This window comes from Marmota monax, unplaced genomic scaffold (genome assembly GCF_021218885.2).
Source record: "Marmota monax isolate L192 unplaced genomic scaffold, Marmota_monax_Labrador192_F-V1.1 WCK01_AAM20220418_F8-fsc00052, whole genome shotgun sequence".
Classification (NCBI taxonomy): domain Eukaryota; kingdom Metazoa; phylum Chordata; class Mammalia; order Rodentia; family Sciuridae; genus Marmota; species Marmota monax.
In genome coordinates, this window is record NW_026693473.1 from 3,624,386 (window position 1) to 4,166,724 (window position 542,339).

At 41.1% G+C, this 542,339-nt stretch overlaps 6 protein-coding genes and 1 long non-coding RNA gene across 22 annotated transcripts; 4 read left to right on the forward strand and 3 right to left on the reverse strand.

Annotated features, from left to right (window-relative positions):
* Positions 1–1,106: 1,106 nt before the first annotated feature.
* On the reverse strand, positions 1,107–39,207 carry Parp9 (poly(ADP-ribose) polymerase family member 9). 5 transcript variants are annotated; one of them, XM_046457913.2, is made up of 11 exons: positions 39,106–39,207; positions 35,083–35,177; positions 34,099–34,240; positions 31,451–32,307; positions 28,626–28,847; positions 27,324–27,542; positions 21,553–21,610; positions 17,242–17,622; positions 10,352–10,491; positions 9,133–9,307; positions 1,107–1,918 (listed from the first exon to the last, which is right to left on the reverse strand). In XM_046457913.2, exons 2-11 carry the CDS (start codon positions 35,095–35,097, stop codon positions 1,557–1,559), a joined length of 2,571 nt encoding a protein of 856 aa, XP_046313869.1. In that variant the 5' UTR covers positions 35,098–35,177; positions 39,106–39,207; the 3' UTR covers positions 1,107–1,556. The 5 variants fall into 5 exon arrangements, with proteins under 5 accessions (XP_046313869.1, XP_046313871.1, XP_046313870.1 ...); XM_046457915.2 differs by having other exon boundaries at positions 34,207–34,240; positions 39,106–39,205; XM_046457914.2 differs by having other exon boundaries at positions 35,083–35,174; positions 39,106–39,155.
* On the forward strand, positions 39,189–53,916 carry Dtx3l (deltex E3 ubiquitin ligase 3L). Of its 6 annotated transcripts, none has more exons than XM_046457920.2 (7): positions 39,189–39,473; positions 40,662–40,870; positions 43,070–44,605; positions 45,573–45,772; positions 46,605–46,670; positions 49,387–49,451; positions 53,257–53,485. In XM_046457920.2, the coding sequence occupies exons 1-7, from the start codon at positions 39,290–39,292 to the stop codon at positions 53,352–53,354; spliced, it is 2,358 nt and encodes a 785-aa protein (XP_046313876.1). In that variant the 5' UTR covers positions 39,189–39,289; the 3' UTR covers positions 53,355–53,485. The 6 variants fall into 6 exon arrangements, with proteins under 6 accessions (XP_046313876.1, XP_046313874.1, XP_046313873.1 ...); XM_046457919.2 differs by having other exon boundaries at positions 39,190–39,473; positions 45,573–45,790; XM_046457918.2 differs by lacking the exon at positions 49,387–49,451 and having other exon boundaries at positions 53,257–53,916.
* Positions 53,917–119,082: 65,166 nt separating this feature from the next.
* Positions 119,083–168,964, forward strand: Parp14 (poly(ADP-ribose) polymerase family member 14). Its single transcript, XM_046457924.2, has 17 exons — positions 119,083–119,355; positions 127,255–127,385; positions 128,833–128,866; positions 132,621–132,863; positions 136,598–136,834; positions 137,386–139,646; positions 144,711–144,947; positions 146,063–146,284; positions 148,803–148,878; positions 151,179–151,328; positions 151,643–151,705; positions 152,002–152,169; positions 156,496–156,702; positions 156,785–157,384; positions 159,237–159,370; positions 166,069–166,243; positions 166,808–168,964. The coding sequence occupies exons 1-17, from the start codon at positions 119,169–119,171 to the stop codon at positions 167,092–167,094; spliced, it is 5,412 nt and encodes a 1,803-aa protein (XP_046313880.1). The 5' UTR covers positions 119,083–119,168; the 3' UTR covers positions 167,095–168,964.
* Positions 168,965–171,476: 2,512 nt separating this feature from the next.
* Hspbap1 (HSPB1 associated protein 1) lies at positions 171,477–234,776 on the reverse strand. Of its 4 annotated transcripts, XM_058583495.1 has the most exons (10): positions 234,649–234,776; positions 233,469–234,146; positions 219,281–219,466; positions 208,289–208,351; positions 205,620–205,801; positions 191,073–191,209; positions 187,752–187,923; positions 180,791–180,874; positions 172,288–172,398; positions 171,477–172,164 (listed from the first exon to the last, which is right to left on the reverse strand). In XM_058583495.1, the coding sequence occupies exons 2-10, from the start codon at positions 233,530–233,532 to the stop codon at positions 171,631–171,633; spliced, it is 1,533 nt and encodes a 510-aa protein (XP_058439478.1). In that variant the 5' UTR covers positions 233,533–234,146; positions 234,649–234,776; the 3' UTR covers positions 171,477–171,630. The 4 variants fall into 4 exon arrangements, with proteins under 4 accessions (XP_058439478.1, XP_058439479.1, XP_046313881.1 ...); XM_058583496.1 differs by lacking the exons at positions 180,791–180,874; positions 234,649–234,776 and having other exon boundaries at positions 233,469–234,633; XM_046457925.2 differs by lacking the exons at positions 208,289–208,351; positions 234,649–234,776 and having other exon boundaries at positions 233,469–234,627.
* A 45-nt stretch (positions 234,777–234,821) lies between these two features.
* Slc49a4 (solute carrier family 49 member 4) lies at positions 234,822–372,135 on the forward strand. Of its 2 annotated transcripts, none has more exons than XM_058583498.1 (9): positions 234,822–235,326; positions 254,668–254,761; positions 305,957–306,222; positions 312,185–312,314; positions 326,865–326,973; positions 331,853–331,920; positions 335,235–335,362; positions 353,853–354,035; positions 361,512–372,135. In XM_058583498.1, exons 1-9 carry the CDS (start codon positions 234,975–234,977, stop codon positions 361,652–361,654), a joined length of 1,473 nt encoding a protein of 490 aa, XP_058439481.1. In that variant the 5' UTR covers positions 234,822–234,974; the 3' UTR covers positions 361,655–372,135. The 2 variants fall into 2 exon arrangements, with proteins under 2 accessions (XP_058439481.1, XP_046313882.1); XM_046457926.2 differs by lacking the exon at positions 361,512–372,135 and adding an exon at positions 360,843–361,493 and having other exon boundaries at positions 234,826–235,326.
* A 15,254-nt stretch (positions 372,136–387,389) lies between these two features.
* On the reverse strand, positions 387,390–503,774 carry Sema5b (semaphorin 5B). Of its 2 annotated transcripts, XM_046458062.2 has the most exons (22): positions 503,229–503,773; positions 427,792–427,995; positions 422,963–423,062; positions 418,342–418,387; positions 406,534–406,596; positions 406,125–406,223; positions 405,432–405,645; positions 404,492–404,777; positions 401,815–401,950; positions 400,432–400,639; positions 400,120–400,327; positions 394,775–394,892; positions 394,441–394,622; positions 393,278–393,421; positions 392,934–393,081; positions 392,598–392,823; positions 392,224–392,442; positions 391,632–391,802; positions 391,383–391,532; positions 391,000–391,044; positions 390,396–390,601; positions 387,390–390,168 (listed from the first exon to the last, which is right to left on the reverse strand). In XM_046458062.2, exons 2-22 carry the CDS (start codon positions 427,943–427,945, stop codon positions 390,010–390,012), a joined length of 3,282 nt encoding a protein of 1,093 aa, XP_046314018.1. In that variant the 5' UTR covers positions 427,946–427,995; positions 503,229–503,773; the 3' UTR covers positions 387,390–390,009. The 2 variants fall into 2 exon arrangements, with proteins under 2 accessions (XP_046314018.1, XP_046314019.1); XM_046458063.2 differs by lacking the exon at positions 391,000–391,044 and having other exon boundaries at positions 503,229–503,774.
* LOC124101851 (uncharacterized) lies at positions 436,236–449,547 on the forward strand. 2 transcript variants are annotated; one of them, XR_006854718.2, is made up of 3 exons: positions 436,236–436,564; positions 440,147–440,301; positions 449,283–449,547. It is a non-coding gene; the product is annotated as an uncharacterized LOC124101851 (long non-coding RNA). The 2 variants fall into 2 exon arrangements; XR_006854717.2 differs by having other exon boundaries at positions 440,147–440,296.
* Positions 503,775–542,339: the final 38,565 nt, after the last annotated feature.

The following is a 542,339-nucleotide window of genomic DNA, read 5'->3' on the forward strand; positions in this document are numbered from 1 at the left end:
TCCAGGTGGATCCATTCTCTTGGCTCCCACGGGGGACTTCACCTTGTGATGATGGCCCACTGGAGGAAGAGGCCAGAATGAAATTTTTTTTAATATTTATTTATTTATTTATTTTTAGTACTCGGCAGACACAACATCTTTGTTGGTATGTGGTGCTGAGGATCGAACCCGGGCCGCACGCATGCCAGGGGAGCGCGCTACCGCTTGAGCCACATCCCCAGCCCCATAGAGAGTAGTTTTTTTTGTTTTGTTTGATGTGCTGGGGATTGAACCTAGGACCTTGTGCATACCAGGCAAGCACTCTACCAATTGAGCTATATATCCCCAGCCCAGAATGAATTTTTTCAGGGGGCAGAAGAAAACAGACTTTGAAAATCAGGAGTCCAAGGCAGAAACCACTCTTACCCAGGTTCAAGGACAGTACCATATGAGAAAATAAGCTTACCTTTTTTAAGGAGAATGGAGGTTAGGGAGGAGGAAGTGTTCTATGCAAGAGGCCGAAGATGTAAGGTTCAGGAAAGTTTGAGAGTACAGCAAAATATGAATTTGAAAGTATGCAATAGATTCATGGTGAGGTTAACTGACCTCAAACTTGCAAATAGAACTCTGAAGTCAAATTTGGGCACAGTCAATAGTCACAGTGGATTCAGCCTTTGTAAGATCTATTCTATCTAAAATACTCTTCTGATTCTGCTCCCGATTTGATAGACTTCTTATGGTTTTAGCTTAAATTTTCATTTCTTTTGGAGGCCTCCTCCCAATATCTGATTAATGTGTTCTTTTTCCTCTTAGATTTTCCCAAAGATTCTATAACCATCCTTTTGTTATATCTAAATGCACTCATTAAGTTGTCCATTATCTGTTTTCCTGATTATTCAGCCCAAACAGTTTGTGAGAATATTTGTCTTGTCCAGTGTCATATCCCTAGCACCCATAAAGTAACAAGAACACTTCTAGTGATCAATAAATATTTGGTGAATTAATATTTTGGCTACATGGTGCTTGAGTGGCATTGCTTGAGATGGCTAAATCCAAATTGAATATCAGCCTTTTGATATCCTTCCACTTCAAGTTATTTCATTTTGCACATATTTTTCCAGAGTCAATTATTCAGACAAAGGTGATTTATTTTGATACCCAAAGCACTTTATAAGACTCTCTAAAAAAAGTCTAAAATTATTCTGCTGTCCTAATATTTTATACTGTCATCCTTTTAGAAAATAAAAGGCTTGGATTACATTGTAGAAAAATCTCTTCATTACATGTAAAACATTTTTGCTGTTACCTACAATGAAGGTGACAAAAGAACAATTGCAAGGAAGAGGAACAGTCCTAAGAATGTTTTCATTGGTATCTATCCACTTCAACCCCAAGAGATAAAGGCAAAGATTAAGGCTCTAAGATGCTAGTAGGTGGCTGGTACTTTCTTGATGCTCAGTCAGTCCAAACAGAAAACTCATTTGACATATTCAAACCACTCTTTGAATCACTGGTGGTCATTATTTGGTTAGATCATCCAGTGCAAGGTCATGCCTGCTGTTAAAATGAATTGGAGATTAATCAACAGGACTGCCATTTGAGAACTTCCTCCAAGGCTGCTTTGAAGAAAATAACATTGGTCTTGATGAGTAATCCTGAATACAAGTCCATAAATATTGGGGCATAGCCTGTATGCCACTAAAAATAACAAAAGTTTCAGGACTGGAGACATTGTCAACCACACTGTCATGAAAATCTATGGCTCCAGGACTCAATGGAGGTGGGACAATATTTAACAGGTGACCTTGACAGAAGGAGCCTGTGAGTACTTCAGCCTCAAATATATAGATCAGCTCGTTTTTATCAGGGATTTTCTTGGCTTGGTCTGCTAGTTTTTTGAGGTTCTTGATGAAGTATATGCCAGCTCCATACTCTGAGTCTGAGAAAAGGAAAAAAGTTAGAAGATTATTATGATCTGGCAAATGTTATTGCCTATTTGGGTACTATAATATATTCTCTCTCTAGTCCTTCAAATAATCACCTCCCCCTTGTTCCAAGTCCCTAAATCTGTAGCCACGTTGTTCCCAGAGACAAACGATCACTGATATCCACATAATAATAGAATATATTTGAATACACCATTACAGTTTATAGAGAAGTCTTTGGCTTTCCAAGAATTTTTGTGCTGATTAGATTCAATCAATCTAGGATTTGAATTATTACCTCTGTTTAAAAGATAAAAAAATCTGAGATTCAGAGAAATTATGATTCAAGTCAACATTAACCAACCATCTGACATCTAACATAATAAATGGAAAGTTTTATTTATCTTAGAACATTGCCTGACTTCTACAAGCTATAAACTGTAACAACTCTTGAGAATAAAGCTTCAATCCAGGTAAGGTGGTGCATGCCTGCAAACCAAGCAACATGGGAGGCAGAGACAGGAGGATTGCAAGTTCAAGGCCAGCCTCAGCAACTTAGTGAGACCCTGTCTCAAAATCAAAACAAAACCAAACCAAAAAAAGAGGCTGGGGGGCTGGGATTGTGGCTCAGTGGTAGAGCCTAGCATGTGTGAGACACGGAGTTTCATTCTCAGCACCACATATAAATAAATAAAGGTCCATCAACACGTAAAAAAATTTATTTAAAAAGGGGGAGGGGTGCTGGGGATGTAGATAAGTGGTAAAACACCCCTAGGTTCAATCCCCAGTACTGTCTGGAAAAACACGGCTTGAAAAATAGCATCTAATAAGAGTAGTCAAAGTCATGGACACATTACAAGAAAAATAAGTCAAAATAAGGGGAATGATGAGCATATAAAATGTTAATGCCTCATTATTTAGGAAAAGCAACCTTGGATTTGAGGGACACAGAGATTCTAATCAGTAGTAAGGTATTCTGTACTACAGGGCAGGTGTGGTCATCAGATCTCATCATGACCTGGCAAAATAACTGACCAAGAATCCTCCACATGCTTCTGATTTAGGTTCCTGCTCATCACTCATCAGGCATTCTGGAGACTGTGATACTAAGAAGGATAGGCCTGATTCCAACCACTGAAAATGAATATTCTCCATTCTAGTATATTGTTTTTGATCTGCATTACTTTTTTCTTAATATATATGTTTTAGTTATAAATGAACACAGTATCTTTTTTTATTTATTTATTTTTATGTGGTGCTGAGGATCAAACCCAGTGCCTCACATGTGCTAGGCAAGCACTCTACCACTGAGCCACAACTCTGGCCCCTTAATCTGCATTACCTTTACAGTAATATTTCAAGGACACCCAAGAGACTGAGGGCCAGATTCTGAATCTCAAGGTAATCCCTGTGCAATGCCCTTTCTAACATTGCTTAAAGGTCCTGGGAGGAGTAGATCACAAGCTTAACATGTGGAGGCCCTGGGTTCAATCTCCAGCACTGAAAAAAATAATAACTTTACTGAGAGGAAAAAACCAAACTTCTTTGAAAAGCTATATTCTGTATTATCATTCCTTCCTTCCTTTCTTCTTTCCTTCCCTTTTTTTTTTTTTAAAGAAAAAATTAGACACAACATCTTTGTTTGTATGTGGTGCTGAGGATCGAACCCAGGGACGCACACATGCCAGGCGAGCCACATCCCCAGCCCCCCCTTTTTTTTTCTACACTTAATATTGTTTTAGGCTCAAGACCAACACTGAAAAATAAAAATGTAATATGAGCCACATATATAATTTTAAATTTTTTAGTAGTTACATTTAAAAGGGTAAGAAGAAACAGACGAAATTCATATTTATTTAACCCATTAAATTTAAATGCTATTTCAACATTTAATCAATATCAAACTATATTTTACATTCTTTAGTAATAATTCTTTGAAAAATCCTGTATTTTATACTTAAAGTGCATCTCAATTCAGACACGCCATATTTAATATGCTTAGTTCCATACGTGGCTAGTGGCTACCATATTGAATAGTATAGCTCTAGAATTCAAAAGTGACTGAGATATGATTTCTGATTTTAAAATTTCACAAAGGCACCTGGACCTTCCTACATGTAAACAGATAGAGTGTAGTATAATTTTGTGTGGCAAGGTAATATTTTGAGATAAAAAAATCAAAGATTTTCTTTCTCAAGAGTTTCTTCTTGGGGCTGGAGTTTTGGCTTGATGGTAGAGCATTTGTCTAGCATGTGTAAGGCACTTGGTTTGATCCTCAGTACCACATTTAAAAAAAAAAAGTATTGTGTCCATCTACAACTAAAAAAAATTTTTTTTAATTAAAAAAGGTAAAAATCTGAAGGATTCGAAGCATGTAGTATTTACTAATAATAAGAAGACAGAATAATATAAGATAATCCAAGAGCAATTTTCTCACTTCAGGACAAATAAAATTCCTTCCTTCCAGCTATTGAAAGAGAGGAATCATAAAAGATATAACTGGAGCTCTTGGGAACTTTGAGAAGGGGCTCACTTCACTGTCCCATTCCCTCAAAAGAGCCCTGGGAGTCAAGATAGGGCTGAACATTAGAAATCTCAGAACAACTCGCAGGATTCCCAGGGCAGAAGAGGCCATTGCCTGAGTGCTGGGTGCACTCTCTTATCCAGCCTCATGCCTGAGTAAAGCATAGCAATGCTGGGGAAGACTCCAGAACAGGTGAGTTAGTTACCATACGTGGTGGCCAGACAAGACCCTGCTTTCAGCTTGGAGGATAAACACGCTCAAATAATTATAGCACTTCAGGAGAAGCACAGATATAGCATGAAAAGGAATTTCCTCAGGGGAGACACAGAGTGGCTGATGCAGAGACTATCTAAGTGCAAAGAGCACAAGTGGAGGCTAAAGACCATAGCCCACAGGGCTTATCTGACAGGGGGCATGGAGACAGATGGAACAAGAGACAGGCAACCCTCTCCACGATGCCTCTGACACCATCTAGATCAGTCTCAGAGAGAAAGGGAGAAAAAGGACAAAATAGCAGGAACTCAATTCAAGCCCTGAAGGGACTAAGAAATTTCTCAAAATAACCAAGTTCAACTTGAATTGACAAGTTCTAGTTTTTCATATCTTTGAACATGGAAGCTTGATAGCTAGGCGAAGTTCTGCTACAGAGCCATAAAGAAAATAATTCCCACACCTATAAATTATAGTAGCTATTAAACATACAGATATTGCAATAAAAAGGCAGGAAGTATGGGAATATAGAGGAAGGGGCCAACCAGGAGAGGCCATTTGAGCTAGGTCTTTTTTTTTTTTTTTTTTTTTTTTGGTGATGCGGGGGATTAAACCTAGGGCCTTGTAACAGATGAGGCAAACACTCTACCAACTGAGCTATATCCCCAGCCTTCAGCTACCTCTTAAAGAAAGAATAGGAGCTTGAGTAGCTCAAAAGGCTGAAGAGGGAAGGCCTTCCAAATTCAAAGGCATAGAGGCTTGGAAGTATCCCGTTACTTAAGAGAATATGGTCTTGGAATTCTGGTTTTCAGAGTTAAGTATTCTGAGAAGAAAAAAAGCTCATGGCTAGAGGGTTAAGAAACATAGGGGGTGATGAAATCTGGTGGAAAATGTGGGATTTTCCTATATGCTCTAGGAAGGAGTTTGGGCTTTTATAAATAACTAGGAATATAGATAGTAAGCAAGAACATAATTTTTTATCATAACTAGCCTAGTGCTACAAAGGGGTTTGTTTTGAGGCAAGGGAAGGACAATAGTCTAGGCCTAAGGGAAGAAATACTAAGGCATCTTAGTTAGAATAGAGAAGTAAAGTGGATTGAGACTATTATTTTATTTATTTTTATGTGGTGCTGAGGATAGAACCCAGTGTCTCACACATGCTAGGTAAGTGCTCTACCGCTGAGCCACAACCCCAGCCCTAGATTAAGACTATTATGAGACTTGAATCACATGGACCAGTATGAGGATGAGGCAAAGGAAAGAATGGAGGATGATAATAACTTTCATGCTTGGGAGACCTGGTAGGTGGATGGTGATGGCATTAGCCAAATCAGGAAGTAAGAAAACATAAGGCATATTTCTTAGGGAAAAGCAAGGGCAAGAAAAGAGTTCAGTTTAAGATGCCTATGGGGCAGCTAGATAAAAATGTCCCCAAATCAGTCAACTATCTAGACCTGCACATCAGGAGAAATGGGGGTTAGAGTGAGAAATTTATAAGTCATCCTCTTAGAAAGAGGAATTGAGGCCATGGGAATAGGTGCCATCACCCAGGGGACACTGTGGAGGAAAAAAAAAGTAGACTTCCTTCAGAATGTAGGAGAATACCACCATTTAAAGGGTGGACTCACTAGATGATAAATTATAAGGGCAAGAAGTCTTTGCTTTTCACTTACTGCTATATCTCTTACACCCCAGCCCAAGGCCTGATTCATGGAATGTGCTTAATGAATGTGCAATGAATGAATTACGATAATAAGGGAACTGCACATGTGTAGGCTACTTTTTGTTGCATTCAACCAAGTCCTGCAAGCAAGGGATGAACCCAGAATATGACTGGCTGGAATGCAAGTATAGAAAGAAAAAAAATAAAGTTTTACTAACAGAAGCCTCCCCTGTCTATGGCTGACCACTTAAATTGACTGAGAGAACACTGCAAGGCTGAAAAAGTTAGAAGCTTTTGTACTCCAAATGAGAACAGCTTCAGTAGTGATAAGAGGGGTGTCTCCTGGGCTTGTCTAGAACCTTCAGTTTATAGAGTTTTCACAACTCTACAGAGATGAGTCCATTGGTGCAGGTTACATTATGGGTTCTGTCTCCCCAGGCAGTTTTCTTTCTGAATGACCTCTAGGCAGTGATCATGAAGCTAATGGGCAGCGGGTGGGCAAGAGCACAAAGGCCAATAGAAAAAAACAATTCTTGAGGCTTAAAGACTATATGGAGGGCTGGGGATATAGCTCAGGGGTAGAATACTTGTCTGACTTGGACAGGCCTGATTTCTATCAGCACTGAAAAAAAAGGAAAAAAGAAAAGAAAGAAAGACTATATGGAGACAAGATCTTCCTTAGATTATGAAGACATACAGTTGAACAGAAGGGAATAAGTTCCATGCCTGCTAAGCTTTTAAAAAAGGAACCATATTGCTGAAGAAATCACAAGTCTGGATGCATCATCCTGAGAATGTTCTAAAGTTTGAGGCAATCCAGGCCCCCCTGGTAAGCAGTGGGCCTAAAAATGGTCAAGGGCCACAACATACAAGGAAGATTTTTTCCCAAGTGTGAAACAAGGGTCTTATGCCACTCCCAGAGGAAGCTCTCATACATTCCCGTCCAACAGCACATGATAAGAACTGTGGGCCAGTGACTATGACATGTTTTCCCTTTCCTCTTTCATATGAGTTTTCGATATAGTCTTCATGCTGCTTCTCACATCATTATCTAATGAGCACGTGCGAGCAATACCTCCCCATCACACCTTAAAATAAACAGCCTGAGCTAGAGACTGATGAAAAGGAGACCGGATAAGACTTTGGGTTGGCCTTGTTTTGGTGCGCATCTTAGATGTTTTGGGAAGAAAGATATAAATTGATGTTGGATTAGAAATTAGCAGTGCCAGCCACAAGATTGAAAAGAGGGTCCTCACCAGATTTGGAAAATGGGAAGATCTTGATGAGAATAGTTGTAGTTGAAATGGTGTGGGGAATGTAGAGAAACCAGTTAAGGAGAAAATGGAAGCTGTGGCTTTAAGACTGTGGCTATGAAGGAATCTTACTGCTTCCCCTTCCCTGACTGCACTCAAAAAAAAAAAATTCTTGGTGGAGATTCATTATCTATTTCTTTCTTCTTTTGTTTCTTTTGTTTCTTTCTTTTTTTTTTTTTTTGGTACAAAGGGATTGATTAGGGGTACCCAACCATTGAGCCACATCCTCAGTCCTATTTTATATTTTATTTACAGACAGGGTCTCACTGAGTTGCAAAGCACCTCATCATTACTGAGGCTGGCTTTGAACTTGAGATCCTCCTGCCTCAGCTTCCACAGCCGCTGGGATTACAGGCGTGCACCATCGTGCCAGGTCATTTATCTATTTCCAACCCCAGGAATTGTCTATATTCAATTTTCACTCCTGGTATTACCTATGTTCTCTTTTGGACAAAGGAAATGTGATTTTTAGATCTTCTGCTTTCTAGGAACAGAGACTATTAAAACTGGCTCCACAGCAAGAATCATACTACAGTTTTAAAGGTAAAGATCACATGGTTTTTGGTTTTCTTTTTTCTTTTCTTTTTTTTTTTTTTTTGGTGCTGGGGATTGAACCCAGGGCCTTGTGCATGTGAGGCAAGCACTCTACCAACTGAGCTATATCCCTAGCCCCAAAAGATCACATTTAATGGACCAGACAAAACCAAGTTACACTGCTAAAGACCCATCCATGATTATGACTTAAGTTCTTAGCCTCCTTTGGAGAGATCTAAAGCCAGAATTTTTCACTAGCAACTGAAGAGGAAAAGGTACAATATGGAGATTATCTAATTTTGTACAATTGAAAAGAGACACGGAAGCTACACAGAGGACTCTGAGAAGGATCCTAAAATGCTATTCACTTCACCTGCCAGGTTATACTTAATTCATTCACTAGCAGGCTATAGGAAATAAGAGGATAAAAACCAAAAGAAAACCAACTGTCATTTTTTCCTTTTCTTTTTTGAGATGGGGTCTTGCTCTGTTGCCCAAGTTGGTCTTAAACTTTTGGGCTCAAGCAATCTCTTGCCTCAGCCTACCTAGTAGCTGTGGCTACGGGTGCACACACCAGCAAGCCCAGCTGAAGACCAACTATCCTAAATTTAGGAAAATATCCTTTTAACTAAAGGATGAGGATCATACTTTGGTGTTGATTATAATTTTATTAAGATAAATAAGCCAAAAGGGGAGGGGGACCCCCAAAGTGTTTTCTGCATATAGGACACAGAAACAGAAATGAGAAAAAAACAGTAAATCAAAAATCCTACTGCTCACATTATCGTCAAAATGAGCCCATTGTCAACAAAAGACATATCAACAAAAGATATAAAGAAAATTAAAAATACAACCCTTTCTAAGACTACCTCTCAATTGCAGTCACAAATGATCCCCTCCCCAAAGCAACAAATGCTATTAGTGGTGAGCCACCTGCTGATGTCTGGTCTCACCAATTCCCACATGATCAGGGCTGACACCTACCACAAGGCACCGAGTACAAACTTTGAAAGCCGACTCTGCATACCACATTGCAGAACTGGTGTGGAACCTGCTGAAACAACCTGTGGCTCACAGGCTCTTTAGAAGTTCTCCCTTCCATCGTTTTCTTCTTTCTTTGGAAGGCAGCCCGAAGAACCGCATTGTCTATTGCCTCCACCTAAAACCAAAGGGGAAAAAAAAAACTGGGCACCTATTCAATTGCCTCTTGAACTTATAAAGGCATTTATATGCACATTACTTTCATGCAATTTGCTTTTTATATAAAGTTGCATAACAGTCTCTCCTGCCCCTAATCCTTTCTTAGTTTTGACTTCTACCTCTCAAAATCCTCTGTTACTTCTTCAATTGATTCATGCAATAAAATTTCACTGGGCAATCACGATATGTTAGGCACAGGTAACAAAAGCATTGACAACAGACATAGTGTCTTGTCATGAGCAAGTCATGGGCTGTGTGTGTGAGCTATGAGCATTTGAGCACGTGAGGGGACTGGACTGATGTTGCTGTTCTGACTGGACTGTGTTATGTATGTGTCCTTTTCCATCGCTCTGCCTTTGATCCTACACAGCACCAGGCTTTTCCAGGCGTCAGTCAATCTGCTGAGCACAAGACATCACCAAGCAACCCCCTGAAACCCAATCTTTTGCCTTATTTGGGTTGAACTTTCTCAAATGCCTTCCCCTCAAAAAATAGGATGGTCTCAGGTGTGCTGTCTCTCTTTCCGAGGGACCCTTAAGGTCAAAAGACATCCCTGATTCCTGCAAGCAAAAGGTATTTCTGTGTGTTGAGTGCTTCTTTCACCATTTTCTTGGCCAGCTCTGTGAACCCAGCTCAGGTAGCCAGCCCAGCTAGCTGGCGATAGAGTCTGCTCTTTTAAAGTTCATAGCTTAGTGAGAGATAGAAATAGTTAACAATTATAGCATGATAAACACTATTCTATTTTCTTTCTTTTGTTTTGATCAAAGATAGGGAGATCACTGCTTCCTGGATCTTGAATCTATGCTTCTGAACAGCCAAACATCATTTCTACATACTGATTCATCTATACCCCTTGTGCCTGCCCTTCTTCCAGTCTTACTCCTAGGATTCAGGGCCATTGAGCAGCTAGTTTAAACTCTTTGTTAAACGAGCTTCTCTTCTGGCTACAGAACCAAGTAATTAATAGCAAGAGAAGCCAAATATATGCCTTAATTAGGTATACCTTTATAACCTGCAAACCATGTTTTTCAAACTGTTTCTTTCGATCCAGAAGTTCTTTAGTCCAAGGTGCTGGATATCGTAGAAATGTGATTTTTTTTTTCATTTCATCCTGGTTTTTTGTTTGCTGATCAATCCATTGTCCTAAAAATGAGTAACACAAAACCTTGTCTTAGCGCTCTGTGAGAAGGGAAGAGTTTGTAAAGGGATTTAATGAAACAATTCCTAGAAATTTGAAGGAAGAGATAGGCTACTTTAAAGAATATGCCTCATATTGTCTATGTTATGCTCGAATTCGGGACCCCCAAAAGACCACCAGAGACCAAGATCGATGTAAGCAGCAAAGAGGTGTTTATTGCGAGCTAGCTGGGTCCTCAGCGCGCACACACCAACTGGTGACGCTGAGAGGCCCCGAGTCCAGGGTTTGCAGCAGTTTTATTATACACTCTTTGGGGAAGTCAGGGACTTCACATAGATCATAGCTTCTCTTAGCAAATCATCACACACCGTGGGAAAAACCATAAAACAACTCTAAAATATGATTAGCACATTCACTGACGGGAACAAGTTGGGTAGGGGTGATTGGTTAGTACAAGAGGGGGAATTCGTTTGAACTGATTGGTTTAAGCCACGAGGGGAGTAGTGCTGAACTACATGGTTTCCCAACATGTTATCAAGCACCATAAACTACTGGGAGGGTCATCTCGCATCCCAGGTATTTTCCCTGTCTCATGCTGATTGGTGGCTGCTAGGGGGTTGCTCTGGGTCCCCACCTAGCCTGACTGAGTCAGGGACACCCAGCACAGCAGACCTCTCCTGTTATTTGTAGATAAACAACTCAGCAGGGTGGGTATGTACTAGGAGTGCTCTGTGGGTCTTTCCAAGGACAAAGGTCACGCCCCCTTCCTTGGACAGGCTTTGCTCTGAGGTAGAGGCTGGTTTTTCAATAGCACCCTCACCACTGAAATAATTAGCACAATTTTGTAAATAAGGAAATCAAAATTCAGAGAAATAAATAACTTTTCTAATATCACAAAGCTAGTAAGTAAGGATCTAAGATAGTAAACCTGACTTTCATAAGTGCTTTCTTTAAGGAGACAAGGAGAATAGTGGGAATGTGTAGCACTCATAAACAATCCCAAGCAAGAAGAAGGAAATTTGAAGATTAAGAGTCTATGGTTCAAGGGAAACAGGGTGACCTTTCTTTCCCACCCTAGACAGAGTTATCTGTCCCTGAGTTCACACCCACCATAGAAATGAAGTAATCCAGACTTTGGGGATGGCTCCAGAAGATCTCAGAAATGGCTATCTCCCAAATTAACAAGCAAATTACAACTCCAACAGAGAACACATAGAATGTAGCTTTGGAGTACCCCTTTAAAAGCCCCCTGTTTCACTGAGCTTGGTGGCACATTCCTGTAATCCCAGCGGTTCCAGAGGCTGAGAGGAAGATTGTGAGTTCAAACTCAGCTCCAGCAATTTAGTGAGGCACTAAGCAACTCAGTGAGACCCTGTCTCTAAATAAAATATTAAAAAGGGCTGGAGATGTGCTCAGTGGTTAAGTGCCCCGGGCTCAATCCCTGGTACCAAAAACAAAACCCGTTTCGGTGAGAAGCTGATGTGACTCCGTTTTTGAAAAAAACAGCCTCTACCTCAGAGCAGGGCCGGTCCAAACTGCAGTGACCAGATAGCCTTGATCAGCAATGAAAGATCAAAGAATGCTTGAGACCTAATTTCGGACCATAGCAACAACCAATCGCAACAACCAATCATATCTGAAATGCCAGGTAACCCTCCCAGTAGTTTGATTGATAACATGTTAGGAAACCGTGTAGTTTAGTATATACACCCCTCGTGGCTTAAACCAATCAGTTCAAACGTATCCACCTCTTGAACTCACCAATCACCCTTACTCAACTTGTTCCCGCCAGTGAAGTGCTAATTAACGTTAAGAGTTGTTGTTTGATTTTCCCCCGAGGTGTGGAATGATTTGCTGTGTGATGTTGTGACACATAGATTACCCCCCCCCCCCCCGCAAAAAAAAAAAACTATAAATCCTCACTGAACTAAGGGGTCAGGACTCACTCCTTGGGACCGCTGCGTCGGAAACGGTTGTGAGTCCAGGCTGGAGCTTGCAATACTCTTGTGTGATTGCATCTGATTCGGCTCCTGGAGGTCTATTGGGGTCCCACGAATCTGGCATTACACCTGCTGATGGGAAAATCATAGCCTCTGGGACAGGAGTCCCTGTGTTTCTCCTTTGCTAGCAAAGCAATAAGCCTTTTTGTCAAAATCATGTTCTCGTTATTAGATTGGCACTGGGGACTAGGACCGAGCCTTAGGTAACACAATCTGTGATCCTCCTGTCTCAGTCTCTTGAGTTGTTGTGATTACAGTTCTGTGCCACTGCACCAGGCCCTCTTGTCTCTTGTTTAATAAAAATCGTCTTTATAAAGCTACATAAATATTATGTGGCAAATAAATGCTACAGAATTTAAAAAAAAGTCTACAGTGTCCTTCCCTTCCTTCCTTCCTCTGTAACAGTGATCCACTTTATACTTTGAATATAGCCCCTGCTGCTCTGCCACTGCAACTTATTTTTAAAATGGGCAAATTTCTTTCTCTTCCTCTCTCTGCTCCTCCCTAATCTCTCCCCCTCCCTAATCTCAGGGAAAACAGGATTACTTTTCTTACCCATTTGAGGCAGATTTATCTATCCTTGAGTACACACCCACCATAGAAATGAAGTATCCAGACTTTGGGGATGGTACCAGAAGATCTCAGAAAGGACCCTCTCCCAAACAAGCAAATTAAAACTCCAAGAGAACACATGGAATGTCACCTTTGAATCACCTCTTTAAAAGCCCCCTATTCCTGCTGATGGGTAGAATCATAGCCTTTGGGACAGGAGTCCCATGTGTCTCCTTTGCTAGCAAAGCAATAAACATTTTTCTTTTTTCTCAAAACCATATACTCGTTATGGCATCCAGGACAAAGACCGAGCTTTCAGCAACACTTCATCCTTGTCTCCCCTCCTTTTTCCTTCCTTCCATCCCTCCATTCCTTTCATCTTCCTTCTCCATTCTCCTTCCTTTCAAAAACTAAATGGACAACCTGGTTTTGTCCAAACAAGTTCTTTACTGAACTGTATATACAGGTGGACCACATAGAAAAAAACAAACATAAAAAGCTTGCCTTATTTCAATTGAATTTATAAGGTATAATATTAGAGTTTACTTCAACAAACATTTACCAAGATCCTACTATATGCCAGGCCATGTGTCGGGTACTGGGGATACAAAGATCTATAAAACTTCTGTCAGAAGCACCCACCACAAAGGATTTAAGAACAGCATAAAACAGAGGTGATGTTTAACCTCTATTTTTAAAAATATTTTTGGTTGTAATTGGACACATTACCTTTATTTTTATTTGTTTTTATTTCTATGTGGTGTCGAGCATCGAACCCAGCGCCCCACACATGCCGGGCGAGCCCTCTATCACTGAGAGCCACAACCTCAGCCCATTAGCCTCTCTCTCTTTTTTTTTTTATTAATTTTCTCTCTTTTTAAAAAAATTTTTTATTGTTCTGATGGATATTCGATGTTTCCTGTAATGATAGCATGTCAAATTATCCATTTTATTAAAAATGTAAATTTTAATCTAAGAGAGGGTGGGTTTGCATGAAATGCTACTGTGAAATAATATGCTTAATTGTCTAATACCAAAAACACCATCATTCAGTGGAACAAGCGACTTTCATGATTCTAAATTGTTAATAGTTGAGATAAAGAGTCAACCTCATGAATGTAGTTAATTTAAAGTAATGCCACAAGTTATACAGATAAATGTTTCTTTGTCTCCTGTTTTCCTGAGCTGATGATAGGGGTTAGTTTAATTATCCACATCCATTATGTTTCATAATCTAAGTGGAAATCATAATCTTTCTCATGATCATATATTATTTTTTTCCATGTATTATTTTTTGTCCAAGTTTTTTAACACTGGGTTTTCTATGGAATGTGGATACAATGTTTATTACAAATGTACCCACTTTGACCATTTCTTATGAGAAACTGATGTGACTCCATTTTTGAGAAACTAGCTTCTACCTCAAGGCCCGTCCAGAGGGAGGGGGCATGACCCTTGTCCTTGGAAAAACCCACAGACACTCCTAGGCACATACCCACCCTACAGAGTTGTTTAACAGGAGGGATCTGCGCCACCAGGTGTCCCTGACTCAGTTATGCTAAGTGAGGACCCATAGCAACCCCCTAGCAACCACCAATCAGAGTGAGACAAGGAACATATCTGAAATGCTAGGTGACCCTCCCAGAAGTTTCGGTGATTGATACCATGATTAGGCCACCTTGCAGTTTAGCGTATACACTCTTACAACCCAATCAGTTCAAATGTATCCACCACTTGAACTAACCAATCACCCTACCCAACTTGTTCCCACCAGTGAATGTGCTAATCAATGTTAAGAGTAATTGTTTGATTTTCCCACGGTGTGGAATGATTTGCTGTGTGATGCTGTGACGCATAGAGTATCCCCCAAAAAACTATAAATCCTCATTGAACTAAGGGTCAGGACTCATCCTCAGGATCACTGCATCCAAAACCATTTTGAGTCCAGATTCAAGCTTGCAATAAAGACTCTTGTGTGCTTGCATCGGATTCAGCTCCTGGAGGTCTACAAATCTGGCATTACACTTCCTAACTTGTTTTTACAGATGCATAGTGAAAATAAGGTATCCTTGGAAATCAAGCATTTGAGTTTTTGAACCTCTTACTAAGTCCAACCTCTACATTATAATCAGGAATCTTTCTAAAATACAAATCTTATCTGATTTTATCTTTGATTACAAACCTTCAAAGTGTGAGAGTAAAAGAAATTGAAGTTAAAGTGTAAAAGACCGGGCACTGTAAAGTTTCTAAGCTGCAAGGCCTGAGTTAAAAAGTAAAGGACCAGGTATTGTTAAGTTCCTATGCTACACCCAAAACCTGAAATTCCTGTAGCTGTTAGGACAATACCCAGAACTGCCCAGTAAATACTCCCCCTGACCATCTGGTTGTTTAATAACCTAGGACCCTGTGCGGCTTGGCACGTAGGCATCGCAGGGCCTAAACCAATAAGTTTGAATGTGTACCCCGATTTAGAACTGACCTATCACCCCCGCCCAACCTGTTCCCGCCAATGAATGTACTAATCAAGTTTGAGAATTGTTGTTTGATTTTCCCGCGCCTCATGATGATTTGCTCTGATGTATGCAAAGCCCCCGTCCTCCCCAAAAAGTGTACTTAAGCACTGCTCAACCCCTGCTCTGGGCTCTGAGCCGCTCTCCCTTGTTGAGTAGGCACGGAGCCCCAGTGCGCTGGATTGGATCCTCAATAAACCCCTTTTGCTGTTGCATGAGCCGGTCTCTTGGTGGTCTCTTCCTCCGACGTTCGCCGGACCCTTACAAAAGTACCCCGGTTTGCTTACAGAAAACATCTATACCTGTAATTCCAGCTACTTAGGAGATTGAGGCAGGAGGATTGCAAATTCAAGGCCAGCCTGGGCGACTTCACAATACAGTGTCCCAAAATAAAAAATAAATAAAAAGGGCTGGGGATATAGCTCAGTGGAAAAGGGCCTCTGGGTTCAATCTCTAGCGGCTCCAGGAAAAAAAAAAATCTGAATTTTCTCATGTGATTTATAAGGCCTTATATAATCTAGGCTCTACTGGAGTCTGAATTCTTGAAACTTACTTTCTTTGCCTAGCTAACTGCTACATATTATTTAGTTCTCCATCTATGACACCTCCTTTGAGAAGCTTTCCTCTGACACCTCAAGTCTGGAGGTAAGGTGCCTCTCCCCACTGCTCACAGAGCACTTTCACCCTCCTCTATCATTACTTACCTGTTCCCATATCAAGTAGACTTTGAGCAGGAAAAATATTCACCTTGTTTATCACGAGCACCTAGCACAATACATGGCACATACACACACCATGGAAGCAATATCCAGTCATTGAATAAATGAATGAAATAATCTGCTGTTTCTTCAGGTAGCATTTTAAAAGGCATAATTTCCTAAGTAGTTCCAGGGTTCTGTAAAAAAAATCTCTCCAGACCAAATTCCCACAATTATCCTAATGAGTTTAGCCCCACTGAATGGAGATATTTAAGTGTATCTCATAGCACCAGTGAATACTTTCATTGGTCACAGGGTTCCAAGTAAGCGATTTTATGGTTCCTAATCCTGACAGCAATGAATAAATACAATTAGGCTCAATAAAAGAAACAATCAAGTGGAATGTGTGTGCTTTAAATGCTCCATTTGCAGAAATAGGGATGTGCAGTTTTTACCCTGCGCTTGGCTTAGGTTTTACCCTAGGCTTTCAATTCATTCACCTCTCAGGCAATCCATGTGATTATATGTAAACCCAATGGGTGTGTTAGTGTGTGCATGTGTGTTATGTGTGTATGTTTTCATTCCTTACAAATAACCCTGATGGTAGAAAGAGAGCCCAAAACTGCCTCATAAAAGTTTACAAGCACTGGGGATACAGCTCAGTTGTTAGAGTGTTTGCCTAGCATGCACAAGGCCCTGGGTTCAATCCCCAGCACCACACAAAAAAATCATGACCTAGGATCTGGAGGTGTAGCTCAGTGCTAGAGCACTTGCCTGGCACATGCCAGGCCCTGGTTTCAATACCCATTGCCATTTAAAAAAAAAGAAAAAGAAAAAGTTTATGACGAAAAAGTTTACGACCTAACACAGAACCAGAATAGTTTGCTCTCTCCTTTTCCATTCTATTTCTTATCCACATTTATACAAACCCATTCATACCCAAAAGAAGAAACAGTTGGTAGAGCCAACTCTTAACTAAACAGGAAGTTACTCACCTGATAAGATCCAAAGGTTTTGCTCCTTTTCCCTTGTCACTTCCTCCTGAACTTCACAGAGCATATGTTCAATGTTCATAACCACCTCAATGAGGTCATCCCTGGCTCCTCTGATCTCTAAATTTGCCTTTCCGGGACTGATAACCTCTGTAATGGAGACACTTGAGGTTTTCTGAAGTTTAGATAAAATGTCATGTTCCTTTTTCCCAAGGTGGAGAATATGCTTGTTCTCAATGGTGTGGATCTTCTGGGATGTCAGTATCCTTTGGATCCATGCTTTGGCCTCACACATCTCTTCCTTATTCCATCCCATCAGATCGATGGCAGGAGACCCCACTTCAAGCCCATTTTCTCTTTGCTCCTCGCTGGTCCCCTGGGGGACTGAAAGAACTATCATAAGCAATCATGGAAGTTTGGTGGTTTTTAAAATAGTACAGAACAAAACACCATGGCTAGTGTTTACCCCAAGGATATCTTCACCATTATCAGCACTAGTAGCTCCTATTAAGAACCTATCTTTGAAAGCTGCACTGGATATAAAGACAATCTATATGCATTATTTAGAGCCTCCTTGGGAGCACAGAGTTTAGCTCTGGAGGAGCTAGTTTTATCATATCTGGCCTCTACTATATGGCATTTGTCAATTCACAGATGAATTCACCTTGTGATCTCAATCTGGATATCAACTAAGTATTATTTCCTGATGAATGAAATTTTCCTTAACCTCTTGCTTCTGCCAATTTTAAAATCAAAGATCTCTGAAAGCCATACAATTCAAGGAGTGAAATTTATTGTTTTTGGTTTTGATTTTGGTACCTAGAATTGAACCCAGGGGTGCTTAACCACTGAGTCACATCCCCAGTCCTTTTTATTTGGAGACAGGTCTCACTAAGACTAAGTTTCTGGCTGGCTTTGAATTTACAATCCACCTTCCTCAACCTCCCAAGTCACTGGGATTACAGTGTGAGCCTAGCATAAAACTTATTTTAAAAAACAAACCCACATCTCTGATAATAAAAATAACATATGCCTATAACTGGAAAACTAGAAAATTATCAGAGTATATTGAAAAGAAGAGATGCCTATAATTCTACTACCCAGAAATCCTTATTATATCTTATCTTTGTGTAATAGGACGTCTTGGCCCTTCTTCTGCTTAAAGGATAGAGTTGGGCATCACGCTTCTTCATCTCCACAGCAAGAATTTAAAGCTTAGCTACTGCTGCTGGAGATGATATATTCTAGCAGAAAAAGAAAGGGAACCTTATTCTAATCACCTATCTGTAGTCTTCATAAACGATAGAGATATTCAAGCAACTCTGAAACGCAAATTACAAAAAAAAAAAGTGTTGGGGGGGGAGAGAATGGACTAATTGAGAGGAAATTAAGGGCTGGGCCATAGTTTAATGGCAGGGCACTTGCCTAGCACATGTAAGGCACTGGATTCGATCCTTAACACCACATAAAAATAAACTTAATAAAATAAAGGCATTCTGTCCATCTACAACTACAAATTCTTTTTTTTAAAAAAAGAGAGGAAATTAATAGATCATGCACTATCTACAATATATGAAGAATTCCCTAAAATTATTAAGAAAAAGAAACAACCCAATAGTTACTTGGGCAAAATGTTTCACAGGAAAGGAAACATGAATGACCTGTATCTATGTGAAAAAAAGATGCTTTTCCTTACTGGCAATGAGGGAATTGAAAAATCATCTACCAAACTGGAAAAAATTTTGACTCTGGGGCTTGGGCTATAGTCAGTGGGTAGAGCTCTTGCCTAGCATGTGTGAGGCACTGGGTTCGAGCCTCAGCACCATATAAAAATAAACAAAATAAAGGCATGCTGTCCATCTACAACTACAAAAAAAATTTATTTTTTTTTTTAATTCTTGACTCTGACATTCAAGTTGTCAGCAAGGATCTGTAGAGCAATGTAACTCAGAGCTTTACAGGAATAAATTTTAGAACAATTTTTGAGGGACAAAAGTAAGTTGAACACTTACTATATTGCAGCATTGTTCCAAGGGCTTTACATGTATTATTTTATTCAGTCTTCAAGACCAAACTCCCATTGTACAAATAAGGAGAACTTTGTAAGACTCAGAGTGTCATTAAGTAACGTGGCCACGGTTATGGAACCAGTTAGTGGTGGCCATGAAGTCAACAGGTATGGACATTTGACTCCAGTGCTCGCACAATTACGCCTATTATTAGTGACCCTGGAACAATAAGATAAGCAGCATCTTTATCCTGATATTGTACTTGGTTCGCCTCAGAAACTATGAAAAAGAGCTAGGATAGAACTAGAAGTAAGAGGGAAAGGAAGGCCTCTCTCTGATAAAAATAAAAGCCCATGTTTTACTTTTTTGAATTTTTTTTCCATTTATAAGCTAAAATTTTAGACAATAGTAAGAAAATATTTTAATTGGAGGCATGCTTTTTGTTGTTTTAAACTCTTGTTTAGGAGCATATATTACATTTTAAGAGAAAATTTAAAACATCCAAGATGGGACTTCATTCATCTGCCATTATTAGGAAAGAAGAATTGTTCAGACCACTAAAGGATACTCCTCTAGCACCAAAACACATTTAACTATTTATTATCTAAATAATCCTAATGAAAACATGCTTCTCTGCCTTTCTAACTAGTTTAACCTTTCCTTGGTAACTGAGATGAAGATCAATCATTATGACTGTCAATTATTGTCCTGTGCTATCTAATTCCTTTACAGATACCCTCAATAATTACTGAAACAAATGGTGACCCTTGCCCTGAATCAGATTAATGACATAGACTTTTGTCTATGTCATTATGATCCTTTTCCACATGAGCCTCATCTAAAACACTCCCTCTTACCTAGCTACCCTGTATTCCTTGTGGTTTGCTCCTGTGGGTTTTCCTGGGTGCTGTCACCCTCACCACCACCACACACATACACTGGCTATTGAAAATCTTGCCATCCTCAAAGCTCAATATAGAACCATTCTTATCCATGAAGCCATTCTTCTTTTTCTTTTTGTGTACTGGGGATTGAACCCAGTGGTACTTAACCACTGAGCCATATCCCCAGTCCTTTTTTGTATTTTATTTAGAGACAGGGTCTCATTGAGTTGCTTAGGGATTCCCTAAAATGCTGAGGCTGGCTTTGAACTTGAGATCCTCTGGGCCTCAGTCTCCCAAGTTACCACTCCTGGCCATGAAGCCATTTTTGATCCCTCCCAGACAGAAAAAATCTCTTCCTCCTCTGGGCCACCAGGGAAGTATGTCCATCTTCCCATTCACCTTTTGTCCCCTGACATTTGTTTAATGTTTTGTAATTTACAGACGATCTTTACATACATAACCTCCGATTATTCTCACAATAGTCAATTATTATCATCATAATTTTACAGACAGATGGATAGGCTGATAAAAAGCACAGTCCCAGGCCAAAACCCTTGAAATTCCTCCTTCTTCACTTTTAGAACTGTTGGGTCATTGAACATTCCTGTTCAGTTCACTCAAATTCCACTGAAGGAATAAAGTTATGAGACAAAGCTAACCCTCGCCTGCCACTAACAACCAGAATTGGTTTAATCCAGGGATCCCAAACCTAAATCAGCTGTAAAACTTATTAGGGAGCATTAAAAAATATCTGCTTGGTCCACACTCAAAGTTTCTGAATCTGAATCTGTAGAGTTGGGACCTCTCCCTCCCCCCCCCAACCGTGTGTGTGTGTGTGTGTGTGTGTGCCTGTGTGTGTGTGTGTTAAAGTTTCCATCATGATAGTGTTGGGTTAACCCATTTATCTGGTATTACTCAGAGGCGTTTTCTCTAATTAGTAATAAGTAACCCATTTAGATATTTGGGGCATAAAGTCTTACTAGCTTAGCCAGTTTATGGAGGGCAGCTTTGTTATGAGAAAAAAATTATAAACACTTATTTATAAATGAACTGCTCACGCTGTGGATTATCTTTTTTTTTTTTTAAGTTTTCGGTGGACACAGCATCTTTATTTTATTTTTATGTGGTGCTGAGGGTAGAACCCAGCGTCCCGCACATGCCAGGCAAGCGCGCTACCACTTGAGCCACATCCCCAGCCCACTGTGGATTATCTACTGCAACTTAACTTCTCCATCAGTATCATGAAATTAGATTAAGCAAAAATAGAATCACGGTCAGGTATAAAGCAGGTCAGGTGTCTAGTAGGAGCACAATGAACTTTATTGGCTTATTCTCCTTTCCTGTATTAGTTCAGATGATCAAGAACAGAATGAACCTATGATGGGAAACTCTACTTCTAGATCTGTGAATTTCCTACTCACCATTGTAAATGTTACGATTCAGCATCTTGTAATTCTTTGTCATTTCATGACTGAAAGCCTACAATAAGCAAAACAGAGCAGAGAGTCATGAGCAGGGTATACAGTCATTGTCACCAAAATCTCTCTTTATCTGTACCAAACACACTTGACCTCATCTGCCTCTCAATACCCATCTCCAGTGCCACAAATCTAAAAGGAAAGTCCTAGGGAACAGCAAGTGCAGCACCATACTCTATTAGAACACCTAGGGACAACAAGGAAGGAAAAACAAATATAGTACAAAAAAAAAAGGAGAATGTATACTCCAAGGCAAAAAATAATCACCTATTAATTAATTCATTCATTCAATAGACCTTCATTTCCTGCTTATTATAAGTATTATAATATTAGGCATGAATTAAAGCTGTAAATATGTACTCTTCCTTGTTCAAAATTGATACAATGGGTAGTACTTTATTGAAAAGGTGCTATTTATTAATGAGGTAAAGTTTAGATTTTGCTTTGCATCTAAGTGTTAACAATAAGTTTCTTAATCTATAGGATTTCTTTTTTTCAGATATTCATTTTTATTTATTTATTTTTAATTTTTAATTCTAATTTGTTATATATGACAGCAAAATGCATTACAGTTCATATTATACATATAGAGCACAATTTTTCATATCTCTGGTTGTACACAGAGTATATTTACACCCTTTGGGTCTTCTTACATGTACTTAGGGTAATGATGTCCATCTCATTCCACCCTCTTTTCTAAACCCATGCCTCCTCTCTTTCCCTCCCTCCCCTTTGCCTTAACCAGAGTTCTTCTGATCCTCCCATGCTCCTCCTCCTAACCCTACTATGAATCAGCCTCCCTATATCAGAGAAAACATTTGGCATTTGATTTCCTGGGATTGGCTAACTTCACTTAGCATTATATTCTATAGGACATCTTTATAAATATTTTTTTTCAGTTGTAGATGGACACAATACCTTAATTAATTAATTTATTTTTATGTGGTGCTGAAGATCAAACCCAGTGCTTCACACATGCTAGGCAAGCACAGTACCTCTGAGCCACAATCCAGCCCAGACAATTTCTTCATAAATTATCATTTCAGCTGTTATTTTCAGAGCAAAAAGTCCTTGATATTACCATGTTTAGTTACCTGGAGAAGTTATAACACCCTCCTCATCCAAGAACTCAGAAATAAAACAAATAAGGTACATTACCTGTTGATAAATAAACAAATAAGAACTGCCAGTCAGGTGTGGTGGCACACCCCTATAATCCCAGCGTCTTAGGAGGCTGAGGCAGGAGAGTCTTGAGTTCAAAGCCAGCCTCAATAACTTAACGAGGCCCTAAGCAACTCAGCAAGATCCTGTCTCTAAATAATATATTAAAAAGCTCTGGGGATGTGACTTGGTAGTTAATTGCCTCTGGGTTCAATCCCCAATACCAAAAATAAATAAATAAATCACCTCTCTCTAGAAGGTCATTTTAAAAGTCAGAATGTATTTATAGGGTTAGAAATAATCAGGCAGCTGATGAAATGATTCTATATTTAGAAGACCTAAAAAACTCCACCAGAAAGCTTCTAGAACTCATAAATGAATTCAGCAAAGTAGCAGGATATAAAACCAACACCCATAAATCAGTTGCATTCCTATACGCCAATGATGAATCAATTGAAAGAGAAATCAGGAAAACTATCCCATTCACAATAGCCTCAAAAAAATAAAATATTTGGGAATTAATCTAATAAAAGAGGTACAAGATCTCTACAATGAAAACTACAGAACACTAAAGAAAGAAATTGAAGAAGACTTTAGAAGACGGAAAGACCTCTCATGTTATTGGATAGGCAGAATTAATATTGTCAAAGGGGCCATACTCCCAAAGCTCTATACATATTTAATGCAATTCCTATTAAAATTCCAATAATGCTCTTCATAGAAATAGAAAAAGCAGTCATTAAATAAATTCATTTGGAAAATAAGAGGCCCAGAATAGCCAAAGCAATCCTCAGTAAGAAAAGTGACACAGGAGGCATCACAATATCAGACCTTAAATTATCCTACAGAGCTATGGTAACAAAACAGCATGGTATTGGCGCCAAAACAGACATGAAGATCAATGGAACAGAATATAAGACACAGAGTCATACCAACATAAATACAATTATCTCATGCTAGACAAAGGTGATATAAACATACATTGGAGAAAAGAGAGCCACTTCAACAAATGGTACTGAGAAAACTGGAAATACATGTAGTAGAATGAAATTGAACCTCTATCTCTCACCCTGTTCAAAAGTCAACTCAAAGTGGATCAAGACCTTGGCATTAGACCAGAGGCCCTGCATCTACTAGAAGAAAAAGTAGGTCCAACTCTCCACCATGTTGGCTTAGGAACTGACTTCCTCAATAAGATTCCCAAAGCACAAGAAGAAAAATCAAGAATCAATAAACGGGATGGTATCAAATCAAAGTTTCTGCACCACAAAGGAAACAATCAAGAATATGAACAGAGAGCCTATAGAATTGGGAAAAATCTTTACCACCAGCACCTCAGAGCATTAATCTCCAGAATATACAAAGAACTCAAAAAACTTAACACCAAAACAAACAAACAACCCAGTCAATAAATGGGTTAAGGAACTGACTAGGCATTTCATAAAAGAAGAAATATGAATCGTCAAAAAATACATTAAAAAATCTTCAACATCTCTAGCAATTAGAAAAATGTGAATCAAAACTATACTGAGATTCCACCTCATCCCAATCAGAATGGCACTTATCAAGAATAAAACTAACAATAAATATTGATGAGGATATGGGAAAAAAGGTTCATTTATATATTGCTGGTGGGACTGAAAATTTGTGCAACCACTCTGGAAAGCAGTATTGAGATTCCTTAGAAAACTTGGAATGGAACAACCATTTGACTCAGTTATTCCACTCCGTGGTTTATACCCAAAGGACTTGAAATCAGCATACTACAGTGACGCAGCCACTTCAATGTTTATAGCAGCTCAATTCACAATAGCCAAGTTATGAAATCAATATAGGTTCCCTACGACAGGTGAATGGATAAAGAATGTAGTATAGGGCTGGAGATGTGGCTCAAGCGGTATTGTGCTCGCCTGGCATGCACGGGGCGCTGGGTTCGATCCTCAGCACCACATAAAAATAAAGATGTTGTGTCCACTGAAAACTAAAAAATAAATATTAAAAAATTCTCTCTCTCTTAAAAAAAAAAAAGTTGACCTCTGAGGGAAATTCCAGATTCAAGCTATAGCAGATATGTGTTACATATATACACAGGTGAGTGTGGTTTATATATGCACAACGGAATATTACTCATTCTCATAAAAAGAAGAATAAAATTATGGCATTTGCCAGTAAATGGATGAAACTGGAGAATATCTTGCTAAGTGAAATAAGACAGTCTCAAAAAACCAAAGGTAGAATGTTCTCTCTAATATGTGGATACCAACACACAATAAGGAGGTGGAGAGGAATGAATAGAAGTTCATTGGACTAAACAAAGTGGAATGAAGGGAAGGGAGAGGGGATGGAAATAAGAAAAACGGTAGAATGAATCAGACATATCTTTCCTATCCTTGTATGTGAATATATGACCAATGTAACTCCACATCATGTACAACCACAATAATGGGATCCTAGTTGGAACAAGTTATACTTATTCTATGTGTGTATAATATGTCAAAATATATCCCACTGTCATGTATATCTAAAAAGAATAAATTTTAAAAAAGAATAATTAGGCAAGACTTTTGAATTGAATGTGAAGGAAAAACTATAACTTAATCATTAGTGATGACATTGAAGAAATAATGTGTGAATGACAAGCAGATGGTCTGCAAGGATCTTGGAAAAGTGGAGCCAAATGGCAAGAATTTGGCAGCATTTTTCCAGTTCTATCCACTAGTGACCAACACCTTATCTGGGAGATGTCAGTAATGTGTTCAAGAAAGAGTTCCTTATTCTGAAACACAAGGCCTGGCACAAGGTAAATATTCAATAAATATTTGTTAAATAACCATCCATTGCCTTTTATAGATACTCAGCTCCACCCAAGACTCTTACCATCATGAAACACTGGTGAATACAAGTACTCTAGTCAGCTGGGAACTACTTCTTCACTTCAGTTCTGAATTGAAAAATATGAGTATGTAAAAATGGGTATCACTTTATTGTGAGTTAGGTGTAGATTGATCTTTCCTGAGTTAAGTCAGGCCTAAGTGTCTGACAAATCCATTTTCTGGAATACAGGGACCCTATCAAGTAACATCCTCATGAGGACCTTTGTAAGTTGCCATTGATCTTTCTGTACACACATCTCTCACTGTAAAACTTATTTAGGAAGAAAAGAGGAGCTTATCAGAAGGCCACAGGTGGAAATAAATGCATGCACACACCTCATAATTCTATGTGGATATTATGTAGGTGTTAATGTTGAAAAAGCCTGGAAAAATGGTGAATGGTCACTATATAATGTAAACTACTGGATAAGAGAATCCTCTCCATTGAGTTATAAAACTGAAAGACATATTATATATTTCTCAAGTATTTGGTTTGTGGTTCAGAACACAGGCTTTGGGGGCAAACAAACAGACCCAAGTTGGAATCTTGGTTTAGCCCCTTTACTAGCTGTGAGCATATTAACCCCAGAGTTGTTTTCCCATCTGTGAAATGGAAATACCAATAGTGGCTTCATCACACTATCATGGGGTGAATGTAATGAGACAGCTTCTGCTTAGCACTGTGTCTGGCAGACCAATGTATGATGGCAATTGTTATGCTTAGCCTCAAGGAGAGCCCTCAGTCTGTGTTTGATCTTTTCACTTTCCTTGAACTACCAAGTACAATTATATTTGTATGTTGAAGAGAACGAATCTTCTTTTCTAAATGCGCTTAATTCCCCTTGCAAGGGTATAGTGCTTCATGCAGAACCGTGGAAAGTTCTCAGGGTACCTGTGTAGGTCCAGTAATAGTCCTCTGCATGGGGGAAACTGTCAGTCTTTATTCAAAGCACAGGACGATTCATTTTGTCAAAAAGGTGAGCTACTTCACTGGGTCATTTGCCACAATTCTGCCAGGGAGCTGTGGAGGAGGCACAGTAGTGAACAGGAGTGGGTTACACTGGCTCATAAGCATCCACTGGGAACATCAATTCCAACCTGGCCTGCAGTGGTATCACACTGATGGCTTAAGCCATGGAAATTAGCAAATGCTACAAATCTCCTTTTATGATTGGGCAGCAGAAGGAATAAGAACCTTTACAATTGTTCCAAGAAAGAGCAAGCTGGAACAAGTATGCCACTACACAAGGGGAACAGGCCAGGAAATGGAGAGAGAAACAGAAAACTAAGGTCTACAACCACTCTCTGCCAGGCACTGAGCAAGGCTCCTTCTGTCCAAAACTCAGACACATTCCTGGGAAGCCTCACTTGAATGTTGGTTACAGGCAGAATCCAACATCCATATCTAGAAAATCTATTTTAAGCAGCTGTTTCTTATTCCTATTTATTCTTCCTTCACATTATTAAAAATTTTTCAGTACTGGGGATTGAACCCAGGATCATTCTACCAGGGTTGGTACATTCCCAGCCATTTTTATTTTTTGAGACAGGGTCTCACTAAGTTATGCTGGATGGCCTGAATTTGTGATCCACCTGCCTCAGACTCTCAGTACCTAGCATTATAGATGTGCCTCACTATGCCTGATAAACTTGTAGGACATTTCTAAGATATTAACTCACCTTATATGTCTCCAGATCTTCTGGAAAGATCACAAACCTTACAGTTAGTTGTTTTTTCAAATGCTCTTTAGCAAATACTAAAACTTCATTAAACATAAGTTCTGCTACTATATCCTTCCCAATACCAATGTTTCCAGACCCAAGGGCAGGAAAGGAAATGGAAGTTATATTTGGCTTGAGGCATTCTTCCAAACATTGCTTCATTGCATTTTTCAATATCTGTAAGAGAAACATAAATTTAAAATCACTCTCTGAGTCAAAAGTAAGACTTCACTTATTCCTTGGTTCTGTTCATATTTTACAATGCCAACCTCTACCAAGGATCATGTCCATGCCTCCTCTGAGGGCAGGATAGGCCCCATCCATAGAGATTCCACTACAGCTATAAGGTTAGCTAATGAGAAATGAAAGGACTAAGAAACTGAATAATTGGGCCACTGTGGGCTATTCAAGACATTTGGGCACTGATTTCTGCTGGTTTATGTAGCTTTGCCCATCTTCCCAGGTCAGAGACTCAACTATCAGTTTGCTCTGCTCACCTGCCACTTCCAAGTCTGCATAAAGAGCTCTTAGAAGTTTAATAAAGGAGATAGAGATCAAAAGAAAAAAAGCAACATTTATTCAATATCGCTGGGATCTATTATATGATTTCTCCTGGAGAAGTACTAATACTTTTGGCAGACTTAAACGTCTATCAACTTTTCAACATTATATTGAATTACTGTTACAGAGGTTTGTTTCTGGAAAGGAGGACCAGAAAGACTGAGGACCAATTTGGGACGAGAGAGCTGTCTAGCCATAAGAGGATAAACAAAGGTAGAAGGGATTAAACTTCTCTCTTTCCATATCTGAGTGGGTTTCCCTATTTTTTAAAGCTTGTATGTTATGGGCCTTAGGAGACAAAGTAGCTAGAGAGCCAATGTCCACCACAAGCACAGGTAGGAAGAGACCACAGGTAACAAATTTGACTGGAGTGGTGCTAGAAGGGAAATCCCGGCTCCTCCTGGAATTTAATCCATAGAGGAAAATATGGAGAAGTGAATACCGTGCCTACTTAGGAAAAGTCTACAGGGTCACTGAGTACGGTAAGGTGAATGGGTGAACAGATGAGGAAGCTCTGTGTTTCAGTGTCCATTTGCAATATGCTTACTTAAAATTTAGCCAAGGGTTAGGTAACATTTCAGGCTTCAAATGTGGACCATAAACACTTGACAAGATTTCATGAATGTAATGAAACAATGGAAATTTAATAGGCTGGTTAGACCATGGAGCTGCATAAAGGTAAATCTATTCTGAACTTACCAAAGATGCAGGTTGTGCTGGATTCCACAGAACATGGAATACGTATTTACAGGGCAGTTTAAATCCTTCTGTGACCAGTACCAACTGGGAATCTGAAAACTTTTTAGTTACTTTTTTATAGAATTCCAATTCCATTTCATTTCCTGCCCGTTGCAGAATTGATGTTGACACAGGTCCCACTCTGAGATTTGGTGGGGTTACAGAATTAACAATTACATCTGTCTGAAAAGGGAAGAAAGCATAGGATTCATTGTTAAATCCCTAATTTAAATCTTCATTTCCCAGAAAAGCTTTTAAAAATGATTTTTTAAAAAATATTTTAAAATTGTCAATGGACCTTTATTTACTTATATGCAGGGTGGAGAATTGAACCCAGTGCTTCACACATGCAAGGCAAACGCTTTGCTACTGAGTTACAACTCTAGGCCCTTCAAAATGTTTTTTGAGGACCCCAAATCTACAAAAATTCATTTAATAATGGTTAGAAACTCTTATTTCCAAGGAGCAATCATTTAATTGCCATGAAACTCTCTGTCCTATTCAAAAATTAAGTACAGAAATAGATGAAATGATTCTTATTGTAAATATCTATTAGCTTCTTACTGCATTACACCTTTTATGTTTCTAGATTCTGAGCATTCCTTGTGTTTTTTTTTTAATATCTATTTTTTTAGGTGTAGATGGGCACAACACAATGCCTTTATTTTTATGTGGTGCTGAGGGTCGAATCCGGGTCCCGCCCATGCTAAGCGAGCACTCTACCGCTGAGCCACAATCCCAGCCCCCCTTGTGTTTTTTTTTAAGATGTATCAATAAATGGTTTCCTTCTCTGCTGTACCACTATCACTTTTTGCTATTTCTGTATAAGATTTTTTGTTGTTGTTGTTTGTTTTAAACAGAGAAGAAATTAATTTTCTTAGGAAAATTCTACCTAATGTTTTTGTTTTAAGATAAGTAATACATGGTTAAAGAACGTGCAAGTGAAGCAAAAAGATCTGCAATGAAGAGCAGGATTCCTTCTGGGTGAGATCTCCAGAACCACACACTCCCTCATCCTATAGCCAATCATTTTTACCAGTCTTTGATCTATCTTTTTGGAAAAAGACTATACATATATGTGGTATTTAAATAATTTCATCTCTTAGCTCTCAGATCTGTGCTAAAGGGTTGTGTTCTCTCCTCTACCAAAGCCTCTAATCATCTGACATCTTTGGTTCTCTTTGGGGGTAACTTAGATACTTCTCATAAATGTTAACAAGTGTTTTACTTTTGAGAGTGCAATCAAAATTTGCCATTTGGAGGCACTGGCATCCTTTTAATTTTTTTAAGGTTTCTAATGCCACTGGCAATAAATAAGTGCACTAAAATTTCAGTTAATGGGATAAGTTATTCAACTAGGATGCTTTCCTTTTAATTTTGAATTGGTGTTTTAATACCTTTTCAAATCATATAGTCCCCTCGGTCTTTATTCTAATTTTCTTGTAGATAATAGGTGGTATTTGTTTTACTAGTGGTTAAGTTGATTTGATTGTGACCCTAAGAGACATCACTGAAATTAAAGAATACAGCCTTGGCTGGGTGTGGTAGCACATGCCTATAATCCCAATGGCTTGGGAGACTGAGGCAGCAGGTTCACAAGTTCAAAGCCAGCCTCATCAACTTAGCGAGGCCCTAAGGAACTCAGTGAGACCCTGTCTCTGAATAAAATACAAAAAAAAGGGCTGGGGATGTAGCTCAGTGGTTAAGCACCCCTGCATCCAATCCCCAGTCCACAAAAAAGAATGCAGCCTGTATTTCTTCTCTTCTTCTGTTGAAGTCCCTGCTCCTGCTGCCTCTTCCACTTATCCATCATTAATTTACTGAACACCTAGATCCATGCACAGATCAGGCTCTGGGACTGCAAGAGAGGAGAAAGTCATGATGCTCTTCCTTAGGTGCTCTCTGCCTAGAAGTGGAGCTGCATTAGCCCAGAATCACTTAGATTTGCTCTTTCCCTGACTTCCTCAACTCCCTCAGCGGGCCCTGGCCTTTGTGCCCAATAAACTCCAGCTAAATGCTAAGTTACACCTTGTATTTTCCACAGTCTCTGTCACAGAGCTATACATATGGAATATGACTTTGAACTCCACCTGTGTCTACTCACTCTGGCCAACTTCATTATTTCCTCTGTCAATTAATTCCTCAGTGTGTCTTTGATCAAGTTTCAAGAAGGTCTCCTATCAAAGCTTTCCCTCTGCCAATTCATACCCATCACAACTTGAGGTCAGCTTCAAAACTCACAACTCCAAAAACAATCTTTCTCGGTCCACTGTTATTTTGCATCACTACTGACAGGTTGCCTCAGAAATGTTTAGATGGTTTGTCTCAACAATGAGATTTTTCCAAATAAGTAACTTTTTAGATAAAAAGAGCATAATAAATTTTAAGTTCCTTAGGATCATAAGTTGTTCTAATTCTTCATAGTGCCTAACAATAACAGCAACAGCAATAATAATTATAATTACTACTCTAACCATGTGCCAAGCACGAGGAAAAGCATTGTGTGAGTACTGATTCTAGCTCTATGATATAAGTACTACAGTTATCCTCATTTTATAGATAAGGAAGCTAAAAGATAAACTAATTTGTTTCAAGTCACCCCGTTAGTAAATGGCAAGGCAGGTATTTAAATCCAGGTGGCTTGGCTCTGAAGACCACACTCTTAACCCCAAGAAGATGCTTTCTAAACAGCAATGCATGGTACATATTCTAAAACCTCTTCATAGGTATCAAATAATTCAAGGATCCCCTACTGGAAGTGCAAGAAAATAGAATCAAAAACTTACCATCTGTAGTTCAATGTAGCCCAGGACAATCTGGAGAGTCAGGCCCTGAGGAGTTTGAATAGTCATATTAAAAGGTGGGGTGGTTTCTTGATGCTCCCAAGAGTCCAGCTCATTGCTTCCCAGGACAGTTTCTGAAGCAGATTTAAAGGCAGCAACAGTAGGGTCCTCATTGCTCACCAGATGAATTTCTTTCAAATTACCAACCACTTGTTTGCTTTGGAAATAAAACTTGATAGTGTTTAAAATGGTCATTGTACACAAATCCAGAGGAAACTTGAAAATTCCAGAGCTCAGGGCTGGAATTGCTACTGTCTTAATGCGCTTTTCTTTACAAACAAACTCCAGAACATTTGCAATAGCTCTTTTCAGTGTATCAATGCATCTCTCTTTCTCCATTGCTTTCCATCGAGGCCCAACAGCATGGATAATGTTTTTGCAAGGAAGTTTTCCTGCTCCAGTGACAGCTATCTCACCAGGTAGTACTCTGCCATAACTGGCAATGAATCTTTTGCTCTCCTCTTCAATTTCAGGGCCACCAGCTTTCACCAGGGCCAAGGCCAGGCCTCCCCCATGTAGAAGATCTTCATTGGCTGCATTCACCACAACATCAACAGCACGTCTGCTGAGGTCACCCTTCCAGACAGATAACTCTAGCCCTGGGGCCAGGGTCTTTCTGAAGACTTGCTGGCCCAAAGAATTGCTATTACCTTCCAGAGCTGGAGACATTAGGGTAGAGATACACCCAAACTTATTTTGGAGGACTTCAAACAGTCTACTCTCATTATTTTTTAAAATTTCAAAGTCATTGAGATTAACAGGAATTTGCCAACTATAGTGTCTTCCAAGAGAGTCAGTCTCTGGAAAAGGAGAAAAGATTAACAATAAAGAAATGATCAAGGTTCCCTTCGAAAAGTATGTAATTCCATTTCACACCAGGAGGCTGAGTTTCTTATTTACAAAAGAGATGAACTTCCTCTAGCTCCCTTACTGATTCTCCTTCTCACTCAGACATTTAATTACAATATCCAAGAGTTTTCAATAGTAGGACACACTCATAAGGTGCTTAGTCTTGTGCCTGCATATACTAAATACCCCATAATTAGTAACTACTGTGTATAGTGATGAGAAGATGGTGTGTATAGGAGAACTCATAAATATTTTAAATGCATGTAAGAATATTAGAAAGGATATGAGTCAGAAGTACAGGGAGTTACATTTCTAATTTTTTTGCTTTCGTCAGTGTCTTAGTTTGAGTCCTTTTGGAAGCAGACTCTGAGATGAGAATTTGAATGTAAATAATTTATTTGAAAGGTGAGTCTAGCAAACACCAGGAGTTCTGCTTAAGGAAGGGGGGGTGGGAAACTAAGACGAAGGAGAAAAGCAAATAGAGTGTCTTATTTAGTAAATGAAGCTTAACTTCACTGGTGGGCAATATAGATTATATGCCTCAGAGTTGTACCCCTAGAGGGGAAATTATAGGAGCTGACATATTTCTCCAGCTTCTAAGGGTCATTGGCCAAAGCTGTCCCTTGGCTAGGAGGTGCAGGGGGAGCACTGACAATGTCTGCTACAGAAAGTATTTCTTCATAGTACTTTAGTTGCATGGCACAGTTAAAATTAATGTGGAATTAAAACTGATTGACTAAAAAGTATTTATTATGACTGAAAAAAAGATGTGTGGGGGCTGGGGATATAGTTCTGTTGGTTCAGTGCCTGCCTTGCAAACCCAAGGCCCTGGGTTTAATCCCCAGTTCTGTCAAAAAAAAAAAAAAAAAAAGATGTTCTGTTCAGATTCTCCTTCAGTTTGATTATAAAGTAGGAAATCTGGTAAGCTCACAACCTGTAGCTATTAAATACTCCCCTCATGGGTTCATCTCAGCTCGCTAGCCAAGGTCATGCTATTCTCAGAGTGTTCTCCATCAAAGCCTGAACAAGGCCATTGATGCTCAGCAAGAGACAACTCTACTCTCTAACAGGGGATCTCAGGCTGCCAGAGACTGTCAGGTTTTCATTATAACTCGATGGCTCCACCCCACCCAACCTAGCGTCTTCTGTTTCTTCCATAATGAACCTTTTGTACTAACTCCATCTCCAACTCTAGATCCTGGAGAACCTAACCTGTGATAGCGTATTTCATGGAGCCCAAAACATTGTTATTGCATGCCTCTGAGGAAGGGAAAATAATGCCACTTAAAGTGTAGTAGCTTTGTTTCAGAGATGTTAAATGTGAAAAAAGTGCATCCTAAATTTATAAAATGTGGTAATCATATATACATAACTTCAACAGGCATTTCTAATTGGAGCCACCTAGAAAGACCTCTGGTGGCCTCAGTTACCCAAAAGAAGCAGCAAGTGAGTAGTTTGACCTAACTGGCCTGAGCTTTAATTAGAAATCTGAAATCTCAAATAGGCCACTCCTAGAATTAGGCAGGTACCATTTGGCTCTTTCAGCCAAGGGGACAATCAGTTGGTCACCCCTTCTGTCCAATGTCAGCTGCAGGGCTGTGGTCAGAAGAGTCTTACATCTGTGAACAAAGGAAAGGATCATTGGGGGCCCTAAGGGAACAAGTTGGTAGTACCACACTGCCTCTGAAATAGTCCTCCTGAAGCATGAGCTAGGGTCTCCACACAGGCCTGCAGTCACGCACCTGAGCACTTGTGGGGGAGACAGTCTCTGTCCGTATTCCCTTTTCTCCACTGAGAAAAGATCTGAGCAAAGCCTTTCTGAAATAAGAGTGGGAGTGAGGTGATCCTACCTGATTTTTCATTGGAAGTTGCTGCTCCAACATCCTGTGAAAGATGAGAATGACTTTAAAACAAAATTTAAGCTGAACAGCTACAGGATACTGATCCCAGATACAGTCTACCACATACAAAGCAACAGCAACTTGGCTCAAAGCACTGGGTTTGCAGAGAGGGACACATGTATTTGTCACTGTGGTTATTTTCTATCTTTGTGCCTAAAACACTGAAAATACTAAATGTTCCATCAAACATTGACCCAATCCCACTTGCCTAGGGATTGAATTTAAAATGACATGAAGGGTTATAGATTCATACTTGAAAAGGCCTAAGAGTCATAGACCTCTAAAAAGATCCAAAACTCTCAGACAGGCTCCAATTCCAATGTGTCTTGGAGTTTCCCTAGATAGAGCAGAAAACATGAGGACATGAGCCTCATCAGCTGCATCTTCCACCCACCAGTAAGGACCCACTTTCAATTGCCTATTTCATGTCATAGCCTTCATGTAGAATTTTGAAATTTAGCAAATGAATTTAGCAAATGTTTCTTTCTCTATTCCCTTGCTTTTATTCCTCCCTTATCATCTCCTTACTCCATCCTAAAAAAATGATCTGCTGAATGAATGAAGAGAATCCAAATGATATGCAAGTGACATTTTTTTAAAAAAATCATCCATCTTCAAGTTGACATTGTTGATAATTAGCATATTTTCGATTCCAATTTCCCAATGATTCAATAACACATTTATTAGGCTATTAAAACCAAATGAGATGCTAGGTGTTACTGAAGAGCCCAGACTTCTTGCTATTTATTGTAGGAAAAACTCTTCATGTACTGATCAAGGTTCATAATGCATAGACATTTATATATTTATACATATAGATTTTACCATGGAGAAGGCCATTATCCAGGTCTCTGGTGGGTCTTTAATCCCTCTTGGGTTTCAAAGTGTAGACTGCAGTTCCCAGATATGGCGGCCTACTTCTAGGAATAAATGGAAACAACACAGTAAGCATTGACCAGATGCTGAGGGAATTTGGTACAAATAGTCCATAGGAGCACTGAGCATGATTTCTGATCTTGAGAAGTTTTTATTTCATTGGTGAGATGCACATATTGGTTTGCTGTTGTTATTGTTTACCTTCTGTCCTCTTCAGGTCAGGTTCCAACAAAAACCATAATGGCAGTTCAGAGAAGGGAAAAAGTTACAGGGGCTTGAACAGGAAAAAATTCATGGAGAAGGTGAGACTGGAGCCAGGCCTTGAAGGATCGATCAGGTTTTCACATATGTAGAAGAGGAAGATGATAACAAAATGGTGAGACTGAGCACAGCATTCAGAACAGCCAGGAACAACAGCCTTATGAGCAAGTGAAGACCCCTGAGGAGTGTTTGAAAAAAGAGGATACTTGTGCCTGCACGGGGTGTGCCTTGCAGAGTTTATGATAAATATCCTTGACCTAATTCAATAGGGGATATCTGGATAATAATATTTTAAAAAATAACCCTCTGGGGAAGATTATTTTGAAATGTTTGCCATCAAGTAGGCAGCAATTAAAGGCTGTGAATTTTTTGAATGATGATGAAAAGATACAATGGTCAACACTTTCTGCTGTCTTTAGGTCCCTAAAGTGATCTCTCTGTGTTTGCAATAGAAAATTTTTGTACAATCATCCACAGCATCAGAGCACTATTATTCTTACACCTGGAGGAAAAGGAGTAACAATCCTAAAATGCAAGAACGAAAAGCATCTGTGCCTCTAGAGGGCACTGCTGTATTTACAAAAGAAGGAAGACTTCTGCACCTGCTGGGCTGCTGGGTTTTTCTTTAGATGTTGTTGTGCTTGTCTCTATCTTCAGACCTGCCCTTAAAGGGCTAGGCACTGACTTGGCTGTGGAGCTGGCATCCATTTAACCCCAGAGAAATTAGAAGCAAAGAGAATGTTGCCTAAAACAATTTCTTCCATTTAAATAACCACAAACACCTTCTCAACTTTCCATCACTGAAGTTGAGGGAATTTGGTAAGACTATTCCATAGGAGAACTGAACATGACTTGTGATCTTGAAGTTTTTCATTTCATTGGTGAGATGCACAGTGTTTTGCTATTGTTGTCACTATATTCCTTCTGTCCTTTCCTATGGTATTTCTGTCCCTCATTGGCAGTCAAACTTCTGCAAAGAGTAGTTGATTGTCCTGTCATCCCACCCGCTCAGCTCACCATAGTCTGACTCCCCATCTCAACCCCAGTACTCCTCTGAAACTGTTAGTGTTCTCCATGTGGTTAACCCATGGCGCACTATCTTCTATCCTAGTCTTTGCGTGACCCCTTCTATAGCATTTCTTTCTTTGATTCCTGAAACTCTGCTTTATTAGCTTTTCCTATGCCCTCTTGACTCTTTGTATTTTTTTGTCCCTATGCCTTTATAGACCTTTCCCTGAATTCACTTCCAGCATCCTCCCCTCACTCTTTAATCGAATCCAAATCACTTAACCACTGAGCCACATCCCCAGTCTTTTTTTGTATTTTATTTAGAGACAGGGTCTCACTGAGTTGTTAGTGCCTCCCTGTTGCTGAGGCTGGCTTTGAACTTGCAAACTTCCTGCCTCCACTTCTGGAGCTGCTGGGGTTACAGGTATACACCACCCCACCTGGCCTCAAGATTCTGTCTAAGAGACACTTCTTTATTCTACATATTCCCCAGGTGGTAATCTCATCTACTTCAGGGCTTCAACTCACCAACTGTAAATACAACTCCCATATCTGTATTTCTAGGCTACTACTCTCCTGCAACTCTATCTGGATGTCCCATATTCCCCTCAAATACAGTTTCTACAAGAATTGACCCTTATATCCTCCTCCCCACTCCCCCGCAAAAAATCCATGCTTTATCTCCTAGATTCCACAGCTCAGCAAATAATATGCCATTTGCCCACTCAAATCAGAAATCGAAGAATTATCCTTAAATCTCCTCTTTTGTCCTATATCCAATCTCTCTCTGGGTCCTGACCACCTAAGTTCCTCTCAAATATGTCCCTAACTTTCTTATTTCCTGATATTGCTGCACTTTAGGGTCTCAGAACCTCTTGCCTGAGTTATGGCAGTATACTCTTTCCAAAGATTCAAATGCACTATCTAACTTTACATTTGATTGTCTGAATACATATTACATTTATGTATTTACATGGTGCAAAAACTGTAGAAGGTCCTCTCTTACCTCCCTCAAGAAACACCCTCCAAGGTAATCAACCTCTCTTATATCCTTCTTGGGACATCTCTACACAAAAGGTAGCATCTAATACACACTCTTCTACATTTTACCTTCTCCACTTAATATGTGCCAGAGATCTGTTCACAGTAGCACATTGAGATGGACCTCATTTTTTTTCACTATTTATTGTATTCCATTGAATAGAAATACTGTAAGTTATTTAACTATAAGTTATTTAATGCTGTTCCCCATTCATGGACATTTAAGGAGTTCCCAGTCTTAAGCTACTGTAAAGAAGCCTATAAAGAACAATTTTGAGGGCTGGGAATGTGGTTCAAGTGGTAGTGCACTTGCCTAGCATGCATGAGACACTGGGTTCAATTCTCAGCACCACATAAAAACAAAATAAAGATATTGTGTCCATCTAAAACTAAAATTTTTTTTATAAAAAGAACAATTTTGTACCTAGGTTGCTTAACACATAAGGGCTAATATATCAATGGGACAAATTCTTGGATGTGGTACTGAAAAAAATACGGCATATGCAATTATAATTCTGATAGTAGTGCCAAATTGCTGTCCATGAAGACCGGCCATTTCTAGTCATTTCCACATGCAAAAATCTCATCTCTGGCCTCTCTACCTCCATTCATCCCTGGTTGGAAATGTGTTCTTTGCAATGTTGTCAGCTCCTTCTTTCTAAGATACCAATCTGACTCATCAGTTTTTGGCTTCCTTTGTTTCCAGCTCTTCCATTTCTATCATCAAGACCTTTCACCATCTAGATATGTGCTGTTCAAGGTAGACCATTAGGCACATGTAGTTATCAAACACTGGACATGTGGTTAGTCTGAAATGAAATGTGAAGTAAATAAAAGAAAAACACTGGATGGCAAAGACTTAGAATGACCAAAGAGATCATAAATTATCCCATTATATGCTGAAATAATTAGTTTGAATATATTAAATAGCAGCAGTAAAATCAATTTCACCTGTTTCTTTAAATGTTTAATAATATGATGAAGAATTTTACAATTAACATGTGACTCCCTTTATATTTCTATTGAACAGCACAGATCTGAGCAGGCCCCTCCTTTTGCATGTCCCTGTCCATCTCCTCCCCTTCCAGGTCCCAGGGCCCTCTCTGTGTTTCAGACCACAGCACTCCTGGTCCCAGATGCACTCCCTTTCTCTCCCCTCCCTAGCCCCCCACTCAACACTTTTAGAGAGTGTCCAATTCCGCTCAAAACTTTCACTTGGAGGTCTTCAGAGATTTGCTTCCTTGTTCACAGGTCTGCCTCCCTTTGCAGCCCTTCAGCTAAGGGGCCTCTTACCCCTCCTGCACAGGGCGACAACCATTCCGTACTGTTGGCCAACTCAAGGGAAGAGGGCAGAAAAGTGCCTGTCTACAGGACAGAGCTGCTGGCACGGAGCACGTCGCAGGTAACAATGCGGGTACACAAACTAAAAACTTCTTTTTTTAAAATTGGGTTAAGTATAACGTGAACTCGGAATGCGAATTACATCTTGTGGCAAACAGCAATAACAACAATGGTTTAAAAGAACAGAAACACAAGAGAAACTTATTTTCCCTGCCTGGCTTACATCCTAACCTGGGGAGGCCTGGCCCGGGGACCCCCGTCCTCGCCCACCCTCGCTCGAGCCTGCAGGAGAGCGGACCCCCAGGGACGGGACCCACTTACCCGACGCTGGCTGTGGGGCGGACTGCACAGACCAGAGGGGAGGCGGCTCTGCTGGGAACAGGGCGGGACTTCCAAAGAAGCGAAACTGAAACTTTGAGGCCCCAGTCGGCGGGGCGGGAGGCGCCTTTGCCCCGTCCGGCACAGAAGCGTCCCGGAGCCCCACTCGAGCCGCACGCCGAGCGCCATGGCCTCCAGCCCCTGCCCGCCGTCGCCGCTGCTCGTGCGGGTGTCCCAGTCCATGCCCCGGCTGCACAGGAAACTGGAAAGCTACTTCCAGAGCCGGCTCTCGGGCGGCGGGGAGTGCACGGTCCGGCCGGTCGGCCCGAGCGCTCCGGACACTTTCCGGGTGGAGTTCAGAGAAAGGGCAGGTGAGCTGCGGGCAGCGGAGGTGCCAAGGCCGTCCCGGGGGTGGGGGGCGCAGCGCCGCGGGTTTCCAGGGCGACCCAATTCAGTCTGACCTAGGGGAGCGCGCAGGAAAAAGTATGGAGCTGTCCTTGAGGGGGGCAAGAAGCCGGAGTTCCTGTTGCCAGCATCTCCTGCAACCCCACAGTGGAGGTTAGAGTCCCAGATGTGACTAGTCCCTGATCCGGGTTGAATACCTCAAGGATGGTACTTTCTAGTGCTTTTCTGAACTGACATATTTTTTCAATTGCCACAGAAATATAAGTACTGCCCCTTCCCTCCTCAGGTTCCTGGCAGTTGTTGTCCTTGTTGTTTAAGCATTGCAGTTTTATGTTGTAAATAATGATTCAATTGACTGACTTTTGAGGTTTACAAAAGTAATAGATGCTCCCTATAGAAAAGAGCAAAAAAAGAAAACTATGTGGAGATAAACAATGGGAACATTTTGATGTATCTCTCTCCAGCCGTTTCCTATGAATGTCAGCAAACATATGCATTTCTAACAATCTGAGGAGAAACTTTGGATTCCTGCTTTAAAAAAAAAAAAACTTAATTATTTAATGACTATTATTCCATATCATTGAAAGGCGGACTGGAAACATGATTTAAATGGGCCGATGATGTTCCATTATCATTAAGCATTCATTTTTATTGTAAAATGTAAGCTGTCCACTTCAGAGTTCTGAATAGCTCCCCCTATTTCCCCACCAAACTGCTATTCCAGCATGCAGGGAACAGTCTTACAGTGAGGTACTGGGCAGGGTATAAATGCAAGAATAATGGGATTACTGTCAGGCCTTCTGTGGCTGTTGGTTCTGTATCCGTGGATTCAACCAACCAGGGATGGAAACTGTCTTAATTACAGGAAAAAAAATAGCATCTGTACTGGACATGTACATTTTTTCTGTCATTATTCCCTGGACAATATAGTAAGACAACTATTTACATAGATTTACATTGCATTGGGTATTATAAGTAATCTGAGATGATTTAAAGTATTTAATACTTATGGAAGTATTACACCATTTTACATAAGGGACTTGAGCATCCATGGATTTGGGTATCTTTGGGGGTTCCCAAAACCAATTTTCAGGGAATTCCAAGGGCTATTTGAAATTTGTCCTGTGAATGTATGTTTAATGTCTCCACTGAAGCTAAGGAGGGAGTGTTGAAAAAAGGAGATCACCACATCTCGATTGATGAGAAACCTGTGCCCATTTTTCTGGATACCACTAAGAAGCCAGAAGAGAAAACAAAACCTGGAAGTTCTTCACTGACACAGTCACAAGCTGAAGCACAGTCTGGGGAGAAACATCCAAATAAAGGTCCTGTTCCTAATAATGTCGACTCCTATGTCCAAAAGGTGAGTGTTGGAAAAAGCAGCTGCCCCCATGGTTACCACACCTACTGCCTTTTTGTCCCAGCAGACAGTGCTGGGGACTAATAATGAGTCAGGCACTGGTTTAAGCACTAGGACACAGAGATGAACACAGCAGACAAGGTCCCTGCTCTCATGCAGCTGGTACTGGGGTGGAGAGGTGCACAGAAAAACAATAAGCAAGTAAAAACCTGAAAAAAAAAATTCAGAGGCTTGAGACCTGCTAAGAAAATAAAATAAGCTTTTGCCTCAGAGAGAACAGGGCCAAGGCAAGAAAGGGAATGGTGAAGATGGTTCTACTTATGACCAGAAGTCAGAGCCAACTCTTCTGTGGAGGAGGTATTTGGCATGAGACATAATGAGGAGTCAGCCATGCAAGAATTCATTCCACAAATAGATACTGACTGACTGCTATGTGCCAGGCACTGTAATAGGGGCTGGGGACACAGCCAGGCACACAGAGACTTTGCCCACACACCACTTACCTTTAAGTGAGAGGAACCAACAATGTAAACAAATAGAAATGTAATAAAATGCCTATAAGTTTTGGAAAGAAGAATAAAGCAGGATTAATGAAAGAAACCCTATTTGACACAGGATGTCAAGAAGAACCACTCAGATAGAGTCATCTGAACAGAAATGATTGAAGTAAGGGAGCTAGATGAGTGGGTTTCTGGAGGAAGAACATTCTAGGCCTTGGCCAAGGGATGCACATGTGCACAGGCCCCACAAAAGCTTATATCCTGAACTCTCAAGCTACAAAAAAGATAGAGTAGGGGAAGACAGTAAGCAAGGGAAGGAGTGCTGGCAACTCAAGAGAGGTCAGGTATTTAGGGGATGATGATAAGGACATCAGATTTCAAGTTAAATGTCAGGAGAGTCATCAGATGGTTTTGATCCAGGGGAGTGGGCATTTTCGTTTACATTTCTAAGGGATCGATCTGGCTGCTGTGTGTGGAAATACATGTGCAGGAAGGGCTAGAATAAAAAGTCAGAGCCCAGTTAGGAAAAGTTGCAATGGGCCAGGTGGAGGATGATAATGGCCTGGACTCTGGATGGTTCCCATAGACATATAAGAACAGGAGATTCAGGAAACATTTTGGAGATCTAGAGGAATAATGTTCCATGCAAAGAAAAGAACATGTGCAGAGACCTCAAGGGGGAACAAAACATTAGAAATTTTGCTTTTCTACTACATTTCATTCACCTCTGTCCTTTTTATTGTAAACTAGAATATCTTTTTTATAATTGAGCTTCTAAAAGGTCAAAGTTTAGGAAGGGCCTAGCAACTCTGTGGGAAGTCAAATGTTTAATTTTGTTGGTTTGTGTTTTATTTATTGTTGTTGTTATTTGGTACTGGGATTGACCTCAGGAGCGCTTTACCACTAAGCTACATCCCCAGCCCTATTTTTTTTTTTTTTTTTGAGTCAGGGTCCCACTAAGTCGATAAGGCTGGCCTTGAACTTGCGATCCTCCTGGAGCCTCAGCCACCAGAGTCGCTAAGGTTATAGGCATGTGCTACCATGCCCAACTCTTTGTTTTTTTTAAATTGTTTTTTATTAAATTATTTATTTATCCTAATTTGTTATACATGATGGCAGAATGCAATTCGCTTCATATTACACATATAGAGTGTTTATTTTTTAAAGAGGAAGGGTAAATAAGAGAAAAATATAGTAATAAGAAAAAAAATTATCCTCAGATTTGTGACTCCTTTCACAGACTATTTTGTGAGGACCACAGCAACTTATCCAGAGAACAGAAATGCCTCTCTCTACTGTCATTCCTCAAGGTCAGACAGGGGCAGCTTTAAAACCCAGTTCTTTTGTAACATAGAGCTTTTAAAAAATGTTCAATCCCAGGCTCCCCTGTAGACCATTTACATGAATCTCTGGAGATGAGCCTGAGCCCTGGCCCACTGGCCCTTTCTCCTTCCTTCCCACTCTTTCTTTCTCTCTTTCACTTTTTGAACTTCCCAGGTGATTCTAACATGCAGACAGGCCTGAGACCCTCTAGGCTGTAGTATACTGCATTCTCTTAAAGGATTTGAACAGGTGGCCCCCCATAAGGAAAGGCTTAGTGGTTGTTTCTGTAGTCTCAGGGCATTCTGAAGAATGCTGAGTTCTACTGGGGGCCTGGGAGTCTGAGATATTTTATTTGTTCCTGTTCCTTTGAATTTTTCAGATCTTTCTTACTGTGACAGCCGATCTGAACTGTGACCTGTTCTCCAAAGAGCAGAGGGCACATGTAACCACTCTCTGCCCCAGAGTCAAAAAGTTGGAGGGTGACAATGGAATTGAGAAGGTGTGTGGTGATTTCAGAGATATTGAGAAAATATATCACTTCTTAAGTGAGCAGCTCCTGGAGAATGAGAGGAATCAGGAATCTTCCCCTTCTACCACGGAGAGGAAACCACTTGACCAGCAGGACTGTGACAGCTGCTTTTTTCCTTCTGAACCAAAACCCAGGTCAGAAGAAAAAGGCAGCCATTTTGAAATTCCCTTGCATTTCTTTGAATACTTCAGATATACCTGTCCTGGTAAAATAGACTCAATAGAGAAAAGATTTGGTGTAAACACTAAAATTCAAGATATCCCTCCCAATACAGTCTATTTAGACTTTACCTCCAGCCATTCAGAGGACATAGAAGCAGCTCGTGAGTCTTTTGTCAGCGACTTTCAGAAGACCATTGAATCTCTGAAGCAAGAACGTGTCTTTTTAGAAGATAGGAATTGGGCAAATAACATCAAACAGGAGTTGAGTCACAGATTTCCAAAGCTCCTGATAAAGGAGCAAGGAGGAGTGCTCACTCTCCTTGGGACCCAAGATGACATTTCAGCTGCCAATCAAAAAATATCCGAATTTCTTGTCTTGAAACCTGTGAAAATATTTGCTCCCAGTTGCATGAAGAACACAATTGAGATTGACACTGCTCACTATAAGCTTCTAGAAGCTCAGTTACTCAAAAAGATAGTAGAGATAGAGCAAAAGTACAATAGTCATAGTAAAGTTAGGGAGAAAGGTCAGAAAACCTGCATTCTGTTTGATCCAAAGGATAAGGAGATAGATCTGTCTGTGCATGCTTATGCAAGTTTCATCGATGCCTTTCAACATGCCACCTGTCAGTTGACGAAAGAAGTCCTTTTACTGAAAACTTTGGGCAAGGAGAAACAGCACTTACGTGGGACTAAGTTTGCTGATGACTTTAGAAAGAGGCATCCAGATATACACTTTGTGCTGAGTCGAGAGACAATGACTTTGACTGGTTTGCCAAATCACGTTGCAGAGGCAAAACAATATGTCTTAAAGAGTGGGGACCTGTCTCTGTCAGCTGGAGAGAAATTGAACAAAGATCATGAAACACCCATGGACACTGATAGTAATAATTCAAAAGCAGCTTCGCCTTCATTCAAGGACTCTGCAAGTTCTGTGGCCTCCGAAGCAGATAAGAAGGAAGAGGACACCTGTGTCATCTGCATGGACACCATTAGTGACAAACACGTACTACCAAAGTGCAAGCACGAATTCTGTAGGTGTTGTATCATTGAAGCCATGTCTTATAAGCCTGTCTGCCCCGTGTGTCAGACTTCTTATGGTGTCCAGAAAGGGAATCAACCAGAAGGAACCATGATTCATAAAACTGTAAAAGAGTCACTTCCGGGTTATCCATCCTGTGGCACCATTGTCATTACATATGATATGTCAGGAGGCATACAAACGGTAAGTGTTTCTGGGGTCCCTGGGTTTCTTTCCACTACGTTGAGTGATTATCCTCTTGCCTATTTGACAATGGTTTTCCCAGGGAATTATTTCATGGTCATGTGCAAGGGACAGAAATAGTGAAGAAGGTCACTTCATCTGCATATAATGTAGAGCTTTCATGTCTTTTTATTTTTAATTTTTCTTTTTCTCCTTACACATTTTTATGGGTTTTTATTTTGTTTTGAATTGTTTTGCATGTCATTTGGCAGTGTTGGGGATCAAACCCAGGACTTCATGCATCCAAAGGAGGTGCTCTACCACTGAACCATACCTCTAGCCCTACGTGATTTTCTTTTTTTCTTTCTTTCTTTTTTGGTACTGGGGATTGAACTCAGGGGTGCTTAACCACTAAGCTACACCTCCAGTCCTTTTTATTTTTTATTTAGAGACAGGCTCTCGCTAAGTTGCTGAGGCTGGCTTTGAACTTGTGGTTCTTCTGCCTCAGCCTCCTGAGCTGCTAAGATTACATATACACTTTGTGCTGAGTCGAGAGGCAATGACTTTGACTGGTTTGCCAAATCACGTTGCAGAGGCAAAACAATATGTCTTAAAGAGTGGGGACCTGTTTCTGTCAGCTGGAGAGAAATTGAACAAAGATCATGAAACACCCATGGACACTGATAGTAATAATTCAAAAGCAGCTTCACCTTTATTCAAGGAGGCTAATGGTGGTAAAAGCTACGTTACACCTAGCCCTACATGTATATTTCTTAAGATCAACAAAGGATGAATGGAGAATATGTGTTAGGATAGTAGGAGTCAGGAAGTTGAAAGAGGAGAAATATAAATTATTAGGAATATAAGTAACACTTTAATGCTTTTCTTGATTTTTTATTTGCTCTCTCTACAAATGAACATATCTATGCATATAGTAAAATTTAGACAGGGGACTGTTTTTGCCTGACATTTTTTTGTCTTTATACAGAACAAGCATCCAAACCCAGGAAAGCCTTATTATGGAATACAGCGAATTGCATACTTGCCTGATAATAAGGAAGGAAAGAAGGTTTTGGAACTACTTTCAAAAGCCTTTGAACAAAAGCTGATTTTCACAGTGGGGCAATCTCGAACATCAGGAATCTCAAATGTCATTACATGGAATGATATACATCACAAAACATCCCGGTACGGAGGACCAGAAAAGTGAGAACCTTTTGAAATATAGTGGTTCCTAAACAAAGTATAGAGGTTGTAAAATACAGCAATTTGAGGATGTGGATATAAGGAGATTTTATAGCACTGGTATCCTAGTATTATGAGAAATGCTAATCTGGGATGATAATTTCAAAGAGAGAAAGACTGGTCCCTATAACCACCTACCCTGCCAACTACAAATATTAGTTATTAAATTTTGCATCCAAGGGAAGAGGGTTTCAGAACCAAGGTGAATGGTATCTAAGTTGATTAAATTTGAGCATCATGTCTATTTGAAAGGTAGGTTCTAGAAGTGTTCCTTTGCTTTCTTTTAAGATCATCTTTCTTTCTGTCCTTTTTTTCTCATCAGTCCACAGAGAAGCTAAACTCTCTTGGTTTTAGTTTTGAGAGGCTAATGGTGGTAAAAGCTACGTTACAGGAAATCTGATTGTTGTTTATGAAACTCAGATTACTTCAGACCCTTGATATTCAAAAAGAAAAATATCCTGAGACTTTTTCAAATTGCCCAAGTTGAAAATCCTACTAGAATTTTCAACTTACGACTCCCTGTAAAATATAGCATATGATTATAATTGTATGAGAATCGCTGCTTACAATAAACTGAGAATTTTAAAGCCTGGTTGGAAAACAGATACTGGTCAGACAGCTAGGCTCACTTACTAGCTAAATGAGAAATCATCTGCACATTGAAGAACAGTTATACATCACCCATAATTGTTCACAACCCTGAATAGGAAATCCTCAAATGCAGATGATATTAACCATTTGTGATGATGCATAAAAGGGTTTTTTCTTTCTGCAGTTATGGCTACCCTGATCCTCACTACCTGGAACGTGTCAAGGAGGAACTGAAAGCTAAAGGAATTGAGTAAGAAAACTGCTGGAAGAATGTCTTAACCCAGGCTTTCAAAGGATATATTTTAGAAGGCTACATTAATGCAATCCTTCTGTAGAAACACCTTTTAAAAATTTGCATCTCAAGAAGTGGTTTGTATAAGAGTAGAAACCTAGTCTATCACTTTGGAGTGTAGCCTTTTTATGGAAGGAAGAAGCCCCCAAGAGCTGCATAATTTTGCTGCAAAAGTATGTCTCATTCTTGTATTATGGTTGAGGGTGAAGGGTGGGTCTGAAAATAACCTTCTCATCCTTCCGTTGTACTATAGCAACCGATTGACCCTTTTCTTTCCTTTTTTATGGAGTTGGGGGTAGAACCCAGGGCCACTGAGATTCGCCCCCACTCCTTGGATCCTCTTTCATTCCCATCTCTAAGGTAGTACTTTAATTATTTCTTTTCTTTCTCTTTAACCTCCACTGGTAAAGGTGAGAGCCTTCTGTAAAAAGAAGAGGAAAAACAAGGCTTTACTTATGGAAAATTAGAGAGCCACATGCCCCCCTCTTCTTCCCCATGGCAAGAAAAGTGACCAGGAGCAGAGATTGGGCAACCTTTGGTAATAAGTGAAATAAGACTCGTATTTCTTAATGACATAGAACATAGAATACAGTTGGTGCTTAATACATTTTTATTTTCTGACTCAAGTTAGAGGAGGTCCACAAAGAGATATATACTTTTAAAATCTTTGACGGAAGCAGGAAGCCATTTCTGGAGTCCTCACCACTCATTTGGAAAACTGAGTTTCTTAACTCCACTATTCTTGGTGGCTGAACTCCTAACCAAGCTCCTAACTTGACTCTTGCTCCTCTCTGATCCTGAGAACCTGCCCCGTGGGTCGCATTTGCCTTGCCGTAGAATTACTACATGTTTTTGAACAGATCCCCCCCGCAACTGAATATGTTGTACTTTTGAATTATCCTGCTTCCATTTTTAACAATAAGTAAACTTACTTTAGTTTCCATTGTCTACCACTTAACAGTAACTATAGCTCCAATGAAGTCATTTGTTGTCTGTTCACTAAATCTCACCAATTCTTGTTTTCACTCTTAAAATCTTTCTAATCCTCTCTCTGGAGAAAAAAAAAAGCCTACAACAAGAAATATGTCTCATTTAAGATTTTACTTTTAAATATTTCTCCAAGTCAGAAAAAAAGCTACTATAGCAAATCATCCAGTTATTTATTGTACACTCTCCCAAACTGGTGAGCAAGATACCTTGTTCTTTTCCTAAAGAAACACATGAACACACATTGTTTTTTTTTCAATCAGGTAATAATATTTATTGAGTACTTCCCTTGTCACAACCCTTATAAGAGCTTTACATCTGTGTGATTAGTACAATTAGTATTTTTTTTTTGTACTGGGGATTGAACCCAAGGGGGCTTAGCCACTGAGCCATGTCCCAGACCTTTTTTTTTTGTATTTTATTTAGAGATTGGGTCTCGATGAGTTGCTTAGGGTCTCACTAAGTTGCTGAGACTGGCTTTGAACTCGCAATCCTTCTGCCTCAGCCTCCCAAGCCACTGGGATTACAGGTGTCCACTTCCGTGCACGGCTAGTGTTCCCCTTTTTTAACCAAGAAAACTAGACTGGGGATATAGCTCAGGAGGTAGAGTGCTTACCTAGCATGTGCAAGGCTCTGGGTTCAATCCCCAGGACCAAAAAGAAAAAAAAAAAAAAAAGAAGAAGAAGAAGAAAGAAAGAAAGAGAAAATAGCCAAGAAAACTGATAGAAAGCATAAGTAAATTACCAAAGATCACAGTTAACAAATGAAAGTGCTAGCATTTGAACCAGGTAAACTTGCTCCAGGATTTCTATATCCCACCACCGTACTGCCTTCCCACTGAGGTACTTCTCCATGGAGCTGGCCAAGGAGTTCCAATTATTTTAGGCTTCTTTCAGAAATGGACCCCTATACAGTGCTCAAAAGCAAATTTCCTCCAGGAAAGTCCTATTCAAAGGTCTTAAAAACCGGGGCTGGGGTTGTGACTCAGCGGTAGAGCACTCGCCTAGCAAGTGTGGGGCCCTGGGTTCAATTCTCAGTACCACATGAAAAATAAATAAATAAAGGTATTGTGTCCGATTAAAAAAAAAAAAATCTTAAAAACCCAGAATCCTCTCCTTGTGCAGAGAGTTAAGGAAAATTACACTAAAGGATTCTCTCTCTCTCTCTCTCTCTCTCTCTCTCTCTCTCTCTCTCTCTTTAATCAGATTATACATTTAGTTTTTCATGATTCATTAAATTCTTTATTGTTATCATTTATTGTTTTCTATCTTCTGATCTTTTGGTTAAATTTACTCCAAAGAAGTAGAAGTTTAGTTTCTATTAACTTCTGGATTGCATTCTGTGTGCAAATTCAATTTCCATGGTGTGAGTGGTTTTTGAGCATTTGGATTACTGCTTCTGTTCTTTGGAAGGTCTTTTCATCCACTTTAAATAAAATCAAATCCATGTTTGGAACAGATTGTCTGTGTTCTTTCCCTTGTTCCTTTTCTCTTAGGTTGAGATTCTGGGTATTTTCTTCAACACAAACAGTATAAAACCGTATAACATGTATGTGGACATCTTTGGTTGATTTTGTGTGTAGCCATTTGCTAAATATTATCACAGTAGAACTTCACTATTTACTTCACTGCTGCCAATTTGGCTATGAAAATCATATTTCTCAATACTTTTTCTTCCTGGCACATAGGTTTCTAAAGAAGATAAAAGTAGCCTACAGGTTTCATCCCTTCTCTTCTGCTAGAGAAAGCACAGGTAAAACCCTATCAAACTATTGCCCCCTCCTTGCTCACTGAGCACCAGCAAACTGGGTTGCACCCTCCCCTTCCAACGAAAAAGGAGAATTAAAAAATAATACTGAGGGTTGGGATTGTGGCTCAGCGGTAGAGCGCTCGCCTAGCACTGGCAGGACCCAGGTTCGATTCTCAGCACCACATAAAAAAATAAAGGCATTGTGTGTCCATCTACACCTAAAAAATAAACATTTTTTTAAAAAAAAATAATACTGAGATATTGGATGTTTCCCTAGGAATCGTATCAGGAGAAAAACAGTCATTAGAGAAAAATCAGACCATCACTGGATTTTCCTATACATATCTGAATAGTTTTTGCTTTGATTTCCATAGGAGAGTTCAGCACTATGGCCTTTTTATTGACTGGGTCCTGGGGCCTCTAAAACATTGAGAATGAGGCAGAAATTAAGATGCTATTTGTATGATAGGTTCAAGCTCAAGGCAGTGCATGTAGGGATGAACAAAAAGAGGCAAAGCAGGATGCAAAGCAGTGCTCTGAGTTATCACCCTGGCTACTCCTCCAAAAAGTCCGTTTCAAAGACTCAGCAGGTTGCTCAGCAGATAGCAGCTCTGTTCACTGGGCATGTGAACTGAAAAAGACTCCAGAAATCATCCTATTTAAATGCCTCATTTTATAGAGGGAACTCAGATTTATTTCTTGAGAAAACAAGAGAAGATATAAAGCACATTTATAATGTATTTAAATGTCGCCTTAGTGGCACTTTTGGCTTCTCCCTCTTCTGCATCAGTCCCATCCATTCTCACTGGTCCTGCTTCAGATCTCACTGTCCAGTTGGTGTCCTCATAGTTCTTTTACCAGAACTATTGAAATACCCTGTCAGAACTCTTTCTGTCCCCATTCCCCTTTCACCTCCCACCTCAAACTACCTTCTGAGAAAACAGCTCTTGTGAGAGACCAAGCTCGCTTGTGACTGAGTCAACTCCCCTGCTGGGTGATATGGCACCCATGCTGCTAGACTGCCCCACTCTTCTAAGGTTCAAGTGACTGTGTCTTGCTACAGCCCCATGGGTGAAGCTATGCTCACTTGTTCCTTTGTAATATAATCCCTTGCCCTGTTTAGGGTAGAATCTTCCATGGAAGTGCCTTGTGTGTGTCCCCTTCTCTTACTGTGCCCTTGGGTGTGGCCTACCCAGATGTCAGTCAACCTGCTGACAGTGTACATCATGAAGATAGACTCAGCCCCTTGAAACCTGCCTCATTTGAATAGCTTCTCCTCAATAAAAGGGGTCAGCGCGTTCTCTCTCTCTCTCTCTCTCTCTCTCTCTCTCTCTCTCTCTCTCTCTCTCTCATCCTGTGGACCTTTAAGGTCAGAGGAGCTGTCACAGCAACCCCGATGAAAAAGGTATTTGTGTCTCTTGTGTGGTTATTTTGCGCAGCCCAGTTAGCCCAGTTCAACTGGAGTAAACCCTGAGTCTTTTAGTCTCAAACAGAAACCCTGCAAGCTCTGATCTCTTCTGAGGATATGCCTTCAGTGGCTTCCTGATGCCCCAACAGTACTTCTTGAACTTCTTTTTGTGTCAGAAATCACCTGGATGCTAGTTGCTGAGAGGCCCTGGGTTTTATTACCAGTATCATGGGGGCAGGGGGTGGAAATTTTAATCCTCATGATAATACTGTGAAGGGGGAGTTAATCCTCAAGATAGTACTTTGAAAGATATGGCTGTGCCATTGTATGGATTTAATTAATTGAGGTTACACAGCTAATGAATCTGACCCATACTATGTGATTTTGACCCATCCATTTGTGTGTGTGTGTGTACGCTCACATGTGCACTCCTGCATTCTGGGAACTGAACCCAGGGCCTCTAACATGCTAGGCAAGCGTTCTACCACTAATCAACATCCCCAAACCTTCTACTTGCTTTAGTAGATTTTTAAAATCACATATTTTAGCCTGGTGAGGTGGCCCAATGCTGTAATTCCAGTAACCTGAGAGGCTGAGGCAGGAGCCTACAAGTTGGAGGCCAGCCTGGGTAACTTAGAAGCCCTGTTTCAAAATAAAAAGAGCTGGGGATGTAGCTCAGTACTTGCCTAGCACAGGTCAGGCTCTGGATTCAACAGCCCCTCTCCCCGATACACCTCATTAATCCTTAATTTTGGAGGTCACACAGCTAAGCAATATATTATTAGTCTACAGCTTTGCTATAGATGACACTGTTATGCTCGAATTCGGGACCCCCCAAAAGACCACCAGAGACCAAGATCGATGTAAACAGCAAAGAGGTGTTTATTGCGAGCTAGCTTGGTCCTCTACTGGTGACGCTGAGAGGCCCCGAGCCCAGGGTTTGCAGCAGTTTTATACATTCTTTGGAGAAGGCAGGGACCCCCACATACATCATAGTATCTCTTGGCAAATCATCACACACCTCGGGAGAATCAAACAACTCTAAAACATGATTAGCACATTCACTGGCCGGAACAAGTTGGGTAGGGGTGATTGGTTACTACAAGAAGGGGATTCATTTGAACTGATTGGTTTAAGCCAAGAGGGGTGTACGTGCTGAACTACATGGTTTCCCAACACGTTATCAACCACCTTAAACTACTGGGAGGGTCATCTGGCATCCCAGGTATTTCCCTGTCTCATGCTGATTGGTAGCCGCTAGGGGGTTGCTATGGATCCCCACCTAGCCTGACTGAGTCAGGGACACCTGGCGCAGCAGATCTTTTCCTATCATTTGTAGATAAACAACTTAGCAGGGTGGGAATGTGCCTAGGAGTGCTCTGTGGGTCCTTCCAAGGACAAAGGTCATGTCCCTTCCTTGGACAGGCTTTGCTCTGAGGTAGAGGCTGGTTTTTCAACACCTCTGACTGAAGCTACCTAATAGTTTGTTAAAATTCTTGTTTTTTAAAGAGAGAGAATTTTAATATTTATTTTTTAGTTTTCGGCGGACACAACATCTTTGTTTTGTATGTGGTGCTGAGGATGGAACCCCAGGCCGAACGCATGCCAGGCGAGCGCGCTACCGTTTGAGCCACATCCCCAGCCCTGTTAAAATTCTTCTGTGAAAAGTTGCATTTCAGTATTCAGACAAAAAAAAAAATACTAGACTACTCACAGATAGCCAGAAAAATGGGCCTGGAGAAGAAAAGAAGGAAGACAGAAATGGGAAATCAAATTTCTGACTCCAACTATTCCTAGCCACAAGGACATCTCCTTAACAGCCCATAGAAGAGACCAACCCTCAAAAGTACTTCCTCTTGCTCCAACAGACCTTCACTCCCACTCTTGTGCTGATTAAGGCTTAGAAATCACTTTTCTTCAGATTTGCTGAAGAAGGCAAAATAGAGTTGATTGGCCTCTTTTCTAAGTCCTATATCTATAGGGAAAGATCAAGCCCATAAAAACCCCTGGACGACAGACACTCCTTGGCATCCCTCTCTTGAGACTCCTCCTTCTTCAGGAGCTCTGCTTTCTTTCTGTTATGCTAACAAATCCTGTCACTTTGCTCTCACCCTTGTGTCCCTCTTCATTATTTGTGAGACAAAGAACCCACCCAATCCACCCTCCTGTTACACTCTAGTCCTTTATTTTCTATTATCGTCCTAGACCCACTCCCCCGCCCCCATCATCTTCCTCTGTACTCTCATGAAATATGTTTTTTGTTGTTGTTGTTGTTTTTTGGTGGGGTTTTTTTTTTTTTTTTCATCCTAAAGATTAACTTTGCAGGGTGAACTATTCTCGGGAAAAGGGAAGTATAAAGACATGAGTTATTAGACTTTCTAACCCGTAACTTTTCTTTAGTTTTACAGCACCCAGAACTTCTCTCGTCCTACAGCAGCCCCTGCTCAGAAAGGCAGGTCCAAGGAAATTTGTCGCCACCCTGGCCGCCGCCCATCTGATCTGCGCCCCCACCCATCCCTCTAAAAAGGTCTTGTGCCTGAGACCCCTAAGCAAGATGGCTTTTTTAGGACAAGCGTCCCCATCTTCAGATTCTGTCTTCTTGCCAATAAATATCACTCTGCCTCTCAAATGTTTAGTTTCATCGGGCAGATAGAACCAGAACTTTCCCCGTTACATTTCACGGAAAAGAAAGCGAAAGGAGCTCAAGGCAGGTTCCGGGTCTCGTGGGTGGGGTGGCCCCGGGTGGTCCCGGAGAAGCAGCCGAGCCCGGGATGGCTGCGCTCCTTCCCGCTCTGGTGGAGGGGTCCTGGGGTCCCAACCCTCCCAAGAACCTGAGCGCCAAGTTGCAGATGTACTTTCAGAGTCGGGAGAGATCGGGCTGCGGGGAGTTCGAGGTCCACCAGGAGCCCGGGAGCCCGCCCCGCTTCCTGGGTGGGGCGCTGGGGACTGCAGGAGACCCCGCAGCCTGGAGCCACGCAAAGCGGTTCTCCGTTAGGGGCCCTGACAGCGCTGGCTTGAGACTGCATATCCCGCGGAGTGGAGTGCAGAATTATCATTTTTCATAGTGCCTTTGGTCTTCCTCCCACTCCCATCGAATTTTGGAAGGCTTTTTTTTTTTTTTTTTAATAAATCAGGGTTATTAACCTTTTATCAGTTATGTGTTATGAATACTTCTTCCTAGTTTCTCATTTGTCTTTTGAATTTGTTTATGGGGGCTTTTTTGTTTGTTTGTTGGCATATGCTAGGCTATCACTGAGCCAAATGAAGAGTTTTATCTCATCTTTTTCTATTCTATGTTCCTTTTTAAAAAATCAAATATAATTGCATCAGTATCTTAAGAACAATGTTGAATTGTATTGTAGATAGTTACCATACTCACCATGGTCCCATCCCTAATAAGAATCCCTACAGAGTTTCCTTAAGTTAAGATGATGACTTCAGAATTGAAGCATACATATTTTATTATGCTAAGGAAATATCCATTCAATTCTTTTTTTTCCCCCCAAGACATTTTATTAGGAAAGGGTGTTAAATTTGCTCCAATGCTTTTCAGCATCTATGAAATTACTCAGATTGTTTTTTCCCTTAGACCTATTAACATAGTAAATTTTATATTACTAGATTTTCTAATATTGACCCATCTTCCATTTGCTTGACTTTTATGTAATTTATATTCCAATGAATTAAATATTGATATTTCTAAACCTCCTTCAGCATGCTGAATTTATCCTTCCAAGAATTATCTGATGGAAGACTTTCAGTTTATCAGATGGATATGATAACTTACCATCTCCTGTTCCATTTCCCAACTATGGACAATTTACAGCCCTGGCTGAGAAGAGGCCTATGTTCCATTGTGTTAATTTATCAACATGCATTTCTTGAGTGTTTGCTGTGTTGCAAATACCTTTTTGCATTTATTAATGCTTCAATAGTTTATGTTTATGCGTTTAAATTGATGCCTGTAGGTCATCTGTTTGCTTCATTAATTGAAAAATGTCCACCTTAGTACAACTAGTTAAATAAATATGCCACTCTTATTAACTCCTTAGAGTATTTAAAGTTAAAAACTGGCCAGGCACAGTGGTGTATGTCAGTAATACCAGCAGCTCGGGAGGCTGAGGCAAAAGGATCTCAAATACAAAGCCAGCCTCAGCAATTTAGTAAGAATATAAGCAACCTAGTGAGACTTTGTCTCAAAAGAATAAAAAGGGGTGGGGATGTAGCTCTGTGGTTAAGTGTCCCTGGGTTCAATCTCTAGTACCAAAAAAATAAACAAACAGATAAATATATAAGTAAACATTTAAAAAATTCTCATCTTGGGTTAATTTTACTGTGGGTATGTGTTGATCGTAAGCTATTAACTGATATTTAACTTTTTTCACAATGAAAACTAACTTTCCCAACAATATTTATTGTTATGATTCATCCCTCTACTCTCTTATTTCTTATTTATTTTTTTTTAATTTTTCTTTTTAGTTGTAGAATGTATTTTGACATTATCATATATACATGGAGTATAACTTCTTGTGGTTGTATATGATGTGAAGTTACACTGGTAGTGTATTCATACAGGAATATTTTATTCCTCTTAATATTTCATATATTAAACTTCTTGGTAAATTAAGGCTTATTTCTGAAATTGCTATTGTGCTTCTTATGAAGAACTATTTAATTTTATGATTTAAAAAATATACTAATTTTTAGGGAAGTTTTGGGGTCATAGCAAAATTGAGCAGAAAATATGGAGAGTTTTCCATATGTCTTGTATACCAACACACATCCTTCACAGAAAGGAATTTAAGGATGAGTCAAATTGAGGCACAGATTGATTTTATTGAGAGGAAGAAGTACACACTTTGAGAGACAGGGTAGATTGTGGACGTTGCAGAGTAATGTACCAGCTATGTCTTACCTTGGTATGTGTACACATGTAAAATCTGTAAAGACACCATGTAAGAGGTTATTTTTAGTTCTCCTTTGTATTGGTAACTGGACATGTTGACCATTACTGTGGTGGGGGGTTATTTTTTTTCTTTGTTTTTGATGCATTCTGCTTTGTGAATGTAAAGAGTACTACATGAGTGTAACCATGGATAAGGTCCAATAATTGATTGAACAGTGCTGTTTGTAACCTTTAAATCTGGACTTTTGATCCATGTGAAAGTAGACTTTATATCATGGCCACTCTTATTTTGTCCTGCACATCTGTTTTCTAACTATCCTATGTCATCTGTTCTATCTCAATGGTACTTTATTTTTATGGTAATGATATGTTTCAATAGAGATCAAAGTATGGTGGAGTTTATGGGGGGACAGGGAGAAATCAGATTTAAGAAACAATAGTATATTATAATCATTATTACTATTTTCAGATTATAAAGTGGCTGTACATACTTGATAATATTTGTAGAGGTAATTTGATTCTTGTTCCTCTAATAATCTCAAACAAGGTCATTGTTAAAAACAAACAATTATGGGGTGGGGGGCAGCTGGGGTTGTGGAAATATTGTGTTCAACTACAACTAAAAAATAAATATTTAAAAAAAAAAACTATGCTGGCTGGAGTTGTGGCTCAGCAGTAGAGCTCTCACCTAGCATGTATGAGGCACTGGGTTCATCCTCAGCATCACATAAAAATAAATAAAGGTTGGGGCTAGAGTTGTGGCTCAGTGGTAAGATGTTCACTTAGCACGTGTGAGGCCCTGGGTTCGATCCTCAGCACCACATAAAAATGAATATATAAGTAAAGGTATTGTATCCAACTGAAACTAAAAAATAAATATTTTTTAAAAATAAAATTAAATAAATAAATAAAGGTATTGTGTTCACCTAAAACTAAAAACAAACAAACAAAAGCTATGCATTCAGGGTAGGCATGTAGGGTAGATTGAAGCTGAAACTATTGAATCTAATTTTACATAGAAATTTAGCTTCTAAATCATATTACTTTTTAGAATATATTTTCTTTTAATACAAAATGAAGTTATAGTACAAATAAACTTATTTTTATTTGTAGATGTCAGCACATTTGTTAATGTTTGTGATAGACACCACAAAGTTCAGTGACTTCATATTTTCCCAAGCCTTCTGGAACTGACAAGAACCATTAAGATTAAAAATATGTCACCTTGGGGCTGGGGTTGTGGCTCAGGGGTAGAGCGCTTGCCTAGGACGTGTGAGGCCCTGGATTCGATCCTCAGCATCACGTTAAAATAAATAAATAAATAAAAGCAAAGGTATAGTGTGTAACTACAAGTAAAAAATAAATAAATATTTAAAAATGCCACCTTATGTTGAAAATAATTACATAATTTTTTTTTCTTGGAAAAATACTAAAAATGGAAAAGAACGAGTTGTCAATATACAGTTCTCAGAATTTCCCAGTTGAGAGTTCAGTCTTAGTTGAGTTTTCTGGCTACAAAGGTGCCATCGATTTCCCTTCCCTGTGGGGCGTGGCGGTTCATACCTATAATCTCAGCGGCTAAGGAGAGTTCAAAGCCAGCCTCAGCAAAAGCGAGGCACTAAGCAACTCCATCAGACCCTGTTTCTAAATAAAATACAAAATAGGACTAGGGATGTGGCTCAGTGGTCAAGTGCCCCTGAGTTCAATCTGTAGTACCAAAATAATTAAATAAATAAATAAATGAAAATTTCCCTTCCTCTTTAATGTTCAAGGTTATTATTAACCATTGGATGCATGAATGAGGTAGGACTGGGGGCCACATGGGTGATTAGGAAACTCATCAAAGCTACCACATTCTGACTGGGATATGTTATGAATTAACTCAAGCTTTGAACAAACCTTTGTGAAAATCTAACTAAAACAAATGTGTGTTTCTTTGTTTTTGTTTTGCAGTACAACAACAAATCAGCAACACCAGCAGCAGCAGCAGCAGCAGCACCATCACCACCACAAAAGCTTCTCTTGATCCCAATTTCCCTGTAGCTGCTGCTTCAGTTCTTTGCTATCCTTGCAGCAAAATTTTTTGACTGTGCTTTTCTATACTCATTTCCATTTCCTCTCTTCTAATTATCTCTCTATTTAAAAATATGATTTCATTGTCAATGAACCTTTATTCATTTATTTATATGCAGTGCTGATAATCAAACCCAGTTCCTCACACATGCTAGGCACTCTACCACTGAACTACAAAACCAGCCCACCTCTAATTCTTTTTTAAGTCCATTCCAAATCAGGCTTTTACCTCCAGCATTCCCCTGAAATTGCTCATCAAGGTCATGCATGGCCTCCCTGTTGCTAATCTCAGTAGCCTCTTTCTGGTACTCATTGAACTTGATCTCTTGGAAGCTTTTGACTCAGTTGATAACTCCCTCTTCCTACATACTTTCTTTACTTGCAGCTAGGATGCAGAACAAATTTTGGGTTTGTTCCCTACCTCAGTGTCTATTGATTTTCATTCTTTCCTTGTTCATTTTCTTTTCCTAAATTCTTTTCTTAATTAATTAATTATTTTTAATTAGGTATATATGACAGCAGAATGCATTTTGATTCATTGTACACAATTGCAGCACAACTTTTCATTTCTCTGGTTGAACATGATGTAGCTTCACACCATATGTACGTAGGGTAATGATGTCCGTCTCATTCCACCATCGTTCCTGCCCTCCCTCCCCTTTATCACCACATAAAAATAAATAGCAAAACGGTATTGTGTCCATATACAATTAAAAATTAAGAATTTAGGTGGACTTTTCCCACATTAAGAATTTAGGTTTATAAAGCTTCAGTGGTCCAGAGGGGCTCATACCTAAAATTCTCTGGACCTTGTGTCTGGAAATTCTTTTAGATTTGTACTCAGTGGGTGGTTACATAGCAGTTATTCTTTGTCCCATATTTTAGGTCAGACAGAGGTTTCATAAATTTTTACCAAGAAAAACACAAATAGAAACTTTTGTACAGCAACAAACTTGTTGCAAACCTAGCTTTTTACAAGAAAGAGAAACCTGGCCTTTACAACAAAGAGGACACCTCAAACCACAATGAGCTCTCTGCAGAATTCCTGCTGATTTTACAAAAATCTTGTGGCAGTGGAGAGAAGCTTCTGTGTTACAATTATGGTAGGGGTCTTTTTGGTGGGTGGCTGCATCAAAGCCAGAAAGCATCCTTGAAACTATAGATGAGGATAGAAGATTGTTGTGGAGGTGGAGGTACTTTGAGTGTAGTCAAGAGTAGAGGAGCAGGTATTACAACTTTTCTCACATGGATTTCATGGAAACTCATTAGGCAAGAGAACCAAAATTGAGAGGCATCTAAAATGAAAAGATTAACTTTCAACAAGCTTTTCATTATTGTAACAAAATTCTTAAGATAATCAAATTATAAAGAGAAGTTTTATTTTGGCTTAATCTTTCAGAGGTTTCTTCATGATCAGTTGGTCCTGGTTGCTTTTGGGCCTGTGGTAAGGCAGTACATCGCAGCTGGAGTGTATGGTAGAGCAAGGCTGCTCCCCTTACGGCAGTCAAGGAATGAAAGAGAAGAAGAGGCAGGGCCCAGGAACCCAATAACCCCTTCAAAGACACACACACCCATGGACTGGAAGAACTTGTTTTCGCCACCTTCCAATCACACCGCAGCTGGGATCTAAACATTACCTCATGGGCCTTGAGAGACTTTTATCCAAAGCATAGTGATACCATAACAAAGTACTTTATCCTGGGTGGTTTTTTAAAACAACAACAGGAATTTATTGCTCACAGATCTGGAGGCAAGGAGCTCCAAGGTCTGATACCAGCAGATCTGATGTCTGGTGAAGTCATGTTCTTTGTTCCATAGATGACACCTTCTTGCTTTATTCCCACATGGCAGAGGGATGGAAGCTTTCCTCCAGCCTCTTTTGAAAGGGCACTAATCCCATTCATGAGAATTTCACACTCGTGACCAAATGCTCTCTTAAAGGCCTCACTTCTTTAATAGCACCACAGTGCTGATGGGGTTTCAACATGAATTTTGAAGGGAAACAAATATTTCAAACCATAGCAAGTGGTTTAGAAAGCTAATAGCAAATAGAAAGCTAATAGACTTAGCACTAGGGCAATCTTCATCCTGGTTATTTGGAGCAGACATATCTTATTCTTATAAAGTAATGAATTAATGCCACTAGAAACTTATAATTGGTACTTTTTGAAAGGACAGACGTTTAGGACTGATATCCCTCACCTAGCAGAATTTTACATTTAAAACTGGGGGGGAGGGTGTCTCAGGGGCTGGGGTGGTGTCTCAGTGATAGAGCACTTACTTGCCTAGCATGTGTGAGGCACTGGGTTCGATTCTCAGCACTGCATGTAAATAAATGAAAAAAAGAAAGTCCATCAATATCTTAATATATATATATATATATATATATATATATATATATATAAACACTGGAATCTCAGGAGTAATATCAACCTTGCAAAACGTGTAGAATTTGAAGGCCTCCTCTTTCACATAGCTTCACTGGTTCTTAATGCTGCTATTAACATCTGAAGACCTTTTTATGAACATTTCACCATAGTTACACTCTGGTAACTGGTTGATGTTTAAGCATATTCAGGTTATTATAGACAATATAGAAAGTTGGGTTGTCTAGGAGCCTCAATTCTGCACTCCAGCTATCAGTCAAGTAAAAAAGTCTATAGAAGAGGCAGAGTGACATGGAGTGTAGTACAGTATTTTTAAAACTTAAAAAAAAAAAAAAACCACCAAAAAAAAAAAAAAAGGCCAAATGTTTTCTTTGATATGAGGATGCTGACTCATAATGGCAATGGAGGGGGCGGAGCTTGGGAGGAATGGAAGAACTTTAGATAGGACAAAGGGGAGGGAGGGAAAAGGAGGTGGCAAGGGAGTAGGAATGATGATGGGATGAGATGGACATCATTACCCTAAGTACATGTATGAAGACACAAATGGTGTGAAAATACTTTGTATACAGTGACTTGAAAAATTGTGCTCTGTGTGTGTAATATGAAATGAATTGCATTCTGCCATCATGTATAACAAATTAGAATAAATAACTTAATAAAAAACATGGTATAATTTATCCATTAATACTTTCATATGTCTTAAGAAAAGGACTTAAAAATAAACAAAGTTTTATAACTATAAAAAAAAAAAACCCATGTACCACAAAACCTATATTTTATATTCCAACCTACACCTTATATGGAAGCCAAAGTACCTGATGCAGCTTGGAAAAATAACTTTTGTTGCAGTATGTGTATTTCTTGCTAAGGAAACTATTTTATTCTCTCTTCTTTACCATATATGTATAAATATTTAATACATAAAAATATATAGTTTATACATATGTATCTCCTTAATATATAAATTATATTTTATATATTAAATATTTATATATTTATATAAAATATGCAATATATATAAATCTTAAAATTTATTATTATGATCCTTAAAATTCATATTATTGGTATAGCAGTTAGAGGTTGGCTTTTGGCTATGACTTTACTGCAAAGGGTTGGAATTTAAGGGTTTTAGCCTTTTCCCCATTATCTCCCCTAGTTTGTCCTGTAGCCAGCCTAAATAAGCATACAATCTGTATTACTTTTATACTGCTGTATAACAAATCACCCCCTGACCCGCAACTTAGATATTTTTAAAACAATCATTTATTATTGCACACTGTAGTCAGGAATTTGGGAGCAGCTTAGCTGGTGATTCTGGCTCTGGATCCTTCATTAAATTGTTATGGGGCTGAAGCCATCTGCAGACTCACCTGGGACTGGAGGGTCTGCTTCTAAGATCCACTCCCACAGTTGCTACCAGATACCTCAGTTCCTTGACATGAGGACCTCTCTATAGGGCTGCTTTATTGCCTTTTATAACCTAGCCTCAGGAGGGACAGAGTATCACTATATCACTATTATGCTATATTCTATTTAGTCAAACAAACCTCCTCCAGTATAATATGGGAAAAGACTACAGCGTGATTACCAGGGGATGGGGATTGTTGAGAGCCATCTTATGTATGCAATTCAGGAAAATATAGGTTCAAGACAAGTTCCCTTCATCACCCCCACTCCTAGTAAGACTATCACACCTAAGCCCTCTATATGGAAACTGTAGAACACCACCAAATTTGGAATCCCAGAAGTATAGATTTAAACCTTTCTAGAATTTACTGGCTGGATAAGAATGGCAAAGTTATTTTCTGACTTTCTGTTTCTTCATTTAAAAAGTGGAGATAAACTCCATCTCACTGACTGATGGTGAGGATTTAAATTAATTGGTTATTTGTAATATATCTGACACATAACAGGTATTTAATAAATATAACTATTATAATGATAACATTTGGAACAAATGAGAAGCACAGGTTACTAATTTGATAAGAAATCACAGGCATGAGTTGTGTTTTAGATAGCTATGTCTTGGCAGATAAAGACAGCAAGTGCCATTTTTATAAAATGTTTAAATATTTCAGTGTCTTTCACTTTTATATTGTTATTACCTCTGACATAAAGGCATTATAATAAATTATTTAACCAGTAAAAGTGTATATGAATATAAGCTAGTGAATTCAATTAAGAAAAATATGAAAAAAGAAAGGCAAAACAGTTAACTTAGATGTAAAAAAAAAATCACTATATAAAAGTCCCTCTTCTACTTTTCTGGGAGGGAACTCACTATTCATCACATTGACCCATTTCACCTTAGGGAAGTTCTAATTATTCAAAACTTTAGCTTAACATTAAGCCCAAATGTATTTTACTCTAGTTCTGCTTCTTAGCCCTTGTTCTTTCTTGTAAAGTTATAGAAATAAATCCTTTATAAGATGGCCCCTCAAATGTATAGGGACAACTACTACATCCTGCCCCTATATTCTACTCCACCCATTAACTTTACTTCTGCAAGTTAGGTATACTCAGTTCATTTTATATATCCTCATGTGACATGGTTTTGAGTCCCTTCAGCCTCAGTTTCCCTCTTCTGAAAATATCTGGTTTTCATGATCCCTTTGTAAGGTTTGGTATCTTGAACTAAGCATAATTCCCCAGGTGTGTTGCCTGATTTTGTTTTGTTTTTGGCACAAAGTATTGAATGCACGGGTACTTTTACCATTGACCCACATCCCCAGCCCTTTTTAATATTTTATTTAGACACAGGGTCTCGCTGAGTTTCCCAAGGCTTCATTAAGTTGCTGAAGCTAGCTTTAAACTCATTTTCTTCCTGTCTCAGCCACCCAAGCCACTGGGCTGTTTTTGTTTGCAGAGCAGTTTTATGTTTCATAGAAATATTGAGCAGGAAGAAAAGACTCCCAAATACTCTCTGCCCCTCACCAGTTTTTCCAATTATTAACATTTTACATTAGTGTGAAAATTTGTTATAACCAATGAACCAATATTGACATTTTATTAACTAAAATTCATAGTTTAGGGTGTGTGTGTGCATGCGTGTGTGTGTGTGTGTGTGTGTGTGTGTGTGTGTTGGCGTTGTATAGTTCAGTGGGCTTGACAAATGCATAATGCCATGTGTCCCCATTATAGTATCACACAAAATAGTTTCACTGCCCTTAAAATCCTCTGTGCTCCACTTATTCCTTCCTCCCTCCCCCAAAAGTATAAAGTGAAGAATAAAATTTCTGAGCAAGTGAAAAGAATTGCTCAGAAGCCTGTTCCCAGTCCTTCTGGAGTTTTCTGTTTGTTACCAAAATGAGAAAATGAAAAGTTCTCTAAGACAATTTTAAGCAAAGATAATTCATATGTGTTTCAAGTTAGATCAGTTGTGGAAAATAGGTTTTATGGGTTACCACTGACCAAACAATAATTGTTAACTGGACTTTATGTTGAGGAAGATTTTGAGACTGTATCTTGAGTTGATGGAAAAAGTGCTGATTTCAACTAGTAATGTCTGTCGTGGTTGCAAATGCCCCATTTTTACCCTTGGTAAGTGTGAGGTTACCATCAGGTAGATGGGCTCAGATTCCACAAAGTGCAGGACTGAAGGGGTATGAGGAGACCAGATTCACATGTTGTGTCCTCCATGGACCTCTAGTGTGACTTTGAGCAAACTACTTCCTCCCTTTGCACACTGGTGAAGAAATTTTGACACTGGATGGTCTGTGATAAATCCTTTAAATCCTATAATTGCAATACTCAGAATATAATGCATTGTTCTAAAGTACTCATGGGTGTACCTTAATTTGGGTTCCCCCAGAAGAGGGCCTTGATTCAGGATTAAAGTACAAGTGAATTAACTAGGGAAGTAGAGGACACTGGTAGGTTTGTTATCAGATCAGCTACCACTAAATCCCACTTTAGGAACTCATAGTGAATCTACCTGGGAAGCCAGATAGTTTTATAAAAACTCCTGTCAATCACTGGATGAAGGCTTGGGGGAGAGTGGAGAATGGCTTAATTTACCTATACTTCCTCTCGGCTACACCAGCAAGCCAATTGGGCTTTGGCACTAAAGAAAGTCCTCAGGTAAGAAATACAGCTGAGAAATAATGTCCAGTGTGTATTTAAATGTAAGGGCCAGAGGATGTGGACAGGGTCTGTTATGCTAGGATTCTTGGGGGAACAAGAAATAGAGCTCACTGGCATTTGGGGTATTCAATTCAATTCTTAAACATGGTGAGAATGAATTGTCTGTGTTTGAATCTCAGAGCTGAGTTATGAGTTGTGTTAGAGAAGTCTGTGAAATCTACTAGTTATTTTTCGTTTGGACCCTATAAGGAAATTCTTCAGTTAGGCATTTCAAGATTAGGTTTTACTGTTTTCTTCACAGCCAAGGGTTCAGTTCAGCAAGACAGATTATCTTTGAAACAAAAATGTTGTGTCTTCAGTCTGAATCAAAGAAAGTCTGAGCTTTATATTGGTAAGCAGAGATGTTTTGTATTTCTGGTAGGTAGTGCTATTTAGTGAATCCACCAAGGAACAATGGGATCCATAAATCTAAGATGTTAACCCTACCTAATGTTCATGCACAGATGTATTTATCATCCTCTATATTCTTCCACATGTATTCATGTGGAGGGATCCAAGTTTAACCACAAAACAGTGTATGCAAATCCACCTTTTTTATTTCTCTATAACTGACCTTGACCTATTCTCAGCACAGTTCTATTTTTCTCTCCTGCTCCAATGAGCAAATTAATTGGAAAGACATATGTACACCACATCATAAAATCACCTTTCACAACACATCCCACTCCTGACTAAGCACTTTAAAGAGATACAGGCAGAATGATGAGGAAGAAAGTTACCAGTACAGGTGCTAAATACTCAGGGTGGCTCCTGCCTACCCCTCCTTTCCTATTGCTTCTCTTTGCTCCAAGATCACAAATTTGTAGGAGGAGCAGGCCCTTATAATCCACCTATAGTTAAAAATCCATGATACACAATCCAGGCTCGGATGGAGTTTTAAAACACAGATTTAGGCACTACCCCTAGAGATCGTGATTTTAATTGGTTAGGTGGGTGGTAGAGGAGACAGTTTTTAAAAACATTCCAAGTGATTCTTTTAGGCAGCTAGGACTGAGAATCAGTTATTTGGATGCCTCTTTAGAATTCTATAGCTCCACCATTTTAAGCTTGAGATTTACCTTCAGACAACACACTTTCAAGACTAATGGAAAAAGAACCGTACTGGGAAATGTGGAGGCTCTTCTGGATTATGTGAACCACTGGAAATCCTTGTCTTTGCTGCAGCTAATGAGATGACAGAGGGGGAAGCAGGCAGGTGCTTTCTTCATGTTTGCTATAGTAGATAGGGTCCTGGGACTACTTTGTGACATGGGTTCAGGACCTTTTCCTCAGTTCATCAGGTTGAGAAGGTGAATCTTATCATTTCACCCAGAGTTGACTGAACTCACGCTAACCAAACTCAAGAGACTTATTTATAAAATTGGAATTGTAATTACTTTATTTTCAATGAGAAAGATAATTGCCATGGCTACAGGAAATACTGACTTCTGCAGCTGGCTATTGTGTGAATGCTTGGTGAATATAATCGACCAGAAAAAAAAAATTGGATGGCATAACATTACAGTACATTTCTTTTTCACTCCAGAAGTGGGCATAGTGTAGCAGTGAAGCAGTTGTGGCAGGGTTCAAATACCATTTCTCCTCTGACCAGACATTGATCTAGATCAGTACTCTTCTTATGTCTCAGAGTCCTTATCTATAAATATGGGTGGTGATAAGGCTTAATAAAATAATTTTTATACGGCACTCTGCTCCTACTTGACACATAATAAGGACCAAAATGTGATAGTAATCCTCATTACCCACTCATGATGGAATTTCACCTCACTTAATTTTACCTCAGTCAATTAATACTACAATCTAATTGCCATAATTATTATCCACCCCCATTCTATAGATAAGGAAACCAAAGTCTTTCCTCTGCATAGTCTGGGAGGTTTATTGCAAAACTCATGACGTCTCATGTCAGCGTGTCTATTCTCACCATTGGAAATTGCTGTATAAACTTTGGAATCTTCTCTCTTTCTCCTCTAAATTCCTTTCCCTATCCTATTAGTTCCCAAGCCCCAACAAGCCTCCTTTCAAAATGTCTCATAATTCCCTTTCCTCTTTCTTCCCACCCTCTCTCCTTATTTCACTGCCCGACAGTGCTGCCCTGGCCACCTTGCCTTTAGTCTCTGCCACTCACAATCTGTCCTCTACAGTGTTTTTTGATACACATTTCCAAAATTGCTTAAATTAGGTTCTTCCCTGCACAAAAACCTGTACTAACTCCCTATACCTTCAGAATCAAATGAAAAGAAATGTGTTTTCCAAATTCTCCATCATCTATCTGGCCCCATATCTCTTGCCAGCCTCATCTCTTACTATTGAGACTTTGCCTTAGCTAAAGTGGATTACTTTCTGTTTTTCCTCAATTCTTTCTGTTTTAAGTATTCCATGCACTCAGAATGACTTGCTGCTTTCTTTCTACCTGACCCATTTATATCCACTCTTCAAGGCCTAGCTCAAGTCCTTATTCCCTTTGTAAAGCCTTCAGTAACCAGTCCAATCTGAGTGAGTCCTACCTCTTTACAATTCTATAGTAGTTAATATTTGTATTGTGTCTTTGGATTACCTAGAACTGATTTAAACATTGAGAGTATTTTACTTTTTTCTATACAGTTCCCCCAATCTGTGTAGGAATCAGTAAAGAGAGAGTGAGGCTGCAAGTACAGGGACAATGGGCTGGCTTTAGTTTCAGCTTTTTGTTTGTTTGTTTTTATGCTGCTGGTGATCTCACCTAAGGCCTCGAACAAACAAGGCAAGTGCTCTACCACAGAGCTATATCCCAGCCCTCTAGTTTTATTTTTGTTTTGGAAGGCTCATTCACCCTTGCCTTTGCAGATTATGTCTGGATCCTGAATATTCCCTCAAGAGCTCAAGTGTTAGGCAATTCAGAAATGTTCAGAATTGAAAAGATTGCATTCTGAGGGCTCTGACCTCATGCGTGGTGGATTCACATTTGATGGATTACTAATTTGAATGGATTTACTGGGAGGTGGTGAAAACAATAGGCAGTTGAAGCTTGACTGGAGGAAATAAATCACTAAGTATGTGACCTTGGGGACTGTATCTGACCCTGCCTGTTCCTGTCTTTCCCTCAGTTTCCTGCATACCATAAGCTGAGCAGCTTTCTTCCACCATAACCTTCTACCACGATATTTTTACAGTGGAGTTGGCCAACCATGGCCCAAGACCTCTGAAACCATGAGCCAAAATAAATATTTCCTTTTCTAAGTTGCTTGTGCCATGTATTTTTGTCACAGAAATGAAAAGCTGACTAACATTCAGGGTGCTTGCAGATCCTGAGATTGGCTTATCCTAACTAACCTTATATTAAGACCTCATATGCTAACTGATATTGTATGTTGGACCCAAGAAAGCCAATTATTAGAGTGAAATAAGAAACTTTTATGTTGCCCAGAGACATAGACACTTTTTACTTTACAATGAGGAAGAGCCCCCTGAGGATTCAGAAGACTCAAAATCCACATAGTCAGAGCATTCTCCCCTCCTACTCACTCTTCAAATAATCAGAGAATCAAAATGTCATTGGTGAACACAACAATCAGAGTAAGAGGAGTTAGATGAATTAAATATATGGCATCAGGCTATGACCCCCATCTCACCAAAGTGGTGGCCTTAGCTGAACACTGGGGAACTTGATGCCTCTGGACAGGATAGAATGGACACTGTCTTTACCTCAGTGACTTTCCTTTGTCTAGACTTTCAGTACTGACAGACTCCCTTCAGAGGGACCCCTTCTTTCTCTAGTTATGCTTTAAAATTCAAAACATTTGCTCTCCGTTCTTGTCAGCCTAAAAGCAACTCTCTCTTCCTTTGTCTCTCTCAATCTTTCTGTATCTCTCTCTCTCTCTCTCTCTCTCTCTCTCTCTCTCTCTCTCTCTCTCCCCCCTTTCACTCTCACTTTCCTTCTATCTTTCTGTTTCTCTTTCTATTCTGTTCATGCATCTTTATAGCCTCGGACTGACTTACAGGTGTTGATTTGACAGTAGTGGTTATTTCCTTAATTTCTAAGTTTTGGGGTGTCTCCTTATTGTGGTGTCTAAATATTAATAATAGATTGTAAGTACCTTGAGGGTAAGACTGGCATGTCAGTACAATTGGAAAGACATAATTTGTGTTTTATCTGACAATGCTTAGCAAATTCATAGGTGTTCCATTATTATTTATCAGTTCAATCCCTAACAGATGTGCTCTTTTTATTAAGGCCAGTGTTGTCGTTTTAACACTATTTCCTTTGAATCTTCAGCTGGGAGGAAGATCACTATCCCAGGCTCTTTTGTAGAAAACTGGCCCAGTGCTCCAGAAAGAGTTCATTGCCACAATGCAGGGAAAAGAAGTGGGTATAATAAGACTGAAAAATTGTGTTTTGTGTTGCCACTCTAGGTTGGGATAAAGGAGCGGGAAAATGGCAGGTAGAGAAGCTCTTCACTTTATGTGATAGCTTTGGAGATTCTTTCTGGCATGGTATGGACTTGTGGTTTGCAACTAAAATAATTCTCACCAGTAACTTGCTGCTGGTATCTAGCGGGTAGAGGATATTGCTTACAGCCTACAATGCACACAGCATCCCCCACCCCCCCCACACACACACCCCAAAGCATTGTGCTGTGTAGTGCAGGCTGAGAAACTACACTCCACAGAGAGTCGATCATGACCACCCATTATTGCAGAATAGTTGACTCTCAAATATAGGAACAATGGCCGGGGTTCTGCAGGAACAGCGTTTGAAGAGTAATGTCATAACCTTTTAGTTTAAATAAAGAGATATGACCAGAGTAGTGTGAATAATAAAAAAGTGCCCTTAGTTTGATAACTTAATTCTTGCCTCCACTCCTAGTCTAACCCTCAACTTAATTTTCTTCAGAATATAAAAAGTAATTCATGTACACTGTAGAAAAGTACAAAAAAATCATAATCCAACTACCTAGTTGACGTTTTACTGTATTTTCTTCAAGTCAATTTTATGCGTATTTACTAGTTGAGATTCTCTAATAAACATTTCTTAATCCTACTTTTTTTTTTAACTTAAAACTCTTCATTAGGGCTGGGGGTGTGGCTCAAGTGGTAGCGCGCTCACCTGGCATGCAGGAGGCACTGGGTTCGATCCTCAGCACCACATAAAAAAAATAAAATAAAGATATTGTGTCTACCTAAAACTAAAAAAATAAATATTAAAAAAAAACCTCTTCATGAATATTACTTCAGTTGCATCATTGCATTGAGGAACCATTGTTTATGCAACCATTCCAGTATTGTCAGACTCTCCCCTCTTGGATGAGTTTGACTCTCTCTGGAAAGTCTTCTCTGCTCCTATTGTCCCTTTTTGACTCCCTAGTGCCTGACAAAGCCAACAGGTGCTAGCAACAGGTGCTATTCAAATTTGCTGAAACCATAGCTGTTTCTGTTCTCCACCAGCTTGAGGCCTTACTCATGTAAATGTACTTTGTGTATTTTTGATCACGGCAAATATAATCAAAAAATGTTTGATGACTATTGAATAGTTCTCTTTTTCAGTAGTCACATTTCCCATGTTGGAAAAGGAGATGTTTTCTTGCACACATCCTGCATGGGCCAGGAAAAGGGTTCCCCTTTGGAGAGATGGGCTGGCTGAGAAATAAATGCTAAGAAAATAGTACTACCAAATAACCACAGGACACCAGAAATTTTTCAGAGTGGGGTAGCGACAGGCCAATCCGACCAGAGGGGTGCAGTTTCTAACAAAGGAAGGAGACCATGCTTGCTTTATTTATATTGGAGCAGACCAAAAGGATTTTATAGAAGCCTCTTTGCAAAAACAGAATAGGGTGGGGGCAGGTAGGCTGCTCCGTTCTTAACAGCTCACACCCATCTCAGGTATTACATGGGACCTTTGACAGAGCTGGGTAGGAATTCTCATGCACTGAGGCATCTCAAAACCAGCAAGGGTGCTGCTGGGAGTTCCCAGATACCAGATGTTCCTAGTCAATGACTTCCACACCGATCTGGTCCACGCACGCACATTTCACTGGTGGCTTCCGCAATGTGTGGTTTCCCAAAGCTATTTTTGCTGAACTAACCCCCTTAGAAGGTATTTAAATTTAGTAGCAGCAAGTGGCTGAAAACCTTAGGAGAAGTTTACTTTCTGGTACCTCCAGGTGACAGTGAAGGCCAACAGGTGTCACATATCTCTTCTGGTCATTCTAGCAAGTCAACCCAAGGGCAATCAGATGGCTTTTTTGATCTATAAATAGTAATGTTTTCTATTTCCTTGCTCATAAGTGTTAGCTGCTGATGGGGTTGTCACATGGCTTTTAATTATGAGCTTGTACAGAGGACTCAAATGGTTCTTCCTAGACTGTTTTTCAAGAAACAAGATAACTATAATAAAGTAAATTCTTTCAAGAAGTAAAAGTTCTTTGCAAAAAAGAAATCGTCCAGACATTTTGAAAGTTAAGTCGAAGCTTTATGGGATTAAGAGAAGTCTCAAGAATTTAGTTATTTGTGTAGAATGTACTGGTCTACACAAGTCTCTGAGGGTAAACAGATAGAAATACCAGTACTATATGGTACTGGCTGAAGAGCAGAAGCAGCCAAAGCACATTTACAAACTACTAGTGACTAGTATTAGAAGAATGGTACACCTAATTTTTGAATCTCCATTTTGCCAGTTGGGTGATTGGCCAGGCATGATGGCTCATGCCATAGACCAAGCTACTTGGGAGGCTGAGGCAGAATGATTGCTTGAGTCCAAGAATTCAAAGCCATTCTGTGAAGCATGGGAGACTTTGTATAAAACTAATTAATTAATTAAAAAGTAATAGAAGTTGGGTGACGCAATCTCTCTGAATCTCAGTTTTATCGCATGTAAGATGAACATGATAATAGCACATTTCAGAGCTATCATGAGGATTAAAAGAGATGGTTTATTTGAAGTCTTTTGCATGGTTTCAAGCCTATAGCAAGCCTCAAAACTGGCTGCAGTAATAGTTACTATCTTCTTATTACCTGACTTTAAGAGCTAACAGGCAGTTGCTACAACTTACTAACTTTAGCATTTTGAAAAGAGATTAAAGATTATATTTTGCTTTCTAAGTTCTTAGTTCTTAGCATTTTGGGTTGGAAATGTGGTTTTTCCACATATGTTTCACAGAGAGCCCCAAACAAACCCAAAATATTGCCTGATGTGGTCTGGAAATGTGTTTGCCCATAGAAGCAGGAAAGGATAATAATAGTTAAACCTGATGTGGTGGTGCTGGCCTGTAATCCCCTGGATCAGGAAGCCCTGATTCTCAATAAAATAAAAAATAGGGCTGAGGATGTTGCTCAGTGGTGGAGTGCCCCTGAGATCAATCCCTGGTAATCCCCGCCCACCCACCCCCCAAAAAAAAGAATAACATGTACCATGGAACTTTTTTTTCTTCCTAGTAAATTTGAAATATGTAGAGACATAATACTTGCTCAAAGACAGATTGAGAAAAAATTTTTAGCAGAATTTTCATGATATCTAAGAGGACCGTCCAAGTGAAATCATGTAACTCTGCAATCCATCGCTCAATTTTATTGTCCTCATGCCAAGAAGAAATTTTTAAACAAAATTTCAATGCATAAGGCTTTCAAATATGGATATTAATGATTTCATCCAGGAAGTTTTGGCTAGATACAGAAACGAAAAGTATGTATTTGTTGTTAGTCAATCCCAGTAAGCACCCAGAATTATGGGGTTCAAAAGATGAAGGATATCCTACAATAGTCACAAAAAAGACACACAATCCTGAACAGCTTGCATAAGATGGGTTTTTTGTAACTCTAGAATGGAAAAATGAATCTTCTGATTGGCACAGGTCTTTCAAAAAAATTTTTTTAGTTGTTGATGGACCTTTATTTCATTCATTTATTTATATGCAGTATGAAGAATGAAGCACTTTACCACTGAGCCACAACCCCAGCCTTACACAGGTCTTTGCGGTCCCTAAACTAGTTGTTGATTAGAAGGACTTCATAGAGGAGCCTTACAAAACCAAACTCCCTCTACATCAGGCCTCAAGCTACTTGCCTGAGTCTGATGTTAGTTGCACTTGTATCAGTGCTGATACTTATTGAGAAAATTCCTAGATTGAACCAAAGTCCTTTAAATAAAAAGTCTCTGAGGTAAGAGAAATCTATTGAGAATTATTGTTATTGTTGGATGTCTGATGATCAGGGCTCCCAAGAATTGGATTCATTATTTCTACAAAACATTGTTGTGGTCAGTAACTATGTTTCTTCCTATTTCTAGGCATTTTTAGATGAATTTATTAGAAGATCGAGAGGAAATCCCTATAAAAACAAGACTCTCCAGTAGAGTTATTCTACTGCAGGAAGATTTCCCCTTTGCTTGGTGACTTGTCACTGGTAGATGGAGTTCAACAAGAAGAGAGAAAGCTCATTCACATGAAGAAAGAAGCAGGGATGGAGGGGGCATTAGAGCATGCCCCATTGTCTGGGCATACAAAGAACCAATTGTATGAATGTGAATCAAATCAGTGCCAGTGAAGCAGAGTTTCTAAAAAATGATGATAAAAAAATAATGATTTCCAACAAAATTGAGTGCTTTAAAACAAAAAAGAAGAAAAAAATTTAAATAATGAAAGTGTGTATGGCATACTAGAGTCTTTTGATTGCTTCCACATAGATTATTTAACTATGCAGTGTCCCCATGGTCAGGTGGTTCTGTTGCCACTGTGTAAATGTGCAAAGGGAGAGCTGAAGAGTTAAAGGGACGAGTCAAAGTGGCACTTCTAAGTTGTGAAGCCTCAGAGTCTAGTGTGGACAGTAATAAACCAATAAGTTGAAGGTAATTTCCTTTGAGCAGCCTTTATATTGCTACCTCAGTGGTAATAAAAGAATCTCCCAGAAATGTTATCAGCATGAACCAAGAATGTACTTTCCACTCTCTCTCTTCCTCATTCCTTTCCCATGATACCACAGCAACTTTTGCAGATCAACAGATTGGTCCAACCTGCCTCATCCTATTTAAGGAGACAATGTAGATACTCTTACAAAGAATTATTTTCTAATTTCCGTTCTTTCTTTTTTTTTTTTAAGCAGAGCTTTTTAACAGGCTAGGAATGAAAGAGGCCTGAGAAGAGAATAGGGCCTCATGATGTTTGTTCTTCCTCCAGAAGGGAGCCGATTCTTTCTCCATTCTCTTTCTTTTCAGATATTTTCAGGACTGTCTCTCATACTTGGTTCACAATTCATGAAAGGGAAATTGTGCAATTACTTTTCGGGTTGCTCCTGGAAATATCACCAAAGAAAAGGCAGATGTTATTGTAAACTCGACAACAAGGACATTTAATCTGAAATCAGGTAATTAATTTAAGCATTAGAATTGATCGTAGTTGTTAACACAACTGATGTCTGGGAGGGAGACTGGATAATACTGCCCTGAGTAGACACAGAGTTACAGAAAAGATGTGGGTCCTGAACTTGAAAAGGCTTGTAATTGAATCCCAGCTCTGCCACTTACATTGCATGGCCTTGGACAACTAAACCACCCTCTCTGAGCCCCAGTCTCTTTGCTTGTTTGCCACAGGAGGATAGGATAGGGTAGAACTGATGTAAAGGTGGGTATAACTAATGAGTCATACTTAGGCAGTGTCAACTCTAAATCCCTTTTTAGCTGTAAGAATCCCATGTACAATTTAATAAACCTTAAGTTCATCTTTTTTTTTAAATGTTTCTAAATAACTCAGCATTCACATGTCACCTCTGATAGCTCTTCTCTTCTGTGTATTCTACTGAGCCAGGAACGAAACTCAATCCCTTTTAATTGATTTTCCCTAATATGTCTGATCACCCCATTGACCAGCCACTTTTGAGCATGTCTTCCCTACATGTGTCTACTTGTTTATAACTTAAGTACATATTATCTTATAGTAATTTTTTATGCATCACAAAATATTGAATCTTAAGTGAAAGGGCTAAGATAAATAAAAATAAAAGTTTAGATATTTTCTAAATTGCAAAATATTTTGGAACTTAATACACAAAGTAGTGAATCCATAGAATATCCTTTCAATTTATTGGTCATTCAAAATGCAGACATAAAGAACATGCAGTTATCTGAAACATGGTGAATTGAATACATATATTTATGCCTGCCCCTTGAAATTCCATTAATGCAATAGGGAAGGAATAAAATGAATGGGAGGAAAAACAACAATGAATGAGAGGTAACATTTTATAAGATGGGAGGCAGCTAGCCACCAGGTGGTGGTAACTGACGCTGAGGAGAGAAATCTTAGTATTTGCAGAGAAAACAGCAGACCTAGAGACACAGGGATTGGAGGTGGCAGAGACTTGGAAGGCAGGGCGCAAGTGTGGAGATGAAAACAACTGGATGATATTCTGCATCAGCGGCAATTAGATCTCTTGATTCTCCGCCCCATCCTACTCATCAGTCACTTCCCTTACTCTTGCCTGGCCAGAGATGGGAGATTGGCTCTCTAGAGAAACAGAACAAGAGAGATTCTGTACTTAGGGCTCCAGGGACCGGTGAGATAAAGAGCTAGATTGCAAGTAGTGTTAAAGCAACAGTGTCGCCCAGGACCTGCTCAGACCAAACGAACCGAATTTAAAAGAGCTGTCTGCAGTAAAAAAAAGAGCTGGCGTAGTGTCTCAGCAGTAGAGCATTCACCTAGCATGTTTGAGGCCCTCAGCACCACATAAAACAATAAATAAATAAAATAAAGGTATTGTGTCCAACTACAACTAAAAAATAAAGATTTTTTAAAAAAGAGCTGGCTGCAACATTAAGCTATGAAAGCAGCAAAAAAGATCACAACACAGAGAGTAGTTTTTTTTTTTTATTTTTTTTTTATTTTTTTTTATTGTTGGTTGTTCAAAACATTACATAGTTCTTGATATATCATCTTTCACACTTTGCTTCAAGTGGGTTATGAACTCCCATTTTTAGCCCATATACAGATTGCAGAATCACATCAATTACACATCCATTGATTTACATATTGCCATACTAGTGACTGTCATGTTCTGCTACCTTTCCTATCCTCTACTATCCCCCCTCCCCTCCCCTCCCCACCCCTCTTCTCTCTCTACCCCCTCTATTGACCTTCATTTCTCCCCCTTGTATTATTTTTCCCTTTCCCCTCATTTCCTCTTGTATGTTCTTTTGTATAACCCTGAGGGTCTCCTTCCATTTCCATGCAATTTCCCTTTTCTCTCCCTTTCCCTCCCACCTCTCATCTCTGTTTAATGTTAATCTTCTTCTCATGCTCTTCGTCCCTACTCTGTTCTTAGTTACTCTCCTTATATCAAAGGAGACATTTGGCATTTGCTTTTTAGGGATTGGCTAGCTTCACTTAGCATAATCTGCTCTAGTGCCATCCATTTCCCTGCAAATTCTATGATTTTGTCATTTTTTAATGCAGAGTAATACTCCATTGTGTATAAATGCCACATTTTTTTAATCCATTCGTCTATTGAAGGGCATCTGGGTTGGTTCCAAAGTCTTGCTATTGTGAATTGAGCTGCTATGAACATCGATGTAGCAGTGTCCCTGTAGCATGCTCTTTTTAGGTCTTTAGGGAATAGACCAAGAAGGGGAATAGCTGGGTCAAATGGTGGCTCCATTCCCAGCTTTCCAAGAAATCTCCATACTGCTTTCCAAATTGGCTGCACCAATTTGCAGTCCCACCAGCAATGTACAAGTGTACCCTTTTCCCCACATCCTCGCCAGCACTTGTTGTTGTTTGACTTCATAATGGCTGCCAATCTTACTGGAGTGAGATGGTATCTTAGGGTGGTTTTGATTTGCATTTCTCTGACAGCTAGAGATGGTGAGCATTTTTTCATGTACTTGTTGATTGATTGTATGTCCTCCTCTGAGAAGTGCCTGTTCAGGTCCTTGGCCCATTTGTTGATTGGGTTGTTAGTTATCTTATTGTCTAATTTTTGGAGTTCTTTGTATACTCTGGATATTAGGGCTCTGTCTGAAGTGTGAGGAGTAAAGATTTGTTCCCAGGATGGAGGCTCCCTATTTACCTCTCTTATTGTTTCTTTTGCTGAGAAAAAACTTTTTAGTTTGAGTAAGTCCCATTTGTTGATTCTAGTTATTAACTTTTGTGCTATGGGTGTCCTATTGAGGAATTTGGAGCCCGACCCCACAGTATGTAGATCGTAGCCAACTTTTTCTTCTATCAGACGGCGTGTCTCTGATTTGATATCAAGCTCCTTGATCCATTTTGAATTAACTTTTGTGCATGGCGAGAGAAAGGGATTCAGTTTCATTTTGTTGCATATGGATTTCCAGTTTTCCCAGCACCATTTGTTGAAGATGCTATCCTTCCTCCATTGCATGCTTTTAGCCCCTTTATCAAATATAAGATAGTTGTAGTTTTGTGGATTGGTTTCTGTGTCCTCTATTCTGTACCATTGGTCCACCCGCCTGTTTTGGTACCAGTACCATGCTGTTTTTGTTACTATTGCTCTGTAGTATAGTTTGAAGTCTGGTATCGCTATACCGCCTGATTCACACTTCCTGCTTACCATTGTTTTTGCTATTCTAGGTCTTTTATTTTTCCAGCTCTGTGACCTTAAGGGTCAGCTTCCACGCTGGAAAGAGAGAGCATGCGCTGGGCATTCCTTTATTTATAGGGAAATTAACAAAGGAGTTTCGATAGAATGTTCTTCACCAAATAAGGCAGGGAGTGGGCTGACCTAACCCCACTGGGTAATGCCCAGGTCTAGAGCTATGAGAAAGCAGATTTCTTTGTGATGAAAGGTGGAGGCCACCTTCTCCGTGCAGCCCAGACAGTGTGCAATGCCAGACCAACAACCCCTTGGCTCAGGCCTGAGGATGCTTAATATAGCTCATGGGTGGCCCCACCACAAGGCAGTCTCTGTGCTGAGCAATGAGTGCCCGGACCCTCTCTCCATGTGGCCCCCCAGAAGAGTAGATAGTGGATACCTCCTCCTTCCTCTCCACTGAAGCCCAGTGGTCATCAAGCCTCCTTGGTGGAGATCCCTTGACATTTGAGGAAAGTCCCCACCTCAGTAAAGACTGAGAACAGTCAAACAACTGAAAAAAGGAATTTTAAAAAAGAGATGATTCCATAACACATAATCAAGGATATAGCGATATGGATGCAAGTCTTTTCAAATGACAAAATTACTAACACTCATTTAAACTTTCTGAGTGCCAGGTTCTATGCCAAGTATTTTCCACCTATCTTCTTTTTTGGGGGATGGGGTACTGGGGATTGAACTCAGGTGCACTCCACCACTGAGCCACATCCTCAGCCCTTTTTTTTTTTTAATATTTTCCTTTAGTTGTGGATGGACACAATGACTATTTTATTTATTTATTTTTATATGGTGCTGAGGATCCAATACAGTGCCTCACATATACTAGGTGAGCACTCTACCACTAAGCCAGAACCCCAGCATCTGAGCCCTGTTTTTAATATTTTATTTAGAGACAGGGTCTCAATGAGTTGCTTAGTGCCTCACTTTTTGCTGAGGCTGACTTTGAACTCGTGATCCTCCTGTCTCTTCCTCCTGAGCCACTGGAATTATAGGAGTGTACCACTGTGCCCGGCCACATCTTCTCTTTTAATGTTCAAATAACCCAGTGAGGGAAGTACTGTTAGGCTGCGTGTAACAGTTGAGGAATTGGTGAGCCACACATTAAGTAGTGAATGGTGGAGTCAATTCCAATCTAGTTTGTCAAAGTGCAAAGTCTATATTTCAACAACAAAACTCAGCTGTAATTAGACTTGACTAAAATGGTGAAATTATACTCTTTTTTAAAAAATATTTTTTATATATACATGAAAGTAGAGTGTATTTTGACATGTTATACATACATAGAACATAACTTATTTTAATTAGGATTCCATTCTTGTGGTTGTTCGTGATATGGAGTTTCACTGGTCATGTATTTGAAATTATACTCTTAGTTGGATTTTCACTGGACTGAAACTCACTGTCTGTCTAATTTTAAGCATCAGGGAGAAATCAAATAACTTAAGTAAAATTCTCAACTTTATGAGACTTGTAATTCTTATTAGTATCAGAATTACTTCTGTTTTTATATTTTCATTATTTTATATTTGGACAGGTTGCATAATTCCATTCTTTCATAAAAATTATCTTCTAACATATCATCCTTTATTAAATATTTGCTTAATCTATGCTAGAATGAATAATAAATGTGTTCTCATAGCATCCATCTTTTAAACATTATTTTAGTTGACCCACAATGTTTATACATTTTCATTTTTTTAATAAGATAATAAAGGTACAATGCAAAAAAATTCAAATAACTGCAAGAATATCCTTGTACAAACAGGGATGGTAAAGCTGCTGACACCGGATCCTTAGCCACTGGGCAGCACCATCACATGGTAGATCAAATGATTTATTCTCTAGGCATTGAATGAAGTTTGTAGAAAATGTGGTTTTCAGGAATAGAGGTGAATGAACTATGCACAAAAGAGTGAGTGGAAAAAAGTATAATGTGCAAAAGTTATACCCACTTACTGAATTTCAACAGATGCTTTTTACCATTAACATGTCTTATTTAGGCATGTCAAAAGCAATTTTCAGAGGTGCTAAACCAGCTGTGGAAAATAAATGTGTTGTAGTAGGTTCAGAAATATGTTACTTTTGACTGCACACTATTGAAAATTAGAGGGCAAAGAATACCATGAGAGGATTTACAAGAGGATTAGGGTGGAGTAAGTAGTGAGTGCTTTGGGAGTTGATTCACAGAAAGAGCAGGCATAGGTGGAGGGACTTGGTGACTGTGGGGAAGAGATCCTTCATTCCACCACTCCATCTTCCTCTTCCCTTGTGCATATTGAAAGGAACCCCAGGGGATAAGGGAATAGCTTAGTTGCAGAATGCTTGTCTAGCATGCACAAGGCCCCGGGTTTCATCCCCAGAACCACAAAAAGAAAATGAAAAAAGAAAAGAAACTCAAGTCCAGGCCCTCTCTATCCAGGCTCACCCTTTACAGAGTGATCCTAGGCACATTATCTAATCTCTATGTGCTTTGCTTCTCTCATCATAAGCTAGTTCTACTAACAAGGAGTGGTAATGGCTGTCCCAGGCAGATGTGAGGCTCCCGTGCTGTAGAAATATCTCAGTTTCTCCAACTTGTTTTACTTCTTATGGACCTTGTCTCAAAACACAGGTCCGTGGTGAGTAGCCCTGGGTTCAATCCCCATTACTGCAGAGCAATAGCTTTGAAACAGGACTCATGTCTCACAAAATAGCGTAGGCAGTTGACTCTTGCTTTGAGGAAGTCAGTGAACCACCCTTGACAATATAGTCCCTCAGCTGACCTGCTACAGTGCCTGAAACGTCACCTTCAGAGCTCTCCTATGATAAGACATTTTCTTTCAAGTGAATAAATTTCAGAGGGAGAACAGAAGAAGGTTAACCTGGTCACCAACCCAAGGACACTAGCAGGGATTTGTGACTGGAAGGGCTAGCTGAACCTTGGAAGCAGAAGCAGAGAATGAAACTGTCGCTGTGCATGCTGGACAGGCCTCAGGAAGCTTTCTGAAAGAGGAGAGAAGGTAGCCACTGAGGGCCACCAGTGAAGGGCGTGGACACTGGGTGCTCCCAGGGAGGGCAGGCAGAGATGTGCAGGGAGCCAACCAGTCTCCTCCTCTTCCTCTTTGCTGGACCAAGCTTTCCTTAGAGCAATCTGAACCAAAAGAGCAGCACCTTCAAGTGGTCTGGCAACCTTCAAGAGCTCGCAGGGTCCTGAGGGAAGGAGAAGGGTTGGTCTTTTCACACTTCTACACTTCAGAGCACAAGATTGTACCTTCTCAAAAGGTCCATCTGGCTGAATGAACATGGAGATTGCTCCCTGGGGCAGGAGAGTAGGGGTTAAGTGCTCTGGAGACTGGCTGCTTGGGTTTAAGTCCTTGTGCAATCTTGGGCCAGTGACCTTACCTTTCTGTGGATCCATTTAATGTGTGAAATGGAGGGAAAAAAATCTGTATCAAAGTCTTGTTTTGAGGACTGAGTGGATGAAGGCAGACAGAGTGCTTTTTAACAGCATCTCAAATACTCCACAATGTATTTGTTCAGTTAAAGAGTTCTGATTGTAAAGGAAATGAGCTTGTCACAGTCCCTGTGAGTGACACTAACAGAAGGGAGGGAGGGCGTTTCATGACTTTCTCTCGTGTCAGCTATTTTTGTTTCTCAGTAATGAAAGTGTTGCTTCCAGTAACAGATGTGCTGTGTGTCTGTTTTTCTTCTCTCTCTCTTTTTTTTTTTTTCAGGTGCACAATCTCACAGAGGTTTGTTTTTTTTTTAATCTTATTTTTTTTTTGGTGGGGTTCTTTTTTTTGTCTTTTTTTTTGGAACTGGGGGATGAATCCAGGACTTTGTGAATGCAAGGCAGATACTTTGCCACTGAGCTACATCCCAGCTCTCACAGAGGTTTTATAATTACATAAGGTTAATACTTAATATGCAAGATAATGACTCATGTTCTTGGGGGAAATGATGTCAGGAAAATAGTCTCCAGCGTTCTAGAAAAGTGTGAACAGAGGAGTACACGTCCGTTTCCCTGCCAGTCACAGGAACAGTGTTGCAGCCTCTCATGGCTCTAAAATTTTGAGTGATCTAGATTCCTTTGGACTTAGTCTCACTAGTAGTGAAGTAAATACTGAATCCATCTGAAGGCAGTGGTAGTGATATAAATTTGACATAGGCTGCTAGCAATGGGACCCAGCCTCTTTCATCTACCTTTCTTCATTTTATGTTCACTAAATATCTTTCTGTTTGATCCTTGGGCCAGTCACCTTTCCATTACTGTAACAAGTACCTGAGATAAATAAACTTATAAAGAGAAAAGGTTTGTATTGGTTTTCAGTTTTATTGATGGGCTCTGTTGCTTTGGGCCTGTGGTAAGTCAGCACATATTGGTAGAAATATGTGGTACAGTAAAAACCATCTCAAGGCCAGAAAGCAAGAGAAAGAGGAAGAGAGAAGGGTCCCATAATCCCTTTCAAGGGCATACCCTTCCCAGTGACCTAAAGACCTCCCACTAGGCCCCACCTCTTCAAGTTTCGGTCAACTCCCATGCTGCCCTGAGAGGGACTGAGCCTTTAACACATGGTCTTTTGAATTTAAGAGCCAGACTACAGCAGTCCTTAATGTTATGGTTTTCCCACTCTTCATTTTTTTCCTTTGAAGGATTCATTTTTTTTCCCCTCATATCCATGACCATTTCTGCACTGACTCCCAAATCAGCATTTTCCTCCCTCTGGGAGGATCCCCTGGGAGAATTCTCTGTCACCAGAACCTTCATTCCATCAGAATCCCAGTCCATCATCCTTCCTGGCAGACACCCCTCTTAAATTCTCGAACTTTCTAGCTTCCTTCTTTGGGTAGTGCCAGGATGCTCCCAGCCTGCCACCCTTGCCTCTTTGTGTCCCAGACCCCGTGGACAGCAAGTCCTGCTAAACTTATTCCAGAGTTGTTGAGTTTTAACCTCCCTTTCAGTTTCTGAACCCTCGATACCTGCCTCATCTTGTTTACTGCGGTGTCTCCAAGCTGGCTGTGGATGAGTAAATTCATTCAGTTGAAATGTTTTCCCAGGCCGTGTACAAGGTCTGGGGACAGAATCATGAGTAAGGTGCGGTCACTAACCTTCAGCAGTGACTGCAGGCTCATTCTGCTCAGTTTCTAGGCACACTTAGCTCATCACCTCCATCATGTCATTCAATGATTTGCTCTTCTTAGCTGAGGATGCTGCCACTGGCTCAACTCCATGATTCCTTCACACTGTGGGACGTGTCTCATGGAAGTGAGGGATTCTCATTCAGGAAGTCTGGGGCTGGGCAGTAGTCTGCAGTCACAGGTTACTATTAATCTAAGTTCTTTTAGCAATTGAATTCCTGACCTTAGAGTCACAGTGATCATCTTAGCTCCACTCCTTAGACTTCCTTCTGCTTCCCAGATTAAAACTGAATACTCCCGCCAGGGATCCCAGGCCTTCCTTGCTCCGGGCCTCAGGTTACGCATCCTTTGTTTGCTGCACAATATTCCTGGGCTCCCTACTGTCTTCTTTAGTGCCTATAACCCTTTTGTTACATTTTTTACTTCTTTTATTCATGTTTCTCTCTCCATCTGCATTGTCTCTTGCCACAATCTGACAAATTGCAACCCTCACAAATCCTAGTTGTTTTGTTCCCCTTGCCCAGAGCAAGAACTGTTATTTGGCACTGGGAAATGGTGGGATAAACCTTGGCAAGATATGATAGCCAAGTGTCATGATTTGGACCTGAAGTGTCCCTCAAAATTACCTATGCTAATGCAATAATATTTTGAGGTAAAATGGTTGGATTATGAGGGCTGTAACCTGATCAGTCCATCCTAGTTTGAATGGACTAATGAACCAACTGAGTGGTAACTAAAGGCAGGTGGTGCATGGCTGGAGGGGGTGGGTCACAGGTGCGTGTCTCTTGTTCTCTCTCTGCTTTCTGGCCATCATGAATGGAGCAGTGCTCCTCTATCCAGCCCTCTCTTCTTGCCTCACCTTGGGCCCTGAGCAATGAAGTCAGCCAACCAAAGGCTGAACCTCTGAAATTGTGAACCAAAATAAACTTTTTACCCTCTAAGTTGTTTTTGTCGGGTATTTTGGACACAGCAACAAAAAGCTGACTAACACACCAAGAATGACATGAAAGTGAAAGCCACAGATTTAAGTGTGATAATGAGTCATGGTGGAAAGAGTTGCAACTGGATAGGTGATAGGAGCTTGTCAGAGACTGCAGAAAGGTTTGGGAAGGAAGGAAGGGGAGGGGCCTGGATCAGAACAGTGAAATGCTTACACTTAGGTTGGGATGAAAAAAGGTAGCAAAATCACTATAAAAACCAAACAAATAATCATAGGCATTGGAGAAGGAGAGTGAGCATGGAATCCCAGAGGGGAAGTGAGAGGCCGTGAAATGCTTGTGCCTTACCTCCTCAGCTACACTCAGACTACACTGTGAGAATATCAGAAGAAAAGAACCAGTTCTCCTTCATCTCTCCTTTGCTCCCTGTTGAGTGCAGAACCACTGTCCATCAAATTTTGTTATATGAATAACAGGTACTGTTGATGATGCCCCCTGAGCTACTCAAATACATTCTCTTCGCCACTGATTTTGATGGACAACATTTGTGTGGTGATTCATATTTTTCAAAATGTTTTCCAGACAGCATCTACTTTGAATATCACCAAACTCCCATTAAATAGTTAGTTGAGGTTAGTTGTAGTAGTAATGTTAATAATTACTAAAAGTTATTGTGTGTTAAACATGTTTTGACAGCTCATTCATTCATCAAAGTAACTTTGTGTTGGGTGATCACTTCATTCAGGTATTACCAGGACTTTCCTGATTTTAGTACTGAAAGTCCCGCATCCTGGGCAATCTTTCCATCCCAGGAAAACTGGGAGGGTTGGTCACCAAACCTGGGAGGGTTGGTCACCAAACCTGTGATGTAGATGCTGTTAGCAAAGGCAAATTTATTGTGAATAAAATGAAGATATTCACTTTTATACAACATTTATTTGTAATTTGTATTCCTTTTCTGAAATATTTGCATTTCAAGGCCTACAAACCCGGGCCCATCTCTGACTCCTTGTTTTCCTATTTTGCAGATGGAGAACGTGAGGAATTAAAGCGGAAGGTCACACAACCAGTAAGCAACAGACCTAGCTTCACACCCAGGCATCTAGTCCCAGAGTCTGCACATTTTAAACTATTACCTGGTTTTCTACCATTATGCTTTTTATTATTGTATTCGTAACTACCACATCATTGTCTCTACTACCTATTATGTCTCCAGTTTATAGCTGAGTACACTGAAGTCTAGAGGTGTTACAGGCTGAGTTGTGTCCCACCCCTGAATTCATACGTTGAAGTCCTAACCCTAGTACCCCAGAATGTGACTATAATAGTAATGTGCCACTCAACAGTAGGGATGTATTCTGAGAAATGCATTATTAGACAGTTTTGCTATGTGAATATCATGGAGTGTACTTACACAAACTAAGATGGCTATAACGTCATCTTAAGAGATTTCTCTTGGGGCTGGGGATGTGGCTCAAGCGGTAGCGCGCTCGCCTGGCATGCGTGCTGCCCGGATTCGATCCTCAGCACCACATACAAACAAAGATGTTGTGTCCGCCGAGAACTAAAAAATAAATATTAAAAAATATTCTCTCTCTCTCTCTCCCCCACTCTCTCTTTAAAAAAAAAAAAAAGAGATCTCTCTTGGATATGTATTCTGTGTTTTGACCAAAACACTGTTATGCAGTGCATAACTGTCCTTGGTAATAGGATCTTTAAAGAGAAAATTAAGTTATCATGAGGACATTAGGGGAGACCATCATCCAACATGACTAATGTCCTAATAATAAGGGTAGATCAGGACACTGACAGATACAGAAGGAAGACCATGTGAAGACACAGGGAGAAGCTGGCCATCTACAAGCCAAGGAGAAAGACCTCAGAAGAAACCCACTCCATTGACACCACAGTCTCAGGCTTTCAGCTTCCAGAAAGGTAGGAAAATAAATTTCTGTTGCTCAAGCCACCAGTTCCCTGGCATTTCATGGCGATCTTACCAAATAAATACAAGAGGGATCAAAAGACTTACTAAAGATCACACAGTTAATAATTGACAGAGCCAGAAGAGAAACACAGATCTTCTGCATCCAAATCACATGTTTTCTTTTCTGCACTATCAGTGCCCTTCAGCTTAAAACCACCAGGATCACACACTGTGGGGAGCTTCCCAGCATCTCAGCAAGAGCTTGTCAGAGAGGACTCAGCAATGAATTTGGGCTGTGTTTGGTGGCTATCTCAAATAAGTGGGGGCTTTTCTCTGAGTCACATGCTTACAGGAAGCAGATTGAATTCTGTGCTCAGGCATTCTCTCTAGAAGGAGAGAACCAAGTGTGGCTAAACTTGTGAGAGGTAAGGAAGTAGCAGTTGCTTCATGTAGTCAGGATGGGAGGTGCCTGGCCGTTTTTGTGGTTTGCACAGTGGTTATGTTTTTGTCTGTGATCACAGATTACAGAGTGGTCCTCTCTTTGTCTAACTCATCATGGCTACAGGTGATTACACTGATGATGTTCTATGAAATTGTGTTCAGCCAGAGAACACCAAGACCCAGCTCTGAGGGCCAGGTCAGTTCCTGATAGTCAGGGCTTTCCTGTTCATCAGCACAAAGAACTGTGTGTGCCAGGTCTCATCACATTATCAATGCCAGCTGGGGAAAAAAAAAAAATATATATATATATATATATATATATATATATAGTTGTCGATCGACTTTTATTTATTTATTTGTTTGTTTATTTGTATGTGGTGCTGAGAATCAAACCCAGTGCCTCACGCATGCCAGGCAAGTGCACTGCTGCTGAACCATAGCTCCAGCCCCCCAAACCTCTTTTCATTACTTGAAAACAAACAAAAAATTTTCAGAATATGTTAGGGAAAAAAATCATCAATGCTAATAACATAAATGATGATAGTATAGACATCATTTGGATACACTTCTCTCCATCATGAAAACAGTTAAAGTTCTCCTCTTTCTATGAGCTGCTAGATAGATTTTATGATAGCATGGAAAAAAAAAAAAAGACTCATCTTCATGTCTCCTGACTCTCAGTCCACATTCTCCAAGATTACATGTAAAATGTTTGTTTAAAAATCATGTACCGGGGGGTGCTGGGGCCCCAGTGGTTACACACTTGCTTAGCATGAGTAAGGCACTGGGTTCCATTCTCAGCACAACGAACAAATAAAATAAATAAATATAGATTTATCAATAACTTAAAATATATATATATAAAATTATGTGCCTGTCTCTTGTATTACTTATAAACACTTGGGTGTGAATACTCACTATGTTGACAGTTTTCTATCACTTTTGGGACTTTACAGACAACTTCCTATGGCACATGAGAGAAGTATAAGAATTAGGAAATACAGCCTTCTGTCAGCTGATTATTTTTCTGAGAGACAAAATCACGGCTGGAAAACTGGAATGGCAAGTGGAAAGGAAAAGAAGAGAAGAAGTGGGAAAGCAGGAAGTAAGGAGTAGACATCAGAAATTCTAACTGGTTGTCTCATTGTTTACTTATTGATTGGTGTTGACCCTCAGAGCCCCTTGAAGCTCTGGACTAGCTGGTCAATACTGATTTACCATTCATCCACTACCAGGTGAGTTAGTCTGGAATAGAAGCAGATGCAAGGAGGGAGGGGCCAGGATCACCTGGTAGTAATGCATCACAAGCAGGCAGGTTCCCAGCTGCTGCTGTGGAAGGTGTGTTTACACACTAAGCCCACCCATGCTTCTGTACCTACGTGCTTCTCTGAGCTACAACCCCGTCTGTGGCTTCTGTACCTCTATTAGAGTAACGAGAGGTGCAGCTCCTCTCATCGCTGTTTTCATCTGCTTGGAGTCCTCACCCATAAAGCACCCTGAGCGTTGCTAGTAATGAGGAGTCCTTGTCATCAGCAGCCTCCCTAACCTCCCTAACCAGCCTCCCTAACCTCCCTAACAGAACTGCTGTCTGCTGCTGCCAGGGGCAATCTCAGTTCTCTATACAATTATTTCCCCAAAAATATTCTCCTCAAAGTACCATAACACACAGTACATTTAAGATTTCCACGCACAAGATAAATAAAAGTCAAAATAATAATTTTATCTGTGGAGGCTCTTGAAGTAATAGAAAGAAAACCAGTTTGAACTGGTTTAAGCAAAAACTGGAATTTATCGACATTTGACTATGAAATCTAGGCATTCCTGGCTTCAGTTTAATCTAGATATTCACAATATCATTGACACCCCAATTTTCTTCATCTCTCACTCTCTTCTTGTGGTGCTGTCTTTTCTTCTTGGGCTTCATATGGTGAATCAGGTGGCTGCTAGCAGCTTCAAGCCCATATCTGCCCATGGTCAGGTCTAATCAGAAAGAGTATCTGGTGGAGATATACACTAATCACCAAAATGTGATGTCTGCAAACATCTTGAGCTCTTGTATAAGCCCTGAGATTCCTTCTGAATTGGACCAGCCTAGGCCATCACTGTAGCCAGGGAACTGAACTCCCAGTACACGGATTGGCTAGCCAAAGTCACATGTTCCACACTTAGCTAGAGGGGATCATTATCTCTCTCTCTCTCTTTTTTTTTTCTTCTCAAAGAAAACTCCATATACTTTTACCAAAAGAAGGGTATGGACTTCTCAGGTCATTTGACCTTGTCCTATATTTGGCAGTCATCTCCAGGTGTGGCCTGTGTCCACCTTTTCCTGCATGTTGGAGGTGGCTCAGGTGCTGTCACTGACTGGAGTCCCCCATGTGGATACATAACCAGGCAACTCCAGAACCATACCCCATGTTCTCTTTACTTTGAATTCCCCAAGAAAGTAATCATACTGCAGGACTCAAGGGGATCCCATGACCCTAACAGAACTCAACCATATGGACAATATAGACTGCCCACCAAAACTTCCATCAGGCACAGCATATAAATCACAGAATTTTCCTCCCCTCTCCTTCCCCCCACCTCCCCTCATTCTCTCCTCCTGTCTCAACTTTGAGCCTTCTGTCCTTTCCAAGACTACATCCTTTCCTCAGCGATTAGCAAGGCTTATATTTCGTCTGGTATCTATGAAATCTTCATAACCTCTGTCATTATTTGAAAGTCAGAGTCATTTCTTATCTGGTCCTTCTATTCCACTGGTTGCTAGCTGAGCACCTAGGGGTGAAGAAGAGGAAGAGGACACTTTGCATGTCGGAAACAATGCTGTCTCTCCCTTCCTCCCTCCCTCCCTTCCTTTCTTCCATCATTCTGAAGTATTTTTTAATTTTGTTTTGTTTTGAGATGGGGTGTCCCTTTGTTGTTTGAACTTGTGGGCTCAAGTGATCCTCCCACCTCAGCCTCTGAATAGTTGGGACTACAAGTATGTGCTACCATGCCCAATGTGAAGTATTTTAAAAAGAGAAAAGAAAAAGAGCCAGGCATGGTGGTGCTTGTCAATCAACCCAGAGACTCAGAAGGCTAAGACAGGAGGGGCAACTCAGTAAGGCTGGGTCTCAAAATAATAAAGGGCTGAGGAGGTAACTCAGGGGCAGAATGCCCTTGGATTCCATCCCTAGTACCACACACATGCATGTTTAGATTCAAATGTTAAATCGTTCATGGTATATGTGTTTCATATCTATTAGAATATTTTCCCCTAATAATTTCATTTTATTTTATTATTATTTTTTAAAGCATATTTTGCTAACAGAGCTTCTGGATCATTTCTGCCTTTCAGTTACAAAAGTTAGAACTACCCGTTAACCCGTTAAATTTGACCTGGTAGGTAAATAACTGTTACTAAAGTTCTCTAGAGAAACAGATCCAAGAGAATGTGTACATATAAAGAGAATTATTTTAAGAAGTAGATTTATACCACTGTGGCTTTGCAAGTCCAAAATATGATTGATTAGGCCAGCAAGCTGGAGACTCAAGGAGGAGATGCAATTCAAGTTCAAAAGCAGTCTGCTGGGAGAATTTCTTCTTGCTTGGGGAAGTTATAGTTTGTTCTATTAAGGCCTACCACATTACTGTGGGCAATGGGCTTTACTTAAAGTACACTAATTTAAATGTTAATCTCATCCAAAAACACCCAGGGATTTTGGAACCAGGGATTGAACTCAGAGGCACTCAACCACTGACCCACATCCTTATTTTGTATTTTATTTAGAGACAGGGTTTTACCGAGTTGCATAGTGCCTCACTGTTGCTGAAGCTGGCTTTGAATTCTCAAACCCCTGCCTCAGCCTCTAGAGCCACTGGGATTACATGTGTGTGCCACTGCACCTGACTGAAAGTATATATATATATATGATGGACCTTTATTTCTTTATTTGTTTATATGTGGTGCTGAGAATCGAACCCAGTGCCTCACACACGCTAGGCAAGTGCTCTACCACTGAGCCACAACTCCAGCTTCTGAAAGTATATATATTTTTATTAGTGCACTTTAATTATATAGAATAATGGGTTTCACTATGTCATATTTTTACACGTAAAGAACACACTGATCATATCTACTCCTGCTTCCCTTCTTTAGCCTCCCCTATCCCATCTCCTTCCTCTTCTTTAATAGTCTTCCTGCTACTTTTGTGACTCCTTGCCACCCCCAGATTCCACATAATGAGGGAAAACGTGATACTTGTCTCTCTGTGTCTGGTTTATTTTGCTTCACATTATGATCTTCAGTTCCACCCATTTCCCAAATAAAAGTATATTTTCAAATCAAAAGCATTAAACTAGATCTTTAATGATCACTAAATATATAAAGGAAAGGAAATAATAAAAACAAACTTATAAAAAGAAACAAAAATGTAAGTCATTAAAATAAAAGAAAGTATCCAACAAGAAATTGAAAAAAAAATTTACTATATTCTTCAATGATCTGAACATCATTCATTCATTCATTCAGCCATTATTATTTATATATCCAACATTATGTCTAGTACTAAGGATATAATAATGAGCAAGATAGATAAATTTAATGCTCCCAAGGAGCATATAATCTAGCATGGGAGAGAGACATTAAACATATTAATTACATAATTAATCAAAATAGCAATAAATATTAAAGAAGTAAAGGGTGCTATAAGATTTATTTAACAGACTCTGAGAGGTCAGGCAATGTTTTACTGAGAAATGTGTCAAACAAAAATACATTTTTTTTGTTTTAAAATATAAGGTATAGTGAAAATAGTAAGATGGAATGAACCTCTATTTCCAAGTAGGATAGATTAGCTAGTGACAGACCAGTGTTCCCACCTAAAAACCACAAAAAAATTGGAACAAAATAGAGAAGACATCTATTTTAAGGCAGAGGAGAGCTGCTGAGTTAACAAGAACTGGAAGGGCTAAGGCTCCAGAGAGGGAGAATCTCAGGAAGACAAGCTGACTTCTGCAGCGACTTCATGCAGGGTTATTTGCTGATTCTGCACATGGTTCAGAGGCCAGTAACTGTCGTGACCCCTCGCCGGCAAGGGAAAACACGACACAGGATTCTTCTTTCAGCAGTTTATTCAGGCCTTGTTTCATGTATCATCTTCTAGCGACCCCCCGCCGAGCGCCCAAGCATAGCCTAATAAAGCTTACTCAAGTCCAATCCAAAGCTGCCACGCGGGGTTTTCTCATAGGGTGTTAAGGGACAGTGCACCAACTTTCCCTAATAAGGAGTTGTTTACCAAGATCCACAACGGAGACCGGCGCCATCTTTTAATGGCGGCAACGGTCTACAAACACGGCTCACCACAGTTCCCCCTTATCTCTTAAAAAACAATGCAGGTGAAAGTAGAGGTCCTATCCCACTGTGCAAACATGGCTGCAATGTATGGCTCAGTCCCAAGGAGGCGCCTTCCCTAGATCTGACACCATATCAGCCGACGCCTTTTTTCGTGGGACGGGGTGTGGACGCCAAACCCGTATGCAATAGGACATGCTTCCCTTGAGGTCCGGAGATCGGATCACTCAAGTGCAGTGCCTTGCCTCGCATCCTGCATCGTGCTGACGGTGAAAAAGAAAGGGGATTTTACAAGTAGCCGGTCAGTGACTATGAAGTTGGAAGTGGCAACACCATCCCTCAGCCCCTGAGAAAACGAAGGGTCCAAAGCATAAAGTGCAGCACCAGCATGGAAGCCCACCTGCGTGCAATGGCAACAAGGCCTGCAGAGTGCATGGGCCTTCCATAACTGGGAAAGCGGAAGAGGAGGGCATGCCAATCCCAGTGCAATGTCAAAGATAACTTGGGGTGCAATGGCCAAAACCCAGGAAATTATTGCTTAAGTTGCGCAAGCCAAACTTGTGGAGAGATACCATTCTCTAGGGCTGCAAAAGCCTGGACGATCATAGCCTTTTCTTGGTATGACGAGCTCTTAGGCGACAGAAAAGCCACAGACAAAGGACAACCCCAAAACAACACATCGCTCCAAAAATGCCTACTCCCACCCATTCCTTAAAGAAAGAAAAGGCAGAAGACAGCCAATTCGTAAATTGGCCCAATGTCACAGGGTCCACACGAGTGTTGTTCAACATGGCAATTTGTGTCAGTTGGGTCTGGATCAACTTCTCTGCTTCCATGGACCAGTTTCCGGCCAGGTACTGTCCGATGATTTGAGAGGTATTTCTGGAATCATTAAATCTGAGAGATGTTATACATAGATGTGCACGATGATCAACACAACCCAAATGTACTAGGTCTGACAATTCCTCAACTTGAGCTTGAAGCAGATCTATCCTTTGATTAGCAGCCAAAATCCCAGATAGAATGTGTTGATTAATTCTACTTTGAGATTCAAGTATGGTGGATGTTTGTTGAATAACCTGATTAATAGTGGCAGCAGTTTGAACCTGGCTGGCCATGGCTACTCCAGCTGTAACTGCTGCAGCAGCAGACACTGCCACAGCTGTCACTATAGCTGCCGTAATTCCAAAATCTCTACGGGCTCTAATCAGTTCAACAATAGGAAATGACTCTGGATCCGCAGTAACCGGGATCGGGACAAAAGTTGGAATTTTCATAACCACTGCCATAGGCCAGGATCCATTCCAACACTCAGACAAGTAACAGGTAGTATTAGAACAATTAAGCATCCCCTGTGATGTAACATTAGCCAAAAGGAACAGAAACGGAGATTGGAGACAGACTGCTGCAGAGGGTAACGTTGCATTACCTAATAGTGCATTGTGTGAAATAGATTTGAGTCTCCTACCCCACCCCGAGTCTTGGGTACTGCCAGAAACATTAAACAGCCAACTTTGGACTCCTCGTAATTGAGCCAAAGCGGAGATGTCGGCTGTGGCCCCCTTTTCATTGGAAATCAACCATTGAAACCAGGACCAACCCGCTCCTATAGAGGAATTATTGTTGGAAGAATTATACAAGTACCTTTTGAGAGAGGGGGAAAGGGAAAAACCTTTGGCAACCTGATGTTTCTCCCAAGAGTGATCTTGACAAGGTGTAAATATAGGAGGGAAGCCATACTCAAGGGTGCAATAAGGAGAAGCCTTAAAATGAGTGGCATTAGAGGTCTCATTAGAAGGAGACAATGGAATTAACACCTGGGAAGTAATGGCCAAAGTGGTTATATTTAACTCAGATGTATTTGTCGGGACTCTTCTTGTCAGGCGTTCTGGAACCCACACCGGCTCCGTCCGGTCCCGGCCCCCGGCGGCGCTCTGCTTTCTCCGCAGCGTGAGCCCGCTCCGCAGCAGTGCAGGCAGGTCCTTCAGCCGCGGCCGCAGTGACGCCGGCGGCTGCTCGCGCTCCGGCTCGCGGGCGCTGGGACTGCGGCGCAGAGCGCTGTCCGCCGCCGCCACCGCCGCGGCCAGGGCCGGGTTCTCGCACGGCGGCTGCATCTTGACTGAGCCCACCGCCATCCTCATGCCCAGACCGCGGCCGCGGCCCCGGCAGCTTCTCTCAAAAACATCTGCAAAGTGCTCTGCTTTACCTTAAGTCCTTTTGAACGTAGCAATCCATCTAGGGCCAACAAAATTGGGCTTGAAGAAGCAACGCCCATAATGTTTTTAGAGCTATAAAGAAAGTGAAAGTACAAAAATCCCCGCTCTCTTCCTTTTACAGGGGAGCGTTCTGTTCTATGAATTCCCCGCTCTCTTCCTTTTACAGGGGAGCGTCCTTTTTCCCGCTCTCTCTCTATTTACAGAGAGAGCGCCCCGCTATTTGCTTGCGGATTCCCACTTTACCTGGGAACTTACCGGTGCACCACCCTGACTGCTGAAAGTTCTGGATCCTGGGTTCGAGGAATATAATTCCCCGTCCGGGCCACCAATTGTCGCGACCCCTCGCCGGCAAGGGAAAACACGACACAGGATTCTTCTTTCAGCAGTTTATTCAGGCCTTGTTTCATGTATCATCTTCTAGTGACCCCCCGCCGAGCGCCCAAGCATAGCCTAATAAAGCTTACTCAAGTCCAATCCAAAGCTGCCACGCGGGGTTTTCTCATAGGGTGTTGAGGGACAGTGCACCAACTTTCCCTAATAAGGAGTTGTTTACCAAGATCCACAACGGAGACCGGCGCCATCTTTTAATGGCGGCAACGGTCTACAAACACGGCTCACCACAAGTAACCCCAGGCCTTGCACCCATAAAAGATATTTGCTGGGAGATGGACAAGTCTGGCTACTGAAGAAGATTTGGATGGTCCCTGCAGAACATCTGTTAAATTCTACGGATGAACAAGAATAGGATGTCAAAATAGAAGCAGAGGCTTCTGAGAGCAGAAAAAGAGCCTTCAGAAATTCTGTGAGACAAAGATCAGAATTCTGGACATGTGAGGGGGAAGGACATGGAGAATACACCAGAATGTCTACAAAATCTCAGAAGAGATAGTAGTGAGAGCAAGTTTGATTGACTCAGCACGATTGCAATTCAGCCTACGCTCAGCATAGTCCATTATGGATTCAGAAATAAGATGCTTCATACAGTTAATATAATTTTATATGGGAAAACAAGTGGTCAAGAACATCAAAGAGCATTCCAGATTATAAAGTGGTCATGCTGTTGAAAGGTCAGTCCTTGTCCCAGATGCCGATCTAATAATGAGGACACAGTTTTGAGAAAAAGGAAAAAGAAGGTTTATTGCTTTGCTAGCAAAAGAGAAACACAGGGGTTTCCTGTACCAGAGGCTGTGATTCTTCCCATCAGCAGGAACAGGGGGCTTTTAAAGAGGCATTCAAAGTCTACATTCCCTGTGTTCTCTGTTAGAGTTGTAATTCACTTGTTAATTTGGGAGACAATCATTTCTGAGATCTTCTGGTACCATCCCCTAAGTCTGGATTACTTTGTTCGTATGTAGGTGTGTACTCAAGGACAGACAATTTTGCCTAAAACAGGGAAGAAAGGTAATCCTGTTTTCCCTGAGATTAGGAAGCAGAGAGATTAGGGAGGAGCAGGAAGAATGGAAGAGAAAGAAACATGTCCATTTTAAAAATCAGTTGCAGTGGCAGAGCAACCACGGTTACATTCAAAGCATAAAGCAGACCGCTGTTACACTTCCCCACTGCTGATTTCTATATTTCATTTCTATGGAAAAATGGGCACCAACATCTCCAGTCTGCTTCTTGCTGAAAGGGGGTGAAGTTGGGGGAAGTAACCCAAAGTCCTTGTTCTCTATCAGGTGGGACGTAGACACTTAAAAGTAGTCAGCATCAGAGAAGTCCAGATGTCCAGAATGGCAGATGGATGGCAGGTGACTGGACAAGGAATACATAGGACAGGGATCATGCTAAGACAATGATAGATAAGACAGCAAAGAGTTACTTTTTTGGTAAATAATTAGCACAAAAAATAATTAGTATTTCAACTATTTCAACTATGAAAAACATGAAGACAGTAACTTATAATCATATAAATGAAAGACAGATCGAGTTTTATCAATATAGGAAATTAGGAAGATTTGTAAATCTGTGAGATCAAGCTCAAATTAACTCAGGACAAACTTGTGACCCTCAAATCCCTTGTGATCATTATTATTAGCCACTCCAACAATAATCCTTCCTTTATACCCTCCAGGTTTACTTACTTTTGGTAGGGCTGACACAAGTGTACCTCTTAAGTTTTATTTAAATAAACCATTGTTTTTCCTTTTAAATGTCCGTGTAGATCTGTGCTCAGGCTGTGTGTGAAGCCTCCTGGCTCCTTTACCTTTCTTCTACCAGTGGTGCCTCCTGCCAGGAGGGTCAGGGTCTGGCTGACCAGATGTGGCTTCTCTTGGAAGCATCAAGAACATTTGCATCTCCAATGACCCTCTCTTTGTAGAATGTGCACTAGTTGGCTTCTGTTCTCTAGAATCCTCTCTATCTCCCTGATCAGCAGATGAGGTGACTCACCAGAGTTGCAGAGCTCAGAGAAGAGGGGTCCTGTCATATTCTTCATCCTATCTGACCTTAGAGAGCAAGGACCAAAATGTTGGCTGCTTTTTTCTTGGCCCTTTTACTTCCTTGACTTTGATCTCCAAGTTTTTGGTTTTAAACACCCAGCAAGCTGGTTCCACCAGTCTTAAAGAGGGAGTAACAGTTTATAACTTTAATATCTATAATTTTACTGTTACCCCTTTAATTTAATTGGGGTTAGTATTAGAAATCAGCATTATATACTATTTGTCCTGTAGGTGAAGGATTATTGTCTCAAACAAACCTAGTTTTTGTTTGTTTGTTTGTTTGTTTTTTTGTTTTTGTTTTGTTTTGTTTAGAAGCAGTAGCTCTGCAGTACACTAACAGGCACCAGTTACAAAGTTTACAAGGAAAATATATAATGAATTAACAGGGAATATTCAGTTTGTGTAATAGCTATAATCCAAGTAAAATGATTTTTATAAACCTTAAAAATATATTTTTAGTTATAGATGGGCACCATACCTTTGTTTTATTTATTTTTATGTGGTGCAGAGGATTGAACCCAGTGCCTTATACATGTGAGGCAAGGGTTCCACTACTGAGCTGCAACGCCAGCCCGTGATTTTTATAATCTAAACCTTTACTTAGTTATACATGATATACCCTGTTTATTTTGAGATCACAGTAATCTTTACAACAAAATCTGACCTTTTGAACACAAATCTAAATGAGCTCAAGTCTAGCCTATTTTGGAGCCATTCTAACATGGAGTAAAGTGGGAGGCAGAGTCTTAGGTAAGGTGGGACTCTTCACTACTAACACAATAGAAAATTACATCTAAAATGAGCATCAAATAAAGGCCAAGATGGCTGGTTGTGGTGGCATATGCCTGTAACCCCAGCTGCTCGGGAAGTTGAAGCAGGAGGATCGTGAATTCAAAGCCAGCCTCAGCAACTGTGAGTCACTACGCAACTCAGTGAGGCCTTGTCTCTAAATAAAATACAAAATAGGGCTGGGGATGTGAGTGCCCCTGAGTTCAATCCTGGTAATATAAATAAATAAATAAAGGTCAAGAGAGATTTTAACTTTCTTTTTGTGGAAAAACTAGTAAAATGCTTCCGTGATTTACAATGTCACCTCTAAACAGATCAGGCTCTCCTTATTATCTTTCAAAAATGCATTTATATTCCAATTCCAGTGTGAAGAGTAACACAAAATTGTTTCCCAAAAGCCATCCATGAGCCATAGCTGAACTATGTATAAACTAAAATGACGTGGAAGCCATTAGGCAGGAAGATCTGGAACTCCCAGCTGGTTTGAGAATGCCCGATTCATGTGACTTCCTACCTAGCTCCAGCAGAAGTTTAGCACAGCATCAGAGATGGGAGACCCTCTGGAGGCACACACCCTCTCAGAGATGGGTGCGGTTTGCCACAATGCCAATCAACCTGTTTACTGCAAGACCCCTGCCACACCAAGAAGCAAGCATAGAAGCAAGACTCCTCCCACTGAACTCTTATCCCTTCCTTTGATGAACTCCCCCTTAAATAAAGAACCTAAGCCATTTTTCTGTTCTTCAGTTCTAGCTCCTAACAGGACTTGAAGACCTATCAAGTATTCCACTTTTTTATATCTAATTTCTGGCTCCATCTCTATTTTTTACTAATTATTTCAGATGTTTTACTTCCCAGCCAGCTCACACTTCCTGAGCAGGAACATACCCTGGTGGGGTGCTGGTCACCCCACAATTATATATATATAAAACTTATTGACTACAGGTTACTTTATCCAGCTATAAAACATCAAATGACATGAATAAATGCCAACCAAATTTGTTACTTTTATACAAATCTAAGACTTTTTCTACACATAATTTTAGTTTGGAGAATACCAACTTGATAAGGTGCTCTCCCCTAAGTTTATATTTAACTAAGTTTAATTTTAAAGTATAATTTAGAATCCATAGTGTATGGCAACAATAATTACAGATCTGCATGGGTTAGCAGTACTAGCAAAAATCAAAAGATAGCCTTAAATCTCTTATACATTTAGGAAACACTGTTAATGATCAGAAATGGACTTAGAGCAAACAGATATAAGACAAGTATTCAAATGACAATGTGGCCCTTCTATGTCAGATAAAATATATAAAAGATAACACGTATTAGTTATCTTGCCTATAAATTTACGTAAAATTTCATTCTATAAACTTTTACATAACCCTTAAATAAGTCTTAGACAGAGTTCTTAGATGCATACCCGTAGTTAGTCACATATATTTTGGGTGTAAAAATTATTGTTATAGCCTAAATAACAGTTGTTTATTCAGCCAGTTACAAAGTAATGATTTAAGACTTTAAAACAGGTACAAACAATAATTCCTTTAAGACTTAGTTTCCCCAAGTAATAAAACCTAACAAATATAAGAAAATTATCTCAATAGTTAAGAGCAGATCAATGTTTCAGACTTTGCTTCCTAACAATACACTAAAGTTCAAATAACTTTAACTGACTGTGCTTATTATAGACAATTTAATCACAAATGCAAACTTTTTGAGATTTACTTTTCACAAACCTTCTGCAACTTAAACACTCACAACTTCTTTACATCCTTAGTTTTGTCCTCTTTCATCTTGGAATTTAGTACAAGAATATTACTTTATCAGACAACATACTTTTTCATCTAGAAATATTTCTTTTGCCTTCCAATTTTAAGTACTAAAATATATTTCCATACCTATAACTTTCTTTTTGTCTTTTCTAGTTTTTGACCCTTTCTTAAAGTAATATTCTAAAATAGTCCTTCTGAGTGTTATCTGTACATTTAATTTACACAACAAATTTTATCCCAGGAGAGGGTTGGACAACCCAGCATATACAAAAACTGTGCCTTCATCTTTTTTCTCCCAAGTTGCTTTCAAGGATATTTTTGAGCTTGACCTTTCTGCCTTATCATTATCATGATGCCATTAATTTGAAGTGAGTTTCCCACTGTCAGTTGTACCCAGAGGCTCCTTGTGGGCCTTTTCCTTGTACTAGGCATATTGATATGCAATGGAGGAGGCCCTTTCCATCCTTTTCTTTAGGCTTCTTTGATAGTTCCTTTGCCAGGCTGCCTACAAAACACAGGTTGGCCTTAGTTTCTGTCTTTTTCTTTTCTGGGTGCAGGTATTTATTCTGCCAGTCCCCCAGGCATTCAGACTGATGAGGTACTATTATAGCAAGAATTGCTTTGCCCCAGTGGTGATTATCCCCTGACTTTTGGCACCTTCAACTTAGTGCCTGACCATTCAGACCCCTTATCATGCAACTGATTAAATGCCTGTACATACAGAACCTTTTTTTAAAAAATATTTTTTTAGTTATAGATGGACACAATACCTTTATTTTGTTTATTTATTTATTTATTTTTGTGTGTGTGTGTGTGCGCCGCAGTCTGGCTGGGCACAATTCAGGAGCCACTTGTCAAAAGAAACGAACTTTATTCTTAGAACACACACACCAAACCACACAGCTCCTCAGGAAAACCTTCAGAGCCCAACTGCCACCACCGGCTTCCCACAAGCCTCTCAACCTCCCCCACTCCTCCTGCTCTTGAGGCCGATTGGCTGGGTCGCATGGGCGGAGCCAAAAAAGTCCCCCAATGAGCAGCTCCATGGTCTGAAAGGGCGAGGAAACAGCCCAATGAGCATCACCGCAGAGGAGCCAATCGGTTGGCAGCTAGAAGTTGCTGGGGCCGCTGTGAGCCAATCATCAGCTGGCAGCTGGAAGTTTGCTGGGGCCCCTTCTGGCTGTGGCTCTCAACATGTGTGTGTGGTGCCGGTATACAATCCAGTGCCTCCCACATGCTCAGCAAGCGCTCCACCACTGAGCCACAACCCCAGGCCCAGAATCTCCTTCATATACTTTACCCTTGACAGACCAATTTAAACTTCAAGATTGTATAATAATCCAGAAAAAACAGTTAAAGGCCAGATTGTGTTAGAGTAAACCATCTTTCTTTTAGACAGGCTTATACTTACAAGTAGCTCATTCAGCCAAGATCTCTGTGCTCAAGAGACTACTGGTAAGAGCAATGCAACATGGCCCATTTCTTAAAGGGCCACTAACAGATACAAAAAGCACAGACAGATGAGAGAGGATCAGCAAAACCAGGGCTGACAGGTGGGAATCTTTAAATAGACAGACCTGTATGTAAAAATCTCTTCCACTTACTTTACCTTTGACAGAACAACTCCAATTGCAAGGTTGTATAATAATCCAGAAATCTATTCAAAGATTGTTGTGGTAAGACATTATCTTAGACAGGCTTATACCTATAGGTATATGGCTCTTTCTTCAACTCACTTTACCTCTGACAGACCAACCCCAATTGCAAGATTGTACAAAAAGAAACACAGAGAGAGAGAACCAGAGAGGAGCCCCAAAACCATGGCCAACAGACAGAAATCTTTAAATTGACCAGCCAAGATCTTTCCCAAAAGGCTACTTATAAGGAAATAACACATAAAAACAAAGCAGAAAACCAGAGGGAATTCTCAAATCCAAAGTCAAGGAACTCATGGGAACCTAGAAAAGACCAGAAGAGAGTAAATATCCCTATGTTCTTGAGTCACACTTTACCCTGACTCCTACACCAGTGGCACCACAAATGTCTCCATAAAGAGGGAGAAGGTGTTACCATGAAGAGGAACCAGCTGTGTAGAATCAAGGGACTTACCAGATGGCCAAGGGTGTTGTGGCTTTCCTAAGTTCAGTTTCCTTTTTCTCTAAGTGGACCATGATGAAGCAACCTGTACCATTCAGGGAGAGAAGGCAGAGAGTTTCCTAAAGTAAAAGGAGCTTCAGCAGCTGCTGGGATGGTCCCTAAGTCCCTTCCTTCACTCACAGGAATAAGCTCTTCCATTTAACCTGAAGCAAACTCTCGCATCTTCTAACTCCCTTGCAGTTGGCTTTCAACAAGTTCACCAGGCACCTTGCATCCTCAGCATAGAAGTGGTGTTCTTTGGAGACCCAGGCCTGCCCAAGAAAGATGGAGTGGGGGCTGCTCTCTGGTCCCACCTGGGGTATCAAATTTGTTGCCGAAAGCTTGGTCCTTATCCCTGATGCCAATCCAATAATGAGGACACAGTTTTGAGAAAAAAGGAAAAACATTTACTGCTTTGCTAGCAAAGGAGACATACCGGGACTACTGTTCTAAAGGTTGTGATTCTGCCCATCAGCAGGAAGGAGGGACTTCCTTTTATGTGTGTGTGTTTCTTTTTTATTTATTAAATTATTTATTTATTCTAATTTGTTATATATGATGGCAGAATGTAATTAATTTCACGTGACACATATAGAGCACAATTTTTCAAGTCTCTGGTTGTACATAAAGTGTTTTCACACTATTTGTGTCTTCACATATGTACTAAGGGTTTTGATGTCTAACTCATTCCACTGTCTTTCCTACCTGTTGAGAGCCACAGTTTAGTCAGAATGACGCCTGGCATTTTTGCCAGAGGGAATGGTTGAAAGGTGACCCTGCTCTGGGATTAGGGCGGATCCGGGGAATTAGGGCGAATCCTGCTGGGAATAGGGTGACTCCAGGATTAGGGCGGATCCTGCTGGGATTAGGGCGGATCCTGCTGCCTCAGGCACCCGCTACTTTGGAGTTCCCCTTGAGTTCTCCCGGGGTTCTGAGAGAATTGGCGCGCTGAGCCCGGTGGAGGCAGTGTGTTCCCAGGAAGTGTGTGTAGAATGCTGGTGAGAGTTTGGGAATAAAGGTTGCTGTTTGAACCTACAAGGCTGTGTGGCGGCTGGGTTGTTTGTGCCAGACAGACTATGGCACCAACCCCCATACCCTCTCCCTTTCCCTTCCTCCCCTTTGCCCCATCTAAAGTTCCTCCATTCCTCCCATGCTCCCCTGCCCCATCGCTATTATGAATCAGCATCCTCATGTTACCACTGTTGACCAGTGATGAGTTCTTGCTTCACCAATGTTGAAGAATAACACCAAAGAAGCACGCCGAGGCAAGGTCAGAGTAGAAATTAGAAGTTTATTAAAGGACAGCAGAAAAGACTTCTCCAGGAGGAAGAAGGGGACCCAAGAGGTGGAATCCGTGGAAGTGCAGTTGTCTCTCCATTTTATAGTTTCTTTCAGTGATGGAATGTAGGTGGGAAGGCCGGAGGGGTGGGACACAGGTGGGCCAAAGAAGTAGTCTGAGCAGGAAGGACTTCATTAACACTTCTTTGGGATGGACTTTGGCCTAGGGCCTTTTCAGGACTTCTTTAACATTCCATGAGTTGTCCTGCGTTTCCTGGAATCATTCTCAGCATGGCCTCCATTTTAGATTTCACTCGGTATTAGACCCGATTTATCTAACTACACTGACTACCTAAATTTAAATCTGGCTTCAAAATGATGGTTCCATTCCAGGTTTTCCAAGGAATCTCTATATAGCTTTCCAGATTGGCTGCACAAATTTGCAATCCCACCAGCAATGTATGAGTGTACATTTTCCCCCACATCCTCACAAACATTATTGTTGTTTGTATTCAAGATAGCTGCCATTCTGAATGGAGTGAGGTAAAATCAGAGTAGTTTTAAATTGCATTTCTCTAATTGCTAGAAATGTTGAACATTTTTTCGTATATTTATTGATTGATTGTATATCCTCTTCTGAGAAGTGTCTGTTCAGTTCCTTAGCCCATTTATTGATTGTATTATTATTATTATTATTTGTGTGTGTGTGTGTGTGTGTTAAGGCTTTGGAGTGCTTTATATATCTTAGAGATTGGTACTCTATCTGATGTGCTTGTGGTAAAAATTTGCTCCCAAAATGTAGGCTCTCTATTCACCTCACTGATTTTTTCTTTTGCTGAGAAGAAGCTTTTTAGTTTGAATCCATCCCATTTATTGATTCTTGATTTTAATTCTTGCACTATAGGAGCCTGCTTTTTCTTCTTTTAGGTGCAGGGTCTCTGGTTTAATTCCTAGGTCCTTGATCCACTTTGAGTTGAGTTTTGTGCATGGTGAGAGATAAAGGTTTGATTTCATTTTGTTACATGTGGATTTCCAGTTTTCCCAGAACCATTTGTTGAAGAGGCTATCTTTTCTGCAGTGTATATTTTTGGTAACTTTGTCTAATACAAGATAACTGTAGTTATGTGGGTTTGTCTCTGTGTCCTCCATTCTGTACCATTGATCTACAGGTCTATTTTGGTGCCAATACCATGCTGTTTTTGTTACTATTGCTCTGTAGTATAGTTTAACATCTCATATAGTAATGCCACCAGCTTAATATTCTGGCTAAGGATTGCTTTGGCTATTCTGGTTCTCTTATTTTTCCAGATGAATTTCATGATTGCTTTTTCTATTTCTATGAGGAATGTCATTGGGATTTTGATTGGGATTGCATTGAATCTGTAAAGTGCTTTTGGTAATATGGTCATTTTGACCATATTAATTCTGCCTATCCCAAAACAAGGTAGATTTTTCCATCTTCTAAGGTCTTCTTTAATTTCTTTTTTTAGCATTCTGTAGTTTTCATTGTAGAAGTCTTTCACCTCTTGCATTGATTCCCAAGTATTTTTTTTTTTTATCTGAAGCTATTGTTAAGTGGGGTGGTTTTCCTAGTTTCCCTTTCTGAGGATTTATTACTGATGTACAGAAATGCCTTTGGTTTGTGGGTGTTGATTTTATATCCTGCTACTTTGCTGAATTCATTTATTAGTTCTAAAGATTTCTGGTGGAATTCTTTGGGTTTTCTAGGTATAGAATCATAGTGTCAGCAAATAGTGATAATTTGAGTTCTTCTTTCCCTATCCATATCGATTTAAATTCTTTCATCTGTCTATTCACTCTGGCTAGAATTTCAAGAATTATGTTAAATAGAAGTGGTGAAAAAGGTCATTCCTGTCTTGTTCCAGTTTTTAAAGGAAATGCTTTCAATTTTTCTTCATTTAAAATGATGCTGGCCTGGGGCTTAACATAAATAGCTTTTTCAATGTTGAGATATATTCCTGCTATCCTTAGTTTTTCTAGTGTTTTGAACATGAACGGGTGCTGTATTTTGTCAAATGCTTTCCTCTTCATCTATTGAGATGATCATATGATTTTTATCTTTGAGTCTATTTATGTGATGAATTACATTTTTTTTTTTAAAGATAGAGTGAGAGAGGGAGGGAGAGAGAGAATTTTTAATATTTATTTTTTAGTTTTCGGCAGACACAACATCTTTGTATGTGGTGCTGAGGATTGAACCCGGGCCGCACGCATGCCAGGCGAGCGTGCTTCCGCTTGAGCCACATCCCCAGCCCGAATTACATTTTTTTGATTTCCGTATATTGAACCAACTTTGCATCCCTGGGATTAACCTTACTTGATTGTGGTGCACTATCTTTTTGATATGTTTTTGTATTCGATTTGCCAGAATTTTACTGAGAATTTTTGCATCTATAGTCATTAGAGATATTGGTCTGAAGTTTTCTGTCTTTGATGTGTCTTTGTCTGGTTTTGGAATCAGGGTGATATTGGCCTCATAGAAAGTGTTTGGAAGTGTTCCTTCTTTTTCTATTTCATGAAATAGTTTGAGGAGTATTAGTGTTAGTTCTTCTTTAAAGGTCTTATAGAACTTAGCTGTGTATGCATCTGGTCCTGGGCTTTTCTTGGGTGGTAGACTTCTGATGGTGTCCTTTATTTCCTTGCTTGAAATTGATCCATTTAAATTATGTGTATGATCCTGATTTAGTTTGGGCATATCATATGCCTCTAGAAATTTGTTAATCCCTTCAATATTTTCTATTTTATTGAAGTACAAATTTTCAAAATAATTTCTAATTATTTTCTGTACTTCTGTAGTGTCTGTTGTGATATTTCCTTTTTTATCATAGATGTTAGTAATTTGAGTTTTCTCTCTCCTTCTCTTTATTAGCATGGCTAATGGTTTATCAATTTAATTTATTTTTTCAAAGAACCAACTTTTTGTCAAATTTTTCAATTGTTTCTTTTGTTTTAATTTCATTGATTTCAGCTCTCATTTTAATTATCTGTCTTCTACTGCTTTGGGGGTTGATTTGTTCTTCTTTTTCTAGGGCTTTGAGATGTAATGTTAGGTCATTTATTTGTTGACTTTTTCTTCTTTGAAGAAATTAACTTCATATAATGAACTTTCCTCTTAGACTGCCTTCATAGTGTCCCAGAGATTTCAATATGTTGTATCTGTGTTCTCATTTACCTCTAAGAATTTTTTAATCGTCTCCTTGAAATCTTTTGCAACCCATTGTTCATTCAATAGCATATTATTTACTCTCCAGGTGTAGTAATAGCTTTTATTTTTTATTTTATCATTGATTTCTAATTTCATTCCATTGTGGTCTGATAAAATGCAGGGTAGTCTCTACTTTTTTGTATTTAATAAGAATTGCTGTGGCATAATATATGGTCTATTTTAGAGAATAATCCATGTGCTGATGAGAAGAAAGTGCATTTGCTTGTTGATGGATGAAATATTCTATATATGTCAGTTAGGTCTAAGTTATTGAGTTCTATAGTTTCTTTGTTTAGCTTTTGTTTAGAAGATCTATCCAGTGGTGAAAGAGTTGTGTTAAAGTCACTTAGAATTATTGTGTTGTTATCTATTTGACCCTTAAACTTGAGAAGAGTTTGATTGATGGATGTAGATGCTCCATTGTTTGGGGCATATATATTTATAACTGTTATGTCTTGTTGATGTATGGTTCTCTTAAGCAGTATAAAATGCTCATCTTTATCTCTTTTGATTAATTTTGGCTTGAAGTCTACTTTATTTCATATGAGGATGAAAACCCCTGCTTGCTTACATAGACTATGTGAGTGGTATATTTTATCCCAACCTTTCACCTTCAGTTTGTGGACATCTTTTCCTATGAGATGAGTCTCTTGAAGGCAGCATATTGTTGGGTCCTTTTTTATTTTTAAATACAATCTACCAGTCTTCTTCTTCTTCTTCTTCTTCTTCTTCTTCTTCTTCTTCTTCTTCTTCTTCTTCTCCTTCTTCTTCTTCTTCTTCAGTTGTTGATAGACCTTTATTTATTTATATGTGGTGCTGAGAGTTAAACCCAGTGCCTCACACATGCTAGGCAAGTGCACTACTGCTGAGCCACAGTTGCAGCCCAATCTTTTGATTGGTGAGGTTAGGCCATTAACATTCAGGGTTAATATTGAGACATGATTTGTATTTCCTGTCATTTTTGTTTATTTTTGCATTTAGTTTGACTTGGTTTCTCCTTTGGTTGGCTTTTCCTTTATTGTAGTTCTTCCCTTTGCAGATTTTCATTGTTGTTTTTTATTTCCTCCTCATGGAATATTTTGCCAAGAATGGTCTGTAGTGCAGGCTTTCTTGCTGGAAATTCTTTTAGCTTTTGTTTATCATGGAAGGTTTTTATTTCATCATCAAATCTGAAGCTTAATTTTTCTGGATATAGGATTCTTGGTCGGCATCCATTTTCTTTCAGAGCTTTGTATATGTTGTTCCATGATCTCCTGGCTTTGAGGGTCTAGGTTGAAAAATCTGCTGAGATCCGATTTGGTCTTCCCTTATATGTAATTTGATTTCTCTCTCTTGAGGCCTTTAAAATTATATCCTTATTCTGTATGCAAGGCATTTTTATTATAATGTGTCTTGGTGTAGCTCTATTGTAATTTTGTACATTTGGTGTCTTATTGGCCTCTTGTATTTGATTTTCCAATTCATCCCCATGCTTGTGAAATTTTCTGATATTATTTCATTGAAGAGACTGTACAGTACTTTGGTTTGACTATCTAAACCTTCCTCTATCCCAATAAATCTTAAATTTGGTCTTTTGATGTTATCCCATAATTCTTGGATGTTCTGTTCATGGTTTCTTACTATCTTCACTATGAGATCAACTTTATTTTCAAGATTGTATACTTTGTCTTCGTTGTGTGAAGTCCTGTCTTCCAAGTGATCTAGTCTGTTAGTGATGATTTCTAAAGAGTTTTTTTATTTGGCTTATTGTTTCTTTCATTTCAAGGATTTTTTTCCCCCAGAATCTCTCTTTCTTGAAGTAATCTCTTGCTACCGGTATTTGTTCTTTTATCTCTTTGTTGGTGTGATCCGTGGTTGCCTGTATTTGTGTTCTTATCTCTTTGTTGGAGTGATCGATTTTTACCTGTATCTGCTCACATAGGTCCTTCTTTAATTCCCAGATCATTTTAATAATGTACATTCTGAACTCCTTCTCTGCCATTTCATCTACTGTGTTATCTATGGATTCTATTGTTGTAGTATCTTGGTTTATTTGGGGCACTTTCCTCCCTTGTTTTTTCATGATGTCTATGTATCTTCCTCTCTTGTAGTGTAGATCCAAGGTATTACAGCTTCTGTCCTATTGTCTTATAGTATCTCTGCAGGTTACCAATACCTCACCTTTAAGGGGGAGATCAATATTACAGCACTCAATGTACTCAACATGCAGCCATAGATCAATTAGCTTCTATTATTAATTTACAGTTTTGTTGCTATAATCAGAAATGATGAGTTCAGTTATCTTCTACCATATAGTCAATAGGTTTGCGTAATGGTTTATGCAATGTTGAAGGAGGGGGTGCTGTGGGTTGGCTGAGATGTTTATAAGGTAGGATGTGAGAATATAGAGGTATTAGATTATATGACTAGTGAAAAGGTAATCATAAGAAGTTGGCTGTTAGTAGGAAAAACAAGAGAGAGGCAACCACATGCAAGACTCCCTGTTTACTCAGCAACAGAATAAATTTTAGCACCCCTAGAAGAGAAACCTCTGGTGCAGCCAGGCCCACAGGGATCTTGGTGAGGTTTTACCAGGTCCTTATTGTTGTCCCTTGATAGAAGCGGTGATGTCCTGGTTTCATGGTGGCGGCAGTCTCAAGCCTACATGTACCCTGATGTTGGGCTGTGTAGCCACACTTTGGTGAATAAGAAAACCCAGCATGGTGCATCTCTCTCTTTGCGGGTGTGGGGTGCGCCTCTCTCTGGGTTGCCAGGCCACAGAGAGCTAGGAACAGCGGACTTCTAAAGAGATGATTCAAAGGTACATTCCACATGTTCTCTGGTGGAGTTGTAATTCTTAATTTGGGAGGTAGTCATTTCTGACATCTTCTGGTACCACTCCCAAAGTCTGGTTTACTTCATTCCTATAGTGTGTACTCAAGGACAGATAAATCTGCCTAAAATGGGGAAGAAAGGTAATCCTGTTTTCCCTGAGATTAGGGAGGAGCAAGGAGAGAGGAAGATAAAGAAACATGTCCATTTTAAAAATCATTTGCAGTGGGGCTAGGGATATAGCTCAGTTGATAGAATTCTTGTCTCACATCCACAAGGCCCTGGGTTCAATCCTCAAACACACACACACACCAAAAAAATTAGTTGCAGTAGCAGAGCAGTAAGGGCTATATTCAAAGCATAAAGTGGATCAGTTGCAGTCATGAGATATAGTGGTCCTAGAAGACATACTGGTAACCAATTTGAGACCCATGATATGCAAGAATATTCATAATGATCATATTAAAAAGACCCATATTTCCTATGATACTCTACAAAAAAAATCCAGGTGGATTAAGAGTTAAATACTTTAATAATAAAAGCAAATACATGCACACATACATGAAAGACTAGTAATAGGGAAATTACTTTTGAACTGTTGATAGAATAGAAATGAAAAAGGACAGTTTCATTACTTAGAGAGTTTCAGCTTTGATAGAATGAATACCAATAAAGCTGAGATTTAAATATTCAGAAGAGTGGAGAAAATGTTTGCACTAAAGACAAAATTTCAATAACTACAATGTATGAAAAAGCACATATAAGGATAAAAATACCAATTGTCCATTCAATGAAAGATTAAAAGACAAGAAGAAAATCACAGTAAATCATGACTTTAAAAATATGCAATCAATCTTACCAATAAAATAACTACAGACTAAGCCTACTGTGAAGTTTCATTTTGTATGTAAAAAAGAATCAGAAAAACTTCTAAAAGTTATGAAAGCCCAGGCCTGCAAGGTTTCAGGAAAGCAGATCTGCTCATGCATTAATGATAGCAATGCAAATTGACCCAGTCTTTCTGACGGGCAAAACAGTACTTTATTGAAAGAATCATAAATATGCCTTATCCCTGACCAAGTAGTCGAATTTATCCCGAGGAAATAATGTTTAATAAAAACCAAAAATATACATATATAATGTTTATTTTATGATAGTAAAACGCTAGAAGAAATCTAAGATTCCAGCAGCACAGATATAGAAGCTAACTATGGTATATTAAAATGATATACTTTAGTGCTATAATAAAATTGATGAATACAAAGCTGATATAGGAAATAGAAAATATTTGGTTAAATCATGTTGCATAAGAAGAATACCCAGTTGAACATGTGTGCCCACTACAATGATAAAAGAACCATGAATATATTTGATCATAGTAGGAAAAAGACAGATCTAGGGAATTTTTCTATTGGGTTACGACCAACACACTTGTAGTAAAATTATTCCGTAAACTTATTAAATCATTAGATTTTTTAAAAAATTGAATATTTCTCTAGAGACTTTGTAGGACATTGAACTGGCTTATAGAAATACAGTTATTGGTGGCCTACCTAATCCAGGAAGGTGGACAGATGATGGTGTTTCCATTTAGTTATCTGAACCTTATTGACATTATACTTTGGTAGAAAGAAAAAAAAATATCCCCAAAGCAAGCGATTCTTGCCAGCAACCCATGCTGACAAGATGAACTGGGTTCAAAAGAGCTGGCTGCAATATTAAGCTAAGAAAATGGCAAAAAAGCACAGGACATAGAAGTAATTTTCATATTGAGGGTGGGACTGTCCTGAGACCTCAAGGGTCCTCCATGCTGGAAGGCAAGAGAATAAGTGCACCCGGAATCGCTTTAATTGTAGGGAAAAGAAAACAAAAGATTTTTGATAGAATATTCTACACCAAATAAGGCGAGGGATAAGGTTTCAAGGGGGTTGCCCAATCCCATTGGGTAACACTCATGTCCAGAGCTGAAGCAAACTTCTTTGCCAAGCAAAGGAGAAGTCCACTTGCCTCGCTCAGCTCCTGGCTTGCGATGCCAGACTGACACCTCCTTTACTCAAGGCTGAGAGGGGATGCTCACCCTATAGGCCAGTGGCCTCCTCCAAAGGATGATCAGAGTGCCTCCGCCCACTCCAGGGCAATGTTCCAACTTAGAGTTTTAGTAAAAACAATGCTTCTATTTAACTAGCTGGAAGAAACTGTTAGGTCCTAGCTACCAGGCAGAAAGAAACTTGAGAAGTGGGATTACTGTGGGTAGGACTGTGATCCCCCCCAAAAGATATGTTGTCATGCTAACACTGAAACCCGTAAATGTGACCTTATTTAAACACAGGGTCTTTGCACATGTAATCAAGTTAACATGAAGACCCTACTGGAGCAAGTTGAGCTCTAACCCAATGACTGGGGTCCTTATAAGAAGAGGAGAATTTGTACACAGGTAGACACTGGGAACATGCCTTGTAATGAAGGAGGCAGAGATTGCAGTGATGAACCTGCAAATCAACAACTGCCAAGGATTAAGGGTGACTGCAGAAGCTGGGTCAAAGGGAGTGGATGGGAAAGTCTGTCTCTCAGAGCCTCCAGCAGGGACCAGTCCTATTAATATCTTGATTTTGGATTTCTGGCCTCCAGAACTGTGAGAAAATAGATTTCTGTTGTTTTGAGACATAAGGTTGGTTGGAAATCAACAAAGAAATTAGCAAAGGGAATTAAATATTTATCTTTTGGACAACAAAAATGGCTTGCAGCTGTTTACTGGATTCCAAGGCAGTGGCAAAAACCATGGTTCATTGGTTTCAGAAACACACTTAGAGAAAGTCTCCACTGTCACCCATTCCCATCAGAGTGTAGTTCAGGAGTTGCCAAATCCAGTCCACTGCTTTTTTTTTTTTTTTTTTAAGATAATTATTTTTTAGTTGTAGTTGGACTTCACACCTTTATTTTATTTATTTTTATGTGGTGCTAAGGATCAAAACCAGGGCCTCGCACATGCTAGACCAATGCTCTGCCACTGAGCCACAACCCCAGCCCCAGTCCACTGCTTTTCTTTCTTGCTTTCCTTTCCTTTTGTTTTCTTTTTCTTTTAAAATTTTAATGCTTTGGGTAACTCTTCTGGCATGTAAAAATGAAAAAATTCAACTTTTTGTGTTCATAACAAGAGTCTTATTGAGACACAGCCACACTCATTTGTTTGTGTATAGTCATGGTTATTTAAGGGTGAATACAAATCAAAAATTAAAAATTTAGAGCTGGGTGTGGTGGCGCACACTTGTAATCCCAGTGGCTTGGGAGGCTGAGGCAAGAGAACTAAGAGTTCAAAGCCAGCCTTGGCAAAAGTGAGGTGCTAAGCAACTCAGTGAGACCCTGTCTCTAAATAAAAAAAAAATACAAAATAGGGCTGGGGATTTGGCTCAGTGGTCAAGTGCCCCTGAGTTCAATCCCAGGTTACCCCTACCCTCCCCCCAAAAAAAGCAAAATTAAAAATTTAATTCTTCCTCCCCCATTTTCACTTTCAAAAACTTGTTCATTCTTTTGTTACTGGAAGGAGTTGGATTTGTTTTTCACGGAGTCAAGGAATGAACACAAACACCAGGTACGCAAGTGAGCAGGAATTTTATTTAAAAAGAGAGTGAAAGAAAGACCCAGAACTCCTGGTGCAGCTCACCTGGGAGGGGCAAGAATGCTCTTTAAGTCAACAGCATTCCTTCTTCTAAAGGCACTTCAGGAGAAGTTGATAAACTCCTCCTGATTGGTTCTTCACTGTTACCAGGCATGTGCACTTTGTTGATTGGTTCTTGATATTTCCATTGTTCCATGAATGTGCATGGACCAGATTTTGCAGTCGCTTTTCATGGCATGAAAACTTACATCCTTTCTGAGAAACAGGAACTGTTTTATGATGGGGCATGCTAAAATAGCTGTCCTCTTGTCAACCTTCACTGTCCCTTCCTTACTCTGGACTGCCTATCCCTTTCTGTCTCACTCACTTTCCTTTTGAGATGTATAATTTTTTTTTTAAAGCTTGCTTTTAAAAAGCCAGTTTTACACCCCAGGAATATTTTTTCAAAAACTTAGGAGCCATCGCTTTGAAATGTAATCATTAAGGAATATGCACACCCTATCTTTCAGTTTCCCTGGGAAGGCAGGACTTTGGCTGGTACCTGACTCCAAGTCATAACTACCTGCCTGTCAGAGAGATAAGGTTTTTATTTCTTTGAATGAAGGCAATTAGTAATATGTGTAGCCACCCCATCACCAGGTGAATTTAGGAAGAACTATGTGGTTTTAAACAGAGTTGTCAAGTCCTCTTACTTGAAGATTAGCTATTGTTTGAGAATATGTGTAACCAGTTATTTCTGACCAATAGTATTAAAAGGTAAAGATTTTTTCCATATATTTATTTTGTTAGTTGTTGATGGTCCTTTATTTGTTTATTTATTTATATGCAGTGCTGAGAATTGAACTCAGTGCCTCACATGTGCTAGGCAAGCGCTCTACCACTGAGCTACAACCCCAGCGCCTTCTTTCCATCTTTGTAATATCTTTAGTAGATTGCCTGAGATACAATCATACTTTGGCTTAATGGCTCTTCAATAATAAAAGAATTTTCTTTCTCTCTACCTTGTGGAGAGGTTTTCTAGGTGGGCAGAAGATTTGTTTTTTAGTTAGATTTTCCCAACATCTGCTTTTGGTCTATGATGGTAGAATGGATCGGTTGTGACAGAAATCCTTACCAGACTAAAGTCTGGTCTGCTCGACACTTGAAAGCCAATATTTGTGAACTTGAGCTTTAAGAGTTGGTTTATTCAGGAAGGCATCACGTTGATAGGTGGAGGGGGCTATCATACTCAAGGCTCCATCTTGGGGGACTTTTGGGTACAAGGGGCTCTTACAGGGAGGGAAAGGAGGAGCAGGGCAAGAAGGCTGCATGCCGAGTGGGGTCTTTGTCGCCCAGGACATGTGTCTCCTTCCTTTTCCATCTCCTTCTTTTGAGGTGCTGGGATCAAACCCAGGACCTTGTGCATGATGGGAAAGTACTCTACCACTGAGCTGCATACCGGGCCCTCCTTTTTCTCTGGAACATTAGAACATCCCAAAGGACCTTGATCTTTTGGGGCTAGTTTCTGTAGTTCTTCTTAGACCTACATGTCACTTTCCCATAATTAAACCTCAGCAATTTGCATGCTTTGTGTTAGTTTATGCAAAGTGAAGACTAAGGAAGGTCATTACAAAAGTCACAAGAAGTTCTGGGTTCTATAAATTGAAAGATTATTTAGCAGTTAGCATCTTAATCAATCTGATGTGGCCTTTCTTTATGATTGTGGACAAAATCTTTATGAGTATTGGACAAAAGGGAGAAGACTTGATACTTGAAAAAAGATCAAGGAGGGGACACAAACTTACAGGGCAAAGAGAAGGAAGCCAAAGTAACTGTCAAGGACACTCTCAAAGGGACAGTCACTGTTATAGTGTCATGTGACTGGCAGAACTTAAAAGGTTGCCGCTGCAGATCTGTGTAAGTTCAATACCTAGAGAAAGCCAAATTATTCAATCTAATAAAACAAGAGGAATTTTGAGTTCATGTGATTTGCCTAAAAAGAAATTGTGTAACCTGACAGCACAGGGAAGTAGTGAGAAGAGGAAGTGGATCTTAGGGTAGGGCCTTGCCAATAGAATGGCTGGTGGTTAATACAAATAAGTGAAGTTGGCCAAATGGAGATTTGGGGGACCCAGATCCAGGAAGCAGCTATCAGTTAGTTGCTGACATATGAGGAGGTAAACTGTTAGCACACAATCCAAAAGAAGTGGGGAATCTGGGTTTGATGAAACTCAAACTTTTTAAATGTCTGCATTTAACTCAAAAATTTCAGAAATGGGTTTCAGGTTAGGCTTTAGTTCAGTGATCACCAACTTTGAACTTTTGACCTAGAGAGTAGAGGAGAATCTCTCCCTATTCACTGTAACTGAAGAAAAGGTTTGGATAGGAAATGGTTGGTAAATTGCTAGAAATACTTAGGTATGAACTTTGATGCAGGAGTTGATTCCTATGTGGAGATGTACTTAGTCTAAACCTCTATTAAATGATATGATATAGCTGCAGTATGGAAATTGGATCACACATGCAGATTTCAGTGTGGACTTTCTCTGGAAAAACGTAGCCCCCTGAAGACAGATGTATTGGAGACGGTTCTTCTTCCTGCTGTGCATTGGATGCGGATGTGAGACATTCGGTTTGGATATTAAATGAAGAACCTCTTAAACAGTATAGAGAAGTTGGGGAGTTATGACCATGACTGGCACATAGTAGGCCCTAAATAAATGTTGACTGTTGGAATTAGCTATTGTTTTCTGGACTATATAAGGAAACACAGATCACTTGGTCAGGATGCAGCATCTGCCAAGAAAGAAACAGAGGAAGCTAAACTACTTTTCCTCTCAAAAGTAAAGGTTTGGTGTATGTATTGTTTTAAAACATGTCTACAGGTTCCTAAACAGTTCTCCCATGAAGATGTAGAGTCTATTTCTCCTTCTCTAGATTATGTGCTGGCTTTAATAATTTGCTTCTAATAAATAGGATGCTGAGAAGCAACTTTTGAGAGCTATGTCATAAAAAGTGATACCATTTTAGTCTCTCCATGCATTAGAAGCTGAGCTACCATGTTAGAAGTCCAACTACCCTCAAGCTACCATGCTGAAGAGACCACAGGGGAGTCACATACAGAAGCCTCTGTCATTCCAGCCCTCAGAAGTTTGAGTTGTCCAGACATGGCACGAGGCATAGATAAGTAGCCTTTTAGATGCCTCCAACCTCAGCCGTAGTCTGACTACAAAGAACTGCCTAGCTGAGCCCAATCAACCTCAGACTCTTGATAGAGAACAGAAATAAATGACCATTGTTTTATACCATTAAATTTTTTTGGTGGGGGGCTATTCAGCAGAAAAGATAACTGAAATAATCTACTCACTCTCATCCTATTAAGAATTTTAAAAAGTTAGATATGGGTTGGTATAAAAAGGAAATCATTTAAACTAAAATTTCTTTATGTTCATGCCTTTAAATCACTGACAGATTAGGGGATTTAAGGAAGAAGTTGATATGTAGGATAATAAATTTAATTTATTTTAATTCAGGCATATCACTGACTTATGGAAGCAGAGCAAAGATTTTTTAGAATGTACTTTCTGAATGGTGATAGATGAAACATCCAATCACCCTGAACTTGAGACAGTAAGAAGGAAAGACACTAATTTCTTCAAGGAGGTGTTCTGTGAAAGACACACAGATTGAGCAGATGGTACCTGTTCCTAGTCACTGACCTGCCCTCATTCCACGCAATTAAGAGATACTTTAAAAGATTAGACCCAATTACGTTTCAGGTTGGCTTCTCCAGTTATCAGATACTGATATGATATGTAATGTGCAGGATGTTTATTAGGAAATCAATACCTGTGGAGGGGAGAGAAAAGAATTGGGCAAAGAGGTGAAGCTACAATGAAGTCCTGACAATGCCTCAGCTGACCTCATAGGGCTCACATGCTAAAATGGCCCATTAGAGTTGCACCGTATTGAGCCAGAGAGGCTGAGCCATGTGTTTCCACCTGAATTTCTACCCTCTAGCATTTGAAAGTTAACATCCAATTTAGTAATGAAGGAGTCATGTCACTGATAAGAGTCCTGACAGGGCTGAGGGTATAGCTCAGTAGGAAAGACCTTGCCTAACATACTTAAGGCCATGGGTTTTATCCCCAGCAGCCACTAAGCAAACAAACAAACAAACAAACAAAAAACAGTTCTTATGCATGTCTTCATTGTTTCATTTTTATTTTATCTACTTTTTCCAGAGACACAACAGATTTATTTAGGAAAGCAAATACACGTTCAAGGGAGAACTCAGGCTATCTCAAGGGAGAGATGTCTTCTGGGGTCAAGTACAAAATACATATTTGAGGGAGAACACCAGCCATCTTGAGAGTGAGAAGCTTTGGGGATAAAGCAAGGAATGCATATTCAAGGAAGAACATGGGCCATTCCCAGAGGGAGAGACAGCCTCATCTTACCTATTAATGTAAGTACAAGTGTCAGAACTACACTTAATTATCAATTGCAAACAGATAAGTTTGGCAAAAATCTTTGAAACATTCTTTGAGAATTAATTTACTATTTTGAAATTATAATCAAGTATTATATACCTATTATTATTTATAATTATGTGCAATACAATCATTATATCATTAAAATTCATAATGGACATATACACATGTGCAAACTTTTTTTTTTCCAGAGAGCTGATTATTCAATATTTAATAGCATGTCACTGGTGGAGACCCTGTATGATATGATGTGTTAATAAAATGCTGTATGTTTTTCTTTTTAGATATGATCTGGATAGTGCTATAAGAGTTAATGCTTCTCTTGAGATTTATGCCTCTGTGTTTGACTCAATGATGATCTCATTGGATGAGCAAGAAAGATCTTTATTCTGCTTTACTCTTCACCTTACGCAATTTTGGAAAAATCAAGTCCACTCTGGACTCTTCTGCAGAAGCCACCCTCTAACTCCCCCCAACTATAATATTAATGAATCTACATTACTCCTATTTAGGCAAAGTTACCACTAGGGATTAATGCACTGGCAGGATTGAGAGGTGTTGGAGACTAGCCTTACAGAGGTTTGAAGAAGATAAAGCTCCTGGAGAAGACTTGTGCCTAGGGAATAAGACATTGTATAACTGAGTCCCTCAGAGGGCAGAGCTCCTAGGAGTGCTTCTTCCTTGGCCTATGGCCACATCCTATTTTGGAAGAACAGAGCAAGGAGTTTGAGGAGCACAGTGAGGTGGAGGGGTGGGCATGAGGTGCTCACAAGTCACCAACTCAGGTCAGACAGAAAAACAGTCCTTTTCCTCCATTTACATATGCTTTCCCTCCAATGCTCTCCATTGTAGAGAAGCTAAAAGGGGAATTTAGGTGAAGTGGGCAAAGGGAGCGTCAATACCAAAATGCAGACATAAGTTATACTAATATAATCTGTGAAGTGGAAAGACAACCCAGGAACAGTGATGTGACCTGTCTGCTCAAGGTGTTAGAATGCCCTCTTTCCCCAGGCCATAAGGGGACACTTGCTTCTCGGAAGGAAGTTTCAGGAGGCAGCCACCAAAGGAGACAGAGAACCGAGAGAGAATTAACACACTTCAGGAAGGTTCAAGTGAACAGGATGAAAATATCTTAGAAGATAAAATACTGCAGGGCCTAATGATTCTCAATAGTTTGTTCCTTCTAGAATTTTCTTTCCTTGGTTTCAAGACTTGCCACCCTGATTCTGATGGCTCCTTCCCTGTTCACCCAGAAGCAATAAGCAGACCTCAAGTGGCAAGACACATTGCTGATAAATAAATCCTTGAAAGATCCAGAAATGGCCAGCTAAAATTTCTACTATAAATGTTTTCCTCTATGCCTTATAAAGTGATGAGGTGAGACACTGCCTAGTTCCATAACCCTAAACTTGGTTGTGGTTTGGAGTGAGACAGAGATGACAGATACCCTAGATACCCTAGGAGAGAGTCACCATTGTATGGCTGTGGGTTATGACCCATTCTGCTGGGTCCTCCTCACTTGCACCTGCCAGGTCCAGAGTGGTTTGGATCTGATGAAGAGAGCGCCATCTGCAGGTAGAAAGCAGAAAGCAGTAGAAAACTATCAGGAAACTGCAAAGCATTATTATAGATCAGGAATAAAAAATCCAGTAAATTCTTTGGCACGTCTCTGGTTCTCTTTGTTCTGAAATTCGGCCCTCATTGTGATTAGAAGACAATATGCAAGGTCCAGGCCTGTGAGGGAGAGCAGCTTTGATTTTGGCAGGCTCTCAGAGACCTCACCCCCTGCTTCACTGAGAAACAGAACTTGTTAGGTGAAAACTCCAGAACTTACCATCAGCTCCACCCGAATGACCTGCTGTTGCATCTGGTTCCACCTTGTTGCTGGTGCCCTGGGGAAAGACTCCTGCTGCTAATTCTGATGCTATCAGAAAGCCCTCTCACTTTCTCCCACTACCAGTAACCTCAGCCTTTCCTTCTTCTCACCACATTTATTTACTCATGCCTAAACCTTTTCTATTTTAAACATATTTAAAACCAGGGAACAAAATAACAATTCCCTGATCCCCCAGGAACAGTGATGTGACACTCTAGGTGTTAGAATGCCCCCTTCCCCCAGGGGACACTTGCTTCTGTCAGCCCGATTCCAGGTGGCTGGTTGCTGCCTAACTCCTTCTCCTTCACAGGTGCACTTCTGGAAATCGCTGCTCCCTCTTCCTTCCCTTCCAGTCAGTCCTCAGGTTGCCGCCACTTTCCTCTGTCTCTTCTCCCCAGGAGACATGGTTGCTAGGTCCCCAACAGGTCAACAGACACTGCTGGGATTTGATGAATCATCAGCACTGGAATGATGGTGCCTCCCCCTGAAGATCATTTTTTAATATTTATTTATTTTCTTTTTCAGTTGTAGTTGGACACAATACCTTTACTTTATTTTTATGTGGTGCTGAGGATCAAATCCAGGGCCTCACACTGCCAGACGAGTGCTCTACCATTGAGCCACAACCCCAACCCCAAGGTCACTCTTTTTGTCATGAGTGAAGGATATACACATTCCTAGCCCCTCTCCCACCTCTCTAGCCATCCCATAGTCTGTCCATGTAGCAGATTTAACTATTGTTCAGTCACTTGCTGGGGTCATCTATGGATGCCCCTGAAGTCATCTTTGAGATTTGCCTTCTCTCTGCATTACATCCTTTAGCTATTCCTGCCTGAAGTATCTTTTTAGAACCTTACCTGTTCTCTGTCCTCCCCTGCCAGCACCCCACTGCCCCCACCCAGCAGTTCAGAAGCCCTTTCACTGGTCTCCCTGCCTCTTCTCTAGCCACCACACCTCAGAGTGATTCTGCATGTGTAAACCACATAATAGATACCCTGCCCCCTTCTTAACGCTCTAAGATTATTCCTTGATCATACATAGGCCTCAGGTGACTTGTCACCTCCCAATAAACCCTCTCTGATTCCCCCCACTTGGACTAGGAGCCCCTTCTCATTTGTTTCAGGAGCACCTGTGTGTTCCTTTCCAGAGAGCTCATTCCATTGTGTCATAACTCCAGTGCCCCCAAAAGTTGCCTGAGTTTAGTTAGGGCAGGGGTGTTGAATCCGTCCCTATCCCAAATCATCTAGTAAATGTTCCACAAAAATGGGGGGGGGGGTCTATCATTTCTCCCATGTTTCTAGATGCATAATATTAACAGAGCAGGAAGCAACTCAAAAGAAGGAAAGTAAGGTCAAGTTCTGATAAGTACATTGATCCTTGAAAGTAGTCCCAAAATGGACAGCAAATGTCCCGAGAGGATCACAATTTGTGAGCCATTTTATTCTTCTGTAAAATGTCGGCCTGTGGCAAAAATGAAACTCTCATTGTGTTAGTTGAAGGTCCAGTGACCCAGGGCTACTGATAGGAGCTCCGGTTTGCGAGAGTGGCAGGCGGTGCCAGAGCGCCGAGGACCGCTATGCACAGGTGGATCGAGGCCGGACGCCTGCAGGGGAAACTGCAGCCTCAAAGGGTTAATTGTCTTTGCTGTGGGCCAGAGAAGAATGCGGGGGGCGGGGGCTGTGGTGGTGGGGGGGTAACGACTGCAATCCAAGGGCAGCTCTTTTGAAGACTGAAACTTAGAGCCGGGAGGGGTTTTCCAGGAAACGAAAGCGAAAGAAGCTTAGTTAACTTCCCAGAGTCGGGGCGGCCCGGCAGTCTCAAGAACGAGCGGAGCCGGGATGGCTGCGTCCCGCTCCTTCCCGCTGCTGGTGGAGGGGTCCTGGGGCCCCGATCCCCCGAAGAACCTGAGCACCAAGTTGCAGATGTACTTCCAGAGTCGGAAGAGGTCGGGCGGCGGGGAGTGCGAGGTCCGCCAGGAGCCCGGGAGCCCGCCCCGCTTCCTGGTGCTCTTCTTCCCGGAGGACGGTGAGGGGCGCAAAGAGGCTGCGTGCGGAGGGAGCCCCCCACCCCCCACCCCGCTTGCTCTGCAGGGGAAACTAGTGGCAGAGGCAGGCGGGCGAGTATCCGCCAGGCTCTTGCAGCAGCGGTATGGGTGGTGGCCGGGACCGCGGAATGGCCTCGTAGTGCCCCCGGGGCGCTGCGGTTCCTCTGCGCGCTGCGCTTCCAGGCGCTTGCTGGAGAGGTCTGGAGGTGACCATAGAACTGTGCAAATGAGTCTCTATCTCCTTTTCCAACCCTTTCTATCCTTCCCTGTTGTTATTTAGGTGGAAAAGGAAAAAGGATTAAGAAACGCGAAGAGTCACAGGGATTCTTCATGGGTCATGGAGATTCCCAGCTGTTTGGGGGGTCACTTGGGAGAGCGGCAGTGTTGCTGCCTAAAGTCACAAGGTCTGGGTGTAAATACGTAGGGGACCTTCCCTTAGGTTGGCATGTTGGAGGGGAAGGCAACAGTGCTGTTGATGAACACACCACGTACCTCTGTGGAGGGCCTACTGATGCTTCTTCCTTCGGTTTTGGGATTGTCCTGAGATTGGGAGGGTGGATGACGTTCTGAGGTGATTGTGGTTTGGATTTTGGAGCTTTGGGAGAAAGTTCCTTCTTCAGGCCTATTGGCTGAGTTCTCCCCAACTCCCCACCCTTGTTCCTATATGGGAAGGGAGGCCAAGAGCCCCGGATCTGGGTTTGCTCAAGGTGGCTGTCATGGGAAGCTCAAGTGCACCGTTTCCACTGGGATCTTAGAGACTGACAGTGACCACTCAGGATGTAGACCATCCTTGATCCTTCTTTCTTGTGCTGAATTTGGAGAAGCATTTGGGCCACAGCAGAGGCAGGAAGGCTTAGGAGGCCATGCAATTGGACTGATGGGATGTCCCAGCAGGGGTTCAAAAAGGAAAGAAATGGAAAAGAAGGGGAAGGAAGTGAGGGTGGAAGAGGACAGGAGATCTGCTTGGCTCAGAGCTTCATGGAAAACAAAGTGCAGTGTCTGCGAGGGTTAACTTCACCAGGGAGTGTTCAGAAGGGCAACAATGGAGCCCTTTCCCTTTCCCTAGAATGTTTCCCTACTTTTGATTCCTACTGTCAACATCACCACTTCAGGGTTCTTTCTTCTTTAGCATCCTCTATCCTCAGGAGTAGCTCTCAGATTGGGGGGCCCAGAACACCTGCATCCAAGTCCCCTGGAGAGCAGGTTGACCTGGCACATTCCCACTTCTGCTCTAGAGGTTTGGGTACAGGGAGTGTGGGGTGGGTGGCAACCAGCGTGATTATCCTGCCCCCAGGTGACTCTGAGTTGCTAAAGTTTGAGAATCTCTATTGTTTGTTGATAAGCCCAAGTGAACAAAAAATGGGAATAATTTTATAAAATATCAGCAGCATAAAAATACAACCAGCACAAAATGTCATTTTATGTTGATAAAATAATTTAATTTTAGCCCTCAAAGGATCTCAACCTCCCTGCTAGGTTTCCATCCTCCACAGAATCCAGTTCACACTGCCCCTCTGTCTCTACCAAGGCTTCTTTAGTGGCTCCTGGGGTCTTACACCAGTCAGGTGACTCAAAAACTGTTTATAGTCTACATTCCTGGGGGTGGAAAATCCCTCTTCACTTTCAGTTTCCATCTTGAAGCTCCACTTTCCCGGTATCAGGTCATCAAGAATGTGCTGAGAATGAATGGCCTATGCCCTGGCAGAGGTTACCCTCACCTTCCCCTCTCCACACTCCACCCTCTACCCTCCACACAGGAAAAGACCTCAGCAAGCATAGTCGACAGTGTGAGATGACTTTATTCATATAATTCTGTAAAAACAAATAGTATGAGTGAGCCTACCAGTAGTTTCCTGTAGAAATGAATGTATAGCAAATAAGAATGAATAGGAAACTGTATCTTGCTTTTATATAGTTAACCGAATTTCTGAAAAGTTAGTATAAATTGATTTATAATCTTTTTTTTTTCTGTGCAAGAGATCAAACCCAGGGAACTGTGCGTGTTAGATGAATATTCTATCATTGAGTTATACCCCCAGTCCCTGACTTAAAACATTCTAAACATGGTTTCAGGTGTGTACTTTTGTGTGTGGGGGGTGGGGTGCGGTGGGGGTGGGGGGGATTAAATCCAGGGATGCTCTACCACTGAACCACACCAAAGCCTTTTTAAAAAAATTTTTTACTAGTTATTGAGGAACATTTTTTTTAATTGATTTGTTTATATATGGTGCTGAGAATCGAACCCAGTGCCTCACACATGCTAGGCAAGAGCTCTACCACTGAGCCACAACCCCAGCCCAAGCCCTTTTAATTTTATTTTGAGACAGGGTCTTGCTAAGTTGCCCAGGCTGACCTCAAACTTGCTATCCTCCTGCCTCAGCTGGTATTACAGGTGTATGCCATCACACCCAGTTAATGATAAAATGTGGACATTTTATCATACTTTGTGGTCATAATTTGACTCCTGATTATTCAGATACCTTGGGATAAGAAAGCTCATCTTCTTAAATAAAATTAAACATAAGTGACTTGAGGTTGGGGCAGGAGGAAGACTGTCCACATGGGTAATGGAGTCTGGACATGAGAGTGTCTGTTCTTTTTTCCCCCAGTTCCCCCTGTCCTTGTTGGGGATCACATACTGATGTGACCACTATTGCTTTCCTGAAATCCTTTATACATATTGCACACAACCTGAGAAGAGGCTGGCACAGGAGGTGCCTGAACAGGATTTCCTTAACATCTAGGAAATCGTAATAGTAATGCCACACAGAGTGCATGATGCTAGATAATAGCCTGGTCTTGGACTTCAGGGGTCACATCCAGTCCTCAGTCCTCACTCCAGCTTAGTCCAGCCCTTTAGGGGTCCATGTGAAGAGTGGAGTTGGAGTCTGGTGTTTCTTCCCAGGTTTTTGGAGGCCTGTTTCTGAGTGGACATCCAGGTGAGGCCCTACTTGGCCCACCCCCTTCATGGCTGTTTGGAGTGGGAAAGCCATCGAGCTCCTTTTTATGAAATATTCTGACCCCATCAGGCCAACCACATCAGAGCAGGGCATGGCCACCCAGCTGCAGCCCTGAACTGTAAGGTCCTTTTCTTCCTGACCTCTTTGCACCCTCTGCCCATGTTGACCATGCCTCCTTCTTGAAACTCACTCCTTCCCTGTTCTCCTTGGTAGGAGACACTGATTTTCCTAAGTTTCCTGTCATCTCTCTCTGGATGCTCCTGATAAGTGCAACTCACATAAGCATCTCCTTTCTCTCTCTCTCTCTCTCTCTCTCTCTCTCTCTCTCAATATTTTTTAGTTGTAGATAGACACAGTGCCTTTATTTATTTATCTTTATGTGGTGTGGAGGATGGAACCCAGTGCCTCATACATGTTAGAGGAGTGCTCTGCTACTCAGCCCCAGCCCCAGCCCAAGCATGGCTCTTAAGAGAGTTTCAGAAAACGTTTGGAGGCAACACTCTAAGTGGGTAAGGCTACACAGAAGGTATTTCCTTCCAGTCACTCAGCTAGTTCATAGCAGGGCTGGGAGTCTAACCCAGGCCTTTGGACTTTGTGTCCACTGTTCAGTTTGTTTGCTGTAGCCAGCTGTCTGAGGTGCTACTTCTTTTTGTTTGTTTTTGAAAAATCTCTCCCATTTCTCCTCCTCCTCCTCCTCCTTCTTTGTGGTATTTATTGGGGGTGAGACCCAGGGTCTCATACATTCTAGACAAGCACTGTACCACTGAATTATACTCCCAGCCCTTTTTATTTCCTTTTATTTATGTATTTTTTTATAAGGTGCTGAGGATCCAACGCAGTACCTCACACTGTGGGGCAAGTACTCTACCACTGAGCCACAACCCCAGGCCCCTTTTAATTTTCTTTTGAGACAGAGTCTCACTAATTTGCCCAGGCTGGCCTTGAACTTGTGCCTCAGCCTTCCAAATAGCTGGGATTAGAGGTGTGTGTGACTGTGCCTGGCTCTCCTATCCCTTTTTGTCTACTCCCTTTACTATCAGATGTAAGACCCTTATCATTACCCGCTAAGGAATTGGTCGAAATGGTTTTCTAACTGGGCTCCTGGTCATTCTCCTCATGCCACCTGAGTCACCTTCTAAAAATGGAACTTTCATCATGCCATGTTCCAGCACTCAGTCTGCCCTGGTTCTCCATGTGGAATCCTTTAATTAGTACATTCCTGTGTAGAATGATTATTGCTACCTTTTTGAGTGCCTACTGGGTGTAAGGTACTCATATTAAGTTCTTTATAATTTTTCTTCCATTTAATCCACACAACACTGGTACAAAATACTCTTTATTAACCTCATTTGTAAGTAAGAAGAAAGGCTTTGTAAGTAAGTCTTTTAAAAAACATGCTAAATGTGTAGTCAGCTTTTCATTACTGTGACAAAATACCTGAGGTAATCAATTTAAAAAAAGGAAGGTTTGTTCTGACTCATAATTTTGCAGGTCTTAGTTCATGGTTAGTTGGCCTGTTGCTTTTGGGCCATGGTAAGGCCATACATCATGGTCAGAGTGCTTGGCAGAGGAAGCCCTTACCTCATGGCTGAAAGTGAAAAAAAGAGAGAGAGAAAGGGGTTGGGGTATGTGTGTCCCAATATCCCCTTCAAGGGAATGACCTCAGTGACCAAACTTCCTTGCAACAGTCCTTACTTCTTTTTAAATATTTATTTATTTATTTAGTTTTAACTTATAGTTTTTTGTTTTTTTTTAAATTAGTGGCTAGTGGATATATATAGTGATGGATTCAGTATGTTTTTTTCTATATGTACATAGGAAAGTTAGGTCAGATTCATTCCACTGTTTCCCCTTACTCTGTTCTTTCTCCTTACCCCTCAATCCTTTTCCTGTATTCCACTGATCTATTTTGATGGAATTTCTGCCCCTCTTTTTCCTTTCCATCCGTTTCTTTCTCCCCCCTCTTCTCTCTCTTTCCCCCCCTTCCCCCCTCTCTCCCCCTTTATTTTGTATTAGCTTCTGAATATCAGAGAAAACATTTGACCTTTGACTTTTTGGGTCTGGCTTATTTCACTTAGCCTTATAGTCTCCATTTCCATCCATTTACCAGAAAATGCCATAATTTCATTCTTCTTTATGACTTGAGTAATACTCCATTTTGTATATATATCACATTTTCTTTACTTATCCATGTGCCTAGTTGAAGGGCATCTAGGTTGATTATTGTGAATTATGCTGCTATAAATATTGATGTGGCTTTTTGCCTGTAGTATGCTGATTTTAGATGTTTGGGATCAACATACCCAGAAGTGGGAAAAACAGGGTCAAATGGTGGTTCCATTCCTAGTTTTTTGAGAAATCTCCATACTGCTTTCCAGAGTGGTTACACTAACTTGCAGTTCCACCAACAATGTATGAATGTACTTTTTCTCCCACATCCTCACCAACACGTATTATTATTTGTATTTTTAATAAATGCCACGCTGACTGAAATGAGATGAAATCTCAGTGTAGTTTTTAGTTTTAAATATTTTTAGTTGTAGATGGACACAATACGTTTATTTATTTATTTTTATGTGGTGCTGGGGATGAAGCCCAGTGCCTTCCATGTGCTAGGCAAGTGCTCTACCACTCCTGAGCTACAATCCTAGCCCCTCAATGTAGTTTTTTTTTTAGATTTATATATGACAGTGGAATGCATTACAATTCTTATTATACATATAGAGCACAATTTTTCATATCTCTGGTTGTTTATAAAGTTTATTCATACCAATTTGTGTCTTTATTCATGTACTTTGGATAATAATGATCATCACATTCCACCATCATTGCTAATCTCCTGCCCCCTCCCTTTCCCTCCAACCCCTCTGCTCTATCTAGAGTTAGTCTATTCCTCCCACGCTCCCTCTTCCTACTAGGTTTTTTTTTTTTTTTTTTTTTTTTGTACTGGGGATTGAAGCTGGGGTTCTTAACTACTGAGCCACATTCCCAGCCCTTTTTTGTGTTTTGTTTAAAGACAAGTTCTCGATAAACTGCTAAGGCGGGCTTTGATCTTCCTGCCTCAGCCTCCCGAGCTGCTGAGATTACAGGTGTGAACCACCACGCCCGGCCCTCAATGTAGTTTTGATTTGCATTTCCCTAATTGCTAGAAATGTTAAACATTTTTTTCATGTATTTGTTGACCATTTGTGTTTCGTCTTTTGAGAAGTATCTGTTTAGCTCTTTTGCCCAATTAATAATTGGGTTGTTTGGTTTTTTTTTTTTAATTTGGTGGTGTTTTGAGTTCTTTTTATATTCCAGATATTAATACCCTATCTGAGGAGCATGTGGCAAAGATCTTCTCCCATTCTCTAGGCTCTCTCTTCATGTCTTAATTGTTTCCTTTGCTGTGTAGACACTTATTAATTTGATGGCATCCCACTTAATGATTCTTGGTTTTATTTCTTACACTTTAGGAGTCTTATTAAGGAAGTTAGTTCCTGTGCTGACATGTTGGCCTACATTTTTTTTCTAGAGTTGCATAGTTTCTGGTCTTATTCTTAGGCCTTTGATTCTATTTGAGTTGACTTGTGTGTGAGATAGGAATCTAGTGTATACACACACACACACACACACGTATATTTTAGTTGTTGATGAACCTTTATTTATATGGAATACTGAGAATCGAACCTAGTGTCTCACACTTGCTAGGCAAGCACTCTGCCACTGAGCCACAACCCCAGCCCATAGTTTCATTCTTCTACATATGGATTTCCAGTTTCCCAGCACCATTTATTAATTAGGCCATCTTTTCTCCAACATGTTTTTGGATCCTTTTGTCTAGATAAGTGTATATATGTGGATTTATATCTTTGTATTCTATTCTATTTTATTGCTTTTCATGTCTGTTTGGTGTCAGTACCATGCTGTTTTTGTTACTGTAGCTCTGACTGTAATTTGAGGTCCAGTTTAGGATGCCTCCAGAATCACTCTTTTTGTTCAGGATTACCTTGGCTCTTCTGGGTCTCTTGTTTTTCCAAATGAATTTTAGAACTCCTTTTCCTAGTTCTGTGAAGAATGTCATTGGCATTTTGATGGGCAGTGCATTGAATCTGTATAACATTTTTGGTAGTATGGCCATTTTAACAATATTAATTCTGCCCATCCAAGAACATGGAAGAGCTTTCCATCTTCTGAGGTTTTCTTCAGATTCTTTCTTCAGTGTTCTATAGTTTTCATTGTAGAGGTCTTTCATTTCCTTCATTAGATTAATTCCTAAATATTTTATATATTTTTAAGGTTATTGTGAAGGGGATTGCTTTATTTCTTTTTCAGTAGATTCATTATTGTAGTATAGAAAAGCAATTGATTTATGTATGTTAATTTTGTATCTTGGTACTTCAGTAAATTTGTTAATCAGTTCTAGAAGTCTTCTGATGGAGTTTTTTGGGTCTTCTAAACACAGGATCATGTCAGCAAACAGAGATAATTTGAGCTGTTTTCCTATGTGTAGCCCTTTAATTTCCTTCTCTTGCCTGATTGTTCCGACTAGAATTCCAGGGCCTATGTTGAAAAGGAGTGGTGCGAGTGGGCATTTGTCTTGTTCCTGGATTTAGAGGAAATGCTTTCAGTTTTTCTCCATTTAGTGTGATGTTAGTTCTACCACTTCCTGTTAACATCATGGGCTGGCAACTAAGCCTTTAATACATGGGCTCTTGGGAGACCCTCAGATCCAAACCATAGCACTAAATATTAAACAGTGTGTTTAAAGATGAAATTCGAATCCACATCTGCTTGCTCAACTTTTATTCTTTTTTACTACACATAGTCTCTCTTGAGAAACTGGCAAAGCTATTGACTGATGATGGAACTCATAGAGATGATGGTATAATTATGTAAATAAAGATTGCTTGTCTTTTTTTTTTTTTTTGGATGCTTTAGTTCGGCAAGCTGTTCTGGAGAAAAAGGATCATGAGTTAGTATTGCCAGGAAAAGGAACATTCAAGTTAACCGTCCGGTTACCCACAGCCTCAGAGGAAGCCCCAGTCTCTGAGGGGAAAATTTCAACAAAGGTAAGTAAACCTGAGAAGTTGTTCAAAGGGATCTGGGGTGGGTGGTCCTCCCAAGTATGTGGGACGGGAATCTCAATGAAGAAAATACAGTGGAATGAGAAGTGTCAACCAAACTGGAGTGAGAACAGCTCATAAATGCAGAGAAGGTGAGGGTGGTGATAACATGGTATAAAACAATGAAGGATGAAGCACTCTGTTGATTTTAGACACTTTTGGAAAATTAAGATTCAGTGGTTATCCTAATATCAGTTTCAGATATAAAATTTTAGATTGTTTTGTCTTGGCTTCTTTTTGACTGGAAACTTGCTAATTTTTTTTAACAACATTTTGAGGGTTGAGATGAGTTCTATAAAGATGAGTTCTATGAATATGTGTAGTAAAAAGAATAAAAGTTGAGCAAGCAGATGTGGATTAGAATTTCATCTTTAAACATACTGTTTAATATTTAGTGCTACAGTTTGGATCTGAGTGTCTCCCAAACATCATACTACAGATGCTGTGTCCTCAGTTGTCAAATAGATTGTCAGATTATTGGGAGGCTTGAGATGAGTTCTACGAAGCACACGGCACAGTGCTTGTTATATAGTAAACATTCAATAAATGCTAAATGGGGAAAAGCAATTATGAGCTAAGCTGTTTCCCTGATTTAGGTCTTACCCCATATCCCAACTCCATATCCCAAATACTGTGTGAATTGAGTATTCTGCTATTTGTACCTTTTTTCCCCCCAATAATTATTGTGTCTAGTACGGGGATCTGCTATGACATGTGGCACCAGATGCATTCAAGAGCTCCACTAACAGAGCTTTTTGTTATCATTTCTGTTTACCATTCATCTCCAAGATGCTCCCATGGATATTTTTAAAAATTTTTAGTTGTAGATGGATACAATGCCTGTATTTTGATTATTTAGTTTTATGTGGTGCTGGAGATCGAACCCAGTGCCTCATGCGTACTAGGCATGTGCTCTACCTTTAAGCCACAACCCTAGCCCAGACATTTATTTTTATTTATTTATTTGTTTTACAGTGCTAGGATCAAATAAAGGAGCCTCACACATGCTAGGCAAGCACCAAACTACATTGCTAGCCTTTTCATTTTGTTCCCTCAAACAGGGTCTCGCTAAATGGCCTGGGCTAGTCTCCAACTTGTGATCCTCCTGCTTAGCCTTCTGAATGTCTGGGATTACAGAAGGGCACCACTGCATGCAATGACATTTTCTTTCTTTCTTTCTTTCTTTCTTTTTTTAAATTTATCTTTTTCTAATTGTTTAGTTGTAGACAGACACAATACCTTTATTTTATTTATTTATTTTTATGTTCCTCATACGTGCCCAGGCGAGCACTCTACCAGTGAGCCACAACCCCAGCCCCACCTCCATGACATTTTCCTAATGTAAAGAAATTATTAGTAATACATTAATGATACTTTATTGTTTGGGTTTCAGGAATACAAGAGCAAAGAAGATGTCAAAGAACCAGGTAAAGTCTCAATTGATATAATTCTGACATTCACCAAGAAGTTTTGCTTTTATTAAGTAAAGAAAGCATTTAGGGGATGTTCCTTCCTCCTCCTCCTTCCTCCTCTTCCTCCTTCCTCTTCCTCCTTCCTCCTCCTCCTCCCTCCTCCTCCTCCTTCCTTCTCCCTCCTCCTTTTCCTCCTCCTCTTCATTCTTTGCATTATAGTTACACATAGTTGTTGGGTTCATTTTGACAAAACCATACATGCATTGGATTTGATTTACTCCATTTCAGTCTCCAGTGCCCCTCCTTTCTCTCTCCTCCTGCCTCTCCATATTCTCTTTCCTCTGTTCTACTGAGCTTCCTTTCTCTGGTTTATTTATTTACTTTTGATTGACACTTTATACATATATATACTGATAGAATTCACTGTGGTATATTTATATAAGCATATTATGTGGTTTTGTTCAATTCATTCTGTCCACATTTCCTCCGCATCCCTGTCCCCTCTCCCTTCCTTTCCAACTCCTTCTATTCTACAGATCTTCCCTATATTTTTATGATATCTGACCCCACCCCCTTTTTCTCCCTATTTGTTCTAGCTTCCATATATGAGAGAAAACACTTGACCCTTTCTTTTCTGAGTCTGGTTTATTTCACTTAGCATGATATTCTTCATTTCCATCAAATAATTCCATTCAAATGCCATGATTTCATTCTTCTTTATTTTAGCTCTCCTTTTGGCTGAGTAAAACTCCATTGTGTATATATATCACATTTTCTTAATCCATTCATCTATTATTACAGGGGTGCTTTCCCACTGAGCCACAACCACAGCCATTTTTAAATTGTTTTAGTTTGAGTCTGGCCTCAAACTTGAGATCCTTCTGCCTCAGTCTCCTGAGTGGCTGGGATTACAGGCATGTACCACTGAGCCTGGCTCAAGTGTGCTTTTGATAAGAAGCTTAAGATTCTTATGAGATAGGAATCTTGTGTGTGTTCAGATTAATTCCTGCTTTCCATCCTTCTGATCTGGAGTCGACTCATCAGCTTCTGATGTTTATTACTGTGACCTCTTAAATCCTTATCATTTTCTTGGAAGATGCCTTAAGTGCCTGATTCTCAAGCTCAATTTTAGACCAGGAAGTGGCTTTTTATTTATGTATTTATACTCATACTATAGTCCTGGATCTAAAGTTTAATCAAGTTTTTGTTTCTTGTTGTTTCATATATCTTACCTTCCCTCTGTCTTAACTGATTGGTTAGTGCTGTTTCAAATTTGCCTAAAATCCTAAGTGTATCCTCAGGAAGAGCCATCCAGCCTCTCTCCATCAGTGGACTTTTTATTGTCCTGGAAATGTGGCAACCATTTTCTAACCTGTTTTTACCTGACTCAGACTCTAAGGGGAGTTACCAGCTATGGAGTCAGGTGGTCTTCATCAAATCTTTTAATGGCTCTTGTGAGACATGAAGAAGTCCTGAGTTGAATGGTTGGTCCACACTGAATTTTGATGACAGCCAAAAGGCTAGGACTCTTGAAATGGATTGGAATGGGGTAGATGGTTTCAGAACTGAGTGAAACGTGGGTGGAGAGTGGTTATCTAACAGATCCAAAATCTCAGGGAGAGGTTATCTAGCAGATCTAAAATCTCAGAGGACGCTGCCTCACTATGCATTACACATGCCTGAAAGTCAATGCAGAAAGTTGAAAACCAACTTTGTGGTTTTTAACCCGCCGAGGAGCTCAGGGAAAGTCGCATAGCAGAACCATGGGATGTGAATACTGAGCCAGTGTTCAGATCCAGCTGGGCTGGGCCTGAAAGTGGGAAACCAGCAACTGGAAGATCCTGGAGAAGAGAGAAGAACAGAGAAATACTCGTCACCTGTGGTTGACAAATTCTGGGAGTTCCAAGTCAGCATCTCAACTATGGATCCCTTCTAAGCTTCAGACCTTCTGTCCGACCTTCCTTCTGGGAAGTCAGACCCAGCATGTCTGAAGCCACCTATGTCTGCTTCCTCCCAAACCAATATCCTTTCTGACTTCCTTATTTTCCTTAAAATATATAGTTTGTTCCTCACCAACTAGAAACTTCAGACATCTTCTCTTTGACCTTCCACATCTCTTGTTCAGAGAGACCTATTATTTTTTGAAGAGTCTTCCTCAGCCATCCTCTCACCACAGGCCCATCTTATTTCGTCACAAATCCAACATGGCAGGAGCTGGCAGCCGTGTCCCTCTGTTTCTGACACCCTGTTTCCTGATAGCTGACACAGTCCCCTGTACTATTTCTAAATATCTTCTTGTCCTTTTCACAGAAACCTTCCATGATTCACTTTTATCATCCACTGCAAGGTCAAGTCCAGATCACATTCTGGATCTAGACCACCCCTCCGGTCTTGTTTCTCACATCTCTTGAAAATGCTCCTTTTGGAGCCACACATGGTCCCTTGGCCATTCAGACCATTTTCTGAATGGCCTCAGGCAATCACAGGACTCTGCTTGTCCTCCTATTGCTCTCAGCACCCTCTGCCTGACTTTCTGTATCTGATTCTCTGGGTTCTTCAAGACCTGCCCGGCTTCCTCTTCTTTCCCTGCCAGTCCAGTCCCTTTATCTAATTCTTGGATTCTTTAAATGTTCTGGATGCTTTTTACTTGTCAGTTAACCAAGCTTCTTTGTGCTGAAGCTTCTAAGAATTGTGGGGCCATAAAACTGTACTGCTAGGAAGACTCTTTCATGTTCCGTTCACTTGGTCCACCGTTCTCATTTTACAATTAAGAGACTTGCCCAGGGTTGCATGGCTGAAGAGTTATAGTCAGGGGTGGAGTGCATAGATCCTCACCCTAGCCCAGTGCTCATTCTGGTTGGTCATACTTATCTCATTTAATGCTAAGTTATGTTGTTGCTGAATTTTTTTTGTTTTTTATTTATTATTTTTGTTGTTGTTATTACTGAATTTTAAGCTTTTTTTTATATATATTTATTTTTCAGTTTTCGGTGGACACAACATCTTTATTTTATTTTTATGTGGTGCTGAGGATTGAACCCAGAGCCCCACGCATGCCAGGCGAGCGTGTTACCACTTGAGCCACCTCCCCAGCCCCAATTTTAAGCTATTTTTTTTAATTTAGCATGAATTTATGTGCATCGTCAGGTATTCTTATTTTCTTCTAGTGAGCCAAGTAGATCTCCGGTTCAGCAAGCATTTACTGGGCCTCAGTATACAGTGTGACAGCAATACTAGGGTGAATAAACATGTGTTTGCTTTGGGGAAGCTTAGTTCAATAACTATAACAAAGTGCTATGATAGAAATATATATATCAGGTGCTGTGACCTGAAGGATGAGGTAGGTTCCTCATAAATATGAGGCAGAAAAAGGTGAAATAAAATTGAACTTAAACTACTGAGCTATTATTGGATAGTAGTAATGGATGGTTAAATGCTACATTTTATTTATTTATTTATTTTTTAATATATATTTTTTACCTGTAGTTGGACACAATACCTTTATTTTATTTATTTATTTTTATGTGGTGCTGAGGATCGAACCCAGTGCCTTGCTCGTGCTAGGTGAGCACTCTACCACTGAGCCACAACCCCAGCCCCTACATTTTATTTTTAATTAAATAAAGTAAAAAACTATCCAGGACCTGTTTTTAGTTGAGCTAGCTAAAGAGATGGGGGCAGGGAGGATTTATCTTATGATAATTTACTTTGCTAAGACCATGGTAGGTAATATAATATGTTTTACTTCTTTTTGTCTCCCTAAAATCAGATGTGTCAGAAGAACTGGATACAAAGTTGTCTCTCAATAGTGCATCAGAAGAAATAGAAGTTATCCCCAAAGAATGTGAAAACATTTCCTCTTTGGTGGCATTTGAAAATCTCCCAGCAAATGTGACTGACATGATGTTAATCTTATTAGTGGAGAACATAAGTGACTTGACCAGTGATGATTTTCAGGTGGAAATAATACGCGATTTTGATGTCGCTGTGGTTACCTTTAAAAGACACATAGGTAAGCTCAAGATATATCAGCCTTTTTTGTACCACATTTGGGGATTTGGGACACCCAGTTAATGGAATCTCTCTGAAATTTTGACTCTTCCTAGTAGCTGGTAAAAGAGGATTCCAAATACTGGTGCTTTTTTTTTTTTTTTTAAGACAAGCAAATTGGTTTTGAAACTAAATATTCTTGTATGTTTGTCTGGGTTCCTGAGTGTATGTGTGTGTGGGGGGCAGGGAAGGGGGGAAGAGAGAGAGAGAGAGAGAGAAATAGAAGTCTAGTCTAAGGATACTAAGCATTTTTACGTGTGTTATCTCATTAAAAGAAGTTTGTTTTTAATCTCTTACCAAACTGAATTTGCTAGAAGGAAATAAACACTCACATAGTACTTACTGTAAGTTAGGTAATATGCTAAACTCTTTACATGTATTAATTGATTTTTTTCCTTTCAACAACTTTGTGAGATTACTCTTATTATCCCCCAGTATACAGGGTAGACAAAGTTACAAAGGTGCTATAAATGGAAGAACTGGATTTAAACCCAGGCAGCCTACCTCTACAGTCTCTTCCATTATCAGTTTTACCATATGTGTTAGTCAAATTTTTGTTACAAGGACCAAAATGCTCAACAAGAACAACTTAGAGGAGAAGAAGTTTATTTTGCATCATGGTTTCAGAGGTTTAGTCCATAATAGGTCTACTCCATTGCTCTGGGCCCAAGGTGTGGAAGGACATCATGGTGGAAGGGTGTAGAGAACAACACTGCCCTGTTATGGTAGCCAGGAGGTAAAGAGAGAGATTGGTGGGGTGGAGAGAGAGGGGAGAAGGGCCACAGGGAAGATGAACCCTTCCATGGCACATCCCCAGTGACCCACCTCTTCTAGCTACACCCCACCTGCCTACAGGTACCATCCAGTTAGTCTATTCAAACTAGGATGTACTGATTAAGTTCTGGTTCTCACAATCCAATCATTTCACCTCTGAACATTCCTGCATTAACCCAGGAGCTTTTGAAGGACGTTTCATATCCAAACCATGATGCCATGTTTTTCCTTAGTCCTTTCATGGTCACATATGCAGGAATAAATAAGTACATGTGCTACGGAAAATGATAGCTCCTTAAAGTCGTGGTCGGGAGGAAGAAATATCTCTACCTAAAACAAGGAAATTTTCCTGTCCTAAGCCCTTATTAACCCATGAACATAATGATGGAATGATTAATTAAGAGCACAGGTCATGGGGTGGAGTTATGGCTCAGTGGCAGAGTGCTTGTCTAGCATATATGAAGCACTGGGTTCAGTCCTTAGTACAGTATAAAAATAAATAAAATATTAAAAAAGAGCATAGGTCATGGAGTCAAAATTCTAGCTCTGCCATTTAACTAGTTATACAGGGCTAACCAAATCCTATCTTCCTTATGCTTCAATTTACTTGTTTATAAAGTGGGATAATAACACCTATCTAAATTTCTTTAAAGACTAAATTAGAAAATGTTTGAAAGGCATTTAACGTAGTACCTGAGATCTGGTAAAGGTTCAATAAAAAGGCTATTCTTTCTTTTCTTTTTCTTTGCAGTACTAGGGATTAAACCTGGAACCTTGTGCATGTTAGGCAAGTGCTCTACCACTGAGCTACATCCCCATCCCATTTATTTTTATTCTGAGACAGAGTCTTGCTAAGTTGTTCAGGCTGGTCTGGAATTTGAGATCATCCTATTGCAGCCTCCTGAGTACTGGGATTATCTGAGTGTGTGACCATATCCAGCTAGAGGAGTTATTTATTTCAAGTTTATTATTATTTTTTTACAAGGGAAAATCTAATTGGGTTTGCTTTTGTTCGTTGATCAAAGAATTTGAATACCTTCCATGTTACCTTTCAGAGTGCAGCTCTGATTGAATTTTGTGACAGAGAAGGTAATATCTATTAACTACCACATCTTTTACTGTATCAAATACCTGAGATCATCAGCTTATAAACAGAAAAGCTTGAGAGGCTGAGACAGGAGGATCATGAGTTCAAAGCCAGCCTCAGCAATAGCGAGGCACTAAGCAACTCAGGGAGACCCTGTTTCTAAATTAAATACAAAATAGGGGTGAGGAAGTGGCTAGAGAGAGAGAGAGAGAGAGAGAGAGAGAGAAAAGGTTGATTTGGGCTCAGATATTTGGAGGTTTCAACCTGTGGTTGGTTGGCTCTGTTGCTTTTGGGCCTAGAGGAGTGAGGCAGCACATAGTGTGATAGCACATGGCAAACTTTTCACCTCCTGGCCAATAGAGAAAGAGGAAGGGACAGGGTCCCACTATCTTCCTCCTTCCCCTCAGTGACCAGAAGACTTCCACTAAGTTCCATCTCTCTTTTTTAAAATATTTTTTTTTAATGTTGATGGACTTTCTTTATTTATATGCAGTGCTGAGAATCGAACCCAGGGCCTCACACATGCTAGGCAAGTGCTGTACCATTGAGCCACAGCTCCAGCCCAAAGTCCCACCTCTTAAAGTTTCCACTACTTCTCAATAGCACCAAGCTATTGGGGGACATTCCAGGTCCAAACTGTAGCACCTATTGTGTGCTGGATACTGGTCTAGGTGCTGTGGGCACAAAGAGAAACTCACAGTATGGGAGCAAGAAGGAAGCCAGTATGTAAATGAATCATGAAGGTGCAAGAGGAAAAGCCATCTCTCAGCTGTGGGCAACGAGCTGTGAGAAATGGGAGGAAAGGGAATCCAGCAAGATGGCTTGGTCTTCCTCCCGTAAAGCCTGTACTCCAACAGTACCTCTCATGTCCAAAATACACTAAGCTATTCTGTGCTACTGCTGTTCCCTCTGCCTGACATGTCTATCTGGTCGACCTCCCTCTTCATCCTTCAAAACCAGAACAGAGACCACTTACTCTGGAAATCAAGTTTTATTCCCAGAATTAGTCTTCCCTCATTTCATCCCACTGCAGGCAATTTATTTGCTTTGAAGACCACCTAACTCCTGGATGATGAACTGGCAAGGACTTGTCATCTCTGTAGCCTTAGATCCTAGAATGGTGCTAGGCATATCTTGGGCCCACTATGAATACTTACTAATTTGAAAGAGATAATTAGGCTGAGTCTTGAAGGATGAATACAATCAAGATTTAAAGGGGGAAAAATTGGATAAAAGGACTGGGGGTATAACTCAGTGGTAGAGTACTTGCCTAGCATGCATAGGACCCTGGGTTCAATCTCCAGCATTATAAAATGCAAAACCAAAAACACAGGATATTATATATACAAAGGCAAAAGAGAAGGAAAATGTTAAAAAGAATGACTATTTTGGAGAGAAGAATGTAAAATAAAATGAATGGCAGAGAATAACCAAAGGTGATGCTTGGAAATTAGTTGGGAGTTAAATAGCTAAGGGCATTGTTAGCTGAGCTAAAGAGAGTGAACTCATACCTGCAGGTAATGGGGAGCCATTGAAGGGCTTGAGAAAGGAGTAAATCAAGGAGATGGTATTATAGAGAAAGCCTCAATCAGGTTGGCTATGGCAGTGACTGGAGGCAGGGACACATTTTAATAGCAGTAAACCAGGTAAGACATTCATGAATGCATCATTGTTCAGAGATGGGAGTTGCAGGCATGTAAATTTTCAGTAGCTATTAAAATCTTGTCTACAAATGGAGGACTTAGCTCTCCCCCTTATCTCAACTAATAGCCAACTTCTTCTATATGATAGATGTAACATAATAATCTTCTGACATTTTTTTTTTCCTATTGTAGATGCCATGACATTTGTTGGTGATTGTACCAGGCACCATACAATTCAACAACTTCGGCTCTCTCCAAGACTTCTGGAAGCAACAAAAACAATCAGGGTTGAAAACTTACCGCCTGGTATTGATGACTACCAGTTACAACTTTTCTTTGAAAATCCTCGTAATGGAGGGGGAAGCGTTGCCCATGTTGAATGTTTTCCTGAAGAGAGTGCAGCTCTGATTGAATTTTGTGACAGAGAAGGTAATATCTATTAACTACCACATCTGGTATTTCCCAGGCCATTTTAGTAGATCTTAGCAGTTACTTAAACTCTGAAGCATTTTACTTATTCATTTATATTTTTTTGGAAATTGAATCAATCATCAGTTCACCTGAGATATGAAGCTAAAGGAAGCCAGTACCTCAGAGAGGAACTCTGTCAAATTTTTGAAAGATGAAAGGAAATTCTCTCATGAGTCTTTAGTCCATATAGACTAAAAAAGAAACAAAAGACTATCATTCTTAGAACTTTTAAAATACTGTATTTAAAAAAAGAGATCTGTGTTTTAGCCATCCACATAAATTCTCAAATTAATTTCAACAAGTGTAGGTAAAGATAACTTCACTTAGAGGGGCTGGGATGTAGCTCAGTGGTAGAGTACTTGCCTAGCATTCACGAGGCTCGGGGTTCAATCCCCAGCACTGCAAAAAGAAAGAAAGAAAAGTTTTGTTTTGTCTTCATTTGAAATATATCACATTTGGATTACCTTATTTTTATTTGTTTTCTTATTTATTTATTTTTACTTTTAAAGTGTTAGACACCATCATGGCCAAGAAACATAACTTCAATAAGATGCCGCTGTTTGTCTTTCCCTACTATACCTCTTTGGGCACAGCATTGTATGGAAAGGAGAAGCCTCTGATTAAACTTCCAGCACCATTCCAAGAGTCACTGGATCTTCCCTTATGGAAGTTCTTTCAGAAAAAGAATCACTTAATTGAAGATATAAATAATGAAATGAGACGTTGTCACTGTGAGCTAACGTGGTCCCACGTCAACAGTAAAGTTACTATCAGACCTGCAGCCACTTTAGTCAATCAAAGAAGACCCAGAATCAAGGCCTGGCAGGAAGATGCTTCCACAGCCCTCTCCGGTATCAGGTCTAAATATGAAGTTACTTCATTTAAAGTGGATCCAGTAGTGTGGGACATCATAAAAAATGACTTAGAAGAAGATAAGATTTTTATTGAATTTGATACACTTAAGGAGACTGCAACCTTGGCAGGAAAATCAGAAGATGTCCAAAGCATTGGCCTGAAAATCAAGGAATTAATAGAAAGTACCACTGAGAAAATTAGAAAGGAAGAGCAAAGTCTAAAGGAAAAAATGGCCATTTCTCCAGAAAGGAATTTTCTTTTGGAACACAGTGGTGTCCTGCAGCGTCTACGCATGGAGTGTGGAGAGATGGAGATCTGTTATGATACAGCCACTCAGAACCTATTCTTGAAGGGGCCTTGTGCAGATGTGTATAAAGTCAAGTGTGAAATCCAGGAAAAGGTGTTCAGCATGACCCAGAAAAACATTCAGGTCTCTCCTGAGATCTTTCAGTTTTTGCAGCAGGTAGATTGTGAAGAATTTTCTAAATCTCTTTTTATAGTACAGAATATTCTTGCAGTTTTCAAGTTAGAGGGTACGACTGTTCTCTTAACCAGTTTTACTTTGGAAGTCCTGGTAGAAGCTGAAAAACAAATGCTCCATACCTTAAATTATAAGCACATTCAGGTTGAGGACAAAGAAGTTCTTAATGGCAAAAAGTGGAAAGGGATAGCTCAAAGTTTACAAAAGAAACATATCTCCTCTGCAAGTATTACGGTAGTCAATGAGTTAACTTCAGGAACTCCAGCTGAGGTCATCATTGTAGGCTGTGTGAAAGAAGTAAATGAAATCCATAGCTTGCTTTTTGATTTCCTAGAAAAACATATGAAAATACAGAGATTAGTTAAAGTAGAGCCATCCTTGGTTAGAGCCTATTTAAAGGCAGAAAAGCAATTATTTTGGTCAAAGGTAAGGAAGGTAAATGTGCAGGTAGTTTTCAAACATGAGAACAAACAAAAAGGCATTTTATTAATTGGCTCCAAGAAGGACGTACTGGAGGGCATCGACATTGTCAAGCAAGTCCGGGATTTGGTCTGCATTAAAAACGTCTGTATTGATAAGCCAGGGGCCAGGCAGTTCTTCCAGGAGAAATCGTGGTATTACAAAGGAGAGGTCAGACGGATGTTTGGTTGTTTCATTGAACTCCAAGAAGAAGAAGAACAGAAGGTGGTACGCATCCCTGATGGGCAGAAGTGCTTGTGTCAGAGGGATGTTGTCCCTGGAGTTACACTGATTGTGCTACAGGGTGACTTGGCTCAGTTTCCTGTTGATGTGGTGGTGAATGCAGCAAACGAGGACCTCAAGCATTCCGGAGGCCTTGCTGCTGCTCTCTTACAAGCCGCAGGCCCTGAGCTGCAGACTGCTTGTGACCACATAGTGAAGACAGAAGGCAGACTCCTACCTGGCAATGTTGCAATCTCAACAGCAGGAAAGCTCCCTTGCCGCCATGTAATCCATGCAGTGGGGCCCCGGTGGAAGCAAGATGACGCTCCGTGGTGTGTGCACCTGCTAAGGAAAGCTGTAGAAAACAGTCTCCTTTTAGCTGAGGAATACAAGTACCAGTCCATAGCCTTCCCAGCTATTAGTTCTGGAATCTTTGGCTTTCCCTTACAACGGTGTGTGGAGACCATTGTTCGAGCCATCAAAGAAAACTTCCGATATAAGCCAGATGGGCGCACCTTGAAAGAGATTTACCTTATGGACGTATCTGAGAAGACCACTGAGGCCTTTGCTGAAGCCATGAAAACTGTATTTAAAGACCCCCCACTTGGCACAGCTTCCCTGCCAGATACAGCTTCCTTGCTCAGTGCACCAGCAGCAGTCCAGCCTGTTAAAATATCAGAGAACAAGCTATGTCTGATATCCCCGGAGGGCCTAAAGATCTGGTTGATGAGAGAAGGTGTGCAGAAAGCTAAGGTGAGTGTCCCAATTTACGGCATACCACCAAGGTGCTCTCATTGTATGGCCTTCTCATTGAGGACCAAAGAAAGTCCAGGGTTGAGGGGGAGAATCAAGACAGAGAATCTTACACCCTCCATCTCTGCCTTGAATCAGGTTTCCTTTAGATAATTAGGCTACTTACCAAATCACTTAGGGAAAGAGATTGGCCAGTTATTTTTGAGAGCTTAAATTAGTATATTGAGATCAGATCACTAGGTTTCCAGTAAATGTGAAAATCCAAAGTAATGTTACCAATCATCTGGGTGTTCTTTGGCTCACTTCAGTTAGAATTCATGAATAGGCAAAGTGAAGCTCCCTTGGTGTTAGCAGCACTGAACTTTGTATGCCACAAATTCTTAGCTCTCAGTGTTAACAGCTCTCCTAGCAGCCAGAGCAGCATTCTGGAGCTTGCTTGGCTCCTAGACTCTTAATGCCTTCAGTATTACCAGCTCTGGCTTCTGGCCACTTTTCCTGGCAACCTTTTATGTTCAACCAGATCTTGGTATAACCAACTCAGCCTGTTGTACTTGGGATATAAATCACAGATAGGCAAGATAAAGCCATCCAAAAGAAGCCTTATTAAGACTTATGTTGCAGCCTAAGGGGAAGCGGTTCAGAAACTGATCTGACAAGGTTGAGGGGAGGACTGCTTATGTAGGCAGAGACAGTGGGCTCCCATATGCACCCAGGGTCCTGCTGGCTAATTGCACACTTTCTGTTTAGTCGTGGGGAGGAGAGGAGCTCCTCATGGACCAGAATAGAGACATCTGAAGTAGCTGCAGAGGGGAGGAGTCATCTGGGATGGACACAGGCATTGGAAGCTATGGCAGTCAAAGGCAAAGTATCCAGCGTGGCCATGGTTTGTCTTTGATGGCAGTCTGGCCTGACTACACAGAAAAGGTGACCACTTGAATGTGCTCCACAGTGGTGGCTGTCAGCAAAACAATAATCTAAAATGTAAAAAACAGAAACACAGAAAAAACAGGAAAGCACCCTTTGAGGGAGAGTCAGGTCTTTCTATTTTGTATCAGTGGTATCATACATTTAGATGACTTTTGATTCATTTACATTGCTTTTACACTTTTCATAGTTTGGTAAAGCTAAGATTAGTTTCTTGTCAAATGTACTGATAGCAGATCCACAACAGTTAGAGCATGGGGGATGCAGAGGACAGAAATTTTGTTAATGGAGCCTAGCAAAGGTGAACTTGGGGCAAGAGTCTGACATCAGCAGACATGGGCACCCAATATCAGTTTGTTGATCCTGTGTAAGAAAGGAGGGGGTAAGTGGGCCTGAACAAGGTCCAGGTATCATGCAGGAACAATTCTTGAAGGTTGAGGGTTTGTGGGGGTGGAGGGGATAGGGGTCTAATATATATATATTTTCAAGCTATTTAATAATCTTTGCAACACAGGCACTAACTAATCAGAACAGCAGCCATCTGAAGCAGGATCTAGATGCCTCCTACTGTGCCAGGCTGTATTTCTTTAATTGGAGGGTGATGGGAGGGTGAGGGGAGTCCTGGGGAAGGAATTCCTGACAAGGAATGGAGGAGGTGGTGGAAGCACTGGGGGCAGGGCAGTACCTTTTTTACTAAGCAATAGTTTCATTTCTTTGTGTTGTAATGGCCAGCATGGCTATGGGTGTATCTTCCAGTGAATATTAGCCCCAACCTTTTTCTGCAGGTTTCAGAGGGGTCTAGGGAAGCAGCCAAGGCTGACAGAGGGATTCATGTCCACCAGACAGCTCTGAGGTTTTTTGTGTCTCCACTTTTTAAAAAATATTTTTTCTTAGTTGTTGATAGATCTTTATTTTTTTATTTGTATATGGTGTTGAGAATCAAACCTAGTGCCTCACACATGCCAGGCAAGTGCACTACTGCTGAGCCCAGTCCCAGCCCTGTGTCTCCACTTTTTAAAAGGCAAATTTATGGGGTTGGAGTTGTGGCTCAGTGGTAGAGGGCTCATCTCACATGTGTGAGGCCCTGGGTTCAATCCTCAGCACCACATAAAAATAAATTTAAAAAAATATAAAATGTATATAAAAATATACTTAAAAATTTTTTTAAAAGGCAAATTTATACACACACACGCACACACACACACACACATGAAAATACCTAAAAAAAAAACTAAAAGAATATACCTAAAAAAAATACCTAGAAAATATCTAAAAAGAATATACCGAAAATAGGCATCACAATACAGTGAAAATTTTAACCAAGCCTGAATGTTTTGTTCAAAGACCAAGACCAAACTCCTAAATTATCACCACTGGGTGTCACTTGTTCTCATTATCTTTAAATAACACATCGTTAGATATACTTTACATGAGATTAAATGAACTAGATTTAATAAATCCACCAAATGTTTTGCTTTGGATTTTTTTTTTACAAGAGAAAAATATCTCTAAGCTTCCATTCAAACAGGCTCCAATATAATATAATAAAAGGTGAGATACTAGGGCTAGGGCTATAGCTCAGTGCTAGAGCACTTGCCTAACATGTTTAAGGCCCTGGGTTCGGTCCTCAGCACCACATAAAAATAAATAGGTAGAATAAAGGTATTTAAAAAATGACACACTAAAACTGCTTTATCCTGAATATATTTACTGTTTTAGCATATTCCTATAGCTTATCTTGAGAAAAGTTGAAAATTATTTAATAGTCATGATCAGTCACCCTCTTTTTTAACTTTTTAAAAAACTTTTATTCTTAAGTTTTAGATGGACACAGTATCCTTATTTTACATTTATGTGGGGCTGAGGATCAAACCCAGTGCCTCGTGCATGCTAGGCGAGTGCTCTACTGAGCCACAACCCCAGCCCCCCTCTTTTTTAACTTTAAAAAAATTTTTAAGTTGTAGATGGACACAATACCTTTGTTTTATTTTTCTATTTTTATGTGGGCTGAAGATCGAGCCCAGTGCCTCACACATGCTAGGCATGCGCTTTACTGCTGAGCTGTAACCGTCATCCTCTTTTTTGTTTAAATAGCTTTATTGAGATAATTCATGTACCATACCCATTCAAAGTGTACAAGTCAATAGTCTTTATTATATTCACAGAGGTATGCAATTATAACCAGAATCTAATTTTGGAACATTCTTATCACTCCAAAAAGAAACCTTGTGTCCCTAGGGAGCCCTTCCCATTCCATCAATTCATTCAGTCCACTCTCTAGCTGTAGGCAACTACTAATTTACATTCTGTTTCTAGAGATTCGATGACTCTGAAAATTTCATATAAATGGAAACATAATCTGTGGTTTTCAGTGACTGACTTCTTTCACTGAGCAGAATGTTTTCAAGGGTTTTTCCCTGTAGTAGCATGCATTAGTACTTCATTCCTTTTGTGGCTGAATAATATTCCATTGTATGGATATGTATTTGGTTTATCCATTCATCTCTGGGTGAACATTTGGATTCTTTCTACTATTTTATGTGTCATGTTCTTATGGACACTTATTTACAAATTTTTGTATGGATAATTTTTTTCCTTTTGTGTTCATACCTAGGAGTGGAATGACTGGGTCACATAGTAATTCCATGTTTGACTTTGAGGAACTACTAGATTATTTCCCAAAGTGGTTGTACCATTTTATATTCCTATCAGCAGGGTTGAGAATTCCAGTTTCTCCACATCTTTGCTAACCCATGCTATATCATTTTTATTGTAGCCATCGGTGAATATAAAATAGTATCTTACTGTGGTTTAGATTTACATTTCCTTAATGACTAATGATTTTCAACTTTTTCTTATATGCTTTTTGGTCATTTGTATATCTCTTTGAAGAAATGTTTAGATCTTTTGCCCACTTTTAAATTGGGTTGCTTTTTTATTATTGAATTTTAAGTATTCTTTATATATTTTGGATACAGGTCCCTTATCAGATGTTTGATTTGCAAATATGTCTTCTTTTCTGTTAACCAGGTTTTCTCTGTTAAAATTATTACTTTAAAACATTTTTGCTTTAGTTTACAATAGTGTACTGTAAGATATTATATTTCTGCTTATTATAAGCTTAAGTAATAATTATAAGAATCACAGATGTCAATTGCATGTTACTTTGTGCCAGGCATTTTGCTAAGTACTTGACATGCATTTTTCTCATTCAGTGCCATAAAGTAGCTTCTAGAATTAGATCATTCCCTTCACAGACGAGGGATCAAGGTTTAGAGGAGTTAAGTAATCCATTTAGTCTCACAGTTAGTGGTTGGTAGAAATAGGATTGGAATTTATTCAAGTTCTTGACTGTTTCTTATTTCAAAAATCAAAAGTAATTTTGTTGCCATTAAAAAAAAAAACAAAAACGAAAAAAGCACAATGTTCTTTTGACCATGGATCAGGAATGGGAATGAGCTCTGTTTCTTGCCACCGTCACACTGAGTATGAAGACATTCTTTCTCTCCCAGAGATGTGTGGCTTCTGCTGCCCCAGTAACTGCTGCATTACTTCTCCGTGACCCACAGGGAAGGACACCTTCCTTCTCTCTTTTCTTGGCCTCTCTAAAGTAGTCTGATTAATCAATCGGCTTGCACCAACGCTCAGGTGGAAAAGCTTCCACGGCTCTCACTGTCTGTCAGAGGGTCCAGGTGCTTGGATGGAGGTGGGCCTTCTTTGTCTAACTCAGTGTAATAGATGTCGTCTGGTTTATCCCGTTTTGCTGCAGAAGACCTCCATCAGGTCAAATGAATCTGCTCACAGCTCACAGTCCACTGTGAGTGAGTTCATGCTATTCCCTGTTGCTCTCTGCCCAGAGTGACTATTCCCATTTCCTAGGTCCCATGTCACCCATGGCATGTTCATCATCACTGAATACCCTTCAGTGAACTATGCATTTATATATTATTTTTTGACAGCTCTCTTTTGTCCTCGAGTGTTACTTAAATAACTATCTTAAAACACTGTGTTGTGTTGGTATTTCAAAACCTCAGCCATCTTAGTTGTCCCCCTTGTACTGAGCCCAGGGTTCGAACATACTTACCATGGATGAATGTCTTTTGTAAGAATTTGAAACGAATCTTTGGTTTTGTCTTTAAGACCGACGTTATTGTCAACTCCGTTCCCTCGAATCTTGGGCTCAATGCAGGGCCCCTTTCACAGGCCCTCTTAGAAAAAGCTGGGCCGAAACTCCAGGAGGAATTGAATGCAGTTGGACAAGGAATAAGTGTCAATGTGGGCACAGTTCTCCAAACCAGTGGTTGCAATCTGCACTGCCACCATGTGCTTCACGTGGTGGCTCCGCACTGGAAAGGTGACAGCACATCTTCACGAAAGGTAGGGTCTGCTTTAAAATGTTCTATGACACATTCGGCATTTATTTTTTTGGGATTGGCTAACTTGGCATAGCATAATCTTCTCTAATGCCATCCATTTCCCTGCAAATGCAAGTGGGGTAGGGAGGGAGAGCATGGGAGGAAAATTACCTCTAGATAGGGAATAGGGGTGGGAGGGAAAGGGGGGGAGAAGGGGAATAGCTAGGATGGTGGAAGGAGAGGGTCATCATTATACAAAATACATGTATGAAGATGTGAATTTGGTGTCAACATACCTTGTATACAGAGATATGACAAATTGTGGTATAAAGGTGTATTAAGAATTGTATGAAAAAAAAATAAGAGAGCTCATGTATAATGGCATAATTTGGCATGAACATACTTATATAAGAGTTATGAAAAATCATGCTGTGAATGGATAATTATGAATGTAATGCACTCCATTATTGTCATGTATGTAAGAAATTAAAAAAAAATTTCTATGACACGGCTCTAGGAGAGGCACATTGTCCCTCTCCTCTGAGAGGACCCACTCTTTCCCTTGAGAGTGTCCCCTTTCCCTTTTACTATCCATTCAATCAACTCATTTCTATTAGTCTGAATATTTTTTTTCCTATGACCAGGGTAGCCCCTTGGACTCTTCTTTCAGTGTGCTCTAAGGTAGACCCTGTCTGTTTCTTTTCTGTAATATTGTGACTTTCTGGTAGAAGGTTTTTTCATTATGGCCATTTCTTTCAGCCATAGCTGACTTGTTCTGGGAACTAGTTAGTAATACAAATTGATTATTATGCTCAGTAATTAGTGGGGGTCAGGAAAAGGTGACTGAAGATTATACTACTTTATGTGAGGTGAGGGCATGAGATGGAAGACAGTGAAGGATAAGACAAGTTGTTGCTTTTCTTCTTTCCTTCATGGTGAATTGAGTTTGAATTGTTGTAGAAGAGCTCTTAATTCTCATTTCCTTTTCCTCTTCTGTATTTTATCTTTCCTCTTCTGATTTCTCTTAACCTCAGTTGAAAGCAAAATGGAGTAGATAGAGATCACAGCCATAGGTGCTAAATTCTCGTCCTTTTGGTCTAACTCGAGATATATAAAGATGTGCTTTGTGCTTTTCAGATCATGGAAGACATCATCAGAGAGTGTTTGAAGATCACTGAGAAATTGTCCTTAAAATCAATTGCATTTCCAGCAATAGGAACAGGAAATTTGGGATTTCCTAAAACCGTATTTGCTGAACTGATCACTTCAGAAGTGCTCAAATTTAGTAGCAAAAATCAACTGAAAAAACTACAAAAAGTTTATTTTATGCTGCACCCAAGTGATCATGAAAATATTCAGGTACAGTCTTGGCTTATTCCTGATTATTTTGGCAATCTCTGTGTGGAGCATCATGTTCTCAAATGTCTTCTTGACCTAATAGGATGTTTCTTTAATGTGTCCCCCAAGAGGGAAAGTAAGAGAGTCATGTTGACTAGTTGTACATTGACAAGTGTCAAGAAAAATTACAGACATAGAAAAAAGTTTAACTACATATTCAGGAAAATTAGAAACACATGCAAAAGTAGATTAAAAAAAAAAAACAAAAAAACGTCCAAGGAACTCCCTTAGGAACATCCATTATCAACCCGTGGCCAATATGTTTGATCTCTATCTACACTTATTTCCCCTTCTCTCATATTATTTCCCTTCTTCAAATATTTGAAGGAAATCCCAAAACATAATTTTCCCCTAAACATTCATCAATTTATTTTAAATGAGGATTCTTTTTAAAAAAATAACATAACTACAATACTATTTCATACCTAAAATCAATTGACAATAATTCCTTTACTTGATCAGTTATAAAGACAGTGTTCAATTTTCCAACTATCTCATAAATGTTTTATTTGGTCTTCACAGCTTTGAATCAGAATCCAAATAAGGCTCACATATTGTAGTACAGTTGACATACTCCTTAAGACTCCTTAAGAAACCTATAGGATTCCTTTCATGGACATAAAAATTTTAATAATATTATAAAAATATAGTTTTTACATTTTTACATAGTTTTAACATGGTTAAATGTCAGAATGGGACACAAGTGCTTCCTGGATATGCAATGGACTGTAATGTGAAGGGTTGGTGAGAAAAAGTAAGCACCGCCCCATGTGAGCAGGAGAGAAATGCCAGCACCATCTTCAGTTATAGTCTGACAATCAGGTCACATTTACTAAATATCAGCTGTGAGACCCTGGCCTGGGTATGATGGGAGAACCAGAGACATTTAAGCCCTCATCCCTGCCCTCTGAGTCTTTATAATCTCGTAGCGCAGATGACAATAAATGTTTGAGAAGTTACACGATTTTGCAAGAATTTAACAAGCAGATTGAAGCCAGGAAGCGAAGAGATGTACAAGGATAACAGGAGGATCTGAATTTTTAGGTCGTATTTTACTTTTTTTTTTAATCTGGACACTATCTATAAGTTCTTTGGAAGCAAGCAAACAAATCTTAACCTCCATTTTAATCAGGCAGGTACGTCACCTGAGAAAAATAGGTGGTCCACTTGCTTGGCCTATATAATTACAGATACTTTTGCTCAGTACAAGAGTTTTTAATAATTTCCTTGTGACTTATATCATGTGAGGTGATGTGGGTCATGGAACAAGGTATGTAGCACATACTTTGCTGTCTATAAATCATACTTCCTCTGGGCACTAGGATCTATACACACAGAGCAAACTAAATTAGAACATGAAGTGTTGAGCATTATTGAAAGAATGACTGAGTGGAGAGATGGGAGAGTTTCATGACACAGACCTGAACCATCATATCTCACTATTTTCTAGCAATCCCAGCCTACATTTTTTCCCCTAAACACTCAGAGTACTCTCAAATGTTCTGTAACAAGCTTTAGTCCATACAGACACCATCAATGTCATTTGAAATGCTATTGATTCTACATACATTATTGTTCCATTTTGTCTCTCTCTCTCTCTTTTTTTTTTTTTTGATTGAATTCCATGGTACTTAACTAGTGAGCTGCATCCCTGGCCCTTTTTATTTTTTATTTTGAGACAGGGTCTCACTACGTTGCTTAGGGCCTCACTAAGTTGGTGAGGCTGGCTTTGAATTTGTGATCCTCCAGATGTTCAAAAAATGATGTGACCTAAAAATTGAAAAGACTTGATAAGCTAGAATGAAATTGCTGCTTGGAACAATTTGCTGGGACTGAGTGGCAGGTGTCTTCTAATTCTCCAAACTCAAATCAGTCCACTTCTACTGGGGTACTTTACCTGCCTGACTCCCGGAGGCTGGTGATTCTGAGACCTCACTAAGCAGTCTCTTCCCATCTCTCTCCCATTACTGTGTCAGACTTCAGCCAGGATTCTATCCCCACCCCCCAATAAAAGTCTCTGTTGTTTATTTAACAAGGAGGAAGAAAGTGATGATTTTGCAAAGAAATGAAATTCACATATTCATCAACACTAGAATACATTCACTAGCTGAGGCTGGCTTTGAACTCACATCCTCCTGCCTCAGCCTTCTGAGTCACTGGGATTACAGGCATGTGTTACTGAGCCTAGCCTCCCATTGGATTTTAACTTATTTTTTCTCTATTATGAATAGCACTCTGATGAATATCCTTGTATTTTTATCTGTGTTCATATCTTTGTTAATTTTCATAGCACACATTTGTAGAAAGGGAATTATATGTATTATTTTCATAACTTTAAAAATCCATAAAGAAATAAATAATATTGTTCAACATTTTTTTTTCTAAATCTGTATATACACTTGCAAGATGAAAAACCCTGATAAATCAAACTCATTCATCAACTGGATGGTAATGGTCAAAACTGTGTTTGTATTTCCAGGCATTTTCAGATGAATTTGCCAGAAGGAAAAATGGAAATCTTAATGACAAAATCCCCAAGGCTGAAGATACAAAAGGTTCAGTAAAGCTTTTAAATTGACAAATGCTTTCTGGTTTCTAAGTAACTATCCAAGTGACTGGTAGAAGATGATAGTGATGATTTTTCTGGAAAAAAAAATTGAGTGATAAATAACATAATTATTTTCAGTACACCTAAATGTGCAAGATACTGGCCATGTTTATCTGATCTGGGGTAAAAGAGAAAAGAGGGCCACATTCTGTAATTCATATAGTGGGTATTTAAGTAGTGACAACACTACTACTTTCAGAGCATAATATAGCATGTATTTTCTAAAATAGACGCATTGAAAGACCATGTCAACCAAATGCTTCTCCTCTGTCAAATTTGCTGCTGCTGCTGTTTTTCAGTTTATCCTTTTTGAAGTTCATTGAGGTTCTTTTTTTTTTTTTTTCTTTTTTTTGAAATGGGGTTTCAATGTGGTGCCTAAAGTGGCCTCTAACATTGCAGGTGTGCACCACTACGTCCAGCTTCACTTAGGCTTCTTGAGACTAAAAAAAATGTATTTTATCAAATTTGGGAATTTGGGGGGGCATTATTTCTTCAAATATTTTTTTCTGCACTTTTCTGTTGCCTATTGATAGTCCAACCATGTGACCGCAAAACTTTTCAATCATGTCTCTCAGGTCTCTGAGTAGTTGTTCTTCTCCCTGCCAGTCCCCTCCCCCCACCCTGTGCTTTTTTCTCTCTTCTCTACAGATTGGATAATTTATAGTGATCTGCCTTCAAATTCACTGAATCTTTTCTCCATCAACTCTGCTATTGAATACATTCAGTGAAATTTTATTTCAGATAGTGTATTTTGGAGTTCAAAAATGTCCATTTGGTCCTATTTTGTATGGTTTCTATTTTTCTGCAAAGAGGTCCTGTCCTTTCATTCATCCAAATTATTTCCATTCATTCAAATATGTTTACTCTGATCTCATGGATCATAGTTACAGCAGATGCTAATAATTGCAACATCTGGATCACTTTGGAATTGACATTTATTGTTTTTATCTTCAAAAGTTGGTCATTTTTTCTGGTTCTTTTTTTTTTTATAGTTGTAGATGGACAGAATGCCTTTATTTTATTTGTTAATTTTTATGTGGTGCTGAGGATTGAACCCAGTGCCTCACTCGAATCCCAGTGCCTCACACCTGCTAAGCAAGCATTCTGCCACTGAGCTACAAGCCCAGCCCTTTTCTGGTTCTTTGTATGACAAGCAATTTTGGAATGTAAACTGGACCTTTGGAATATTATGTTATGAGACTTGGGTCCTATTGAAATCTGAAGAGTGGTGGTGGTTTTTCTTGTTTAATGGGCAGTCAGTCAAGTTCATTCTGCGAGTTCTGTCTCACCTTCTGAATGGGCAAGGTTCTAAGGTCAGTCAAAGTTAAAGACTTAGCTGGGCTGTCTTGGGCTTGCCCCACACTGGCAGCTCTGGGGGAGCTCAGGACTTATTCCAGTTCATGTATAGGATCAGGTGATCCTCTTCTCCAGTGTTCACCTTTCTATGATTCCCTTCTACTCTCTGGCTTGCGGAGCCCATTTTTGAGGTCCTCTGGCCACAGGGACAGGGATCGCTCAGAGTTCAGTTTACCTGTTACGTTGCCTCACAGTTCTTCATCACCAGGGTTGCCCTTGGGCAAAGTGGAGAGAGAAAAGAAAAATGTTTCATACAAACATTGTGCCTTACCTATGTGAGTGTGTACGGACATTTTTTTTCAGAACACGGGGGACCCCTTTTCTCTAATTCTTTTGGCCACACTTTATAGAATGTCTCTCAGAGTTGTAGCTCTCTGCGGTGCCAATGTGCAGTTCTGCAACTGGGGTCACTTTGAACAAGTACCCGGATTAAAACTGTGTGTGTGTGTCAGTACACACATGTGTAAAAACAGAGGATTCCCTCCCATAGCCTTCAGCCCACAAAGACCCTTTCCCCAATCCTTTGACTGCAAAGACAAGGATTGTGTGAGAGCATTTTGCTGCCCATTATACAGTTCTTTTTACTCTAGGGGAGAAAAAAAGAAACATTTAAAAATGAAACCAAATGTGAAAATCTCCCCTGTACAGATTGCTTCTACATGTTTTCACCCCCTTGCCTAGTCTGCCTGCTGTTTACTTTTTAGAGTTCTCAAGTGGTGGCTTTTTGTGTCTGTCCTAAGTTTTTCATTATAATTGTGAGAGACACAGATCCTTAGAAGGCTAAGTTCACCTTGGTCAAACCCAGAGCTATGTTTGTCCTATATTTTCTAATCTTTTTCGAGAAACAGTTCATGCTGACTTGGTTATTGACTCTACCTTTTTTCTTTGTAGGTTTCTATGGGACTATCTCCAGCCCTGATTTAGGAGTGCATGAAATGCAGATTGGCCCCATCCTCTTCCAGGTGGCCTCTGGAGATATTACCAAAGAGGCAGCAGATGTGATTGTAAATTCAACATCAAATACATTTAATCTCAAAGCAGGTACTTCACTAGTATGGTTTTCACTAGTGTAATTATTGACCTGATAGATCCTATGAAGGAAGGTTTCTATAGCCAAGCTGGTTTTGATAACTTTGGCTTATTGATATTAATTTTTTAAAAAATTATTTTGGCAAGTGTTCTTATAATTGGCAACAGTTATTTTATGAGTTTTTCTTCCTCTTATGAGCAATACCTAGGTTATAGGATTTCTTTGAAAATGAGGAATGTGTTTAGATAATAAGCTGATCTTTCTGATCCAAATGCACTGTCATGATTTTATTCATATTTGTTACCATCTTGATTTTCTTGTGTAGGTGTCTCCAAAGCAATTCTAGAATGTGCAGGACAAAATGTGGAGGCGGAATGTGCTCTCATGGGTAAGGCAAAATGCTATCTTCTGGTCCCAAATTATGAGCAGAAGCCTGAATAGGGAAGGCTTTGAAGAGCTGAGGAATGTCTTGGGATTGGGAAGACAACACATTAGTCTTAAAAATCATACAGTTTACTAAAGAATTCAAATGGGTAGAATAGGAGAAGTAAAAATATAATCTCACAGTTAGAGAAATTAAGCCACAATTTCATCAAAGAGGGTTTCTTATTTTTGCTTACTAAACAAAGAGTAGCTTCAACATCTAATTTTGTATCTTTTTTTTTCTTCATCCGTGTTTCCCAGCTCAACAAGGCAAAAACGAGTATATAATTACAGAAGGTGGATTACTGAGGTGCAAGAATATCATTCATGTTGTTGGTGGAAATGATATCAAGAAGTCAGTTTCCTGTGTTTTGCAAGAGTGTGAGAAACGGAATTACTCATCCATTTGCCTCCCAGCCATTGGGACAGGTGTGTAGCCGCTGGCTATTAATGCTGAATCCCACAGCGTCCAGTTTCCCTTAGGTCTGGTGCTGAGTGTGAATGTGGGTGATACACAACGAATCTGAGGGACAGCAGTGACAGTTAATCTAGGAGTGGACAGATTCCTCACCCCAAGGCAGTCACTTAGGGAATGAGCAAAGCCTGGGGGTGGTTAAAGAGGAAAGAATGAGCTGGGTGCCATGGCATGTGCTTATAGTTCAGGCTACTAGGGAGGCTGAGGCAGGAGGCTCACTTGAGCCCAGGAGTTCGAGGCCAGTGTGGGCAACTTAGACCCCATCTCAAAAAATAAATAAGAAAGATAGGAAGAAAGGAAGCAGGGAGGGAAGGAGGGAGGAAGAAAAGAAAGAGGAAAAAATGAAAAAAGAAAAGAATTGAAGAGAATGTGGGATGTCAGAGAGAAAGGAAGGGAAAGAGAGGGAGAGGAAAAGGAGGTGAGTGGAAGGAAAGACTTTCCCTCAGGCTGTTTCATCAGCTCTCTCTTTATTCACTTCCCTGCGTATCCTCCATTGTTTCATTCTTAACTTCCTCTTCTGTCCCCTCCACGTGGACCACATCTGTGTAGCTGCTTCCATCTGGCTCATCTGACCTCTGGGTGAGCACCTGCAGCCCTCCACTCAGTGGTTGCCTGTGTCTGCTGGCCTTGAACCTCTGTACAGAAGCCTCTCGGTCAGCAGAACCCCTGGGTCAGAAACTCAATGCTACACCTTCCTTTTTCCAGCCAACTTCTTTTGAGTTTCTTATTTTCCTCAACCTGTGCAATGACTGTGTGGTTCTTTATAGATAAGCATAGTGCTTTGGGTTTTTTATCATTAGTGAACTGAAGCCCTTCAAGCTCTTCCCCCCAGGAATCAGAGTCATGTTAGGAATTTCTGCTTGGTCTCCCTTAGAGAGCAGACCAGGAGTGGCACCTACTCTCAGGCTGGACATCTCAGAGGATGGTGTCTGACGGGTCCCAATGAGCGAGCACTGAGCATTTCAGCATTCTGTTGCTGAAAATCTAAGTTTGAATGTTTTAACTGGCTCCAGGCTCTCCAAAAGTTTATTCTCAATAAGTTTAATCATCCTTGTCATTTTCTGGGCCTTCTTCTAAACTTTTGATCCATATCTTTCTTTCTGTAATTCTATGCCATTGCTCATAAAGTTCCTAAAAGGAATTTCATGTCCGCTTTACTACTTTTATTTCTAAAATTATAATTTATGATCCTTATATGTTTTTGTTCTCCAGTGATATCATCCATTCCTGGAAGATTAGCCAACATCTCATCAATCAATCAATCAATCAATCATCTATCTATCAGTCTTTGGCAAACACCCACTAATGGCTCTCCAGTCTCTGTCTTCATCTTTATTTCCCTGTGATATCTAATCTTGTGTTTCACCTTAAGTTACTTTGGGACAATAAAGCAGCAGCTCAGTTGTGGCACAGATCTTCCCTGGGTAGAGTTAAAAGAAGAAACAAGGAAAGGTGGACATTTTAGTATTGTGTAAATATATACACATATTGCAGTATTTCTTAGTTACTGCCAACCTGTTGTTTCTTCTGCTGACCTGGTCGCATTACTGGTCTGAACAAATAAATCAGGGTTGGCAGGTTCTTCTTGCTTGTTTTCTTTGGCTGTCTTCTTCACCACCTGAGCTGGTCTTTGGACCCCCAGATGGGAAGAGTTATGGTTGGGACCGTTAATGTCACCCCAAAAGCTCATGCCCCAAAAGCATTAGACAATGAAGGAATATTCGAAAGTGTAATGATTAGATTATTAGAGTTATAATCTCATTGCTGCGTTAATCCACAAGATGGATTAATAATTTGAGTGAACTACTGGGTGCCAACTATAGGGAGGTTGAGGGTGGTGGAGCAAGTTGGTCACTGGGTGTATGCCCCTGGACAACAGCTTGTCCCTGGCTCCTCTCTTTTCTCTCTCTGCTTCTTGCCAACCGTGAACTGAGCACTTTCCTCCACCACACCTTTCTCCCATAATGTTCTGCCTTATCTTGGTCCCAGAGCAGTGGAGTCAGCCAACTATGAACTGAACCTGTGAAACTGTAAGCCCCAAATAAACTTTTCCTCTGCTAAGTTTTTCTGATCAGGCCTTTTGACCACAGTGACTGGGAGCGTCCACCTTAGTGATGTTTATGAGTTGCCCTGTGACTGTGATCAAGACAGCTTCCTGCATAAGGGGAGGGAATGGCTGATCAAAAACACCTGAGAGTCAGTGCAAACTCCAAATTCCCATTCATTGTCTTCCCCCTCAATCCTGCCTTCCCCCTTAAATCCCCAGGTGTGTGAAAGCTTTACTTTCCATCTGGAATCCTTGTCACTCTTATGCTCATTAGATTGCTAATTAGTTTAAATATATATATGTGCCAGACACAGTCGATAGAAAGATGACCAAGAGTCCAGTCCACAGGAGCACCTAGCCTGGTGGTAAATGAGTTAGGTAAATGAACACCTGCAGTACAACGTGACCCATGATATGGTGAAGATATGTGGGGGAAAAAGAGAGGAAGGGAACGGCCAAGGACAAACTCTGCTGGTCATAGTCCTCCTGACTTGGCTTCCTACATATCTCCTCGTTCCTATACCCTACCCTTCATTATGTCTTACTTAGTTCAGCACTTGTGTTTTGCCTAAACTCTTATATTAGTTTCCTACCTAGAGCTGGATTCCCCACTCCAGTGCCTCCTCTATGCCCTCCAGATTTATCTTTCTCAAAAATTGGTGTGCTTTCCTGTCCAGGCCAGGCTGAACATACCATTCCCCTGTGACATAGTTCTATCTGGCATAAGTTTTCCTTCAGTTTTCCAAACTTCCCCCATTGTTTATTCCACATATCACACACATTCTCTGTGTCCTAATAAGTGGCTAGCTGAATATCTATCCTGTTATGGGACATGGTAGATGTTTATTGAGAGTGAATGAATGAATCTAAATTCTTCCAAGTACCACGTGAAAACCACAGCCTTTTATGGAGTTTCCTTCTGTCCCTGATCATTAGGGATAATCCAAATCGGCTCCTTGATCAGTCATACCAGGTTGGTGACATTTTTACATTGCCTAATATGTGACCTGGCCAGCTGACATTCACATGGACCACTTCCGTAAGCTGAAAGGGACTTTTCATGATCTTACCTAGGCAGTGGCTTTCATGACTTGAGAAAAACAATCGGGAGCATGCTGAAAGCAGGAATGGATCTGATTACTGGGCTACCTTGAACTCTGGTGGTTCAAGGAGGAAAAAACACTTCTGTGTGTGGGAGAAAAGACTTCCTGGAGGCTTAGGACAACTTGTGTGCAAAGAATTATAGATTATGACTATTAGCTGACAGTTCTGGGTGTCATACAAAATTATCTTAGTTGAAATTGACTCCCCCAAAGAAAAAGAAAGGTGGGGACAGATCTTATGGAAATCAAAGGGAGATCAGTAGAGGAAAGCAACCAAGGAGTGGGGGAGGAGAGTGCTGGGGAATGATATTGGCCAAATTATATTGTTATATTGTGTGCATGTACAAATATATGACAACAAATGCCAGAATTATGTACAACTATAATGTACCAATAAGGCAACGTGGAAAAAAATTACACATTAAAAAATAAAATAAAATCAGGTCCCCCAAAATATCTGTGAAAATATGGACACATGCACAAAATCAAGTGATGACTGAGTAAAAAAGAACATTTTTCTCTCTAAAGAGCATGTTGTTTCAACATATATTAGCATCTTCTGCTTTTTGTGGATCCTTTGAATCCACTAGTGAACCAAAAAGAAAAGTTCTCAGGGTCAGAACTTTGTACTCTGTAACAGGACACAGTGATCTGGGATCAGCAGAACAAGTCAGATAGAAATGTCAGAAACCAGAAGTTAGGTTTCAGGATCCCTGTTCCTTACTCGGTTGTTGGCTTCCTTGACATCCTGGGAGGAAAAACTCCCTATTGCATCCAGGATTTCAAAAGTGTTTGCAGATGTATTGTTAGAACAGTTCAACGTCGTGACCCATGATATGGTGAAGGTATGTGGGTGGCAAAAATTGGATCAACAGTTGGGGAGTGGGCATTTATTCTGTGAGATTTGTAATGCCTAATTTATTCCTGAGCTTTTTTTTTTTTAATATTTATTTTTTAGATTTCGGCAGACACAACATCTTTGTTTGTATGTGGTGCTGAGGATCGAACCCGGGCTGCTCGCATGCCAGGCGAGCGCGCTACCGCTTGAGCCACATCCCCAGACCCTGAGCTTTTTTTTTTTTTTGGATTTTTTTTCCCTGCTAGTCATTTTTTGTTATTTGCTTTTCCAGGACAAGCCCAACAAAACCCAGATACGGTTGCTGAAGGCACAATGGATGCCATTGAAGACTTTGTCCAGAAAGGATCCGTCCAGTCTGTGAAAAAAGTGAAAGTTGTTATCCTTCTGCCCCAGATCCTGGATGTGTTTTATGCCACCATGAAAAAAAGAGAAGGATCTCAGGCTGCCCCTCAGCAGTCTATGATGTCTAAATTTGCCTGTGAGTTGTTCATTTCTACTTCATATGTAATTCCTAATATTGCCATCACATGAGAAATAGCTAATCTTCCTTTTCTCTTTAGCATTTTTGGGCTTTTCAAAGCAATCTCCCAAAAAACGGAATCCCTTGGTTTTGGAAAAGAAAACAGAATTGGTAGTTTTCCAGGTGTGTGGTGAAAATATAAACAATGTGGACAAAACTATCTCCTGGCTACAAGAACTGATTAAAAAGGAGCAGTGTTCTTACACTAGTGAAGATGAGTGTATCAAAAACTTTGATGAAAAGGAGTACCAGAAACTGAATGAGCTACAGAAGACTTTAAATATTACCATTTCCCTGAACCAGAAGAGACCTTTAATTGAGGTTTTGGGAATTAGCAGAGATGTGCTACAGGCTCGAAATGAAATTGAGGAAATGATCAAGAGCATTCGATTGGCCAAAGAAAAGGAAACCCGGGCGGATTGCATCAGTGACTTTATAGAATGGCAATATGATGACAATAACGTTTTTGTTCCTTTTGACAAAATGACCAGTCTGAAATTGGAGGATGCAAGGAGAGCAAAGAATAAGAACGTTGTTGTCAAAATTAATAATCAGAACTATACAGTGAATCTGAACACATACATTGCCACAGATCCACATGGACACAGTGTAACTATTCAGCGCCTCACAAAATCTGAAGGTGAGTTAGATTTTCATGCTTGTCATCTGTCATTTTAAACCTACTTTGGGCTTAACACTATTTGGATATGTATAAAATTTTCAAGTAGATAAAACTCCAGTAACCCTAATGGAATAAACTAAAAGACTTGGTCTCTGAGCTTAAAGAGTTTACTCTTTGGCCAGGGACACACAGCATGGACATGACCCCACAGTCTGAGAATGCCCATCTTAATGATACCAATAGCCAAACCTTGCATTTGTTCCTGTCTCTAATTTATGAGCTTCCCCAGAGCCAGCTCTGCTGGGGAGGTAATGGCTGCATCAGCCACGGAAGGGAAGAAAATAGGCCCAAAGAGAAAGTGGCTCAAGATTTTCTAGAGGGGGAAAAAACAGGACAGAATGGTCAGAGGGGGCCTCTCTGTGTCCCTGGTGACCCTGGGAGCATCCTAATTCTATTCCCAGAAGTCATCTCTGTCCTGAGCAGCAGTTTCCTTGACACACATCAGGAAGCCACCCACGGATCCTGAGCCATCCCCAAGAAGGGAATGCCTGTCCCATGTAAACCCCATCCCTGCCCTCGACACTTAAGTCGCCCAGTGGAAAGCAGTAACTTGGCTTCCCATACACTATGTTCATCTCTTGTGAGATGAGTATGAATGAATTCCAGAGATCCTGAGCCCGCTGGGGAAATGACGTGACCAATCGTGTGTAGTAGTCAGGATAGGAGGGAGGTCTGCCACCACAACCTGCCAAATGGCAAAATGTACCCCACACTGACCTCTTAAGGACATGGTGAAAAACAATGAGAAAATAGATGTGGAGTACACTGTGATGATGGCAAGGAAGGGTTCTGGCAAATTCTATGCATAAGCAAAAGAATAGTAACGATTTCAGACAGGTAGGAAAATAATGTGTTGTTTAATTGTGCCAGAGTAGAGGCTGAATAGAAACTAAAGATGAGGTATAGTGCACCAGTGGTTCTCCCATCTTAGCATGATCAGAACTTAAGATGAAGAGTCGCGGGCTTCACCCCTGGAGACCTTATTCAACAGGTGTGAGGTTTCTGTTTTGTTTGGTGTCAAGGATCAAACTCATTATGCAGGCTCAGCAATGTTCTATTGCTGAGCTAAATCCTAGCCTCTTTGGTTTGTTTGTTTGTTATTTTTTGTATGTACTTAGGTACTAGGAATTGAACCCAGGGGTGCTACCACTGAGCTACATCTCGAGGCCTTTTTAATTTTTTTTTTTTTAATTTGAAATAGTTTCTCTCTAATTGCCTGGGCTGGCCTGAACCTGGGATCCTGTTGTCTTCAGCCTCCTGAGTTGCTGGGATTATAGGTGCGCCACTGTGACTGGCCCCTTTCTTTTCTTTCCTTTTTGTTTTTTAAACCTTTATTGTATTTATTTATTTTTATGTGGTGCTGAGGATAGAACCCAGTGTCTCACACATGCCAGGCAGGCACTTTACCACTGAGCCACAACTACAGCCCTTTTCTTTTTCTTTCTTTTTTTTAAAATATATTTTTTAGTTGTAGTTGGACATGTGTCTGTGAAAATATGGAGACATGCACAAATTCATTTTTTTTTTAATGTGGTGCTGAGGATTGAACCCAGCACCTTGCATGTGCTAGGCGAGCACTCTACCGCTAAGCCCCAGCCCCAGCCCCTCTTCTGTTCTTTTTAATAACAAGAATTCAGTTGGTTCTGATATTGATGGTCTATGATCCACACTTGAAAAAAAAATATCCTAGGAAGATAAGGAAATGGAATCATGGAATTAGGAGTTTGTAACACAAGAGCACAGATGATACTCAGTTAATTCAAAGCATACCAGGCATGTGCAGCAGAACCCTCAAATGTCTGCTTTGCAGTTGAAATCCCTGAGTACTGGAGTGACATGAAGCAGCAGAATTGGTGTGCGGTGGCGCTGCAGCCTAGTGATCCAGAATACACCACTGTGGCAAGCAAGTTTAACCAGACCTGCTCACAGTTTGTCATAGAGAAGGTAAGTCAACTGCTGACATCATGTCTCTTGATGGCAGAGATAACTGATATCATGGCCCTGTCTAAACGCATTTTTATTCATTTTCTATTTCATTTTTTAACCAGACTTAGAATATTTATGGTAATTAGATTCTAGATTCTATTTATGGCACCACAATTACTAAAATTTAAAGTCTCGTGTCAGTTGTTACAACACAATCTTAGACGACAATCCCATGTTAGAATATTAAAGATACATCATATTTACTTTGTGAAGCTAGCTAATAAAATTTAATGATATGGCTTCAAAGTTGGATTTGATAACTAGCAAACATGAGATAGTGATGCATGGAGGGTCCTCACTCAGGATTCTGCTCTTTTGCTCCTGTGTTCACAGGTCAGAGGGTGCTAACTGCCTTGATAAACTCTGTAGCCTTTTCCCTATTCTTCTCAATTATTTTGGCATCTTTTATGCTAAAACATTATTAATACTGTCCTTTGAAATGATGTTCCTATCTGACTTATGTGAAAAGATATTTGACTTTTTTCTCCCTCTTTAACTAATTTCCCTCTCATTATCATTGTAATCTGTTTTTCCTTCATAGGACTCACAGTTTGGTCTTCTGTCTCTGTATCTTGCCGGGAAATTTTTACCCCTCTTGCGTTCAGCCATTCTTTCAATCTTGATAATTCCTAAATCAACACCACCAAACTGTATCTTTTACTCAAGTTTCTAGAACTTACTCAAGTGGCCTAAAACCTCTCCTCTTGAATGTGTAACTGCTAAATCAACTTTTCTAAATCTAACTCATCATCTATTACTTCTGTGTTCTCTTCCTTCCCCATTTTTGTCCTTGATTCCACCATTTGCTGGGAAAATCAGAGATCTTTGATTTCCTTCCATTCATCTGTGATAATGAGTCTTCCAATAAGACTTTCATTTTTTTTTCTTTGCAAATTTTCTTTACTGCCTGCCATCACTCTGTTTATTCATGTAGTTAAAACAAATGATGATTCAAAAAGATCTCCAGTGTCCTACAAAGATATATACTATACCTTTAGATAAAATAAATAGATGAAGAAAAAATGGATAAAGAGAGAAGGAAGGTAGAGAAAATAAGATAATACCTAAATATTGCCAGGTCACAATATAACACAAGGTCTTGGACAGTTGTACATTTGTCCCTGAGTTTCCTAGTTTCCTAGTGGACAAAGTCAAGAAGTAAATACCGAGTAGTTACAAGACTCATAACATCCACAATAAAAGAATAAACCTTCTGATGACGAGACTCATGGCTCTTCACAATTCTGAGACTGACTCCTGAGAGATTTCTTTGGTGGCTCAAGTATTGGAGAATATCCTTAACATCATCTTCATGATAAATTCAATATCAAATTTATATCACCTTTTCTTAAACCTCCTTTAATGTAAACAGGTTGAACAAAACTAATGCCTGATTGAATGAAAACAATTCTATGAGGAACCAAGACAATGGGATTCAAGTGTGTAGCTATTTGATGGTCTAGTTCTGAGATAACAAAATGTCATTCCAAATGCCAATTACAGAAAACTGGTAGTGGCTGACTGGCCCATTTAACGAGATGCCAAATTCAGATGAGCTGGGAATGTGCTAACTGATGAGCAACATCTGTAGTAGGCCCTGGGAGGCCTGCCATGGATGGACAGACCTCATCAGAGAAATGAATCCAATAATGTTTAAATAAAATCTTATGTGAAATCCCATTGTAGGAACCAGGAAATCCTAGTGTATGAACCCAATAAAAGCTGAAGTAGGTAGTACGTACTCTGTAACATACACCTCTGTGTTGTTCCTGGTAGTATGAAAACACCAACATAAAAAATTGCTGCTCTGTCATCTTGCATTATTGTTATGTCTTATGATTAAGACTTTTTAATGTCCACAAACCTTGTACTTAGATTCAACCATTTTACACATTTGCATTTGAAAGTTAAGTTATGGACATCATGACACTCTAAATAATTTAGTACATATTTTTTAAGAACAAAGACATTCTCTAAATTACAAAATACCATTATACTATGTAAGAAAATTACCATTAATGCACTAATATCCAGTATAGACACCATATTCGAAATTCTCCAATTGCTTAACAAATCTTTTTTATTCCTATTTCCCTGCTATACCAACTTTGGTTATACACTATATTTGGTCATTATATCTTCCTCATATTTTCTAATATAGAATCGTACTCCTGCATTTTTTAAAATAATTTTTTCATGACATCAAATTTTTGAAGAGTTTAAGCCAATTGTGTTGTAGAGTGTCTCACATTCTGGACTTAATACCTTGGTATTTTGGAAAAAATTCCAATCAGTTTTCTTATAGATTCTAGGTTTGTCTGATTCATCATAGTCATTTAATTTATTTCTGTATACTCTTTATTTCTGGTAAACTGAGAATTAGATTTAAAGGTTAAGGTAAATTCAGATCAACATTTTTATAATACTTCATAGATGATATTTCACATCAGGAGTTTCATATGGTAAGTTTGTCCCACTGTTAATGATGCTAATATTAATGATGATGTTGTCCCCAACCATCTCTTATCCATTGATTTTAACACCCACTGATCATTCTTGCCTGAATCCGTTGTATCTACAAGATGATGTTCTAATGCTGGCATTCCTTTTGTATTTCTTATCTGGCTGTTTTTAAAAGAATAAGTTTTCTTCCCTCATGCTTTTAAAAAAGGTTTATTACATTGTATTTAATTAGAGTGATTATTCCTTTAGATGTAAAAATCATCCTATGTTCGGCTGGTAGGAAATTGGCTTCCATGTCTTTTCCCCTTACACTTGGAACATTTCTTCACTTCCTGGCATAAGGTCACTCATGCCTACTTTGTGCTTTCTCTGTCTCAGGCTTGGAACCAGTTGTTTCCCTAAAAGTCCTGATTGCATGTAGTGGGGAACGGCAGTAAGAAAGCAGAGTTGTGTGCTGAGTGAATTCACTGCTACTGAGGTGTTGTGATTCCAGGCCCTTATGTTTCTAAAGCTAAGAAAATCATGAGCTCAGATTTATGTTTTCTGTTAAAATTTAATATTATAGACTTTTTCTTAAAATAGTTTCATTTGTTTTAATTGGTTATACATGACAGTAGAATGCATTTATGCATTTTGATATATCATACATAGATGGGATATAATTTCTCATTTTTATGAGTGTACATGTTGCAGAATCATATTGGTCATGTTGTCACATATATACATACAGTAATAATGTCTGTCTTATTCTACTATCTTTCCTATCCCCACATTCTCTCCCTCCCCTCACATAACTTCCCTCTATCTAATCTAAGGTAATGCTGTTCTTTCCTAGTGCCCCCCTGTAAATTAGCATCTGCATATTAGAGAAAGCATTCAGCCTTTGGTTTTGTGGGATTGGCTTATTTTGCTTAGCATGATATTCTCCAGCTCTAACCAGTTATACCACACCTTGAAATTTATCCACTGGCAAATGCCATAATTTCATAATTTCCATTGAGTATATATACCACATTTTCTTTATCCATTCATCTATTGAAGAACACCTAGCTTGGTTCCACAGTTTAGCTATTGTGAATTGAGCTGCTACAAACATTGATGTGGCTGTGTCACTATAGTATGCTGATTTTAAGTCCTTTGGGTATAAACCAAGGAGTGGGATAGCTGGTCAAATGGTGGTTCCATTCCCAATTTTCTGAGGAATCTCCGTATGCTTTCCATAGTGGTTGCACCAATTTGCAGTTCCACCAGCCATGTATGAGAGTACCTTTTTCAACATATCCTTGCCAAAATTTATTGTTGCCTGTATTCTTGATGATTGCCATTCTGACAGGAGTGAGTTGAAATTTTAGAGTAGTTCTGATTTGCATTTCTCTAATTGATTGAGATGTTGAACACTTTTTCATATATTTGTTGATCAATTGTATTTCCTCTTCTGTGAAGTGTCTGTTCAGTTCCTCAGCCCATTTGTTGGTTGGATTATATGCTCATATATGAACATATGACCAGTGTAACTCCACATCATGTTCAACCATAAGAATGGGATCAAAATTGTAATGGATTACACACCATGTATGTATGTCAAAACGCTCTCTACTGTCATGTACATCTAAAAGCAACAAATAAAAATAATCTAATATGCTGCTTTAATATATTAAAAATAATAGATGAAATGTCACTAGATTCAAAATGTATATTTTTCTAGAAAGAAGGCAATTACTGTCATAAAAATATAGTGTTAGAAAAATTATTATAGCTGTAAAGTATGTGACATGCCTATCTGTGACACAGTTAATTTTAAAAGTATCACCAAGCATACAAATCATAAGAATAAAATGCCGAACAATTAAAAAAAAAAAAAACTACACTCAGATTCCATGTAACTTCAGTTAGATTGGCAATCATCAAGAATAAAAGTAACAACAAATGCCTGTGAGGATACAGGGGAAAAGGAACTCTTGTACACTATTGGTGGGAATGTAACCGTATGGCCACTATGGAAATCACTATGGAGGTTCCTCAAAAGACTAGGAATAGAACCACCATATAATCCAGTTATAGCCCACCTTGATATTTATCCAGAAGAATTAAAGTCAGTATACTCTAGAGATACATTCATTACTATTTTATAGCAGCACAATTCACAACAGCGAAATTATGGAATCAGTTTAGGTGTTTGTCAACACCTATTTATGAATGAATAAAGAAAACATGTCTTATATACACGATGAAGTCTTCTTCCACCATAAAAAATGAAATTGTATCCTTTACAAGAAAATGGAACAGGAGAGTATCATGTTTAGCAAAATATGCCAGATTCAGAAAGTCAAGCATTGTGTTTCCTTTCAAAGCTACAGGAAACATATCCTTGCCAAAATTTATTGTTGCCTGTGTTCTTGGAAAATGAGAAAATATGTTGGTCAATGTTAGGAGCAGCAAAAAAGTCAGACAGGGGTAAATAGGGTTTAAAAAGTGGCTGCATTGTCTAAAAAAATGATAGGTAGAGAAGTGGCATTAGGGAGAGGGAAGAAGGGGAAAGGAAGGTACTGGGGAAAGAAATTGCAAATTATGTTATATGTTTGCACTAATATGCCACAGTGAACCCACTACTCTGTACAATTATTATGTATGAATAAAACATTTAAAAAAAGAAAATTTGATTTATAATAACATTAATTTTGTTTTATATTATATATATGATACCAAAATGATTAGCAAAATTAAAATAGCAAGACCAACTTTCTTTGGTTAGTTTTAGAATGTTTCATCTTTTTCTAGTCTTTGTCTTTTTTTTTTTCTTTGTATTTTTTTAGTTGTAGTTGGACACAATACCTTTATTTATTTATTTTTATGTGGTGCTGAGGATCGAACCCAGGGCCTCGCACGTGCTAGGCGAGTGCTCTATTGCTGAGCCCCAGCCCCAGCCCCATCCAGTCTTTGTCTTTTAACCATTTTATAGCTATATATTAGCTCATATATTTAAAATGTGTCTCTTAGTAGCAGCATATGAGTTTTGTCTTTATCTTTTAAGTAGAGTACTTAATCTGTTTATTGCATTTAATGTGTTTACTGATGTTTGGGTTTAAATATTTCACTTTAATATTTTTAAAATCATTTTTATAACTTTATTTTATTTCTTTATTTTTTATGTGGTGCTGAGGACCAAATCCAGTGCCTCACACATGCTGGGAAGGTCTCTACCACTGAGCCACAACCCAGCCCTTAAATATTTTTATCAAATCTGTACCTTGCTCTTTTTGTCCCTTTCTGACTTCTTTTCGGTTAATCGTTGTTGTTATTCTATTTTCTCCCCCTATTAGATTGTTGGTTGTGTGTCCTATTATAATTCTTTTCTTAATTACTCTGGAAATTACAAAGTATATCCTTGGTTTATGAAACTTTAATGTAGTGTATTTATTATCATTTTTTTAGACAATGCAGCCACTTTTTAAACCCTATTTACCCCTGTCTGACTTTTTTGCTGCTCCTAACATTGACCAACATATTTGCCCTTTCCTCCTAGTGCTCTTCAATACTTCCTTCATTTCTGTGCTTCCGACTGGGATCATTTTCTGTACTTTCTCTAATATTGATCTAGTCATGGTGGATTATCTCCAGTTTTGGTCTGCAATGATTTTATTTTGCCTTCCGTCTTTGAAGGATAGTTTTTGCTGGGTATGGAATTCTGAATTGGCAATCATGTGTTTCAGGCACTTTGAAAAAGTTATTCCACCATGTTCTTGACTTTATTGCTTCACTCTGTACTAGATACTCTACTGTTCTTCCCACAGTTACAACATGGCTAGGTCAGTCAGTATCCCAGGAGGGCTGGGGCATCAAGAGAGGCAAAGGGACAGAGCAAGGTTATTGGACAGGGCAATAGAAGCGATTATTGGATGCACATAAATAGCAGTTACTGGACAGACTGGATCATCAGATTTCTATCATGAGTACTTAAGATCCTAAATAGTTTGCTTTTATGTGTCTGTAGCAGATGTTAAAAAACAAACCAACATTCATCCCAATTTCTGTTTTTATGAAACACTGGATCTGAAAAGATTTCCAGGCAGAAAGTTGTCATTTTCTGTTGAGTGTAATTTTTATTTATGAAAAATAGTGATCATGTTTCATTGGCTGTATACTTAGCAAGTGCCCCTGGCACTGGCAGAATAATTTTTTTCATTAATTTGTAGATTGAAAGGATCCAGAATCCAGATCTCTGGAATAGCTACCAGGCAAAGAAAAAAACCATGGATGCCAAGAATGGCCAGGTACAAAATGAGAGGCTACTCTTCCACGGAACAGATGGTGGCTCTGTGCTATATGTCAATGGAAATGGCTTCAACCGCAGTTATGCTGGAAAGAATGGTAAGAAGTGAGGGATCTGCCTGCTCCAGAGGAGGTGTCAGCCCTGAGAACCCAAGCTGACTAGGGACAATGTGGATTTACTTATTTTCCCCATGGTTGGTGACCAGGTTGCAGACAAAGTTTCAGGGTAGGACTCACTGTATTCCATCCTAAAGGGACTCACTGGCCCTACGAGGTGGACAATTTGATTTTTAAAAATGAAACACACATGGATCCAGGCGCCATGGTACACGCCTGTAATCCTAGTGGCTTGGTAGGCTGAGGCAGGAGGATTGTGAGTTCAAAGCCAGCCTCAGCAATTTAGCGAGGCCCTAAGTAACTCAGTGAGACCCTGTCTCTAAATAAAATACAAAAAGGGCTGGGGATGTGGCTCAGTGATTAAGAGACCCTGGGTTCAATCTCTGGTACCAAAAAAGAAAAAAAAAAACACAAAATATTTAAACTGAACATTGTTTTTTTTTGTTTTTTGTTTTTTTTTTTTACATTATTTGACATAGTGGACCAACATGTCAAATTCTACACTAAATTGAAATTCTTAAACGTGTTTTGTTTTTCTCTTCACAGCTGTAGCATATGGAAAGGGAACCTATTTTGCTGTTCATGCCAGTTATTCTGCCAATAGCACTTACTCCAGACCAGATGTAAATGGGAAAAAGCATATGTATTATGTGCGAGTACTTACTGGAATCTACACCCGTGGACACAGTTCATTAATTGTGCCTCCTTCAAAGAATACGCAAAATCCGACGGACCTGTATGACTCTGTCACGGATAATGAACAAAGTCCAAGTATATTTGTAGTATTTTATGACTATCAGGCATACCCAGAGTACCTCATTACTTTTAGATAACATTTTGGGTTCTTTCTCAAAAGCCATTGTTCATTTATACCTATCTAGTTGTAAAAACAAGTATATGATTTTTGAAAACCTCTTAATAGCTTTTTCCAAGATCAAAATATCCTTCTGTGGCACTGAAAACTTCTCAGCTTCTCTTTCATGATGCAGATGAATTATGTTGAGAGCAAATAAATTTGAGAATTTGGGTGGACAACTGTGTGTCCACAGGTATGGACATCAAATCCATGGGAAAGGAACAGGTTTATATATTCAAGAAGGAGAGACTTATAGTCTCACAGACAGTAGACACAACCATACAATTCCAGCTGCCACTAGCAGGAGGACACAGCTGGAATCATGTCAGGATGCTACAGTGCACTAGGAAGTATGGTGTGACTAAGTGCTGGGGCTGCCATCTTCCTTGGGGGCCAGCATGATGTCTTATTCATGTTTTTGTCCTTGGAGTGTGGTCTATATCTGAGATGTAATGGATGTTCCATAAGTGTTTGATAAACCAATCTGGAATGAAAAAGCCTTCTTAGTCAGATTCCTACCCAAAGTAGGAGCCATCTCATCAGTATCCTTGACCTATATTGCCTTTTCATCAAATTGAACAGATTCCACTGCAGGGAACTTCTTCCTTCACAAACCAGCCCATGCCATGTGGGAGCTTGAGCTAGGGCTCTGACTACAGTGTGTTTGCACTCTGCACAAATGGGCACAGGTGGATTACATCTCATGGAGTTGTGCAGACAAGAAGCCACTCTACCTGCCAAACACTGAACCTAAGTTTGCCTTCTTACCATATCTACTCCCTGGTATTGACACTGTTCCATGAAAACAATGGGACAGTCTTCAGTGGATGCCCTCCTATGCAGCTAAGATGGATGGACTCTCAGGTTACTACACAGTGTATTTCCCTTGGCAGCCTCGCTTTTGACAGTTTTAAAGCCATGTGTATAAATAAGCCAAAGGAATTAAGCAGTCATTTTGCTAATTTGATAACTCAGTATCTATTGGATGGTCGAGTTGGTTTTTATTTAACTTACTCAGATAAATTTCATATTCAAACACCATTTGTTGAGAACGTAGGTCAAATTAGATAGTATATTAGGTGCTTTCACATACATTATTTTATTCCTACAAACAATCATGTGAGTTAAGAATTATATTTTAAGGCTGAGGAAACATGTTCAGATTGCAAGAAGCCTCCTTGCCTGAGGTCACCTAGGCAGGAACCTCGAGAGCCAGCCACTGAGTCTGGGTGCCTCAGCACCCTTTGCTCTTCTTCCCACCACAGAACATGGTCTCTAAATTAATGCCATCGATTTGGGAATATCCCACATAATCTTTGAAATACTCCCATAATTCCTTAGCTTTTTCCCTTCTGGCTTTGGTTTCCATTACGTCTCCTCATCCAAAGTTCTGTAGGCCAAGAAGCCAGAGCCAACGCTGATGGGAAGCCATTGCAGATGGCACACCTGGATGCTGGGATGGCGGGAGGATAGAGTCGCTCTTCCGAGGCTACAGGGAGCAACACCAGACTTTCCTTCCAGTGGAGGAGGGTGAGGAGGCCACAGGTGCTGCTCCATTGACAGAGGTCTTCCAACTTCGGCTGCTGCCGCCATTTGTCTATATTTGGATGGCAAAGACTCTGTATGTCTTGGGGGGGGGGGTGGCTTTCTAGCCAATGGCATCTGAACCCAGCACCAACAACTTGGAATAAAAAAGCACAGACCTACTCTCATTTGCTTTTGTTCTCCAGTGGTTTGGTTGACTCGGGGCAAGGCTGAAAAGCAGAGTGTGGTGCACTTAGGATTAATGATCTAGTCAGTAAATGTTATAGTTATCATCAATCTAAATAAAGATGTCATTTTCCTCCTTTTTGGGTAAAATTACTTGGAAAATTGTCACTTGGTAGAAAGCACTTTTCTCCCAAAGGGCAAATGTGGGGGATATAATGCTAAACAGTGGCCACTGCTGATAAAAAGCCACAACTAAACGTGACAGCATCGTGGAATGCTCAGACTACTAATATCCAGATGGAAAGTACAGGAAGGGAGGGGCACAAGACAGGAATAGTTCAGTAAATCTGATAGGTCCTGGTGGGTCAGCATAAGGTCAGAGACATTTTTGTGGATTTCTGAAAGTATCACGGGCCCTTGCATTGTGCCTACTGAACCAAATAGATATATCAACTCTGCTGACTCACACCTTGGTGTTGTGACATTAGTATAAGTCTGAGCTTGTGTTCTTGAGCTCCTTTGGCCTGTGGTGAGTCAAAGTATTCACTGACTAATTGGTTTCACTCCCCCAGGTGTGCTTATCCACGAGACGCAGCATGAAGTGGGCACCAGCTCCTTGGTGGGTGACAGTTCCCCCTTTCCGCTGTTCTCTCTTACAATGTCCCTTTGCCGATGGACCAGGATTTCTTGCTGCCTCATAATCTCGATCCCTATAAAACCAGGAAATTAACTCCCATTTACACTTAGAAATCCAATTATACCAATGTCTTATCTTCTTCCCAGGCCTCTGCATGTCAAGGACTAGTTCTTACAACTGAATGAAAGGCTTTCTCTCAGGAGACCTTTCAAACCTTTCTGACCCCAACTTAACTAAGTACATACATCTAGCCCAGTACTTGTACAGAATAAATAAAAAGTTTTATGATAACTATACTTCACCTCAAAATAAGATTTTCCTGAAGTTTCACACAATAATGCTTACACTTACTACTGCAAGTCACTGAAATTATCTATAATTTCGAATATTTGCATGATTTTGAGTTGTATTGAATCCTAACACATTCTATTTCATATTGATCTCACTCTGTAAATCAATATTTTGACTTATTAATGGGTCACAACATAGTAAACATAAAAATTACCTGAAGAAAAAGATAAACCTTATATTTGGCCACAATATCCTCTGCCCCAAAGTATGGAGTATTGCAAACAAGCCCTTTAATCTGCTTAGTCAAATATTTAATGAGCACCTATTATGTGCTGGGAACGGATCAAAGTTCTTAGGAATAACTGTAGAATGTGCAGGGCATGCAAAGTCCTGAGATGGGGAGAGACTGACTAGAATGGCCTATGCTCTGTTCTAATTCTCTTTACAAACATCGTGCCCTTCAGTGCTTTAGCCCAGCAAACCAAGTGGCCCCCAAGGCACATATCTCAGGGAAGGCTGCTTTCCAGGGTCTCAAGTGGGGTAGATGCCAGATGAGACTCCATTTGCCCAGCATAGTTTTCTTGGCCTTGAGAGACTGATGCACAATGAATCCTAGGCTTCTATTGTCCTTTGCTGCATATCAGTAAGTAATAATTCCACTTTATATAACTTGTGTATGTGGGTGTTCTCTCTCACCAGAGTCAAGACAAGTTGGTAATCAAGACACTGTGAACTTGCTTCACAGATGGTGACAAGTGTCACAGAAGGGCCCCTTTCAGACCCTTCTTTCCTTCGGTGTGCTCACATAACAATAGCCTCCCTTTCTCTCTCCCAGAAGCACCTACTTTCTTTGGATTTATTGATACCTTCAGTGTGAGGAAAGATAGATGAGGCCAGTAGTCAGTTGGTTCTAATAGGTGACTTCCTGTATCCTTTCTATTGAGCATTTGTTTTATGCATGGTTACTCAGAGATCAACATGCTTTCTAATTTCTAAATTGTTAATTATCTCCAGGTCTTCTTACAAATATGAGGGTAGGGTCCATCTCACTAAACTATGCTTTCGGTCACTATTTCAGCAGTTGGTAGCACCCAGTACCATCTAATTCCAGGATTGGTATGCCTGCACAGGGAGAACTCATCTTAGACTCCCACCTGCTTTCGTCTTAAGGCTTGTATTTATATTTCCTCCTTGGGGCTTATATTTAAAATAGGATGGGATGGAGGAGGAAAAACAAAGTTAACTGAGGAAAGACTTACAATAAAAGGAGTCACTTTGGCCACAAAGAGCAATGTGTTTCCTCCTCAGACAGGGGTCACCAGTGAGAATTCTGCAGGTGTCAGAAGTGAGATCACCTCAGATCCAGGCTAGAATCCATCTAATGAATTCATCCAACCAGGAGCTGGCAAACCTTTTCGGTAAAGGACATATAGTAAATATTTTTGGCTTTCTGGGCCATATAGTCTCTGTACTGAACTCTGCCACTGTCATGGTAAAGCTGCCATAGATAATATGCAATAAATGACAAAGGTGTGTTCCAGTAAAGCCTTATTTACAAAAAGCAGCAGCATGTTGGTGCCTGGTTGAAGTGGATGGAGAGACTGCTTACGGCTGGAAACACCTGAGGCTTATGTGTAAAACAGGCTGAAAGGAGGAGGAATGGCAAAGGGACTAAGGAAAGGCTTACAAATAAAAGGAACCAGTCTGGCCAGACAGCAATGTGCAGAGCAAACCAACTGATTTTTAATTAGGTAAGAATAAGTTCATTTACAAACATGTGCAAATTGACCTTTTGCTGTGCATTTTTAAATTGTAAAGTAGTCATATTATTTAGAAATATCCTTAAAATGTTATTTAAAAAGTCATCGATTGGAATCACAAGCTTTTCCCTTGTAACAAAAGTTGTGCCACCATTCTGGTCACTTGTGGATTCACCAAGCAGTCCAACAAGTCATCTGTGGAAACGAATGTTTGAGAAGGGGCTGGAGCACTGTTTGAAGCCATTTGATCCACCCCAGCATTGTCACTTGTACTCATTGTCTGCTGCCTGTCAGCACAAAGCAGTTTTGCAAAGTGTTTTCCATCTTTGTCAACAAAGTCTTTACCATCATTTTCAAATATGCCTCCTCCTTCTGAAGGTGTTTCTTTGGATCTCAGTGTTACAGGGACCAGATCAGGGCCAAAGAGACTTGCTGCCTCCTGTTTTATGGCTGCCTTGGTTCCGTTCTGGCCATGAGTTCCTTCCATCTCCATGTGATTGCACGTGTTTAAATCTTCCTTTTGCAGGTTCTCCTTACTTGTTCTTAGTGCTTGAATTTCTACTCCCTTGGATGTTTTGTAATGATCAAGAAAGGCAGCTACAGCTCCATTTAAGTAGTGGCAATTGACTTCATGGGATGTTTCCTCAACCTAAGGAAAACAAATACCCTTTAGAGACATTTAGATAAATGGAATAAATGGAAATCAAGTGCCCTAGTCATGGTTGATTTACCACAGAAAGCAACAACCACATGAGAACAAGAGGTAGCCTACCTCTGTGGGGTTTAACCATGCTCTGGTATTGTGTGGGTCCTCTGCAGTTTTCAGTGCACACACAAGCATGCGGGTGATGGCCTCCTCCACCCGGGCTAGGTGGTCCTCTTCCTAAAGTGAGATAAAAAACTTCATTTTTAGCATTTGTCTTTGTGTCTCATGACTTAAAATAGAGAACAGGATCCCTTTTAACTTTGTGCTCCATTCTCTCATCAATATAAGTATTGTTAGAGAAGGAACAAATATACAGACAGAACTGTAATTTTTATGTATTCACTATTATCTGCCACCTAGAAGAGGTACAGAATATTTCACCACATTTAAGTGTTCGTGTTGTGTATGAGACACAGGTCTTAAGTATGAATCATCTTAAAATGTTTTTTCCGTATTTTGACATGTTTAAAAATCTTAAGAAAAGTACCAAATATCAAAGAATGATCCCTAGAGTTTGAAAAGCAACTTATTTGAGAGATGAGAAAAAAAATAATATTAATGCCTGGCTATAAGAATGAGATAACTAGGGGCTGGGGCTGAGGCTCAGTGGTAGAGGCCCTGGGTTCAATCCTCAGCACCACATAAAATAAACAAACAAAATAAAGGTTAAAAAAAAAAGAATGAAATAACTATCTATCTAAAAAACTTTTCTAAGATATGACAAATATAAACTGTAGCATTAATGATAAATGACACCCAAATCAGCAACTTCTACTCATTAAAAACACCATAAGGAAAAAACCACTACATGTCTGTAATATACACGCATAATATACATGTATAATATATACAATATAATTGATGAAAGATTAATATCTAGGAGAGAGATCCTGCACATATAAGACAAATGACATAATTTTTTCAAATGGGCAAAAGTCAAAAAAGAGCATTTATATGGCTAAGAAGTATATGAAAATATGCTTAATCTTCAAAGAAATACAAATCTAGAAGCCCATGAAACTGACAAAGGAGGGTCTCATAATTCTAAGTGTGGGGAAATGCAGGATCCTAGACAGGAGGCTTACTAATGGTGGGAGCTCTAACTGATAGACAGAAAATCTTGCAAATGTGTTTTAAGAGACATGTACAAGAACATTCTGTTCATAAAAACAAAAACTTGGAAATAATTCAATTATCCATCAACAGAACAATGAATACATGGTGGAACCTAAACACAAAACAATATTGTAGGGAATGAGTGAAAAGCTACATGTGACAACACAAATGAACCTCAAAAACAGTACTGAATTTCAAAGAGCAAATCCCCATGATAAGACACCACTTCACACGAGGATGGCTAATCTTCATAAATTGCTGGGAAAAACATATAATGGGGCAGTTACTTTGGAAATAGTCTGGGAATTCAGTAGGCTAAACACAGAACATAGATGATAATTAACCTTGACTCAAGTTGGCTAGGCTATAATACCCAGTTGTTTGCCCAAATGCTAGTCCAGATGTTGTTGTGAAGATATTTTCAAGATGCTATTAGCATTGACCATCAGTTGACTTTAAGTAATAAAGATCACCCTCAATAATATGAATGATCCTCATCCAATCAGTTGAAGGCTTTAAGAGTAAAAAACAGGTTTCTCAGAGAAGAAATCCTGCCTCAAGAATGGAACAGAAATCTTGTGTGAGTCTCTTCTACATCAGTTAGCCCTACAGATTTCAGATTCTTGACTGCAGCTCCAACTCTTGTCTGAGTTCCCTGTCTGCCCTGCAAATTATAGACTTGCCAGCTCCTATAAATCAAGTAAGCCAGTTCCTTAAAGGGAATCTCAATCTTTCTCTCTTTCCCCATTCTATAGACAGATAACAATATATGTCTATGTGTAGACAGAAAGCACATAGATATCTATATATACTTACATGTGGATACCATAAGTATATATGTCTATATATACATAGGAATATAACTGCTGGGTCAAATAACTTTGGGGAACCCAGGGTTCCCCAAAGAAATAGAAACAATGGAATATATATATATATATATATATATATATATATACACACACACATATATATATATATATATATATATATATATATATAGAGAGAGAGAGAGAGAGAGAGAGAGAGAGAGAGATAACCGTTAACAGATAACTGTTAACTAGATTCACCATGTACACCATATACCATAAGATCCATGTTGTATCATGTACCAGTACTTTTTCTTTATTTCTTCTGAAGGCTGAAAAATATTCCATTTTATGCATACACCACACTTTTATCAATTAATGGGTGGTGTTCACTTTTGGCTACTGTGAACATGTGTGGATACATATTTCATTTCTCTTGAGTATACACCTAGGAATGGCATTGCTGGGTCATATTGTCTGTCAGGGTTCTCCAGGGAAAGAGAAACAACAGAATACATGAATGGATATATATATATATATATATGTGTGTGTGTGTGTGTGTGTGTGTGTGTGTGTGTGTGTCATAAGACACTTTTTGAGAAAGAGAATGAAATTGGTTAAAATTATGCATATATGAGTATGCCACATTAAAACCCACTGTTGTGGGCGGGGTTGTGGCTCAGTGGTAGAGTGCTTGCCTAGCATTTGTGAGGTATTGGGTTTGATTCTCAACACCATGTATACATAAATAAAATAAAGGTCCACTGACAACTAAAAATATTTTAAAGATATTTTTTAAATAAAAATATTTAAAAATATTTTTAAGACTGTATAATTACTATGCACCAATAAGAATTTTTTTTTTTTAAAAAAAAGAAAGAATGAAGACAGTGAAAAAATGGAGGGAGGGGCTTGGAAAGAGCACAACACAAAAGCAAGTCTTTGATGATATTCCTAGTTTGGGGATTAGGAGATGGATTCACTAATATTCATTATATTATCCTTTATATATTACAAATGTATTACATATATACTCTTTTACATGTAGAAATATTATAAAAGATATACTAAATAAAGATTATGAAAATAAGAGGAAAGCCTTTAAAATTAATGAAAAAATTTTCTAACAAAGTTTTGAAAAAATAGTGTTAAATACATTTCAATACCCCCAAAAATAAGGAGATGAAAAGGCACCAATGAGAATATACTTTACTCCCAGAGAATATAAAAAAAAAAAAAAAAAGAAACTGCATTTCTTTAACAGAGGAATTCAGAGGAGATAAATATTATATAACCTGCACAGAAGTAGAATCTCTACTATTTTCTGGATCTTTGAACATCAGAAACTGGGGTTAACTTAAAGTTCTGCGAGTATGGTAGGTTTTTTTAAAGAGCTTTTTGGAGCTAAATTTGGCAACAAGAACAAACACTCTAATAATTGACAATACAATAGTAACAGCAACACATAGCAGAGGAAAATGTAAATAGTCAATTACTGTTTTGCATTCTAGTTTTTTAAAAAGGAACAAATGGTCTTTAAATTGTGAATTATACAGAAGGAAGATAAATAAGGAGCTGGAGTCCTAGTTTGGTGAAGGACAAAAATCATCCACTTCAACTCAGTATCGAGTCCTCAGTATCGTTTACCTAACTTGTAAGTACCCACTGGAGATCTGTTTATACTCAATGATACCAACCCTCTGGGGAACTAGAAGAAACCCTCTAGAAGAACTATACAGTGTATAATAAGGTTTTAAAAAGACCATGGTGAAATCTTTCAGATTATTGAGACCATGCAATTCAAATTTAAATAAAATATGAACAATCAGTATCTTATAGTACATTAAGACCAAATTGAAAAAAAATGATGTAAACTGGATTTGTTCTAGAAATTAAGGGTGAATTAATATCAAAAAATCAAATGATATAGTTTACTACAATACCAGATTTTTACCAAAGAGGAATATCATATGATCATCTCCACTGACGCTTAAAATCCATTCAACAAAATAACACCTTTTCCTGATTCTTTTTTCCCCTGTGGTGCTGGGAATTGAACCAGGGCCTTGCTCATTCTAGGCAAGCATGATACCATTGAGCTACATCCCCAGTCTCCCTTTCCTGATTTTGATAAAAAAAAATTATATATATATATATTAATGAAATAGCATTTGATGGATACTTAATTTGATTATATATATATATATACACTCAATTCTAAAGCTGCATTTTACTTAAAGAGAAATCACTAGAATTCTCTTTAAAGTGAGGAATAAAAACATCTCTAGCAATTAGAGAAATATAAATTAAAACTACACTGTGATTTTATCTCATTCCAGTCCAAATAGCAAATATCAAGAATACAAGTAAAATAAATGCTAATTAGGATGTGGGGAAAAGGATACCCTTATACATTGCTGGTGGGACAGCAAATTGTTACAACCATTCTAGAAAGCTATGAGAGTCCTCAGAAAACCAGGAATGGAACCACTGTTTGACCCGTTTATCCCACTCCTTGGTATACTAAAGTGACATGGCCACATCGATGTTTCTAGCAGCTCAATTCACAATAGCTAAGCTATGGAACCAACATTGAATGGATAAAGAAAATGTGTTTTTTATACACAATGGAATATTACTCAGCCATAAAAAGAATGACTTTATGACACTGACCAGCAAATGGATGGAACTAGAGATCATCATGCTAAATGAAATAGGCCAATCCCCAAACCAAAGGTTGAATGTTCTCTCTGATATGTGGATACTAACACAAGGCGGAAGGAGAAAAGAATAGAAGTTCAGTGGATTAGACAAGGAGAAGAATAAAGGGAAGAGAGGGGGGAACAGAAATAAGAAAGACAGTGGAGTGGAATGAATCTGACATAACTTTCCTACATACATATATGAATACACCCCATGAATCTCAATATCATGTACACATACAAGACTGAGATCCTAATTAGAATAAGTTATACTCCATGTTTGTACAAATATGCCAAAATAGACTCTACTGTCTATTAAAAAGAACAAATAAAAATTAAAAAATAAAGTGAGGAATAAAACAAGTATACCTGTTATCTTCATTATTTACTATTGAATTAGATGTACTAGCCAATATTATCAGAAAAAGGAAAATAACTATAAGCAAACAAACTAAAATGGAAGAAGTAACTATCTTCATTTTTGGTAACCTGAGAGACATCTGAAAAATCCAAGAAAGTCAATAACAAATTATAACAAAATAAAATACTTCAAATTAATACCAAAATCAATAACCATCACATATACTGACAATACCCAGTAATAAGATATAAGGGAAAAGCAGAACCTTCTTGCCAATTGCAAAAAAACATGAAATACTCAGGAATAAACTTCAAAAAGAAATGTACAATGCCTAAGTGAGGAAAGGTTTAAAATATTCCTTTAATAAAGAAAACTGGACTTGGACAAGAGGAAAGGCATCTTATTCTTGGACAGGACAATTCAATATCATAAAGTTGATAGGAAATTTAATATGGATTAAATCAAAATATCAGTAGGTTTTTTTTCCCCTGAAGATAGACAAGTTGACTTTAAAAAGTATATGAAAAGTAATGAAAAGGCAGCGGAGCACAACAGACACTAGTATGGCAATATGTAAATCAATGGATGTGTAACTGAAGTGATTCTGCAATCTGTGTATGGGGTGAAGGTGGGAGTTCATAACCCACTTGAATCAAAGTGTGGAATATGATATGTCAAGAAATTTGTAATGTTTTGAACAACCCACAATAAAAAATTAAAAAAAAAAAAAAAAGAAAAGTAATGAGAGAAGTCAGTCTTTCAGATATTAAAGACAAACTGTAAGTCCTCTCTAAATAAAGCAGGGTAGAAGTGATGAAAAACAGGTTGAAAGCCCAGTGGAAGGAATGGACCTATGATATATAGATATTTAGTATATGATTAAGATGACATTTAAACCTATGACATCTGTGATATCACCATTTGGAAAAAGATAAAATTAGATCTCGGTTTTACACCATATAGTGAAAACCCACAAAAGAATAAGAGATCTAAATGCAAACGAATATGAAGTGATCCAGCTTCTAAAAGAAAACATCGGCAAATTCCTTTAGGACCCAGAAAAGGAAAAAGTCTTTCTCACTGTAACCCCAAAACTAAAACCAATAAAATCTGACAACACATTCTGTTTATAAGGCTCTGGAAGAAACAGGCACTCTCCTACACCCCTGATAGGAATGCAAAATGGCACAGTCACATTGGAGTGGGAGTTGGTAAAACCTAGTAAAATTAAAGATATATTTATCCTACGACTTGGTAAACCCACTTTTAATCTTCCCCAGGGATGTACTTCAACAAACAAAAAATGCACAAGGTTATTCACTGGCATTATTTGTAATTACACAAGATTGGAAGGAATGCAAATGTCCATCCACAGGGGGTCTACTGAATAACAGTGGAGTGTTCTCACGATTGGGTAGTATATAGCTGTTTAGAAACAAATGATGATTTCTCTGTACTATTATGTAGGCAAATTGAGGATATCATTTTTAAATTAAAAAATAAGGCACAGAACACTATAGTTTATTACTTTCTGTGTAAGAAAGAGAGGAAGTAACTATATATGCACAAAAGTAAATTGTATATACTTATTCGCACAGATAAATATACTCATCAGTTTTACACATACACAATACACACACACACACATTTGCAGAAAAAAGACACACTTGAATGATGAACTAGAAATGAATAAAAATGGATCCTTACAGAGGCTGGGAGGAATAGGGTGGAGGAAATAGGGATGAAATGGGGATGTCTGTGAGCATACCTTTTAATACAGTTTGACAAATCAAATGATTTACATGTTGATTATTAAATTAGACCAAAAAATGAGGAAAAACTCCTAAAATTTTAAACAAACTGCAACAAATGAACCTAATGGAATATCATCAACACAGCTACAAATGAAAAGAATTCCTTTATAATAAAACTTTTTTTTTGGGTGGGGACAGTTCCAGGGATTGAACTCAGGGGCATTCAACCCTTTATTTAGAGGCAGGGTCTCACTGAGTTGCTTAGCACTGTGCTTTTGCTGAGGCTGGTTTTGAACTTGCGATGTTCCTCCCTCCCGAGTCACTGGGATTACAGGCATGTGCCACTGCGCCTGGCTACAATGAAACTTTTGAACAAAACCCTTTGTACTCTCCTTCCTTTCATGGGCTATAGTCTAATGAAGAAAAGAATTGCAATGAAATTTCCAATTCTACTTACAAGTTTTATGCTTAATAGTAATATCAGTATTGGGATTTTAATGTAAATGGAACATCTTAAAAATATATTATTTGGGGCTGGGGTTGTGGCTCAGTGGTAGAGCACTTGCCTGGCATGTGTGAGGCTCTGGGTTCGATCCTCCGCACCGCATATAAATAAATAAATAAATATCCAGAACAACTAATAAAATATTATTTGTATATATATGTATACACACACATACACACACACACACATATATGACTATACGCATGCAGACGACAGTTCCACTGCTGAACAACAGAGGAGCTTGCTTTAGGGCTACTGGAGATGTGACGTTGGCACTGGCAACAGAGGTGGGCTCTAAGGACGGCACTGCAAATCTACTCCAACTCCAGTTCAGCAAGCTTCAAGCAGATTCCTGTGTCTACTTACCTCCTGCCACACTTTTCACCTGCACTCCAAAGTTTATACCACTCCCCCCACCTTTGTCTATATGGAACAGCTTCCTGTGCAGTACTCCTTACTGCATATAGTCCTATCCATTGTTGCTGAAACAGTACATTTTGTTTTTCAAGTATTTGAAGATACCTGCTACATGTCCCCTGAATCTATTCTTCTTGCAAGCCCCAAACCTCTAGTTTTTTTTACTGATATGTTTTTATGTTCCAAAGTCCTTCCTGTTACCAAGGGAGAGTGAACACTGACTGTGGGGGAGGAGGAAGCTACAAAGAGAGTAGAGAGATGCAATCAAGGATTTGGGTTAAGGAGATCAGAGATGCAATGAGGCCCTGGGATTAAAGAGGGCACAGATGCAATTAAGGCCTCGAGTTAAGGGGACAGACATGAGCATAACAGGCAGCTATTGTAGTTGTCAAACAGAGCAGGCAACCAGGATTCAGGATACCATATTGGTGAGAAAAGGTTTCTGGCAGAAATCAATGATAAAAACAGAGTACTGAAAGACTCTGTTTTGAAAAAATATATAAGTTGAGACTAAGAATTCTATAACTAGTAATGAGGGCCCTGAATCCAGAAGCAGATACTTCCAGAACAAGACGGTGTGGGATGGGACTGCCTCCATTGAGCACATACAGCAGATCTCTCCAGTTCCAACACAATCCTAACAACTCTGGTGACAGCAGAGGGCTCTGCATGTCAACAACAGTGCCCATCATGTGGGTCCTTTGAAAAAGGAGAGGAGTGCCTCTAAGAATTCTATTTTCAATGTAAATTTCCATCAACAGAAGACAGAATCATATCACATCAAATCAAATCAATCAGAGTGTCAGTTAAATAAATTAATCGCCAAATTTTATAGACAGGCTTTATATATCAAAAGCAGGGACTTTGTGCATTTTTATAAGGACGAAAACAACAACAAAAGAAAGTACCAATTCAATCCATGAGTTTATACTGACAGTGACAGGATCAATGGACTCGACGTAATGCCACCAGTGTCTGGGGACAAACAGAACCTGAAAACCAAACAAAAAACAGTTAGCACAATAACAGGACATTTCATTATTATGTTAGAATCAGACCCTGATTGAGGCTGCTAGAGGGGGGGAAAGCCAAATGAATTCATAAAGAAAAGGGAAAGAAGAAAAAAAATACCACAGTCTTTTTTCCTTTTATTCCTTTCTTCGTTAAGTTAATGTGTTGTACCTAGGCTTCTGCCAGTTTCTCTACTCTCCTTCTCCTGAGCCTCCTCTGCCCACCTTTTAATGGCTTCTGAGATTCAAGGTTTTCCTCGCAGAACAGTTGGATGCATTCTGAGGAAAGGCATAGGCAAAAGTGAAGGACACAGTTTCTGTTCTTTTATAGTCCCAAATCAAGCCCAGGAGAAGACACGTGTAAGAAGATGGCCTGAGTAAATGAGAGGACATTCGGGGCTTGTGAACTTCAAAAGTGGGAGAAGCAGATGCAACTAGGGAATGGAGAAAGTGTGATTTGAACCAGGGCACAGAGAGAAATTAGAGAAGAGAATGAGCACATGCCAGGAAGAAGCGACAATGGCAGAAGAGGTAGACGGTTGAGTATGTCAGACTTACGGCTGCAGCAGGAGTGACGGGAGGTAAGTTGGGAAAACCACGTGAGGGCCTTTGGTGGATCCTGAATCCAGAATAAAGAATGGGGATTTTGTCCTGTAGCTTTGGAGACACTGAGAAATTCTGAGTAGGAGGATGGTTAAAAGAGTAACATTAAGAGCAAGTCTGAAAAGGACAGGAGATTCTCGTGATGGTCCAATTACTCAAAGATCTAAACAGGAAGTTTTACTAGACAAAAGCAATGTGCAAAGTCAAGAAGGATGGTAACTGCTCAGACTCAGTATGAGACTGCCTACTGAAGGCTGAGAATGGCAAATGGGGATGATCTGAAGCTTTTGGATTTAGGAAACCAGTGACACTTGATCTAAATGGGGCAGGGCTTGGAGATGGGAAGAGTTCCTTTTAGAACTGGGCATTAAAAAGATCATTGGATTTAGTTACTAAGAGGTGGATATGGGTTAGGTATGGTGGCACATTCCTGTAATCCCAGTGGTTTAGGAGGCTAAGACAGGATTGCAAATTCAAGGTCAGCTTCAGCAAATTAGCAAGGCCCTAAGAAACTTAGTGACACTGTGTCTCAAAATTAAAAAACAAAAAGGGCTGGGGACGTAGCTCAGTGGTAAAGTACCTTTGAGTTAAATCTCCAGAGTTTCTCACACCCCTAATAAAAGAGGTTCATATAGTTTGAAGTGTCCCCAAAAGGTCCATGTGTTGAGAGTCTGTGGTACCACTGGAAGGTGGTAGGCCTTTTAAGAGGTGGGACACAGTGGAAAGAAGTTAGGTCACTGGGGGTGTGCAATTGAAAGTGATATGGGGGCCCAAGCCCCATTCTGTCTCTATCTTTTGCAACCCCACCACCATAATAGCAGTATCTACTTGTGCTATGCACTCCTACCATGATGTGCTGTGCCACCACAGGTCCAAAGCAACAGAACCAAGTGACCATGGACTGAAATCTCTGAAACCATGAGCCAAAACAAATGTTTTCCTTTATTAAGTTAATTTTCTCAGTATTTTGTCACAGTGAGTGAGAGCTGACTAACACAGACGTGAATGTCTTATCATAAAATACAGTTTCAGTAAAGTGGTGAGAGAGAACTTGTACATGGTTAACCAAAGAACAGACAGCATGTAAGGAAATCTAATGGACAAAACCAGTCATTCAAATTTGGCTACTAAAGATGGAAGAAAAAATGAATTGGCAACTATCTCATACCCACTAGAATGGCTATAGGAATTATAATAATTAAAAAAATATATCAAGGGTGGGGGAAGAAGTGAAAAAATTCTTCACTCATAGATTATTGGGGGGGGGGAATGTAAAACTGTAGAGCCTCTATAGTAAACAGGTTGGTAATTCTTCAAAAAGTTAAACATAATATTACCATATGATCTACAAATTATACTCTTAGGTACCTAACCCAGGAGAAATGAAAACGTATGTTCATACAAAAATCTGTACACCAATGTTCAAAGTAGAATTATCATAAAAAGTGGAAATAACCCAATGTCCATCAACTAATGAATGAATGAAGACATGTGATATGAATCTATCCAACAGAATATTATTCAATCTTAAAGAAGAATAAAGTGATGTTAACATATTATAACATGGATGATACTCAAAAGAAACCATACATAAAAGGTCGTATATGTCTGGTCTCACTTATGTGAAATACGTACAGTCACAGCAAACCTATGCAGACAGAAAATAAATTAGTGGTTGTCAGAGGCTGAGGGGAAAGATGTCAGTAGGGAATGAGTGCTAAGGCTGGAGGAAACTTTTCAAGTCAAATTATATGAGTTGGCAGTACCTGAATGAGAAAGAAACAGGAAGAGGGCCAGTTAGAAGGGAGTGATGGAAGGAAGACAGACAGGGGAAGGGAATAATCAAGGGAATAAAGCATCCATAAGAGATTATGAAAACCTCTTAACAGACATCTAGAGAATAGATGTCAAAATCATTTTCTTCTCAATTGCCCATGGAAAATTCTGCAAAATAGACCATATTTTAGGCACCAAGCAACTTTAGCAAATATAAAAAAAAATCAATATAATTCCTTGTATCTTATCAGATAATAATGTAATGAAATTAGAAATCAACATCAAGAAAGACTACAGAAATTATACAAACACAGGGAGATTGAAAAATATACTTTTTGAATGATGACAAAAGAAATCAGAATTTAAAAATTCTTAGAATCAAGTGAGACTACAGACACAACATATTAAAATCTCTGGGACACTTTGCAGGTGATTCTTTCTTTTCTTTTTATTTTTTGGTGTGGTGCTAAGGATTGAACCCAGGGCTTTGTGAATGCAAGGCAAGCACTCTACCAACTAAGTTATATCCCCAGCCCTGAAGGTGATCCTAAAAGGAAAGTTTACATCTAGGAGTGCCTACATAAGGAAATCAGAAAGATCCCAAATTGACAACCTAAGGATGCATCTTGATGCCCTAGAAAAACAACAAACCAATTCCAAAACCAGTAGGAGGAAAGAAATAAGACCAGAGCCCAAATCAATGAAATAGAGCATTAAAATTACAATTAATCAACAAAACAGTTTGTTCTTTGAAAAGTTAAATGAGATTGATAATCTCTTAGCCAAACTAACCAAAACAAACAAACAAAAAAACCCCACCAAATTAATAAAATTAGAGGTGAAAAAGAAAATAACATAAAAGATATCACAGAAATCCATAGGATCACTAGGGGCTATTTTGAAAACTTATATTACAATAAATTGGAAAATATAAAATAAGTGGATACATTTCTAGACATATATGACCTGTCCAAATTGAACCAAGTGGATATAGAAAACCTGAACACACTAATAACGAGCAATGAGATAGAAGTAGTTAAATAAAGTCTCCAAACAAAGAAAAGCCTAAGATCACCTCAGCTGAATTCTACCAGACCTTTAAATAAGAACTAATGCCAATGTTCTTCAAATTATTACATTAAATAGAAAGTAGCAGAAAACTTCCAAATTCATTCTATTAAGCCAGTATTATCCTGACACCAAAACCAGATAAGGACACATCAAGGAAAGAAAACTGTAGATCAGTATCCCTGATGGACACAGATGCAAAAACCCTTAGTAAAAATATTAACAAATTATATTCATTAATATATTAAGGAGATCATACATAAAGACCAAATTGGTTTCATCCCAGGGATGAAAGCATGGTTCAATATATATAAATCAATAAATGTAATTCAGCACACAAATAGAATTAAGGGCAAAAAAAATCATTTAGTCATTTCAGCAGATGCAGAGAAAACCTTTGACAAAATTCAGCACCTGTTCATGATAAAAGCAACGAAGAACCTAGGCATAGAAGGAACTTACTTTGACATCATAAAGTCTATGTACAATAAACCCAAAGCCAACATCATACTGAATGGGGAAAAACTGAAAGTATTCCTCTAAAATCCAGAACAAGACAAGGATGTTCACTCTCACCATTCCTATTTAATTTAGCACTTGAAATTCTAGCCAGAATAATTAGGCAAGAGAAAGAAATAAAAGGGATACAAATAGGAAAGAAAGAAGTCAAATTATCACTGTTTGGAGATAATACGATCCTATACTTAGAAGATCCAAAAAGCTTCACCAGAAGACTGCTAGAACTAATTTTTAAAAATCAGCAAAGTAGCAGGATACAAAATCAACATACAAAAATCAATAGCTTTCCTATACACCAATAATGAATTTTCTGGGAAAAAAATCAGAACAATCCTATTCACAATAACACTATCTCCTTGCCCCCTATCCCCATAACCAAAAAACAAAATGAACAAACAAAAAACACCAGGAATAAATCTAAGGGGTGAAAGACCTCTGTAATGAAAATGATAGAACAATGAAGAAAGAAACTGAAGAAGACACTAGAATATGAAAGACCACCCATGTTCATGAATAGGCAGAATTAATATTGTTAAAATACCCATACTGCCCAAAGCGATATACAAATCCAATGTAATTCCTACCAAAATACTAATGACATTCTTCACAGAACTAAGGAAAAAAAAGTCCTAAAATTCATTTGGAAGAATAAAATATCCAGAAAAGCTAAAGCAATTTTAAGTAAAAAAAGCAATGCTGCAGGCATCACAATATTTGACTTCAAATTATATTATAAAGCTATTAACAGAAGCTGTACGGTACTGGCATAAAAACAGAAACATGGACAAATGGAACAGAATAGAAGACACAGAGATAAACCCATACAGATATTGTCTGCTGATCCTTGACAAAGGTGCCTAAAACATATGTTGTAGAAAAGAGAGTCTTTTAAACAAATGGTACTGGGAAAACTGGAAATCCATAATGTAGAAGAATGAGACTAGATTCTTATCTCATGCTGCACAAAGATCAACTCAAAATGGATCAAAGACCTAGGAATTAGACCAAAACTTTCCTAACTCCTAAATGAAAATGTAGGACCAACACTCTAACATTTAGGCACAAGCAACAACTTTCTGCATGGGATTTCCAAAGCTCAGGAAATAACACCAATAATGGGATAGCAGCAAATTAAAAAGCTTCTACACAGCAAAGGAAACAATTTAGAGTGTGAAGAGAGAACCTAAAGAATGAGAGAAAAGAAATTTTCCTGGCTACTCTTCTGACAAAGGATTAATATCCATAATATATAAAGAACTCAAAAAACTTACACCACCAAAAGCCAAACCAAACCAAAACAAAACAAAAACCCCAATCAATAAATGGGCAAATGAACTAAACAGATATTTTTTTGGGAAAAAAGATCTCAGCACCACACATAAGTAAATAAATACAATAAAGGTTCATCAACAACTAAAAAAATATTTTAAAAAGAATACAAATAATAATAAATATTGGAGAGGATATGGGGAAAAGGACTATTTGCCACTGTTGGTAGGACTATAAATTAGTACAGCCACCAAGGAAATCAGTGTGGAGGTTCCTCAAAACACTAGGAATGGAACACTAGGAATATGACCCAGCTATACTACTTCTTGGGATTTATCCTAAAAAAATAGTGATCAGACTTTACTCACATATGGATACTCATGTTTTATAGAAGCACAGTTCACAACAACTAAATACTGGAACCAACCTAGGTGTCCATCAACAGATGAACAGATAAAGGAAATATGGTATATATACACAATGGAGTTTTAGTCTTCCGAAAAAAAAAAAAAGAATGAAATAATGTCATTTTCAAGAAAATGAATGGAACTTGAGAATATTGTGTTCAGTCAAATAAGTCAGACTCAGAAAGTCAAGGGTGGTATGTTTTCTTTTATATGTAGAAACTAAAGGGAAAAAGATTAAAAAAAAAAGATGAGAAGAGGAATCTTGTGAAATTAGAAAGGGAACCAGCAGAACAGAGGAAGAGAACCCGAAGAGGGAGGAAGGAAGAAGAAGGGGAGAAACTGGGGAATGAAACTGACCAAATTATATTGTTACATTATGTGTATATACAAATATATAACAACGAATTCCATTATGATGTATAATTATGATGCAAAATTTAAGATAAATTTTATAAATTTATAAAAATAAAAAAAAATTAAAAAAAGATTATGAAAAAGTTTTCACATTGCTAATAAAATATTGGATAGCAATGCCAATGTGGTAAAGAAGTTTTCCCCACTGAGAAGCAGCACTAAGTATAATGCCTTTAGAAATAGTTCAGAAATAGTCAACATTCTTTCCCAGAAATAAACCATTCTTAATTCTGTCTGCATGTGTTGCCCACTACCTGGATACATTACAACCTAGTTTATGTACATAGGTTCAGTATTATTGTACTTGAACAGATATTTAAAAAAAATTTTTTTTTTAGTTGTAGATGGAAACAATATCTTTGTTTTATTTATTTATTTTTCTATGTGATGCTGAGGATCGAATCCAGTGCCTCACGCATAGGAGGCGAACACTCTGCCACTGAGCTACAACCCCATCCCTGAATAGACATTAATTGTGAATAAATACTGCAGAGATGCTCAGGTACCCGTGCCTTAAAACTCTCTTAACCTGAATGGAAATGGCTTTGCGGGCTCATCTTTTTCCAAAATCTATTTCCCTCTTCACCAATAGAAGGCGCTGTGTTCCCTCCTCCCATCTCCTTTCAAGGGGTTTGTGAAGCAGAGATGCAGGTGCAGGAGCCCCAGAGTTGGGGAAGCTATGCCAACAGCACAAAGGAAACCATTCTCATTTTTACTGAGGGAGAAGAACATGAAATAAGGATTTCCGAGAGTTACAGCTGTGGTATCCACTGATGGCTCATAATGTTTTAAAGCCCCATTACCTGTCTTGGGCTCAGCGTGACCGTATGTCTTCGAGCTTTCTGGAACTGAGGAAAACGCTTTAAATCAGGATTGACAACATTGATTTTACTGAACACGCTAGATTCTTCATAAGGGATTCTAGTTGGATAAAGGAAAGGCGTATCTTCAGGAGGAAAGAGATGCCATCTTTTCCTGATTGAAAAAATAAGATATAAGTTAGGACTGTGAACTTAAGACAAAACATGTAAGAAGGCAGCAACTAAATGCTCATGTTTACCCATTTACAATCAATCCCTGGAGGAACACAGGCACCTGGCTGTCTCTCATTCAATGCTCTACAGACCCTGGTATAGGTTCTTCACTACTATTGGACTTCCTGACCTGCTGAGGCAGCCCCTTTTATGCTGGGACAGGACATAGTTTGTAAGATCATTTTTTCATATCTCCAAAGTGTGCCTCCTCATACATCATCTTAATTCTTGATTCTGGAGCTACTCAAAATAACCCTCACCCTTTCATATCTGTATTCATATCATATGCAAACTAAATGCCCATAATCCCATCCACCAAATTGTTTCCAGACTCCTCCCTCTCTGAATGTCTCAAGCATTTGTTAAGTTAATCCATTAAGGAAGAGAAATGTACAAATAAAGTCACATTAGTAAAAAGTGGTATGATATAGGAAATTTCAAATAGAGAAAACTGTAAAATGTTTTCTTCATTTAGACTTTTTTGAAAAAAGGAGATAACAGATCTTAATTCACAACACACTTGCACATCCATACTTATGCCAATAGAGGGAGGACATCAGAGGCCAAAGGGGGAGAAGTGTGAGAACAAAAGAGATGCAGACAGGAAGACACAGATAGAAAGCAAAGAAAAAAACAAAAACCAAATCCTACTTCTGAGAAAAGAAGTCCTAAAGCCCTTCTGTGACCCCTGGCAGTTACCCCTGGGGTTATCAAGTCCTTTCTGAACAGGGAAACAATGACTACTATTTTCAAAATAAAAATTATATATTAAAGGGCTGGGGATGTGGCTCAGTGGTAGAGAGATTACCTAGTAGGTGTGAGGCACTGGGTTTGATTCTCAGAATCCCATAAAAAATACATAAATAAAATAAAGTTATTGTATCCATCTATAACTAAAAAAATAAAAATATATATTCAAGTCATTTTTAGTTTGGAAATTCGAAGGTTTTACAGAAGTAGTAAATAAAATACATTGTTTTGCAGAAATTCAGTTTGGAACTAAAGGCAGCTTATCGATTTACAAAGCCATCAGCTAACGGTCACTGAAGTTCAAAAGCTGATGGCCTCATCTCAAAGCTCTGAGGTAATAAAGCTGCTCCACTCCACTGTACCTATGGCTAGTTTAGAACAAATTTTCAGTATTTAATATGTTTAGAATGCTAGAGCTGGAAGGGCTCTGAAAAGATCATAGGTCTAATTTCATTTTCAAAACAGTGGCAGAGAAACCCAGTGCCTGCTCAGTGCCACTGAGCAGCCTCATGTTATTGGGGACAGGAACTAGGGTTGCAGATCTGGCTTCTCCAGATCTTGGCTCCTCCCACTGCACCAGGTCAGTATTTCATAAAGGAAGAGCCAACCCATCCAATCTGCTTCAAATGTTAAATCTGTGTGTCCATCTAGCTGACCATCACATCATCCCCTTCTCAAAAAAACTCTCATGGTTCTGCATGCTGAAGGAACAGAGAATAAGCAGCTTTTGTCTGGGAGTTAAGACCTTCATGCTCCAGCTTGCCTTTCCTGCCCAATCCCGCTGTTCCTGGTGCAAAACTTAACACTGGATTTTTACAAGGTCTGCTACACATCCCAAGCTTTCGAGAGCTCCTCTCATCTGTCATTTGAGCACTCAAACACCCTTTAAAGCCCTCCACACCCAGCAGCTCCTCCATGAAATCATCTTTGATCTTTCAACAGGAACATTACCTTTTCTTTTCAGTCCAGAGCTCTGTGAATTTTTCCTCAAGGGCATGTACAGTCTGCCTTCTATCCCAGCTATCTGTGGGCCTGCCTGCACTCCAGCTGTAAGCCCTCCTAGGGTAGAGAGGTACCTTACTTCTTTCTGTACTTACTGTAACACGTGGAACCTTAATGGACACTTACTAAAGCTATTTTATTTCTCCAGAGCCATATGAAGACAGAATATATGCTCTATTACAAAGTTACAGTAAAGTTTATTAACTTCATATTATAGAAAGGACTTGAGCACTTTTTGGTAATGTTTTTCCAACTGGAATTTCTTTGACTTATTTCCCAATTCAGAACACATGAGAAGTAACTGCTTAAAACAAGATCTTCTCTTAGCAGCTTTCAGAATTCACTCCACAAAGGCAGAGACCATGCACACTTGATTTACTGTTGCATCTACAGGCTGCAGCAGTGAGGCCCAGACATTCTAAGCCCTCTACAGAGACTTGATGGATCCAATAGTGGACTCTCTCAGACCACTCTAGTTCTGTGAACCCTCACATGTGATGTTCTCTTGGATCTGCTCCTAATCATTTCATGTCTAATGATTCTGAGAACTTGCACATAGCCATTTCTGTTTTCCCCTCGTGCTGCCCAACAAAGGACCAGAAGGCCAGAAGAGAAGACTGGGGCATTATTAATTAGGGGAAAATAAGGCTGCACAGAGGACATCTGAATACATCCTCTAGGCAGCAGAAACCTTACACTCTCACAGAGCTCCAGAAATCTAGGGCTATCAAAAGTACTGTGGTCTTGGCCCTTATATTTTATGGGTCCACAGATGGAGATAAAAACTGATCTAAGGTAGTACTTTATAGCGCTGTGTCTACAGGTAGGCCCAAACTGAAATTTATAGTTGAAAAGTACCATAAAAAGGATTTGATCCAGACTCCTTGGTATCCCCTCGGGCTTGAGGGCAACAGTTGAAGTACTCCTCCTTTCAACTAACTGCTCTGCTCTTATTTACTGAGAGCTGAAGAAAGGGTGCTCCTGCTTTTAAAGAAAAGTTTGGAAAACATAAACCTATATACTCTAATATAATATAAAAAACTAGTGGAGCCCAGCTGAAATGGGAGTTCTGAAGACAATCCTGATCATGGCTGAGAGGCTTGGAAACCACCATTTCACCTGTTACCCTCAGTTCACAAAAAAGGAAACAGAACCAGAGGCAAAGAGGGCTGTTCTGGCTTAGGGCAGGCTAACAGGATAGGCTGGGAGTAAGGCTTGGGGTCCTCCTGCACACTCAGTACACATTCCTGTGTCCCTGCTTGCGTGTGCACGTGAACACACACACACACACACACGCATGCACACACGCATGCACACATACGAACCCTTGTGCATTACCTTCCTTGTACCTGGAATACTAAGTTGCAACCATAGGAGTCCAGATGACAGGGGGTATGGGCTCCTGAGGAGCCAATCCACAATGTACTTTCCTGTCCATTTCTTCCAGGAAAACCAAAATCAGACCATATCACGTCCTGTTTTGAAATGAAGGTACAGTCCATCAAGAACTAACTGGCCCCTCTGTTGGCAGTGTTGTACATTTTCACTTAACACATCTGTTTTTGGCACTTAGAATAATCTCTTGCAGAAAATGCTACTGATGAGGAAGGAGGAGGATAGGTTTCCAGGGCAGTGTAAAACAATCATTTTAACCAAAAACATATCTGAATACCCTCACTAACAGTAGTTATTCATTAAATATATACTAACTACTCACAACATGCCAGGAACTGTTCTAAAGCTTGTGATGAATACACAAAACAGACAAAAATGCCTGCCTAGACGAAGCTTAGATCTGTTGGAGATAACTAGCAACAGACATAATTATGCAGCTACCTGGGGAAGAATGTTTCATGCAGTAGGAACAGGGAGTGCCGTGGACATACTGCATAAGCTCAATTTAGGAAGTCAGGAAGCCAGAGTCCCTTTAGGTTGTGTAGATATTTGTAGGCATGAGCAACTTACTAATTTTTTTACTTCAATGACTACATAAAAAAGCCTGTCCTAGATTAGTAGAATCATTTAAAACTATCAATGCTGGATCCTTAGCTCTTACCTACTAAACCAGAGTCTTCAGGTGGATGTGTTACAACATGGCTTTTGAAATACACACCAAGATGACTTTCGCTTCCCCCTTCCCCCGGCCCCCCGAGTCAAATATTCCTCAAGTGTAAAGAATTTTAGAATAGATGGCTCAGAGCTCTGGACTTGGATTCTCCTTGACTCCTGTAGTCAAATCCTGTCTGTCAACCACTGAGAAAAGCCTGTAAAATTAGGAGTCAGGAGCTTGTAGCTCAAGAAAATAGGGCCAAATCTAACCCAAATCCATGGAATTAAAAATACTTACATGGAATCACCATTTGACCCAGCTATCCCACTCCTCAGTCTATACCCAAAGGACTTAAAAACAGAATACTACAAGGACACAGCCATATCAATATTTATAGCAACACAATTCACAATAGATAAATTGTGGAACCAACTAGATGCCCTTCAGTAGATAAATAGATAAAGAAAATGTGGCATATATACACAACGGAATATTACTCAGAATTAAAAGAGAATAAAATCATGGCATTTGTAGGTAAATGGATGGAGTTGGAGAATATAATGCTAAGTGAAGTTAGCCAATCCCCCCAAAAAACAAATTTTTTTCTCTGATATAAGGAGGTTGATTCATTGTGGGGTTGGGAGCGGGAGCATGGGAGGATTAAATGAACTCTAAATAGGGAAAAGGAGTGGGAGGAGAAGGAGAGGGCATGAGGGTAAAAAAGATGGTGGAATGAGATGGACATCATTACCCTAAGTACATGTATGAAGACCTGAAGGGTGTGAATATACTTTGTATATAACCAGAGATATGAAAAATTGTGCTCTATATGTGTAACATGAATTGTAATGCATTCTGCTGTCATATATAACAAATTAGAATAAAAAATAAATAACTAAAAAAATTTTAAAAATACTATGAGCCCAGCACAGTGGTGTATGGCTGTAATCCCAGTGGCTGATACAAGAGGATTGCAAGTTCAAAGTCAACCTCAGCAACTAGTGAGGCCCTAAACAACTTAGCGATATCCTGTCTCAAAATAAAAATAACAAATGACTGGGGATGTGGCTCAGTGGTTAAGTACCCCTGGATTCTATCCCCAGTACCAAATAAATAAAAAATAGAAAAATAAAGAGACATATAAAAATGGTTTTGAGGAAGACTAGAAAGAACAAACTCATTGTTCTCTTGAGTGATAGCTGTTACAGCAGGGTCAGTCCTATTATACAGTTTGGGGTGGATGGCAAAAATCCCTCTGCATGGATGCCTAACATAGTACCTGGCTCAGGGTCAGCGCTTGAAATATACAGGCTGCGGGAGGGAAAGTAGAGTCTGTTGAATTATGGGTAAATGGTTCAACACTTTTGAGCATCCATCATATACCTGGTGTGATGCTGAATGCTGGGAATTAAAAAATTAATATAACACAGGCCTACCCTTCAAAGCCAATAATGGAAGATGGTCCCATCAACAGAGCCTTTTGATATAACATGACAAGTGCTCTAACAGAAATAAGCAGAGGATATTCTAAGATCATAACAGAAGGGTCACAGGCCCAAGCAGGGAGCTTAAGGGAGTTTTCCAATTAGCCTACTCCTCAAACAACTTTTGATACCTCAGAAGAATTTAACTAAGGGCAGCTGAAAGACATTCACTATAAAAACGAAAAAAAGGGAGATTTGCTTTAGTTAAGAAAAGGACCACTTAACTTGATTCTTAATCTTGAAAGATATAACCCTTTGGGAATCTAATGAATGCCAATGCCTCTCTTAGAAAAATGTATACAAACAAAAATATTTCAGAAATACTTCAAGGACTTCATAAACCAACCCTGGGTGAAAAACTCTGTTCCAGAACCCTGTTTGAGAAAGCATTACCAAGGGAAGATTTTTTTTCTACAGAGTGGGGGTTATGGCATGAGAAACTGAGAAGTCAGGAGACTTCTTTTCTGGCACATTAATTAATAACTTTAAAAAAGCAGAATTATTTTTGGAATGATTAGACCAGGGTGAGCTACCTACAAATCAGCTTTCCCTCTATAATCTCTTCAGAGTTGGGATTTTCTTTCTAACCCTAACCCTAACCCAATTGAGTTCAGTTACTTTTGGGTAACTACAAATGTCTAGTTAGTACAGGTCCAATAGAATCTTCCTTGAGTCTTGCTAGAAACCGGGAAGCTGTTTGGCTGTGAAACCAAAACGTGTGCTTGGCGGGGTAAGCCATCCTGGAGTCTACTCACATTCATTCAAGAGCTAGAAAAGTCGTTAGAAACCACCTATCTCCAGCATATTCTATTTACACCATCACTGAAAAAGGGTAAACAAGTACGTGTTGACTGCTCAATATCTACTTTCTTGTAACTTTCAGGAAAGGGTCCCAGATCTACTTTCTATAGATACAGAGAACAAATTTATTTTCTCTTTTTCCAAAAATCGCAATCTTTAAATTATCTGGAAAACTACTCCTTTATGGTCGTTGTTTCTTAAACCTAGACTTGGTAACATTAACTTTTCTTTCCAGTGGTTCTTTCAACTTCCTTTACACCTCCATAGTCTGGCTCCCAAACTGAACCCTCAGCAGTATCTTGTACATGGGACTGCACCACCCATGGCCAGGACATCATACTGCTAACATACTGTCAAGACAGCATGCTTATTTTTAAGCAACTGAATTATACCAAGTTGGGCCTGCCTTTTTTCTTTTCTGTTTGACTGCTGCCTAGTCATGACTTATAAGTAGATTCTAGTGAAAAGCCATGAGGATCCTATATTTATTCCTCTTAAATTTAATCTTGTTGATTTTTGCTTGATGTTTTATAATGTTTAGATTAACCTCTACGTGATTCCCCAAATTTCATCTCCAGTGCTAAATTCTCTATGATTGGGAGGATTTTACCTTGTGTTTCTGTAGTTTTATCAAGAGCTGTTCACCATTTTGAAAAATTAGATCATTAACAACACAAACTATGACATTTAGATCAGCAATCTACGCATCAGTTATCAGTCTGTACTTCTATCACCTCACTGTGATGACTGTGCCTATAGCCTGTAAATATACAAATATACCCATTTAGCTATGATTTCAATGTTAAATACAAAACGTTGGAAAGATTCAATGGAATTTTATTTTAATTATTTTACACTGAACTTTTTTTCTCACTGGCACAAGCATCTGATTAGTCATGGCTTTTAATCAGGAGTGAATATCTACAAATATTTGTTTAAGTTCTTCTAAATTTACAGTTAGGGCATTTTAAAGACTGGATGTGAAGATAATTATATCATCCACAAATTACCTCTCAGGACTGTGAAGGGGATACAGGTTCTGATATGAGAACTGCTATCATATATACCATTTCTATAGCTCTCACATCCCCATTCAAATCTGTCCTGTAAGATGCAATTTAAAAGTCCTTCTTTGAACACTTCCATTCTCTGTCATGCAAAGTTAGTCATTCTCTCTGCTGGATTCCCAACACACTGTCCTCTGCTTCAAGCAACAACAGTGATCTTCTGAACATAAAATCCAAGTCCCTCCCTGGCTTTGCCAGATGTTCTCTCTGCATGGGGGGCCCCCCTCAACTCTCCAACATCTCAACCACTCTCCACCTCGGGCTTCAGTTACACTGGCCTTCTTTCTCTTTTCCCAAAAAGGTAAATTCTCTTTTCCAGGGCCTTTGCACATACTAATCAATATGCCATTGTTTTCTATGTAGTCACAGAGCATTTACCCATCAAAATGTTATTTTGTTGTAAATTACTACCTTTTAAATTCTCCTTTACAGGTAAGGAATTTTAATAATTCTTTAAAATTACATGTGTAGGTAATTACATCACCTACAAATAGCATTTCTGGATCATAAAGAGTAAGCAGGATCTGAGACAGCTGAGAATCACTGATGTATCAGATTTACTTGAATTGACACATATCAACTGATTACATGTAACATGCTAGTCAAGGATGGAAACAAAAAAGTGGAAGGCACAAATGTCTCCAGTATCAAGAACTTTACAATCTAGTTGGAGACAACAATTTAATATAAAAAAATTGTTGCCTCTCCACAAAACATTCAAAAGGCCATTTCTATTGCTATTGCACAACTGCATGATAAATTAAGAGGTCAGAAATGGCTGAAATTTGGTTTTCCTCCTTCTCTATCTTCATCATTCAACAATGAATGAATGCATCAATACTTAATAGTACTAACAGTACTAAAGGAACTTTGCTTTTTCCTTTCCTGTGCTTCAGGGAGGACAGCAGATTGTCAGCCTATTAACTGGTAAATAAAATGACTGTTAGGTGGCTTGCCCCAGGCAGCTGGCCAGAGCATCTCCCCTTGAAACTGCTGTTCCTATGGTTGCATGAAAATTGCTATTCCTACTGACTTTAAAAGCCTCCCTCCCCTACTGGGAAGAACATCCTTGGCCACGCATTAAGAATGACCTCAGGATGATGAGACAAAGGAGAGCACTGCTCTTTGAAATCCTCCTTGTACTGCTACAATTCTCTAAGTCCTTCTAATTGCTGCACACAGAGACCCCAGAGGAACTGTCCCTTTTACAATGTAAATCTTGCTTCAATTTTTCATGACTTTCCATGAACAGAGTCTGGCAGAAACTGCCTATCTTTCTTCATACTTAATCCCTGATTTCTTTAGGGGAGATAATGTGTCCACCTTAGAGACCTCCATTTCCCAGCCTCCTCTGTAGCTAAGTGAGGACATGAGACTGCATAGCAACCATATGCAAAAAAAAGTTTCAGTGAGACCTCTGGGACACTAGATTAGAAGGGAGACAGAGCTGAGAGTATACTTTTGCCCTTCTTCCTTTCCGGAATACAGCTGCGATGGCTATTTTGGAACATGAGAGGGCTGGAAGATGGAAGCATGCACGGAAAGGAGAGAGCATAAAGACAGGAAGAACCTGGCTGGCTTCTTCAGTATGATGGAGCCTCCATTTCAGCCCTCTCTGTTTAGAATGGTAGTCAGTCCATCTCCCAACTTTCTTTACACAAGGAAAAAGATCACTATTAAGCCTTTAGTTAGGCTAATTCTATTCTGAGTTTTCTACTATAAGCAATTAATGTATATGTTTCAACATTCTTGATAAGGTACTATATTCTAATACATTAAGTAAAAAAAATAATGAATTACATTGAAATTCAGTAGGCAGTTTTATACTCTTCAATAGAAAAGCTTGGTTTCCACATTAGACTTTAAAGTCCTAAAAAAAAAGAAAAAATAAATAAAGTCCTATGACATCCCAGTCTTTTATTTTATTCAAAATGGCTTCTTCAATTTCTTCCACAGTGAATATAGCACATGCTCAAAAGTTGCTGAGTTACTGAGAGAGGTTACTTGATCTACTTTTATTCTATACTTGAATAGCTCTTAAACCAATTCCAATAAATGAGTTAAATAACTCTTACAGAATCAGACACCATTTAAAAAATGCTGTATAAGTAACTGAATCATCTGTAATCTTACAGTCTCCACCAAACAAAACAAAACAAAAAACCTGAAGAAAAACTGGTAAGATGGTTATATAAGAGAGAATGGTAACTTCTTTCAGCCTACCAGGCAGTTCATAACTCAAAATAATTCAATCTTAAAAAATAATTAATTCTTAAGTTGTTTAGTTCTAAAAGTATATTATTTGGTGAAATAGTTTAAGAATACCTTCACATAGTACCTCCATCTCTGCTTAACAGATAAGAAATCTAGGTTTCAAACAGGTTAAATGAGCTCAGGTTAGCTTATGCACAATACGGGAATGCCCCAACTCAGAAATATTTGTTCTTTCACCTACAACAAGCTAGTGATCACAGAGAATTTGTGTTAGTCTGTCACATGAAAGTTGTCTCATTCTAACATTCTCCATGCCTAAATAATAAACTGGTCACATATAATTCCACAATGACCTTACCTCTTTTAAAGAAGATTTTTTAAAAATATTTTTTTAGTTGTCAATGGCCCTGTATTTTATTTATTTATATATGGTGCTGAGACTCAAACCCAGTGCCTCACAAATGCCAGGCAAGTGCTCTACCACTGAGCTACAATCCCAGCCCTTAAAAAAAATTTTAAGTGGCTTTTTTAGATGTAGATGGACACAATAGAGTTATTTATTTATTTTTTTATGTGGTGTTGAGGATTGAACCCAGTGCCTCACACATGCTAGGCAAGTGCTCTATCATTGAACTATAACCCCAGCCCATAAGCTTACATCTTGATTAAAAAAAAGAAAACCAACAAAAATGGAACTTTGAAATATAACATAATTAGCTATAACTACTATACAAAACTTATAAAGGGAAGGTATAGGGGAGGAAAAGTGAAAGGACTGGGAAATGAAATTGATTAAATTATGTGCTTATATGAATCTGATATAAAAAATTCCACTATTATGTATAATTATGAAGTCAATAAAATTTGAAACAATTTATGAATGATAAAGATTTCAATTTAAATTTCACCCAGCCCCTTAAATGGATATTATATATTAGCAAGTACTTACTTAAATCTCTTTTTTCCTTAGGAAAATTACCTTAGGAACATAAACAGAACAAGATAGGTAAATACCTAAATTCTTTCATGCTAACTTGCCTCATCAGAAAGCATCACTGGCCATCAGACCCCTTTAATCATCACCAAATCACCTGCCTCAGTTTCAACATACCCCCATGTTATAAAGTCAGGACAAGTTAGAACTGATCCACCACTTACTGCATTTTGGGATTCTGCATCCTGGTGACTTAATAAGAATCTTGCCTCTCAGTTGCCAATCTAAAACAACACAAAATTTATTCTACCTGAGAAACATTCTTGGGGCAAAATTCTTTTTTCGTTGTTGGTTTTTTGTTTTTGCATACTGAGGATTGAACCCAGGGCCTTGCACATGCTAGGCAAGCACTGTATTACTGAGCTACATCCCCATCCTTATATGTTGATTTGTAATATATATTTTTTTAAACTGGGGATTAAATTCAGGGATTCTTTACCATTAAGTTACATCCCCAGCTCTTTAAATTTTTTTTTTTTTTTTTTTTAAATTTGAGACAGGGTTTCACTAAATTGCAGAGTTGGCTTCAAAACTTGTGAACCTCCTGCCTAGGCCTCCAAACTACTGGGATTACAGGCATTCACCACCATGCCCAGCTATGTTGATTATTTCTTCTTTCTTCTTCTTCTTCCTCCTCCTCCTCCTTCTTCTTTTCTTTTTTAATGTTGATTCTTAATAGCATCAATTACAAGGATACTAATTGGTAACTACAATAGGTAAAACTTGTCATTCTTACCTAATGAGTCAGAGATAAAGAAATTTTATGTGATACTGTCACAAATTCCCTACCTCCTCTGGAAGCAGAAGATGAACTGTTTGAAAATGCTTTACTTAGATTGGTCAATGATATGATATATAACTAAAATATAATGAGACTAATTTTATGTGCCATATGTTAAGGTCTGTTATGTGTCAAAATTATAATTTTAGGCCATTTGTAAGGTTACCAGATATTTTCCAATCATATCAGCATTTATATCAGTATATTTATCTGTATAAATAAATATTATATATTTACCAGTAGATGAATTTAATTTGTGGGAGCAAAGGGTTAATAGAGGGAAACTTAAAGAAACGATCTTAAGTAAAAATGTATAATGCTAATAGAAGGCTGAAGAGAGCTAAGAATTTCTTATCATGAATGGTAAACACTAAAAGAGAAGGAAGATCAATAGAGCAAAAGTAGAGAACCAAGGGCAATGGAGGAGAGGGAAAGGGGAAGAACTGGGGAATGAAGTTGACCAAATTATGCTACATGCATCTATGAATATATCAAAATCCATTCCAATTTTATTTATCCTATAATGTATCAATTAAAATAGATTGATAGATAGATATAGATAAATAGATAAAAGGAAGACCAAAGAATACAGGAAGGATTGGGGGAGGGAAGAGTACTGAGGATTGAAGTGAAGAAAACTATGTATATGCATTTATAAATATATCAAAAGTGAAGTGTGTAACTATAATACACTAAAAAACAAATAAATAAAAAGACTGAAAATGCTACCCTTGATTGATCAACTAGAATCAATAAACTTAATTCACTGACAAGAATGAAGCCAAGGTTTAAGTCAAAACATTTTCTGAAAGGCTCTAAAGACTAAAGAAATAAACAAGATATGGTAAAACTAGGGGGAAAAATATACTCAAGTAGTCATTCAAATACCTATTATGTATTCAGCACTATGTCAGTGATTTGGGGGAATAAATAATTTTAAAACATAGTTCAAAGACCTTATAATATTATTAGAGGCATAAGACATAAGGTTCTATGTCATGGACCATTTAAATAAAAATCTAAATAGAAATTGGGAATGGAGGCAAGTGACACACGGATATGGGTTCAAGTAGCTGAGGTTTCAGAGCCAAGGCTGAGTCTGAGCCAGGCCCTAAAAAGCAGGACTTCAATAAGCAGAAATTCAGAAGGGCAGGAGCAGAGGCCAGAAGGTGAGAGGGAACATTGGTACATCAGCAGTCAGTGAGGAGACTGGACCAGGCTTGTGCAGAGAAGACAGGTAGGGTGAGTCAGTGGGTGAGAGGCTTAAATACTATCTATATTAATTTCAAGTCATAAAATGTTTTGTTAACATGATTAATATATTTTAATATTTTATCTGGAGCATGATGGAAAGAGTATATTTACAAAAAACTATTTTAGAATTAGAGGAGGAGTTGGAACTGGAGGAGTAATTACTGAAAGGGAGGTTGTACACCGGAGGTTCCCTGAGACACTTTCAGGGGATCTGTGAGGTCCAAACTATTTTTGTGTTATTTGTCTAATTCACTGTGTTGATGCTCACATTGATGGTGCATAAGCAATGACAAATTAAATTGCTAATGTCAAGGCAGTGGGACCAATTTTTTAAAACAACACTTAATTGTAGCACTTAATTGTTTAAAACAACAACAAAAGATTTATTGGGGTATAACCTAAGTTCAATAAACAGCATATATTTAAGGTACATATTATACCCCTGAGAAACCACTGCCACAATTGAGATGAAATTCTGATCATGTCCAAAAGCTTCCCGGTGCCCCCTCACCCTCATTCTCAGACAACTACTTTGTCACTACAAAATTAGTTTGCAAGTTCTAAAATTTTATAAAAATGGAATTATACAGTAAGTATTTCTTTTCATACTAAGACTAAGCAAAGGCAAAGTAAACATTAGAACAAAGGAGAACCCAAGATACAGAGGGTGATTTCTCATCATGATAAAGGGTTGATTCACCAAGAGGACATCATAAACCTAAACATATACGAACCTAATAACAGCTTTCACATGCATGAACAAAAAAACAAAACCTGATACACCTAAAATGAGGAAAAAACAAGTACATAATTATCATTGGTGGATCTCAGTACCACTTTCTATATAATGGGTAGAACACATATACAGAAAACTACTGAGGAAACAGGAGACTTGAACCATCACCCTGACTTGACATTTATACACTCCACCCAACCACAGAATACACAATATTGTCAAGTATACATGAATGTCGATCAAGATTAACTATATTCTGGACCATAAAATAGATTTCAATAAACTCAAAAGGACTGACTTCATACAAAGTATGTTTTCTGACCACAATGGAATTAAATTAAAAATCAATAACAGAAAGCTGAAAAATTCCCAGTAAGTCAAAGATGAAATCACTAGACAAATTAGAAAATATTTGGAACTGAATTAAAATGATTTTGCAAGCTATATTTTGAGATATATGACCTTGAAAGCTTTCTAATGCTAAAGGTTTTTGTAATGCGAATGGTGATGATATTAGCAAATATGACTTTTTATATTATGGAATCTATTGAGTACACTGAAATGTACCAACATTTGCAAGACCTACACAGCTCAGCAAAGCAACATTTTATAAATAGCCAATGAATTATATTACCTAGGATCTATTCTGTTCAAGATAGATCAATGAATTTTATTATGTAAAAGTACAAAGAGTTTATTCATTTTGGGTTGAGATTCTACATGGCAACTAATGACCCTTTAAGAAACTATCCCTTGCCTGTAATTCCAGGGACATGGAGGAAGCAGGAGGATGGTAAGTTTGAGACCTGCCTCAGCAACTCAGTGAAACCTAAGAAACTTAGTGAGACTCTGTTTCAAAATAAAAAATAAAAAGGGCTGGGGATGTGGCTCAATGTAAAGTGACCCTGGGTTCAATCCCTAGTAACCCTCTCCCCACCTACACACACAAAAATCACAGATATAAAGAAGAATAACAAAGAAAAAAGGGGAAAAAAAGAAACTATCCCTTGTCAAATGTGAAAATTCCACAATTATCTGAAAAGGCTATTAAAATACTTCTGTTTTCTTTTCTTTTTTTTTTTAGCTGCATATGTGTGTGAAGCAAGATTTTCTTCATATCCTTCCAAAAGATCAATAAATTCTAGCAGCTTGACTGAAAAAGCAGATGTGAGAATCCAGCTGTTATCTACAAGCCAGACACTAAAGGGCTGGCAAGAATGTAAACAATCTTCTCTTGTAATAAAAAAGCTTGAAACAATGACTAATAAGATTTAATGACCTAATGGATTATAGTAGTCAAAACAAAACAACAACAACTTATGTGCTTGTGATATAAGAAGACTTGGTACCCAGAAAACTTTAAGTTAAAAAGAAGATATGATCTGAGTAGACTTGGTCCTTCATAGCAGAATTAATCACCATAATGTGAGCTGACAGAGAATTCATTCAACTAAAAAGATCAGATTTTATAAGGGTTTAATTAGAATTCCAGCACAATACCGAAAAGCTGTCTTTTATGTCTGCACATAATGGCCAGGTCACGTGTCTGCCTAGTGCTGGCTGCCTGGGATAGAACTGAAGCACTGACAGGGTCAGATGAGGGATGTATCCTAGGTCAAGAGAGCCAGACTCCCTGTAGTTGAAAGTGCTTCATCCTGGCTGCAGAGCCCCATGGGGCTGCATGTATTTGGACCCTCTGAAGGCACAGCAGGAGCTGAAGCTCTGGAGACAGACTCAGTGGGTCAACTCCTCCCTAGTTGTATAATCTTTGAAAAGGTTACCAGAACTTTTTGGTGCCTCATTTTTCTTAAAAAAGGGGATAATTATTAAATTATTATGAGCATGAAAAATGTAAGGGGTTGGGGTTGTGGCTGTGGCTTAGTGGTAGAGAGCTTGCCTAGCATGGGTAAGGCACTGGGTTTGATCCTTAGCACCACATACAAAAATAAACAAATAAAATAAAGGCATGCTGTCCATCTACAACTACAGGAAATTTTTTTTTTTTTTAAAGTAAGGTGTTCTGAAAAGTTTAGAAAGGTATCAAAGATAAGTACTTGATAAACATTATATTCCCATGATGTTTTACTTGAAATTTGGAGTAAGAAGGCACTTGTTCAATTCTACAGAGTTGCTGGGGATATGAGAAATATAACAAAGTACTCTAAAAGCTAATTAGGAAATCTTTAATTTCCAGGATTAAAGATCTATAATGTGATCTGAGGTTAAGAGAGAAAACATCTATTTCAAAATTATTTAAAAATAAGTAAATAGATTTGGTATGGACTTTGGATTCAGAAATGTTTAATGAATATTTTCAAATTTAAGCACTTAGGATGGTGTGAGAGAGCACACCTATGGTGCTGGGAGACTGCAGTGGGAGATGGCTTGAGCCCAGGAGTTGGAGGCCAGGCTAAGCAACACAGAGAGACCCCATTTCTAGAAGAGAAAAAAAACCCCAAAAAACACCGGACAGACAAACAAATAAATCAAGCATTTATTTCATGGCTACAAGAATAAAGATACACCCTCAACTAACAATTATGGAGCAAGGTGATATAGTTTTCAATAAAAAGTAAAATTAGCTGGGTGCACCGGCATATGCCTGTAATCCCAGCAGCTCAAGAAGCCAAAGCAGGAGGATCGTGTGTTCAAAGCCAGCCTCAGTAAAAGCAAGTCAGTGAGACCCTGTCTCTGAATAAAATACAAAATAGGGCTGGGGATATGGCTCAGTGGTTAAGTGCCCCTGAGTTCAATCCTCAATGCCCTCCCCCCAAAAAAGTAAAATTATTCAAGCAAACATTTTTAAAAGTTAATAAAGGAAAGCTGCAAAATATTAGTTGAATTATAATAACTATGTAAATACCTTGATGCAAAGAGAAAAATGAAAATGTAGGTTGAATGGAAAAAATTCTTTGGCTCTGGAACCAAAGAATAATCATCCTGCACGAGAGAAAGGCCAGAGGGGTGGTGGTAACAGGTGGGAGGGGAGGAGCAGGGGGAAGAGCCTGCAGTGCTGAGGGTTTTTGTATACTTGTCTCTATACAAAACTAAGAGCAGTGTGAGGAACTCTGGAGCTGCGGCCTGATTATGGGCAAGGCAGAGCCATCCAAACAGGCTCCCTGGGAACGCACTCACCCTTGCCCTACACCTAAGACAAGACAGAAACCAAACCTGGGAGTTTGCAAAATTATCCCACAAAACAAACTGGCATTTTGAGGTAGAAGTCATGTAAAAGAAAAGAGGATATGGTAGTCTGCAAACTGTTGACAGTTATGTCAACACACACCAATGAACTTCCATATTCTGCACATTTTTTGCAGGTCTTCTACTACCAAATACCAGGAGCCTAAAATTTTCTGTCTCAGGCCATAAACCACCAGAGAAAAATTAGCTGTACTAAACCCCAGAGCAGACAGCATGGCAGAGTGACATAAATGCTTCCTGGGAGAAGCATTATATCTCTACCTGCCTCTTTGATGGAACAAGAACTTCCATGTAGGTCAGCAGCAGACGAAGTTTTAAACACAGGTATTTTCTAGTATACTCTAAGCTACTCAGTACCACTCAAAGGCAAAGGAGGGGTGCGTAGCAAGTTTAATGAGTAGGAAAACAGAAGCCTGCTGATCTGCATCAATCAAACACACTTCTTTTGAGTAGACCTTTTGGCTTTATTGGGTAAAATGCTCCAGCCTCACAGTCACTATTTATGAGACAAAAAGGCAGTCAAGGTAGAAAATACCAGGAAGATTGTAATTTAGGATCTTTTAGTAAAGCACATTCTTTCTAATTTTTTTTTTACTGGTGCCCTATAATTATGTGTAATAGTGGGATTTATTATTATATATTCATACATGCACATAATATAACAATATAAATTGGACAACTTCATTCCCTAGAACCTCTCCTTCCCCACACCTCCTTCATCCCTCTGGTCCTCTCCTCTATTCTACTGATCTACCTTCCATTTTCATGAGACTACCTTCTACCTTTTTTCTCCCTAGCCTCCATATATGGGAGAAAACATACCACTCTTAACTTTCTGGGTCTGGGTTATTTCACTTAACATAATGCTTTCAAGTTCTACCCATTTTCATGTAGATGACATAATTTTATTCTTCTTTGTGGCTGAATAAAACTCCACTGTGTACATATACCACATTTTATTTATCCATTCATCTGCTGATAGACACCCAGGCTGGTTCCATAATTTGGTGATTGTGTATAAACATGGGTATGCATGTATCGCTATAGTCTGATGAGCAATTGTTTTTAGGATAAATCCCTAGGTACAGTTGGATCATACGGTGGTTCCATTACTAGTCTTTTGAGGAACCTCCATACTGATTTCCATGGTGGTTGTACTAATTTGTAATCCCACAACAGCATATGAGTGTTCCTTTTCCTCCACATCCTTTCCTGCATTTATTACTAAATAATTTGTATTTTTGATGGTTCCCATTCAAGAGTAATTTCTTACCAAGATGAAAAGGAATGTATTACCTACCTGGAAAATATCTGTCTTGTCTTCAAATAGACTAACAAAATATTTGTAGTCAGCATAAGCCCAGAATTTAGAATGATCATAATCTTTAAATGGTCCAGAATCATTAGACTGGTCACAGTTCCAGGTCAGAAATTCTTCAAGTGTAGCTTCCACATAACTACAAGCAGTTTCAAATTGGGGAACTGTAAAGTAAGAGAACACACTTTAAAAAAATTTTTTTTTTTTTTTTTAGTTATAGATGGACAATTCTTTCTTTCTTTCTTTATTTTTATGTGGTGCTGAGAATCGAACCCAGTGCTTCATACATGCTAGGCAAGGGCTTACCACTAAGCCAAAACCCCAGCCCCTCGAACATACCTTTTTTTTTTTTTTTTTTTTACTTCATCCTAAAGAGCATTATTTACTTATGGTTTATACAATGACATAATATTTATTTTTTAAAAGGTGTAAGGAGCACTTCAATATATTGAGCTGATTATATATACAGCCACGTTTATACATACTGCCATACTAGTGTCTGTTGTGTTCTGCTGCCCTTCCTATCCCCTTCTTATCCCCCCTCCCCTCCCCTCCCCTCTCATCCCCTCCCTCTACCCCATCTACCATAACTCATTTCTCTCTCTCTCTCTCTCTTATTTTTTTTCCCCTTCGCCTCACATCCTCTTATATGTATTTTTGTATAACAATGCGAGTCTCCTTCCCTCTTCCATGCAATGCCCCCTCTCTCTCCCATTTTCTCCCACCCGTCCCTGTTTGATGGTAATTTTCTTCTCATGCTCTTCCTCCCTGCTCTGTTTTGAGTCACCCCGCTTATATCAAAGAAGACATTCGGCATTTGAATTTTAGGGGTTGGCAGACTTCATTTAGCATAATCTGCTCTAATGCCATCCATTTCCCTGCAAATGCCATGATTTTGTTATTTTTTAGTGCTAATATTCCATTGTGTATATATGCCACTTTTTTTTTTTATCCATTCATCTATCGAAGGGCATCTAGGTTGGTTCTACAGTCTAGCTATTGTGAATTGTGCTGCTATGAACATTGATGACGTTGTATCCCTATAGTATGCTCTTTTTAGGTCTTTGGGAATAGTCCAAGAAGGGGAATAGCTGGGTCGAATGGTGGTTCCATTCCCAGCTTTCCGAGGAATCTCCATACTGATTTCCAAATTGGCTGAAACAGTTTGCAGTCCCACCAGCAATGTACAAGTGTACCCTTTTCCCCACATCCTCACCAGCACTTGTTGTTGTTTGACTTCATAATGGCTGCCTTTCTTACTGGGGTGAGATGGTACCTTAGAGTGGTTTTAATTTGCATTTCTCTGATTGCTAGAGATGGTGAGATTTTTTCATGTATTTGTTGATTGATTGTATATCTTTCTCTGAGAAGTGTCTGTTCAGATGCTTGGCCCATTTGTTGATTGGGTTATTTGTTTTCTTGTTTAATTTTTTGAGTTCTTTGTATACTCTGGAGATTAGGGCTCTATCTGAAGTGTGAGGGGTAAAAATTTGTTCCCAAGATGTAGGCTCCCTATTTACCTCTCTTATTGTTTCTCTTGCTGAGAAAAAAACGTTTTGTTTGAGTAAGTCCCATTTGTTGATTCTTGATTTTAACTCTTGAGCTACAGGTGTCCTATTAAGGAATTTGGAGCCCGACCCCACAAGGTGGAGATTAGAGCCAACTTTTTCTTCTACTAGACGCAGAGTTTCTGGTTTGATTCCTAGCTCCTTAATCCATTTTGAGTTAACTTTTGTGCATGGTGAGAGACAGGGATTCAATTTCATATGGCTTTCCAGTTCTCCCAGCACCATTTGTTGAAGATGTTATCCTTTCTCCATTGCATGCTTTTATCACCTTTGTCTAATATAAGGTAGTTGTAACTTTGTGGATTGGTTTTTGTGTCCTCTATTTTGTACCATTGGTCCACCCACCTGTTTTGGTACCAGTACCATGCTGTTTTTGTTACTATTGCTCTGTAGTATAGTTTAAAATCTGTTCAAACACACCTTTAAGTGAACAATGAAAGTGGTTTCCAAATGTTTTTTTTTTAAATGAAGATAATTCCAACCAAAAAAAAACTATTAACATTAATTAAATATTAATTTTATACTTGCTTTATTGTTAAAATAATTTATAATACTTGGGCTCAAGCGGTAGCGCGCTCGCCTGGTATGCGTGCGGCCCGGGTTCGATCCTCAGCACCACATGCAAAAAACAAAGATGTTGTGTCCGCCGAAAAAACAAAAACAAAAAAATAAATATTAAAATTCTCTCTCTCTCTCTAAAAAAATAATAATTTATAATACTCATAGTATTCATGATAAAGCAGAAAATATAGTTTTAACATTAACATTAAAGACTGCCTTCATCATAGCCTGATTTAGTGAGCCAGTGGAATGCCTGAGATTATCAGCTGCCCAAGACCCTTTCTGTGAGTCTGGGAGGTCCAAACTACTTTCATATAACACTAAGACATCATTTGCCCTTTGCATTTTCATTCCCTCACAAGTGTGCCAGGGAGTTTCCCAGAAGCCACATGACATGTGTTGGTGTCACTGCTCTGACAGATGGTGGAATATATGCTTATGTTCTCATGTTTTAAATTTCTCCATTTTAGTTTCTAGTATGGCAAGTATCACTAGAGACAACCCACATCAGCATAAACTCACCGAGGAACTCAATCATTTTAAAAGGGATTCTGAGCTCAAAGGGCTTGAGAATCATTGCTTCAGCTTAAAAAAAAAAAAGAAAAAAGAAAGGCAATAACAAAATAACTGTTTTTTGAAAATTTTTGGACTTTACTGCACATTTAGCATACATAGCTCCTCAGACTCATTAAGTGGACAATAATGATTTAACGCCTGTTCTTTTATTCATTAACTCACTTATTTCAGAATCATTTATTAAGCACAAAATTTGCAATTAGCATGATACTCAGGCTTATAGGAACATAAAAAATAGATAATACTATTGAGAGTAGAGTATATTTAGATAAAGATAAATCTTTAACTAGACTGGTAGACAACTTGAAGCACCATGTAATTAAATACAAAATTTTGTACCACAGACATTTAAAAAAGGGAAAGGCAATCAGAGATGAGGGTCTGCTATCTGTCTGCAGTGGGTTTGTTAGTATGGGTATGATACCAACGAGTTAAGACTACAGTCTTGGGTTGATATGAGAACTATTCTTCTAGGACAGGGATGAAATTACTTCTTTTGCAGCTAGCAGAATATTTTAAATGAGCACAGGGAAGTTAACAATTTGTTAAGAAATCTGATTGTTACCTCCTTTGCAAAACATAAAATCCTTTGAGGGATGCAGACCAGTTAGCACAGTGCCTGACATAGTAGATGCAGGCACTATTAATAGTACCTATTATTAATTTATGTATTTATTTGGAACTTTTTAACAGTTAAGTGAATTAGTAGAAGGAGAAAGGTATTCAAACTCTTCTATCAATATTTTTTCTTTTTCCTTCCTTTCTTCCTCAACTGCTTAGGATTATCTGATCTCTTTTTCCCTTGCTTTCTTCCTTCTAAATTCATTTCTGCAGAATGGCAGAGGCCATGGTAACAGAGGCCAGGGTGTACATCAAAGAATACTCTAATTTATCTACTTGTCACTTGACATTGAGAAGCAGAACTTTACTAATACCATTGATCTAAAATATAAAAACTACATACTCCAGAACTATTTAAATTTTCCCATATTTTATGAAGCACTTCGAACAGTGCCTGGCACACAGTAAACCATTAATAGATACAAGCTTTTAATATCATTGACATCATCAAATATTCTCCACTACAGCATAAGAGTTCATAAAGTAAATTCTGACAAACAAAAATGCACGTGGCAAGAAAGCTTCATGATGCTGGGAAACAGGAGTCATTTCTGAATCATCTCATAAACTCCAATGTTGGCCTAAAGACATTGCACTGTCTTCTAAGTTTTCATTTCACAGCGCTTGATCCAACTACAATACTAAAGCCATTAATTGAGTTGGCTGCCCCGGGGTGGACTGAACAGCCCTTTTCCATTAAGGCCAGTTATTACAAACAAGTCTGCATGGCAGACCTCAGAACCTGGCCTCATTAGAGGACTTCATTTGCTATCATGGAAAGTTCTGCATGTTAAAAATGAAAATACAAAAATGTGAAAATTGCATGCAGGAACTGTTATCATCAGAGGAAAATTAAAATGAAAGGACTGAATGGAAATGACAGACCTTTTCATTTACATAATTATTTTGATAGAAAATCTTCTCACTCTGACTTGTTGGTAGCAGGACAAAGGGAGCATTCTGATTTTGTTGAAATGACAGTTTCTCTCCAGGTAGCGCAGTTGTTTTTCTTTCCTGCCCACCCCCTGCCCCTTTCTCTGTAATGATACTGGAGATGGAACCCAGAACTTCATATATGCTAGGCAAGCCCTCTACCACCTAATTCCATTTCTAGCCCTTTTTATTTTTTAAATTTGAGACAGGGTCTCACTAAGTTGTCCAGGTTGGTCTTGAATTTATAATCCTCCTGCCTCAACCCCAAATTGCTGGGGTTATAGGTGAGCACCACTGTGCCCAGCAGTACCGTTTTTGTCTCTATGGAGTGGCATTATTCCTTTCTAATATCATTATTATTGTTCTTTCATTTAATGATGAAGTACCTAGGAAGCTACAACTTCCATCTCCCTTACTGTAAATGTTAGGTAAGAAGACGTTCAGCTGAGTATAAGACTTAGCAATAGTACACAAACTGAACTTGCTTTTAACTCTCATAATAAAGGTCCTAAAATATTATTTTGCCCAGCAGGAAAACAAATACTTCTCCATTTTGTTGAACTTTCATCATTTTTCAAATAAGAAACAACACGTTGGGTGTAAGCTCTGAATAGGACTTTGGATCACTCACTGCTTCATTGCCCAACTTACAGATGTTTAGGGTTATTTCTATAACTGCTTGACAAACTTTGCTGGCTGAAGTACAATGCCACCACTGAGCACATATCTCAACAAATGAATGTGATCCCAAATCGTTTCAAAGACTTGTGTGATGCTTACTGCTTTCTTCCTACAATAAACTAAGGAACACATAACATTTTAAAAATGCCAATTATTGCCAGGAGCAGTGGTTTATACTTGTTGTCCCTGCTGCTTAAGAGGCTGGCGTAGGAGGATCGCTTGAGCTCAGGAGTTTGAGACCAACATGAGCAACACAGCAAGACCCTGTTGCAAAAAAAAAAAAAAAAAGAAAAGAAAAAAAAAAGAAACAAAGAAAGAAAAACAACAACAAAACTGTCAAATTACTAACACTACTATGCAGGCACCCTAGAAAAATTCTAACCAAACCTAAAACAGAAATAAGAAATATAGTCAACTGAGAGGACAAGGTTATCATTGTTAATAAGATCATACGCCTGTCTACCTAGATGATCACCAGAACAAAGAAAAAACTAGCTAGACTAATAAGTAGCTGAATAAGAAATAAGCATATAGAAATAAATAGCTTTTATCTATGTATCAATCATAACCAGTTAGAAAAAAAGTATAGGTAAAAAACATTGCCTTTAGAGGCTGGGGATGTGGCTCAAGTAGTAATGCGCTCGCCTGGCATGTGCGGGGCGCTGGGTTCAATCCTCAACACCACATAAAAACAAAATAAAGATGTTGTGTCCACCGAAAACTGAAAAATAAATATTAAAAAATTCTCTCTCTCTCTCTCTCTCTCTCTCTCTCTTTAAGAAAAAACAACTGCCGTCATAACAGCTATAACAAATTTATAACAGTTTAAGAATTTTTGTTATTTTATGAAAACTATAAATTTTTTTTTGCTGAGAGGCAGACTTGGTAAGTGAAAATAACATGTTCTGATATAGGAATATATACATACACAGACATTTTTTGTTCTTTTTAGTTATATATGACAGTAGAATATATTTTGACATATCATACATATATGGAGTATAACTTCCTATTCTGGTGGTTGTATATGATGTGGAGCTACACTGGTCGTGTATTTATATATGAACATGAGAAAGTTAAGTCCAATTCATTCTATTGACTTTACTACTCCTATCCCCCCCCATCCCAATCTGCTAACCCTCCTCCATTCCTCCCCACTCCTACCTATTTTGAGTCAGCAGCCTCATATTAGAGAGAATATTTAGCCTTTGGTTTTGGAGGATTGACTTATTTCACTTAACAAGATAGCCTCCAGTCCATATATTCCAGCAAATTCCATAATTTTATTCTTCTTTATGGCTGAGTAATAAGGAATATATATTTTTATTATTATGTAATTTTTTCCGAATTAATTTATACAGCTTCATATATATTCATTTAAAATCCCAATAGAATTTCTTTAAAAAGTGAGCATTTTGTATAAAATTCTAAAGTTCATTTAGATGAATAAAATTCAACAATATTTAAGAAGGAAGAATAACAGAAGTTCAGAGTAGACCAGTAGTTACCACAGGCTGGGGAGAGAAGGGAGGAGAGAGAGATGGGAAAGGCTGGTCAGTGGGTACTAAGTTAAAAAGAAGTAAGTTCTGCTGTTCTATTGTACAGTAGAGTAACTGCAGAAAACAATAATATACTATATATATTTTTAAAAGCTAGAGGAAAGGATTTTGAATGTTTTCACAACAAATGATCAATGTTTGAGGAGGTAAATGTGCCATTTCTGAACTAGACAATACATATTGCATACATGACACTGAAACACCACATAATACATAAATATGTACAATTTTATGTGTCAATATTAAATATAAATAAATAAAAATAAAATTTAAAAAAGAAAAGTATGGAGAATGAATTGTACTTTCAAATACTAAAATATATACTGGTACTGAAATAGCATTTTAACTTGTTACTGGCTCCAAAACTGATCTAAAAATGTGGGCCAGAAACTGATGCTGAAATTCACACAGGAAAATAGCAATATAATAAAGTTGGTTTTCAAAGAGAATAAGGTACAAAAGAATAAAAGTTCCCAACTCTTTGGAAAAAAACCCACTGAACATCACATACCAAAACATATATGAAATGAATAAAGAATAAAATGTAAAAAAAAAAGGAAATCATTAAGCTATTAGAAGAAAATTAAGCTATTAGAAAAAAATTAGAATATCTACTTTTGGGAGAAGGAATTCCTAGGGAAAAAATAAATAATAAAAATGTTACTTGAGCATTATTTGATTTGGCACTGGGAAATGTACTAGTGCCAACAGAATATTCTTAATATGTAAGGAATTTACTAACAAAAGGTTAAACCCTAAATCTCCATTGAAGAACCAATCAAAGAACAATTATCAGAAAAAATACAAATGACCAATTAACATTAACATATATATGTTCAACATTACCAGCAATCAAAGAAATGTTAACTGAAATTATGAGATGCTATTATTAACCTATCCACAAGATTTTCTTAAAAGAGAAATCTCAGTTTTGGCAAAGCAGTGGCAAAATAGGTACTTTAAAAAAAGTATCAGTGGAAACAACTTTTCTCTAAGGTGCTTGTCATACATATCATTCTTTCATTCCACACATATCTGAATGTCTATTAGGTGCTCTGCCCAGGATGAGACATGGCCCTTGGTCTCACAAAAAATGACCTTAATCAGGTGATTACTTACACAACTGTCCATGTGATTAAAACTGTACTCAGTGTGGCTAAGAAATACAAGGTGTTCTGGGATAATCTGAAGCCACACATGATTTGGGGGGTGGAGGATGATAGATATGGTCAGGAAAGAATGCCATTTAAGTTAAGATTTCAAGGAAGAAAAGCAACTAACCAGATAAATCTAGGGGAAAGAAATGGGGGGAAAAACCTCACAATGACTAGAAATACAGAGAGCTATGGCTAGATACATATACAAAGGCCCCAAAGTAGGAAAAAGCAAATCCCCAGAAATAGAGAAATTGAAAATACACTTCTCTGGCCCAAGCTGGGGGAGAGAGAGATTACGCTGGGCCTTCTACACCACAATAAACAATTTGGATCTTTAGCCTAAGGGTAAGGAAAATCATTAAAGGGCTTTAAGTAGAATTATAATATTAGATTTGTTTATTTAAAAATTGTTCCTGACTATAGCATGAGGAATGGCCTGGGAAGGGTAAGACATGGAGATGGATGGAGAAACTGGACTAGGGAAGAGGCTACTTAGCCATGGATGGAGAAACAGCAGGATAACGATGACTATGGGCTAGCCATGGAGGGAGAGGGAAGCAGGTGCTGCCAGATGTTCAGAATGTGAGTCACGAGCCACCAGAATGACAGGGCACTCAGAATGACTCAGAGGTTCTGGTGTAAGAAACTTCAGATAGTGCTGCTGCTGATGATAATTTTCATATCCTCTGACCCAGTAATTCTCCTTCTAGGAATCTCTCCTAAGGGAAATAACCAGGAACTTGGACAAGATTTGTTTGCAAAGATGTTCCCTACAGCAGTATTTACAAATTTAGAGCTTGTAAGAAATATAAATAACCCAAATAGGAGAATTTTAAGATAAATTATCATACTACCATATAATGGACTAGGTAGCCATTTAAAAGTCACACTTAATGACAAGAGTAGCTGCTCAGAATATGTTAACTAAAAAGAAAAGCAGAATAAAAAGCCTCAGCTAACAATCCGGAGACATGGACAAGACCACATTTGCTTTTAACAAAAAGTGAGCTTCTGAGAAGGGAGAAAGGCCTACCATCCTAACCCATGGCTTGTGGTGGATTAGCAACCTTCACTCCACCCCTCAAAGAAGCAAGCCTCCAGGGAAAAGCCCCTCACGGCAAAGACACATTGCAGGAGCCACCAATGCAGGCCAAACGTGACTGCGAAGAGCACACAACACCAAGCACTCCCCGTCCTTCCAAACCCACCAGGAACCCCAGGAAACAAATGTGGTTTTTGTCTCTAAATTCCCGCCATGCACTAAGGCACCAGAACTATTCCTAACCCCCCTCCAAGGAAACAGCAACCTGATAGGAAAATAATATTGTCAAAATTGTATAATTCTGTTGTTAACCATGCACTAAAGATTAAAATAGCCTCTGTCAAAGATATATAATATATAGGAAATCGCTGAAAAAAAAAAAGAAAAGCAGGTGTGAAAAATAATATTCATTTTTTGAATACAAAAAGGCCCATGCTGATGAACATTAAACTGTAACTAAAGACTATCTACCTCTAGGTAGTAGTTCAGGTGTTTTTAAGGTTCTTGGGATTTTTCATTTTTTGTCTTTTCTACATTAAAGAAGTCATACTTTTTTAAAAAAAATTATTTATTTTTATGTGGTACTGAGGATCGAACCCAGTGCCTCACAATGTGGAGGCAGGTGCTCTACCACTGAACTACAGCCCCAGCCCTAAAGAAGTCATACTTTTATTTTTATATTTTAAAATAACATTTCTTGAACATTAACAACAAGCTAGATACTATTCCAAATGTTCTAGGCATATGAAATCACTTACTCTTGAAAATATTTTTTTTTTTCTTTTTAGTACTGGGGATTGAACCCAGAGGTGCTTAACCACTGAGCCACATCCTCAGCCCTTTTTGTATTTTATTTGGAGACAGGGTCTCACTTAGTTGCTTAGGGCCTCACTAAATTGCTGGGGCTGCCTTTAAACTTTTGATCCTCCTGCCTCAGTCTCCCAAGCTGCTGGGATTATAGGTGTGTGCCACCATGCCCAGCCCTCTTGAAAATATTTCTAACATTCAGAGAAGTTAATTGACTTGCTCAGGTCCCACAGTAAACCAAAATTTAAACTCATGCAGGCTGACTCTAGTGGCTCTTTCATACTATTATTCTATACTGCCTGCAGTAGTATTACATTTATTTATTCAGTAGTGATTTTAAAAAGAACAAATTATCAGGACCATGCCCTGAATGGGACAAAACATGTGCAAGTCATATATTTGATAAGAACCTTATACCTAGGATATTTAAGAACTCTAATTCAACAATAAAAAACAAAAACCCCAATTAGAAATAAGTCAAGGCTTGAATGGACATTTCTATTAGCCAATATATACATGAAAAGATGCTCAACGATACTGATCATAAGGAAAATGTGAATCAGAATCACACTAAGATAACACTTCACTGTACTAGGATGGCTACAGTTTTCAAAAATGAAGTGTTGGCAAGGCTACAGGAAATTAGAACTTTAGTATATCACAGGTGCAACCACTAAAGAAAACTGTTTGGCAATTCCTCAAAATGTTAAACATATTTACTGTATGATTTAGCAATTCTACTCCTAGGTACCTATTCACAAGAAATGAAAACATATATCCACACAAAAATCTGTTCACAAATGTACATAGTAGCATTAGTCATAATTGCCCCAAAGTGGAAAGAACCAAATGTCCAACAACCAAACCAATGAGTAGATTAAAAAAATTACGTATATTCAAATAACAGAGTATTATTCAGCAACAAAAAGAGTACTGATGCACACAAGTTAAGCATCTTTTATCTGAAATGCTTGAGACCAGAAGTGCTTCAGTTTTCAGATTCTGGAATACTGGCACATACATAAGTGTATGTACGTGTGTGTGTGTGTGTGTGTGTGTATACAGAGAAGGGAATTTTACACATCTATGGTGCACCTTTGTTTTGACTATGATCTGTCATATGAGGTCAGGTATGGAATTTCTACTTGTAGCATAATTTTAACACTTGAAAAGTTCGAATTTGGGATCATTTCAGATTTATAGACTAGGGACATTCAGCTTGTACTAGTACATGGATGAACCTTAAAAACATGCTTAAGTAGAGGAAACCAGACACAAAAGGCCAAATCATGTCTGATTCCATTTTTATGATATATCCAGAATAGGTACATTCACAGAAAGTAGACTAGTGGTTGCAGGGATAGGGTAGGGCAAAATGAAGTGGCTGCTTAAGGGGTACTTACTTCTTCATGGGATAGTGAAATGTTCTGAAATTAGACAACAATGAGAATATACTAACAAACTGTACAACACTGTGAATATACTAATAGCCACTGAACTGCATACTATTAAATGTCTGAAATGCAAACTTTACCTGAATTTTTAAAAAGACCTAATCATCTTTACTAAGAACTCAGTATAGTTTCTTACAATTACAGAGATATTTTCCTTTTTCTTTTATGCTTTAGTATTAACTTGAACATATCAAATTACTACATCTCATCTATAAAATGGGATAATGGTAGTACAATTCTAGGAGGTATGAGCAGATTAAGAGAGTGGATATACATAAAGCACTTAGAACAAACCTGAGGTGATAGTTCTCAACAAATGTCACCTACTAGTAGTAGGGATGATGTGTCTGGGGTGTAATCAGAATGTGAAAAAATGACAATTTCCATTTCTCTCCAAATTAGTATCTAAAAGATGCTTCAAGGAGTGGCAGATATATTTTACTAAAATCAAGAAGGAAAAGGCACTGTCTCATTTTATGTTATAGATGCTAGTCTAGTATTTAATTTTAAAATACAATAAAGAGTTCAGTCTGTGACTGGAATGAGATGCCAAAGAGTTCCAGGTATAACAATCCTGCTCTATCTATCAGAAATTCAAGAGAACTCTAGACACCAAAACTAATTAATTTCACAAGATATACTAGAAGGTCAACATGAGAGAAAAATGTGGAACTGCTGAAAGAGAAAATGGGGAATTTTCTAGTTCCTCTTGAACTATTAACAGATAATTCATGAGTCACTTCACTGCAATGCTTTTTTTTTTTTTTGGTGTTGGTGGGGATTGAACCCAGGGCCTCGTGCTTGCAAGGCAAGCAATCTGCCAATTGAGTTATGTCCCCAGCCTCTCTTCACTGCAATGCTTAAAAACTGAATTTCTATGGTGGGTGTGTGGCTCAGTGGAGAATCATGTGAGGTCCATGCATCGATCCCCAGCACCAAAAGAAAAAAAAACCCTCAAAAACAAAAAACAAAAAAAACCCCAAATTGACTACAAAACTTGAAATACAAGTTAAAACACCAGACAACGGTTATGGACTCCTTTAGACTAGAAATAGCACTGTTCCAGAGCAGGGAGGAAGAGCAGGAAGAAAAGATTAACATTAAACAGAGACATGAGGTGGGAGGCAAAGGGAGAGAAAAGGGAAATTGCATGGTAATGGAGGGAGACCCTCATTGTTATATAAAATTACATATAAGAGGTTGTGAGGGAATGGGAAAATAAACAAGGAGAGAAATGAATTACAGTAGATGGGGTAGAGAGAGAAGATGGGAGGGGAGGGGAGGGGGGATAGTTGAGGATAGGAAAGGTAGCAGAATACAACAGTTACTAACAGGGCATTATGTAAAAATGTGGATGTGTAACCGATGTGATTCTGCAATCTGTATTTGGGGTAAAATTGGGAGTTCATAACCAACTTGAATCTAATGCATGAAATATGATATGTCAAGAGCTTTGTAATGTTTTGAACAACTAATAAAAAAAAAAAAAGAAATAGCACTGTTCCTTCATACTAAATTAAATTTTACAGTTAATAGTAGCTGCTTAACCTGATGAAAGAGGGGAAAAGGAATGTTAGAAGTCTTCAGGAAAGTAATGGGAGCAGGCAAAATCAAACTGCTCAAGAGAATAATGTTAGGGTCTATAAACAAGTCAAGATGGCGCCTGGCATTTTGCCAGAGGGAGTGGTTTGTGAAGTAACGCCAGGGAGCCATTAAATGTGGAGATTCCTTATTGGTTGACTGCTGTATCTAGTTTATGTTAATTAAGATATGCTGTGTGGAATGTATATATACCCCTCCTGTCCTACAATAAACGGCTCCCACTCCTGCTGCATCAATGTACACAAGTTGTTCGTCACCCCCCCGGTTATTTTGCTGCTGCCGGATTGTGGCAGAATAAAAATCCAGCTTGCATGGTGGTGCTCAACTAAAGTCCCAGCTACGCACAAGGCTGAGGCGGGAGGACACTTGAGCTGAGGAGTTCAAGACCAGCCTGGGTAACAGACTTCACCTCAAAAATGGAGTGAGCATGGAGGTATAGCTCAGTGGCAGAGCATTTGCCTAGCATGCATAAGGCCTGGAGTTCAATCCCCAGCCCACATACATACACACAGAAACAACTCTGCATGTTTTTCATTTTTGTGTAGTGCAATACAGGCCAGGCAGCTGATAAAGCAGTAGATACAATTAGGAGCAAGACTAAGCACTATAGCCTGAAGGACATGTTCTCTGTGAGTCAAAAGTAGAAGGGACTATTAGATTGTATTATTGATTATTATACTGTAGCACTGGTATTGTATTATTACATCATGCTATTGTATTATTTTGCAGTATTGCTCTTTCTCAGTTACATGGGAAGATAAATAATAGCATAGTAACAAACAATTATTAAATATCTACTTCATTCAAGGAACCACAAGAATGCCTAGCAACTTACATTACAATAGGTGAACAAACATTATCATTTTGTATGGGAGTTTAAATTATATTGCTTAGTCTAAAAAACAAAAACAAAAAAAATCTGCCTCAAGTCAAAGTATTCCAATAAAATTTTCCTATCTTTACAATAAATGGTCAAAAAGAAGATCAGAAATAAAGGATTCTCTAAAGATAAGGAAACCGATGCTGAGGATGTACAAGAGCTACCGAAGAGGCATTATCACTATGATGACTACCAGGTTTACCTGTGTCTGTGCTTTTCATTCCCATTCTGAATCGTATCTGCTTGCCGTGAAGGATCTCAGAAAGGTGTTTAGCAGTCCAGTGTCGCGCTGGCCAATCAAAAACCATGTTACAGAAGATTGCAGGCTGTTGTAGAGACATTATAATTTCTTTTGCTTTCTCTGGAGTAAAAGGTTTGACATGTTGACCTAGAACAGAAATGAATAGAGCAACAGATAACCATAAAGTCATTTCATATCATATGCAGAAAAAATAGCTAATGACATTTCTGTGCTGGCAAATCTTACTATGTAAATTATACCATACTGACAGGTGCAATGGTTCATGCCTAAAATCCCAGCTGCTTGGGAGGCTGAGACAGGAGGATAGGGTTCAAAGCCAGCCTCAGCATCGGGGGAGACGCTAAGTAACTCAGCGAGACCCTGTCTCTAAATAAAATACAAAATAGGGCTGAGGATGTGGCTCAGTGGTTGAGTGCTCCTGAGTTCAATCCCCAGTAACAACAACAACAATAACAACAACAAAATTGTACTTACAGTTCATCTATCACTACATACATATATACTTGACCTCAAAGGATCATAAAATTCTTAAATGATTTCTTTCATATTAAATTTTGAATGTTTTATTATGGTAAATATTTACCATTCTCCATGTCAAATATGAAATTTTGGTATTAAAAACAAAAGGCTTTCCAACTGTTTTATATTTTAGAAGATGAAAATTTTTAGAAAACATTGTGACTACAGCTGAGGAGTGGCTCAGTGGTGGGACACTTGCCTAGTATACACAAGGCCCTGGGTTCAAGCTCCACCAATGCAGAAAGAAAAATTGTTTTGTAATTTGAGAATCATATAAAAAAGTAAGAAATGGTTGGATACACAAGTTAACTAATCTAAACTGTGCTGCTATAAACATTAATGTGGCTGTGTCCCTATAATATGCTGTTTTTAAGTCCTGTGGGTATAAACCGAGGTGTGGGATAGCTGGGTCAAATGGTGGTTCCATTCCCAGTTTTCCAAGGAATCTCCATACTGCTTTCCAGATTGGTTGCACCAATTTGCAGTCCCACCAGCAATGCAAGAGCGTGCCCTTTTTCCCACATCCTTACCAACACTTATGTTTGTAGTCTTAATAACTGCCATTCTGACTGGAGTGAGTTGAAATCTTAAGAGTAGTTTGATTTGCATTCCTCTAATTGCTAGAGATGTTGAAGATTTTTTCATATATTTGTTGATCAATTGTATTTCTTCTTCTGAGACGTGTCTGTTCAGTTCCTTGGCCCATTTATTGACTGAATTACTTGATTTTTTTTTTTTTTGGTGTTAAGATTTTTGAGTTCTTTATATATCCTGGAGATTAATGTTCTATCGGATTTGCGTGTGGTAAAAATTTGCTCCCAAAATGTAGGCTCTCTAGTCACCTCACTGATTGTTTCTTTTGCTGAGAAGCTTTTTAGTTTGAATCCATCTCATTTATTTATTCTTGATTTTAATTCTTACACTAGAGGAGCCTACTTTTTCTTCTATTAGGTGCAGGGTCTCTGGTTTAATTCCTAGATCTTGACCACTTTGAGTTGTTGCATATGGATTTCCAGTTTTCCCAGCACCATTTGTTGAAGAGGCTATCTTTTCTCCAATATATGTTTTTGGCACCTTTGTTTAACATGATTATTTATGTGGGTTTGTCTCTGTGTCCTCTATTCTGTACCATTGGTCTACAAGTGTATTTTGGTGCCAATACCATGCTATTTTTTGTTACTATAGCTCTGTAGTATAGTTTAAGGTCTGGTGTAGTGATGCCACCTGCTTCAATCTTCTTGCTAAGGATAGCTTTAGCTATTCTGGGTCTCTTATTTTTCCAGATGAATTTCATGACTGCTTTTTCTATTTCGATGAGGAATGTCATTGTGGATCCAACCTAGATACCCTTCAGTAGATGAATGTATAAAGAAAATGTGGTATATATACATAATGGAATATTCTCAGCATTAAAAGAGAATAAAATCATGGCATTTGCAGGTAAATAGATGGAGTTGGAGAATATAATGCTAAGTGAAGTAAGCCAATCCCAAAAAACCAAATGACAAATGTCTTCTCTGATATAAGGAGGCTGATTCATAATGGGGATGGGGAGGGGGTTGTGCAGAGCATGGGAGGAATAGATGAACTTTAGATAGGGCAAAGGGGAGGGAGGGCAATGGAGGGGGCATGGGGGTAGGAAAGACAGTGGAATGAGACAGACATCATTACCCTAAATACATGTATGAAAACATGAATGGTGTGATTTTACTTTGTGTTCAACCAGAGACATGAAAAATTGTGCTCTATTTTATGTAATATGAATTGAATTGCATTCTCCTGTCATATATAGCTAATTAGAATAAATTAAAAAAAAGAAAGTAAGAAATGCTGATGGGAGGGTCTGGGGTTGTGGCTCAGCAGTGGAGCGCTTGCCTAGCATGTGCAAGGCCCTGGGTTTGATCCTCAGCACCACATAAAAATAAATAAAATAAAGAAAGGTATTGTGTCTAACTACAACTAAAAAATAAATATTAAAAAAAAGGAAAAAGAAATGCTGATGGGAACTACTCTGAAATAACCAGAGTTGCTAGAGTCAGCCATAATTCTATTTGCTATATCACATGTTAAATGCGGAAAAAAAAAAAAAAAAGACAAAACTAATACAGCAGTAAATCTGGAAGAAGAGAGGATCTTTTTTTTTTTTTTTTCAATGAAGTTTTAAGAATAAAAGATGTGCTAAAATGGCAACCCATAGTAATTCTTGGTTTCAATGCATCCATAAACAGTACTGGGTATACGTATAAACCAAACTGACTTACTGAATACTTAAGTTTCACAGAACAGAATATGAATCCTAGGTGGGATAGTAAAGATTAGTATTCTTTAGATAAAAGAACCAGAAAGTGTCTCTCTTTCTTTCTCTCTCTCTCTCTCTCTTTTTTTCTCTCTCTCTCTCAGTTCTTAAGACTGGATCCAGGGCCTTGCCCATACTAGGACAATTTTCTACTACAGAGTTGTTACCTCCCTAGCCAGAAAGTTTCTCTTTAAAGACATCTTAAGATGGAAACTTTGGGAGGTAGGTTAAAAATAGCTTCATACTCTGACCCTCAAACATATACTTATGGTTCTCAATAACAATCGGCATCCTTCTATTTTGGTTATTTCATCTGCACTTATACCTAATTCAAAAAATTCCAAAGATCTCATAAATAATCTAAATTCCTTCCCCACCCAACCTTCTTATAAACTGATAAAGGAAGAGGAATAGGGAAGGACTCATGGAAGAACTTGAGTAATTTGTGCCTGTCTAAATGTAAGGCTTGTTTTTAAAGGAAATGAAAAGTGAAGATGAAGAAGGCCCCTTGAGATCTTTAATGTGAAAGCCCCAGGTTTCTGTGACATTTACATGTTGAAAAGTCCCATAAAGGACAATATGATGTGACTAGAAATAAAATTTTGTCTTGACCTTAAAGATGGTTGTTTTTTATTTTTATTTTTTTACTTTGATGTGTGTGATAACTTTATATTCAAGGTATTAATCTATACCTGTCAACGTACAGTACATAGCTACCCAGACTGCAATACACCCCATCTTCTTAGTGTCAGGATTCCATGTGGATGAAAATGGACAAGTCACACCTTTTATTACATATTTTTAAAGTTTTGTTAAACTATTGAGGGGAAGGCAAAACTTCTCCCCAACCTAAGGATGTCTGGCAGGGACTGGTATAAAACAGGTCAATAGGAGAAAAGTGTACTTTTTACATGTCTATGGGAGCCCTCACAAGAGAAATGAAGACCACCCCAGAAGCAGTTGGATCATAAATGCTTAGATACCATGTTGGACAAGGTATTAAACTAGGAAAGCATGACAAGAAAAAGGGGCTTGGGCCAGCGCAGTTAACTGAAGAAAAGTGGCAAGGGACATAAGGGTTAGTTTAACAAAATCTGATTGCACAGATTTCTCTCAGCCTTGAGCCCATAAGGTTGGTTATAAAAATGACTTCCTTTTTCCTGGCATAGGAGGTACCTTTCCCATGGGAATTTTATCTCCTGCTTTTGGGAGAAAAATGAAAGTCAAAGAACCCTTTTCCTGCATCTGCTGTTCTTCAAGTGTCTTTAACCCAAAATAATCACTATGTCCAAGCGGCATATTTTGACCCCCTAAACTATGAATGATACTTGTATTCGTGATATGTCATGATATGCTCTTGTTGTTCATGACACAGAAATTGGAACCATCCTTTGAGAAACAATGAGGAAAATTAAGCAAAAGTCTCAAAAGAATCATTCACAATGCCAGTAACTCAAATTATAGTAATTCATTCTAACAAAATAATTAATCGTATGTTATATATCTATCCAAATTGACATATAGTACACACATCTACTACCACTTTGTAATAACTAAAAATATAAACAACCTCATGCCTCAAAGTAGGAAAATGCTTACTCCATTATGATATAGCAATCCCATGGTGAATCTATTAAACATAAAAATGAAAACCATGTAGCAGTGTGTACAGATGTGGGATGAGAAGGGCAAACAGGGACTAAAATTAGCTCAGAGAGTTAAGGTAAGTCAAAGGAGAAGTGTGACAATAAGGTCCTAAACAAGGGGTGGCAGTGAGTATGGCAGAGGTGGAGAATTAGTAAAAGAATAATATCAAGGACTATTTCAACCACAGATGTAGGGTGGGAAGTGGCTATGGTAAAAAGAAAGACTTGGTGGAATTACAGACTAGTGACTTGCTGTAAGTCAGAAAAGTCAGAAGCAACAGCTTGTTCTGTTGATTTTGAACATGATCATCATTATATTACCATTTATTTGACTGAACAATGCTTAACTGTTTGCCATGCACTGTTAAATACATTAAAACAAAATGCTCATCTGATCCTCTAAGAAGCCTATAAAACACAGAGAAGGTATTTTATTTCTATTATCCAAAGGATGAAGTGGAAGCTCAGATGTCAGATGAACTGGATATCAGGTCCCTTGATTCCAAGTCCAGTGTTATTCCTACTGCACAATCCTACTTCTAGAGAATTAACACTGTGGGAATAACCTCAGTCTTACAACTCAGGAGAGAGAGGATGATCTGAAAAGGCAAAAATAAGAAAGCTTAAGATCAATTCATAGGCAATAATCCAAGTGTACTCTGAAAAGAAAGGAATGTTTTGGGGAGCGACTGGATTTCGGTAAGCGCTGCACTTGCTATAGAGACTACTTCTTGCCTACTGTTATGGTTTGGATGTGAGATTCCCCATCAAAAGCTCATGTTAGACAATGCAGGAATGTTGAGAGGTAAAATGATCAGATTGTGAGAGCTGTAACCTAACCAGTGGACTAATCCACTAGATGGATTAATAATTTGAGTTGATTACTTGATGGTAACTATAGGGAGGTGGAGTGTAGCCAAAGAAGTAGGTCACTGGGAGGATTCCCTTGGGAATTATATATCTTGTCCTTTGGCTCAGTGTGCTCTTTCTTGGTTTCGTGGCTACCATGAGCTAGCAGCTTTCCTCTGCCACACCCTTCCACCATGATGTTCTGCTTCATCTCAAGCCCAGAGTGATGGGTCATGGACTAAACCACAAACCATGAGCCAAAATAAACATTTTCTCCTCTAAGTTGTTCTTGTCAGGTATTTTAGTCAAGTAACAAAGAGCTAATTCGCCTACCTACTCAACACCCATTCTGTCCTTCCTCACTAGCAAAACCCTACACAAGGAGAATGGCTGAAAAATTGATTTCCCAGATTTCTTTGCAGATAGGAGTGAACAGAGGTATTTCTGGAAGTTGCTGAATCAGCTTTTTTGCGCTTATCCTGGAATATACTACCTGGAAAGTAGACATAAGGGTTAGCCAGCTTGGGAGACAAGAGAAAGGCTCAGAAAATTGTGAATCTTGGCCAAAAGAATGCAAACATGTCCACCTTTATGTCAGTGCACCAACACCAGCAAACTTTGACCTCTTGAATCCTTTTGCATAAAAAATAAATGCTGATAGTCAAAACTCCCGTCATTTGTTCATAACTGGAAGAACACCTTGTTTACTTAGGCAAAGACATTTTCAAAGATAGCTATACTCTCCCTATCAAGTGCTCTGTGGCTTAGACTTGGCTAGTGTGACACACCATAGCATTCTTTCAACTCTATGGTTGTAAAATAATAAACCTTTGAACATTTTGATTCTTTAAAGGGCAGAGAAAATCAAAAGCACCTGTCCTTCTGAGAGAGGGATTTAATGGATCACACGGCTTTCAATATTCTCAAAACAGCTCTCATATTTGAGCATATTTGCTACCCGTTTACAAAAACCCAACATTTTGTTTTGACAAAACGGCTTCAAGAAAGTAAATTTTTCTCTTTACCGTAATGTTAATTTTTTTTAAAGTATCTAATGATTTGATCTAAAAATCTCAGATATCCCAGAGATTATTTAATAGTAGACCCCCCCCCCCAACCAAAATTTGCTGAGAAAGAAACTGGTCTAGTGACTGATATATATTAAAGGCCCAAACATTTGCTAAATGAATGAAAAATGCTATAAAGCTTGTGCACACCAAAGCAGTAGGATGTTCGCCATAATAAGAAATTAGCATATATTCCAGAATTTCAGGCCCAACAGTGAAATAAAACAATCCACTGGTTGTGAGATAAAACTAATTTGGTTTCTGATAGTTTAATCAACAATGAACTGGGCCATTAAATTAACAAATTAAAGTGTTACAATTTAAAGAAGAATGCAAGGCTACATTAGATTAATTAAACAGCCTCCGGATGTACCCAGTCATTACAGGAATATCTGCAAAGAGCTATAAAAATTCTGAAGTAATCTCAACAGCATTTAAAGGATAAGTATAGTTATGTCTAAACCTGCAGCAAGCAGAAATTTCTAACTAGATGACCTGAAATTGCTGAAAAAACAGATTACTGATATAGGTGTTGCACAACAGTCTTTTCTTCTTCCAGATGTAGCATATTCAGTCCAGTTATTACAGCCTGAGTTATAACCAATTTTAAAAAAAATTAACACAAAGTACAAGATAATTTGAAACCTCATTTCTTTGAATTTGCTAGCAATCTGGATTCAGTCAATTAATACCTGGCTTGGATTTGAACCTGAGACTTAGACTTTTAAGACAGGAATAAGGTACATTTACCAAGTCTCCAGAATACTCTTCAAAAATTTATAGAATATACCCATGACAAATATCCTGAAATTGAAATTAACTTGTCTCTCATGTCAGGTATAAAATTAATGGAAAAATTGTAGATATTCAAAAACTCTCAGAAGGTGACAAGAAGAGTCATGATATTGAGAATATTCATATAGTGATACAGCATGTATAAAAAAACTGGGTCCAGGCATGGTGAGATAATTTATCTCTGAATATATACATGCAAGTGGACCCATATCTAACAAAATGATTGTATTGGTGTTAAAGACTAAATGGGAAAACTTATACCAAAGGTAATTTCCCATCTTGTAGCCACTATTTTAACTTTTTTCCTCCAGTGCTGGTGATCAAACTCCAAGAACCTAGGATATATGCATGCTAGGCAAGCACTCTCCCACTGAGCTACAACTCCCAGCCCCCTACTACCATTTTAAAATGTCAATACAAACTAAGTTGGAAGGTAACATAATGCTTAAGTAAAATGACAAATAGTCATAAATGCTTTGAATTTCAAGGACTAGAAGGTGTTCCTTTAATACCAAATAACCATAGGTATTAGTGTTAAAGCTAATGTGACTTAACACTACCAATGCCACATTTGGTGAGGGAATGAACACCCCACCAGGATCAGGTTGGGCACATGGGACAGTTATAGGCTGAAGAGTTACCAAGGGTTCATAAGTCTTTTAGATTCATTTTATCCACTTATACTTACAACTCTTGCCCAGTTAACCCAGAAAATTTGTCCTCTCTTCAAAAAATAACTCATAAATAATGTTTACATGTTCAAAAAATACTGATCTTGAACCTAAGGCAAGGAAAAGTGTATATATTTTAAATTAAGTTAACACTAGAAAGAATGGTGTCTAATGCTCCAAAGTATCTTCAGAATTTCTACCAAAATATTTTCATCTAACACTTGTTTTTTCTATCTTTCCATAATTCAAAATAAACTGGTTATTTCATCTTACTTTTCATTAAAAATATTCAAGAGTTGGGTCTCAAAGAGATCTTTGCACACCCATGTTTACAGAAGCACTAATGAAAGAGCCAAGTGGTGAGAGCAACTCTAATGTCCACTGATGGATGAATGTTTTTACATACTGGGGAATATTATTCAACATTAAAAAGGAAGGACATTTTGTCACATGGATGAACCTTAAAGACATCATGTTAAGTAAAATAAACGAGTTGAAAAAGGTTAAGTATTTTATGATTCCCCTTATCTAAGGTATCAAAAGTGGTTAAATTGATAGAAACTGAAAGTAGAATGGTAGTTACCAGCAGCTGGGGGGAGGAGAAAAGTTGGAGTTCTTTAACGGATATAGTGTGCTTCAGATATTTAAGATGAAAAAATTCTGGACATCTCCTTCACTACATTGTGAATCTATTTGATACTACTAAACTGCACAGTTAAAAATGGTTAAGATGACTGTTATGTTTTGTGTCCCCCCAAAAACTCAGGTGTTGAAACTTGAGGTCCAAAGTGATAGTGTTAAGATGTAGTATCTTGTAGAGGTAGTTAGGCCATGAAGGCTCCTCCTGCATGTGATTATAGCCTTTATCAAAAGGCTTTTCACAGCATTAGGCTAGCTTGCTCTTCCCTCTTCTACCATGTGAGGACACAGCATTCCTCCCTCTGGAGGATGTAGCCAAAAGTGCCATTTTGAAGCAAAAAGCAGCCCTCATCCGACAAGGACCTGGCACCTTGATCTTGGATTCTTCAGCTTCCAGAACTATTAGAAAATAAATTTCTATAATTTATAAATAAACACAGACTAAGACAACAATAAATTTTATGTGTTTTTAAAACATAAAAAATTCAATCATATTTTTCTGATATTCATCATTACTGAATATAAAATATTTTAGTGACATTATGAATTGCACATGTGCTTTAGTATGAGAATTCTTTACTTTGGAGGATTATATAGACTTTTGTTTTCTTTAAACTCCTCTGCCTGACCTCCTTTTAAAATTGAGAACAACAATGACATAGAGAATATGGTGTTTTCAACTGAAGAGAAGTAAATCCAGTTATGTTAGAGTGTCAGCTCTACATGAAACTCAAGTTCCTGCAGCTCTGGAATGAGACATTTCCTTGGGAGTGACTAGAAGAAGAATACTAAGGATGTATTCTTCTCTTTATCAAGGCATAGCCTGACTGTAACTGTAAATACAATGATGTCTATCTCAAAGAACTGCAATTTAAAATTCACCGAAATGCTTCAACCAATGTGTGACCTTGGAAAAGAAACATCTCACACTCAATTTAATTTGATTCTTGACAGTAAGTAGTTTTATGTTTGTTTCTAATAATTTCCAAGCTATTACTTCAAACAAAAATATCACATCCTCAAAGGCAAACTTCTACTTTTTACACCCCTGGCATAAAGCAATGCTAAATAAAGTTTTCTGAGTAACTGAGTAAGCAGTGTACTGAAATTAACCACTTCTTTTTGCTACTTTTGCTTAATGAGCTATTAAGCATAATCAGAAACAATCTCAAAACAAAGGGATCGGTTCTACAGTTTCATGCTCACCTCGCTCTGTTCTGTTTCCTGTTCCCAATCACATTACCACTAATTGATAACTCCTAATTACCCCCCACCCTAGGACAACCACTCTAAAGCTTGCTCACTCTCATATCCCCAAAACCCTTCTCCACTTCCTCATTTTTGCCATGCCTTGCTTTATTTTTCTAAGAAGCCTTTTTCACCCACAATTTCCCTCTTGTTCACTTCAACATTCTATTTTGATCCTGCTCTTCTCTGGACTCAGTGGACATCCTCTTCCTTATTTCCACCAGCAACTCCACCACTACTTCCTCCCTACTAGAACCAGTCTCCTCATCTTCTTCTAAGCCCTCCAGGCCAGTAGCCCTTGGGCTTCATGCTTACCACTTCCCTTCTACTTCAATTCACCAAAAATGATCTCTTCCATTGATTCCCATTCAAAATATACCAACTTTCAAGAAATTGATCTAAGAAGCACAGACTAATCTTATTTGTATTAGTTTTCTCAGCCCTTGAAGTACTTAATGAACACAATATTTACACCCCAATTAATTGTGTCCTACCTTTTGGATGTATCTTCTACTACAACTTTTCTCTTTTATTTATTTATTTTGGTACCAGGGATGACCCCAGGGGTGCTTAACCACTGAGCCACATTCCCAGCCCTTTTTATTATTATTTTTATTTTGTGACAGGATGTTGCTAAATTGCTGAGGCTGGCTTTGAATTTGCGATCCTCCTGCCTCAGCCTCCTGAGTTACTGGGATGACAGGCCTGCACCACCACAACCAGACTTACTACAACTTTTTTCATCTACATTCTCTTTCCCACCAAAAGTGATATTTATAACAGTTATAAGCTCTTTTAAGGCAAAGACTGTCTTCTGCCTCACTGCATGAAAGTCCCTTGTTTACAGTATGCATTCATATATTTTATGATAATAAAGTAGTAATAAGTTTGCTTAAAAATGAACTTTTCTATGAGTCTCAATAGAGTCATCATTGTGCTAAAGGTACTAACCCTTTCACTTGCATTTACTTAACAAATGTATTTTTCTTACCTTCTGTTCACATCAGCAGTACATAATTGAAGGCAAAGCCTTCTCTTATAGGAGCATTTTGCCATTAACTTAGTTTTTAATGATAATAGGCAGGGTCACTCTAAAGTGGTGTTGCTGGAGAGGATGACATTTTAAAATAGGATTAAAAGTTCCATAGACAGATTCAGATGACCCTTTAACACAAAATTTGAAGTTACCTGCACAAATGTGTATGCATGCTGTGTTTTTTTCATCAAATTTTTTCCAACAACAACAAAACTTGTACCTGGATGTTCATAGTAGCATTATTCAGGATAAAAAACATTATTCACAATAGATAATAAATAATTCTAAAGGCAATCAACTGATGAATGTATAAGCAAAATGTGATAGATCTATACAATGGAATATTGTTCAGCTAGAAAAAGAAAATTAAGTATTGATACATTGTACAACATAGATGTTACAGGAAAGAAGTCAGACACAAAATGCCATGTATGGTATGATTCCATTTACATAAAATGTCCAGAATAGTCAAATACATAGAGAAAGAGAGATCATGGTTACCTTGGACTGGGGAAAAGGGGTAGTGAGCAGTGACTGCTAATGGGGACCATGTTTCTTCTGGAGGTGATGAAAATGTTTTGAAATTAAAATAGTGATGGTTATACAACCTTGTGAACACACTAAACACCACTGGATTGTATTATAAGCTATAAAATGGTGAATTTTATGATACCTGCATACTACACATTAAAAAAAAAAAACAAAAACAAACACCAAACCTCCTCTTTCCCATCTGTGTACCTGACCTTCTTCTGCATCATCATCCCGTACTTACACTCTATGCATTCACATTAAAACTCAACATTGCTTCCAACTACCTGCTGTTTTTCAGCTTCCAAACTTACACCTAGTTTCTCTTTTTTCCTCCCAATTTCCTATTGGTCACCAAGGCTAGCACTGTCTATTACTAATAAAAATTGTTACCATTCTTGAATATTTAATCCTGCCAGATACTATGCTGGATGAACATATATCTTCTTCAATTTTCACAATTATCATGCATTTCATAGAAGAGGAAACTGAGGCACTGAGGGATTAAATACTTTGTTCTTCAGTCTTTCTCCCTACAATTTCTTCTGCAACCCTTCAGCCAGAGGGATCTTCCTAAAACCACAGCTGATCACATTACTCCCCTAACTAAACCTCTTCAAAGGCTTCCTGCTGTTTTAAAGGTCAGGCTTCTTAAACGGTATAATGTGACCTTTGGGATCCCTCTTTTCTCACCACTTCTCATAGCAACCTCTTTTGATTCCTGGATTATGTCAACATGGTTTCTCCTCTTGTCTCTAGACTTGGCACAGAGATCTCTTACTCATTCACTCAACAAAATATTATATCCCGATACTTTACCTGTTACTGGGCACACGGTGATGAATGAAGCAGATATAGGTCCTGCCCTTAAGTATTCAAGGTCAAATGGAATAAAAAAGTAATTACAGATGGTAATAGTAAAATGATGAAATAGATGCTGCATTATAAAATATCTAGGGGCGTGGAGATTGGGGACACCCACAGACTGTTTTAGATAGATTGGTCTGGAAAGGACTCAGGTGCTGACATACTCTGACACCTGAAGAAGTCAGCTATGTGAAAAGTAGGAAGAGGTGAGTGAAAGTTGGCAGAATCTAAACTAAACATTTTTGTAGGGCGTAGTTAGAAATTTGACATTTATTCTAGGTTCTAAGTGCAATGAAATTAATTCAAAATATTTAAGTAAGCGAGTGTCACATTTTGTTTTTTGGTTATGCTAGGGATCAAACTTAAGACCTTGAACATGCTAGGCAAGCCTTTTATCACTGAGCCACATCCTTCTCTTCCTTAAAAAAAATGTCAGCTGTGGAACAGAGAAGGAATTGGAGGGGCACAAGATAGGAAACAGGGACACTAGTCAGGAAGATATACTAGGGGTTTAGGTAAAAAATATAGATGATTTGATCTAGGATCTGATGATGCAGGAGGATAAAAAAGGAAGATAGACTAGATGAAGAACTGTCCTGACTTAAAAGGTCATTAGCTGAATTACAGAGTTATAAACATGAAAGAGATGGCAAAAGGAGTTAAAATTGAGGAAACTGTCAAAGGAGAAAGTTAGAAAAGAGCATCAGAAGAATCTCAGGTCCATCCTGAAAGAATATTCAAGAGCTTAAGCATTCTCCTTTTATACTGCCATCAACTGGTGCTGGGGATGGAACTCAGGGTCTCCCCTATGGTAGGCAAGTGCTCTGCCTTGGAGCTACATCCACAGGTCCATGCAGAATTTTTCCAGCAATGTTCAGCTAGACAGGTGTAGATACAGAGAGTGCAAAAGGGTGCGTTCATTCAGTGTAAATTTTGTCAGAATAAAATGCAGGGAGGGCCAAGAGAATAGTGTATTTTCAAGAAAGAACTCATAATGATAAACTATGACATGCCCTCAAAAATGGTCAGAGTGCAGTGTATAAAAATGGAAGGGTCAATGGACTGGAGGTATAACTGAAGTTCAAGAATTGTCTCCCCGGAGTACATAAGCAAATGAGCTATAAAGGCAGGAGAAAGAAGTCAGAGAGAAGGAGGTTATAATTTATTCCTTCAGCTGAGAATGGGCATCTACACCTCTGGGTAAACTATGTGATCTGCAAATACATCCATCTTGTGTTTTTCTGCTCCCTGTTTTCCAGAGCTCCCAGCACCAGCACCAGAGTTTGTCACTATCCTGTCCAATCATAAACATTCACCTCAAACTATTCCCTCCTTGAAGTATTTTTGTTTTTCCCACTGGGATCCCTCCTCATGGTGACAACTGTCACTGAGTGAGTGTGTTCTATGGGTAGCATTAATGAGACCACTTATTAGTCATTCTTTTTTTTCTTTCCAGGTTCCTTTATTCACTGTGAGTTCTCGGGATAGGGTCTGTTATAAACATTTAAAAGTTTCTGGATCCCGTGGCAGTATGCAGAAAGGGCCCATGCAACAGGGCCCATTAAATGCTAACAGGAAACTCCAGCTCCTGGGCCAGAAAACTTCACCCATTCACTAAACCAATGTTCCACGGATAACGAATAAAAAGCCCATGATCCCTGTTCAGAAAAGTCCCACACTGTTTCCCCTTACCTCCAGTTTCACAAATTTTAGTCCACTCTAACATTAGAACGCCCTTGTGCGTGCAACAGCACTGCCCTAGGATTTCTGTATAACGATCAAATATCTGGATACCACTATTTGCGAAAACTCCCATTTATGAAAACAAGTTCTTCATAATTGAACGCAAGGCGGGAGAGACCTGGGATGGAGCTAATCTCAAAGGGCCACACGAGAGGAGCCCGGTCGGTGGATCCCTAGGGACCGGGTTTGCATTTAGGGTATGACCTCAGTCAGGCACCTACCTTGGTTCCCTGCAGCTGTAGCTTCCAGGGTAAGGCGAGAGCTCACCTCTGAGCCCGCTGCCATGGAGAGCGCGAGGCGGCCTCTGCTCCGCCAGAACCCAATGGAGTGAACGTGCAGTGGAGTCCGCGCAGCGCCCGCCGGGGGTCCACAGCAGCACCACAGGAAGGAATCGCAGCTGCTCCACCAGCTTCGCCGGAACCGCCGCTGCCGCCGCGGCCTCACGTGACCAGCTCTGGGCGGGGCCACACGGGTTTGTTTTGGTCCCCAGCACCGAATGCGTGGTTTGAGTTGTGGCGCTTCTCACATTCTCCAGACCTTAGCTTCTTTCGCTTAGTCTTTCGTTCTCTAGTCAGATCCTTCCTTGGCTTTTCCCCACCCCACAGGATTGGAGTCCTAGGGGGTGGTTTGTTGTTTTGCGGGGCTCCTGGCGGTGGGCCTGGTCTGTGCGTTCGCTGTCCCTGCAGCCACTCTGACCAGCCGTGGAGACCAGCACAGTGACTGTCTTTCACTTCTCTGTCCCTTCTGGCGGCAGCGTGACCATCCAGTTTTTGTGACTGCCGGAATACGAACCTCGGGCAGAGTGTCCTTTGATTGCTCTCCCTGTGACTCATTTCCTGATCCAGACAAGCCAAATTGCTCCACTTGAGTTCTTAAGGACACTGACAGCTGACAGGCTTCTGGATTTATATATCAAAACAAACAAGTGGATGCCTGGCCAAGAGATCAACAACCCCCAGTTTTTTCCTTGTTTACCCCTAGTCTGGTCGAAATCATAACCGAAGATGGATCTAGGTCACTTTGGGGCAGAAATCTTACAACCTTAACACAATCTTACTGTTCGTCTATTAAGTGATAGACAAAATGGGTAAAAATATTACATGTGGCATTGGATATGTAAGAAAAAAAGGTGACACATTATACTAGGTAGTACTTATTTACAAAAACAAAGGCACAAGATATCATTTTTGTAACACAATCCCCTGGCACGCTCCTACACTTCGATCGATCTTATTCCATCAATCCCCCCCCCATAATTTCTGAAGTTATAAACCAAATAAAACTAAACCCAATATAGTAGCAAGCATTAGGTTAAGTGGCCTGAGGTCACCGAGTTGTTTATTAGGCACATGATGCAAACTTGGGCACTTCCTCCAGCAACCCCCGGGTGGCTTGCCTAACCTCCTCTACTGCAGTCTCCCTGGGAGTTTCCCTCAGCCGGGCCAGCCGCGCTCCTCACTGCCTTTACAATTCCTCCCGGTCCTCTCTTTGCGACCCCAGCTCTTCCACGCGCTGGTGTTTGCTCACAGTGCCTGAGGGCGGGGCGGACCTCAGCCTCCCCCCCGCCTCCCCACCCACCCGCTCGGGTGGCGCAGGCGCACCAGGCGCGGCCGGGAGGCCGAGGGCAACCACAGCAGCTCCGACTGGGGCTCCTCCCGCCGGGTCTGAGTGGGCTGGTAGGCGGCCACCGAGTCTGCTCTGGGCAGGGGCCGGCGGGCGGCGTGGCCATGGGCGCAGGCTGGAGTAGCGAAGAGGAGCGGCAGCCGCTACTGGGGCCCGGGCTCGGGCCTGGACCCGGGGCTGCGCGCAGGAGCCGGGAGGCGGCGGCGGCGGCGGCGGTGGCGCTGCCCGCGGCTGGCCCCGGTCCGGGACGGGTGTATGGGCGCCGTTGGCTGGTGCTGCTGCTCTTCTCGCTGCTGGCGTTCGCGCAGGGCCTGGTTTGGAACACCTGGGGCCCTATCCAGAACTCGGCGCGCCAGGCCTATGGCTTCTCCAGCTGGGACATCGCGCTGCTTGTGCTGTGGGGGCCCATTGGCTTCCTACCCTGCTTCGCGTTCATGTGGCTCCTGGACAAGAGAGGTAAGGGGTCGCGGGGTGGGCAGGGTGTGGGGGTCTCTGCAGGTGCTGTCACTCCCTGGGGAGTCAGCGCCTGCCCTAGCTCCAGGCCTGCCAGCCGCCTCTCTGGGTTTGGTTTTAGGGGTTGTGTGAGGTGACCCAGTGTTGGTGGCATCCCGTTTCTGAGTTAGGAACCCTCTGTCCTCAAAGAGACAAATAAATATGGGGAAACTGCCTTGCAAATGTTTATTTATTTATTTTTAAATCAAGGCCCTTTCTGCAACTGTAGGGATTTAAGCGATCTTTGAATGTTTCAGATTTTACACATTGTGGACATCAGAGCATCGAAGTGCACATGCTATGAATGTTTTTTACACCTGACAAAAATGACTAATGCTTTGACTTCAAAGGGATTTGGGCATGTTGAGGGTGAGAGGTCAGAAAATAGATTGATTATGTCCAGATGTAAGGAAGTAATGAGTTGGCTTTGATCATAGATGACTCCAGCCCTGGAAAAGCTATTGGAAAACTCAGATCTGACGCTTGGTTTTCTGAAGGTGGTGCAGGACAGGTTTAAAATGTGTGTATGTGACCAGGTGGCTTTCTCAATTGAGATGCATAGGATACTATGTACATCTAATTTTACCACCTGCCAGTATGATTCTGATAGGAGCAAAAATAAATAAAAGTTCACAGGACTGAGAAAACATTGAATAATCCCACATAAGTATGGGCAAATAGATTTATAGCGATAATTTACCCTCAAGAGGCTGTTGTACAAGACTTTAGGTTTATTAGTTGGATAATGATATGGGATTACTTTGTATAATTTCTGTTAGTTCAGCCTTTTATAAGTATTTATGAAATTAGTTCTTTGATAAGATTTGGAACATTGTCTTAGTCCACTGGGGCCATTATAACAAAATGCTATCAATTTGGTGCCTAATAAACAACAGAAATTTATTTCTTTTTTATTTTTATTTTTTTTTAGTTGTAGATGGACAATATCTTTATTTTTTTTTATTTTATTTTTTTAATGTGGTGCCAGTGATCGAGCCCAGTGCCTCACACATGCTAGGCAAGCGCTGTACCACTGAGCTACAACCCCAACCCCAGAAATTTATTTCTAACAGTTCTGGATGATTGGAAAGCCAAGATGAAGGCCTGGGCAGAATCCATGTCTGGTTAGACTTACTTCCTGCACAGTGGTCTTTTCTTTGTAATGTCTCCTGGGGGAAAAAGCCAGTAATCTCTCTGGGATCACTTTCATAAAAGCATTACTCTTATTCATAAGGACTCTTCCCTCATAACATAATCAACTCCCAAAATTCCTCCTCCTAATTCCATGATTGTGGTGGTTAGGATTTCAGCATATGGACTGAGGGAGATACAAACATTCAGATCATCAAAAGTCAAGCACAGGTAGACATAGAATTGCAATTGTCTGGCACATAGTTAGCATTCAAATTATTTGTTATTAAGAGACTAGAATAGGGTGATGGTCTCCCATCCTGACAGTTCCTTCATTGGAATATTCTATATAGAAAAGACTATGGAACTGTTGATTTGAGAATTCATTCACAACCAATAATGTGATATAACTGCTAAAAGAGGAGGACAGTTTTGGGCACAGAGCATAGTGTCCAGAACAAGAAGATAAATGGTTTGAAATTCTCTATACTAATGTTTGGTTTTGAGCATTGATATTTAAGGTCATTTGACAAACCAGATTTTAAAAATGTGTGACAGTAATGATAATGGTTGTAAAAACCATGGTTGGAAAAAAACCAAAACTTACCCCCCCAAAAAATTATGTTTGGGTAAAAATCATAGAAGGGAACAGAATATGTTAAGTTTGAAAAAGAAACTTGAGGCAGAATGTAGAATATGTGATGGTCAAGTAAAAGAGGATTTAGACTATAATATATATAGTTCTTGAATGAAGAACTGAAGTGCATTAAGTTATAAGGAATGTGACACCACAAAATACAAGGAAGAACCTTCTAACAATAAAAGTTATTCAGTCTTGGAAGGGTGTGTCTTGACTGGTATAGAACTTTCAGGTTGAGTAGATACTAACACAGAAGATATGCGCAAAATGCTGAGAAAGGATTTCATGTTCTGAATGGAGATATTCTGTTTTGGTGGTTTTTGTTTGTTTGCTTGCTTGCTTTTTAATGAAATTATAGACTTTATTTGGACTTCATCAATTTTTCCAATTTTTTTTCCCTAGTCTAAGATATAGTCTAGGTTTGCATGTTGAACATATTAAGTTGTTATTTCTACTTATATTTTTCTCTAATCTGACAATTCTTTGTTCATTCCTTAAAAGTTTAGCCAAGAACAACATTTAGAAGTGTCAAAAGACAAGATTGCAACTAATTTAATTATAGGTAGAATAGGAGTTTATTTGTGATTAATGAATTGGACAGCTTCCATTCTACAAAATAGAATAAAAGTTCTCCTTGGAAAAAAGCAAAAGAGTAAGTGTGTGTGGTGTTTGTTTGGTACCAGAAATTGAACCTAAGGGCACTTCACCACTGAGTTATATCCCCAACCCTTTTTCTTTTTAATTTTGAGACACAGTCTTACTGGGTTGCCAAGCCTGGCCTCAAACTTGCAATCCTCCTCCCTCAGCCTCTTGAATCATTGAGATTACAGACAAGCACCACTGTACCTTGGGTAGAGTTGGTTTTATAAGGTGTAACAAGGAAACAAAAATAATAGGAAAAAAAACCTGATTGGTTAATGTCAGATTACTGCTATTCACTTTTTAGTAAAGGTCAAAATAAGGGTGACTTCCTTATTATACTGACTCATGTAAACTAAAATCTATTTTCAGGAAAAACTAGCCTGTTTTTAATAACATTCTTAAAGTTTCCATTTGATTATTTAGCTTAAGGGACTCCATTTTGGTTTGGTGGTCTGACCTGTTGGATCATAGTATAGAAGCTCAGTCCAAAACATAATTTTTGTTTAATGGGGGAAAATGCTGTTTCTTTTCATCAGGAACACTTTTCAATATTCTTTAAATTTAGTCAACCTTGTTTTTGTGGTAGAAAAATGTTAATTTTCCCCGTTCTTATTATAATTTTATCTATTATTCATGACCAGATATATTAGAAGCTACCTAATCATTTCATAAAATAAATCATTTTAGAAATTCATTCGTAGTTCTTATAACTATATGGTGAAATCAATTTTATATTTTATTTTTTATTTTAGTTGTAGATGGACACAATATCTTTATTTTATTTATTTTATTTTTATGTGGTGCTGAAGATCGAAGTCAGTACCTCACACATGCAAGGCAAGCGCTCTACCACTGACCTACAATCCCATCCCTCAATTTTATTTTTTCCATTGGTCAAAGCAATAAAAGATAAATTTGAAAATTCTGTAAGGAAGTAATTTTTCTTTCTAGTAGGACAAAGGTAATGTATTTTCATACATTGGCTGTTATACTGCAGGTGTCTCATCTGTACACACAGAACACAAGTTCTGAGCTTTCACTGGGTGCTAAATATCTTGCTCCCTAGAAAGTAAATGGTTGTCGGGTGATCATGCTGCAACAGGTCCCACCCAGCTTAGCATAGAAGACCTTTTATCTTCCTAAGATGTATGTTACACCTTCCCTCCCCTTTTTATTTACCAGCATGAAACAGAAAAGAACTAGCTAGTGAGATAATAGGAGAGTGAAAGCAAATGTGACCTAGAAACCAAGAGAAGAAAGCTTCAAGAAGATAACAATAAAATGTATGCAAAGCACTGGGGTAGAGTCTACATCTAGTGAGAAGATCCAGGAAGCAAATTTTAAAATTCAATATTTAGTATGTCAGAGGTTAATATATGATTTGGAAAAAATAAAAACAGGTTAAAGAATGAAGGGAGCCAATGCTGTGGCACATGCCCATAATCCCAGCAGCTGAGGAGGTTGAGGCAGGAGGATTGCAAGTTCAAAGCCAGCCTCAGCAAAAGCGAGGGGCTAAGCAACTCAATGAGACCCTGTCTCTAAATAAAATACAAAATAGGGCTGGGGATGTGGCTCATGGTCAAGTGCCCCTGAGTTTAATGCCTGGTACCTCCCCCTGCCCCCCCCAAAAAAAAAAAAAAAAGAATGAAGGGAACATGATCAGGTGGTGTTATATTTTGCAGAGGGTGTCAGGGAAAGCCTCACTTAGTAACAATATTTGAGTAGATACTTGAGGGAAAAAGGAAGCCAGCCTTGTAGATTCCAGGATAAGACTGTTTGGGGAAAAGGTAATAGCAAAGACAAAAGGTCCTAAACTTGTTTGGCATTTCCTAGAATAAACAATGAGACTGGAGCAGAGCCCTTGAAAGAAACAGGGTAAGAGGATCCCTGAGGGAATGGGAAACTGGCTCAGGCAGGGCCTTGAAAGCCACGGGAAGGCCCTGGGCCATTAAGGAGTGGGAAGGGCTCACCATTGAAAGGCTCTGAGACCAAAATGATGACTCTACCATTGTCTTAAGAATGTGAGCCAGAGCAGGGAGACCTGTTAGGCTAGTGGAGATGGTGGCTTCCTTCAGGTTATGGCAATGGAGGATTTGAGAAGTGGTTAGTTTGTATATAGATGTTGAAAGTAAACTCAAAAGTGTTGTTAATGGGTCTGTTGTAGAGTGTGAAGGAAGGAGAGGAGTCTGTAATGTTTTTCAACCTTATTAGTAATTTGGAGAATAGAGCTTTGATTTACTGAGGTCAAGATTGTGGAAGGAACAGTTGGGAGGCAGATGGCATGGAGATTAGGAGTTGGAAATGCCTATTAGATATCTAAGAAGACTGATTAAAATGTTGGTTGGATATACAAGTATGGAATTCAGGGGAGACACCTGCACAGTAATTTTGGGACTTGTCAGATGTAACTAACTATAGAAATGATCCCTGAAACTATAGTCTTTGTCAGATGGAATACTATTTAAAGTCTTGAGGCTGGGTGGGATCACCTGTGAGAGAAATGTAGCTTCTGAAGAGGTGAGGACTGAACCCTGGAGCATTCCAGTATTTAGAAGTTGTGCAAGTAAAAAAGAACAAGCTAGGGAGGATTGAGAATAGAACATTGGAGTTAGCAGCATGGAAATATTTGGTGTCCTTTAAAAGAATAATCTCACTGGAGTGGTGGGGTAAGTTCAAGATAAAATGGGAGGAGAGGAATTGGAGATGGTGAGTGTAGATGCTTCTTTCGAGAAGTTATGCCTTGAAGGGCAACAGAGAAAAATGGGACTGGAGTCAGAGAAAATGTGCTACCGGGGGTTTTTGTTTTTTTTATTTTTTCTTTTTTTAAGTTAAGAGATATTTAAGCCTATCTCTATAATGTGGTATTCTAATGGATTCAGGGGAAAATTGATGGTGCTGGAGAGACAGAGTGGAATTGCTGTAGCTGTGTCCTTGAGTAAACAAGATGAGATGCAGTCTTGTAGAGTACAGGTAAACAAATTGACCTCAGAAGCATTAACAGCTAATTCTTCAGTAGTAACAGAAGATACTAAGTATATAGATACAGATGCAGATGGTGGTTGGTAGAAGCTTGTAGATGTTGATTTTGCTTATATGCCTCAGAAAAATGGAAACAAAATTATCACCTGATGAGTAAGCATAGGGGAGTATTTCTTGGAGACAGAATAATTTATGGAACTGTTTTCTAGGAAAGTGGGGAACATGTGGACTGGGAAATTGTAGCAGGATTATTTGGCAGCACTGAGGGCTTGGTGATTGGTGATTAATTTGAAGTGAGACCAGTTATCGTGGTTGTGTGTTTTCCTCCAACCTGTTCTGTTGGGCAAGTGCAGGCATGGGCAGAGTTGGCAAAGACATAAAGAGAGATTTAACTAGAGTTGCAGTTTTACCAGGTGAATAGGATTAGCAAGGAATGATATGAATGAGATAAAGTTGTAGGCTCTAAAATTGTCATTCCTTATTAGAGTAAAAAAATCATTGTCACTTGGGAGTCAATTTAACAAAAGAGGTGAAAGACCTCTGTAAGGAAAACTAAAGAAGGAAATTGAAGAAGACCTTAGAAGATGGAAAGATCTCCCATACTCTGGGATAGGAGGAATTAACATTGTCAAAATGGCAGTGCTACCAAGAGTGCTATACAGATTCAATGTGATACCAATTAAAATCCCAATGTCATACCTCATAGAAATAGAAAAAGCAATCATGAAATTCATTTGGAAAAATAAGAGGTCCAGATTAACCAAAGCAATCCTTAGCAAGGAAAGTGAAGCAAGAGGCATTACAACCAGCCTTTAAGTTATACTACAGAGCTATAGTAAAAAACAAAAAAACAAAAAAACCCCAGCATGGTATTGGCACCAAAACAGACATGTAGATCAATGCAACAGAATAGAAGACACAGAGACAAACCCACATAAATACAGTCATCTCATACTAGACAAAGGTGCCACAAACATGCATTGGAGAAAAGAGAGCCTCTTTAACAAACGGCGCTGAGAAAACTGGAAGTCCATATGTAGCAAAATGAAATTCGACCCCTATCTCTCTCCATGCACAAAACTCAACTCAAAGTGTATCAAGGAGCTAGGCATTAGACCAGAGACCCTATGCCTACTAGAGGAAAAAGTAGGCCCAAATCTTCATCATGTCGGAGTAGACCCCAACTTTCTTAACAAGACTCCTATAGCATAAGAAAAAAAATTAAGAATCAATAAATGGAATGCATCAAACTACAAAGCTTCTTCTCAGCAAAAGAAACAATCAATGAGGTGGAGAGCCTAAAGTATATGAGCAAATTTTTACCATACGCACATCAAATACAGCATTAATCTCAGGATATATAAAGAACTCAAAAAATTTAACATCAATAAAACAAACAACCCAATCAAATCAATTAATGGGCTAAAGACTGAACAGATCTTCTCAGAAGAAGATATGCAATCAGTCAACAAATATATAAAAAATGTTCAACATCTCTAATTAGAGAAATGCAAATCGAAACCACGCTAAGATTTCATCTCACTCCAGTCAGAATGGCAGTTATCAGGAATACTATCAACAATCAGTGTTGGCAAGGATGTGGCGGGGGGGAAAGGCACACTCATACATTGCTGGTGGGACTGCAAATTGGTGCAACCAATCTGGAAAGTAGTATGGAAATTCCTTAAAAAAAACTTGGAATGGAACCACCATTTGACCCAGCTAGCCCACTCCTTGGTCTATACTCAAAGGACGTAAAAACAGCATATTACAGTGATGTAGCCACATCAAAGTTCATAGCAGCTCAATGCACAATAGCTAAACTGTAGAACCAATCTAGATGCCCTTCAGTAGATGAATGGATAAAGAAACTGGTATATATAAACAATGTAATATTACTCAGCAATAAAAGAGAATAAAATTATGTCATTTGCAGGCAAATGGATGGAGTTAGAGAATAAATATCATGCTAAGAGAAGTAAGCCAATTCCAAAAAACCAAAGGTCAAATGTTCTCTCTGATAAGTGGATGCTAATCCATAATGGGGGGTCATGGGATGAGTGGAGAAACTTTGGATTGGCCAAAGGGGAGGGGAGGCGGCATGAGGATAGCAAAGATGGTAGAATGAAACAGACATCATTACCCTAGGTACGTGTATGATTGCACAAATGGTGTGACTCTACTTTGTGTACAACAAGAGGAGTGAAAAATTGTACTCCATTTGTGTACAATCAATTGAAGAGCATTCAGCTATAATGTATAACTGATTAGAACAAATAAATAAAAAATTTTTAAAAATCATTATCATATTAGTATATGAGAGGGAATGAGTGGGAAGAAGAGGAAGATGGTTGAAGAATGGGATGCTTGTGATTGAGATTATATTGTAGATGCAATTATGGTAAATATATGGTCAGAGTGTAATTGAAAGTTGTGGACAACCAAAGTAGATTGGACATGGTCATGGAATAAGAGGTCAGGATATTGAAAAATCCATCAGTGGGTATTGAAATCAACAGATTTATGAAAGTGTGGTGTCCCAAGGAGTAATAATGAGCCAAGATATCTTTAAGCAGTGGGGGTGAGTGACCTGGAGGCAGGTGTTTGGTGGTGATTGTCTACAGACCACCAATTGTCTACAGCACAGAGTAATGGCTGTGATTACACACAGAGTAGGCCATGAGGGAGAAATATGAGCTGAATTTATCCTTTCATCTTAAGCAGCTAAAACATATATATATGAATGAATGAAATGATGGTTCTCAGACACTGGACAATGGAGAAGGCAGAACGATGATCCCTACCATTGCTTCATTCTGCTACCTAGATAGAATTTCCAGGTAGCAACAGAGAAATGGGATACCAGACAAAACCCAGCAGTTTTCTTAAGTTGAGGAGAAAGAGTTGAGAATTGGAAAAGGCCAGTGTAACTGGAGTCTTGGGACAGAGTCCCAGAGAGGAAGAATCCTCAGAGAAAGTTGTGGGTCTGTAGGGAGTGAGCATAGGTACATGTGAGGAAACTACCCAAGATTGGAGAAAGAACCACTTAAAAGGAGCAGGCAGAACAGTTCCCAAAATTCACATGTGGCTGGGAACAGTTCATATTCCCAAGGGTCAGAATGGAAAAAACCTCTGTAAGTAGAAGATTGAAGAAGGCTTGAGCATGATGAGAAGAGACATAGAAAACCTAGGAAGAGATGTGCTTGGTGGTGCACACCTGTAATCCCAGCTACTTGGGAGGCTGAGACAAGAGGATTTCAAGTTTGAGGCCAGCCTGGATAACTGAGCAAGACCCTGTCTCAAATTTTTAAAATAAAAAGCTGGGGATATAGTTCAGTGGTAGAGTGACTGGGTTCAGTCCCCAGTATTGCCAAAAATGTGAAAATAAAACATAAAAAGATCAACATCAAACTTCTTTTTTTTATTGGTTGTTCAAAACATTACAAAGCTCTTGACATATCATATTTCATGCATTAGATTCAAGTTGGTTATGAACTTCCAATTTTACCCCAAATACAGATTGCAGAATCACATTGGTTACACATCCACATTTTTACATAATGCCCTGTTAGTAACTGTTGTATTCTGCTACCTTTCCTATCCTCAACTATCCCTCCTCCCCTCCCCTCCCATCTTCTCTCTCTACCCCATCTACTGTAATTCATTTCTCTCCTTGTTTATTTTCCCATTCCCCTCACAACCTCTTATATGTAATTTTGTATAACAATGAGGGTCTCCCTCCATTACCATGCAATTTCCCTTTTCTCTCCCTTTCCCTCCCACCTCATGTCTCTGTTTAATGTTAATCTTTTCTTCCTGCTCTTCCTCCCTGCTCTGTTCTTAGTTGCTCTCATTATATCAAAGAAGACATTTGGTATTTGTTTTTTAGGGATTGGCTAGCTTCACTAAGCATAATCTGCTCTAGTGCCTTCCATTTCCCTGCAAATTCCATGATTTTGTCATTTTTTAGTGCTGCGTAATGCTCCATGGTGTATAAATGCCACATTTTTTTATCCATTCATCTATTGAAGGGCATCTGGGTTGGTTCCACAGTCTAGCAATTGTGAATTGTGCTGCTATGAACATCGATGTGGCAGTATCCCTGTAGTACACTCTTTTAAGGTCTTCAGGAAATAGTCCGAGAAGGGCAATAGCTGGGTCAAATGGTGGTTCCATTCCCAGCTTTCCCAGAAATCTCCATACTGCTTTCCAAATTGGCCGCACCAGTTTGCAGTCCCACCAGCAATGTACAAGAGTACCCTTTCCCCCACATCCTCTCCAGCACTTGTTGTTGTTTGACTTCATAATGGCTGCCAATCTTACTGGAGTGAGATGGTATCTTAGGGTGGTTTTGATTTGCATTTCTCTGACTGCTAGAGATGGTGAGCATTTTTTCATGTACTTGTTGATTGATTGTATGTCCTCCTCTGAGAAGTGTCTGTTCAGGTCCTTGGCCCATTTGTTGATTGGGTTATTTGTTATCTTATTGTCTAATTTTTTGAGTTCTTTGTATACTCTGGATATTAGGGCTCTATCTGAAGTGTGAGGAGTAAAATTTGTTCCCATGATGTAGGCTCCCTATTTACCTCTCTTATTGTTTCTCTTGCTGAGAAAAAACTTTTCAGTTTAAGTAAGTCCCATTTGTTGATTCTTGTTATTAACTCTTGTGCTTTGGGTGTCCTATTAAGGAATTTGGAGCCCGACCCCACAATATGTAGATCGGAGCCAACTTTTTCTTCTATCAGACGCAGAGTCTCTGATTTGATATCTAGCTCCTTGATCCACTTTGAGTTAACTTTTGTGCATGGCGAGAGGAGGGGATTCAGTTTCATTTTGTTGCATATGAATTTCCAGTTTTCCCAGCACCATTTGTTGAAGATGCTATCCTCCCTCCATTGCATGCTTTTAGCTCCTTTATCAAATATAAGATAGTTGTAGCTTTGTGGATTAGTCTCTGTGTCCTCTATTCTGTACCATTGGTCCACCCGCCTGTTTTGGTACCAGTACCATGCTGTTTTTGTTACTATTGCTCTGTAATATAGTTTGAAATCTGGTATCGCTATACCGCCTGATTCACACTTCCTGCTTAGAATTGCTTTTGCTATTCTGGGTCTTTTATTTTTCCATATGAATTTCATGATTGCTTTATCTATTTCTACAAGAAATGCTGTTGGGATTTTGATTGGCATTGCATTAAACCTATAAAGAACTTTTGGTAATATCGCCATTTTGATGATGTTAGTTCTGCCTATCCATGAACAGGGTATATTTTTCCATCTTCTAAGATCTTCTTCTACTTCTCTTTTTAGGGTTCTGTAGTTTTCATTGTATAGATCTTTCACCTCTTTTGTTAGGTTGATTCCCAAGTATTTTATTTTTTTTGAGGATATTGTGAATGGAGTGTTTTTCCTCATTTCCGTTTCAGAAGTTTTGTCGCTGATATACAGAAATGCCTTTGATTTATGCGTGTTGATTTTATATCCTGCCACTTTGCTGAATTCATTTATTAGTTCTAGTAGTTTTTTTGTAGACCTTTTTGGGTCTTCTAGGTATAGAATCATGTCATCTGCAAATAGTGATAATTTAAGTTCTTCTTTTCCTAATTTTATGCCTTTAATTTCTTTTGTCTGTCTAATTGCTCTGGCCAGTGTTTCGAGAACTATATTGAATAGAAGTGGTGATAGAGGGCATCCCTGTCTTGTTCCAGATTTTAGAGGGAATGCCTTCAATTTTTCTCCATTCAGAATGATGCTAGCCTAAGGCTTAGCATAGATAGCTTTTACAATGTCGAGGTAAGTTCCTGTTATCCCTAGTTTTTCTAATGTTTTGAACATAAAGGGATGCTGTACTTTGTCGAATGCTTTTTCTGCGTCTATCGAGATGATCATATGGTTCTTATCTTTAAGTCTATTGATGTGGTGTATAACATTTATTGATTTCCGTATATTGAACCATCCTTGCATCCCAGGGATGAATCCTACTTGATCATGGTGCACAGTTTTTTTGATGTGCCTTTGTATCCGATTCACCAGAATTTTATTGAGGATTTTTGCATCTAGGTTCATCAGAGATATTGGTCTGTAGTTTTCTTTCTTTGAGGTGTCTTTGTCTGGTTTCGGAATCAGGGTGATGTTGGCCTCATAGAATGAATTTGGCAGAGCTCCCTCTTTTTCTGTTTCCTGAAATAACTTGAAAAGTGTTGGTAATAATTCTTCTTTAAAGGTTTTGTAAAACTCCGCTGTATACCCATCTGGTCCTGGGCTTTTCTTGGTTGGTAGTCTTTTGATTGCTTCTTCTATTTCATCCATTGTTATAGGTCTGTTTAAGTTGTGAATATCCTCCTGACTCAGTCTGGGCAAATCATATGACTTAAGAAATTTATCAATGTCTTCACTATCTTCTATTTTATTGGAATATAGGTTTTCAAAATAATTTCTAATTGTCTTCTGTATTTCTGTAGCATCTGTTGTGATATTGCCTTTTTCATCCCGTATGTTAGTAATTTGAGTTCTCTCTCTTCTTCTCTTCGTTAGCATGGCTAAGGGTCTGTTGATCTTATTTATTTTTTCAAAGAACCAACTTTTAGTTTTGTTAATTTTTTCAATAGTTTCTTTTGTTTCAATTTCGTTGATTTCCGCTCTGATTTTAATTATTTCTTGCCTTCTGCTACATTTGCTGTTGTTTTGCTCTTCCTTTTCTAGGGCTTTGAGATGAAGTGTGAGCTCATTTATTTGTTGGTTTTTCCTTTTTTTGAGGAATGACCTCCAGGCGATGAATTTCCCTCTTAAAACTGCTTTCATTGTGTCCCATAGATTCCGGTATGTTGTGTCTGAATTGTTGTTTATCTCTAAGAATTTTTTGATTTCCTCCTTTATGCCTTCTGTAACCCATTGATCATTCAGTAACATATTGTTCATTTTCCATGTGATGTAGGATTTTTCCTTCCTTCTTTTATCATTGATTTCCAGTTTCATTCCATTATGATCAGATAAAATGCATGGTATTATCTCCACCCCTTTATATTTACTGAGGGTTGCCCTATGGCATAATATATGGTCTATTTTTGAGAAGGATCCATGTACTGCTGAGAAAAAAGTATATCCACTTGATGATGGTTGATATATTCTATATATGTCAGTTAAGTCAAGGTTATTGATTGTGATATTGAGTTCTATAGTTTCTTTATTCAACTTTTGTTTGGAGGATCTGTCCAATGGTGAGAGAGGTGTGTTGAAGTCACCCATAATTATTGTGTTGTGGTCTATTTGATTCTTGAACTTGAGGAGAATTTGTTTTATGAATGTCACAGCACCATTATTTGGTGCATAAATATTGATAATTGTTATGTCTTGCTGGTGAATGGTTCCTTTTAACAGTATTTAATGTCCTTCCTTGTCCCTTTTGATTAACTTAGTCTTGAAGTCGGTTTTATTCGATATAAGGATGGCCACCCCTGCTTGCTTACGAGGACCGTGTGCGTGGTATATTTTTTCCCACCCTTCACCTTCAGCCTGTGTATGTCTTTTCCAATCAGATGTGTCTCCTGGAGGCAGCATATTATTGGATTTGTTTTTTTAATCCATGTTACCAGCCTATATTGCTTTATTGGAGAGTTTAAGCCATTAACGTTTAGAGTTACTATTGATATATGGTTTGTACTTCCAGCCATGTTTGATTATTTATCTTCTTTTTTTTTTTTAATTAGTTTGTTTCTCCATGATTAGCTTTCCCCCCGCCCTCTGTCTTTACAGAGGCACTTCCCACTGATGGTTTTGGTTATTGTTTTTCATTTCTTCCTCGTGTAGTGTTTTGCTCAAGATGCTTTGCAATGCTGGTTTTCTGGCTGCAAATTCTTTTAGCTTTTGTTTATCATGAAAGATTTTTATTTCGTTGTCGTACCTGAAGTTTAATTTTGCTGGTTTACAGAATTCTTGGTTGGCATTCATTGTCTTTCAGTGTTTGAAATACGTTGTTCCAGGATCTTCTCGCTTTCAGCGTCTGTGATGAAAAATCCGTTGTTAACCTTATTGGTTTACCCCTGAATGTAATCTGCCTCCTTTCTCTTGTAGCTTTTAATATTTTCTCTTTGTTCTGTATATTGGATATCTTCATAACAATGTGTCTTGGTGTTGGTCTACTGTGATTTTGTGTGCTCGGTGTCCTGTATGCATCTACAATTTGTATATCCGTTTCCTTTTTTATTTCTGGAAAGTTTTCTGTAATTATTTCATTCAGCAGGTTACTCATTCCCTTGGTTTGAATCTCTGTACCTTCCTCTATCCCGATGACTCGTAAGTTTGGTTTTTTTATATTATCCCATATCACTTGGATGTTTTTCTCGTGATTTTTTACCAGCCTTTCTGAGTTGGCTAGACTCTTTTCAAGATGATATATTTTGTCTTCATTATCTGACGTTCTGGCTTCTACTTGCTCCATTCTGTTAGTGATATTCTCAATTGAGTTTTTAATTTGGTTTATCGTTTCCTTCATTTCTAGAATTATTGTTTGATTTTTTTTATAATCTCTATCTCTTGATAAAGATGCTTAACTTTTTCTTTTATCTGTTTATGTAATTCACTTTCAATGTGTTCTTTCACTGTTTGGATTTGCTGTCTCGTATCCTCTTTAAGGTTCCATTCCATCTGTCTAAGGTATTCCTTGAGATCTTTTATGACCATTTTTCTAATGACTCTAGATCCTCCTGAATATTTAGGCTGTCCTTCATTGTTTGTACTCCTTTTCTTCCTTGCTTTTTTATGCTGCTCATGTTACTTCTTGTTCTATTTGACTGCTGAGTTACTGTTTATTCTTATAAATTTATTTGATGCTTGGGAGGAAGTATATTAGAAGGGAAGGGAAGAAGTCACTAAAGAGAATGAGAGTAGGCAGGTAGAATTCAAGGAAGGGGGAATAAGAAAATTGAAAAGAAATGAAAAGACAAAAGAAAAAAAATAGAAAATAAAGAAAGAAAAAAAAAATTTTTTAAATAATAAAGATAATAAAAAAATGAAAATTAAAATTTAAAGAAATAATACTACTAATAATAAAATAAAAAAATTTAAAAAAAATTAAAAACATTAAAAAACAGTTAAAGAACAACAACACCAACAAAAAAATGAAAATGAAAGAAAAAGAAAAAAAAAAATAATAATAAGTGCAGTCATAGAGTTCGATTAACTTCTCTTCCAGTAGGTGGAGCTGTGCCCACTGGGCCAAGCTTCTCCTCTCAATAGGTGGGAACCATTCACTGTGCAGCAGCTCTTCCTCCCAGACTGGGCGGGTCTCCAATCCTGAGTGCTTAGGGCCTTCTCTTGTGTTTCCTCAAGCCAGGCCCCGCTCACCTGTGACGCTCACCACAATACTGGCTACACGCCAGGTCTGTTGCTCCTGGGAGCCCTGTTTTCATGAACGCCTGGGCACACTCTCCATGTTTGCCTCCCTCAGACCCTAAGTTTGTAGAGCTTGGGGCTGAGAACCCCCAGCGAATTTGCTTGCCCTCCAGTAGCCACGCCCCCGGTAGCTGGTGCAAGAGACCTCAGTTGTCAGCACTGGTGGGAGCGGTAGCCGGGAGTTCAGCGCCGCGAGTCCCGCGCCACTCCTGATTCCCTCGGTCTGGCTATGGAGCTCACAGGAGAGCTGGGAGGGGCTCTTAAGGTTTCCCCGCTGTGTGGAGAGAGATGGCTAGGGGATTACACACCTGTCGCGCTGGTTTCAATGAAGTTATCTCCTCCGCCCGTGACGTCAGTTCTCTGCCATGGTGGTATCCCGTTCGCCGTGCTGGCGGGGCTGTTTGCAGTGCCGGGCGGTCGGGGCTGTTCGCAGAGGGGGGGGCGGGAGCTGTTCACCTGAGGGGGTTGGGGGGGTCGTTTGCAGCGCCAAACCGCGGGGGCGGTTTACAGAGCCGGGCCGGCAGGGGCCCGGGCAGGCAGCGGCTGTTTGAACGTTCGCCGCCGGGCTAGCAGCGGCCTTTCGGCGGCGGCCGGCGGGACTGGGCCCCTGCGCCTCGTGGCCAAGACAAACTGACACTTCCAATAAACTTACTAGTTCCCAGCAGGTCTCCTTTCAGCGGAATTTTGCTAGAAGTTTCTCAGCAGGTAGCATGTAGGTGTATTAATGGGTCTCTCTGATCCCGTTACTGTGGAGGTATTGAAAGTGCTGCCTCCTCGCCAGCCACCATGTTGGGTCTCCAACATCAAACTTCTACAGATGAAAATTTTAAATTGATCATGTAGGTTTTAACAGGAGATTCAATGTTGCAGAAGAAAAGATCATTGTGAGTATGAAGGTTTAGCAACAGAACCTATCCAGAGTGGAACACAGATAAATAAAGACTAGCAACAAACAAAAAAACATACCAATAGTGAGCTGTGGGGCAGTTTTATGTGGCCCAATATACATATAATTGGAGCCCCAGAAGCCGAGAGGTAAGTGAGAAAGGCATAGAACAAGATGGAGTGATAGGGGAAAAAACAGAGATTTTTTGAAGTAATAGTGGCAAAAAAATATCTGTACTTTATAATAACTATAACCTCTCATATCTAGAAATCCCAGCAGAAGAAACATGAAGAAACTACATAAAAGCACATCATAATCATATTGCTTAAAACCAATGATGAAGAAAAACATCTTTTAAGCATAAGAGCAAAAAAGACTGGAAAATTTTGGGATAGAGAGTAACAGTGATTGGGAGGTTGGGAAGCAGAGAAGAGACCTAAGTAGAAATAAGAAGGTGGAGATACCATTTGGAGACAAACTTGGGAATGTTCATATTATACTGATAATGACTGAGCCCTCCAGAAGGCATGGGGGAAAGGCTTCTGGAGTTGGAGGGTAGTAGAGATGAGTTCAGATTAAGGGATGCAGAAACGTATCCTGGGTTAAGGATGGCCTGTGCATTTTAGAGTGCTTATGTCCAATATAGTGTGATTAGTCTTTATGTTCTCCAAGGTGAATTGGGGTGGGAAGGCTGTGACATTGTAGGGAGCGAGGAGAGAATATTGTCAGGAGCAGAAGAGCTTGTCTTCATTCCATCTGATGGAATTATGGAGCCTGGGCAAGGATGGTCCTCCCAGGTGAACTTTGTTGCAGCAGCTGACTATTCCCTGCTTCGTGTGTGTGTGTGTGTGTGTGTGTATATGTGTGTGTGTGTTTTCCTATCCCTATCTTTACCCTTTATGGAGATTTACACTTCTATATCTAGTGGGTACCCAGTAAAAGGAACTATCTCATCTATTGAAAGGAAGCTTCCTGCTGTGTCTGGATGCCATATTGATTTATTTTTATTTTCAATTATTCTTGTGTAATGAAATTGTTCTGATAATATTTTTCATCATGGTATTTGTATTCATATCCTAATACTGTGACCTTTGAAATCTGCCTATATATAGAAGATCTACATGACTATTTTTTTCGAATAGTGAACACATAAACCATTTATTATCAGTGTGTAATATTATATATACTATACCTATTGTATATACTATACTTTTATATGATTAGCAGTGCAGTCTACTGTTTTGCTGGAGTCCTTATAACTTCTCGTCCCTGGGTGAGATGACATCTTTTTGATTACATGGAATTACATTCATGCCTTGTCCAAGTATGAGTAACATGAAGAAAGCATTCCATTCAAGATTGGGTACCTAACTGGGATAGATTAAGCAACATTTGGCAACAATTAAACAAGAAAGCTTCCATGCTGTGTAAGATTGTTTTAATCAGCTTTTCACAACTTCTTCATTCTTCAAAGTTTATAGTAGCTATTATATTGTCATTCATTTGATTAAAAAGCACAATTTAGTAAAAAGTGTGTTAGCCTTTAGTAGTAATGATGAAAATCTTGGTTATTTGGACCATATGGCTGTAAACAATGCTCCATTACATGTTTACTGGCTCTTACCTTAATTACAAAATATTTAGGAAAACATAAGCATTATGTACAATGTAAGCTTTTTAGGCTCCCAAATCTATAAAATTCCTTTTGGTATAACCTTATAAGATCAATGTTTGCAATTTTAGGATATTTATCACTGTGTATGTACTTTTCATTAATTACACTCTATTTCCTGTGGCTATAATGTGGTTTTAAAATCTATGCTTTGTTAGTAGAAGCAGTAAATGAGCAATATGTATGCATCACTTGTTGCAGAGAAGCACATTATCTGTGGTATTCCTTCTGCCAAATTATATTTATAATATTCAGATTATATAAGAATATTATAAAGTTAACTCAGTTGATATCACAAATTATTCTTAGTGTAGCATGTATCTGCCTATCCGGATCTCAAATTTATTTTCCTTGCTATGTTTGATATGTATAATTATAATTTTGTTGACTCAAAATTAAAGAAGCCTTGTGAAAACCAAACGTTTAACCCCATACTCTCTACCAAAATAAATTTTTTTTTCTGGCAAAAACCAAACATTGCATTAATCATTTAGGTTCATTGTTCATATGAAATGGTTTCAAGGTGATAACTGGATTTGGGAAAAAAATTGAAGGTTGTGACCATCTGTACCCAGACTTGTTATGAGCCACCTGTGTGGTGTGGCTGCCACAAACAGTAAGATAATATTAATTCAGTATTAACAAATGTATTGCATTCCAACAGTAGGAAGACAGAGTTCCATTATATTATCCTGTCAGTATTGTGTCTATTTCTGGTTACCTTGTTTGTACACCAAACATATTTGTATATTCTTTTTTGCCCCTTTTATCCACATGACTGACATTGGCATACATTTTAAAAGTAACTGATTATATTTGAAATGCAAAGGCCCAAACTATCTGATGCATATTATTTTCTGAAGTTCTAAGCCATGCTTTTTATTTTTTAACACCATTATCCTTTAAGCTGAAAACCATCTGATAAATTTAAAAAAAAATAGAAAACTGTTATTGTATTTATCAGAGAGTCCTAAGGGATTATTTTCTTTTTTTTAAGAGAGAGAGAGAGAGAGAATTTTTAAATATTTATTGTTTAGTTTTCGGCGGACACAACATCTTTATTTGTATGTGGTGCCTGAGGATCGAACCCAGCGCCGCGCGCATTCCAGGCGAGCGCACTACCGCTTGAGCCACATCCCCAGCCCATAAGGGATTATTTTCTATTACCCAATAACAAGCATTAGTATGAGTTTGTCCTGATTATTAGATAAAATATATAGTTGGCCAGTTGTTACTTTTTTGAGAAAATTTAAATTAATATAGTTAATTAAATTAAAACTTAATTGCATCTGGGCTTGGTGGCACATGCCTGGAATCCCAGCGGCTGGGAAGGCTGAGGCAGGAACATGGCAAGTTCTTGAGTCAAAGCCAGCCTTAGCAACTTAGCAAGGCCCTAGGTAACTCAGTTGGATCCTGTCTTTAAATAAAATGAAAATAGAGCTGAGAATGTTGCTCAGTGATCAAGTGCCCCTGAATTCAATTCCCGGTACCCATCCACCCCAAAAAACACCTAGTCACAGTACACCAATAAAAATAGTAATAATCTGTCACATTAAAATACTCTTTAGGGACATAATAGAGGGTTTTTTTAATTAGCTCCTTACATTTGAAAATTAGAATTTTTATATTGGAGATATAAAGTTAAAATATCTAGTCTTTTAAAATTATTTTCTACATTTTTACTATTATATCTGAACAAAATATTCTATATATTCATTTTGTAAAATAAGAGCTTTATCATTAATATAATCATTCCAGTTTTCTATTAAAGTTAAAATCATTTCATTTTCAGCATGTAGGGTTGTGTTTATATTCCTTTCTCATGTTGAGGGTTATAGAGAAGAGTCATAATACTAGAATATAATATTTATTACATTAGTCATCAGTAAGAAAAATATTTCTTTTTAACCTTGAATTTACTTAAGTGAAAATAGAGACTAATATGGATGTTTTGGTTTATTTATAGGACTCCGGGTGACTGTGCTTCTGACGTCGTTCCTTATGGTTTTGGGAACTGGTCTAAGATGCATACCTATATCAGACTTAATGCTGAAAAGACGGTAAATCCTCTAAGTTTTAAAAAATTTTCCTGCATTTTTATCTTTTATTATAAGCACATAGTATATGTTTAATTGTAAGCTTTTAATAAACAGTTACATTTTTATGGTCAGTGGAGGGTTACTTTATAGAAGCATTTATTTTTTTTACCCTAAGTGATGATTTGTTCAGTTTCTTGTCATATGTAAGGCACTATACCAATTATTGTGGAACTAAAAGAACAAGTTAATTTTCATACTCTTCTGAAACTATAATAACCATGATAAAATGATAGAACACACTCTGTATGAGAATATGTGATATATATATATATATATATATATATATATAGCCATAGAAGACGTATAAAATTACCCCATGAGACAAAGCTGAGGGTATCAGAAAGATGATTTTTTGAAGGAGTCAAACTAGGCATTGAATGATTAATAGAATTTTTATTTATTTTTAATTTGTTCTTGTTAGTTTATACATGACAGTAGAATGTATTTTGACATATTATACATACATGGAGTATAACTTCCCCTACTTGTAACTGTACATGATGTGGAGTTATATTGGTTGTGTATTCATACATGAACATAGGAAAGTTATGTCTGATTCATTCTACTGTCTTTTCTATATCTACTCACCCCTTCATTCCCCTTTGTCTAATCCAATGAACTTCTCTTCCCTCCACCCCTTTTTTGTGTTTTAACATTGCATATCAGAGAAAACATTTGGCCTTTGGTTGTAGGTGATTGGCTTATTTCACTTAGCACGATTAGTCTCCAAGTCCATTCATTTACCAGCAAATGCCATAATTTCATTTTTCTTCATGGCTGATTAATATTCCATTGTGTATATATACCACAATTTTTTATCCATTCGTCTGTTGAAGAGCACCTAGGTTGGCTCCATAGCTTAGCTATTGTGAATTGAGCTGTTAGAAACATTGATGTGGCCGCATCACTATAATATGCTGATTATAACTTCTTTGGGTATATGCTGAGGAGTAGGATAACTGGGTCAAATGGTGATTCCATCCCTAGTTTTCTGTAGAATCTCCATACTGTTTTCTAGAGTGGTTGCATCAGTTTACAAACAGCAATGTATGAATGTATCTTTTCCCCCACATATTCACCAACATGTATTGTTACTTGTGTTCTTTAGTTGCTATTCTGACTGGACTGATATGAAATCTCACTGTAGTCTTAATTTTTTTTTCTCTAATTGCTAGAGATGGTGAATGTTTTTCTCATAGATTTGTTGACTAATTGTATTTCTGATGTGAAGTGCCTGTTCAGTTCCTTTACCCATTTATTAATTGGTAATTTACTCTTTTGGAGTTAAGTTTTTTGTGTTCTTTATATGTCCTGGATATTAATGCTGTATCTGAGGTGCAGGTGGCAAAGATTTTCTCCCACTCTGTAGATTCTCTCTTCACATTCTTGATTGTTTCCTTTTCTGTGAAGAAGCTTTTTAGTTTGATACCATATCATTTATTGATTCTTGATTTTACTTGTTGCTCTTTAGGAGTCTTGTAAAGGAAATTGGTTCCTAAGTGGATATGATGGAGATTTGGACCTACTTTTTCTTCTCTCAGGCACAGGGTCTCTGGTCTTATGCCGAGGTTCTTAGTCCACTTTGAGTTGAGTTTTGTACGGGGTGAGAGACAGGGTTTTAATTTCGTTTTGCTACTTATGGATTTCCAGTTTTGTCAGCACCATTTGTTGAAGAGGCTCTCTTTTCTTCAATGTATGTTTATGGCACCTTTGTCTAGTATCACCTAACTGTATTTATGTGGGTTTGTCTCTGTGTCTTCTATTCTGTTGCGTTGATCTACATGTCTGTTTTGGTGCCAATACCATGCTGGTTTTGTTACTATAACTCTGTAGTATAACTTAAAGTCTGGTTATGATGCCTCCTGCTTCACTTTTCTTGCTAAGGTTGCTTTGGCTAATCTGGGTCTCTTATTTTTCCAAAATAATTTCATGACTGCTTTTTCTATTTTCATAAAGAACACCATTGGAATTTCAATAGGAAATTGCATTAAATCTATCTAGAGCTTTTGGTAGTATTGCTATTTTGACAATGTTAATTCTGCCTATCCAATACCATGGGAGGTCTTTCCATCTTCTAAAGTTTTCTTCGATTTCTTTCTTTAGTGTTCTGTAGTTTTCATTGTAGAGATATTTCACCTTTTTTGTTAGATTGATTCCCAAATATTTTATTTTCCTTGGGACTATTGTCAATGGGTAGTTTTCCTAATTTCTCTTTCACTTGATTCATCACTGATATATAGGAACACAATTGGTTTATGGGTGTTGATTTTATATCCTGCTATCTTGCTGAATTCATTTATGAGTTCTAGAAGTTTTTTGGTGGAGTTTATTGGGTCTTCTAAATATAGAATCATGTCATTGGCAAATAGAGCTAGTTTGAGTTCTTCTTTTCCTGTTAATATCCCTTTAATTTCTTTCTTCTGACTAATTGCTCTGGCTAGAGTTTCAAGGACTGTGTTGAATAGAAGTGGTGAAAGAGAGCATCCCTGTCTTATCCCAGTTTTTAGAGGGAATGTGTTCAATTTTTTTCTTCCTTTAGAATGATGTTGGCCTTGGGCTTAACATATATAGCTTTTACAATGTTGAGGTATGTTCCTACAATCCCTAGTTTTTCTATTGTTTCGATCATGAATGAATGCTGAATTTTGTCAAATGCTTTTTCTGCATCTATTGGGATAATCGTGTGATTCTTGTCTTTAAGTCTATTGATGTGATGAATTGTGTTTTCCAATTTCCGTATGTTGAACCATCCTTGCATCCCTGGGATGAATCCCACTTGATCACAGTGCACAATCTTTTTAATATGTCTTTGTATGCAATTTTTTAGTATTTTATTAAGAATTTTTGGGGGCTGGGGATGTGGCTCAAGCGGTAGCGCGCTCGCCTGGCATACGGCCCGGGTTCGATCCTCAGCACAACATACAAAACAAAGATGTTGTGTCCGCCGAAAAATAAAAAATAAATATTAAAAAAAACTCTCACTCTCTCACTCTCTCTCTCTCTCTCTCCTGTCTCCTCCCCCTCTCTCTCTCTCTCTCTCTTAAAAAAAAAAAAAAAAGAAGAATTTTTGCATCTGTGTTCATCAGGGATATTGGTCTGAAGTTTTTTTTTTTCCTCAATGTGTTTTTGTTTGGGTTTGGTATCAGGGTGATACTAGCTTCATAGAATAAGTTTGGAAGGTTTCCTTCCTTTTCTGTTTCATGGAATAATTTGAGGAGGATTGATGTTAGTTCTTCTTTGAAGGTCTCGTAGAACTTGGCTGAGAAACCGTCTGGTCCTGGGCTTTTCTTGGTTTGTAGGCTTTTGATGGTCTCTTCAGTTTCATTGTTTGAAATTGATCTGTTTAAATTTTCCATGTCTTCCTGATTCAATTTAGGTAGAATGGAAAAATCTTATCTTTAAGATTTTCTATTTTCTTAGAGAATAAATTTTCAAAATAATTTCTGATTATCATCTGTTTTTCAGTAGTGTCTTTCATGATATTTCCTTTTTTGATAAATGGAATTTTGAGAACCATCATTAGGGGAATGATATTCCAAATTGGGGAATAGCAGGAGTGAAGGCCCATAGAAGGCAGAAAACAGAGGCCTTTTCTGGGATGGGTAGGTAGTTTCATTTGTGTGTAGCAGTGTTTGCAACTGGGGTCCATGGACTTATTCTTGTGGGATGCAAGGTATATAAAGATTTTAAGATTTTGTTCTCACTTTGCTTATGATATTAAAATCATTTTACCAGTAATAATCTGCAATAAAATATATTTATATTGATTCGTCTATAAATTACTTAAATTGATGTTTCTTAAACTGAAGTCCTTGGATATGGCCTTGAGAGTCCTTGAGAAATATTTTCCCTTTTAATAAGATCCATAAATTATTTAAATTTGGGTGACTCTAGTCTATAGACTAAGGTGTAAGAATGGATATAAAAAGATGAGGTTAGAAAAGGATATTCTGATGATGAAAGTTATTGATGTCATTCTGGAGAATTGTTCTGTCTTCCCTGGCAAGGTGAAAGCGACTTCAATTCTTATACAGAGAAGTGATAGTATCAAACCTGTGTTAAGAAAACTCCTGATGGAAGAATGCGGGGTTGATTTCAGCAGGTAAAGACTACCATTAGAAGACCAGGAAAGATGCAGTGAAAGCCCAAGCTGAAGTCATTCTTTTGTTTGTTTATTTACTCACTTATTCATTAATTCATGCATTCCACAAAATTCAGTGGGTTCCTACTGTGTGCCACACTCTCTGCTGGGAATTGGAAGTACAAGAGTGAGCAAAACAGACAAAAATTCCTACTTTGTCGATTAGGGGAGACTGACAGTAAGCTAGATAAATAAGTGATATATGTTATAAGGAGTAGGGGAAAATAGAATAGGAAAGAAAGCTTTGAAATGTTGAGGAAAGGATGGTGAGATTTCAGGAAGACCTTACTGGGAAGATAATCCTCTGGGATAAAAACTGGAAGGAAATTATAAATGATGTAGTATCTAAGAGATTAGCATTCCTGTGTAGGGAGAACCACAGTGTAAACAGACTAGAGGGGGAAAGAGCATACCTGGAAGGGAGGCCATTGTGGCTGGAGATAAATGAGTGACTTCATGGGAAGCATAAAGCCTGAGGGTAGAGCAGTTATGGGTGGTGGTGGCAATGTGGGATCCAATCTTTAAGACCTTGTCAGCTCTTGTGAGAACTTCTGCTTCCTCTGAGTTAGGAAACCACTGGAGTATTTAAGCTGAGGAGTATCCTGGTTATAGACTGTTGTATGGGGAAGAGACTGCAGCTGCAGGCCACCAACATAGGCAAGGAGATCAGTTGAAAACCAGTCAATAAACCAGGTGAGAGATGATAGTGGTTTGGGCCATTAGGGTTGCAGTGGTGGTGTGAGAAGTAGCCAAATTCTGATTGTTATATTTTGGAGAATTTGTGATGGCCCATGAGTGGGAAAGAAAAGGAAGAGGAATCCAAAATGCCTTCTTGTCATGAAAGTTGTGGGAATGGAGACAATGACACAGATGCAAGTGAGAACCTGAGAAAGAGATTGGAGGCAACATGGTTGAGTCTCCACTCTAGACTGTGAAACTGTTAGTTCTGTTAACAGAGAATACAACAGAAGGAGGAAGTAGATTTTAGCAATAAGATGTTGACATCTGTTTGCAAGAGAAATTTTCAGTTTCAAAGTGGATATCCATTTTTTAATTTTCAAAATATGTTCTCTTTTCAGGAAATTCAGGGTACAAGTATTTTAAAAGGAAGACAGAAAAATAATTCAGGTTCCTGTAGAAAGTTAGTTATCATTTCCCATCGTTCTCAGTTAGGTCTGAACACATAACTTTCATTATTGATTTTGAGACAGTCTTAATTTTCAAATATCCACAGAGTGTGTTTTTTTTAAGATTCACAGTTTTTAAATATAAATTTCAATATAAGCTTAAATTCAATGATGCATTCTTTAAAGGTTTCTATTAATATTTATGTTAGCCTTTAGTCTGCTTGGGACCATTTATGCTATTATTGATTTCCATTCTTATCCCTTATATCATTTCTACGTATAAAATATTAGAAGTAAAGATTTCATTCTTCATGATGGTGGAGAAGATCATATGAAGAGAAGTAAAACTCATAAAGAAATGTAAACCAAGATAGGACACATAGGAAATAGAAATGGGTTCATAGGATTGAATCTTTTCATAAAAAGATGGTATAAATTTAATTTTCAACCTCTTGTGTTCATCTATAAAGATATAGGAATAGTTCCCAAGACTTTATTTTCTGTTCATATAGTATTTCTTTTAAGTAATATCATAAAATTTTAAGTAGTATCATAAAATTTTGCAGTGCAGCTGGCAAAATGAAAATACTACAATTATTACAATTAATACAATTATTACAATTGGAGCTTTTCATATTAGGAACTTAATTACTTTCATGGCCACTGGACCATCTAAATGTTCATGTTCTTGTGTTAGTTCAGGCTTCTCCAGAAGTTGCCCATTTTTTCCATATTGTGTGGTTTGTACAGTGTCACTTAGGTTAGTCTTTGCCTTTTTTTTTCTTCTCCTCATGTGGGTTTTGGGTTTATTTTGATCATTATTTTTTGTTTCTGAAAGTGGGAGTTTAGATTATTGATTCGAGAATGTTCTTCTTGCCTAACATAAGCATTTGATGCTATGAATCTCTCTCTAAGCAATGTTTTCATTGCATCCAAACATTTCCTTCCAGTATCATTTCCTTCCAGTCTGAATGCCAGAAATTATTTTTGTTAACAAATCTGTTGTCTCTTAGTTTTTCTTTGTATGAAGATAGATATATTTTTCCTTTCTTTCTGAAGAATATTTTTAATATGTGGATTTTGGTTTCCCTGTTTTTCCTTTGGGCACTTTAAAAATGTCGCTTCACTGTCTTCTGTCTTACCTAATTTCTGAAAAGAATTCCACAGTCGTTTAAATGGTTCCATGTCTGTCAATGAGGTATCATTTTCTTCCAGTTAACTTCGAGTGTTTTCCCTCATCCTTGGTTTGTAGGTACTCTGAATGTGTCTGGATCCTACCTGAGAGTTTTTAATCAATAGGTCATGAGTTTTGCCATGTAATTATTCTACATCAATCCTTACCATCATGTGTCTTTCTTGGCTTTTCAAGAAAGAGCATTATATAGGGATATTCATGTCTGTATTCATGATGGACTTTGGTCAGCCAATCTTGGGCTTCTTTCATGGATTTATTCTGGCATCATTTTTTCTGGTTTGCTGGTTGGGTAATAGCAGCTTCATAACACGCATTGCAAATTGTTCTCTCTTCTACTGGAAATGTTTTTGTACAGTTGGTACTAATTCTTCTTCAAATGTTTGGTATAATTCTCCAGATATATTATCTGTAACTGAAGATCTTTGGGGACCTTTTTCCATTAGTAACTTAATTTCCTTGATGGTCCCTGGACCATCTAAATGTTTGTGTTCTTGTGTTAATTCATACTTCTCCAGAAATCATCCACTTCCTCCATACTGTATTTTTTGTATAGTGCCACTGATGTTAGTTTTCATCTTTTTTTTTTTCTTTTTTTCCTTGTGCTGGATTTGGGTTCATTTTGTTCATTTGTTGTTGTTGTTGTTGTTGTTATTTGTATCTGAAAGTAGAAGTTTATTGATCTGAGAATTCTCTTCTTACCTAACATAAGCATTTTATGCTATAACTCTCTAAGAAATGTTTTCGTTGCATCCACAAATTTTGATATGTTGTATTTTAATTTTTGTTCTGTTCCAGATGTTTTCTCAATTTTTCCTTTCAGTGGTGAAAATGTATCTCAAAGAACTCAAAACAGAGAATAATGGCCTCTTGTATTTACCCACATATTTGTTATTTTGTTGCTTTCTCTTTATCCCTGGTGCCCACATTTCCTTCTAATATCATTTTCTTTTTGTCTGAAGGACCAAAGGTTATTTTTGTTAACAAGTCTGCTGGCCCTTAAATTTTCTTTATAGGAAGATATATTTATTTTTACCTTCCTCTCTGAAGAATTTTTTCTATATATGAGATTTTGGTTTTCTTCTGTTTTTCCTTTGGTCACTTCAAAAAAATTGTTTCACACTGCCTTCTGTCTCACATCATTTCTGATAAGAATTCCACAGTCGTTTAAGTGGTTCCAGGTCTGTCAATAAGGTTTCATTTTTGTCTAGCTGACTTCAAGTGTTTTCCTTCAAGCTTGGTTTATAAGTGCTGTGGGTATATCTGGGCGTGGACTTCTTTGGGTTTCTTCTAGCAAGTTTTACTAAGCAGCTTAAGTCTGTAGGTTCATGTCTTTCACCATATTTGGAAAATTGAGCCTTAATTTTTTTCTGTGCCATACTCTATCCTCTCATTTTGGATCTCTGATGACACTAATGCTAGACCATCTCATAGGTCCCAGCAGCAGCAACAACAAAGTTTCTTCTCTCTTGTGTTTGGTTTTTGCAAACTCTATTGAGAGATATTGGAGTTCACTCATACTTTTCTGTCATTTCTATTCTGCTCTTTAGTCTGTTTAATAAGTCTTTTCTTTTTAATTCTGAAATTTTATTTTGTTTCTTTTGTTATCTTCAATTTTTTTTACTGGTGTTCCTTGAGTTTTTATATTTAAAGAGCTTTTGTCATTTCTTTGTGCAGCATTTGAATAATCACTTCTTTAAGTTCTTCAAATAATTCCTGTGTGTGTCATCTTGTCATTGGCTCTTATGATTTTCTTTTCTCATGGATTTGTCAGATTTATCTAATTTTTATATTGATTACTTTTTTTAAAATTGATACAATTGATGTGTTTTAATAAAAACACAAAAACAAAATACAAAGAAGACACTAGTCCCTAGTAAATTAAAGAAGATAATACTGGAATGTATTTGGAGATAAAAACATGTTACTGTAGATTTGTGAAAATTTTTACCTGTCAACATTGAAGGAGTAATAAAACCATTTTCAGACATTAAAGTGCTAAAATAAATCACCCTAATCAAACCCTCATTGAAAAATGGTAAAGGAAATTCTTCAAGTAGAAGGAAAATGACAACAGAAGAATAAAGAACATAAAAACAGCACCACAATTAAAAAAAAAAAGAAGAGAAAAATTGATTACTTTTTAATTGTATTCCTGATAGTTTGAAGAAATAAGATTTTTAATATTCATATTAACAGTTGACCTAGTTGAGCTCAGGTACACATTTCAACAGTCTTCTATGCTTTCAATGTAGTTGCTTGTATAAGAGCCTTTTCAATCATATTCAAATATGTCTTTCATACATTTGTAAGGTTATTCTGGAACCTTGACAGTGAATTGTCCTATAGTCCAATCTTCACATCAATTATTTGGTGTTTATGGTCAGATCCGTGCATGTGCCACTTGGAAATGAGTTCAGGAGCATCTTTATCAGGTGGCTTTCCTGATCTCCTTTGTAGCAATCTCCTCATTTTTATTTATCTGGGCTTCCGTTTTGGTTCTCCAATCAAAAAAGGTGAAGCTCTGTTTATTCACTGTGTTGTTCACATACTTTTCTCAAGTTCACTTATATGTGGAGCCATACTGCACTAGGACATAAACCAAAAAAAAAAAAAAAAAATCTGAAAATCCCAGCTCTGATCAGAGTGGTAGGTTCTCCTCCCTTCAGCTGCACTTTGGACTGCTTCCCTGTTTTGGCCACTGTTGCTCACTCTACTGTGCTACCATGTGCTGGGTTGCACACGACTAAAACACTCAGGGGTCATTCCAGGGGAACTGGGCTAATTAGGCTGTGAGAAATAACCACACAAGAGACAGAAATACCTATTTCTTTGGGGGTGCTGTGATGGCTCCTCTGACATTAAGGGTCTGCAGAAAGAGAGACAGAGAGAAAGCACGTGCTGACCCCTTTTATGGAGGAGAAGCTACTAAAATGAGGCAAGCTACTCAAGGGGCTGAGTCTAGCTTTATGATGTCTGCTGTCAGCAGATTGACTGACATCTAGATAAGCCACACCTAAGGGCACAGTAAGACAAGGGGACACACAAAAGGCATTTCAATGGAACATTCTATCCCAAACAGAGCAAGGGGTAATATTACAAAGAAACAGGTGAGCATAGCTGCTGCAGTCTGCCTGGGCACAAAATAACCGAGCCACCACACCGCCTTGTAGATTCAAACAGCAACTCTTTATTCCCGACCCTCACCGGCTCTACAAGCACGTTCTGGGAAAATTCACCCTCCACCGGGCTCTGCGTACCAAATACTCTCAGCACCCGCGAGAACTCCACAGGAACTCCAGGAGCGGGCGCCTGAGACAGCAGGATATGCCCTATTCCCCGCAGGATCCACCCTAAACCTGGAACCGCCCTATTCCCAGCAGGATCCACCCTAAACCCGGATCCACCCTAAACCCAGATCCACCCTAATCCCTGAGCAGGGTCACCTTTCAACCAAAACTCTCAAACATTCATGCAATGTCACTGCAGATGACCTGGGTCCAAGGCAAGCCCATTTCCACAATGGAGAGTCCTCCCTCTAAGCAACATTGGGTAGGCTGACAAGGAAATTGCCATGCGTCATTCCTACTTGGCTATGGCTCTCAGCATCTCCCCCCTTCTGATTAATCAAACAATAAGCAATGTGGCTTAGGGACTGTACCTGTTAGGTTGTCCAATTCAACATATGGTCCTTACCCGTCATCAGATGATCTGACCTCTAGGCCTCAGCCTCCTGTCTTAGGTTGGTACCACTGCAATTGGATCATACCCGTCACTGACTACCAGTCCAGCATACAGCCATACTTGTGGATAGGCCTATGCACCCAGTGGGGGGGGTGAGGTTCTTTGCCTCACCTCTGTTGGCCCCCAAATTTTAGACCATCACTAGCAGAAGGGAGGAGGATTCAGAAATGCCACGACACCAAGCCAATTGATGGCTCCTTTGGAAAAATTGTATCACCAGTGACACCATCAGCAAAGATATGCCAGCACTACCACAATTTGCTGCACCAACAGATAGTTCACAATGCATACAAGTGATACATAGTCCAGGCAAGTTCTGCAAGCAGTTCAAAGTGGAGGAATCTATCAATATGTCCATTTCCTCCCAAAGTAAATCGACTCCTTGATTGAGTATTTCTTGTTGAGTTATTATTCATTGATGCATCAGTTTATACAGTTTACTGTGATAGCTATCAAAGAAGCTGTAGTTTGGTTTTATCTTTGTCTTCACCGGCACTGGGATGAAGATAGGAATTCTGGCAATGAATGCTAAAAAGAAATTATGTAACATTACATTATCCTGAACAGAATTATTAAATATAATGAAAAGGAAAGGTGAAAGTAAACAAACAGATCTGTTAACCACCTTTAAAAACAATCCTTAACAGCTGTTTACCTAATTTAAATTAAACCATTTAAATCACGTGAATAAAAAAAAAATTCGGATCCATTTTTTCATGAGCGCTCCTCATATATGAAATATGGACATACGCACATATAGACATACAACAAAAAACACAAGAGTGCACACAAACGTACAACACATAAGACAATAGTAAAGGCCTTGTAGCTTTACACAGGTGAAATCTCCATTGCAATGTTTAAAAACTCCACAGTCAAAAAATAAAACTGATCAGAAAAACATTAACCTAGGTTTGTATGAGCTCAAAAAATAAAATAGAACTTTATGATGTGGAAAAATGCAATAATAAAATAGATATTGAAAAAAGCATCCTGGTTAATCACTGTCACAGATGTAAGAATAGCCAAGCTGGAGCTCTGGATATCAGCTGTTATGGATTTGAGTCAAGTCATCTTCTTTTTGGTCTTTAGAAATCGCTTTGGTTAGTCTCTCTGGAATCCAAATCGGCTGCTGTTCTCCCTGTGGAAACACACAAACAAAACCCCGACTCCAGACAATCACTGGGTCAGGACCTTTCCATTGTCCTGTTAGAATATCTTTCCGAAGTACCTTAGGCTTATGTACGTTTTTTGGATACATATGTCATTCCACAGCACTAAGTCCTAATGAATCCAAATTTTAAAATTTTAGAGTAAAAAGGGTTATTTTAAGTTTATCTTTGGGGGATATATACCCCTTTCCAATTCCCTCTTTTTGCTTTAATAAGTACGTTTTAATAGTTTGATGAGCTCTTTCAACTATGCCTTGTCCCTGTGGATTGTATGGGATTCCTGTTAAGTAAAACATTAACTGATTTTTCTTCAGGGATGATGTTCCAAAATATCCTATATGCATCCTTTGGAAATTTAAAGATCCTTTTAAATTCAAGTCTTCCAAAAGCATTTTGCCTTAGTTTTTAGAATTACTTTAGTCCTTTTAATTTTTTGATGTGGTTTTAAACCAATTTTCTTTTAGTTTAACGTTTTCTAAATTGGCTCTTGTCTATAAATTTTAACACCCTCATCTGAGACTTCTAATTTCTGCACCACCAGAAATTAAAGTTGATGGGCTTTTTGAAAAAATTACTAATAATCTCCTTGTTCTTCTATTTTATCCAATATTTGACTTTAAACTTCTCTCTTCTACCCTTTTCTATCTTGAATATCTGTATCTAATAGTTGTCTTAGCTTTTTGTATTTTTTATCTGAAATACCTTTACTTGACATTTTCAACCATTTTCTATCTTATTTCTATCTTCTAGTTTTTTTTGTTTTTGTTTTTAAGGTTTGTACATTCACCCTTAGTTGCTTTTTTTCCTCCTAGTTTTCTTTTGTTTCCTATTTTGTGGGTTTAAAATTCTTGTCTTCCTACATCTTTTATATCTTTCTACATCTTTTTTTTTTTTTTTTTTTTTTTTTTTTTTTAATTTTTTATTGTGGGTTGTTCAAAACATTACAAATTTCTTGACATATCATATTCCACACTTTGATTCTAGTGGGTTATGAACTCCCACCTTCACCCCATACACAGATTGCAGATTCACATCAGTTACACATCCATTGATTTACAAATTGCCATACTAGTGTCTGTTGTGCTCCGCTGCCTTTCCCATCATCCACCCTCCCCCCTCCCCACCTCTCCCCTCCCCTCCCCTCCTCTCTCTCTACCCCCTCCACTGTATAACCCTGAGGGTCTCCTTCCATTACCGTGCAATTTACCTTCTCTCTCCCTTTCCCTCCCACCTCTCATCCCTGTTAAATGTTAATCTTCTTCTCCTGTTCTTCGTCCCTACTCTGTTCTTAGTTACTTTCCTTATATCAAAGAAGACATTTGGCATTTGTTTTTTAGGGATTGGCTAGCTTCACTTAGCATAATCTGCTCTAATGCCATCCATTTCCCTGTAAATTCTATGATTTTGTCATTTTTTAATGCAGAGTAATACTCCATTGTGTATAAATGCCACATTTTTTTTATCCATTCGTCTATTGAAGGGCATCTAGGTTGGTTCCACAGTCTTGCTATTGTGAACTGTGCTGCTATGAACATCGATGTAGCAGTGTCCCTGTAGCATGCTCTTTTTAGGTCTTTAGGGAATAGACCAAGAAGGGGAATAGCTGGGTCAAATGGTGGCTCCATTCCCAGCTTTCCAAGAAATCTCCATACTGCTTTCCAAATTGGCTGCACCAATCTGCAGTCCCACCAGCAATGTACAAGTGTACCCTTTTCCCCACATCCTCGCCAGCACTTGTTGTTGTTTGACTTCCTAATGGCTGCCAATCTTACTGGAGTGAGATGGTATCTTAGGGTGGTTTTGATTTGCATTTCTCTGACAGCTAGAGATGTTGAGCATTTTTTCATGTACTTGTTGATTGACTGTATGTCCTCCTCTGTGAAGTGTCTGTTCAGGTCCTTGGCCCATTTGTTGATTGGGTTGTTTGTTCTCTTATTGTCTAATTTTTTGAGTTCTTTGTATACTCTGGATATTAGGGCTCTATCTGAAGTGTGAGGAGTAAAGATTTGTTCCCAGGATGTAGGCTCCCTATTTACCTCTCTTATTGTTTCTTTTGCTGAGAAAAAACTTCTTAGTTTGAGTAAGTCCCATTTGTTGATTCTAGTTATTAACTTTTGTGCTATGGGTGTCCTATTGAGGAATTTGGAGCCCGACCCCACCAACTGTAGATCGTAGCCAACTTTTTCTTCTATCAGACGGCGCGTCTCTGATTTGATATCAAGTTCCTTGATCCATTTTGAATTCACTTTTGTGCATGGCGAGAGAAAGGGATTCAGTTTCATTTTGTTGCATATGGATTTCCAGTTTTCCCAGCACCATTTGTTGAAGATGCTATCCTTCCTCCATTGCATGCTTTTAGCCCCTTTATCAAATATAAGATAGTTGTAGTTTTGTGGATTGGTTTCTGTGTCCTCTATTCTGTACCATTGGTCCACACGCCTGTTTTGGTACCAGTACCATGCTGTTTTTGTTACTATTGCTCTGTAGTATAGTTTGAAGTCTGGTATCGCTATACCGCCTGATTCACACTTCTTGCTTAGCATTGTTTTTGCTATTCTGGGTCTTTTATTTTTCCATATGAATTTCATGATTGCTTTCTCTATTTCTACAAGAAATGCCATTGGGATTTTGATTGGCATTGCATTAAACCTATAGAGAACTTTTGGTAATATCGCCATTTTGATGATGTTAGTTCTGCCTATCCATGAACAGGGTATATTTTTCCATCTTCTAAGATCTTCTTCTATTTCTCTCTTTAGGGTTCTGTAGTTTTCATTGTATAAGTCTTTCACCTCTTTTGTTAGGTTGATTCCCAAGTATTTTATTTTTTTTGAAGATATTTTGAATGGAGTGGTTGTCCTCATTTCCATTTCAGAGGATTTGTCGCTGATATACAGGAATGCCTTTGATTTATGCGTGTTGATTTTAAATCCTGCCACTTTGCTGAATTCATTTATTAGCTCTAATAGTTTCTTTGTAGAGCCTTTTGGGTCTGCTAGATATAGAATCATATCATCTGCAAATAGTGATAATTTAATTTCTTCTTTTCCTATTTTTATGCCTTTAATTTCTTTCGTCTGTCTAATTGCTCTGGCCAGTGTTTCGAGAACTATGTTGAAGAGAAGTGGAGAGAGAGGGCATCCCTGTCTTGTTCCAGATTTTAGAGGGAATGCCTTCAGTTTTTCTCCATTCAGAATAATGCTAGCCTGAGGCTTAGCATAGATTGCTTTTACAATATTGAGGTATGTTCCTGTTATCCCTAGTTTTTCTAGAGTTTTGAACATAAAGGGATGCTGTACTTTGTCAAATGCTTTTTCCGCATCTATCGAGATGATCATATGGTTCTTATTTTTAAGTCTATTGATGTGGTGAATAACATTTATTGATTTCCGTATATTGAACCAGCCTTGCATCCCAGGGATGAATCCTACTTGATCATGGTGTACAATTTTTTTTATATGTTTTTGTATCCGATTCGCCAGAATTTTATTGAGGATTTTTGCATCTAGGTTCATTAGAGATATTGGTCTGTAGTTTTCTTTCTTTGAAGTGTCTTTGTCTGGTTTAGGTATCAGGGTGATGTTGGCCTCATAGAATGAATTTGGAAGTTCTCCCTCCTTTTCTATTTCCTGAAGTAGCTTGAAAAGTATTGGTATTAGTTCTTCTTTAAAGGTTTTGTAAAATCTGCTGTATACCCATCGGGACCTGGGCTTTTCTTAGTTGGTAGTCTTTTGATGGTTTCTTCTATCTCCTCAATTGATATTGGTCTGTTTAGGTTTTCTATATCCTCCTGACTCAATCTGGGCAGATCATATGACTTAAGAAATTTATCTATGCCTTCACTATCTTCTAATTTATTGGAGTATAAGGATTCAAAATAGTTTTTGATTATCTTCTGTATTTCTGAAGTGTCTGTTGTGATATTGCCTTTTTCATCCCGTATGCTAGTAATTTGAGTTCTCTCTCTTCTTCTCTTCACTAGCATCGCTAAGGGTCTGTCGATTTTGTTTATTTTTTCAAAGAACCAACTTTTAGTTTTGTCAATTTTTTCAATTGTTTCTTTTGTTTCGATTTCATTAATTTCAGCTCTGATTTTAATTATTTCTTGCCTTCTACTTCTTTTGCTGTTGTTTTGCTCTTCTTTTTCAAGGATTTTGAGATGAAGTATGAGATCATTTATTTGTTGGTTTTTTCTTTTTTTAAGGAATGAACTCCAAGCAATGAATTTTCCTCTTAGAACTGCTTTCAATGTGTCCCATAGATTCCGATATGTTGTGTCTGTGTTTTCATTTATCTCTAAGAATTTTTTAATTTCCTCCTTGATGTCTTCTATAACCCATTGATCATTCAGTAACCTATTGTTCATTCTCCAATTGATGTATGCTTTTTCCTTCCTTCTTTTATCGTTGATTTTCAGTTTCATTCCATTATGATCAGATAAGATGCATGGTAATATCTCTACTCCTTTATATTGTCTAAGAGTTGCCCTGTGACATAATATATGATCTATTTTTGAGAAGGATCCATGTGCTGCTGAGAAAAAAGTGTAACTGCTTGATGTTGGGTGGTATACTCTATATATGTCAATTAGGTCTAGGTTATTAATAGTGTTATTGAGTTCTATAGTTTCCTTATTCAACTTTTGTTTGGAAGATCTGTCCAGTGGCGAGAGAGGTGTGTTGAAGTCTCCCATGATTATGGTGTGGTGGTCTATTAGACTCTTGAACTTGAGAAGAGTTTGTTTGACGAACATAGCTGCACCATTGTTTGGGGCATAAATATTTATGATTGTTATGTCTTGTTGGTGTATGGTTCCCTTAAGCAGTATGTAGTGTCCCTCTTTATCTCTTTTGATTAACTTTGGCTTGAAATCTATTTTATTTGATATGAGTATGGACACGCCTGCTTGTTTCCGAAGTCCATATGAGTGATATGATTTTTCCCAACCTTTCACCTTCAGCCTATGTATGTCTTTTCCTATCAAATGCGTCTCCTGTAGGCAGCATATTGTTGGGTCTTGTTTTGTGATCCATTCTACTAGCCTGTGTCTCTTAATTGGTGAGTTTAAGCCATTAACATTTAGGGTTATTATTGAGATATGGGTTGTTCTTCCAGCCATATTTGTTTATTTCTGTTACTAAACATTGTTTGTTTTCCTCTTTGATTGTTTCCCCCCCCCCTTTACTGTCCTACCTCCCACTGTTGGTTTTCATTGTTATTTTCCATTTCCTCTTCCTGTAATACTTTGGCTAGGATGTTTTGAAGAGATGGTTTTCTAGCTGCGAATTCTTTAAACTTTTGTTTATCGTGGAAGGTTTTAATTTCATTCTCCATCCTGAAGCTTAATTTCGCTGGATACACAATTCTTGGTTGGAACCCATTATCTTTCAGTGTTTGAAATATGTTATTCCAGGATCTTCTAGCTTTCAGAGTCTGTGTTGAAAGATCAGCTGTTATCCTGATTGGCTTGCCCCTAAATGTAATCTGCTTCCTTTCTCTTGTAGCTTTTAAAATTCTCTCCTTATTCTGTATGTTGGGCATCTTCATTATAATGTGTCTAGGTGTGGATCTCTTATGATTTTGCACATTCGGCGTCCTGTAGGCTTCTAGGATTTGGGATTCTGTCTCATTCTTCAAGTCTGGGAAGTTTTCTTGTATTATTTCATGGAATAGACTGCTCATTCCTTTGGTTTGGAGCTCTGTACCTTCCTGTATCCCAATGACTCTTAAGTTTGGTCTCTTAATGTTATCCCATATTTCTTGGATGTTCTGCTCATGGTTTCTTAACAGTCTTGCTGAGCTGTCTATGTTCTTTTCCAGTTGAAATACTTTGTCTTCATTGTCTGATGTTCTATCTTCTAAGTGTTCTACTCTGTTGGTAGTATTCTCCATTGAGTTTTTAAGTTGGTTTATTGCTTCCTGCATTTCTAGGATTTCTGATTGCTTGTTTTTTATAACCTCTATCTCCCTGTATAGTTGATCCTTTGCTTCCTGGATTTGTTTGCGTAATTCGTTGTCGAAGTGATCTTTCATTGTCTGATTTTGCTGTTTAATGTCTTCCTTGATACTCCAGATCATCTGAAGCATGTATATCCTGAATTCTTTATCTGACATTCCATCTGCTGCAGCTGTTACCTCTTCTAAAGTTGCGTTGACCTGCATTGCTTGTGGTCCTTTCTTTCCTTGTCTTTTCATACTGCTTGCGTATCTTTCCTGCAGGTGCGGGCGGCGGCTCTGCTCTCTCCTTATTCCAATTGGGGTGTCGTGGCTACCACGCCGGCAGGTCACTGGGCCTGTTCTGGGAGCTGGTGGCGGCTCTGTTCTGCCCCTACTCCAATTGGGGTGTCGTGTCTGTCGTACCAGCAGGCCACTGGGCCTGTCCTGCTGGTCGGTCGCAGATCTGCCCACCTTTCGGGCACGAGTGGAGGCTCTGCTTTGCCCCTACTCCAATTGGGGTGTCGTGACTACCCCGCCTGCAGGATGCTGGGTCTGTTCCTGGCAAGGGAGGCGACTCTGCTCTGTCCCTACTCCAATTAGGGTGGTGTTTGTACCCCGCCGGCAGGCTCCTGGGCCTGATCCGCCGGTCTGTTGTAGGTCTGCCTACCTTGAAGGCGCTGGCGGCGGATCTGCCCTGCCCCTCCTACCACGCCTGCGGACCCCTGGGCCTGATCTGCAGGTTGATCACTGGTCTGCTCACCCTGCGGGCACGGGTGGCGGTTCCGCTCCACCCCCACTCCAATTGGGGTCACGTGACCACCACACCGGCAGGGCCTGATCCGGGCGTGGGATAAGGATCTGCTCTGCCCCTACTCGAGTTGGGGTGACGTGTGTACCACACTGGCAGGCCACTGGGCCTGACCCGCCAGGCTGTCACAGGTCTGTTTACCTTGCAAGCGCGAAGGGCGGCTCTGCCCTGCCCCTCCTACCACGCCCATGTACTACTGGGTCGTGGGTCTGCCCACCTGGCGGGTGTGGGTGGCGGCTCCGCTCCGCCCCCTCTCCAATTGGGGTCACGCGGTCACCACGCTGGCGAGCCGCTGGGCCTGCTCCGGGGGCTGGCGGCGGCCCGGCTCCTTCCCTCCGGCTCGAGGACAAATTGAGGAGACTCGGGTGACTGAGCCTCACCCCCCTTACCAGAAGACCAACTGCTTATGTCACCGCTGGTATTGATGAAGATCTCTCCTCCACCGCTTTCTGCTGACATCAGATCTCTGCCATGTTGGTATCCTATGCGAATGGCAGCATTTCGTTCCCCTTGCCAGGCAACCCAAGCAATGGGTGAGTCCTGACCTGCCCTCAGCAGGACCCGGACCGAGACACAGTTTCCGCGGGCTCCTAGCCCCGGAACAGGGAAGTTCCGGGAGCCGGAACTCGGCCGCTCCGTGCTCGGTGTAAGCTCCTATAAGTGTAGGCTCCAAGAAGCAGCCCCCGCGGGCTCAGTTCCGGGAGCCGGAATTCGGCCGCTTAGTGTTTGGTGTATGCTCTGATAGTAGCAGGGTCCAAGAAGCAGCCTCCGCGGGCTCCGCAGCCCTGAGCCAGGGCGGTTCCGGGACGGTTCCGGGAGCCGGAACTCGGCCGCTCTGTGCTCGGTGTAAGCTCCTATAAGTGTAAGCTCCAAGAAGCAGTCCCCGCGGGCTCAGTTCCGGGAGCTGGAATTCGGCTTCTTGGTGTTTCGTGTTTGCTCTGATATTAGCAGGGTCCAAGAAGCAGCCTCCGCAGGCTCCGCAGCCCGGAGCCAGGGCGGTTCCGGGACGGTTCCGGGAGCCGGGACTCGGCCGCCCCGCGCTCCGTGTTCACTCCGATAAGATCAGATTTTAAGAAGCCCCCAGGCGCTGAACCCTAGCAATCTGTCTGCAAGCCGCAGGCGAATTGCAGCCTGAAATTACCTGTTCTATGGCTGAATGAGCTGCGGTCAGTCAAAAACATGTGTGGTGACGTCAGTTTACCAACATGGTGGCTGCTGGCCTCCTCTGTGGTCTGACCGGTGTGGAGAACCGAGATGGACCGCTTCCTTCCCCGTCTCGAACCCAGAATTCAGCCCTGAGTGCGGTGCTTGCGCGTCTGGCAGAAACTGCAGCGCTGTAACCCTGCGTCTCTATCCCAGCGCGCCTTGCAGACTCTAGCCGCGGGGCGATTTGCTGAATAAGCAGTATTACCCTCCGTGCGACAAACCTCTCGCGTTTGAGTCCCCGTAGCCGATCCTCATGCGATGGAAATCCTTCCTCCAGGTTCCGGCGCACCCCACTATTGCTGGAAATTCCTAACAAGATATCCTTTAGCCGTCCTGACTTGTCATACTCCCACACAGTGAAGCAGCACACGGGGGTAATGCACTCCCCTCGCCGCCATCTTCCCTCCTCTCCTCTTTCTACATCTTCTTTGTCTTTTTTCTTTTTAACTTTCTATACTTCTGTCTTTAAAGTTTTTCACTTCAAATTTTTAATCTTCTTTATCTAAATATCTTTTATCCTATTATCTTCCCATTTTCATGTTTTTTTTTTTTAAGTAATGCTTTTGAGATTAACTAGGCTTCGAATGACGCACTCTTTCCTCCACCATGAAGGCATCTTAACCACCTTTAATTTAACCTTTTAAAGCCTTTTGTAACATAGACATTTTACAACTTTTTACTTTACCACACAGATTATCTCATCTAGAAACATTTCTTTTTCCTTTAACCTCTTATATTGAAATACATTTCCACATCTTGAATCTTTTTATATCTCTTTTATAGCCATCACCACCTACAGCTTCACTCTTTTAAACGAGGCTTAGATTCTGTTTAAATCGCTTAATGTTAATCTGCCCTTCAACTAAAGGCTTTTTTTTTTACTCCATTAAGAAGCTCTGTTTCAATCTGCCATGTACAAATACCTTTTTCTTCTTTCTTCCTATCTCAAGCTTTTAAAGTAAGTCTAGTTTCCTCAAAATCTTTTTAAATGGCATTTTACAACTTTTTACTTTACCACACAGAGATTATCTCATCTAGAAACATATTTCGTCATCTTGAATCTTTTTATATCTCTTTTGTAGCCATTAACCCTTTTTAAAAATTCACATTCTGAAACAACCATTATAAAATTTCTGATTTAGACAAATTATTCCACTTTAATAAGATGAAATACTTTCATTTTTTATGGTACTATAATACTATAATTGAAACCCAACTGAAACTTCTTATACTCTTTGTATATAAATTACACCTGATAGAATCTTAACTCTTAGTAACCTTGTTTTAGCAAAGACACAGACACAAAGCAATATTAAACTTTTTTCCATTTACCAATTTATGAAAACACACATAATGTTTAAATATATTACCTTATGGAACTTAATAAGTAAAGAGTACTTGATTTTATATTTAGTGATTGATATTTTAACACTTTAGCTTTGTAAATTAATCAGATGTCTGTAAAAACCAAGATCTTAGACAAGTGTAGTAAACAGAACTAGCCATCTCTTTCTTGTTGAAGAAAAATCCTTCTACAGGATACCATGATGGTCCCATTAATATACTTAATAACTCGTCTTTAAAAAGCCATGGGCTACATTTTTGTATTGTATCAACATATGCCCTTATTGTTCTTGGTCTTACTGGGGTGCCTCCTTCCTCTAACAATTTCTCTTCCTCGGAGGCAAACAACTTCAAACCTTGAGTCAACCATTTTCCCCAGTTTGCCTGAGAAAGTTCTAGGGACAGGCAACTTGAAATAAAAACAAAATAAATCAAAACAAGAACACATTGTTTTTTGAAATGGTCACCCATTCTTTCTCTCTTCCTCAAGGGTGAGAAATTTCACTTACCTCCAAGCTTCAAGCATTCCCCGCACGGGCCGTCAAATGCCGCAGTCTGGCTGGGCACAAAATAACTGAGCCACCACACCGCCTTGTAGATTCAAACAGCAACTCTTTATTCCTGACCCTCACCAGCTCTACACGCACGTTCTGGGAAAATTCACCCTCCACCGGGCTCTGGGTACCAAATACTCTCAGAACCCCGCGAGAACTCCACAGGAACTCCAGGAGCGGGCGCCTGAGGCAGCAGGATACGCCCTATTCCCAGCAGGATCCACCCTAAACCCGGATCCACCCTAAACCCAGATCCACCCTAATCCCTGAGCAGGGTCACCTTTCAACCAAAACTCTCAAACATTCATGCAATGTCACTGCAAATGACCTGGGTCCAAGGAAAGCCCATTTCCACAATGGAGAGTCCTCCCTCTAAGCAACATTGCGTAGGCTGACAAGGAAATTGCCATGCGTCATTCCTACTTGGCTATGGCTCTCAGCACATAGCTCCACCCATGGGGATGTAGAAAGGCATATCCATGCACGAAGACACATTTACTCAAACCCTAGAAGATGAAGACGGGGGCTATCCAGCAGCATGACTACTGGATGTCACACCGCTCAGCAGGGGAGTCAGACCCAGTCACAGGCTAGTTCAGCCTCCCACAACCATGGGATTTCTTTGGAGCTGGGTGTGAGAGAATGGAGAAAGAGAAAGACAAAAAATTATTTTCTCTCATTCTCTCTGATCATTGCATGACCTTTCCTTGGTCTTTGAACCAGTTCTAGAGGGGCCTCTTTGGGAACTCTGCCCAGGCAGATGCCCACTTCCAGCTTTTGGGTAGATTAGAGTTCAGCCTGATTGTATTGAAGGAAAAAATTAGTCAACTCATCGCATTTTATTGTACTGGTCTTCTCCACTCTCAGATGCCACTTAATTTTCAGAGTATTTAGATAGCTACATTTACTGTTTCCTCCATTTTGCCCAGAATTGGATACTTCTTTTGAACTACTGAATTATTATTGGATTGTTGTTATTTTGGTTTGTTTTTTGTTTGTTTGTTAAAGCAGCTAGGCCTTTCCTAACTTACTGAGTCCATTCCACTACCCTTTGTTCTTGGATTGCATATTTTTGCGATCCCTTAATGTTAGATCAATCCTAAAACCTACCTCTCTGCCACTATACCTGAGTGATGTGGTGGACTGGAGAAAATTAATTTATCCATTTGGGCTTGTTAGTTCCACTTGAGAAATATCTCTTCTCCCATTTTTCATTAAATTACTCTTAATAATTGCCTTATTCTGCAAGATTCTCACTGCCATCCTCATACTCTCTCAGTAAATATCTTTACTCTCCTACTTCTCAGGGAAAATGTAGCTAGTTGGAAGCTTCTTACTGGTCACTTCAAGGTTTATCTATCTATGTATCATTCCTCCTGTTTAATATAAAAATGTAATTCCTCTTTCCCTTCTCCAGTTGAAGAACTGTTGCTTCCTATGCTCTGGATCCCTTATCCTTCTGCCTTCTCATATTATTCACATGTTATTGTCTCTCGTTATTCCATCTCCCACTGATCTTCTCCAAGGGCTCTGTGATGGTTATTTTAAGGGTGAACGTGTCTAGAATAAGGGATGCCTAGATAGCTGAAAGATATGATTTTGGATATTGTCTGTGAGAGTATTTGTAGAGGAGATTGGCATATGAGTACTGGATTCAATGGAGAAGAGTCCCCTTAACATAGGCAGACATCATCCAATTGGCTGAGGACCTGGATAGAAGAAAAGGCAGATGAACGGTAAATGGACTTTCTCTAGTAGAGCTGGGAAGACCTCTTCTCTGGCCCTTGGACATCAGTACTTCATGATCACTGGCATTTGGACTCTGAGACTTGTACTAGTGTCCTCCACTCTATCTTCCCGTCCCCTGCCTATATTCTCAGGCCTTCTACCTGAGATTGAGGGCTACACCATCAGCTCCCTAGTTTCTAGGGCTTTTGGACTTGTGTTGAGCCATGCACTGTCTCCCTGGGTCTCCAAATTGCAGGTAGTCTATCAGGGGACTGCGCAGTCTCTATAATCACTGTAAATCCTCTTATATCTGTTTCCTATTAGCGCACTCTCTCTCTCTGCACCCCTGCCCCCCAGATCTGACTAATTAGCTTGACTGATGAATCTGACTAATACAGGTTCCTATTCTTCAACATATTACATAAAAAGTCTGTATTTTACTTCAAATATTGCCAAATTTTCTAATGTTTTTCTTACAATAGGGTAATCTAGCAATAATAAGAGTATTTAGATCTATGAAACTTAGTATAATAAAACTCATTTTTTCCTCATGAAAAGTTCATTGTAGGTATTCTTGATTGGGTTGCTCTTCTGGATACTTTTTCTCTGACTCAGGGATTCAGATTTCTTTTATCCTGACCCACATCTGTCTTCTACATGAGGGATTCTGGGTTGCTGTGGAAGGGAAGACATCATGAAGTAGTTCTCTGCACACTTGGCCTGAGTGACCTACATACTTTACTCATAGTCCTTAGACAAAACTGGTCCCATGGCCCTACTTGGAGAGAGCTGGACAATGTCATCACTCACTGGGCAAATGCTTCCCAGCCTCATGTCTACATTACGGAACAGAAACCCAAAACTTCAGTGTTCAGCAGTCCCTCAGCTGCACCCCTTGCCCCTGGTCCTGCCACACATCCATCCACACGGACTACACCATGATCTTTCCAAACTTGAGTCCAATCCTGTCCCTTCCCCATTTAGTACCTATCAGTTACTCCACTGCCCACTGAAAGAAGTCCAGCCCATTAATCAAGGCATTCAAGACCATTTAGGATTGAGCCCTTCCAGCCCCACTTCCTACAGGGTCTTGTCTTAGATACTAGTCCCACCAAACTCCTTCTAGTTCCCAGAAGCTACAATAATGTAATGTGCCTCTGTTCATTAATATATGATCTTTCATTTTTCTGAAATGTTAGTCTTGGGTTTTTTAGAGGGCAAATTTCTACCTCTCTGTCAAAATCCAATATAAGCACCTTCATTTGGAGTCCTTCCCCAACACTTAAGTATTGTTGGTCATTTAATTCATTTGTGTCACCTCTGAGCTTTTGGAAACCCTCCATAGTGGGACCCTCATGCTTGGAGGTTGTATTTTTACATATCTGTCTTTCCTTCTTTAAACTGAATTCCTTGAGAATTGGGACTTTGACTCACTATCTTAGTATTTCCAGTCCCTAACACAGTGTTGGCTATATGATGGATCTTAATAATGTTTGTGTAATGAAACCTAAATTATTGAATCAGTAGGATAGAATTTCTAATATTCCTTACACCTGAATTTTAGTTTAATATCTATTTAATATTTTAAAATTCTTGGCAAAGTTATGAACTGGTACTGTACTAATTGTATTTTTGTCTAATGAACAAGAATGGTATTAAATCAAGATCTTAAAGAAGTGCTCTCACATAAATTCTTGATTTGGTGAGGGAAACTTCTTCACACTGCATCATTGAAATTCTTGAAGGGATACAAGGTAAGCTGATGTGACAGGAAGTTAAAGTGACATGGATTCTTACAGAAAGAATAGCAAATATTTCATCTCTGGTAGGTCAAAGGGCACAGAGAACAACCATAAGAACTAAGAAAACTTGAGTGACTGAGACAAAAAGCTTGAGGAAACATTACTAAAGTCCATAATATAAAAATGAAGGGTGCAGAAGACCACACTTCCCTAACTCCTCTCTTCTGAACCATCAAAACACATCTAGTTTAATATAGTTTTGAATTAACTGTATTTCATTAGTAATTCTTTAGAAATCACTTTCCATCTATGTTGCATATGGTAGTCTTTAAAGTAGTTGATCAGCTCATCACCATTCCATCTCTAGCTAGTCTGTGTAAGTGGAAGTTGCCAAGTCACTATATGTTGAAAAAAACAAACATATAAAACCAAATATCTCAATGCCCAAATTATGTCCTCTGAAACATAATGAGTTACTGTGACAAAGTGGGTGGTCTCCAATTTGGTCTGTTCTTGGACTTTGCCTCCCAGGGGGAGAGTTAGAGTGAGGCAGGAGTCTGATTTACCAAACTGAGATAAGGATCAGGAAAACTGTCCTTGCTGTGGAGGCTGGTGCAGAGCAGGAGAGGAGTCGGAGATGATCTCAGTCCTCATTTTTGACATCAGTTATGGCAAGGGATGGAAGCAATGGTGGGAAGCTTCCCTCTCTATGAATTTGGAGATCAGGGTCACAAAGTCACCTTCTGAGTTAAACTATGAAATTCACATACAATGGATGAGATTAGCTATCTATTTAAGAAGTGCCAGAGACTGTGTGAAATAGGTGGGCCTCACAAAATGCAATCAAGGTAGATGATATAGATGCATTCAGAGAAAGGTAAGTCAAGAATGTGCCAGTCATTTAGTAGAAGACCCGTAAACAACTGTATTGTATGTTGGTAACTGTAGGCAGGAGGGGTGTGACTGGAGAAGGTTGGTCACTGGAGGCATGCCCTAGAAGGGTACATCTTCCCTGTGGCCCCTTCCTTTATCTCTTCCTCTTTCCCTCCCTCCCTCCTGCTCTATCTCTGCTTCCTGACCCCATTATGAACTGAGCAGCTTTCATCCACTGGATCCTCCCACCACAGTGTTCTGCTCACCCTTGGCTCAGAGAGAGCAGTGGAATTGGCCATCTGTGGACTAAGACATCTGAAATGATGAACTTCAATTAAACTTTGCCTTCTCTAAGTTGTTCTGTTCAGATATTTTGGTCACATTGAAGAAAAGCTGAATAAAACAGTATGATTCTAGTAAACATAAGTTTTCTAGAAATATACCCCGTTGTGAAATCCTTTGCAGCTGGCAAAGTTGCATTTAAAATGACTGTAACTAGGGAGGCCAAGACAAGTGGATCTTGAGTTCAGAGCCAGCCTGGGCAATATAGGGAGACTATGTGGGGTGGCGGCGGGTGGGGGTGGAAAAAAATAAGAAAGAAAAGAATAGAAAATGGCTATAACAGAAAAGATGATTTGTTTGCTAAATCATTTTATAACAGCTATTTAACTCTTTTGAGGGGAAGAAAAAAAAACCTTGCCTTAGTTCTTGCCTTACCACTTAAGTAAATTACTGTCGGGTTGAAGACCTACATGTAAAAAACAAGCCATAAAAATATTAGAAAATGATTGTTTAGAGAACCTGAACATGGAAAGGCTTCACTAAGAAAAAAATCCCAGAAGTCACAAAAGAAAGGCATAATACATTTGACTACATAAAAATGTAGAATGTCCTCATGATTAGATATAATATAAAACATAGTCAGAAGCCAAGTTAAAAAGTAGGAAATATTTGCAAGAATAAAACAAATGGCTAGCACAACAGACACTAGTATGGCAATATGTAAATCAATGGATGTGTAACTGATGTGATTCTGCAATCTGTGTATGGGGTGAAGGTGGGAGTTCATAACCCACTTGAATCAAAGTGTGGAATATGATATGTCAAGAAATTTGTAATGTTTTGAACAACCAACAATAAAAAATTTTAAAAAAAAATGGCTAATTTTTTTAGTTGAAAATAATTTGAGTCAATTTTAAAAAAAGAGCAACTCAGTAGAAAAGTGGGTAATAGATATGAGCAGGCAGTTACAGAAATTATATAAAATATAAGTGACATAAGCTTAAGGAAAGGTCATAACTTTCTATCATAATTAAATAAATGAAATTTAAAACAGCAATTAGATGCCTCTTTACTGACAAAGATGAAAAAATATGGTGATAGACTATGTTGCCTGAAGTATAGAGAAAAATAGGCACTGCTGATGTTTGAGCAGTTTGTAGCATCCTGTTTGGAGGGAATTTTGGCATTATATCAGATTGAAAATGTACATTTTTTTTTTTACCCAGTATTTGCACTCATAAAAAATTAGCCCACATATGAAGTTCTACCAGTTTGCAAGGACTGCCATATTTGTACAACCTAACTTGGAATAGCAGAAGGCTGGATGCCTTCAACAGACAACTGGTATGGGTAGTATATCCTGGAATAGTATGCATCTGTAAAAGGAGGTAAATGTTCAGTAAGTACTGATATGGAAATATCTCCAAAATACATTGTTGAGTGAAAAGGAAAAGTTTAGAATATTATGATGAATTTGCACCTTCATAGAAAAAAAAAGAGGGAAGGAGATATATGCCAGTTTTTGGCAAAGACTAATTTTGCAAGAATATATTGTCACATTGCTTCTGGGTGAAATGCCTAAGGAACTAGAAGTCTGGCCTAGAAAGGAATTAACTTTTTATTTTATCCTCTTTGCTACTTTTGGAAATATTTTTGCCATGTGCATATATTACCTTTTTGACTAAGAGCACTAGTTAAATAAAACTAAATGCCTACATCAGAGTTTCAATAGTGAAAAAGAAGAAAATGACAAGGAAGGATTGTTATGGTTTGGATATGAGGTATCCCTCAAAACTCCTATATTAATGTAGGAATATTTAGAGAACAAAATTATTGGACTATAAGAGCTATAAACTAATCCTAGCTTTGAATGGACTGACTAGGTGGTAACTATAGACAAGGGGGCTTGGCTGGAGGAGGTGGGTCACTGGGGCCTGTCCTATAAGGGGCATCTTTCCTGTAGCCCCTCCCCTCCCTCTCTCTGCTTCCTGATCCCACTATGACCTAAGCAGCTTTCCTCCACTGGGCCTTCTGCCATGATGTGCTACCTCACCTTGCTCACCTTGTGTCTAGAGCCAAGGTGTAACAGTGATCCACTTTATGCTTTGAATATAGCCCTTGCTACTCTGCCACTGGGACTTATTTTTAAACCGCACATTTTTCTTTCTCTTCCTCTATCTCTGCTCCTCTCTAATATCTCCCAACCCCAGTCTTAGAGGACATAGGATTATCTTTCTTTCCCATCCTAGGTAGAGTTATCTGCCCTAGAGCATATACCCACCACAGGAACAAAGTAATTCAGACTTTAGGGGATGGCACCAGAAGTGACTATTGCCCAGATTAACAATTGAACTACAACTCTGGATAGAACATGTGGAATGTAGCTTTTGAACACCTCTTTAAAAGCCTCCTGGTCCCTTTGATGAGCAGAATAATAGCCTGGGAGACAGGAGTCCTTTGTGCTTCTCCTTTACTAGCAGAGCAATAAAACTTTTTCTCAAAAAACTTTTTTCAAAACCACTTGGGGGAGGGGGTGCTGGGGTTGTGGCTCAAGGTCCTGGGTTCGATCCTCAGCACCACATAAAAATAAATAAATAAATAAACAAATAAAATAAAGTTTTGTTTTAAAAAAAAGAAAGAACATGTTTTTAAAACAAAACAAAAAAACAAAAAACAAACAAACAAAAAAAACCACGTCCTCATTGTTGGATTGGCATTAGGAACAAGGACAGAGCTTTACATTACAATGGGATTATCCATCTATGGACTGACCTCTGAAACTGTGAGCCCCAAGTAAACTTTCCCTCCTCTAAATGTTTTCTGTCAGTTAGTTTTCAGGAGGAATTTTGAAGTTTGGAGATGCAAGCAGAAATGCTTTAGGATGTTATAAGTAGAGCTTAATGAGTGATTCTGATAGAAACTCAGAAAACCAAAATGCTGATAGGAATATGGGCTGTGCTCATGAGGTTCCAGAGGGAATTGAGGACTCTATTGAAAACTGGACCTGGGCTGGGATGTGGCTCAAGAGGTAGCGCGCTCACCAGGCATTCGTGCGGCTGGGGTTCAATCCTCAGCACCACATACAAACAAAGATGTTGTGTCCGCCAAAAACTAAAAAATAAATAAATAAATATTTAAAATTTTCATTCTCTCTCTCTCTCTCTCTCTCTCTTAAAAAAAAAAAAAAGGACGCCTGCCTTTAAAAAAAAAAAGAAAAGAAAAGAAAGAAAATTGGACCAGAAGCTACTCATATTCTTCACATAATTTGGTTGTATTTTTCTCATGTCTTAAGACTTTTTGTAAGGCTGAATTTTAAAGTGATGGGCTGACTAATCTGGCAGAGGAAATTTCAAGACAGCATAGCATTTTATCTAGGGGCATTGGTATTTCCCACAGCTTTTGGCCAGTTTTACTTGAGAATCATGAGCAGAAAACAGAGCTAAAGGATTTTTTAAAACTTGCAATTTGGACAGAAAAGTACATATAAAATTGGGACCAAGGAAGTTGTGCATGTTGAAGAGATAATAACCCCTAAAGAGATGCTAATTACTTTGCACAGAGACAATAAGAAAGATGCCTAAAAGTCATCTCAGGAATTTGCAGTTCCATATCCATTGTAGGCTCAAGGATGAAGGAGGGAAAATTCCTTTGAAAAAGATCATGGGAGCACACTGCTTATACAAAGGGGCCTAGGAAGTTGTTTCACCATGCTGAGTTATATAGGCACTAAGAAGTTTCTGAAGCTATGATTCTAGAGGACTTGGGTATTATTGCACAAGCTGGCAGCAGACCTTGGTGTCATCCACATGGTGCTGATTCTGCAAGAGTACAGGATGCAAGTATTATGGAAGCTTCCACTGAGATTTCAAAGGAAGGCCTGGGAGGCCAGGCAAAGTGTAACAGGGTTGGAGTCCCTTTGTGAAGCGAAGAAGGTGAAGTCAAAGCTGGAATGGAAGAAACCCCAGGAATTAAGAGATGCCCGTAAAATGGACTATCTCCCAAGAAAAACTGCTTACTTACTGCAAAGGAAACCAGGCTGAAAGAGAAGCCATGTGCATACAACTGACAAAGCCAAAGATGAGACAGGGGAGAAGGACAGGTAGTCAGTATAGATAATGAATGATATGGACAGAAAGATGGGAACTAATTATCCAAGAAAAGGAAATGGCATGCTAACAACTCCAGAGCACTCCCCTCCTCTCAGTAGGTTCCACCTCCTGGGAATTACTCCTGTCAAGACAAGGTGTTGCTACTGGGCTGCTGTTTTCCTGCCTTTTGTTCAGATAGGCAAGAGAGGAAGAGGAGGGCCCAGGGAGGAAAGGAAACTCAAGATCTATGAAGGAGTAAGACACCCCCACTCCCAAGGATACCAGCTCTGAGTCCCCTACTCTGTGGAGAAGTCTATTTCTGTTTCTTCCCTTAAATAAAACTTACTTTATATGCTTGCCTCAGCATTTTCAGGTGTTTAATCTTCAACAACAGGGGAACAAGGACCTGATCCTGAAAGGACACTCACAGAGTCCCCTCAGAGTCCAAAGACCATACCACACACTGAAATCTCACTCAAGAGATTTATTGCCTGTAGCACTAGGCAAACGGACAGAGTTGCTTAGGAGTTGTGTCATAAGCTGGGGTGGGGCTGATCTTTTAGCAGGCACATGTTCTTATGGGAAATCAAGCAGAATTGCCTCAGAATCAAGACTTTGGAGCCTCTAGATAAAATGGCTCCTGACCCAAAATGGTGAATCTGATGCCAATATTGATTTGATGCCAATAGATCCTAATTTCCAAGACCAGTATCAAAGGAAGGGGCAGAGCTGCCTAAGCCTTTTGAAGGGCTTATCTCCCTGCGGTATGTCTTAGATTCTGTATGTGAAGTTACCAGACCTGTTTGCTCAATTTGGTTTCGTTTTTGGACCCATCCTTTTTTCTATGCCCCTATTCCTGTCTTTTGGAATGGGAATTGTAACATTGGTCCACTTTATGCTTTGAATATAGTCCCTGCTGCTCTGCCAACACCAATTATTTTTAAAATGGAATGTTTCTTTCTCTCCCTCTCTCCCTTCTCCTCCCTAATCTCTCTGCCTCCCTAATCTCAGGGGAAACCGGATTACTTTTTTTTTTTTCCCCATCCTAGGCAGATCTCTCTCTCCTTGAGTACACACCCACTATGGAAACAAAGTAATCCAGACTTTGGGGATGGTGCCAGAATATCTCAGAAATAACAGTCTCCCAAATTAACAAGTGGATTACAACTCTGACAGAGAATAGGTGGATTGCTAATGGGCAGAATCACAGCCTTTGGGACAGGAATACCCTGTGTTTCTGTTTTGCTAGCAAAGCAATAAACCTTTTACCTTTTTCTCAAAACCATGTCCTCACTTACTAGATTGACATCGGAGACAAGGACTAAGCTTTCATCAACAGAATGTTTTACTCTGTGTCACTGTATATTTGGTATATATAACTTGCTTTAGATTTTTACTGGGGCTCACAGCCATACATTTTCTTTGGGTCTTGGAGGAAACTTTGGACCTGGGCAATGCTAAAACTGTTAAAATAGGTCATGAGCTTTTGGGGGGTAGGGGTAGAATGCTATGGATTGGGTATTGACTGTCCCCCAAAATCTCCTATATTAATGCAGGAATATTGAGAGATAAAATGATTGGATTGTAAGAGATGTAACCTAGTCAGTCAATCTTAGTTTGAATGGACTGTCTGGGTGGTAACTGCAGGCACGTGGGGCATGGCTAGAGGAGGTAAGTCACAGGGGGCTGCCCTGGCAAAGTGCATCTTCCCTGTGGACCTTCCCCTCTACCCCCTCCTTCCTGACCCACCATGGGCAGCTCAGCTTTCTTCCGTTGAGCCTTTCCCCCACAATGATCTGCCTCATCTTGGGCCCAGGGCAATGATGTGGGCTGTTTATGGACTGAGGCCTCTGAAACTAGAACCTCAAGTAAACTTTTCCTCCTCTAATTTGTTCTTCACAAATGAAAAAGCTAACTAAAACAATGATTATATGCAAATTTTCTTAGAAATGTAATAAACCTTTTGATATAAAATGAGTAATTGGTAGATTTAGGAACTAAGACTTTTCTCCATAAATTACATAAGGTTCAGATTCTCCTAGATTTGTTTTTTAAAAATAAGATCTACAGCCAAGTACAAAGGTGCACATCCCAGCAACTTTGGAAGCTGAGGCAAGAATAGCAAGTTCAAGCCCAGCCTTAGCAACTTAGTGAGACCCTATCTCAAAAATTAAAAAAAAAAAAAAAAAATTAAAGCGCTGGGGATGTAGCCTTATTCCTTGTAAAGGTAGAGTATCCCTGGGTTCAATTCCCAGTACTGCAAATAAGTAAGTAAATAAGTAAATATGATCCATTGACTGCTTGGTTATTAAAATTACGGATTTTGGCCCATGCAGGCCTACTCAGGATCTGGGGAAAACCATGAGAATGAGCAATCTTAACAAGCTCTTTTAGTTAATCTTATGCTCATTTAAGTTTGAGAACTACCATCCTAAGAGCGTCTTTGTTTTAAACAGTAATTGATTAAGTAAATTGCATTGTGCTTGTCCATTCTGCAGTATGATCCACATAATGATTGACATATTTTAAAGTAGATTAAGGTTTAGCTTGTATGTAATAATTCTGTTTTCCTCAATTTGACCATAAAAATTTGAGATCAGGTTTCATGACTTTTTCTCCATGGTTGGTCAGACAGGCTTCAGACAAGAAAGGTTAGTAATAGAAGGCAACCAATCATAAGTATTTAATGGAATTGAGGGTTAAAAGGTATGTGAAATTATTTTTAGAGATTAGAGTTTAGAGCTTTAGGTTTTATGTATAATTTCTAGTTATATCTCATTTGTATAGACTTAGCACATGGTCAGGCCACACTTATTAGCAAGAGAGGCTGGAAATAACATTTCTGTTACCAAGCAGGCTCTGAAGGACATTTTATTTCCTGCCATTTACAACTTAGGAACAATCTGAGGCTTCAGACTCAGGCTCCTAGATTCTCATTAAGTATAGATAGCAGGCCCCAGATGGAAAGAAACTGTCTTAGCAAGCTCTTGCTCACCCATTCATGCTTACAGACTAGTGCTGTTGCCTGACTCCTATAATGCCATACTCAAATCAGCTTTGTGTTACTCAATTGTTAGTCAGCTTTCTGTTACTGTGAAAAATTACCTAAGACAAACAACTGAAAAGGAGTTTTATTTTGGCTCATGGTTCCACAGGTTTCAGTCCATTCTCCCTGGACCCTGTTGCTCTTAGGCCTGTGGTGTGGCAGTACATCATGGCAGAGGTGTGCAACAGAGGAAACCTGTTCACCTCAAGGTAGTTGGGAAACAAAGAGAGGAAGATACCTCTGTTCCAGTACCCCCTTCAAGAGCATTCCCACAGTGGCCCACCTTCCTTTTGCTGAGCCCCACCTACCAAAGTGGGGCCCCACCTTCCATTAACTCCTAATAGTGCCACAGGCTCGTAAACAGACCTATAACACATGAACCTTTAGGGAAACTTACAGATCCAAACTATAGCAATGAGCAGGGGGCAAAAAATAGACTAATGTTCTGATTTTTTTCCAGTCAATTCAAAATTATCACAAACAATGATTTTACTGTGATTCACAGTTTGCCTGCTTTTTCAGCCTATATCCTAACCATTAAGTCAGTGCCAATGTGTTGTGCCTTTGTGAATTCTTAAACTAGCTCTCAATGGAGAACAAGTAAAGCTCCTATAATGAGGAGACTCCAAAATATAATGGCTCAAACAAGATAGTATATTTTTTTCATATTTAGTATCTGGAGTGGGCAGATGGGCCAGAGCAGGTAGACAGTTCTATTCTGCAAGGTCATGTCAGAGTCAAACTTCCTTCTGTCTTGTTGCTCCCCTAGGGAGATGACCTTATCATTATAGTTCACAGCTGTCATCACATTTTATCCACAGGAAGAGGGAGACCATGGAGAGCAGTTTTGTCTTCATGGAGGTGATCTCCATGTCCTCCCACTCTAATGCCACTGGCCCAAACTTAGCTACAAGGACCCATCTAGCCACAAGGTGGGCTTGGAAATGTAGACAGTGTTTTACCCAGCAAGAACTGTAGTCACGATCAGTAACTAAAAAGAAAATAGAATGGAAACTGGAGATAGTTAATTTCTCTATTAAAAACAAATTGGCTTCCTATTTGGGAGGAAAATATCTTTTTGTATCCTCACCTCATAACCTGCATCAAAATAAATTCAGATGAACTAACAGTTAAACATTTAGCAGAAAAACTATAGTTTATTTATTTATTTATTTATTTATTTATTTATTTATTTAATTGGTTCTTCAAAACATTACAAAGCTCTTGACATATCATATTTCATACATTTGATTCAAGTGGGTTATGAACTCCCATTTTTACCCCTTATACAGATTGCAGAATCACATCGGTTACACATCCACGTTTTTACATATTGCCATACTAGTGACTGTTGTACTCTGCTATCTTTCCTATCCTCTACTATCCCCCTCCCCTCCCCTCCCATCTTCTCTCTCTACCCCATCTACTGTAATTCATTTCTCTCCCTTGATTTTTTTTCCCTTTCCCCTCACATCCTCTTATACGTAATTTTGTATAACAATGAGGGTCTCCTTCCATTTCCATGCAATTTCCCTTCTCTCTCCCTTTCCCTCCCACCTCTCGTCCCTGTTTAATGTTAATCTTTTTCTCATGCTCTTCCTCCCTGCTCTGTTTTTAGTTGCTCTCCTTATATCAAAGAAGACATTTGGCATTTGTTTTTTAGGGATTGGCTAGCTTCACTTAGCATAATCTGCTCTAATGCCATCCATTTCCCTGCAAATTCCATGATTTTGTCATTTTTTAGTGCTGAGTAATACTTCATTGTGTATAAATGCCACATTTTTTAAATCTATTCATCTATTGAAGGGCATCTAAGTTGGTTCCACAGTCTAGCTATTGTGAATTGTGCTGCTATGAACATCGATGTAGCAGTATCCCTATAGTACGCTCTTTTAAGGTCTTCAGGGAATAGTCCAAGAAGGGCAATAGCTGGGTCAAATGGTGGTTCCATTCCCAGCTTTCCAAGGAATCTCCATACTGCTTTCCAAATTGGCCGCACCAATTTGCAGTCCCACCAGCAATGTACAAGTGTACCCTTTTCCCCACATCCTCACCAGCACTTGTTGTTGATTGACTTCATAATGGCTGCCAATCTTACTGGAGTGAGATGGTATCTTAGGGTGGTTTTGATTTGCATTTCTCTGAGTGCTAGAGATGGTGAGCATTTTTTCATGTACTTGTTGAATGATTGTATATCCTCCTCACTCTGAGAAGTGTCTGTTCAGGTCCTTGGCCCATTTGTTGATTGGGTTATTTGTTTTCTTATTGCTTAATTTTTTGAGTTCTTTGTATACTCTGGATATTAGGGCTCTATCTGAAGTGTGAGGAGTAAAGATTTGTTCCCAGGATGTAGGCTCCCTATTTACCTCTCTTATTGTTTCTCTTGCTGAGAAAAAACTTTTTAGTTTGAGTAAGTCCCATTTGTTGATTCTTGTTTTTAACTCTTGTGCTATGGGTGTCCTATTAAGGAATTTGGAGGCCGACCCCACAATATGTAGATCGGAGCCAACTTTTTCTTCTATCAGACGCAGAGTCTCTGATTTGATATCAAGCTCCTTGATCCATTTTGAATTAACTTTTGTGCATGGTGAGAGAAAGGGATTCAGTTTCATTTTGTTGCATATGGATTTCCAGTTTTCCCAGCACCATTTATTAAAGATGCTATCTTTCCTCCATTGCATGCTTTTAGCCCCTTTATCGAATATAATTTGTAATTGTTGTAATTTTGTGGATTGGTTTCTGTGTCCTCTATTCTGTACCATTGGTCCACCCGCCTGTTTTGGTACCAGTACCATGCTGTTTTTGTTACTATTGCTCTGTAGTACAGTTTGAAATCTGGTATCACTATACTTCCTGATTCACACTTCCTGCTTAGAATTGCTTTTGCTATTCTGGGTCTTTTATTTTTCCATATGAATTTCATGATTGCTTTATCTATTTCTATAAGAAATGCCGTTGGGATTTTGATTGGCATTGCATTGAACCTATAGAGAACTTTTGGTAATATTGCCATTTTGATGATGTTAGTTCTGACTATCCATGAACATTGTATATTTTTCCATCTTCTAAGATCTTCTTCTATTTCTCTCTTTAGGGTTCTGTAGTTTTCATTGTATAAATCTTTCACCTCTTTTGTTAGGTTGATTCCCAAGTATTTTATTTTTTTTGAGGATATTGTGAATGGGGTAGTTTTCCTCATTTCCAGTTCAGAAGATTTGTCGCTGATATACAGGAATGCCTTTGATTTATGCGTGTTGATTTTATACCCTGCCACTTTGCTGAATTCATTTATTAGCTCTAGTAGTTTCTTTGTAGACCCTTTTGTGTCTTCTAGGTATAGGATCATATCATCCGCAAATAGTGATAATTTAAGTTCTTCTTTTCCTATCTTAATGCCTTTAATTTCTTTTGTCTGTCTAATTGCTCTGGCCAGTATTTCAAGAACTATATTGAATAGAAGTGGTGATAGAGGGCATCCCTGTCTTGTTCCAGATTTTAGAGAGAATGCCTTCAGTTTTTCTCCATTTAGAATGATGCTAGCCTGAGGCTTAGAATAGATAGCTTTTACAATGTTGAGGTAAGTTCCTGTTATTCCTAGTTTTTCTAATGGTTTGAACATAAAGGGATGCTGTACTTTGTCGAATGCTTTTTCTGCGTCTATCGAGATGATCATATGGTTCTTATCTTTAAGTCTATTGATGTGATGAATAACGTTTATTGATTTCCGTATATTGAACCAGCCTTGCATCCCAGGGATGAATCCTACTTGATCATGGTGCACGATCTTTTTGATATGTTTTTGTATCTGATTTGCCAGAATTTTATTGAGGATGTTTGCATCTAAATTCATTAGGGATATTGGTCTGTAGTTTTCTTTCTTTGAGGTGTCTTTATCTGGTTTCGGAATCAGGGTGATATTGGCCTCATAGAATGAATTTGGAAGTTCTCCCTCTTTTTCTATCTCCTGAAATAGATTGTAGAGTATTGGTATTAGTTCTTCTTTAAAGTTCTTGTAAAACTCTGCTGTATATCCATCCGGTCCTGGGCTTTTCTTGGTTGGTAGTCTTTTGATGGCTTCTTCTATTTCCTCACTTGATATTGGTCTGTTTGGGTTGTTTATATCATCCTGACTCAATCTGGGTAGTTCATATGTCTTAAGGAATTTATGGATGCCTTCACTATCTTCTATTTTATTAGAGTATAGGGTTTCAAAATAATTTCTAATTATCTTCTGTATTTCTGAATTGTCTGTTGTGATGTTGCCTTTTTCATTCCATAAGCTAGTAATTTGGGTTCTCTCTCTTCTTCTCTTTGTTAGCGTGGCTAGTGGTCTATCAATCTTATTTATTTTTTCAAAGAACCAACTTTTAGTTTTGTCAATTTTTTTGATTGTTTCTTTTGTTTCGATTTCATTGATTTCAGCTCTAATTTTAATTATTTCTTGTCTTCTACTGTATTTGCTGCTGATTTGTTCTTCTTTTTCTAAGGCTTCGAGGTGTAGTGTGAGGTCATTTATTTGTTGGCTTTTCCTTCTTTTAAGGAATGAACTCCATGAAATGAATTTTCCTCTTAGTACTGCTTTCATTGTGTCCCGAGATTTCAATATGTTGTGTCTGAGTTTTCATTTACTTCTAAGAATTTTTAAATTTCCTCTTTGATGTCTTCTGTAACCCTTTGTTCATTCAGTAACATATTGTTTAATCTCCATTTGATGTAGGATTTTTCCTTTATCATTTTATTATTGATTTCCAATTTCATTCCATTATGATCAGATAAAATGCATGGTAGTATCTCTACTCCTTTGTAATTGCTAAGATTTGCCCTGTGACATAATATATGGTCTATTTTTGAGAAGGATCCATGTGCTGCTGAGAAGAAAGTGTATCCGCTTGATGTTGGGTGGTATATTCTGTATATATCAATTAAGTCTAAATTATTAATTGTATGATTGAGCTCTATGGTTTCTTTATTTAACTTTTGTTTGGAAGATCTGTCCAGTGGTGAGAGAGGTGTGTTTAAATCTCCCATGATTATTGTGTTGTGGTCTATTTGACTCTTGAACTTGGGAAGAGTTTGTTTGATGAACATAGCTGCACCATTGTTTGGGGCATATATATTAATGATCGTCAAGTCTTGTTGATGTATGGTTCCCTTGAGCAGTATGTAGTGTCCTTGTTTATCCCTTTTGATTAACTTTGGCTTGAAGTCTATTTTATTTGATACATGTATGGACACCTCTGCTTGCTTCCGGGGTCTGTATGAGTGATATGATTTTTCCCAACCTTTCACCTTCGGTCTGTGTATGTCTTTTCCTATCAGATGAGTCTCCTGTAGGCAGCATATTGTTGGATCTTTTTTTTTTTAATCCATTCTACTAGCCTATGTCTTTTGATTGGTGCATTTAAGCCATTAACATTTAGGGTTACTATTGAGATATGGTTTGTATTTCCAGCCATATTTGATTGTGTATGTTACTTAACTTGATTTGTTTTTCTTCTGTGATTAGTTTTTCCTTTACTACCTCCCGCTTTTGGTTTTCATTGTTATTTTTAATTTCCTCTTCCTGTAATGTTTTGCCAAGGATGTTTTGAAGAGCTGGTTTTCTAGCTGCAGATTCTTTTAACTTTTGTTTATCGTGGAAGATTTTTATTTCATCTTCAATCCTGAAGCTTAATTTCGCTGGATACATGATTCTTGGTTGGAACCCTTTTTCTTTCAGCGTTTGAAATATGTTGTTCCAGGATCTTCTAGCTTTCAGAGTCTGTGTTGAAAGATCAGCAGTTATCCTGATTGGTTTACCCCTAAATGTAATCTGCTTCCTCTCTCTTGTGGCTTTTAATATTCTCTCCTTATTCTGTATGTTGGGCATCTTCATTATTATGTGTCTTGGGCTGGATCTCTTATGATTTTGTACATTCAGTGTCCTGTAGGCTTCTAGTATTTGGATTTCTTTTTCATTCTTTAAGTCTGGGAAGTTTTCTAGTATTATTTCATTGAATAGATTGCTCATTCCCTTGGTTTGGACCTCTATACCCTCTTGAATCCCAATAACTCTTAGGTTTAGTTTCTTTATGTTATCCCATAATTCTTGGATGTTCTGCTCATGATTTCTTAACATTCTCGCTGAGCTGTCTATGTTCTTTTCAAGTTGAAAAACTTTGTCTTCGTTGTCTAAAGTTCTATCTTCTAAGTGTTCTACTCTGCTGGTAATACTCTCATTTGAGTTTTTAATTTGGTTTATTGTTTCCTGCATTTCCAGGATTTCTGTTTGTTTGTTTTTTATATCCTCTATCTCCCTATAGAGTTGATCTTTTGCTTCTTGGATTTGTTTATGTAATTCATTGTCAAAGTGATCTTTCCTTGTCTGAGTTTGCTGTATAATGTCTTCCTTGAGACTCCAGATCATCTGAAGCATGTATATCCTGAACTCTTTGTCTGACATTCCATCAGCTGCAGATATTACCTCATCTAATGTTGAATTGACCTGTATTGTTTGTGGTCCTTTCTTTCCTTGTCTTTTCATACTGCTCTTGATTCTTTCTAGCTTTATGAAACTATTGTGTTAATGTTTTTCCCCTTATATATTTGTATTGTTCTTGTATAGCTCCAAAATCCCTCTTTTGCAGAGAAAAAGACAATGTTAACAGTTCCCAATATCAACAGTACATCATCTAAGCACAAGTTTTCATTATTAATACATTTATAGTTAGATTCTAAGTCTATAGATATTGGTTTTAATTATTACTTAAGAATATATTCATTAGTTTCATAAAAGGCATACCATATCTGGTGGCATATAGAAAACTTAATTTCAGACGAAGGATGTTATACTTAGAGGGAAAGGAGTGAGGGTATGAGGTTAAACTAACTTAGCACCTTTGGAGAACTCTAACCAATAGACTGGTAATTTATGGAAGAATGTATAGACTCAACCTCCTATCTGTATTTAGATAGTTACCCTATGTATAGATAGCAAAAGTTAGGAGATTGAAAGTGGGATAGAGAGAATACGAATGAAAAAAAAAAAAGAAAAAAATAACAAGGAAGAAAAGAGAAATAAGAGAGAAGGAAAAGGAAAGTAAGATAGAAATAAAGAAAAAAATGGGGGGAAGGTGGGGTATATGCAATTCCTCTATATTATATTACTTTGGTAATTCGGTTGTTCATGCACAGTTCTTGGTTTCACATATGTTGAAGTTGTGGAAGAGAGAGAAAGAAAGAGAAAAAAAAGTCTCTCAGAACACTGTTTTCCTTGCTTCCAGTAGGTGGCGTTGTCTATTCCTAGCTTGAGCCTCTGTATTCAGGGTGGTGGGTATAGCCAGTGTGAAAGGAAATGAGCTTCCACCTGTATCTTCCCTACTCTAGTCTCTGAGGTAGAAACCAGGTGCCTGTACAGTTGTTGTTTTGCGTTGATAGCTACAACCCCCAAAAGCTTGTGGGAAATATTTTGAATTATCGCAGCTAAGGGTGGGGGAGTTGGAAACCGGGTACCTGGATCAGCTGCAGAACCGTGCTGGTAGCCACACCCCCTTTGATGGGTTTTAAGGGTTGATGGGCTTCCTCCGGACTAACACACGGGGAGGGGCCAGGCTTCCTCCTCCGGTCTGGCTTGGCGCCGGTCTTCCCCCTTCTGTCTGGCTTGGCGCCGGGCTTCCTCCTCTGGTCTGGCTTGGCTGGCGCCGGGCTGCTTCTTCCTCCGGTCTGGCTTGGCTGGCGCCGGGCTGCTTCCTCCTCCGGTCTGGTTTGGCTGGCGCCGGGCTGCTTCCTCCTCTGGTCTGGCTTGGCTGAAAAAACTATAGTTAAGAATATCTATCTGATCTCTAGATGGGGATTTTTTCCCTAAGCATGAAAACAAAGGAGAGAAAAACAATGATAGATTTGACTACTTATAAATTGTTAAATGCTTCAAAAAAATAGATTAACTGGAAAAAGTATTTGTCAAAATAAGAACAATAACAGGTAAATAATGTAGATAAATATATAAAGCACTCATGCGCCTGCTTCCTCCTCTGGTCTGGCTTGGCTGAAAAAACTATAGTTAAGAATATCTATCTGATCTCTAGATGGGGATTTTTTCCCTAAGCATGAAAACAAAGGAGAGAAAAACAATGATAGATTTGACTACTTATAAATTGTTAAATGCTTCAAAAAAATAGATTAACTGGAAAAAGTATTTGTCAAAATAAGAACAATAACAGGTAAATAATGTAGATAAATATATAAAGCACTCATTCAAAGTGTAATATACCAAGAGAAAAAGACAAGTACCAAAAAGAAATGCAAGTTAAGATAAGGAAATGCCTTTTGGCCTAACAAATGTGAGTAAACAGAGTAACTCCCCCTCCATATCCATGTCCTAATCTTCTAGACCAATAAATGTGACATTATGTGGCAGAGAGGACCATGGTTGCAGATGGAATTAAGCTTATGGTATGCTTTGGATATGATTTGGGTGTCTTCAGTAGGTCCATTGTGATTGAAGGCTTGGTCTACAAGGTGGCAGAATTGAGAGGTCATGGAATCATTAAGAGGTAGGACATAGTGGGTTGTCTTTAAGTCATTCTAGGCATGAAGTATTTCTTGAGGGAACTCTCTGGTTAGTTCTCCAAGAAAGCTGTTATGAAAGAAGCCTGTTGTTCCCTTTCATCCCAGCCACCTGTACTCTCCATGCTTCTGACTGTTCCCATGTTCTCCCACCATTGCTGTTGGTGCCACTAGATGATACAACTAAGTAAGTAGCCCTCTCCACACTGTCGGTGCTGTGCCATTTGGACTTTCAATCTCTAAAACTGCTGGCCAAAAAACTTCTTTTCCTCATAAATAACCTGTGTCTGATATTTTGTTTAGTAACAAAAATCTGATACAGCTCGCTAATCATAATCAACTGACCTTAAAATAGGGAGCATGTCCTGGGCTGTCCAAGGGGAAGGGGGACCGATGCAATCACAAAAATCTTTAAAACAAACAGAAGAGGAAATTAGGAAAGGACTCAAATCACAGTTGCTGGCTTTTTATTTTTATTTTTTATTTTTGGTACTGGGGATTGAACTCAGGGGCACTCGACCACTGAGCCACATCCCTAGCCCTATTTTGTATTTTATTTAGAGACAGGGTCTCATTGAGTTGCTTAACACCTCATAAATTTCTGAGGCTGGCTTTGAACCTGTGATCCTCCTTCCTCCACCTCCAGAGCTGATGGGATCACAGGTGTGCGCATATGGGCATGCTGCTGTCCAGGGGTGCTGGGTTAATTGTTTCTGCTCAGCAAAGAGATAGCAAGCAAGAAGTAGGTTTATTGCAAAGGCAACAGAGATATAGAAACAGACTTCTGAACAGGAAGGGCCAGAGCTGGGAATTCAGTGGGGGATTATATGGCCTCTGAAATTTCTTCCTTTCCTTATCACTTCCTCTGTCCACATGCTCCTCACTATTATTGATTGGTGCCCCCTCTATCCATGCATCTGTTTTAGTTTTTCTATTGTGGATCCCAGCTTAGGAGCAAGAGTATAAAAACATCTGTCTGATTGGGTCCCCTGCTTGTATCCACAGGCACTTTCATCAAGCAGGAAGTTGACCTCATCAGAAGACCCTCTCCATGCTCTTTTGGTTCTGCCCCCAACCTCCTTACTTACCATCTTGCCCTGACTGCCTAATCTCTTCTATATTTTCCCTCAGGTAGCTACCAGAAGCCAGACAAGTCAAGGGAATAGATTCTCTCCCAACACCTTAAATCATGTTGGGCTTCTGATTTCCAGAACCTAAAACTAATATGTGTCATTTAACCACTAGTTTAAGGTAATTTGTTATAACAGCAAGAAAAAACTAAACACACCAAGGTGTATGTGTGTGTATCTATGTGTGTGTATTAAACAGTAGTACTCAATGTTGGTTAAGCAGGTACTGTGGACCACTACTGATGGAAATGTAAGTTATTACAAATCCTTCTGTAGAACAATTCTGTAGTATGTTTAGAAGGCTAAATGTTCATATACTTTGCCTTATTGACCTGATAGATTACATGTTAAAATGATCTAGTGCATAAAGCTGTATATTCATTATGATTTCTGTGATTACCCATGCTTAAGTAATGATTCAGGGAAGGATGCATTGGGTAAAAAGCTGAAAGAAAAAAAAAGACTGAAAATCAAAATATTAATAATGGTTGTGTGAATTGAGGTTTAGTTAAATTTATGATTTTTTTCTCTTCTCTAGGCATTTCTTTTTAAAATTTCCTACTGTGAGTATATAAAACTTTTAAATTAAGAGGACAAAATAAAAATTTTGAGACAATAAAAATATAAGACAAAATGTGGGGAGCTAGATTTCTCTTAGACCAGAACTCAGTCTGTTTTTCCCAGGTACCTTGCTAAGAGAGTATTATCTGTGAAATAAATATGATTGGAGAAATTGAAACAGAAGGAGAATAAATGATTCACCAAAGATTAATAAAGTCAGCTAGAAGCTAAGTCTTCTTGTATCTAATTCAAATTCTTTTCATTGGTTTTATGTTCTTTATATATTGGCATCTGATAAGTTATTATCTTAAGTGTTTCAGGGACAGGGCTGTAACACCCATCTTCATATTCTGATCAGTGTCCAGCTGCAAATACCTTGACCATAGTGGATATTCAAGATATTTTTAATTGAATTATAATTGACCAAAATCATTAAAGGAAATAAAAGTATAACAGATTTTCATTAAAGAAAACTGAAGTTACAAAAAAAGTATTTAAAGATGTGAGGCTTTTCTATCATCATCTCTATTTCTCTTAACTTCCTTTTTTTAAAAAAATTTTATTGATTTTTTAAAAAGTAAATGATCGAAGAATGCATTACAATTCTTATTACACATATACAGCACAATTTTCATATCTCTGGTTGTATATAAAGTATGGTGACACCAATTCATGTCTTCATGCATGTACTTTGGATAATGATGTTTATTACATTCCACAATCCTTGCTAACCCCCTGCCCCCTCCTTTTCTCTCCCACCCCTCCACCCCATCTAGTATTCATTAACTCATAACATTTCTGGCCCTTTTTGTAACACTCTCTTTTCTTGAGCTAAATGAAGGAAAGCTATTTTAGTATCTTTGCCATTTGCAATATCCAAGAATCCTGTAACCTGTGAGTTTATTTTCATGTAGAATGATTAGGAATTGGGAGAAAGTTTCTGAATTGTTAGTATATTAAGTCTTAGAGCTAAGTATTTTAAATTATTCCATTTCATATTAAAAATACATAGGCCGGGCACATGCCTATAATCCCAGAGGCTCCGGAGGCTGAGGCAGGAGGATTGTGAGTTCAAAGCCAGCTTCAGCAACTTAGCAAGGCCCCAAGTAACTCAATGAGACCCTGTCTCTAGATAAAATACAAAAAAGGGCTGGGAATGTGGCTCAGTGGTTAAGTGCCCCTGGGTTCAATCCCCTTACAAAAAACAACAATAACAAGAAAAAAAAAAACAGAATATAAGTTAAGAACATTGAACTTACACTGAGGAAGTAATTGTTAAATTTCTAAAAAGCTAACTCAGATGTTATCAGTGCTAGTCATAATATGCTAGAGGTTTATAAAGAAGGTCTTTAAAGATATGCCAGGTAATAATATGCTAGAGGTTTATAAAGTAGGTCTTTAAAGATATGCCAGGTACTGTTTGCCTTTGGATATGTGAAGTTGAAGTTATCTTAACAATCAGTGGTTTTTTACTCTTCCTATTATAAACAGAGCCTTCAGATAAGACCATGTGGGAAAGTAAAAAGATTTGTGGACTGATGAGATCATTTCTAATTTTTGGTTTCTAGTCCTGGCCTCACCTCCCACAAGTTAGCGAGCCTAGGCAGTACTGACACTTGTCGGCAGCAGTTGGGCCCTCTTATCTCTACCATTTCAGCTCTGCTGATGCTAGAGGTACTTCTGTATCTTTGATTTAGTCTTTCAGCCTGCTAGGGAACTTCTTTATCCATCTTTCCACCTGGCTTGCAGGGATGGGATGAACTAGATTTCAGAGGTAGGCAACAGCTAGGTAAGAAGAGAAAAAAGAAAAGAAAAAAGACTTGAGGTAAAGGAAGAAAAGGGAGTTGGGTGGAGGGCAAACAGAGGGAGTTAAGGAGTCAATATGAGAAAGCTGGGACATGAGCAGCAGAGAATAGGCTTGCAGTTGGACAGATACACTGTGGTGCAAGAGGCAGGCAGTCCTTTTGCTATGAATGTGTACTGACATTTATTAGGCTCATGATTCAGTAAGGACACCAGCAGTTGGCCCTTATATCACCTAGTCAGCTTCCAGGCAGCTCCCTCTCTGCTGCAGAGCTTCTTGCCCAGGATAAAAAACTGCCACTGCATATCCCTGACATATGGCCACCCACCCCAAGCCCACTGTGCTTGAAACAGTAATGGCACACTGGCCTTGCTTTTACTACCCTCAACATCCTTTTAATTTATTTTTACTTTTTAAAATTTTTAATTGATTTTAAAAAAATAAATGACAGCAGAATGCATTATAATTCTTATTACATATATAGAGCTACAATTTTTCATATCTTTTTTCAAAAAAGATGTTTTTTCAACATCTTTTTAAAAAATATTTTTCCAGAATAATTTTAGTCACCATTTTTCATATTGATTTTCATAATATATGCATTACTTGATAACTTGGCAAAGATTTTGTGTATGTGTGTGGTGTTGGGGATTGAACCCAGGGCCTTGGGCATGCAAGGCAAACACTCTACCAACTGAGTTATATCCCCCAAGGATTTTTAAAATGCAGTTTAGTTGGGTAATTTAGTGACTACCTGACCCTTCACTTAGATCAGTCCATGCATTCCTAAGAGCATCCACCCTGCCTTTGTGGAGGCACTATGGAGACTTCAGAAGCCACGGTTCTGACCTACAACTTAAACTTTGGCAAAATAAACCTAAGGTTTGTAATGATGACACAGAAAATTTAATGTTGAATTATGTGATGGACTTCACTTTACCAAAGATTGTGAGTTGCCTCTCTGTTTTTCCATGTCTTTGTTAATAGTCAGATGCATAGGTAGATGGTAGTTTCTGAAAACCAGCTTCTGGACAAGTATATTGGGCCAATCACAAATTACATTTTATATTATTTATTTATTTATTTTTATACAGGAATTGAATCCAGAGCCCCTCTACTGAGCTGCATCCCCAGTCCTTTAACTTTTTTTTTTTTTTTGATGGCATCTGGCTAAATTGCTAAAGAGTCTTTCTAAGTTGCTGAGACTAGCCTCAAACTTCTGATCTTTATGCCTCAAGCCCCTGAGTCACTGGGATTACAGTTGTGTGCCCTGGCTCATTTTATCTTTTAATATATGAGATAGAGAAAATGTTCATTTCAAATTGTCTGTTTAGCAGGGGGTTTATCACTTTGCTAAGCTTGTACAAGTTGAGTAATCATTATGTAAAATGCTTAGAAACACAGTTTTTTAGAGTTGGGTGTTTTCAGATTTTATAATAGTTGCATATACATAATAAGGTATCTTAGAGATGGGGCCCAAATGTGATTTATATACATTTTGTATACATAGCCTGAAAATAATTTTATAAATTACTTTCAGTGTGCCTGCATTTTGCCCATGATCTGTTACATGAGGTCAAGTGTGGATTTTCCATTGATGGTGTCATGTCAGCTTCCAAAGTTTTAGACTTCGTTATCGGTTTTGGTGCTAGGGTAAATTTTAGACTTTGATGAATTTCAGATTTCTGACTTTGAGAAATTTTGTTTTGTTCCTGACTATTTCCAGCCATTAGAATGAATAGTCTAAATCTAAATTTCCATTTCTTCACACATCTGCCCTCTGAAATCAATATTCTGCTGACACTGCTTCTATTCAGATCACAAATGACCTCCTTTTTGCTGAACTCCAGTGGTTCCATTTGTTTTTATTTTTGTTTTATTTTTTCCCAGTGGTTACATTTGTTATCAGAAATGGTTTTTTTATTTGGCAAGACACTGTCAGCAATTCATTCTTATCTTCCTGAAACCCTCTCCTTGCTTGTTGTGGCACCAGTCTTTTATTTCCTTCCTGCCTCTGTCAGAGATCCTTCTCAATCGTCTTTCTAGATGACTCTTCCTTTGACTATTTTTACTTTGTTGGCATTCTCCAGTCTTTATGCCTGATGCAGTCCAATTTCAACATGTAAGTCTCAGCTCAGACCTCTTTTCTTAGCTTCTGGCCTGTGTCCAGCCCTTTCCTGGACATGTTTACAGAATTATGGATGCCTCCCTTCCCAATATCTAGTCATTTCCATGGCCATATGATGTAACATCAGTTTAACAGTTTGGCAAACAACCGCTTCCTTCATCTCCCCACTGTTATTGCTAGTACCACCTTAAAATTTTGTCACAGTCCCTGTCTTGGACTCCATGCCTGCAGGTGCCCCACTGTGGCTTTTCTTTAGGCTCATCATTCTTTGAGGGGTGAGGAGTTTATAAGACCAAGGAGATACACCTGCCCTGTTCACCTCCTTCTAGTCTGTGCTAGCTGTTACACAAGACCCCACAAATTCCTGCATCAGGCTGCTTTCCCAGGCCAATTTTTCCAAGGGTAGACTGAATCCTTAGTGTGTATGTCTAGGCCCTAGGGGTAGCTAAGGGACAGATGTTTGAAAGGGAACAGCTGGACCTTAGGTAAAGCCTGGACCCGTAGCTACATACACATATATGCAAAGCCCTTGATGTTATAGACCAGAGCTAGATGTTGAAGAGAAGGACATGCAGGGACCTGCATTTGTATACTTTGTCTAGGCCCCACAAGCATTAGGGCAGGCCTAATTATTGCCTTATTTTTCCTTATGTTCCTAATACAGGCTGATAGGTCATTCTTCACCTATTTTTAGGGATTCTTTTTAAAAAATATTTATTTATTTTTTTAGTTGAAGTTGGACACAATATCTTTATTTTGTTTATTTAGGTGGTGCTTAGGATCGAACCCAGGGCCTCGCATATGCTAGGCGCTCTACTGCTGAGCCACAATTCCAGTCCCTACTTTTAGGGATTCTTAAAAGCAAGGACTTTGGCTTTTAATTTTTCTATATCCACATACCTATCACAGTACCTATCCAACACAAACACTTAATACGTGTTTGTTGAGAGAGTAAGTAATAAATGCAGTTTATATTAAACATTTTATTATTTCATTTCCTTTGTTGTCATTTTAAAGAGTTTTTGGTAGCCAGACACAGTAGTACAAACCTGTAATATCAGCTGTTCAGGAGGCTAAAGCAGGAGGATCAGATCAAGCCAGGCCAGACTATGAAAATTCATGAGACTCTATCACAAAAGGGCTGGGATGTAGCTCAGAGGTGTAGAGCATTTTCCTAGCATGTACAAGTTCCAGGGGTTGTAAAAAGAAAGTTTATAGTAATATCTAATATCTAGATGACTTTATTTTATTATGCCTTAAGGTCAGCATTTTTCTAGAAATACGTCTCTAAATTTGCATTGCCATTAAATGGAAAATGTAGATTTTATATATTAAACAATTTTATTTTAAATATATTTTTACAAATTCATTTTATAAAATGGGATAATTTAATGGCAAGGAATAAAAAATAGTATCTGACATACATGCAAATCTTGATATTACAAATGAATGTACCATTACAGTTACTAGAACAACAGTGCTTATGGTCAGTTATATCCGTAACTGCAAAGTCCTAAGATGCTCTGTGGTATAGGTCTAAGGAATAGGACTATGTTTTGGAAAACTTCAAGACGCTGGGAAGAGTGGAACTCAATTTACCTACCAGGTTTTTCATTAATTTAGTGGGTAACCCCAAGATCCCATAGACCTCTGTTTAACTGAGCTCATTTATGAAGAGTACATGTGTATATGATTACTTTTAATGCAAAATGCATATAAATTATTTAATAATAGAAACTTTTAAACACCAAGTCAACTTGTTTTACTTCCTGACATGACCTTTTACTCTGCTAATTCATGTGCTCTAGGTTAGCTTCCTGAGTTTGTAGTTCATAGACCTCTAAACTTAAAACCCATCTGCAATGTCACTAGTGCTCTACCTTCTGTGGACATTACTTTAGCATATGTGTCATGTTGCGAGATATTCTGATCTGAGAATGAGTAAAATGGTCTTGCTTGGCCCTTAAGTTGTCTCACACGCACACATTCTATGACTTGTGTTTGATGCTTAGTCTATTCTTGATTGTACTGAGAGGTAACAAAGAGTTAAGTCTGCACAGGAGTTGGAGTTTTATACCTTAACTCTGATAATTCATACTATCTTTTTTTGTTGTTGTTATTTTTTAATAAGTTATACTCTATATATGAATACCTTTAATTTGTTTATTTTTATTTTTATTTTTTTGTGGTGGTGAGGATTGAACTCAGTGCCTCACGTGTGCTAGGCGAGCACTCTACCAATGAGTCACAACCTCAGCCCCTGTTTGTTGTTTTTGATAGATTATTTCTTCCATGTTCTCCTTTACCCTTGACAGTTTTAGGCATAATAAACTTTACTCATTCTAACCCTTCTTCTAGATGAGTCTTTCAAGAACACCCCATTAAAAGTATTAAATAGAAAAGAAGTTGCCTTTATGAGCTATCATTCTCTGATTGTCGTGCCATCATAAGTCATGGCTAGGACCACTTAAGACTTTGCTTCAAGAATATTTCAAATGTTGATTTAATTGTGGTGGGGCATCATAAGATCCACTGGCTTTTGGAGGAACTGTTTGATTTCAGAAACAGTTTAAAATCATTTCTATCATCCAGAAAATTGTTCTCCTTACATGAGAAGATTTTAAAATCTCTCCCATTTTCTTAATAACATTAATGATACTTGGAGATATTTTACTTTCACATAATTTTCCAACATACATGATGATATGGGCAGATCTAAGTGACATATTTTACTTCTCACTCATTTCTACATTAGGGCCCTACATCTCCCCATATGTTTGTTATTTTTTTCTGCATTCATAAAATGTTTTTTCTAAGTGACTTAAGCTGCCAATTAAAAATATATATATGAGACTCACACGCTGCTTAAAAACCTGAACAATAGCTGGGCATGGTGACAGTAATCTCAGGTACTATAATTCCAGTGTTATAAAAATGTCAGCTATATTGTCCCTTCCCTTTCCTCTAATTCCATGGCAAAAGAGTTTGACCATATTCCATTTCTTGTCTAGACTTTTTTTTTTTTAATTTAAGACTTCTTTTTTCCTTCAAGTCTTCTCTTGAATGTGAAGGTATATGTTACGGGTAGCAGGAGCAATGGGGCAAAGGGTTTGGTCAGCAAGGCATAAGAGTGTTAAGTATAATATTGAGAAAAGATGAACAAAAGAACAAATGGAAGGAAAACAAGAAACTACTCGTCATTAAAATCAGCATCAGAGTATTAGGACTGAAAGTATGTATGCATATGTTCAATCCATCGCGAAGATTTGTCTTACCGGTGCTCAGGAAATACATGTGGAATTTAAATTCATCTCTTGATTTTATGGGAGAAGACATGGAATTCCACCAAAGTTATATATTTCCTAGGGTCATTTACCTAGCTGGTTATAGAACTCAGCTGGAACCCAGGTCCTCTGATCCTCAACCAATTTCTTTGCTATAAGAAGATACTACATTGACTTTTTTCCCCCAGTACCTAGAAAAGGGTAGGTATGAAGTGTTGAGCTCAGTTGTGTCCAGTGGCACTTATTATGTCTATTAACAAGTGGCATGCTAGTAGATAGAGCACATATTTTGGAGTCCGACCTAGGTCTAAATTTTAGTTGTGTCTGTTGGTACTTGGGCAGGTTTCTTAATCTTTCCAAGCGTAAGCTTTTATGTTTCAATAAACAGGGAAAACAATTGACATTATTGTTTTCACATTATTGTTATGACAATCAAATGAGCCAAGGCAATATTAAGTATTTAGTTTTGTATGAGGCATAAATCAGGGGATTCAGTAAATATTTGTGAAATAAATAAATGGCAACTATTACTGTATTTGATCTCCCTCATAGAGGATTAACAAAACTTTTAAGTAATGTCAGCTTACCTTTTAGTGTGTTTTATGCTTTACAGAGATCTGTTTTTATTGCCATAGTTAAACTGCTATTTGGCTAATTTATTCCTGTCTTGGTAAATGCCTGCTTCATATACCTCACATTATTTTAATTTTTTAAATTCCAGATTAATCCATGGAGGACAGATGTTAAATGGATTGGCAGGTCCAACTGTTATGAATGCTGCACCATTCCTCTCCACAACCTGGTTTTCTGCAGACGAACGGGCCACTGCCACAGCGATTGCTTCCATGCTCAGTTATCTGGGTGGGGCATGTGCATTTTTAGTTGGACCTCTTGTTGTTCCAGCTCCCAATGGGACATCACCACTTCTTACTGCAGAGAACAGCAGGGCTCATATTAAAGACAGCATTGAGACTGTGTTGTATGCAGGTAATTTGAAGTCTTTTCCTGTTTATACTTTAGTCTACTCTTTGTATACCAGATCACCTCAAATGAAATAGTTAGAAGGACTGACATAGCTAATGCACATAATGTGCTTTCATTGTTTTATAATATGGAGATGCCTATTTAAAACCTACAGCCTTCCCGGGAAGTTACTAAATTTAACATATATTCTTGATACACAGTAGGTCTTTCTTTTTTTTTTTTAACTGGTTGTTCACAACATTACAAAGCTCTTGACATATCATATTTCATACATTTGATTCAAGTGGGTTATGAACTCCCATTTTTACCCCATATACAGATTGCAGAATCACATCGGTTACACATCCACGTTTTTACATATTGCCATACTAGTGACTGTTGTATTCTGCTATCTTTCCTATCCTCTACTATCCCCCCTCCCCTCCCCTCCCATCTTCTCTCTCTACCCCATCTACACAGTAGGTCTTTCTTAATTTTACTCTTTACATTTGTTTACAGTGAAGTATTACATAACACATATTCTAATGTCTTTTCTAAATATCTTACCCAGTTTGTAAAACTACACATCATGGTTGACTACAAACATTTGTCAAGCATAATTGGTAGCTTTTAAACCCATTTTCTCCCTTGCAATTTTCCCATTATTTGTCCTGTTCTCAATCATATTCAGCTTGATTATCTGTAGTTTGTTTGCTTGTTTCTTTTCAAACAGATGTCACTGTGTTACCCAGGCTGGACTCAAGCCATCTTCCCACTTCAGCTTCCTGAGATCTAGAACCTAGGCATGCATTGCCATGACCTAAATTATTCTATTTTCCTCCCTCCCTCCCTCCCCCCCCCTCGTCTATTAATTAGGGATATTGACTTTTCCAAAACATTCTCTTTGGACCTTTTTGTTTCTGAAGTTGAGTCCCAGGCCACCCTGTTACAGTACCCTATAGATCTTCTTAAATCTGTTCTGTTTTCTAGCTGACTCTTTTTTTTTTTTTTTTTTTGCATAAAGAATACTTCTTATAAGTGTTTGCTATATAACAATCACTGTGCTAAGCATTAGGAATTGTTGCGATCAATGAGGAGACAATTATAATACAAATAAAGCTATACAGAGGTAGGAAGACTAATTTGCCTGGGTTTGGAGAGAAGTTGAAGGGTCAAAGAAGGTTTCATCAAGATGTAATAATTCAGAAAAATTAGGAATTTTATAGGAGTTCACTGACCAGTCAGGTAGGCCAGGGTATTCCATACAGGGAGAATGGCACTGCAAAGTCAGAGAAGGTATGAGAGAGCTCAGCATGTCCAGGACACTACACATAATTTAATATAGCTGTAGTGGTATGAATTTGTGTTTGAGTATTGGTAGCAAGTGGTAGGAAATGAAGCTGGAAAGATAAGGGAGCAGATTATGCCAAGTTTTGTCTTAACTTGTATATGCACTTATGAATTTAACAAACATTTTGAGCTCCTGTGTATTTGTCATTGTGCTAGGCACTGAGGTGGATATGGTTCCTGGTCCAATAGACCTTTTGGTATCCTAAAGAATACAGAGAGGCAAATAAACAGTTGTAGAACAGAATGCTGGGCATTAATTGCTCTAACAGCTTGAAGGAGATGTGCCTAGCTCACATTTTGGTTGTGTAGTAGTTTCCTAGAGATGCAGCATCCAAGGTTTCCAAGGGATGAGACTTAACCAAATAGAGTGAGCAGAAGGAAGAATAAAATAGAACCATGAAGAAGAAGCCCAATGAAGTGACAGAACCTGGTACATTCAAGCTACTGAAAGCCCAGAATGGCTTAGATCTGGTGAAAATGGTGATAGGAGAAACTAGAGAGGGAAGCCAGGACATGAGACCTCAAGCAGGGCTAAAGAAAAGGTTTGAAGTTCACCATGGTGTAGGCAAAGATCACACTCTGAAGTTTACATCAGATTTACATTTCAAAATCTGGTATTTCTTCTAAAGAATAAAACTAAAACAGACTCCTCTCCTTTTGAAGAAAAAAACTGAAAATGTAAAACTACATACATACACAAGGAAACCTAAAAACAGAAGACATAAGTTTTAAAACTTCATATTAGTAATATCATTCATTTCATTGAAAACCTAAGCCATCATTGTATATTTTAAATATCTGAGTTTTAGACACCATTAGGCGTGTATTAATGCCCTGCATCTACCTGGTTCAGGGCTCCCATGCAGTCAGGAGGAAGCCCTTGCTCACAGCTTCCAGTCACTTCCTCAGTGCTTTCACACCTTTTCAGTCTCCCAGTCTGCCTTTCTGAAATATTGCCCCATGAATCTTCAGTACATTAAAAATACTTTTGCTAGAATTGCTGCCTCAAATAGTTAGAGACTCTTAAATTATTCCAGGTAAGAGCACATAAGAAAATTAAGCTACAGACCAAGATCTCTTAGGAATATAGACACAAAGGTCTTAGACAAAATACTAGCAAACCAAATCCATCAGCTTATAAAAAGTATGGTACACCATGATCAAGTAGGATTCATCCCAGAAATACAAGATTGACTTAACATTCAAAACTCAATTAATGTTATATATCATATCAATAGAATACAGGGGGAAATGTGCTTATATGAAGAGATAAAGAAAAAGGTTTACAGATCCAGTGTCCTTTCAAAATAAAACAATCAACAACTAGGAATAGACAGGCATTCCCTCAACCTAATAAAAAAATATACAAAAAACACAAATGCGGTATATTTAATTGTCAGATACTGAAAGCAGTCCTCCTAAGATCAGAAACAGGACAAGCATGTCCACTCTTAGCACCTCTGTTTATCATTGTGCTGGAGGTTCTACCCAATATCACTGGGCAAGAAAAAAGAAATTTAAATGTAACCAGATTGGAAAGAAAGGAGGGGGAAAAAAGGAAATTTTTGAAAAATACATGATTTTAAATATAGAAAAATTATCTGGAATTCACTACCAAACTGTTAGATCTAAAAGATGAGTTCAGCAAGATTTTACAAGATTAATGTGTAAAATCGATTGATTGTACATTAATAATGATCAACCCAAACATGAAATTAGGAAAATAATTTATAATACTATCAATAATATAATATATTTAGGAGTAAATTTAACAAATCTATAGCATACTCTAAAGACTACAAAACAGCATTGAAAGAAATTAAAGGCCTTCAAAATAGAAAGTCATCCCATGTTCATGGGATGGAAAGCTTAATACTGAAAAAATATTCTCAAATTTATCTACAAACTTGGTGCAGCCCTATTAAAATCCCAGCTGCCTTTGTTGCAGAAATTGATGGAAATGCAAGGGACCAGGAATAGCCAAAACAATCTTGAAAAAGGTGTTGGACAACTCATGTTTCTCAATTTTAAAACTGAGACAGGAGGATCGAGAATTCAAAGCCAGCCTCAGCAACTTAATGATCCCCCAAGCAACTCAACAAGACCGTGTCTCTAAAAAAATTTTTTTTAAAGTCTAGGGACACTGGGGAAGAATAGTGTTACCTTAGATTAAGTAGAGAGAAGTGATGGGGGCGTTAAGGAGGGGATGCAGGGATAGGAAAGACTATAGAATGAAACAAACATTATTACTGTATGTACATGTGTGACTACATGACCAATGATTCTGCAACATGTACACTCAGAAAAATGAGAAATTTTGTCCCATCTATGACTGATAAATTAAAGTGCATAAATGCATTCTGTCATGTATAACTAATTAAAACAAATTTAAAAATTTAAAAAATAAAAATCTTATGATTCATCTTTCCATTTAAAAATAAGAAAGGGCTGGGAATGTAGCTGAGTGGTTAAGTGCCCCTGGGTTCAATCCCTGGTGCAAAAATAAATAAGTAAATAAATAAATAAATAAATACCTAATATAATTACAAAACGAATCAAGACGGCATGGTATTGACAATTATAGAAAGTATAGTACTGATTCATGCTCCAACATGGATGACCCTTGAAAACATGCTGATTGAAAGATGCCACTCACAAAAGACTGTATATTCTATGATTCCACTTAAATGAAATATCCTAATACTCAAATCCGTAAAGACTAAAAATAGGTTAGTGGTTGTCTAGAGCTGGGAGATTTGGAATTAATGGGTTATAGGGTTTCTTTAGGAGATGATCAAAAAATTCTAAAATTGAGCTGGGCACAGTGGCACGTGCCTATAATCCCAGTGGCTCCGGAGGCTGTTGCAGGATAATTGTGAGTTTACAGCCAGCCTCAGCAAAAGGGAGGTTCTAAGCAACTCAGTGAGACCTTGTCTCTAAGTAAAATACAAAATAGGAGCTGGGGATGTGGCTCAGTAGTCAGGTGCCCCTGAGTTCAATCCCAGATACCTGCCCTCCCCCAAATTCTAAAATTATAATGGTTGCACTGTTATATAAATGTACTAAAAACCATTGGACTGTGTACTTTAATGTGTGAATCGTATTTTATATGAATAATATCCCATGAAATTGTTTACAAAAATGTCTATAGAAAGATGGTCAATGAGGCTGGGATTGTGGCTCAGTGGTGGAGTGCTTGCCTCACATGTGTGAGGCACTGGGTTCGATCCTCAGCACCATATTAAAAAAAATAAATAAAATGAAGATATTGTGTCCATATACAACTAAAAACATATTTTAAAAAAAGAAAGATGGTCAAAGAATATGAATGAGGATATTACAGAACAAATACAAATAACTAATAAGTATATTCAAGATGCTCAGTGTTATTAATAATTAAAAGAAAGAACTGTAAGGTAAAATAACTCATTAACTTCTTGTTGCTCTTTAGATTGACAAAGAATAAAGAGATTGAGAATCCCAAAAAAATTTGGTAACAATCTTGTCTTTCAGAATTAGGAATCTATAAATTTACAGTTGAATTAACTAAAATGATATATGGTTAAGTGTCTTATAGAATTATTGTCCCTTTTCCTAAGAAAATATCCCTAGAAATAGAATTATCCAACAGAAAAGACCCCTAGAAACTACTAAGTCAACTCCCTTTACTGGGATTCACTTTTGTAACAAGTCAGTTAATGGCGCGGATGAGTCTGTCATCTAAGTTTCCAGTATTTTTATTAATGTTGTGCTTTTCTACTTAAAATTGGGCACAGTTAACAAAATCTGTGCTGTGGAGGGAAGAATTGAGAGTCCTAAGAACTTTCCCTTTTGTAATAAGGCCAAACTAGTGTGGTTTGACTGTTCATTTTACTTCTGATTAATATTTAGCTAGACTTATTAAAATACTCATTAAATATTTTTATTTAGCTAGGTTTGTGCTTTAATTTGCTGCCTCTTGGTTTCTTTTTTTCTTTTAATATTTTTAGGTGTAGATGGACACATACCTTTATTTTGTTTATTTAATTTTTTTATGTGGTGCTGGGGATCGAACCCAGTGCCTCATGCATAGAGCAAGCGCTCTATCACTGAGCCACAACCCCAGCCCCTGGTTTGTTAATTCTGGATGCTTTCTTGTCTTGTTAAATTTTCCTGTACTGTCTATAAATTGGATCTGTCCTACATATGGATCAGAAATCCTATCCTTGATCAAACAAATGTTCTATTCTATTTTTGCCAAATTTCTTTCATATTCTTTCTTTCTGAGTACCCTACTTATAGACAACCATCTTAGACCTCTTTTATAGTAAGGTATTGTTGGTTTGAATGAGATTTCTCTATAGAGTAACAGTTGTGTACTCCCTTGATTTTTTTTGACTATGTGGTGTGTCATTGGACTACCATGCTTCTTTATTTATAGCCTGACTTCCTACCTGTGACCTGCTGAACTTTGTATCTGTACATATCTGTCTTTCCCACTAGACTGAGCTATCTTGGCTAGGTGCTATGTTTTGCCTATCTTTATATATCTAGGGCTTATTTGATGCTCAGTAAATATTCTTTAAATAAATAAATACTTGAAGTATTCAACTTTTTGTGTCACTGGTTAACACTTTACTAATTTTTTTTCTTTCAGAATTTGGAGTTGTCTGCTTAATATTCTCTGCAACACTAGCTTATTTCCCACCCCGGCCTCCTCTTCCTCCCAGTGTTGCTGCAGCTAGCCAGAGGCTAAGTTATCGACGCAGCTTTTGTAGGCTATTAAGGTAAATATACTTGTGGTCATTGGGTGGTAGTGACTGGCACCTCAATATAATTCCATTTTTTTAAAAGATAATTTGAGATAGTAATTTTCAGCAACCATTAATCAGTTTATAATTAATAAAATACTCATTAAATATTTTTATTTCCTATGAGAAATCTATCTTGAAAAATCATCCAAAACAAAACCTCTCTAATTTTTGCCTATCTACATACTACCTATAGTGTTATTTATTTACTGTGTTTAAAGTCAAATATTTTTAAAGTAATTTTCTTTTATAAAGAAACTTATACTGGGGGCTGGGGATATAGCTCACTTGGTAGAGTGCTTGCCTTGCATGGCAAGGCCCTGGGTTCATCCCCTGCACCACCAAAAAAAAAAAAAAGAATCTTATATAGTAGTGTCCATGAAAGTATGGGTTTATGTATTTATTTTTCTAATATGGAGATTATTTTATTCATTATGTATTTGTCAATGCAAAATGAATAAAATAAACAATATTATTCCTGTATCACCTAAAGTCTTCTCATGTGCCACCAGTAGGATCACAATTTAAGAAACTTATTAATGTATTTTTTTTATTTTATTGGCAAAACTTAAATATAGTTAGGTAAATTCTACCCTTGAAAGCTCAAATGATTTGATTCTTAAAAGCTAAATTTGATTCTTGGGAGGCACAGAACATCACCATTGATTATGATTTGTAGTTGCACTTTTGAACTTACTTTCAGAACACCAGCAGCTCTCTCTGGTTGGTTCTTTCTTTTCTTGTCTTCTTTCCCCTCAGATGGTAAATTCCTCTATAATACTACTATCCAATATAGGAATATAGGAATATAATTTGATTCACAATGAGAATATGAATATAATTTGAATCACATATGTAATCTTTAATTTTCTAATAGTCTCTTTTAAAAAGATAAATAGAAACAAATAAAGACAATGTGTAGCATATTGTACTCAACCCACTATATCTAAAACATCATTTTAACATGTAATCTATATTAATGATTGAGATATTTGACATTCTCATATTCACATAAAACTCTAATATCCAGTGTGTACTTTCCCTTACAGCACATTTCAATTTGGACACTAAATTTTTATTGGAGCATTTGATATATATTTGGCTGTCATTAAATTTACAATTGAAAAGTATTCATTGAGCAGATTTTCCCATTTTGCACTAAATTGAAAATAAGTAATTACCTTTTAAAATTTGAATTAACACAACTTTGATATTACAGAATAGTCTCAAATTCTATAGACAGTTGTTCAGAGCTTAATTGAAGATCTGTCACTTCTGTAGGATATAGTTTTTTCCTCATAATTTTTAACAAAATTTCCATAGCTTAAATAACATTTTCATCTCTCCATTGAGAAGTGGTTTTCTTTTTCTATGAAAATCCAAATCATTTTATAGCTTACCAAAATTATAAGTTCAAATCTGTTAAAAATTTGTTTTAGAATGTTTGTTGGACATTTAATTCTGATTTCCAGCAACTAATTTTCTTAATACTTTTTTGACTGTTGAAAAGAAACTTCTTATGCATTTGCTGAGAATGTCTCTCTTTTTGTGTTTTTATTAGTGCATTATAATTATACATAATACTAGGGCTCATTGTGACATATTAATATGTAACATAATTTGCTCCATATCCTTCCCTCGTACCTCTCCCTTTTCCTGCCCTCTTCCCTCCCCCAACCCTCTTTCTCTACACTACTAGTCTACCTTCCATTTATTTTTTAAATTGATGCATTATAATTATACATAAAAAATAGGGTTCATTGTGCTATATTCATACATGCATGCACATAGCATAATTTGGTTGTTCTATATCTAACATAGATAGATATAGATACACACATGCACACACATATAAAATGGCTCTTAATATTGTCCACTTAAATAACTTAAATATTTTTTCTTACATCAGACATTTCATTTTGTTCTGCTTCAGCAAATTGCAGTTGTCATTCATGGTGAAATTTTCAACATGCCTTTTTCCATTCTAGTCTCATATTTTCTTTCTACGTGAAATATTCAATTGAACAAATTATAAAGTTGTATTAGTGTGTATGAAAAAATAATTGGAACTGAATCAGTTCATTGACACCAGTGAGATCAGTGGCGTGTAATAACACTAGAAAACTCAGGTGCCAATGTGCTCACTCTGCCTTATGTGTTGCAGCTGGTAAAGTGAAACATAGTTCTACTACAAAATGCAGTTTGGGGGGCTGGTAATGTAGCTCAGTGGCAGAGCACTTGCCTAGTGTTACGAAGCCCTAAATTTGCCAACACCACAAAAAATAAAATAAATTTTAAAAAAAGATTTTTTAGTGGAAAAATACTTTTAATGCCTGTTTTAAAACTTAGACTTAAATTAGGCAAGATGAGATCAAATTTAAAAATTTCTCCTAAGTTACACTAGCCACATTTCATTATTTTTCAAACTTTGGTTCACAGCTAAATGATTTGGTGAGTTGATCATTACTTTTTTTAAACAAAGTGGAGTGGAACACAAGAAATAATTTTTTTCTTTTTAGAGGTATCAGGGATTAAGCTCAGGGGCACTTGACCACTGAGCCATGTCCCCAGCCCTTTTTTGTATTTGATTTATAAACATGGTCTCACTGAGCTGCTTAGTGCCTTGTTTTTACTGAGGCTGGCTTTGAACTGTCCATCCTCCTGCCTCAGCCTTCTGAGTTGCTGGGATTATAGGTGTACACTACCTCGCCCAGCACAGAATAGAAAATATTGTATCACATGTAGTAAGATTACTTTTTGTGAGACTTTTGTTTCTGTATATAATGGGTAAGTCACAAAGTAAAAATAAATTTCTTATTTTGGCATACAAGAAGTTTTGAAAACCACTTCTCTATACCACCTGATACATTGCCTTCAACATAATAGACAAAAGAAAAATGTTAGTTAAGTTGAATTATGGTCAGTAATATACATTTGTAAAATGACATTTTAAAATGGTAATTAAGAAAAACACACTATTTAACTAAATTTTTTCCATGCAAAGCCAGCAGCAAAAGTTTGATACCAGTAGATAAAGCTAGAGAGTTAGATGGTAGTCATATAATAGTAACTCTGAACTAATAATTTTGAACTATTCTGTGGGAAATAGGAGTCAATAAAGGCTTTTAAGCTTACTCAGTTAGGTACAAGATTTTTCTGACACAAAAGGAACAATAAATTATCCCTCTGACCACAGTATACCTGTGTTGGCTTCTAGTTATCCAAGAATCAAGATCCTCATTCTGTGTTTGAAACAAAGTATAATATCTTTCTTCTCCATAAAAAGCCTTTTTCACCAATGCTTGACCTACCTTTCTCTCTTCCCATTTGGTCTGTAACTTCTCCATTGCTACCTCTGCACCCTCCAGAGGAGGTCTGTGGGCCTGCCTTGCCCCAGTTCCCTTATCTATAGTATTAATTTTCCCTGAACTTTTCAAAGAACTTCCTGGATTAATCAAAATAACTGCCTCTCTAAATTTGACACATGACAGTAGAGTGTATTTTGACAAAAAGAAAAACCATCAACAAGTATGCTCCATGTTTTTCACCACAATTATTTATTTAATGCCCATATGATTCCCTTCTCTTAATATGCTTTTAACCTGTATAACCTAATGTAAATATTCCTTTCCCTTTTTATGTTGGTGTCATGTTTGATGATAATTGGGTTTTGCCTTTTAAACTTTGAGAGAAGAGCATTAAGTTGAATATGTTCTTTATTTCAGGGCACATAAACACATTTATTCATTTATTTTTCATTCACTCTTTTGTTTATATCTCCTACTCCCATCCCACTCCCTCTACCTGGGCCACCTCTCAAATGCCTTTATGTGCATATCTTTTGTCTTTTTATTTGCAATATATGTATTGTTTAGTATGGATCTATGTTTAATTTATTTAAATAATGGTATATTTTATATATCATTCCATTTTAATTTTTCATTAAGCATTATATGGATTTTTTTCTATTTTGAAATGTATGATAATATACAAGGTAGAATAGCATAACCCCCATATATCCATTAGCCAATGTCTGTTATCAAATTGTGCAGCAAATTTTGTTCTATCTCTGCCTACCCTCTTCCCCTCTTCTTTGGAACAAATCATTTCATCCAGGTATATTTCAATATGTACAATATATTTTAAAAATACAAGGATCCTTTTAGCATAAATATAGTGCCATTATCTTACCTAAAAACTTTTTAATAATAATTGGCTAATACCAAATCAATATTTAAATTTCCTATTATCTCATAAGTTCTGTTAACAGTTTGAGTCAAGATCCAGAGTAGGTCCACATATTGCATTTGGTTCAAATGCCTTAAAATCTAAGGGTTTCCTTTCCATTTCTCTCTCTCTCTCTTTTTTTTCATTATAACTTATTTGTTGAGGAGCTAGCTTTTTCACCCCCACAGTCTGGATTTTGTTGCTTGTCTCCTGTGTAGTTTAACATGTTCCTCTGTCCTTTGTGTTTCCTGTAAATTGTTAGCCAGACCTATCTTCTGATTCTGGTTTAGTTTTTGATCTTCATGTGGACTGTTAGGAGATGAGGCTCCCTTCTTCCATGAGGAGGTATATGAGTTCTGCATAGTGATATGAGCACTCTATTTTGAAGATAGGTACCCCCTGCTCTATTTGCATCTAGTTCTTTGTACTCCGTGATGTTAGTCTATCCCCCTATTCCCACTGTGTACCCAGATTGCGTGCAGTTTACTGCAGTGACACCCTCATACTTGTAACACAAGACCTGAGAATTTCCTTGGAAAGTAGACCCTGCAACAGGATTACAAGGTCATAGCGTAATCCAAGCTTAATTTTCCAGGTATTGCCATATTGGTCTCAAAGATGCCTGCTGAACTTGACATTATCCATTGTTCTAATTTTTGCCATTCTAAGATATAAACTAATATATCCCTTGTTTAATTTGCATTTTGTGACCATTAACAGGTTTCAAACTCTCTGTGTTTGTTTCATGTTACTGTAAACTTTTGTTCATAGCCTCTGCCCATTTCTTAATCATAATTTATCTTTTTCTTAATAATTTACATATTTTAGATATAAATTCCTTGTTGTTCCTCAAAATTTACAATATCTACTCCCAATCTGTAATCTGCCTGATAATTTTGTTCATGGATTCCTTAATTAATTTCTTGATTTTATCTTTCACATTTAGGTTTTCAATCCATCTAGAATCCACGTTAATATATGATGCTAACTAATGATGTAGGAGTCCCCCCCCAATAAATAAACTAGCACCACTTACTAAACATATTTAGCTTTTTGATTTGCAGTACTATCTTTATCGTATATCGAATTTCTGTGTCTTAGCTCTCAGTTCTTCATTGTTCTTTTTATTATTGAGTCAATACCACTCTGTTTTTATTACTTTGGTTGAAGTTTGTTGTCATATCTGATAGGAGAAGGGATCTCTCTTTCATCTTTTTTTTTTAATGGATGACTTAGCTTTTTAAAGAGCCTTTATTCTTGGATGTAAATTCTGGAGCAATTTCTTGATTTTCTAGGAAAACTACTACTGGAATTTTAATTGTGATTGCATTGAGTTCATAGATAAATTTGCATTGAATTGACAATATGAACTGTCTCTCCATCTATCTAGATTGTCTCAGTGACCTTCATTATTTTTTAAAAACTTTATTTGTTCTTTTTAGATACACATGACAGTAGAGTGTATTTTGACATATTTATACAAACATGAAATATATCTTATTCTAATTAGAATCCTAGTCTGTGGTGATACATGATATGGAGATTCATTGTGGTGTATTCATATATGTTCATAGAAAAGTTGTGTCAGATTCATTCCACTGTCTTTCCTATTCCAATCCCCCTTCCCTTCTCTTCATTCCCCTTTATGTAATCCACTGGACTTGTATTCTTCCCTCCCGACCCCTTGTCATGTGTTAGCATCCATATATCAGAGAGAACATTCAACCTTTGGTTTGGGGGGACTGTTTTTTTCTTTTGCATGATAGTCTCCAGATTCATCCATTAACCAACAAAAGTCATAAAGTCATTCTTTTTGTGACTAAGTAATATTCCATTGTGAATATATAATGTGTTTTCTTTTTTAATCAATTTTTAATATTTTATTTTTTATTTTATTTTTTAAAAAATTTGTTCTAATTAGTTATACATGACAGTAGAATGCATTTTGACACATTGTACACCAATGGAGCACAACTTCTCATTCCTCTGGCTGCACATGGTATAGTCACACCAGTAGTATAATCATACATGTATGATTAAGATAATAATGTCTGTCTCATTCTACTGTCCTTCCCATCCCCACAGCCACACCCCTCCCCTCAGTCCCTTCTGCACATTCCAAACTTCCTTCATTCTTCCCTAACCCCTCCCCACTATGGATCAGCATCTGCTTATCAGAGAAAATATTTGGCCTTTGATTTTTGGAGATAGGCTTATTTCACTTAGTATGATATTCTCTAGTTCCATCCATTTACCTGCAAATGCCATAATTTCATTCTTCTTTAAGGCTGAGCAAAATTCCATTGTGTATATGTACCACATTTTCTTTATCCATTCATCTGTTGAAGGGCATCTAGGTTAGTTCCATAGTTTAGTTATTGTGAATTGAGCTGCTATAAATATTGATGTGGATGTGTCACTGTAGTATGCTGATTTTAAGTCCTTTGGGTATAAACCGAGGATTGGAATAGCTGGGTCAAATGGTGGATCCATTCCCAGTTTTACAAGGATTTTCTATACTGTTTTCCAGATCGGTTGCACTAATTTGCAGTCCCACCAGCAATGTTTGAGTGTACCCTTTTCCCCTCATCCTGAACATATTTTTTGTTACTGTATTCTTTTTGTTGTTGTTGTTGTTGTTTTGTTTTATTGATTTTATTTTTTTAAATACATGACAGCGGAATGAATGCATTACAGTTCTTATTACACATATAGAATACAGTTTTTGATATCTTTGTATATAGTGTATATTCATGCCAATTCATGCTTTTATACATGTACTTTGATTTTTTTTTACATTACAATTCTTATTACATATATATACCACAATTTTTCATATCTGTTTATATATAAAGTATGTTGACACCCAATTCGAGTCTTCATATATGTACTTTGGATAATGATGTGCATCACATTCCACTGGCCTTGTTAAACCCCTGCCCCCTCCCTTTCCCTCCCACCCCTCTTCCCTATCTGGAATTCATCTAATCCTCCCATGCTCCCCACTCCCTACCCCACTATGAGTCAGTCTCCTTATATCAGAGAAAACATTCAGCATTTGTCTTTTGGGGATTGGCTAACTTCGCTTAGTATTATCTTCTCCAATGTCTCCATTTACCTGCAAAAGCCATGATTTTATTCTCTTTTAATGCTGAGAAAAATTCTATTGTGTATATATGCCACATTTTTTTATCCATTCATCCACTGAAGTGCATCTAGGTTGGCCCCACAGTTTAGCTATTGTGAATTGTGCTACTCTAAACATTGATGTGGCTGTGTCCCTGTAGTATGCTGTTTTTAAGTCCTTTGGGTTTAGTCTGAGGAAAGGGATAGCTGGGTCAAATGGTAGTTCCATTCCCAGATTTCCAAGGAATCTCCATACTGCTTTCCATATTGTCTGTACCAATTTGCAGTCCCACCAGCAATGTATGAGTGTACCTTTTTCCCCACATCCTCACCAACATTTATTGTTGTTTGTCTTAATAATAGCTGCCATTCTGACTGGAGTGAGATGATATCTTAGAGTAGTTTTGATTTGCATTTCTCTGATTGCTAGAAATGATGACCATTTTTTCATATATTTGTTGATTGATTGTATATCCTCTTCTGAGAAGTGTCTGTCCAGGTCCTTGGCCCATTTGTTGATTGGGTTATATGTTTTTTTGGTACTTAGCTTTTTGAGTTCTTTATGTATCCTAGAGATTAGTGCTCTGTGTGATGTGTGAGGACATAATATCAGAAAACTTTCCAAATCATGAAGAATGAATTGGAAATCCAAAAATTTGCTCCCAGGATGTGGGCTCTCTGTTCACCTCACAGATTATTTTCTTTGCTGAGAAGAAACTTTTTAGTTTGATTCAGTCCCATTTATCGATTCTTGATTTTAATTCTTGCGTTATAGGTGTCTTATTCAGGAAATTGGGGCCAATCCCACATGATGAAGATTAGGGCCTACTTTTTCTTCTATTAGACACAGAGTCTCTGGTCTAATTCCTAAGTCCTTGATCCATTTTGAGTTAAGTTTTGTGCATGGTAGGAGATAGGGGTTTAATTTCATTTTGTTGCATATGGATTTCCAGTTTTCCCAGCACCATTTGTTGAAGATGCTGTCTTTTCTCCAGTGCATGTTTTTGGCACCTTTGTCTAATATAAGATAATTGTAATTTTGTGGGTTAGTCTCTGTGTCCTCTATTCTGTACCATTGGTCTACCAATCTGTTTTGGTGCCAATACCATAATGTTTTTGTTACTATTGCTCTGTAGCATAGTTTAAGGTCTGGTATAGTGATGCCACCTGCTTCACTCTTCCTGCTAAGGATTGCTTTAGCTATTCTGGGTCTCTTATTTTTCCAGATGAATTTCATGATTGCTTTTTCTATTTCTATGAGGAATACCATTGGGGTTTTGATTGGAATTGCATTACATCTGTATAGTGCTTTTGGTAGTATGGTCATTTTGTATTAATTCTGCATATCCAAGACCAAGGTAGATCTTTCCATCTTCTAAGGTCTATTTTGATTTCTCTCTTTAGGGTTCTGTAGTTTTCATTGTATAGATCTTTCACCTCTTTTGTTAAGTTGATTCCCAAGTATCTTTTTTTTTTTTTTTGAGGTTGTTATGAATGGGGTAGTTTTCCTCATTTCCTTCTCAGAGGCTTTGTCACTGATATACAGAAATGCCTTTGATTTATGGGTATTGATTTTATATCCTGCTACTTTGCTGAATTCATTTACTAGTTCTAGAAGTTTTCTGGTGGAGTTTTTTGGGTCTTCTAGGTATAGAATCATATCGTCAGCAAATAGTGCTAATTTAAGTTCTTCTTTTCCTATACATATTCCTTTGATTTATTTCATCTAATTGCTCTGGCTAGTGTTTCAAGAATTATGTTGAATAGAAGTGGTGAAAGAGGGCATCCCTGTCTTGTTCCAGATTTTAGAGGGAATGCCTTCAATTTTTCTCCATTTAGAATGATGTTGGCTTGAGGCTTAGTGTAGATAGCCTTTATGAAGTTGAGATATGTTCCTGTTATCCCTAGTTTTTCTAGTGTTTTGAACATAAAGGGGTGTTGTATTTTGTCAAGTGCTTTTTCTGCATCTATTGAGATGATCATATGATTCTTATCTTTAAGTCTATTGATGTGATGAATTACATTTATTGATTTCTATATGTTGAACTAACCTTGCATCCCTGGGATGAATCCCACTTGATCATGGTGCACAATCTTTTTGATATGTTTTTGTATTCGATTTGCCAGAATTTTATTGAGAATGTTTGCATCTATGTTTATTAGAGATATTGGTCTGAAGTTTTCTTTCTTTGATGTGTCTTTGCCTGGTTTTGGGATCAGGGTAATATTGTCTTCATAGAATGATTTTGGAATTACTGCCTTTCTTTTTTTATATTTCCTGAAATAAATTAAAGAGTATTGGTATTAGTTCTTCTTTAAAGATCTTTCAGAGCTTGATGTATGTTGTTCCAGGATCTTCTAGCTTTCAGGGTCTGTGTTAAAAAATCTGCCGTTATCCTAATTGGTTTTCCTTGTATGTAATCTGATTCCTTTCTCTTGTGGCTTTTAAAATTCTCTCCTTTTGGGCTGGGGATGTGGCTCAAGTGGTAGCGTGCTCGCCTGGCATGCGTGCGGCCCGGGTTCAATCCTCAGCACCACATACAAACAAAGATGTTGTGTCCACCGAAAACTAAAAAATAAATATTAAAAAATTCTCTCTCTCTCTCTCTCTCTCTCTCTCTCTCTCTCTCTGTCTCTCTCTCTCTCTCTCTCAAAAAAAATTCTCTCCTTTTTCTCTGTATTGGGCATTTTCATTATAATGTGCCTTGGTGTGGATCTGTTGTGATTTTTGTACATTTGGCGTCCTGTAGGCTTCTTGAATTTGGATTTCCAATTCATTCTTCATGTTTGGAAAGTTTTCTGATATTATATCATTGAATAGATTTGTTCATTCCTTTGGTTTGGACCTCTATGCCTTCCTCTATCCCAATAACTCTTAAATTTGGTCTTTTTATGCTATCCCATATTTCTTGAATGTTCTGTTCGTGGTTTCTTATCATTTTCACTGTATGGTCTTTATTCTTTTCAAGATGATTTATTTTATCTTCATTGTCTGATGTCCTACCTTCTAAGTGGCCCACTCTGTTGGTGATGCTTTCCTTTGAGTTTTTAATTTATTATTTCTTTCATTTCAAGGATTTCTGTTTGGGTTTTTTTTTTTTTTTTTTTTTTTAGAACCTCTATCTCTCTGTTGAGGTGATCTTTTGCTTCTTGGATTTGTTTCTGTAGCTTATGGTCAAAGTGATCTTTCACTGCCTGTATTTGTTCTCTTATGTCTTCTTTGAGATCCCAAAACATTTTAACCATGTATACCTGAAATCTTTCTCTGTAATTTTTTCTGCTCTAGCTGACAATACTTCTAATGATGTGTCTTCTTGATTTGTTTGTGTTACTTTCTTCCCTTGTCTTTTCATGTTGCTCATGTGTCTTCCTTTCCAGCTCTGTGGATCTGGTGTGTTATTGTTTTTACCCTATAGATTTGTAGTGCTCTTGTAGGGTTCCAAGATCTTTCTTTTGTGGGGAAGAACAATGTTAACGGATCCCAATATCAACAATACATCACCTGTGAACGAATTGTTGTTATTAAGACATTTACAGTTTAGTCTCAATGTCCAGAAATATTGGATTCAATTATTATTTAAAATATAATCAGTAGTTTCATAAAAAGGTTTACCATTTCTGGCGGTAGACAATGAACTGGGTGTCAGGCGTAGGGTGATATGCTGAGGGGAAAAGATGTGACGGTATAGAATTAATATATTTTAGGAAATGTGAAGGAGAAATCTAATGAAGAGAGTTATTTCCAGGGGAATATACAGGAAGTAATTTAGGGTAGACAATTACATAGGACAACAGTAGAGTACATAAAACAAACACACATATGTATTTAGAAAAATACAGGATGTGAAAATAGTAAAATTTGGACGGTGAAGGAAGAAGAAAGAGTAAAACAAAAAAGGGAAAGAAAGAAAAAGAGAAGAAAAAGGAAAAGGGGGCTTATGCAATTCCTCTATATTATATTATTCAGGTGACTCAGTCCTCAAAGTCCTATTTTATGCAAAGTTCTTGGTTTTACATATGTTGGGGGATGTGAGGGCCAGAGGATAGAAGGGTAGAAGAGACAGAAGAAGAAGGGGGAAAAAAAATACTCTTAGAGATCCATTTCTTTCTCTTCTCATCTAGTAGGTGGGGTTGTCTCATCTAGCAGGTGTCTCTGCCCTCAGGATGGTGTAGGTAATCAGGGTGTGAAGACTGGACCTGGCATAGAGCCTCTGGAAGTGGGGAGTTCTGTCCACCAGTCCCAACAGGAAAATTGCACCTCATGGGTCTTTTTTTGTGACCAATCATCTGACTTGTGCCCTCGATACCATCTCCCTCTCTTGCCTGTAGTTTTCCCAGATCCTAGTCCCTCTATTATGATCCAGACTTTAGTCCCTTCCCCTCTCTTACTTATCAGGTCCCAACTACAGGACCTGTCACCCCCAGGCTCACACCAGGTGGGCAGCGCCATGTTCACACTGCACTCTGGTCCAACTGAGAGCTATTTTTGTGTTGGGTGGTCACTGTGATGAGTTACCGCTGCTTGGGGGTGGGGGGGGGATTGGTATTCAGATACCTGCTTAGATGGTGACCTGATCTGGTAGCCATGCCCACCACAAAATGGCCATGAAGGTTTTCCAAGTTGGAATCGGTCTGCTTCCAGTGCTGGGGTGTCTGATGATGTGGGGGAAGCTGAGCGATGGCCTTGTGCTGTGGATAGGTAGCAGCCGTGTGACCTGCGTGGGAGTGGAGTGCAGCCTGGAGTTCTGCAGAGGTGCAGGATAGGTTGTTCTGCTAAGCCACTTGTGAGCCGTGGGTGAGCTAGAATTGTGGGCTTTGGGTCCAGAGTCTAGAGACTTACTCAAGCACAGAGGCTCTGATTTCTTTGTGGGTGGTTGCAGCGCTGGTGATTTCTGCAAAAATCCGCTGTATAGGGGTCCTCTCACACTCTTGATGTTGTATTCCATCTAGGCGAGACCTTGTGGAGAAGCTGCCTGTCTGCTTTCTTGGTTTCATGCCACAGACCTCCTCTGTTCTGCCATCTTGGATCTCCCCTGTTACTTGTATTCTTGATTGTTGCCTTGCCGAATAGAGTGAGATGAAATCTCAGTGTAGTTTTGATTTGCATTTCTCTAATTGCTAGTGATATTTAACATTTTTTCATATACTTGTTGACCATTCGAATTTCTTCTGTGAAGTGCCTGTTCAGTTCCTTTGCCTATGTATTGATTGGGTTATTTTATTTATTTATTTTGGAGGGGTATTTTTTAGTTCTTTGTATATCCTAGATATTAAAGCTCTATCAGAGGTGCAGATGGCGAAAATTTTCTTCCATTCTGTAGGCTCTCTCTTCACTCTCTTTATTGTTTCCTTTGCTGTGAAGAAGCTTTTTAGATTGATACCATCCCATTTGTTGATTTTTGATTTTCTTTCTTGTACTTTAGGAGTCTTGTTGAGGAAGTCGGTTCCTAAACTGACATGATAAAGATTTGGCCTACATTTTCTTCTAGTGGGTGCAAGGTCTCTGGTCTAGGTCTTTGATCCTCAGTGGCCTTAATTAAATTAAAGGTGACTTCCCCCTACACACACACACACACATACAAACACATACACACACACACACACACACACACGGACCTCCCACCCTACAGAGATTCCTGGCCTTTCTGGTTTATTCCTAGATAATATATATATATATATATATATTTTTTTAAAGCTATTTGAATGGTATCTAATTTTCATTACATTTTTACATTATATTTAAAATTCATGTTAAATTTTTTACTCTGAGGTAATTGTAGATTTCCATGCAGTGTAGGAAATAATAGAGAAAGATAGCATGTACTGTTCACCCAGTTTCCCCCAGTGATAACATCCTGCAAAAGTAGAGTATCACGGACAGAACACTGACTTTGATGCAGTCATGATACAGAAAGGTTCCATCCCGCAAGGATCCCTCCTGTTGTCCTTTTACAGCCACGCTTAGCCCTCTCCCACTTGACTCCTCAATTCCTAGAAAGTACTACTCTGATCTCTGTGACTACAACTTTGTTATTTCAAGAAGCTTATATAATATAAGTAATATTTAATACATAAAAGTTTGGCCTTTTTTACTCAGTGTAATTTTCTGAAGAGTAATCCAGTTTGTTGGCTACATCACTAGTTCATTGCTTTCTGTTGCTGAGCAGTATTCCATGATATGGTTGTACCAGTTTACTTAACCATTTACTTGCTGAGTGATATCTGGGTTATTTCTACATTTTGGCTTTTACTTAAAAGTTTCTATAAACATTTGTATACAGGTTTTGAGTGAATGTAAGTTTTAATTTTCTGGCATAAATATACAGCAGTGTGTTTGCTGGATTGTAAGGTAGTAGTGGTAGTTTGGGATTGTTGTTGTTGTTTGTTTTTTTTTTTTTCCCTACATTTATCAGTGTGGTTTTACCATTTTTTATTACCATGAGCAGTGCAAGTCATCCATTCTTTGTGCATCCTTGTCAGATTTTTGTGTTATCACTATGTTTTTATTTTAGTCCTTTTGATAGGTATGTAGAGATATAATTCTGTGGAGGACACTTAGCAGTATCTAGCAAAGCTACAAATATACAAACGCTTTGACCTGGCAGTTGCACATTGGAATTGATCCTACGGGTGCACTAGCACAGATGTGAAATGACTTTATAAGATCAAAAGAGTAAAAGTTCATATGTATGGTTACATAAATTTATGATAAATCCACATCGTGGATACCATGCAGCTCTAAGAATGAACAAGGTATTTATGTACTGTTTATAGAAAGAGTTATAAGAACTCTTCATTTTAAAAAAGCAAGGTTCAGGAGCTATGGATTTAGCTCATGGTCGAGCATTTGCCTTGTATGCACAAGGTCCCCAGCCCTGAAAAAAATAGCAAAGTTCAGCAAATGTAGATTGGGAGGAAAATATACATATATTTGCATTGGACAGTTACCCACAAGATTGACAACATTGGTAATTATAAGAAGAGGAAAATAGAAGTAAAAGGGATATTTCCCCCCATATTTTTATAACTTTCAATTTTGAGCTACTTGAATTATATTGCCTATTTAAATATCTTCAACAGAAAACTTTAATAATAATAAAACAAAAATGAAATCTACTGTCTAAAAATTTTCAAATTAGAAAATTGTACATTTCTTTTACTTTTCTTTTACAGCAATTTGAGATTTTTGATGATTGCTTTAGCATATGCTATCCCACTTGGTGTATTTGCTGGCTGGTCTGGAGTTCTGGACTTAATTTTAACGCCAGTGCATGTCAGCCAAGTAAGTAATTTATTTCTTTATATGTAATAGGTACTTTAGGTCATTTAATTTATAAATACTGATTACATGTTCTTGGTTTTAGCTTGAAAGACTGAGTAAAATATTGTCCTAAATCACTGTTGCAAAATCAAGATTCTTGTGAAACAGTTTAAAACTTGATTTTGATAACAGCCATGAATTTTACATTTTTGGATGAAATTAATGATGTAATAAACAGAAATCTTTGTTGACCTCTTCATTTATCCTTGCTTTATACTTCATAGAGGAGAATATTTATAAAGAAAATTATGGGGCTGGGGTTGTAGCTCAGAGGTAGAGTGCTTGCCTAGCACTAGTGGAGCACTGGGTTCAATCATTAGCACCACGTGAAAATATAAATAAATTCATAAATATATGTATTGTGTATTGGAATATATATGTGTATATGAGTGTGTGTATGTGTGTGTATGTGTGTGTGTGTGTGTGTGTGTTGCTAGGGATTGAATCACTTTCTGTGTTCCATGATTTTTGACTGAGTGCTAGACATAGCATATGAAAAGTTGTAAAAGAACTTAACCTTCAAGATGATGTTATTTTCTTCCAGAGAGAATTTGTGAGGTATTTTTTTCTGACACAAATCACCTTAATCTAGTTTCAGGGATTGAGATCATTTAAGGCAAGGCTTTGGTGCCTCAGAGTGATCTTTTTCCAGTGCCCCTTACTCTTTGAATATGGTCCTTCAGAGTGCCTGGTTGAAGTCTGTCATTATTACAAGGCTACCTCACCTCAAGCAGGTCCCAAATTCATATTTTTTAGGTCAATGAGGCTTATAATAACTTTTCACTCCCTTAGCCTCATTTTCTTCTTTTTTAAAATTTTTTTTAAAATTTTAATTTGTTATATGTGACAACAGAATGCATTACAATTCATATTACACATATAGAGCACAATTTTTCATGTCTCTGGCTGTACACAAAGTAGAGTCACATTCTTCATGTCTTCATACATGTACTTAGGGTAATAATGACCATCTCATTCTACCGTCTTTCCTACCCCTGTGCCCCCTCCCTTCCCCTCCCTCCCCTTTTCCCCTTTGCCTTATCTAGAGTTCTTAGCCACATTTTCTGAAATCAGGAGACACCTCTAAATGGAAATTGTCTCCAAATACTAGGCATGTCTTTCTGGCTTTCCTTCCCATCCTAGATCATGTTTTCATAATTCTGGATTACCCTGTGAAATCTCTCTTCAGATAGATTTTCCACCAGATACTAATTCAAATCACTACTGTACTTTTGTTAGTCCATCCAGGCCTTAGACTGGGTAATTTATAACAAGAGAAACTTTATTTCTCCCTGATCTGGAAGCTGGAAAGTCCACAATCAAGGCACCAGCAGATTTGGTATATGAAGAGAGATGGCCCTCTGCCTCAAGCTGGAGCCTTCTTGCTGTGTTCTCACATGGCAGAAGGGACAAGGTCAAAGCTCTTTTATAAAGGGCACTAATTCTGTCCATGGAGGAAGAGTTCTCAGGACTTGATCATCTTCTAAAGCCCACCTCTTAATATTAAGACATTGATGACATTGGAAGTAAGTTCTAATGCATGAGTTTTAGGACACCAACGTTCAGAACGTAGTGGTATTTTTACCATAAAAGAAATGCTTTCTCTTAGTTTTCTGACCTGTTTTTATGGACAGCAGGTATTCCAAGCGTGCTCAGTTCCGATAAGGAAAAGTAAAGTACCTGTTTAAATGGTGCTAATTTTGCATGTCTATGCTTTGTATTGTAAACCCTAGGAAGCCCTTTCAGGAATCTTTCTCTATACAAACACTGCCAGATACAGAGACCTTGAATTAAAGGTATTAAGGCAAAATTTTAAATTAAAGCAAAGAAAAATTTTAATTATAAAATAGAATTTTATTAACTAGAAGTGAGTATCATGAAAAAAGGAGGCAAAATGCACAAACTGGCCTGAAAGGCCAAGCAGCAGAACCACCAGCTCACAGAGGTTCTTAGCCAGGCACAAGACCCCACTCACCTAAAGGACAAGTGGGAATGTCTGTAGGGGCCTAATAGCATTAAGTAAACTTTAGACAATGGATATTAAATGCCCTGACATGAGAGGGGTAGTCCTGCAGAGCCAAGAGTCCTCCTGCCCCAAATGCCAGTGTTATAAAAAACTCATGGTAATATAAGTTTCAGGATGTCATCTTTCTCCAAAGCATTTGTTTGCTTCTGGTGGCAAACACTGGTATAGCAAAAAAACCTCTGTGAAGCTCTCGTATTCCTTAGAGTAGACTAAGCTGCTGTTCTCCCCATATTCTGAGACTTCATAAGAAGTTTCTCTTTCACATAGAATCTAGGACAGCGTGCACAATGATCTAGGAACATTGGGCAAAGTTGGGACAATTCTTTTCCTAGTGCTGATTTAGAGACTTGGATATTGCTTCTGTCCCCCAGGACCTTGTCATTATATGCATGTGTGCTTCTCGGTGACCACATTCAGACTGTAGTGGTGGAAAGGGAAAGAAAGCATGGAGAAAACATATAGCTGTCTTCAGGTTCTATTCTAACCTGTAGATGGCATACCCCGCTTCTGCTCACTTCCGTCAATGAGAACTTAGTCACATGGTCACATGTACCAGACAGGAGTGGACACATATAATTTAGCTAAGTACCCAGGTAGAAGAAGATAACATTTGAAAGACAGCTGGCAAACCCTGATACCAATGTATGATTCAAAGTAATAAAAGATAAAAATTAGTTTGGACAACTCTCAAATGCCAGGTCAAGTTTGAACTTTGTCCTGTAGCCAGAAGGACAGCTGGGGTAACTATCCTGGCAGTAGTGGGCAAAATAAATTCTGAAGACCATTTCAGAAGTTTTTACAGGAATATGGAAATGAGAAACAAGATACTAAGCAAGTATGTTGGTCCTGGGAAGGGGAAAGAAGAGAAACAAATGCAACGATGTTAAGAGACACAAACAGCAACTAACATGTATTGAACACTTTACATTTACTAACTGATCTGACTCTTAATAAGTGTGTGTGTGTGTGTGTGTGTTTGTGTGTGTGTTTTAATCCCCATTCTACTAGTATGGAAATTGAGGCTTAGAGTATGTATGGGGGCAGAAGGCAAGTCATAATACGAGTTACAGTTATATTTTATCTAAAGAAATTATAAAGTCAGCATACTATAGCAATACATATATACTTGTGTTTTTGGCAATGACCAAGTTATGGAGCCAGCCTAGGTGTCTGTCAACAGACGAATGTTTAAAGAAAATGTGATATATATATATATACACACACACACACACACACACACACACACACACATACATACACACAATGGAGTTTTGCTCAGCCATAAAGAATGAAATTGTATAATTTACAAGAAAATGGATGAAACTTGAGGGCATTATGTTAAACAAAATAAGCCAGACTTAGAAAGTCAAGGGGTCATATGTCTTTTTTCATATGTGTAATTTAGAGAAAAGAAAGGAAAAAAGCAAAGGATCAAGGATCTCATGAAATTAGAAGGGAGACCAGTAGAGTAGGAGAGGGTATTCTGGTCAGCTTTTGCATCACTCTTACCGACATACCTGATAAGAGCAGTGAAGAGGAGGAAAAGGTTTATTTTGGCTCACAGTTTCAGAGGTTTAATACATGTTAGGCTGACTCTACAGCTGTAGGCCCAAGGTGAGACAGAACATCTGGTGGAAAGGTGTTAAGGAGGAAAGCAGCTCAGGATGGCAACTAAGAAGCAGAGAGAGAGCTCCACTCACCAGGGACAAAATATAAACACCAAAGTCACACTCCCAATGACCTACTTACTCCAGCCACACCTTACCTGCCAACAGCTACTGCCCACTTAATCCATCAGTGGATTAATATACCGATTAGGTAGTACCTCTCATAATCTAACCATTTTACCCCTGAAAATTCTTACATTATCTCACACATGAGATTTTGGGGGACACCTCAACTAAACCATATAACAGAAGAGGGTAAGAGGGAGGGAAAGAAGGGAGGAGAAAGGGAGATACTAGGAAATGAAATTATTTATCCCACTAATATGCATAATTGTCATTCACCAATTTAAATTAATTTTTTAAAGAGTTAAAGTACATGAGTGATGAGGAAATGTAGCAGGATTTGTAGATTGCCCTGAAAGAGTGTGGCCATGAAGAACATCAGATAAATAGAGAAGCATCATTGGGCAATAACAAATGTGGACATTTATTGAGTACTTCCTGTGTGCTGGCCATTGACCTTAGTCCTGTATACTCATTATCTCACTGCATCCATTTTATAAGTAAGAAGACATAATTTTTCCAGAATGACAAAGCTAGTAAATGGCAGGGATGGAAATGTTTAGTCAAGGGAAGAATATTCTATACACTTGAACCCAACTCAGCTTCTCTTTCTCTATCCACTCTCTTGCTCAGCCACATATTTCTCCCTCCCTCCCTCCTTCTCTCTTCTCTCAGTACATTTTTAGATATTGCCAAACATTTTATCCCCTAATTATTTCCTAGTAGTTTCATGTATGCTGGTGATATTTAAACTTTTTGAACTCAGTGATCATTTCCTCTCCTTTTCCCATTGTCTTAAGCATTCCTAGTACAATGAAGAACATAATGGAAAATATATTTAATGACATTGATTACTTGGTTGCTTTAAACATTCCAATAAAAAGTTAATCAAGGACATACTTACATTAGTTTGTGTTAATCAGCTACATGTGAATCCTTTCATTTTGTCCATTTTCTTAAATGATATTTCCCAGATCTGTTGCCAATTGGCTGTTAACACATTGTTCATAAAGGTTTTCTTTTTCATTTTCTAAATTGCAACATGAAAGCCTTGCCTGAAATGTGTCTGCTGCTTGATTAACAGGTAGATGCTGGCTGGATTGGATTTTGGTCCATAGTTGGAGGCTGTGTTGTTGGAATAGCTATGGCAAGGTAAGAATATTTTATATCAAATGTGAGTGGACAGAAGAGCGGGAAAAGCCCAAAGAGAAATAGGCTCTCCTAAAGAAACATTAAAACTCAGGAGAAAGTAGAACTGGCAAAGGTTGGAAAAGGGCACTTGTTTAGGCTACAAGAAATTCACTTGAATGAATAGAATTTACTGCTACAGGAATCCTTCTCAGGTGTAGTTCTTCCTAAAATGTTTTTTGCAGATCAGAAATGTATTTCCAGTGTAATTAAGCTGTCTCTCTCCATATTGTTAGAGAGAAACATCTCCATGGAACCCAAAGAAAGGTAAATCAATAGTTAACAAGAATAAGAAAGAATCGAATAATTTATAAGAGCATCTCTAGAACTTTTCATAAGAAGGCAATCTCCCAGTAGCAGATATGTGTTTCTGGTTTTTTATGGCAGATATGTCCCTATGGGATTTTTGATGAAAAATGTTCATGTAGGTTTCCAGTTTCATCAAACTCCTTTTGATCTTAACCTATTATGACAACACATTTTTAGAATGAATCAGAAGAAGGAAAAGTGTCTGTTACATTTATTCTAAAAAAGAAAAGAATGGAAATGTCACTCTTAGGTTGCTACCTATAAAACTACTCATGGTATTTCCAAAGAGAGAGTATTCCTTCAACTCTCAAGTCATTTAAAAATTAGACAATCAAGTTTGCCAGGAAGAAGAGAATCTAATTACATATTTGGGGTAATCAAATAAAATGTGTAAATCAGCTCAGTAACTAAATACTTAAACATAATTGACACAGATAATATATCTAGACCTTACAGTTTGCATAGTGTTTCTGGGATAATGAAAGAATAAATTGATACCATAACTCCTAAATTTTCTTTATTTGAGGTTTGTATAAATTAGGAAATTATAAGAATAAAATCTAAAGGCTAAAGAAATAGGATAGAAAATATCATTTTTAGGAAATCACTGGTAATAAAAAACATTGATCTGCACATTTTGACAAGAGTCATACCTAATTTTTCTAATTAAATCTCTAAGTAGATTATAGTGAATTTTCATTAATCAAATCCTATTCTGAGCACCAGATAGGTCAAAGAGGGAATAAGAAGTGACATCTCACATGCTTCTCTTTATTTTCTTTCTGCAACTCCTTAATTTTTAACTGCAGATAGATTCATTTAGAGGGTTAAATTATAATGAATACATTTTGCTTTTTAATTTGTTGAAATGGAAGTTCTAAAAAGTGCTTCTCTTATTCTGGGTTCAGAAATCAAATTTTAGTTATTTACAATGCCTAAAATTAATTTTTGAAATTATTTTCAGAAGACCGGGGCTGTGGCTCAGTGGTAGAATGCTTGCCTAGCACATGTGAGGCTGGGTTCAATCTTTAGCACCCCATAAAAATAAAAAATGAACAAATAAAATAAAGTTTGTTATCCATCTACAACTAAAAAAATTATTTTCAGAACCCCATTTTCCAAGGATTCCCTAGAATGGAATTTCCTTACAGACATGAGTGCTTTGGGTAGTTTTTTGTAATTATGTTGCTAAAGACCACTAATAAAGGTATTATTTGGTCCTTATATTCTTCTTGGTGGTATCAGCCATTTGAAAGGACAGTGCCCTCAAAAAACAGCAGACCCAGCTGGGGCTGTAGCTCAATGGCAGAGCACTTGCCTAGCACCACATTAAAAAAAAAATAAGTTAATAAACAAAGATATTGTGTGTCCTTCTACAACTAAAAAAAAATATTTAAAAAAAAGAGCAGACCACTGTGGTCAGTTTATTCTTATATGATCAGGTTCTATAAAACTTTCTTGCAGTTCAACTGTGATTTGTACCTGAACGCTGTTTCAGTCTCTTATTTCTTGTCACCTGCCTCTCTGATGAGGGAGTTTATTTAGCACCCAGTATGTAAATTTGAAAGTGTTCAGCCAGCTTGGATTAAGACCAAGTGTTTTGCATTTTTTGAGGGACATTTCTCTCAATCTGTGGAACCTTTTACAGAGTACACAGAATTTTCTGCTTCTGAATTGTTATATGAGAATGAACGTGTCACTGAGCAAAAGTGCATCCATTTTTCCTACCAAAAGATGGCATCAGCTCTCACAGGAAATCATCTTAGTTTTTACTAACAAACATGATTAACCATATCATGTTAAATAAGTGTAAAACAAAGGATAATATAGAAAGTGTTACAAAGTACAGCCACATAATTACAACAGAGATTATAAATCTGTTTTTAAAATTTCAAAGTGAAAAGAACATGGGAAATGTCATACTGGGGACAGGATCAATTTTTCTATAAGAGGAGCATCCTTTCTGAAGGATGAAGTAAATGGTATAGAGGCACAGCCAGAGGATTGTGCCTTAAACATTTAACAGTCTGCATGTGAGGAAAAGCAATTGGCAAATGTAAAGTTTTTTTGGCATGCTATTTAGTTTCATGTTGATTCTGGGAAAAGGTAATGATTTGAGAATTTAAAATGCTATGAAAGTTCCAAACTTCATAGAATATTCAGTGTTCCTAGATGCTGTATTCTTGCTTTTCGGAAACTTACAGTCTAGTAGGGATAAATAAATAAATAAACAAATGCAAAAATAAAACAATTTTTCCAAAAGGAAAAAAAAATACTATAGTGAAATAAAGCAAAATGTAAATCCATGATGGGGAGGACTCAGTGAGCCTGGAGAGCCTTGTTGAACTGAGACCTAAATGAGCTGAAGGATAAGCAGAAGAGCCAGGTGAGGGTCTGGGAGCACCAGCATTCCAGGCAGATGGGACAAGTGCAAAATATACCCATTACTGTGGGAAGCAACTTTAGCACGTATGAGAAACAGAAATACAGCCATCCAACCAGCGCATAGCAAGGAAAGGGGGAACAGGCAGATCATGTCACTTAAGACCTCAGAGGCTCTGGTGTAGGCACTTGTGTGTATTCTCTGAGCCTGAATATTAGGAGAACCATCTTTGCAAGTTTATGTCAACAAAATAGCCTACTTTCTAAAACTGGGATAATGTGTTTTCATTGTAGAATGTTTTAAAAGTATAGAATATATAAATAAAATTAAAGTTACATTGAAAAACTCAGAATCCATCCTATGAGTTATAGATCCCAAAGATGACATTTTGTGTTTAATAAGGAAAAAAAATATAAAGTAACATCATACATACAAGAAAATATGTCAATTTAAAAACAAAGATATAGCTAGTTTTTAAATAAAGCATGGGGAATTCTTTGCATTGTTTAAGGAAAGCATGTTATTAAGTGTTATTTATAAAACTTAAAGGTTCAGATAGAATTAATAGAACAGTGTTTCTTTTCAGGTTTGCAGATTTTATCCGGGGTATGCTGAAACTAATTCTTCTCCTCCTGTTTTCTGGGGCTACACTGTCATCCACATGGTTCACCCTGACCTGTTTGAACAGTATCACACATCTGCCTTTGACTACAGGTGAGCACAGGCTATTTTTGAAGTTTGAATAAATATTTTTAGTTCACGGAAGTAAACATTCTCTGATACTAGGACTTTTTTTGCTTTCCATTTATTAAATACACAATGATTTTCCTTGTTCAATCATCCTGCCATCATACCATCTAAAAGGAGCCCAAGAAATAATAAAAAATATTTTAATTGGTATTCTGCATATGAAAAAGAAGTATATTCTTTGGACAAAACTCATATAATATGAAAAGCTGATTTTTAAAAAAATTCATATCAGAGCATAATACAAAGATTTTATGATCTTCATAACAATTATTATATAATAAACAAAACAAGGACAAAAAGCTAAGATATTAAATGTTTTTGAACCAACACCTGTAACTTTATATTTGGCTTTCTTTATTAGTACAAAAACAAGGCTTACTGAAATACCTGTTCAAAGTATGTTATAGCCAATTTTCTTAGCTCATCTAGTTTCCAAAACACTCATAGTTGCTGTTCTTTATATGATTATCATTACTATGAATTCAGCCTCTGTTCTGTGTTGCTATTCTAAGTTACATAAATTTAGTGACTTTATTATCTTATGTATCTGTGGGTTAGAAGGAGATTCACCATAGGTCTTCCTGGGCTAAAATCAAAGTGTGGGTAGACTAAGAGAAAAACCTGTTTCCTCACCTTTTCTAGCTTCTAGAGGTAACCCCTATTCCTGACTTATGATCGTCGTCAAAGACAGCAGGAGGAGGCCAAGTCCTGTCACACTGCTCCCTAACTTTCTCCCATAGTCTGTCTCCCTCTCCCCTCTCCCTTCTTCTCTTCTCTTCTCTTCTGCCTTCCTTTCTCAGCTCCTTATTCCAATTTTAAGGAATCAATTGTGATTGATTACACTGAGCCCTCTTAGATAATCCAGGATAATCGCTCAGTTTTAAACTCAGCTGATTAGCAGCCATGATTTCACCTCAGCCTTAATCCCCTTTGCCATGTAAGACAACTTATTCACAAATTCCAGAGATGACAATGTGAATGTTTTTGTGGGAGCGGGATCCAATCCAGGATCTCTTTAAATTACTATGACAGATTATTCTATAAATCCAGGGGACTCTGTTATTGCTTTTTCCTTTCTTCTAACAAATGACTGCTTAAGTAAGTATTTTTAATTCCATTTGCAAGTTAATAGTCACCTTTTGGATTAAGTATTAAAGGATTTTTGTTATAAAGTAGATTGTATGATTAAAGATCATAACAAGCATTCATATGAGTAGAAACAAATAAGAATCTGAAGGTAGCTCCATTGGAACCCAGTGGCATGTACATTCCATGTAATACAAAGATTTTATGATCTTCATAATAATTTATGAGTCCATGAGAAAGAAGGTTTCTTTTGTCTCTGTATAACTAAGGAATATGTGTCCCAATTTGGATCTCTGCACTTTGTAAGAACAGAACCAATAATTTACACTTCAGAGGCACATCTTTCAAAGACAGCCATTTCTTTGGGAGTACCTACCACTTTTACAAAGATAAATAGGGCAATGGGATCAGGTTACCTTAGACCCTCAGTGGCCAAACTGCACCAAACCAGCTGTCCTGAGTACTGCAGCAAAGTCAATGGAACCTCTGCTCCAAAGAAGTTCCCAGTGTCAGCAGTAGACTATGCTGCATTCTTTTTGATAACACATTGTACACATATTTTTACAAAGTTAGTTTTTTGGTAATTGCTGTGATAAAAAGCACAAAATCAGTGTAAAACAGGAAATGAGGGTGGTGGTACTCAATTCACTTCCAAATTTGAGAAGTTGTACAATGCTCAACAGATGAACACATCCCATTATTAAGTAATGTGGTCATTTAGTAATAATGGGGCTGTGGTTGTATGTAGCTCAGTGGTAGAGTGCTTGCCTAGCATGTGTGAGGCACTGGGTTTGATCTTCAGCATCACATAAAAATAAATAAAATAAAGGTATAAAAAATAAAATAACAGGGCTGGGATTGTGGCTCAGTGGTAGAGCACTTGCCTAGCACTCATGAAATACTGGGTTTGATCCTCAGCACCACATAAAAAATAAATATTGTGTCCATTAACAATTTTTAAAAAATTTAAATACAATAACATAAAAAAACTTATAAATTTTTCTATCAATTTTTTATTTATATATGACAGTGGAATGCATTACAATTCTTATTATACACAATTTTTATATCTCTGGTTGTATATAAAGTATATTCACACCAATTTGTGTCTTCATACATGTACTTTGGATAATAATGTCTATCACATTGGAGTTAGAGAATATAATGCTAAGTGAAGTTAGGCAATCCCAAAAAACCAAATGCCAAATGTTTTCTCTGATATAAGGAGGCTGATTCATAGTGGGGTAGGGAAGGGAAGCGTGGGAGGAATAGATGAAATCTAGATAGAAATAATGGTAAAAAACACTTAAATTCTTAAGAACAAAATAAAACTGTATTTCTCTCAGTTTATGGGTATTACTTTTCAAATGGCTAGTTAATTGTTAGGACACATATATTTATTAAATTGTTGGGGCCTAACTGTATAATTAACAGAAATGTTAGCTACTTCTTTTGGCCTTGGCACACCTTGAAAAAATTACTGGAACACTAAGAATGCTAAGAACGAAGAAGATTTAGAATCCTCTGCTTATCCCATCCTGCCTGCAGTCCTCTCTTCAGTATGCACATTGCTTTGCCTGAGAAGTAATAATTAGACACACCGTGCATTATTTATATGTCAATGTGCCTACATTGGTGTTTTGAGCAGTTGTAGCAAGTATTCTGGGCCACAAATTTTTAAAATTTTATTCCAGTATAATTTTATAATTTAGCAGTTGGACGACATTCTGGTAGAACAGTTTTAGTTTACAACTCTTCTTATCCATGGTATTACACTTAGATTTTCTCATGGTACTCTATGTCAAGAAAGCATCTGTGAATTTTACAAGAACATAGTTGTGAGTACATGATGAATAGATTTCTTTCTTTTGAATTAAGTGTAGAATATTCAGTATAAGATAGTTTATTCATTAAAATTTAGCTGTTTTCAATTTAACATGACAGAATTAACAGTTTTGTCTCTGAGTGAAGGCTTTAGTAAGTATAATTTCCTACTACCTCCATGTTTGTCTGGGTTTGTGTAGTGACCATGTTTTTCTTTTACAGGAAATGTATATTTGAAAACTCTATGTCTTTTTAAATCTTGAAAGAACATTGGTGTGATTGGCCCTGGTCAAGACCATGTTTTCCCAGTCTGTTGTTGAAAATAATTATGTTGGATAGTAAGAAAAGCAGAATTTTAAATTAAATCAAGGCCAGAATTGAAAGGTTGAGTGTGATGTGACCACCTTAACTTTCAGGAGATTTATAAATTTTCCTGTCATTTTCAATTACAGGTCAGTTTTTGAATGTCATTTAGATATTTCTGAAAGATATAGTTTTAATTTATCAATGCACTGGGTGAAGAATTAGATTAGTTCATTTCCTTCTCTAAATTGTCATATCTTTCCTGATAGTAGTTATTTGAGTTTATGTCTTATACTTCCTACCAGTCTGAACATCTGGAGCATGGATTTGTACCTTATAAATTCTGCCCTCCACCCTGGTGTTGAGTACAGACCCTAAGGAATCAATGAATGAATGGAGTGTGTGTTACCTGCATTTGAGCCCTAGTAAATAAGACTTAACTGCTAGTGGTGGTCAGCAACCACAGTGTCTCTTCATTATTCAGCACTAGGTACAGGAAGGCAAAAATGGCACATTTTAGTGGAATAATGGAGAATTTTTAATTTTTTTTTTTTTTTAGTTGTAGATGGACACAATATCTTCTTTATTTTTGTGTGTGTGTGTGTGGTGCTAAGGATTGAACCCAGTGCCTCATAGGTGCTAGGTATGCGCTCTACCACTGAGCCACAACTCCAGCCCAACAATGGAGAATTTGAATAAATCTATCACAAACACTCTTACTGCCTTTGTAAAAATCTGATCTAATTCCTTTTAAGTGAAAGAGGTTTCATGAAAGAAAACTTGCTACGAAATCTAATTATAGACAAATTAGATCTTTAGGTTGGTATTTAAAGTCAGAAATGGCAAATTCATGTTTCTTTTTTACTGATCATTATTATTTTAATCAGGAAAATATCTAGTCTTTTCCTCTTTCTTATTATTTTTATTGTGAGTTTTTATATATCAGAAGAATCCACATGAAAAGTGTTTGAGATAAATTTCTGTGCCACATAACACTGTTTCAGTCAAAAACAGACAATATATATGATAGTGGTCCCATAATAAGACATCACCTGGTGGTGTCTCAGTTGCCTAACTTTGTGTCATACACTCTGATGTTCATACGGCAAAAATCATCTAATGATGCATTTCTCATAACATGTCCCATCATTAAGCAATGCATGACTGTACATGCATGATTGTAACTGTTAACATAATAAATAAAAACCTAGTAAAAAGTCGAGAGTACTTTTTTCCCACATCCTTGCCAACATTTATTATTGCTTGTATTCTTGATAATTGCCATTCTGACCAGAGTGGGAGGAAATCTTAAGAGTAGTTTTGATTTTTCATTTCTCTAATTGTTAGAGATGATGAACAGTTTTGCATGTTTCTTGATCAGTTGTATTTCTTCCTCTGTAAAGGGTCTGTTCAATTCCTTAGCCCATTTATTGATTGGGTTATTTGGTTTTTAAAGTTCTTTCAGTTCTTTATATACCCTGGAAATTAGTGTTTTGTCTGAGGTGCATGTGGTAAATATTTTTTTTCCATTCTGTAGGCTCTCACATCATGTTATTGGGTGTTTCCTTTGCTAAAAAGAAGCTTTTTAGTTTTAATTCATCCTATTTATTGATTCTTGATTTTACTTCTTGCGCTTTAGGAGTCTTGTTGAGGAAGTCAGGTCCTAAGCCAACATGATGAAGATTTGAGTTTACTTTATCTTCTTCTATTAGGTACAGGATCTTTGTTCTAATGTCTAAGTCTTTGATCCACTTTGACTTGATTTTTGTGCAGGGTGAGAAATAGAAGTTCAATTTCATTCTGCTAAATATGGATTTCCAGTTTTCCCAGCACTATTTATTGAATAGGCTATCTTCTCCAATATGTTTCTGGCACCTTTGTCTAGTATGAGATAACCATATTTATATGGGTTTGTCTCTGTGTCTTCTATTTGTACCATTGGTCTACGTGTCTATTTGGGTACCAATATCCTGCTGTTTTTGTTACTATTGCTGTGTAGTATAGTTTAAGGTCTGGTATAAATTAGTTTTATTCAACCTGTGTTATTAAGTACTACTGTTATCTCATTAAACTACCTATTGCAATCTTCCTGTAGTCCACTGATCTTTTCTTTTAATTTGTTCTAATTAGTTCTATATGACAAGAGAATGCATTTTGACACATTGTACACAAATGGAGTACAACTTCTCATTCTTCTGGATGTACATGATGCAGACACACATGACGCCAGTCACGCACCATATACGTATATAGGGTAATAATGTCCATCTCATTCTACCATCTTTCCCATCCTCACACCTCCTCCCCTCCTTTCACTCCCCTCTGCTCAATCCAAAGTTCCTCCATTCTTCCCTACCCTCTCCCCATTATGAATCAGCATCCGCTTATCAGAGAATTCACAAATCTTAATATTATAACTGTTGCCATCTCTGCAGAAGAAAAACTGGGTCAGTACATTCTCTCCAAAGGCATTCTGTGTTGATATATGTGCTTGCTTACATATATCTTCTTAGAGACTATCAACCATTTTCCCCCCTTAGGTAAACTTTGTATTTAAAATTGCATTATTAATTAATTGAAGTACTTAAAATAGGGCAAATAAATAACCTCATGACTAGATAACATGCACTTCAAAATCTTGAAGCTTATACCATAAACAAAATTATGAAAACACATTTTTCACCTTATCTGAGAATGAGATGTCTAGCCTTGTTAGCCACAACTCACATGGTCATTTTTTACTACAGTTGTTGAATGCTAGGAAAATGGCATTTTGAAAAATGTTAGCACTTTGGTGTTGAGTTTGCTGAAACAATATAATTTGACTGTTTGACAGAAGTTGCCATGGGAGAGATAATTCATCTAATTTCATCTAAAGTTACTAGAAGGCCACAATGGTGACATCAGAAACAAATACAGAGTAAGGGGTAAGGAAAGATGTCTAGCTAGACAGAATCCCCTAGGGAGCAACAGCTGGCCACAAGGTGACTTCAAGTGCTATTTAAAGAAAGGAAGCACACTCAGTTGTATTGAAAGATATGTGACATATTTAGACTAAAGAGTAATCCTCTTGTTCATGACACCACTGCCACTAACCCACTGCCACTGCTACATCAGCCTCTGACCTGCTGCCAGCTATGCTAATCCCCTACCACTACCGCTGCCACAGCCTCTCAGAGGTCCACTGCCAGGGAGACTACAGGTTTAATTCCATGCAGCCACATCCCTCATGGCATGCCAGCCAGGAGGGAGCTGAGGTGCCAGCAGGTTTGCTGCCACCACCATCTTAGGGTGCAGCTGCTTCTGTCTGGGGATGACGGCCAGGGCCTGGAAATCCAGTGTCAGGGTACCTGCGGGTTTGGCTGTGCCTGGGGTCTTCCCACTGGGAGTGCTGGTGCCACCATATTGCTGCTGCTTCTCAGGATCATTCCTTTGTGTGAGTGTATCACTGGTGGTCTCTCTGCAAGTTGGAGCAACAACTTGGCTAAGCCTGGGGTATCTGAAGCCCAGATCAGTGGGATAGTGACTGGGTCTGTGAGGGCCAGGCCGGGGCTGGCAATCCTGTGAGAAGTCAGAGACAGGGCTGAGAAACTACTAAATGCTGATGGAGACAGTTGTTCCATTTTCCATCGAGATTTATTTTATTTTATTTTTTTCTTCCCTAACATCTCTACCATAATCAGAGCAAGGTATTTTTCATGCATCAATTTGTTGTTGAGGACGGTGATATATGAATGGTGTTTTGCAGTTTTGTTGTATATTCTTATATTTTTTAATTTTTTTCTTCCTTTCCTCTGTTTTCCTGAATTATCTATCTTTTCTTTAGCCAACACCCAATCTCTGTTGGTTCCTTTTCTACTTTTCCTGTGGAATTTTAATTCTAGTTTCTCTCTTCCTCCCTCATGATCATCATGTCCTACACTACTTCTGTTCTCTCTTTTGTCTATCATTTGAAATTGTAAATCCATTAACAAATTTCCTGTTTATATTGTAGACAGTGATTGAACTCATCATTTTTGTTTATTACGAGAAATCAGTAGACAACTTAGTGGGAGCTATTAAGTTTAAGGCTACATATTGTTTACACTGGGTGTTGTTGATATTAGTCAACCTTAAATGCGAGGTACTGGAAACCTACAGGGACAATATAAGTCTACAGGGTAGAATATGTATGCCTCAGATCCATCTGTTAGATGGGAAAACACACAAACAACATGAAAAACCAAGGGAATAAAGCACCCCAAACAAACCAAGATGCTCCAATAACAGAATCCATTGACAACACAGTAGAGGAAATATCCGAGAAGGAGTTTAGAATGTATATACTTAAACTGATTTGAAAAGTAAAGGATGGTAGACAGAGTGAAATCAAAAAGAATATAGGAAGTAAAAGATAGGAAGAATGTAGGAAGTAAAGAGAAATTATGAAAAAAACTAGCAGAAATACTTGAAATGAAGGAACCAATAACTAAATTATAAATTCAATGGAAAGCATCACCAACAGACTAGACATAAATGGATGTCAACCAAGAATTTTATATTGAGCAAAATTAAGTTTCAGATTTGAAGATGAAATAAAAACCTTCCATGATAAACAAAAGTTAAAAGAATTCACAACTAGAAAATCTGCACTACAGAACATTTTCAACAAAATATTCCATGATGAAGTAAAAAATAAAAGTGAAAACCAGCAAAGTGAGGAACTACACTAAAGGAATAGTCAATCAAAGGAGAAACTAAGTCAAATTAAAAACAAGAAATAAACCAAAATGACTGGGAATACAAATCATATCTCAATAATAACCTTAAATGTAACGGCCTAAACTCATCAATCAAAAAACATAGACTGGCAGATTGGATTAAAAACAAGACCCAACAATATGCTGTTTCCAAGATACTCACCTCAGAAGCAAAGAATCCATAGACTGAAGGTGAAAGGATGGGGAAAAAAATATAACACTCATATGGATCACATAAACAAGTAGGGGTTTCCATCCTTATTTCAGATAAAGTGGACTTCAAGCCAAAGTTAATCAGAAGGAACAAAAAAGGACATTTCATACTACTTAAGAAAATTATACATTAACAAGACATGACAATTGTAAACATTTATGCCCCAAACAACGGAGCATCTATGTACATCAAACAAACCCTTGTCAATTTCAAAAATCAAATGGACAACATAATAATATTGGGTGACTTTAACACACCTCTCTCATGACTGGACATGTCTTCCAAACAAAAACTAAACCAAGAAACTATGGAATTAAATAATACAATCAATGATTTAGACATAACATATATAGAATATTTCATTAATCAATGAGTGAATACAGTTTCTTCTTAGCAGCACACGGATCCTTCTCTAAAATAGACCATATCTTATGCCACAAAGCAACTCTTAGTAAATAGAAAAAAATTGAGATAATACCCTGCATTCTATCAGATCATAATAGAATGAAATAAGAAATCAATGATAAAATAAAAAATATAAGCTACTGTAACACATGGACACTAAATAATACACTATTGAATGATGAATGGATAGTAGAAGATATCAAGGATGAAATTTTAAAAAATGCTTAGAGATAAATGAGAATACTGATACAACATATCAAAATCTCTGGGATACTATGAAGGCAGTACTAAGAGAGTTTATTGCATTGAGCTTATTCATTAAAAGAATAAAAAAATCAACAAATAAATTATTTAACATTATATCTTAAAGCCCTAGAAAAAGAAGAACAAATCAAGACCAAAAACAGTAGAAGACAGGAAATAATTAAAATCAGAGCTGAAATCAAGGAAATTGAAACAATTGAAAAAATGGACAAAACAAAAAGCTGGTTTTTTGAAAAAAATAAACAAAATAGATAAACCCCTAGTCACGCTAACAAGAAAATTCAAATTACTAAACTGTGTGATGAAAAAGGAAATATCATAATGGATATGACTAAAATACAGGAGATAATTAGAAACTATTGTGAAAATTTATACTCCAATAAAATAGAAAATATTGAAGACATCAACAAATTTCTAGTGACTTACCTAAACTGTATCAGGAAGACATACATGATTTAAACAGATCAATTTCAAGTAATGAAAGAAAATGCGACCAAAAGCCTACCAACTAAGAAAAACCCAGGACCAGACAGATTCTCAACTGAGTTCTAGAAGATCTTAAAAGAAGAATTAACATCAATACTCCTTAAAGTATTTCATGAAATAGAAAAGGAAGGAATCCTTCCAAATTCATTCTGTTAGGCTAGTATCACCCTAATTCCACAACCAAAGACACATCAAGGAAAGAAAACTTCAGACCAATATTCCTGATGAAAATAAATGCAAAAATTCTCAATAAAATACAAAAACATATTAAAAAGATAGTGTATCATGATCAAGTGGGGTTCCTCCCAGGGATGCAGGGTTGGTTCAACATATGGAAATCAATAAACATAATTCTTCATATCAATAGACTTAAAAACAAGAATCATATTATCATCTCAATAGATGCAGAAAAGCATTTGACAAAATTCATCATCCATTCAAGTTCAAAACACTAGAAAAATTTTAGGGATAGCAGGAACATACCTCAACATTGTAAAAGCTATATATGCTAAACCCAATACCAACAATTCTAAATGGAGAAAAATTAAAAGCATTCCCTCTAAAAACTGGAACTAGACAAGGATGCCCTCTTTCACCACTTTTATTTAACATCATCCTTGAAACTCTAACCAGAGCAATTAGAAGGAAGCAATTGAAATGGAACAAATTGGTAAAGAAGAACTCAGACATCACTGTTTGTCGATGACATGACTCTTTATTTAGAATATCCAAAAAATTCCACTTCAATGTTTATAGCAGCTGAGTTCACAATAGCTAAACTATGGAACCAACCTAGATGCCCTTCAACAGATGAAAACACATATATATGTGTGTATATACACAGAAATTAGAGAACTTAAACGCATATGCATATACATATACATATACACAGACACATGATGGAATATTACTCATCTTTAAAGAAGAATGAAATTATGGAATTTTCTGGTAAATGGATGGAGTTGGAGAATATCATGCTAAGCGAATAAGCCAATACCAAAAAACAAAGGCCAAATAATGTTTTCTCTGATATGCAGATGCTAATGAGGTGGGTAGCTAGGGAAGAATAGGGTTACTTTAGATTAAGTAGAGGGGAGTAAGGGGAGGGGGTGTGGAGGTAGGAAGGTTAGTAGAATGAAACAGATATTATTACCTTATGTACATATATGACTGCATGACCTATGTGATTCTACAACATGTACAATCAGAAAAAATAATTAAGTTCTATTTATGTATGGCATATCAAATTGCATAAATGTATTCTATTGTCATATAACTAATTAGAATAAATTTTTAAAAAGTAATCTTCTTGTTATATTTTTATGTATTTTACCTTAAATAAATGAAAATTATGTCCCTTTTTAATAGCATTCAAAGAAATAAAAATATACACATGCCCAAATTGGGGTGAAAAAGGAAAATTTTAAAAAAAGAATAATGAATATGCTTAAAGAGATGCACATTATTAAAGCAATTAAGGGGTAGAGGGTGGGGATATAGCTCAGTGATAGAACATTTGCCTAGCATGTTCAAGGCCCTGGATTCAATCCCCAGTACTGACAACACACACACACACACACACACACACACACAGAAATTAGAGAAGTTAAGCTTTGAGAAAAGATGGCTAAAAGCCTTAACTACTCTTTTTAACTTTATGAACTAAAGTAACTGTTACTTATAACTAACTGCTCAAGAAAGGAAAAGTAGCATAGGTATTACAAAAAGAGAATGGATTTGTGAAAATTCTTACATAAGAATCATGAACTGCTCAAAGGACATTCAAGGAAGATTGTGTAGATCTTTCTTTAAGAGAATAAGCCTTCAGATCATGGAGACTTTCAATAAGAGAATAAGCCTTCCAGCAGAGTTCATGTTTCTTGCAGGTGAAGGTTTTGACCAGGTGATCAGTCAGCATTCCATGATTTAATAGTGCACTGTCTTCTTTATAACCATAAATAATTCTTTGGGAACTTGAAAGTTATTGATAAGCATGTACCAATGATATCTGATTTCACAGCCAGTCTACACTCTAGGCCCATTCTTTCCAAGGATTATTAGTTACACTTCATTTCAAGGTAATTATTTTACCTTTCAGCCATGAGGGATTCTAAATGTAGCAGTCTACCTTTATAGGATTGAAGTATGCAAACAAAGAGGCTAAACAAGGACACCTGCAAATTAATAACAGAGAAAGAAAATCATAGCCATTGATGAATACGGCGGCAGAATATGCCCCATACTCTTCTGTAAGCACAGTTACACATACAGTATATTTTAATTAATGGTAGTTTCTGAAGGCTACAGCAGTCAGTTTTTTAAGAAGAAAATGTGACAGAAGAGAAGGACAGCTCAGTGATATAGAAATGTATATTTGTGTATATTTATGTGTGTGTATAGGTATTGTATATATTCAACATTCTCAAAACCTATGCAAAAATTATATAGTTAACATTGTGAATATTTCTTACCACTACTTACTGTTTCTTTACACATGTGTCTTTATTTCCAAAAGAAACATTTTCACTTATAATATCAAGTTTAATTTAGACGGTGAAACAGTTATAACAATAAAGGTCTAATCTAATAATTTGCAGTTAACTTTCCTACTTGATCATAAATTTCAATGAGTATGCTCAATATTGAAAGGTTATACATTGTGTTAATATTATAAACCTTTTAGGGAAATTTCTTAATTCTAATCCTTAAGATAATTCATACTAGATGGAGGCGGACTGCTTCTAGCGCTAGGGTGTCTAGTGTGGTGTGGGGAGCCGGGCAATGGCATTGTGCTGTTGGGTAGGTAGCAGAGTTACCTGCATGGAAGTGGAGCGAAGTCTGGTAGTTCTGCAGAGATGCTGATAGGAATATTTTCTCTGATATAAGGAAGCTGATTCATAGTGGGGTAGGGAGGGGAACATGGGAGGAATAGACAAACCCTAGATAGGGCAGAGGGGTAGGAGGGGAAGGGAGTGGGCAGAGGGTTAGCAAGGATGGTGGAATGTGATGGACATTATTATCCAAAGTACGTGTATGAAGACACAAATATATGTGAACACACTTTATATACAACCAGAGATATGAAAAATTGTGTGTATATGTGTAATAAGAATTGTAATGCATTCCGCTGTCATTTATTTTTTAAAAATCAATTAAAATTTTTTTAAAAGATAACTCATACTAAAATCTGTTGGGTTATTTTATAGTGTTTCTTATTTCTTAATAAAATTGTAAACAAATCTATTCTCATCCATCTGGAAGTACCTATAAGATTTTATTTTTTATATCCTGGTTAAGCTCTCCTTGCTACATGAACTTATATTTGTTACTCATCTCTTTAACTGAACCTTACTCTGATAAGTAAGGTTATCATCATCTGATATAATTATCATTCAATAAATGAATCTCTTCCAACATCCCAGATGAGTGTTCATCTGAACTACATCTTGAGTATCTCCAACAAGGGAACGTAGTACCTAGCATGTAAGTTGGTCAGCCCTAGATCCTAGAAACTATCTTGCCCCACCAGTGAGTTACAACTGATTTGGAGCAATAAGTTCCAGAGGGCAAGTCTTCTCCCTCCCCCTCCATGATCGCCCTCAAAACATGGAAGATCTCTGTCCTGTTTGGCCTTAGCCTTTTCATCTAAACACCCGCAGGTCAATAGCCATTCTTCATTGGATATGGATTCCAAACCACTGACCAACCTGTTTCCTCTGTCTAACCTCCCCTAGTGTGTCAGAGTTCTTAAAACAGATTTCCTTGCCTTAGCACTTTCTGCTTCACTCACACCTGAGGCTGGGAAGCTATTGATGTTCATTATCAGACAGCTTTTTCTTAACACTATACACCTAAGTGGCTGCTGAGCCAGAAGGTGTCGGTCATATTCCTTCAGATTGGGGGTGATTTCAAGATAGAGTGTGTCTGTTTACTGCTCTAGAGTAGCAGCTTACATGAAACAGACATCTGACAAATAGTTTTGAAGACAGGCACGAGCTAAGCTTTCCCTCTTACATACTTAAGCAATAATTTTCAACCCATTTTGCATTCATCATGATTAAAATTCATCTTTTTGTTTGTAACCTTTTGATGCTCTCTACTTTTGATTCTGTCATCCATCTTATGCACAATCATTTCCAGCTTTCCTGTTGAATACAGATGTGGGGAGCATGCCACTTGTGTAAATCCTATTGAATTAAATAGTACCAAGCCTTGGTATTCTTTTTTTTCAGTCTGATACTGTGACTTGGCAGAAAACATGCTAGAACCTGTAAGACTTAATTATATTATTATTAACACTACTAATTCACATTGTATCTAAATAAGCTATGTTTGACTTTCAGAACTTTGATCAGTTAATCTACCTGCCTCAAAGAGTTGAGAGGATGATCAAATAAAAGTGAAGGCTGTTTTGAAAATTTATATAACTCCAAGATTATTGAGTTGTTATTATTATTAATGGTGTCTTGAGACTCTCACCTAGCTGCCAAGTGGAATGACTCTTACTGGAATTTTGTGACTTGTTTTATAGCTGCTTATCATGTAAGGTTTGAGTGTTTTAGTTAATAAAAATAGTTTTCTTTCCCTAAAGTTTAATAATCTGGTTTGTCATGGGAATGAGAACTTTCAGGCTTATGGTCTAATTCATTTGGTTGAAATTCATCCTTTGCAACTAGATTTTGTGCTAAACAGGATTTTGTTTTTTGCAATCTAAATTGTGGACCCAGGAAATGTCATTAGCTTCTTTGAAAAAAAAAATCTGCATCAGCACTTCAGCTATGTTTTGTTCTGCTAAATTGCCTTGACTTTTTAATTGAAAGGCAGTTTATTATAATTTTAGTATCAGCGTTACAGAAAGTCATGGAAATATTTAAGGATCGTATGGTTTGAACTCTCTCTGACGAGCAGGAAATTATCTTGTCTGCCGGGCTTTCAACAGATGACATTCACCCACTGGATATATCAGACATTAAACTGAAAATTCAAATAGAAGTCAAATTCAGACTTGTAACAATCAGTTTCTACTTTATGCATGTCCCAGAACACTGGGGAATATATTAAATCAGTCCTGACACTGCTGTCTTTCACCCATTCTAATCTTGAAGATCTTCATTTAACCCTTTCCTGTGGTAAATTATTTTGATTTTTTAGTTTCTGCAGTGATTTCAAATGATTTCAGCATATCCATGCAATGTTTTTAAAAACTCTCTTGGTTATCACTTTTATATTAATAAAAGAAGCAAATACCAAGTTTGAGGCAGCTAAATGCAGCAGTACTGGTGTCAAACTCAGGGCCTTGCACATGCTAGGGAAGTGCTCTACCACAGAGTTAACATTCCCAACTTGAGTTTTTTTCCCAGCCTGATTTTTTTATTACTGGCCTCAAAATAGTTATATCACCCATTTATCATACATATAATTTATCCCACCTATAATAGCCTCTTTTTACTACGTTGTTATGGTTTGGATGTGAGGTGTCCCCCAAAAACTCACAAGCAAGACAATTCAGGAAGGTTCAGAGGAGAAAGGATTGGGTTGTAAGAGTCTTAACCCAATCAGTGAATTAATCCTTGATGGGATTAATTGAAGTAGTAGGGTGTGGCTGGAGGAGGTGGGAATTGGGCATGGCTATGGGGTATGTACCTATATTGGTATTTACCCGTTTTGTATCTGGAGAATGGTATCTCTCTCTCTGCTTCTTGATCACCATGATGTGAGCTGCTTCCTCTGCCACACATTCTGCCATGATGTTCAGCCTCATCTTGAGCCCCAAGAAATGGAACCAGCCTTCTATGGACTAAGACCTCTGAAACCATGAGCCCTCAAATAAAACTTTCTCCCTCTTCAATTGTTCTGATCAAGTCCTTTAGTCTCAGCAGCAAAAAAAGCTGACTAAAACCTACACATTATAGGAATTTTAATAAGTAAAGTAGAAATATTTATCTTAAGGATTTTGTTGGGATATTTGCTCCTAGGTGGACATGAAGTTTTTGGGATCCAGTGAAAACCGTCTGAGTTAAGGAAGTAACAAACACTTGAAGTGGAGTTGTATCAGATGTCAGTGTATTCGTTTACAATGAAATGTCTCTATTTTGTTAAATGGATAAAATCTTCATATAGTAAAAATTTCTAATAGTAGAAAGATAGTATAAGGGAAAAGTTTCTCTTCTGTGGCCCCCAGCTTCCCATCTAGCGACAATTCTGATGGCCAATCTCTTCTGCTTTTTCACAGAGAATACTGTATCTTTACAAACAGATAAAGGATGCACATCATTCTTTTTATTTAAAACATACTTTTCAGTTCCTTTTTAAATTTCACTTATGTATCTTAGATACCCTTAATATTGGTATTTTACAGAGTTACTTTATTTTTTTCATTTTAATTTTTTGGTATAGGGGACTGAACCCAGGGTTACTTAACCACTGAGCCACATCCCCAGCTTGTTACTTCATTTTTAATGGTTGCTCAGTGTACCTTTGAATGTTTCATGAATGTTTAACCAACCAACTCCCTGCTGATAGATATTTAGCTTGTTTTTAATCTGTTCTTACTACAAACAATATTTGATAGTGTTTTTTTGTGTACCTATGCCTGCATAGCTGTACAATAAATTTCTAGAAGTAGAATTGCTGACTCAAAGAGTAAGCATATTTATTTTGTTTTGATAGTCATTTCCAAATTGCTCACCTAAAGATGAACTATTTATAGCTTAATCAACAAAGTTTAAACATTATAGAAATTTTTATCTTTCCAAGGACAGTTATTTATGCCCCTCTTCCAAATCACTGCCAGAATTTAAATACCTAGAAAACCAAAATTCAGAGATTCTTAATGAGCATGAAATGAGGGCCAAGGGAGCTGCATGGTCTTGAGGGGTTCCAGGCAAGGCCTCGGCTTCGCCAGCCTCTACCTTCTCACACATCCCAGGTCTCATTTTTTTTTTTTTTTTTTTTGTACCAAGCTTGACAAAAAGCAGCAAAATCAAATCTCTTTTTTCAAATTCCTATACCAATAATCCCCTTTCACTATGCTGTACCATTATATTTTCATTCTTTCTTTTACCATATATAATTCTATTATATATAGATTGTGATTTTTTTAATTATTACATTTTAATTTGCCTGATTACAATTACATGTAGGGTAAGTTCCTTCAGAAATAATAACACAAAATAACATAGAATGGATTATCAAAACAGCGAATTCCATCAGTGGTTCATGAATCTATACTCAGAAATAGCACTTACTGGTTCCTAAAAGCTTGATTTTTCTTGTCATCTATTTCAATATTTTGCTTGTTTTAAACTCCTAGGCTCAACTATATTTGGTCAGTAGTCCTCTCTGGCCTGATTACCACTGACTGATCAATATATTATTGTAAAGTGTTTTGGCAGCAGCACTCTATAAAAGCCACCAGTGATATTTCATCCCTAGATTTCCAAATGTACACTAATGAGTTGCGTGTTAGTAGAGTACATTGATTTGTGTGATCCATGTCTAGCAAATATATAGTGATCACAAGATGGTAGGTTGTGCTTTGTTTTTAAGAGTGTCTTCAAAATTATGTCATGTTTTAAATGGTATTTATATAACTATGCAGTGCTTCCCATGTAATTCTGTGAATAATTTGGTCACTGTATTACCCAGCAGTATGTTCTTTTTTCATTAAATCATTCTTTTATTTCCTATTTTCATGACTACTATTTTAAGGAATAAAAGGAAGTCAAAGTAATTACCATTTATTTACATTATTAGAATGTACTAAATATTTCATAGTCTTGGAAATAAAGACACAGTGTAATTGGAGAGGGATGCAGCAGCTAGGTTAGAGGAATTCTGTTAGAAATCAATGGGTACTATTTTTACCCCTTTGACAATGTCATGGACTGACTATTAATGATTATAATCAGTAATGGTAAGTTCTGGGGATTTGATGTGCTCCATTAACCTAGTACATAACAGATTTAATGGCACTCCCTTACCTCTTGCAGTCCCTATAAAAGTACATTTTTCTAACTGGGTGCCATGACAAATGCCTGTGATCCTCAGGGAGGTTGAGGCAGGAGGATCGAAAGTTTAAAGCAAGCCTCGGCAACTTAGCAAGGCCGTAAGCAACTTAGTGAGACCCAGTCTCACGAAACTAAAAACTGGCAGGAGATTGGCTCAGTGGTAAAGTGCCTCTGGGCTAACGTATCCCCAGTACCCCAAAGAGAGAAAGGAGAAGGTAGTGGAGAGGGGGATCTTTTTCTTAACAAATACTTTTCTTAAAAATATTTTTCTTATAACCTTAAGCTTAGAATAAATTCTACTCTTTTTTATCAGCTAGAATGATATCTTTGTTAGGATATAGGTGTCAGTTTTAGTTTTCTAAATAGAATCAGTTTCCCTCATTGAGTCTGGTTTCACCTTCAAATTAGTGAAAGTTTGTAGATAGTCATTAAAAAGGAAGAAATTTTTTAGAATGAATTGCTCCTCTCTAAATATTATGAATAACATACTTTATCACAAGATTTCATTGCAGAATTGTGTTAATGAACTTGAGGAGCTAATCTGGAATCTTGATTGCTATAAATTTATGTTTTTCTAGATGAAAGAGTTCCTTATTTAAAAAGAAATCATGGAAACAAAACTCTTTCCCAAATTGAGAACTAATCCTATTGTAATCATTTCTCTAGGAATTGCATACTGAATGATGTTTATTTTGTATTTGAAACCTATTATGAACCAGTCTCTTTAAATGCATAATTTTCAGTTACATTTAATATTTCTTACAGTTACTCTTAGATATTAAGCTATCTTTAAAATTGTAAAATGAGTATATTTAGTATGACAGAGGAGAGTTCTTTTAATTATTTTACAGTGGCATATTGTTTTAGTGCTGTGGAATAAGCCACCAGAAAGGTAAAGCAAATAAACTGGTAATAATTCAGCAACAAAACATTTCCAAACTTATTCCAGAAAATCTGAGCCAAGAGCTTATAAATGTAGGATACTTTGTCCAGCATTATCAACTACCACTGAAGAGAGATGGGATTCCAGAGTTGGTACTTAGGAAAGAGAACACTCAGAAGATCTATTTGCTCTGACTCATTGCTGCTGCTACGGAACTCAAATGTTTGTGTTTTTATTTCAGTGACATTGTATGCCTCCTGTATTCTCCTGGGAGTTTTCTTGAATAGCAGTGTACCTATATTTTTTGAGCTTTTTGTGGAAACTGTCTACCCAGTTCCAGAAGGAATTACTTGTGGAGTCGTCACTTTTTTAAGTAATATGTTCATGGGAGTACTTTTATTTTTTCTCACATTTTATCATACAGGTAAGAAATTTGATTTTTATTTGCTATCTCAATGTGTTATTGTAGAGGTTCATGGCATTAATATAGGAACTTTATATGGAGAATGCTCACTAAAACCAATTATGTGAGTATTCACATGCCAATAAAAACAAAATCCACAATTATGTTTCTTGAAATGTATTGTAGCCTACATGCACCCTCATCCTCACCCCCAGAGTTTCTGAATTAACCTGATGGATGCTGAGCATTTGTATTTTTAAAAATCTCTTCCCAGCTTACCCCCTGGACAGATAGATAACTCTAATATTCAGCTTCTTATTGAGGACTAGTGGTGAGTGTAAATTAATGTCAAGAGGATGTATGTAGTTTAAAGCCATAAGGATGAATAAGAGGTTGCACAATATAAGAAGTGCTCTAAAATATGACACTTCAAGAGGCCACGTTGTTTATAAAGAACTTTGTGACAGGCTTATAATTAAAATAATAACCATGTTAACCTCCTTGACTAGACAATAAATTTTTAAAATTTTCAAAGCAATGAAACAGATCTTCCTGGGTTTTGGACAACTTCAGGGATAGCACTCTCTCCTAAATGCAAAAAGCATCCAAATGATAGAATCATAATATAATTAACAACAAACTAGATTGTCCCTGTAAGTCAGTAGTGCAGATAAAGTAGGCCTTAACTCTGCTAAACCTGATGCAGGTTAGGTGTCCAATGAAGGAGAGTGATAATACAGACAGAATCCACTCTTTATTGTCCTGGAAATATGTCTCCAGTAAGGAAAAATGTCATCACCAGGTATTGGATGATCTTTGCTTCCAATTCACTTTTTAAACAGACTCTTATGACAATTATTACATATAAGTATTAATCTAGTTCACTTGTGTCACCCTGGAAATTAAGAGGTTTATTGCTTCTCTTTGCCTGGCAAAACATCAGAGATGGCTATGAAGTCCCCTAGCACAATAGAAACAGTTTTCTAGCTGATGGGCACAGGTTTGCTAAATGGCCTAGTAGACATGGTTTTCCCAATCAGCTAGAAATAGAGTGTTGTCCTTACAGTATTTACAAACAACAGTAGATGTCAGACAATGATATTCTCCAATAAATCTTGCTTGTGATCTCCAGTGTACAAAAAACACATATTCATTGATCTAAGGCAGGGAAAACACCAATAATGACAACTATTCTAAAATATTTATATTAGTTTTCTGTTGCTATAACAAAATACCTGAGACTGGGTACTTTAGAAAGAAAAGAGGTTTATTTAACTCATACTTTTGGAGACTGCATCAGATCAACTCTAGTGAAGATAGCATGGCATGGTATCACAGTGGCAGGGAGCATATGTAAGAGGGTGAAATCATATGGCAATATAGCCAGCTAGAGAGAGGAAGGGCAGTAATAACCTCCCACTGGGACCCACTTCTTAAAAGAGTCACCATCTCTTAATATCACCACATGGGACCAAGATTCCTATGCATGAATCTTTGGAGGACACACTCAAATCATAGCACTGTCTGACTGCAGAAAAACTCCGTGCATCCCTGAGCATTTCACTAAGTCAGTAAAGTATCTGTTACTCTCCTAGGTCCAGCTATAGCTTTTGATTTGTACAACAGAGACTGATATCTGGCACAACTTAACTGTAACTATTATTAGTTATTGTCCACTCCTCATTTTGCAAATTCACAATGGCCAAATGCTTCAGGCAGATATTTTTGTTTCTTTGCTAGGTAACTGAAGAAACACCATTTTAACTAATTCTCATCTTACAAATACAATCAGGGATTTATCTGGCTGGGATTAAAAAAAAAAGTCTTCCCTCCTTTTAGGTGCTTTCTGATCACATGGTCTTATACATACCTGAACAGGCATTAAAAGATTTCTGCCTAAACTCTGATTATTGTGACCTCATGAAATTTGAAATAGTAATTTTAATACACCAATATAATTTCTGGGACACAGGGGTGTCTCAGTAAACTCTGGCATTTTTGATAGTTGATAAGATGATTTGTATGAAAGAGCCTGTATGTCCAAGGAATAGCTGGCACTCACCAAGTGTTTGTTTTGTTTCCTTCTAAATGATTAGTTGGTTGATGTTAGGAATTTAAATATCTAGGCTTCTGTTTTAAAGAAGTGCTCTTGTGTATATATTTGTAGGTCTGTATAAGAATATACACAAAGAGGGGCTGGGGTTGTGGTCAGTGGTAGAGAACTCACTTAGCATGGATGAAGCACTGGGTTCAATCCTCAACACCACATAAAGATAAATAAAGGTATTATGTCCATGTACAGATAAAAAATTTTTTAGAAGAATACACACAAAGATATCAACATTTCTAAGGCAAAGTCGTTGGAACCATGAAATCACTCTTGAAATTCTTTTCACATATGATTAATTGATCCTGTCCTAAAAATCCTGCAGAACAGGCCCCCATTCTTTATGGAATGAGATATAGTAATATACAAATAGCAAATCTGAAAATTCTGTGAAACTGTTTCCTAAAAATAAATTCTAGTTCTGCAACCTAGTACACTAAACATTTTCATATGATAAACTGAATTTCTTTCCAATTGAGCCAGTATTCATATGTCATAATTCAGCAATTTTAAAACTTGAGCAACTCACCCAGTAGTTATAATTAAAAATTCAAGTATTAGTTACATGATTACAAGGCCTGGTTGTTTTTTTTTTTTTTTTTTTCTTTCATTTCTTTTAAGAAGGTCTTGGTGTTTTGTTTTGTTCTTGTAGTTTTAAGAGACAGGGTCTCACTATGTTGCCCAGACTCAATCTCCTAGGCCCAAGCAATCCTCCTACCTCAGCCTCCTGAGTACTGTGGGACTACAGGTGCACAACACCATGCCTGGGAAGAAGTCCTTAATTTTTTATTCATAAAAATCTGTAGTGCTTTTGGTCACTTCTCAAGGTACTACTAAGCTTCCTGACTAGGATTTTTTCCCCACCCACGGAGTGCTATCTGGGGTGACTGTATCAGATAATTTTTCAGAACTGTGCAGCTATCCCCAAAATGATCCATTTGAATGCCTCACTTAGCAAGGTAGTTTCCACTGGCAACTTGTTGCAGATTAGGGTCATTGCTGTCATCGAGGGCAATTGTTACTCAGGTTTAGGCTCCTATACCAAAGTCACTGGTTTATTTGGAGCCCCAAGTCCCAGTATCTGCACATTCTATTTCAGTTCTCCTTTGGGTACCTGAATCCATGTCAGAAGTTTCCTAGAGTTTTTCTGACTTGAATTTTTGAAGGTCATTTTCAAAAAAAAAAAAAAAAAAAGTTACTTCATCTTCATCCCTAATATCAACATATTTGTAAAACTGAGTTGTTTCCTACAATGTTTGCTTTGAGAATCTCAGTGAGTTGAGACAGCACAGTGATGCTTTTTTCTAATAACTTCATATACAAAATCAATTTGCAAATGCTGTTATGTCCTTTATGTGCTCTGAAATGTATTCTATTTTATATTATGTGGTTTGTGTTATCTGGTATTTTTTATAAGCTTTGCATCAATTTCTGTCTAAAAATACAAAGATTTTGAAGTGGCTTACTTTGATTTTGAGGTTGCACCATTACCTAAAAGACTTAGGGGCCTGGCTGAGGTGGGAGACATTGTCTAATGGTTACCAGGAGAACAAAGGTCAGGTTCAACAGATGTGGAGTAGTGCGAAGTAATTTTATGTCCAAGAAGTACAGGGGTGCAGTGTGGAGGTGGTAAGAACTAGTGAGTAATTAATTGGCACCAAGAAAGCAGGCTTTTAAGCTGGAATATAGAGGTGTCAGCTGACTGCTCACCCTGGGTTTAAATGGAGATATTTTTGTTAAGTCATCATGAAAGAAAAGGAGGGTGGTAACTGGAAACCAAGCACTTGCAGGTGGTCTAAGTGGAAAGTGTGACCTCACTGAGGGAAGACAAGGTGAAGAGTGTGACAGTGCTTCTAGAAGGAAGAGGTAAGAAGATGAGCAAAATCTTAATGAGTTCCGTCCCTACCAAGCACCACCACTAGCAGAGTCTACTGCCGCACTGAGGGACAGGTGGTGCCTAACTGTGGATTGACCAAGAGAGGGCCAACTGTGGTATGGTGGATGACAGGGAACCAACAAAGGCGGGGATGAGTTGTGTGTTCCCGCCTTTGGGTGTGGATTTGGCTTTCCTCCAGGGAGCAGAGGAGGGAGGGAATGCCAGTGAGCTGCTCCCAGACAAAAGCTGGGATAGGAGCACTTCAGTGGAGCAGGAGTCTGTTGATTCAATTATGTCCTGTGACATTGAGCTCAGAAAGGACAGTGATTGACTCTGCAAATGTTAAGCCAAATTAAATTATTTTTAAGAGAGAGAGAGAGAGAGAAAGAGAGAGAATTTTTTTTAAAAAATATTTATTTCTTAGTTTTCGGCGGACATAACATCTTTGTTTGTAAGTGGTGCTGAGGATCGAACCCGGGCCGCACGCATGCTAGGTGAGCGCGCCACCGCTTGAGCCACATCCCCAGCCCCAAATTAAATTTTTAAGCAAGCCATTTCCTGCTTATTAGAACACATAAACTGTGGTTTCTGTAAATGGTTTTCAGTGGGAAAATGTAGCTGTTTCCCTGTCTCTGACCTTCTGCTTTCTGAAAAGGCAAGAAATTTCAAAGAACACTTGCAGTTGTTTGAGACAAGTGATTTACTGAAAGGTGGATTTGCCTTTCAGAGAGGAGCACACAGTAGAAACCAATCAACAAACTGTGATATTAAAGAGCAATTATGAGGCATTTTAGAGATTTCATCTGACCCAGGTAGAAGGGGTAATTTTACAACTCTGATGAAATAAACGGACTGCTTTGGCAGTTTGACAAATTCCTCAATGGAAGAAGAGCAACGACAAGTTGATGGTTGCCACCTTTGTGTTGCTTTGGCTTCCATAAATTATGATCGCTAAGATTTAGCGATCATAGACCATGGTGTTAGTATCATACTTTCTTTGAATTGTTGCTTAAAATGCAGCCTTGAAATCAGTGTCCTTTCTTACTATGAATACAGACAATATGCTTTTGTCTATATTTTACTGCTTTTTTTCTTTTCATTTTTTTACTACATCATCAGAAATCCAAGTTATATGGTTAATATAAAAGCAAACAAAGGTCTGGTGTGTCATTTCAAGGAATATCAGAATAAACACAAGATCCCAGAGGTCACAGCTTTTCAGAGTATTTAGGTTATATGCAATCCAAGTAAAGCACAGGAAACAGCTTTGTATAAAAATGCCATTAAAATATACATCTTGTTTCACACTATAGAATAACATGCCCAACTTTTTTTTTCTTTTCTTAATGTAGTAACTGAGAGATGAGATGGATGCTTTTGTGGGGGGAAAAAAAACTATTGCTACCCTTTATTGGTTGGTTTTCTGATTTCCATTCCTGAGCATAAATTGCTCTTTTAGGCTATATGAATTATGGATTAAACTAAAGCAGCAGTGTGGAAATCTTTAGGATGATTTTGAAGATTAAGAGTGTTAGCATTCTGTAGAAGTACAAAGCAAAAGATAAACCTATGCAAGTGACCAAAAAAAAAAAAAAGAAAGAAAGAAAAAGAAATATGTTTCTCCTATTCATTTTCACTGGATATGATAAATGGATATTAATCTAGAGAAGTGTCCCCAACAATAATCTCTTTACCACCAAGGAGCTGCTCACTTCAAAGCCTTGTGATTGATGGGTATGTGATGTTGGGATAGCAGAAGCTGAACAGGTGCTGATACTCAAGGGTCCCTGGAGCTCTTGGAAGCAGCCAGGGGCAGCCATAGTTGGGCGGAATGTGTTAAGCGAGGGGGCCCCAAATTGTTCTGTTAGTCCTGAATTCCTAAGAGCATTTTTGAGGAAGCAAATCCTTGATACCATTAAGTCGGGTAATGGTAGAATTGCCTGTTTGAATGACTTCTGTAGGTTTTCCAATAATTGACATCATACATAATAACCATTCATGCTAGTAGAAGAGACAACTAGAAAGAAATAAACCAGAATGCTCACAGTGGTCTCTCTAGGGGGAGAACTATGATTGATCTTTTCTTTTTTGAGTTTTTATGTTTCCATATATTTCCTAATCTATTTTTCAGTGATTAATACTTAATATTTCTGCAGAGAAATACATATAGGAATACATGAAGATGAACAGGGGAAACATATTTCTTTTTCTTTTTGGTTACTTGCAAAGGTTCATATACATGTGTATTTCTATACATATTTCTATATGCATTTCTCTGCAGAAACCCCCAAAATATAAAAGTGTTATCTTGAAATTCAGGTGATTTTCCTGTTTGTCTTTTTAATTCAGACATTTCTAAACAAGGACAAGAGTGATGGTGATAGGGGGTACTTAAAAAACAATTAACAGGGCTGGGGTTGTGGCTCAGTGGTAAGAGCACTCGCCTAGCATGTGTGAGGCACTGAGTTCAATTCTCAGCACCACATATAAATAAATAAAATAAAGTTCATTAACAACTAAAACTATTTTTAAAAATTAACAAACTAACACTTAAAGGCAATCATTTTTTTCTTTGGAGTGGATTGATTTACAACCCAAGTCAAGGTGGACAAATTGATGAAAAGTTATTACCAATATTGATTTAAAATATTCCCCATGAAAGCCCTATATTACACACATCACTGAGTCTCCAGATCATCACTGTTTATTGAAAGCCAGTTTCCAAGCCTTCCAGGGGACATTTATTATAAGTGCTTTTGAATGCATAGCAGATTCCTCCCACCATATAGGTGGTGATCTGCTAGTGCTACGTGAATGCTTAAAACTGCACATTTTTGTCTTACAGAGTTGTCTTGGTTCAACTGGTGCCTTCCCGGGTCGTGTTTGCTCAGTCTCCTCCTCATTCTGTGCTTCAGGGAATCCTATGACAGACTTTATCTTGATGTGGTTGTCTCAGTTTAATAGCACAGACTCGAGGGAGTTTGAATGGAGACTGGAAATCAATACTGCACACTGCAGATTTGCTTGGAATTGCACATCTAACAGGAAAAAAGGAGAAGAAAGAAACTTCATTCAGAGGTTTTGTTAGGTTACAGATTATTGCATTAATTTAACTACTACTAGGTAATAATAATGTGGGACTTGAGTGGTAATAGGGGATTTTAAAACTCTACAAGTGGCATACCTGTGCCCAATTTTGGGGTTGGAAGAGTGACGTCTTACACATTCAGCACTACCTAAGGAATTCCCTCTGTGTTTTGTGCCAGTGCTAAACTACTGATAAACTGTAATTATGAAAAGAAAAGAAGGCATCTATCACATGAAGATAACGCCTCCTGAGGTCACATGACAGAATAGGAAGAAATGCCACTAACTTCTAAAGAAGTTTAAACCCTGTATCAGATTTTAATGACAAAATAGCCAACAGTATATCGATAATAGAAATTAGCCACGTGTACACTACATGTTTTTTCTAATAAAGCCATTTCTTATATGACTCCTCATTTTTAATCAGGTCAGAAGCCTTTGGCCATCCGTGTCATGGGGATCAAGTGCTTTCCAGGGACTTCAGAGCACAAGCACTGTGTCTCCATCTCAACTCACCCTTGTTTCTCTGAATACAGTTTCATCTGCGAGGCCCTTAAATATCTACAGTAAGGGTGACTAACTGCTTGGTAGGGTTGCAGTAACTGTTGTATGAAGAGTGTGGTTCCGTTATGGCTGAGCACTTTGTTAAAAGCAAAATGACCAACCACACAGAGCATGTGTGTCTTCAACCTACATGTGGCGGCGTAAGCAGTAAAGTTCAGCGCCAACTGTTATTTAACCAGGGTTAGATTTTATTAAATGACCCTGAAAACAAAAATTTCTAACATCAAAATTTTCCAATCTGTTGAGTGATTTCTGAATCATACCCTTGTGTTTCAGTTCAGGTTGTAAATATTCAATTCTGTATGAAGTCAGTATATTTGAGAGGGCAGCATTTTGCCAGTACCTATTTTTTTTCTATGAATGGTAGATTTTTTTTAAAATAGCAGTAACTCATTGGACAGCTCTCAGACATGATTTCACTATGACATAAAATCCGCTGTGGTGGTAGCATGCTAACTCAAATGTTTAACATTTACACGATTCCCCTCACACAGAAAAAACAAACACTTCCCCCAAAGTCAAGAATAACACTACCTTTATTACTCTCTGCTTCCTCCAGCTCCCTTCTTTCCTCTCACTTGAAATTGTCACACCATTTTCAGCTAAGTGTGTATTTTACTTGTCTTTCTGGACAGTGTAAGCCAGTCCTGTGTCAGCTAGGGTGGGGAAGCGTGGTTAAGGAAGCTGGCAGCCCTCACTCCTGCTTGTCAGGGCATGTGTGCATACCCTCACGCTTCACAAGCACCTCAAATGCCTCGCCCTGCCCTCTTAGCAAGCTCAAGACTATGCATTAACTCACCTCAGGCCTGGAGGAGGATTCTAGGACTGCCTGGTATCTTCCAAGACTCTGATTGTGAAAGTAGGAAAATAAGAAAACCCTCGAAATGAACATCTTTCATTCACCTTTGACTCATCTCCCTTTTTAAAAATTTTTTTATAACCTTTATTTTATTTTTATGTGGTGCCGAGGATCAAACCTGGTGCCTCACCATGCTAGGCGAGCACTCTACCACTGAGCTACAACCCCAGCCCTGAATCATCTCCCTTTCTAACCACCTGCTCACTTAGCATCAAGAACTGAAGGAATTTGGGAAAGAGAAGAAATCCTGTGAAAGCTAGTCTTGGTTCCAATTGACTCTCTCATCCTTCTTAAGTAAAAATGAAATAAAGTGAAGTTAGAATTCTTGAAGATGATTGAAAGTCAGCATTAAGGATATTAGTAGGCCATGACCTGGATGCTAAATAACCACCACCCCTTTCCATTTAGAAAGCAGGAAAGAAGCATGGAGTATGGGGTTTAGACACACCATTGTGTTTAAGGACTATGCTATATCAAATCCTGTATAATGAGACTTCTGACAAAACATTTTAATTAACAGTTCATTCTACTTTTAGCAAAGTACAGAATAACACATACAAAATGATACATACCTCAGTAACTGATTAGCTGGAAGACATCCCAAATGGGCAGTGATTAACAGTTCTTGCTTTGGACCAGGCACTGACTGTTCTTTGGCCTAGGTGCAGGAAGCCGAGTCTGCCGGTCCCCTCCAGGTCGGCTTACCCCTCCAGTTGATCATTGTTCTAATCACAAACTGCAGCTGTTTTAAATGATCAAAATTTCATCTGCCAGGCCTGATAGGAAGAAAACCAAAGGCTTGTGTGTGGGGAGAGGACCATATGTTATTTATCTGAACATTGCAAATCATAATTTTTTGGTTTTTATTCCTAGCCTGCATCAAAATAGACTAGCTGTTATCTTTGTACTTTTTGAACACACATTGTAGAACCCAAATGAAGTCTTATAACTGGAAGAAATCTTAACTCTCCACTAATCCAAGCCCTCATTTTAGAATTTACAGACATGGTCCTAGAAAGATAAAGTATCTTGCCAAAGTATTAGTTACAGTTATCCCCCAATATCCATGGAAGATTGGTTCCAGGACAACCCCCCATACACAGATATCAAAATCCTCAGAGATCAAAACCCTTTGTATAAAATGTATTAGTACTTGCAGATAACTGATTTAAATCCTCCCCTATACTTTAAATCATCTACCTATACAATGTAAACACCATGTAAATAGTTGTTACACTGTGTTGTTATTAAGGAATAATAACTTTATCTGTCTTTAGTACAGGTACAATTTTTTTTTCAAAAATGTTTTATCTTTGGTGGGTTAAATCCACAGATAGAGAAACTGTGGAGAGGAAGGACCCCGTGTAATAGAAAGGAAGAACTAAGACCCACATTTTTATTCCCAAAATAGTTTCTCCTCCTTACCTCACAAATTGGAAGGTTAATTTAGACCATTTCATGGGTTAATGAATATTCTTCTGTGTCCAAAATTGATGCGGCTTATGAATGAATTGTCATTATCGAGTATGAAAAGTTCAGGAACTAAATCGAGGTGATCACTGATTTACAAGTGAGATTATAAGTAAAATTTATAAATAAATCATTATCCTGTAGGTGCTCTAACATCTCTTAAGTCTTAACTTGCAGTGACATTGTATGAAAGATTCTGATGAATAATTCAGTCCTCATAAACTCAGCTAACAGCATTATTAATTGGTAAGGACATGTTATAGTGTAAGTTCCCTGTGGCTTATCAATTAATACTTCACAGTTTATGGGAAGAAGCAGTTTTTAATATGATCCATGGTAGAGGTAAAGCAATAAGATAATTACACAAGTGCATTTCACTGGAAGATGGAGCTATTAAAACAACAAGAGGGAATCAAGTGCACATGTAATTTTGTATATTTAAACATATGGCCTCAGGGCCAGGTTTTATCATGGATCATATATTCATGTTTAATTATTGAGAATGTTTACAGCTTGTTTTTATGAAGCTTCTCTAATGAAGGATCCAAGCTAAGGGATTTTAAGTTGAAAAGATTAAATCCCCATCTACTTATCTTTTAATTAGTTTTTTTTAACTCTTATTTGTACTAAAATCCAGGCATTTGTCTTGCAATCTGCATGAATACAAGCTTCATTTTAAACTCAAGATCAAATAAAAATGTATAGCAAATTTGTTTTCCATTAAGGTTAAGAATCACATTAATTTTGTCCCTGAAATAATAAGTACAGGAATTACTATGATCATACCATATCACCAGGCAAGTACAGAAGCTGGGATATGGGGAACTCCCCAACTCCTAGACCAGCATTCTTTCCAATAGTAAGAGCACTTTCCTCGCACACACAAGGCCCCGGGATAGATCCCCAATACTGCGAAAAGAAAGACATGAAGAAAACAATATAATGTCACCTTAGAGAAACAGATCACTTGATCAGACTTATAAATACAGAAAAGAGTACAATTCCACATTAATTTGGAATTATTGTACAGAAGGGGATAAGACAAAGTTTATTTCTGTTACCATCAAGCAGTTTTGCTAGTCCATAAGAAAAGATAAGCACTGGGGCTGAGGATGTGGCTCAAGCGGTAGCGCGCTCGCCTGGCATGCGCAGGGCACTGGGTTCAATCCTCAGCACCACATAAAATAAAAAAAATAATAAAGGTGTTGTGTCCACCGAAAACTAAAAAATAAGTATTAAAAAATTCTCGCTCGCTTAAAAAAAAAAAAAAAAGATAAGCACTACTCAGGGGAAAGTGTGAGACCATCCTAGAAGAGTGGAAGTTCACTTGGGGTGCTGGTTTAAGAGCAGGCCTGGGGCCCTGTGCTCAGCAGAGGCGAGTGTCTGCTCACCCACCTCTCAGCTGTCCCGAGCTCCCATTCTTGCTCAGAGTCCTCCTTGTTCCACTGGAGCCTCAGACTTAGGAGAGGCTCTAGGAATGAAAACCAGGCTGTGAGGAGACCCTCCAGGCATCACCTCTGGCCGGGAGCTGGGAGTGAGGGAGGCTGGGAACAGAAGGACAATTACATGTTTCTCAGTCTCTCCAGTTTAGCTCTTTCTTGGTCAGAACTGAAACAACAACAGCCTCTTCTCACCATACACTTTTCTGAGGCTCTGACTCCTTGTTGCCCGAGGTATCTCAGTTTCCAGAACTTGTATGAATCTGAATTCAGCTTTGGCCCAGAATTCTGGCTTCCTTGCCCTGATGTTCTAGCACAGACCTTCACCTCCAACCCTCCCCAGACTCCTGCGGAAAGCAAGGCCACACATCTGAGCTTCTCTCTCCTGAACAGGACACTGGCATAAGCAAAACCTAAGTAAATCCAGGGAAAAGATTAAACAGTTCCCACAGCTAAGTCTTGTAAATTAGAATATTTCCCTGAAATGGGAATTGCAAAGGTCTTGGACAGTGTGTAGTTATTATTTATTGCATTTTTTAAAAGATGAGCTAATTGCTTTATGTGCCTTAGAACCTGGTAGACCTCAAACAATAGCCTTTCATCTCTGCCCTCTCTCTAAAAGAGCAGAAGTCATCTCGGCCCTAGCTGTTCTGTTCATTGAACAAGATTTAACTTAAAAATTTTAAAGCCTAGCTAAAAAATGAAAGAAAGCATGAAATTGAGTTTTAGCAACTTTGATAAAATACTAAGACACATCAAACCATTTTAGCTCTAAATGTGTTGGACTTAGTGCACTGTAAGGCTCAGAACCCTGAAGGGGTTGCCAGAAATCTACCCAAATATTGCAGTACTCTTAGGATGCCCTGAAAGCTCTCCTAATTTATAAAGGATATCTCACAGTCTTTAACAAATTGGCAAGGCTAACTTATAAATACTTCATGTTCACCCTAATGTTAGAAAATTATTTTAAATTAGTAGAGTATTTAATTTAGGCTTGTCTAATTTACATTAGCTTTCTTCTTATTTACTTACCAGGAATATAGAATGAAAGAAATGATCTAATCCAACCAGCATGTTTTATAAAAGGATAGACAGAGAGCCTTTTATGTTAAATGATACAGCTGGGTTTTAGCAGAGCCCCCAACTCCTAGACCAGCATTCTTTCCATAAATGATCAATGTATTAGCCAGAATTAATCCTTTTAATTTTCTCTCACATCTTTTCAAGTTTTTTAAATTACGCAAGGCATGCATGAATGTATAACAACTATGAAATAGCCAAGACAGGAACAGAGCAAAGTCCACCTCTACATAAGCACGTGCTGTGTCACTGGTTCTTCTCTCTAGATAGTCATCATGAATTCTCCTAGAGGACATTTTAAATAAAGTCATTTAGGGAACTATTTCTTGGACCATGCCAGCATAAACGTTATGGGCAGAAGCAGGAGTTTCTGAGACCCCCCCCCAGATGACTCTCAAGGAGAGCAGTGGTTAATTTAGACACTTCACACACCTGGCTCTGTACCATCAAGTTCTATCATACGCTGAAGTTTAAAAGTGAATTCCAGTATGCATTATCCTGTTTTCTTATACAATACACACTTCTGTATTTGTATTGGAAATATAGTTTCTATTCTTATGCCTTCAAGTAAAGTTCTTGTGCTATGAGAGAGAGAGAAAAAAAAAAGCAAAACATGACCCTCCCCAGAATCCAAATAGAGTTTCTTGACAGGGTTTTCTTGACTCCTGCAATATTGTAGAGAACAGAAGGTTGAGAGAATAAGTTTGTGTCTTGTCATATTTTTTTAAAATAGAGATTCTGGTAATTCTTAATATTTTTGCGGCCACCCTACTTTTGAAGCAATCTGCAGAACTGATGAACCATAGCAGAACAAGAATTTAGCTTCATTTGGTCACTTCTTTCTTTCCTGTTCTCTTGCCCATCCAGCTTTCTCCTTTCTGGTCATTTCTCTTTATTTCTGAATATGCTTGGAAGTGAGCTGTGTGAACCAGGTTATCTGAGTTACCAGCAGTAGGGAAGAGAGCTGGCCCCACAATTTCCTCATGGACTAAACTAGAGAGGGCACAAAGAGTGAGCACTGGCCTAGGAGCCCGAGGGCCTGGCTCTTATCCCAGGCCTGGTGAAGTCATTTCTCACTTATGAAAATCTCTAAAATAAGGGGAGAATAGAATAATGATGTTCCCCTAGGTTTCTTCCAGTTTAGAAATTCCAGTCCATGCTTATTTCAGTGTTAGAAAATGACCAAAGCAGTCTGTAAGACTAAAGAGCTTCCCAGTGCTTTCATGTTCCATTTGTGCAGCAGCCCCCCCCATCACGTGAACACATGAAATATTATGCTGCATACATTTCAACAAGAAAAAAATGTCTTTTTCAGTGTCTGTGGTAGGAGATAAGCTTCAGGTGCTGTTTATTTTCCCGTAGGACTTTATATATGAAATGCAGGATTTATTAAATTTATCAAGTGCAATAAGAGAAAAGCTGACATCTGATGTTGAAAACATTCTGGGAGCCAGGTGGGAGTACTGCATTTGCTCACCAGAGTCAGACACTTATCCTGTAGTCTGGTTTGATTCATTGTGAGGTGGCCTGGATTTGCAGCTGTAGAAATCAAGCCATCAGGTCAGATAGCAAGGCGGATCCTTGAACTTATTATCTAGAGTTATGGTACCAAACAACTGTGAGATGCAACAATGTCATCTCTACACGGCCAGATTCTTCCAGCAGAGCTATGCAAACACCTTCCTGGGTGAGGGCCGAGGAGCAAGCACGTTAAGATGTGATCTACCTGCAGGTGTAGTACATGCAGCTTCACTGCAACTCTAACACAGAGCAATGAACCCAAAGAACTACCTGGGAAGTAGGAGGCCTGGCCTTTGTCCTGGTTAAGTGGACTATTCTCTGTGGACTTGTGTGCCTCTCTCAGGGTCAGAGTGGATTCTCCTTTGGGCTAAAGAGTTTTATAGTTCTCTGATCTATATCTGTTAGTCGCACACAGCAGAAAGCAGAAAACCATGTGAATTCGATACTTTTCTACTAGTTCTCCCAGTTTAGACATTATCTTTTCAAACAAACTAGGAACTTCTACAAACCCCTATTCCTTGTGGGCTAGGAAGTTATGGAAACTCCTTGAGACTGTTATTCTATCCATTTCCTGCTGCCTGTCTAGTTGGGGGAAAGATGACTGTCTTGAACCAGATGCTGATTGCCTTTCCTACTCAGTCGTACTTTATCAATATTCCTTTACCAATTTTTGTTATCTAGATTCTGAAAATTTTTTTGACTTTTAATTTTCTTACACAAACTGTACCTTTCATCTTAAAGTAGAATATGATCCTTTTCCTTCTGCTTTATAATTTGAACATAACAACATTCTAGAATAAAATCAGGCATGGATTTCATCATAGCCAGTATCAAATACTGGGTGAAGCAGATTATATAAAGATTTTTAAAAGAAGAAGGAAAAGAAGCAGGATGGAGAAATCTGTATCCAATAATTCAGTCAGTATATTTTGGGCTCCTGCTCTATGCTGGCCACTTGGCTAGACACTGAGGATGAAGATACAAATAAGAGGTCACCTTGGCCCTCAGATTTGCACTCCATTGAGCCTATTCATAAAAATATAACTAAAAGCCAGCAATCACCCCAAAAGGGCTGTTGGAATCTTTTGTAACTCATATCTATGCTGTCTTAGTTTCTGTATGTGGAGTCTTACTCTCTTGAGAAAATATATTCTAAATCCTGTTTTCATGAGCCATTAAAAATTTGTGCTAGGCCAGATGTGGTGGTGCACACCTGTAATCTCAGCAGCTTGGGAGGCTGGACAGAAGGATCACAAGTTCAAAGGCAGCCTCAGTAACAGCGAGGCACTAAGCAACTCAGTGAGACCCTGTCTCTAAATAAAATACAAAATAGGGCTGGGGATGTGGCTCAGTAGTCGAGTACCCCTGAGTTAAATCCCCAGTACAAAAAAAAAAAAAGGAGAGAGAAACATATTTCATGCTTATCCCTATCAATGTACACTTAGGTTGGCCTTCATTGAGTAAAAAATAACCGTGGACAAACTTTGAAGGGAAAGGCAGAAAAATCTGTTTTGATGGCTTGAAAATAAGTGGAAAGGTTTTTAGGGAAAACCAACAAACTTCCAACGATTTCAGATCTGCCAGTATTCATTCAGGCATGAGATTAGGCCAGAAGAAGAGCCTAGCAAGGGAGAGGTTGGAACCATGTAAGGAGATCCATGAGACCACAGGAGATGAGTTATTGAACTATAAACCCGCCCTGAGGACTGGGGGTGTCGCTCAGTGGTAGAACAAGTACATAGCATACACAGGCCCTGAGTTCAATTCCCAGCACCACCAAAAATAAAATAGCCCTGTAGACCTGTTTGTTAATACGTCTGCCAAACTGAGGTAGAAGAGGAGGTTTGGAGGTTTGGAGTTATGGTAGAAGCAGGTTCTGGAAAGCAGAGCCAGAAATCGACTCATTCACACTGAGTCATCTGGCCTGGTCTCCTGCCTCCAAGCTCATCCTGCCTGCAGTGTGTCTGGCCAACTGTTTTTTCAACTCTCAAGGGATGGAGATGCTTCAACCTCCCCGGTCATCTGTTCCAGAGCCATTCCTTTTTGCCCTTAGAAGTAGTTGCTTTCTAAGAATGGCAGTGGGAGGGAGGGGTCCTGAAAGAGTGGCAGAGGGGAGACAAGACAAACAGAACAAATCAGTATAAAGAACCCTCCAAAGGAAGAGTGGGGAACAGCCTCCACATTTCACACTTCCTTCCGTCACTTAAATGTGAGCAACTGGCTCCAAGAATGTGGGGATTCCAGAAGGTAAAACCAGCCATCTGGGAACCCTGTTCTCCCAGATGCCCTGACTGGCACAGGGGAGGGTCCTATTCTGCTCTGAGAAAGCAGCATGGATCTAGACATCCACCGCTGCCCAAGGGAAGCTGTGTTTTGTTCAAGATCTGTAACTTTCACAAATCTCTCTCCAAAGCAATGTTCTGTAAATGAAGGCATGCCTTCCATACCGCTTGGTTGTCTTCCATGCACTCTGCCAGAGGAACTACTTTGCATAGCAGTTCTCAGATGCAAAGTCATCTTGGCTAGTCCAAGGGGATTCGATGTAAGTAAAGTTACCATCTCTTCCTCCATTCAGACCTTTCTGTCTGCCTCCACCCTCTCAGTCACATGCCCAGAAATGAGTCAAAAAGCCTGTCCAGCCAAAATCACTGTCCAAAAGCCCAAGTGCTCTGTTGTTCTCCCTCTATTTTCAAGTTGAGGAGTACTTGGCCTAGTCTTCTTATGCCATTTGTCATCTGGCTTTCAAGGTCTGCACTACGTCACAGAGCAGAAAGGTAGGCAGGGCCAGCCTATAGGTGGAGGAAGAGGAAGCAGCCGCAGGGAACTGGAGACTGTCCAGCAGCCACTACCCCCAACCATGCCTAACTGGCTCCACCTTCCCCATACCCGGCCTTGGCCTTCTTGATGCCTAGAATCTCATTCCAGTTCACTCCTCCCCAAACCTCTCATGCCAGGCCCAGGCTGTGCTGAAGCCCTTGTCTCCTTTTCAGTCTGGAAGAATAGAGTCCTTTCCTTTGGGGATCTGGGTCAGTCCTGGAAATGACTTTCAGCTGAGATTGCAGCAGAGGAACTTCTGACTGCCACTATGAAATAGTACTCCAGTAGGCTGCCATGGACCCCTTGCCTCTGGAGATCAAAGCAAGAGAAAGGGTCAGGACTGTCCCAGAGGATGGGGATCATCTCTTGAGATGCCTCCCAGCTCCAGGACCTGATTTTTAAATGGCAATACCAAGATGCAGATAAAGGTTATATGCAGGCTCCTTGGAGGCAGGGGCTCCCCCTCCTGTGACATCCCATGTGCCTGGGCAAACTTTCTGCACCCTGCAGAGATGGTGCAGCATATAAGGGTGCGTGGAGGGAGTTCAAATCCTGTCCATGTGGAAACTAGATGCTGGGGACCAGTGGGCACCAGCTCTGCCACCTGGTAGATCTATGCAGGAGGGTAGGCCAGAGTGTGGATGTGTGATGAGTCCCTCACCCCCGATTACAGCACATTACAACCTATGAAGTGTCCTGTGTGTTTTTAAATAATTCTTACCATGTAAATATTGTATTACATTTTAATAAATTTTTTTTTTGCATTTTACTTTTGTAATATTGGGGTTTTATAGATTTTTATTTTATGGCCAACTATACTTTTGTAAGGAAATGTTGAAGTCTTGAGTATTTTTATCCTTTTAGAAAACTATGGTTAATGTCAACTGTAAGCACTGGTAAATATTATTCATGTGCAATTTTTCTTCCTTTCACTCGGGACTTTTTAAGAAACTGTGCTTTGGCATAGTGTTTTATTTAAAATGCTGCTTCGTTTTACACATTGTGAATACTGAAGATTCTGAAAAATAAAGATGCATTTAAAATCTCTGTGCTGTTACATTGTGGAAATGGTAATGTGCATTGCTTTGCCAAAGTGGTAATTAAATGTTTAATGGTTTAGAACTCCTAGTTCAGAATAGGGGTTCTAGTCATCACTCACAGTGCAGGGCTTCCAGACAAGCCTCCGATTCCTTGGAAAATGCACTTGGGAATGGTGATCTCCTGCTCAGCTAGGAAATATGGTTATGTTGACAAGATGGTTGTCATGCTTGTGGCTCTGCAATAAATGTGTACTGAAAGCACTTGTGATAACGTGGTCCGCATTTTGTTTTTAATCAAACTCCAAATGGCAAGAGAAGTGGAGCCAACGCTCCCTGCGCATTCAGGCAGCAAGATGTGGTGGGAAAAATAGGAGCTTGGAAGCAGAGGAGACTGGGCCAAGTCCTGCTCCTTCAGTGACAAGCCCTGAGACTTAGAATTCCTTCATTGCTTGGTCATAACCATTTCCTCATCTACTAAAAAGAAAATATATATGTGTATGTGTGTGTGTATGTATGTATCTAATTATAATTACTGAGAAATTGGATAATTATATTTACCTCACTTGTGTGAGAGTTGTCAGAATCAAAATGGCATCACTTCTGTCAAGGTCCTTGACAAATGGAGCAGGGAAGTCCAGGAAGGAAGATTCTCACACACAATTGCCTGATAACAAGAATGATCACAAAAGACTCTGCCAAGGGGGTTGGAGATACAGCTCAGTGGCAGGACATTTATCTAGCATGCATGAGGCCTTGGGTTCCACCCTAGCACCACAAAAAAAAAAAAGAAGAAGAAGAAAGAAAAAACCTACAACAAAACCACAACCTTGCATAAAGGCCTCTGCAAAGATGTCTGTCCAGTAACTGTTCCACCTTGGACTGGCACCACTGCTGTTATTGATCTCATAGCTAAGGATGATTGTTTCATAAGAACCTGTAATCTGTAATCCACCTCAGTTTGCCTTTAAAAACATACTCTTACCTCAACCTTCTTGAATAAACTCATAGTGTTTCCTATGACACACATATTCCATTGCAATGTTCACTCCGGAATAAATTCATTCTCTTTGGAGAATCTTGGTTTGTATTGAGGTGAGGGCACATGGATGGTGTGATGATGGAATAACGTAATGAACATAAAGCACCTGGAAAGTGAGCTGCTCAATCGATATTATTTGCCTCCTTCCTTTCTGTTCCTTCCTTGTATCCCTCTCAGAGTCCTCTGCGTCTACTCCATGAATGCTGGTGGGTAAACACACAGTGTGTCTTTTCCTCTGCCATGTAGGAAGCAGAATTCTCACCCCAATTTTTGAAATAATTTTTCTATTATGAAATAATATCTCAGTGAGACCCTATCTCTCAATAAAATATAAAATAGGGCTGGGGATATGGCTTAGTGGTCAAGTGCCCCAAGTTGGATTCCCCAGTACCCCCCAAAAAAGTAATACTAATAATATACTGAAGACTTTTAGCTACAGAAAAATATAAAGTTTTCTTCTCGCTGTATATTTTAAAATATAGTATGGTTCATACTGTACTTTTATATCCTTAACATGACATCCTGAACATTTTCCCATGACAAGGGAAAATTTTGTAATTTAAAATATTACATTCGATTGTTGGACGTAAGTTGTCCCTGAGGAGATGTATTCTGGGAAATACATAGTTGTATATTTATCCTTGTCCTAGTTCCTAATTATTTTCTTAGAGTGAGAATTACTTAGAAATTCTCTCTACTAAGAGAATTACTGATGATTTTCTACCTGGAAGGAGAATCACTTAATTCAGATGTGAAGACTTTTCGGCTCCTGATATGTATCCTGGGGTTACTCTTTCTCCAGTCCCATTAGGCTCCCCCAGCAAATGAGTTGGCCCCCAGTCAGGGATCTGCTCAGGTGGGAAAGGTGAAGACACACTGCCTCCTCACCCTTCCTGTTCTTTCCTCCACTTCTCATAAACTGCACACCTGAATGTGCTTCGGCCATGATTCAGCCTTTTCTCTCTTATATAAAACTCTGAACCTGCCAGGCTACAGTGGTGCACCCCCATAATTCGTGCTCCTTACAAGGTTGAGGCAGGAAGATCTCAAGTTTGAGGCCAGCTTCAGCAACATAGGGAGACCCTGCCTCAAAACAAAATTTTAAAAAGAGCAGGGGATGTAGCTCAGAGGTAGAATGTCCTGGGTTCAATCCCCAGTACCAGGAAAAAGCAAACAAACAAAAAAGCTGGACCTGAGGCTCTGTAAGACCCTGTTCAATTCTGAATTCTAGCAAATAAAAAGCAGAAAGGGGGCAAATGCCAGAAGGGTTGGAGGGAAATTCTCAAGTTTGGATAAATGGAGTTGGGGAGGTTCTATAATGGAGACTTATTTTTCACCAGTGGTTTCTGAGCTGTTTCATGCATAATTTAGTGGTTGGTTATCATTTGCTCCCCAAAGGAAGGTAGGCATATTTTGAAATTTTGTCAACCAAGCAAATTTTGCGAAGCCCCAGATCCTATTTTCCATATTTACTTTGACATACCAGTGAGTCAGATTGCAGGAAGAAGCCTTAAACCCCCAGTGCTTAGCTCAGTAACAATGATGAGAATTTCGGGAGCTTGCTTGGTGCCTGATACTGTTCTAAGCAATTTCTATGCTTCAGCCCTCACAGCAAAACCCCAAGTAGTTTCTATTATTAGCTCCATTTTTGCATAAGAGGAGCAAACCGCCCAAGGTCAAATAGCTGGTAAGCCCAGGAGCTAGGATAGAGCCCAGGCTGCAGGCTGCAGAGACCCAGGCCCCCACCACCAACATCAGGTGCTGGGAACCCTTCCTCAAACACTGGTAGGAGTCTTCCCAAGGGCTGTTATTAGTATTGCCCGGATTTTGAACTACACCCTGTTCAACAATCAATTTGCTCTTCACAAATCCTTGCAAGATGAATGTCACTGCCCCCAGTCACACAGCTGAGAAAGAAATGGTGAGACCGGAGTTTGAAAGACCAGGGTCTTCTTTGTGCAACAGGATACCTCAGTCAGGGCACGAGAATACTCACGGTTCACAGCCTGAGGGATGTGAGTGCACCGAGAACTGTCCCTAAACCTGACTGAGATGCTCACCCTGACAGGAGTTCAGGGCTGTGCTGTTTCCCACTTGTTTCATAGTCTCTCTTCCTTGCTTTACCAACCAGACACATCTCTCACACTTCAGCAGTACTACTGAGGGGGGTCCTGGGATGTGAAAACCTCCTCACTGCCAAAAACAGTGGGAGAAGACATTTAACAATCCATGTCCACGATGACTGTCATAACAAGTTGTCATGAACCAGGGCATAGCTCCTTATCCACCTCTCCTACGCATTTCTGTAACAGGCGACATGGCACTGTGGATAGGGACTTGGACTCCAGTTGAAGCCTCAGACCTATCATGGAATGGGAGATCAGGCAGGATATCAATGCTGTTTAATAACCTCACCTCTTCCATTCCCCAAGGAAGAGTTGTGAAAAAGCAAAGTTAAGAACATCAGTGATCGACGATGAAGGTGACAGGACTATGTTCCTGTGACACTCTGTTAAGGATGCACACCTTATCTAACTGTGTTCCAGGCTAGAATAAAGCATGCTGATCTTGAACCCATCCTCTCTGCCTCTTCACCATTCCCAGGGGCAAGGACAAGCTTCCAGCAACCTCTCCTTCACCTTGACCTGTTTTCCAGGGGAGGAGAATTGAGTATTGCAAAGAGGGGGAGGTAGGGGGTTCCCTATTTGTTTCTGACAGATGAAAAGTACACCTTCTAGTAAAAGGAACATTGAAAGAGGTAAGATAGTCTCTTTTGTTTTCTTGGACTTTTCATTCAAATTTCTTTAATCTTTTGTGGAAGTGAGGTATAGTTGACGTACAATTAACCTCACATATTTGAAGAGTGAAGTTTGGACACGTGTACACACACCATGAAATCATCACCACCATCCAACGAGTGAACACATCCATCACCTGCTTTAATGTCCCTCCGTCTCTTCCCTCCTCCTTTCTCCATGCCCCATCCCTAGGCAGTCATGATGTGCCTCTGCCACTACAGATTCGTTTTAGTTTTCTGGAATTGTACATAAATGGAATCATACAGAATTCTACTGTTTATTTTTGTCTGGCTTCTTTCACTCAGAGTAAATGCTTTGATATTCCTGCGTGAGGGTGCGTGTATCAGTAGCTCACTCCTTTTTATTGTCGAGTTATATTCCATTTAATGGATGTACCACGACTGGTTTATCTATTCACCTATGCATAGATATTTGCACCATGTGCAGTTTTTCTTTTTCATTCTTACAAATAAAACTGTGATGAACATTTTTGTACCTTCTTTGTGTAGACATATGCTTTCTTTTTTCTTGGGTGAGTACCGTGGGATCCCCAAAAATATGCCATCCCACAATAGGTTTCTTTGGCATATTTGAAGATGGCTATTCTGAGAAACTGCAGACAGGATTAACTCTGAAATTCTGCCTCTTTGTAAAGGAAATTTACATCTGTAAAATAAATATACATTCGTAAAGTAAATAACCAGAGAATATGTAAACAGGCTTTTCTATCCCATAGGCTCTCTCCTGTCTAAGAAAGGTTTTTTGTTTGGTTTTTTTTTTTTTTTTTGTACCAGGGTTGAACTCAGGGGCACTCACCCACTGAGCGGCATCCCCAGCCCTATTTTGTATGTTATTTAGAGACAGGGTCTCCCTGAGTTGCTTAGCCCCTCACTTTGGCTGAGGCTGGCTTTGAACTGCAATCCTCCTGCCTCAGCCTCCCAACCCACGACCCATGGGATTATAGGCGTGGGCCACTGTGCCTGGCTAGGAAAGATCTTTCCATAGGAAAAAGAGATTGGGGCATGACACCTGGCCCGGACAGATGACCACATTTGGCAGCTCTCTGGGAGACTGTCTGCATAACGTGACCACCCTTTCTCTCTATGCACCTGCTCCCCCAGCCTTCCATGGCCTGGTGTACCTCTCTTCTGCTCCCCAGACCCAAACCCCAATCCCACTGTCCAGCTCAGACAAGCTTCTCTTGCCCAGCCCTTCTCTGAATCTCATTCTTTGTGTATGGCTCCCATTTTCTTCCTCTTATTTTTCCTCCTGCTAATCTACCTATTGAGAGCTTATTTCACATAGGAAAATTATCAAAATCTCACAGTGGAAAGAATAAATGTAAAGCTTCCCTATGACACATAGGAGTGGCTGGCTGATCGTATAATAAGGGCTTGCTTCACTGAGAACTGCCTCGCTCTTTCTCTCTCTTTTTTTGATTTAATTTTTTATTTGTTATTTTTAGATAGACACGAAAGTAGAGTGGATTTTGACACATCACACATACGTGGAGTATGTACCTTTCCATTCTTATGGTTGTACATGATGCGGAGTTTCACTAGTCATGTAGGCATATATGAATATAGGAAAGGTACGTCTGATTCCTTCTATTGTCTTTCCATTCCCACCCCCTCCCTTCCCCACTCCCCCCTTCCTCCAGTGAGCCTCCCCCACTCTTTTCCCCTCCGGCCTATTGTGAGTCAGCATCTGCATATCAGAGAGAACATTTGGCCTTTGGTTTGGGGGCATTGGCTTATTTTCCTTAGCAGGATAGTCCCCAGATCCACCCATTTACTGGCAAAAGTCATAAAGTCATTCTGTTTTATGGCTGAGTAATACTCCATTGTGTATATACACCACATTTTCTTTATCCATTCATCTGTTGAAGGGCACCTAGGTTGGCTCCATAGTTATTGGGAATTGAACTGCTATAAACATTGATGTGGCCATGTCACTGTAGTATGATGATTTTAAGTCCTTTGGGTGTAGATCAAGGAGTGGGATAGCTGGGTCAAATGGTGGTTCCATTCCAAGTTTTCTGAGGAATCTCCATACTGCTTTCCAGAGTGATTGCACCAATTTGCAGTCCCACCAGCAATGTCTGAGTGTGCCTTTCCCCCCACATCCTGGACATATTTATTGTTACTTGTATTCCTCATTGTTGCCATTCTGACTGGAATGAGAGGAAATCTCAGTGTAGTTTTGACTAGCATTTCTCTAATTGCTATAGAGGGTGAACATTTTTTCATATATTTGTTGATCATTCATATTTCTTCTTCTGTGAAGTGTCTGTTGAGTTCCTTTGACCATTTATTGATTGGGTTATTTGGGGTTTTTGTTGTTGTTGTTTAGTTCTTTGTATATCCTGGAGATTAATGCTCTATCTGAGGTGCAGGTAGCAAAGATTTTTCTCCCATTCTTTAGGTTCTCTTTTCATGCTCTTGATTATTTTCTTTGCTATGAAGAAGAATTTTAGTTTGATACCATCCCATTTATTGAGTCTTGATTTTACTTCTTGCACTTTAGGAGTCTTTTTGAAGAATTCGGTTCCTAAACCAACGTGATGGAGATCTGGGCATACTTTTTCTTTTAGTAGGCACAGGGTCTCTGGTCTAATTCCAAGGTCTGTGATCCACTTTGAGTTGAGTTTTGAGATAGGGGTCTAATTTCATTTTGTCACACTATGCTGTTTCTCAAAGTGGTTGTTTCATTTTACCTTGTCACCAGCTGAGAGTTGGAGAGTTCCTGGGGTTCTATAGCCTCACCATGCTTGGTATGGTCAGCCTTTTTACTTATATTTTTATTAATAATAATAATTATTAGTATTAATATCGTTGTTGGTGGTGCTGGGATTGAACACAGGGCCTTTTCACACTCCACCACTGAGCCTCACCCCCAGTCTTTTTAACATGAGCCGTTTTAAGTGTACAGAGGTGCTGTAAGGTTTTAATTTGCATTTTCCTAATGATTAATGATGTTGATCATCTTTCCACATGTTTATTTGACATCCATAAATCCTCTCCAGTGAAGGGTCTCTTCACTCTTTTCCCCTCTTTTCTTTTAATTGGGTGGTTTGCTTTCTTATTGGACTTTAGTGGTTCTTTGTGTATCCTAGATTTGCCAATATCTTAAGATTTTCTTGTATTTTTTTCTTCAAAAAGTGTTACCATTTTTATTAAATTCTGTCAAGACTGTTGAATACCATAAATTCATATCCATCTTTCATTTGGGCTCAAGTCTCTCCTTCACTTGTGTGTGTGTGTATGTGTGTGCGCGCGCATTTTCTGTGTGTGTGTTCTGTATGTGTGTATGTGCTCTGTGTGGTGTGTGTGTGTGTGTATGTGTGTTCTGTGTGTGTGTATGTGCTCTGTGTGTGTGTGCTCTGTGTGTGCTCTGTATGTGTGTTGTATGTGTTGTGTGTGTGTGTGTGTATGTGTGTGTGTGGTGCTGGGCACAAGACCCAGGGTCTCACACTTGCTGGGCAAATGCTCTGCCACTCAGCTACATCCCAGCCCAAGTCTCTTCATTATCATTGACAACTTCTCTATTTTAAAAAATTTCTAACATCGATTTTAACACAGATCCTCTAGCAGGAAAACACTGTAAACTCTTCTGTAAATGGTTCATTTAACAATCATTAACACATAATTTTGTAAATCCAAAACCTATCTTGTACTAAAGCACTTCCACACTTTTGTTCCCCTCTCTGTCTTTCTCTGAATTTTCTCATTCTAGCAATAACTCACATTTACTCTAAACCCTTCCTCTCTAACATTTGGCTTTGTGTTTAATAATTGTCAAACTTTGACTATCTCTCTAATGTATGATATCAGTAATAATCAGGACATCTCTATGCCAAATACAATTTTAAACTTAGATCTCACAGAAATTTTTTAAAATTAAAAATACAACTCAAATTTATATTTCAGATGCAGAAAAAAATAACAAAAGGCTTTCAAGCTTAAAAATAAATTACATGAGGGTAAAATTCTGTGGGGGAGGTAGAATGATATGCAAGTTCAGAAAGTAAAAGGAATAATGTAAAATTTCCAATTGTTACAGAACTCGTTGCTGTATTTTTTTAGATTCTATTGGCTGCATTTAAAAGAATAGTTTCATTTTTTAAATGTCGGTATTTACAATATGCCAGAAATTATATCTTTTACAGCTTTTTAAATCATAATGACTCTTTCTACATGTCAACATAAAAATGGTGAGAGTGACTAAGTTTTTCAGAGAATGTGTGGTTAAAAATATGTAATATTGGAGAAAAGATAACCTGTTCACCAATGGAGCTGGGAAAACTGGAAATCCATATATAGCAGAATGAAATTGAACCCCTATCTCAGACCCTGCACAAAACTCAAAGTGGATCAAAGACCTAGGAATTAGACCAGAGACCCTGTGCCAACACTCCATCATGTTGGTTTAGGAACCAACTTCCTTAACAAGACTCCTAAAACACAAGAAGCAAATTCAAGAATCAATAAATGAAATGGTATCAAAAACTAAAAAGCTTCTTCACAGCAAAGGAAACAATCAAGAACGTGGAAAGAGAGCCTACAGAATGGGAGGAAATCTTTACCACATGAACCTCAGATAGAGCATTAATATCCAGGATATATGAAGAATTCAAGAAACTTAACACCAAAAAAAGCAAATAACTCAATCAATAAATGGGCAAAGGAACTGAACAGACAGTTCACAGAAGAAGAAATATGAATGGTCAACATCTCTAGCAATTAGAGAAATGCAAATTGAAACTACACTAAGATTTCTTCTCACTCCAGTCAGAATGGCAATTACCAAGAATACAAGCAACAGTAAATACTGGTGAGGGTGTAGGGGGAAAGATACACTCATACATTACTGGTGGGACTGCAAATTGGTACAACTACTGTGGAAAGCAGTGTGGAGATTCCTGTAAAAGGTAAGAATAGTTCTATCGTTTGACCCAGTTACCCTACTCCTTGGTATATATTCAAAGGATTTAAAATCAGAAAACTATAATGGCACAACCACATCAATGTTTATAGCGCTACAATTCACAATTGCTAAGCTATGGAACCAACCTAGGTGCCCTTCAATAGATGATAGGATAAAGAAATTATGACATATATACAGAATGGAATATTACTCAGCCATAAAGAAGAATGACTTTATAACGTTTACTACTAATGGATAGATCTGGAGACTATCATGCTAAGAGAAATAAGCCAATCCCCCCAAAGTCAAAGGTTGAATGTTTTTGCTGATACGTGGAAGCTAAACCACAATTAGGAGGTGGAGGAAGAAGAGAAGTTCAGTATATTAGACAAAGGGGAATGAAGGGAAGGGAGGAGGATAGGAATAGAAAAGACAGTGGAATGAGTTTGACATAATTTTCCTATGTACATACATGAAAAAAACAAGGAAATCCCACCATTGTGTGCATCCACAAGAATGGGGTTCTGATTAGAATAAGATAAAAATAAGCAAGTATAATTTTATCCAAGCTGATTTTACTGTCATGTATAACTAAAATGAATCAATTAAAAAAAATAAAAGGAAGAATACACCCTGAGCAGGAGGAAGATTCCCACCCTTCGCCCAGACCATTAGTGCCAGCTGTGGAGGGGCAGAGGGCGCCAGGGAGTAATTCTAGGACCCTGGGGCTTTTCCCAGCACTTGAGATAGGAAAAGGAATGAAGAAGGGAAGGTAGTTGAATCCCAGGAGCTTTGGGAATTCTGTCCAAAATGCCTGTCTCACCTGTTAGTTTCAGTTCCTGAGAGCCCCAGTCCCTTACTTCTTTGAGGTAAGGTCCTGAAAGCCTTTATTTTAATGCACAGATAGTCACACTTTAGTAAAAATTGGTTTGTCTGATGATATTTTAACAACCCAGGAAATCTAGGACATCAAAACAGACAAGACAATGGGAGAGAGAGGGAGAGGGAGAGGGAGGGGGAGGGGGAGAGGGAGAAGGGGAGGGAGAAGGGGAGGGAGATGGGAGGGGAGGGAGATGGGAGGGAGAGGGAGAGAGGGAGAAAAGGAAAGGAAAGGGTAAGACAAGAAAAGAAAAAATAAAGAAAAGAAAAATCAGAGGTGTGGTGGGAGCCCCAAGGATCATCTGACCAAGCACCTGGCGGGGCGAACAGAGCCACTGGGGAAAGGGAGCATCTGGGAGGGACTGAGTTATCTTTGCTGACCGCCTTGTTCACCCAGAATGAGCCCTGCCACTCCTATTGAAGAATCACCTCCAACAAAGAGAAAGACATAAGACTACAAGGTGTAATGTGATATTACATTGAGTTGGACAAATCTATTGAAATTTAAAATATGCATACTCCTTAAGCAATTTTATTTTTCAGAATTGTTTCTGTCATTATAGTGGTATCCATATAAGGATAGTCTTTGCAACCTTGTAACATAAGGTTGAAAACATCCTAAAGTCTCCCAGGAGGGATTTGGTTAATTGGTGGAGTGATTATTGGGGAAAAGACAACAGGGACACTCTTGAGGATTTAGTGTGAAGCAAAAAGAGCTGGAGCAGAAGTCGTGCAGGTGGCGGGTATGCTGCTGAGGACATACTGGGCACACGTTAAAGTCAACATCAGGTTCAAGTTGAGGTGTAACAGCACTGTGTCAGAACAAAACTTCTGAGGTGCAAGAGATTTCAACCCAATGTATGTAATCATTCTTATAAAAGTCAAAAGTTTGACATCACTGTGCAGATACCGCTCATTGTGATCTCCTGTAAGACTGCTCTTGTGGTCACTTGGCTGCAGCTTTGTCGTAAGAAACAGATGCCCCCTTTCCACTAAGAACAGTAGAGAAGTCAGAGATTTCTTGCTGTTACATTTTCTTGCACTTTTTCTTTTCTTCATTCTCTATAGATTCCTTATTATGTCTGGATCAAAGGTGATTCAATCATGGATATTGTATATGATTTGGTAATTTTTCTGCTTATGAAATGTTTAAGTGGAAAAGCTGATGTTCTTCCTTCACAAAATTCATTTTCATTAGATGTGAATTCCCAAAAACAATTTCTTCTTGAAAGATTCATAAACTAAATGGGATTAAGTTCCAAAAATTAAACATAATTCTTAAAGATTATTCTATTTGATAAAATGAATGCAAAATAGACATCGAACCAACTGACAAATATAAGAGTTATGATTTAATCAAATCTCTATTATTCTGCCTTGGATTATTGAAAATTGTTTAACACGTATTGGCTCACAAAGATTATAATATTCTTCCTTGAAGTTATCTAGCTAACATTCTCACTCAGTATTCTTTTTAACACTCAGTCTTTTTCCCAATTTATTTGCTATTTTATTTTTTTAATATATATTTTTTTAGTTTTAGGTGGACACAATATCTTTATTTTGTTTGTATGTGGTGCTGAGAATCGAACCAGTGCCCCGCGCATGCTAGGCGAGTGCGCTACCCCTTGAGCCACATCCCCAGCTCCTATATGCTATTTTAAAATGTTTAATTGTTTTTGAACACTGTTACAATTTGGAAATTCCCCCCAAAGCTCCTGTGTTGATGAAGGAACATTCAGAGGTGAAATGATGAGATTATGACAGCTGTAACCTAATCAGTCCATCCCAATTTGAATGGACTGACTGCAATGGTAACTATAAGTGAGATGTGGTTAGAGGAGGTGGGTCCTGGGGGCTGCCCTGGAAGTGTTCCTCCTCCCAACTCTCCCCCCACCCATTTCCCGGTGGTCATGAATGGAGCCGTGCTCCTCAGCCAAATCCTTTCACCATGACATTCTGCCTCACCTTGGACCCAGAGTAGTGGGCAGCCCACCATGGACTGAACTTCTGAAACTTTGAGCCAAAATAAACTTTTCCTCTTCTAGGTTGCTTTTGTCAGGTACTTTGGTGACAGTGACAAAAAACTGACACAAACATAAAAACAGCAGTTTTCACAACCATCATTCATTACTGTGTCACGTTAGCCTTATAAAACTAAATGTACATATATGGTTTCACTGGCTGATAACTTTAATATATGAAGCATAAAAGAGATCTTCCCCTTAGTTTATCTAGACATTTATAGTGAGGATCATCTATTAATAAATCTAGATAACAGGTATTGTGTATGTTGCTGATATTAACATTCTAAGTACACACAATGATGACCTTGTGTAACCATGACTGTGGACCAAGCATGGGCTCATGTGATGCTGAAGTATGCCTTCAGCTATTTTGACTTCCAAAAGCTAAGGTTGAAGGTCAATTCCTAGATTTGAAGCTGAAGATAAAGACCAAAGTCAAACTTTGATAGATTCTCTATACACACATATAGGTAAATACAGAGAGTCCTCAGCTTAATAAGGTTCCACTTGGGATTTTTTTTTTTTTTTTGACTTTGCAATGGTGTGAAATCAATATGAATTCAGTAGAAACCATACTTTAAATTTCCAGTTTTGATATTTTTCCCTGGCTGGTGACAGTTTGATACTCTTTTAAAGTATAACACAGTGGCAGTGAGGTGAAGTTCTCAGCCAGCATATGAGATAGTCAATGTCTTCTTATGCAGTAGGCCTTGTGTTAGATGATTTTGGCCAATTCTATGGGTTCTAAGTGCATTTAAGGTGGGTAAGGCTGAGCTATGATGTTTGTTAGGTAAGTCATATTAACTCATTTTGACTTACGATATTTCAATTTACAATGGATTTATAGGGTTGTAACCCCATTGTAATTTAAGGAAGATCAGTGTACATATACCTGTATGCATATATGTTCCTGTCTACCTCCAGCTGCCTCAAAGAAGGGAATTTAGGACCTGGGAATGAGAACTGGGAAACAAATATAATGATAATGCTATGTATATTTATAATATATTATAAATTTACACACACACACACATATATATATATATATATATATATATATATACTTGAAGTTAGAAGAAAGTATTTTGAATGTATTCACCATAAAAAAATGATAAATGTTTGAGCAGATAAATGTTTACCATGATTTGAACATTTCACAACGTATACATGTATGGAAACATCACATGGTGTCCCATAAATATACACAATTTTTATGTGTCAGTTAAAAATAATTTAAAAAGAAAAGAATAAGAGACTTGCTTTTTAACTGTATCTACTGTATACTTTTGTACTGTTTTGTTTTGATTTTTAACCCTGAATTTCAGTATTCCAAAAGGGGAGCTTCCAGCAGAGAAATGACACCCAGTTCTATCAACTGATGGGTCATGTATCTGGGTTCAGAGCCCCAGCAATTCCTGAGACTTGGGGGAGTTTATCCACTCAGCTCTCCCAGGAAGACATGTCCCTAAGTCCCTGTGTGAGGCTGATGATAGATTCATTGTCCTCCAATTTTCCAGATGAACCACCCCTGTTTTTATGTCTATGGCCAAAATTTCCTTCAGAGGATTAAACTAAGTACACTCCCACCAGTAGTGAATTCTCGTTTTATTATTACTAACCCTGGTAGTTACCACTGATGGGTGCTTATAACCTAGCAGCCTTCACTTCTGGGAATGCCTCCTAAAGACAAGATATATGTATAAGGTCTGTTTTAGTCAGTTTTTCCATTGCTGTGACTAAAAGACCAGAACAACTGTAGAAGAGGAAAATTTTCTGGGAGCTCACAGTTTCAGAGACTGAAGTCCATAGAAGGCCCGCTCCATTCCTCGGGGCTCCAGATGAGGCTGAGCATCATAGCAGGAGAGTGTGTCAGAGGGAGGCAGCTCACATGGTGATCAGAAAGCAGAGAGACTTCACTCTCCAGATACAAATATATACCCCAAAGCCACGCCCCCATGCCCACCTCCTCCAGCCACACTCTACCGGCCTTCAGTTACCACTCAGCGAATCCCTATCAGGGGATTAATTCAGATTGGGTTATGATTCTTAAAAACCCAATCATTTCTCCTCCGAACCTTCTTGCATTGTCTCACACAAGAGCTTTTGGGAGACACCTCACATCCAATCCATAACAAGGTCCCTAATAGTATGCTTTGGTAAAGGAATTTTTGAAACAAATGAGAATGGTTTAAATAAATTATGACAAATTTATGTAGCAGGAGGCTACATTTATATAATAGAGAATAAATTTAAGTAAGAGAATGAATACTCTTATGTAATGAAATTTATATAATAATGCCTAGGATTTTCAACCATTATGCCAACATTTTAAAAGTAAATCAGTGATGTAAATAAATGAAACATATAAAAATTGAACTTTCTCTCAAGTTCTCTCAAGAAGAGAGAAAGGGCAGCAGCAGAAAGGGTTCCTGGGGTTTCCAGAGGAATTTTTAAACAATGTAAGTATATAAAGTTATGGGTTAAAATCAAAATAAAGCCATACACACAGTCTGTATTAGTTTTATAAAATATTTTCAAACTCATATATAACTGTAGAAAAAGTTGTGAAAAGAATGTAGTAGAATAATGATGATAGTTTTCTCAGTTAGATATCAGGATATTAATATTTTCTTTTTATTAGGTTTATGCTTTTGTTTTCCAAGATTATTTCTTCTCCTCCTCCCCATTCCTCTCCCTCTTACTCTTCTTTTTACTTACAAAGAGAGGTGCATGTTGCATGGTGCCTGTTCCCATCTTGACTGCAGCCTGCCTGTCATGGCTGGGAGCATATACGCATTTCTGTCCTCCAAAATTCTTTATTTAACATGTACCATGGTCATAATCAGGGTGAAATTATTTTAAAGAGGTTTTTATTCCTTTCTTCCCTAATAGTCACTCCAACATTTAGTTGGTAACAAGATCTCAGAGACTTATTCTTCTGATGTTGTCTCTCCCATGATAAAAATATTATAAATACATATTACAAAGTTATGATTAAGACTAAATGCAGGGTTTCCGTTGCTATCCTTATACAGAGGCTCATGCTCTAATAAAGTGGTTAACGATGATTACATTTCCTTTCCTTGTGTTCTTTTTGTTTTTCCTGTTGCTGATGATTATCCATCTGACTGTTGAATGGAGGAGGAGGAGAGAGGGAGGGGATGAAGCAAAGGATGCTGGGGCGATTGTCAAAGTTGTTTCTTGATCAGGGGGTTGTTACAAAGGTGTTGGCCCTATGTCCACTAACTATACTTTCATATGGTTTTTCTGTGCTTTAGTTTATCCACAAAACCAAATGTTTAGATAAATCATGAAACAAGAACAAAACTTGAAGGTCTAGCTTATGCGTGGATCTCCATCTTCCTCATACCTACTCCCTTCAATTTTAGATTCATTCTGAAATCCCTCGGGTATTTAGGTTTGACCCACATCCACTCTTAACAGATGACTGCTGTCACTCCATCTGCTTTCTGTCTTTATGTACAGTTGGCCCCCTCTGTTCACAAGTTCTACATCCACAGAGCCAACCAACCACCGATGGAACATATTTCAAAAAATTACAGCTGTACTGAAATGCAGACATTTTTTCTAGTCATTTTTCCCTTATTGACATAGCACAACAACTAATTTATATAGATTTACATTGCATTAGGCATTATAAGTAATCTAGAGATGATTTAATATATATGAAGGATGTGCATAACTTATTTGCAAATACTACTCCATTTTACATAAGGGACTGGAGCATCCACATATTTTGGTAGCCGTGTGTATATGTGTGTGGTGGGGGTGTTCTGGAGCTAATTCCCTGAGAATACTGAAGGACAACTGCACTGTGATACGGGATTATAGTTACATCTTAGCTTTATTGAAAACAGTGACATAACTTTTGTGTTTTATTCTGTTTTGGGGGATTTTGAAAAAAAATGGAAGAAATATCTTTACAACATCATTTAAAATTCCTAAGTCTCTGCCTTAGATTTTTGTATAATCGTGATAAGATTTCTATAACCTCCATTCTCTAAATTTTCTGCAATGAATATGTATGGCTTTAATCATAAGAAAATGCTCGCTCGCTCTCGCTCTCTCTCTCTCTCTCAACACAAAACTGTCCAAGAAGGCCTGGAGCTCTAGATCCTGCATCTGCCTCTGGCAGAGGAAGCCCACTTGCCTTTCACACTCAGACCACCACACCCTCCTTTTCCAGAAGCACTCTGAGGGTCCTTAATTCTGGGACAGAGCTGGTTACTAAAGTCTTTGGCAACCATGCCAGCTCATCTGCATACAGTGTGGAGCCTCTCAATAGATTCTGAATGGTCATGCTTTTCAAAGCCTGTGTTTCCAGAAAATTTAGTGTGTGTTTGTGTGTGTGTTTGAGTGCGTGTGTGTATTGCCAAAGGTTTACATTCCCATTGATGCCATTCCAACAATAGGTGGTGGGCATTCCCTAGGAATTCTCATGACTATACATAAACTTTCTAGTCCTTAAGACTTAACATACCCTGAATGCCCTGAGAGGTGGACACCTGGACCCTATATCCTATAACACTTTTGAACTTCTTTGGCTGCCAACAGGCCCAAAGGAATCGGAGATCCCAGGATCTAAAATGTCCCCACTGCCCCCTATCAGCTGTGGAGGCTAACAGGAAATAGCAATCCCAAAGCAGCAGATATTCACATTTCCTGAGGTTTTTCTGATTGGGCTCCCCTTGGGCTCTGGGGATGCCGCCCATTTCTGTCTCAGGTAAGCAGGAAGACCTCCAGGAAGGCTCTGTTCCTCCCCCTCCTCTACTTCAGGCACCTTCAAGCTTCAAGTGCTTCTGCCTCCACTCCCAAGGGCCTCCACTTCCTCCAACCCTCAGATCATAGGCTTTATAGCCCATCTACAATTAGATTCTGCTGGGAATCTTAGGAGAATTGATCCAGCCAATTAAGTTAGGAAATTGCTCTCTAAATTTAACATGTCCATCAATCTCATCCAAAATGGCAGCATTGATTTGGTGGGCTGAAGCTTTAAGGTTATTTTTATTTAATCCAACAGAAACTATATTAGGCTTCCCCCACTTCACAGGTTTACTCGCTTCCCAATTTGGTTTTATTAAGCTCAGCACTGAAGCTATCTCATAAAATAACCCTCATCAATACTTTCCTGCAGGATTCCCCCATCTCCACCCTGGAGATATTGCCAGGAAAAGCTGCTGAGGTAACACGCATAAATCTCTCCTGTCACTTGCCTTTGGTGTGCTCTGTGTCCCCATTTGTGAATTTGTTTATTCCCAACCTCTTTTTCAAAAAAAGGATTAGGACAATATGTGTGCATGTGTACATAAACCCACATATGGAAAGATATCCCCTATTAAAGTCACACTCTACTTGGGTCATTTCCTCCACCTTGAGAAGCCATCTGTTACCCCGGAGCATTGTTCTAATGGCCAGGACCATGCCAAGAGGGGCCCACACACATATGCGCAAAGACAGAGTTACATTTGGAGACTGGATATCATCTTTAATTAATAATGCCACAGTCCAACATCCTTTCTGTTGCTGTAGCAGATGGTGACTGTGTGCGCGCACATGCGCTTGTGTGTGTGTGTGTGTGTGTGTGTGTGTTCCTGAAGAGATGAGAGGCCAGCATAGACTCCCAAGCAGGTCTCAGCTAACGACTCTGCTTAGCAGCAACTGGAAGATGATCTCTATAGGGATACAAAGGCCAGACTTTGCCTCTTATGGTACTGAGCCTTCCTTCCTCCCAGGCCACCTTTTGTTTCTTCTGGGCAAGGCTGAGACCTGTACTAGGTCAGGTTAAAGGGCTTCTCAGAAAAGACCAGCCTCTGGTTCCCAGTTCTTACTGCCTCTGACCAGAGGAATATCCCTGGGTGAAATACAAATAGCTAGGCCAAGGCAGACCACCTGGGCCAGCACTGGTCCCCTATGTCATACTGGGGCAGCACCACAATGGTCCAGCACTGGGCAGAGATCCAGAGCTACTGGGCCATTTGATAAGTTCTTTTCAGAGACAATCTGAATGTAGACAAGGCCTTTCTTCCGGCCAGCCACAGAGGGTCAGACTTGGCTGTGGCAGCCACTGGAAGTCATTTCCAACGCAACCCCAACCCAACAGCCTGCCCTCCTGACACTGCCATCTCCACTCTTCTCAATTCCTCACGTGCCCAGTAGGTCTGTAGCTCAAACATGGCAGGGGAGGGTCATCATGATGGTGGTCACAAGGAGGCCATGAGAGACCTGGGCTAAGCTGGATCTGCAGCCATGTGCCGGCCCTGAAGCCAGCCCTCTCCCCCATGGTCACCGCCAGCCAGGGCTCTCTGAAGCCAGATTGGATCCCCACAGGCCAGGCAACAAGTTCTTGGCCTAGTGCAGAGGGAGAAAACCAAAGTGGCTCCACGGTCCCATCTCCACTGCTCTGTGCCTTGGGAAGGCAAGGAGCCCAAGTCCCAGGATGGTAGGATCAGCTGTTGGGGAAGCACCGCTGTCCAGGTGAGGCCTCAGGCCGGAAGCTGGGCTTGTTCAGCGGGCTGGGGTAGTAGGTGGTCGTGTATACATTGGTCTGCTGTAGTGGGTAGAAGTTGGCTCTGTCATCAGGGATCAGGTTATTTTTGTTCAGGGTCTGTGGGAAGAAGAAATCAGAGAGAAAGGGGTTAGGGGAGAGGTAGGGAAGGGAACAGGCCAGGGCCAGGGGTCCAGGAGTCAGCTGGTGAAGAAACGTTCCAGATGCTGAGGCAGTGCTCCCTCATGCCAACATGCCCCCCACTGTCCACCCCGTCATGCCCAGCTCAAGGATAGGACCACTGTTCCCTTCACCCTGGCTTCTGCTACTACCAGAAGGCTCCGCACCTTGAACTCCATGGGAGTGTATTTCTCATTCTTGGGGGTGCCCCCACCCTTGTAGTGCAGGTGATTGGGGGTGGCAGGATGGACGAGTGTGGACTCCTGAGACTGACGCTGGCAGTGCTGGCAAGACAGGTACACCGCCAAGGTCAGGAGCCCAGAGCCCAGGAAGCAGGAAACGCCGGTGGCCACCAGGTGGATAAGACTGAACCCTGGAGAAGGACAGGCAGGTGGTAAGAAAAGGACCACTGTGAAGAAGAGAGATTCCTGACTATCTCCTGAGAGTGGAAATAGCAATAAGAGGCTCTGGGACACAAAGGAAAGAAAGGATTTTGAGGCCAGAGCCAAAGGAAACAGGGGAGCCTCCTCCCCAGGAAAATCTGTGGCTTGAGTCAGACATGGCAACCAGAAGATCGGGGGATGGATAACTTTCTTAGGTATAGACTGATGATGGCCTCCCAGATGAGGAGCATGGCTGGAACTACCCAGGTCTCCCTGCACACAGCCTGGAAGTAGTGGGCCTGACTGTCTGAAGTGGGAGGTAGGAAGAATCCAGGCTTTGGAGTGGGGAGGAGGAATAGAAGTATGTGTCATGAGTGGCTCCTTTTACCTCCACAGCTGGCGGCCTCCTCCACACTGGAGGCAGGCAGGATTACTGCAGGAAGACAAGTGGAGAAAGTGTTAGGGCAAAGTGGAGAGAGGCAGGCTCCCTCCTGGGCTGGGTGTGGCTCTGGGAGGACCCCTGGGTCAGCACTAAAGTGCAGGAATGGGCCTCCCTTTGTCACTCCACAGACCTCTTCTCTACAAGGGCTGGCCTGTTCACTAGCTATGTAGTGCCAGAGCCCCAGGTGTGTGCACCAGGCAAGAGGTGAGTCTCTGGGTATTTCATCTTGCTCCAGGACATACCCCAGCCCAGGACACAGTCGTCAGACTGGGAACTTGGGAGCTTGGGGAAGGAAAGGCTGGTCTGAAGGTTTTGGCATAAGAACCTACCAGGAATTTCGCTGTAGGGACAGGGGCGACTCTGGCTGCTGTTTCCAGCACAGGCATTGGGCCCTGGAACAAGCTCCTCACAGTGCCGGCTTCGGCTTTGGGCTCCATCTTCGGTGCATATACCCCACTCAGACCATGGTGACCAGCCTTCTGTGGGTTGTTTGGGATGCAGTTGAGTGCCCCAGGAACCACGGCTGGGGATCAGAGGCTCCATGGTGCTCCCCAACCCCGGCCAGATGTACCCAGTACCTGGGCAGGCCTGTGTGGCACATAGTGCCTCCTCCGTGTGCAGCCCGAGACAGATGTCCTCACCTGGAGAGGGAGCAGGGCTGGTGCAGGAACGTGTGCGCTGATAGTGGCCCCCACCGCAGGAGGCTGAGCATTGGGACCACGAGGTCCAGCAGGACCAGGCACCCCGCACTGCAAGTGGATGGCATGTGTGAGGGAGGAACCGAGGCACCCTGGGCCACAGTGACTTCCACCTCCACCTCTACCCCACCCTATCCCCACTCAACAGGCACTCTTAGGGTACACATGTGGCAGGGGAAATGCAGGCAGTAGCAGAGACAACCTGAGGGAGAGAAACCAGCTCCACCTTATCTGTCTAACCAATTAGGGGAGAGGAAAAAGTGAGGCCGAGTAAGAAAAGGCCCCACTTCACTGAAGTATCCTCTATATTCATGGACAAAGCAAAAAATACTCTAGTGGCCCTTGCACAGGATTGGCAGGAAAAAGAAGTGACCTGGGGCATGGGGTTCCCGGGTAGTCCTGAGCCTCCAGGGCCACGGAGTTTCCCTGGTGGAGGATTTCGATACGCCAAAGGCTCCTTCCTCAAGATTACCTGGGCAAGCCTGCGGGTTGCAGTCCTGGTACTCGGCGGCGTCGCCCACGCAGGGCAGGCCTCCACTGCGGGGCTCCGGGTTGGTGCACGTTCTCTTGCGGACGCGAAAGCCCAGCTCGCAGTCCCGGGAGCAGGACGACCAGGGGCCCCAGGCAGCCCAGCCCCCGCTCAGCGAGTGTGGGGACGTGCTCCCGCTGCGCAGGAGATCCTCCACCAGGGCTGGGGAGGGCCGCGGGCCTCAGCGATGCGGGCGCCGACAACCGGGCCACCCGCTCCAGTCCCCGGGCCTTCCCCGGGCTCCCGCTCCCGGCCTCCCCGACCCGCCCCCGATGCTCCGCGGGCCGGGAGGTGGGGCGGAGGGCGCGGGGCTGTACCGTCGGTGTCGCAGGCTCCGGAGCCGTCCGCTGGGCAGGTCCTCGTCTCAGTCCTCCTCCTGCCAAGCTGCAGGCCGTGGGGGTCAGGCAGGGGAGCGCGGCACGTGAAGCGGAAGCGCTGCTCCTGCCGCGCCCCGCCCTGCGTCACGTTCACGGGCAGCCAAGGGGTCCACGGGGTGTTGCGCCGCACTTCTGGACAGCCCTCGGGGTTGCAGGTCTTGAATTCCTTTGGAATCGGGGTGGTTTCAGAGCCCTGCAGCCCCCAGGCCTGCCCTGCCCTGGGGTTCCAGGCCACGCGGCCTACCCACGCCCCTCACCCCTCGCCCCGGCCCTCACCACACCACAGCCTGGGCAGGAGTTGCCATTCTCGCAGGCCCGACGACGCGACTGCATACCGCCCCCGCAGTTGTTGCTGCACTTGCTCCAGGAGCCCCAGGAGGCCCAGAAGATGGGCACTGGGCAAGGGGTGTTTTCATTGCAGAACCTGGGGAAGAGGGGGAGGAGTCATCACCCTAAGGAGGGGTACTGCCACCCCTGACAAGGTGTCACTTGGGAGATTGGCAAGGAAAAGAGTACCCTGGGGTCACCCAGAAATTCCAGGCCACTTTGTAGCAGGCCCAGAAAGTGTGGGACCTCAGGGCAGTCGGTCTTCTGATCTCCCTGACCATCCGCTAGCTCACCGCTCCTCCCGGCCCTTGCCCACGCAGATGCGGCCCCCGTGGCGGGGCGCAGGGTTGCTGCAACTTCGCTGGCGGACCTGGAAGCCGATCCCACAGGATGTGCTGCACTGTGCCCATGAAGACCACGGGGTCCATGCCCCATTCCTGGTAGAGTGACATGGGACAGAAACAGATGCACCTCTTGAGCCCTAGCTACTTAGATCTGGTCCACATCTGGTATGGAATTTGTATTTTCATCAGGAGGGACCAGATGGTGACAGAAAATATCAGCTCTTAACCAGGCTGATACCCATTCATCCGTTTCTTCATTCATGCCACAAACATGTATTGAGAACCTTCTATAACCTGGATCCTACCCATGGAGGCCAAAGGACTCACTCTGTAAGAAGGTCCCAGTCACCTTTCCCGTATGCAGTTGTCCTTTCACCCTTCTTAATTGGTCAGTCCTTGCACTCCAACCCCAAATCTCACCCCTGTTCTGCACTCACATTCTTGGCTCCAACCTCAGACACTACTCACTATTGTCCAGTGATCACTGGGCTCCTTATCTTTCAAGTAAGCTGGACAACTGTATTCCTACCTCTTAAGGTTGCTGTGAGCCGTTAAATTAGTGAACATATATGAAATAGTTATTTTAAGAGTTCCCAAAATAATAGGTTCATTATTATAACCATTTTATGGAGTCCCCAGATACCAGGCAGTTGCAAGCTTTTTACATACATTATCTCCTTTAACCTTCTCAACAACTCTTCGTGAGGTACTGTAACCCTCACTTAGAGAAACTCAGAGTGGTTAGGTGGCTGGCCAAGGTCACATCTCTAGACCATATAGTCCAGGATTGCCACCATCTCATCCTGTCCCTCAAGTTTGGGATAGCAAGACCCACTGAGGCTAACCTGTCTGGGAGGGACTCCCATGCCTGGGCAGCCTTCCTCTTTGCATCAAGAGATACCACAAGGTAAAAACTTCCCTCCCACTGTTATGGAAAATTCCCCAGAGTTCGTGTTTCCTGCCTCAGACATTAGTCATCTGTTCAGTTCCTGGCACTGCCCTGCAGAGGTTTTTGTCCCTTAGTGCAAGCAGTTGGATGGGGATGCCCCTTATCTCCCATTCTTTCCACCCAAGTTGAAGGCCAACACCATGCAACCCCTATCCTTTCATACCTGGAACAGTTGGCGATGTGGATGGCTGGACCCAGGCAGCTGAGGCCCCCACAGCGGGGCCGGGGGGAGTCACAGGATCGGGCCCGGCACTGGCAAGAGCCTGAGTTGTCTCCATCTAAATGCTCACATGGTTGCCATGGTGACCATGGACCAAAGCCCCCATCCCGTGTCACATTCCGCACCTGCAGACTCACAGAAGGGGAAGGACCCCTGTCACAGGAGGCAGGGGCAGGAAGGTTTGAGATCCCAGGGCACTTGGGGAATACTGATGGGAGTCAAAGTCTAGATTGAGGGACGAGGGCTGAGGTGGAGGGGGGCACAAAGGGGTTCTCACAGGACAGGCTGTGATGTTCTGGGTCCAGAGGCTCATGTTGGAACTGTCCTCCAGTGTGCTGCAACGTTGCTGCTTCCCATCCCAGCCGCAGTATGGGTCCCGTGCCCCCAGGCATGCCCTGCCAGACGGAGGTGCTGACACTTAGGTCCACTGACTTCCCAGCCTCAGTTGCATCTCAAGAATATGCCTGGACAACCCCCTCCTGAGCACCTCTTTCCATGCAGTTCCTTCCTTGATATTTAGTAAATTCCCTGTGCACTCTGTGTCAGGCATCATTTTAAGCACTTTACAAGCATGAATTAATTTAATGCAGCAACTCAGTGATGCAGGCCAATTACCATCCCCACATTGTATAGAGGAAGCCCAGAGAAATGACCACTAACTCAAACTCTCCAGAGACTGCACACTTAACCAAAAGACTATATTACTTTCCTTGAGGACAGGTGCTTCATATTCCCCATATAGGGCTGCAGGAATAGACATGGGTAATAAAATCCAAAAAGGTGGTGCCTCCCTGTGAGATGCTCTGACTAAGACAGAGAAGACCTTAAAGTGTTCTTGACCCTGGCTCACATGAGAATTACCCAAGGTGCTTTTTGAAAATACTGGTACTGGAGGCCATCCCAAACAGGAATCTCTACAAAGGGGTGGCTTTTAAAAGCTCCCTGGCCAATTCTAAGCATAGTAAGCCCAACTGAGCATCAGGACCCATACGCAACTTTTTTGTTGTACAAAGAGAGGGGGAAAAGAGGTGACCACACATATTATTCATGGTGGAGTTGAGACCATGCTTCCCAACCACACTTCTCCCTTCACACTCCTGCCTCCCAGCTGCAGATTACGTCTAATTTCACACACGGAGTGAATACGGATCCATCCTTCAAAACACTGCACAGAGTCAGGGAATACTTGGGTGTAGTCCAGGGTCACCTGGAGCTCTTCAGTGGCAGAAAGCAGAGTTCAGGGTTTTAGCATCATAAGAAGGTGCTCAGCTGCCAGGAAGGACAGCTCACCCTTCCTGGCCCCAGGGCAAGTCTCTAGCAGTGGCCCAGGAAAGATAATGGTTCCCACATCAATGTGTGTCCTAGATGCTTCCACTTCTCATGTCCTAGGGTTCCTTTCTTCCTTTTCTTCTGAATTATTTAAGGCAATGTATCCTTTACATTTTTTTAGCAAGAATTTTAAATTCCTGCTAGTAGGACTTCAAGGAGTAGAAAAAAGAGACTATGAGGATTATGGAGTCAGGATTTGCTGTCCATTAGCATGTAAAGAGAGTAGAAGATCCTGGATCCAGAAAGAAGTTCCTTCTAAACCCCCAGAGAGCTCACTCCAACCTGTGGCTTTGAGTCTCTGCTCCCTGGCTGACATTTGGACCAAAAACACTGCTAGCAAATTCAACTGATCAGCACTCAGTCAAGCCTTTGCCAGTTTATTTCCCTTAGCCTCCAAAGGCAGTGACAAACTTGAGAGGCAGCTGATGTGACACTTTATAACCAAATAAGTTAACTGGGCAAAACAGAATTAGCCATGATTTGTGATGAGTAATAATAACAAAGAAGATTCTCTTCATCAAAAAACAAATATCTCCCAGCAGAGAAAATGACTAAGGGCAAAAAATTTTGAATAGGCTTATATAAGACAAAAGCAAATGATTCTGTAGGAACCCAGCGTGTCTCCTGCTACTTCTTCCTCTAGAGTGTCACCACTTTTAGAGCAATAGTTCCCAAGCCTTGACTGCAAATTGGAATTTTCTGAGCATCTTTTAAAATGCTTAAGCAAACAAAACAAGTCCTCCTGAATCTGGGCCCTTTAGACTGGAAGAGGCCCAGGCATTAGACTCTTTTAAACTCCCCAGGTGATTGCAATGAATAGCCATGGAATAGCCTGAACGACTGGTCCAGGCGCACTTTTGTCAGAGCCCAAAATGAAGTGCCTTGTTTTTCCAATCCCTGACAATAGGAAATGAAGGAAAGAAAAAGTAGAGTAGGCACTGCCCCAGCCTGCCCCTGCCCAGGCCCTCTCACCCTCTTGGTCTTTCCTTTCTCTGTAGTCTCAGACAAGAAAGGGAGACCACAGGAACAGCAGCCTGCTCTACCCCTGCCCCTGCTCCTGGCATCCTGTGGGCCTTTGAGATGCCCCAGGGACCAGGGCCTGAGGTCTTTTCCTGTGGAAACTAAACAGAATGACTGCCTCCTTGGCTCAGGTAGATCCACATTCACTGTTTTTGGCCAAAGGCCACTTTAAAGCTGACAAAACAGAGGACACTCTTAAGAAAAAGCTCCAAGCAGAAGACAGTTGAAGCGTGTCTCTGACTGTAGAAAGGGGAGGTGATTTAGAGTTCTTTTCATAAAAGGAGCCATCAGGCCAGTAATGTGTCACCACGCCTTCTTTACTGCACCATCTCCAGCAGCCGTTGCAAAAGGGAACAGGTTCATTGCATGGGCTCACAGGCAGGACAGAGATGGATGGTGGACATTGTAAGCAATCAGATTCCAGCTCCTCTAGCAATAGCCGCACGGGGGGAGCTGTCCAAGGTAGAAACGGCACCCTGAGGCTGTGAGCAAGTGGTCGTTACTTAAGACTGAAGAGGAATGGGGCCTGGTCAGGAGAAGATGCCCTCCGAGTGTGGGCCTCTGCTGCCCTCACAGAGCAGGCTGAGGGGACCTATGAATGAACTTGGGTAGAGGATCCCCTCTCCCAAGGGCAGGGAGAAAGGCCTGCCAGAAGGAGGAAGGAGTCATAGATGCTTAAAACGTCCACTTTATAGACTCCCTCATTCCCCCTGCTCCTCCTCATGTGAGCCCTGGTCCTCTCTGGCCAGTCCCTTGTCTTGGCTGTGCCCCGTGGGGCTGAGATTTGCCCCAATGAAAGGAAGCAGTTGGAGATAAGCCCCTGGATTCTGGGCAGAGGAGGGGGCCCACCAACACCTCTGCTTACCCCCCTCATCCTCCTGCTAGTCTTGGAAGGAATGAGGAAACAAGCATGAAATAGCGATCCTAGGACACAGTAAAACCCTGTGATATGCACCCCATGATAGCGCACATTCTGATAAACTGTGATTGGCAGTTGGCTCCCAGACATCTGGAGTGCACAGCCTGGTGGCTGCATGTCCTTGCTTGGGTCATTTTATTAACCTTGCAGTAATATGAATTGCTTTTTATAGTCTGTGGACCAAACTTAGAGTTTTATGCCATGGTTTTCATCATATACTTCAAGGACTTCTATCCCAAACTCAGGAAACCAGATAGGACAGCAGTGTCCAACTCTGAACTGATTGTCTGCCATGTTCTCCAGGATAGGAGTGCATCAGGCCCCATACACAACCTCCCCATCTCCTCAAAGAAGAGCATGAGTGGGGAAATGGCCCAGCAATTCCCTTCCTCTTTCCACTGCAGACACCAGACTTTATGTCTGGGTTAGAGCCACACTAGTTCACTGGGGACGTCCATCTGCCCCATGATGGTGCTGCTCACTCCTGTCTGATCCATCCTTGTAAAACACCTTTCTGGGCAGCCTGGGGCTCCACCCTCTGTTCCATGACCACCTCAGTGCCCACAGCCACAGGATTCAAGTCCAAATCCTCCCTTGATATTCTCAGCTGGCCTCAATCCACTTTTCAGTCCTATTTCTCACATCTCTCCTGCACCAACCTCCTTTTAGGCCAAATAATTAGCCAGCAGAAAGATCCGTCCTGTGCGGAAGGCCATTTTGTGCCTTCAACTGGGTGAGGAGGATTCCTGGTGGAACATAAAACATACTGGGGCGCTGGGTTTGTGTTGTGGGATTTACAACCTCTTGGAAAACAAGATGCATGTGAAAAGTTTAATAAGAGATGGGGGAATGCTGTCAAGCAGATGACTTTTCACTCAAGGCCAGTGTCACAGACTCAATATCACATATTCAACATCACAGATTCTAAGACTTCAGAGAGCCCAGGAGGTTGGGGCTGGGGTACTCCTAAATGAGATTAGGGAGGTCAAAAATAGGAATAAATGTACTAGCCACCACTTATGATTTTCTAAACTAGGCACTTCATGAACACCAGTCTCAATCCTTAAAACAACTCTGCATCATGCACTCCATCAAATTTCCTGCCATTTTCCTGATGAGAGAGTCAGGGCTCAAAAAGGTTAAGTGACCCACTTGAGATCATATAATCAGTAGGTGATGGAGCTGTGATGGATCTCCAGGTGTGTCTAACTCCATCACAAATCCTTCCTAATACATCCTTCTCTCTCCATGCGACAGAGAAGGGCTGGGGTTCCTCTCCCTACCCAGATATCCAGAGCTTTGAGTGAAGCAAGTATTGGAGGCCCGTTCATCTTGTTTCCTCTCACACCAGCAGTTCTGCAAAGTGCCCTGAGCATGGTCGGACTTGGTAAATATGTGCTGTTTGGCTGATAGAGCCATGTGTGAGGGGCTTGGGGAGCCTGAGTCTGCCCACTGCCCTCCTGCTCCTTGGCTGCTTCCTCATGGCTGTGCAGCCTCTTCCCCTGCCCTGCAGGCCTCTGTCCAGCTTCCAGAACACTCCACCAGAACTGGAGAACAACCCTTGGCAGCATAGATACTATTTGTCTCCCAAATCTCAAGGACAGATGGCAGAGCTAGGAGGACTCTCTGTTGCAAAGGCCACAGAAAGTCCATGTGGCTGAGGCTATGCCAAGTCTTGACGCTCTCAAAAAGGAGGCTATGCACCCTAGGACAGCTTCACTTGGTTGGAGTCTGGAATGCATTTCCGTTTGGCTTCAATTTTCCCCTTAGAACTGGTGGCACTGTTGCCACATCTTTGACTCCACTTGAAGTTATGGTATGGAGACCCAATCTCAGAAGCAGTGGGAACCAAGGGGAATTCCTACAGGTGGTTTCTTACTTCCACCCACCACACCAGCCCTCTCTTCCTGTTCTAGGGAAGGAAGAGGGGTGAAGACTTGAGCTGACTCAAAGCATTATCTCCCATCTGCACCCACATCTGGGCGATAAGTACTGTGGTTTCAAAGATAAAGGTCTCTCTCTGAACTTCAGGGACTGAGAACAAATCAAGTGGTTTAGAGATGGCTGATGGGCTCTAACCATGGGGTTGCCAACAGGGGCAACAACATCCACCACAATTTGCTAAACAACTGCTTCCTGCAGTCAGTGATCGTCTTTTATGCAGTTATCCCAATTAACCCCCACAAGTTACTTTACAAGGTGGAAACTAAAGTACAGAAAGGTTAAGTAACTTGTCCAAAGGCACACACTGAAGACCTCGGAGATGTGATCCTAGATGGCCCAGACTCCCTTCTTAGCGCCATCTCCGAGGTGTGACTGGGGGGCCACCTCCCTCCTTCCCGCTGCTGGCTTACCCCTGACTGCGGTAGGCGGCGCACCTCTCCAGAGGGACCCGCAGGACTCCGTCGCTCAGCCCCACAAAAAGCGCTCGGGCGCTGTGCAGGATTCGCAGGCTGCGCAGGGGCTCTTGTCGCCCGGGAGGCAGCACGTGCAGCTCCTCCAGATAACAGCCACGGAGGCCACGGCTCACAGTGGACAGCGCCTTCAGGATGGTGCCTGACTCTGGGGGTCCAGAGGAAGGTGACCTTGAAGAATGGGGAACCTCGTAGCCCAGCCCTGCAACCACCTCCCCCACTTGCAGCCCAGGATGGGCGCGGCCAGCTCACCTGTGCCGATGTAGAGCACATGGTAGAGCGTGTCCTTGGCCTGTACGAGGTCCACCACCAGGTGTGAGAAGCGCACGCTGTCTTGAGTGACACAGGGCTCAGGTGTCACTGGCTGCACGGCCTCACTCATCAGGAACAGGCGCTGGGCATCCTGTAGGCTGCGCTCTGTGAGGTTCTCATTGGGGCCCGTCTCTGGCAGGGTGCCACACTGTCTCAAGGAACCAAGCAGCCAGGTCACATGTACCCAGCCCTGCCACAGAGCTGCCAAGATACTGTCTCCACACCCTTCCTCAGTGTAATCTAGGTGTGTTCCCAGCAGATGCTAATTCTCCAACACTCACCCACCCACCCCAGTCCCCGCCCTGCCCAGCCCCGGGTGACACCATTGAACCTATTATTGCTGCTGGGTCCCCTGACCCCTTTCCTGGGAAGAATGCCTCTTCTTTGGAACTAAGAGAAAATGAAGCTGGGAAATTGGTGAAGGAGGGACCAGAGAAAGGAGGGAGGCAAAGAAGTCTGAACTGTCTCGAAAGAAATCATTTGAGTGTGGACACGTGTCCTGTGATTTTATGCTTTCATAGATGCCTCTCCATCACATTGGGCCAAGCTTTATTTTCTCTCTTCTAAATCTCCATTAAAGTTCTTATGCCTTCTAATTCGAGCTAAAAGGAAACCACCTTTTATTAAGCACCTACTACCTTCCAGGCATATCAACCTTTTGAACATATCTATGAGGCATTTCTATAGTGGCATTATTTCTAGTTACAGATAAGGAAAAAGAAACTCAAGGAGGTTGGGTGATCTGCCCAAAGTCACACAGAGACAGGCTAGATCTGGGTCAGGAGCGTTGGACTGCAAAGCCTGAGGTCTTTCCCTGCTCCACACCATACCTGGGGCAGGGAGTTGGGTGGACATGAAAGTCAACCATCAGTAGTAGCCTAACCTGCCCACTTGTTTCCTCTTTTAATGACAGGATGAGGGGATGATCAACTATCCATGACTGGCCCTTACCCACTCCAGCACTCAGAGACCCTGTAGGCCTCCATACCCATGCTAGACACTCTATGAACAAACCCTAGCTCCAAATTCTGGCCACAGCTTGCTTGTGTAGTGCCCTCCTAGCCCCTGACACTTTGTAGAGCTGAGGTCCCACACCCTGCCTCTTGGGGGCAGGGTGAGAAGTGGTTCAGAGCAGGTCCCCTTGCTCTACCTCTCACCCGCTCTCCCCTTCGCGCTCAGTCTGAGAGGTTACCTTCCTGTTAGGGAACCATCACGGACCCCAATGATGGGTATAGATCAGCAGAGACAGGGCTGGTGCTTGTCTGGGGTAAGCAGTTGGGTATTAGCTGGTAGTCTGGTGGGGGAAGCAGGGAGAAGTTGTACCTGGAAATTGGGGATGGGGTTGGCAATGGGGAGCCAGGCAGCCCTGGGATTCTCTTGGTAACGAAACGGGCCATTGAAAGCCTGGGAGATGGCACTGAGGTTGAAGGCGCAGACAGCAGAAGCGGCGATGCTGTTTCTGAAAGACAAGAGATGGTGGGAAGCTGCCCCCCCGTGGACCCTAGCACCCTCCTGAAGTCACGCAGCCAGCTGTCATGCCCAGTCCCCTGGGCTTCGGAAGAACCTAGGATGAGCCTGGTGACTTCTGCAGCTTGGGAGTGTTACAGAAGGAGACGTGGTCCTCACACCCAACAATCCCTGGGGACAGTTCCACTGACAAGAGCACTGGCAGGTCCCTCTGGGCTACTTCTTCATCCCCTTCCCTTATCCAGTGGGAGGTGAAAGGACAATGAGTGGTTTTAAAATATTACTCCCTGGCCCACAGTATAAAATATATTTTACATCACATCTTGCTATAATACCCACATCTACGTTAAAGTTTCATGAAATAATACTAACCCACACTAAATAGGTTATATTGAGCATTTTTTTAAGAGAGAGAGAATTTTTTTAATGTTTATTTTTTAGTTTTCAGCGGACACAACATCTTTATTTTATTTTTATGTGGTGCTGAGGATCGAACCCAGGGCCTCGTGCATGCCAGGCGAGCGCCCTACCGCTTGAGCCACATCCCCAGCCCTATATTGAGCATTTTTATTTTATTCTATTCTGCTTTTTTTTTTTTGGAGGGGGAGCAGGTACCAGGGATTGAACTCTGGGGCACTCGACCACTGAGCCACACCCCCAGCCCTATTTTGTATTTAATTTAGAGACAGGGTCTCACTGAGTTGCTTAGCACCTCACTTTTGCTGAGGCTGGCTTTGAACTCGTGATCCTCCTGCCTCAGCCTACCGAGCTGCTGTGATTACAGGCGTACACCACCTCACCCAGCACCTGCTTTATTTATTTATTAAATAGCTGGTTACCAATCCACTGGTTTATGCTGGAACTTGTGACACCCTGAGCCAAATGATCTCTAAGACCCTTTCAGTCCCAGAATCACAGATATCCATGAGCATGGGATGAACAATACAGAGACGACACTGCTACACCAACCTGACCACTTCTAGTCTCTACACTTGGTCCCTGTCCCAAATGTGTCCATGTCCTTCCACCTCTGCCTGGTTCTAGCTGTCTTCCTGGCGGTCTCCCTATAACCTTTGTAGGCTCCTAAATCATTTGGCTTGCAAGTGCCAGAGCGAGCATTTCAAAAATGCACATCCAACTTTCTCCTTGCTTCTCTCAAACCCTTCAGTAACTTCTTGTCCTTAGGATAAAGATGGCAACCCTTAGTCTCCAAGGCTCTTAGGACAGAATCATCCCTGTCCTACCTCTAGCCTCCTCTCTTGTCTTTATCCCCTTTACTCTCAAAGCACCTGCCACACTATTCTCTGCTCAGTTCTAAAACATTTCTTCCCATCCCCAAACTTTGCGTGCATTATTCCCTGGGGCTGGAATGGTCTTCTCATCCCATCACTTCCTGTCACTTCCTACAGGAAGTCTTCCCTAGTGCTGCCTTACCTGCTGTTAAAGGCATTGCTGCATATTGCTCGTACTCTTTGGAGCCCAATATCCCTATTCAAATTGATTTCTTTAATATACATTACAGAGCCACCCCTGCCTGTGCTCACTGGTATCCAGTCCACACTGGGACAAGCCCCTGGCATGGAGGAGATGCACAATAAATAAACTATTTACAATCCACACTGACATCGTCATTTTTTCTTGATGCATCTCCAGCTGCTCATGGCTACTCACTCTCTGGTGCTGAGAGCTAGTCTGGTCCTGGTCAGCCAGTGAGAGCTATGCTATATGCCTGTCCTCCTGCCTCTGATTGGGTGGCCTCTCTACCTTTGTCCCTGCTTATTTCCTCAGACTGTCATTTCTGTGGCTAGCCTAGTCCCCATGCAAGGCCTGCTACCTTGCAAGCAGAAACCCCTCTGTGGCTCCCGGGTTTCTGACATCCTTACAGAGAACCCTGCACAGCATCCACTACAGCAAATATTGGACTTGGTCTGGTGCCATTCATCACTCTCTGTGAAAACTACCTGATCTGTTAGTGCCTACTGGGAGTAGGAGGAGGGTCTCAAGATCTCTGTAAGGTCACCCTTCCTCACACCAAAGGAAGCAAAAGGGACTCCAAATCCCAGCCTGTGGTTTTCAGTGCAGTTTGGACAGAAAGTGATGGCGGGATTGTCAGGACACACTGCTGGCTGATTTAGCAAAGTCATGGAGTCCTAAGGTGAGAGGGGCCGTAGAGAATCTCTGCTGAGCCTCTCTGAGGGGCTACTGGGCCCTCCAGGGCCGCCACCCCCTCATCAAAGGCAGGATTCTTTTCTTTCATCACCAGCAAGTTCTCCCTCCACGAGTCATGCTCTGGCTCCTCTTGCTTTCTGCACATCTGGCCCAAACCTGCCCTTTTCAGCAACCCAGACCAAGGGCTAACCACTCCAGAGGCAGCAAACCGCAGAATCCTCAGAGGACCAGGTACAGCCACCCCCCCTTATACATGAAGAGACAAGGACTCCAAGGGGCCTGTCTGAGCCCACCAGGCTGCAAAGTCAGGCCAGAGCTAGGCCCTGACATTGCAGGCAAGGGGAGGCAAGGGGCAGGGACTCACACGTTGGTGGTGAAGACCCCGTAGATGAGGTCCTGCTCTGGCAGGTGGAAGGCACTCTGCAGCTCATTGTAGTAGAAGGGGACCTCGCCCGGGCGGGAGCAATTGAGCCGTGCCTTCATGAATGTGGTCCAGGTGTCCTCCAGCAGGAAGCGGCCCCCCACGTCATTCTTGCACACGCGGGCCACCCGAGAGTACACGGTGCGCCCACAGTCATGCTCCACCGCGTTCTCCCGCAGGAAGAAGTATGCAAACAGCCCAATGTCATAGGCTGCCACAAAGTTTGGCTCTGGGGAATGAGGGGAGAGGAACAGGGGTGGGTGAGGCCAGCAGGAAAGAAGAGGGCAGAGTTGGGAAGACTCACCTACTTTGGTGTTCCCAGATGGGCATCCTGACACTATCCTCCCACCAGCTTGGTGACCCAACGGTTCTAATAATCTTGTTTCCACATCCAGTACAAAGCACAGCCATAATAATAGCTGTACAGTGGGTGCCAGTCAATATTCTAAGAACTTTATGTGGACTAACCCATTTAATTCTCATTATGATTTATGAGTAAGTATGAGAATTATCCCTATATTACACATGAGAATAACATGGTACAGAGAGGTTAAGTACTTGCTCAAGGCAACACAGCTAGTTAATGAAGAAGCAGGGATTCGATCCCAAGAAACAGGAAGTTCATATCACTCCTCCCCCAACAGGTTCTTTCCCATAACCACTTTTACTAGCCATTTCCTACATTCTCTCTTCCCTAATAGCCTGCCCTCCATCTATTCTTGTTCCTTGGACATCTGTGATTTCATCTGGGACCCATCTCCAATAAGCTCTGGTCTTTGGACAAACACCTGTCCTGTCCTGGGCCTCTTCCTTAATGAAGCAAGTGTGAGCCCATGCAGAGCTGTTAGGAGTGAGGAGGGAACCAGTCCTGGGGCTGCCTTACCATTGAGCCACTTGGAGTTATACTGGGCTGTGCGAAGTGGTGGCCCATTGCCCAGGCTGCGATAGATGGCCGGGTCCCGGCCTGAGAAGTCGATGACTGTGGCTGCGTAAAGCTCCCCCTGGGAGGAGATGACAGCTGTGGAGTTGTGGCGTGGGTCGTAGGGACAGCGGGCCACACCATTGATCTTCTCGATAGTCCGGCTGAGGTTCCCCACCTGGGGCCGATGGGAAGAAGGGGACACTTTTCCCTAAGGCCTGGGGCTGCCTGTTCTTTCCACCCCCGAGTTCTGCTTCCTCCTAGGTCCCTGGTCCTTCTGGCCTTCTCCCCTCCTCAGCATCCTTGTCACTGCCCACACCACAGTCCCTCTGAAGGAGCGGCCCTCACGGAGGGTGAGGTTCTGCCAGGAGCTCACCTGGACTAGCAGGTGCACCCTCCAAGGCAAGGCTGACAATAAAATAGAGGAGGCCCTGTTAAATTGGAATTTCAGATAAAGAATGAATGTTTTATAGTACTAATTTGTCCCAAATATTGCTAGGACATACTTATGCTAAGATATCATAAAATTCCTGAAATTCTAATCAGTCTGGGAATCCTTTTTAGTTTTTTTTTTTTTTCTGTTATATTTGGCAACCCCATCCCAAGGCTGTGTGCCCAAGTGACAGACCTTCTGCCCGCCCACCCTGGGCTGCCCACCTGTCTGCTGGAGCACACAGGGGAAAAGGCATTGGTGCCACACATGAACACCTTCCGGCCAGCGACAATCAGGACTCGCACGTAGTTCTGACACTCCTCCTGAGGCAAGAAGGAGAGTGGTGAGGACACAGCTCTGCAGGTGTGGTGCTGAGGGTCTTCCCCTCCACCCGCCAAGGCACAGATGCCAACCAACATTCTCCAGCACTTTGTCCCCAGATCCGTGCTGCTGTGACATCCAGCTTGTGTCTGTGGACATCCCTGCTGTCCTCTCTCCTGTGCATGGAACCCTCAGCTCATCCAAGCCTCTGGAGCAGGTGACCTCACACCCATACCGGGCCCCTTTATTCACACAACCATAAGTCTCCTGCCAACTCCAAACAGGACCCCTGGGACCACCAAGGCCACATACCTCCGTCTTCCCCTTGCTTTGGCAAGAGCGGCGTGTGTCCTCGTTGGAGGCCCACTCGGTGGCCTGTGGGAGGAACACAGATGTCACATGGCTCACTCCCTACTACTCCCCCAAAAGGCAGGAAGAAGTCAGGGTCTGAGTGAACAGAGAAAGGGTTGGGGGCAGTCTGCAGGGTAAGGGCTACTCTCATCCCATCAAAGGGCCGGGGAGGGTTGCCAGGTTTCCTTACCCAGAGGCCTTTGCCGAGTGGCATCACCTGAGCCCAACACCTTCCTGCCTGCCTGAGGCAGGGGTGATGTCCTGCACCTTCTAGGTGCTTTATCTTCCCTGTGATCCGTCCTAGACTCTCCCCAGGTCAGCAGGGAGCTGTAAGTGGCCAAAAGGACCTTCAGTACCACCCCAGGCCCTGAGTGGGAGGTGGAAAGTGTATCTCCATTATGAGTCAGATGTCCCCCAAATGAATGGGACATACGGCATGGGGCTCTCTTGAAAGGCTAGATTTTGCAATCCTTAAAGATGGGAGATTTAATTTTCCCACTATAACACTTCAAAGTGTGTATTTTCCCCCCTTAACCACAGACGAAATCAAGGTTCAAAGTGACTGTTCAGAGTTACGTCTCCTATGCTATAGAACCGAAATGGAACCCCACCCTCCTCCAATGCCAGAGGCCTCGAGCTGTCTCTAGGAATCCCCTTTCCTAAACCGCTCCTCCCTGCCCCCCCCACCCCCGCCCGTCTGCACTTCTTTTCTTGGCTCCCTGTGGCATCACTTACACTGTCCTGGGGTAAGGTATTTGGGGATACAACTTCAAAGTGCCCAAGGCATTAGGAGAGAGGGCCGTACCCCAGCCAGGATTCCCCCTAAACCTATTCTCTCCACTTTCTCCAAGAAGTGATCCCCTTCTCATCCAGGCAATGTCCATAGCCCAGGTGGGGCTCATTATATATTTCTGAGTCACATGTATAAACATGAACTGCCAACCTGTCCTGGGGCAGGGAGCCCTGAGCAAGCAGCTCTCCCATCCAAATGGAGGGGGAAAGACCATCTGCTTTTTTTAATTGCTAACAAAGATGCTTCTAGTCCCCGCCTGCAGAGCTGCAGGGCTGGGTGGTGGGAAGGGAGGCAGGGGACTGGAGAGGGAGCCACAGCGCAGCTCTCTTCTTTCCAGGCTGGGCCACCCATACCTGAAATGGCTGTTATGGGGGATAGAAGGAGACTGACTCCTGCAGACCCTGGATTCAGGAGCTTGCGGTGAATTTGGTGAGACCTCCCTTCAGGCCTGTGAGCGGCCTGGGAGGGCTCACCTCACCATGCCAGTCCTGGATCTTGGGCCCCTGCTTCTTCTAGACCTTAGAGAAAGGCAAATGGCCCTTGGTATCTGGACAGAAACAATTGAGCAATGTAAGACTCAGGACCCATGAGCTCCCAGGCTAAGCCTGATGAGAGAGGAGAGGGACATCCATGAGGACCCTGGGAGTCTCTGGGGATAGAGAAGAGCAATGTTCACAGCCACTGCAGATGTCCAGGGAAAGTACAGGCAGCAGGTGGCTGCAGGAGGGCTGTGCAGGCTAACAGGCCTTGCTGGGGTCCCGGGGTCCCTGAGCACAGGAGCACATTGAAGTGGTCAGCATGTTTATAGCGAGGGGTCAAGAACCCCAATGGTGGGTGCACAATAAAAGTTTAAGTCACTCTGAGCTCAACAATGGGACAAAAATTGTGTTAGGGACTTTTTTTCTCTCTCTCTTTGATCCTGGAAACAGCCAGTGAAACTCCATTAGCCTTTTGCTCAACATAAAGGTGAGGAAACCAAAACCCAGAGAGTGTGCATAATTTGCCCAGGGTCAGCAGCTAGTGAGCCACAAACCCAAGACACAAAGCCAGACAATGGACTCCAGCTCTGAGAGAGCTCTTTCTGCTTCATCTAGTAGCCTCTCGTGATCAGATTCCTTTATTGAGAGTTAGCCCAATGGCCCTAAGAGAATTTGTGTATACTCATAATGATAATAGCAAAGAGTGGGCTTTTTGGAGTCATTTTATTTGAAAAAAAAATTTTAACCAAAATAATGATGCACAGGGTTTTTAAAAAATATATGAAAAATGTACCAATAAAAATCCTAGCCATATACTCCTCCAATTTCCCAACCCTCTTACTCTAGGACAACAACTTTTACCTATTGTAGTTGGTTCTCTATTTCATTTTAAACAAACTTCTCAAAAGAATGTATCTGTCTCAGATTTCATCTTTTCACTCCCTGTTATAAAGAGTTTTTACCCCCAGTGCTTCAGGAGGTTGAGGCAGGTGGATCATAAGTTCAAAGCCAGCCTCAGCAACTTAGACCCTATCTCAAATAAAAAATAAAAAGGGCTGGGGACGCTGAAGTTGTGGCTCAGAGGTAGAGTGCTTACCTCACACATGTGAGGCACTAGGTTTGATCCTCAGCACCACATAAAAATAAACAAACCGAATAAAGGTATTGTGTCCAACTACAACTAAAAAAATTGTATATAAAAAGAAAAAAGGGCTGGGGATGTGGCTCAGTGGTTAAGTGCCCCTGGGTTCAATCTCCAGTACCAGAAAAAAAAAAAAGATTTTTCCCACTTACATATCGCTGTTCATCCTGTCCCAAAGTGCACATACATCTTCCCTCCCTCTTCCATCCTCCCATTACAATTAGTTCACGTTAATTAAAGTCAATGTTCATATTCACATTATTATAAATTTTTCACTGCTACCAGCTAGTACCCCAGATTTCAGTGAAGATAAGCCATTAAGAAAGAAAATACACTGCAAGTCAAACTCTCTGATCATCTAAATTTTTAATGTAAACTTATTGAAAGTGCTCTTATTTAGACATGTATTTTTATGACATATTGATCTAGTACATAAAAAAGAAAAGAAACGGAAGCAAAATGATGTATCCTTAATCTTAAAATTCAGTGTTAGTCTTTTCTGAATCACTTCTGTCAATGTTCACTTTTTTGTTACCTTTTTGCTTATTTGTTGAGGAATATTATTATTTTTTTTAACTACCCAGCATCAGTGGTGTAGTATTCCTAAAGAGTGGGCCACTTTGGTCTCCAGGACTTTCTCCCAAGCTACTCACCCCATTCTGCAAGTTTGGATGCTGGCACATTTTTTATCCTCCTCCTTTCCCCCCCCCCCCCCCCCCCCGTTGTGCTAGGGATTAACCCCAGCAGGCACTTTCCTGATCTTACCAGAATGCGCTTAGGGGGGTTTTCTGACAAACCCAGATTCATATTCCTTCCTCATATGATCTCAAAATGACTGAAATGTCAAGGGGTTGCTGCTGTCCAGTTAAAACACCAGAATGATGACCAAGCCCACACCTGCACAGCAATGACAACTACATCAGGACCAAAGTCTGGCCAGTAGAGATTCTAGGATGGTTATGACTGCAGGACACATCCTGATTTCAGACTGATTAGAATGTAGAAGTGTGCATCTAAGAATCAATCAAATAGTCATAGTTGGATGGGGTTTCCTTTCTTGAATGACTGTTTGTTTTGATTTTCTTCATTTATTTGTTTTTTTCCCCAATGTTCTAAACATCTTACAAACCCCATTTTCTAACTCCATCAATAAATTATTTAGATGATCTATTTGTTCCCAACCTCTGTCCTCCTGCCCCAGGGGGCTGGTAGTCTCCTGTTGGCTGTGGACATGGGGTTGCCTCTCTCCTCTCTCCTGCCTTCTGAATCCCATGTTTCCACCTTTGTTGATTTACTTTGCTTATTTTGATGGAATACATCTCTAGTATCTTCCTAAGGAAAAGAATATGGTAGATTTGTTTTTAAAATTATTGCATGTCTGATTTATTCTCCATTCTTGACTGACGGTTTTGATACAGAATTGAAAATAATTGTCAGTCAGGATTTAAAGGTCTTTCTTTCTCCATTGTCTTCTAGATTCTCACATTGCTATTGAGGAGTCTGAAGCAATTCTTACTCCCCATCCTCTGTACTGGACTTTATCTCTTTTTTTTTTCTTCAGGCTCTGGATGCTTTCTCATCTTCTCTTTAATAACAGACCTGAATCTTGCACTGATGTGTGTAGGTATCTCGTGGGAATTCAGTCAACTTTTTCAATTTGAAGATTCGCCCTCTGTTTTGGCAAATTTTCTTATGTTAATTTACTTAATTTTTCCCCTTACCTTTTCCTCTTTCAAAGATCTGATGATTTTTGGCTATTTGTGCATATTTAAAAATAAGGCACTGGGCTGGGGTTTGGCTCAGTGGTAGAGAGCTTGCCTAGCACGTGCAAAGCCCTGGGTTCGATCCTTAGCACTACATTAAAATAAAGGTGTGTGCCCAACTATAATAAAAAATAAATATTAAAAAAAAATAAGGCACTAACCATTTCCCACTGAAAGGAACCAGGGCTTCTTGAAGAAATAGCTGATTTCAGGTGTGGGGCAGCAGAAGGGCAAGAGGAGCTTGGGAAGGCTTATTATACCAGATAGCAAGGACAGAGCTGAAGATGACCAGGCTGGGTTTACAGCACCCAGGAGCCACCTTGAAGAGGACCACCCAACTGGAGAAAGATGGGACAGTCAGGAAAGAGAACTGCAATGGATTGAAACACATCAACTCTGTGTGAATCCATGAATTTATAATAATAATGATAATAGAAGAATAAAATTAATTATCCACCATTAAGCATACTATCAAACCAGCTCCTCATTTGAAAACTATAATGAAAACAGAATATTGAAGAAGTTAAAAATGCACTATCTTGAAATTCTGCCAAGTTGGTATGTTTATTATTTCAAGCCAAAATCACTTGAGGAGTTGGAACTTCAGAAAGAGCCCTTTGGCCTGACTTTTTCTACATGCACCAATCCAAGATTCTTTTAGTAAAGGTGTTCTTTCTATACCAAGGCAGAATAATAGTCTTAATCATCCAAGATTGGTAATTGGGGCTGTAATGAACCGGAATAAATTAATTCATTGGTGTAATCCTTATTTCCCACTAGCTTTTACACCCAACCCCCATGTATCTCTTAGTGACATCCCTAGTTCAGAGATCAATTTGTTCTGTCATTCTTTCACAAATTTGTTGTTCTTTATTTAAAAGTATAAAAAACTTCTGCTTTGGTCATTTCTTTGGATTTTGCTGTCATGTAAAGATCCCTATGTACAAATAAAATTATTAAAACTTGTATTCTTTCTCTTGTTAATCAACATTGTATTAATTGGTTCCTAGATCCAGCCAAGAAGTCATGTAAGAACTAAGGGAGAGTTCTTACATGACTATCTAGCAAACATTTCCCTTGCCTTTCTTGCATGACTGAATCATTGGGTAACCAAGGACTAGATGTGAAGTTTGTCTTCATAGAAGTAGTACAGTTAATGGACCTAGGAAATGATAATCAATGGTTGCTAATGTTAAAAAAGAGAGGAAATCAGACTCTATGTGCCTTCTAAGGGAAACACATAATAACACCTATGAGATAATCTTGCCAGAATCCAAATCAATGGAGTCTGTAGATCTATCAATTCACAAGTGATTCAGAGACTAGAGGAATATGCTGAGTTATACTACCTGAATTGTAATCAGGAAACTCTATAGGACAATGACCAGGCTTCTTCAATAAATAAATTATACAAAGAGAGGAAGTATTGTTTAAAAGAGGCCTAAGATACATATTAACTAATTATAACACATTTTGATCCTGATTTTAAAAAAACCAAAATTATTTTGAAAAAAAATTTCTTTTGCAGTGCTGGAGTTGGAGAATGAACTCAGGGCTTCACTTGTGATAAGCAAAAGCTCTACCACTGAGCTGGACATCCAAGCCTGTTTTAAAATTTTGTAAGACAATTAGAGAAGCTTAAATATTAAATGGACATTTAGTGATGTGGAATTATTAATTTCACTGCAGAAAAAGAATCTTATCTTTTAGAAATGCATGCTGAAATCTTTTTCTTTGACTTTTCTTTTCCCCATGCTCTGAGATTTAACCCATGGTAGGCAAATGCTATACTACGATGCCACACCCCTAGTTCTTCATATTGAAATCTTTATGGTATGATATACCTGGATTTGCTTCAAAATGATTCAGGACAGAGAAGTAGGGGCTACCAATGACACATGAGTAACCATGAGCTGATTATTGTTGAAGCTTTTATTTATTTTTGTAGTACTGGGGATTTCACCCAGCGCCTAGAACATGCTAGGCAAGTATTCTACTACTGAGCTACATCCTTGGCCCCTTCTTCTTCTTTCTTTATTTTTTTTTAAATTTTAAGTTGTAGATGTACACAATACCTTTATTTTGTTTATTTATTTTTATGCGATGCGGAGATCGAACCCAGTGCCTCACGCATACTAGGCAAGCAATCTAGCTACACTGAGCTACAACTCCAGCCCCTTCAGCCCCTTCTTTATTTTATTTTGAGACAGGTTCTTGCTAAATTGCCCAGGATGGCTTGGAATTTGTGATCCTCCTGCCTCAGTCTCCTGAGTAGCTGGGATTACAAAGGTCCTCCACCACACCTGGCTTGTTCAAGTGTTTAAACTGCTATGAGGACACTGTACTAGTTTGTGTATGTGCGTGTGCATGCGTGTGTGTGTGTGTGTGTGTGTGTATGTGTGTATGAAGCTTTACATGATGAACAGCTGAATTTATTTGATTGATTTAAGAGGAAAGTTCTAAATAGCCCATTGCAAACTCCCTGGGTAGGGCTATGTAGAGTGGTGGCTATATAGAGTAGGTTCTCTTAGGTTGCCAGTGGGGTACTCTTAGGCTCTCACTAGGAGGTTCTCTCTGTCACATCTAGAAGTCTGGTCTTTGGCCCTGTTGAGTTTCTCCAGCAAACTCCTCCAGTCTCTAGTCTGGGCATGCAGCAGGGATGAGGGTAGCAGAATTCCACTTGAGCTCTTCGCTTTTGCTCCACTTGCCATCCGTGTCCTCCACCCTTCCTGCAGTCCCTATATGAAGCCTTTCCAGTGTGGTCTCTGGAGAAAGAGTTCAGTCTCCTTTGCTAGGCAAAGAGGGTGAGTGGGAGACCTGGGTTCTGACCTCCCTATAAAGAATCTCAATCAATCCCAGCTTTTAAAATTGTGGTTCATCCTTAAATTCCACAATTTCCAGCACCCCAATTTCTGAGTCCTGCTGAGGACTCAGCTTGCTCTTTAATCTATCCTGCTCTGCTAAGTCAGGATGATCCCTCCATCCACTTTCCAGCTCACAGAATGCATTTAATCTCTTCTCCACTGACATCTCCTCTGTCATTCTCTGTCATCATGGACCTGTACATATTAAAACTTCTCACGGTGCCTTTAGTGGCTTTCTGTGAGGGAGTGGAGACAGACACATACTTTCAATAAGCTGTGCAGAGTACTAAACTAGGACTGTTCCCAGAAATTCCAGAGTGGTGATCTCTAGTCAGAGTGGCTGGGGAGAGTAGCCAATGGTCTCCTTGGACTATCCTGGACAAGTGGAGGCCAGAGATGATGGCTGAGCATTAACACATCTTCTGACCCTAAAATTCCCCACTCTGCAGAGTTTAGACTTCTAACAACTCCAGACTGCCAGATCTGAGTTTGAGGGACACAGAGATAGCTGGAAGGGAGCTCAGGAATCATCCCAATGTCGCCCAGTCTCAAACAAAGCCCCACTGTGTATCCTGATGTACACATGCAGGCCTGTCCTCATTTCTGCACTTGCAGGACATACGGCACCCCAAGATCATTTGCAACTAGGTTTCCACCCACATCATCCCCTGGAACTGTCCTGGCAAAGACCACTCTGGAGCTCCTAATTGCCAAATTCAAGAGAGCCTACGCTGGTCTTCTCGGCAGCCCCATGACACTGATGAATGCTCACCTCCTTTTTGAAGCTTCCCAAGATCATTTTATCAAGTTACACCAATAATAACCATCACAGTTGAGTTGATTTGCTTTTCCCTGCTCACCCCTCACTACTCCTCCCCCTGCCCGAGACACAGTGGCTCCATCTGTTCCTAGCTGCATCTCCCCTCCACGCCTCCCCTCCCTTTGGTGCTTGAGAGTTGGGAAGGAGCTGGGTATTTCAATTTTCCTTAAGGAATAGTAGTTTACATTAATTGTTTAATGAGAGTTAGGTACTTAGAAATCCTTTAATGGACACTGGTTTGCATAAGCTGTTTGCATTTAGATTTTTCTTTAAGGAGTGTTAATTATTTAAACCATCAATAAAACATTGAGGTTTAAGTTTGCTTAAATCATACCCTGGGGCCAAGTGGGAGACTCACTTGGCTCTGTAATGAAGCCTTCTAACTTATGTGTGTGTCTTCCCCTGTCGGCAATATGGTGGAGCTCTTTACAGTTCTTGATCGCTGGTGAGCCATTTGTAATAGACACTGAGGACAATGAAGCCCCCAGAGAGGGCCATGCTGGGGTACTTGCTGAATTGTGGCATTTAGAGTCAAATGCCAGGGCCAGACAGCAGACCTGAGGCACCACACTGAGGACCAGAGACCAGGGTCTGCCACTAGCCTGAGAGAGAAGAGGCAGAAAGGTTTTCCAAAGCCTCCAGTGTGTTCTCTCCCTTTTTGGCCAGTACCTCCTACTGTGGGAATGTGAATATAAAATGTATTCATTTCCTTCCTCCTGTCAGGAGAATCCAGTCTGAACTTTGAGGTTAGACCCCTGAGAAACCAGATCCTGGTAATCTTGGGACTAGTTTGCAGGGCTCTTCAGGGAATCCTCTGAAGCCGATTCCCTGCCTCAAGCAGGAGCTATGGGGTTGCCAAAGATCCCTGCCCTTGGCTGAGACCAGATCAATACTGAGCAGGATGAGCCAAACCAGGGCTCAGTCATTAGGCAGAGGGTCCTAACATCTGATTAGGGACATGACCTATGACCTGCAGACCAGCTGTCAAGAAGACTTGTGCCAAACCAGATGGGCAGCATCTACAGACAAGGCCTTCTGAACTTCCTACAGCAGTGGCTCCTAAATTTAGCTGCATATTGGAATCACTTGAGAGATTTAAAAAATCCCAGTGCCCAAGTTAAGTACCCCTGAGCAAGGGAGAACCAGCGACTAGACTCAGGCCAGCCCCACTTCCATATCAATTCATGGTACCCAGCTGTGCAAGCCAGAAACCTAGATGTCACCTTTGTGGCCCAAGCATCACCAATTCTTCCAAGGCTGCAAATGCCCCATGCCAGCGGTCACCTTCACACAGAAGACAGTGTGCCTGATGATGCTGAAATGTGATGCTGTGGCCCTGTGTGACTCTGACACATTAGGATCCCTTCCTGTCTTCTCCCCATTCCAGTGGCTGCTGCTTTCCTGCAAATGCCTCATCACTTACCAGACGTTTCAATTGTCTCCTGACTGGCTCGTCACTAATCCAGTCTCTGCTTTGGGTCTGGTGATCGAAACATCAAGTCTATTCATGCCATTTCTCTGCTTAAAACTCATTAATAGATCCTCATTGCTTTCAAAATAAAATATGGACCCCTAAGCTCAGCAGTGAAGACCCCCTGCAAAATGACCTCTTTCTCCCAGGGCCTCGTTTCCCACCCTTACCCCCCCTCACACCCTCTGATCCTGCCCCTCAGTGCTACATGCTGTCACACACCTCTGTTCTTCCCTTAACTGCCTGCCAAACACATCCTTTGAGTTCCACCTCAAAGGCAGCTCCTGTGGGAAGTCTGTGCAAACCCTGCTGGCCCCAGAGAGTTCCTCATACCTAGAGGCCACCCCTCCATGCACGCGTCCCACAGCACTGCCATTATTTTTGTACATCTGTCTCCCTTTTTCCCTTCAACCCCTTGGCACTGCCCGAAGACCTTCATCTGCAGACCACGAGGACCAAATAAAGAGCAACTGCCTGGAACACAGGGCAGTTACCATTGGGTCCACTTGCTTCTGCCCACTTTGAATCTCCTCTGCACTGGCTTTCCCCAGCCTGACCTGCTAAATTTGGCATTTTGGTTTTGTTTTCTGTGGATACCACTTGAACTAGTTGCTTGTGATCATGCTGGTGGGCCACATAATGCTACCTCTAGGCTTTCCCCTGCCCTGCTCCAGTCTGGGCCCCAGGAACATGCTGCACAGTTCCCCTCCAGGAAAGGGATTCATATGTGATTTCTGATGTGCTTCACCTTTGGAACTTAAATGCCTAATACAATGTGTAGGACTAGACCTGGCCTTTAGAAGATATTCACTTACTATTATTGGGTGGGCAGCTGGATGGATGGATGAACAGGTTGGCTGGTAAAGATATGGATAGAAGAACAAGTGGACAGATAAGTGGATGAATGCAATTTCCTTTTAGCTTGCCTTATTCATCCTGATCCCTCCCCTCAAATGGGCACAACTTTTCTACTCTGATACCTCCCCTGTGGTGACCAGCCAAGAGCTACAATGGCCCCTCGGGGTGTGAATCCAAGTTCAAAGGAAGACCAGAATGTCATACCAGGTCAACAAGGAGGCCTCCCTTCCCTAGCCATCTGCTCCAGTGAAAGTCTATAGCACGTAGTTCAGCACTTGATGAACTCCTAAGTTCCAGTTTGGTTGTAGGCATCACTCATTATCTTTCCCTGGAGGTCAAGGGCTCCCCTTTCTTATATCCCTTTAGTCCCATTTTAAGCAGCTTTTGTGTGATTGTGACCAAAATACTAAGCAAGGACAACTTAGAGGAGGGAATGTTTATTTGGGGCTCATGGTTTCTGAGGTATTAGTCCACAGATGGCCCACTCCATTGCTCTGGGCCTCAGGTGAGAAAGGCCATCATGGGGGAATGGCATGGTGAGAAGGAAACTGCTCCTGTCACAGCAGCAAGGGAGTAGAGACAGAAGGGAAGATGCACTCTTGCAGGGCACACCCTCAGTGACCCACCTCCTCCAGCCATGCCCTGCTTGTCTACAGTTATTACCCAGTTAGTCCACCCAAAGGAAGATGGGCCAATTAGGTAACAGCTTTCATAATCTAACAATCCACCTCCAAATTTTCCTGCATTAACAGGAGCTTTTGGCAGACATCTCCAAACCATAAGAAGCCCCCAGCTCAGTTCTAATATACAGTAAGTGCTCAAAGTATGCTTGGTTCCTGGGAGAGAAAAAAGCCTCCTAGACATGAAAAGCAAGGCGCTTCCCTCATTGAGGAAGAGGTGGCCATTCTTTCTCTGGAATGCTCAGCCTCTGCAGAGATGGTTTGGCATCTGTTTCTCAATCTGGAATAAATGTTCTGGATCAAGGAGTCCCATTAAAAAGCCTCTCAGAGCACTTAGGGAATTATGCTTGGGGAGTCATTCTTGGCAGCAGATAATAAATCAATCACAGCTCAATGAAAATGCTGAGTTAGAATGGGATTGCTCAGGCCAAGCTCAGAAAGGAAATAGGGATACCCTTTCCCTTGAGACCCGAACTCTGAGGCTTTTCTGTGGATTTAGGCTCTGGACTTAGAATGAGCAACTGTCTCTGTTTGCCTGGTTCAGTCCCAGTTTTAGCCACTGTAAATTCTGCATCTTGGAGAACCCCTTAGTCCCAGGCAAATAGGGACAGGTGGCCACCCCAACCAATGCTCTTTTCCTCCCCTTGCCCATCAGCAGCCTCTCTGCACAATGCAGGAGCCCTGTGTGTGCCTCCATGTGTATGTGAGCTGCACCCTGCTTCCAGCTACCATCCTGGCAGTTACCGTGGTAGCAGGGTCTAGTCTGTAGCCAGGGAAGAGCAAGTGGCTCCTGTCACCAATCCTAGGGACTGAATTCTGAACCTCACCACTTGCCTTGCTCCTCCCCCAGCTTCCAGTTGGGGAAATGACAGGAAGGGAAGGGAAGAAAAGCAAATGTACCTGAAGGAGGGAGACATTGGCAAGGCTGAGTCTGAAGAGGTAGTTCCTGTGAAAACAGAAACAGAAATTGTAAGCCAAGCTGGTTCTGCAGGCAGGACCCCAGGAAGCAGCCTCCTCACCCAGGCCTCATGGGATGCCAGGACTGGGGACTGGCTACGGAGAGCCTCAGGTGGGCCCACACACAGGGAGGGCTTTACCTCCATTAGCTCATTTAACTTTCCCACAACCTTGGTGATAGATACAGGAAACTCGATTTTTGCTGTCAGGAAACAGATTAGGTCAATGGCCCAAGTCACTGAGATGGTCTATCAAGGAGTTGAGATTAAAACTCAGCCTTGTCCACCTCCAGGCACTATGTTATATCTGCTGTTGGTTGGTCCCCAAAGGAAACTCTTGATGCCAATAAATAAAAATTAGAGGAGACCATTCTATTAGACTAAAACCTCACACTGGGTCTAAAAACCAAAATTGAGTCACTCATGCTAAAGTTCCCCATCACCAAACTGAAACTGACCTTCAGAGAAATCAGGAGAAAGAGAACAGGCACATTTCTCAAGAAGGCCAGTTTCAACTTGCCATGATAGTGGAGTTGCCTCCGCCTTACACACACACACACACACACACACACACACACACGCACGCGCGCGCGCGCACACACACACACCATAACTTGAAGTAACCTGATGTTCACCAATCAATTTATTTCTACTGTTCTATCTCCCTGTCCTCACCTCATGAGGAAAGTAACTCTGAAACAACCAAAGTGCTTTTTGTACTTTATTTCTGCTTTTTTCAGCCCTTCTATGTAAAACCAATCTCTTTGGTTCAGCCCATCGGAACCCTTATTCTATTTTATGGAATGAAGTGTTGCTGCATTCTAGAATCAAAAATAAAGCCAGTAAAGATCTGTAAACTAAATTGTCATAACTTGTCTCCTGACTCCTACTTTTCCCAACCACGGACCCTGTTTCTGTTCAATTTTAATCTCACAGAGCTCTTGCAGGACTCAAGCAGGCCGGCTTTCTCCTCCCTTCCCACCGCCCACACCACTTGCCCTCATTTCCTGTTCTCAGTGACTGGACCTGCCTTCTGCCCAGGTCTGACCTTTCCATGGCCACCTCCCTAGAAAACTCTGTCCCCTCCAGCTCAGTTAGTTACTCTACCCCCGACCCCGAGGGCATAGTGTTCCAATTATTTTTTAGTGTGTGGTAGTGGGGATTGAACCCAGGAGTGCTCAATCAACCCACTGAGCTACATTCCCAGCTATTTTTAATTCTTATGTTGAGGCAGGTTTTGTGAAGTTGCTTAGGCTGGCCTTGAACTTGTGATCCCCCATCTCAGCCTCCAGAGTAAGTGGGATTACAGGTGTGTGTCACTGCCTCGGGTTACACTAATCTTCCCCAAACACTGTTTTCATCCAGTGGCCGCTCCTTGAAAGCCTTAAAAAATAATAATGTTGCTGCTAATAATAATAATATCAGACACTGTGTGCTCTTAAGTATTGGTGCTGCTCTGAAGTCAGAAGACTGCCACACGGGGACTTGGAACGCCTGAGTCAGAGTGCCATAGGAAAGAGACTTCAAGTTCATGGGACAGACCCTGTGGCAGAGACAGACAGAATCCCAGGTGAGCCACTTGCTGGGGGACCTTCTGCGGGCCTCAGTGCTGGCATCTCTTCGATGGAGAACTAGTGAATGCCTGTAGTGTTTATTCCACAGGCCCACGGAGACACATTAAAGGTGTTATTAATGACAGGCAGATGTAAAATCTTGGTTTTCCCAAAGGATCTCCTTTTTTTTTCCTTCTTCTTTCTCCTTTTGGCCATTCCTCTTTGGGTTCCTGAAATTTCTAGGAATAATTACTTCAGAAGACTCTGGCTTACCTCAGCTTTGCTGAGAAGAGAAATGAGGGGAAAGTTGTGGAGTGGGCCAGAAAGGGAAGGAGGGGCCCTGCTGGAGGAGGCCAGGGGTGGAAGGGGACACCTCAGGCCAGGAGACTCCTCTCCTGGCTCTGGCTACAGGCCCAGGCCCCACTCAGCTCTACTGCTATCCCAGGGCTGGGCGGGGCTCACTCGAGACCTTGGCGCCAGGCCTCTGCTGTCCCTCCCAAGGCCCCACACAGGGTCTTGGCAGCGCTTCCCAGGCCCACGCTCCTGGCCTGGGGACAGATGGGCTCCAGCTTAGGCTCTGGCCCAGCTGTGTGCTCAGGTGACGCAGGCAACTGCTCACAGCTTTAACAAATTAGGGGAAACAGCGCAGCACTCGATTCATTTTTATCCCATCAAAAATCATTCATCACAGCATCTCCAAGGGCTCTTCTGGGAGCAGGAGGATGAGAACAGAGAAATCTCTGCAGTCAGACCCACCCTCAATCCCATAGGGAACAAGGCGGGGTTATAAATGGAGAAAAAATATCCCTAGCCTGAATTTCAGGTCCAAGGGGGTCAGGAAGACAGAGAAAACATGGCAGGCAGAGAAGGAAGAAGGAGGAGAAAAAGCAGACAAGCACCCACAGCCTCAGCTCTAGAGGCATAAGGGACCAGTCCAGGATGGGCTTTCCCTGTCCATCTGAGAGCAGAGCCTGGCTCAAGGACTCAAGCGTGCCTTCAGCAGTGCAAGGGAAGCCTCTGGACCCAGAAAACATAACCACTATTTACATGGGGAGGCCCCAGAGTGGATCAGGAGGAGCACTTCAGTTTCCTGGTTCATAAAATGGAAGTAATCATAAGAACTAGTCTCCTGGGGTTACAGTGTAGAGAAAATAATTTACTGCCTGTGTGATTTATCACACATATGATTTACTGCATGTATGATTTATTACATAGATGCTACATAAAATAATGCCTGGCACATGGTAATTTCCAAAACACTTTTAAAAATTCATTATTTTCCCAAAATGCTTTCACAAGGTTCAGAGCAAGGAGTCTTCAGATGCTACCCTTTGGGTTTTAGAAAGTACATATATATAAACTGGTGGAATCAGAGTGGATGGAAGGATAGCATGAATGTCAGTTTCCAGGTTACAATGTTGCCCTACAGTTAAGCAAGATGTGACCACTGGAGGAGACTGGGTGATGGTATATAGAATCTCTACATTGTTTCTTACAACTGAGCGCGAATCTAAGATCATCTCAAAGTAGGAAGTGAAACAATTACTTTTTTCACCATAAGATAAAGTTTAGTCTCCTTTATACCTGCATACATACAGATGACCCTCAGGAGGATACAGGGCACCCCAGGAAGGGTCTGGTGTGAGGACATGGCCCTGCTTTTCCCTGGGCGCTCTTTTGTAACTTCTGAATGTTACATCATACCACATAATGCTGGTGCAAAATAAACAGTTAATTCATATTTTTAAAAAATGAAAAGAAAATGCTTTCAGCCCCAGCTTCACAGCAGCCCTATAAGGCTGACAGCATAGAGACTAAATCCAGGATTTACAGATGAGGAAACTGAGACTCAAAGGTCAAGTTCACCCGGAACAAAACTCTAGCTCATCTGTTCCCAGTTCAGCTCTGTTCAAGACTTGGCCTCCTTTTCTCATAGCAAATGGGAGTCAGAGGCACAGAAGGCCAAAAGGCAAGGAAGGCCAGCTTCACAGAGCAGCCTGGAAAGGCCCAACCCAGGGGCGATGCCTCCCCAACCCCAGACCCACTGAATCAGAACCTCAGGGGTAGAGAGGGAAAACTAACGATCAGCGCATTCAGAGTGCATAACACAGACTCACCCACAGGTCAAAACTAGCCCTGGGGTTAGGAGACCTGGGTTCTGGTCCCTGTGTCCTTTGTCATTGTGCTAGATGAGGAAGGTCCCCTTTCCCTCTCAGGGCCTCTGCTTCTTCATGTTTAAAATGAAACCAATCCAATCACACCAGCCAATCTCAAACTTGAGCCTGCACCAGTCACCTGGAAGGCTCGTTAAAATACAGGTTGGGGCCCTGCCCCCAAGTTTCTGATTCCAGAAGCCCAAGAGTTTGCATTTTCAACCAGGTTCTAGCAGCCGCAGAAGCTGCTGACTCAGGGACCCACTTTGAGACCCACAGGATAGGCCATCTCTAATCTCCCTCCCTAATAGGATGCTGATCTAGGATTCTGAGGAATTAGCCCCTCCCACTCCACCCAGAAGATCTCATGGGGTCTCCCTAGAGAGTTTTATCTGAACAATGAGGTTACCCGGAATAGGCCCCAAGGAAGTAAGGCCATTCATAAAAGCAGCACAAGGCTTTTGATAGGCACCCGAGGCGCAGGTGGCCAGCTGACCAGCAGGGGGCTCCTGGGCACCTTCTCTGTGCAGAGTTCCCGGGAGTTGGCTAACTAGGCAGGTCCTGGCATAGCCACAGGGACAAGGGCAGGAGGTGGCCAGCAGGCATCCTTGCTCTCATTTCTGCCAATCACTAAAGAATGTGGCTGGCTGAGATCAGGATGCCAGATAGGGTCAGGCCCTGCCCCTGCCCCTCCCCACCCGCTGACCCCCACCTGCTTCCTTCCTTGGGGGACATTCAGGCACAGAAAGAGTCTAACAGAGAGGACTAGAACCCAGAATGTGGGTCATCTCCAGTAATCGTCTCTATATCCAATTCTGAGCATCCCACACCTGACCCCAACTCTCCTGCACCTCATTACCTGGCTCCCACGATGAGCTGGTTCCTGGAGGGATCCAGAGCGAGCTGGGAGAAATCTCGGGCTCCAGGGAAGGTGAAGTTAGAGACCCACGGCTTCAGATCTGGTGGAGGGAGAGGTAACCCTTCCGTTACTGTTGGACCAGGGCCCCCCCGCTGCACCAGCCTCAGATCAGAGATGCAAAGAGGTGAAAGTCAGGGTGAAGTGGGGTAGAGGCCCCAGGATGCCTGGGTTCCACCTGCCCACCTCACAGGGCAGGCAGTCATGGGACCCTTGGTTCAGAGGAAGTCTCCACCCTCCCCACAAATGCACAAAGGGACACCTGTAACTGCCCTTGACTCCCCCTTATCTTCAGCAGCCACACCAGTACACACTGGTGTGCCCTGTCTGTTCTAACTCCAGATTGTCCCCTAACTCCATCTACTTCTTTCTCTCTGGACCCGACTCCCGCACACAAGCAGTCATCATCTCTTGCCTGGACTGGTGCCCGCAGCCTCCTGACCAGCCTGGCTTCCACTCCTGCCCCCTTTAGTCTTTTTCTCAAAGGCAACCAGAACAATCTTGCGAGTATGCTATGTCACTCTGAACCTTGGATCCCACCCCAGCTCCTTAGGAGAAGTCTTGACTCCTCTGGGAATCCACTGTCCTCCCAAGTTAAATGCCTAATGATCCATTATTTAGGGATCAAAAAAAAAAAAAAAACCAAAACAACAACGATATTTCATCTCTCCCTCAAACTCTTTACCCTGGTCACATTAAACACTTCACACACCTCTAAATCTATCCCATAAGAGCCTGCAAACCTTTGCACCTCTCTTCTCCCTTGATGGAATAGTTCCTATCACGCCCCACCCCACCTCCTCCAAGAAGCCCTCCTGGGCTCCAGGGTCCTTCTGCTTTAGTGCCATCCTAACCCCATCACTCTGTGCATCTACCCTCGGGGTTTCTTCCGGGGCCTGGACAGATCTTACTTCTTGGATATCCAGGCTCAGCCCTGCACCTCCTGCTGTTTGAATGAATGTATTTATACCCCCCAACTTCTACGAGGAAAGACAGGGTTTCAGACAAGATTCTGCAGAGATGGGAGGAATGGAGGGCGGGCTGTCAGTGTCCACCCCTGTTTTAAAAGAAGGTTCTTCCTAGCCAAAGCCAAAGCCTTGACTTTTCAAATGAATTGAATGGGCAGAGTAGTCTCTGGGAGGGCATGCCTAAGCTCTGCCAGCTAACTTTTCCTCCTTCAAGAGACCCACTGCTCCCAGCTTGGCCCACGACAGCTTAATACTCTTGCTCAGCCCATGCCTCATAGCTGGGAGGGAACTGGCACCTGTGAGGGGAGAGCAGTAATGTCTGTGGGGGGTGGAGGTGAAGGGGAATAGGAGGCACTGCGCTCTCACAGCACACCAGCTACTGGCTCTCATAAGGCCCAGAGGAGGGCGTGTGCGTGAGTGTGTGTGTGTGTGTGTGTGTGTGTGTGTGTGTGTAGTAATCCAAGGGAAATAAATCATTGCTCATTATCCCTCCACTACAGAGTAAAAGCAGCCCTTCATTTCTGCACGACAGGCAAACACTTAATCGCTCCCTGGAGAACTGGAGGTTTTGCGAGTTGGATGTTTTTCAGAAAACTGTGATACGCACGATTTAAAAAAGAAGAAATTCTGCAGCAAAAAGAAGCAAATTCCTCAGGCCTGCCCCTGCTCCCAGCAGGTGACTACGGGTTGACAGAACCATCATATAGCCTCAATGGCATTTGGGTAATAGGCAAAAGGAGTAGATCTTAAGTCCAGTGGGTGGGACTTTAGCTGATCTCAGGCCACTCTTGAAATCCTGTAGGATGTTGTATTACCTTAGAGACTAAACCAAGGGCCCTCCCTCTCCAGGAAGACCTCCTGGGTTATGACCTCTCCACTCCTGGTTGTATTTTGTTGTACATTCTCTCCTACCTTTTATGTTCCACTCACACTGTATATTACTGTCACAGTGAATGTGCCCATGTTGTGAGTGTGTGTGTGTGTGTGTGTGTGTGTGTGTGTGTGTGTGGAAGGAGGTTTGCCTGTCCCCATCAGACCAGGTGCTCCCTATCAGTGGCAAATAGGTTATATTTTAATTCTCTCCTGCTGACAGGAGCATTCCAGATGTGGGCAGCTGGGTGGGGGAGGAGGTGGCATGGCCAGTCCACACCAAATACTTCATCTGGGGACTTAGCTCAGTCTTCATTCAGGTTTTTTTTTTTTCCCCCAGAAAGGAGGGAAGGAAAGGAAACCGAGCCAGAGCAGTAGACAATGGGGACCGTGGGGTTGGGGGCCTCTTCTAGTGTCTGTCTCTCCCCTGAAGCCCCTCAGGAAGGCACATGGCAAATGGAAAGGGGTGAGCGGGGAGAGAGTGGCCGGGCGCAGCGCCGCGGTCCCGGGGGAGCCTTGGGAAGGGAGCCAGCCTCCTCTTATTAAACAGGCAAAGGGACCAGAGGGAAGGCTGTCTTTAAAACACCAAGCACGTCCTGAGCTCCGTGTGCAGCAAAGGCTTTGGACGGCGACTTTAAGAGAAAAATGACATTCTCCATGACGCGCCTGTGATTTTAATTATAGTCAATTCAATTACCCACTTTGTGGATTAACCACTGCCAGTGTTAACTCCAGACTGGCTTCTCCCGGCCTCCTAGAAAGGACAGGCGGTGGCAAGTGGAACAATACGCAGGCCACGGAGAAACACAGGTGGGCCCCCTTAACAGAAACCCAGGGGGGAGTGTTTAACCTTACAAAACAGAAAACCCGCCAGTCAGACTCTGGAACTGGCAGCTCCTCTGGGGTACTCAGGGGTTATTCACAGATCCATCAGGTGTCAGGGGACAGGGAAACTCACAGCTGCAAAGTGGGAGGCCTGCCACTCAGTGAGGACTGAAGGGAAACGGCTGGGGGTCAGTGCTGGGCTGGGTCAGTGCAACTGTCCAGAATCAGCAGGGCCTCGCCGCTCACCCCGTGTGAACCGAGTCCCTACTGTGTGATCAGCCGTGCTAGAGATGCAAGGGGACCCGAGAAACAGTCCGGATTCCAGGCCAGCAGCCCCGGGGGACCAAAGGCAGCCACCTTTAAGGAACGACATGAGGTAACTGAGTACCCACAGGAAATACCCTTCCCTTTCTAAGCCCACAGCCCGGCTCTGTGCCGGGGCACCACCCAGGCCCACAAAAATTTGGTGAGCCCAGCATGGGCAAGGCCCTACGTTTGATCCTTGCACCCCCCACATACAAATGATAATTTGGTGAATGGATAGGAAAACTCAAAGCTGTCAGAATGGGGAAGTGGAAGGTGGAGTGGGAAGTCAGATTTGTCTAATTCACAGCTCAAGATCAAAATAGTCTCAGGGAACCCAGGCACTCAGGCTCTCCCACCTACCCGCACCACACACACATTTTGCCCTGACACAGACCAGGAAATGGTCCATTAGGAGCTGTCACAGGGGCTCCCCAACAGCCCTAGGAATTCTGTTCCTTCTGTCCCCTCACTTTAGTGACAACCACCAGTACTCCAGGGGCCATCAGATATCTGAGGGTATGTGCATTCTGCAGGCTTAGGACATTGCTAATTGCCTATAATCCACTTAAGGCTTCAAAGCTTCAGTGCAGAAAAGACAGCTGGAAACTTTCCCACTTTGAGAAGGGAAGTGGAACCCACACTTTCAAAGTGCCCCCAGCCTCCCCACCCAGGAAGCCCCCAACTCCCATCCTTGTGGCCCCTTCTATCCCTCAAATACCACTCTAGCCTTAGAGTACTGATTGCTTTCTCTGCTCTGGTTTCCATCTCGTGGGGCCCTACTGACCAGGTGGAATCCCACAGGACAGGGTTGTATGTCCTCCTGTCCAGGGTACGGGAGGGGAGAGCACCTGATTGATTGTTCTATCACAGGCCGTGGAGTCAGGAGACAGACCTACTTTGAGGTTCTGCTCTGAGTCTTCCAGCCCTCACACCTCAGTCTTCCTGTTTGTAAAAGGAGGTGACAATCTCCTTGCCTTGCTGTCTCTCCCCAGTGGAGTTAATATGAGGAGTCGGCCAGTGTTGATCAGACTCAAGAACCCAGGGACCCTGGACACTACGCCTGCAGATTCCAGCGTGAGCCACGGCCACCTAGATGGTAGATCCTGAAGTTTGAATGTGATCGTAGCACAACTAGAGACCCTCAAACTGGTTAATGGGAGAACATCCAGGCCTCTGTGGTGTCTGTGTTTTGCTTTTTGGATTATCATCAAATGTATATAATAATTTTAGAAATCATGAAGAACTTATGGACCTTTTGGAATATGTCCAGTGATTCACAAATCCCAGTTTGGGAAACACTTTAATAGAATACTCCCACGCTCTCTCTTGACACACAGGGCCCCCTTTCCATGGGGGTTCCCAGGACTCCAAAGCCAGGCATCCCTGCAGCTGACTTAGAGCAAGAAGGAAGCCTTCCAGAGCTCTCCAGGCAATTCCTAGTGAGTGAGCGGCTCCTCTGTATCCTCCCCTACAGCAGCCAAGGAACGGAGCCTATGCTTCCAGAACAGCTCTGAGACCACCACCAAATCTTGCCACTCTCACCTGAGGCCCATATGACTTCATTCTCTAACTAAAGAATCCCAGCAAAAGACTACAGTGGCCCCAGGAGGTGAATGAAGGGCCTGAATAAATTACCTGGAGACAAAAATTAGACCCCTCCCCGCAATGTTACCTGTTCTTCTTAAAATATCTATCAGATGATGAGTCTCAGCACCCTAACAGGAAATGAACATCCCAGGGGCTTCCAGCAGCTGGGAAGACCCTGCTGAGGCCTGACTTCCTTTCTGACTTGGATGCTCTCACCTTCAAAGGCCACGGTAGGATGCTCCTTCAGGCTGCACAGCTGCTGCTCACCGCTGGACTCACTGGAGATATCCTGGGAGCTGGAGAGGTGAGATACCAGCAGGGTGAGGCTGGGAAGCAGCAGCAAGATGACCAGGGGTCTCGGTGCCATCATGGTGGATGCCTTTGCGGTCCCAGCTTCTGGGGACAGCCTGAGGAGAGGACCTGAAATGCAAAACCCAGTCTCACCAAGTGTTCCCACCATCGAGGCCCACTTCTCTCAATTTCCTTTAAAGACCCCCACAGGGTTTTTAAAGATAGATTGGTATTGTATTTATGTTATTCAGAGTTTACTAGTAATAGAAAGTTATAGATCATGTCTTGAAAGCTAATTTTCCTTGTAATGGTATCCTGGACAAAACTGACAAATTATAGAGATTTTTCGATTATGATCCCAAATGGTTGAAAATTAGTTTTAATCATAGAGGTGGTATTTAAGAGATTTTAATAAACAGAACTGGGGTAATAGGTAGCCATTTGTAAAAACAAAACAAATAAAACTTAAACCCAAGACCTTACACCCTATACTAGGAAAAATTGCAATTGGATAAAAGATTTAAATGTTAAGGATAAAACCATAAAAGTACTAGAAGAAAATTTGGGCAGAATCCTTTGTATTTTAGAATGAAAAACTATGACTCAAGATCCATAATCCATTAACAACTCTGACTACATTAAAAGCACAAACTTATGTATGATTATGTAACAATGAGCCCTACTATTGTGTATAATTATAATGCACCAACTTTAAACAATGGGAAAAAGCACAAACCTGTGCGTGTCCCCCTCTCCCAAAATAATAACATTAAGTAAAATCAAAAGGCAAATGACAAATTGAAAAAAAATTGCAATTCTTATTACAAACCAGAGACTAATATTCCTAACATATAAAGAACTCCTCAGAACCAAAAAGAAAAAGACCAAGAATTCAGTAGGAAAGTGGGTAAAAAATATAAATACAAACAGTGCTTAAAATACAAATGACACTTAACTTCACTCATAAGAAGAGCAATACCAATTAACACTTAGGCTTCTCAACTATCAAGGTAATAAAAATCCAAATTAGAGAACACATTTTTTTGGTGAATTTGTGGGGAAAGGGGCCAGTGTGGGCAAAATGGCATATCCCCGTGGAAGGTAGCCTGGGAGTATCTGGCAAAACTGCCCATGTATTTACCATCTGACCCAGTAACCTATTTTGGAGGACTAGGCTTGCCATCCTCAAAGTGGGGGGTCTGTAGACAAGTGTGGATTCACAGTGTAATGGCTCTCAGTGAGACAGATGCAGAAATGTGAGAGTCAGGTGCTGGGGTCATAGTGCAGTGGTAGAGCACCTGCCTGGCATGTGTAAGGCACTGTGTTCAATTCTCAGCACCACATATAAATAAATATTCATTGACAACTAAAAAAAATGAAAAATAAAGAAATGGGAAGATCAGTATTTAAAACCTTTATAATAATTAAAGTAATGTTTATGTGTATTAAAAATATTTGGAGCTCAGGGTACAACTTGGGGGTAAAATGCTTACATAGCTTGCGTGAAGCTCTGGCATGATCCCTGGCACTGCCAGAGAGAGAGAGAGAGAGAGAGAGAGAGAGAGAGAGAGAGAGAACAGAATATTCGGGCTTGCATTTTGCATGTTGTTTTTTCAATTCTCTTCTCTAGTAATTTACTTTTATTGAATTTTACATAAGTATCCATCTGCGACAGATTGCAAATTGAAAAATCAAACTTGCTCTGTCACCACAGATAGTTAGGAGCAAAAATAGACTACAGAGGCACCTGCACATGTGCAAAGTGACTTATGTATGAGATTATTCACTGTGGCAGTCTTTGAAATGATAGAAAGACAAAAAACACCCAAATATCTAAAAACAGGCTGCTTAATTAAGCTATGGTGCATCTTTTAATGGAGTACTATGCAGCTGTGAAAAGAATGATTTTCTCTTCTATGAAATGAAAGGTTGAACTAGATCAGGGGCTTCTGACAAGGCATGAAATGAATCAGAATCACTTCCTCTGGGGGAAGAGGCCTGGGTTGGCAGGTGAGGGTTCCAAAGGTGAGATCCAAAGGACCAGAAGCCCCTGTGGTTGCTTCCCACTCCAGGACCTTTGCTCCTAACTCTTCCTCTCTCTTCTACCTCCCTCCAGGTCTGGAAAATAACAGTGAGATTCTTTTCCTCCTGCCTAAGGCTCCCCATGAGTGTGAAATGGGTTGATATTCATCATTTGACTTGCTGCAGGACCTCAAGGAAATAATGACAGACACAGCTGCTCTACCCTGCCCTGTCTAGCACCCCACAAGGAATTAGTTCCCATAGCCCCTCTTTGATCCCCTCATCCTCAGGCACAAACACACACATTCTCTGCACTCCCCAGAAGGGCCTGGCCACTCCTCTCAGTAGACACACAGAGAAGTTGAGTCCAAACTTTTTCACACTGTAACTCACACAGAGTTTGTCTTGGTGCTAGGCAGAGTCTTCTTGCCATATCGGGTTTGGCTCTTCTGTCTCAGCCTTGGTGCCCACCATAACTCTTCCCAACACTGGTCCTTGACCTCTCAAACAGGGCCACAGGAAGTGGAGAACAGGGTACCAAAGGGTAAGAGCAACCTTCTGGAGCCAAATAACCTGAGGTCAAATCCCAGCTCTTCTTACTAACTGTGTGACTCTGAGAAAAATACTTAAACTCTCTCTGCCATAATTTCCCCAAATCGGGAATGATAATGACAATAACCATTTCACCAGCAGCTGTGAGGATTACAGGAGTCACTGCCATTAAAAGACCTAGAACAGTTCCTGACAGACAGTGAGCAATCAACTAGTGTGAGCCGAACTGCTGCGGGCAGGAGGGTTCCCTTGGGCCCTTTGACATTGTGCTGGATACTTCCATTGGCACCTCCAAGTCTACTCTCTCCTTCCAGAGACCCCTGCATGGACTGCATCCAGGCCTCCTTTTCCTCCATCTGGTTTGACCAATGGAGCTGCAGGAGAAAGCAGTGGGAGTTGACTATAACCCCGACAGGCCAGGGCTCCTGTGTGCTCCTCTGCTTCTAGGTTTCCCAAACTCTCCTTCCCCTTCCCTTCAGAACCAGGGGTGGTACCACCCCCCGGGGTTACCAGCCCCAGGTACTGCACAGTGAGCATCCTACATGGTCCCCTACCACCTTCCATACCCTTGTGAGCTCACTATCTGCATCCTGTGGGGAGCCTTCTGATACGACACATCATCAGGAACTCAAATATCATCCTCTGAGACCTTGGCTTGGGCTTTTCTCCCATTAAGCCCCAAGGACATCTAAGTTGGCAAGACACCTGTCCTCCCTCATCATCCTCAGCCATCCCCTCCCCCACTCTCCCCTCCCAGGCTTCCCTTCCTCCCACCCAGGTCTGACTACCACAGAGCCTAGGAGACACAGGGCTGGCACTCTGGGACCAGATCCTGAGCCCAGGGGCTTGAATTAAAAGAACATCCTTGGCCCCTTCTCCTCCTTGAGTCCCCAGGCCCTAAGTCTCCTAAGTCCTGTCGCAGAAGTTCCATTTTCATTATGGTGTTTATGTAAATATGTCCTCCAAGTCCTTCCTGAATCAATAATTGCTAAATTAATATCAGTGTGTCCACCTGGGCCTCAGCACAGCATGTCTGTCTGCTGTTTCTGAAGAGAAGGGACGCAGGGGACATGATGGGGGCAGGGCAGGGAGAAGGTCAGTCCTGAATCCGGGATCTCCTCTCTCAGTTACCTTCCCCCTGGGTGAGGGAGGAGAAAGACAGAGAGAGGCACCTGGACACGCACACAGCACACCCCAGAGTTACCCAGAGGCTGCAGGCCACAGGAAAAGCCTGCACTCAGGTCAGTGTCCCCGTCATCAGGAGCTGGAGACTCACACTTGGACCTATTTTGCCATCACTTCAAGGACCTCCTTCCCTCGTGCAAGAAAGGCAGTGAGCCCTAAGAGGGGTGGGAAGCAGGGTCAGAGGAGCAGAACAGCCAGGAAGGGGCTGCAGAGTGGGGGTGCCGATGGCCAGAGCACAGTGAGCCAGGGCGGGCGGCTTAGCAGATTTCAGCAGAACCCGGGTTGGGGGACACCCTAAGAAAAGAGTGGCCAATTCTCACATCACTGAGTGGTACCAGGCCTGACGTTTTGAGCAGAGCTCCAAATACTTGGATTTTATTTTTATTGTTGTTTTGGTACCAGGGACTGAACCTGGGGACACTCTACCACTGAGCTACATCCCCAGCCCTTCTTACTTTTTAAGACAGGGTCTCACCAAGTTGCCAAAGCTGGCCTTGAACTTGTGATCCTCCTGCCTCAGCCTCTGGAATAGCTGAGATTACAGACATGCACCACTATGCCTGACAGAGTTCTAGATTGTGTGTGTGTGTGTGAGTGTGTGTGTGTGTAGGATGACTTTCCAACTTCCAAGAATTCCCCATCTTTGGAAATTATCTGCCCTCCGTCTGTGGCCAAAGGGGTAGGCCTCAGAAGTCTTTTCTGTACCACATGATCCCCACCCCACAGCAGCCACAGCTGATGCAGCAGGGTAGGCATGTGATATAAATAGACCAATCATGTGCTCTCTCATAAGCAATTTGGGTGCATGACCTCCAAGGGTCAAGTCAGTCTTTGCTAAAGAACCTAGAAGGTGGAGAGGTGGCCCTAGGGAGCTGGAGGGTGGTCCTCTTCCACAGACCATGTAGATGAGGACAATCTGAAGATAGAGACAGTGACAGGAGATAGGAGAAACTGTCTGGGATGCTGACAGCCTTGAGTTCCTAGTTCTGGCCCTTTCCTGAGGTCTGGCAACATTCTACTTCCGTGAGCCACCCCCTCCAGGTCTGATAACATGGAAGTGAGAGGGCTGCCTGTGGGGAGGAGGTCCTGTTCTTGCTTGAGCCAGCTGGGTTGTATCTGAGCAGGACTTGCCAGGGCACTGCCTCCTGTGCGTGTGTTCTTGCCACCCTCCTTTGTGGAGCACACTCTTCACCATTGAGGGGCAGGGCATGTGTCCTGTGGAGACCTCTCCTGCCCTCCAGACAGAGGTGGCCAGTGAGGAAGGTGAGAGGTGCCTGAGGAAGCTGCGAGGGGGGTGTGGGTTTCCATTAGCCGTGTGCTCTTTAACCTCCAGAGAAGGATGGTGGTGCAGGAAGGCAGACGCAGGCCGCCTGATGACACAGAGTCTGCTCTCCTCTGCCTACCTCCAGACTTCTTTCCCAGACTTGACTCTTTTTTTTTTCTTTTCTTTCCTGATTCTGGGCTTTGAACCCAGGTCCTCGAGCAGGCTAAGCATATGCTCTACCATGAGCCCTGCATTTCTGTGCCTCTCATTTCTTTGTCTGTAAAGTGGGGGAAATAACACCCATCTCTAGGAGTTGTTGCAGGATTAAATAAATTATTTTATTGAACAGCTTGGAGTAGCACCTGCCATGAAGTTCGTGCCGACTGTCATTATTATTACTAGAGATGAATACACCCCTAATTTGTTTAAATGCTATTTTTTCAGGTCTCAATTATCATTAGACAAACACCATTTCTATCCAAATACGGCTTGGTTTCTTATACTTACATTATAAGTATAAAAATATACTAATATTCCTAAGACAAATAAAAATTTCTATTTCTAATAAGTGTGCCTGATCTGATGTTAAAACAATCTCCCTTTCTACAACAGCAGAGCATAGCAAGAAGCCATCCAATTTTCCTGATGGTTATACAGTACAACAGAAAGCCCCGAGCTTGGGAGAATGCAAAACCAGGGTGCAAAAGCCTCAGGTCATCACCTCTAACTAAGATTAATAATTCCTTGCCTTAGAAAGAATGCTCTGAAGGCAGAGTAGGCCTATTATAGAACCCGTTCCTGTAAGTTGATTGGTATAGACAAAACATTCAGCCAGTTACCATTCATTTCTATGATACTTCACTGAGAACTGAACACCTACTATGTGCCAGGCCCTGTACAGTGGGGAAGCAGAAGTGGGAGAGGCTCAAATGACAAAAGCGTGCTCCCTGCCTGCAAGGAGCTTATAGTTTAATGGTATGTCCATGAAGGGCAGGGGCAGTGACCTGGGACCTGGGGTTACAGGGGACACAGTCTTCACTCTGTCTCTGGCTGCTTGTCACTGGCACGGTGGTGACAGGGTGCTCTGGGAGTGGGGGAAGGAAGTGGAGCACCAGCTGACTCCAGCTATTTTGGGAAACCCTGAGACACGAGGAAAGCACTTTCCCGAATCTTAGGCCAGAGCTTCTCTTGCCTTTGCTGACTCTGCTGTCCCAATTCCTTGGGTCCTTGCTTTGGGTCGCTCGAATGGAGCCTGGAGGCACAGGAGGAGTGTGCTTGTGTGAGAGAGAAGGCACCCCAACGCAGGCACCCTGGAGGGCTGCTCGCCTGCTCTGGGATTTCTCCAGGGCTTGTTTTCCCGGCACAGATAGTAAGAGGAGAATTGGCTGGAACCCAGGGAAGGGGTGAAGTCTCAGAGGGATTGTGAGGGAGAGCGAGGGAAGGGCAGACAGCCAGGCCAGGGCAGTCAGGAGGCCCAGTTTGAGGACCTCTGCCCTTCATGCTGGGGTGAAGGATGAGGGAGGCAGAGACTCGGAGTGTGTGTTAGCGCTGTATCCCCCCCCACAGCACAAACTGGCCCCCAATAGGCTCTCCTTGAACAACCATGCCCTCCCCTGCTTTCCAGAGGGCCCATCCAGCATGAGGAGGAATCGGGGGTCGGGGGTCCCAGCTCTGCAGCAGTTCACAGCCCAGTGAGACCAAAGCTTTGGAAGATCAGCAGGAGAGGCTGATGAGGGGGTCCTATGGGGTATAAGATGCCATGTGCAAATGGAAGTGAGAGGGCTGCCCGTGGGGAGGAGGCCTAAGATGCCCATAGTAGAAGGTAGACCTCAAACAGGGCCTTGCTTCCCCAGCCCAGGGCCAAGGGCACTCAAACTGAGGGGACAGCATGGGCAAAGACTTGGCCCTGGACATCCTGAGATAATCCACAGATACTGGCGATGTGGGCAGAGGGAGAAGAGTCTGGAAACTGGGGCCAAGTTCACAATGAGACTTAAGAACAAATCTAAAGCTCCGGAAGGTTTTTTGTTTGTTCGTGTGTTTCCTGCAGTGCAGGAGGACCCAGGGATAGTTGGGGACACTGGAAGGACACAGTCAAGTCTGAACATTAGAAAGTCAGATGGCAATGGGCATTGGGAGGGAGGGGTAGAGTAGGCTGCTTGTCCTAAGGCACTCGAATTGGAACTGGGCACTTTCTCATTCAAGAGAGCCCAGTGTCACACCCAAAGCATGGCTAGACCTCTTGTACCCATTGTGAAGGATGCATCAGCTCTGATGCAGGGCTGGGCCCCCTAGAGGCAAGGAGAAGGGAACTGGAGGCCCAGGTCAGAGGCCATGCTGTCCATGAAACCGTACCCAGACAGGAACAGGAGTACCCCTCAAATTGCTGTTGACAAGAAAGCCTCCTTCCAGAGCAAGCAAGGACCTCTTCTCTTTTTAGAGGGAAAAAAATAATGTTACCAAAAGGGAAAAGACAACTTAGAACCCTAAAGATAAGGATTCAAGTAAAAACGACTAAAGCAGATTGAGCGCACACCTGTCACTGTACTGAGCTCTTGACCTGCAAGATATCATGGCAAATTTGTAAGAAAGCTGTTCACAATGGAGTTTCATTCAGTCATAAAGAAGAATGAAATCATATCATTTGCAGGAAAATGGATGGAACTTGAGAACATTGTATTAAATGACATCAACCAAACCAGAAGTTCAAGGGTCCTAAGTTTTCTATCATATGTGGATAAAAAGGAAAAGAAAGGCTGAGGGGGGGGCAGTCTCATGAAAATCAAAGAGGAATCAGTAGAATAGAGGAAAAGAGGTGGGGAGAGGGGGAGGGAAAGGAGAAATACTGGGGAATGATATTGGCCAAGTTATACTGTTCTGTTATGTACCTATACGAATGTGTAATAAATCCCACCATTGTGAACAACTATAATATGCCAATTAAAAATATGAAAAAAAAAAAGAAAGAAAGCTGATAATCATTCTCAGTTGACAGAGAAGAAAGACAGGTGATTGAGCTGGGGGCACCGGCCACAGGTCCCAGCACCAGTGAACAATGGAGCTGAGATGTGAACCCCATAGTGCGGGCCACTCCACTCTAAGGCCATACTGGCCCTGGTCCTGTGGACACCGTCCACAGTCCTGGCTCCACATCTCTACAAGCAGTCTTCGGAGTTTAATTTGGTTTCCTGAGTGGGCTTTCTTCACAGGGAGAGTGCTTTCTGGCTATAAATTATTAAACTGACTTCCTGTTGCAAATCAGCCTCCTGTGAGTTTAGACTGTGGGAGCCACTTTTTCCAGATCCTGAGAGGCCCTGGAGAAATAAATTCCAGAGGTTCCCGATGGACAGCCTAGGGCAGAGTCCAAAGTGGGAGCCAGCCTGCTGACCGCCACCCCCAGCCCAGGCCCAAGAGCCAGGGCCCAGGGCGGGTAGGAGTGAAGGACATGCTTCCTCTGGTCCCCACCCCAAGCTCTACCCAGGAAGATTTGGGGGAAAGGACCTCAGGCGGGTCCTCCTCTCCAGGACCCCTCCCTCCTGGCCTCCACTCAAATTCTTTACTTGGCTGCTTTCCTGGGAAGAGGGGAGAAAAAGAGAAGGAAAAGAAAAGAGGAAATAGAGGGGAAACCCGGAGTGGCGAAGAATGTATCCGTCTGTGGTTTGGCAGCAGAAAAAGGTATGGGGGCGTCCTCACTCCCCCACGCAGGCCTAGGGCCCCTGGAAATCCCCACAAGGGCTTCTCCCAAGGCAGGCAGGGAAGGCATCTTCCCACCACCCATCCCTCACCACTTGGGGGGCCAGTTTAACCAAACTCTGCACAAAGATAAAATTGAGATGCAGATTCCTTCCCTTTGCTCTGAATACAGCAGATTGGATACGGATTTTCCTCTTTTCTTCCCAGTTAGACCGACTGGGGCCCAGAGGGAAGGTTGGGACCAGATGGGGGAGGGGTAGAAGAGGCTCAGAAAGCTCCGGAACCTGGAGGGTGAGGGTGTGGGGATGCCTTTTCCCTGCCCTTTCCCAAGGGCAAGCTCATTCCTGCCTCTGAATTCTGGGCCCTGCTAAGGATGGGGGCTGGGCTTTCCTCTCTTCTGTACATTCCTAGAAACTTCCAAGTTATGCATTTGTCCCATCAGTTTTTGGAAGTCCTTCCTGCAGTCGCACCCACACCTTTCTGAGTGCAATTAAACCCAAAGGGACAAGGTGGGGAGGTGGGAGATAAAAGAAAAATGTGATTACAGAAAGTTTAACAAGAGGGGCTCTTACCGGCCATTCGCAATTGAAGAAACTGAGACTTTGGAGAGAATGTCCAGTTTAAGATTAGATAGGGAACTAGTGGCAGAGCTGATACTAAGTAATAACAACAACCATGTTATTATGTATTAAGTGGTGCTCTGTGTTGTCTGAAGTGTGTCATTTTAATCCACAAGAACCCCATGGATTAGGCAGGTACTACTGTCATCCTCATTTTGTAGATGGGGAAACTGAGGCACAATCCAGTTAAGTAACTTGCAAAAGGTCAAACTGGCCGGGCGTGGCAGCACATGCTTATAATCCCAGCGGCTCAGGAGGCTGAGGCAGGAGGATCATGAGTTCAAAACCAGCCTCAGCAATTTATCGAAGCTCTAAGCAACTCAGTGAGATCCTGTCTCAAAATAAAATATAAAAAAGGGCTGGGCATGTGGCTCAGTGGTTAAGCAGCCCTGGATACAATCCTCAGTATCAAAACAACAAAAAAAAGTCAACTGGTAGATCTAAACCCAGAGTTGGTCTCAGCATACCACACAGAACTCCGCCATTCAGAAAACAGCTTTAGGACACAAAGCCTTGAGAATGGAGCCTGGGCCACCCCAGGGATCCTTGCAGGAGATGAAATCTCCTGAGCACTCTCTACAGTTACTCTGCACTCAGGACATGGGGACCAAAGGTCAGAACTGAAATCCAAGTCCAGAACACACAGGGAGTGTTCCCCTCACTTGGGAAAAGGGACAAGTGTAAATGTCCTGAGGACAGCTTTGTAGGAGAAGGCGGGCCTGTGCAGGAAGGAGTACCAAAGGTGCAGGGACAGACCTGATGAGGAAAGGACATGGCTGAGGGCCACTGCCAGGCCAGGCCTCGCACAGCTGCAGTGTGGCCTGAACCAGGTGAAGAGCGTGAGCGGTTCCTGCCTTGCACAGATGGGCACCACCATGGGCACGGCGGTGGGTGCCACCAAGGTGATATGATGATGAGAAGGGTTTCATTTCCCGTTTCCCAAATGTTCTGTAATATTTTATTGTTTTTGCAAGGAAAATAAAACAAAGGAGACTTGCCTACTTTAATTACTGGAATTAAATGCTGAGGACGTTGCCAAACACACACCCGCTTATCTATTCATTAGAGCGGCCTCCTGCCTCCTCCCCACGGGCAGGCGCTCGCCACGAAAACATTCTGCTATCAGATATTCTGGGGCTGTGTAAAATGGAAACTGCCTTTGAAAACATGCCTACAGCTCAGAAACAGATGCAAATCCAGTGACAGGCTTGCCTTTTCCTGAGTTTCCCGGAAGACTCCCTCACTCAACGCGAACCTTCGCAGGGGGGGGGCCATTTCTATTCCCTGTCCTGAGCAACGTCCAGAGAGCTAGTCCTATCATCCAAAGAGCTCCAAAAGAGATGGGTGGTGGCACAACAGTATGAATGTCCTTCATGCCACTGAAGTACCCTTAGCAGTTCAAACGGGTGGATGGGAGTGTAAAATTTACCTGGTAGAGACACCAGGTAAAACAGATGGCAGTTACTCAAAAAATTAAATGTAGAATTATCCTATGATTCAGCAGTTCCACTTTTGGATTTGTATCCAGAAGAACTGAAAGCAGAATATTGAAGAGATAGCCACCTCCATAGCAGCATTATGCATGATAGTCAAAAGGTCAAGCATCCCCCAAGAGATGGACAAATAAATGGATAAACGAATGAGGTATAAATGTACAGTGGAATATTATTTGGCCTTTAAAAAAGGAGGAAATTAGCTGGGTGTGGTGGCACACACCTGTATTCCCAGTGATTTGGGAGGTGGAGGCAGGACAGTGGTGAGTTCAAAGCTAGGGTCAGCAATTTAATGAGCTCTATGAAACTTAGTGAGACCCTTTCTCAAATAAAACATAATAAAAAGAAGTGGGGATGTGGCTCAGTGGTAAAGTGCTCCTGGGTTCAATCCCAGGTACACACACACACACAAAGGAAGAAATTCAGAAGCATGCTACAACCTGGATGAAACTTGAGGGCATTATAGAAAGTAAAAGAAAGCAGTCATAGAAAGATTACTACTGTGCAGTTTCACTTATATGAGGTATCAAATCCATAGAGATAGAAAGCAGAATGGTGATTGCCAGGTGCTGGGGGCAGGGGAAGTTATGGTTTGATAACTTCCATTATGCAGAATAAACAGAGCTCTTGAGATGAATGGTGTGATGGTTACGCAACAATGAGTGTTCCCAACTACTGAATTTTAAAATGCCTAAGATGACAAACTTTATTATATACATGTGTGTATATATATATATATATATATATATATATATATCATTACTATACTATACATATGCATATATATTTAGTATATGTATATATACTGTAAATCAACTTTTAAGAAGATCTCTTAAAATACACTGGGCTGAGATCCCTGGAAGTGTGCTAATGACCCATAGATGACGGGGTCTTTTTTCTCCTCTCACTCAGTCTTCACCCACTGCCATCCCCTTGCCCTCCCTCTGTGCGCACTGACTCCTGACCAGTGGGTGAAGCCAGCTCTTTACTGCCCATCCCCACCTTGACCATCTAGCTGGGGCATCAGGAGATGGAGTGAAGCTATGGGCATCCAAGACAAGGCCCAGGAGAGGCTGAAACCACCCACTGAAGAGGGAGGACTCTAGAATCCATGGCCGTGTGATGAGGCAGGCATAAGAGACACAGACAGGTGTGGGCAGGGCTGCCTGATGGAGCAGGAGGCTGCCCAGTGGATTCCTTTCCTGTTGCTGCTGACACAAATAACCATAGACCTGGCGGCTTACGACAGCGCACGTTATTATCTTACAGTCCCATGGGCTAGAAGTCTGCCCCAGGGCTCACAGGGCTGAAGGCAAGGTGCTGCCAGGCAGCTCACTTACCTGGGGGCTCTAGGAGGGGATCCCTCTCCTTCTCTTCTCCAGCTTCCAGAGGCCGCCCATGCTCCATCATCAAAGCCAGGAGCATCACCTTTCTCTAACCTTCTCCCATAGCTAAGCTCTGGCTCCCTGGGACCACAACGGAGGAAGCCTGCCACTGTGAGGACCCATGGGATTGCACGGGGCCCACCCAGTTCATCCAGCAAAACCCCTCCACCTCCAGGTCCTTTATGGAATCACATCCACAGAAGTCCCTCCTGCCATGTAAGGTGACATATTCACGGTTCCGGGGATAAAGCCGGGGGCCTCTTTGGAGGCTGTTATTCTGCCTGCCACACCCACCACAGGTCTCGAACCCCAGGGTAAACACCTTTCTGGCATCCAGAGAGTCATCTGTGCCTGAATTTCTGAGAAGGAGGAGCAGTGGTTGATAACCGTCCCCAGCAAGTTAAGTCACATGCTGACAGAGAGGAGAAAAGGCCACGGTCGGGGAGGGAACAATCAGGGAACGTGGATGTTCAGCCAGGGAGAGGGAGGACCAGAGATGCAGAAATAACAGGCACAGGAAAGTGTGACAGTCTCCTGTGGGAAAGGGACTGCCACAAGGGGGAGGTTATAGGAGAGACCTTACAGGTGAACCACACTGCAACCGAAAATTCATGAACACTCGCAAGAGAGTTATTCCAAAGGGTGATCATTATTCACTTCCCCAAAGGATTTTCCAAAGCATTCTCCAAGTAACAAGTTGCACTGTGTTCTTAAAATAGGATTTGCACCCGATTTTTCAGTAACACATAAAGGGATGCTTGTAAATCTATGGAAATGAAGTGAGACCAGTAACATCTGCTGATTGCCTTCTGTGCTGCCGGTGTCACCGGGAGACGGAAGGAACCACCGACTGGGAGACGGGCTCCGTGCACATGCGCGCACACACAAGCACACCCGTGGAAATCATCCCACTAATTCCTCTGGGCATTCCTACACTCACTTCACATGAGAACAAACCAAGGCTAGAGAAGCGAGGGACAGGTCCTATCAAGGAACCGAGTCTGGAGCTGGCCCAGAATTCTCTCTCGCTCCAAAGCCCTCTGTTCTTTGGCCCCTCCATAGACGGGAGATATTTTCAAGGCAACAAGGAGTTTCATGTTCGTGTCAGCAACAGAAGCTGCAGTCTGACACTCACGCTCATGGGGTGTGAACACAGAACATTCAGGGAGGTGGCTTTCCTAGTGGCCATTTCTGGGGTGATACTGAAACTTTCAATTAGGGACAAGTCTCTCTCTTTGGAGAGTTTTTAGGGCTAAGACTCCAGGAAGAGGTCAAAATGCCACGATGGAGTGGTTGACTTCACATCTTGTTGGGGAGCCAGCTGTAGTGGGGGAGGAGGAAGAAGAAACCCAGGGCACAGAATAAGGGCTTTGGCCACGTTTGACTTCCCTGGCCACATGTCCTTCTGGAAACACTACTCGTGCTTCAAAACAGGTGACGCAGAGAAAAATGCCAGGAGGTAGTTAGTGGACCCTCTGTCTGCTTCTCTGTCATCATACGTCCAGGTCCCCTCCAACCTCCCTGTTGGCCCTAACTTTCCTTTCTGATTCTTCCTCCCAAATGTGTGGTTCTCCAAGGTTCTTTTCTCAATTCCCTCTTCCCTTACCCTGGCTCCTTTTGAGTGGCTTCAGCCCCCATCTGTCCACTCTAGGCAGGGCTCTCACTTCCCCTGCTCCATCAGCTACCCAGATCCCAGCCCCTCTTTCTGGAGGACTCTAGACCACATGGCCACCTCCATCTCAGTGTCAGGCACGCGGGCATTACTGGCACAGCCTGCCCCACATGAATTTGTCATCTCTCTGCTCTCACCTGCTCCTCCCACCTTTCCCACTTCTGCCAGTGGCCCTACAACCCCCTCTGGGGTCAGGATTCACATCTCAGCGTTCCTAGGTTCTCCTGGCCGGCATCTCCCACACCCTGTCCACTGTCAAGTCCTGTAAGTAACTTGACCCTCAACAGTGGTTTCCAAACTCTGATGTCCTCAGGACTGGCAGGTAACACAGGAGCCAAGCAGATGGGGTGGGGGCCATGCAGCCTCCTCCTCCAGCTGATTATTGTGAGGACACAGACCCAAGCCTGTTCATTCTTATAGAAAATCCACACATCTGAATTTGCATCAAATTCCCTCATGTTTAAATGCTGGCGACCATTTGCATTTTTTGAAATCCTTACATGCACCAAATAAAACATGTCTGTCTGGGCCTCTAGACTTCTATCTGTCTCCCAATGGTCCTTTTCTCTGTTCCCACTCCAATATGCTAGTATGTCCACATCTCCCTCCTGGGCAATGGAGGTGCTCTGGAGGGTCTCCCTGGCTTACTTTCTCCCCCCACTCTCCACTGGTCTCAGGCTCTTCAGCTTTCAACTCAAGGCCCTCCCCAGGTGGAGAGAATGGTAAGGTACGGGAGATGGAGAAGAGAAGGCTGATGCCAGTCAGGGTGACAGAGCCATTAATTAACAGAGTTAAACATCTGGTGTTTAATTAACACCCTTCCTCTGCTTTCATTCTCCCTCCCATTAACTTTCCCAGGGGGCTCCACGGTGGGTAAGCTGAGCAGAAACCAGGAGAACTGATTCCTGGCTGGGTCAGGGGAGGGATGGAGAGGGGCCTGGGCTTAGTCCCTCTGTGCTGAAGGACAAGAGGACAGTAGCATAGTTCTCTGAGAACAGGCTAGGGAGAAGCAAGTTTGTCTTTCAGCAAGAGGGACTATGATTAGCCCAGAAATTTCTTGGGCAGGAGCTGGGGCCAGAGGCTTGGTGCCGAGGTTTGTACAAGGAAGTCCATGGCTCTCCTGTGGCTAATACTGCTGGTTGCCTCTATGATATTATTCTCCATTGTCCTCGATAACAAACCCCTGGTCACACAGAGGGGCCACATTCCTACCCTTGTGGGACTCTTTTCTCCCTAGTCTCTTCTGCAGTCATCGGTGCTCATGTGCATGTTCTGGCCAGTGAGGAATAAGCAAAGATCTTCTGTATATTCAGGGAAGGTGATGACCATCCTTAGGAGAGAATAGGCTTAGTGGGCATCAATCGCTTTCCTCTCTCTACCTCCTGCCTTGCATTTGAGTGTGATGTCTTGAGCAGCAGCCAGGATTTAACCATGAAAGAAGGCAAGAGTCAAGTCAAGAGAGTCACAGAATATCCTCATGCTGTTGAGACAGTGAGCCAAGACTGGAGCCCTGGGATGTGCAGACCCTGGATATAAGGACAGCAAAGTGGACCTCAGCATGGGCAGTGGAGGTCTGAGGGAGGCCCCTCAGTTTTGCCACCCCAGCACCAAACACAGAGCTTGCTGTGCAGTGAGAGTTTAGTTAACACAGGTTTGTATGAATAAATTCATGAATGGAAGGATGTGCCACTTCTTGGCACAGGTGTCCCAGCGATTACCAGCTGGTAGGAAGGAACTCTAGAAGCTACCTTGAATCCAGCTGATTCAAGACCTACCCTTGTTAGACATCCAGCCATCCTGGAACAGTCTCTCCTGCAGAAGTTCCCCCACCCCAATTCCCCAGTTCCTGTGATGCCCACCAACCCTCTTAATGGGCACTTAATCATACCTCCCTGATGGCCTCAAAGCTGGTTCCCTGGTTTGATTCTAAGCCCCCTGGAACAGACATCACCATCCTTTTTAAGCCCCAGAATCTACCAGTGTCTGGAACACTGAAGGCACTTGAGAAATGTTTCCATTTGAGAGACGTGCTTGGGAAGGGTGCTAAGAGGTTGACGACTTAAAGGGCAACTCAGAGAAGAGCTCCCTCGCCCCCCCCCCCCAAGAAAATAGTCCCTAGATGTCTACAGTACGGCCTGAAATTTCACTATTTGACATGGACTACTTTGACAAGGTGAGTCACCTCAAGTAAACAATTGGCCACTCTGAGCCAGTTTTATATAGGAGGAATCGTAATAATAAGACCTGTTTCACAGTGCCATTGTAGAATCAAGTCAGTATGAATACTCAGCGTAAAATGATCATTATAATAAGGCTTTAAGAGTGATTAGTCTTGGAAGAATCATCTCAGGAATTATTCACCTTGGAATACAATCTCGTAGAGTACAGAGTAGTCAGGAAGCTTAGATTTCCCTTTCCCAACCACCTCACTGATGGCCTCTATTCTATCTTCAAAAGTATGAAAGAAATATCTTGAGTGCCATTTCACAGAAGAAAGAGAGGTACCAAGTGTTGCAGGTGCTGTTGGTACCCCACCCGGCTCCCCACTCCTGGGCCAGGGCACCCTTCCACTGCCACCGCCGAAGTTGGCTGTTCATGTCTGTGCAACCTTCTCCAGAGGCCTGCCTGAAGCCTAAGGTGCTCTTCTCCTCAGGCACACCCAGGAGACAACACTCCAAGGACCATGGGAATAGAAGAGTAGAACCCCCTGCGCCCCCCCCCCCCATGTCACCATGTATGCAAGTGTGACAAGTTCTGTGGCTCAGGTCATGCTCAGGGCTCCATGTGGAATCAGGCAGCCTAGCTTCTCCCTGTGCTGCACCTGCTTCTTCACGTGGTCACTCCCCAGTCAATCACCTGCACAAGAGTCCTGGCACAGGCTCTGATTCTGAGGAACCTGACCTAAGACCAGCCACTGGGGGCCTCTGCAGATGAGGTAGGGGAAGGACAGGCTGGTGTCAGGACAAAACTGCACACTTCTCACTTGGCTCCGATTCTGCCAGCTCACCCTGTGTGCAAGAGAAACCAGGTACCCAGACCCAACCCTCAACCCACCCAAGGCTGTGGCTTTGACCCCAGCTGGTCTGTATCTGCGTCCTCCCTGCACTCCTGATCTCCCCGCTCCTGGTCTCTCCAAGGAAATGTGCAGATCCCCTCCAAGGCCCAGAAATATTTTTCTGGAAAGCTGTAAATCCAAAAGTCAATTGGTCTCCATGTCACCAGATTATCCGGATGGGCCCCCAGGAACGTTAAAGTTCACAGACTCACAAAGTATTAGTGTAGAAAGGGCCTTGGGAGGCCATGGAACTCCCCTTTACAGTTTAATGTGGATTATACTTCTGTGACTGTGCCTCTCCCCTCTCATAATTATGATCATTTTGGTCTGCTTTATCCTCCTCTAAACCACTTATACAGCTAAACAGAGTCAGAAAAGCATGAATGCTAATCCCCCACCCCAGGCCCTTTTTTCAGGATTGGTCTCCCCAGAGGCAACGAACCTGAGTCAGAGAGAGATGGTAGCCCTGGTGTGAGGGTCCAGGTCCCAGGAAAGGCAGGAGGAGCAGCTGTTTGCCCTCTAATGTGCCCCCCCCACCCTCCCAACACAGTTGGGAATATATTCTTTGGTAAAAAGGGGCAGGGGAAAACCAGTTCAATTTGGATCTCCCTGCTGTTAATCATGCCTTATGTGGGCATAATCTGAGGTAACCCTGTCCCTCCTCCTGGCTCCAGGCAAGACAGCTCCTCTCTGTCCAAGGTAGCTAGATTGCCAGGGGGTCACTTTATTGCAGCCATACTGCTTGGTGACCTCAGCAGTGTCTGGTACCCACCTCTGCCGGGATGTTCTTGCATCTTCTCTGCTGCATGAGCTAACCTTTATCAAGGTTCCCAATGAATGCTCTGGGCCTCAAGTCTTAGGAGAGGTCACTGTCTCTTTGAGGAACCCCTGTTTTCAGCCTTCCCTGGTCTTCTGGCCATTAATTATTGCTTCCTTCTGATTCCATTTGTCCTCAACAATGATCCCACATTTGCCAAATCCCAGATACCAGGCCTTCTGATGAAAATACACAGTGTATGCACTCTAATAATTATAATTATATCTAGGCTTTATTGCATTCATTTTTCTAGGACAGACAGTGTGCTAATTGTTTTATAAACGTGATCTCATTTTATCCTCACCATATGCCAATAAAATAAAGAAGCTTTTCTGCCTTTTTGAAGATGAGAAAACTGAGGCCCAGAGAGATTGGGTGGCTTGTCCGGGTCACATAGGAAATGGCAGGGCGGGATCTGCCTTCAGGTATATGGATGCCAAGGCCCATGCTCTTAGCCAGCCTGCTTCCCACCTCCATAGAGGGCTGCTGAAGAGATGGATCCCTCCGGGAAAAAATGGGGAGGCTTGGTGCTCACTCTATGGAGGAGGAAGCTTCTCGGCCCAGCTCAGCTCCTCTCACTCCGAACAGAGCTTCCTCCCTGTGTCCTAGTCCATGCTGGGTTCTGGGTTCATTTTCTTCATCTCTCAGGGTCAGAATGCCTGCTGTTGTCAGGGGCTTTGATCAGGATTCTCTATTCCAGCTTCAAAGGACAGCTGCTGGCTCCACGCCCATTCTGCTCCGCCCCCCAAGACACACAGCCCCAGGGTCCTTCCTGGAGCCCACCTGCCTTGATATTTCCTTGCCCCACTGAGCTTCTCACTGCTGTGGCCACCAGAGTCACCAGCCCCTTCTGCTCCCTCACTCTCACCAGCATGGAGAAAGTCACTGCTCATTAGCTGTGCCAGCGCCGGGGGTGGCAGAGAGCAGCGAGGCAGATAATCCAAGGTAGTGGGGAATGTAGAAATCTCTATGTGGCTGTGGAGGGTATTTTTGGACTTACTGTTGAATGTGGGTGTGTGTGATGTGTTGGGATTTCACAACACTTCAAACCAAATTCTGAAGCTAAACCAGCAGGACCTGACTGCTGCTTTTAGGAATTAGAAAACTGGCCACCCTGCTCCTATTTCCTGCTAGGTTGGGTGTCTAGGTGTCTCAGGCTGATGTCCAGCACCAGTTGAGACAGAGCAGCTCTCTCTCTGGGAGACGGACCCACACTTGCCCCTGACCCAGAGTTCAGACTGCAAATGCAGATGCCTACAATGACCAGGCAGCCAGGTGGGGTCGCGCATGCCTATAATCCCAGCAACTCAGGAGGCTGAGGCAGGAGGATCGTAAATTCTAGGTCAGCCTGGGTTACTTAGAAAAACCCTGTCTCAAAATGAAAAAGGATTGGGGATGTAGCTCAGTGGTGGAGCACCACTGGGTTCATTCCCTAGTATTGCAAAAAATAAAAAAAATAAAAAGACCAAGCAGTTAATAAGTGAGGCCAGTCAGTGAGACACTGAAAGGAATGGGGAAATGAGATAGGATCCTCTTCAGGAGGCCACTGTGGATCCTCAGATTGGCTGTGCTTCAGCTCCAGCTGATGAGAGAGGCCAAACAGAACACATCTGTGGAAGAATTCAGTCCAGTGACAGATGGTTTGTGATCTCCAGCCTGGAGGTCCCCACACTCTGGGCATCTGAATTGCCTGCAGGGCTTGTTATGGCAGGCTGCTGGAACTTTCACCCAGTTTCAGGATGGAGCCCACAAATTTGCATTTCCATCAAGTTCTGGATGCTGATGGTGGAGGGGCTCCACTCTGGGAAACACTGTTCCAGCCAAGCAGCGCAGAAGAAGGGAACTTCATGGTTTCTGTACCTTCTCATATTCTCTAGCTTTTTTTCAGTGTATCAATTCAAGAGGTAACTATGTCCTTAAGCAGTTGAAAGTCAGAGTCCTCTGAAGTAAGGGTGGGCATACACTTACTGTCAAGTGTTGGAAGATTCCACAGACATCTCATTCAGTTGTCACAGCATGACCACAAGGCAGGGATGATGGCCGCCACTTGACTGCTAAGGACCCCAGGCATGGAGATATTCATGACTTGTCCAAGATCACACAGCTAGGAAGTGACAGTTCTGGGACTGATGTCCCCATGAGACAAACTCCAGTGTCCTTGATTTTTTCATCCACCAAATTTCACCGAGAAACAGGGCCCACAAAATACACCTCTTGCCCAGGTTGAGCAGAATAGGCCTCTCGTTAGGGGCCCTTCAAGGTTTGTCCACCAGGGACAATTCTCACAGGAAAAGTTGGGTCAAGAGCCAGGAGGTTTGGGGAGGGGGACCGTTCTTTACCTCCTTCCAAAGAAATGGATCAGCCAAGAACTGGTCCTTGGTTACTTCCCTATGGCCTATAATTCCCAGAAGACAAGATGGGCTGGTCATGGGCCAGCACAGTGCCCTAGACATTCCATGCCTGGAAGCCACTCCTGTTCATGGTACCTTAGTCCTTGGGAATAAATCAGAGCAAGAGGGGAGAACTGGCTAATACCTGCAAACTCTTAAGGGCAGGGGCCATGTCTGTTGGCTCATTGCCATATCCCTAGCCGCTAACCCAGTGCCTGACATGCAGTAGACATTGTATTTGTTGAATGAGAGGATGACAGAATGCTGGAACAAAGGGTAGGGACTCTTTGCTCTTGGCCGAAGGGACTTTGGATAATGTGCCCACTCATGGCTGAAAATGTAGACACTCATAAAAAAGGAGGAGGATGGTGATAACTCGGTTCAAGGTAATTTATCAAGAACATTTTCCGAATCCATCACGGGTGGAGAAATGGAGATTTGAATAGGTCTGCTGAGAGCTGGCAAGAATAATGTCTTATTCACCTCTGCATCCCCAAACCCTGTGTCTGCTGAATGAATGAATTTGAGTCTCCTGCCCTGAATACCCAGCAGGGAAGGTGTTCACACTCCGCTGCGTAGTTGGTGGCTGTGTGCCCCTGGGCAGGACATCCTCCCCAAGGTTTTCAGGAAGGCGGGTGGGGCAAGGGGAGCAGGCATGGACTTTGAGCAGGAAGCCCTGGTGCCAGTCTTGATGCCAGCCACCCAGAACAAGTCAACAGACACAATCCCAGCAGGAGGGCAACGGTGCTCTTAATAATGATAGCAACAACAACTGCAGTAATAAAGATGATTTCACAGACTTGTGCTGAAGATGAAATGCTTGTGAATGTAGCAACACTGTAAATAGAATAGGCACTCAACAAATGCTTCTTGACAAAATGAATCCACTGACAGATCTGCCAAGCTGGATATGTTTGAAAGGAGTCCCTGACCTCTCCAGCAGGAAGTTCTCCCACTGTCTGACTTGCTTTTGCCTGTTGCAACTTAGCCTTTTTTTTTTTTTTGAGGTAATGGGGATTGAACCCAGGGGTGATCTACCACTGAGCTGCATTCACAGCCTTTCTATTTTTATTTTGAGACATGGTCTTGCTAAATTGCTGAGGTTGGCCTCAAACTGGTGATCCTCCTGCCTCAGCCTCCTGAGTCACTGGAATTACAGGCATTCACCACTATGCCCTGCCATTTAAACCTTCTCATCCAAGGTGGTGGGGAATAGGCCAGCAGGTAGTGGGACCTCTCAGCACCACTGATTCGTGCTTTCTTTCCAGGAATCCAGCAGGAATGGGCTTGCTGGTATCATGCACTGATGTCATGGAGAGTTTGTGCTGACTTTACTTATGATATGTCCAAACCAACACAAGTCCAAGCCAGTGGTAACAGGAATGGCTGTGCTGCCCCTGTGAGAGACATACCAGCCTTTTCCCTGACTTGTCCACGGCTGGTTCTCACCCTCAACCAGTTATGTGTGCATAAAACTCAGCTGGGGCCAGTTACCCCCAGAGTTTAAGTCAAATAAAAATTATTCTTGGATTACACCCTGTTTTTCATGATCTGTGCCATGGTTTGACCTTATCTAGCTCTTTACTCAATCCTCTAGCTCCAGATGGCCCCACAGATGCTACTGGTCTAGCACTGTGGGGGGAGACTCCCATCTGAGTTTGTTAGAGTGGTTGGGATATTGAACTGGGTGCAGCATAGGTGACCCAGCAGAAAAGTAAGGGTCAGGTATCACGCATGTCCCCTTCAGATCTTCCTAAGGGCCTGCAACCAGGTTGCCATACTCCCATTTAATAGATGAGAAATTGGAGACCTTGGGAGCAACTGTAGATCCAAATGGTCAGAGTGGGAAGTTACGCCCTCCCAGATTCACCCTCCTGTTGGCACCCTCTCCGTGCTCTGTGACACCCCTCTCTTTCCCAATCAAGCCTGAATACAGATCTGAGCAGTCTGGGATTAAGGGCTTGGACACTGTGGGAGAGCCTCTAATGATTAATGACCGGTGATTCAGAGTATCTATACAGCTGGTTTTAGAAATATAAAAACTAGAAATGATGGGTCTTAATGGTCCCCAGAAAGTCATTCTTGATACCCTTTTTGGGAAGTGAGCAGTATGGAGCAGGAAAGAGAAATGATAGGCACCTAATGCATCTGGGCCCTGACTCCCCACTCCAGCTCATGTTCAGGTTAGGTTTATGTCCTTCTCTCCCATCTTCTCTGAACAGCTTCCTGGTCTTGGGGCTCCCAGGACCCCAGTGCTTTGAGGGGAGCCAGCCAATGAGCTACTGATTCAGCACAGCTTCTGTGATGTGAGTAGACAAGGGTGGATTCCCACCCCTTGTGCTGCAGATAGGAAGGACTGGCAGGCTGTGCTCCCACCCTCCATTCTCTTTTAGAGAGAAAAAGGAATAAGGAGGGGTATATTATGGACAGGGACTAGAAGGAAACAAGCAAACAAAGACAGTTCATCTGTTAAGGTCATAAAATGGAGGGTTTTTCCCTTGTGTTTTATGTTATTGCTGTTATGATGGTGTTTGTACAATAAATAAAAGAGTGAAGAGGTAAGCACCCGGGCCTGTGCTGGAGTTGTGTAGTGTCGCACACTTGGTGGGTTGTAGGTTCCCAGGTGGTGGGGGACGGTGTGGAGCCGGGGATGGAGAGGTGGAGGTGCCAGGTGGAGGAGGAGGTGGGGAGGGGGTTCCTTAAATCCCATCAGGATTTCCTTCAGGGCTGTGAGTTTTCCTCACAGGCTTGCTTCCTTGTACTCTGGGTCCTGCCAGCTCACACTTCTGAACTTCCAGAACATAACTGTCCCAACTTGTCAGGGCAAGGCCTTGGCGGGCGGAGAGTGGGCTGCCATCCCCCACCATGCCCAGATCCATCTGGAGAGCAATCGGTTGGCTGTGGGGAGCTGGGGGGAAGAGCCCAGCACCCGCCCCCATCTGCTCCTGACACATGACACATGCACGGCAGCCAGGGAGGGAGAAGGCTGCAGGTGGCTGGGAGAAAGAACAGAGCACAACACAGGCCCATTGTCCAGTCCCAGCGAGCAGCCTCTCTGCCATGAGCTCTGCCAAGGGCAGAACCCCAAGCCCCAGAGCTGCAGGTGTGCGTGGGGTAGAGCCTGGCAGGCTGTGGAAGGTGCTGGAGCCTGCCCTGTCCTCTTTGAGAGAGGAAAAGAGAAAAGAAGTATACAGAGGTGTAATAGGGAGGCAGTGGTGGAGGCCGCTTTTTGGGTAGGCAGGGGCTCAGTGGTGCCTCCGCATGCCCCACCCCATCCTGGGCCCAGCACCCACTCTCCTTCCATCCTTTCACCTGTCTTTGCAGAAGGGGATCACCCCCCCTTGCCAAGAAGTACCTTCTCTCCTGCACAAAGAGATGGGAGGTCTGCGTGAAGGCCAGGTTGGGACTGTACCCACCACTTGCCCAAGCACATTCCTAAAGCACGAATATGCTCACCCACCTGTGCCTGAGACCCAGAGCCACTCCTCAGAAACTTCTCCTCTAGGTACAGGGACACGGCCTCACTGCTGCTCAGCCCTCAAGCCCTGCAAGGCAGGAGACTGGTCCTTCTGGGGTTGGGTGTGTGAGGAGGGTACAGCTCTCAGGTGGACAGTGTGTAGGAAGTGGGCAGGTCATGGGGCTTGGTGGGACAGAACAGAGAGCTCCAGCCCTGGGCCAGGGGATGGGAATGGAGTAGAGGGGACTTTTAGAGAAGCACAGTGGGCTCTTTCTGATCGGGTGTAAAAGCAGTCCTTCTTAGAGACAGAAAGATGGTCAAGAGCGGACAAAGCCCTTCCAGTGCTTGATGAATGTCTCTCCGGCCATTGGTGCCAAAGCCCCGTAAGAGCTACATTCATGGAGCCCAGTTATAATAACAGCTAACAGGCTTACTATTTAAAGGCCTGTATCTATGACTTGCCCTGTAGCCCCAGCCCCGGTTCCCAGCTCTCCTTTTCCCTGACAGAACTGCCTGGGTACAGAGTGGCTTTAGGAGAGTCTGGCTGGAGGAGACTGTAATGCCAGAGTCCTGGGGAAGGTGCGTGTCTTCTGCTCAGCCCCAAAGGACAGTAGGGACAGGAAGGGAGAGGAAAGCTATGGCATCTTCCTCTTAGAAGCTTCAGTCAAGTGCCTACAGATGCAGTCTGCAGGCAGCTGCTGAGGCTGGAGAACAGGAAGGGTGGAGTGGGGCTCATGAGCTAGGGCTTGAGTCCCTGCCTGTGGGAAAGTGTTGTCATTGCAGGAGAGTGGGGAGGGTGAGGGATGGACATATTCTTATCTAGCTAGGCCTCTCCTGACTCAAGCCTCTGCCTCAGCAGGGGAAGGAAGGATCATGGATCCTAGGCCAGGGGACATTCAACCTGCCAGAGGAGGTGGCCAGGCAGGGGCCTGTGCCTTCTTTCTCCTCCTCACCCCCTCCCTGCCCAGCTCAGCCTGGGTCCCCTTAAACACTCACACACTCACCCAAAGGGGTCGCCCTGGGTCCAAACCCCAGCCCTGGCATTCCTTAGCCTCTCTGGGTCGGTTTCCTCATCTATAAAACCAGGCAGGGGCAGTTGTGAAGATGATGTGATGGTAATGTTTGCCAAAGCACATAGCACTGTCTGGCACCCAGAAAGCCCTCAATAAATGTCAGCCATTATTTTATCATCATTATTAGTGTTGTGATTATGCAGACCTTCCGTCTCTCCCTCCAGCTGCTCACAATAGACTCCTAAGTACGCTTCCTATCTTTCATCTCTCCTCTCCACTCCGTCCTACACAGAGCTGCCAGAACAACAATCTACAACGACTATTTGGTCACATTATTCTGCTGCTAATAAATGCCCACCAGCTCCCCACTGCCTACAGATCAAATCCAAACACCCTGCATACCAAAGCCCGTCCACCTATCCAGCACAAACAACCTCTCCTGCATCCTCCTTGGCCATATCCCCTCTGTTCCCAATTCCTTATCTCATCCCAAATCTAGCTACCCATCTTTGCCCACCCAAGCCTTTGCTCCTATTATGTCCTCTATGGGGAGTGCCTCTCCTCCAGTGAAAACCCCCAACTCTTCAAGGCTTAGATGAATTCCAGCTCCTCTCTGAAGCCTATTCTGACCCTCACACAGCTTTCTCTGCTGACAGATGCAACCTGTGGCTTATATGTGCTCATCACTTCACAAGTCCTGTGTGGGAAGGCTTCTCAAAGTGTGGTCCTAGGACCAACAGCATCTGTATCCCCATGAGAATTTGGGGATACTATTTTCAGGGGTACTGGGGATTGAATTCAGGGTCACTAGACCACTGAGCCACATCCCCAGCCCTATTTTGTATTTTACTTACAGGGTCTCACTGAGTTGCTTAGTGCCTCACTTTTGCTGAGGCTGGACTTGAACTCGCAATCCTTCTATCTCAGCCTCCTGAGCAGTTGGAATTACAGGCGTTTGCCACAGCACCCAGTTAAAATGCAAATTTTTAGCCCAGCCCCCAGACCTCCTGGATTAGGAAGTCTGGGAGTGGGGCCCAGGAATCTGTTTTAACCATCGGATCTAGACACTACCACACTCTCGTTTGGGGGACCACTGATGAAGGATACCTGTATACTACTGGTGATGCTGGGTACAGAGAAGTGATGAGCTTAATCAAATCAACTGGCTGGCTTCGAAAAAATACAGCTGTCCCAGTCTGACATGCAGAGATTTAATTGATCTGGGAAGGAACGTGTGCATCCGAGGTTTGTTTTCTCTCCCCAACATTTTATTAGGAATATTTTCAAACATACCAAGCTGTTAAAAGATTGCACAGTGAACACTTGTATACCAACTACCTGGATTCTATCATAACAGTTTGCTCTATTTCCTTTATCACATATCTATCTATCATCCCTCTACCCATGCATTCATCCATTTTATTTTTTGATGCATTTCAAAGTAGGTTGCAGACATCATACACATCACACAAACGTGAGTGATTTAAAAGCCCTCCAGGTGGTTACACTGTGCAGCCAGGGCTGCTCAGATCCCAGCTGGGAAACTGACAGCCTCCAAGCCTCAGCTCCTGCTGTGCAGTGGGGATGATGATGGTGATGATGCCTGCTCTGCCCCCCACCCCCCACCCCATCGTTCCACAGATTGAATGAGAAAACCCTTTGTAAAGGACTAGAGGATGCACAGGAAGCAATCCCTGACTCCAGGCTGGAGAGGCAAATGTCCAGAGCTATCATAGGGTTGCTGAAGAAAATCTGAATCATAGATAGATGACAATTTTTTAGCACAAGTATATCCCAAATATTGACAAGACTGAAATATTATTCATTACTTACATGAAATTCAAATTTAACTGGATATCCTATATTTTTATTTGCCAAGTCTGGCAATCCTAGAACTAAGCCCTGTCCTGTGAAGGCGGCAGAGTTGGGATCCTCTATCCAGGGAAGAGTCAGGGCTGGGCAACAGACACTACTGTTTGCCCAGCCAACCCCACATGCCCTCAGATTTAAACGTTACTCTCACCCAAAAACATCTTCATGGAAACATCCATGTTTGATTAAATATAATAATGTTTGATTAAACATCTAGGCAGGGCAGTCCAGCCAAGATGACACAAAAAATTAACCATTACAGTAAAAAAGTCTCAAACATTTAAGGCCCCAAAGTTGTCACTTGGGAGAATCAATTAAAATGCAGATCCCAGGGCTCCCCCTGAGATTCTAATGCATGAGGTCTGGCATAGTGCCCAGAAGCCAGCATTCTAGCCACCGCTCGCTCCAGATGTTTCTAATCCAAGAGCTCCATGGACCCACTTTGGGAAGCTCTGCAGTTGGTGCTCAATAAATATTTGCTGACCAAAGAAATGCTGGAGGTAAGAGTTTGAGCAGGAAGGCATCCTGGGCAAGGTCAAGCCACTCCTGTAAGACTGTGTCCTGGGGGTTCTGGTGCAGGTGGAGTGATGGCAGACGGGAACCAGCCTGCAGCCTGGCCCCCAGCTTGGGATCCACAGCTGAGTCTGCAGACAGACACAGGAAACAGAGCTGCAGGCCAAGGGCAGGACTTGTGCCTATACCAGCCTTGGCATGAACCCAAAGGCAGCTCCCTGAGCCAGCCACACCCCCCCACCCTATGGCACCCCTGTCTATCCCCTGTGAGTCGGTGGGGTGGACGTGCTTGGCCTCTCACGCGCCGATGAGATCATGGCTCAGGAATCCATGTGCAGTCGGTTGCCCCTGAAAAGAACCGCTCGCTCAGCTGGGGAAGTGAGCAGCTGAATGCACTCAGGCGGGGCGGGCGGGCTGGGGAGGCAGGGACCAGCTCAGCATCCCAAATACCTGCAGAAAGGAAGAAAATCGATCCTGGGCAGTAGAAGCCCATGATGACAAATCTTGTTTTTTAATGGACTCCCATGGACTGTGGGTCAAAGTTATGTCCCTGAACACCTAACAGCTACAGTAACTGCCTGAGAACGGAGGGGGCTGGGCTGAAGAGCACCAAGGCGCTGGTCAGGCCTATCTCCCAGCACCAGCTTTCTGAACCATGAGGTCAGGGTCCGGGCCTCAGCCAGGCAGCCCAGGTGAGAGCCCTGCCAGGCCTTCAAGGGGAGAGAGGCCAGGACGAAGGGCTTTGTGTCAGAAGACATTATCCTCAGCACCCTGCCCCATGTGGGGTGTTCAGGTGCTCAATAAATGTATGTGCTGCTCAGCTGGGCAAACAGGGTGGGCAAAGTAAGGAGAGCAGGCCGGTGGCTGGTCCTTCTCCCAGGCCCCCTGGACACCGCTACTCTTGTCTCGTGTGTCTGCTGTTCTGTCCCTCCTGGGTGACCTCAAACATCACCTTGCTTCCTTCACTGCCATCCTCCTGTCCAGTTCCTGCCTGGCCTTCTCGAGCCTGCCCTAAACTGAATCACACAACAGCTGGGAAGGGGCTTCAGAGAAGGTGGATGTGAGATATTAAAAAAAAAAAAAAAAAAAAAAACACCTGGATAAAGAACAGAGGAAATGCTGGGGCTCAACGGCTCAGAAAATGAACAATGAGACAAAATGGGCTGGGAGTCGGGGGGTGAGAGCCCCAATCCTCAGGTCTCACAGGGCCATCCCTAGATGGGACGAACAGAGACATCCATGGGTCTAAGGACAAAGTAGGGCAAGGTGAACGCGAAAGGCAGAAAGGCCCAGAAGGAGAAAAGTCAGAACCAAAACGATGGAGCAGACCCCACCCCCAGGGACACTCCAGGAAGCCATGCTGAGGCTCCACCTGATGCGGGGCGCAGAGGCAGCCATGCAGCGCAGCATCGCTGACCACCCGCCACGGCCTGCCATCCATGAGTGTTTCCACGCCCTCCCCACATCTATTCCTATATTTAGCTTATGCTGCCTCTGGGGGTTACAAGTTCCATATAGGTTCACTACCTGCTGTGTAATTGCACTGCCTTTCATTTGTGCTAAAACTGCCTGCTTCCAGGCCTGTCCGCTTCTCGTTTTGATTTCAGGGACTTGGGGATCAAATCAATATGTCACCCAGCCCCAGTCTCAACAGGGACAGCGGGATTCACAATTGGGCTGTCTCCCTTAGGTTTCCTTGCTGTCCTGGAATCCTGGTAGACTTCCCCTCTCAATCCAGAAAGACCGGACCTTAAAGAAGGAAGGACAGACCGCACATTCGGTTCTCAGATGCCAGACCAGATGCCACGTTTTTCCAAGACCCTCACCATGCCTGACCACCCAGATGGTCTTTTTGGTCAAACCAGCACATGGAGCCAAAGTCTTCAGGGGAACATTTTCAACAGCTCCTCCAGTGTGCTGGGTTACATCAGAGCATTCCTCACTCCCAATTGTGACTGACTTTACTTATTTTCCCTAAATGTGTGACCTTATGTATCCAGGGTAAAGTGAAGCTAACACTTTTGGGGGCCACACACTACAGCTGACCTGACATTTTATTACTGGAAGCTTTTTATGTCATCCCCATTTTCTACTGGACTCTGGTATTGATGTCCCCCGTCCAAAAAGACACATTTCTCCTTCGTTACCTCCTTACGCTAGTCTCTGACTCATGACACAAACCACATCCCCGTTCCAGGATGATTTATTATGGTGTGGATCTAAAGGCCCAAGGAAGCGCTCCCTGTTCCTGAGTGTGTGGAACTCTGGATAGGGCAGGGGTGACGGTGATCTTCTCTCCCTGGAGAACTTTAAGACAAGGGTCAAGGCCCATCATTCTGGCCAGCAATGCTCTTCCCAGGGGCAAAGCAACGGCCCTGATTATTGTTACTATTTTTATTGAGGTTCAGTATTTGTAACACAAATTGACCATTTTCACGACCTTCAAGTGCAGAGTTCAGTGGCTTTAAATACATTCACGTTGTTGTGTTACCATCCCCGCATCCATCTCTAGAACGTTTTCATTTTCCTCAGCTGTACCATTGAACAATAACTCCCAATCCCCACTCCCCCAGCTCCTGGTCCATTGCTGTCTCTATGAATTTGACTTCTCTAGGCACTCATATAAATGGAATCAAATAGTATTTGCTCTTTTGTGACTGCCTTATTTCACTTAGCATAATGTTTTCAAGATTCGTCCATGTTGTAGCACATGTCACCAAATTATTTTTTTTTAAGGCATGTTATCACCAGGTAGCACTTTGGGGGGCATGGTGAAGACAGAATGGATGAAGTTTCTGGGGTGCTACTTATAAATGTGGACCTGCCATTCATACACATGGGTCTTGCAGGCTGGCATAGGCAGGTACCTGTGAACTTGCACATCCCTTCACACGACATCCACATGGCCCAGGCGGCTGTCTGCCGTGCCTGTAGGGGCAATTCTCAGATGTCCTTGTGCATAAGAGACACTGAAGAGCTGATTCCAACACAAGTCCCAGGCCCCTCGGGATGCAGTCAGTCAGGATGCAACAGAAGATGAGGAGGCAGAGGACTGGGACAGCCTTTGGAAAGCATGCACTCCCAGGGACTGCTCATGTGCAACCCAGGAAAGACTTGACCCCAGTCATGTCTCATGTACAACCAGACTGCACCTGACAACTTCCTGGGAAAACCAACAGGTGATGGGGAGAAATAAAGTCATCACATCCCTTAGGGCGCTCCTGGCCTCTGAGAGGCAGATCAAACTTCCCACGCCTTTGTCAGAGGACGTTCTTCTCTACTCAACCAGCCCAGGGACAGCACATGCCATAGGTAGGTGGTGTACTAGGGGTTTTGCAAGAAGTTCCTGGAAGCATCTGGGAAAACCAAGACAAGAACACAAGGCTGTCACATAGGCAGAGCTTGACCTGTGCCACCAGGGTGCACACAGGCCACGGGTGTTCCGAGCCAAGAGGGAGGACTTTAGGAGCCAGCAAGAAGGCTCTTTAGAGGATGTGGCACTAGAGACTGCTGACCACAGACAGGGGAAGCAGCAGGGGTTACATTCTAGAAACAGAGACGAGAAAGCAAGATGTGAGCCTGGGAGTCTGCCAGGATCCAGTGTGACAGGGACATATGGAGAGACTCCAAGTCAAAAGCCTGGGTTTCCAAGAGCTTGGCATCAGCCACGTGAGCACGGCAGGTCCCTAGTCCCTTCAGGCTTTTCCTCACATCAGGATCATAGCTGGAGTGATGGAATGGTGGCTGGGGCCCTACTGTAAGGGCCTTGTGTACACTTCATTCAGGGAGAGGCTGGGGGCCACCTGATGCTTGAGAGCAAAGACACGCACTCTTTTTCCTCTTAGCCACAGGTTGGGGCCTGTATCTCTCGACTTCTTGCCCCTCCCACAATGAGCAGCTGGTTGACCTGTCATCTCCCATCTCTTCTGCACTGTCCACTCAGGGGATTCCTCCAGGGAGTTGCAGAATCCCCAGAAAAGGGTTTCCTCTGCTCCGGGGAGAACTAAGAGCCCCCTCCCAGCACCCGTTCACTAGGTCAGGAAATGTGAACCCTAAATAATTTATAAACATGTTAAATAAGCCTCGATCCCCAGGGAGCTCACTGTTAATACGTCCCTCATTTAACATCAGCCTGAGCCAGACATCATTAGGAAGGGAAATCTCCTCTCTCTCTTTGAAAAATCATGTCGTTTAAATGGTTTGGGATTATTTGCTGCTTTGAATCATTCCTGCCACTGCTCCCTCCCATTACGGGGGTAATTAAGAATTGACTATGGTTGGCAAAAAGCATTCAACAGCCAACTTTTTATTTGGTTTTTTCAAGTGCCCCAGCCCTCCCCCTCCCCTGCCCAGCCTTCTCTTTCTTGTCCCTGAAGCCTTGCAGTCCAGGTCCCCAGAGCCCGCCACCCCCAGGTCTGCTGCCTGTAAACACACTTGAAGCCCCATGGAAACCACACACTGAATGGGGAGAAAGCAAGGGGGCCATTCACTCTCCTCTTATTCCACTGCCCCATTTCCTCCAGGCACCTTGCCTGGTGTCCCTCGGCCTAAGGCCAGAGTGTGTTTGTTCGGCTGCCCTGGTCACCCCGGAATGGGGTGGGCTCAGATCCCAGGCCTGTCCACCAGCCGGTCATTCTCTCTTTCGAGAATCATTCTCTCTGACCAGGCAGGATTAAAGGGTTCTGAGCAAGAGCGTGCCTCTGGTCGCAGAAGGAGGGGTTGCAGGCAACAGGCAGAACTGGCTGGCCAGTCAGGGCTGCTGCAGGATGAAGTGACCACTGGTCTCCAATCCCCCAACCCTGATCACAGACCCCTCAACAGCACAGCTAGGCTCATTCTTTTAGGGCAGCCCCAGAAGTGACTTTTAAGGGGACCTCCTGTATCTCCCTGCCTCCAACCAGAACCACATCTAAGTCATCTCAAGGAAATGGTTATTTCCTTTTTTTTTTCCTTTATATCTCCATGTCACTGATTTCTAGTATTCTAAAATCCTAGAAAGTCTTTTTATAGTCTAACTTAAATCTTTGCTGCTGCAGCTTCAATGCGCTGTGGGTTGTTCTGAGCTCAGGAAGCTGAAGCCCCACCTCCTCCATATAATAGTAATTCATCAAGAACAAACAGCAACGGACTGTAAAGGCACACAAGGAAGTCAAGCAAGCTTTGAGGGGGCTGAGATAAGAGCACAGAGAAACTTCTAGAAATGGATGCCAGAGTTCTCTTTCTTGATCTGGGAGTGGGTGAAATGAGCCTAACTTTATTAACCCATCATTAAAACATCTACTTTGGAGACCGCTTTCTATATTTGCTTTAAAATAACTCAAAATTTTAAAAGTAAAGGAAAAAATAAATCAGAGTGTTAATAATAATAAACTGAGTGATGTCATCATTCAGTCTCTGCTCCCTGGAGAGCAGGTCTTTGGAGTGAACAACTGCAACTCCTTTAGCTCAGAACTCCTGCACAGGTTAGCAAATCTTGTGACCCTCATGTCAAGGGAACTTTTGGCCTGGGCACTGCTGATGCATGTGAAAGGAGAGTGCTGGGACTTCTGGGAGCTTTCAGAAGTGGTTGTATGGTTGGGCTCGGCTGGTAGGCTAATAAATATCTGTAGAGAGAGGGAATTCACTCTGAGATTGCCTTTCATGGTTAACCTAGTAGTGGGGTGGAGGTAGGGCCTATAGGCCTCACCTACCCCTAAAGATTGGAGTCTACTGATGTTTACCAAAGAGAACCTTGGAGTCAGGCAGGCCCCACTGGCCAAGGCCAGTTCACATAAGCCTGGCACCTAGTAACTGCTCAATAAAAGCTTCCTCTTATGATTCTCTCCATCTAGTACTGTGAAGATGGAGAGGAGAGTGGCAGGGAAAGGGGAAGGAGAGAGAAATGAGAGGCAGGTTACCTCCAGTTTGGCATTGGCTAGAAATGAATTCAGCAGCCTCACCCCAGAGGGTACTATGTACAGAGCACTAAAGAAGTAGTCAGCAAGCCTGAAAGAGACCCCTTTTGCCCTCCTACAATTCTTATGGAAGGCTTGCCCATAATTCTCCAGCCAACCTTCCTTCTCCTCCTTCACTCTCTCCTGCAGGTGACCTTATAGGCTCCTTATAGGCCATCTCGTAGGGGTAGAAGCTGCAGACACAGTCCAAAGAGCCAGGTGGACCCTCCCCTGTCTGTCCAGCCTCTCCACTCCCACAGCTAAAGAAGGAGCCTGGTAAAGTGATGGGAGGTCCCCTAATAACCCTATAAGACCAGGAGGGGAGGGCCCATTGTTAGAAGAGAGTCTGGGCCTGCCCTTAAGCGCCTTCCTGGTTGTCACTTGTCAGTGTGGGCCTGAGACCTCAGTCTTCCACTCATGTCTCTTGGCATCTATCTGTGGTCTTCGATTTGGGCCCCCATCTTTGTGTCTTTGTACTCTCCCCTCTGACACTTTTGGGTTCCTCTGTCCAACAGAAACCCACGGTGGAATTCTGGGCACATCACAAATGTTTTTCTTTAAGAATAATGACAAAAGAAGCTACAGAGGAGGAGAAGAGAAAGTAGATTTTATTCTAAATTTGTCTGACACAGGATTCCCCAGGGAAAGGACTGAATATGTGAAGGTCCAGGAAAAAAACACATAAAGGAAAAAATAATTTACCCCTGTTTGGTCCCAAAGATATCTTTGAAATACATAATTTAAAATAAATTTCTAGATTCTAAAACTTTTTGGAATGAATAAAAGTGTTTAGGCTAGAGTGTATTTATGTTCCCAGACCGTTTCTAAAAATTATGCCTAAGATTTGAAGTTAGACAAGCTACATCAATCTTTTTGTCTGCATTTGAGGATGCAACTTGTTTGACATTCCTTTCTAAATGACCTACAGAAAAATCAATTGTTTCTGGGAATCCCAGTACATTTCTACTCATAAGTACAGAGGAAAGTACAACGAATTACTTTTAACAAAAACTGGGAAATTTTTTTGTCTTTAGCAATTGAAGTTTATGTGAGAATGCTGGATCTGGAATTGGAAATGATCCATGGGGAGGTAAGAGTAAAATGGCCAGAGTACTTGATAGACACCCCCAAATCCCAAATATCTAACTGTTCAACAACTGCAGACAGCTGTTCTGACCTACAGAAAGCTAGGGGTCTCCCAAGCAAACCCCTCCCCACATGGAGTCCACATCATGTGGTTCCAATCTGCTCCCTCAGTCTTCCACTCATGTGAGAGACATGGAGCCATATTTGGAAAAACACGATACAAATCAAGGGATAAATTAACATGTGAAAAGAGAGAGGAACTTGCCTCCATTTAGGGAAATTTTCAGTTTCCAGGACTAGGAAGATGATAAAAATGAAGTGTTAGAAGAATCAAAAATGACTCAAGGTGAGGGCTGAGAGAATGAGCCTGATTAGATCAAGTTCTAGGGAGCAAATTGTGTTCAATGAGATTTAAAGGTTTCCCTCTCCTTTCTTTCCACAATTACTTTTCTGACAATAAGTGCTTTTCTGTTCTCGCCAAACACCAAGTCCAAAAAAGATAATACTGTCTTTTGTCTTACTCTAAGTGTATTGTAGATGGCTTCTTCTCTTCAAGGTTTTGCCTACTTCTTAAAAACCGTCAGAAGAGAAAGAGGTTCCAGGTGCTTTTAAAATGGGAAACCTGGAATTATTAGCAGAATAATTAGCAATTGGACATACCCAATATAATTTAATTTTTTTTTAAATTTATAATTTTTCAAATCAGTTATAGACAACTATTTTGATGTTTCAAAACACAGGGACAAGAGAGCTCATGAAAATCCCCCAAACCAAAGTCTTTCATTTTCCTTCTAATATTTGAAAAAATAAATGCTTTCTTTTCCCTGTGCTTCTCAAACTTCAGAGAATGTTTAAACCCAAGATAAGACCCTCTGACATTCCGCATAGGGCAGAAAAGGCAGGGTAGGGCACCAGGAGATAGATAAGGCGGGCTCTGGAGGCCTGTGTTTGAGTGTTGGGGTGTGTTGTGTGTTGGCCGCCCCCACTATCCTGCATTGCAAATGGTGGGTAAAAGGAACACACACACACACACACACATACTAGAGGAGGCGTCTACTCAGCCAGGGAAAACTCTGCTGAGGTTTACCCTATAACCCTGCATTCACTCCACCCTCTTCAAAAGAGGTTTGAAATTCTTTCCCAAACTTTGCTGCACTTTCCGTGAGAATGGGGTTGTTCCTGCATAAAACATGAGTTTGGGAGGGCAGTGAGCTAGCAGGCCAGGCCTGGGGAGCTGGGTGGGTGGGGGACATGGGCAAGGAGAAGAGTGAGGTGGGGGAAGGGCAGGGAGGCTGTTTTCTCAGGCTGCATTTCTTGCAGGCTCCTTGGAGACGGGAGAAAGGCCGGGAGAGGTCTCCGTTGGGGCCAGGCCCTCACAGAACCAGTGAAAAGCGAGATGTGGAGCCCGACCCCATACAGCCTGATGGACTGGGGTTTGGGGACCTCCAGGAAACGGATGCCAGCCATCCACACAGAAGGAGGAGGGTGGGGCAGGCTTGGGAGAGGGGAAAAAGTCTGGAAGGGAAGAGAAGCAAGAGGAGAGAGGAGGCTCTATCAAACATGGAAGAATGCAGCCCTGTCCCTCCTCCTGGATGTGGGTTCACAGAGGGCAGGGACAAAGGTTCTGTTTCTTTTGGTGCCTTCACAGAACCCAGCCAGTGCTGGTTTTATGTGCTGTGTGTGAATGGCTGCAGGTGGCCAGAAAGATTCTTAGCCTGTTATCAGCACCCCGGCGAGTAGGATTTAGGGGTCTGCAAGAGGTCTCCTCCCTGCAACCAGTTATTAGTATTGCTTGAATTAACTCAGCAATGGGCTAAATGCCAGCAGCAGGAGAGAGATGTCAGGGCATTCTGCTCCTCTGGGGAAAGAGGCGGCATGGAGATCACTGGGCCTGCTCTCACCAGAGGCTCTGAAAGGACAGGAGTGTTCACGCTGCTGGGGAAGCTGCGGCCCGTGGAGAGATGGCAGCAGTTCTCAGGCTGTGGGTCGTGGTGTGCGCTGGATGCCCTGAATTGCATGGCCACCTCTGCAGCGTCCTCCGGAAAGGAGCTAGAAGGAGAGAGCCACTGAGATTAAGAGGGAAGTAAACTACCTTGACTCCTTTCTGGAAAAAGCCAGGGGATAAATGGTGGGTTTGGTTTTGATGAGTTTGTGTGTGTGTGTGTGTGTGTGTGAACTTGCGTGCACATGTGTGATTTTGAGGACCAAATGACACCCTCAAGATAACTGGCAACAGGTCAGAATATTATTACTAGATTTTTGCAAGTCACCAGTTCCTGCAAGCTGGAAAATGACGAGGTGGTCATAGACGTACAGTTGGAAAGGAGCCCCACAGTTATTCTAGAGCAGGGATCCTCAAACCCAAGCTGCTTCCACATTACTCATAGGATAAGTAGTGACCCTGGTTGCTGGGCCCCAATCCCGGACTTACTGATTCTGTGGTCTGGGGTGAGGCGTGAGAATCTGCATTTCTAACAAGGTCCCAATGATGTTGATACTGCTGGTCCGTGGACCTCACTGTGAGAAAGACTATTCTAGAAAATCTCTCATTTTCTATATGAGGAAACTGAGGCAATCAATGGCTTCAATGGCAGAACCAGAACCTAGCAGCCACCTTCCCTAGAAGAGGGGAAGGTGTGCCACTAAATTCTAGCATGAAGCCCTGATGTCGGGGTGAGGCCGAGAGGAGAGGACAAAGCCCAGTTGACATCAAGCACCCTCTCATGCCCTTGCATCACAGCAGGTCCCATAGAAGCTCCAGCCACCTGGATCTCACGGGAGGATCCCAAGGAAAAATGAAGAGAAAACAATCAGTCCCAAAGCAGACAGCCACAGGAAGAGGAAGGGAGCAAACAGATTATGAAAAGCAATTAATGCAGAGCTGAGAACCAAGAGCACTGGGCAGCCTCTTGCCAGCAGTGCCTGCTGGGGGGCAGAGATTAACAAGCCCCTTTAGGACTTGGCAGTTTGCGGTAGCCCGCTCCTTCCAGCTGTGACTGAGCCCACATCTGTTAACTCCCGAAGTCCTTGGGGTGGGGCCTGGAAACCTCTGCTGGGAGAAGAGACACAAAACAATTCATCTCTGTCTAGTCTGGGCTCCCACGGCCACGGGAGGGCCACAGCTTCTTGATCATGCTCCCATCCTTCTTGAGACCGTGAGCTCCCAGAAGCTTGGAGATGGCATTATCCACACAGGTAAGTGCACGGTACCAAATGGATAAAAAAAAGAATGCAGAATGAAGGCAGCTCTCCTGCTCCCCAGGAAGCAGATTCTGCTGTCAGAACCCTTCAAGAGAGGTCATACCTGCCTAAGCTTTCAGCCTACCTCCCCCTGGTTGGGAAAGGCCAGCGGGCTCCTGTAACTAGCACAGAGTGGGCAGGAGTCCCTCTGCTCCAAAATGCCCTCTCCCAAGTCTCTCCTGGCTCCACTCAAGGAAAAAAAAAAATCCTTTTGCATTTGAACAGCACATGTTCTAAGAGAGTCCACATCAATACTCTTGGAACTGGGCTTTGCTCCCCAACCCTACAGAGGCTCCTCTGGTCCCCCCTCACTGCTCCTCAGTCCCATCCAGTTTCAGATGGGAAGCTCAAAGCCCTCAGTGTTTCCCAGCAGCCATGCAGAGACCGCCCTGCCAGGGCCAGAGAGGGCTGTGAGTTGGGATCTGCTGTTGATGTAGATGTGGCTGCAAAAGCAGCATCCTGCCTTGGAACCTTCCCCTGTGAGCTGACCCTGGACTGGGCCACCAAAGTCCCAAGTGGGCTTCCTAATTCTGCACCTGATCTCCTGGATGCATGCGGTACCCTCAGAGGAGTCCATTGGGGCCTCTGGAGGATCTCTCAGTCCCTAGTACACCCTGGGAAGGTCTCACACCAGTCTAGGAAGTTACACATATCAGCCCCCAAACAGAACACACAGAGCAGGTAGAACCCAGCTCTGCCCTGGGGTCATGAATCCTCAAATCTCAGTGTATTCCTATCCTAGTGGTCCAAAAGCTACAAATCATAGAGCCATATTTTACCCCAAAGCTGCCCATCTGGTAAGATTTCTCTCCACATCCATCAAGGTTTTCAGAGAAAGATGTTGGAGAAAACGAGATTCCATGTGGTTAGGCAGAGGTCATAAAGACCCAAGGCCCTAAGGACAGTATATGGTGGCTTGTAGGACCAACTAGATCCCAAACAGTACAGTCTGCCACCTCCCAGTCCCTCCTCTTTAGATGCTGTTTGTTTAGAGATTGTAAACGTACCTGCCAGAATCAGGCATCATTAGGAGATAAAATCTGCTGCTAATGGATCACACAAGGCATTTCCAAGCCCAGAAGGCTGATTAGGAGATGATTTGCTAGTTCAGGGCACCTGAAACACCTCTCAGCTCCATCCCACAAATCAGAATTTGGCCATAATTTTTCTGTTAATGTGGGACTTCCTGTAAGTCCCTCCTCTGTGCTTGGGGGTGGGGAAATTGCCTTCCAGCTCTGAAGACAAATTTTGGCAAAGTAGATAGGAAACCTGGGGAAAAGGGGGCCATCTGCCTACCCCAGGAGAGGAAAGGAAACTCCTGAGCTAACTTCTCTACCTGTTCCCCAAATTCACTGTCAGATAAAAGATGGATTCAAGTGCTTTAGTATGGATGTATGGTGCTGCCCCCTCTTCCACAGAGCCCTCCTGGACTGATAACAAGCAAGACCACCTTGGCCCCACAGGGATTCTGATAAACAAGAGGCTCCCCTTGCTTCCTCTCTCTCCGAAGAGTAAGACTTAAATGAAACAAGGCACAGAATCCTCTTTATTGGATTATTTCTTTATTGGTGCATAACAGCATGTCCATCTCACTCAACAGGGCTCACCTCCACAGCACTCATACCATACAGGATCCAAAACTCTATTAAAAAAAAAGTGCCCATATAAGTACATACACAGGCAAGAGCACCCTCATGCCTGCTCTGAATGCTGAACCCATGGGTACCGATGCCACTTTGGCTCTTGGAAAATGTCAGGAGGGAACAGTGGCACCCTGCTGTGGGATTTTTCTTGCCTTAGACTTCACCTGGCATAAATGAAGGACTCCAACCAGCGCTGCAAGCCTCACAGCCACATTTCCACAACTGGGAAGTCTAGAGGCTGATGGTGACAGGAGGGCTAGAAATGACTCTCTGGCATAGACTGGGTGGGATCATGAGTGAGATCACATGAACACAGAGCCCTAGAGTCTGAACTCCCAGCCCACAGACAGCTGCATTTGACCCGTCCCTGCCAGACCCTGTGTCACAAACAGCAGTAGGCTTAACCTAAACCAGCAGTTCTCAACCAGGGGTAGTTCTGCCTCTGGGGGTCCTTCTATAACATCTGGAGGCATTTTTGTTCGAGGGGTGGGGGGATACTGGGGATTGAACTCAGGGGCATTCAAACACTGAGCCACATCCCCAGCCCTATTTTGTATTTTGTTTAGAGACAGGGTCTCACTGAATTGTTTAGCGCCTTGCTTTTGCTGAAGCTGGTTTTAAACTCACAATCCTCCTGCCTCAGCCTCTGGGCTGCTGGGATTATAGGGGTACATCATCAAGCCCAGCCTGGAGGCATTTTCTGATTGTCAAAATCCGGGTGCAACACATCTAGCAGGTAGAGGTCAGGGATACTGCTCAACAGCCTGTCCACAGGACAGTCCCCCACCACAAAGACTATGCAGTCTAAATTACAGTGCGCTGCTGAGGCCCCATGCCCTGCACACTGCTGCACCCTCCATACCGGGATTCCTAAACGTCAGGAACAGAATTTTCAAATGAGTCCGAATCAGTCCTCCAGCCCTGCCTTGGATTTCAGATGAGCCACGAAGCATTGCAATGTATTGGGGTGGGGAATGCAGGGTGGGGCATGCATTGTTGCTCCTGCCAACAAGCCTCTCAAAAGTTGGACATGTCCCCCAGTGGGACCTCAGAGATTTCCTGTCCAAATACATTCATTGTATGAAACTTACACAGATATAAGACTGTTCAATCATGAAAGGGAGAAAACATGATCACAGACACATATAGAAAGGTAGAAAGATGGGCATGCCTGTGAGATTAAAAGAGACAACTGAGGTCCCATCTAGGAGTAAAGGAAGCATGACTTCACTCAGCAGGTAGCAACCTTGTAGACCTCCCTCGGCATAGTGGCAGCCCAATCTGAAAACAACCCTAACCACCAAGGACAAGCATTCACATGTGTAGGTAGGAGATAGGTCTGTAACAGAGGGTCACTGCTCCCAAGGCCTGCAGCTCCCCAACCTCATTTCATAAATATTTAAGGTTGACCTGCCATTGTTTGCAAAAGAGGTGGTCCAAAATGCCCATTCCTGGCAATGCCAATAGCAACATGACCCTCAGGAGCCCAGCAGCTCATGGGTTAGGGTCTCCAAGGGAGCAGACAGAAGGATCACAGATCCCTTCTCAATGGCCCCAGCAGTGGCATAAGGGTAGAAGAGTGTGGGAAGCCACATGGCCAGGGAAACGAAGGGGCAAATCTCACTCAGCCCTCCCAGCCCTTCAAATAGCGTGCATTGGTGATAAGAGCACATATTGGCCCCAAAGCTTGTGATGCAGGTGAGTAGTGGGCATTTTGGGTTGCCATCCCTACACACACTGCTACCCAACCAGGAGTGGGAGACAATGGAAAAAGCTTCTTCAACTTCTAGGACCTCTTACTCCTGCAGCCCTGTTCCCCGACACCCCAACTCCTCACCCCACATTGGCCAGGCTCCCGAGGTCTCCCTGGATCCAGTTGGCACAAGGTGAGGCCAATTTATATCCATTCTCTGAAAATAAAGCCTCAGAGCTGGTCTGCTATGGCTCACATGGACACAGCCAGCAACACAGAAAGGGACATCTGCTCAAGTACTCACCGGGAGAAGCTCAGACACTGCGCGGGGAAGTGAGGTGGCAGCCGGAGAAGTGGTCCTGGGAAAGCGGCACCATCCACCCAGCTGTCCACCCTAGCCTGCCCACTGCCCACTGCTTCAGAGCTCAGGACTCCATCCAAGCCTGGGAGCATACCAGGGCTGCAGGCACATGGCCTCCTAAGTCCCTGAAAGGGGAGGAATATAGGGGCCAGTGTGGCACCCACCAGTGTGTCTCAGTTCAAGAGAGCCAGGAGGGCTGTGTACTGCTCTTAGACAGAAAGCATTCCTGTAAGATCAACCCAGCCACTGCACTCAGGTGAGGTCAGCAAGAAAACATCTCCGAACTGCCTGGCTGCTCCAGGCAGCTTGGTCCCTCTGCAGGGAAAGCAGGGCACAGTGCGGCAGCCGGCCCTGAACGGCTGATTGTCCCTCGTACTGCCCAGCCTCGCTTCCAACACCAAACAAAAGCGCTGCAAACAGCTCGCAACCCAGGCGGGGACACACCAATCACTGGCTCCGGGGCTGTCCTCCCGGCTGGCCAAGTCCCTGCCACCCTACTGAGGGCTGGCTTCCTTTCCTGAGTTTCCTCAAAGATGCCTGAGGATGGTTTAGGATGAGTTAGCCTCAGGGAGTGGATCTGCTCATCCCAGAAACACTCCAACTCTGGCTAGGCCGGGGAGCAGTGGTGTCATGCCTCAGTGGAGGCAGCAGGAGAGCTGGGACTGGGAGTGTGTGTGTGTGTGTGTGTGTGTGAGAGAGAGAGAGAGAGAGAGAGAGAGAGAGAAAGAGAGAGAGAATGTGGGGGGGGGGAGTGGGAGAGAGAGGGGCAGGGAGTCCATGTGCATGTGCATGTGTGAATCCTTCTGGGGTGCCTGTCCCTCTCTAATCTCCACCCTGTCCCTCTCTCTTCCTGGGCTTGGAGCCTGGAAGGATGGGTGGTGTGAGATGCACAGACTCCAGAACAGGTCGGAGACACCATGCCTTCCTCACGCCTCCTGCCTCCACCACCCAGAGGGTGACGATGCCATCCCTCTGCTCCTGCCTCCTGCACAGCTGCTGCTGCCAGCCCTCAGCTCCCTCTGCCGAACGATCTGGGGGAACAACTTGAGAGGCAGCAGCATTTCATGAAAGAATCAGCAGCACAGTCACTGCTTTCTCCAGCCCGGGTCCTTGACTGCTCCCCTTGGGTCTTTGCCCTCCCTGCCCGCTGTCCTGGTGCTCATTCTCCAAAAGATGGAGAGGCAGAAGTATCTGCATACCTGCTCCCGTCCCACAGGGACGTGTCTCTTCACCACCCTTCCTGTGAGTCCCGGGTCGAGGAAGGAGAAAGGGGCCATCAGCGGGGCTCTGTACACGCACATACTTCCTCTACCTGCACTTACCCGGCATTCTCCACCCTGCCCACCAAGACACGAGTGAGCACAGCTCATCCTGAGGGAAACAGGCCTGGAGAGTGGGGTGGTGGCGCAGGGAGGACATTCCATAGCCTCTCGTCTGCCTCACTTATAAGAGACTAACTACCACCTACTCTGAGTGTCATATAGTGGCTACCACAAAAATGGCCAGGACTCCATCTGTGGCTTTAACATTCCCCTCCCTCTTTGGAAACAACCATGGCTTGCCTCAACAAGGGCAAAATTTTTAGTCTTTCTTGGCCTATGAGAGTCCTGCCTCTTTCCTGCGTTTTCCAGCCATACTCAGTCTGTGCTGAGGAACTGGGTATTGTGGTGGTGCTTTGGAGACAACTCACCACCAGGATGTACCACCCCCAGTCTAAGGCACTTTGCCTGACCATGCAAGGCTCACTGGCTTGAGTAGGGAGCTCCATGCTGTGGGAACTGCAGAAGCTCAGGCATTAGGCAGAACCAGCATTATAAACTTATCACTGTGTGACCTTGAGCAAGCTGCTAAATCTCTGCAATTCAGCTTTCCTATATAAAAGGTGGGAATCCTGATATCTACTTCATAGAATTGTTGTATCAAAGGGGATCAAATAGCCAATGTCTAGCCCTCAGGAAATGCTAGATCCCTTATTGCTTCTTCTGTGGAACTCTGAGAGGCCCATATGGTATAGATCCTACCAGGAGAAGGAGGCTTCCAGGTGGGTTGCTTAAAGGAGAAGGGCCCAGCTCCAAGAAGCTAAGAGGAGTATTTAGGAAGAGCAAAGCCAGAGCTGTAAATCAGGGAGGGAGAGGATGGGGGCAATCTGTCGGGAAAGCAAGTCTAACCCAGAAGGCAGAGCCAAAACAGGGAAAGTCAAGTTGGAAAAGAGGACCAGGGAGGGCTGAAGGAACCAGGAGAAACAGAGCATGCAGTATGTGGCAGAGGGAGCAAAATGGACAACATAAGTTCTCAATAGGAGAGGGCCATGTTTCCCCAGAGGCCAGAAAGGAAGAAAAGAAAATGGCCTTCATTCCACCAGGACCCTCAATATCCACCAATGGCCTCTTGGATGGGGCAGTGCAGCCACAACCAAGAACCTGGGCGCAGGCCTGGAGACAGGCCGAGGCCCGTGGAGACTATAGTCATGGGCTGACCACACAGGTCTTGCTTCAGACCTGAAAGAGGCTTACCTGGGCCCTGCATGATTATCCAAAGCCCCCTCCAACAGAAGTAAAGCTGAGATAGCACAGCACCCAAATTTCAGATACGGAAGAGGGTTAGCTGTGAATGTTCAGACCTGCACCAAAAAAAGGCAGCCAAGTATCATGAGGAGATCATGGCTGAGGAGCCAGAGGCTTGGGTTCCAGTATCAGTGCTGTCAATAGCTGGTTGAGCTGCTGGTCTTCCAGCCTTCTCAGATCCTATGTACCTTCTTTGAAATGAGGCAAAATTTATGGTCTTCAAACTTTTTTTCTTTCTTTCTTCTTTTTTTTCAGGAGTGGCAGAACCCACTTTTCAAATGAACTTTTATCTAGAACATCTATATATCTAGATCAGAAGGAAGAAGAGCTACAGTGGTGGGGAGTGGGGGCTGGACCCTGGATGCTCAGCCTCCCTCAGCAGTTCTCAAGGTAGCCAGGAGGGACTCCAAGCTCTTCAGAACACAGCATGAAACTACAGTCCTGGCTCTCTCTGAGGGCCTTTCACCTTTCTGACCCTGGAATTTTTAGAGGAAGCTAGATGGATACCAGCTTCCATGTGCACCAGCTGGAAGGCCCAGTCTAGGAGGATCCCAAGGGAAGAAGCACCCCTAAACCCACTCAGAGGACCTACTGGAGTGGCAGATGCCACAGCAGGGTTACTGAGATGGGTGCTGGCCTCAGTGGCTTCAGATGGCAGAAGGGAGGCCAGCCAGGCTCTGGGCTCCAGGGTGACAAATGTACTACACAGTGAGGCCAGATGGATGCCCCTGCCTTTGGCACCGAGGCTCCTCCAGGAAACACTAGGCCGCTTTTCATACCCTGGTTGGTTGCAGGCTTCCTCTCTCCCCAGCTCAGCCAAATCATAAATCTCGCCTGCCAGGGGAGCTGGCTGCCCTGACCCCGGCCCTGTGCCTCCCCCTCCCCCCGCCCTTGGCTTTGCCTCATGCCAAAACGGGAATCCAGGCACAAGCAGAAGAAGGAAGGACCGTGGAGCTGGGCTGACATGTTCCAAGGGCCCCTTTTTGGTTGGGGACTTTTTAGGACATTCTTCACACAGAATTTTTCTTTCTTACTTCTAGTCCTCTCTTCCTCTGGTCCGGATTCTGCTATGGACTTTTACCGTGTCGCCCAGCTCCAGCTTCCTCAGCCCTTCACGTGTTAAGTTTTACAGAAACAGTAATGTTCCTTGAGAACCTGAAGTCGGAGATACCCTTTTCCTGCTGTGGGCCTCTGGGAAGGAAGCACGGGGCCCACCCAGCCCCATGTGGAGTGTTCTTGCCCAGACAGGCCCCTCAGCCGAACACAGCAGGCCCTGGGTTCTCCGCCTCCCAGAGGAAGTGCAAATGCCACCAAGGGAGGATTTTATTTCTTCCTTAGTCCACCTTTGGGTTATTTATTCCCTACTTTCACCCATTCTCCTGTATCTACATTCCAAGGAAAAGAAAGTTCTGGAAAGTCTCTCCCCTCCCCTCTGCCCAGCCCCAGCCTTACCCACTTCCTTTCTTGTCACTTCCCCTGACTTCGTATGGCATGAAGCATTGGTAACCTGCTCATTTACCCTTCAAAACATGAGGATGGTGTTGTCATCTCCATTCCTCAGTATGGAAGCTGAAGTTCAGAAGGTCTGACTGACCACCTGGTCTTGTGGACAGCAGGGCTGGGCTAGACCATCAGGCCCTGTGGGCCTCTTGCTCTTCTCCTCACCTTTCCTCAGCTTCCCTCAATCTTCTTTCCTCTACTCTCCCTCTCTTCTCCTCTCTCCTCCCCTGTCTTTCTGGCATCTCCCCCATGCCCTCCTCTGTCTCCCCAAAGATCTCCTCCAGACCCACCTGAATAGGAGTTGCTGGGGCCTCCCAATCACCTCACCTCATCTCCTGGTACACAGATGAGGCACATGAGGCCATTCTACCTGGCCAGTCCCCAGGCCTCTCCCCTATCTCCTCCAGGTGGCTGTGGGAGGCAGAGAGGGGTAATAGATTTCTTAAGCCGTCCTGATTTTATTACTTGAAGCATTTCTAGGGCAAGACCCAGACAGATGCTTGTTCCCTCCCTCTGCAGCAAAGATGCTGCATCTCTGCATAATGCTTATGCCCCATTTCACGTAGAAAGGAAAGGTCAAGGTCTTGTGTCCTTGCAGCCAAAGTTACCAGCTGGTTTTGAGAGTCTTTGAGAAGTTCATGGGCTCCTGGCTTCCACCTCCAGGCCAGGAGACCCTGCCTCTCCCACACACCATGCAGATTGGGTTTCCTGTCTTGTAGGTTCTTCTTACTATTTGCTTTCCTGGGACAGGGCTCCCCCAGCTCTATGGGTCACTCTTTCTCTTCCTCACACCCCCACTTTAAGATACTCCATCCTTGGTGCAATCTAAGCCAGTCAGCAAACACTGACCACTGCTGCACTGAGGTAGCTGGCCACACCAGCCCTCACCAGCAAGGCCATGGTCAGTCAAGAAGATTCCAAGAAACCTTACAGAAGCCTCTTTTGAAGATCTCCCCATCCTACACACCAACCTCATCTTCCCCACTCCTGGGGACCATCCTGCAAAGCCATGGTCCAGGGTGGCTTTGCATTTCTTCTTGGAGCATTTGGAACAAGGAGGTCACATCATCCAAGCCAGCCACTCAGTAGAGCCAGCAGAGGTGGCATGCCAGATGGGAGGAGCTAGTGGGAAGAGTGGAAAGGACTTGGCTTTGGAATTAAGAAGCCCAGCTGAGTCTGGATCTGTATCACTGATTAGCTCCTTGAACTTGGGCGGCCCTGCTCTGTGCCTCCATTTCTCAAGCATTAAATGAGTGAGATGAAAGTTCCAGGCTTCTCTATTTCACCAGGTGGATGAGTGCTGAACAAGAGGATGCAGCTGAACCTGTGCTGGGAATGGCCGTAAAGCAGGGCGACCACGGTCCACTCACACACAGGGCTCCCAGCCTTCCCTGCCAGTCGACTTCTTTTGCTGCTGCCTGGCTTCCTCTGTGTGTGACTTTGTTCCTAACTCCTGGCCTCCTTCAATCCCCAGGTAGGAGACGGTGGCTCTTTGTTCCCTCTTCTCAGGGGCTCCATTCAGTGAAAACACACTCAAGTCTCATAGGCTGAACTCATTACAAGAAGTGGAGAGATGTACTTCTGAGGCCTTCATTATCACTTAATTGTGTTCCCACTAAACTCTCATTAATTAGCCATTCTAAAGCTGTCAGCACAATTAAATAGGCTCACAGACTTACAGACTTGTAGAGCAGAAAGGAAACTCTAAATCTGTCCAACCCCTTCTGTTGGAGACCAGGAAAGTGAGGCCCAGAGGGATGAGTGACTCAGCCAAGGTCACACAGAAGCTGGTGATGGAGTTGGGGCTGAGACCCATGCCTCAGAGTTACAGCCCTGAGGCCGCTTCCATTACATCACTATTCGGGAGGAAGGCAATGTCAGCCCCCACCTTCTGTCACCCATCATTTCTGAAAGGAGCCATTCTAGATTGAGGCATGAGCTCAAATGTGGAATTTCAAGTAGAAATTCAAAAACCCACCAAGGATGATGACACATGTCCCCAAACCAGATGAGGATCTGCTGTAACATGCTAATGAGCCTCATCCCTCTTGGCGGTGAAGGCAGCAATGACCCTCTCCTTCCTGGGGAGGAAAAGCCATATATATATAGGCCCTACGGAGATGGAGGCTTACTACATGAAGACCACCAGCATCAGGTGAAATGCAGACTCACAACCCCTGCTTGGACTCGCAAAGTAGAATTTCTGGGGTGGGGCCCAAGAATCTGCATTTTAAAATGAGTTTCTACAAAAGAAAACAACACACACACACACACACACACATACACACATACACAACCCTGGGGACAGAGAGAAGAGACAGTGCAGTAGAAGTAGACTCCTAAAGAAAGGAACAGAGGACCGGCCCTCTAGAAGGATCTAAGAGAGCAAGGTCAGGAGGCAAGAGGTGAGCTGGGAACAGAGGCCAGTAAGGGGAGGTTCCTGGAGTGACCAGGTGCAGGCCCTGGGCTAAGATTCTCAGTCACATAACCAGGGGCCCACTTGTTCAGGAGGCGAGTGGTTGTCAGGACAACAGCCTCAACCTGAGGTCAAAGGGGTGGCCCTGGAGGCCCGTGCAGGATCAGATCTTAAAAGGCACAATTAATGAAAAGGGCTCTCCAGTGCTTAGCATGCGCCAGCCACTGTCCCAAGTGCTTTCCATATAATAATAAATCCGACCCTATCTGAACTAGTGGGGACATGATTATTACCCATGTTATGGATAAGGAGACAGAGGCCAGGAAACCAAAGTCACAGGGCCAATACACAGCAGAGCAGGAACTCAACCACCACACTACCACTCATGTCACCCGGAAAAACAAAGCCTGACATTCTGCCGAGGCTACTTCATGTTTCTCAACAGAGGCGCCAATGACACTTTTTGAGGGATGGCCTTCCCAGTGCCCTGCAGGGCATTAGCCCTGGCTGCCTAATGATATCAGGTAGGTTTCTCCAGTCACCTTGATGCTATCAAACAAAATAACAAATAGAGATTGTCAAAAGATGAATGAAGTTTATTCAGGAATAGCATTGTGCTGGGAATATGTATGCCATAGGAAGACCAAGGCGAAGGGAAATTTTCAGAGGCAAAATGAGAATTACATAAGAGATTTTGAAACAATAATCCTTGGGCCTCAAGGATTAAAACAGAGAGTGTTCAGGATCGATAACAAGGGTGGCACCAGTCCAAGGTTGAATAGATAGTTATTGGACAGACGTCCTTGTAGGAGTATTCTTTGTGTAAGGTTCTGGTGGCCTTTGTGCAAGGTTGTGGTTCTGGCAGAGTCTTTGTGAATAGTTTTTGTCATCAGGTATATGTGCATGAGATCCTTTCACAGCCTCCTGGCTTTATTTATGCATTGATTAGTTTGGATAAAGTGACTCCGTTTTGATTCTGCAACTTTCAAAATACTAGAACAATTGCAGACACCTATGTAGTTGGTGGTGAGCTGCCTGAGGTGGGAAATAAGGGTGGAGGGGCACACTGCCACATGGAATCCCAGAGGCCTGGCCTTGCTCAGCAAAAACGGTGCTGAGCTGGCTGAGCATGAAAGGTGGGCCTGGCAGGAACTGGGCAGATTTTGTGTCCAAGAACCCCCCAAAGCTGAATACTGGGATGCAGCAAGAAGAGAGAGAAGGGCAATACTGGAAAGAGTGAGGGACCATAAACTTGGACACCCAAGGCTTGACAGGACAATCTCAGATAAGTCTGAACGTGGGGTTTGCTTCCCCTCGACTGCCTTCAAATGACTTCAACACCTCGGGATTCTCACACAGTGGGAGGCAGAAACTGGCCATGGCTCAGGGTTTTGTTAGCGACAGGAATTTCGTAGAGAATAAGAGAAGACATCTGAGAAGCCAGAGTTATAGGTTTGGGAGAGGAAACTATTCACCTAAGTCACTACCATTTTTTTTAAAAACCTTGGCTAGCAGCAGCAATAATTCACAAAGAGCCACAATGTCACCCCTTGGGCAGGGAGAGCCCTGTTCCCCTCGTTGGGAAAACCCCTCTACCCATGGTCAGATGAGCCATCAAGGCAGCGAGGAACCTTCAAACCTTTCTCTCTTCATGCTCAACTACACCAAGCCTCTCCACTCGACTCTTATTTTCCCACTTTTCTCCCCTCTAAAATTCCCCCCAAAAGTCAGAATGTATTTAGAATGTACTGAAGAACCATTCAGATGATATAAGTAAAGTTCACACCCACTCATCCCCCTTAAAAATCCCAGGTCTGATGATGCATGCCCACACTCAGCTTCACCGTGAGCAGACAGGCAAGGCACTTAGCAGCACAAGAAGTGAGCAGATGATCCATAAAGCTCAAAGGAAGAGCGATGACATTCCTCAGGTATTTTCTGGGTAACAAACTCTTCTACTAACTCTAAATTCTACACAAGTTTAATGCTAGATGTTACGCATCCTACAAAAGCAATGTAAAACATAAGCTTTGCCCTCCAGGAGACAAATACACACACAATACCATTTTCAAAACAATGTCAAAGTAAGTGTTCCACCCAATAATTTCTATACAATAATTTCAAAAAGTAAAGGAGAGATCAGCCAGATAACCAAAGGCACAGGAATCAGAATGAGCTGTGCATCCCCGCGTGTCCAACCATCATTAGAGAGGCCCAAGGGGGGAACAGGGATGGAGAAGTCCAAGTGCAGAAAACACAAATGGGTTAAGCCCATGGGGCAATGGGGAGAAGGCAAGGGAAAAGGCAAGTGCCAAACATCATTCTTGGAACTCTGCGCTGGGGTCAGATGGACAGGCGTCATGCATGAGGAATGCAGTAAGAGCTCAATTTTAACCTAGTGCATTATATTCCAAAGGAGCCCTTCCCATTCTTGATAGACCCAGGAATAGACCTATTCAGTGCCCTGCTTACAAACAACTCTGAGCATAACCGTCCTGTGGACATATCTGAAGCAAGAGATGCCCAAGATTCACAGTTCATTTTTAGCTGCAAAGCTTGCATGCTACAGCAGCCAGAGGCAAACTCCTGCTTTCTTCCTATTGGTAAAAACAATAAGCCAATAGGAAAGAAGAATAAGCACCAATTAGCTAAGTGAGAAACTCAAGCTGTGAATCCTGAAGAGCTTAAACCTGATGGCAAATTGCAATTCTTCAGAGGAGGGGAGGGTGGTCGTGGGAGGCAGAGCAGCCCCAGTTGGAGGGGCCTCCTGAAGACTTGACCTGCAGCACTGTAAGTTATTTATAAGTCTTTTAGCAAACATTGGAGTACTTGTTTTAGAAGTATTAGGGTTATTTATTCCAAAAGAAAGTGCTCAGGATGCCACTTCAAAGTTAAATTTGTTAAGAACTAGTTCTGAAATTAAATTGCATGCAAATCCAATGGATTTAGTATTCTTATCTGTAAAATGATGATCCCAGCCATACCTATTTCCTGAGATAAGTATGAGGTGGCACTTTGTAAGTTGTAAAGCACTATTTTTTTAAAAAATTTAGGGCTGGGGGTGTGGCTCAGTGGTAGAGCTCTTGCCTAGTATGTATGAGGCTCTGACTTCAATCCCCAGAACCACCAAAAAGAATTGATAGTTTATGGTATGTTTTAACATCCCAATAAACCTGTTAGGTAAGGAGTAAAGAGCAACAAGCAGGAATCATTGTGAACAAGGAGAAAGCACAGTTCAGATGCAGGCAGATAGCCAAGTTCAAGTCGATTTGGTTTTTGGACATCTGGTGAATGTGAGGCACTGTGAGCAAAGTTGGGCAGTGGAAGGTGAATGAGGAGCAGTCACTACCTACCTGGAAAAACAGCATGAAGGAAAACGCCGCACTTCAAATGCAAAACATAAAACCGAGCTTCCAAGGAACCAGAACTGAGTAACAAATGCACGAAATAAAGCCTCAGGCTTCACCCAGAACCCACTAGCCATTATTTCATACATTTGACATTTACCCATTGATTTGCTTTCGTTCCATGTAACCAAAACCCCGTTTCTATTCAAAGCAGCTTAAATCAAAGAAAATAGAATAATTCACACAAGAGGAGGTTTAGTGGTCCAACCAACTCATGTGGTTCAGGTTTTCTCCATTGCTTCCCTCTGCCAGTCGCCGAAGTTCCACATCCTGCCATTCTGTCATCACCAGTGGGCCTCTTTCCAAAGAAAGCTCTTGAAGCTACAATCCGGCTGCCAAGAGCAATCAGGGCAGCCTTTCTCATTTCCATCTACCTGGAGAGTGACTTCCAGTGGCTCTCTTGCCAGAGAGGAAGAATTTTCCCCCAAATCAGTCAACAACCTATCCTTGAATCTCACTGGTCAAAATTATGCCAGGTGTCCATTTATAACCTAACCCTCGGCAAGCCAAATAGCAGCTGCACCGTTAAGTCTCTAGGGCCCATCACCTTAGGATGATTGAGGTCAACCCCAAATTATACCGCATTCTGAATTGGTGTGGCATGGACGATGGGAAGTTAATCACAAGATTTGCCTCACTTATTTATAAGAATTTCAGTCACCATTTTCTAAGCCCATATAAAGAATGCAAATCAAAAGTGAAGACAAACTTTCTTTAGGCAGGTACATTGTATCTAGCAAGAAGGGACATCCGTCAGCAAGAAGCAGGACTGGGAAAACTAAAAAGCAGGCACAAAAACCCAGAACCCCAGGGGGCTCTTTGGTATAAGCAAAGTGCCCCATACGCCCCACTGAATTACAGCCTGATACATTAATTAAGGTTTGTAACACACCCCTGAGACATCAAGAAAAGGTTACATTTATGGCTGTGTTACTCTACTTAAGAAGACAGGGATGCATGTAAAACATTTTACAAAGAACCACTAACAGTGGCTAACAATTTTAAAGTGTTGCTCGAAGAGGTAAATCTAGAGCTAGTCAGAAAACTGAAATTTAGGACAACCTACCCCAGCTTCTCCAGAGAGCTGGGGTTTTAGCATGCAGACCGCAAATATGACACACCCAGCACAACAGTAAGTCATGGCTGGCCTCCCCACGGGCTCCTTCACTCTGAAGGAAATTGATTGCACCTTATCTCTGGAATGGGCAACACAAATAGTAGGCATTTGTATTATGTTGCTGCTCTTTCAGAACAGACTCCCTGCCCCACCTAGACCTATCAAATCCAAATCTCATGGGTGGGACAAGCATTCTCTCTCTTATTAATCTCCCTAGCAAAACTGATGACCAACCTGATGAAAGCTCACATTGCCTCTCTAAGAATCCAGAATTCTCTGTACAACAAGCTCTCTGAATGGGAGAGCCAGGACCTCGTGAACTTTAAGGATCATCTCTTTTGCACCGTCTCTTGCCTTCAGCAAGACCAGTATGAAATGTCAGAATAAACTCTGGAAGCTCTAGGCGCTCATTCTTTAAGGGACAAACACAGTCCTTCCCCGGCCCCTCCTGCCAGTAGCAGTGCCTGACGCAGCCCATTCACCAAGTACTTCTCCTGCTCAAGACCACCTGCCATTCAGGCCCTGCTGTGCCCCTACCCAACCTCTGTCTCTCAACACTTCCTCCACCTGGCTCTACCTGCAACAGCATTGTATTCCCTGGGAATTCGAGGTTGGGCAGTGATAGCTTGACAGACAATGGTCCCTCTCCAGCCAGGAAGGACACTGTCACCTATTAAATGCCATCATGCCAATTTTCACTTCACAAGTTCCTTTTGCAGTTGACTCCCCATCCCCTCCCATGTCACTCTTTGAAGAGATGTTCATTTTAAGCTTGGCCCCAACTCTGTCATTGCAACTGGTTGAGGGGGTCAGAACTCAACCAGAACTGTGGGTGTAATAAAGAATGAATAGGGACACAGGACTCCTTGGCCACCAGAATGTGACTCCCAGGGACTAAAGGGTCATTTGCACCCTTCACTTTTTTTTCCAGGCAAAAGAGACAGCAATGCTGACCCCTGAAACATTCCTGCCACAGAGCCCTGACTCCGGAGCCTGCCCTCACCGCACAGCCTTTGACCCCGGTGGCCATGCCTCAGCTTCATTGACACTCTTTCTCCCCTCTTAATTCCCATAACCAGCTCCTGTGTGGCCAGAGGTTATAGCCTTAACCATTACCCACAAGGCTCTTCCAGTCCTGGCTCCAGGATTGGAAATGTTCACCGTCTCTGAGCCTCAGCAACCTCTTCTAGCATGGACGATGCTTGTCTCATGGCCCCAGTTCTCGTGAGGCTCAAATGCACAACAAATGTGATTGTGCTCTGTCAGCCAGAAAGCACTGTCCATTCATGAAGGATCACTGCCCACTGGGCTCAGAGCATCTCCAGTTGGGAAAGGATCTCATCCATCTTGGTGTCTCAGTGCCTGGTGCTGGCAAATGTGTCCTGGGGATGGCCGGTGAGTAGCACACATATTGAGTGAGGGGAAGACATTGAGGAGGGTGGGAGCGACTGACGAGTTAGGACAGTGGCATAAAGTCCAGGGAAGAAGAAGAAAGCCTACCCCCAGCCTTTTCCTGCCGTCCTCAGTCTCCAGGGACAAAAGGGACCCCAGAAAGAGGACCCCCACCATTGATTAGGTAACTGAAAAGTCATCCTAGCTCCAAATACACAAGTATGTTATTCAGGATTTTCCATGCCAATTTAAATAAAATATTGAACACATTCAACCTTTAAATAGAATGGAAAATCCCTTCTTATTAACAACTTGCTGAAGTGCTGTCTTGGCGTAGCTTGGTGTGCACCGAGTGCTAAGGCCGGGCATTGGAAGATTCAGAAGGTTGGGTGGGACCCTGGGGGCAAGCCCTTCCCCCAACTCCAGGTTGCTTTGGCTTCCTGGAGGAATAGGCTGAGACAGCCAGTGTGGCAACTGCGTGTTTTTAAACACAAAGACATGGTCCTCTCTGCTGCGCATCCTCCAGACCCTGGATGGCCCAGGATAGCGTCCCATCTCTGCTGAGCTCTGCTCCCTGCACACACCCTCCCACCCCACCCCATTTCAGAACAAACATCTCCTCTCAGGAGATGAAAAGGGCAGCTGCTCTGCACCACAAACAAGCCCTCCCACCACCATCCCAGCTGCATTTGCAGATATTCCCGCCTCTGTCTGCATCCCCGGCCTCAACTGTAATGGAATAATTAGAGTAAGATATAAAAGAGAACTTCCCACCCAGAGAAGCATGAGGAATGAGAGGGTGGCAATTTTTAGACATAAAAGAGCACTCCCACAATGTCACCCGTGCCCTCTGAGCACAGGGGCACATTGCAAGCCAGCATACCCTCCTGGGCACACCCCTGCACCCTCCAACACCTACACCACCACCCCACCACACACACACACACACACACACACACACACGGGTCTTTTTCTTGCCCCTTCCTTCCTCTCCACTCAGTATTATGGCGGGGGCAGGGCTTGCTGCCAGGAGCAGAAGGAAGTCCAGGGCTCTCTAGATAGCCCCCAGGACTCTCTCTGCCGGATGCGATGTGAACCTCAGTCCTCCCCTTTCTCTAGGATGGGACTCAGGGAGACCAGAGTCCTCTGCAAAGCAGTTCTCCATTAACACCTTAATTCTCCCCCCTATAGATAGCAAATCAAGGATGAAACCAAACCTACAAACGTCTGGTTCACGTCAGACCAGACTAAGAAGATACAGAACATGTACCACCACAGTCCAAGTATAACTTTGAAAATGTTCTCCCATAAATACATATTTACTTAACTTCTTAATAAAGGGTGGTAAAGCTGATTCAAAAGAGAATTTGAAGAACAGAGGTTTGTTTGTAATAATCAGGAAAATATGCAGAAATAAGTTTGTTAAGTAGAGACAGAACTGGCTAACGTTCTCCAGGACTATAAAACCATAATTTGCAGCATTATTTTTCTACTGCACAAAATCAATTGTCTCTCTATTAGATAAAAACATCACATTTGTTGTATGTTTTCAACCTTGCAAGGTGTCAATCCGATGTGTTAACTTCATAAAGCATGGCTCCTGATCAATAATAAATTGAGAGTTAAACAAGAGTGCATTCCTTTAGAGAGTCAAATAAGCTTTGAGTGGTCCTGTATGGTGCTGCCAGACACACGACCATTCTTTTGTCTTATTTCCAAGTGTTGGAGCCTTTTTCTTACTCTGCAGTCTTCACCTTCAGGGGTCTTCCAGGAGCTAGAGAGGCAAGATTGTCACGTACAATAGGGTTAAACAATCCTGAAAAGAAATTATTGCCCATTTTCTTAGTGTGACCACAATGTGGTATTTATATAAAATATAAATAAATCCTGATCAATTGAGATGCACACTAAAGTATCCATAGATAAAATTTTATGATATCTGGGTTTGTTTAAAAATACAGGCAGTGGTGCATACCTCTAATCCCAGTGGCTCGGGAGGCTGAGTCAGGAGGATTGCAAGTTCAAAGCCAGCTTCATCAACTTAGCAAGGCCCTAAGCAGTTTAGCAAGACCCTGTCTCAAGATGAAAAATAAAAAGGGTTGGGGATGTGGCTCAGTGGTTAAGCACCACTGGGTTCAATCTCTGGTACCAACAAAACAAAACAAATAAACAAAAGCCAGAAAAAACAAAAGTTGGGGCCTAAGGATACAAATCAGTTGATAGAGTGCTTACCTCACATGTACAAGGCCCTGGGTTCAATCCCCAGCACCACCAAAAAAAAAAAGAGTTGGGGAGAGAATAGAAGGAGCAGGATGGCTGATACTGCTAATAGTTGAAGCAAATTGAGGGGTACATAGGAATTCACATTTCATTTTTGCTATTTGGAGGAATATTCAATCTGTTTACTAAGAGCCAAAACAAGACAACACCCTATCACATATTTATTAACTTCTCACATGCTGATAGGATTGAGGTGTTCACTGTACAATTTATGGTGTTCACTGTTTTTTCTGTCTCCCCTGCTGAGAAAATAAACTCCACAGGGGCAGGGCTTCTTTTCAGATCTTTCCCCTCCCAAGAACTAGGTGAACATCCACACCCATGATGCACCTTAGGGATTTGTTAAAAGATGGCTTGAGGGCTGGGGCTGGGGCTCAGAGGTAGAGTGCTTGCCTAGCACCTGCGAGGCACACCACATAAAAATAAACAAATAAAATAAAGATAGTGTGTCTAACTACAACTCAAAAACAAAATTTAAAAAAAAAAAGATGGCTTGAAAGCACTCCACAGAGGGACCACTTGCATCTTGTGTGGCTGGGGATGTGGTTAGGGATTGCAAGGCTTGTTCTGGCCCTGATGGGTGAATGGCATGAAAATGGAAGGAGGGTCTGGAAGCATGAAGCCTAGTTATGGAGGCAGTAGAGAGGAAGCCAGAAAGCACTAGTTGCTGTTGTTTTTCTTTTTATTTTATTTATTTTTTATTTTTTGGTGCTGGGGATGGAACCCAGGGCCACCTGCATGCTAAGTACATGCTGTAAATACACACTATACTACTGAGCTACACCCCCAGCCGGAGGGTTTTGGGAAGAGACTGCCAACAGTGTCCACTTTGGAGGATGACACAGATGCAGCAGGTAAGGACCACACATTGCTAGACCTGGCAGATAGGGCCTGCTGGGCTGGGTGAAGGGTTATGGAGAAGGGCCAAGTTGGGTCTGATTGGCACTAGAAGGAGAGGAGTGGCCATCCAAGAGGCAGGACGTGGCAGGAGTCTCCCAGGGCCCCAGGTTCAGGAGCCAGGGTAGAGGAAAGGCTTTCAGCAGGAGTTGGGGGACCACAGCTGTCTGGGCTAGGTTGTCACTGAAGGATAGCCACTGGGCAGTAAACTGCCCCACAGCAGGTGTGTCTTTAATGAGCTCTGGCTATAGGGCAGAGGGAACCTGAGCTTCCTGGTGTAGCCTGCTCCATCAATGCCACCCGGTTTTCAATGAGGCTGCAGCCAGTGGGCCTGGAAGCAGGGCAGTTGCTTAAGGAACAGAGCAGCTGGCAGAAAATCAAGGCTCAGCGTTTCAGTCCAAGATGAAAAGGAGGTTTTTCCCAGACCCCCTATCAAATGCACCGACACTCCTTTCTCCATTCCCTGGGGAGCAGAGTTAGCCACTCTCCTGCTTCTCCGTTTCTCCACTTCCCTCTGGGGACGAGCATGGTGGGGGTGGGTATTGAGAGGAAGGATTGGGGACTGTAAGCTGAGGAAGGGTCTATATTATTTTTCAGGTTCTAATTATCCAGCATCCCCCCAGGGCCCTACAAATACATCAGGTATAAACACAGAGTACAGAAGCTACTCCCTCAACCCTCCCACACAGCGCCCCTTCCGGGGCCTGTTTTTAGAGATTTCCTGTTTCCATTCTCATTTCTATCCTTGTGTTTATATGAGGGCTAGGAGGAGGGAAGGAGAGGATGCTGTCCCATGGCTGCCCCACAAAGGATCTTACCTGTGTCCCCTGCTCTATGTCCAGCTACCGAAACACACAAAATGACTTTGAAATCCTTAAGGGTGAAAGACCTCCATTCGTCACCCTATACTAGAATTATAAAATCAAGGAGGCTTTTGGGGGGACCATGTTTCATCTGTGCACTGAAAGAAAGATACAAGAAAAGGGGACTGGGGTGTTTGTGGCTTTAGCTCTAACAATACTTCAACACGTGCTTAATGAGGCTTCTCTGCCTAGCGTTTGGCTGGGCAAAGGGACACAAAGATAAACCTAGCTTGGTCTCTTCCCTGGGAGATGGACACATTGCAAGGAGATCATCGCACAAAGGCAGCAGAGGTACCACAGAGCATGAGGACAGAGACAAAAAAAAGGAGATGCCCAATTCACCCAGTGAGCCCTAAAAAAACACTGACACCCAGGCTCTCCTAGACTAATGGAATCATCTTTTTTAAATTTTTATTTTAATATTTAGTTGTCAATGAGCCTTTATTTTATTCATTTATATGCAGTACTGAGGATCAAACCCAGTGCCTCACACATGCTAGGCAAGCACTCTGCCACTGAGCCACAACCCCAGCCCCCAGATCACCTTTGATGGTGGAGCCTGGAGCAAGGACTTGAGGTGCTCTGAGTGGGTGAGAGGCAGGGAGGGCTCTTAGGAGTAAAGAACCCAGGGCTCAGGACCAGGGCCTGACACCTCACAATCTCCATAACACCCTGACAGCAGAGGCAGGTGGCATGATGGAGCAGAGCATGGAATTTGGAAGTGGGAGACAAGGATTTAAAGCTGCCTCATTCTTGCTGGAGAATTTCTTCACCCCTAAAATGGGTATAACAGTACCCAACTCAGAATCATTTGTAAGGATTAAAGGAAGTAATATACTTAAAGCTTTAAAGCGGTGTTGAGCATGGAGTTCAGTGAGGGAAGTTGAGGTCACTGGAAGAAATAAATAAAGGTGTGAAAATTCTTCAACAGTTATTAAAATACTTTATTAAAAAATGGTTTCTGTCATGTCCCCATCATCATTTGGCCCAGGGCAGGTGAAGGGGAATTACTGGGGACTATAAAAAGAAGGCGAGCAGCCTGGCCTCATTCCTAGAGCCTTATCACTGTAGGCAAGGCCCACAGCTCAGCAGACTGCAGGGGACACTAACCTGCTTCATGCCCTGTCCAGGAAATGGTTGGTATCCAGAGGCTAGGGCTGTGCTTCATTCACCCCATCTCTCAGCACACGTGATGCACAAAATAATATTTGATAAGTGAAACCATGAATAGCATGCACTGGACATTGGGTCAGTCAGAGGTGGAGAAGCTTGGGAAACCACAGCCGGCTAGGAGCTGTCAGAGCCCCAAGGTCTGGCCCTGATCCTGGCTCCAAAACCAGCTTGGGGCGCTCTTTCCCATTCTGGCTCTTTCCTGCGTGTTGGGAAATCAGGGGCTGCAACAATTTTGATAGAGAAGCAGCCATTTTCTCTATCTTGACTTCCACACCTGACTGAAGTGAGGTCCCCTGGTCTCTCACGTATGGCTTCAACATGGAAATAACATCAGCAAATAATAAGAACATTAGAAGCTCACAGGTTGTCCCTTCAAACCCTGAGAGTGGCAGTGACCGCCTCAGACCAGATTGGGCCCAGCTTCCATCAATGTCCATTGTCACTCAACCAGGCTGCTAGCTTGGTCTTGAAGCCAAATTCACAACTGGCATGGCCACAACTCCCGAACCACTGTGGCCGCCACATGGCAGATCCTCTGCACTGGATGTGATCTCACATTCCCCTGAGCTCTGTGAGTCCCCAGCTCACTGCAAACAGTTTCACTCACAATATAATTACTTTGCAAGATTTTGAATCTAGAGCCAGGTAGAATTTTGACACAGTCCCAGCAGAATAAGACCAGAGAATAGAACTGCCCAGTTTATTAAGTGAACAAAGAATGGCTCACCTCTGTACACAAGCCACCCAGCCTCCCACCCACCAACCTTCACACCCTCTTGAAGGGTATCAGGTTGTGTCAGACGCAGGGGTCTCCTGAACACCAACCAGTATCCTAGAGTTACAGTGAGTGACTGGAGTTGGATGCCCTAAGTGCCTTGAGGTGGGAACCTCTCCAAACCCTTCTTCAGCCACCACCCAGATCCCTATTTAAAAAAAAAAAAAAAAAAAAACAGAGTAAGAACTGGGCTGAAGAAAGAAAAGTGAAATTATGGCATTTGTGGGTAAATGGAAGGAACTGGAGACTATCATGCTGAGTGAAATAAGCCAATCCCAAAGAACCAAAGGCTGAATGTAGTCTCTAATATGAGGATGCTAACACACAATAAGGGGAGAAGGGAGAATAGAAGTTCAGTGGATTAGACAAAGGGAATGAAAGGAATGGAGAGGTTGGGAATGGGAAAGACAGTGGAATGAATCAGACATAACTTTCCCATACTCATACATAAATACATGACCAGGGTAACCCCACATCATGTACAACCACAAGAATGGGAAGCTATACTCCATGTATGCATATATGTCAATACACACCCTACTGTCACGTTTAACTAAAATAAAAAACTGGGCTGAGTGTCTGGTCCGGGCAGCCATGAGGTTCTGTCACTGAGGCCAAGGGATTCCCTTGCAGATGGGAACACACAACACGTCCCTCAAGTGGACAGGTCCAAAGACCATTTTTGAATGCACAGAAGACAAGGTGGAAGGCAGGGTTTCAGTCATTTAATAAGATCTCCTGGCATAACTGCTGAGCCACTTCCTTTAAAAACTCTCATCCCACCCCTATCTGTCAGAGCAAATGAGTAGACAAAACTAAGGAGAGAGAGTGACATAGGGCCAGTCACTTAACTATCACAGCCTTGTATTCTACTTTAAAAATGAGGGACATCCCTTGGGAGGGTCCCCTGGGGATTTGGAAGCATGTGTTTAGAGAACAGACTGCTTTAGAGAACAGAATGGGGACAATCCAAGGCTCAGTCACCTGGTCCAGCCTCCTTGTCACACACGAGCAGGCTCAGGTTTGTGCAGCATCAATGTAGAGGACTATGGGATATCTGAGGCTAATCCTGGGCCTTCGCTTCTCCATATTCCCTGTGCATATAGGAAACGATAAGATGGAGTCTGGAGTTTCACCCAAGAAAGGGGGGAATCCTGAATTCAGAGCCAGCTGAGGGGTGGGGCCTTCATAAGACAGCTGACTCCCTCAGGCCTCCGTGAATGAAGCTACTGCCTCAATGTACACGGGTGCATCAAAGGCTGTGACTCAAGGCCACGGATACAAGCCTTGAGGTGGTCACGAGAGGGTTTAGGATGGCACAGGGGCTGCTGCCTCAGAGAGGCCACAGGAGGACTGACAGTCTGTGACCAGTACAGGCAGACAAGAAAGAGAGAATGAGGGAAAGACACAGAGGAAGGGGAAAAGAGGCCACAGCTCTGCTGGCTGTGGAAGTACTCCCTATGGTGACGGAAGGTTAGGGTGGCTTCACATCAAAGCTTCCCCATCACTTCTCCAGGACATGGAATGACCTAGAGAAACATACACAAACCTTCCCAGAAGCAACAGCATTTCTGAACTACATCGCGGCAGAAAAGCACCGCCTCCTTGAATCTAGTCTCCAACCTACCCTCCTTCACCAAAGGCACTTCCCTGCTGTGTGGCACTACATGGGCAGGAGCCTGCAGACAGGCCTCCAGCTATGGACAGGCCAAGGGTCAGGAGGAGGAAGACCTTCCGCTTCCTGTGGCCTGGGCCCATGACCTGACTCCACCTGTATATCACTGTAGGTGAGCTTCTTCACTTCTCTGAGGTCTTTTCCCATATATAAACTGGAGTCTGTTATGCAGATTTAAATGAGAAGCTGGCTCACAGTAGGTCCCCACACATGGTAATTGTTATTTGGGAATACAGGTCTCACCAGAATTAATCCCTGGGGTGGTGGCATTTCCCACCTCTAGGGCTTCCTATGGCCTCTCCCTCTGTGCTTCTCTCCGTCCACCCATATCCCATCTTCCTCTAAGACAGCCCTGGATGCAACCATGATACTGCCAAAGAGCTTACTTAACCCTCAGGGAAGTCCCCCCGCAACCCCGCTCCACAGAAAATGACCAGGGCAGGGCAGGGGAGAGTCACTGGCATGTCCCCTATCGGTACCCAACTCCAGCCCCAGGCCTGCCATTTCAGGGAGAGAAGTTCCTCAAGTGGAAAGGCTCCAGACATTTAGCTCTGTGTGACAATCTCTGAGCAATCCTCTCTCCCAGCAGGACATGGCTGTGATGTGTAATTAAAGCCGAGGGTTAATTAGGAGTGGCAGCCATCTTGCCAAGAGGAATACCTCCCCTCCTGTCATCCTGTACCCAGAGGTCTGGGCCAGTGGGAGCCAAGACGGGATCTTCTGCTTTCTTCCTCCTCCTCCAACCCTAAAGAGCTCCCACCAAGCCAAAGCTGCCTTCAGTCCTTTCCTCAGAATTCTGGAGGGAGTGGGGAGAACTGACCCAGATGAGAGCGAGAGTCATCTGTGAGCCCATCTCCAAGGAGGAAATGGTGTGAGGACTGATTTCAACCCAGGGTCCTGCAGGACAGAGATGGGGAATGCAGATGACATGATGAGTGACGAGAAAGTAGAATGGAAAAGCACATCAGTCAGATGAAAGGAGGAGAGAACTGGGAGGCGGTTGAGCCGCGTGGCTTGAGGGAGTGGTGTTGTGCATCTCCATATCTCACCATATCTCATTGCCCCATCTATAAGACGGTGTAATAAAATCATACCTGCCCTTAGGGCTGGTGTGGGCTAGAACACATGCAACTTTTTAAATGGCTGCTATAATATAGGCTCTCAGTATACTAGGAAATGCTCACAACACTCCATCCTTCTGGAGTGGCTCAGAGTCCTGGGCATCTTCTCTTCTATCTCATTCAGGCTTACTCCTCCACTTGGAAGTCCTCTCTGCAGTCGTGGCCCTCAGCCCCTCATGCCAGGCCCAGTCTGTGACCCTGCCTCCTCCTCCAGGGCTCCCTCTCCCCACCACAAGAAGACTCCCTCGTCCACTCTGCAGAAGGGCTGATGAGTTTGGTGACCTGAGACCCAGGCTTTTTTCCAGGTGGCCCATTTCACAAATAGGAACAAATTTAATTCAATACCCTTCTGAAGCAGATATTGTGGCCGTTTTACAGATGAGGAAACTGGGCCTGAGAGAGGAGAAGTCATTTGCCCAAAGTCAACCTAAGAGTAAAGGGTGGAGAGGAGATTCCAGCCCAGGTCTGCGTGGCTCCTGGGTTTTCCTACTACTCCAGGAGGCTTCCGTGCCAGATTCCTCAGCAGAGCATGAGGCCTTCAGAAAGCACCCCTCCCCACCTCCAGCCCAATCCTTGAAGCACACACTTCACCTTCACTGGGGTGCTTGACCCCCACAGAGCCCAAGAGCCACAACAGAGAGGAGAAGGAGCAACTTGAGAGGAAAGAGCAGCTGGAAGCTAAAAAGACACTGAAGGGAGCTAAGATGGCGTCTGCAGGCCTGGGAGGCTCTCTGGCAGGCTCTGCTGCTATCCCTGGTTTGGTTTGAGTCTCGTCTATTAGGGTGTGTGACTCCCCGGGAAGGAAAAAATGAGGGGCATGAGGGGCACAGGCTAAGCGAGAAGCTCTGGCAGAAGGGCCGTCAAAGCTCCAGCTGCTCTGAATGCATTCAAGCCACTTGGCCCAGACACTGAGGCCAGCAAATCAGGGTCAGGCAAATGAGGCTTAGACAGCTGTAGGGGGTCTCACAGGAATCGTGACAGGATCCTGGCAAGCAGGGCAGGAGGTGGGGGGTCCCTTGAAGGCCTCAGACAGGCCACCCCTTGCCTCCAGAAAGGAGTATGAGGTTTTCGCAAACTACAGAGAGGAAAACCCGAGGTGCTGCCTGAGAAAAATTCCTGCAGAGACTATAAATGAAGTGTGGTGGGCACTTGGACAGGAAGCTGAGATCACAGGCAGACAGAGCGTGTTCGATAATAAAGTCCTGTCAAGCAAAGCTGGTCTCCTCCAGTTGACAGGGTCACCATGCTGGTAGACAAGGGAAATGGGGTTCGCCCACAGTGCTGATCTCGAACAAAACAGCTGACAAGCTCTTCATGAAATTGTGTGTATGAGCTGGAGAAAGGAAGCTAGAAGGTGGTAGAATTAGGAGGACACAGAGCTGGTCACACAATCATACCCCGAGGGTACTTAACCATGAGTCAAGGCCCCTTGGAAGGAAGTGTCCAAGGGCATCCTCAGGGCCACAGGGTTTCTACCCATGCCTCCTCCATTCAATAGCTTGTCAATTCCTCTGATCAATACACAGGAAGCATTTGAAGCCAGGAGCAACAGTGAACATATTGGATGCCAAAAGCAGGGTGTTATCGTTTAGATGTGAAGTTCCTTCTAAAAGCTCATGTGTGAGACAATGCAAGAAGGTTTAGAGGAGAAATGATTGGGTTGTGAGCATCTTAACCAAAACAGTGAATTAATCTCCTGATGAGATTAGCTGAGTGGTAACTGAAAGTGAGTAGGGTATGGCTGGAGGAGGTAGGTCATTGGGGGCATACCTTTGAGGTATATATTTTGGATCTGGTGAGTAGACACTCTCTCTCTCTCTCTCTCTCTCTCTCTCTCTCTCTCTCTCTCTCTCTCTCTCTCCTTTCTGATTATCATGTGAGCTGGTTCCTTCCACCACACTTCTGCCATGATGTCCTTCTGCCTCACCTTGAGCCCCAAGGAATGGAGCCAGCCTTCTATGGACTGAAACCTCTGAAACCATGAGCCCTGAAGTAAACTCTTCTTCCTCTAAAGTTGTTCTGGTCAGGTCTTTCAGTCATGGAGTGAAAAAGCTGAATAAAACACAGGTTCTGAAATGTCTCAGTTAGCTGGACAGATGGAATGAACTGAAATAAGAGAAAATGAATTGAGGGAAAAACTGTAAAGTTCCAAACAGGATACCAAAAACTACAACACTATTATAGGAGGAACTATGTCTTAAACTCATATACTACGGAGGCTGGGGTTGTGGCTCAGTGATGGAGCACTTGCCTGGCATGCGTAGGGCCCTGGGTTTGAGTCTCATCACCACATATAAATAAATAAAACAAAGGTACATTTACAACTAAAATAAATACATATTTAAAATGAAATAAAATAAACTCGTATACTAAGTTTTAACTCCTAATACTTCAGAATGTGGGCTTATTTGGAAATAGGATTGTTGAAGATAGAGTTAGATGAAATTATACTAGAGAAAGGTGGGCTCCTGACCCTGAAAGACTCTGTCCTTATAAAAAGGGAAATTTAGAAGTAAACACAGGAGAACACCATGTGATGATAAAGGCAGAAATTAGTTTGATGCTTCCTAAGCCAAGGAATGCCAAAGACTGCCAGCAAACCACCAGATGCTGGCGAAGAGGCACAGAATAGACTTCATCATATTTCTCAAAAGGAAACAACCCTGCCAATACCTTCATCTCAAACTCCCAGCCTCTAAGCTTGTGAGACAACACATCAGGCCACCCAGTTTGTGGCACTTTGTTATGTCAGCCCTAGAAAACTTATTCAAGCACAAAGACACATTTGGGAAGATGAGATTGAGTGACAGCTTATGTGAAAGAGACTAGGAGAATTGGTTGGTCATAAGGTCAAGAAAAGTCAGCAGTGCCCCATGGCTGCCCAAACAGCCAGGTCAGAAGCGGAGCTGACTTAATAGAAGGTGTGGGACTTGGACCCTTAAGGGTGTGCTAGACAGGCCTCACCTGCAGGGCCTGATGTGGTCCTAACAACCTCAATTGGAGACAAACAGGAGGATCTCAGTGTCCTGTGCCCAGAAGTAAAGAGATGATCCAGAGGAGGACCAACAGAGGTGGGAAAGAAATGGGAAGAACAGAAGAGGAACTGGGTTTTCTAGAAAGAAACATAAGGAGAAAAGATGGAGCCCATAGAAGAGAAACAGACTTCAAAGGATGGCCAGAACTATCAGGCATTGTTGCCCAAAAATCTAACGGGCCACCTCTATGGGGAAATGAGTTGTCTTTGAAGTACTCAAGATTTCACCTTCTGGCCACTCAGTAGGGACTTGTACAGGTGACTTCTAGCACCAGGCAGCTCCAAGAAGGGTCCATACACATTTCTGCTTGACTTGACCCAAGCTTCTTACCCTTTTAGAGCCCACCATGAGATGTTTTGATCCCAAAACCTTTCTTTCTTTTTTTTTTTTTTCTTTTTCTTTTTTACCAGGGATTGAACCCAGGGACACTCAACCACTGAACCACATCCCCAGCTCTTTTTATACTTTATTTTGAGACAGTGTCTCACTAAATTGCTTAGGGTCTCAATATGTTGCTGAGGCTGGCTTTAAACTTGCAGTCCTCCTTCCTCAGCCTCCTATGTTTCTGGAATTATAGGCATGCATCACTGCACCTGGGCAAAACTTTTAATTAATGGCTTTAACAGATTGAATTGTGCCATCCAGTGCTGGAATAGATGTTTGGTTTACTTCACTTGAACTCATCTGGCTTACTCTAAAAAATCCAGCTTCTGTCCTTTCCATTCTAGGGTCTTCTGGTTCTCCTGGACTGATGAGCTATGTTCTCTTCTACAGGAAGCTTTGCTTCTTCTGCAGTCAATCACTTTCGACCAAGACCCCAAGCATTTCCCGCCCCCCTCTCTAGACAAAAGCCCTCTTTTTACCAGACTTACTGTGGCTAGATTTTCCAACCCTGTCCAGTTGCTGGGTACCCTCCACTGACAACACTCGAGTTGCTCAGGGTCTTTTCTAAAATCTATGTCTAGAAATGAGTACAGAATGACCAGGGAAAATCCAATCTGGATCTTGCATTTCTCTTAGTGCCATCTAAAACGGCATTGTCTGGAGCAACTCCATCACCTTGCGGGCTCCTGTGAAGCCTGTGCACAATTAAACCCCCTCAGATCTTTTTCTCAGGCTCTCAGCCAAATCAGGTCTGCCCCCACCCCCAACCCCCTCAAGAACTTGAGTAATTAATTTCTGCAATCTAAATGCGACTTTCCATCTGCCCCTGTTAAATTTCATCTTGTTAGTTTAAACCCAGCATTCCAGTCTGTTGAGATCATTTTTGAATCTTTCTTCTGTCTTTTATAGAAGCTGCCCATCATGGCCTTGTCACCAACAAATTTGATAAGCTCGCTTACTCCAGTTTCATCCAAGTTATGTATAAAAATGTGAAGTTTAATTTTTTGGAAGCTTACCTGCCACAAACCATCTTCCCTTTTGGAATCTCTAAATCATATGGTCGTTCTTTCCCAAGTCAGATGTCCTACAGTCTAAGGAAGGTCTCTGGGCATGTCATTTCTTTCCTTGGTCATTATAAATGCCAGGCTGATGTGTTTTCTTTCAGATGAGTATTCTGTCACATAACTGCCTAGTTCTTGGTCATGGTCAGCATCAAATCCAGATGACAGTTTGGGTTGCCATTTATCGACCTCCTCAGCAATGACAATGGTACAGAGGCAAGAATGCAAGAATATATCCAACCCTGAACTTTAAACAGTATTTGACTTCTAACAGAAGCCAGGCTGCCTATCCCCCATCATTACTGCAGCCTCTCTCCCTGACAGCTTTATAATCCATACTGGGAGAGCAGCATCCAAATTCTTCTGACTAGCTAGGGAAGCTGTAATAGAGATATGTCATCACTTGGACCTGCTCAGCTGCAAGGTATGCTGAAATCTTGGCAGCTGGTCAGTGGAGCAAGCAAGAAATGTTATCTAGTATGAGTTTTTGGGAAAAGGGGACAAGGATATAATTGAGGAAGTAAAAAAGAAAGGGGGACATTGATAAATAGCATCTCTGCTCTCCTGCCATTCATATTTGAGAACCACTCCTCTTCTGCTGGAGGGAAGTACAACATATGTCCACGGGATGCTGGTGGAACATTTGTGAAAAACCTGTTGATGCCACAAGCCAAGAGATACCCAAGAGGATGCAGAAATACATATGTAGTAGTTATGTGTGCAGGCTCTGGGTTTAAATCCCATATCTACTGTTTATTAGCTGTGTGACCTTGAACAAACTGTTTTATCTCTCAAGGTTTCAGTTGTCTCATGGAAAAAGCAGAGGCAAAAATAATAAGAGTACATAAGGCAGACAGCATCAAAAGAGATAATGCATATAAAAAGTTTAGCACGTCATAGCAGCTCAGGAAATAATGGTATTGTGGAAACAACAGCTTCAAGGTGCTGAGTACTGACAGGTCAAAGGCTGGAGATGTCAAGAGGAAAGGGCTGAGAAGGGAAAGGAAGAACCAGGGATGCTGGAGGTCAGGGGCAGGGGAGACTGAGAGTTCATCAGATGGGGTAAGGCAGCATTATGTGGAGCTGACCTTGCGGGGAGCCTAGGAAGGAGGTCTGACCTTAAGTCAGACTGGGCAAAGCAGTCAGCCTGAAGCCTCAGAGAAGTCCAATGAAGAGTTTGTTTCTTGGCTCTGAATAAAAAAAAATTTTTTTAAATATTATTTCTATAGAAATTCAGTCAAAAACGGTCTTAATGGTCCATGTTAGAAAGAAGCATAAATATTCCACTTCAAGAAATCTCTTCTGAGGAAACAGTCATCAATAGGCACAAAGATTTATGTACAAGGATGTTCACTGCAGCATTATTTATAACGGTGAAAAATGGCTTGCAATCTAAATGTCCAACCACGGGGGGTCTGTTAAATAAATTATGGCACATGGTGTGATGGAATACAGGCAATCATTAAAAAGTCCATTTTCAAACACATAGGGAAATTATCACATGTTGTTAAATGAAAAAGGCTAGTTACAAAATAGCCCAGATAGTATGATCACAGTTTAGTCACACCTATCCAGAAAGATATACTGAAGTGTTGAGTATGAGTGTCCATTATTTTAATAAATGCTTTTTTAAGAAAAATGGCCCAAAAAATTATACTAGAAGCTCCCATATCAGTTTGTAATAAAAAGTCATTAAATTCAGAACAGGAACACAAACCGTAGCTATGATCTAAATGCCAGGAGCTATAGAGGAATGGATGAGAAAGGACCTGGCTGCTTTGAGGGGCTGAGGGCTAAAAGATTCTGCATGCCATGGGCATGAGGCCAGGTGGAACCCAGGCAAAGATTAGGCCAGTGGCTTTCAACCAGAGCTCAATATCAGAAGTGCCAAAAATACTAGTGCCCAGGCTTTGCCCTTAGGATTCTGACTTAATTAAGGTCTAGGATGTGAATATCACGTCTATTTTTTAAAAATTTATAAGTGATTCTTATGGGAATGAGTGAATTTAGTGTTGAGCTGGACCAAGCCACATTTACCTGTATTCAGAGGTATATTGGAGGCTGCTCATCGGGTACACAGTCTTCTCTCTACACTGGATCCAGCACAGGAAGACTCGCTTTAGAAGGTGGAGTGATGCTGAAAGTGAGGTACCTGCTCTATGCAGGAAAATTACCCTCAGCCTTGGGGGATAACAGAAGTACTCCTTAGATCTGGCTTGTTGGGGAGCTTTTGCCACAAATACACTGCTCTGCACTCACAGACTCCTGATTTGACCTAGGGTTCCAGCTGACTCCATCAGCTGAAAGTACAGGCTCTATGAAAGACAGAAGGAAAGAAAAGCAGGATCCTGGGAAATCTACAGGGACTTGACCCTGAATATGTAAGAGCTAGTGGTATTTTCCTCTGCTGTCCTGCTTTTGGGTAGAAACACACACCAGCCAATAGACCAATGAATGTGTGGATCTTAAAAGTAGTCTGCTTTGGGTGGATGAGGCCTCTTGAAGGGCTCCTAGTTTCCCCCAGGCACCTTGTGGGAAGAGAAGCAGAGGGAACAAGCTATTAGAAACAAAGTCTGTATTAAATGATAAGATCTCCCAGCATCTCACTTCAGATATAAAATTACTCAAGGCACCAAAAGAAGGGAAAGAAGAGGCCTGGGTTGGGTGCTTAATACACTGGATCCATCCATCCCTGAATAATTAAGAGCCAACTCAGCTCTTTTGTACACCTTATGGAAGGGATCCTGGGGGGGCCTTCAGGATAATGGCTGCAGCAGCAGGGAGGGAGCTTTGCTCAGGTAGACCCGTGGGGCTTACAAGTAGGAATGCATCTCAACTGTACCTCATAAGCCATTTCCTTGCAGTCGCCTCCCTGGTGGCCTTGTGTCTGCTCTGGCAGAGAAACAGTCTGCAGATAATCCAATGATCAAACCACAGTGCACATCTTTGCAATGCATTGCATCTGTGTACACATGCATATTCATACACACACATACACCTCAACACACAGCAAACTTACCTTCCAAAATGACATCTGCTTCAGGCTGAGGCGACAAGGACAAGGTACTTCGTGAAGATGCAGTGACTGGCATTCAAGCGGTTTACTAACAGAGGGGCTAGAAATTGGCCTAAAACTAAATATTCCCTACAAATAATCCACATCAAAAAAGCAAATGAATCACTCCTGGAAAATCAAGAGGCAACTTCAATCTCCATTCAAAATCAGTGACGCGAGGGCCAGAAAGGGCTTGGGGTTCATCACTGCTTTTTTATAGCTGAGGAATCCGATGGTTTGGCAGAAATGTTCAAGTGGGGAAGCCTCCCTCAAGGCGAACCCAGCCTTGAGGTTCTTGAAACTTATATCCTGTGTTTGATCCTCAGGGGATGGGCAGAACAGATGGTCACTAGCTATCCTCCAAGAACCAACCCTTTCCCATCACAGAAGATGCCAGTCAGACATGCTCCTGGTTCAAATGCAAAGATATTCTGAAAATATTGACAGGGCTTCAAATTCAAACGCGTTCCATATGCAAGTCTGATTAAGTTGTCCTTATTAAAGGCAGATCAATGAGGGCTGTGTCATGGTGGGTCTCGGCATATGCAGGGTTGACTCTAAAGGTTTTCAAGCACTCAGGGAGAACCCAACAATATCCTTGTCCTACAGCAGAGGAGGAGACTCTGCCAATCCCAGTGTTCAGCCCAATGGTCTGTCCTACTTTCCCCAAGGTGTCCAGCAGCAAAGTGGACAGAAAATCATCTTCTCTCTTTTTTTTCCACTCTAAAAAAAGTCTAGTAATTTTTTATCAGTGCAACACATACACAAACACGCGCACGCGCACACACAGACACACACACACACACACTCATATCAGGATAAAAGCATGCATCCTGCAAGACTTGGTTTGCATCGTTCATGCCCAGGAAAGCAAAATACTAAAACAGAAGAGAAGAAGGAAAGTGGCATGGCAGAGCCACAGAACACTTGGCTCCCTCCCCTCCCTTTCCTTTCAAAACTCTGCTTTAACTGAAAGTTCTTCCTGCCACTTTCTAGCCTTCAAGCCAGTTAGAAGAAGAATTCCTCAGAAGGAGAGTCTTGGAGGAGACTGTCTGAGATACAGGGTGGCATACACGATTCCTTTCCAGATCGCTCATTAGAGAATCAATTCCACAGCTAAGCAGATGTCTTTAAAGCAAAGCCATAGAGAGGGAGATCTGAAGAGGAGAGCATAATGTCAGTGAAATCCAGGTACTGCACATACAAGCTACAAAAGAAGGCTCAGATTGGACAAGTCAAGACACTTGCCTTGTCTCTTGTCATACATTTAAGACCAAGTTAATTAAGTACTGTCATAAATTTAAGACCAACTTAGTGATGGCTAAACTCAAATATCTAAAATTACAGAAAATTCACTCAGTACAAGTAACTAAATCTAACACATATGCCACTCCTTCATAGAGAAATGAAGACAGGCAAGTGATCAAGGTAATCGTATAAGGTAAAAGATGGTCTCAGGACCCACTGAGTTCAGACCATGAGGTATATACCAATACTTCCTCCCAATAGTTGTCATCCCCAGACCTCCAGATGCCTGGCTTTACCTTTGTCTACAACATAGGTATGAGGGAGGTTGGGGCCATAAAATGGCTCAGTTGGTAGAGTGCTTACCTCACATACAAAGACCCTGGGTTCAATCCCCAGCACCACACACACACACACAAAAAAAAAAAAAGGTATCAGGGAGATGTTCAGCCCCTTCACAGTGTGAAAGCTGAAGCATGGAAAGGAAATTTGGAACTTAGGAACCAACAAATTTGGAAATTGGATCCTAGCTTTCTCAGTCCTACACCCAGACCACAAGTGCTTTGGATAAGACCACATTAGCTATCAGATCACTCACACAAATCCACACGGAAAGCACACACACACACACACACACACAAATTCCATCACAGATATCGAGGCAATGTTAGTAAGTATGTCCTCCTAGTCTGGCTAATTGACCTTCACATAGGAAGATCAGAGACATGCTTTGCTTACTATTGTTTCACAGCTCCTAGCGCAGTGTCTTTCACATAGTAGGTACTCAGTAAATAAAGAACATGTATGTGACTATATTGCCACCATTGGGCTCATCTACCATGTATTATCCAGGCAATGACAAAACCAACACTTGAGGATCATGGGGAACATCTGGCTTCCACGGCAGGGTGGGGAGAGTGCACCAGAACACAGTCCTGAGTCCTCTATGGCAATATAACAAAGTAACCTGCACTTCTCCCAGGGTTCTTGTCCTTTTGCCTTCTGTGTCCCCTTTACCATCTCAAATCTCAACGAAAGTAGTGAATTGGTTGATTAATTCATAGTGATCTAGGTTTCTGTCTCATTGACTTTCTTTGTGGGATATGGGAGGGTAACCAACTCTAAGGACAAATGTGTCATGGTCAATGTTCCAAATAATTAGACCCAATAGCATCTTCTTCCCAAATGGACATACTCCATCTAGCAACATTCATCCCTATTAAGCTGAGCTTCCATCATGTTTGCCAATTCTCTATCCCCTTCCTGGGGATTCCCTTCCCTTTTTAGACCCACAGTCAGGACTCAGGGATTTCTGGATGTTCCTTGGGATCCCTGAACAACCAATGGGATCTTCCAGTCTTTTCTCATCCAACCCCTGAATAAGGTTTGCTACATTAGGGGAAACAGAAATTCAGTTGGATTTCTTCCTTTCTGTGAAGAATAAGATTGGTTGGTATCACTGAATTCCTAGTGGGAAAGTGGACAGAAGACCTGAGTTCCAGTCTTGGCTCTATCTCTGGAACCCTGTATCAGTGGATGTGAAATGCTCAGATTTGTACAAGACGGCTCCCTGAACTCAGGAAATTATCATCTCTCAGAAGAATCCTGGTGGGCCTTGAGGGTGAGAATCAGCAGAGGGATCCAATAGGCGAGAGGCAGGACCAGAATGAGGATATTCCAATCAATCCCCAAAGTACAAGTAAATATATGTATAAAATACAGATACAAAATAGATCATTCACATATTAGAATCTTAATTTCTTGATTATAGATACAGGGACTATTCAAGGGCTATAAATTGGTTTTGTTCAGATCATTTCATTTGTCCAGACTGACTCTGAACACTCATTGACTTTGAATACCAAGCTCCTCTGATTCCCTGATCAACACACTGTTATCTGCCTGCACTCTAGATCTGAGTTTGCCATTCCCTTGACATGGACAATCTCCAAGCCTTCCTCCAGCTTTAAGTCTCATAAGAAGTGACTAATGGAAAGGTTTCAAACAAGCCAGGAGGTTCACCCTATGACAGGGAAGCTGCTGGAGTTCCCACAATCCCAATGGAGAGGTGGCAACCCATGGAGGCAGGCTGGACCTCTGGTCTCCTCTGCCTTTCTAGTCTGCCTCTAGTGATGTGGGAACTGCTCCTCATCCAGCCCTTCTGCTGTCTCACCCTCCCTGTACAGACAGTGGTGGGAGGAGGGTTCCGGCTCCTCTCCCTCAGGACACAGCCAGCAAGCTCAGCTCTGTCCCACCTGAGTCATGAAGCTTTCTTTAGCCAGTCCTCTCCTAAGTCCTCCTAAGGTCACCATTTGGCAACAAGCCTAGCTACCTTGCACTGCCCATGTCCACCTTCTCCTCCCCAAGCACACACATGCATCATGGGATCAAACTGATAAATTAGGAAGCTTGATGGGCAGGGGCTCAGCCCTGTACCTCTTTGTATCTACCAGCTCCTAAAATGGTGCATTGCACACAGTAACTTGCTTAAAAAATGCTTGAGGTCCACAGTGACAATAGTGGCCATTTTCAGTTGTGGAGGAGGAAGGCTCTAGCATTCATTCCCAGAAAGGGAAAAGATGGAAGATCCTCCATTCCTTCTGAAATTGGTGGTATTAGTTGTTGATATGTAGAAAGGAGCTGCCCCCCCACATACACACTCACACACTCACAGCCCCCATATACACACCTTTCCTTATTTCCCCACCTGGCAAAAAGAAGAGGCAGTCCCACCTCCTGAGTCCCTCCCCCAAGACCCAGACCTGTTTTCAGTGCTTTACACTGCCCTATGAGTGACTCAATGGCAAGTTCCCTCTCTCTCCTTGATATCTTATCCTCCCACCTCCTCCTGGGAACCTAGATGGGGGGGGGGGTTGTTCAATGCTGTTTCTTTTTTTCCTAGTTATGAGGTCCAGTTCTTGGGCTCAAGTTCCCCTCTGCCCCTTCCTCAAGGTCATCTATCCCCGCTCAGAAAAGGTGAGAGGCCACTTCTAAATGTCAAGAAGAAAGGCAGGGAGGGTAACAGAGAAGACTAAATGGGGATAGGCTAAAAGATGAGAGGAAGTGGGGTCTGGGAGGGCAGTGGAGAGGGCCATGGAGCCAACACGACAGAATGAGGAGCAGAATGAGGCCCAAATGGGAAGCAGTAGGGGCTGAGAAACATGAAAAGAGGCTGGATTAGCTAGGGTTTGGAGGGGAAAGATGGGATTGGGGTCAGAGTACGTGGGATTGTGGTGGGGTTTAGGCAAGCCTCCAACCTCCAATCCCATTTGGTTGGTCGGAAAGGAGGGCATCCTGCGGGTGGGCTGCCCCTTCTGCGCTCCGCCTGCCTTCACCCCACTCCCCACGGGAAGCCTGGAGAGGACCACACGGTCACCTATCCTCATCCAGACTCGGGGCCCACTCCTGACCGGCGCGACGAAGAGAAATGACCCAAAGACCTGGTAGGGAGAGAAGAAGGTGGGAAGAATGGCGCTTCAGGTGGTCCTCCTGGTTGTTTAAAGTTTGTGGCCGGTCCTCTCAAGCCTCGCCTTCTTCCTCCGCGGTTCGAACGACCACTTCCCTCTCCGCTCCCGCCCTCCCAGCTCGGGTCCCAGATCCCCTCTCTAGTCTCCATCCCTCCCTGTGCCCGAGCGCCCCCCGCTCCCTCCCTCCGCTCTGGATCTCCGGCACGACGTGAGCGGAAAGTGAATGGGCAGCCCCAACCACAAAGACAAATTACCATGAGAAAAATAAATCGGGAAATCGCCGTTGGCGTCCCAGGTTCCCGCCGCCGCACCCCTCTCCACCCCTCTCCACCCGCCCAGGCGGGAGCGAAGGGCCCCCGGAACCCTCCATCTAAGGCCTGGCGGGCAGAGTTTGGGCTCCCTGGGGCCCAGTCAGGGCTGGGGTGTCCTAAAGGGGGCCTGAGAAGAATCGCGTGGGGGCCCCCACTCTCTGCCGCGGCTGGGGAACGGAGACGTCCCGGAGCGGGAGCTTTCACACCCTGGGCGGGCCACGCGTTCCCACGCGCCTCGCCGCCCGCACTCTCCCTCCACCACATTTACTCGCCAGCCTTCTCAGAGCCTCCATCTCCGCGCCAGTCTCAGCGTCTCTGCCCGGCTCCCTCCCAGCCTTGCACTGGTCGGTCCCCTCCTCCAGGCCCGGGCCCCCAACGCGGCGGCAGCCCAGACGCACCGATTGCAGCTCAAAGAGGGCCCAGTGGAATGGGGACGCGGAGCCGGTGGGAGGCAGGAACGCAGCATCGCTGAGGGAGCCCGAGCCGAGATAGCAGCCCGCGACGCGGAATCCGGTGGACCCCTGTCCTCCGCTGCACCCTCCCCCATCTGCCTCCAACTTGCCAGCGCCCCTCGGTCCCACTCCTCTACCCACCCGAGTTGCTGAAGTTTGCAACTTGCAGCCCCAGCCCGTGCGGAGAAAGCGCCCAGGGCTCCAGGGACTCACCTCCTGGCTGCACGCGCAGGTGCTGGATTCCCCGCGGTTCTCTGGTCCTGATTGCTCCGAGAGGTGGCGGCGAGCCGGAGGGCTGGCGGCCCGTCTGGGAATGGGGCGGCCGCGCAGGAAGGGTCCCTGGCCCTTGGTTCAGCGCTCCGGTGCAGTCCGGACCCGGGCCGCGCCCGCTGCGCTTGGACTCCTCCAGCAACCGCTGGATGCGCGGCCGACCCGCCCGGCTCCGCGGAGCTGGGCTCTGGCACCAACCCCCGCGCTCCAACTAGCTCCAGACCCGGCGCGCCGGAGAGAGCAGGGAGGAGGAGATCTAGGGAGCAGAAGGAGGGAGGGAGAGGCGGTGGGGGAGGAGTTGGGAGCGAGGGGAGTGAAGGAGGGGAGAAAAGGAGGAGGGGGTTGTAGAGGACCTGCGGCGGCTGGCGCTTCACCCGCCAGCCCTGAGGCGCAAGGGAGAGCGCAAGGGGGCGCCCTGTGTCCCCATGTCCCCTAGCCCGGATCCCTGCCCCTGACCTGTCAAGTGTGTGCGACCAGGAGGGTGGACAGAAGCCTCTCCTCCCCGGTCTGCATCCTTAGTCCCAGACCAAGGTCCTCCCCCAGCACCTTTTGCTACATCCCGCCTTGGCGCCTTTGGTCTCTCTGATCTCGAACCTGGCTTCCTCATAGAGCGTCAGCGCGGCCTCCCCACCCCAACTCTTGGGCCTGAGAGACAAGCTCTCCCCCCGCCTTGTACACACACGGTAACCCCGTGCTCCCCAATTTCCTAGCCCTATTAGCTAGAGAACGATCTTCCTGCCTGTGGATTCGAAGGAGGAAGAAACCGCGTACAAAATGAGGGAGGTGCGTTTTAAACTGCTGGACTGGACTGGAAAGCCTGAACTGGGCGGATGCTGGTTAACCTTGCAAGGCGTACGACCTTGAGAGAATCTCTCCAAGCCTCAGTTTCCTCGGTTGTAAATCGGGGTTGGTGGTATGCACCCTACACAATGGTGAAGAACAAGCAGGGGATCCAGGAAGTAAAATAACGTTAGGAACATTGGGAGGGCACCCAAGGGATGAGCGATCGGCGGAGGCGATGGAGTATTGTCAGCCGAGGTGGGAAGCTTTAGCGCAATCACACCGAGCGAGGAGGAATTGTTTACAAGTTTAAGTGATCTAGTGTTTCTGATGGCTAGGAGGCGGGAGGCTAAGTCCTAAGGAGCAAGCTTCAAATCCTAGCTGCCCGGGCTGCAGGAGCGACGGGAAGGGAGCCCTCTGCTGAACAAAAAAGGTATTTTAAAATTTTAAAAAAGGTGACCTAAGAAAATGAAGAGAAAAAACAAAGGATCTGAAATACTAAAATCAGAAGTGTGAGTCTAAAAGATAATCAAAGAGAACTGTGAAATAAAAATAAATAAGCTGGAGGAAGGAAAACACTAGGAGACTTTCTAGAGTTTTCTAGAAATTAGAGAATTAGAACAAGGTCCAGAAGAAGCATTTTACTTAACAAAATTCTGAGTAATGGAAATCCCAGATAAAGCAGAAGAATGGAAACAGTAAGAGCCCCAGGGAAAGAAACCCCTCTCTGCCAACTCCCAACCAAGACAAGGAGTAGTTTGGCCAGAATGATAGGACAGAAAGGCTGTGCTCAGAATCCAAGAAAGGCATTTGTAAGGCTCTGTAAAAAGAGAAACAGTGTAATATCTCAGACATAAAGACTTTCTAGGGCAACGGAAATGCTGAAACTCATAATGTGCAGAATGGACAGGAATTCACAAATGTAAAACCCATTCTGATCAGAAAGAGAGAGGGGCAGAGAAGAAGAAAAAAGGAAGGAAAGGAGCATGTCCTGGAGCCCATGCATCTAATATTGGTGCAGAAATCAACTTGGAACAATCAATGCACAGGATGGAGGCTAAACTTATCATGGTACAGACAAGGACATAGAGATCTGGAGAACAGAAGCTCTGGATTCTTCAGAATCCCAGGCTAGGATGGGCAGGTCTCCTGATGCCCACTCTGAACCCCTTTCAAACTGTGAGTGCTGGCCCCCCAGCAGGCACTCACCTATCCCCATTACCTAAAGACCACGAGGATTGTTTTTGCCACTGCAAATATAGAAATGTATGTAATATAGAGATACCTTTTAATTAAAACCAAAACATGACAGTATTCCTTATATTGCAGAGACAGGGAATGAGCCTTCTCTTGTTGGGAGAGTAGACAAATGCCTTCTGGGTGATTCTGTCCGCTGCTGCAGCGCTCTCTTGAAAGGCATTCAAAATTTCCTCCATCCTCCACACAGTCTCTCACCATCCTTCTCTCTTCCCACCATGTTTCCATTATTTTCTCTCCTTTCCCTTTCCACCATCACTTTGTGCCCTTTCCTGACTGTCCCTCACCACCTTACAAATGAGTGAGGGGAAGGACCTTAGCACTGGAAGAGAGGACACTGGTCCTGGGAACTCTGGGAAGGAAAACTTCTTTTTGAAGGAAAGTAGGAGCCAAGAAGAGGAGACATTCAGAGAGACACAGACTGAGGAGCTGGGCAGCTTGCAACACTGGGCTAATTAATCCTAATTGCATCCTACTGTATTGTATTGATTAACAGTGATTACTCAAGGGCTCTCAATACAAGAGAACTCAGGAAGGGACATTTTCTCTTGAGTCTGGCTTACCACCTCCTCCAGGCATCCCCTGGCATTTGGCAAAACCAGTCTGGTTAGAATCTCTGAATCATTTACTTGAAACAGAGTTCAGAGCATTGATCCCTTCACCAGCAGCTTCTGCCACCTTCTTTAGACCTTGCAATAACCTGTACAATAATTACTGCTATTAGAAGCAATTCTCCTCCTCCCCAAACACTGTTAATTAAACAGAATGTAAATATAGTAATTAATACAGAATTATCTAAAACAAACAAGCTAAAAAGTAGGGAATACAGAAGGTGGGATGGACTTCTTAGAATTCACTCTTGACCTAGAAATTTCAAACTTACCTTGAACTAAATTTCCAAGGGGTTAAGTAGTACAAATTTTCAAATCCACGGGGGGCCAAGCTGTCTCCCCCCTCCCACCCAAGGGAGTTTTCAGGGTGATCAAGCTACTCTGTAAAACAAGAGTGCAGCCTCTCTGAGGAGACATCAGTGTTTCTGTGTGTGTGTGTGTGTGTGTGTGTATACACATGCCTGTGCATAGCCCAGACACAAGCACAAATCTTGCCTTGCAGCAAAAGGCAAACAACAGCTGGTCGTATGCTGATAGAGAACTGAAAACAAAAAGGCAGCAATCGCTTATAATGTCCAAATAGTTTCCTGGTCCCAGAATGCCTGCTCATTGTGCCTGGGGATGGCAAAAAAAAAAAAAAGCAAATTCCCACCCTAGAAGTCATTGTCACTTTGTGACCCAAAAGCATTCTCAGGTCAGAGGAACTCAAGTGTCACTGAATGACAACTTTGCCATTGTCCCCAACTAATGTGAGGGACCTTCCTTCCTTCCTTCACGAACAGTTGAGTGCCATTCACCATGCTAGGTGGAGAGGTCATAGGAAGGGCCCCACAGGCAGGCAGGGAAGGCAGACAGAACCACGGCGAGTGGAAGGACCACCACAGGATGGGCACCCTGTGGGCACAGGGAAGGCCAGTGACTGGCTGGCAGGGTAGGGAAGTCTTCACTGGAAAGGGCTATTCTAGCCGGGAATGAAAGATGGGGCAGGAATTTGCCAGACAGAGAAGTGGGAGGAAGCAGAGTATTCCAGGCAGAGGAAATAGCATGTGTAAAAGCACAAGGCGATATAATTAGATTTCTGTTTGAAGAATGACTTGGCCCTGGTTAACAGATTCAGAGAGAGATGAAGCAGTGAACGTGAGCAGGTATGTGGTGTGGCCAAAGGAGTCCTGCACCAGCGGTTAGGGCTTCTCCTTCTGGGATAGCTGAGCTACCAAGCAGCGGTCAGTGACCTTGAACAAACCTCTTAGCCTCTCCAACCTTGGTTCCTCATGGATAAAATGAAAGGGATTAAACAACAAGCATTCTATGATTCTGACTCTACAGGCAGATACTTCTTTAAATCTTGCTCTCCATGACACTCTTTGCCTTATTTATGCATTTAGTCCTTTCCATGCGTGGAGCACTTGAGAGTTGACCAAAGTGCCTTCCATATGCTATCTCTTTGACCTTCACACCCATGTGAAGGAGAGAGCTACACTGAAGCCCTAGATGATTTTGCCTGGTCACCTGGCTATAAGCCCTATCTCTGTGCTGATGATGGCCATGTTTGTGTCTGCAGTTCCGACCTCTTTCTTAAAATACAGATGGTTACAATGGCCTGCCCCTCTGCTAGGTGAACATCCAGTGGGCTTCTCACACTTAACCTGCTCAGCATTTAGTTTCTGATTTTCTTTCCCAAACCAGCATCCTGTCAGACTTCTCTACCCTAGTAAATAAAAACTCCATTCTCCAAAGTCCTGGAGTCACTCTGTACCTCCCCCCACCCATCTAACCCATCAATAAATCCCATTGCCTCTACTTTTGACATGTTTTCAGAATCTGACCCCTTTCCCCCACCTACTCCACCAGCACCCCAATTCAAACCACTCTCTTTTCTCACGTGGATATTCACTTACAGAATTTTCTCTACAAAGAAACCTCTTAGGTCAGATCCTGTGACTCCTCTGCTCAAAAACTTCCTCTGGCTCCCCAGTTCTCTGGAGAAAAACCCAGGTCCTTACCAGCCCCACAAGGCCCTTTCAGACATCCTTTCCTACCCCCTTTATCTTCCCCTACATCTCTCTAGCCACATCTGTCTCTCTGCTGCTTCTCAAAGACCTGAGGTTCTCATCTAAGGGCATTTGCATACATTCTCTCTGTTTGGAAATCTCCTTGGCCAAGTGTCCACATGGGTCATTTCCTCACTTCAGTCTCTGCTCCAGTAGAGTTCTTCAGAGATCCATTATCATTTTTTAAAAAATGATAAACATTTGTCACGATCACCACTTGACATTGTACACATTTACTGTCTCCCCTCCCCAAAACATAAATTTCATGAAAGCAGAGTCTCCCTGCTTTGCTGGTTGCTCCAACCCCAGCCCACAGAAGAAAAGATGAGAAAAAGAAGCCTACAATTGTGGGGAGCTGCCACATAGGACCTGAGTGCTCCCCTAGCTTTGAGCGATGGGAATGTGGAGATGTGGCGAGCCAGCCCTGGGCTGAGTGTGAGCTGTGAGCATCTTGAGCGCACGGAGCAGACTGGACTGACCATGCAGCTCTGTCTGGGCTGTGCATGTATGTGCCCCTTTCGCTCGCTCTGCCTTTAATCATCGCAGAGCACATGAGATGGGTGTGACCTTCTAAGATGTCAGTCAACCTGCAGACAGAAAGACATCACGGAACTAGATTCAACCCCCCTGAAACCTGACCCCTTGCCTCATTTGAATGGCTTCTTCCCAATAAAACCGGGTTCCAGGCGTGCTCTTTCTCTTTCTTGCCTGCCTTGTCCCCCTTATGGGAGCTGCGGCTGAGGAGCAGTCACTGAACCCAAAGAGATAGGATAAACTGAGGCTCAGTGGGGTAATTGGTTGTTTTCAGAGCTGAGACTTAAACTCGGATTTTCCATATCAAATTATTCTTGCCTATTGATTATCAGTTATCATCTATAATAGCATTTACAAACCTTTTTAGTAGAAGAAGGACATTACAGTACAACACAGTCACAATTCACCAACTGTGTCTATGGAACCTCACATCAGCCCTCCAAGTCTCCATGTGATGAAGAGTTAGTTACCTTTGAAAACCTAGCCCTCCACCCATGGCTCATCTTGGAGTCTTCACATCCCATTTCCACATCTAAGTGGAGGCTGTGGTGAGGAAGGAGGAAGGCTGGCTTTGTAGCTCGCCCTTGGATTGACACCCAGGGTATCACATCTCTCCCCAGGCCCTCCCAGGCGCCTCTCTCCCTTCCTCTTTCCTGCTGCCTTGGCATAGGCTGTCAGATTTGGACTGAGGATAAGCCTGGAGGAAGTGCAGGTTGGGAGGGGCGTGCAGATCCGAAGGCTGGGGAGAGGCACAGCTGGTTTAGGGAGGACACCAGGCTTCCTGGCAGATGAGCAGGATAAAAGGCCAAATCAAGTGCTCAGCTCCAAGCCAAGGGGCAAGGGTTACTCTCAGATGTTTGGACCCAGAGAGGAACATAAGGTGTGGTCAAACCAGAGATGTATGTTTGTGATTATCTCCCAGGACCATTGGGAGGTCACAGAGATCCTGAGCAAGATCAGGGCAGGGTGAGTGTTGGCCAAAGCCACCTAAGGCAGTGTCCCCCAAGAGAGGCATTCCATTAAGATGAGGATCCCAGGCCTGTAATCAAGGAGGGTCATGGGCTTGTCCTTAGAGGTGCCAACCAGGAACAGAACCCTTGACAGGGGACAGGGGGGATCAGAAGGAGAGCCTCCTACTGAGGGGAGGAGAAACCCACTGGAGTGAGGTCCTGAAGGCTCCATTGTCCCGATCAGCATGTGTCTCCCTGGGTGTTCCATAGCCTCAAACCTCACAGTGGGGAAACACCAGGATGGCAAAATGCTTTACCTAGACCATAAATGAACAGCACCTAAACAGGCATGAAGCAGTCATGGCCTCTAAATGATCTCTTGAGCATGCCACTATCCCAGAACCATACAAAACACCTAGACCCCCGGCCCAGGAAAGAAGCGTGCATTACATTGTTATTGATTAGACACACAGAGGGACACGGTAGGGATGGTGCTGGACCATGAGCAGGGGCCTTGAATACCACAGGAGGGTTTAGACTTTTCCACAGGACAAGCAAGGGCAGTTTGAGGTTTGGGGCAGGAGGTTGACATGCCAGATGCAGGTAATTGGGGGATTGGAGCAAGGGAGACCAGTTAGGAGGCTTAGGACAGCACCAGCAACTACTTCCGCACCTACAGGGGACAGAAAGGACAAAACAGTGAACTCTATTATCTACCTTTGTCGCATGAGGCACAGCCTAAGGGATTAATTGCATCACAGGCTAGGAAACTGAGATGGGTGAGAATAGAAAGGCTAGAAGGACACAGATGCTCAGAAAAGCAGTGGATGGTAAGGGAAGGCCTGAAGGAAAGCATGCACCCCCTGTCACTTTGCCTCAGGGCTGGTTCTTCCCTGAGTCCAGACAGTGAAGGGTAATGGGAGGTGCCCCTAACCCATCCTGGCAATTCTTCAGCAGCTTGGATCTCAGATGTTAGCCCCAAAGCCTTGATCTGCGGGGAGGCAGCAGGCTCCTTCCTTTCAATTAACTAAGAATTCTGCACCCATTATTTGCTCAGTTCTGTGCCAAGGCTGAGAGGATGCAGTAAAGTAAGCAATGTTTAAGGGATGATCATTCTCCTGGGAATGTGAGGTGCATGCAAGAAGGAAGCAGCAGGTGAACGCCAGATGGGCTGCGCCAGACAAGTTCAGGGGAGAGAGAGCCCTGGGGCTGGGCCCAGGAAGGCTTTTTGGAGAATTATACCCTGGTCACCAAGAAGTTGTAGTTGTGGGCAGGCACTGGGGAGGGAGAAGAGGCATTTGGTGGCATTCTTTGAGAAAGTAAAGAAAGGGCAACATCTAGAATCTACTTGGACTTGTAAAGGGTTTTTGACAAAGTTTTCTAGGAAAGGTCTTTTGCAAGTTCAAGTCACCATAGGGTAAAGGGAATGATGCCTCTTTCATCAAGATTAGGAAATGGCTTAGACATTTAGTTTTCTCCAGATGGTGCACTGTTCAAACTCTCTCTTTAAGAATCGATGCAAGGAGCAGAGGTTGTAGCTCAGTGGTAAAACACTTGCTTAGCACACGAAAGGTCCCCAGTTTAATCTTTAGCACTACCCAAAAAAATCAATTAACATGATGTAGCGTAGTCATCTGATGGAATAATAGCCTTAAAAAGGCAGGACATTCTGAGCCATACTGTAATACCAAGGGGCTAAGTGAAAGAGACCCACAGAGCAAATACTGTATACTTCCACTTATATGATATATTTGGAATGGTCACACTCCCAGAAACTGGGGGAAATGAGGAGGCTAGTGTTTACCAGTTGAGAGTTTGAGTTTGGGGGGCTGGGGTTGTGGCTCAGTGGTAGAGTGCTTGCCTAGCACGCATAAGGCGCTGGGTTCGATCCTCAGCACCACATAAATGTAAAATAAAGATATTGTGTCTACCTAAAACTTAAGAATAAATATTTAAAAAAAAAAGAGTTTGAGTTTGGGATGACAAAAATGTTTTGAAGATAGATGGCATGATGGTTATACAATATGAATATACTAACTGCCACCCTGAACTGTGCACTTAAAAATCATCAAGACAGTAAATTTTATGTCAGGATATTGCACCACAAGAAAGAAAGAAACCAACAGATGTAGAATGACCCGGTTTAGATATTGTAAAGTACATTTTTAGCAGGGTCTGGTGGCTCACATCTGTAATCCCAGCTACTGGGGAAGCTGAGGCAAGAGGATTATGAGTTTGAAGTCATTTTGGGCAATTTAGTGAAACTCTGTTTTAAAAAAATTAAAATAAAAAGCACATTTTAAAAAATGGTTAACATGGTAAATTTTATGTAGATTATTTTCCACAATGACAGCCAAATAAGAATCAGTGCCAAGACTGGTCTGATTTATTCCTTTGTAAATATTCAGAAGGGGAAGTTCTCATGATAAACCTTCACACTGCAGATGACTCCAAATGTATTCTTCCGGACTCAGTAGAAATAAGCTTACAGTCTCTGAGAGAAGGAGGCACCCCCACAGCCCCAGCAGTGACCCTTAACCTGCATGGTTAGAATCATCTGTGGCAGCTTTTAGAGATACCCACCCCTGCCTCCAGTGAAATTTAAGTGCCCTAGATGGGGCTCAGGGCCTTAGTGGGTTTTCCAAAGCTCCCAGGTGATTCTAACCCACAACTAGAAATGACCCCACAGAACATCAAGCCTGAAAATCTCAGACTGGGTTTATAGTGAGGCTCTGCCATTTGCCAGCATGTGATGGACAAGTTACTTCCTCTTTCCCAATATTCTTGTTTTCAAAACTGAATACTAAAAGTCCCTACTCATTGGGTGTAGGGGAGTGTTAAGAGAGATAATTGCAAGTAAAACATTTAACACAGTACCTAGTGCATTTTAAAGCTCACTAAATATTAATTTTTATGATTATCAATTGAGTTGGTATAAATCTGCAGAAAGTGGGCAGATATATTAATCACGGCATGTGCAAATATGTTGAAAACTAAACAAATTCAGCTGGGCCCCCGTGGTGCACGCCTGCAATCCTAGCAACTCAGGAGGCTGAGGCAGGAGGATCGCAAGTTCAAAGCCAGACTCAGCAGATTAGGGAGGCACTCAGCAACTCAGTGAGACCCTGTCTCTAAATAAAATATTTGTAAAAAAAAAAAAAGGGGGGGGATAGCTGAGGATGTGGCTCAGTGATTAAGCACCCCTGAGTTCAATCCCCGGTACCCAAAATAAATAAATAAATAAACAAATCCAAACCCTGTGACTAATGTCTCTATCAAAAGGGCTCCTGGAAGCATTTTCTTTTCCAATACATGAGTTTGAAGTATTGCTTTGCTCCAAAGGCCAAGAAAACACATCAGGTGTCAGCAAATGCCCCCTCCATTTCCTTCAACATGGTCCCTCCGCCCCTCATTGATTTGTGGTGAGTTCTGGTCACTGAACCTCTGATGTTCTGACACTGGAGAAGGAAGAGAGAATGAACAACCTGGGGTGGCCGGGGCAAGACAGGCTGTAAAGGTTAAAATGCTCCAGACTAGAGCAGAACACAATGGAAATCAGTAAACTCATCAATAACCAGAAGAAGGTGAACAAGGACTCACTCAACCTAAATGCTCGCTGGAGGGGAAGATGATCAAGGAACAGTTAGGACAAATAAAAGAAATGGGTAATAAACTCCAGGAGCACATTACTCCAAGATGTCGTACAAGAGGGAAATATAAATGAATTCACAAAGGGTCTGGACAGATTAATGTCGGAGAGGTCAACGGATGCCCAGGGAGGCTGGCATATGCCCACCTTGAAGGTCGACATGTGGGAAGGCTGTGGGTACCTCCTTCCAAACAATGACCATGTCTGACTACATCCCTAGGGAGGAATTGCCCAGGGGTCAGGAATGAAGATGCGTGCTCTGCATCAGGGACAGCGAGAAAACAGGTGTGGCTAGACTGAAAGAGCTATGGGAGAACAGGAAGGGGATTTGCTGGGATAGGTAAAGAGAGGTGGAGGGAAGGGGTGAAAGGAGTCCGAGATTCATAGAAGGTTGTAGTTCCTTTAGTCCAGCCCCTTCCTTGAAAGCATGCAAAAATGGAGCCTTAGGGGCTAAATTCATTTGTCCAGGGGCTGCCTGTGTTAACAGCAGAGCAGAGATGGGAATCCCGAGGCATTTTTACCACACCATGTGGTGGATAGAGTCTGGGAGGTCCTTGGAGAAAGACCATTACTGAATCAATGAGCCTCACAGAGCAAGTGTCTTATCTCCTCTGAGCTCACTATGAAGTGCCTGAACCCTCCCTAGATGGCTCTTGCCTGGGGGTAAAAGTAGACACTTGGCAAAAGTCACAAAGTTGTATTTCTTGGGCTGTACCCTCTTAGCATGGAGAGGATCACAGTATTCTTCAAAATCTTGTCAGTCTCTGCAAGCCCCAGCATATACCTCAGCCAAGTCCTAGCAGCTGCCCTTGCTTGGCCCTCGTTGCCTTGGTTGCTTGAGTTAATGCCCTCAGACTACTAATGCCTCATCTGAGTGTCCTCCTGGAGTCCAACAATATCTCTACCTCAAGCGTCCTCCTGTTTGGAGAGAGGGCATTGTTTCGCAGGATGCAAAACCATTGGCTTCAATTTTCCTCTGACTGTTCTTTTAAATTGTCTCTTAAAAATGGAATGAAAGCAACTCGAGGTGTTCCTTCACTCTGGGCGGCAGCTGTCCTGCTGCAGGACTATGGTCACAGTGAGAGGATGATTAGTGACACGCTTTGCCGGCTGCACTGGGAATTCTCCCTGTGCTCCAAAACTGGCTCCTTGCCCTTGAATTTCTCAGTTGTGTCTCCTGTTCCTAACACAGTGGTGAGTACGTTGCAAATGTTCCATAAAGATGAGTTGAATGAACTAATGGAAAATTCCTCATTTCCAGGTGAATGTTCTCTTCCAGCTTAGGTTTTTCAAAGGTGCCTCACACCAATTCCTGTATCCTTGTCCTCCCATTTCCCCTGCAACTTCCAGTCAGGCTTGTCTGAGCCTTAGGGTGTAGTTGGCTCAAGTTCCAGCTGGAACCCTGTGCCTCTGGGATGCACTGAGATGACAGAGAGGGGTGTCCAGCAAAGAGCCTGGGATATCCCAGATGACTCAACACCATTATTTTCTTTCTTTTGCCTGAGAAAGAAGCAGGAGGAGACATCAAAGGCTTCACACAAGGAATTTTATTCAAAATGAAAGCAATTTGGAGACCATAGTGTATCCACCTCTGGAATAATGGGGTAGTTCTAGTCCTTGAAACTGAAAAGGGCTACAACAGTGTTATTTATTACAATTTTACTTTAGACCTTACCTATTTCCAATAAAGGGTTGAAGCAAGTAAAAAAAAAGTGTAAAAAAGCAGACATCTATGTATAAAAAAAAGAAAAGAAAAAGAAAGGTATCAACCAGGTTGCTGGGTTCATGTGATCCAATGGAAAGGCTGAAAAGTGAGACTGGCTGCAGGCTGATTTTGTCCAGGGGAACAGAGCCACAGGTCCCAAGGGCATGTCTGGGCAGAGCGGGATGATTGGCAGTGGATGAATGTGTCACAGGTTAGCACATTAGGGAGGGAGACCAAAAACGTACATCCGTGGAATTTCTTGGGTAAGGCAGAGTTCTCAGCGTTTCTTTGATCAATCTAAAAAAGTAGAAACTTGGTGAAAAGGCAACAAAAGAGGTATGCCAATAGATATGAACTTGAAAATGAAAAATACCATTGCTTTGAAGGAGGCAAATTGTACTGATACAATAGAATGGTAATTGAGATCTTAACCACTGAGTTCTTTTCTTCTTCTTCTTCTTCTTTTTTTTTTTTTTTTTCATCTTCCCATCTCATTCTGGCTTAAGGCAAGGAGAGAGAAACCTCCTAAATTTCTAGATACTAGGAGGTACAGCTAGTTCTTGGGAGTGGGACAAGAAAGCAAACTAAGGCAGAGAGCCAGAGGATCTCAGTTGGGATGAGGGGATCACGCAGCAGTGGTCTGTAGTGGGACATGATTAAACTCAGGGACACAGCACCAACAGGACAATGTGGTCTCCATTCAAGGGAGGATCGTACATTAACCCAGCCCAGCCCAACCACAAGGCCTCCAGACAGACACCACCATCCACCTCAGAACTCCACCTTCCTCCAGGAGATCAGATGAGGAAAAATCATCCTGAATGGATATTATTTTGTTTTTTTGTTTTTTGGTACCAGAGGTTGAACCACATCCCAGCCCCCCACCCTTTTTTAAACAAAAAGCTGGGCATATTTAACTTGCACAAGTTGATTTTTTTCCAATTTATAGGGTTTTTTTATTCTAATTTGTTACATATGACAGCTTTATGTTTTATTCAGAGACAGGGGCTCGCTGTGTTGCTGAGGCTGGCTTTGAACTTGCAATCTTTCTGCCTCAGCCTCCCAAGCCGCTGGGATTACAGGCATGCACTACCATGCCTGGCTCTGAACTGATACATTTTAAATACAAAAAATGGCTAAGGAATACTGAATTTTAAAGTGTACTTGAAAACGACTAGATTATACATTTCTTCCAAAAGCAGAATTGAAGCCTGGGGTCAGAAATTAACTTGAGATGTAAGAAAATGAAGTTACATGTTTGCACACCTGAGTCTGTGGGTGTGAAATCTGTACCTGCCATTCTGATTTTTATTGTTGCTGTTGCTATAGTAACACCTCAATTAACCAGAGAGCATCCTTTCAGGAGCTGTAAGCTGCAGAAAGAGCCCTCAAATGGAGGTGAAGACTGTTTCTAATGGCAAGTAGCCCCTGGTCATGGAGCGGCAATAAAAAACAGTAAAAATAAAAGGTAGGCAGAGCCAGGCAGGGTGGTGTACACCTATAACCCCAGCAGCTCAGGATGCTGAGGTAGGAGGATTGCAAGTTTGAGGCCAGCCTCAGCAACTTAGTTAAGCCCTAAGCATTTTAGTGAGACCCTGTCTCAAAATAAAAAATAAAATGAGCTGGGGATGTAGTTCAGTGGTAAAGTGCCCCGGGTTCAACCTCTAGTACCCCTCTGCCCCATAAAGGCAGAGTTCACATGGATATTGGTTGATTTGTGTGCCAGAAATCCTTATCTCTTCTCCCTTCTACCACATCTCAGCTGTGTGACCTTGGGTAAGTCTTTGACCTCTCTGAGAACAAGAACAATGGCAGAATTGTGAGCCTGCCTGAGAAACTGTGATGTACTTCACACGTGTAACTCATAATCTGCCTTGTAGATGATTATATCCTAATGGACATAAATACAACCCAGGGTTGTATTTGTCTCTTAACCCCCCAACACATCGTTTGTTATGTGCTAAATGTCACAATGTTCAACATAGGTATATGGTGAACTGAACAGGATGAACACAGTAAGCTCAAAGGGCTCCCTGGAAAAATGAAGACCACAAGAAGGGGGGTAAGGAGAGAAAGGAATAGACACAGGGAGAGGAAACAGAGCCAAGTTGAATGATCAAAGCAGGAATGGAGAACAGTCTAGAAGGAGCACTCCAGAGCAGTGTGACCTTGGGCAACTGAATTTATCAATTATTATCACTCTGCTTGTCTTGATGCAAGAAATGTATTCTAGTCACTTTCAAGTACACGCGATAACATTCAGTATTTCTTAGTCATTTTTTATTTATTTAAAATATATCAGTTCAGTTAAAACTAATAAATTAACTAGTTATCAGTTTTATAAGTTAATTTGGGCCCCATCTGCCAAATGAGAATAATGGTAGTACCTACAGCATAGGATCCATGAGAGGTTTAAATGAGTTAGCATAAGTACCTTGCACGTAGTAGGAGCTCTGTGTTAATTCTATCATCATACACATATACAGTGCCTATGATTTAATTCCATCAGTAATTAAAGAAACATAAATGAAAACAAAACACCATTGTTGTCTATTGGCAAAGATTTAAAAAAAAAAAACTGTGATTCTTGAAACTTTCACATCCTGGAGGAATGTAAAAGAAAATGAAGAGATGGTAACAGGGGAGGAGGGGATTATTTTAAGATGATTTATTCGGAAAGAAGTGTGCGTGCCTCTCTCTCTCTCTCTCTCTCCACATCTAGAGTGAGACCCTGGTGCCTATTCTTCAACTTAGGCCTAGTGAGGAGGGCTTCAAGGAGACCATGTAGAAAACTAAATTTGTGACCCCTGCAACTGGAGAAGGGGAGCACAGAGACCATCTTCTGTATTTCATCCCAGGAAACCAAAGGGCATGGCGGGCAGGCAGGTGGGCTGCCCGGGGGGGTTGTGAGCAAGACAGGTATAGTCACAGCCATTGCAGGGGAGTCTCAAACAATGAAGAAAACAGAGGGACCCTTTAGGACGTGGAAACTGGCAAATAGATTTTGGATATGATGCCCAAAGCACAGGCAACAAAAGCAAAAATAGACGAAGAGGATGACATCAAACTCAAAAGCTTTTGAATAGCAAAGGGAAGAATCAACAGAGTGGAGAGACAAACTACAGAATGGGAGGAAATATTTGCAAACTACTGATCTGACAAGGAATTAATACCCAGGATATATAAGGAACTCAACTCAACAGCAAAAAAGCAAATAATCCAATTAAACAATGGGATCTGAACAGACAATTCTCAAAAGAAAATACAAACAGCCCTCAAGGATGTGAAAAACATCCTCAGCATTTCTGGTTATTGGGGAAATGCAAATCAAAACCATGATGAGATATCATCTCACCCCATTAGAGTGACTGTTATCAAAAAGACAAAAGCCAACAAATGCTGGTGGGGGTACAGAAAAAGAGCTCTCCCATGCTGTTGGTGGGCACGTGTATTAGTACAGTCATCACAGAAAACAGCATGAGGTTCCTCAAGAAACTAAAAATAGAACTACCATATGATCCAGCAATCCTAGTACTAGGTATCTCTACAGAGGATATGGGATCAATACATCAAAGAAACATGTTCACTCTTAGGCTGACTGCAACACTATTCACAATAGCCAAGACATTGAAGCAGTCAAGTGACCATCAACTGATGAACAGATAAAGAAAATGTGGTACCTTGAACAAAATGAAATACTACTCAGCCATAAAAAGAATGAAATTCTGCCATTTGCAGCAACGTGGACGAACTGGAGGACATTATGTTAAATGAAACAGGTCAGCCACAGAAAGGTAACTATCACAACGTCATATGTGGAAGCCAAAGCCATTGATCTCATAGATGTAGAGAATAAGGCAGGTTGGAAAAGGAGGGAAGGGGGAGATAGAGAGAGGTTGGTCTGTGGGCACCAAATGAAGTTAAACCAAAGGAATAAGCTTTAGTGTCCCATGGCTCAGTACAGTGACTCTCGTTAACATTAATTTATTGCATATTTCAAAATAGCTAGAAGAGCTGAGCCTGGTGGCACACGCTTGTAATCCTAATGGCTCAGGAAACTAAGGCAGGAGGATCATGAGTTCAAAGCCAGCCTTAGCAACTCAGCAAGGCACTGAGCAACTCAGTGAGACTCTGTCTCTAAATAAAATATAATAAAGGGCCAGGGATGTGGCTCAGTGGTTGAGCACCCCTGGGTTCAATACCCAGGACAAAAAAAAAAAAAAAAAAGCTAGAGGACTTTCAATGTTCCCAATAAGAGATCTTTAATGTGTGAGGTGAGGATATGCTTGTATGCTAATTAGATCCTTATACATTGCATACATATCAAAATATCACACTGTATTCCATAAATATATGCAATTAGTATGTATCAATTGAAAAATGTAAATTTTAAAACATAAAGATGCCCACAAGAGAGTCAGTTTTCAATAGCTGCTGTGCTATTAGAGCACAAGCCATTTTATGACAGTACTGGTTAAATAAAAACTTTCTTCCCCTCCTTCGCATTTCTTCCTCCCTCGCTGAGACCGTGGAGGGATGAGAAGCAGCAGGCAGTGAGAAGAGAAAAGCTGAGCACTCTCCTTGCCAAAGGCAGACAGCTTGCCTGCAACTGATCCCAGTTGGGGGAGTGGGGGAGTCATCTTATCTTTGAATGAAGAGCGAAGCACTAATAGAATTAACATTCTATCACGGAATTTAAGATAGTATTTGCATCTTAAAGTGATCTTAGGCTGTTTTATCATTTTGAAGCAAGTAGAGTTTACATTCAGGGACAGAGTAGATGTCCACTCCCAAGAAAGTTTAATGAGACCTGGGAACCAGAAGTCGTTGTTTCATCATCGCCTCCGAGGAGACCTGTTTGCTCAGTTTACTGATTTGTGCATTGTTGCAGGAATGGTGCTGAATTGTTGCTGTGGATGACTGTATTTACCTGCCCCTATCCAGCCCTGAACCCCTACATCCAGCCCCGAATTCCAAACCCCAGACCAAAAAACAAACAAAAAAACAAAAAACAACAACTCCACCCTCTCAGGTTTTACTCTGTGAGTTAATGGAGGTGCCCCACCCAACTCCTTAAGAGAAGGGTGTGCCTCCAAGCCCAGCCAACTGGATCTCCTCTCCAGATTCTTGAAAAGTTAATTTCCCCCCACCTTGATTAGTTCCTGTACCTGGATCCCTGGAAATTCCCTCAATCCTATGGGGTACCCTGTGTCCTCCAAATAAATTCCCTTTCCATATAAATTAGTCATGGTTGGTTTCTGCTCTCTGCAATGAAAAGATCCTAGGTGTCAAACTGGAGGGAAAACATGTGGCCGAACAGAGCTGGTAGATGTGACAAGTATCATCCTGGGAGAGGGATTCCCAAGCTCCTCTAATGGAAATGTCACAGAGCACATCTCGGCTCCTGTGGAATGAGGAGGGTTAGATAGAAGGATGGACAGATACATAGGCAGACATAAAGGTAAATATGGGTAAGAATTTTATTTCAAATAGCTTGCATTCTCTCTCCAACCCAGAGCTAATTAACAAGGCAAATGGACTTGAACAAGCAAGTGTGGTTGAGGGAGTCATGTATTTTCTGAAGGGCTGCTGTGGCCTTTCAAAATGAGACATGGAATTAGGAGATTATATCAAGTTAGTGAAAACCAATCACTTCATCATGAAACTATAGACCAATTTTGTGGCTTTTTCGAGGAACTCTTTCCTGAACACTGTCTCTCTTGAGCAGTTTTATAGAGTTTCTGAAACCGGTTTGCTATTATTCGAGGCTTAATGATGTCGATCTCAGTAGGTGCCAGTGAATCCAATGTCCTGGGGTTTGAGAAGAATAAAATAGATTAAAATCAAGAAATGTGAATTGAGCCCTGTAGCAGATGTTTTTGGTTCTCTGACCCATAGCCACCTCCTTCTACATCCTTTCACATAGAATAAATGTAATGTTCAGATATCAAACAGTCATGTATTTCAGGGATGAATTGCCCCAACCCTAGTCCAGCACACAGCCTTAGTCATTCAAAATAATTCTATTTATTTTGCTGGTGATTATCTTTGAAAAGGACAAGTGACTGAATTATGTCCAGTGGGATATTAGTAGTCATTTGCTGGGTAGATTGTTTCAGGAGAGGTCTTAAATAAAACACAAGGAAAATATTGTCCTTTTCTGTCTCTAGATGATGATGTGTGAGAATGTGATACCTGGAGATAGTGCAGCCACCTTATGTCTATGAGGAACCCAGTTAGCACATGGCAGAAAAGAGAGATGGACAGAACTTGGGTCTTTGATGCTATTGTTAAGCCAATAACTTGATCAATCCTAAAATGCCTTACCTCTGCCCTTCTTGTTACCTGAATTAATGGTAAATCTCTTCATCACTTCCCTTATTTTGAGTTGTTTTCTGTTTCTCGAAAACCCTTTCCCTCTGCAAGTTTATAATCTATTTTAGAAATTTCACTCTATGGATCTTTCAAATCTATGGTACCAGTTGCTCTCAGACAAAGATATTTTTCCTAACTGGTACTCACATCCTTTTGAACATTTCAGGAATGATTATTTGAGACCACAGAACTCCCTCGGTAAGCAAAGCATCTTATTACTAAGTAATTATAAAATGCTCCCCGAGGTTATGTTCTGACAATCTTTTTACCATCTTCCTGGCCTCCCCATCACCTTCCCCATTCCATATTACTTGCCTGATCTGACCTGTGGACCAGGGGAATACTCAGAATATGAAGTATTATTACAAAACAAATGTCATGAGCAAGATGCTCTATCATGTAGACACTATAGAGGAATTTTTTTCAGCCTTGTGACAATATTAAAGATATGGCTTTCATATTGCTTGTTCCTGAGAGGTTGTTGGAAGCCAAACACTAAAAAGAACTCCAGGAGATCGTGATCAATAGCATACTGGGAGAAACACAGCACCTGATGAGGACGAGGTGGATGCCCACGGTGGCATAAAGCGGGGTTAGAGTACTCCTGCACAAACTCTTCACATCCAGACACAAGCCTCCTGCACATGCAGGCACAGTGGGTCCAAGACTAGTCCCTGGTGGTGGAGATGCAGAAATAACTGGTATGACTTCCACGCTGCTGAAGAGTTAAAAAAAAAAAAATCGGTGGTCACAGTGGAGAAGAAAAGGTTATTCTGGAGACCAAGCAATCACTGGGGAGAAGGCAGCTCTGACCTTTGATTCGCTGATTAATTTTGCAGAAAGGCAACCTGCAGTACATTGCCCCCAAGAGCAGGCAGGCCACAACCTTGACCTAGATATCTGAGAGAGAAACAAATGGCCCCACAGCAAGCTGACTTTGGGGCTTTTCCAAGAGAGCAATTTGCAGGGAGTTCCCTGGGGTCAGCACTCACTCAGCCCCGAGAGCCATTGTGTCTGCAGCAATTGCCACAGTTCAAAGAAACGGCCAGTGTTCAGGAGGCTGACCCAAGAGCCTGTGAGGCATGGAGGCCCACCTGTTTCCTACCTCTCCTGCCTCCAGCCTCCACCCATCACTCTTCTGTCACCTTGGCTAAACCTGGTTTTCTGCCTGTGAAGGCCCACCTGTCCTACAGGTAATAAAGTGAGTACAGTGGATGTCTTGCTGTGTGGATTCACACTCCTTTACCAGCGAGGCAGTGCCCCACTCCTCCCAAGTGGTTCCCAGGGCAGTCATCCCATTGGTACCAAGACCAATAGGATGGTCCTTGGCCAAAGTCGATTGGTTCTGAGATACGCATCAACTAAACTGGGTCAACTGGAGTCCTACCCTGAGAAGTTTAGAAACAACAGAGAAAGAGGGGTGTCAGTCTTACTTTCAAAACCGAGGACCAACAAACTTGAAAGATGAAGATAGCTCTGTTTGGCAGAGCAGAGAAAGATGGCCAGCAATGAGAGAGAATAAGAAGGGATTGAGCCCAAAGCAAAGGCCAGAAGCTGCCTGGAGCTTCCCAGGGCTCCAGCCTGCTCCCAATCACATCACAAGACCACATTCCACTGGGAGCCCCATAAAATCCTCTGGGATCTTTCTGTTGTTGCCTAATTCAGCAAGAGCCACTTTCTGATTAAAAAAAAAAAAAAAAGAACAACTGAAATATATTAGAATAGACAAATAGTTTAATTAAAAAAGAGAGAGATCAATGCAAAAAAACCCCCAAAACCCTAATCTTTCATGATTCAACATGTTATAGTTCAGGGATGCTCAGCACTCATTCAACCGATGCGTCTCTTGTGCTTTCTCTGTGCAACTTCCAGTCCTCACAGAATGTGCAGTTCGGTGTGGAATATGGGCATTTCACAAATAATCACCCAAATAAATACAGGATGATAGAACTCTTGGTCCCTTTCCCTTAAAGACTAAATTATGTCCCACACAGGCACTTAAGAAGATAGAGATGCATTTTAATGGGTTTAAAAGGTCAAGTCCCGGCATGCCAACGGTTAAACTTCAGTCAAGTGGAAAATGTACTAATCCCAGCAGCGATTCACCTCCTGCCTGATGAGTGAGGCGGCACTGTGCATCCGTGGGCTTCACGTTTCCCATCATCACCTTTATTGCCCTCCTTAAATCCTGGGGTTTCAATTTTCCTTCCCATCAGAGTGATTCTGCTTTTAACCACCCAAGCCCTTTCCCCCTGTGATTCTCTAGCCCCAGGCTGGTGCATCCACCTCATATAAGAGAGCCATCTCTCCCAAGCAGAGGGCTGCAGAGACCCCAAGGAACTGTGTTGTCACTGATTTATGACTCCCCGTCCTCTGCCTGTTGAGGAAAATCACTTTATCAAGATGAGAAGTCGGGGGGTGGGGGTGGGGCAGGGCTCCGGGCATCTCTCAGAGGCCCTGTGTGTACAAGTCATCAGGACTGCTTGTGAGTGATGCGGAGAGAAATTACTAAACATTGAACAGAGGTGTGTGATTTGCCTTACATTTATTCAGTTATGCTTTTCAGGATTGGCAGGATGAGACGGAGCAGTTCTGAATATAGAAATGAGGCGCGGAGGCAGCCTGCTGGCACACATTTTAGGAAAACTAGTTTTCTGCCTCTTTATCTCCCATTCAGGGGATCTGAACGCACTTGGGGCTCATTAGTATCACCTTCATCCTCATCAGGGTCCTGGTCACACATTTCAGAACTGGAAGGTTCTTGAGCTTCCTTTCCCTTAAAGACTAAATTGTGTCACATGGGAGGAAAGCAAGGTTCAGGAGAGAGAAACAACTTGTTCAAGGTCACCCTGTGAAGTTGGGGCAGGGGCTGGAAGCCAGATCCTCTGACTTCTTTTTTTTTTTTTTTTTTTTTTAATATTTATTTATTTAAGTTCTCGGCGGACACAACATCTTTGTTTGTATGTGGTGCTGAGGATCGAACCCGGGCCGCACGCGTGCCAGGCGAGCGCGCTACCGCTTGAGCCACATCCCCAGCCCTCCTCTGACTTCTGATGCATTATTGTCAAGTGCTCTGCCACTGAGCTGCACCCCCTACCAACCCCTTTGTAGGTAGCCTGGATGTATGATGTGGCTTTAGCAGTGTATGTAGCAATCATAACCTTAGGGTGTCCCCAGTATCAGCCAGACATATGAAAAAACACATAGGCAGATTTTTTTCTTACCATCTATTTCCATCTAAGTAATGTGATCATGTTGTAAAAACTTGGAAAGTAGAAAACAATTAATCTTATCCTAACATAATCCATGTTAGCATTTCATTATTTTCCTTTCTAATTTTTTTCCTTTACATTTTTCCTCTGCATGTAGTTGTGACTAGAGTATATCCACACAGTCTTATATTCTGTGTTTTTCATTTACTTTTATAGCATACACATTTTCCATGTTATTACTTTATCTTCATAGCCATAATTTTAACGATTACTTAATATTTTACCAAATAGATGTATCACGGTTTATGTAGCCATCCCTGTACCATTGGATATTAGGTTCCTCTAGTTTTCCATTAACATAAATAATGCTGCAATGAACATCTTACGCATATAGCTTTTCCCCTATGTTTATGTTATTTTTTTAGGATAGCTTCCAAAAGTGGAAGAGCTAGGCCAAGGTTTCTGAGCAGTTTTATGGCTCTTGATACATATTGCCAAATTGCCTGCTAAAAGCTTCTTACCAATTTACATAAACAATTTTGAATAAGAGTCAAAAGGGTGACCAAATAAGACTTTGCAAGGAATTAAATAAGAACCTCTTCAAGCACATATCGTGTGTGCATGATGGTTAAATACATCCCAGCTTGAATGCTGTGGGGGTAATCATATTGCTTTCATAGAAAAGAGGAAGATAGCAAGGCCCTGGGACTGGCCATGCCATTATTATTTCCAGGCTTCTGTGCTATAGTTTCCGTGGCTGCACAATAGATTCACCTGAAATACTTTCAGACTGCTGAGACCTAGGGCTGGCCCTCAGAGATTCTGGCTTAATTAGATGGACCTGGAGTGCAGTCTGGCTCGGAGATTGGAAATGTTCCCCAGGTGATTCTATCAGGAGTCAGGCGGAACATCCTTGCATGGACCCGGATCTAGGGAGGCCAAGACGACAGAGACAAAGACCTTGAACAACACCCCTAGATCTGTTTCCTTCTCCATTTCCTGTGCCATGGGGAGAGCTCAACCCACAGTACCTACAAGTTTCCCTGCTCCTCCCATCCTGAGGCTGGAAATGCTTGCTGCATGCAGGCCCTGACTCTGGATGCTCTGGGATTCCTCAGAGGATGAGATGAGGAAGCCCACAATGTCAAAGCAAGCTGTGGAGCCTCCAAATGGCCAGCTGAGAGGCCAAAGGATGGGAATCCCAAATGGCCAGCTTTAGGGTACTGGTACTCACAGCATAGTACCTTCATATCCTGGAGTGTCATGCATCCACTTACAAGAGCTTATTTGTGCTGAAATGTATAGTTCTTCAAATTTCTGAATGAAAAAAGGCCAGGTGCAGGATGTAGGTACAGAATGTTCTGATTTGGGTGAAAAGAACACTATTACATACATATTCACTTGTCTGTGTGCAGAAAGTGTCTGAAAAGACCTGTAGCAATGAGCAGCAGTGGTGGTCTTAGAAGCGTGGCTTTGGAGGCATGGGGGTGGGGAGAGTGAAGGGAACGTGAACTACTCACCTTAGACCTTTTTCTACAGCTTGTATTGTGTGCCCCAACATGTTATTTACTATTGAAATTTAATTTTTTAAAAAATTACAGGTGGTCTGGACCTATAGTGGTTTTTTTGACTTATGATTTTTCAACTTCACTCTGGTGTGAAAGCACTATACATTGAAGTAGAAACTGCACTTTGGATTTTGAACTTTGATCTTTTCCTGGATGGGCACTATGCAGTATCACACTCTCTTGTGATGCTGGGCAGCTGCACTCCCTTAATTAGGCCATGCGATCACGGGAGAACACCTCCAATGTTCTACAGTGTTCTGTGCTGCTAAGCTACGACATTGGGTAGGATAAGTGCATTTTTTACTGCATTATTTTCAAATTATGATGAGTTTACCAGAACTCCATTTTATGTTGAGAAGTATCTATAAGGTTTTGCAACAATGGGGGGGGGGCAGGGAAGAGAGACGAGAATAATTTTCTTGAACATTCCACATAGCACATTGCAGTTCTAAAAGTGCTTCCACTATCTCTTGAGATGAGTTAGGCCAATGTTATTCCCATTTATAGAAAAGGAGACTGATGCTCCAAGAATTAAAGAAATAGGAAAAGAATCAGAGCTGGTGAGAGGTGGACTGGAGTCTAGGGCTTCTGACTTGCAACCCCTGGACTCCAGCATCCTATTTACTCATAGCTCAGAAATAAATCCTAGAGGAGCAAGGATCTTTTCCCAGGAAAACCCATTTCCATTTGCTATGGCTTCTCCTGACTTCACTCCCCTGTCCCCCAACACACACACCCTGGAAGTGGGAGGCATGGAAAAGTGCCTTGGGGAACTGATCCCAAAGGAGGCTGAGGAGGAAGAGGAGCTGAGGGCTCAATTGTCTGGAGGTCTTTGGTGATGATCTATGAAATGGTCAGCATGACTCTGCCCTCAAGGGGACAGTTATAAGCTCTCCTGCCTCCCAGTTTGTGGGCTGGATAAAGGGGAGAGGCCGTGTGGGGGTGAACTGGCTGGAAGTGGGGGGCGGGAGGAGGAAATGCAATTATTTATCACTGAAAATGCAAAGTTCAGCATTTAGGTGGCTCAAGTTGGCTCATAGCCCAACCCCCATCACAGACTCTGGGCAGCAAAAGGTTAACCATCAATCATGACAGAGTCTGGGCTTGAATTCCCCTAGGCCCTGAGGCAGAGCCCTTCAGAGCAAAGCAGAGAAAGAGACAGTAAATAGCTCACACTCCTTCAGAGTCCCATAAAACACCACACCTGCCTGAGAATCTTTAAAGGTCATTTGTGTACCTGCCTTACTCACAGCAACCTCTCCATCTCTCCCTAGCTAAATCTTGGGAGTTTGTTGGGAGAGGGAGGGTCTGCACCTTCCTTACTTCTATGTCCCCTGCAGTACCTCGCCTCCAGGTGGCATAGAAAAGCCTCCATAAATGTATATTGAATAAATGGCATGCATACCATCAAAGACGATGGCCGATATTAACTGTTTCATTCATTAATTAATTCATAAACTTTATAAATTATATCGTATGTAATATGAACCCAACATTATTGTTATCAATTTCAATAGAAAATTGAAATTGTGATGCGTTTATTTACTGATGTTTGATTTATTTAGTTTGTGAAATAGAAACTACCCCTTCCTAAGTCCATTTTACAGATGGAGACACTGACACTTGCAGACATAAAGGAACTTGCCTGAGGTCACACCATAAGTGAGTGGACCACCAGGCTGGCAGGACAGCAAGACTCAGTTGGGCTCTGTCAAACCCAGCCCACTTTTCAAGGACAATGTATTTCTCCAGAAGAAAGCCATAATTAAGCAGTAGAAGATTTCCCAGAGAAGGATGAAGAGTTAGAGTGGTGGATTCAGAGGCAACCTTGATAGGGAAAGATTTGGACTTGTTAAGAATGAACCCGTGAGGAGTGTTTATCTGATGAAAAATTTATCAAGCCACTCTTATGATTTGTGCACTTTTCTGTTCGCAGGTTATGCTTCAATAAAAACTAAATTAAAAAGAACGAGGTAGCAAATAGTCCCCCAGGCTCCTGGTGCTGTCTTATATAGAAGGATGGCTGGTTAATTCCTCAGCTTCCCCCTGGGGTGGGAGAAGGCAGGTGCTCGCTCCCCTGGAATCTGCCCCTGCTCACAGCATCCCCCACACTGCCAGGGAGCTGTCATCCTGAAATAAAGGCCAAATCAGGTCCTCTTCTGCCTACAATTCCTCAGTGGCTTCTTGTTACCTGCAGAATAAATCTCCAACTCCTTGGAAAAGCAGCCCCATTTGTGCCTAACCAACGTCCCAACCTAGTCTTTCACAGGAGAAGAGGCAGCACTTGAACACGGAGACCCTGGGCCCCGCCATCTCCTGGCATGTGATGCTGTGCAAGTCCCTGAACCTCTCCGAAAGCATGGTGATGGCTACGTGCCAAGGCCTGGTAAGAGAGCAGGGATGATGGACACCCATGGCACAAAGCAGCGTCTGGCACCCAGGTGTCGCTTGGTGACTGTGAGCTGTCACTGTTTGTGTTTCATTTGACGACCCAGATGCCTGGCATTATCTCTTCACCTTTCTCTTGCCACAGAGGCCCATTCATCCTCTCCATCTTCTTATGCATTCAAATTTTCTTCTAAGATTTATTCAGCTGTCACTTCTCCAGAAAGGCTCTCCCACCAATGTGGAACTTGTCTGTGCTCTCTCCTGCTCCTGTGGAGTACTATCCCCCATCTTCTGTTCTGTAGCACCTGCTGTACCATAAACACTTTTGTGCGTGGGGGGGTGCTTTCTCCTTTCCCTCAGTATAAGCAAATCTTCTTGGTCATCTCCAATAACTTCCCTGGGGTGGACTGTGTCTGAGATGTTTGTCCAACAGGTGAGCCAACATCCCAGCACTTTCTCTGAAACAAGTCCACCGTCCCTAGCAATTATTCTGCATTGCGTGGCTCTCTACCTCCCTCCCCAAAGGACTGCTGACAGAACTAGGGAAGTGCAACTGACTCAAGCTGGACTGATCAGCATATTTAGTCCTGGGATTTAGAAATGGAAGGAACATCTACTTATTGTTCTCGACAGCAGTGTCCCATCCTCTCTGTTGGGTTTAATTGTGCTCCCTACCCAAATAATGTTGAAGTCTGAACATCTAGCACCTGTGAAGGTGAACTTTTTTGGTCTCTGCAGGTGATCAAGATAAGGTGAGGTCTTAAGGATGTGCCCTAATCAAATATGATTGATTGAAGTCCTTATAAAAAGGGAACATCTAGCCAGGCTGGCAGTGCATACCTTTAATCCCAGCAACTCAGGAGGCCTAGGCAGGAGGATTGAAAATTCAAGGATAGCCTTAGCAACTTAGGCCCTGAGCAACTTAGTGAGACCCTGTCTCAAAATAAAAGATCTGGGAAGGTGGCTCAGTTGTGAAGCACCCCTGGGTTCAATTCTCTGTACCAAAGGGGAAAAAAAATGGTGGGGGTGGACATCCAGACACAGAGCCAGAAGATAATGTGAGGACAAGGGAAAGGCGCCATCTATAAACCAAGGAATGCCCGAGATACTAGAAGCCAAGAGAAAGTCAGGGAGCCGATTCTCCTTCAGAAGGAAACAACCCAGCTGACACCTTGATTTCAGGCTGTTGACCTCCAGAGCTCCGAGATAATCTGTTTCTGTCCTAAGCCACCCAGGGGTACTTCATTACAGCAGTCCTAGGAAACGAATGAATCCTCGCTTTGGTGAACTTCTCCTCCCCTCTCTGCTCATGGCTCAAGCAGCATTTACTCCTTCTCCTCCCTGCTCTTTCCCTCCTCGGATGTTATCATGGATGTTGCCCTCTTTGTCATCATCATCATCATCATGATCATGGTCATCGTCGTCATTGTCATGGCTATTGCAGAGCCTTACGTTGTGCAAGGCACTTTTCTAAACACTCTAAATTTAATCTTCATAGCAATCTATGAAATGGGTCCTGGTATGGTTGCTATTTTGCAGAAAAGGAAACTGAGACAAAGAGAGGTTTAAGTGCCAAGTGTCACACAGCTGATAAGTCACAAAACCCAGATTTAAACCCAGGCAGCCTGCCTTCAGAGCCTGTGTCTAGTGACCCTCACACCTGGAGACATGTCCCAAGCAGGGCTAATACAATTCTCTAAGGATTCTTCTTTTTAAAATAGGAACTTGGGGAAGATGAGCCAAACTTGGTTGGCCAGATTTATCAGGCACCATCAAGGGGTCCTGTTCTTTAACATGTAGAAGGAGTAGAGAACTAGAGAGATGAATGTTATCTGGTCCCTGTTACTCTTTGACCAGGAGGGCTCACCTCAACCCTGCCCTTCCCAAAGCTTGCTTGTAAGAACCGCAAGTCATACCTTTGTTTGAGCTAGTTATGTTGGTTTTCCATCATTTGCAAACAGAAGATTCCAGACCAGCACACTTGCAAATTAGAAGCTGGGACTGAAAGACTCCATTCTCATTTGAGGGTGGTCTCTTGAGTGGCAGGGATAAAAATAAACCTTGACTTCTGTGAGGCGTCAATCTCTTGCAAGAGGCTGGGTACCAGAGAGAGCTGGGCTTTGCAGGGGGACATGCGGGGAGCATGTGTTAGAAAAGCAGAGAGGAGATGGCGAGAGAGAACACTGTGGAGTCCTGAGAGTTCCTAGTTCTGAGGCTTGGCTGCGTTCCTGCCCTTGAGTTCTAGGAGAGCTCCCTGTATCCATTAATCTACTCCCCCTTTTCAGTTTAAATTGGCACAAGTTGGTTTCAATAGGTTGCATGCAAAGAATCATAAATAATACACATGCAGTAGGAACTCAATAACTGTTGAATATAATGGAGGGTTCTTAAACAAGGCAATAAATAGGATGGAGACCATTCCTTAGGAATATTGCTCTGAAGCTTGCATGAGAGAGAGAATATAGATGGGGTGCAGTGATAACAAAGAGGTACCCACAGAGGTCAGCGTAAGAGGTGACAGGGCCTGAGTGACTGGAAAGGAAAGTAGAGAACACAGAGGAAAATGATTTGGTGGAACTCAGCCTTGAGGAGAGTGGGAGTAGAGGAAAAAAGGATGTCAAAGATGACTGGGAATCTGAGCCAGGTTTCTAGAAGGAAGGATGAGACCATTAATAGAAGGAGGAAAGATGGGAGGGAAGATGAGCAGGCTCTTGCACACCAATGTTGAGCTGAGGTAGCAGTGATGGAGCTAATTAGAGTAACTGAGCAGAAAGAAATGAAGCCTGGCGTTGAGCAGAGAAGTTCTGCTGTGGAACGGAGACTGGGGAATCAGCCTTAGCAGAGAGCTGGAGCTGGTAGAGAGGCTGAGGCAGCCCAGAGAGAGCATAAAGGAAGGAATGGAGATAGGCAACTAAATTTAAGACGTAAGAGAATAAATTACCTGCAAACTAGAGAAAGAGCAGTCTGCAAAGTAGGCAGCAGAGCAGCATGTGGAGTTGGAGGAACTGAGGAAGCAGTCTCCAGAAGGGGAGTGGTGAATGGTGCTCAAAATTGCAGACAGGCCAGGAAAGGACAGCTCTCAGGGGATGGAGACAAGGTGATTTAGCTCACTGAGGAGGAGATCTTGAGAAACCACCAAGGGAGCCGTGAGTCACTGATGAGGGAAGGAGACAGATGGTGAGGCCTTGGGGACAAGGGCCTGTACTGATTTAATGCCACAGTAGGAGGGGCTGCTTTTGCCTCCTTGGGGAGAGGCAAGGATGACTTTCCAATGAGGAAAAGATCTGGACCACCTGTTGGATAAGGAAGGTGAAGGCTTTAGGATGTAGCCTGAATGAGTTCATAAGCAACCTGAACTACTCTGCCTGATTCAGGGGCAGAGGCTGAGAGAACTGGGCTGGGGGAGGGGGCGGGGGTAAAGACTGGCAGCAGCCTCAGTAGAGAGAGAAGATGTGAGGAACTGATACCATCCAGGGTTCTTGGTTGTAAATAATAGCCTTTAAATTCCGAAATTTAAAGGCTAAAAATAATGCATATCTATAATCACATATTTTCTGGGGGGTCAGAGATTGGGGAGCAGTTTAGCTGGGTGGTTCTAGTTTGTGGGCTCTCATTAGATTGTACTCCGGATGTCAGGTGGGATCTCAGTCTTCTGAAAGCTGACTGGAGCTACAGGAACTTTTCCAAGACGGTGCACCCACTGGAGTCAGCAGGATACCTCAGCTCAGCACTTCCTTGCTATTGCCAAGGAACGTCATTCCCTCTCACTTGGTTCTCTCCGTAATACTGCCTAAATGCACTTATGACATGGCTGCTGGCTTTCCCCAGAGTGAGTAATCCCAGAAAGACAGGAAGGAAGAAACCGCAATGCCTGTTATGACCTCGTCTCACAAGTCACATATCTTCACTTTGCCTATTCTATTCAAGAAAAGTGAATCATTAAGTCTAGGCCATACTCAGGGAAGGGTGATTAAGCCCCAGCTCTTGATGGTAAGTGTATCAAATAATTGTGGGCATATTTTATTTTTTTTATTTGTTCTTTCTGGATATACATGACAGTGGGGTGTATTTTGACATATTATGCATACATGGAATAAGTATAACTTGTTCCAATTAGGATCCATTATTGTGGTTGTATATGATGTGGAGTCATATTGTTGTGTATTCAGATGTGAATAGAGGAAAGATATGTCTGATTATGTGGGTGTATTTTAAAATACATAGGAACTAGGCACAGTAGTGCACCCCTATAATCCCAGTAGAATGAGAGGCCGAGGCAGGAGGACTGCAAGTTCAAAGCCAACCTCAGCAACTTAGCAAGGCTCTGTCTCAAAAAATAAAAAGGGCTGGGATGCAGCTCAGTGGTTAAGTGCCCTTGGGTTCAATCACTATACCACCCCCCCAAAAAAAAATTCATAAGAAAGTTAGAGAATTAGACTTTAAAAAATAGGCAGGAAGCTCCAGTTCTCCAGTTGAGGCCCACATGAGGGAACAACCTGCTGAGGGAGGACACTGGAGGCCTGACACCTAGACCCGAGTACTCCTCTTGTAAACATTCTCTATGTCATTTGTAGTGTTTTCTCCAACAACAAAATCACTGGTCTAATCGGCTGATTGGCTGAGTTTGGACCACCACCTATAACTGGCATGCAATGTGGTTTGGGGGCTTCTGTCAACATGGGGCAGAATCCTAACTCTCATCAAGACGTACATAATTGCACAGTTTCCACCCACCTCCCACCACCTCCTGCCACACCCCATATGATCAGTCTCCATCCCAGAGAGGCTCCTGTCTGATTCTCCAACCCCAACTGGGTATCCCACCATTCAATTCCATTCTGACATTGGTTCCCAGAGTTATTGCAGACTCTGAAGGTTACAGGACTGCATCATGTTTGTGTCAGCGCAGGGTGAAGAAACCAGAATGCCAATGAGGTTCTTATGCTTCAGTGGAAACAAGATATTGGAGCTACAGAAGACAAAGGAAAACAACTCATCCCTGAAGACCCCAGAATCCTATCTCTGAGAGTCCCTACGGTTCTCCAAGGGAATTTGGTATAGGGAAGCATTGGTATTCCTATTACACAGAGGTTGAGGCTTTGATAAATTTAAATGTTACTGTTAACAGAAGGGTGACCCCCAAAGGTAGAGGATATGAGGATATGTTAATTCTGATACTTGGCTTTAAATATAAGTGTGAAGTCTTTTTTATATGAATGCTATTTTTAAGAAAAAAAATGCTGTCTTCTAAGGTCAACTCTGGATTTAGTTTTAGCAAGACAATTTTTTTTTTAATGAGCTAAAGCCTGGGGCCTTGTAGGTGAAACCAGTTAGGGTGCTAAGATCTGAGATGGTAAAAACAAACAAACAAACAACAACAACAAACAAACAAACAAAACCAGACATACCATGGAAATAGGTCCTAAGGGAGATCTGACCAGGGGGAGGTCAGGCATGCTCCCTCAGGTTGTTTGGTCTCACCTGGGGTCCAGGCTTCCAGAGTTTCCATAGCACAGGCTGAGGGGTCATGACTGGGTAGAGTTTGGAGGGACCCCAGCCATATGGGAAGGTCATTTTCTAACTAAGGGTCAAAAAGTGTGCCTGAGAGGGCCACAGGTTTGAGCAGCCTACTAGCTAGAGCCAGGAGGAGTAGATGGAAAGTAGGGAAAGATGGCTAGAATGGATAAAGATCTGGATCTTGTAATATGATGCTTTCTTAATGAAATGTCAGATGGAGGCCCTACAACTGGGCCCATGATGAATGTCCAATCAATGTCCAATAATGAATTACTAATTATTGTTCAGTCACCAACTGCAATCTCTCCAGGCCTGCCATGGAAACAAGGGGCTGATAAAGACACCCTGAAGCTGCCCTTAGAAGATGCCCTTTAAACCTGAGGTCTAAAAGGATATACCTTGGTCTGGGGCTGTAGCTCAAGGGCAAAGCACTTGCCTAGCAGGCATGAGACACTGGGTTTGATCCTCAGCACCACATACCATGGAGATAAAATAAAGGCATTCTGTCCATCAACAACTACATTTTTTTTTAAATACAAAATACAGCTGGGTGTAGTGGCTGTATATATAAAATACAAAAAAAAAAAAAAAAAAAGATAGACCTTCACCCAGGTCTATGAGGATTCTTTTTGGTTTTAAGATTATTTGATCAGTCAGGCATACCTTCAATCTCAACTACTCAGGATACTGAGGCAGGAGGATGGCAAATTTGAGGCCAGCCTGGGCAACTTAAATTTCTTAAAAAAAAAAGACTGGGGGTGTAGTTAAGTGGTAGAGCGCTTGCCTAGTGTATGTGGCCCTGGGTTCGATCCCCAAAACTGAAAAAGAAAGAAAAAAGGTTACTTGATCAGCCTGTTCTGCTGTTTGTCTATATTAGCATTAGGAAGGTTAGCATTGTCTGCATTGTCAACCTTTCTTGTCACAGTTCATTTCAAACATTTAATGAGCTCTTATTATGTGCCAGGCACTGGGAGGTAGCAAGATAAATGAAGTAAACCAGACACAGCCTTTATCCTTAAGAGTTTACAGTGTGTGTATGTGTGTGTGTGTGTGTGTTTTGGACTATGGGGATTAGGGTGGTTGAGAAACTAAACTCCAAAGGAAAATGTAACACATTATGAAGACTAATAAAGAAGAGATGGATATTTATCCATACAAGAGCTAGCCAGGTACCTTGTATACATCATCTCATACTCCTCATTTTAGCCCTGTGTAACTTACTATTCCCACTTACACAGGGAGCATCTGGAGTTACATGATTTCTCTGATACCACCTGGCTAGTAAGTGGCAGAGCCAGGACTCTTGTCCATGTCTTTCTAAGGTCACAGTTGTTTTTTGTTTTTTCAATTGTCATAAATAAATATAACCCCAAATTTACCAATTTAACCTTAAAAAAAATCCTGAAGTCTTGCTTTATTTATTTATTTTGAAATTTTCACATTTCCTTTTTCATAGTTTAATTTTTTAAAATTTTGGTATTTTATATATATAACATGAAATTTATAAAATTTATCATCTGGGGCTGGGGATGTGGCTCAAGCGGTAGCGCGCTCAGCACCACATACAAAGATGTTGTGTCTGCCGAAAAACTAAAAAATAAATATTGAAATTCTCTCTCTCTCTCTCTCTCTCTCTCTCGCTCTCTTTAAAAAAATAAAATTTATCATCTTATTTATTTTTAAAAAATATTTTTAAGTTGATGGACCTTTATTTTATTCATTTATTTATATGCAGTGCTGAGAATAGAACCCAGTGCCTCACTCATGTGAGTCAAGCACTCTACCACTGAGCCACAACCCCAGCCCTCATAATATTTATTTTTAAGTGTACATCTGATAGTTTTGTTGTTGTTGTTGTTGGTGGTGGTGGTCTTTTTTTTTTTTTTGTATCAGGAATTGAACCCAGAGGCCCTCAATCACTGAGCTTCATCCCAGTCTTTCTTATTTTTTATTTTGAGACAAGGTCTCGCAAAATTGCTGAGGCTGGCTTTGAACTTGTGATCCTCCTGCTTCAGCTTCCCAACGTGCTGGGATTACAGGTATGCACCACCAAATCCAGTTCCAATAGTGTTAAGAATATTTACGTAGTTGTGTAACCAGTCTCCAGAGCACTTTTCATCTTGCACAACTGAAACTCTGTCCCTATTAAACAAGTTCCCATTCCCCTCCTCCACTCCTGGCAACCATCACACTACTTTTCATCTCTAGGAGTTTGACTATTCTAGGTAAGAAAAATCACAGGGAAAAAGAAAAGAAGAAGAAAAGAAAAATCACACAGTATTTATCTTTTATCTTTTTGTGACTAGCTTATTTAACTTAGAACAATGTCTTCAAGTTTCACCCATGTTTAAGGTATATCAGAATTCTCTTCCTTTTTAGTGCTGAATGGTATTCTGTCACGTATCATACTTTCTATATCCATTCATCTGTCCTCAGACACATAGGTTGCTTCCACTTTGGTTCTATTGTGTACATTGTTGCCATGAACGTGGATACACAAACACCTCTCCAAAATATCTCTTCAATTCTTTTGGATACATATCCAGAGGTGGAATTTGGATCATGTGGCAATTGGTTTTGGGGTAGTGCTTGCAATGGAAACCCAGGGTCTGGACCATGCTCTACTGCTCCATTATACCCCCTTCTCCTGGTAAGTAAATTTTTTTTATAACTTTATTTTTATCTATCTATCTATCTATCTATTTATTTATTTATTGTTATGTAGTGCTGAGGATTGAACCCAGGGCCTCACACGTGCTAGGAGAATGCTTCACCGCTGAGCCACAACCCCCGACCCCATCCTACTAATAAAATTTTTGAGGAACCACCCCATTGTTTTCCACAGAGGTTGTAGCATTTTACGTTCTCATCAACAGTGTATAAGGGTCCCAATTCTTCCACACCCTTGCCAATACTTGCTCTTATTTCTCCCTCCTCCTTTTTTCTCTTCTTTCTTTTTTTTAATAGCAGACATCTTGGTATGAGATAGTGTCTCATGTGGTTTTGGTTTGCATTTCCCTAATGATTAAAGATATCAAGCATCTTTTCATTAGCTATTTGGGGAGAAATATTAGAAATGTGGTCTATTTCAAGTCCTTTGTCCATTTTTAAATTCATTTTTATGGTTATTCATATATTGCAGTTATTAATCCCTTAAGAGATACATCATTTGCAAGTATTTTCTTCCTTCTGTTGATTGTGTCCTTTGATACACAAAAATTTTCAATTTGATGTAGTCCAGTTTCTCTCTGACTTCCTTTGTGCTTTTTGGTATCTAAGAAGTCATTGCCGCACTCAACATCACAAAGCTTCCCCTTGTGTCTTCTCTTAAGGGTTGTGTAGTTTTAGCTATTTAGGTCTTTGATGCATCTTGTACATGGCACAAAGTAGAATCCGATTTCATTCTTTGCACATAGATATCCTATTTTCCCAGCATCATTTATTGAAAAGACTGTTCTCTATTTTTAATCATGTTAAGTTACAGTTCAGAGGCATCAACAACATTCACAATGTTCACAACCATTACCACTGTCCACCTCCAGAATTTTCATCATCCCTTTCAGAAACTCTGCACCTATTAAACAATAACTCCCCATTCGCCCTTCCTCCAGCCCTTGGAAACTACTCTGTACTTTGCATCTCTATGAATTTGTCACAGCCTGTGTTCTGAAGGACCGTGCTCTTCACGGGAAATTGTGCACAGAGCACAGAGAGGGATGCTCAGCCCTGGGCTGGTGGAGTGTTGGTGGGAGGATGAGTGTCAGAAGAGGCTTTTGGAAGAGCGAAGCCCCAGGAGGAGCCGATATCAGCCAAGCAAAAGAGTGAGAACAGAACAGAGACGCCTGCAGACATGGCCAGTGGAGGCAAAGGCTTGTGAGTCAGCACAGGGAATTCTGAGCATGACCAGCATCATGGTCTTTGCTAGCCCTTCACCCAGATGTAAGGTCTATCTTGTTCCTTTTTTGGATTCTCCTCTTTGCACCTTCTTTATTCAGAGCCAACTATTCTTTCCCTCCAATCTCATCTCTCCTCTTTTTAAAAAAATTGCAACTCTTATTGAAATATAACATGTGTATAGCATAATCCGTGAGTGTGTGTGATGAGTTTTCACAATGTGAACAAACCCAAGTATCCTGACTCAGAGGGTGAAACTGAGCCTCATCGGCACCCCAAGAAACCCCTTCCAGAAACTCCTCACACACTTCCCCCAAGGGTCTCATCCCCTTCTCCTCCTTGTGAACCTTACATACACATGGAGTTGCACAGAACAGATCCTTTGAGGCTTCTTGCCTCACTATTTTTTTTGTTGTTCTGAGCTAATTCCCATCCTGCTGGAATGTCAGAAAACGGTCATTGTGCTAGTCCCAATCCCAGCTGCAATGATGGAGGGGACTGGCAACACAAATGTAAGGTGCTTCACTATGCACAATACACCACAGGATGGAGGTTTCTCTGGCCTGGCCCCTCCGGCTGCAGCTGGAGAATGGATGGCTCCCATTGAGGGCTGTAATGGAGGAGAGACGGCACTTGCCCTGTGCTCTCCTCCTAATATTTCAAGGAGAGTGAAGCTTAGAATTGTTCAACATTCCCGGAAGGGCCATAAATTGCATTTTAGCTTGTTTCAATTGCAGAATGAAATGGCCTGTTTTCTTGGCAATTTTTACTTCTCCCTCCCAGTCCCTTGTCCTTGGTTCCCTAGCTGAGAGGTACATGGTTTCTTTCTTTTCTTCCTCTCATCAACTCTCTCCCCTTTTGGCAGTAGTTTTTTTTTTTTTTTTTTTGGTACCAGGGATTGAACCCAGGGGCTCTTAACCACCAAGCCACATCCACAGTCCAGTCCATTTTTATATTTTATTTAGAGACAGGGTCTTGCTAAGTTGTTGAAAGCCTCACAAAGTTGCTGAGGCTGGCTTTGAATTTACAATCCTCCTGCCTCAGCCTCTGGACCCACTGGGATTACAGGCATTCGCCACTGCGCCTGTTAGATTTTTTTGTCTGAGTTTGAGCCTCCTTGACCAGGGGCTTTTAGCCAATCTTGGATTCAGAATATCCTGGAGTCATAAGCAATTCTGAACATAATTGATTGACCCTGCCCTTCCCTGTTTAGTCTTTTTAAAAGCTGAGCTACTGCATGAGTTACACAGAGTAACTTAAGTCTTAGCATGCCGTGCAAATAATTAATTCAGCTTGATTAATAAACTCACATTTACACATGGAGACAATCATGTATGGATCATTTAATCAAGATATAGAACATTTCCAGTATCCAGAACACTGGCTCCTTCTCCCCCACTCCTCCATCTCCTTTTCTTCTTTCATCCTAGGACACCCTTTCCTGCTCTTGAACCTCAAATAAATGGAATCATGTGGTCATATTCCCTTGTGTCTGGCTACTTTCACTCAACTTCATAACAATCTGAGTTTCATCCAGGCTGTTACATGGATCAGTACTTTGTTCTTTTTTTATTACAGATTATGCTGTTTTATTTATCTATTTTTCTGTTCAAGGACATTTGGGTTGCTTCCAATTTGCGCTATTGTACAAGTTTGCTGGGGCTGCCATAAGAGAGTAACACAGATTGGCTGGCTTAAACATCAGAAAAAAACATTTTTTTCCCCTCATGATTCTGGGGCCTAGAAGTCAAGATAAAGGTGTTGACAGGGTTGGTTTCTTTGAGGACTTTGCTTCTTGGCTTAGAGAATCATCTCTCCATATCTTCACATGTCCTTTTCCCTATGTATGTGATCTATTCTTTTATATTTATAAAGGACCTCATTGAACCTTAATTATCTCTTTTAAAGCCTCTAAATGCAGTCACATTCTGCTTGGGGCTGGGACTTCAACATATGAATTTTGAAGGACACAGTTCAGCCCATAACAGCTTCTATGAATTGAGCTGCTATGGACATTTTTAAATGTGTTTTATACATGTAGACTTGTCCAAAGCAGTTGAACCAATTTGCACTCCCATCAGCAATATGTGAGGGTTCCAGTTTTTCTATATCCTAATCAGTTGCTTAATTTTGCAGATGAGAAACAGACCCTCAGAGAAGAGGTGCAAGCCTCACTTTTCCATATGTGGATCAGGAGCTTGAGGTTGCAGAGCATGCTGAGGAAGCCTTGTCCCCATCCTGCTTTAGGAATTTCTGAAATCCCCCAACACATTACTTCACTCAGTCATTCATCTAAAGCAGAATTGGGAACCACCTGTGGCTCAGGTCCTGCACTAGGTTCTGAAAGTGAGGTGGTGGGCAGCAGAGAAAGAAATGTATATGTATATGGGAACAACAGACAACAAACATGACAACTACATAAGTACATTTAGTATTATGGCTTGGATATAGGTATTCCCCCAAAAAACTCCTGTGTTAATGCGGAAATGTTCAGAGGTAAAATAATTGAATTGTGAGAGCTGGAATCAGTCTATCCTAGTTTGACTGGACTGACTGAGTGGTAACTGTAGGCAGATGGGGTGCAGCTGGTGGAGGTGGGTCACTGGGGATATATCATATAAGGGTTGTCTTCCCTGTGATCCCTTCTTTCTTTGCTTTCTGGCTACCATGAGGTCAGCTGTTTTCCTCCACCCTGCCCTTGGGCCATGATGTTCTGCCTCACCTTGGACCCAGATCAATGAACCCAAGGTAGACTCAGGCCTCTGAAACCATGATCTCCAAATAAACTTCCCCTCCTCTAAGTTGTTCTTGTCACGTATTTTCATCATAGCATTACAAAGTCGACTAACACATTTGGTATCTGCTGGGGATTAACTCCAGGAATACTCACAGATACCAAAATTCATGGATGCTCAAATTCCTTATATAAAATGGCATAGTATGTACATATAATGTAGGTATCTCTCTATTACTGATAATATCTAAAGAATACGAATATTATATAAATAGTTGTTATGCTGTATTGTTTAGGGATTAATAACAAGAAAAATGCCTGTACCTGTTCAGCACAGACACTTTTTTTTTTTTAATGTTTTCAGTCTAGAGTTGGTAGAATCCACAGGTGTGGATTCAGACACAGAAGGCTGACTATAGTTGCAGATTGTGGTTAAGTGCTGGACAAATAATCAACAAAACCCGAGCTAGGGAATAAGGAGTTTAGGTGGGAAGGGTGAAAGTGCCTCTAGATGGGTTGTTCTGAAGGGCCTCTCTAAGGAAGGTCAGAAAGAAGAGCTCCCATGGATTAGAAAGCACCCATCAAGTTAAGGCGAGGGAAAATGTCCAGGCAGGGAGACTAGGAACAACTTAAGCCCTGAAGTGGAGCTGCTCCAGGGAAGGGAGGGGCCAGAAAAAGATGGTGTTTATAACTGGAGCTGAGGGGGCCAGGGTGGAGGTGAGGCAGAAGGGGAGGTCTAGAGGGCAGGGGCCCAGACCATGCACAGCTGCAGGTCACAGTAGGATATTGGATTTTATTCTAAGGACAATGGGAAGCTATTGGAGGGCTTCCGGGGAGTGACCAGAAAAATTCAACTGACTTATCACATAGGGAAGAAGCACTTTAGAAGACTCTCACTGTGGCCTAGGAGAGACATGTAAGTGATTTAAAGGCGGGGGGCAGGAGAGATATATTTTGGAGGTAGAACTACTGGGACACAATGAGGGATAGAATGGGCATGTTGAGAAGAGGGGTTGAGTCAAGTTTTAACATCTAAGTTTTGGCTTTGAACCTCTAGATGGAGGGCAAGGGACTTTCAGTTATACTCTACAAACCTCTTGACTGTGCAATTCTTTCATCCAACTAATTATTATATATCTCGATCTTTTGGACATAGTAGGTGTCCAACAAACAGATTTTTTTTTTTTTCAATTGGGGATTGTGGCACATGCCTATAGTCCCAGCTACTCAAGAGGCTGAGGCAGGAGGATCGCAAATTTGAGGCCAGAGTGGGCAGGCCAACAAGACTCTTTCTCCAAAAAATAGAAAACAAAAAGGGTTGAGGGGTAGCTTAGCGGCAGAGTGCTTGCCTAGCATGTGCAAGGCCCTAGATTCAGTCCCCAGCACCACTAAAGTAAATAAATGTTTTTGTTTTTTTTTTTGAAAAAAATAAAGGATGTTTTCTTTTTAAAATTTTTAAATTAAGGTAACATATAACATTAATTAATCATTTTAACGTGTACAATCATTTTAACGTGTAAAGTGACATTTAGTACACTCACAATGTTATGCAACCATTACCTCTGTCTAGTTCCAAAATTTTTCATCACTCCCAAAAGGTGTCCCCTGAATTCAGTAAGCAGTCTCTTCTTGTTTCCTCCTTCCACCACAGCAACCACTAATCTGTTTTCTGTCTCTATCATTTATCTATTCTGGATGTTTTATATAAGTGTAATCATTCATTATGTGTGAGCTTTTGTTCCTGGCTTTTTATTAGCATAATGTTTTTGAGATTTGTCTACATGGTAGCATGTATTCATTCTTCATTCCTTTTAATGAGTGAACAATTT

Coding starts and splice junctions, on each gene's coding strand:
- Sema5b (XM_046458062.2), bottom strand. CDS start 427,945: ATGATGGCACCGAGACCCCTGGTCATCTTGCTGCTGCTTCCCAGCCTC. Junction 423,063..427,791: donor TCCTACCGTGGCCTTTGAAG/GTGAGAGCATCC, acceptor TCCCTCCACCAG/ATCTGAAGCCGTGGGTCTCT. Junction 391,803..392,223: donor CAACCCGCAGGCTTGCCCAG/GTAATCTTGAGG, acceptor ATCCACTTGCAG/TGCGGGGTGCCTGGTCCTGC.
- Parp14 (XM_046457924.2), top strand. CDS start 119,169: ATGGCTGCGTCCCGCTCCTTCCCGCTGCTGGTGGAGGGGTCCTGGGGC. Junction 151,706..152,001: donor GGCGGAATGTGCTCTCATGG/GTAAGGCAAAAT, acceptor CGTGTTTCCCAG/CTCAACAAGGCAAAAACGAG. Junction 157,385..159,236: donor GCGCCTCACAAAATCTGAAG/GTGAGTTAGATT, acceptor TCTGCTTTGCAG/TTGAAATCCCTGAGTACTGG.
- Parp9 (XM_046457913.2), bottom strand. Junction 32,308..34,098: donor TCTCCCCCACAAGTGCTCAG/GTGCGTGACTGC, acceptor CTCCTTTTCCAG/AGACTGACTCTCTTGGAAGA. Junction 17,623..21,552: donor GAATCGTAACATTTACAATG/GTGAGTAGGAAA, acceptor TAGTTCTTTCAG/TCCCCCAGGGGACCAGCGAG.
- Slc49a4 (XM_058583498.1), top strand. CDS start 234,975: ATGGGCGCAGGCTGGAGTAGCGAAGAGGAGCGGCAGCCGCTACTGGGG. Junction 306,223..312,184: donor TGAGACTGTGTTGTATGCAG/GTAATTTGAAGT, acceptor TTTTTCTTTCAG/AATTTGGAGTTGTCTGCTTA. Junction 354,036..361,511: donor TCTCACATTTTATCATACAG/GTAAGAAATTTG, acceptor ATTTTTAATCAG/GTCAGAAGCCTTTGGCCATC.
- Dtx3l (XM_046457917.2), top strand. CDS start 39,290: ATGGCCTCCAGCCCCTGCCCGCCGTCGCCGCTGCTCGTGCGGGTGTCC. Junction 40,871..43,069: donor TCGACTCCTATGTCCAAAAG/GTGAGTGTTGGA, acceptor TGAATTTTTCAG/ATCTTTCTTACTGTGACAGC. Junction 46,671..53,256: donor CTGAAAGCTAAAGGAATTGA/GTAAGAAAACTG, acceptor ACTTTTCTTTAG/TTTTACAGCACCCAGAACTT.
- Hspbap1 (XM_058583495.1), bottom strand. CDS start 233,532: ATGGCAGCGGGCTCAGAGGTGAGCTCTCGCCTTACCCTGGAAGCTACA. Junction 191,210..205,619: donor ACAAGACAGATATTTTCCAG/GTAGGTAATACA, acceptor ATTTCAAAACAG/GACGTGATATGGTCTGATTT. Junction 172,399..180,790: donor TAAACTCATGGATTGAATTG/GTACTTTCTTTT, acceptor ATCTCACTTTAG/GAAGAGGACCACCTAGCCCG.